At 42.0% G+C, this 576,716-nt stretch overlaps 5 protein-coding genes, 1 non-coding gene and 2 pseudogenes across 50 annotated transcripts; 6 read left to right on the top strand and 2 right to left on the bottom strand.

The window, feature by feature from the left end:
- The first annotated feature begins 11,982 nt into the window (after positions 1-11,982).
- Positions 11,983-82,059, top strand: IL17RD (interleukin 17 receptor D). The gene is made up of 13 exons (XM_059077830.2): positions 11,983-12,166; positions 54,783-54,840; positions 59,593-59,718; positions 63,832-63,950; positions 64,464-64,584; positions 66,873-66,917; positions 67,003-67,154; positions 68,608-68,673; positions 69,540-69,594; positions 70,093-70,203; positions 71,003-71,187; positions 73,754-74,690; positions 75,657-82,059. The coding sequence occupies exons 1-13, from the start codon at positions 12,041-12,043 to the stop codon at positions 75,767-75,769; spliced, it is 2,214 nt and encodes a 737-aa protein (XP_058933813.1). The 5' UTR covers positions 11,983-12,040; the 3' UTR covers positions 75,770-82,059.
- A 289-nt stretch (positions 82,060-82,348) lies between these two features.
- On the top strand, positions 82,349-399,173 carry ARHGEF3 (Rho guanine nucleotide exchange factor 3). 13 transcript variants are annotated; one of them, XM_067043854.1, is made up of 14 exons: positions 82,349-82,475; positions 128,309-128,401; positions 193,808-193,874; positions 219,717-219,773; positions 256,441-256,503; positions 359,271-359,378; positions 373,369-373,539; positions 376,203-376,265; positions 378,396-378,492; positions 378,652-378,728; positions 383,314-383,571; positions 389,646-389,816; positions 394,783-394,969; positions 396,970-399,173. In XM_067043854.1, exons 2-14 carry the CDS (start codon positions 128,340-128,342, stop codon positions 397,320-397,322), a joined length of 1,734 nt encoding a protein of 577 aa, XP_066899955.1. In that variant the 5' UTR covers positions 82,349-82,475; positions 128,309-128,339; the 3' UTR covers positions 397,323-399,173. The 13 variants fall into 13 exon arrangements, with proteins under 13 accessions (XP_066899955.1, XP_066899959.1, XP_066899956.1 ...); XM_067043855.1 differs by lacking the exon at positions 82,349-82,475 and adding an exon at positions 88,389-88,446; XM_067043853.1 differs by lacking the exon at positions 82,349-82,475 and adding an exon at positions 88,850-88,939.
- Positions 93,001-94,514, bottom strand: SPATA12 (spermatogenesis associated 12). The gene is given in 4 exon segments (XM_067043076.1): positions 93,001-93,144; positions 93,665-93,815; positions 93,817-93,959; positions 94,479-94,514. Coding segments are annotated over 4 exon segments (474 nt in total).
- Positions 240,461-241,541, top strand: LOC131763581 (oxysterol-binding protein-related protein 9 pseudogene; annotated as a pseudogene).
- LOC131763582 (CCAAT/enhancer-binding protein gamma-like) lies at positions 392,537-393,227 on the top strand (annotated as a pseudogene).
- A 33,430-nt stretch (positions 399,174-432,603) lies between the features above and the next one.
- Positions 432,604-482,806, top strand: TASOR (transcription activation suppressor). Of its 8 annotated transcripts, none has more exons than XM_059077815.2 (24): positions 432,604-433,217; positions 441,799-441,944; positions 443,941-444,033; positions 444,764-444,836; positions 445,257-445,348; positions 445,815-445,976; positions 448,102-448,226; positions 450,470-450,501; positions 451,241-451,346; positions 452,209-452,312; positions 452,393-452,496; positions 462,531-462,603; positions 462,695-462,766; positions 463,829-464,530; positions 466,962-467,368; positions 468,894-469,035; positions 470,290-470,349; positions 474,147-475,060; positions 477,596-477,718; positions 478,485-478,644; positions 479,118-479,226; positions 480,535-480,713; positions 481,103-481,267; positions 481,801-482,806. In XM_059077815.2, the coding sequence occupies exons 1-24, from the start codon at positions 432,890-432,892 to the stop codon at positions 481,854-481,856; spliced, it is 4,527 nt and encodes a 1,508-aa protein (XP_058933798.1). In that variant the 5' UTR covers positions 432,604-432,889; the 3' UTR covers positions 481,857-482,806. The 8 variants fall into 8 exon arrangements, with proteins under 8 accessions (XP_058933798.1, XP_058933793.1, XP_058933799.1 ...); XM_059077810.2 differs by having other exon boundaries at positions 482,078-482,806; XM_059077816.2 differs by having other exon boundaries at positions 474,270-475,060.
- CCDC66 (coiled-coil domain containing 66) lies at positions 433,738-543,498 on the bottom strand. Of its 26 annotated transcripts, none has more exons than XM_067043864.1 (20): positions 543,120-543,206; positions 541,090-541,154; positions 540,391-540,416; positions 533,698-534,139; positions 531,926-532,091; positions 531,636-531,739; positions 530,073-530,230; positions 529,061-529,162; positions 513,681-513,812; positions 513,040-513,290; positions 512,743-512,827; positions 511,770-511,931; positions 510,082-510,226; positions 509,526-509,666; positions 487,399-487,895; positions 486,744-486,784; positions 485,732-485,973; positions 485,380-485,495; positions 449,997-450,089; positions 433,739-433,903 (listed from the first exon to the last, which is right to left on the bottom strand). In XM_067043864.1, the coding sequence occupies exons 1-20, from the start codon at positions 543,128-543,130 to the stop codon at positions 433,766-433,768; spliced, it is 3,117 nt and encodes a 1,038-aa protein (XP_066899965.1). In that variant the 5' UTR covers positions 543,131-543,206; the 3' UTR covers positions 433,739-433,765. The 26 variants fall into 26 exon arrangements, with proteins under 26 accessions (XP_066899969.1, XP_066899965.1, XP_066899964.1 ...); XM_067043863.1 differs by having other exon boundaries at positions 533,698-534,142; XM_067043865.1 differs by having other exon boundaries at positions 433,740-433,903; positions 530,073-530,194; positions 533,698-534,142; positions 543,120-543,498.
- LOC131764736 (U6 spliceosomal RNA) lies at positions 522,574-522,680 on the top strand. Its single transcript, XR_009337937.1, has one exon. It is a non-coding gene; the product is annotated as a U6 spliceosomal RNA (small nuclear RNA).
- Positions 543,499-576,716: the final 33,218 nt, after the last annotated feature.

Consider the following 576,716-nt stretch of genomic DNA (forward strand, 5'->3'; position numbering starts at 1 on the left):
CAGGTGCACAGATGATGTGCATTCGATGGGGGAAGTTGAATCTCACTCGGCCAGATTTCTTTGCTATTTGTACAAACTTCCTAAGTCAAAGAGAGACTTTCAAAAGGTATAGATTTGAGTCTATTAAGTTAGAAAACACAAGTAATTTTCCTAAAAGGCAGGAGAAGGGCTAGGGGATTTAAAAATTAAAATACCAGAAAATATACTCCAAAACAGAGGAGCTGAAACACCAGTGTAGTAATTTCCTCCCAGAAGGGAATGTGATGCCTGGGCAAAATTCCATTGTTTATTTTGCACGGTCTTAACTCAAACTACACACACAAAAAAACAGAGAACAGTAGCAGGAAGTGCCTTTTTGTGTCCCGGCTGAGATGGGGCTCCCCATGCGAAGCCTCTGGAAGTCTCAGGATTAGCCAAGAATCCTCAGAGCAACTTGCCCAAAACACTAATTGTATCTGTGTCTCTGTCTTTGATTAGTGGCTTAGTCAACTTTCTAGCTCATTATCATCTTAATCATTTTTCCTTTAATGTAATGAGGCTGAGACTCTAGTTTTATTTTTTTATTTTTCCCCAGAGGAAAATAAATACAAACTTAAAGGTATTTTGTACACTCTTTATCTTTAGTTATTTAACAACCTTGATGTGGGAATGTTGTCTCCTTTCTCACCTCAGTCATCAAATGGTTGAAATAGAAAGCAAAGGCCTTGGGATACCTGGACTCTGTCCTTAGCTATTAGTTGCTTTCCTCGGGTCAAATATCCATCCTACAGCTCAGCAAAGAAAAGAATCAAAGCAACAATGTAAACTGGGGTTTTACATTTCAGTGACCTAATGTGATAGAGCAGGACTAGTCAAATGTTAACTGTAGGATACAGGTGGTGGGTATATGGTGTTCACTCTGCATCTAGGTTCTAAGTTATTGCATTACTTACATTACTTGCTTTTATTAGCAGACAGGAAGCCTTAGTGGGAGGCAACTTTTAGAAAAGGATTTACATTTTATGGGAGAGAGAGAGGTAGGGGCTCCTTGTCATTTTCCAGAATTTTCTATAGGAGGGCAGATACTGACCTACTGTGTCACCTGTTTCCACAATAGGTTATAGTCCCTTTTCAAGGGTGTTGAGATTTAGTTAATGTAGTCAGTGTTTTGTTTGTTTGTTTTAATTATACAAATAACACACGAACACATTAATATTGAAAAAGTGAACACAATACAAATCAAAGTTTCTTTTGAAATCCTGTCCCCAAATCTGCAGTCTCCTCCACCCCAGCCCCTGCCAAATGAAATCACTTTTTCAGTTTGATATACTTGCTTCCAAACCTTTTTCTTATGGATTTTTACACATATATATGTACCCACATAAAATATGTGGTGTTGTTTTATTTATTTGTTGGTTTTCATAAATGGTATTCTAACATATTTATCTTTTTATAATTAGCTCCTCCCCTCCCTCATCAATATGTCTTAGAGCTTTTTCTAAGCTTCTTATAGCTCTACCTTGTTAAAACAAACAAACTTATTGCATTGTATACTGTGCCAGGTTGGCTATCCCCATTGTATGTTTTGTTTTAATTTATTTTATTTATTTATTTTTGGCTGCTTTGGGTCTTCATTGCTGTGCACAGGCTTTCTCTAGTTGCAGTGAGCAGGGACTACTCTTCGTTGTGGCGCGCGGGCTTCTCACTGTGGTGGCTTCTCTTGTTGTGGAGCACAGGCTCTAGGCGCGCAGGCTTCAGTAGTTGTGGCATGTGGGCTCAGTAGTCGTGGCTCGCAGTCTCTAGAGTGCAGGCTCAGTAGTTGTGGTGCACGAACTTAGTTGCTCCGCGGCATGTGGGATTTTCCCGGACCAGGGCTTGAACCCGTGTCCCCTGAATTGGCAGGCAGATTCTTAACCACTGCACCATCAGGGAAGCCCCCATTGTATGTTTTTAGCCAAGTCTCTATTGGTAGATATTACGGTTGTTTCTGGTTTGTTTTTCTACCATTAAAAAGAATGTTATAGAAACAAAACACATCTACCTGTGCACAAGTGTGTTTCCCCCCCCCCCAGGTTAAATATTGGGAAGTAGAATGGCAATGTGGTAGAAATTAGAAATTCATACATTTTAATAGAAATGACCAATTTGCCATCCAACATGACATTCAGTGGTCAGCTTCAGCAAATATTTCCTTTTATTGAGCTTTGGGATGGGCTCACCTTAGCCTTCAAACAAAGCAAGGACAGGAGGAATATGACACTGTCTTTGCCCTCTAGGAAGGCTTGAGACTCATCTATAGGCCCCCATCTATCAAATGGCAAAATAATTCCAGGAAAGTTAAACCAGAATCTAAAAAGACTGCATACTTATAGAAGGTGGGTGGATGGGAATGGGATGGAAAGAAGGAGGGAATGGGAACAGGTAGATGGAACCACAACACTTCTTAGAGTATACCTGTACACTTTTATGGAACCAGGGTAATTGTTCATATACTCTGAGAATAAATAAATCATTCAAATCAACCAGGATGAGAAGAGAACCCCAAACAGAACACCAGCAGTAAGGAATCTAAATGTATTACACATAAATAATGTAACCACACAGGAGGAGGTAGGGAAGAAAAGACCTAACATAAGTAACTCTGGAAAACAATATTTTGACTGGCTACTATAAGACTAAAGTTGAAAATGACTATACAGAAAGATCATAGTTTAGTTACTAAATTTGTTTCTCTCTGTGGCTCTCACAAGGGAATGAGTTAGCAATTCTGAAACTATTTTATGTGCACACTAGTCTAGGTCCAGATAGGAGACAGAAACCACACAGAAATTTGAACAAGGAAAGTTTATTAACTATAACAAGAGCCTGGAGAAATGAGAAATTGGCTACTAAAAAGTAGAAAGAACTCTAAAGAATACAGGAAGAGCCTGTAACAGGAACAGCCACTGCCTAGGGCTGAGAAAGACAACCCAAGGAAAAGCCTCCCTCCCAGAGCCGAGATCCAGACCTGTTGGAGAGGGCACGGCTATGGCTCACTGAATGGTGGGTGCTGTGTGGTCAGAACTTTCCAGAAATCCATCCATTATGGTGCTAGGAAAACTGTTCTTGGGGAGGTGTCTCCCTGGAGGCATTCTGCTATGAAACTGCCCAAAAGGGGTGCCAGGGTAGACTGCTGGGCCATGGAGCTTCTGGCTGCTAGGCACTGCAGGAGCCCAGCTGCTAGAATCTGGTATTGGGGAATCTGGTACTGTCTATACAGCAGGACCTGGAAAAGCCATCTATGCTGCAGGAGCTGAGTGATAGGAAAAGCCTGCAGCATCTCTCTGTCACCCTCTACTGGCAAAGTTTAACATGGTGACAGCTGACAAAAGAAAATAACTGAACCAGCTCCATTCCTGCATATCAGGTCATGAAGAATGAATTTTAGATTTGAGAGACAGTCATTTGATATCTGGCAGAGTCTACCTCTTTGTCTACTCACCTTTCATATGCTCCATTTTACACACATTTGAACTCTCATACAACAAAACCTCTCTATAATTCCACCTAACAAGATAGAGCTTTTTATCTTAGAAATGAAGAAGTGGGACTTCCCTGGCGGTCCAGTGGTTTAAGATTCTGTGCTTCCACTGGGGGGACACGGGTTCCATCCCTGGTTGGGGAACTAAGAGCCCACATGCCACACAACACAGCTAAAAAAAAAAAAAGAAAAAAGAAAAAGAAATAAGAAAAGAAATGAAGAAGGCTTCACGCCCTCCCCAAAATGAAGACACACACAGTCCCAACAGTTACTGTATCCATTGCTTGCTATGTTAATTACTCTTTAAATTCAGTCACAGTCCCACTGAATATTCTGTTACTTAAAGACTAAACTGGGGAATTCCCTGGCAGTCCAGTGTTTGACTCTGCATTTCCCGCCCCCATCTCCCCCCGCCCCCCGCCCCTGGCCAAAAAAAAGAAAAGAAAAGACTAAACTGTAAAGTTAACCTAAGCAACTTGTATATAAAATAAAAATGAGATGAAAGTCTGAGAAACTATCACAGCCAAGAGGAGTCTAAGGAGGACATGAAACTAGATGTAAGGTAATGTGATGTTTAGATGGGATCCTTGAACAGAAAAGTCACATTAGATAAAAACAAAAGAAATCTGAATAAAGTATGAGCTTTAGTTAATAATAATGTACCGATATTGGTTCATTCATGGTGGCAAATGTATCATACTAATATATGATGTTAAAAAAGGGGAAACTGGGTGTGAGGTATATGGGAACTCTGTACTATCTTCTCAATTTTTATGTAAATCTAAAATGTTTTTAAAATTTAAAAATTTATTTTTTAAGAGAAGGGACAAGGCCTTCGCTGGTGGTTCAGTGGGTAAGACCCCGCACTCCTAATGCAGGGGCCCTGAGTTCCATCCCTGGTCAGAGAACTAGATCCTGCATGCTGCAACTAAAGATCCCACATGCTGCAACTAAGACCCAGCACAGCCAAATAAATAAATAATAAAATATTTTTTTAAAATTGCACTTGAAACGTTGCCAGTTTTTTAAAAAAGAATCCAGTCTATGGCATTGCACACCATTCTCAACATGGGCCTTTGACAAATTATGCATACTTTTAAAGGTACAAATTATGTCAAGAGTAGCCAGTGTATATATGGCTCAATTTTATGGAAAGCAGTTTGGAAGTCATGAACAAAGCAGAAAGCACAACTAAGGCAGTAAATGAGACCGCCTGGAGAGTCCCAGGGAAACACCGTGAAACACTACATAACAGCAGCCAGCAACAAAGAAAGAAATTATTTTAAGTTTCCATATATATACATATACACACATACACTAGAGAAGGCCTGTGGAAGTCATCATCTGACCTCTCCAGGGAAGGGATGGTGAACCATTCTACCCCACACTCCTCTTCCCCGCAAACCCAGCCTATCCTAACCTGCAGCAGATTCCACCTGCTGGGGCAGGGGTGCCAGCAGCTGTCTCACCTGCATCCTCAGGACGGCTCACATGGGAGGGGGACGCGGCCTGGCCAGGAGGGTGCATGCGGGCCCTCCTGGAGCTCTGTGCATTTTTGTTTTTGTTGCTGGTGTGAAGCTGACTTCTCTTTCTCATGAACTTGGCTCAACGCCTTGCTCTGTTGCTGTTTTTGCAATCTGTCACTCCTTGCTCCATCTCTAGTGAACTTTTGCTACAGAATTTCCTGCTCTAGGGCCGTAGGTTGGGAGAGAGACCAGAATTAGGGCTCACTGTGTTTTTTCACAAGCAAGGGGGAGCTGGTTGGGCCTCCCATGCCATGGAGGGCACACCGGATAAGACTGACACACAGGGTGGCCTCCACTGCTTCTAGGTGTGCAAGTTATTCAGCTGTGAGGATTTTCCTCCACTGAGATTAACTCCAGAGGAGTAGAGAAGATGCTCCCAACAACTGTAAAAGGTGCACAGTGTGTCTCTTCCTCCTCTTCTCTCCTGTTTCCCCAGGTGCCTTGAAGCCCCAGTTCCTGGGTACTTGCCCTGAGCTAGTCCCTGCTAAAATGTAAATGGGGTGGGGGAGCCACGAGGGGCAGCAGCGGGCAGGGCTTATTTCATACGTCAACTTGACTGGACTAAAGGAGGCCCAGATTGCTGGTTGTGTCAGTGAGGGTGTTTCCAGAAGAAATCAGCATTGGAACTGGTGAACTGAGACCCGCAGATAGCCCTCCTCAGGGCTTATGGGCGTCAGCCAACCTGTTCAGGGTCCAGATAGAACAGGAAGGTAAGGAAGGGCGAATTCTCTCTCTGCCTGAGCTGAGGTCACAGCTCCTGCGCTCAGGCAAGGGCTCTCCTGGTTCCCAGGCTTTCAGATTCAGATTGGGACTTACACAGCCTCGATTCTCTGGCCTTCAGACTTGGACTCAATAACATCACCAGCTTTCCTGGTTTTCCAGCTTGCAAAGGGCAGGATGTGGGACTTCTCGGCCTCCATAACCTTGTGAGCCAATTCCTGCAGTATATCAATCAATCTCTCTCCCTCTCCCACTCTTCCTCTCTCTCTCTCTCTCTCTCTCTCCCCATATATATATGTGTGTGTATGTGTGTATATCCTCTTAGTTCTGTTTCTCTGAAGAACTCTAGCACAGCTTCCTGTCTCTTCTGAACCCTTCTTTTGCATTTTATTTTCTCCAGCTTCTCTTTATACCCCCAGGCTTTGAAACAAAATGTGAGAGAGGAAGACTTAAGTTCATGATGCAGCATTGTCTCCAGATAGCTGCATGTCACTGGGCCAACCAGGGAGCCTTCCTGAACCTCAGATCCTTAATCTGATAAGGAACTGCAGTGGCTGCCCCCAGGCTTAGTGGGCTCTGCTAAGCTTGAGCCACTGCCCTGGACAATAAGTTCCTGGAGAGCAGGGACCTCAAGGCCTTGAGCACGTTTTTTTTCCAGTGCCTTACACAGTGCCTGGCATACAGCACGCACTCAATAAATGCTTGCTAAATAAACAGTTGATTATGTAAATGCAAGTTACTGTGATTATGCATTCATATATGTCACAAGCCGTATTATTTAGGTTCAAGATGGTCCTGGAGAAAACAAACAGAAAACCCCAACAAATCTGGTGGAAGAAAGTGAATGGAGAGCTAACAATTCTAGGTACTATAATTGGAGAAATAAAATGGGTAAGAGTGCCTGTGTGCTCAGTGACCTTTCAGAGTCGTTGGAGTGGGCTGAGGCTGCCTGAGCTTGGTCCTGTACCAGGATGCTTCAAAGCCTTATTGAAAATGTGTGGATCCCCATGAAGCCCTACTGTACCCAAGTTTACCAGATTTGGGTAGGAATAGGATTGATGGGCTTTGTCATTTATAAATTCAGGAGTGCTGATAAAAGAAGCAAAACCTTGAAAGCTTCCAGTCCTACACCTGCTCATGGTAATCATTAACCAGCTTTCCTTGCACAAGACATTGTTCTGGCTGTGTTGAGGGAATGTGGGACATCGTGTTGATTTGCAGCACTCCCACTGCCGTGGTGCATGAACAAACGTACCTGTGAAAGCCCCTGCCCCCTCCAAAAAATGACTGAGAGTTGACATGGTTGCTCCAAGTTGTGTATTGACCATGTTTCATTTGAGTGTCTCAGTGGGGCCTCTTTTCTCTTGACGTCTGTGACCTGTCTGGGATCTTTGTTTTTGGATGCTGATGGCCCAGTTTAAATCCTAACCTGCCAACATAGCATGTCCATTTCCTTAAGAATGATTTTTAGAGGAGCCAGGAAAAGCTGATTGTATTTGAAAAGTTCAAACAAACTTTAAAAAGGCATTTGGAGGAAACTGAAGAAAACTTCAAAAAAACTATTCCTCGGTGAGGAATATCCAAACCAGGGTGTGAGTTCCGAAAGGAGACAAGAGGAGGCCATCTCCCCTGCCTACTCTCTGGATTCCAGCTGCCCCTGGGCCTGCCTCCATCAAGTCCTGGTTTACAACTCATAGCCATTTGCTTACTTCAGATTTACAAAAACCCACTGAGGTCTGCATCCATGTCATTCCCATGTGGCCATCAAGAAAAGTGCCATCCAGAGAGGTTAACTGAATTGCCCAAAGCTACACTGTTACTGAAAGCCCATATTTAACCTTGTTTTCTTACCGCCTCCTGAACTCTACTTCCACGCAAACTTCGCACCAGCTCTGGGTCACAGCGAGCATTTGCTCCTGCATCTGGGCTATGCCCTAAAGTGTGTCCTCGCGGCGGCGCAGTCCGGGATTGTTTGGGCGTCTCCAACCTTGACCACGTGCGCCCTCTGGCGGCTACAGTGGAGACTGGGCTCCCCGCGCTTCAAAAGAAACGGGAAGTGGCAGTGGTCGAATGAACTCCGTGTAATGGCCGCGGCACTTTGGGGTGCGTGTACGGGGGTTTCGGGGCGCTCGGTTGGGTCGGCCGCCCCGGGTCTTCCGCCCGCCCCCGCCCTGGGCCTCTGGGCAGTCTGGGCGGCGCCGAGGCCGGCTCCGGAAGGATGCGGGCCAGCGCCCCAGGCAGAGTTTGGGGGATCAGATGAGTCTGGGAACTCCTGGCTGAGTCTTGGCTTCCCCATCTGTGAAGTAGAGATGATGACAACTACCCGGTTCGAGCCAAGACTGCCCGGGGCCGAACTGACATCGGCGGGTCTCTCAGGAGGGTATCAGTTCTCCCCGTACTGCTCTCCCCAAAGCCCAGGGAAACTTGCACGCTCAGCCTGCTGGGAGATGGGGGTGGAGGACACACTTTACCTTTAATGTCTTGATTAGTGCATAATACGTGTACATCACAATACCAAAACTAAATTAGAATTTTGGCCCATGGCTTCTAACCACCGTTCATTAAAATTGTTTTTAGTTCTTCTCAGCTGAAAATGATTCAGGATACAAAATGTTTCCATGATCACTTTATCTTTTCTTATGTTTCAGGGGTTAATTTGACTCCTAACAAAATGCAATCCTCGTGTTAAGGATTTTTTTTCTTATCTGCTTAGGTTCTAGGTAAATTGGGGAAATATATTTGCATTTCATCAACGGCTTAAGGTGATTTAATCTGTTTAATCCCCAGCTTCATTCCAACGAGGGATGGAGACAGCAACAGTTTCTTGCCCACCGATGTGTGTCAGGCAGAGTGCAGGGCACTGGTGGCAGAGAGGTGAACCAGATAGGGATGATGAGGGGTGGCTTAAATTGTGACTGGGCCACAGACAGCCCCAGCCGCGGTGGGTGAGACTACGTGTTGTATTTGGGGAGGGCTTCATCCTCCGGGCACCTATAAAGCTGGCTCTGCTGTGGCCTAGAGGAAGGATAGACCATGGAGGTCTTGTGGGAGCCTGGCCTCCTCATTTTATCTCAGTTTCTAGTACAGAGGTTCGCTTCCTGCAGCCTCACAAATATTCTGAAGAGTCACAGTAAAAAGAGGGGATGAGAGGAAAGGAATTAATGAAGAGACCAGAATGGGGAGGATGTTGCCAAATGCCAATTTATTGCCTCTATTTCCTGACCAAATTTTTCCCTTTGATGTATGTGGTTCTCCCACCCCACCCCCACCCCCTCCCCACATGCATGCTTGTGGCCTCCCTAGAAGGCAAACAGAAGGGCCTCTCAGTCCTTGGTCTTGAGTGGTGTCATTCTAACCATGTTTTAGAGTAGGCACTTAGACATTTTCTTTCTTGTGTCCTCTGTACTCCTTTAGAAAAGTTGGTGCTCTCTAAATTCTGTAGCATGTTTTCAGGGGCTGTCAATTGCCAGACTGGGCAGCGAGCTGTGGGCAGGAGGGAACTCAAAAGTCGGTGGGTGTGGAGACTGGAAAGGATGTAGGAGCCTTTGCTCTGCCTTCCCCAGTCACTCAATCATATGGTGATTGGTGAGGTGAGTGAAACTCAAGAAGCAACGCTCTCCTCTCCCTAGTACCCTCCTTAAGGCTCTCCCTCGATCATAAGCTCTAAATACTGATCCTTTTTCTGGGGTCCAACTCCAAAAGAAAGGAAGAAATGCACATGGCCTCTAAATACCTGAGAGCATGGGTCCACCTCATTACCAACCAGAGAAGCCCATTAAGACTGCAATGAGATGTTGAGCAATTTGCCAATTTTAAACGTGCATAATCCAGCAGTTCTGATTCTAGGAATGTATCTTAAGAAAACAGCTGAATAAGTGTATCAAGATAAATGTGTGAGGATAGTTTTGAATCTCTGATTATAGATAGAAGTCCCTTAGCAGGGGATTGGTTAATAAATTATGGCACCTGTCTAGGCTGGAATGTCACAGAGATTAAAGAGCCTAAGGAGCAGGTAATCTCCTGGTTTCCCGGGTGCTTCACCAACACCCATGTGGTCCTGGCCTCATTTCAGCCCCTGGCACTCCTGACATTCATGGCCAAACCCCTGACATCCCCAGCTCCCGGCTGTGGGGGTTGGGAATGACCCAGAGGGGAGTCAGGGAGGATGGGCAGAGGTCTGGAAGGAAGCAGAGCATGGGGTCTACAGCTTCCTCACAGGAGCAACGTACCGCGTGAGGTCTATTCAGAAGGTTACCCTGGAGGCAGCCTTCTGTGGATCCTGGTTCTTCTGGATGACCAAAGCAGTGATGCTGGGTTTGCCTGAATTCCTGAATATCCTGGTGATGAGATGAAAAAATAAAACATTTCCTGTCCAGTGGTGCACATGAACGGGAAATCTCAGCACCAGGGTCTTCTGGTGGATTAAAAAAATATATTTATTTCTGTATTTATTTTATTATTTTGGCTGCGCCAGGTCTTAGTTGTGGCACATGGGATCTTTGTTGTGACGTGCGGGATCTTTTAGCTGAGGCATGCGGGCTCTTAGTTGCGGCATGCGGGCAGGATCTAGTTCCCAGACCAGGGATCGAACCCCGGGCCCCCTGCAATGGGAGTGCAGAGTCTTACCCACTGGACCACCAGTTGTTGTTTGGGGAACCCGTCCTCCCTTTCTCGGGCAGCGAGAAAGGGAGGACGGGTTTGGGCAACTACTGTCTCCCACTTCCGTCTTCTGTAGTTCAAGGGAAGCTGGCTCTGCTCTTGGTTCCGAAGCCAATCACCAGGACTTCTGCTAGCATTACTGTCTCCACAAGGGTAGCTTGCTAAGCTTGGGCCACTTCTGTCTCTGCAGAGTTTAAGTACAAGGTATGGGTAGGGTGTGCAGAGCCACAATGGAAAATACAGGAACTCAGTAGCAGCTGAGCTGTCTATCACCACATGTAGGCCAGGCAGACAGGAGAGGGAGGGGATTCTAGGCCCTGGAAGGAGAGAGTCATGTAGAGGAGGCTGCCCTGTTGGACTGGCAAAGGTGAGAGTCTTCAAGGTTGACTGAGACAAGAAAACCAAGTTGAAGTTGAGCGGGGAGATCAGTGTAGTTGGAGCCAAGTAGTGAAGGCAGAGTAGGAAGAGATAACATGGGAGAGGAGGAGGTCAGTGCAGATTTTATTCTAAAGGCCATTGAATAAAAGCCACTGAAGAAGATTTTTAATCTGGAGAAGGCAGTGGTCTGACACCTTTTTGGAGATCACTCTGGATCCAAGGTGGAGAAATGCATTGTATTTGGGACAAAAGTGCAAGCAAGAAAAGCCCTTTGGAAGCTGTTGTGGAGGAGGAGGTGGTGGCATAGATGAGGGATAAGGCAATGGAGAAGGGTGAAGAGGTGGGATTCAAGAGCACAGAGACAAGTCAAAGGGGGAAGGGGCTTGTGGCGAAGTTGGATGATCTTGGCTACTTCACTTCACCCAGCCTTAGCTTCCTTTTCCAAACAGAGGTACTACCCACTTCACAAGAGTAAGTTTGACAAGTGTAGTGGTTAAGAGTATTGTTTTTGCCAATCTGGATTTGAATCTCAGATCTGGCAGGTGCCAGCTGTGTGACTTTATGCAAGTCAGTTAACAGTAGATTGTAGCACTTGTTGAATGCTTATTATGTGTTAACCAATAGAATCCTCTGCAGACTAAGACACTTACTCTGTTATTCCAGTTTACAGGGGGAGGGAACAATAATGGGGAGAGAGCAAGTCATTTGTCCGAGGTCCCAGCCAGGATTTCTCTAACCACCACATTACCCTAGCTTTTCTGCGCTGAAAACTGGGATAACAATACTACTGATACTTTCAGGTGTGTTTGAGAGGATTCAAGAAGAGGACTGGCAAATAGTAGGCGCTTGTAAATTATTATTTTAGCTATTATTGTCATTTTTTTGTTTTTCCGAGTTTTGCAGGGAGCAGGCATTACGTGGAAAAATCCTTGGATTAAAAAAAAAAAAAGACCTCAGGTGAGGGGAAAAAACTGCAGCTGCCGGCTTCTCAACGTCATTCGGAGATGGGCTGTGCGGGCGTGGCTTAGAGGTCGGGGCGGGGCCAAGAGGAAGGGCCAGACTTAGGGGGCGGGGCCAAAACCTGAGGGTCGAGGCTAGGGGCGGGCCCCGGAGAGAAGGGGCGTGGCGAGGGCCCGCAGCGCATGCTCGGTAGTGCCGCCAGCTCTGCCGCGGCCGCCAGCGCCACCGCCCACTCCGGGCTGGCCAGCGGCGGGCGGCCGGGGAGCAGAGTAGGGCCGGGCTGGGTGAGCGCACGGCCATGGCCCCGTGGCTGCAGCTCTGCTCTGTCTTCTTCACAGTCAACGCCTGCCTCAACGGCTCCCAGCTGGCAGTGGCCGCAGGCGGCTCCAGCAGAACGCGAGGCGCCGACACCTGTGGCTGGAGGGTAAGGAGAGGACAGTGAGTTTCTTGCTGTCCCCCAAAGCGCGGGGGCACAGGTGCTCGCGGGCAGTGGCGCCCGCCTCGACTCGCCTGCTCTCCGCAGAGTGCGCGGTGGGGCTGGGATCCCCCCGCTCCCGCTCTCCTGCCTCCCTCCTGGGGCGCTCGTCTGCCTGCCTTGGCTGGGTTGAAAGAGGCCGCCCGACCCCGGCTTTGTGTTGCTAATGAGGCGCGGCCACCGACCGAGGTCCGGCTCCAGGAGGGCGGGCGAGAGGGGCGCCCGGCGTGGGGCAGGAGGGGGGCGCCCCACCCTTTGTTCCAGGCCCGGGACCTCCTCCCCCTCAGGGCACAGGGCCCCGGGCTGGGATCCCCCGAGCTGTTCGCATGGGGGGCGCTTTGGAGCAGGAGTGGGGATCTTCCGGACCTCCGGTCCACAGCTCTGCAAAAGCCCAGGATTGCCAGGCAGGGGACCCTGAGTGCTGGGGAGGGGTGCGCCCCCCCTCTTTCGGGCCGCTTTGTTCCTTCTGGGCCGGGCCGTCTTACCCCACTTTCACCCCCACCTCAGACTTGATGGTAAATTTTGCTCCCGTATCCAGTCCTTCGAACGGTCTCACGGATGACCCCCCCCCCCACCTCCACCGCCATCCAGCTTGAGTTGAGGATATTTTTCGTGGCCAAAGGGAGGAATGAGCTTGTCCCCTCGGGCAGGTGCCTGGGACGAGACTGGAGGGATGCACCGACTTTGTCCTGTGCTTGGAGCCCTCTGCCCCTAACCCAGCGCTTCTTCGATGCCATCTGGGCGGTGGGACATGGGGAGGGGGGTGTGCACGGGGGCGCTGCCGTCCCGAGTTTCCATCAGGGCTCCTGGGCTTGGGCGGCCGGAGGACCTGGAGACTGCGTCCATCTGCCCAGCACCCCTCGCACCCAAGTCAGGGCCAGCCTGGTGTCAGGGCACTCACGGCCTTCAGCCTTGTGGAGGGGACACCGGCTTTGCACTCAGGCAGCCATGGAACATGACCTTGGCTCTTCTCCTGGGCAGCCATGAGCCTCAATTTCTTCACCTGGAAAACAGGAGTAAATGGGATTTCCTAGTTTCCCTAGCACTACTGCTCTGAGGGGTGGGTATGGGGTAGTTCTCTTAAAACAGCATCCACCCACCTCTTGTGGGGTGCTCTGAATGACCTTAAGCAGTCGAGGCCTAGAACCTGGTACCCCTTTAGGGGCACAGGCTGGTGCCTCCAGCTCACTTGCCCCGCATTCAGAGAAACAGTGCAGAAAACGAGGTGTGAACCAAGTAGCTGAAATGTCTTCAAACCCAATATCTGTGCTATAGACAGCTGTAACCCACCCTCTCACCAACCCCATAGTGAATGTAACCTACTGATTTAAGTAAAACATCACATTTTCTTGCTCTGACCCATTTTAGTAAAAATACCACTCTTCTTGTTTTTTTTTTTTTTTCAATAGATACCAAGTTTTCCTCAGTTTTTAGATCAAAAAGTTTTCCTTAAGGCTTTCCCATGTTGACTTACCAATCCTAAATTTTCTGGATCTAAACCAGTGTGTTGGCTTTTGAATAACAGCATCACAGATATTTTATTCTGAATTTTCATAAGACAGCCTAGGTGGATCAGCCCAATTGGCTGTGTTTCTGCAATTGCCCAGGTGGCTTCACGTGTCAGTGCACAGATCTTGTGAAGTTTTAATGCTGTGGGTGTAGCCTGGCCACAGAGGAGCCAAGCTGGCGGTTTTGTGCTCTCTGTGGGAATGTGTTTGCCCCTAAACCTGCATACCCACAGGATTAATGGTGGCCCTCATCCTAGTGGCTTCACATTCATGCTGGGGGTGACCTTCTCAACAGCTCCTACCTTGGCCTCACAGTCCTTTCCTTGGGGTCATCTTCACCTACTTTTTGAATGAGCATGGAAGCCTCAGGGCCATCTCCTGGATTCTAGGCTCTTCCCAACCTGATACGTGGCTCCTTCCCTCCTGGACTGGCCTTTTGATGCATCTGATGGAGCCACCAGCTTTCCCTGACCCAGCTTGTCCACCTGCCTTACATACTCACCTTTCCAACTTCAGCCCCTGGCCCTCCCACCCTGCTCCCTAACTCCTGTGCCCTTCATGCTGCCAAGACATGCTTTTTCCCTGCTCCTGGGATAGCTTTTCCTCCTCTGAGAACCCCCTGCTTGGCCTAAGACTCAGCTCAGGTGATGCCTCCTCAAGGAAGCCCTCTGAATGCCCTTCCCCTTGCTTCGCCTTCTCCTGCAGGTCCTTGCCTTTGGTTCTCACCAGACTACATCGTCAGTATTTGTTCACATCTGTGTCTTCAGACTAGTTTCTTTAGCCAGATGCTTAACCTCATGTTGGTGAGCTCAGAGCCTGGAGCCCTGTAAATCTTGGCTGAACCCAATTAGACCCTGCAGCCTTCCTGCTAAATCCTGTATGAAGTGATAGATTTTGAGAAGGGGGATGGGGGAAGGGTCATGATCAGAGCAGTGAGCTGCGGTGGGCTTTTGTACATGCTGCTCCCGCGTGTGTTCCTTCGCTTTACATCTCAGCCTCCCCTCTTAGCTCCAGCATCACTTCCTGCAGGAAGCCTCCTCTGCCCCTGCCTCCCTAGGTAAGGTTTTACAGAAGTTGCTCTGTCAGAGGGCTGCCCAGTAAGTATTGGTGTACAGTTACTTGGGTATTTGATTAATGTCCGAGTCCCCTACCAGTTAGTGGGTGTTCAGCCCATAGTACTTAGTCTCAGTGCTGAGGTTGCTTACAGTCTAGTTGGGGCTGTGTTAACATATAAGAATAAGGGTTGGTGATGTGTGATGCAAGCAAGAGAGGGCTTCCTGTGGGTCTACGTCACACAGAACCTGATAAGGTGGAGGCACAGCAGGGTAGAGAAGTGAGCCCTCAGGAGGGGCAGGATCTGGGTGCTGGAGAGGAGCTGAGAGATTGACCCCCCTGGCTCTCCAGGGAGAGGTTGTTCCAGGAACTCTTGCCCCTGCAGGAATGTGTATTTTCCCAGGACTTGCAAGGTGACTGGAGCCAGCTAACCCTCAGCAGCTGTAACCCTCCCTTCGGGGCTGCTCTCAGAGGAGCCAGCCTGGTCTAAGTGGTCAGATTTCACAACCTCCCCATTATTAGCGGGGCAATTAAGGGGCCGATACCATCTTGAACACAGTGCAGTGTTTTAGAAATGAATTGTGGGCTCACTTCCTCGACTAGTTTTTTTTCTTTTTTTTTTTAAAGTCTCTTAGGGCTCTCACCAGGTAAAGTTGCTCTTTGAGTAATAAATACAGTTTTCGCAAAGAAGTAACAAGTTGTAAAACTTCCAGAGGGGCCAGCATCCTCATTTACACTGAGTCTTAACTGCTTGCTTCTTGGAAGTGGAATGGTTTTGTTTGTGATGGGTAACTTTATGTTGGTCACTTGCACTGAGGTTTTTTTCCCCTCCTCTTGCCTTGCTGGTTGTTTGAGAAGCCTATTTATGGAACAAAAAATTAGGAATCTGTTCCCACAGGTTTTTATTTAGTGGCTTTTCCTGCAGTGGAGGAGAAGGGAACATTTCTTGCCTTCTTACCTAGATGGGATACACCTTCCCTGGTCTATTATCCCTGAAACACAATTTCCACTCTCCCCCACCTTCCCCCACCAAAGTCTGTTCCTTCAGGAATTCAGGAAGCCAGAATGCTGGCATCATCTTTACAATGAAGTGCAAGTTTCCCATTTAAGGCAAATACTTCATCCCTAAAGGTAGGAAGGAATAGGGTGGTACTTGGAAAAGAAGAAGTTCCAGCTGATTAAAATTTAGGTTCCTGATAAAAGTCCAATCCAAGAACTCTCCTTGGCTGGGGGCCCAGCCATGTTTATTTAATTCTGAATTGGATGTGTTTTCATTCACTTGCAGCTCGTGGCTCTCAAGCCTGCATCTGGTCTGCCTGTCCTGTGGCGGTGTTGTCCATGTTACACATGCTCTTGTGTCTTTTACAGAATTCTTGGTTAAAAATGAGTCAGCCCTGGTTGACACATTTTCAGAGAAACATTTTTATAAGAAGTGTGATGCTTTCTTCCAGCCTGTTTTGCTATGTTAATTTGGGAATCCTTTGGCCGGGGTCCATCTTTCTTGAGCAGCCCTCCCTTCTCTCCCCTCCCCCATCCATCCAATGGACCCGGAGCCCCTGTAGTGCCTGGGGCATTGTGCTAGTTATTAACTCGGGGATACAGCTGGGTGAATGAGACCGCAGCTAAGTTCCGACTGAGGCACCATTTCCTTCCAAACGTGATTTCTCATAGTGAAGTCCAGGGCCTTCCAGCATCGGGATTGCCTTGGGAGCTCATTAAAATGCAGATTCAAGGCCAATGGGACCAGAATGGGAGTGAGATGGGGCCCAGGAATTGACATTTTAACAAGTTCCTGTGATGCTCTCAACGGTGAGAATCATTGCTTTAGGAGACAGGGCTTCTGTGAGATCACACGGAGGCGAGAAGCCACATTCTAAACGTTTAAAATCAGAGCTTGACTTGAAATTACTCCACTGGACTTTTAGAATTTAAAGTGGAGACTTTGTCTGAGCTCTGGAAAATGGCAAGGGTGAGGTTGGCTGAAGGAGGACCTGGGGAGCCAGTCGTTTTGGGTGGGTGTCTCTGGCTTGGGGTTAAAGAGGAGGCTGGGGGTGAAGCGGACCTGACGCTTCCACTGGGTTCCTCCCCAGAACAGCTGGGCCTGTCTGGAAAACAGTCTCAGGAAAGAGTAGGGTAGGATCCAAATCATATCCTCAGCCATTCAAACTTTACAGATGGCTTCCTTACAAAGGCAAGAACAGCTAATGCTTTTATAAGTCTTTATTTTAATTTGAGTATTTTCCATGCTTCATTTGGCCTAAAATGTGTGTGTGTGTTTTTTTTTTTTTTTTCTTTTAAAAAAGTTTTCAAACTGTCTTTCCCTCATCAGTCCCTGAACTTTTCACATACCATGCCCCGGCAGATGTCTGCTGCTGCTGCTGGGGCCACCCAGTCAACAATTAATTGTTCCTTTCATTCCTTGCTGCCTCTTGTGTCTGCCCCCTATGGATGGGTTTTTAGGCTTCTGGAAGCTTGGGTCCCCCACCCTCAATTTGTAAGAGAATGGGCTGAGGCAGGGGCTCAGGTATCCCCAGAACTTGACAGGCTAGAGTGGGGGAAAGCGCCTCTGGAGCAGACCTCTCTCCTGCCACCCTACTCTGGCAGCCAAGACCATTTCTGTTTCACATCTCCCCGGAATTTGGAGGTTCTTCTGCCCTCAGCAAGCCCAAGGGACTTGTCTGTGTTGGTGTCACAGGCTCCATCTCCAGGCAGCCCAACTTGCCTGGCTGGTGGGAGGCAATGTCCTCCTGGGCAGTGTTTGTGTTGGCTGCCAGGATATTCTGAATGGGCCCGACACACGATTAGGTGACTGATGGCCCTGTAACACATTGTCTCCTCCAGGGCCTGGGGCCTTTGAAGCTCTTCCCTGTGGGAAGTAGACTATTTGCTCTATTAAAATGCCTTGGTATTTCCTCTGTTTAACCACAGGCCACTTCCTCTCTGCCACTCTAAACGCAGCAGGGCCACCGGCTGATTGAAAAGACACCAGCCCAGGAGTGATCACATCCTATTGAAACAGATAGTCTTACTGCAGATTATAAAGCTGGAGCAGGTCTCTAAGAAGAAACCCAATCTAAGGGGGATTCCTTGACATGGCTCCTTATCTTACTCAGAATTTAGCCTGTTGATGTCATTCACACTTAAAGCCCTGAATGCATTTTTTTTTTTAGAAGAGAAGACTAAATTGTAACCAAATTAGTGTGCATTTCATCTACATATGGCAGGTTAAAGCGATTTGATCAACTGAATTTCTCTTTGTGTGAGTTGGGAACTCTTCAGTGTCTGGGAAGAGCATGATGTCTATTCATAGAAAACCATACTTGGCTTATTCTCTGCTTGCAGATTCTGTCTGCTTGTTCTCACGTGTTCAGAAGCCCAAGTAAAACGTTTATAGCTTAAATAATACCAAGAATATATCTGGGAGGACTGCCCCTCATGCTTTCCTGAGCAGTATCTGGGAATGTTTTAATTATTAACATGAGGCATGAAACTAAAAATTGAACAATTGAAAAATTACCTAAGTAACAAAGACTGACATTTAAACTCCGTCTGTACCTTGTTTCTTCTGAAGGGGCCTAAAAGTGGAATAACTAGTTAGTCTCTAATGAAGACTATTATTTTTTAAAAATTTATTTATTATATTTTTATTTATTTTTGGCTGCGTTGGGTCTTTGTTACTGCACACGGGCTTTCTCTAGTTGTGGTGAGCGGGGGCTACTCTTGGTTGGGGTGCGTGGGCTTCTCGTTGCAGTGGCTTCTCTTGTTGAGGAGCACGGGCTCCAGGCGCGCGGGCTTCAGTAGTTGTGGCTCACGGGCTCTAGAGTGCAGGCTCAGTAGTTGTGGTGCAGGGGCTTAGTTGCTCTGCGGCATGTGGGATCTTCCCTGACCAGGGCTCGAACCCGTGTCCCCTGCACTGGAAGGTGGATTCTTTTTTTTTTTTTTTTTTTTTTTGCGGTACGCAGGCCTCTCACTGCTGTGGCCTCTCCCGTTGCGGAGCACAGGCTCCGGACTCGCAGGCTCAGCGGCCATGGCTCACGGGCCCAGCCGCTGCGCGGCACGTGGGTGGGATCCTCCCGGACCAGGGCACAAACCCGCGTCCCCTTCATCGACAGGCGGACTCTCAACCACTGCGCCACCAGGGAAGCCCTGGAAGGTGGATTCTTAACCACTGCTCCACCAGGGAAGCCCAAGATTATTATTTTAACATTTGCAATTCCATTGTTCAAACCATCCATGATAAAAACAGCTTTACTTTTCTTTGGTTCCTTGTTTGGAAATGTTGGGGGAGGGTGGATGTAGCTAATTAAAGCTACAACATTTAAAGGGGGGACTTAATAGGTACCAGCTGTCTTCAACAAATCACTGGATGGATGACAAAATAAAGATGTGATGTGAACACACATGTAATTCTCTTCTAAAACGGAAGTTGGCCTGTAAATTGTGTGATTTAATAGGGTAAATGCAAACTACCTTTACTACGTACTTTTAAGAAGAATTTGTTTTATAGTAAACCTAATGTCTTATTTGCATAAGGCTGGTACATTAAAAGTTGAAACAGCAGGACAGATGGCAGGTATTGTGGGAAGTTTAATAAATGATAATTTTATTGTATGTTTCTTCATTCCAAACCTCATCTAATAGACATTAACCACGACGCTTTTCATTAAAATTACTACATTGTAGGGGACCTTGCTTGAACTTATCAGAAATGCCTATAAAATTGAAGCAGTGACTTTGAAAAGAGAATGGAAATTGATAACATTAATTAAAATGTTTAGATGGATATTTACCTTTCACACATTAAATGAATACTTCAAATGAATCCTTTTGAAATCATAAGAGATTAGGCTTTTTTTTTTAAGAGATTAGCCTTTAACTATAACTTTTTTAGATTTTGAAAGTCCTTTATTCCCTTAAAAACTAGGAGTTTTTCCAAGTGTTCTGTTTTGTCAGTTTTGTAGATTTTCCCCCCAATGAATGGTAACCCTTTAAAAAATGCTGGCTGTGGCCCCAGACTTCTGTTCTGAGCTGGACTGTTTTACTTGCCAGTGGGAGGGCTGATGGGGATAGAGGGAGGATTTCCTTGTAAAGAAGAGGTACATTTTCCTGAGATGCGCGCCATGTGGTTCTCTGTGATTTTATTCTGTCCAGGTGATTTCTGGCTTCTCTTCTCCTGAAAAGGGTTTCTGAAGAACCCTTTTATCTGAGGAAAATGCAATGCAGTCCGGACCAAATGCAGGAGCAGTCAGCCTGAGTATGGTCCCTGTTGAGTGACATGACAGCTTGTCGCCTCTATCCTCTGGAGGGGGCACATCTGCTCTAGGTGGGGCCCAGGCCCTCTCATGGTTATGATTTGTTGTAACTGCTCCATATCTGAAGTTCACAGAGACTTATGTGGTGTGAGGAGGCAAGAGCAGCTCCCGTGTCAGGCCGTGGTTAAACTGTAGCTATGTTTTCTGGGAAAACACAAAGTAGAGTAGGGCCAGGCCCCTGTCTGCAGTGGCTTCCTGTCCAGGCGGGGCTGCAAGACAGAGGCATGAGGGCTCAGAGACAGCGAGATGCAGGAAGGACTCCATGGTGCAGGGAACTCGTCGTCCTTGCTGTGCCTTGTCCACTCCTCCCAGAGTAGCATGAACCACAGTCCCTGCTGCCCCTCTGCCCAGAACATTGCATCTTATGCACCGGCCAGTGTGAGAAGCAGGGTAATGAGGAGCACATGTCTGAGGAGCTGCTGGGCTCCCACCTTTGGAACTCTGGCTTTTTAGCCCACGTCTCAGTTGGTTCCCAGTAACTCTGGCTACTTGGCTCTGCCTCAGTTTCCCAGGCTTTGGAGGAGGCCCGCCTTTCCCTGGGAGGCTTCTCCACAAAGCCCTCTAGGCTCCCTGTGTGACTTTCACCTTTGCCAGGAAGCCTACGTTTAGTAAAGTCAGACTCGCCCCATCATGCCTCCAGATTTAGTGGGATGCATTCAGCCTTTTGCAGTGATGCAGTGAAGAAGGGGAATCTTGATTTGCTTATGAAGAAGACACTTAATTTGGACGTTTCAGAGGAGGCTTGGAGGGATCAGATGGCTGAAGGAGACTGGCCTCACCGGGGGGACTTTGAGTGGGGCCTTTGGTGCGTGGAGCCAGGAGGTGGGGACAGTTTGGGCAAAAGGAAGGATGTGGGTGGGAATTCCCTGGCGGTCCAGTGGTTAGGACTCGGCACTTCCACCGTGGGGCCCGGTTTCCATCCCTGGCTGGGGAACTGAGATCCTGCAAGCTGCAAGGCGCGGCCAAAAAAAAAAAAAGCGGAAAGGAAGAAAACAGAAAGATGTGGGTAAAGCTGGAGGAGGGTGGCTCATTGGAGGCAATGGAAACAAGAAGGCTGAAGACAGAGCCTGGGACTAGATAAAGGGGTGCCTTGTATTTTGCCTGCATGTACTTGTCAGGGATGGTGAGGCTTGGAAGGTTTCTCCAGCAGATGAACGGCTTGATAGGGGTGACCCTCAGCAGCCATTCCTTCATTCAGTGAGTATTTGGCGTTTTCTATGTGTGGGGCCTGGTTTCTGGAACTTAGGTTGTAGTAAGGGAGACAAATAGGATAACAAACTACCAGACCTGCTCTATTTAAAATAGCAACTGCTGCTGTCTCGCTCACCTCTTTTCTTCACTTGAGTTTTCTCCACAAAATTTTTTACCATGAAACACACAAGAGTGGTTTCTTGTCTCTCTCTGTCCATCTCCTTCACTGCACTGTCAGCTCCCTGAGGGCAGGTCCTTGATCTGCTTCATTCCCTGCTGCACCAGGAGATCAGGGGGCACATAGTAGGTTCTCCCTACGTGTGACTAAGTGCTTTGAAGGGAAATAAAATGGGGTGATGAGAGCGGGTGAGCTTGGTGGCCTATGAGGAGGTGACATGTAAGGTGAGCAATTGTAATGACAGTTTCCTCTGAAGTTCTATAGTTACCTATGTTCTATTTTTTAAAAAATTTTATTTTTATTGAAGTATAGTTGGTTTTACTTATGTTTTCTTAATATTTGTGCATCATGTGGCATTAGGTGCTGAGAGTAACATAAAAATATGCTCGCCTTCATTCACACCACAGTTTATTGGCACTGTGTCCTCATACTGGCCAACTGCTAGGCTGCAGGACAGATTCCCAGGGAATGAGAGAGGCAGTGGTTAGGGCTGGTACTGGTTGGGAATCCCAGTTTGCAAAGTGTTGGTTGCTTGAAGAGGGGATGTTTGGACTGTCCAGGTTGCACTGCACTGTGGATGAAAAAAAAATGTAAAAAATGACTGCTAAGCGCTAACTAAGCATCTTGGTTTCGGACTTTATGAAACAAAGTGAATGAAATGACTCTCACTCCCTGGCAGCAGCCCTTAGGTGGTATGACAGCTTGGTCTTTTCAACAGAGATACAGGTCTCATTTTCTTTCGGTCCCCTCTGGTTGTGAATGCCTTTCATTTTCTGAAGTCACTAGAGGGTCCATCCAGAATCAAAGATGCTCTTTGCCGCCTTTCCAGGGCTGTGGGTTTGCCGGCCAGCTGTGGTAATGAGTTTTTGCCCAGCTTTGATTTTCATGCCTTGCCTCCCTGTGGGAGGAACTAGATATTTCTGATCTTACCTCTACTCATATTCAGATCCAGCCAAGCAATCAGTGACTTCCCAGGCTTTTTTGTGGGAGACTGTGGGAAAAGTCCTGGTTGGCTGGCTATGAATTAATGAAATCCTTAGAAGGGTTCAGTAAAGATAGCTCCTGTGGTTTAAAAAAATAGCATTGCCTTTTTAATTTGAGAAAGAGGTCATGGAGTTTTACCAAAATTAAGCAGAGAAAATGTAACATCTGGTTGTGCTGCCTGAAGACTGCTGCAGGGGGGGCTGGAGTGGTGGGTTCCCAGTGTCTGGCGCGCCCAAGGTGACTGCCAACGAGGTCTCTCAGGGCTGCTCTGGACACGCAGGCCGCCTCATTGTTCTCCTCCCTGGGTTTTGAAGCTTGAGACACAGAAATTCTATCCCAACATCTTTTCACTTGAGCACATTTCCCATCTACTGAGCTTTCTTCCTTTTACTTAAAGGGTCACACTTTTTTTTTCCCCTTTAAGTGCACAATTTTCAAGTTGGAGATTAGGGTAATCATTGCTTTTATCTCATTAAAAAAAGATTGGGATAGATAATGGGGGAGAGTTTGGGTGGAAGGCAGGAGAGTTTTAAAGAGCCATTCCAAAAAGTTTTTAAATTAGTAGGAATTCTGATAAGAGGAGAAAGAGAATGATAAATTGCAGAAGAGTTTTAGGGAAGGGCATAAAGGGGTTTTAAAAGGACTTGTGCCTTGGGAGCTTTCCTGGTGGCGCAATGGTTAAGAATCTGCCTGCCAATGCAGGAGACACGGGTTCAAGCCCTGGTCTGGGAAGATCCTGCATGCCGCAGAGCAACTAGGCCCTTGTGCCACAACTACTGAGCCTGCACTATGGAGCCCGCGTGCCACAACTACTGAAGCCCCCGTGCCAAGAGCCCGTGCTCCGCAACAAGAGAAGCCACGGCAATGAGAAGCCCGCGCACCGCAACAAAGAGAAGACCTCGTTCACCGCAGCTAGAGAAAGCCCACGCACAGCAACGAAGACCCAACGCAGCCATAAATAAATAAACTATTGCCTTTGTGGGGAAAAAAAAGGACCTATGCCTTTTATAAAAGCGGAAACTTAAATGTCTTAAATGTCTGCTGTGTGTACATACCCCCTCAACCAGTACCCAGTTAAGTGAATAATAAGTTACACTACTATGGATTTTTAAAATTTATTTTAGGGACTTCCCTGGTGGCACAGTGGATAAGAATCCGCTTGCCAATGCAGGGGACACGGGTTCGAGCCCTGGTCTGGGAAGATCCCATATGCCATGGAGCAACTAAGTCACAACTGCTGAGCTTGCACTCTAGAGCCTGCGAGCCACAACTACTGAAGCCTGCGTGCCTGGAGCCTGTGCTCCGCAGCAAGAGAAGCCACCACAATGAGAAGCCCGCACACGCCGCAATGAAGAGTAACCCCCGCTGACTGCAACTGGAGAAAGCCCGCACGCAGCAACAAAGACCAAATGCAGTCAAAACTAAAAAAATAAATTTTTTTCTTTTTTTTTTTCAGTATGCGGGTCTCTCACAGTTGTGGCCTCTCCCGTTGCGGAGCACAGGCTCCGGGCCCGCAGGCTCAGCGGCCATGGCTCACGGGCCCAGCCACTCTGCGGCAGGTGGGATCTTCCCAGACCGGGGCACGAACCCATGTCCCCTGCATCGGCAGGCGGACTCTCAACCACTGCGCCACCAGGGAGGCCCAAAAAATAAAATTTTTAAAAAAATTTATTTTAATCCTGAATCTATTCTGTATTGAGACTTTATACTTTGGGGTGTACATTTTCTGAAACAGGAGATGAAGCTGTTACTGCCCAGCCCCCACCCAGACCAGCAGGTAGCCAGTCAGCTATACCTGGGGCTTCATTTTACTCTCTCCCATATATTTTAGATTATGAAAATTTCAAACCTATAGAAAAGTTGAAAGAACAGTGGGGTGAACACCTATTTCCTCTTAGCCTAGAGTCACCAGTGCTTTGCTCCACGTACCTCAGCTGTACTCCTAAATATCCTTCATGATTTCTTTCTGAATCACCTTCCAGGATTCAGACAAGGGCCACTCACTGCTTATAGACATCTCCTGTCTCTTTAGTCTCCTTTAATCTAAAGGAGTCCCTCCACTTCTTTTTTTTTTTTCCTCCACTTCTTTTTGATACTTTATAACATATACATCTGAAGAGTCAAGGTCACTTGTGGTACAGACAGTCACACAACTTGGATTTCTGATTGTTTCCTCATGATTAGGGTCAAGTTAAATATTTTGGCAAGATCCCTCTAAAGGTGAGAGTGTAACATTGTTGGATTTTAGATATCAATAGGTAACAAATATAGATGCAGTTTTAGCAAAGAGCAAAATATGTTTTTTCTACTTGAAATTGTACATAGAGACCTTTCTAATGATTTAACCCAGTTTTATCTTGTGTTATTTGTCTTTTTTAAAAACAGAGTGCTTTACAGTAGGGCTTTCCTTTTACTTTACTGAGTGTCCAAAGAGACTGCAGGGTGTCATTTGTACTATCCTGTAATTTAACTTATTTCCTTGAAGACGATTTGAAATCAGTTGTGCTCTCAAAATTGGGAGTGCTGCATCCCAAGAATGCTTAAGGCTTTTGCTGTTCACCAGGACTTTTTGCAAACAGTTGTAGATGTTGCCCTCAGCGACCAGCCAGGAATGAGTTCCTATTATAACCTCCCCTTGGCCGGGGCAGGTTTACGGTTGAGTGCTCCCTCACACCCAAACTCAGCCACTTCTTTCCTTTGTGCTAAGAAAACAATGAACTTTATTTCCAGAAAAGGCCACTTCACTCAAAACATGTCCTCAATTTCCAGTCTTCTCCATCTATGATTGTGTATTGCCTAAATTATTTTATTAGAGACCCTTAGCAGAGTTTCATTCGTTTAACTTGAATTACTGTCTTCTACCTCATGGCATGCCTTTTCTTTCTTTTATTTTTCCCTACCCCAGATTTAAAGCCCAAAGACTCAGAAAGTTAATATTGATTATTCTTCGGAGTAAGTTAAAACGTCAAAAAGTGTCAAGTTGTTATTCTCCCAGGGTACAAGGGAGATGACAGAGACAAGCCCTCCATCTTTTATTCATAAGTGCAGGGAGCCGGCGAGGGCGCGGGAGGGCCTGTGCACCAGTAGTTTGTTCAGTTTTCAGGACCAGGCCTCCTCCCCTGCTGGCTGTGAAATGTCATGCCGAGATGTAATAGCGGGACATTCAGCGTCCAGAGAATGGACTGCAGAGGTTCAACCCCGCTTTTCATTTTATTTTCTGGCACCGAATCCACGGTCGCCTCCGTGGCCCGAAAGCAGAAGGCCAGAAAAGCAGCGATCGGGACGCTGGTAGGGATGCTGTGCCGGGGTACAAGAAGGGCACCAAGGATGGGCCAGGGTGCGCCTTGGGAGAGGGCGGCGGGCTGCCTTTGCTTAGTCTAGTCTACCCTGCTCAAGGAGAGGGTTCTTGTTTCCATGGCTCTGCTACCGTCAGTTTTGGTGGGAGAGGGAATGTAGAGTGCTTTTGAGTTCAGAACTCACTCAGGGATAAACATTTCTGTGTAGAGGGCAGTCCTGGGGCAGGGAGCTTAGGCTGTGAGACTCCCTGGGCTCTGACGTTTTTCTTTAGAAAAAGAGAAATCAGGCAGCACTTGCTAAGCAGGCTTAGAATTTGATTTAGAGCAATAGTTCTCAGTTGGGGGTGATTGGGGAATCTCTGGAGACACTTTTGGTTGTCACAACTGGGAGGGGGTTTGCTACTGGCATTTCCTGGGTAGGGACCAGGGATGCTGCTAAACATTGCCAAATGCACAAGTCAGCCTTTCCCAATAATAGCCCAAAATGTCAGTAGTGCTGAGGTTGAGAAACCCTGATTTTGGGGTCCCATTTTAGTATTTGAATTTCTCAGCTCACTTAGCTTTATAACACTTTTCCATTTCCTTTCTGTTTAACAGAAGCTGCTGGTTCTATAAATCTGCACTCAGGATGAATTTCCATTAAACTCTCTAAGACATATGATTAAACTTTTGTGGTGCTCCTTGAAGATATGTCCTGAATGCAACTACTATTTAAAATGCAAAAGCTGATTTTTTTGTTTTGGCCATAATTTGATCAAAGTAGCATAACCTGTGCCTCTGTTTTTGTTACTCACTGATGGTCTGTGGATAACATTACATTTTTTCAGCATGAAACCCAACACTTCAAATCCCTAAAGCAGTCTCAAATTTATGGTTAATAAAAGCATTTATTGTACTGGATGTCATCTGTTATATCACTCTGGGGCTAGAAACTGGCAAGCAGTGGACAGGAAATATTTTCATTTCAAATCGCTTCAATCTTACGGTCTAGGGGCAAAAGTGTCTGATTTCAGGAAAGCCGCGGTGAATAGCATAGTAATGAATGCATTTTTAGTTGATTAAGCAGGCATTCTCTCCCTTTCAAACAATCTTCTCTCTTTGGCTTGGTGGGGCTAAATAAACATGTGATGTTAAACGATAGCATTTCTTGGGTTGGCCATTCTTTTCCTTTGATCATCTTAAAACTTTTCAAAGTGTTTTCCAGGAATTGTCAGCAGAACAGGAGCAAGTCTGGGAGAATGGCTAGACTCGAGCGTTGACCCTCCTTGTAATTATTTACTTTCTGAGCAGAGGAGGTTTTCTGAGATGATGCTGACTCTTCCGAATTCCTCTTTAAAGATGGAATTTGGTACCCTGCCCTTGGGATCACGAATTTAGGAGGAAAAAACATTGTGATTTTTTTTTCTTTTTAAAGGCTGCCATTTTATTGTAACTTGAGTCCTGATTCCCCCACAGCCATCAAGTAAACAGGGAGAGGAACGTTCCATTCAGAGGCAGCCCTGGGTGGTGGTGATATATCCGGGACAAGGTACCTTTCATCCTGGCTGCCCAGTGCCTTTGAACGTGTTATGTAAATCATCACTTCCACCGAGCTTCAGAGGTAGACGATTATTTCTGATGTGGTTCCCTTTTTTCCAGATGAGGATTCCATGGCACAAAGAGCCAGGAAGGGATTAAGATGGGAGGCCATGTGCCTCAGATAGGCCTCTCTCTGCCAGATACTGCGAGAGCCACAGAGTTCTTACCTTGCCTGTGCCCCCAGCAGCGAACTTGCCCTGCCTTCCTAGCACCCAGCCATGTCTGCCATGTGCAACAAAGCAACTCATGGGGGTGGGAAGAAAGCAAGACTAGGTACCAGCGAGCGCTTTGCAGATAATTAAACTAGGATTTGGCATTTACCCCAGAGGTTACCAAACTTGGCTGAACTCCAGAATCACCTGAGGAACATTCTTGGGAGGGGGCGTGGAGGTGGGAGATTCCGGGATTCACCCCAGACCTGCATAAGTGGGATTTCCAGGGGAAGGCCAGGAATCTGAGTTTTTAGAAAAGCTGCCAGATGGGTGGTTGCCAGGGTTTTGGGGGTGGATGAAGGGTTTGACTACAAAGAGGCAGTACAAGGGAATTTTGGGGGGATGATGGAACTGTTCTGTGTGCTGATTGTGGTGGTAGATACAGTGATATATACATTTACACATCTAATTATACATTTATATATGTATAAACTCGTGGAACTGTACACCAAAAACGTCCATATTTACATGTAAAAAAATATGCTGCTTGCATGAAACTGAGCTATCACCAAGGTGTCAGGTGGGAAGAGCCGTCCAGCTGTGGGAGAATGCCACCTGGAATTGCAGAGGCAGGTAAGGAGGTCCTCCAGTCAAACTTTCTGTGACGATGGAAATGTTCTTCCCTGCACTGGCCAGTTCAGTAGCTATTAACCATGGTGGCTGAAATGTGGCCAGCACAATTGTGGGACTGAATTTTAAATTTACCCAAGTTTAGTTTAAAGAGCTACACATGGCTAGAGGCTGCCCTGTTGGACAGTTTGCCTTGGAGGCAGGCATTGCCATACTGGGGGAGGGGGGCTTTGGCTTTGCGCCAGGTGCACACAGAGCCTATAAAGAGCCCGTTATGCTTGAGGGATGATAGTAAGTCATCCCAAGTAGAGAGCAAAATGGGCACGTGGGCCAGCAGCGTGGGTTGGTAAGGACAGAGGAAAAAGGACCCTTGGAAAGAAGAGTGATGTGAGATGGGTCCAGGCAGAGAACTATCTTGCTAAATGGAGGAGTCAGCTTTTCTTCCCCTAGCACAGAAGTCAGAGGGTGCCAACTGTGGGCCACTTTCTTCCCCAGCTTCCCAACTTCATTCATTTTAAAAGATGCAGTAGTTAGTTAGTATGTTCTTTAATTGTACTTCTATTCCCCTGAGGTGACATGATATACAGGAAGCCATTGGAGGGTTCAGGGGAGCGATGTGTGGACAGGGTTAGGGGGTGCTTGTGGCTGGGCTGAGGGTTTGTTGGGTCCCTCTGCCAACCTGGATGGGGTGTGGTGAAGAACCTGTGTGGGCATATTCTGCTCCCCTTTGGGGAATGAGATGCTATGAAAAGGCAGCTGGGCACAAACCTCCCACTTAGGCATGGAGCACACGGCCTCCGTCTCGGCATATGTTCAGACACTCTTAAACCTGTGTCCCCACCCCCATGGACTTATGCCATCTTAAACAGCGTTACTTTTCCAAATGCATTTATAAAAGATTCTGAAAGTGTGGTCTTTTATTAGTGCAGACCAAATGGTGACAGAAATAATGTTCCAGTTTGTCAACATATGTGTCCTTAAATAAATTTGCTAAATGACTAACAAAAAAAAAATTCATGAGCTTTGGGTTTTTATAAATTAGTAGGTTTTGTTAATATTAGAGTAGGGCTTACTTGAAAGCCTGAGGGGGGGGGACTTATTTTTTTTAAAGAAGGAGCTTTAAAATTAGAAGAGCTATTTTATTTTTATATGAAAACTTCACATCTTTAGATCAGGAAGAGAAGGACATTCTGAATCATAGCGTCTTTAAGCAGTTTCCTTGTGTTGCCTTTATAAATTGGTAACTTCAGTCTAATGCAAAAAAAAAAAAAAGAGCTTAACGAGCATTAAATGCTGCTTCTTCCATTCTTGAATATGGAAACATTTTGATGTAGAGTTGTAATCACTATTTTTAATGGTTATTATTATCTTTTTTACTTACATTTGTTTTCTGAAGATATTTCCATGTTTTTACATAGTTTACAGACTTGTTGCTCTTAGTGGTCATATGATATTTTCATGTTGTGTGCCCCTGTCCCTTTTACTACCCCTCTCCCCCATAGATGAAGCACTTGGGCTATTTCCAAGTTATTGCTGTTATAAAGCTGCTATGACTATCTTCATGCAGATTGGTTTCCTTTCTCAGCTTGACATTTTGGTTTGTTTCCTTGGCATACATAGTGTTTCCCAAAGTGGAATTACTGGGGCAAAGGTTTTATAGCTCTTACAACACGTTTACCAACCTGTCTTGTATAATGACTGAGCCAATTTACTACAAAGAATTGTGTTTTGAGAAGAGGGTAAATTTGGTCCACAAATCCCAGCTCTACCATTTGCTATCATTTATTGTGACCTCGGGCAAATTTCTTCATCTGTAAAATGAGTCAATAATAGTTTATCTCCCAGCATTGTTCTGAGACTTAAGTAAGTTAACTGTCTTTAAAACATTTAGCTCTGTGTCTGACCACATAGTAACTACTTATAATGATTGGTGGCAGACGGCTGTCAGTTAATAAGTGTGCTCATTTTTCCACATCTGAAAAAATACTGACATTTATAATTTTTATTTACACTTTGTAATTTGAGTTGTACCTTATACTTGTTTCGTTCTGGGTTTATTAGAGAGGGACTGAATCTTTCCACCTGGTGATTTACCTTCTGAGTAAGTTTTAGTGCTTTTAAGTCTGGTGGTATTAATGTGAGGTATGGATGAAATGCTGCTCAGTAAAAGTATTAGGGAAGACGTTTAAGTGAGGGTTTTAAAGTCAGAATATTGATTGAGTGACTCTTTTGCACTTAATAACATATTATGAAAATAGTTGAATCTAAGCGTTATCATGGGAATTCTATTTGTACCAGTAATTTGGCTAGCGAACCTTTCTTCAGACATAGATTTTCCAAGGTTGATTTTGGATTGATCACACATTTCCTGTGAATAGAATATATATGAATCCTGCTTTACTGCAGCTTTTGCAAATCCTAATCTTGGGCTAGAAGCCACTCTGTTAGATGGTCTCATTTACATCAGTGTGACCTGCGAGATGAGGGCATCCCAGGCCAGCTGAGTGTGACTGTGGACAGGGCAGATGACCCCTCTGACCCTCAGTTTCTTTACCTATAAAATGGGACAGTCAGACTAGAACTGGTCTTAAGAATTTAAGAATTGTTTATATTGAGATAACTTGAAGTTTTAACTCAGAGGATAATTTTTCTATCCTACCCATTCCATTTCCTTATTGAGTCGGTCCCTTCTGTTTCCACCTGGACTCTTGCCTCTTCCGGGTGTCCTGTTTTTGATCTGTCTCGAGAAAAAACACCCAGCCTGTGGCCATTTTTGCAGATCTTTCTCTAACAAAAGTAAAGTGTCTGTCCTCCGCATAGGTTTTGATTTTTTTTTTTTTTTTTTTTAAATTTGTACACTGGGAATTCCCTGGCGTTCCAGTGGTTAAGATACTTTGATTGCCGAGGGCGCGGGTCCGATCCCTGGTCAGGGAACTGAGAGCCCACAAGCTGCGTGGTGTGGCCAAAAAAAAAAAAAAAACTTCGTACACAGATTGCTTTATTTCTACCAAGTGTGCCCGCCGCATCAGCTCCACTGTCATTGTGATTTGCCTGTACTTGTGTTTACCCAGAGGTGCCTCGTGTGTCCATCTGCCTCCTCTGCCTCCAAGAGCACATTTCCTGTGCTCTTGTCCACATTGCCAAAGGCCTCCTTGCGTCTCTTGTTTTTTTTTCAACATTACACTCCCGTTAATGATTGCTTTCAACCTATTTAGTCTTCTGGGCCAGGAGCTTTTAGGGTCCAATCAATCACTGAATCCATAAACAAGGGCACTGCCTCGGACTCCCTGTGAGCCCTGAATTACATCAGGGTGTTGACAGTCCCGGAGGCCTGGACCACTCTGTCAGTGACTGTCGGAGGGGGGGAAGAGAGGATTCAGGTATGTGCACGGTGGTGGCAGGGGCGGGAGAAAGGCAGCTGCAGATAAATACTGACCAGAGATAAGAAATAGTTTGTTTGGCAGAAAATCTGCATGTGGGTAATTGCAGGGCTGAGAGATTAATTTTGTTTCCCTTTCACCCCCATTTGCACCAAGCTGTCTTCTTTTTGAATTGAAGTATAGTTGATTTGCAATGTTATATTAGCTTTAGGTCTGCAACCTAGTGATTCGATATTTTTATAGATTACACTCCATTTAAAGTTATTGTAAAATACTGGTTATATTCCCTGTGCTGTACATTACACCCTTGTATCTGATTTATTTTATACCTAGCTGTCTTCTTATTAGGAAAGCTAAACAGGTTAAAATAGCGATACACATACACACCCATCCCTCACCCAGGGATTGCTGTCCCCCGGGTTTCCGTCTAGGTGCTGTCATCCTGAGTGATTGCCACCTGCCCAGGTTGAAGTGGTGTTGCTTTAGTGGGTCCTGGGTGACTGTTCCTTGGATACGATAAGAACATTTCAGGAAGAGTGGAAGAAGTAGCATTTAATGCTCAGTAAGCTCTTTTTTCTTTTTCTTTTTTTTGCATTAGGCTGAAATTACCAATTTATAAGGGCAACACAAGGAACCTCTGCTTAAAGATGCTGATTGGCAGGCAAGGAGACAAGAATGCTTGATAGGCTGTCAGAAAGCTGGTCACCTCCAGAGGGGTCTGTGACACAGGCCAGAGGGGGAAGTGATGATGAGAGGCTGGGGAAGAGGTCACCCATGCAGAGACCAGAGGGCCTGCAGCTTGAGGGCACCGAGAAAGCTTTCTTGATGAAGAGAATTATCTCCAGGGATCATGCCCTCCAGAAGCTCTGAGCTTAGCCAGGTGCCCTGGGAAGGCACTGAGTGGTTTTAAACCAGCACCTCCACCTGCAGCAGTAACAGAGCAAGCAGTGTCTTAATCCCCTGCAGAAAGGACTGAGGTGTGCGTGATGCGTGCAGCTTGTACCTCTAAATACCCTCACCCCAAGTAAAGCTTGGTTGTGAACACCTTCCCTGAACCTTGACCAACACCCCGTGAAATTGGTGGTTCCGTCCTGTGGCCTATAGCTTGTGATACTCTGCCAGAAGGACACTGGGCAGGACGGCCAGTCCTTTATGCTTGCAAGCGCCTTTGAGGGTCTCCCGGTGCCACCAGCTGGTTCCTCACTGAGCGCATTCATGTGCTTTGATGTGGTGAGGCTGGGAGGTGGGGTGGGATGGGAGGCAGGGGGTGGTCTCCTTGCGATCTGCTCCTTTCTGGGAGCTTTTCCCCTTTGTTCTGCTCTGGGCTGGATGAAGCTTCATCTTTTGCAGAACGCTCTTGGCTGGGTGAAAACATCTTGAAATGGGATTTATATCTATGGAAATTGAAAAGGAGATAAATCGCAGGGACTGTTTCTCCTGTTCTGATGCGCCTCCCGCCCCCTGTAAGTATAGAAACGTTTAGCTTCAAGTAAGTGGCTTGAGATGTACCACTGTTCGCATTTTGAAACGTGAAGCTGGCCTCTGCCAGAAGGTGCTCCCTCACCTATAGCCTTCACTCAGGTAGCACAGGGGTGTCAGTTCCTGGGCACTGGGCCCCCATCTCAGTCACTCTTAGACCCTTCCCCGTGTCCTAGCCCTGCACTCTGCACATCCTCGGTGCTCTGTGCATAAGGGCTGGATTATCCTACTGAGTACAGATACTCAACCTACGCACATTAGCGCTTTGGGTAAAGGGGTTTATGTGGGGTCAGCATTCTGGGGAGTGTGTGATGCCTGGAGGATCTTAGTGACTTGGCACCTCTTTATGTAAGCACAGCCTCTGAGCCCCGACCTACTTCCCATAGGATTCCTGGCAGCCTCTGGGGACTAAGACTGTTCATCCCAGACATTTTACCCTGAATCCTAGAAGGCAGTGGGAGGCCCCCCCCCTCCCCGCCCAGGGCTGCCTTTCTGGTGGGGTCACCTGACCGGGGTGACTTGGCCCTGTCAGGACTGTCCAGGGACAGTGGAGATGAAGTCTGTCTAGCACTGAGACAATTCCGTGCCTTTGCAAACAACTCACTTCAAAAAGGATCCCGCCACCGACCCCAGGGCATTTGTAAGGTGGCGGAAGGAAGCGGTGGCTGACAGCAGAGTTAAACTTGAAGGTTGGTCACGTTTCTGACATACCATTTTCCTTCGCCTACCAGCAGCTGCCCTCTACTTTGAAAGGGAGCTTAGCTGCTCACATAAACTTTGGCTTGTGATAATGTAAACTATTATTAGGATTTTTTTTTATTCATAATATATGCCTCACTCTCTGTCTCCCTTATTTTTGCTGTGCTTGAAACACTCATTTACCCTCAGAACCCGGAGGCAGCTACAACCCCCCTGAAAACGACGAAACACTTTATAATAGACTACATATTTAAATCTCTCTGTGGTTTAAAAAGGACTCTGGGAATGAAACCATTGGGTTGAGGAAGCTTCAAATCTCAGCAAAGATTCCAGGCTAAAACTGGGATTTGATGTTGACAAAACATTTCAGTTAAAAGAATGCTTTTTCTCTTGGCGGTGCCCCCGAAGCATGCAGGGATCTTAGTTCCCCAACCAGGGATCGAACCCACGCCCCCTGCAGTGGTAGGGTGGAGTCTTAACCCCAGGACTGCCAGGGAAGTCCTGAGAATTTTTTTTTTTTTTTTTTTTAATGAAGGTTTGTCCTAAGGGTGGTGGTTTTGATACAAAAATGCTTGATTTTCACTCGAGAATCTTTGGCTTTCAGAGTCTCTCCCTGCCATTTAATCACCACCTGGTGGAATTGTCTGCCATTCAGGACATTCTGGAAGTTAGAGAAGGTGCCCAGGCTCACACTGTGGTCAGCCCGGTGCTACCTCCCTGCAGCCTTTGCCGGAGGGGTGCCCCGATGGTCCTGCCTCAGGTGCTCCTGTGCGGTTTGTCAGCAGAGGGCAGGTTAGTGTGCGAGCCAAAAAAGCCCAATAAAGCTTTTCAGTTTTTAATAAAATGACTCTCCCACCCTTTGTTTCTCCCTCTAGTCTGCCCCAAAAGAAGAAACAGACTGAATTTTTAAGCACATCTGGACACTGTTTTTGTAAAGCTGTTACCCTGAATTCCCAGAAGGAATGTATTGGCTCCCATCTTTCCGAGCAAAAACTGAAATGACTCCTTTGTTTACAAGTACTGTGCTTGCATATTTTAATAAATTTGTAAAGCAAGAAGTTGCACTGATGTGTGAGGGTCCTTAGCCAGGCCAACACATTCTCCTCTTGTCTCTCTTGAAGTCCTTGAGAGGTGCTAAAAGTTTATGATTGGTTATTTTTGGTGAGAGTGGGGAAGGGACAGGTAAGGACTCCATGTGTCCCATTTAAATTAATTTTTCTGCTTTCTGTGGCTGTAAGAGTGTTGCGGCAGGGGTGCTCATAGCTCTGGTTCTTCTGTTCTGCTCTCGCTACCATTCAGTGCCCTCTCGGTGAATGCCATGTAAGTATGGTCAGATTATAATGTTCCAGATCTGAGAACCCCGAGGTCTGCAGTGGAATCCGTCTTTCCTTTATCAGATAGTGTTTGTTTTCTTCTTAGGCAAATCTTCTAGAAGGTTATTGTTGTTAAGAGAATGAGGCTAGACTTTCTTTAATATCAGTCAACAAGATGTTGGTATGGGGTTTTTCAAGTATGGGGAGAATTTCAAAACAGTGTGAAACTTTTTTTTCTTTTTTCCCTTTTTTTTTTTTTTTTTTTTTTTGTGGTACGCGGGCCTCTCACTGTTGTGGCCTCTCCCCTTGCGGAGCACAGGTTCCGGATGCACAGGCTCAGTGCCCATGGCTCACGGGCCCAGCCGCTCCAGGGCATGTGGGAACCTCCCAGACTGGGGCACGAACCCGTGTCCCCTGCATCGGCAGGTGGACTCTCAACCACTGCGCCACCAGGGAAGCCCAAAACAGTGTGAAACTTTTAAAGATGAGGTAGAGAGGTATTTGCTATGTTGGTGAGCTTGAAAGTTCTTTTTTATGCCCTTAAAAATTATGTTTGTGAATTGAAGCTGTACCTTCAGGAAGATATGAGTGTAGTATGGTTAAGTTATGAGGGTCAGAGCTCTGTTACTACCCAATAAATGTTCATTAGTGATAAGCATTTAACCAGTGTGGTAGGTACTGTTTCCTAGAATATGCCTTTCTCCAAACTGTTCTGGGTGTCTGGAAATAAACTCAAGAGGTGTAATATTCCTGTAGGCCTCTTCTCAGAGATGAATCAAATTTCAGAGATAACCACATTTCAGCTTTATTCCCTTACTTTTGGGGAAAAGGTTGTTAGCCACAAAGCCAAAATTGATCCACTTAAGCCTGGCAGTGATATGGATGTGCACCTGTCAAATGGCCACAAGTGATGAAAAATGTCCCAAACAGGATGGTCTGAAAATTAATATTTGTATTTGTGCCTTTGTGCAAAAATTTACCATTTCCAGGAATTTTGGACAAAAAGAGTTTGCCTGAACTGAAATCTAACTTGATAACTTTGAGTTCTAGCTTATCTTTTGAACTTTAAAATTTCGTGTTGAATTCTGGGCAGTTGTTGTTTTTTCTGAATGCTAGCTATTAGGTCAGTTGGTTAGCAGTATTTGGTTTAAAAAAAACCTGAGGGCTTCCCTGGTGGCGCAGTGGTTGAGAATCCGCCTGCCGATGCAGGAGACACGGGTTCGTGCCCTGGTCCGGGAAGATCCCACGTGCCGCGGAGCAACTAAGCCCGTGAGCCATGGCCGCTGAGCCTGCGCGTCCGGAGCCTGTGCTCCGCAATGGGAGAGGCCACAACAGTGAGAGGCCCGCGTACCGCAAAAAAAAAAAAAAAAAAAACCTGAGTGTTGGTTGCCTCTACATTTTTCAGATAGCATTGTTTCAAAAACTGCCAAAAGGTTTTACTAATGTAACAGTGGCTCAAACTGTAAAGTGCTGAGCAGAAATTGGGGAGCGTCGTGACTTAGGGTCCCTGTGCTCTTCTCCATAATAACATGGGAGATTGGACTGCTGTCCTGGCAGGATGCAAAGCTCTGATCCTGTACACGAAAGTCTGACAGTGAACCAGAATCTTTTCAACCACTTTTCCAGTGCTAATGTCACTTGTTTTTAAGTTTTCAAACATATGAAAAGACTTCCTTTAGATAGTACTTATAATATGCTTCCTACTTTATTTATTTATTTTTGGCTGCACTGGGTCTTCGTTGCCGCGCGCGGGCTTTCTCTAGTTGTGGCGAGCGGGGGCTACTCTTCCTTGTGGTGCGTGGGCTTCTCATCGTGGTGGCTTCTCTCGTTGCGGACCACGGGCTGTAGGCGTACGGGCTTCAGTAGTTGTGGCACATGGGTTTAGTTGCTCTGTGGCGTGTGGGATCGTCCCAGACCAGGGCTCGAACCCGTGTTCCCTGCACTGGCAGGATTCTTAACCACTGCACCACCAGGGAAGCCCAACATGCTTCCTAGTTTTATAGGAAACCAAGGGATGGGTCTGAATAGCAGCAAAAGATATGGGAATTTATTTATATGGAGAAGCTATTCTAAATGAGCCATCAATATTATTATTTGCTCAGGGATTTGTATAATCAAAAAGGTGGTTTTCATGTTGAAAATCTACATCTTGACATTCTTTTACATGAAACTTATTTGACATTCTTTTTTAAAATTCTGTTTCATTCTCCTTTGCCTAATGGTCTTTCCTGGTTCCTCTTCTACTTTGCCAGCCTCACTTTTTCTATCCTCTTTTCCTCCTCACAGGCTCTAAATGTGGATAGTCCCAGAAAGCCCAATTCTTGGCCCTTTGTTCTTTTTTATACCTCCTATTAATTAGCCCATCTGTCCTTAAGGTTTTGTAGCTTGACCTCATGCATGACTTCCTGCCTTCTAATCCTGTATTTCCAAAAAAAAAAAAAAATGGTATTATGTAGAAGATTCCCTGTCGTCACCTCACCCTCACTAAGTTTTTTTCTTAAAAAAGAAAAGACTCCTTCCCCAGCTCTTTATTGCTGTAAAATCACTAATCTTCTGGGTTCCCAAAAGAGGAGCCTTCAAGTTACCTTTGAATTCCATCATCACCTCTGTATCACATTTGTCACAAAGTCCTGCCATAGTTTCTTAAAAATGCCTCTCAGACCCGTCCTTTCATCGTCTCCCCACCATCGCCATCCTTCTCACCTCACACCTGTAGTTGCCGCCTCTCCTGCCTCCAGTGGTCCACCTTCCTAGTTCTTCCTGCAGACGTGGCTATAGCACTGTTTTCTTACTGTTGCTTTCCTGCTCAAAATCCGTTTCCTTTTTTTGTCTTTTTTCCCCTTAAAAAAAAAATTGTGGTAAAATGTGCATTACATAAAATTTGCCATTTTAACCATTTTAAAGTGTTTAGTTTGGTGGCATTAAGTCCATTCACATTGTTTTACAGCCATCACCACCATCCATGTCTAGAACTTTTATCTTCCTAAACTGAAACTCTAAACCCATTTCCCCCGCCCCCAGCCCCTGGCAGACCCCTTATTTCACTTTCTGTCTCCATGAAGTTGACTATCCTGCGTACCTTATGTGAGAGGAATCACATAGCATCTGTCCATTTGTGCCAAGGTCAGATTTGTAAAGATTGTTTTTAGTGAATCTGATCTTTAGGAATTTTGATGGAGAGTTGGTAAAAGCTAACAAAGGGCCTTTATTTCTGAGTCGTCTTCTTTCTGTCTTTACTATGAGTGAGCTCCGCCTGGGAGCATGGCACTGGTTTACCCCAAGTGTAGACAGGAAAGTCAAGGTGGGTGAGAATGACTGGGGAAGATTAGAGGGTGGAGATGTAGACTCCCACCTTGGGCGTCCATGGCACTAATTCCAAAAGTTAGTGACATTTTTGGTCACGGAGGGAAGAGAGGTGAAAATTGGAAGTGGGTGGTGCTCAGGACTCTCTTTCCTCCTTCTTAAATGCCTTCCATCTGTATTAGGGGCAGGGAATGTGGCCCATTTTGAAAATAAGAGGACTGTGTAACGAGGCCCCCAGCTTTAATCCTTTCGCTTTTGTCAGTGGCACCTCCGGTCTGCAGGCCCTGGGATCTGACTCCTCCCTTTGATTCAACTCTGATCCTTTTGGTTCATCTTTTGAAGCTGCTGTTTTACCGCCTGTTTCTTTGCTCTCCTCTACCCCCAGCCTAGCCCATTGCTCCCTTGGCCTGGATTGGAGACCCCTCCCCTGCACTCCTGCCTGCCACCTCAGGCTGTGCTCACCTCTGTAAGGATCCCTCTGTTCAGGTCTTGCCAAACTCCAAGATGCAACACATGCAAAACTCAGCCCACTCGTCCATCCCAGCCATTCATTTGGGGTGTTTAACACGGAAGGGATGAGGGTGTGGGGTCAGTTACTCCAGTTTGCCAGTGTTCTGTCTGGCTGGTGAGGGAGGCTCCACATCATCCCTGAGGACTAAGGGCCATTTATTGAATGTTTACCATGCAGCCACATGCTCCTGTGTCTGCATCTGCTTGAAAGGGGTCATCTCCCCAATCCCCACCCACCCCAAAGCTCGACATGCCCTAGGGTCTAGCCAGAGACCTGCCTCCTCTGCGAAGACACTTGTCTGGTCCCTGGTGAGCCTTCCTCTGTTCACTTCCCTTTCTCTGGGCTCCTATGACTTGGAGCTCGATTGCATAGCTTAGCATATTCATTCCATAAGGTATAACATTATTGACTCGAATTTCATACTTTTTTTAGCTTTGTTTTCCAAAACAAATTGTAAACTCCTGGAGGAGACTTATTCTCCATCACTCAAAATGGCCTTCCCAGTGTAAAGCATATCTCTAGCCCTCGAGACCTCTGCTGATAAATTCTGGGGCTTGAGCTATAAGTTTTTGAAGCAGAGATCATTCTTTCTCCTTCACACTACACGGGTGTTGTGATTCTAATCACAAAATGGAGATTACATAGCGAATGATTTTATCTCCTCAGCTTGCTCTGTAGAATCTGCCCACACTGGTGTTCCCTCAGTCACCCTGACTCTGTGAAGAGTTGAAGCTCCAAGGTTTCTGCGTGGCTGTAATGTGACTACCATGCCTGATGAAGCTGTTGTCAACTGCTTCCTGGATTTGCCAGCATTTCCTTTTTTTTTTTTTTTTTTTTTGCGGTATGCGGGCCTCTCACTGTTGTGGCCTCTCCCGTTGCGGAGCACAGGCTCCGGACGCGCAGGCCCAGCGGCCATGGCTCACGGGCTTGGTTGCTCCGCGGCATGTGGGATCTTCCCGGACCAGGGCACGAACCCGTGTCTCCTGCATCGGCAGGCGGATTCTCAACCACTGCGCCACCAGGGAAGCCCCCAGCATTTCCTTTTTTAAAGAAAATAAATTTATTTATTTATGGCTGTGTTGGGTCTTCGTTGCTGCATGCAGGCTTTTCTCTAGTTGTGGCGAGCGGGGGCTACTCTTCGTTGTGGTGCACGGGCTTCTCATTGTCGTGGTTTTTCTTGTTGCGGAGCACGGGCTCTAGGCACGGTGGCTTCAGTAGTTGTGGCATGTGGGCTCAGTAGTCGTGGCTCGCGGGCTCTAGAGTGCAGGCTCAGTAGTTGTGGCGCACGGGCTTAGTTGCTCTGCGGCATGTGGGATCTTCCCGGACCAGGGCTCAAACCCATGTCCCCTGCATTGGCAGGTGGATTCTTAACCACTGCGCCACCAGGGAAGCGCCACCAGCATTTCCCTTTTCATTTACACAGCTCTGTTATTCACATGGGACCAGCCATCTAATCATAAAATCCCCTAAATTTGTGTAATTTTCTTTCAAACATACAGGATAAATCATAGTAATTTGGTTACCTTATAGGGCAGCATTTAGGGAACCAAGGCCAACAGGCAACCTACCAAAATATGAGCATGTGTGTGTGTGTGACCTTCTTGATGCATCTGCCTTGTTGCCTTTTCCACATACACAACTGGCTTTAGAACAGGTGAAAGGGCCTGCTTTACTACTTTTTTTTTTTTTAAAAGAAGATGTTGGGGGTAGGAGTTTATTAATTAATTAATTAATTTATTTTTGCTGTGTTGGGTCTTTGTTTCTGTGCGAGGGCTTTCTCTAGTTGTGGCTAGCGGGGGCCACAATTCATCGCGGTGCGTGGGCCTCTTACTATTGCGGCCTCTCTTGTTGCGGAGCACAGGCTCCAGACGCGCAGGCTCAGTAGTTGTGGCTCACGGGCCTAGTTGCTCTGCGGCATGTGGGATCTTCCCAGACCAGGGCTTGAACCCATGTCCCCTGCATTAGCATGCAGATTCTCAACCGCTGCGCCACCAGGGAAGCCCCTACTGCTTTTTAATAATGGCTAATTAGAGCTGGCTGGATTCTTAGAAAGAATTTGGCCCAGTGGCCCTAATTTTTACCTCATTAGGATCTTTTTGCTGTTTATCCCATTGGTCCCACATAGCTCTCCCAAAAGGAACTGCATTAGCTGGTAGAGATTTATCAGAGCAAATGGTCTGTGTATTAGGATCTGACTTATGTCAAGTCAGAGTCCATGTGATACATGCAACAGAGATCGTTTGGAAGAGTCTTCAAAGTGATGGGGAGGGGAGGAGTTTTGGGGATGCTTTTCTTTTTATTGAGATATATTGATAATTGACTTATAACACTGCATAAGTTTATGGTACACGGCCTGTTGACTTGATACATTTATATTGTAGTATGATTTACAGTAGCTTTAACTGATACCTCTATCACGTCCATAATTATTATTTCTTTTTCTTTTTTTTTTTTTTTGCGGTACACGGGCCTCTCACTGTTGTGGCCTCTCCCGTTGTGGAGCACAGGCTCCGGACGCACAGGCTCAGCGGCCATGGCTCACGGGCCCAGCTGCTCCGCAGCATGTGGGATCCTCCCGGACCGGGGCACGAACCCGTGTCCCCTGCATCGGCAGGTGGACTCTCAACCACTGCGCCACCAGGGAAGCCTATCATTTCTTTTTTTGTAGTGAGAATGTTGAACATCTAGTCTCTCTTAGCAATTGTGAAGTATATAGTACAATAGTGTTGACTAGAGAGGATTTTCATATTCTTCTCTGTACTTAAATTTTCTTTGCCTTGAACTTGTTATATTTACAAAAGTAATAAAGCCTCTTTCAAAGAAAAGCCCACTATTTTCCTAGAAACTTGAAAGCCCACTGTTAGGGCTCTCTATTTGAGAACCACTGAATAATGCACCCCTCATGGACAGTTGGGGAAGTGGTAGACAGGACTTGGTACCTGAGCCAGCCGTGCCTGTGTGGGACCTTTTCCTCAGTGCTCCTATGACTGACATGGCTCCATGTCCCACAAAGACTGACAGCTTGGCCTCACATCCACCCAGCTGCTCAGTTTGATATCATTTTAGCCAGAACCTTTGGACCTCTCTTTTTAATTAATTAATTAATTTGGCCGTGCCTCGCGGCTTGTAGGATCTTAGTTCCCTGACCAGGGATTGAACCCGTGTCCCCTGAAGTGGAAGTGTGGAGTCCTAACCACTGGACTGCTAGGGAATTCCCTTTCTTAAAAATACCTAATCACTGCTTTTAATTTTTTCTGGTAAGTCTCTGTTTCACCCTAACTTCATGATTAAATGTTAAAGGCTTCTAATTGATTTCCACCATATTGCTTTGATTTTGTAAACACTTCTCCATGGTAAGGCTAATGAAGGGACAAGGTGCATTGATTTCTTCCTGTTAACAGGTCAAGGAAGAAGGTTATGTGTGCCATTTGCTTGCCTCAACCCCTTGGGGGAGTAGGAATTCGCCACCAGGGCCACTTCATCGGAAAGGAGGTGTGCGCCTACCTGCTGTTCCATTTGCCCTGCTGCCTCATGTGAATTTGCTAATTTACCTCTCTACCAATCTATGCCAGGAGTCCCTGGGGAGGTAGTACAGGGAACTCTTCATTCCTGGGAACACTGCACTCTCTCCTTCACCCACAGGGGACATTTATCTTAATCTGAAATAGACCAAGACATTGATACTTCATTTTTACTTTATTCTTTGCCCTCCTTCCCAGAATGACATTTTAGCTATTCAAGGAAATTAAAACAAAGCTGAATCGTTTTTGGCAAACACAATTATTTCCTAGCCTAAAATCACACAATGATTTAATTGGTACGTCGTTGTGTGTGTGTTTGCATATGAGTGCTTTAATGGGAATTCCGTGCGGTATCACTGGGAAATTAGGAAAGAGAGTCTTCTGGATTTATTGCTTATAGTTTAAGGGCAGACTGCTGGCTTCCATCCAAGAAGTAGGGAGACTTAAAGTTGCAGGGACCATTAGCATTGGAATATATCCTTCCGATTACCTACTATTTAAAAATTGGTTTGGCAAAAGGTAAAAATCAGAACTGAAGGTGAAATGATTTATTCTTTGAAACTTGTTGGGTTCATGTTAATAAACTTGTGGGGAACTTGGCATCATGGAAGTGATAGTGTCCTTTCTCTGCTGTTACCAACATCTAATTTTTGAAGCTTGAATGAGTTTTGGTATGTCTGGAGCAGAAGTCAAAGTTGTAGATAATTCTTCATTTTGGAAAACTGGAGTTGTATTTTTTTTAAAACTTAAAAATTTTTAAAAATTAATTAATTTATTTTTGGCTGCGTTGGGTCTTCATTGCTGTGCATGGGCTTTTTATCGTTGCGGCAAGCGGGGTCTGCTCATCCTTGTGGTGTGTGGCCTTCTCATTGCAGTGGCTTTTCTTGTTGCGGAGAACGGTCTCTAGGCACGTGGGCTTCAGTAGTTGTGGTGCATGGGCTTAGCTGCTCCGCGGCACGTGGGATCTTCCTGATCGAACCCGTGTCCCCTGCACTGGCAGGTGGATTCTTAACCACTGTGCCACTAGGGAAGTCCCTGGAAAACTGGAGTTTTAGATTATCCTCCATAGTGGTTCTTGGGCAAATATTTAAGAATGTATCCCAAACGTAACCTAATTTTGTGTGCTGACAACAGACGAAGCAGTTGTGCCGAAGTGGGAAACTCAGCTGTTTTCTCCATCTTCTGGACACCATGAGTATGTTCCTTCCCATATCAGCAAAGGGGGAAAAAAAAAAGAATAAGAATTAACCACACTGCAGTTTATTTTTTTAAAACAAAATTCAGTAAAACTGACTTGATTGCAGATGTGACTGTTGCCACCTGTGATCCGAAAAGTGATAGAAGCTCTTAATGGGCTCCTGTGTTTAACAGCAGAAACGGTTGACTTTTATGTTCCTACTTTCTGAAGTTCATGAGTCCCAACATCTTGGACAGATTGTTCAATTTCTGAGTTGTAATAAATGCTGCCCACAAAGGATAACAGTTGAGACATTAATTCGGAGTTTTATTTAAAACTGAGATCTTACTTCCAACCACCTCGCGCCCTATTTGAATTTTGTTTTTTTAATTGCCAGTTTCCCTTGGGTCACTAAACCACTCCTGTAGACCTGGTGTTAAGCTATCATGCTATCAATAAGGCAGGCAGGTGAGAGCCTGGGTGGATTTCAAGAATGCTGAAACCTCCTTTAGAATTTGAATGCATACATGTGTGCCACAGCTCTCACCAAATCCTCAGAGACATCTGTGTCCCCACAGAAAAAGCTGGGGCCCTCGGTTGGGAGGGATGAGGGATGAGGGGTAAATGAGAGGGTTTTAGTGATGGGGGTTGCAGCTATATAACAACTCACACTCCCCCCATTTTCAGATCTGATCAGTGACATTACTCAAACCTTCAGCACATCCTTGCATCTTGAGACCATCTTGCACTTTAGCCCATGAGCGCACTTGAACGGGACACCTGTGCTTAGGGGGGACTGAGCTGAGCGTCGAACAGCCTGGGTCTCACGTTGTCTGAGCACCGTCATTGTTGTTCGTTTTCACCCTCATTAACGCAGGACAAGTAACGCGGTCCTGGTAACCGGCAGGTACTCCAGCAAATGCCAGTGACATGCTTGTAGGGGAAGGGCTCTGGGAAATCGACGTGGAGTCTTCATACTGCTCCCAAGGAACTCAGATTCCCCCAAGTGGGGGGAACCAAGACTGTTGAGACTTGCCCGGGAGTGTTTGGTGGGCTGGAGAAGTGGCTGGGTGGGGGGCAGAGGAGAAGCTTTTTCACTTGCTTGTTCACAGTTGAGGGTCTTTGACAAAGGAAGTCTAATGTCCTGCCTGGTCAGCCGGTGATTGCCCCCCCCACCCCCCGTTGTGCACAGGAAGTCAGACACTAATGATGGTAGCAAGGGGACAAAGGCGCCCGGCCTGGGAAGGGCCTAATTGCTATGTCCGGCTCCCAGGCGGCCGGCCTCAAGCTGGTGGGGTTGGGCAGGATGCGCTAAGTGTTAACACCTGGAGCCACGCTGCTGACTTCCCGGTGCCTTTATTTTTTCACCCTGTGTGGCTGGGCGGGCGCACACACACACACACACACACACACACAGACACACACACACACACACAGACACACAGACACACACACACAGACACACACACACACTGCAGCTGCATCTCAGCGACATTTGGGGATGTGTTATCTAACAGACTAGGTGGAAGTGTTGGATTGGGAGGTCACAGGGCTGAGAACCAGGAGGCCTGAGTCCCCTCGATCTGCCCATGGGGCTTGGTGACTGTTGCTTTACCTCTGGGTGAGCTGATTTCCCTCCTTTCCCCCAGGAAATCTGAGAAGGGCAAGACCTTGCAAAGAGGCAGATATGTATCAGAAGGGTCAGTGGAGTTTTGGCTTGGAACATTCTAGTCAGAACTGATGGAAGAATGCTCCTAGGGGAAAGAGGGATGAGGTCTTTACCACTGTTTTGAGCCAGTTGGGGTCCTAGGGAGGTCGGACTATGGCAGGATCAGGAGTGACGGGAGGCACGTGCCAGCACTCAAGGGGGCTTGTGTTCTGTGTGTGTGTGTATATCTGAACCCACACCTGGAGGGGCCGGTTGGAGGGGTTGCATCACAGGGAAGGGGGGAAGCCAAGATGCACCCCCTCATTTCTATGTGGCGTTTCTGGAATCTTTGTGTCTAAATGTGGCTTTGGACCTGGGGCCTGGAAAGCACTCAGTGGCCTCTGGGAGCTCCGAGAATGCCCCGAAATTGTATAAGAATTCTCGTTTCTGTGGGAAATTGGGTGAGGAATGTTTCTCACAGGATTCTTCTAGGGGTTCTAGAAACCCCTTTCCCCTTAACAGCAAAGGGGTCATCAACAATTAAAAGTGAAGACATCCTGCCTTGGCAGGAGCAGTGCTGGGATGGCATTAATGGCTCATTTCCGGCAATGGGCAAAGCAGCCTGGGAGCCTGAGGCCGATCCCTCCCGGAGGCAAGTGATGGGGGGGTGGCCCTGAGCACAGGTTGACTGACTTGGATTTTTGCAGCCAGAGACAGGAGAGTTTAATTTATGAAAAGGGGTCTAATGCTGGCTTGCTGCTTCCCTCTGTTATTTTAAGGAGGTTTTTCTGTCCAAGACCACCATGTGGACAGAAATAATAGGCTGACAGAAGGGGTCGCCTTGCTTTATAGTGCAGCCTGTGATGTTTCGATTAGCTTTAAAACCCGAAAGGGCAGCCTTCCATAATTTCCAGAGATGTGAAATCCACCTTGAAGGAAGCACATGTGTGGGGCATGCTGGGGACCTGCCTAGCTGGAGGAGGCTAGGTCCCCATGGCAACATCACAATCCCCCATTTCTGCAGGCATTTGTGCTGTAAAAGCAGAATTCCAGATGTGATACAGTATTTGGAGACTCCATCCCGGGGCCTCGGAAGCAGTATTTGAAGTCAGCACAATTCAGTGCACACTCTCTGTGTGGTCCTAAGGCTTTTTATTAGTAGTTTTGTTTTGATCCAAACATTTCCTCTGAGTTTAGGCATAACAATCATGTTTATAGCTCTAAGCTTTCCTCTATTGTCTAATCACTATTTTGCCCTCGCAGGGCTTCTGGAGCAAAGTCTTCGTAACTACCTTTCACTGCTATGTGAGAGGGAGCCGGTAGCTGATTTGCTGGGTGTGTTCTCGTGTGGTTGTTTGTTTGCTTCCTCTTCATATCCGGTATTTACAGAAGACCAGTTAATCTGTGTCTGTGAGTTGTCTCTGTGTGCTTTTGAAACTGCAGATGGGTTGACTGTTACCTTAAAGATGCCAGTTCTTTAACATGAGGTTCTCATTTGTGTGGATGGGAGTGGTGTGTGCAGCAGAGGGGAAAGGTCTGGCTCTCCGTCCAGAGGCATGTTTTATAGCTTGCTTTTAACGTTTTGAGAATTGGAAAAATGGAACAATCCTGTCTGTTTGCGAGTGTCAGCCATGAGAGAACACAACAACTCAGATCCTTAACAGACTCATTGGAAAAAGTACTTGGGCTTCTGCTTTGTGAAAACCAAGGTGGCTACATAGCTTTGTTTTGTTTTTATTTATTTATTATTTTTATTATTATTATTTTTTTGCGGTACGCGGGCCTCTCACTGTTGTGGCCTCTCCCGTTGCGGAGCACAGGCTCCAGACGCACAGGCTCAGCGGCCATGGCTCACGGGTCCAGCTGCTCCGCGGCATGTGGGATCCTCCCGGACCGGGGCACGAACCTGTGTACCCTGCATCGGCAGGCGGACTCTCAACCACTGCGCCACTAGGGAAGCCCTTGTTTTGTTTTGTTTTGTTTTTTTTTTAAACACAGGAAAAAAGTTGGCATGTGTGTGTGTTTTGATATCTGGGCTTTAACTGCATATGCATGTTCCAGTGGCAAGGCAATAAGAAAATTATAAAGTCTGCAGCAGGGAAGGATATATTAAAATGTATTAAATTCCATTTAGGCCACCACCATGTAGACAAGTTGCTATCATATTGCAGTACATAAATGTATCAAATCAACACGTTGTACACTTTAAACTTACACAGCGTTATATGTCAGTGGTATCTCAATTTTTAAAAAAAAGAAAAGAAAAATTACTATCTGAGAAACAACTCATATAAATGCCCTACCACATCTTTGTCTTTAGTGAATGGATTTCCTTGGTGGGGGGTTGCCGTGGAGGAGGGTGGAGTAGTGAAAAGATGCTTAGATGAAAACTAGAGCTTTCAGTTTGATAAGCAGGACACATGGTAACTTGGCATAGGTTGGCTCCATGTTAGAGGTCAGAAACAATTGTCCCTTCAGCCTTCCTTTGGAGAGCGTGAAATTAGGAACATGTGTGTGATGATTAGCAGCATGTCAGAGATGAATCATGATTATGGCTTTGGTCTGGTGCACAGGCGATGCTTTGGAGTAGTGATTTCCTACCTCCTCGAGCAAATCTCTCTAATTAACTTAAGATCTCCAGGTCTTTTTGGGCCGACGTGATAATTGCTGGTGGGAACCCACTGGCACTCCTCAAGAGCTTGTGTGTTCCCCACTGGACATCCAAGACCTCACCTCCCCAAAGCAGACAGCTGGCTGGCACCCTACATGTCTGAAGTTGGTTGCTTTTAGATGGAGAGTGAGAGAGAACAGTTGCCGGGAATATGGAGTGAATATCTTGAGTAGATAGATCTGGGCCCAAGCTGGCTTTGTGATTTATTTTCCTTGTGGTTTCGGTTTGCCAGCATTATCCTCAGCTTGCATCACCTGGGGCTTCTCTGCCTTTGCTGATTTTTTTTTTTTTTTTTTTTTTTTTAATCTAAAGGTTTGAACTGAAGTAAGTGGGAATTGCCTTCATTTCTGAAACCATCTGAACCTGCACGAAGTAAATGGACCCCATGTCCTGCCTCTAGCCCTCATGATGGCCACTGGTCATAGGCAAAAACATCAGTCCCCTTGTGCATTTCAAGCCTCACAGAACTGTCTGCTTTTTAATCTCATTAACACACTGGAAACTCAAAGATGGAGGCAATGTTATGGAAAAGAGGACAGTTTCAGTTGCCCACAGTTTGAAGTAGTTACTTGGTCGGTGTGCCTTTAAAAACAAACCATCCTGGGCTTCCCTGGTGGCGCAGTGGTTGAGAATCCACCTGCCGATGCAGGAGACACGGGTTCGTGCCCTGGTCCAGGAAGATCCCACATGCCGTGGAGCAACTAAGCCCGTGAGCCATGGCCGCTGGGCCTGCGCGTCCGGAGCCTGTGCTCCGCAACGGGAGAGGCCACAACAGTGAGAGGCGTGCATACCGCAAAAAAACAAAACAAACAAAAAAAAACCATCCTTTCAGTTCTTTCTGACAAATGCTATTATTTAAATTCTCACCCAATCTCAATTCACTAAAACTTTACTAGCTTTCTGAAAGTTCCTTAATTGATTTGAAAGCAGTCTTGTGTAGGCCTTACTGTTTGGCTTACCTTCCACTGGAAAGGGGGCACTATAATTAGCATGGTCCTTTTCAAAATGCATTTTTCCTAAAATGCAGTTAAGCTGTTTTGGAGCTGGATTGAAAATGTTGCTCTGGCAAGTTGGTATCGTCAAATGGCCCAGAATCCCCCAGGGTCCCTCAGGAAATTGGCCATCTGATGCCCCTCATGGTGATGCTGGCAGCTCTGTGTGGGATTCCCGCTCCGTGGCTGTCTTTGTGTCCAGGCCTTTGCTTTTTTGCCATATGGGTGGAGCATGGTGTCGGTTTTTGTCTTTTGAGTTTTATTTCTTTAGAGCACTGAAGGGTTATCCTCCCCCTCCCCTTTCCAGAGTAAAAGATGTTTTCTCTCTTCTGTCCCCATTTGCTGCTTCCTTCCTTGCTTACCATAGAGTGTTCACAGCTGAGCTCCAGGCACCTGGTGCTTCCTTCTTAGCTCTTATTGGAACAAATTAAAAGCTGCCCTTAGTGTGGCAAATGAGGGTGGTTAATTAACCAAGAATGTGACACCCTGAGGCTACAGCACTGGCATTTTTTAAGTAACAGGCAATAAGCAAGTATTCTTAATTGTCAGCTCATTAAATATCAAATCAGGTTTAGTAGGTAAAAGCTTGGAATTGTTTCCTGAAGAAACAGCTTCTGAAGCTGTTGACCAGCTTTGTGAGTTGCCTTCTCTGTGTTCTCTTATGGTGGGACCTGATTGTAAGCCCGTAAGTCACCTTGTCACACCAAGCTAGGCCCTCCTGGGTCCTCTGGATGTATTACCTGTTAATTATGCATGTATTCATTCTGACAGAAAACTGATATTTACCGAGGGCTGACTATGTGCTAGGCCCTGGACTGTGGGGAGTGCCATGGTCACTTGGCCTTGAGTTTCTCCCCATCTGGTTCAACCTGAGTGTTTTGCAGAGATGGAGTCCCTGGGTTGCCCAGTTCCCACCAAGACCAACAGCAGAACACAGTCCTTAGTCTGGTGGTTGGTGCCTTCTGCCACCTTGCCCTGACCTGCACGGCTACCTCTTCTCCCACAGTACCCCCAAGGTCTGGATGCTGGAGGCAGATCATACCTGGAGATGCCATTTCCTGTGAGCGTCACCCTGCCTATCTCATGTGTCCCCTTGTAGCACAACTCTCACCATGTTTATTAGGGCAGGAATCATAACATAACCATTACTGCCTATGAAATAACCGTTTCAATATGTGCCAGGAGATGTGCAGAGCACTTGATATATGTCAGTCATCTCACATGGTCCCCACACCAGTCCTTTCCAGGAAGCTTGATTCAAACACTTAATAGCTCTGGGGAATGAGGCTCAGAAAGGTTGAGAAGCTTGCCTAAGGTCACACAGCTGGAAAGTGGATGATTTGAACACACCTTTGGCAACTCCAAAGCCCATTTTGTTAACCACTCTTTTACTCCAGATAAGCCCCAGAGTAGCCCACAGAAGCCTCTGTCTAGGACGGCAAAATCTCAAGCAGCACCTCTCATGGTTCAGTGTTCCGTGTATGCCTGAAGTGGGGAGTGGGGTGGAAGAGCGCAGTGACAAGTGATTAGTCTGCCCTAGGTCTGGGAGGAGAGAAAGACCGAACAAACAACACACGTGTGCGTGTGAGAGAGAGAGAGAGAGAGAGAGAGACGTTCATCCACATGGCAACTGAAATTATGTAAGTAATTTGCTTTCAATTGCTGCTGTAATAAAAAATTACCACCCACTTAGCACTTAGTGGCTTAAAACACCACAAATTTATTATCTTACAGTTCTTGACATCAGAATTCCAAAATGAATCTTATGGGGTTAAAAATCAAAGTGTTGGCAGGTCTGGCTCCATCTGGAGGCTGTGGGGGAGAATCCATTCCTTGCCCTTTCCCGCATCTAGAGGCAGACCGTGTTGCTCCGCCATCTTCAAAACCCGTAGCATAGCATCTTGAAATCATTGACTCTGTCTCTCTGCCTTCTGTTTCCATTGTTACATCTCCTTCTCTGACTCTGACCCTTGTGATTATATTACGCCCACCTGGATAATTCAGAATACTCTCCCCATCTCAAGATCCTGAAACTTAATCTCATAGCCCCTTTGTTATGTATAGTAACGTATTCATGGGTTCTGGGGATTATGATGTGGACATGTTGCGGGGGGTGGTTGTTATTCTGTCTACCATCAAGTGTAAAGAAAACCAGTGCTCTGTGAGCCAGCCTGGACGTACTGTTTCTCAGGTGGTTTCTGAGGGCTCTGGAGCAGCTGAAGCATTATTTAGGTGTGAGCTGAGGACAGCCTTGTGGAGCATCTGTCTGAGGCATGTGCTGAGAAGCTGTGCACTTGACGACTTCCAAGAGTGAAAAGTCTTTACAGTACACACAGGAGCTGGTGCCTGCAATGGTGCCTCTTGCTTCCAAGCTCCAAGATCAGCCTTGGATGGTCACAGGGTCTTTTGGTCTCTGATTTTCTGTGGAATCAGTATTACCATTTTGCATCTACATTCACAGAAGTGCCGTGCCAGTCAAATCGTGGAGACGGATGACTGTGTTCCCATCAAGTGAGTGTGCAGGCAGACTAATGTGTCAGGAACAGAGTGTGAGAGAGGCTAGGCTAAGGTGAGAAGCCCTCGGAGGAGCAGGCCCCAGTGATGGGAAGGGCATTCTGGGAATATGAAGGTCTCCAGAACATGTGCTGAGCAGTCACGCAGGCCCAGACGGGGGTGGAAGGTAGGAAGGAGAGTGATTGAGAAGGTAGGCAGGGGCCACGTCAGGAATGGACCCAGGGGGTACAGGGAGCCAGCGGTGGGCTTGGAGCAGACGAATGAGGGCGGATTTGTGCATTAGGAGATCACCTTGGTGTGACCAGAGCTCCTTGAGGTCAGGACCCAGGTCTGGTTCATGGCTGAGTGCTCTTTGGGGCTTGGATGAAGGTGGAATGTTCAGTCGGTAGTGAATGGATGCCATAGGCAAGCCTCACGGTCCTTTGAGGCCAGCTCACTGGGCCTGCTCCTGAGCAGCTCAACATACATCACAAGAGACCTTATTTGGAGTGATTTAGGTTCTTGTATATAGGATATACCACATCTCACTGTCTTGGGCTCCTTTCCACAATGCATTCATGGCAAGTGCCCAATGAATATCTGTTAAAAACATGTTGCAGTAGAAATACAGGGCGGATAAGAACAAAATGGAAAGCTGACAAAGTGCCACAAGTAAGGTGATTGGTCACCAGAGTCCTACATGCCTTGGAGCATGCTATTAAATGGAGTGCATTTCCTTTTTTTTTTTTAAACATCTTTATTGGAGTATAACTTTTACAGTGGTGTGTTAGTTTCTGCTTTACAACAAAGTGAATCAGTTATACATATACATATGTTCCCATATCTCTTCCCTCTTGCCTCTCCCTCCCTCCCACCCCTCTAGGTGGTCACAAAGCACCGAGCTGATCTCCCTGTGCTATGCAGCTGCTTCCCACTAGCTGTCCACCCTACGTTTGGTAGTGTATATATGTCCATGCCACTCTCTCACTTCGTCACAGCTTACCCTTCCCCCTCCCCATATCCTCAGGTCCATGCTCTAGTAGGTCTGTGTTTTATTCCCGTCCTACCCCTAGTCTTTTCATGACAAAAAAAAATGTCGTGCATTTCCTTTTTGAAAAGTGCTTCCTCTGCATGGCTTCACGTGGTCCTCCTCAAACTCCCTTCTCAGAGGAAAGTCATGCAAATTGTCTTTTAATAAAAACCGTTGAGGAGATTCACACCCAGTGGGGTGAAGTGGTTTGCCCTTGGTCTCAGCTAGAGGATGGAGGATTAAGGTACTTACCTTGGCCTCTGGATTACATTTTTGTTTCCCTCCCCTGAGACACCCCTTTCCTCTCCATTCTAGCTCAGTTATCCTTCCCTCTCTTCAGCTTCTAGTACATGGTGTCCTTACCCTGGGTTCATCCTTACTGAGGCGCTGCCTGTGGCATTTCATACACTGTATGCTTATTTATGGCTGGCCCTTTCACCCTAGCTGCATAGACCTTGTATGCCATCTACACTGAGAGTTCTTGGAGGGTCAGGGTGTGATTTGAGATTTGTCTGTATGCCCTGCGTGTGATCCACATACCCAGTTACTGTTCTTTGAAAGAATGAGTCACTTCACTCCTGAGGGCAGGGATAGTGGCTGTTTTGTTTACCACTGTCCCTAGGATAATGTCTGGCTCATAATAGATGGTGAGTGAATTTATATCCTGGGGGTTTGTATGGGAGGAGAAGGGTGTGGCCTGGGGCACACCCCTTGGGAATTACTGAGGGATTGTGTGGGTGTTGCATCGTCTCTTTCCTGGTCCCCAGCTTGTCGTGTTGCTCTGGTCATGGCTATCTGTAAGTTGGGCATCCTCCGGTCACACAGACTGTGGCCCCGTCCCTAAGCAGTTATGGAGGCATTTAGGGTTTTAATAAGGTAATAACACTTTGCAAAGTGTTTCTGTTCAGGTGAGGAATTCTGGAACCTTGTGTATGTGTGGAAGGGAGGATGGAAGGAGGAAAGCTGGAGAAGGAAGGTGAATCATGAAGAAGGAGAATGGAACCCCAGTTGACCGTGGGGCTAGTGCCCCATGTTGATTTAGATTTTCTGTTACTGCTTATTCCTCACTTTAATTAGAATGATGTGTGTCCATCCTTTTCTGCACAGCTGTGCTTTCCCAAGGTCCATGTGTATCTGAGCCCAGGGATACTGTTTCAGCGGGTATGCCTGGCTTCAGGATAAGCAGCGTGAACATGCTGGTAGCATATGGATGTGCTGGGGTTGTGGCCTGAGACCCTGGGGCTCCCTCAGAAGTGTTCTGCACGTTGTGTCTTAGTGTAACAATTGCCCATTAAATACCAGACTGCCAGCATATGGTTTTCCCCAACATCCCCCTTGTTGGGTGGAAACTTTAGCTGTGTGGTTAGAATATTTTCCCATCATTTAGTGTTTAAGAATTAACATTTTTGGGGAGAATTCTGCAATTAATGCTGAATGGCACATTTGCAGATTATCAACAGTTAAACCAGAGTCAGGAGATTTTTAGCTGCTCTTTCCCATGATAGATAAGTGGTGGGTCAGGAAAAGGGGCAGCCAACAGGAGGACTCCGGGGCTCCCTCTGTGGACACTGTAATTAAAATGGGAGGTCTGGCAGAGTGTTATCCCTGCTATTAAGAGTACAGAGGGCTAAAAGCCACATCCCTGAGAGTTAGAGTTAGACCTTCCAAAGTCTTTTTCTTCTATGATCCACCTTCTATGCTCTAAGCACAGGTATGGAGGCAGTGAAAATTTTTCTCATTAAAAGTAGCAGCTTGGGCTTCCCTGGTGGCACAGTGGTTGAGAGTCCGTCTGCCGATGCAGGGGACACGGGTTTGTGCCCCGGTCCGGGAGGATCCCACATGCCGCAGAGTGGCTGGGCCCGTGAGCCATGGCCGCTGGGCCTGCGCGTCCGGAGCCTGTGCTCCCCAACGGGAGAGGCCGCCGCGGTGAGAGGCCCGCATACAGCAAAAAAAAAAAAAAAAAAAAAAAAAGTAGCAGCTTATTCCCACACTCATTCCTGGTCTTGGAATGAAAAACCTGTTTCCTTAGGCTTGAGGAATTGCCTATCTGTTATGGCTTAATAGGGCTTTTGGACGAGAGTGTCTGGTAGGCAAATTTTATAACCAATCAGTGCTTAAAGTGGATCCAACTGGAAGGGTTCCAGCTGGCAGTTCATGGTCACTCTCTCCCAAATTTACTGTTAATAAATTATTATTTAACCCCCAAACGCAGAGCAGCCTGCTGCTATTGTTTTAGGGGAAGTGAGTACTCCTGATACCTGTGGCCTGACAGACAGTTAAGAATCTCTTGGGCTAGAGGGAGCTGGGTGGGGGGATGGAGGGGGACACGGAGAGCATGGATGTTGCTTGGTGACTGGTGTGACCCTGGGTCTCTGCGATCATGTGTGTGTTTTGACTCCGTGGGGAATTTGTGATGGAAAAGCAAATTGGCTTCACTCCTTCTCATGTTCTCCTGTTTTCCCACAGGGCGTGGGGCCGGCCAGCAGAAACAGCGGGCTGCATAACATCACCTTCAGATATGACAGTAAGTGAATGGCTTGACCACCGAAGAATGGAGCCCTTTCAGTGATCTAAAGCTTCCACAGTCGTGCTTAATCAGGGACACTGCAGGTCCTGGAGTTGAGGGATTTTCTGAACCTGCTGAGGTTTGTCAACAGAGCTCAAGCACCTCAGTCTCAGTTAAGCAACGCAAGTATTTCAGGGCTTGAACGGGTCCGTTGTCCTCTAAAGTGTTGAGAGAAGCTGTGTGTGGAGATCTCCCCTGATTTCCTCAGGACATAGCCATATCCTTAAGAAAAACACAGATGCCTGTAGGGCCCAGCAGGGGAACAGTGAGCGCAGGTACCACGTGCAGGAGTGGTATGGACTGTGGCACACTGGGTCGCCTGCATCTGGTCTTAGAGGAGCACTGGCTCCTCCGTTCCAGATCGGTGTGGTCTTGAGGGATGTCCCCTGAGCACAGGCACATGTGATTTCCAAGAAGAGTGGGAAATTTGCTTTTTTTTTTTTTTTTTAGTATGGACATTTAACATTAAAAAAAAAATCAGCATTTATTTAAAATTTTTCACAAACACAGAGTGGGCTGAGTGAATCGGTCTCAGATTGGCACAGGGGTCTCCAACTGGCCGTCTTTGACTTAAGCCTGGGTTCTCACCTTGTTCCCCACCTATCAGCTGTGAACTATGGCATGTGACTCCACTTCGGCAAGCCTCAGTTTTCTCATCATGTGAAATAAAGATTAACTTCTTCCTCAGTGTCATTTTGACAGTTAAATGAGGTAATGTTTATAACTGCTCATCTCAGGAGCTAGCCTTCCGTGTGCACTCAGTAATTGATATCTGTTAATATTAGAAGTCATTCCAACTGGAATTAGAATCCAAGCACTTTTCTGGACCTTTCTCTCAAGGAAGTGTGACTTTTTCTGGATGAATTGTTTTCTAAGGGCAGGTGGACGTGCTTTGTCTGATTAAGCATGTAGAACCCCCCCCTTAGCATCTGCTTTTGTGCCCTAGGAGGTAATTATATAGAATTATGAGCATTTTAGCCTTATGAGCCATAAATTATAAGTAAAAATATTGAAAAGAAGGAGCTTGATTCATATTTAGTGACTTGACATTTGATTCATCTCTTGGAGAGTTATGAGTAAGGGCTGTAGGTCACATTGAGGCCTCTGGAATAATCACTGCTAAAGCAGGGTTTTTGAGGTCATGTATGCAATCTAACAATTTTAAGATGCAAATATGGATGTCAAGTTCATGCCCACAGTTGCTGACGTGGGTACTTTAAGTTAACTGATGAGAGCTTACATGGGAAACTCAGACATTTCACATTCATGATGTGTACATGTTCTGGGTAAATGCTATGATGTTAATGAAAGACTTGCAAGTCCATGAGACTCAATTCAGCTAAGTAAAGACATGTGTAAGGGATCTTTCTTTAGGTTAGAAAGTTAATTTCTAATATATGTTCTTGGTCCTGGTAGATCTTGTATTACATTCAAGAGTTCAGAATTTTCCGGTCAGCTGCAAACAAGTATTTGCATCTCTAATTTAATATGGGGTTTTGTGAAAGAGGATCCTTACCTATAAAACTTAAAAGTACCTTATTGTTTTCTTCATGGGACTAGATATTTGGCCTACATGCCAATGCCTGTCTCTTGGTCATTATTTTCTTTCTAAGTCTTCAACATTTAGTTAGAATTTAATTCACAACTCGACTCCTGAGACATCTGAAGCTAGGTTGCATTTTGGCCAAATGTCATTTGGGCATAATTTTTTTGTAACCGGAATCCAAAACGTTAGAGTTGCTAATAATTAGATCCAGGCTGTGCAAAAAACTTAGTCATTGTTTTCCATTGAAAAGATAATTTCTTTCTCCCACAAGGAAGTTCCTGTTATTGCTCTGTTGACTGGTTACTAGTTTGTTTGAAATAGCTAAGAACCAATTACCAAGTTTTCAACAAAAGTATTAAACTACAAATATCTTTTCTATTCCTTTGCCATTTAACATTACAAAGAAAGAAAATATCTTGCCTTTAAGTCAAAATCAGCTTTTACAGATCTCCTTGCCTCCTTTCACGTTGCATTTCTTGTTTCTTTGTCATGCTCTGAGTCGGTAATGCCTGAGTAGGTTGTAATACATTGTCTTAATTTGTAGGCTTTATATTTGTATAATTGTGTTTACAGAAACCCAGAGAGTGCTGATTTTGCCATTAGGAATGAACAAAGGGAAAAAAATCATGATTTACTCTTGTTCGTGCATCTTTTCCTAAAGCTGTTTGAGTCAAAGGTTTCTTTCATTATAGACCTCAGTAAATGAAAATGTTTGTACTTTACTTGTATGGGGGGATCTTGTATTTTTTTATGCTGGGAAGCTGGTCTCAGCTAGGATTTTTGCAGGCTGAATAGTTCTGATTCAGAACTTATTTTTTAGTCATATGCTTTGTGCTAGCGATAGAATAGCAAGAGCCCTGTGTGAGCTATCCGAGGTGGCTTTCTGGGCTGGTCACTCGTGGCATTGCATGCCACCCAGCTGATCACTCTAGCTGCAGTTTCCTTGGTTGTTCAGTGTGGGTATTAAAACAGATGTTTGAACATTTTTTTCCTATTCTAAAGTTCTGTTCTGTACCCAGTGAACACATGTTGAACGCTTTGAGAGTGAATTGTCATCAGAAGTAGAATTTGGTTTTATTAATTATTAACATCTTTTCAGAAGAAGAAATACTGAAATGTAGAGGTGGCTGTTTTTGAAGAAGATGGAGTTTAGAGAAGGGAGTATGCCTTCTGTAGGAGTTAGGCAAAAAAGCAGGACACAAAGCAGAGTGAAGGGTGGAGTTTCAGAGAGGAGGGGGGTACATTTTAGTGCATGTGTGTTGTCCTCTAATAAGAAATTTAAAAAGAAGGAATATTACGTGCATGTTAAAAGGCTTGCAAGGGCTTCCCTGGTGGCGCAGTGGTTGAGAATCCGCCTGCCGATGCAGGAGACACGGGTTCGTGCCCTGGTCCGGGAAGATCCCACATACCGGGGAGCGGCTGGGCCCGTGAGCCATGGCCGCTAGGCCTGCGCGTCCGGAGCCTGTGCTCCGCAACGGGAGAGGCCACAACAGTGAGAGGCCCGCATACCGCAAAACAAACAAACGAACAAACAAACAAACAAAAAAAGGCTTGCAAGCATATCTGTTAGATGTTAGCAGTTACTTCTGTGTGGTGGGAGGTTATGGATGACTTTTCCACTTTTTAAATATTCTGTTGTGATTTTCGAACATCTAGTGAATATTTTTAGTCATAAAAATGGGAAATGTGTGGTATAGTTTACAGGGAGCAGGGGGACAGGCATGCAGCAGACTCACTAAGCTTCTTAGAAAATGCCTCTGAATGCTTCACCCGCAAAACACCCTGACTTCAGAGGGGTAATGAGTAGTTTTGGAATCTGATGGAAGGCCTTTTGCATCATATACTAAAGAAAGTTTTCAAGTTTAATTACTGAAAAGAAATCAAGATAAAGCAGCGTAAGAATTAAGAGTTAGTGTCTGTGATTCTCCACGCACAAGTGGCTAGAACAGCCTGCAGCCATCCTGGGAGGTCCCCCCACTGGGTCTGGCTGGGTCTGGCTGGAAGCTTCTGGCAGCTTTTTAGGATCCTTTTTAGACTTTGAAAGTGTACTTAGCTATACCAGGTGGCACAGCTGCTGCGTTGGCAGGTGGCAGTGAGTCATGTCCTCAGACAAAATCAAAGAATCGGTGGTTTTCATCTTTCAAGCAACTGGGACTGTTTGGATTTGGGGGGTGTTGTGGGTGTCTTTGATGAAGTGGTGTTTGGGAACAAAGGTTTTTACCTTTGACACACTAGTTAACATTGAAGGTGCTTTGCTTAATCACGAAATCAGTTAGTCCCTTTGGCAGGTCCTAATTGGATTCTTTAACAGTCTGGCTATGATTCACTACCCTACGAGTTCACATCCTCCTATGAGTTCCTTTTTCCCTGTCACCTTGCCCTCGAGGTTTCTTCTGAAAATGAACAAACCCCATATTACTTAGCCATTGTTTTGCTTCAGATCACTCTTTAATGCTAAAAACTGATGTAAATTATTATTGATTTAGGTAAAATGTCATAGTAGTAAAAGTGAAGGCCTGATACACACACAAACTCCAGACTTTACATAATCCTACTATCACTGTCCCAGAATTTAACTCAGGGGAGGGGGTGGTGTTATAAATAAATCCCACTGCAGCATCTTACAGTTTTCCAAACAGCCAACCTTTGATGTCATCTGTGGGCTTTGAGGCACACGTCTTTTTTTTGTTTTTTTAAAAAATAATTTCAGTCATATATATAGTTTAAATAAATAAATTAATTAATCTTTGGCTGTGTTGAGTCTTCATTGCTGCGCGTGGGCTTTCTCTAGTTGTGGCGAACGGGGGCTGCTCTTTGTTGTGGTGTGCGGGCTTCTCATTGCGGTGGCTTCTCTTGTTGTGGAGCAAGGGCTTTAGGCACGCGCGCTTTAGGAGTTGTGGCACGTGGGCTCAGTAGTTGTGGCGCACGGGCTTAGGTGCTCCGCGTCATGTGGGATCTTCCTGGACCAGGGATCGAACCCATGTCCCCTGCATTGGCAGGGGGATTCTTAACTACCGCGCCACCAGCGAAGTCTCTAGGCACAAGTCTTTAGACAGAATAGATTTGGCTAACTCCGAACATGCCCTGTGTAATTTGAGAAGATGAACATGGAGAGAATAAATAAATGTTTAAATATAACTGTTCTCATTCTCCCAACTCTCTAGACTGCACCACTTACTTGAATCCAGTGGGGAGGCACGTGATCGCCGATGCCCAGAACATCACCATCAGTCAGTATGCTTGCCACGATCAAGTGGCAGTCACCATTCTTTGGTCCCCAGGAGCCCTCGGTAAGTGGTCAAAATGGAGTCCACCATGGTGGCTTGTGCGCAGTGCAGGGGTCCCAAGCGTGGTGGCCTCTGGGGCCAGGTGGGTCTTGACATGAGCATAGCTTAGGTGTGCCTCGGCACAGATACACTTGCTACTTGGTTATATACACTTGTTGCACATGCATATGCAGCTTCATGTTGTGTCCATGGCTCATCTTTTGTTCCCTTGGCTGTTAAGGAGAAAGATGTGGGTTTGTAAAATAATAGTGTGAGAGTGATAAATGGCACTGAGGCCTTGGCCTATGTGTCTCAGCAGGAGCTGGGGGGATGGGTGGCCTATCCAAGGATATAATGGCTTCAGTATCCAGCATCAGTGATCTCTGTGGCCACAAGGAGATGTGTGGGCCCAGCATTGGCACATTGTGTGTGTTTTCAGGAAAACCCCAGTTTTCATGAGAAACCATGAAATCAACTTTTTTTTTTTTTTTTTTTTTGTGGTACGCGGGCCTCTCACTGTTGTGGCCTCTCCCGTTGCGGAGCACAGGCTCCGGACGTGCAGGCTCAGCGGCCACGGCTCACGGGCCTAGCCGCTCCGCGGCATGTGGGATCTTCCCAGACAGGGGCACAAACCTGCGTCCCCTGCGCCACCAGGGAAGCCCAACGATTTTTAAATGTTGGCAACGAATTGAATTTTTATTTAAATTGTGTGGGCTGAAAAGAAGCAAACTAAAACAAACCAACAGAAAAGAGCAAAAAACCCACAGTATCTGGCCAGATTCAGGTTAGGGCTTCATCTGCTTGTTCTCTTTAGTGAATTGGTGACACACAGGAGAGGATGCGGTGGTTAAGTATGGAACCTGGGGAGGGCCCATGTGTTCAAACGGGCCTGGGTTGAACCCAGAATCTATCTTTCAAAAGAAGCATTTACATCTGGCTGAGCCCCAGCTTCCCCATCTGTAAAGTGTACATGACTACCCCTTGGTTTGTTGTAAGACTTAGAGACAAAGAGTGGATATATGTATAACTGATTCACTTTGCTCTACTGCAGAAACTAACACAACATTGTAAATCAACTCTACTCCAATAAAAGTTAGAAAAAAAACAACACCAAAAACAAATACTGAGGGTGGAAATGTAAAATGGCACAACCACTTTGGAAAATGTTTTTGTATTTTCCTAAACAGTTAAACATGCACTACCACCTGATCCAGCCATTTGACTACTGTTTACCCAGGAGAAAGGAAAGCATATGTCCATACACAGACTTGTACACAAACGTTCATAGCAGCTTTGTTTTTAATTGTCCCAAACTGGAAACAACCTGAATGTCCATCAGCACATGAACTGATAACACAAACTGTGGTACATTCATACGGTGGAACACTACCCAGCAATGCAAAGGAATGGAATAGTGATATACCTAACAACATGCATGAATTTCAAAGTAATTTTTCTGAGTGAAATCAGCAAGACAAAAAAGTGCATGCTGAGTGATGACGCATTCAATAAAATACAAACAAAGCTTTAGTGGCAAAAAGCAGGTTGGTGATTGCCTGGGAACAGGGGTGGGAGGGACGAAGAGGCATGAGGAAGACTTGGGAGGCGATAGATAAGTTCATTATCTTGATTGTGATGACAGTTTCAGGGGTGTACATATATGTCAGTGTATGAAATTGTTCTCTGTAATATGAAATTAATTGTATGCCGACTATGCCTCAATAAAACTGTTAAGAGTAAAAAAAAAAAAAAAGAAAAAAAGAAAAAGAATTAGAGACACACACGGTACATTTCTAAAGAGAGCTCTTAAAAAACAGTGGCTGTTTTTATCATCATCAAAACCTGGTCCTCAGGTCTGCTCCTTGGACATTGCCACCGAATCTTAGAATTAAAAAGAAAAAATCTGACCAAAGGAAAAGTAAAATAAATTCTGAATTTCTTAATCTGAATGAGATAAATCTCAGAGGAACCAGATTCAGTACAGAGACAAAGAGGATGGATCAGACCTGTGGGCCTGACTCACTAATCCATGTAAATACTGCTGGGTCTGAACCCAGTGGGTTTTCCAAAAAGAACATTACCTTAACATTTAAAAAGAAAAATATCCTCTGTGGATAAGAGAGAAGTAGTCATTCCAACATAAGGCTAAAGGGTTAAGGGGTTGGCCTGACACATTGCAGGCTCCCTCTTTAGAATGAAAGTAAGAGATGTGAGGAAAACGGAGATGTGGAACAGTGAAGGCAGAAAGATGTGCTTTTTCTGCATGATGGTTTGTGGGTGGCATTGGCTGGACAGGTTCTGTCAGTTTCTATGAGGTTGTAACAAGGAGGCTCCTTGGGAGACAGAAAAGCATATGGGTTAAGAGCACTCTGGGTTTGATCCCATCTCTGCCATTTAATCCCTCTGTGACCCTGGGCAAGTCATTTAGTGTCTGTATACCTCGGTTTCCTCATCTATAAAGTGGGGACAATAATACCTTCCTCCTGTGGTTGTGAGGATTTTATGAGTTAAATGATGAGGAGTAGGTAAGTTCCTTTATGGGAAACTGCCGTATAAAATTGCTAAACATTATATAACTACAAGATGTTAATAATATTGTGATACAGGTGTTACTATGATATAAGATGTACATTTACTGCCTCTCCTTCCACTCACATACTTAGTATAGTGGTTTTCTAGGCAGGCCTTTTAAAGATAAGAACTAGAATCATCCACTCCCACCCCAGCTGATGAGTTTTTATGTAACTGTGAGATGTATACTCTTATAATCATATTAATCACCTGGCTTTTGTTAAACAGTTCTGGGGACGTTGCACGAATTAAATCTTAGTATAAATAATAAGGATTTGTGCAAAAATCTCTGGGGGGAAGGGGGTATCTCAAAAGACAAGTTCCTGTGAGAGCTACTAAATAGTTGCTGGTCAAAAAACTTAGATCTTGTCAGCATGTGTGAATCTCGGACTGTGGGTCAGCCAGCACTCAGCCCCGCAGGAAGCTTTGTACTTGAAATAATACAACATGGCAGGGTCCGCACTTGCACACTCTGTCCTCTGACCCCCTAAATGGCAAAGCTCTAATTGTAGCTCCTTTGCCTTTCCCACCATAAAATATGTGCTCTTCATTAAATAATTACAGGATTGGAGAACCTATTCGAAAGAGAAAAAGATTTCCCTGGCCTTTGCCATTGATAATTTTCCCACCTGGTTAATTGCATCCTGTGTAATTATTCTTGCCCTGGGAGGGGAAGGGTTGAAAATGTCTCCTTGTCTAGTGTTCTGAAAGAATGCGAAATCGATATCTCACCAATTGAGGCCGGCTTCGGGGAGCTCCAGCTGCAGTTGGACCACTCCAGTCTCCATGGGATACGAAGCCCCAGTACCGGCTCTCGTGGCCATCAGAGCTTAATCCTTTTGAAAGCAGCTAGTTGGACTTGCAGCAGGGGAAGCTCAGGTGGCGGGAGGCTGGGCCAGTGCCTTTCAGCGGCGCTGTGGGCGTCTTGGGGCCTCTGAGGGCTGTATGAAGAGCACACACTGGGCAGCTCTTGGGTGTCGGCCTTTCAGGCATGATTAGAGCAAGACCGCTTTGTAACTCACATAGGCATTCTCCTAAGCTATTTAATCTCAAGCCTAGGAACCCCTTGTGTGCAGGCATACACTTTGTTGGGAATTTTCTCCGTTGCTCAGTGAAACATGCAAGCAAATATAGGACTAAAACGGAAAGTATTTGAAACATGGTTTGGGGGGAGTCCCTGGTCAGCATTGGGAATGATCATCAGCTGAATACACCTTGTTTAATGACCTAGAAATTATATATTCCACTGCAGACTTTTATGATCAATTGTGACTTGAGTCTAAATATATGAACCCTAATGTCATAGAGGTAGTGGGCGTTTGTGCACTGGCTGGATGGATGAGAGATTTATTAATTAGTAATGGTGGGACAGAGAAAATCACCTGGCCTGTACCAGAGGAATGCAGGGTATTTATTTTTCCTTTCTGTAAACTCAGATATTCTGGCTACAGTTAGAATTCCTTTAACTCTGTTGTGTAGGTGGAGAGGATGGTAATCTTGGAGGAAGGAAAGTGCGTTCAGAAGTAATTAGGTCCACTTTTAATAAAAGCATTCTGCTTTGCTTAGGCATCGAATTCCTAAAAGGATTTCGGGTAATACTGGAGGAGCTGAAGTCAGAGGGAAGACAGTGCCAACAACTGATTCTAAAGGACCCGAAGCAGCTCAACAGTAGCTTCAAACGAGCTGTAAGTCACATGCAGGGAATGTGCTCCTGAAGACACACCATTGTTCTGGGGGCTGAATGGTCTATTGAAAGCCTGTGAAACTGGAGGAGAAGGGGCTGTGGGGTCCACCCCACCTGCCAAGGTGGGCGATCCTGCTCCGCACTCCCAGAAACCCTCCAGCACATCTTGGTGGTAAACAAACACACCTCTCAGGTTACACGCTGGAGCAGCAGTCCTGGAAGGTGGCTTTGTGCCCTCAGGAGTGGATGTGGGCTCCTCCCCACCAACTTTGTGCCACAGCTTCATTGCCAAAGAACAGACAGCGGTGCCCATCTTCCTTTTCAGTTAGGGGTCCAAACCTAAACTTGGTCCAGAAAGGAAACTTTCTGGACTTCCTCCTTCTCCCCCGCAACACGTCCCCCAGCGCTAGAACTGTGTCTGTGTGGCCATCAGGGCAGACCTGAGCTCTCGCATGTAGGTGGAGGGGGTCGGTGATTTCTCCGTGACATCACGTGTATTTTTGTTCCCTTTTAGGGAGTGGAATCTCAACCTTTCCTGAATATGAAATTTGAAACAGATTACTTTGTAAAGATTGTCCCTTTTCCTTCCATTAAAAATGAAAGCAATTATCACCCTTTCTTCTTCAGAACCCGCAGTGAGTATGGTCTTTCCTGCCTGTTTCCCGTGGGGAGACATTTCTCCTGCTTTTAATGACTTTTTGACAGAGATGTGTTCAAGAGCACATGAAATACTAGTATGAAACTAGGATGGGGAAGAGAAAAGGCATCCAGAAAAGCAATTTTTAGAATGAAGATTTGGCCCAGGCAGTGTTCTTCTAACCAGAGACACCCATTCCTGGCTTGTTCTGGAGTAGACGTGGTGGTTGATTTTTCTGAAGGTGCTGTAAGACAGCCATGTATTAAAATACTTTGATTAAAAAAAAAACGGAATAAAAAATATAAGTTGATTTCAAGGTAAAGGGTAGAGCATGAAATGATTCTATCGTGTACCTGTCATCAGGAGGGTGGCCTCTGTGAGTGATTGCCTGTCATTTTCAGGATTAGATTAAGAAAATTAAGCAGTATCGCTGAGATTACCTCGTTCTAGAAAGTTTATTTATTTAACATCTATGTTAAATAAATACTTTCCAAATATTAATGCTCTGTTCTAAATATTTTCCAAAGATTAATGCAGTTTACCTCCATAACAGCCCTGCAAAGAATTTAATCTTACCATCCGCACTTATTAGATGTGGAATCACACATAGAGAGGTTAAAGGGCCTGTTGGGATCTGGGATTTGAACCCCAAGGAGCCTGACTCTGGAGTATACACTCTCAAGCCAACCATGCTGGATTCCCTTCTCTGTCTGGCTCTCCCTTTCCATCTGTTCTGCACACAGTGTGGTGTGCCTTTCATCAGCCTGAATTGATGAATTTGGTGCCCAGGCATTCTGGACCCCAGTGTTTCCCTCTTGCCTTCTTGGTCCGTCTTTCCAGGCCTTGGATAGTTGTCCAATCTGACACCCCCTCCTATGTGGCCTGCTTGCCGTCCTCATCCCTCTGTGATGTTTTTGTTTTCAACGCCAGCCTACATCCATGTTTCCCTTTGCAGAATTCTTACTCTGGTTGTTTTCTTCTTTTCTTTTCTTTTTAAAAAAACTGTGGTTGTTTTCTATGCAGCAAAGTAATTTCATAACAATTGATTTCATTTTCTTAATTAAAATAAGATTCCATAGGGCAGAGACTATGTACATTTTACAGCATCTTTCAATGTCTTACACATAACAACCAGATAGAGGATTCAAAGAATATGTTTATGGAAAGCTTGCTTAAATCAAAACTCGCCTACTTGGGCTTCCCTGGTGGCGCAGTGGTTGGGAATCTGCCTGCCAATGCAGGGGACACGGGTTCGAGCCCTGGTCTGGGAAGATTCCCACATGCCGCGGCGCAACTGAGCCTGTGCGTCTGGAGCCTGTGCTCCTCAACAAGAAGAGAGGCCACGGTAGTGAGAGGCCCGTGCACCGCGATGAAGAGTGGCCCCTGCTCTCCGCAACTGGAGAAAGCCCTCTCACAGCAACGAAGACCCAACACAGCCAAAAATAAATTAATTAATTTATTAAAAAAAACCCCAAAAAACTAAAACAAAAAAACCTCACCTACTTTATGATTTAATTTTCCTCATTGGAATCAATGTCTATTTTGGGGTGAGGCAGGTGGTGCATTTATCACCATTTCAGTGCATTGTGACCTTGATGCTGCCTTTAATTTTCTTGGCATTGTAAGATCATTTTCCAGAGTGTTCTCCCTGGGTTAGCAACATAGCATATAGCGCCTCTCTTGTGTTTTTATCGCATTTAGATCCTATTTCAAAGCTACTGCCTTTGCTGCCTGGTTTTCAGTACTGGTGCTACTACTTAGTAGATGCCTGGATGTCATTTTTAGATTCCATCAGAAAGATTCCATCAAAAGTTAGAGTGCTAGCTAAGGTTAAAATAACCTCAAGATAAATTATCAGGATCACTCTAAAGTTCTCTTGTGCCCCAACAGTCTACAGTGGGGCAGGGGCTGGCATTATTTCTGTCTACAGCTAAAACAGAGCCCCCATGGGGCAGAAACATGAACACAGGTCTCGCTGCCTTTGGCTGTGGCCTTGAAATTATCTAATGCTTAAGAAGCTTTTAAAATCTGGCTGACTTTAATATTGTTTCCATTTATGTGGCATAAAGTGAATTGCATTAATACTTTTATATTGTACAATTCAAATTTTTGTAAGATACAACTGGGCTATACCGAAAATCATTGTTGAGTTGATGCAGTTGATGCATTTTACATTCTTTCCAGCAATACCCAGTGCCATATATTTATATTTATATTGTATTGAATTGTTGGATGAGGAAAATGTCAAACTGTCGTAAAACTAAAAACATGCGTCTTTCTTAATAGCCTGTGACCTGCTATTGCAGCCAGACAACCTGGCCTGTAAACCCTGTAAGTATAGCTGTCCTTGTCTGTCAAGTCTCTAGTGGTGTCGGGGCAGCCTCGGGATGCTCACTCTGGTCCTTCCTCCTCCCAGTCTGGAAGCCTCGGAACCTCAACATCACCCAGCACGGTTCAGACATGCAGGTGTCCTTCGACCACGCACCCCATGCCTTTGGCTTCCGTTTCTTCTATCTCCATTATAAGCTCAAGCATGAAGGACCCTTCAAGCGAAAGACCTGTAAACAGGTGAGCTGCTAGGTGTGCATAAAGGAGAACTCTGTGTTTTAAAATGACCCCTGGGGCCCTGGAATTTGGATGGTTCAATGTGAACATTAGGCTTTGTGGATTCTGAGCAGTCGGTAGATACTCCAGAATGTTATCACTGGGTGCGTCTCAGGGCCATCCTGAGTCATCCCTCACTCCCTAGGTATCTCTACCCTAGCTGTCCCAGCGGAGATGTAGCAGATAAAGTATTACCAAGGAACTGAAACAATGAAGTAGTTGTGGTCTATTCTGTTACTTTTTAATATTTATTTGGCTGTGCCAGGTCTTAGTTTTAGCATGCAGGATCTAGTTCCCTGACCAGGGATCGAACCCGGGCCCCCTGCACTGGGAGCATGGAGTCTTATCCGCTGCACCACCAGGGAAGTCCCTGTTCTTCCATATTTTAAGTATGAATCAGGTGCTCACTGTGTGCCAGTTACCAAGCTTTGTGGTCATTGAATCCTTACAGCTCAATGGAACAAAGGCTGCTGTTATCCCTACTTTAGAGCTGGGGAACCTGTGGCCCAGGGAGGTCACCTGGATTGCTGCTCAAGGCCTCACAGCTAGTAAGTGAAAAAAACCACATCTAGGAGCCAAGCCACTAGCATGTCAGTGGCTAGTGATTTTACACAGAGGCCATGGTGAAACAAATTCAGTAACCAAGTTCTTAAACTAGAGGTGGTCGGGGGGGGGGGTGGGTGGGTGGGAAATGTTTCGTGGAAGTTCACAAGACTGCTAGATTACCCCATGAGAGCATCAAGAGAGGTTTTTGGTCATAGTGGCAGAAGTACATGTGCTCCTGTGTGTCGAGTTTTGTTTTCCTTCTGGCTCTCACCTCTGTCACTGACCTTCTGCTCAAGTTAAAATTATAGCAAATAAAATATGCACAGACATGGAAGTGTAGTTTCTTTCCCCATCCTTTTATTAAGTAAAAGCTATCCTAATTGTTTTCTTTGTCTTCAAATAAAAAATTGCTGCTCAGGGCACCACCAGCCAAGCATAGAATATGACAGGGGTCCCAGGCTCTCCTTTTATCAAAATGAAGTTCAGATACCCTGGCAGATAAGCACAGTTGCTTTCTGTTCCAACTGACATCTTCTGAAAACATGATTGAGGGCTTCCCTGGTGGCACAGTGGTTGAGAGTCCGCCTGCCGATGCAGGGGACACGGGTTTGTGCCCCGGTCCAGGAAGATCCCATATGCCGTGGAGCGGCTGGGCCCGTGAGCCATGGCCGCTGAGCCTGCGCGTCCGGAGCCTGTGCTCCGCAACGGGAGAGGCCACAACAGTGAGAGGCCCGCGTATCGCAAAAACAAACAAACAAAAAACATGATTGAAACTGGTGGCAAGTCTTCTTCAGTTCTAGGACAGAAGAGAGGGGTCCTGGTGACCTTTATCTAAGGAGAAAGTTTTAAAGTGTTATTTGTTTCTTTGCAGGAGCAAAATACAGAGACAACCAGCTGCCTCCTTCAAAATGTATCTCCTGGGGATTATATAATTGAGGTACGTACAGCTCAAGAAAGCCCTATTATTTTTATTTTTTGAAAATTTTATTGAAGTATAGTTGATTTACAATATTGTGTTAATTTTTGTTGTACAGCAAAGTGACTCAGTTATAAATATATATTTTCTTTTTTTTTTTAATTTAAAAAGTTTTTTTGGCTACGCTGCATGGTGTGTGGGATCTTAGTTCCCTGACCGGGGATTGAACCCACGCCCTCCTGCAATGGAAGCATGGAGCCCCAAACACTGGACCGCCAGGGAATTCCCTATATATTCTTATGTATTTATTTATTCATTCATTCATTTATTTACTGGCTGCATCGGGTTTTAGTTGCGGCACATGGGATCTTTCATTGTGGCGTGTGAGCGTCTCTCTTGGGCTCCAGAGCACAGGCTCCAGAGCTCATGGGCCCTGTAGTTGCGGCACGTGGGCTTTGTAGTTGAGGTGTGCAGGCTCAGTAGTTGTGGGCTTAGTTGCCCCGCGGCATCTGGGATCTTAGTTCCCCGACCAGGGATTGAACCGGCATCCCCTGCCTTGGAAGATGGAGTCTTAACCACCGGACCACCAGGGAAGTCCCTATATTCTTTTTCATATTCTTTTCCATTACGGTTTATCACAGGATATTGAATATAGTTCCCTGTGCTATATAGTAGGACCTTGTTGTTTATCCATCCTATGATATTAGTATTGGTTGTTATATATAGAGATGTATCTGACTATTAATATCTAATCTCAGCTTGAAAATGATCACAGGCCGCAGCAGCTCTCCTCTCCCTCGCCCCACTGCCCACAGATGGAAGAATGAATGAAATCTGTTGAGATGCTATCACTTAAAAAAAGTAATACAGCATCCTCTGTTTTGCAGCTGGTGGATGACACTAATATGACAAGGAAAGTGATGCATTATGCCTTAAAACCAGGTAAGGTTTTGTTTGTTTGTTGGAAATGCTGCCTCTGGACTACAGAGTGGACCAAGATATTCGATACTTTCTGTACTTCGTGGTTTACAAAAAGAAAACACTCGAGCTCCTTACTCTTAAATGTTGTTCCATCACATCTGACTTTCCTTCCACCCTAATGTTGATGCCGGGAAGATCAAAGCCAGGGTGTTGTGTGTGTTGCTGGGACTAAATAAATAGTCAATTGTCCTCCGAAGAGAAGTGGTGGGAGGGGAGGTTTCCCTAGGCAAATTCTCACTCAAAGGTATTTATTGTCTCAGCAAACTCCAACTACTGAATTGTCTTCTACAGTCTTTTAAAATGAATACTTTTATAATCACCAAATCAGCACTAGAGAAAAGTGGTCAAGGAGTCTTAGAACCTGTTATGTGGCTTATGTTTAAAAATGAAAAAAAATAGTTTCTCTTTGAACCTGCTACACTGCTTAAGTCTAAAAGCCTTCCCTTTGAAATTTTCTAGCGTATTCCCAATGGGCTGGGCCCATCAGAGCTGTCGCCATCACCGTGCCGCTGGTTGTCATATCGGCATTTGCGACGCTTTTCACGGTGATGTGCCGCAAGAAGCAGCAAGGTATATCTTTGTGGGGTGTGTTCTTCCTATATTGGCAGGTCTAGGGCCAACAGAGGGAGAACCGGGAGCATCTATCTGGTCACTCCAGGCAGGCCGCTGGGAAGCCACACAGCTTCCTGTAGTGAGTTCCCTGGCTGCTGTAGTTCCCAGAATTAAAAAAAATTGACTTTTAACCTCAGGAGCCACTAAAAGCACAGGCATACTTCTCTTCTCAAACTCAGGACGGTAAATTCAAGAGCATAAAGGAAGACTAAAGGTGTGAGTAAGGGGAGAGGTAGGGCATTATCACTTCTGAAAGTCTGACGTCGGGAGGGAAGCTTCTTGGGAACTTAGAAATATATCTTAATCTAAGTGGCGGTTACACAGGTGTATTCTTAGGTAAAACTTATTGAGATGTATTCTTAAGATTTATGGACTTTACCTTTGTAATTTGTACAAAAAAACCACAAACCCTTCAATGAAAGTTTTTTTTGTTTTAAAGAAGGTCACCTCTGCTGATGCTTAATGATCTGGTAGGTGCACTCAGCTGCAAGAGGGTGGGGTGGCGCTGCAGTGCTCTTGGCTTGCCCGAGGTCAGTTTCAGGTGAAGAACAAATTTTGTCCATTTTTGGCTCCGCTGCAGAAACCAGCTGTCCCATTCCCAGAGGTGACTCAAGGGGCTGGTGGAATTAGGGAGCTGGGAGTGGTCTAGGTGACATGGTGACTGTTGTTTCTTGAAGACAGCATTAGGTCCCGAGTCGTAGGGAACAGGACAGAGCTTTGCTCATGGGCGCCAACCTTATCTTCTTCTCCACTTTAGAAAATATATATTCACATTTAGATGAAGAGAGTTCTGAGTCCTCTACGTACATCACAGCGCTTCCCAGGGAGAGGCTCCGGCCACGGCCCAAGGTCTTCCTCTGCTATTCCAGCAAAGATGGCCAGAATCACATGAACGTCGTCCAGTGTTTTGCCTACTTCCTCCAGGACTTCTGTGGCTGTGAGGTGAGGAATCTAAAGTCTTTTCTTTTTCTGGACGGGACATGTGCTAAATGCCTAGCTTCCAAACTAGGGTCAGCCTTGCACTCTTCTTTCAGTCTGGCCTACACATCACCAGCACTAAATGTTTGCTGACACTTATTTCTAACCCTGACATACTCCTGCTCAAAAGCTTTGAGTGGCACCCACCTAGCAGCAAGTGTTTTAAGCATTAAGAAGACCTTGGGGGAATGGGGGACAGGATGGTGGAGGAAATGGCAGCTGCCCTGGGAGCGTGCAATGGGGCCGGTGGGAGGAGGTCACTCAAGACATCCTGGAGAGCACTGGAGGGTCAAAGAGAGAATGGCAAGTAAAGAGGCGAGTTTAGACAGTTTTTGGGGGGAGCTTGGCTAATAAGGGAAAACAATAATATGTTAAGTACTCAAATGGTCTCCTCTGGTTTCTTGCCTGTTCTCTTTAGTTAAGCTGTTAATATGTAGCTTTTCTGTAATGTCACGGTGTTCGTTTTAGAGTGAAGTTTGAAGCTCTCATGGAAGGCACACTGTTTTCTTACAAATGCAAGAATTGTACAATAATTGTGTAATTGGAAGTTATTTGTGCTTTGAAACTGAGGACTGGTGGGTTTCTTAGACTCTCTTCACATGGTGAGGCTGTCCCCTAGTGTCAGTTAAGCATGTTTACAAGGCTGGCCGGGTTTCCTAATATATGAAGGTCTAGACATTGGCAGATCAGCCTGTGTACTGAAAAACTGGTGCGGACCCACAGATGGCACACAGTCTTCAGATACTGACAACCCTTCTGCTCTACTTTGTAAGTGAGTAGCCTCGGGGGTGGGGGGAAGCCTTCCCGTTATGAGTGTAATAGAAAATTTGGAAACTGGAAAAGGATGACAAATTTCCAAATGGATGGTAATCTTATCCTGGAGAGTAGAGGAACCACAGTTAAAACTGCTGTATTTCCTTCCAGTCTTTTTCTGCATCGATGAACTCATACACATAGTTTTGCATTTTAGATGGATTGGAATTATTTTTTTCTGTCTCTTCACTCAGTAACTTTTTACACTCTTAGCAGTTCTCTGTAAACAGCAGTTTTAAACAGACTCTTGATCCATATTAATGATTCACCATAATTGAGTTTTTTCAAATTGTTAAACATCTCATTATTTCAATTTTGCCCCATTCCAGTGGTAGATACCTGGAAATGGAACTGCTGGGTCAGATAGGAACATTTTTAAAGTGCTTGGTATATATTCCCAGCTAGCTTTCAGAATGCATAATGTTAGTGAGAATTAAGGAAAATGTAAGACAATTCAGGATTATTTTCAGCAACTGGATGGATGTTGGGGGCTTTCTTCCCTTGGTAACGCTTTAGAGCAAATGAGGAAGGCAGGGCTTCCCTGGTGGCGCAGTGGTTGAGAGTCCGCCTGCCGATGCAGGGGACATGGGTTCGTGCCCCGGTCCGGAAAGATCCCACATGCCGCGTAGCGGCTGGGCCTGTGAGCCACGGACGCCGAGCCTGCACGTCCAGAGCCTGTGCTTCGCAACGGGAGAGGCCACAGCATACCGGAAAAAAAAAAAAAAAAGAGGAAGGCAAAGTCATTTCAGAGCCCCCTTCCACATAAGGGACTGTGGCTGCCACGTTCGGGCATAGGCACTGAGAGTTAATTTCTGAACTACAGAAGGAAAGAGGTTGATACAATTGCCGAGACGTTTTCAGCAGAATCAGATGAAGATGGTCTGAGAAGGTGAAGCCCTCTGAGGGGCCACGTATACCTTGTGTTCTTTTCTTTGTCAGTGCCCCACCCCTAACTCTCTATGAGACCTCCCCTTGGGGTTAAAGGCTTCATAGGGGTCTCGTAAGGATGTGGCCCTGTAGACTGCTGAGAAGTGGTGAGAGGTGCTGGTCACTCCAAGTGAGTGAACCAGAATGGCCATGTTACGGCTGCTCATCACCTTCCTCTCCATGCACTGATCACCTGGTAAACAGCAGGCTGACCCCAGGGCTGTGTGAGAGGCCAGGGAGGTCCTCTTTGTCAGTCACACTCTGTCATTGAGTCAGCCAGCAGCATGGGCGGGTGACTGGCATCCAGACCTGAACCCCATTTCCCAGCCCACTTTGAGATCCCTTACCCACACCTTTCTATCACCACCTTCCGGTTCTCTCTCTAGGATCTGCCCCCCATCCAGGCAGCCTCACTCATCAGATAGACCCACCCCCAATGCCTCTGTATTCCATGCTCCCTATCACACTTTAAGTCAGTTGAAGGTCCCACATGTGATATGTAACTTTGGTGGGTTGCTAGATGCTCTGTGCTTCTGTCTCTTCACTTGTAGGGTAGGAGTGGTAACGATCCCACATTATACTAAAATGAGGGCATGATACAGAGGGCCTGTGTGTGACGGTCGCCCATGGAATGTTAGCTGTTCCTTGGAGCTGGGTAACCTGAAGCCTGCGTATAGAAGTACTGGTAATGATTTGGGTCAGATGATGTGCCCTTCTTGTAACATTCCCATTCTTGTCACTCAACTCTTTAAGCTGTGTAGGTGAGTGAGGTTCCCTGTTCACTTTCCAGGTCTCTCTGGACTTGTGGGAAGACTTCAGCCTCTGCAGAGAAGGGCAGAGAGAATGGGTCATCCAGAAGATCCACGAGTCCCAGTTCATCATCGTGGTGTGTTCCAAAGGCATGAAATACTTCGTAGACAAGAAGAACTACAAGCACAAAGGAGGCGCCCGAGGCTCGGGGAAAGGGGAGCTCTTCCTGGTGGCGGTGTCTACCATTGCTGAGAAGCTCCGCCAAGCCAAGCAGAGCTCATCCACGGCGCTCAGCAAGTTCATCGCCGTCTACTTCGATTATTCCTGCGAGGGAGACGTTCCCGGCGTCCTGGACCTGAGCACCAAGTACAAACTCATGGACAACCTTCCCCAGCTCTGCTCCCACCTGCATTCCCAGGACCTCAGCCCCCAGGAGCCGGGGCTGCACCCCGGACGCATTAGCAGGAGGAACTACTTCCGGAGCAAATCGGGCCGCTCCCTATACGTTGCCATTTGCAACATGCACCAGTTTATCGACGAGGAGCCTGACTGGTTTGAGAAGCAGTTCGTTCCCTTCCATCTCCCCCCACTCCGCTACCGGGAACCGGTTCTGAAGAAGTTTGACTCAGGCTTGGTTTTAAACGAAGTCCTGTGCAAGCCAGGGCCGGAGAGCGACTTCTGTCTCAAGGCCGAGGCCGCTGGCTCCGGGGCGCCAGCCGACCTACACTCTGAGGGCGCGCAGTTCGGCCCGGACGAAGACGCGGAGGCCGGGCCCGTTCCGGGCGCCAGCGCGGTCCTGCGGCCCCTGCTGCACGCGGTGAAAGCTGCCGGCCCCTCGGACATGCCACGGGACTCAGGCATCTACGACTCGTCCGTGCCTTCGTCCGAGTTGTCCCTGCCCCTGATGGAAGGGCTCTCCACGGACCAAACGGAGACGTCTTCGCTGACGGAGAGCATGTCGTCCTCATCAGGCCTGGGTAAGGCGTGTGGAGCCGGGAGGGTCGGTGGATCGGGTTCCTGATGCAGGCCACGGCCTTGCTCCGTGAGTCCAAAATCCAGGAAAGCTTTTTGCTAATTCCGGTGCAAATTTATTCGGCAGCCCGATGGGAAGTAACAAAACTCCATGCTTAGTCTCTACTGATCCCAGGTGATGGGAATGTTCACATGTGTGAGCTGCAGAAATACTGTTGATAAATTATGGTGAGCTGCCTGGTACCATCTTATGTAATATACAGTATGTTCATTATGTTGCTTTTCTAAACTGTGAAAACATCTGAATGACAAAACACACTGGGCCCGGGACTTTCCTGGTGGTCTAGTGGTTAAGACTTCGCCTTCCATCGCAGGGAATGCTGGTTAGATCTCTGGTCACGTTGCTAAGATCCCACATGCCTCCTGGCCAAGAAAACCAAAACATAAAACAGAAGCAATATTGTAACAAATTCAATAGACTTAAAAAAAAAAAAGAAACAATACTGTAAAACCAAACCAAAGTAAACACATTTGTCCCCAAGGGTGTCAGATGAGGGTCTGCATACCTGTATCTTTGTTGGGACTTGTGGTGCCCCCACCTTCCCAAGTCTTTAAAGCCACCTGTATTGAACCTGGGGTTCACAGGGCACAGTATTCTCTCCATCCTAGCTCAGCACAGGCTCCAGGTAGGAGGGCCTGCTTCCCCAGGGAACCCTCACAGGATGCTGTCTGGAGCTACTCTTAACTGTGCCTATGACTAGTTGGAGTCATGCATGCAAACCCTGGATCCTCAGCTAAGGGAACTAGAACCTGTTAGCAGGATGAGAATGCCCAGTCTTGAGCTGACTGGAATGCCTGCCTCACTTTTACAAAGTGTGTGGTTCAAACCCAGATCCAGCTTCGTTCTGGCCTGAGTGTCCAGCCCACTGAAGTGCAATGACGTGTGGTTCTGCCCTCTCTTCTTTTCTTAGGTGAGGAGGACCCTCCCGCCTTTCCTTCCAATTTCCTCGCCTCTGGGGCATGCAAAGCAGAACCTGGTTGCTGCAGCTACACTGGTGAACTCCACGCGGTCGCTCCTTTGTAACAAAACGAAGAGTCTAAGCATTGCCACTTTAGCTGCCGCCTCTCTCCGGTTCCCCAGCTCATCTCTCTGGGTATGTGGCCCACTTGGAGCTGAGGTCTCTTGCAAGGATATTCAGAATGAAATCCTGGCCAGTACTTGCTGTCCTTGCCTCTCTTCTCTACCGGGTATATTGGCAGTCTCCAGTTTTCTGAAACCATGTGGAGCTCTGAAAGGCATGTCCATTATGTCTGACAGCAGCTTGCCATGTTGGGTCAGACTGGATTAGAGCCAATTCTGAGAGGTAGGGAGGAAACATGTAAAGAGAAACAGGAAAATACCCACACTGATTGTTCAGACTTAATTTATCTGTGCAAACTTTGCCTATTCACTATTGGCTACTTTGATTTGAAATGCTTTGTTTGAAAAGCACTTTTGATGCCACTACAGCCACGGAAATCAAGTGCCAGTCTCTCTGGAATCCATGTTGTTATAGATGATGTTCTTTAACTTTTTTTTTTTTTTTTTTTTGGTGGTACGCGGGCCTCTCACTGCTGTGGCCTCTCCTGCCACGGAGCACAGGCTCCAGACGCGCACGGGTGCGGCATGTGGGATCCTCCCGGACCGGGGCACGAACCCACGTCCCCGGCATCGGCAGGTGGACTCTCAACCACTGCGCCACCAGGGAAGCCCCTTTTCCATTTTTGATGTGGAATTTATGATACCATTTACAGTGCCATGGGTGTTAAAAAAGCTCTGAGTCAAAGGTCAAGAAGGTGACTGAATATTCAATCACCTATCATAAAAATGAGTTTTTATGTTTTAGCGGGTGGCATATCTGGCTGAGGAGGGAGCCACAGGGCCAGGCTGACCATCTAGACCATTCTTTCTGAGATGGGTTGGTCAATGGGCAGAAGGCACCAGGGCCACATCTTGATCTGAATAGGTGTCATGGAGGTGCCAGATCTCCCTGTGAGGTTTCCTGTGGTTATATTTACTGCGCTGAATCTCAGATGTTGGTGCCTGGAAGTTTATTTTTAAGAGCCTGATACCCAACTGGGCTGTATTACTGGAAGTTGTAATTTTTGCTTTGGTTGGCCTCTGGTCTAAAGCTGTGTCCGGAATGTTAGGGATCAGAATCCTCTGACATACGGCAGTAGGTGGAGCTGGTAGTCATTTAATCTGCTGAACTTGTTTTAACTAATGACAAACCTCTCTTTAAGAAGGTGAAAAGGAAGGGATTGTTACAAAGATGAGTGGGCTCTTTGAGTATCATCTTTGGAAGACATGGGACCTGAAATCATTAAATTCTTGCATCTTAAAGTACTCCCCCCACAGCCCAGCCTGTCAATCAGGTTTCACTTTGTTTTTGTTGTACTTACCCAATGAAAGATTTGTCTCTTGTGCTCCATTCTGCCAAAAATAGGTATTGAGAACTTAAGAGGAAAGAATTTGCTTTAAAAAGGAGAAGTAAATGTTCTCTTTTTATGAATGACTTCTGTACAGAATTTTTGTTTCCAAAGGGAAAATACTTGTTCCCTCCTCCTCCCCGTGACCTTGAGGGGGAGTGAGTGTCTTTTTCCACCTTTTTCATAGATGCTGCTGGATTTTGGCACCCTGTTTTCTCAGCACCCCTACCAGGGACCCTGGTTTTCACTGCTTCACCAAACAGGACCAATGTTAAGTGGGGACACTGAGAAACATCCCAAGGTGGGGTGGGAAGTAGGGAGGGCAGGACAGGCTTTTCCTTCCAGGCTCATGCCCAGCAGGTGGGGAAGGGAAGGTTTGCCCCCCTGATGGAAAGAAGAGGTTTGTATTTATCTTTGATGCAAGTGCCACACTCCCTGCTCTGTAAAGGCAGCTGGCAGCTTCTTGGGAGAAGAACGTGCTTGTCTGTTCTCTGGCATCAAGTTTCCTGCAGCTGCGCTGAGGGAGAGACAAGTGGGCTGCAGAACTGTCTCCCCCATAAAACAAGGCATCTTGTTGGAGAAGAGATGTTCCATGTTGTCACCGTGGAATCTGAGATGAGCACAGAGCTCCTGCCCACACGTGACCGTCCTGCCATTCCATTGTTGGCATATGTTCTGTGAAGGAGATTGTCAGTCCTATTAATGTACGAAAATTCACTTTGGAACATTTTCAGAGTCATTTCTTATTGAAGCCAAGAAATGGTGCATGCCCCAAAGTAACCATTAGGTGCTGCCTTAGGGTAGATACTCAACTTTGCACATGAAAGGAGGCATCTCTGAGAAAGTGGCTCCAGGGACAGTGTGGAGGACTGGAGAGGAAACATCACCTGGGCTCCATGACCGTGGACAGCGAGCTTGCTAAATAAACTCACTTATTATGAAAATAGAAGGGAAAATTGTGATGGTCCAAAAATCAGGTGATGCTTTAGTTTGGATTTAGGGTTTGGGTACTTATTTTGAAATACGAATGATTGTGATGTTCAGCAGAATCAAACTCTATTTTACCAAGTATTGAAATGACAGTATGAATGCCCAACTCTGAATAGTTGAGAAGTTCAACTTCCTGGTTTTGCCATATTAGTTTCACTTTTTTTTTTTTTAACCCTCCCCATCTCATGCCGGGAATAAAACATTTATTTTAAGCAGAGCTCCATTTTTGACTCACAAATGGAGTGGACAGTGAAAATGATAGGACAGAATTCAGATAAAGGTTCTGCCAAGTCACAGGCTTTTAGACATTGGGGAAACAAGAACTAGAATATAGGGATGATCTCAATGACAGGCCTTCATCCTGAGAGTAAAAGGCTCTGTGGCTCTGATGGTGTCCTCTGTACAGGAGACGAGTGCAGGTAGTTGAAGTTAGGGAGCTAGTTGTTTATCTTAACTCACCAACGTCCTACACATAAGACGCATCTGACACATTAGCATTTGACACAGTCAGCTTTGCTAAGAGAGTGACCAGGGAGGTGAAAACCCAGGAAAAGGTGTGTTCTTCTCTCAGGTCGGCTATAAGCAACAGGGACTACCTGGACGGGCTCAGCCTGGTCATACTGGGGCAGGAGTCCTCTAGAGGGCTGAGCCCTGGGCCTTTGAGGCATATTGATCTCCGGAGAGAATAAGAAGTCATTCAGGTCCAGGCCCAGGTAGTTAGGCGGGTGACCCAGCCAGGTAATAGTATTTTGAGGCCAAAATGAGATGGGGCAGTAAGTCATTAGGCAGAGTTTTTGGTTGACATCTTAATAATAACTGAGGACAGTCCCAGATCAGAAGTTCAAAAAATGTCCTCGGCAATGATGACATCGTTGGAATCAATATATAGTAATTTAAGTTCATGTATGTTTGTCAAAGTTTAGTCGTGCTACTTTATAGCTACTAGTGTCATTTTAAAAAACCCCTAGTCTCAGGTTACCTCATTTAAGCACAAATAAACAGGAAAACTGTCCCCCCAAAGTTGTGGGGTTATGTGATTTTCAGAACTTTTCCTTTTTTTCAGAGTTGAGTATCTTTTCCTTTAAAAGAGACAAAGGAAGGAAAAGTCTGTTTTATTCCCGGAGAAGAAACGTCACATTTTCCTCCCTAAAGAGAGAAAACCCTGCAGTCCCCAACCACCTCAACACTAATTTGGCTCTTTGGGTCTTTATTGAAGGGAGGTGGACAATGCCAATGAGAAGATTATTAGCCTTTTCTTTTTCATATTGTTGGTAAAGAGTGCTGCTCTTATTTAACAGATGCTGTTCCTTCAGGGGGCCCCACTGTAGCAAGTGTAATGATAAATAAGGTGTGATGATAAATGGCAGTGACATGCTCTCTGGGTGTCAGAGACAGTAGGGCATAGTGGGGACTGTGGCAAATGGACACCCTCTGTCCCACCTGCAGGGAGCAGCCAGTCTAGTTAGTTGTGACCATGCAGTGTTTCCTGATTGTCCGATTTTTCAAGAGAACCTGAGAATCTGGATGTTTACATGAAAAATTCTGATTTTTTTTTTTTAGTATTGACAATTAAAAACAAAATTTTATATTGAATTCAGGCCCAACGGGACAGATGGGTGGACATGATTTGGCCTAATGGCTGTCAGCTTGCCCCTCTACTTATAAGTTTTGAAAAGAAAGGCATCCATGGTAATTAACAGATGTCTGGTGCCACCAGAAAATGCTCTTACTAAATGCAGCCGGGAGCTAGATTGCTTTTTTTACCCATTGCTCCCCTAAAGAAATTTGATATGATTGTGAATATATTTGAAATCTTTTGATTGCTTCTTCACACTTCTTGATGTCTTAAGAAAAAGGCAAGCCAGTTGTTAATTTCAAAATCAGATTTGTGTTCTCCCAATTTAAAAAATATGACACTTGGAGCAATTTCATTTAAACTCCACAATCTGAAGGACCTTATTTATAGTTTTAGCTCTTGGCTTAATCACTGTTTTAGATGATGTGTAATTCTGAGCTTAAGCCAAGACCTAATAAGGAAAGCAGGCATTGTGAAGGTACGGCAAGGAATCCTGAGTGTCCACTAGAGCCAGGTATGCTTTGTCTTCTGTTTTAAATGATCTGTGAATTGATCTGTTTTGGAGGTGTGCAACTGTATACGGAGATATCAGTTAGGAGTCCTTATGGGTGTTGGGTCATCCTTGCTATATCACCTCCTTTCCAGGGTCAGGGTGAAAATAAAAGGAAGTCTGATTGTAAGCCAATAGCTTTGATTCCGATTTCAGAGCTTTGTGGGTGACAGAAAGTTTGAATTATCTGGCATGTACCCCCCTGGTGTCAGACAGGGCTGTGCATGAATTATTTCAGACATGTGGCTGTGGATGGGATTCTGGATTTTCAGTGAAGGAGAGTCTGTAACCTACCCTGCTGATCAGATAGTTCTTTGTACATCTTCCTTATAGAAATGCAAACCAGCCTTCTTTTGTTCAGCATGTAGTAGAAAAAGAACAGCTGGTCACCTTCCGTGTATTTGAAAACCACAGTGAAGTCATCGCTCTGGTGTTTTTATTTCAGTGATAAATAATCCCACCCCTACTCATTCCTCACAGCTCTTGTTTTCCAAGGGCTTAATAATTTTCACTGCTCTTCTGTTTCTCAGCTTCACATTCAGTTCAGTTGCCCAAATAGAAGGTGGTGCCTTATTCACATTGGTGCCTTGTGAAGGCCAAGCTCAGGATGGGGATTCACAGAGAAATTCTTATGTACCCTGCTTCTCTTACTACTTAAAAATACAAAGGCACTTTTAAAAAATGGTATATCACCTGAATTCATTTTGTGAGTTGATTACCACAATTTTTTTTCATGGCAATAGTCTTATATCATATATGGTTTTTTTCCCCCTCTTGTGTTCAAACACTTGGTGCTTATTCCTGATGTGTCTAATGTCATTCCTGAGCTTCTTCAAGATACTCTTCAAGACCAGCTCTTACCTTCTGAGTGAAAACCACCCCTCACTTCCAATTTTGGATTCTATTTTTATGTATCTCTAGACATTACCTTTAATTCATGACTCACAGTATTATTAACTGGTGCAGACTTCAGTTTAGCCACAGATGAAATAGCAGTTGCTAAGGGCTAATTTGCCAAGAGGTTGAGTGAGGACCTCTTGGGAATTTTGGTCAGTTGTCTTCCCTCCTGCTCTTCGGCTCCTCTCCAAAATTCAGTGAGGACCACAGACTCCTCAAAGAGCTTTTCCATTTCTAAAGGGCTGGAGCCATAGCTCTGAATTGACCAAGAACTGTGGTTTGCACAAGCAGAAGTCTGACAAAAGCAAACCATTATGACTGCATATGTGATGATTTATCAAAGACAATTTCAGTTGAGAAGATTCAAAGAAGCTGTCTTCTGTTTGTATGTGACATAGACAAAGTTGGCTGCTCCAGTCATTAGACGAAAAGTTACAATTGGATGATGCTAATGTGTAATCGTATGTTATTTCTAACAAGCGTCTTTTTTCTGTCTTGAGAAAAAAATGTAGTGAGTTTGGAGAGAGCAAAAACTTTTGTAAAAACCAAATGTATTCAGTTAGAGAGTAGGTGACTTCTATTTTCACTGTTGGTTTGTTTTGTTTTGTTTTTCACTGCAGAAGCTCCCTGTTACTATGTTCTGGGGGGAAAGCCTGTGGAACAGTGGTTATTGCCATTGTCTTTGTTTCATCTTTAAGTTTCTCTTTTGTGAGCTTTGGTGGAATAGTGAGCACTGACTGGCAGACTGTAGCAGTATGCTATATTTTTACATTGAAAATGTTATCATCTTATTTGATTTGTACATAACTCTGTAAATAGTAGACCACAGCTGACATTTATAAAATGTTTTTGTACTGTAGAATTTCTGAATCAAATAAAATGTTTTAAGATTGTGGTGGCTCATTTTTCTAGATCGTGTTTCCTATTTCCTGAATAGCTGGGATTCCTGGCACAATTTTCTGTGGGCTCTCCCTCTGAGAAGGAGAGAGATTATGCAGTGTGAGGAGGCCAGGGTGGCTGGTCTGTCTTGTACTTTAGAGAAAATGAACCTGCTGCCCTTGACCATGTACCTCCACCTCCATTGGGCAGGTGGCTGTTGTCTCCATGGCGTCTGGAGCAGGGACAGGGATACTTACCTCAAGGAGACATTTGACTCTGAGAACAATGGACTTTCTTTGCAGAAATTTGAAAAGAAGTTGATGGACACTGAAATTTGGGAGCCACAAATTTCCTGTCATTCAGAAAGAAGAAGGTGCCTGTTCATTCTTCCGACAGAAGTTCTCTCATCTCCTGTGCGCCCAGTGCTCTGTAAGTTAAATTCTTGGTGTACATCAACTTTGGGGTCTCATTTTTGAGATTCTGAGGCCCAGAATTGGGTAGCTTTGCCGAGGGCACAAAGAAGAAGTCAGCAGCACTGGGATTCATAACGTCTGATTGAATCATCCTTACTCCTAATCAATGGGCTGTACTGTTTCTCAGCATAATTTATAAGGAGAACGAACCTTGGGTAGCAAGTTACAGTGAATTGGTTTCCTCCTCAATGCAAATATTGAGAGTAAATCTGGTTTAGAGGTTAAGCAGATGAATCTTAAAGGACTCCATTGGAAGAATCTCTTTAGGCAGATAGTGCAGTAAGTGAATTCCTCTTTTCTGTCAGTGGGGAAAAATAATCCTCTTTGGATAGCACAAGAAGCCCTAATTTTTACCATGGTATTAGAAAGCAGAGTCCATTTTTACAGCTGTTTAGGGTTCTTAAAATTGCCAACATTTCTGGGACCTCACCAGTGGTTTTATTTACTTTGTTTTAGACATGCAAACTTTACGGGTAGCAAAGACCAGCTTCCCCTTGCAGACTTTAGTTAGAAAACATTTTTTATTTTGGTTTAGTTGAATAAGAGACTACAGGCAATAAGCTAAGCAGGTGGATGAGGAGGGAGACATAAATTATATCTTCACTGTCTTAGGCATAGTGAGTCCTTAATAAATATTTGTTTTCTACCCGTACCCCAAGCATACCCTGTCCTCTCTGTCTACAGGAACAGAATGAGAAGTGGTCCAAGAATAGGATAGATAGAGGATGCAGTGGAGGGAGGGAGGGATGTAAACACGGGGTAAGGCCTTTTGCAATGAGATAAAATTTAAATCTTGTCTTTGAGATTAAGGAAAGATAATGCAAGATCAGTGGGCTTGGCTCCCTGGCCTCTTTTCTGGAGGGGTTTTACACCATCTTTCACATTTATAGGTGATAAAATCTTTTGACAATATTTACTGTATTTGAGAGCCTAAAGAGTGTACTGGGGACACAGTAATGAATAAGATATACATGATCCCTGCTGTCTTGACTCCACCTCTTTATAAGTATGGAACTGTGGGCAAATCACCTAATTGCTCTGAGTCTCAGTTTTTTCATCTGTAAGATGGGACTAATACCCACTACATTGGGTGATTGTGAAGCTTAAATGAGCTGGGGTCTATAAAGCACCCATGACCATGCTTGGCAAGTGCTAGACACATGGTAAATAGTGGCTATTATTCATTTTGTGGAAGAGCAGGTCTTCGACTACTTGGGGGCCATATGGACGTGGGTGGGAGACAATAGGAGCTTGTTGATAGGAGCTTCAGCCCAGGGATTTTGTCAGGTGTGAAGTTAAATCATCTCTTTTCCCCTAAGAGAAGAGGGTGGGTCTGCATCTGACTGTTTGGGGAGGAAGGGATGGGGCTTGGGGAGGGGGAGGTGCTCCTAGCAAAATTCAAGTAAGGCAGGAACCCTGGGCTTCTTAATAGTTGACTGTACAGAGCCTGTGACAGTTGACTGTGTACTCAGATCTGCTAATGTCCCATTTACCAGGCTCCATTTTCCCTGGTCATCTTTCAGCTCCTATAGAGACAGACATTTTTCTGAACTTGCTGCTTCAAGGTCCCTGTGCCAGATGACCACGCCCTGCTCTGGATGTGAACAAAAGCAGGGATTGTTTCTCCAACTGACTATCAATTTGTGCTCAGGGGAATTTTCCAAGTTTTAGAAGCTGGAGGCGGGGGCAGAGATAACGTAGTGGTCCTCCAGGATGAGGATGGCTCTTCCTGGTCTTTCCTGCTCTTGCTGGTCAGAAACATTCCAGGGAGTGGGCAGGTGTCAGCTTCCAGAGAAACCGTAGATGTTTCCCACCAGGCCAGGCCAGGCCAGGGAGAGCTCAGAGCAAAGAAAGGCTGAAGCATGCCTGGTGACAGAATGCAAATACAAGCAGGTCGTGCCTTTGGTTAGTGTACCTGAAGTCTGATGTACTTGAAAATCCTGCACACGTGTGTATAAACGTCCATTATTATTGGCAAGATTTTTAAAATCATTGTGATTAAAGCAGGGCTTTGGTCTTAGGCACCCTGAACTTAGATCTCAGTCGGCTACTTTCTGTGTGACCCTGAGTGGGTCACTTGACCTGATTAGGACTTAGTTTCCACACCTGGGAAGTAAGTAAGCTCAGTACCTAATCGGGTTGATGTGAGGCTTGAATGTGAAGCCAAGTAGAGTTCTGGGCACAGAGCCTAGCACACAGTGAGCACCCCTGCCTTTGGGGATGTAGTCACCTGGGGCAGGTTAAGAGTGTACAGTTATAAAGTGTGATCCTCTAAATGTCTCCCTCAGCCCTGGTCTAGGTAGCAGATTGGCTAGGTGATGGGAGTGGAGCTCCTGTCTCCTGGAGGACTCAGTTCTGCAGGGCAGTGGGCTGTGATCCTCACAGGAGATGGCTGCTTGATCAGCTGTCACTCCTTGCTTGAAACTGCCAGTAGCCCTGGAGGTAAACCACAAGGTTATTACTGGCCGCTTGCCAACCTCTTTTCTCTGTGTGTCTCTTTCTTCTCTATAGCCGTAGCAGAATTTGAAATTCCTCACTGGTGTAGTCCTGCCCTGGGTCATTTTCCCCAGGCTGTTTCTTCTGCCTGTTTCTTCTCCTTCTCTAGGTCTCCAGCCCTCCTTTGCAGTCAAACCTTCCTTGACCACTGTCCACCCTAGTCTAGGTCCTGTCACATGCCTTCCGGGACAGCTCCTGTGATTATGTGCCAGACTCTCTTGCTCACTAGTACGACTGCTCCTTGAGGGCAGGCTATGCCCCTTGCCTAAGCCTTCCACCTAGGTTGGACTTGGATTCTACTTCTTTAACCAGCTTGGGACCCCAGCCCTACCACTGATCAGTCACCGGGGCAAGTCACCTCATCTCCCCAGTCCTCAGTTTCCTCATCTGTCAAATGGGGGTAAAAATGCACCTGCCTTATGGGGTGGTTGTGAGGATAAAGCAGATGGAGCCTTTATCCTCTCAGCCTTGCCTCTCAGGTTTTCCTCTAACCCAGATTATGAGAGCAGAAAGGACTTGCTTTCAAAGAAGTCTTTTATTAGCTGCTTGCAGAGCATTGCTTAGGTCTGAACAATGAGATCAACACCTTAATCCTTGCACAGGTGTCACCATCCCCTGGGGAAGAAGGCTAGTGTTGCTTCATCAAATGGATGCTCCATACCTTTCAAAAGCAAAAGAAAAAAAAAAAAAAAAGGAGGGGGGTGGCATCTGTACATTTCTACAGCCAGAAAGAGTTTAATGTCCCTTCCGGTAATTCCACTTCTAGCATTTTTTCTTTAGGAAATAACCAGAAATGTGCATCAAAGTTAATTGTGCATAGATTTTTATCACCAAGCATTACTTCTGAGGAATGAGGAACAAACCAAGTACCGTTTGGGACTGATGACAAGAAGAGGCACATTCATACAACAGACCAAGCGGCTCTTAACAATCATGCTGTAGAAGAATATTTTATGACAAGGGACAGGCTGGGTGGTGTGATTGTGATTGGGTTTTATCTTATTCTTTATACTTCTCTCAGCGTTGTTGTATGAGTGGTATTATATCATCAGAGGGGTTTAAATGTGTGACCTTACACAACAACGAGTGTTAAAGATACCCAGTGGGCACTCGATGGCCCGTGTTGCTGGTTTCCGTGTCCCTCCATTGCTGTTGTCCTTGCCCTTGGTCGTGCCTTCTCAAGAGATTGCTTTCCCCCACTCTGCTGCCTGGTGCCTCGCCCCAGCCCCTCACCATGGCTTTCCTGCCTGTCATCAGTTATAGCTCATCACTCCCTCATCCATGTGGGGACCCCAGTAGACACCCCAGCTTTCCCAATTGATGACTCAGTGAGGTGACAGCTCTGGTACTATTCTACCCCCTCTTGCAGAGTTAGGGGAGATGGAGCTGAATTCAAGAATGGGCGCTCATGAACTGTTTCAAGGAGAAAAGGTGGCTGGTCATCAGTGTCTTCTGGCCTCTCCACCAGTTTCCAAACTCCATGGATAGTGACCCACATTTCCTGCCTATTTCCTCTACACTCCCCACCAAAGGACTCCCTTCGGATGTATCATCTCTTCCTCCAACAGTCTCCTAACTTGAGTCCAAGAACCAAGTCCTCCCCACCCTCCCCCTTGCATGAGTGGGGCTGGGTGATGGTGTACTGCATATAAACCCTTGTGGGATTACATTGATTTGTTTCTAGTCTACATATCCTTGCAGATCTGTTCTAATTTCCAGAAACCCTGAATTCTAAAACAGGAAATAGAGGAGTTTGCCTCTAGTAATAATAAAAACGCATGTTGCCTTTGCTGTGTCCAGGAGACTTTCACCCACTACATCCATTCCTCACTCAGCGGCTGGTGCAAACCCATCACCTCTGCCTGAAACTTTCAATGGTAAAGATTTAGTGTCCCATCTTGGCCACCAAGGCCCCTCCAGCCTTGTTCTCCCCCCACCTGCCCCTCTCCATGGACTTCCAGAAGTGTGCCCTGTGCTCTCCCACTTCTGGGCTTCCATGTCTCCTGTTCTCTCCAACGCAGATCCCACAGGAAGCCTCTCTATGCTCGAATCTGGGCCAGCACTTCCCTTGTGTGTCTCTCACCACATCCTGCTCCCTAACCTGCCCAGTGATGGGTCTGACTGTTCCCACATCAGCTGTGAGCTCCGTGGGGTCAGGGACTATGTCTATCTTGTACAGAGTCACTCCTGTTCTCCACAGTCTGGCATATCGTGTGGCATGTAGCAGACGCTCAAATCATTAAATGGAGTCTAATGGAAATATAACTTTTATCTCTGACAAGGTTGCCTGGGTAGAATAGCAGGTGTCGACTTGTGGGTTGGAAGTGTCTGCCGAGCTCTGGGTTGCTGAGGGAGTGGAAGCCCTTTATTATTATTTAATAAACGTGGCTGGCTGTAGTAAGGGATCTTCCATGGTGTGGAGAAGGGAGAATAACAAAAGGGTTTGGGAGATCTGGATATAGGTTTTGCCCTTGGAAGTGGGAGTACTGGGGAGGGTGGTGTGATCCTTGAATAGGAAAGGGATGGATCATGAGGCACTGGGTTTGGGATCAAGGTGTAGTGGAATGAAGTTGCAGCTGTTGGATCCGGCCCCAAAGGTGGGCTGTGGGCTAGGAAGAGGCCACCCAGCACTATGAGTGCCTGCAAGGAGAGACGGGTTGCAATGAAGAAAGTCTCACCTGTGCCAGAGCAAAGTCTGAACTCCTCGTGCTGGTCACAGGGGCCCGGGCTGGGAGACTTCCATGCCAGCGGCTGCTGCCAGGACAAGTCCCTCACAGGAAGCCCTTGGCATCCCACCTCTTCCTGTGAGGTGGAATGAGGGGGTGGGGGTTAGAGCTCACCCTACGGAGAAAGTTGAGGAGGTCCACGCAGAGCCTGGTCCATTCACTTACTGGAGGGTATGCCTACCGAGAGCCTTAGCCCTTGAGCTGATGCTCTCTCCTCTTACCCGGGGGCTGGCTTCACTTTCACCTTTCTAAGCTTCAGTTCCTGAGAAGTGGGCCCATACAACCCCTACACCTCACAAGGCTGTTGTGAACGTTAAAGTAGATCAAGCAACTAAAATGCACACCCGGCACGTGAAAACAATTGATTTTTAAATTTTTATCATGACGGTTTATACTTTCATAAAAAGCCCATAACTAGTGTGCAGGGCACTTTTTAGTTCTGATTTTATGGGGTTCTGAGGACTGTAGGAGTTATCTGTTGAATGAAAGAATGAATGAATACAGAAAATACTTTTAGTATTTAGATTGCCACGTTTATTTCAGCACGGAAGACCCAGGCCACAGCTGGCTGCTACCTTTTCAAGCTCAGCGTTTGCCCACAAGCTGGCGTTTCCTGAGAACCTGCTGGGCGCGCGGGGATTCGTCCTCAATCTCACCCCCACAGTCGAGGAAAGTGAGGCTTGGGCAGGACCCGACACGCCCAAGGTCAGCCTGGTAGGCGGGGCTGGGGCTCCTAGCGCAGGCTCCGGCTCGCCCGCCAGGGCAGCCCCTGGGGGGTGGCCACGGTCCCCTCCCGCTCGGATACCGGTCCCGTGAGGCACCCCGGGGAAAGCGGGAGCGGGAGGTTGGGCTGTGCACCCTTTCCCCGACCCGGTAAATGCTCTCCGAACTAGGTGTTGGGGGCTGTCCCGGAGGCCAGATCTCCCCTCCTCCCTTGCTAGCCTTCCGCGGGACGCCGGCAGGACACGGGGAGGGGGGTGCTGAGCAGCGGCCTAGCCTGACTGCGTCCGGGTACCCCGGCACCGGGCAGGGGCGCCCGCTGGGGTCCCCGGCCCGCCCCCCGCCCACGTGGCCGGTTCGGCCTCTCCGCCCCCTGCCTCGCCCCGCCCCGGGGACCGCCCCCGTAGCCTCCGCTGCCACCATCGTAGCTGCGGAGCGCTCTGCAGCCCCGCCGGTCGAGTCCGTGCTGGGCGCCGAGGTGAGTGTGGGCGGCTGGCCTGGAGCCCCGCTGCTCTGCTTGACCTTCCCCGTCTGGACACCTCTAGACACTCTGGAGCGGGACACTTTCCCCGGCTGGTTCCTCTCCACCTTCACCCACCATGCCGGAGCGGGACCCCACCCCCACCTCCGAGTCGTCCCCGCCCCATCCCTGTGCCCGTAGCGGGCGATGTGCGCTCTCTGGCTCCGGGCACCCTGAGCGCTCAGGGGCGCACTGGGCGCGGCTTAGGTAGGCGGTGCCACCTCCAGCCCGGAGCGGCTGCCGCTCGCGTCGGAGACCCTGACTTAAGTCCTCTGGCAACTCTTGGGCGAAAGTTCCCGAGGTGCCACCTGTCCTGGGGCGCGGCCCCTTTTCCTCGGGGTGGCTTCCCTTCGGGCGCTGCTGGTCGGGGCTGGGAGGGCTGCGGTCATTTCGCGGCTGGGAACCCGGCTTTGGGCGCGCGGGGCGGTGGCCGCGGTTTCTGGCCCACCAGAGCCGTAGTGCTCGCGGCCGCGTCTTTAAAACTGCGGGGCCAGAGGATCCCGAGATAGAGTTGGGGGAGGCGGACACCAAGGGGTTAAGGTGAACTTCGGTCCCTCGTAGTCAGAGACGGGTGAGTGTTTTCTGAATGTGGTAGTTTCTACCAGGTCGGGTTCCCTGGGGCTTTGCCACCGAGAAGAGCCGTGCTTGCACTATCAGCGGCCTCATCGTGGGCTTGAACGTATCTGAAACAGAGTGGCTTGTTCCTAGAGGGCTCTTGCTCCATTGAATGCCTGAAGCAGGCTTGCCTCCAGCACTGGGGGAGGGTGCGAGAACTGCCAAAGAGTAGTTGTCAGCTGTCGTGGATGAACGAGCCGAAACACTACCCAGGTGTTACCACTTTCTACCCTGGGGTGTGGAAGAGGAGTTTTGCTCTGTCTGCGTTTTAGCTCTGTAGTCTTGGGCAAGTTACTTCACCTGTTCGTGTCTCAATTTCCCCACCTATAAAGTGGAGATGATAATAGTACAAACCTTAAAGGGTTGTGTAAGATTAAAGTTTTAACGTAGTGCTTGGTATGAGGTAAGTTCTACCTTGGTTAGCTGTTCTTCTTGTTATTATTTTGGTTGACGTCTAATGGGGCATCCCAGTGAGGATGGGGCTCCCCAGTGGGGAGGTGGGCAGGCGTTTGGCACTTCCCCTTCCCCTGCTAATGGCCTGAATTATTTACACAGTAGCCGCGGTGTCCTCTTCAGCCTAGAAACACTCGGACTTTGTAGTAACACTTCTTATGGTTAACCGGCCTTGTGCAAAATGTATCTCAGAATGTGAGATTAGAGATGACCTTTGTCAAGGACACTCCTGGAAAATGGGGTCTTGGACCTTTTCTGGAGGCTCTGGGGTGTTATTGGATGTTTCCCTCACTGGGGTGGAGTGGATAAGGTTTCACCAGAATTCCTTCAGGCCTTGGACCCCCTGAGAGGCTGACATCCTCTAATCTCTGAGAATGTGGGAGTTTATTTAGGGGTACGAGGGCCTGATCTTGTCTCCTCCCTTCCATTTACTTACCTCTAACAGATTGTCCCTTCCATCAGTGGAGTGTCTCTGGGCCACACCAGTTTAATTTTTTCTTCTGGCAGTGGTAACCACAGACAGGCATTCTGAACCTGCGGCTCTTCTGAAATACACGTGAGATGCTTGGAGCACAGGTGTACATTTTTCCAGAGGGTTCTCTTTTCATCATATTCTGCAAAAGGCCCACACCCCACAAATATGGGCCCTGAACCGCTGTTGGGAAGATGCAAGTTCTTGCTCGCTATACAGGGCAGGCCCAAGTTTATATGGAGTCGAGATGTCAACATTACCTCTGCACCTGTAGGTGGAGGTGCACACATGTTCCTTTGTGCCCTTGCTCAGAGCACATCTTCCAGTGGAAAATTCAGGTCTGCCTTGACTTGAGAAAATCTGATAAAGAAGTCATTTGGGGAATGAAGGCAGGCGGTGGGGGTAGGGACTGTAGGCCTATGGTGGGACCTTTAGGATGCGATGCAGTTCATGAGAATTTGAACTCACTGTGTCAGGAGACTTCTCAGGGCCTTTGCACGTGCTCTTCCCTCTGCTGTGCACACTGTTCCACCACTTCTTCTCATGCCTGGCACTTTCTTGCCCTATAGCTCAGATGTCTCCTCTGTAGAGAAGGTTCCCCTGACCACTCAGTCCAAAGCAGCCCTGCAGTTTCTGTCACATTCCCCCATTGTATTTTACTCATGGTGCTTACCTGAAATGGTCTTACTCATGTATCTGTTTATGGGTTTACTGTCTTCACCCAGAAGAATGTAGAATCCAAGAGGGTAGATGTGTTGCCCTGGTCACTGCTCAGCTCTGGCCCCTAGCAACAGTTGGTGCTCAATAGATGTCCCTGAGTGATAGAACGAATGAGTATCTGCTGAGAGAAGCAAGGTGTGTCTGGAGAGGTTTAAGAGTAGTGAAATGCAAAGGGACTGGCCATTAGTCAGGAACGCCAGGCTACAGTGACCTTTGAGGTCACGTAGTTTAACCTGCAGTTTAAACCACCTCCACAACACCTCTTCCTAGTTATTGCTTAACCTGGGCTTGAATCCTCCAGTGACAGGGAACTCGTTGCCTCCAGAGAGAGCCCATTCTTGTGGAGGAAAGATGTGGTGTGCAGAAACCAGATATAGTCCCCATATCCCCTCTTATGAGGATGAGATGTGGCCTCCAGGCTTCTGCATGCTACTGCTCCAGTTTTTCTGGTCTACGTTGCATCCTGATCCTTTCATCCATCACCATCCATCCCAGAAAGCTGCCTTTACTTCTCTGCCATCAAAGGTTCCTGAGCCCCTGACCAGAACTCAGTGTGCTACTGAGTCGTATGTCATCTGAGGGGGCCTGAGGCAAAGAGGCATCAAAGAAAACTGCAGTAGTTTAGAAACTTTTGAGGCCAAGATCTGTATTGTTCAGGCTCCTGTAACTCATTGGGCAGCAGGGGTGGGTGGCAATGGGGTGTGGAGCTCTGTTTCTTTCACTCTTTTGTTCTTTCCCTGGATTTTTTTCAGTTCATTCCTTAATCGGTTTATTAATTGTGGCCCTAGATATATTTTTAAAAAATTAATCCTTGGTGGACTTCCCCAGCAGTCCAAACTAGGATCCCACATGCCACAAGGTGCGGCCAAAAAAAAAAAAAAAAAAAAAATTATTCATCCTTGGACCCATTATCTTCATGGTTTGTATAAATATTGCCTGATTCATATCACCTCACATATACAAGTTGAATCTTGAGTGAAAACGAAATGTTTTTATATATGATTTTAACTTATTGGGTTAGTTTCTGCGTGGGAGGTCACCAGTGTGGGGAGTGGAGCTGGGTCCACTGTGGAGAGGTTTGGTGGCAAGCTTTGCTTTTTTCATGTGCCTTGGCCACTTAGCTCAGCTCATTTACTTCACGTATTCAAGAACCACTTATGGAGGGAGGGCTCTGGCCTGGCCACACAGCAGTCAAGGAAACCAGCAGCGTTCCTCCCTTTAGGAGTTTACACCCCAGTGATGGAGATGGACAATAGACAACTAGACCTATAATATCATGTCAGAGAGTGTGATCAGTGTGATGAAGGAGATGAAGCTGGGTAAGAGGATCCAGAGTGGCTGGGATGGAGGCAGGGGTGGTTTAGGTTAGGGAGGGTCTCTCTGAGGAAGCAGCATTTGAGCAGAAACCCAGTTGAAAGAGGGAGCAGCCATGTGGGCGTCTTGGGGAAGACCATTCTATACATATGGAACCCAGGGTTGTGGTCAAACCCCTGGTGTGGCCAGTCAGCTCTTGAGCCCTGGCAATGGTCTGTCTCCCTGGCGAAGGGAGAGGGGAAGTGAGCAGTGTGGGCAGAAGCTCCCCCACCTTCTCTCCAAATCCTAGCAGGTGACTGGAGTAAGAGCTCAGCATTGTGTGCTCTCCTGGTTGACCAGAATGCCCGTGCCTTCCTTTCTAGAGGGCGGGACCTGGAGTGATGATGTTCCTGAAACTGCTGCCTTGACAACTGAGCATGAGCCTAGGGGGCTTGATGCAAGATTCTCATTGGTTATAGCAGTGTGTGTGTGTGTGTGTGTGTGTGTGTGTGTTGGAATATACTGTGGAAAAGGAACTGACATAGCAGCCTTCAGTAAATGACAGTTGATCTGAATGGCTGTGCCTTGGACTGCTGAGCTCAGCACCAATATTTTCATATTATCTCTGCAACTGTCCTGTGGCATGGACCCTCTTAGTGAACCCATTTTTCGGAACCCATTTTTCACACCCAATTGTGTGGAGTGATGAATAACTTGCCAACTGTTTTCTTGGGCCTTTTGTCAGTTGTATCGGGAGAGATGAAGGTGAGGAGGAGCTTCCCTGAAGATTTATTCAGTGATTTAAAGAAAGATGGGTGTTTTATTTATTTTTAATTAATTAATTAATTTATTTTTGGCTACGTTGGGTCTTTGTTGCTGCACGCAGGCCTTCTCTAGTTGCGGAGAGCGGGGGATACTCTTCCTTGCGGTGTGCAGGCTTCTCATTGTGGTGGCTTCTCTTGTTGCGGAGCACGGGCTCTAGGCTCATGGGCTTCAGTAGTTGTGGCTCACAGGCTCAGTAGTTGTGGCTCGTGGGCTCTAGAGCACAGGCTCAGTAGTTGCCGCACACTGGCTTAGTTGCTCTGCGGCATGTGGGATCCCGGACCAGGGATCGAACCTGTGTCCCCCACATTGGCAGGCGGATTCTTAGGTGCTGTGCCACCAGGGAAGTCCCAAGATTGGTGTTTTAAATATCTTAGATAGGCCTCTGTTTTGTGCACATCCCTGTGGAATGTCAGCTCTGGGAGGCAAAGGCTGCTCCTAGCCAAATGCTCAGTCCCTGGCTCAGTGAGGGTTTGTTGCGATGTTAGGTGGATGCCCCAGGGTTTCTGGTGGCCATGGAACAACAAGGCTGGAGGAGGTCATAGCCTTCATTTTCCAGGTGTCTCCTGACTTTTCCAAGATGGACCAAAAGTCAGGGCATACCTAGACATGGGGCCCAAGTCAAAACCAGAATGCTCCAGAAAGAGAGGCTGGGGCCTGTGGCCAGAGTTGGAGGATAGAGGAGGCAGCTTGGTGTCTTGCCTGTCTCAGGCAGCTAAAGACCAAGCTAGTTATTTAACAGTTCAACTTGGTTCCTTGTCCCAACACCTCACCTCCACTTCCAGCCAGCATATGGTAAATTTATGGATCTGGATTTGCTGTTCCTGCCAATAGAACCCCAAGTCCTGAATTCATCTCCAGTTCTGAGCTCAGTAATATTTCCTGGAAGCTGGAGCAGCAACTGACCAGCTTTGAGACCAATAGAAATTGTAGAGATGGCATTTGGGGTCCTGTGTTGCAGTCTCCACTCCAGCATTTTCAGTGGAGTGACCCTGGACAAGGTGCCTAACCTCTCCAAGCCTGTTTGCTCACCTGTAAAGGGGGGTGGTGCTTGCCTGTACCTCACAGGTCTTCTCTGAGGATGAAATGAGAAGATATTTGCAAAGTGTGCACCCCCGTCACAGCCTGCATGGGGGAGGGACTGGCCAGGGTCGCCATCTCATCTGGTGACTAAGGATTGACCCAGGTCACTCCATCACTGCTTTGTGCTCCTAATAGGAGAGGTGTGCTCAGACACACTGGAAGTTTTTCATTCAGATTTGGGGGTTTCACTGGTGTGGGTCTTATTCTTTTTGGAGATGATCTTACTAGGAGCCAAATCTTGATAATGGAGCTGGGGGTCAGTTTATGGTGAGACACAGGCCAGGTTGAACCACTGCCGAGATCTCTTGCCCAACCACAGCCCCCCATCCTCTCCCAGCAGTCTCCCCAGCCTACAGTGGACACCCCATGTCCCCATGGCCCTCCGTCCCTGAGGGGCATATGACACCTTGGAACTTGGCCGCTTCAACTCGCCGTTCCTACTCATCTTTACCATACCACATCCCAAGTCACTCTCTGGCTCCTGTAACAGAGCTGAACCTGACATCCCCCAAATACCCCAGGAACTTTTCCACTTTCAAATCTTTGCTCCCCCACTTCCCACTGCTTGGAGGAATTGCCAAATGTTTTCCGTAGTGGCTGTACCGTTCTGCAGTCCCACCAGTGGTATATGAGGGTTCCAATTACTCCACATCCTCAGCAGCACTTGTCACTGTCCATCTTTTCAGTTATTGCCATCCTAGTGCATGTGAAGTGGAATCTCATCGTGGTTTTGGTTTTCATTTCCCTAATGGTTAGTGGTGTTAAATATCTTTTTTTAATTTTATTTTTTAGAGCACTTTGGGTTTATAATAAAACTGAGAGAAAGGTACAGAGATTTCTCCTATACTCCCTGCTCACACATGTGCATAGCCTCCACCATTATCAACAGCACTCACCAGAATGGTACATCTGTCACCAAGGATGAACCCACGGCACATCATAATCATCTAAATTCTGTAGTTTACCTAATGGCTCACTCTTGGTATTCTACTCTCAGTGGGTTTGGATAAATGTACAATGACATGTATCCTTCATTATAGTATCATACAGAGTATTTCACTACCCTAAAAATCCTCTGTGCTCTACCTGGGCATACCTTCCTCCACCCTCCACCATAACCACTGAACTTTTTATTGTCTCCACAGTTTTGCCTTTTCCAGAATGTCATGTAGTTAGAATCGTACAGTGTGTAGCCTTCTCATTTTGGTTTCTTTCGCTTAGTAATATGCAATTAAGGTTCCCCATGTCTTTTCATGGCTCGATAACACATTTTTTAGCACTGAATGATATTCCACTGTCTGGGTATATCACAGCTTATTTTTCCATTCACCTACTGAAGGACATCTTGGTTGTTTCCAAGGTTTGAAAATTATGAATAAAGCTGCTATAAACATCTATGTGCAGGGGTTTTTTTGAGATATACATTTTAAAGTAATAACTAGAATTATGACTTATAACATTATACCAGAACAAGATTTTTAGGAATTTCATATAATGTCTGAAACATTTATATTAACATATTTCCGTACAAATAACCCAAATAAAGTTTAGTATTTTGTTTTTTATACAGCAGGTTCTTATTAGTCTCCATTTTATACACATCAGTGTATACATGTCAATCCCAATCTCCCAATTCATCCCACCACCACCCCACCCCCGCCACTTCCCCCCTTTGTATCCATACGTTTGTTCTCTACATCCGTGTCTCAACTTCTGCCCTGCAGAAGTTTTGTGTGGACGTACGTTTTCAGCTCTTTTGGGTAAATACCAGGGAGTGTGATTGTTGGATCATATGGTAAGAGAGTGCTTAGTTTTTTAAGAAACCACCAAACTGTCTTCCAAAGTGGCTGTACCATTTTCCATTCCTACCAGCAGAGTATGAGAGTGCCTGTTGCCCTACATGCTTGTCAGCATTTGGTGTTGTCAGTATTTTGTATTTTGGCCATTGTCATAGGTGTTTAGTGGTATCCTCATTGTTGTTTTAATTTGTGTTTCCCCGTTGTCATATGATGATATGGAGCATCTTTTCATATGCTTTCTTGCCATGTGTATATCTTCTTTGGTGAGGTGTCTGTTAAGGTCTCTGGGCCGTTTTTTTTGTTTTGTTTTGTTTTGTTTTTTTTGCAGTACGCGGGCCTCTCACTGTTGTGGCCTCTCCCGTTGCAGAGCATAGGCTCCAGACGCGCAGGCTCAGCGGCCATGCCTCACGGGCCCAGCTGCTCCGCGGCATGTGGGATCTTCCCGGACCGGGGCACGAACCCGTGTCCCCTGCATCGGCAGGAGGACTCTCAACTACTGCACCACCAGGGAAGCCCTCTGGGCCGTTTTTGATTCAGGTTGTTTGTTTCTTGTTGAGTTTTAGGAGTTCTTTGTATATTTTGTGTAACTGTCCTTTATCACATGTGTCTTTCACAAATGCTTTCTCTTACTCTGTGACTTACCTTCTATTTCTCTTGCTATTATCTATTGCAAAGCAGACATTTTTAATTTTGTGAAGTCCAGGTTATCAATTATTTCTTTCATGGATTGTGTTTTTGGTGTTGGATCTAAAAAGGCGTCACCATTACAAGGTATTCTAGGTTTTCTGCTATGTTATCTTCTGGGTGTTTTAGACTTTTGCATTTTACATTTAGGTCTGTGATTCATTTTGAGTTAATTTTTGTGAAGGGTGTAAGGTCTATGTTTAGATTTTTTTTTTTTTTTGTATGTAGATGTGCTGTTGTTTCAACACCATTTGTGAAAAGATGATCTTTGTTCCATTGCATTGCCTTTGCTCCTTTGTCAGAGATCAGTTGACTGTATTTATGAGGGTCTATTTCTGGGCTCTCTGTTCTGTTCTATTCATTTATTTGTTTATTCTTTTACCAGTACTGCACTGTTATGATCACTGTAGCTTTATAGTAAATCTTGATGTCGGGTAGCCTCAGTCCTCCAACTTTGTTCTCCTTCAATATTGTGTTGATTGAATATCTTTTAATATGCTTATCAGCCATTTGTATATCTTCTTTGGAGAAATGTCTATTCAGATCTTTTGCCTATTTAAAAAAATTGGGTTGTGTTTTTACTATTGAGTTGTAAGGGTACTTTATATATTCTAGATTCAGTCCCATATCAGATACATGATTTTTCAACATTTTCTCCCATTCTGTGGGTTGTCTTTTCACTTTCTGGATGGTGTCCTTTGAAGCCCAAGGTTTTAATTTTGATGAAGCCAGTTTATCTATTTTTCTTGTATTGCTTGTGCTTTTAGTGTCATATCTAAGAAATCTTTGCCTAATCCAATACCATAAAGATTTATGCCTAAGTTTTCTTCTAAGAATTTTATAGTTTTAGCTCTTACATTTAGGTCTTTGATACATAATTTTTAGGTGTGGTGTGAGGTAGACCGGTACAGCTTCATTCTTTTGCATGTGGATAGCCTGTTGACCCTGCACAATTTGTTGAAAAGACTATTCTTCCCATTGAATTCTCTTGACATCCTCGTCAAAAATCAGTAGGCCATAAATATGTTTATTTCTGCATTCTCATTTCTATTCCATTGATCTGTATGTCTGTCCTTGTGCTAGTACCATTGTCCGTACCATCTTGATTACTATACCCTTGTAGTAAGTTTTGAAATCAAGAAATACGCATCTTTCCACTTTGTCCTTTTTCATGATTGTTTTGGCTCTTTTGGGTCCCCATATGAATTTTAGGATCAACTTGTCAATTTCTGCAAAAAAGGCAGCTGAGAATTTGACAGGGGTTGTATTGAGACAGTAGGTCAGTGGGAGGTTTTGCCATCTCAATGATATTAAGTCCAGTCCTGAAATACTTTTACTGGGTGCATCACTTACTCAGCTCCCCCAGTCATCGTTTTCTGAAGAGACACTCAGAGGCCCATCCTTCAAGCTGTACAGACGAAAATCCAGGAACATCAGCATCTCTTTTCCTTGTTGAAGATAGTGATACAATATAGTGTAGTGTTTAATCTAAGGCTGAAGACCTTGGATAAAATATTTAATGCCTCAATTTGTGGAATGGAAGTGCATCTGGCAGTGACTGAGCATATGGCAGACCTGACTTCCCTTTACTCTGAGGGCATGATGGAGATTCCTGAAGATCCTCCCATACTCCCCTGCCTCCATGCCTTGAGAAGTGTGGTGAGAACTAGGGACCCCCACAGCCCTGGAGGTACCAGGGAGTGGCGGAGGGCATTGGAGTGAAGCTGCATTTTAATTTGTTTTTTCTATTGGGCAAAGAGGTAGGTTTTCATTTAAGGGGAGAGTTTTGATGCTCAAGCAATTTTTGTCCCCCCCCCATCATAGTTTGAAGAATGGAATAAAAATAAGAAAGGAATACTATCACACATTAAAAGATTAGTTTACACCCCTACATGCACTTATGTGTTCCAGATGTAATGCTTTGGCACAAGTCCAAGATTGTATTCTCATGGAAGAAGAAATAAAAAGCAAAACACCTACATGTGCTTCAATAGGAACCTGGTTTTCTGAATTTAAGGAAAAATCTGGGAACTCCATTGGAAACTGCATATCCACTCACACCTCAGCTTACTCTCAGCTGGGATGAAGAGGTCCATTTTAAACAAAACCGTGCTAATGCATGTGTGTGTGTATGTGTGTGTGTGTTGAGGGGGATGGAGTTACCACTGTTGTTTCAAAAAATTCTGGGCTGAGTTTTTAGTTCATTTCTGGAGGGGGAAAAACTTATATGCAATAGAATTATTTTGAGATCTTCAAAATCTAAACTCCTTTGGTTTAACAGATTCCCTTTACCTAAGCTGTTAGAATAGTTCACAGGGGTTTCATTTCCATTCTTCAGTGAGGGGTGTGTGTGCATGTGTGTGCACCTGGAAAGTTAGGGGAAAAACACAGTGATAACACCCAACTCCCAAACAAGGAAGTGTGTTATAGAGCTGAGTGAGGTTCCAGTCTCAGAAGGTGCAGCTTTAGCTGACCTTGTGTAACCTCTCTCTATGACACATCTCCCAGGGGGTTGGAAAAACTGTTTCTCTCCAGCATGGCTTTAATTTTACAAAAGCCCTGTGCAGTCTTACAGAGTCAAGTGGTTTTCTTAACAAATTGCTCATATTTCATGTGTTCTGGGCTGGGCAGGGGCTCACTAATCCTTGGCCAGCATTGTGAGTCAGAAAATACTTAAATGACTGCCTGAGTCCTTCGAGGAGAGAGAGTTAAGTTAGGGAGCTGGAGTGACTCTTAAACAGCACTGCAGGAAACAAGGTTTAGAATTGATACCAATTATAGCAGCTCTCTTTTATTATACTAGTAAAGAATGTTATATTGCCTTTTAGAGTGAGATAATAATGATGATGCTCCCAAATTTTACTGAGTACTTATTATATGGTGGAGTCTGGCTTTTCACACTTTTTTTTTTTTTTTTTTTCATTACGTGGGCCTCTCACTGTTGTGGCCTCCCCCGCTGCGGAGAACAGGCTCCGGACGCGGAGGCCCAGCGGCCGTGGCTCACGGGCCCAGCCGCTCCGCGGCATGTGGGATCTTCCTGGACCAGGGCACGAACCTGCGTCCCCTGCATTGGCAGGCAGATTCTCAACCACTGCGCCACCAGGGAAGCCCCTTCACACTTGTTTTTGATGTGACCCATTGTAGGAAATAAATCTAGACAGTAACCTGTTGTGTGTGTGTGTGTGTGTGTGTATGTATGTATGTGTGTGTGTTTGCGTGCACACATATCTAAAAGAAGTTTGGTGAGACACTACTTATGTATGTATGTCTAGTGTCCTCTGAGAATTCTTTCAGCATTGATGAATTTATGCTTTTTAAAAAAATGATAGTTGTGAGACCCACTAAATTCATTTCAGTAATGTGTCAAAAACCTACTATTTGAAAAACACTGTGCTAGACAATTTACTATGTGTTTTATTTATTTTTTATTTTTTATAAATTTATTTATTTTATTTACTTTATTTTTGGCTGCATTGGGTCTTCGTTGCTGTGCACTGGCTTCCTCTAGTTGCGGTGAGCGGGGGCTACTCTTCATTGCAGTGTGTGGGCTTCTCATTGCGGTGGCTTCTCTTGTTGCGGAGCACGGGCTCTAGGCTCTCGGGCTCAGTAGTTGTGGCGCACGGGATTAGTTGCTCCGCGGCATGTGGGATCTTCCCCGACCAGGGCTCATACCATGTCCCCTGCATTGGCAGGCAGATTCTTAACCACTGCGCCACCAGGGAAGCCCCTAATATGTGTTTTGTATGTAGTATCTCATTTAGTTCTCACAGCAAACTCATGGAGGGGATATTATTATCCCCATTTTATTTATGGGGAAACTGAGGCACAGAGAGGTAACTTGCCCAGGGTCACTCTGTGAATGAGTAGTGGAGCTGGGCTTGAACCCAGAAACTGGGTACTGTTAGAAGTTCAAAGGAATAGGGTATAACTTAATATCCTAATGAGTTAAACATAGTACATATAAAACACATCCATAGGGCTTCCTATGAAGCCCTATGGGCCAGGTACCGCAAAAAAAAAAAAAATCCATCTATATATATCTGTATCTCACACATACAGAGGGAGTGTGAGCAAGAGTGAGAGCAAGAGAAGGAGAGAGAGATATATTTATTTTGAATAATTGGTGATTCTTCTATGTGATTGCAGAGGCTTGGCAAGTTAAAAATCTGCAGAGTAGGCTGGCAAGCTGGAGACTCAGGGAAGAGTTGCAGTTTGAGTCCCAGGGCCACTTACTGGCAGAATTCCTTCCTGCTAGTGGAGGTCAGTCTTTGTTCTGTTAAGGCCTTCGACTGATTGGATGAGGCCCACCCACATTATGAAGAGCAACTTGTTTTACTCAAAGTCTATGATTTAAATGTTAATTTCATCTAAAAAATTCCTGTACCTTCACAGAAACATCTTGAATAATGTTTGACCAAATATCTGGGCCTTAGAGTCTAGCTGAGTTGATGTTTAAAATTAAGTATCACAGGGGATAAGATACTGTTAGAAGTTGTTCAGAAGAAATGAATAGGCAGTGGGAAGCAGGAGTGTGATACTGTTACAAATAGGAGAACACTTCAGAAAGAACTCCCTCTCCCATGACTAATTGCAAAATAAGGCCATCCCTGGCTCCTGTGCAATTAGAGAGGGACAGCATGTGTTGGCAGATGAGTTGGGGATGGGGGCAGCTCAGATTTTCTTGCTTTGAGTTGAATGGATTTTTCGTACATTTCCCTTTTAGATCAGAGACCTGAGAATTCATGGCCCTAAGTAAACAGGGCCATTTATTTGCAGCTACTAGGTGCTTGTTCAGTAGATTTATCTGAATTGCTGTATATGCTAATGTGACATTTGTGTCTCAGCCTAAACTTGAGAGACTTTGCTCCCCTCTCCTGGGCCACAAGCTACCACACAGCTGTGGTGACCTCTGGGTCACTGGCCACAGGAACTGTTGGTATTTGGGGCTGTCTGGGTGGGAATTCAGGCTGTATGTGTGAATACGGTACCCAGACAACATTACATTTATTATAGTTTTAATTTTATCGTTTTTTAATTGAGATATTATTCACATAGCATAAAATCAACCCTTTTAAAGTATACAGTGTAGTAGTAGCTTTTAGTATATTCACAAGGTTGTGCAGCCATTACAACTATGCAATTCCAGAATATTTTCATCACCCTGAAGTATAGCTTTTTATTTTGAAAGTAATTTAAACATTCAAGAACACTGTCCACTGGATCTGTCCCATCAGCATACAAACATGCTGTTATTTTTCCCAACTTAAGAAAAAAACCCACCCCACTTCTTCCTCCAGTTACACCCCTATTTCTTTTCAGTTTACAGCAGAACTTTTTGAAAGAATTGTCTGGACTTAACTGATTCCAATTCTTTGCCTCCCATGCTCTCTCACTTAAAAAAAAATTGTGATAAACTACATATAACATAAAGCTTATCATCCTAACCATTTTGAAGTGTCCAATTCAGTAGTGTTAAGTATATTCACATTGTCATGCAACAATCTTCTGAACTTTTTCGTCTTGCAGAATTGAAACTCTATATCCATTAAATGACAATTCTCCATTTCTCCCTCTCCCGAGACCCTGGTAACCACCATTCTATTTTCCATCTCTGTGAATTCACTACTCTAGATGCCTCATGTAAATAGAATCAATATTTGTATTGTATGTATTTACAAGACAGTACTTGTCTTTTTTGGTGACTGGCTTACTTCATTTAGTATAGTGTCTTCAGTGTACATCCATGATGTAGCATGTGTCAGAATTTCCTTCCTTTTTTAAGGCTGAATAATATTCCAGTCTATGTAGAGATCACATTTTGATTATGCATTCTTCTGTTGCAGGGGCACTTGGGTTGCTTCCACTTTTGGCTCTTATGAATAATGCCACTTTTATCCCAATTCTCTTTTGAGCCCTTTATTCCTTATGAATATCTCTTGCCCAGGTCTGCAGTGACTGCCATGTTCCTCATCCCAGTGGCCCATCTGCGGCCCCATCCTCCTTGGCTACCAGCAGTGTTTGACATAGTTGGTCATTTTCTTTTTCTTGAAGTTCTTTCTTTACCGGGCTTCCAGGACACTGGTCCTCTTCCCACATCTCAGTTAAGGACAACTCCATTCTTCTGATTGCTCAGACCCAAAGCCTTGGGTGTGGTCTTTGACTCTTATATCTCTCATCTCCACACTCATCAGAAAATCCCACTGTGTGTACTGTCAGTACCTAGAATGCGGCCACTGCTTACCACCCTTGTTGCTACCACCCTTGCCCAAGCCCCTTTCCCCTCTCACCTGAATGACTGTGACGATCTCTTTGCTGGTCTCCCAGCTTCTGCCTTTACCTCCTTCCAGCTTGTTCTCAATTCAGAGCTGGAGGAATCCTTCTAAAGTGGTGGGCAGATTACCGCCCATTTTGCTCAAAACCCTCAAAAGGTTACAGCAAAAGCTAAAGTCCTTACAGTAGCCTACAAGACCCCCACGATCTGGCTGAATTTCCTCTCTTGACTCCTCTTTTGGTTTGCTCTTCCCCTGTCCACCTCACTCCAGCCACATCAGCCTCAGTTCTCTCCTCCACTTGGATACCTCAGGATCTTTGCACTCACTCTTCCCCCTGCCTGGAATATTTTTCTCCTGACTTAGGCATAACTTGGTCCCTTACTTCCTTCACCTTTACTCAGATATCACCTTCTCTGGCCATCATATCTAAACTGTCACTACTACCCCCAGCACTCCTCTCTGCCTTTCTAGACTTATTTTTTCTCTTTACTCCTATCACAATCCAGTATAGGGTATATTTTGCTGATTCATCTTATCCATTTTCTGCCTCCCCCACTAGAATGTAAATTCTATGAGGGCCAGGGTTTTTCTTCTATTCTCTTCCCTGCCATATTCCCAGCACTTTGCCTGGCACCAAGTAGACACTCAGTAAATTGGTTCCATTATTGGAACCGATAAATGAAAGTTTGGAAAATAGAGATTAAAGCCATTTATGATTCTTTCATTATGATACAATTCTTGCTGTATTTTTTTCTTACATGTGAATTGTTAAAATATAAGTATATGTGTGTGTCCCATTTTTTCCCACCAGACATTCATTCCTCCCTAAGATTTTTTTTTAAGCTGCTACCTAATCTTCATGATTACTTGCTAAATAGCAACATAATGTTTCACTGAGTGGATGTAGCAATTTTATTTAACCTTGTTGTTTTGTTTAGTACTATTGGACAGCTTCCAATCTGTTGCTATTGGAGATTACACCACAGTGTCTGTTGGGCATTTGCCCTGCCTCCCTCCCTCTCCTCTGAAGGAGTCCTCTTTCTCCTGAGCCTGGGTGGGGACTGGGGCCCAGGCTGGGCTCATCATGGTTCCCCAGCCACTTGGCTATGGTGATTGGTTCAGGGCTGCCTACAGCCCCAGCCAGGGGGCTATATGACCTCAGGCTATATGACCTCAGGCTATATGACCTCAGGTCACCCTTGCTCAAAAGTGTCAGAGAAGATACTCAGAGGCATCAGAGCAGTAAGGAAGGGGCCGCAGAGTATAGAGTGGTGACAGGATGGGGAGGGGGCTGGGCACATTATCTGTGGATCCAGTCACTGGACTGAGCTGTTCCAGTATCCTTCCAACAAATTCCCCTTTTCACTGATCTAGATGGAGTTGGAGCTCTCACTGCAAGGAGTGAGTCTAGACTAATCCAACCCAGTGGAGCACCCACCACCCCCTCCTATCCCCCCCCCATTCCCTTTTTTTAGTTCTTTAGTCCAGAGCAAGGGAAGATGTTACAGACCTAAAGTAAGGCATTGTTCAGGGAAGAAAATGCATGTCGGCAGAGCAGCTCGATTTTTTTTTGTCGCAACTGGAGAGACAGTGTGAAAGCATCATCTGCCTGGATTCAGGTGCTGGCACGGCCATCTGGTAGGGGTAACCTCACTTTCTTTGTCTGTAAAATGGGAATGAAAATAATCACACTCTACCTCAGGGAATTCTTTTGAGGACTAAATGAGTTAATACACAAAAAGTCTTTAGAATGGTGTGTAACAGAGTGAGAGAATGCTCACTGAGCTTTAGCTGTGGCAGCTGCTGGGTTATGATGCCCAGCTCTCATAAGGGCAAGAGGAGTTAAACATAGAACTACCGTATGATCTAGCAATTCCACTCCTGTGTGTATACCCAAAAGAATTGAAAGCAGGGACTCAAACAGATACTTGCACAACCATATTCATACCAGTGTTATTCACAATAGCTAAAAAGTGGAAACAACCCAAGTGTCCATTGGCGGATGGATGGATAGACAAAATATGGTACATACCTACAATGGCATGTTACTCAGCCATAGAAAGGAAGGACATCCTGACACATGCCGCAACGTGGATGTACCTTGAAAACGTTATGCTAAGTGAAATAAACTAGACACAAAGGACAAATATTGTATGATTCCACTTGTATTAGGTACCTGGAATAGGCAAATTCATATAGACAGAAAGTAGAATAGAGGTTACCAGGGGTCAGAGGGAGGGGAGGAAGGGGAGTTATTGTTTAATGAGTATGGAGCTTCTGTTTGGGATGATGAAAAAGTTTTGAGATGGATAGTAGTGATAGTTTTAGAGCATTGTGAAGGTACTTAGTGTCACTGAATTGTACACTTTAAAATGGTAAATTTCATGTTGTGCATATTTTTCCACACACACAAAAAAGGTGTAAAGGGAGCTAGAGGGTGTGAATGGGTGTGAACCCTATGGTGGGTCTCCTGGACTTTTTCTTTACAGGTTGAAGTGGAGCAAAACACAGTGGAAAAACAAAAACAAAAACAAAACAAAACAGGCACAGACCCAAAAAGAAGTGGTGATGGTGGCAGTGGGGTAGACTACCCAGGAGCCCACAGAATCCCTCTAAAGGTGAAAAATGATAGACAAGGAGAGTGTCCAAATGGGTGTTCTCAGTGATTGTGGGCAGGTCAGTCCGACTCCCGGGTCAGATGGGCCCAGCCCAGGACTGGAGCCCATGTGAGTCACAGCTCACCCCCCAGCAAACAAAGGGACGTGGCAGGGAGGAACTTGGCTGTGACTCAGAGGCCACGGCCACTGTGAGCTTCTTCCAGGCCGCCCCCTCCGATTCCCTGATCAGCTTCCCCTTGTTGGGGTGGAGGCAGGTATACCCACTTCTGTGCAGGCCATTGGGAAGGCTCCCCAGCGGAGCCTAAAAGTTGTCCAGAGTTCTTTTGCAGCTCCTGTTTGGAAACACAATATTAGCAGCTTCATTGATTGAGCACTTGGTGTGCTCAGGGCTCTCTCTGCACATTCAATCTCCATCAAGCCTTAGTCTCAGCCTATCAGCTAGTCTTATCAGTCTTACTTTATAGAAGAGAAAATGGGCTTATAGGGGTGAAGCGACTTGCCTGAGGCCACAGCGGCTGCAAATGGCAGAGATTCAGGAGGCTGGACGTGTATCCATGCTGACACAAACACACACACACACTCGTGGAAGATTAGACTCCAAAATGTGACCTGTCTCTAAGTCTTAGGTTTAAAGACAACTTTAACATTTTTTCTTTGTGCTTATGAAAAAAGTTGGAAAATACAGATAATAAGTATATTTTACAACAAAAAATCATTAAATATGGTTGCATTTTAGCATTTCAGGTCATTTTTATTGGTACCTTTGGGATCCTAAAGAGTGGATGACATTAAACAAACCGACTGAGTACTGAGTGCCCCTCACTGTTCAGGGCACTGGGAGAATCACAGTCATGACACTTCTGTCCAATGTTTATAAAACTGATGGCATTGCAAAAGGACCAGACTCATTTGGAACAAGTTACCATAAATACTACAATAAATAAAACAGGTGTAATATAGTTTGCCCCTGAAAGGAGCAAGCTGTAATACTCGTTTCTAAGGCGTTATTTTTCTGTGTGTCAAAGGCCACATGTCTTGTTTTATGGAAAGAAACTTGCTCTTTCAGGTTTTGTATTAGAAAGAGATTGTAGGAAATATATAACCTTTCCCTGCTTATGGTCACTTCTTAATGAATGTGGCAATGATAAGGACAGGACCAAAAAAGTTAAAGCCTGATCAATACGGGGGGGAAAGGAAATTCATCTTAGCCAATAGTTTAAATCTCATCTCCTGAAATTTTATGAGTTAATCTGGTGGCAAACTGACTCATTTAACGGGCCCGCCCTCAACTTTTTCCTGTCTTTCTAGTATCAACAGAAAAATAAGTAAGAGTAAAATTAAGCGCCTGTTTTTTTGTCCATTACAGTTAGAGGCATTCATTCATGCATTCATGCAATAAGTACGTATTGAGTGATGTGATGGCTGGGGTTTACTTCACTGGGAGGCGGTATGGAAGAAAAAAGATTAGGAAGAAGTTGACCAGAAGTCGTATGGTGGGCACACTCTTTCTACTTTTGTATGTGTTTGAACTTTTACATTCAAAAACCAATATATATGTAATATTGAGCACTTAAACCTTGGGCCAGGTCATGTGCTAGGTGCTGGGGAGGCCTTGGTGGTCAAGACAGGCTCCGACTCTGACCTTCTGGAGTCAACAGACAGACTCATTCAGGAAACATATATTAAGCAAACAGTCACATGAATGTAAGTAAAATTACAGCTCTGATAAGTGCTGAGAAATCACGAGCTGAGATGCAAAAGTCTACAGTGTAGACCCCATTCCACCCAGGACTGGAGGAGGAACTAAGACCTCAGCTTGAGGTAGCATGAAGAGTGTAGGGGTGTGTGTGTGTGTGTGTGTGTGTGTGTGTGTGTGTGTACACAGGCATGCACTCAGTCGTGCAAGCACAGTCAAGGGTGAGAGGCTATGGTTCTTTGCCTGCCTGAACCATGAGGTGACAGAAGGATTTCAGAGTAGACCAGCTAACTGAAAGCCCTTCATCCTCTTAGAGAGCTTTTGTGGTGCACGTTCAACATGTTCAAGATAATTGAGGCAGAGCATAACCTCCACTGGATTTCGATTCTGCTTAGGGAAAAAAATCCAAACTTTTTCTTACCTTCCGCTACATACCCTACCGCTCCCTGTCATGCCTTCTAGCAACATCCCAGTCCCTGTTCTTTCTCAGTCTTTGTATATGCCATTCCTCCTGTCTAGAATGCTCTTACCCCTGCTCTTTTCGGGGCCAGCTCCTTTCCATATATAGGTCTTGGCTCAAATGTTGCAAGGGAGGCCTTCTCTTAGCACTTCTCCCTGTTTACTTTCTCTTCCCCCATTTTTTCTTAGTCTCCACAGGCTGTGAGCATGGTGACAACAGGGGCTATGTCTGGTCATATCTTGAGGCCTCCCTAATACCCAGGCCATAGATGCAGTCAGTGGGCACTCAGCAGATCTGACAGCCAGGTGCTATCTTACATTGTCCCTGTGCATATTCCTACTTAACCATTTTGCATTTTAAAAGGATTTTGACCTATGTACAATTGTCAGAATGGACTTTTGGGAAGTTGTGGAAGCTTCATATGAGGTGAGAGTACTTTGTACACGGTTTGTGTCCAGAAAGTCTCTCAAACAGTAGGGACATGTACGTCTGAATTCTGTTGGGCTGCAGGAGATGAGGCGGAGTTAGATGCTTCTGCAGGATCCAGGTAAAGGACAGGGGTGTCTGGGAAGTTGCATCTTCCTCTGGGAGTGACAAAAGAAGGGAGGTCCTTCTTGTATGTCTGGTTTGTGGTCACAGCTGACAGAATGTTACGGTCAAAGTACACCCCAATCACCCCTACTTCATACCATATATAAAAATATCTCAAGATGTGTTAAGGATCTAAATGTGGAAGGCAAGCCAATAGAGCTTCTGGAAAGTAATAAAGAAGAATATCTGTATCAAATTAGAGGAGGCACAGATTTCTTAAACAAGACACAAAAAGCACTGCCATAAAGAAAAAGTTTATAAATTGCATTTCATTAAAATTAAGAACTTTTGTCAGCAATAATGTGAACATGGATGTACGTGGAGAGCATTATGCTAAGTGAAATAAGTCAGACAGAGAAAGATAAATACTGTATGATATCACTTGTATGTGGAATCTAAAAAATACAACAAACTAGTGAATAAAATAAAAAGTAGCAGACTCACAGATATAAAGAACAAACTAGTGGTTACCATTTGGAAGAGGAAAAGGGGAGGGGCAAGATAGGGATAGGGGATTAAAAAAAGGGTTATTATGGGATTATATGAAATGTGTGTGAAAATTGTAAAATACTATAGAATTAAAAGAATAGTCATTCAATTACAAAAAAGTTTAAAAAAGAATAAATTAGAAAAAATAAAATTAAGAACTCTTTATATCAAAAGACACCATTAAGAGAGTGAAAAAGCAAGCTACAGTCTGAGAGAAAATATTTGAAATACATATGTCCAATAAAGTATTCATATGCAGAATACATGAAGAACTTCTACAAACCAATAATAAACAACCCAGTTTTAAAAAGACAAAAGACTTGAGCAAGTATGTCACCAAAGAGGATTCCAAATGACCAATAAATATATAGAAAGGTGCTTAACCTCAGTAGTCATCAGAAAAAAATTGTTTTCATATTTATTTATTTTATTTTTATGGCTGTGTTGGGTCTTAGTTGTGGCACGCAGGGTCTTTGTTGAAGCATGTGGATCTTTCATTGCAGCGTGCAGGCTCTTCATTGCAGTGTACGGGCTTCTCTCTAGTTGTGGCATGCGAGTTTTCTCTTCTCTAGTTGTGGCACGTGGTCTCCAGAGTGCGTGAGCTCTGTAGTTTGTGACACGCGGGCTCTCTAGTTGAGGTGCGCAAGCTCAGTAGTTGTAGTGCGTGGGATTCATTGTGCCGCGGTATGTGGGATCTTGGTTCCCCGACCAGCGGTCCAACATGCATCCCCTGCATTGGAAGGTGGATTCTTTACCATTGGACCATCAGGGATGTCCCCAGAAAATTTTAACCACAGTAAGATACCACTATATATCCACCCAGAATGGCTAAAATAAAAAAGACTGACGCAAAAGTGTTGGTAAAGACATGGAGCAACTGGAACTCTCATACACTGCTAGTGGGCATATGAATTGGTACAACCACTCTGGAAAATTGTTTTGGCAGTGTCTACCTAAACTAAGCATATGCCTACCTATGGGGCAGCAATTCCACTCCTAGGTATATACCCAAGAGAAATGAGTGCCTTTGAGTGCCCAAGGATTTGTACATGGAGGACCCTAGCAACTTTATTCATAATTACCAAAAGATGGAAACAACCCAAGTGCCCATCAACAGCCATGTGAATAAGCCAATTGTGGTATATCCATCCACACAATGGAGTACACTCAGCAATGAAAAAGAGCCTTTGGGTAAAACATTAACTGGGAGAGACATGAGGAAACCTAGGGAGCTAGAAATGTTTTATAATTTGATTTGTTTGGTGGTTGCATGGGGATATAAATATCTGAAAACATTATGGACTGGTACACATAAGATTTGTGTAGTTTAATGTATGTTGCAAACTATTTTGTTATGTATACATTGGGGAAAAAAATATATGGTAGTCTTTTTCTTGAGCTGTTGGAAGGAGGTTGGGGAGCTGAAACAGTGTCCAAGGCCAGGGCAGGCTGGAGGGGAGGCGAGGATGAGAGAGGAGGTTGAGAAGCCGGAGTTTTCCATGCCACTGCGCTCCCATGGGTTCCTTCTCATCCTCACCCGTCTCGCCCTCACATCCTGCAGCACGTGAGCAATGGCCACCACCAGTCCCTGGCACGCTCCTTACTTTGTAGAAAGGGTCAACACTTGGGAGGGAGGGTGGCCTTTCCTAACTGTGGTGCTGTTGAAAGGAGAGGTGCATCTATCTGGTGCTCTCCTCGGACTCCCTGTAATGTCCCAACCTGGAAGGGGAGGGAACCTGCCTGTTGGCTAGCTTTACCCGAAGGTGAGGGTTACATGGTGGTGGTGGTTGGTGTTACTGGGTGGGTCGTGGGGACCCAGTGGGGAGGTGGAAGCTGCCTCTGTCTGTGTAGACATATCACTCAGCACCCACACCCTGTGCTGATCCTCCACAACAAATTAAAGCCTGCCCTGTAGGTTGCCCAGGGCAGCCCAGTGGGTCTGCTGGGGCAGATATCCAAGCTGACTGGCATGAGGTTCCCTGGGCCGGGGTTTGTGCTCCAGAGGATCCCTGGCTCTGTGCTTGAGTGCCCTTGCTGGTGTCTTTCCCACAGGAGAAGGACATGCTTCATTTCCAGGCCTCTCTGCTTGAGACAGAAAAAGCACTCTGGTTGTGGATCTGAATGCCGGCCTGGTTTGACTTTTTTCTATTTATGTCCTTGTGGTCTTCCATGTTCTGTAAAAGTTTTAAGCCACTTTGCCAAGAGAAGATGAGGAAAGTGCAGGGGTTAAGAGTATACTAGGCTCTGGAGCCAGAATGCCTGGGTTTCCAGGCATGACTTGGTACCAGGGACACATGGCAGCTTGTGCTCACGCACCACCGAGGACAGTGCATTGGCTGGTGCCCTTGAGCAAGTCGCTCTGTCCCTCCGCGCTTCAGTCTCTTTGTTGAATGTTAGAGGATAAATTAGAAGTGAATCTGGAGAACGTGGGAAGAGTAAGAGTACCACCATTGGGTTGTTGTGTGGATTTAGTGAGGTAATTAACGTCAAGCGCTAAGGACAGTGCCTGGTACACAGTCAGTGCTCCATGGATGTCAGCGGTGCTGCTGGCGGTGACAGTGAAGAGCGTTTAGACGTGCTGGAATAGTAAAGGGCATCAGGGCCCACGGTGGACCCAGTGTGCCAGTGGGTGGGAAGCACCTGGAGCTTACCTGCACATGTCAGGGCTCAGGGAATGTTCGATCACTTTCTATTTTTAGTATTCCATCATCTGACCACAGGCCCTCAGTCCCTTATCCACAGTTATGGAAGCAAGAAACTACAAGTTTTAAAAAGTTTGGTGTAAACTCATTTGGTGACCAAACCTGTCTTGCGTTAATAGGAGGCTCTTTATAGTGTGTAGCAGAAATAGTCATATGTTCAGCTGCAGAAATGTTTATGTACTTGACTGCGGGTGCTGCACCTGACCCTCCTGGGGTTTTACATAACATACTGTACATACTTCATATTACCTTTCTAAAATGCAAACGTTACGAATTCTGAAACATGTCCAGCTCCGAGGGTTGGGAAGAGTTGTCAGCTGTGGTATATTCTCCGGTTGGCCAGTTAGGCCAATTTCTCTTTTTCGTTAATATGAAAGGACCCTGCAGTGAGTATCCTTGATAGACTTGGAATTGCTGGGTCAACGGGCAGGCAGATTTTAAATGTTTATAGCTCTTGGCAGATTATCTTTCAAAGAGATGAGAGAAAATGACAATTCATTCCACCAATAGTGTGTGAATGTGAATTTGGTCCTATTATCCCCCTGCTTCCAAGAGCCTCCTCAGCTGCCCATGTCCCCCAGGCTTACATCCTAGCTCCTTCCTGTCTGTGGTGTTCGCAGCCTTCCCTTCCCAGTCTAGCTCTGCCCTGTCTGCGCAGGCTTTGACTTCCTGGCTTTTCTGTCACCACACCACCGTACTTGAGCCTCGGACCAGCTGCAGAGTCCCACAGTCAGTCAACCACCACACCCCACCTCACCCCTCCCCACCCCAGCACACACACCCCTACTGTGTGCCCCCAGGCTCAGCCCTGGGCTGGACGGAGCTTCCCCTGCTCTGTGGCCTCGCCTTCCAGGGAGAGCTGGGGGTCCTGCTGAAGGCTCTGAGCTGAGAGAAGTTAGAGAGCCCGAGGGAGCAGAGGGGATGCTCTGTGGGAAGGCCCGAGGCAAACTTGGGAGGAAGATTTGTATCTTCAGGCCTGTGAAAAACCCTTGCAGAGCATTAAGCCAGGGAGTGGCCTGGCTGACTAGGCTCATATTTTAAGTGCCACAGGCTATAATGGAAGCGTTACAGTGGTGTTAGCAGTTGAGTTGGAGAGAAGGGGGTCAAGCCGTGTCATTGATTGTACGTAAGGGGTGAGAAGAGAGAAAAGTCAAGGCCGCCTCTCAGGGTGGGTGGATAGAGGTGGGACTCAGGCGGAGGAGGGGATGACACTGGGAAGAGCTAGTGCTCCAGCTGCCAGAGTTCAAATTCCAGCCCTGGCTCTTGCTGGCCTCAGGACCTCAGGCAGGGCATTTCACTGCACCCCAAGCCTCACTGTTCTCATCTGTGAGATGGTAATTAGGCCAGCCCTCCTGTGGGGTTGTGGTGAATATGAATGGTGTTAACAGTAGTCACAGGGCTGGTGCATAGCAGGTGCTGGGTAGGTACAAATCTTTCTGTCCCTCATGCCATGAAGCTACCCTCAGCCTCCCCAGACCTGGCTTCTCGGCCGAAATTGCCTGCGTAGCCATCGGTTTCCAGATTCCTCTTCTTGTCAGGACTTGCTTTCATTTCTTGCTGGATTCTGAGTCCTCCAGAACCTGAATCACAGGCAGTGGAGCTTGGACATCTGCATTTCTGAGAAGTTCCCCAGATGAACCCAGCTGCTCCCTATAGGGCAGGAACTGTGTCTTCTCAGAGCCAGTCCCCTGGGTGGCTCCTGGAATGAATGAACCGTCAACAACGGTATGGTCTCATTTCCCATAGATAAACCCAGCAGGCAGGACTGATCCAGTTTCCAGAGCAGCCCAGTGTTGGGCTGCATGCCTCGTAGTTGTCCTGGCGGGCTGTGGTGGGGTGGTGTGTCTTTAAAGTCAGATTCCCAGTCCCAGCCTTGGTGATTCTGATTCAGAAGGCTGGAGCTGGGGCCGAGTGCGGTTCTGTGCATGGATGGTTCTGTGTCCTGCTCCATCAGGACACCTGTGGGCTCTGAGCACTGTGCATCCTCCTGGCTCTGACATCCTGTGACTCTGTCAGGGAAACACCAGGCCCTTGGCCTCAGCCACAGGCTCTGACGTGTCCCTCTCTGGTAAGCGAGGTAGCTTTTCTTGATTCCAGGTCACCAGGTGTGGTTTCTGGGTAGTGGCAGTGGCTGCTCCCCTCCTGCAATCAGCAGGAATTAAAACACCTGGCTGTCTTGAACTTGAGTGCTGCTACCCCAGATTGCACAAGGGCAAGTGTCTTTATCACAGCTGATGCCCCAATGACTTGGGGGCCTGTGCCCCCAGTTTGCTTTGGTTTGTGGTCTCATTCTCCCTACCAGCCCCTTGGGAGGGGGTGATGGAGAACAGCTGCTCTCACCCCAGCAGAGCACAGGGCTCGAGTGCCAGGCTTTGCATCCGGAAGCATCTGCCCCTTTCTGTTGTCCAAGCCTCCCTGGACACAGAGGAATGATTATAACCAAGCAGAAGGGTCCTCCTTCACTCCTGTTTCCCTGCCACATGCAAACGTCCAGATGGGTTTTATAGAAGGTGTGGTCTTGCTCTTGACCTGTGCGAGCCTGCTGAGCCATAGAGGTCCCATTGCAGTGTCAGAAGCACCTCCCTGGTTCATTCTGTGCCCAGGCAGTGGGTGAAGGTTCAGCAGCTGTCAGAGCCAGGCCGGCACTGGACACATGACTTAGCTGGCCCAGTGAAGTTTGCTTGCACCTCAGTGTCATTTCTTGTGTGCTTTGCAGGCGTGTGCCTCTCAGAGAGGAGGGCAGGGATTTGGAATCCTGGAGGAGATCTTTCAAAGCAGACCCAGGTCTCAGTCTCTGACCTGGGGCTCAGAGGAGGGGCCAGGTGGGCTGCCAGCCTCTGCCTGCACAGTCTCGCCTTCTGGGAGGGTCTGGAATGGTCTCTCACCAGGTTTTTTTATATTCTCTGGAAGTGCTTTTTTCCTCTTCTTTTCATCCTCCTGTTTGCTCAGCATCCCAGTTAAGCTTCGGGTTCTGCCTCCCAGGCCCTTTAGTCCAGCTGGCCTGGACTTGCTCCATTCCAGCAGAGACCCCCCCGTCTCACACCTTGCCTCTCGAGACCCACGGTGCTAACTACAGTGTGGACTCTGGACTCATTCACTGTGGGACCTCCAACAAGTTGTTAACCTCTCCCCGAGGCCCTCTGCTTTTTCATCTTTCTGTTTCTTGTAAAGGAGAGAGGACATCAACCTTTGTGGAGCGCTGTGCCGGGCTCTTCACTGGCACAGTTGCATCGAATCCCCACAAAAGCCCCATGGAGCTGACACCATTGCCACCCTGTTTTATAGTTGGGGAAACGAAGGCACAGAGCAGTCCTTTCCGAGCTCTTGTAGCTGCCAAGTGGCAGAGGTCAAATTAGAGTCCCCATAGTCTTAACTTCAGAATCCAGGCCTCAACCAGTTATCTGTACTGTGAATGTTTTCATCATTTACAGTATAGATCTGTTAGCGGCTTATGGTACATCATGCTATTGGGGAATTATGGTATCATGGAATCACATCTTTCTTAACTTTGACTTATGTTAACTGAACTAGAAGCTCTTAGAAGACAGAAAAAACTGTTGAATTCCACTCTTCCACTTAAGTGAGTGTGTATTCTATAGGGGTCGGGGGAGACTGGGGGTGGTGAGGGCTGGCTGCACATCCTGCATGCCCCAGTTACTGCAAGGAGCCCTGTGTGTGAGTCTGAGGGTTACAGGTCTGTGTGTTCCCTCTGTCCCGACCACTGACTTTACCTGGAGTGTGGCTAAACACACACAGACACCTACTCACAGCTGGGCTTCTCAAGGGAGGGGGCGCCCCTCTCTAGGACACACCTTCCTAAGGGGCTTTCCAGGGGGATTCTGGGCTCTGCAGGATTTTCCCCTTAACTTTAGAATTTGCCCTCCAGTGTCAGGGGCTGTGATTGGTCCTCCCCTTGGTAGGGCCTTTCTCCGCTGATACTTGGGTTCAGAGCACAGAGATGGAGCTAAGATTTAGCCAGAGAGTTTTCTAGGGGAATCGGGCTGCATATTTACTCAGGTGCCAGAGTATATGGGATATGAGAAGTTTGGAGGCCTGGACCTAGGAGTAAGACAGACCCCACTGTTCAGTCCCCGTGGTCCACTTGTAGCTGCTGGAGCTTCGCCAAGCTGCTTAAGTTGGAGTTTGTTTCCTACTATGTAAAATGTGGATAACAGTGTGCATCCCATGGGGTTCTTGTGTGACTTAATGCAGGTATGGAGTAGGTCCTTGACATGTCTTGATTCCAGTGAATTTTATATTGTCTTCAATTGGCTAGCTACATACAGTTTCATGAAACATTATTTATAGTTGGGCTTTTTTGAAGCACTCTTTGGGCATGAAACATGCTGTGTATGTAAGCGTTTGACTTTGCAAGTAATGAATGATCGTGAGGCAAACCGGACTGCTGTCCTTGAGCTGAGTTTGTGAGTGTGATGTATGTCAGTTTTACAAAATTCACTTTGATAAATGCCCTGGTTGGTGAAAGGATCAGATCAGAAAATCTTTCCCTGCCCAAGGGATCCAGTTTTATTCCCAGCTGACAACATGGGCACAGGGCCTTTTCTAGGGCCATTTTACATGACTGTCATCTCCCTTTTGTACTTCTATTGAGGGGGTGGAGTGGAGACAGGCATACCTGTGTTTATGCTTATGTCCTGATTCTTCCACTCACTAGCTCTGTGGGCCTAGGAAAGTCACTTAAACACCTTCTTGCCTCAGTTTCCTCATCTTCAGGAAGAAGGTAAGAGTCCCTACCTTACAGCATTGCTGAGGGTGTCAAATGGGATCAAACATTTGAAGCCCTCTGCAGCGTGCCTGGCACATAGGAAGGCTGCTGTCACCATTGCCTGTGGTGAGGAGGAGGAGGGCAGTGATGACATGGTTCCCAGATCCCTGGGTAGCCTGCATGCCCTCACTTGGATGGACTGTGCTTGGGCAGTGTCCATCTTATAGTGGGCAGCACGGACAGTAGACCCCAGGCTCCTTTCACCACTGTGTCTCACTTTTTCCTACCTTTGGATCCTCTGTGAATGGATGAACATGCTCTCTGCCCATCAACAAAAACAAAGTGTCCACCAGATACATCACTGCAGAGAGTTAGAGAGAGGCAGGTAGGAGGAAGTGGTTTTGTAACAAGCAAGGTTTTTCAAACTTTTTTGTTGCATTGGAACTATTTTATAGGATGAGAACTTACCCAAGAACCTTGGCATATGGATCATATAGGACAGGAGATGCCTTGGTTGAAATCGGAACAAGCTTTGTTTGGCCTAAGGACAGGGAGTAGGAGCTGGGCAGGACTTGACCATTGGTGGTATCCCCACCAAACCCTCATTCAGGGATCTGGAATCTGATCTTCCACTGGGAAGACTGAGACTTGCAACGGGGACCTGAGGACTGACCTAACCTCCTGTCCCCATCTCCCCAAAGGAACATGTGATGGAAGCCATGCAGCCTTTACATATTCACTGAGAGCTGGAGCTGTTCCCACTACTGGGGCATACTCAGCTTGGCCTCTCCCTGCAATTGAGCCATGTGGAGAGCCAACCGCTGAAGCTGGAGGCTGCCTGGCAAGAGGGGAGTCCAGAATCCTTGTTGGAGTGCTTGTGATAATGGCATTAGCCTGTTGCATCCATTTCATCATTGGGGCATCTTGACATTGTGTTTAGAAATGTAACACTCGAGTCCTTGGGTCCCCAGCATACATCTTCCTTTAAGAGAGTGACTTAAGGGCTCAGGTGGGTACTGGGGGATTTTGCCGCTTGAAGCCTCGTTTTTCTGTGATCCTGGGGTGGCCAACTCCCATGAGGGCCACTTTATTTCTTCAGCTGCAGGGCAGTGGCCTCTGAGGTGCCCTGATTCTGCAGTAGGTTTGTGTCATCTCTCATGACAGTGGACAAGTGCAGTTGACTGAATGTTTTCTTTGGGTCTGCAAGTGTTGTACCTGTCAGTGTGCTCACAGTTGGGGTGCCACTACACCCGGTGCAGTCGGGGAGACACAAGCACATATTGGTGGGATTTGGGTGAGGGAGGAGCATGTCAGGAGCACCAGGGAGTCACTGGGGGGCCTGGGAAAGCCTGTGGGGACGAGAGTGGTTGAGTTTACAGAGTGTCTGTTTGAGGGTGGCTGTGCAGACCTCATTTCTAAATTCTTGCCTCCAACTGCAGTGCTACACCCAGACCTCACAGTGTCTGGCCTCCAGGAAGGATGAAATACAAATAAAAATAGATAACAACAACCACTAACTGAGTACATCTTCTTGGCTAAGCACTCATTGTAGATTGTCTCATTTTGCCCAGAGGCACAGAGCCCACTGAAGCCAGATCCCGTCCCCGGTTCCGGCCGCCGCAGGTGCCGTTCCCCTTGTAACTGTACATCTCTCCGTTACTGCTTCACCACACTGCGCTGTAATGATCAGTGTTTTCTTTAAACTTTGAGATAGTTTTAGTAACCCCCAAATATGTCAACCCTATTTTGTTCTTGTAAAACTGCTTGTGGTACAGCTGTAACTGAAGCCCTCCGTAACCTCCGGGCAGTCCCACGTCCCTCCTCAGAGACAGCCGTTTAAGAACACTGTCTCCTGAGTACTCTGCGCCCCAGGCACAGGCACTCTCATCCGCATCCAGGCAGACGCTGCGAGCCAGTCTGTGGGAGGATGAGGGTGCACCGCTGTGTCCACGCCGCCGGCCAGAGCACCGTTTGGTATCTGACCAAGGGGCCGGCCTCAAGGGAAGGAACTGCATGGGCTCGAGCCGGCTGCCCGCACTGTGGGCCACGGCGTGATGTCCCCGCGACGGCAGGGCTGCCCGTGTCATTGTCTCCAGTTCGGTTTATCTCTGGCCGCAGCAGCCCTCAGGGGCGGTGGCCTTGTTTTTGGTCAAGGCCTCTCGGCCACATTTTTTGGCCACTGTAGAGGTGAGGTCATCTGGGGCGGGTGGCTTGGGGTGTTGTGGTCACAGCCCCACTTGTCCAGTCGGCCTTCAACCCTGACTTTGGCGGACAGAAAAAGAAAAAATGTATCCAGCTCTCTCCCTGTTTTGATAAAAGCCTGGAGAACAAACCCTGACTGTTGTTTACTGATAAATGTTTATAAAGCCCCCAAGAGCCAAGCATGATGCAGAGCCAGGAACAGGCAGGCTTCTACAAATCTCTCCAGGGGGTGTATTCGCTTCTGAGATCTGAGGCTGAAAAGATTATTTGGTGAAGAGTCTTAATTTGTTATTTGCATGCTGTGAAGTTTTTTTTTTTTTTCCTTAGTATATCTTTTTTTTTTTGTCAAGTATTTATTAAGCACCAACTATATGCCTAACCCAACTCAGGTGGGGCATTATGGAAGCAGAGTGGGCTCTGGAATTAGATTGCATGGGTTCAAATCCCATCCTCTAGTGATGATTTTTGGGACCTTGGGCAAGTTAATTAGCCATCTGTGCCTCAGTTTCCTCCTATTCAAAAGGGAGATCATGATAGCATCCACTTCATTGAGTAGGAGAAGAGGAAATGAGGTAATGCTTGAGAAATACTGAACCTGATGCATGTTAGGTGTTCAGCAAAGGCAGTTATATCATTAGTAGTTATTATGAATTAGCATTAGATGTTCACATGCAGTCAGAACTAGGAGGCGGGAAGTTGAATGGGCAAGACCTGATATCTGTTCTTGAGAGTTTGCAGTCTGTTTGGGGAGACTAGATTAAGGCACTTGTTACTATTAGCAATTAATATGTGACAGTAGCAATTACGAGCAAATGATGTGGCTTGTATTGAAAGTCCTACAGGCGTTTGGGGGGGGATTCCTGGGGGGCAATGGTGGTGTGCCGGGTGGGCATGTCCATGGGTGTGTCAGGTGGGTGAAAGGAGTGAAGGAGAGACAGAGGAAGGACAATGCAGCGGGGGTCAGGGGAACATTCCAGGCCTGTCTGGTGAACAGCTCTTGGCAGGATGAGGGGTGGTGAGGAAGTCACCTGGGATCTGCTTCATCCAGAGGTGAAATGACACATGCTTGTGGAGTGGAAATGGATGAGAGAGGCAGAGACACTGTTGCTGCTTCTTTTCCTCCTTCCTCTTCTCCCCCTTCTTCTTTTCCTCCCTCCCTCCTTCTTCTTTAGTTATAAACTCATTTATTGAATTTTCATAACTGTTGATCTCCAATTGTGGGATGCAAAGTTGGGAAATGTAGCATGTCTATATTGATTTATAGAAAACAAACAAGCAGCAACCTTCTTTTTGAGAGGATTATGGAAACTCTGGTAGACTTGGGGGAAACTGTTGAATAGAAAAACTTTACCTGGTTCTGCCTTTCCTACAGACAAACTCATGCAGCAAGTGCTCTTGTGTTTGATGTCATTGGTTCAGTGTTGTCTGGTGGGAGTCATACTTGTCGCATGTAGCGCTGTAGATCATATGTTCTCATATGCTGTAAATTACCACCTTTTATTTCATTCATTCTACTGTTGATGAGCATTTGGGTCACTTCTGGTTTGGAGCTGGAGGTAAGCCAAATAATGGCCCCTCGAAAGATATTCATGACCTCATCCCTGGTCACAAGTACCATTCACTGGTAACACTTGTGACTATGTCACTTTATGTGGCAAAGGGACTTTGTAGATGTGATTAAGTTAAGGGTCTTGACATGGAGAGATGATCTCGAATTCTCTGGGTGGGCCCAGTGTAGTTACAAGGATCCTTGTGAGAGGTATACAGGAGGGTCTGGTCACAGGATGAGATGTGATGATGGAAGCAGAGGTGAGAGAAGAGGGAGATTTGAAGGTGCTACATTGCTGGCTCTGAAAAGGAGGAAGGGGCCATGAGCTGAGGAATGCAGGTGACCTCTAGGAGCTGGAGAAGGCAAGGGAATGGATTCTCCCCTAGAGCCTCCAGAAGAAATGCAGTCCTGCTGACTCATTTCTGACCTCCATAACTATAAGATGACAAATTTGTGTTGTTTTAGGTCACTAATTTTGTGGTTATTTGTTATAATAGTAGTAGGAAACTAATACAGGACTGTTATGCATCCTAGTACTGAGAACATTCTGGAAAATATGTACCAGAATGGTGCATGTATGTACCTAGGAGCAAATGCAGGTTGAATAGGTATTGCCACCGTCTTCCAGAGTGATTGGACCAATTTATGCTCCCACCAGCAGCAGGATATGAGAGTTCTGGTTGCTTCACATCCTCACCAACATTTGGTCTTCCTGAGAAGAGATAGTTTTCAAAGAAGAATTAGCAAGATTTGGTGTCCAGTGGACACCTGATAGGAAGTTGATGCTGAGCAGATGCTGGTCACCACTGATCCAGCCAGCTGAGGAGAGGAAGGGGGCAGTGGTGGGGAGAGTTAGGTTTCTTCTTCCATGGAAGAGGAAGTGACTGGCACAGGAAATACTGATTAGCTTTAGATTAATACAGAGCTTGCTGGCTGAAGAGTTAGAACAGCACTCATCTTCGTGAATTGCTGATTACCCAAGGTGAGTGGTGGGTCTTGTGAGGTGGAGGAGAGGTCTGTGCTGCTCAGCCAGCTCCTCAGACTTTGAAAATTGCCCTCTCATAAGTGCTGTGACCTTAGTCACAAGCTAATCACCACCTCTGTGAGCTCCCGTTGTGCCGTCCCTAAGATGGGTGTGATTCTGCCTACCCTGGGAAGCTGCAGGTGGATGAGAGGAGCTTCTGTGTGAGAGCCATGAGTTTACTGCCCGCAAATAGGAGGTTCCGAGTCAGTGGTAACTCTGATCTAATGATCAGAGTAATGACAGCAGTAATGAGCACATAAATGCCTACAGAAGTTGGCAATTCTGGGTTCAGAATGAGTGTTCGGGGGCTGAGTGGCTGCCCTGGGAGGGCTCTGAGAATATCACCAGGGCATCCAGGGTGGGTGAGGTCAATCCCTCTAGGGCTTTAGAGAGACACTGTCTCCCCACAGCCCTGAAACAGCTTTTGAAACTATTTGTTCATTCATTCATTCATACATTCAACCAGTACTGAGCTTTACCTTGACCATTATGATACAGTGGTTAATTCTTCTTTCTCTAATTGCTTTAGGTGTAAGTTTACATTGTTTATTTGAGATTTTTCTTGTTTCTTGAGGTAGGATTGTATTGCTATAAGCTTTCCTCTTAGAACTGCTTTTGCTGCATCCCATAGGTTTTGGGTCATCTTGTTTTCATTGTCATGTGTTTCTAGGCATTTTTTGATTTCCTCTTTTGTTTCTTCAGTGTTCTCTTGGTTAGCATATTGTTTCACCTCCATGTGTTTGTATTTTTTTTTTTTACAGTTTTTTTCCTGTAACTGATATCTAGTCTCATAGTGTTGTGGTTGGAAAAGATACTTGATACGATTTCAGTTTTCATAAATTTACCAAGGCTTGATTTGTGATCCAAGATATGATCTATCCTGGAGAATGGTCCATGAGCACTTGAGAAGAAAGTGTATTCTGTTGTTTTGGGATGGAATGTCCTATAAATATCAGTTAAGTCCATCTGGTCTAATGTGTCATTTAAAGCTTGTGTTTCCTTATTTATTTTCATTTTGGATGATCTGTCCATTGGTGAGAGCGGGGTGTTAAAAGTCCCCTACCGTGATTGTGTTACTGTCAATTTCTCCTTTTATGGCTGTTAGCATTTGCCTTATGTATTGAGGTGCCCCTAAATTGGGTGCATAAATATTTACAATTGTTAAAGTTAGCAGAAGGAAAGAAATCATAAAGATCAGATGAGAAATAAATGAAATAAATGAAAAAGAAATTAAGGAAACAATAGCAAAGATCAATAAAACTAAACGCTGGTTCTTTGAGAAGATAAACAAAATAGATAAACCATTAGCCAGACTCATCAGGAAAAAAAGGGAGAAGACTCAGATCAACAGAATTAGAAACGAAAAAGGAGAAGTAACGACTCACACTGCAGAAATACAAAGGATCATGAGAGACTGCTACAAGCAACTATATGCCAATAAAATGGACAAACTGGAAGAAATGGACAAATTCTTAGAAAAGTACAACCTTCCAAGACTGAACCAGGAAAAAATAGAAAATATGAACAGACCAATCACAAGCACTTAAATTGAAACTGTGATTAAAAATCTTCTAACAAACGAAAGCCCAGGACCAGATGGCTTCACAGGTGAATTCTGTCAAACATTTAGAGAAGAGCTAACACCTATCCTTCTCAAACTCTTCCAAAAGATAGCAGAGGGAGGAACACTCCCAAACTCTTTCTATGAGGCCACTATCACCCTGATATCACCCTGACATCACCAGAGATGTCACAAAAAATGAAAACTATAGGCCAATATCACTGATGAACATATATGCAGAAGTCCTCAACAAAATACTTGCAAACAGAATCCAATAGCACATTAAAAGGATCATACACCATGATAAAGTGGGGTTTATCCCAGGAATGCAAGGATTCTTCAATATACGCAAATCAATGTGATACACCATATTAACAAATTGAAGGATAAAAATCACACGATCATCTCAATAGATGCAGAAAAAGCTTTTGACAAAATTCAACACCCATTTATGATAAAAACTTTCCAGAAAGTGGGCATAGAGGGAACTTACCTCTACATAATAAAGGCCATATATGACAAACCCACAGCCAACATTGTTCTCAATGGTGAAACACTGAAACCATTTCCTCTAAGATCAGGAACAAGACAAGGTTGTCCACTCTCACCACTATTCTTCAACATAGTTTTGGAAGTTTTAGCCACAACAATCATAGAAGAAAAAGAAATAAAAAGAATCCAAATCAGAAAAGAAGAAGTAAAACTGTCATTGTTTGCAGATGACATGATACTATACATAGAGCATCCTAACAATGCTACCAGAAAACTACTAGAGCTAATCAGTTAATTTTGTAAAGTAGCAGGATACAAAATTAATGCACAGAAATCTCTTGCATTCCTATACATTAATGACGAAAAATCTGAAAGAGAAATTAAGGAAACACTCCCATTTACCACTGCAGCAAAAAGAATAAAATACCTAGGAATAAACCTACCTAAGGAGACAAAAGACCTGTATGCAAAAAACTATAAGACACTGATGAAAGAAATTAAAGATGGTACAAACAGATGGTGAGATATACTATGTGCTTGGATTGGAAGAATCAACATTGTGAAAATGACTCTACTACCCAAAGCAATCTACAGATTCAGTGCAATCCCTATCAAACGACCACTGGCATTTTTCACAGAACTAGAACAAAAAATTTCACAATTTGTATGGAAACACAAAAGACCCTGAATAGTCAAAGCAATCTTGAGAAAGAAAAACAGAGCTGGAGGAATGAGGCTCCCTGACTTCAGACTATACTACAAAGCTACAGTAATCAAGACAGTATGGTACTGGCACAAAAACAGAAATGCAGATCAATGGAACAGGATAGAAAGCCCAGAGATAAACCCATGCACATATGGTCACCTTATCTTTGATAAAGGAGGCAAGAATATACAATGTAGAAAAGAAGCCTCTTCAATAAGTGGTGCTGGGAAATCTGGACAGCTACATGTAAAACAATGAAATTAGAACACTTCCTAACACCAAACACAAAAATAAACTCAAAATGGATTAAAGACCTAAATGTAAGGCTAGACACTAAAAAACTCTTAGAGGAAAACTTAGGCAGAACACTCTATGACATAAATCACAGCAAGATCCTTTTTGACCCACCTCCTAGAGAAGTAGAAATAAGAACAAAAATAAACAAATGGGACCTAATGAAACTTAAAGCTTTTGTGCAGCAAAGGAAACCATAAACAAGACGAAAAGACAACCCTCGGAATGGGAGAAAATATTTGCGAACGAAGCAACTGACAAAGGATTAATCTTCAAAATTTACAAGCAGCTCCTGCAGCTCAATATCAAAAAACCAAACAACCTAATCCAAAAATGTGTGGAAGACCTAAATAGACATTTCTCTGGAGAAGATATACAGATTGCCAACAAACACATGAAAGGATGCTCAACATCACTAATCATTAGAGAAATGCAAATCAAAACCACAGTGAGGGATCACGTCACACCAGTCAGAATGGCCATATCAAAAAATCTACAAACAATAAATGCTAGAGAGGGTGTGGGGAAAAGGGAACCCTTCTGCACTGTTGGTGGGAATGTAAATTGGTAAAGCCACTATGGAGAACAGTATGGAGGTTCCTTAAAAAACTAAAAATAGAATTACCATATGACCCAGCAATCCCACTACTGGGCACATACTGTGAGAAAACCATAATTCAAAATGAGACATGTACCCCAGTGTTCATTGCAGCACTATTTACAATAGCCGGGACATGGAAGCAACCTAAGTAAGTGTCCATTGACAGATGAATGGATAAAGAAGATGCAGCACATATATACAACGGAATATTGCTCAGCCATAAAAAGAAAGAAAATTGAGTTATTTGTAGTGAGGTGGATAGACCTAGAGTCTGTCATACAGAGTGAAAGCAAGTCAGAAAGAGAAAAACAAATACTGTATGCTAACACATGTATATGGAATCTAAAAAAAAAAAAAAGAAAAAATCATTCTGGAGAACCTAGGAGCAGGACAGGAATAAAGATGCAGATGTAGAGGATGGACTTGAGGACACGGGGAGGGGGAAGGGGATGTTGGAATGAAGTGAGAGAGTAGCATTGACATTATACACTACCAAATGTAAAATAAATAGGTAGTGGGAAGCAGCTGCATAGCACAGGGAGATCAGCTCAGTGCTTTGTGACCACCTAGTGGGGTGGGATAGGGAGGGTAGGAGGGAGGCTTAAGAGGGAGGGGATATGAGAATATATGTATACATATAGCTGATTCACTTTGTTATACAGCAGCAACTAACACAACACTGTAAAGCAATTATACTCCAATGAAGATGTTAAAAAAAAATACAGTGGTTAGGAACACAGACTTGAACCACCTGGTTCAAGTCTTGGCTTTGCCGTTTGGTGTCTGTATGGCCTTCGACAAATCTTAACCCAGTTTTCCAATTCACAGTGAGGCAGTGCCTGCCTCCTAGGGTTGATGTGAGAATTCAATGAGATAATCAATGTCAGTGTCTGAACCTTGGGCATCCCTCAGTGCTGGGATACAGAGATGGGTGTCCCCAGTGCCGGCTCCTAGCCACAGGCTGAAGGACAATGGTTTCTTGATGGCTGTCTACAGAAAACCTTCTCCAACACCAGGAGGGAAAACCTGAAACCCTGACCCAGAATTAGCCAGTGGGCCTGTGAAGGCAGGCTCTGACCTCGTTGCTGCGGAGGAAGTGTGACTTAGAGGAGAGTTTGCTGTTGGCATCATTTGGGAAGTAGGTGTCAAATCCTCTTGCAGCAGTTACTGTGCTGTGTAAGAGCTTACTACACTGAGCAAACTTGGCTTCCAGGCCAAGGTGAGGTGGGCCAAGGTGTCCACAGCCGCAGAAGTGACCCTGGTGTGAGCTACTGCCTTCTCCCCTCTCCCTTCGTGGCAGGAATGCAGTAGCACCTCTGGGACTCTGAGTTCAAGTCCTATTACCCTTCCACATTCACATCTACATCCCTCCTTCCAGGATCCACATCTTCCCTCTTGCCTTGTTCCGGGTCCCTCCGTAATGCACATGCCACAGCTGAAGAAGTTAAACTCTGATGGAAGCCAGAGCAGTGGCCTCAGACAGGGATCCAGATGCTAAAAATATCTCTTAGTGTGCTCTTTGCAAGTTAAAGAGCAGTGTTGGAGGCTGTGGCTGGGGATTCTCCCCAACACTGACTCTGTCCAACACATCATGGTGCAGGGGTCCCAGGTATCTGGTCCTGCTCACCTGGATCTGAAAGTTTGTTCACATGGTGCTTTGATCTGGGAGAAAGCCAGACCCACAGTGGAGCAGATGGAGGATTGTGGGGGCGATTTGGCCAAGCAGCCTATGATGCTCAACCGTCAAAACAGCTGATGCGGTGGAGCTGGGCCATAATGACAGCACCAGCATGAAGGTCATGGGTGTCAAAACTATCCTGGACCCCCTTTTGCCTAGGAGGCTCCAGGCTGCTGGAGACCAACACACCATCCCTCAGTATGGTCTGCACAGCCAGTTCTTCCTGCGTTGAAAATGACAGCTGTTTCTTTGGTTACAAATGAAGTAGCTGGTTCGTGTTCGGGCCATGGTGCAGAAAGACAATCTATCTTTTAATGCTAAAGCCACACCCTGAGTGGTGAGGAATGCAGTTCCTGAGGCTGGAGAGGGAACCTCCGAGTTGTAGCTCAGAGCAGACGTGCAGGGAGTGGAATAGTGGGGCCAATCCTCCACCATCAGAAGTGTTCTCCCTCTAGCTCTGTCTCTCTGTCTCTGTCCCTGTGTTTCCTAGTCTCTGTCACTCCTAAGCAGACACTAAAATCCTTAAATGTGGGTATTGTGTACATTCAGGTGGCATTTTACCATCCCGAGTAGTCGTTTCCTGAAGTGAAGCTCAGAACTCATACTTGTGGGTTCCAGTGTTCCTAATTCCATACCAGGTGCTCTGCTTTCAAGGTGCTTCACACAGGAAGAGATTACATGCTTAATGAACACCTCTTCATCCATCAAACACTGATTGAGTACCTACTTGAAATTGCGTATGGTTTTACCAAAATTGTGACCCCAAATAATTTGGACTCACCTGTCTCCACAGACACAGACTGTCCCAAGCTCCAAATAACCAAACCCACCCTCAGAAGGGCCCCAGTGATAATATGTAACCGTAGTGCCAACTCAGTGAGACTTAACCAGGCATAAAAACAAGACCCAATAAAACAAAGTTTTATTTTAACAGTGTTTCTTTAAAATTTATTTATTTATTTTTGGCTGTGTTGGGTCTTCGTTTCTGTGTGAGGGCTTTCTCTAGTTATGGCAAGCGGGGGCCACTCTTCATCGCGGTGCGCGGGCCTCTCACTGTCGCAGCCCCTCTTATTGTGGAGCACAGGCTCCAGACACGCAGGCTCAGTAGTTGTGGCTCACGGGCCCAGTTGCTCCGTGGCATGTGGGATCTTCCCAGACCAGTGCTCTTGAACCCATGTCCCCTGCATTAGCAGGCAGATTCTCAACCACTGCGCTACCAGGGAAGCCCAAACTTAAAGTTTTATTAAACTTAATGTGACTTAAAGAACAAAGACATTTCTCTCTACAGTAGTAGTTCCGAGGAGAGAGGGCACCTGTGCTCCATGTAGCCAGTCACAGGCCTAAGAGCTTTCTATCTTGTTCCTTTGTTATTTCCAAGTGCATTGTTATCATCCGCATGGTCAGAGCTGAGTTCCAGCCAGTGGGAACCAGGGGGAAGGATGGACAAGGCTTGCCCATGTCTTGAGACCTAGGTGGAGAAGTGGAACATATCACATCCTTTCACATTCCATTGGGAACTGAGATACCTGGCTGTACCTAGCTGCAAGGATGCCTGGGAAATGTAGTCCCTGATGAAACTCAAATAACCTATGGGCAAAGGGGAGAATGGATTTTGATGGACACTGGGCAGCCTTTGATATATTCCTTTTGTATGTATTTAATGCATCTCTTTGTGTTAACATGAATGTACCCAGGTTATAAATGTTGGTTATTTTGCTTTTTCAGAAAGAAGACCTGGATCTGCCACACAGTGTCTATGGACAGTTCCAGAGTAATGAATCAGTGTGTCTTCAGAGAAATGGAAGAAAACAAGGAAAGGTAAAAGTATCTTTAAAAATTTAAATTAAAAAAAATTCTTACACGCAACAATTAAATGCAGTGCAGGACTTCTTTTAAGTCAGTGGAGGCCAACAAGAATTTGGAGATAGCAAAATTTCATGTGTCCCGTTTTCATACCTTGAGTTTCTGACACCAGAGGAAGGATACCTTTATCAAGTATGAGGGAATTTTTCTAAGATTTAGAAGGAAGAGTTGGTATATAGAACTCATGTGGTATAGCATTAAATATCTGATTCTATCATTCCAAGAAACTATGGGCTTATGCTCAGATGTGTTGTGTCTACATTTGTGGGTGGCCAGTCCCCCAAGAGGAGGTGAAGGCAGACCCTTAGCTCTCAGCAGCTACATCTTCTCTTGAAGTCATCATCTCTTCCTGTTCCTTCCACCTCCTCTTTTTTCTTCCTTAAAAATAAATGTATTAATTTAATTTAAATACCCAAGAAATGCGTAGCTACATTTTCCTGGTTAAAAATAAGAGTGAAATCCCCATTGATCCCCAAGTTTCATTCCCAGCACCCACCCACTCCTACCTTTCCCTGAAGTAACCGCTGTGACCTACTTTGTGAATTTCCTTCCAGGGCTTTTACTAGGAGTCTATATACATAGAAAAAAAAAGTCATTTTTTCCTTCCTTTCCTTTTTCTTTCTTTCTATTCTTTAAATACAGTCTGTCATACTATGCTTGCTGGTCTATTCTATAACCTTTTAATTTTATTTATTGTTTATTTAAATAATTTTTAAAAAACATTCTTTTATTTTAAATTCATTTATTTTATTTATTTATTTTTGGCTGTGTTGGGTCTTCATTGCTGCGCGCGGGCCCTCTCTAGTTGCGGCGAGTGGGGGCTACTCTTCGCTGCAGTGCGCAGGCTTCTCATTGCAGTGAGACACTTCTCTTGTTGTGGAGCATGGGTTCTAGGCACGTGGGCTTCAGCAGTTGTGGCATGTGGGCTCAGCAGCTGCAGCTCACGGACTCCAGAGCATAGGCTCAGCAGCTGTGGCACACAGGCCCATTTGCTCCACAGCATGTGGAATCTTCCAGACCAGGACTCAAACCCATGTCCCTGCATTTGCAGGCGACTCTCAACCACTGCGGTACCAGGGAAGCCCCTGTAACCTTTTTAAAACATTCAATAATATGTCTTTAAATGTTTTCAAGACAGTACATGTGAACCTACCTTGTTTTGTTGCAAAGTGAGTATTGTATCCATGGCATGAGACTCTCACTGTTTATCGAGCTGTTTTTCTGTTGGTGGTGGGTTCTATTTTTCTCCCTTACTGCAGTGCTTTGATGCACTTTCTGGTTTACGCCTTCAAGCACATTAGCAGATAGTTCTCTTAGGTAGATGGTTATCGAGGAGTGAAGTTGCTCGGCCATCCTTTGCATGCATTTAAGATCTTAATAAACACTGCCAAATCATTCTCTAAAGAGCACCAGTTATCAGCAGGATACCAGATTTCCTGTTCGCCCGCCTCCTGCTACACCTCAGCTCTTCATGCTTTTTAATTTTTGCCAGTCTGTTGAGTTAATAGCGGTATCTCTCCGTGGTTGTGATTTCCTACCCCTTCTCTTTACTCTGAGGAAGTTTGTCTTCTCAGGTCTCTCTGTTTCCCAACGGCCCTGGCGAGCCTCTGTCCTTACAGGGACCCAGTGATCATCCTGAGGCCCAGGGCATCTGGGCAGGCTGGGTCCTTCCCAAGAATGGGCACCTCTTTGTTTCTCTTCTGAAAAGTATCCAAGTCTGCTCTAACAGTAGCGTTCATCCCAGTATCACATGCTTCTCTCTGGATCCTGGAGTGGGTTGGGAGAGCCTTGGGTTGGATTTCCTGACTCATGATTTCATCCACCACCACCACCATCCTTGGCAGCAATCTGAGTATGTACTATGTGTCAGGCTCTGTGTGGATCACTTGGCTTACCCATCTCATTTAATTCTCACTGTGTTAAGGTAGGGAGATGTGTTGTTACCCCCATTATGTCCATTAGGTGACGTGAGGACAGAAATTCACTCAAAAGCAACCCAAGCAACAAAAGAAAACCAACAAATACTCTGTCTTACTGCAGAGCCCCACCTCCTACCCATTGATCTCACTTTGAGTGACAGACAGACCCATGCTTGCCAAGTGGCGAGTTCTCCTGTGGTCATAGCTTATGGACCACATGGAGCCATTAGGCCCATGTTCACGGTTGCCTTTACCACACTCACATGGCCTTCCCAGAGGAGAGTGTAGGAGTGGAGAGTGTGGTTTGGGTTTTGTTTTCTTCCAGCATATGAACACAGGCTCTTTCATTTCACCAGCCCCTCTATTCTGGTGTACAGTTGGGGGTGGTGGTCTTACCCGTATTCATCCGAAATACTTCTCTGGAAAGGGGTTTTTGTCATAGGGAGTAAATCTACTTTATTAGGATATATATGCCCACTGAGCTATGGCCGAAGAGGAAGTTCTTCTCACTCACCCCCATAGACCTGATCAGTCACCCTCTCTAAAACGTTTAATTTTAGACCCTGTTCTAAAAGCAGGCAGAGTGTAGTTTCAGAGGTCTCCCTGAGCCCCAGCCCCTGCCCCCCATTATGTTTCAGAGACATAAACGTGTAGAGCCAGCAGAGGTCCTAGGCTCACTGTCTGATTTCTTGCTTCCCCATCAGGACAGTGGAAAGCAGTCAGGCTTGGAGGGAGGAAATGATTGTCTAGGTTCACACAGAGCCAATCTGCGGTCTCAGGCCTCCGGGCTTTGGCTCTTTCCCCAACATCACAGCTACTTCTCGCATGATTATTAGGACACTGACCAGTACTTGTTCCAAAAATTGAGCTTATTACGCAGATAATGCCTTGAAGGAAACCAGCCCATCGATCATTCATTCACTGGGAGTTTATGAAATACTACTGTGTACACAAGAGACAGCAAGTTGAGTATGAGTTCTCAGGGAATTCAGGGTCTTGGCGGGGGCGTGGATGGGCTTTTGCACACGCAGTAAGCAGTGGTTAAGTAGAAAACTTTAATTCGTCGTTGGTCGATGGGGATAATAATAGTACCTCCTGCAATGGGTTGTTGGAGCATGTCCTGAGTTAATCATAGTAAAGCACCTGGTATTGAGTAAGCACCCAATTAAGGCAGCTGTTTTCATTTTTGTTTATTTTTAATCCCACATAGAGTGAGGAACCTCGGAATATTTCTCTGTCAGAAGATTGATAGGGCTAGATTTGTGTTTTAGAAATGATAATCTGGGACTTCCGTGGTGGTCCAGTGGTTAAGACTCCACGCTTCCAGTGTAGGTGGCATGGGTTCGATCCCTGCTCGGGGAACTAAAATACCATATGCCGCATGGCCAAAAGACAAAAGAGAAATGATAATCCATTGACATGATTTCTTATCCTATACGTAATTATCTTTTTAGTGTCTACCTTTCTTACTGGACTGTGAACTCTGTGGGGCCAGGTCTTGCCTGATTTGCTCACTGTTGTTTACCCAGTGCCTGGCACACAGTAGGTGCTCGCTAATATTTCTGGACTGATGAGTGTAGTGTTCAAGTAGCAATAAAGGGTGGACCCTGGATCCTTGAGGTGAGGTACTGTGACAAAGCCTGCCAGTGAGAAGGACCTAAGCTCGCCTGGAGCCAACCCCAGGTTCCCGAGGAGAGGGGCTCCCTGGGGGCCCTGCCCATAGACCTCACTCCCTTCTTTGGGAATGCAGTTTTGCTCCTGAGCTTTATGGACACTTTGTCTTTTAACCAAGTGACTTTGTTGTGGGAAGACCTAGTCCCACAGCACTCATTCACTGAGCAACCTTTACTTGCCACTTGTACTTCTGGGTGCTGACTCACAAGAATACAGGATTTTTAGAAGAGTAAGCCCCTGGGGAGGGCAGTTTTCTGCTGGCATTTGTGATGTTGGGCGGATAATATCACTCCTCAGTTTCCTCAGCTGTGCAGCAATGGTTTTAGGCAAGTGGAATTTATGATGTTTAAAGAGGAGAATTTTGAGGGGAGAAGCTCTTGCCCTTCTTGTAAATCCTTCCTCTAAATGGACTTGTGATAGTTCCTTGAAATGGTAGATGGTTAGGCCTCAGCCCATGCTGGAGAAATTGATTGATTGTTTGATTCATTCATTCATTCATCTGTGGGTCAGTCAGTCCGTGAACATCCTATCCTGTTCAAATAAGGGGTTACTCTTTCCTTGCAGGGCCTTTCACTCTCAGATTGTACAAATGAGTATCTCTTTTATGAAAATAAAGATCTTCTCTGGCTAGCTCATTTATTCCAGGGTATTTTGAGAACCTCGTTTGTGCTGGCTCCACTAGACTTTACTGACTTGGAAGGCAGGGCCTTGTCTGGTGCAGCGACACCCCGTGTCTGGCCCAGGGCCCTGCGCACAGTAGGCTCTCAACCCACGAGCAGCTTTAGTGGCCTGAACTGGCTAGAAAACAGAGTGATTTTTAGATGGCAGCATGAAGGGCTGTATCCAGAATTGAGATTTGCCCTGCACTGTGTTGTTTTCATGCTCCAGGGATAGACTGCCTCCAGAGCCCCCACCTTAGACTGGTTAGTTTCACTGCTTGTTGTTAGTTGCTCTCTTCTTGATCCACTTATCAGCTTCCATCTTGTCCCGGGAGCTGTTTTCCCTCACTGATTTTTTATGACCTCTTTGTTCACTGCCCCAAGGGCTGTGTGGGGCCTGCTCTGCTTCCTCCACCTCCAGAAGTTCAGCCTCTGACCTTGAGAAACTGGAAACCCAACAAAAGGGAGAGTAGCCTCTCCTGACCTGAGGCTCTAGCCTTTACTCTTAGACTCACCAGTCCTGTGACCTTGAGCAAGGCACTTCACCTCTCTAAGGTGTCTTCTTGGAGATTCCATCAGCATTTCCCATAGTCTGCTCCTCAGAACATGGTTTCCTCCAAACATTAATAGGCACTACAGGGAAAAAAAGTGGGGCCTGTTGCCAAACTTGTTTAGGCACTACTGGCTTAAGCTCAGTCAAATGTAGCCTTTCTCACAGGACCCAGCAGAGCCTGTAAAAGGTCAGTGTGCATGGAGGGGTCTCTCAAGAGAGGGAAGAGTGTGCAGCCCCCCCCCCCCCCCCATCCTCACATGGGGACATGCCAAACTGGGAGATCTTAAGTTTCCTCCCAATGCTGCAGTGATGTGCCTGGGACAGAGGGACATAGTAACCAAAGACACAGATGTTGGATTTTTAAATGGTTTAGCGTTTTTTGATAGGAGCTTTAAAATACTATTGTAAGCAAAAGATGGAAGAGGTCTTCCAATCCCTGTCACAAGCCTGCGGGTGAGTGAGTTGAGAACAAGTGGGAGGGTCAGGTATCTTTATAAAGGTGTTTTTTTTTTTTTTTTGCACGGTACTTGGGCCTCTCACTGTTGTGGCCTCTCCCGTTGCGGAGCACAGGCTCCGGATGCACAGGCTCAGCGGCCATGGCTCACGGGCCCAGCCGCTCCGCGGCATGTGGGATCTTCCCGACCAGGGCATGAACCCGTTTCCCCCGCATCGGCAGGCAGACTCTCAACCACTGCGCCACCAGGGAAGCCCCATAAAGGTTTTTATTCAGGCAGAAACTCTCTCGTGCAAAGAACACTGGGCTGCAAACTGAAAAACCACTGTGCAGATTCTGCTCTCACCTCTTCCTGGCTGTGTGACCCTTGGTGTGTCTCTTTTCTTTTCTCTCATCTCTCTCATTGGCTAAAAAGAATGGTCGGTTGATTGATGACTTTCCTTTTAATCCTAAAATTTTAGGTATATTGTTTAAAACAACTGTAAGCCCCCTGAGGGCAGATGTGGTCTGTGTCTCCTCATCGACTCCTCAGGACGGTGCCTGGGATAGCGTCCTCACTCACTAAACATTTGTTGCATAAATATGAAAACAAAATAGACTCCATGTTACATTCATTGGCATTACCCCAGAGACAGCTTATTATTAAATGATTGCTAAGGTAATTGAGTGAGTGCACATGATCTTCTTTGAGACACATGAAGACCCAGTGAGGGAGGTGATGTTATTTTACAGATGAGGAACTGACATTTTGGGAGGCAAAAGGCTGGGCTGTGGTCCTGTAGCAGGAATGGAAGAGCCAAGACCCAGACCCAGTCTCCTGAGCCTCAGTTTCTGCTTTGTTGTGTGTTTTTTTTTTTTTTTTCCACTAAACCAAGTCTTTATCTGTCCTTGGACTGGTCAGGGCATGAATTAGGACAGCGTCCTGGAAGATCTGCTGTGAAGCCACTGAAAAAGCTCTTCAGTTCTCCAGGGAGCCTGCCTAATCCTCTACATGGCAAATTATAATAATATCTGCCAATTCTGAGCACCTCCTAAGGGGCTTTTTATATACGTTGGCTCCAAATATCACAGCAACTGAGCAGAATACACAGTTTGCCTCCATTTTGCAGATGAAGGAACAGTTTTAAGGGCCTGCCCCAGTGTCACAGGTAATTGTTTGGACATCTGTGTCTTTGATGCTCTTAAGGGAGAAGGCCCCTGGCCTTCTAGCCATCTCCCCTACTTCTCTCATTGGGATCCTCATCTTACCTTGTCCCTGCAGGTGGGTGCTCCAAGCCCCTCTGCAGGATGGGCAGGAGCTGCTGTGGCTGCCCCAGGGGTGGGATGGCGCCTCAGCCAAGGAAATCCGTTGAAGTGCAGAGGGTGGGCGTTCTAGTCTCATTGGGAGCCCGTCATTGTGTTCCTAATTCCATACAGTCTCCTCATAGGGAGGCCCTAGTGACAGTAGGAACTGCCAGGAAGGTGTTAGGGGAAGTGGTGAAGATCCTGGCACAGTTGTTGGAAGTTTTCCTAGTCTTAGTTTGCCATCCATGAAGGTGAATAACAGTGGTACTTAGGTCATAAAGTTGATGCAGAGGTTCAGTGTGCTGCGAAGTCCCTCGCTTGTGGTCACCGGGCACCTGGCTAACACGCAGTGCATGGCCTTAGTCTGTTATCATCCTGTAAATCGTTTTCCCACCAACCACAGAACCAAGTAGGAGCCGTCAGAACACACGCCCTTTACTTTTCTATGACAATCCTTATGGTGATCACTTTGGAAAATTCGTTCAGCAGTTATTTGAGTACCTATCGTGTGCTCAGCACTCTGTCAGGTATGCTGAGGGATGCAGTCAGACCTGGACCTTTCTTCCAATCTAGAAGGGGAGATGAATGTATGTAATAGGAGACAAAGACGTGTTAAGGAAGGGCCTAGCAGGGTCTGACACAGTGTGCACCTGGAAAATGTTTAAAAACACTCAAGAGACTGCCCTGGTGGTCCAGTGGTTAAGACTCTGCACTCCCATTGCAGGGGGGCACAGGTTCAATCCCTGGTCGGGGAACTAAGATCCTGCATGCCGCATGGCGCAGCCCCCTCCCCCCCCCAAAAAAAAACCCCCACTCAAACTGGAGGAGATTCAGATGGGCACGGGACTTGAGGTGGTACCAGGAAACACAGTGCATGCGTCTGGCAGGGGAAGCTCACCCAGCCCCCACCCTGCGGAGGGATGGTGGCACGTGAAAGGCGGCACCCGTCTTGATGCTGAGTCCTTGCTGGGTGGAGACCATGTGCGTCAATCTCCCTCCTGGGAATCTGATAGACAATTCTTGCCAGGCAAGAGCGTGGCACATTCCCAGGAGGAAACTCTACCTTTTCGACTCTGAGGGCCAAGAATCAGGCCTGGAGAGCTGTGTGAGGCTGGGGGTGTGGGCACGCGAACCCACGAGGGTTGAAGCACTCACTGGGGCCACAGAGGTAAAGAATTATCAAGATGCATTTATGGAGCGCTGGTTTTGTGTGGGTGGAGAGAGTCTTGAGACTTTGTTCTTTAGGTGGGAGAAGAGCATGGGAACTTAGGTTAAGGCTTTCCCTGTGATCATTGCTTGGACTTGGGCTGCATGTGGCTTTTGTCCCACCCCTGTGCAGTGTTGTGTGTGCTGTGTGCAGCCCAAGCAGGAACCACCATCTTCTTTAAGGATGGGGGTTGATTGAGGGCCTGCTGTATACCAGGCACTGTACTGGGCTCAGGGTTAGATCTGTGACTGGTCATCTTGCCAGTAAGGAAACTGCCCAGGGAGGTGATGTACGTGGAGTTTACACAGTGAGTTAGTAGCAGAGGTGGAATTAGAACCCGGATGTCCTGTAGCCATGAATGATGGCAATTCATTGGGCAGGGTCAACACCCAGCTATGTTTTGGCAGCTTGTCCTCATGGTTAGGACTGAGGATTTTGTTTTATCTGTAAATTTGAAAAAGTGAGAAAAGTTTTCACTATTTCCCTGATTTCCCTCCTTGCTTTACTTACTGTCCCCTTATCCCCAGGTCACTGTAGTCCTTTCTCATTCCTTTGGCACCTACCATACTCTTAAGATGTTTCCAAGGCAACTCATTTTCTCACCTTCCCCCCACCCCATTTTGCTACTGTTTTAGTTTTGGTGGTTTGTGGGGTTTTGCCAAGTTTTAGTTTTCCATATTGTTGTAATCGTAGTAGCTTTATGATAGTTCTTGTAAAATGACTGACACTTGTTGTGTCAGTCATTTTTTCGTTACGTGGTCTTCATATGCATTCTTTTTAAAGGGCTGTATAATATCTCGTTTATTTAACAAATATTTATTGAGTGGCGGCTGTGTGCCTGGCCATGTACTACAAATGAATGGGCAGGAACTTGACGCAGCCCCTGTCTGCCTGGAGGTTCTAATTAGTAGGAAAGTCAGCCGTTAACCTCACAATCACTTGGACAGACTGTTCCATTATGTTACAGTGATGGAGTTGTGGGTAAGTTTTAATAACCTGTTCTCCACTTCCCAAAGCAAATAAAGGGGAATTTCACCTCTCCAGTGACATCTGGGAACACTTCCCTGGGGGAAGGATGAGCATTCCAGGCGGAGGTCACACTTTTCCTGTTGTGGAAAGTGAAAAAAAAAAAGTATTATAAAACTACTGGTCATGCAAAAAGGATATTGTGCTTATGGATAGTAGGCTTATTTTAGGTTCTGAAACAATCAAAGTTCAAATCACTTGTTAAAGACCTAATAACTCCTTTCTTTGTGTTCTTTATTTTATCATTATAATCTTTTCAAGGGAACTAAGTTTTACCTTGTATTTTTCTTTTTAAAAAAATATTTTAGGGCTTCCCTGGTGGCGCAGTGGTTGAGAGTCCGCCTGCCGATGCAGGGGACGCGGGTTCGTGCCCCGGTCCGGGAGGGTCCCACATGCCGCGGAGCGGCTGGGCCCGTGAGCCATGGCCGCTGAGCCTGCGCGTCCGGAGCCTGTGCCCCGCAAGGGGAGAGGCCGCAGCGGTGAGAGGCCCGCGTACCGCAAAAAAAAAAAAAAAATTTTATATTTACTGACATGTTTACCATTTTCAGCATTTATTTCTTTTCTTTTCTTTTTTTTGGCCATGAGGCATGGCATGTGGGATCTTAGTTCCCCAACCAGGGATCGAACTTGTGCCCCTGCGCTGGAAGTGTGGAGTCCTAACCACAGGACAGCCAGGGAATTCCCCTACCTTGTATTAATATTTTTCTACCCAAATGTATATTTGGAAAATTTGTAACTCTACAGAAAAGTTAACAGATTTTTTTTTCCTTCACCTAGATTTTATTTGAACACTTTGCCTCACTACTCTCTGTGTGTCTCTGTGTGTGTGTGTGTGTGTGTGTGTGTGTGTGTGTGTGTGTGTGTGTATGTATGTGTACGTAGATATACTTTCTTTTCCTGAACCATTCGGAAACCCATTGCAGACAGCCTGACACTTTACCTCTAAATAACTTGGCCTGTAACTCCTAAAAATAGGTGCAGTCACCTTCATATTCACCTACTGTTACCCACCTCTGCAAATTAACAATAATTTTGTAATGTCTTTTTTTAGTAATGTCATTTATTCTCTTTATTTCACATTTTACACATATATGTAAATTCATTCCAGTGGTAGGGCTTAGTACATGATTCTAAAATAAGCAAGTGAAAATGTTCCCAGTGGCGAGGGGGCAAGTCACACAATAGCTTTAAAAATTCTATCATGAGGTTACATTAACATTGTAAACAAGAAAATAAATCCTGTTTGAAATACTAACTTGAAAACTAAGGAAGCATATAAATTCCAGTAAGTGAAATCTATTCATGGGTGTTTACAAATGGCAACAAATCCAAAGGCCAAAAATACTTCACAAATGCCTCTAATGAAGTGAGCAGAAACTCAAGACAGATTACCTGTTTCCCATCTTTTGTTCATGTGGTTTTTGTCCTATATGCAAATGCGAGTATAGGATGTCCTTGTCCTTTCAGTGGAAAGGGTAGTGCTGTCCATCACGAGGTACAAATAACCCTACCTAGGCAACCTTTCACCTCCAGGAGAGCCTGAACACCTCAGCCCTCCCTTGGCACCATGTCCTAAAGAGACATTGGCTTAGCAGCTAGACTTGAGAAATATTTTTAACTTGGTATACTTTCTTCAAGGAGGTTCATATTCAGAAGCCTTGTACACAGAACCATTTTAGGATTGAGGGAAGAGGTGGGAGAAGATTTAGGGAACACAAGTCAGATGTCAGTATTATCACTCTCTTGTCCTTCCAAGGCATCTCTTTTTTCCTTTATCTGTATTCAGTATTAATTTTACTTCCTTGATTCCTCTAGGCCCCATTCATTTAGTATAGACCTATAATATCTTTTAATATCCAGTCCATATTCAAATTTCTTAGTTGTTCCAAAACACTTTTTTTTTTTTGGCTGCGTTGGGTCTTTGTTGTTGCGTGCAGGCTTTGTCTAGTTGAGGTGAGCAGGGGCTACTCTTCATTGCGGTGCGCGAGCTTCTCATTGTGGTGGCTTCTCTTGTTGCGGAACACGGGCTCTAGACACGTGGGCTTCAGTAGTTGCGGCACACGGGCTCAGTAGTTGTGGCAGGCGGGTCCTAGAGCGCAGGCTCAGTAGTTGTGGTGCACATGCTTAGTTGCTCTTCGGCATGTGGGATCTTCCCGGAGCAGGGATCAAACCTGTGTCCCCTGCATTGGCAGGTGGATTCTTAACCACTGCGCCCCCAGGGAAGTCCTCCAAAACACTTTTTACAGCTCATTCCATTTCTCCCTCCTTCCTGCCCCACATCCAGGGAGCGTTCCTGGCTGAAGCATTGCATTTGGTTTGTATGTCCCTTTACTCCCCTTCGATCCAAAACAGGGCCTTCTCTTGTATTTATCCTCCATGACATTGGCACTTTTAAAAGTAAGATCCATTTTCTGGATTTGTCTGATTGTCTTCTTGTGGTGCCGTCTACTGTATTCCTCCGTCCCTTCCCTTCCATGAATGTCAAGTGAAGCACAGTGGCTAGAGTAGGTCCAGGAACAACATGTGCAGTGACAGGGTCTCATTGGTGACATTGTTACTCCCCAAGGTCAGGATGACCCATGGCTGGTTGTGCTGGGTTGACACTTGGTTAAGACCACAGCTTGCATTGTGTTTTGGTTTAGATCTGATAGAGATAATAATAATTATATTGATCATAATTCTAACAATTACCTTTCTAATAAAAAAAACTCTCACTCTAGACATAGGACAAAAATCTAAAAAATAATGAATGTATGTATAACTGAATCACTTTGCTGTATACCTGAAACTAACACAACATTGTAAATCAACTATACTCCAATAAAAGTAAAATATTTAAAAAAGCAGTTGCAGATTATTCCACTATACTATTTTATAACTTATTTTATTTAAAAAATCTATTGTTAGTGTTTAATTGCTTATATTTTTATATTATAAACAACACTGACAAATATTGTTACATAAACTAATTTGCACATTAAAAAAATAAATAAACACAGGACAGATTTTTTTGTTTTTTAATTACAAAAACAGTCATATATAAGTACAACTCCTTTTGTTTATTTGTTTAAAACTTTCAAATAAGATTGAATCTGCTTGATATGGACCTTACAGTTGTGGTAACTAAGGGAGACATTTCAGAGAAAGTCTCTGCACTTTAAAAAAAAAAATCTCTTCCTCTTTTTTTTTTTAAATTTGAAGTATTGTTGATTTACAATATTGTGTTAGGTTATTTTCTTTTTTTTTTCACACACACACACTGTATTTTATTTTTACAAGAGATAAATAAACTGACACCAGACATTGTAAATGGATGACCACAACAAAAGCAACAATGATTGTAGTTACCAAACACGAAACACACTCATACTGTGTCATAATATTGACATTCAGTCCAGTAATCCTCCACTGTAACAGCTCCTTTACTTTGCAGTGAAAATTGATTTGTATATTTTTTGCCTCTGAGTCCTTGTGGGATTTTTTTTTTTTTATCCAAACAGAAATTCACAAAAATTATAATCATCCTCATCAGTTCACTCAGTCCCATGTAGTAAATTTTTTTATCTTGATCTTTTGTTAGCACTTTTATGAATTCATCAGTTTTAGAGTTATGAAAAAGGTTATTTTCTGTTATAGGTTTTTACAAGATACTGAATATAGTTCCCTGTGTTATACAGTAAATGCTTGTTGCTTATGTATTTAATGTATACTTGTTTGTATCTCTTAATCCCATACCTCTAATTTGTCCCTCCTCACCCCCTCCCTTTCCCTTTTGTTAACCATAAGTTTGTTTTCTAGGTCTGTGAGTCTGTTTCTGTTTTGTATGTAGATTCATTTGTATTATTTATCATTTATTATTTTATTTTATTATTATTATTTTTTTCTTGGCCACACCACATGGCTTGTGGGATCTTTAGTTCCTGACCAGGGATCAAACCCCGGGCCTCAGCTGTGAAAGTGTAGAGTCCTAACCACTGGACTGCCAGGGAATTCCCCATTTGTATTATTTTTTTAGATTCCACATATAAGTGATATTATATGATATTTGTCTTTCTCTGTCTGACTCACTTCACTTAGTATGATAATCTCTAGGTCCATCCATGTTGCTGCAAATGGCAATATTTTATTCTTTCTTATGGCTGAATAGTAGTCCGCTGTACATATATACCACATCTTCTTAAACCAGTTGTCTGTTCATGGACACTTAGGTTGCTTCCATGTCTTGGCTATTGTAAATAGTGCTGCTGTGAACATTGGGGTGCATGTATCTTTTCAAATTAGTTATCATCTTTTCTGGATATATGCCTGGGAGTGGGACTGCTGGATCATATGGTAGCTCTTTTTTTAGGTTTTTAAGGAACCTTCAAACTGTTTTCCACACTGGCCACACCAATTTACATTCCCACCAACAGTGTAGTAGGGTTACCTTTTCTCTACACCCTCTCCAGCATTTATTATTTGTAGACTTTTCGATAATAGCCATTCTGACTGGTGTGAGATGATACCTCATTGTGGTTTTGATTTTCATTTTTCTAATAATTAGGAGTGTTGAGCATTTTTTTTCTTGTTCCTGTTGGCCATCTGTATATCTTCTTTGGAGAAATGTCTATTCAGGTCTTCTGACCATTTTTTGATTGGGTTGTTTGTCTTTCTTATATTGAGTTTTATGAGCTGTTTGTATATTTTGGAGATTAACTCCTCATTGGTCAGATTGTTTGCAAATATTATTCCATAGGTTGTCTTTTTCTTTTGTCGATAGTTTCCTTTGCTGTGCAAAAGCTTTTAAGTTTGTTTAGGCCCCATTTGTTTGTTTTTGCTTTTATTTCTTTTGCCTTGGGAGATTGATCTAAGAAACATTGCTCAATTTACGTCTGAGAAGGTTTTAAGTAACTGTGTTCTCTTCTAGGAGTTTCACAGTGTCAAGTCTTATGCTTAAGTATTTAAACAATTTTGAATTTATTTTTGTGTATGGTGTGAGAGTGTATTTTAACTTCACTGATTTACATGCGGCTGTCCAGCTTTCCCAACACCACTTGCTGAAGAGACTGTCTTTTCTCCATTGTATATTCTTGCCTCCTTTGTTGTAGATTAATTGACCGTAGGTGTGTGGGTTTATTTCTGGGCTCTCTATTCTGTATCATTGATCCATATGTCTGTTTTTGAATCATAACATACTTTTTTGATTACTGTAGCTTTGTAGTATTATCTGAAGTCTGGGAGGGTTATGCTTCCAGCTTTGTTCTTTTTCCTCAGGATTGCTTTGGCAATTCTGGGTCTTTTGTGGCTCCATATAAATTTTGGGATTATTTATTCTAGTTCTTTGGGAAAAAGTCATTGGTATTTTGATAGGGATCACATTAAATCTGTAAATTGCTTTGGGTAGTATGGCCATTTTAGCAATATTAATTCTTCCAATCCAAGAGTGTGTCTCCCTCTTTTTTAATAGACCCAGGTCAAGTTTGGGTAGAGTGTGGCTGATGTAGCTGGCTCCAATACTTATTTTATAACATTCAGGCAGAAAGCAAGACCTCCTCAAGGTTAAAATGTCATGGTGGGAGGGGAGTTTTGGAGAGTAACAGATTCCACAAGTGTTTTGTGTGTGTGTGTGTGTGTGTGTGTGTGTGTGTGTGTGTGTGTGTGCATGCCAGTGTGAATACATCCATATGTGTTCTGTTGTCTCAAGGGAGTATGAATGGCGAGTCAAGGTGCCAGAAGTGGTGTCAGATGTGACACAGAGAGATGAACCCTGTGCCAGTTTGGAGAAGGCATGAAGGTAAAGAAGGCATGATTTAAATTAAAGTCAAGGAAATCTACCTCGAGCACCTGCTTGGTACCAGGCATTGTGCCAAGTGTTGTGAATGATACGAGCTGCCTCTTGTGAGCCTTATAGTCCAGAAGGAACAGACTTAAACACACCATTTCCAGGGTTGTAAGATTGGGGTGGACCCAACATTTCCCAGGGGAGGTAACAGTCAGAAAATGGAAGCTTACATGAGGGGTAGTCAGGTAAAGAGTGATCCATGTGGAAGGAACAGCATGTGCGAAGGCCCTGAGGCCAGAAAGAATGTGGCATGCTGTAAGAAGAGACAGCTGCTCAGTGTGACTGGATGGTGGAATATGACAGAAGACTGGTTGGCGTCTGGGCTGGGAAGACTGGATCTTGGGAGCTTTAGTAATAAAGAGCTTTGATTGTCCTAAGGCCCCAGGAGGCCACTGAAGCATTTTAAGTAGAGGAATGACATGATCAAATTTATATTTTTAGAAAAGACCTCTGGCTGGAGTGGGAAAAAAATTTGGATGGAGGCTAAACTTGGGGCTGAGAGACCAGCTTAGGGGTATTGTAGCCATCTAGGAGAGAGGTGATGAAGAGAATAAATACCTGTTGAGGATGAGTGGGTAGGAAGATGGCTTGGATATCAACGAGGAAGGTAGAAAGAAATTTAAAATATTCAGGCAGCAGTGTTGGGATTGGATCTTAGGACTGAAAGAATCCATCTTTCCATCCATCCATCTATCCATAAAACCACAATTTTTTATTGAACCTCTTCTGTGTGTCTGGGAAGGGGGTGTTAGGGGTGGGGGATACAGCAGTGAGTGAAGCAGACATGGTGATCCCTGCCCTGATGGCGTTTACCTTCTGGAGAGAGACAGACTGTAAACAAGACAAATGTATGAAGCAACGTTAGCTGATGATGTGTGCTATGAAGAAAAATAAAGTTGAATAAAGGGATAGACAGTGAGATGTGGAATTTTAGACAGGGTAACTGGGAGGGATTTTTTAAAGAGTGTACCATTTTAGCACAGACCTGAATGTTGAGAGAGCAAACCTTGCAGCCTTCTTAGGGAAACGGAAACTCTTGGCAGGCAGAAGGGACAGCACATGCAAAGGCTCAGGGGCAGGATAGGGGCTTAGCCTGTGTAAGGAACAGCATGCAGGTCAGTACAAATAAACGTGTGTTGATTGGTCTGGTCAGCCCTGTTACTAAGGGGTCACATCTTGGAGAATGGGTCTCCTTTCTCTGTGCTGGCAAAGGGAGGGACCTACTGGGTTTGCCTAGGTGACTGGGGAGTGGGCAGTCTCAGGAGATGGGTTTCCGGTCACTGGAGATTGTTGAGCCAAGGCAAGATAAGCATCTTTTTGACAAGGTCTCTGTTGGGTTAGAGCTGTGCTGTGTGTTTCAAGTATTCCACCAAAATCCACACAGGCAGAAAAGAAGGCATATGACAGGGCAGAAGGAGGAATCTGTGTTAGAATAATCATTTATGTTGTCCAGACCACCATCATATTTTCATGTTTTCTTTTTTTTTCAGATATAGGAAAACAATTGATTAATAACATCTTTTATTAATGTTGACTAACATTATGAAATTTTCCTACTGGTTCTAATAGTTTTTCAGATCTTATTTTATTTATTGTTGTTTTTTGTTGTTGTTATTGGGAGGAATTTTTCCAGACATGTAATCACATTATCTGCAACTTAATAAAATTTTGCTTCCTCTTCCTTTCAAATTGGTAATTTTTTTGTTTGTCTAATTAGATTAGCAAATGCTTCCTGAATAATGTTAAACTGTGGTGAACTCTCAGGTCATTCTTACCTGATACTGACTTCAGTGGTAGTGCTCTAACCCTTCCCCCAAAACATAATGCTGGCTTTCTGTTTGACCTATGGATCTCTTAGGAAAATTTCCCTCTATTCCTATTTTGTTAAGAGTTTTTTTTTAAAAGTCAGGAATAAATGTTGAAATTTCATAAGATTGGCATTTAAGAAGACATATTTTTTTTCTTTTGACTCTGTTAATGAGATGAGTAATATTGATTGATTTCCTAAAATTGACCAATCTTTGCATTCCTAGTGTGAACCATGTGGTTGTGATCTGTTTCTTTTAATTAAAAAGCATTTTAAGTTATTTAGCATCATTTAAAATAATGCTCCATGAAGATGCAGTTGGTTTATCTTGTGGCTTAGAGTAATGCTGTCAGGATAGCTTTACTTCAGTTTGAGAAGTTGGAGCTAGAGTGATGAACAAATCATTCATTGGCCAGCATACCACTGTCGAATGCTTGATGTGTGCAAAACACTGCTGGATGGCCTCCAGTGCCTTCTTGTAACTTGGAGATCTTGTGATTCTATGCAGTGTTTCCATTAGTCAGGATTTGTTGTCATTGCAAGTTACAGAAACACAATTCAGTCTGGAATAAACAGCATAGGGAATGTAATGGCTCACGTAAATGGAAGGCCCAAGAGTAGATAGCTTCAGGCATGGCTGGACCCAGGGGCTCAGTGTTATTAGGTCTTTGTCTCATTCTTTTCTTCTCTTGGCTTTACTTTTTTCTATATTGGCCTCATTCCCAGGAAGGCTTCCTCCACATGGTACCTCCCAGAAGCTCCAGGCTGACATTCTCCCACAGCTCTGGAGCGAGAGTTTATCATTGCCACTTGTTCTAACAGGACTTTCCAAACAGACTAATATTTGTTCAGCTTATCCATGCTCTCTTCTGGAACGTGAAGGTGGGGAGATAGGGTCAGCCTCACCTGGACCTATGGACTGAGAGTGGAGAGGGGTGGTTCCCCAATGGGAAGGCCAAGTGCTGTTTCCCATGGGCAGGGAATTAGATGCCAGGTAGCGGAAACACCTAATGTTCATGACATCTGGGCCAGTGATGCCCCTTCTTCTGTGGTCCTCACTATCCTTTTTCACAGGTGAGAAGGGAGGCTGCCAGGCGCCAGGATTTCTCACCTGACCTGAGGACCCACCAAGTCAGTGTCTGAATCAGGATTCTAAGTTCCTACCTGAAGTTCTAGGCCTTACTTGCTGCACTGAATTATGCATAGAAATAGGAGTGGAGAGTCAAAGCGTTAGCTGGGCACCTTGCAGTTTGGTTGTTAAATAAAGGATTTCCCTGGACTCATCCTCACCCCCAACCCCCAGCCCAACACGATGGCCATCTTGATGATTCTGTATTGTCCCCTTTTCATAATGAACTTAGGAGGTATACACTTTAAAGGGGTATCTTTAATAGGATGTGAAATATTTTATGTGGAACATTTATAGTAGCAAAGTTTTAATTTGGCAAAATCTTGCCTGGTCTGATTTGTCATCTTATAACCTTTATTGAGATATAAATATATATGGTGTGTGTGCCAACTTATGGGCAAAGCTCAGTGAGTTTCTACATATGTTTACACGGTTTGAGGTACAGAACTTGTTCAAACTCCTCACTGTTCCCACCCCAGCTTCTTCCTGGCCCCCACGTCCTTCCCTCCTTTCCCCTCCTTCCCCAGAAGAACTGTGGCTTCCTCGCCATTGCCTGGCCTCAGGCTGCACCTTAGAACTCTCTCCTCGGTGCACATACCTGAGTCCAGGGACAAAGTTAGAAACCTGCTCCTGGAGACTTGTGCTAGGAGCAGGGAAGTTACCAACCATGGAGGGGAAACAGCTGCCTGTAGAGCTCTCCTTGCCACAGATGACCACACGCCCATTGTCTAATCCTGGTGCTGGCAGGGCCCCTTGCTGTCCTGCTCTTCCTTCACAGATGAGGAAACTGAGGCCCTGAGAAAGAAGGGATTTGCTGAAGGTCATGGGTTGTGCAGGTTGGAGGTCAGGTGGATGGTCCGTGGTTCTAGTCCAGCTGCCCACTGCCGTCCCTCCCATTCAGTGAATCCAGGTGGCATAATTGTTGAAGTTGGTCTTGATTTTTTTTCTGGAAAATCTTGAAACTCTGTGAGGGATGGCATATGTAGTAGAAAGAATGTAGGCACTGGAGTCTGACATTTCTGGATTCAGATTCCTGCTCTGTGTTATGACTCTGGACAAGGATGTAACCTCCCTGAACCTCAGTGTCTTTATCTGTAAATGGGATAATATTAATTCCAACCTCACAGGGTGGTTGTAAGGATTAAATGAGATGTAACTCATGCTCAGCACGTGGTCTGGCACAGGCTGTTTTTATATCTGAAAAGCCAGGTTATAGCATTTTGGGGAGGAGGGTGAGAAGTGACATAAAAGTGAGCTGAAAAAAATCACAGCCTCCTCCCAAATGTGAACACTTTAGCATAACTTTAATTTTACAATTCTAAATTAGTTTAGTAATTAATGATAGCATGGTATTTAAGAACACAAGCTCTGGAGATGGACTGCCTTGGTTCACATCCTGACTGTTCAACTGTGTAACCTTGGGTAGATTATTTAACCTCTCTGTGCTGGAGTTTCCTTGAATGTAAAATGAGGCTAATAATAGGCCCTACCTTCTAGGGTAGTTTGTTCATTATTTATTTATTGGGCTGCGTTGCATCTTCGTTGCTGCACGTGGGCTTTCTCTAGTTGTGGTGAGCGAGGGCTCCTCTTCATTACGGTGCACGGGCTTCTTATTGCGGTGGCTTCTCTTGTTGCAGAGCATGGGCTCTAGGCACACGGGCTTCAGTAGTTGCAGCACACGGGCTTCAGTAGTCGTGGCTCGCGGGCTCAGCAGTTGTGGCGCATGGGCTTTGTTGCTCTGCAGCATGTGGGATCTTCCCGGACCAGGGCTTGAACCTGTGTCCCCAACATTGGCAGGCGGATTCTTAACCACTGTGCCACCAGGGAAGTCTCCTAGGGTAGTTCTGAGGATTAAGTGAGGTAATGTGTATAACACACTTCCTTAGCCCAGTGCCTTAGCTGATGTATAATAAATGTGGCTTATTATTGCCAACAAATTGACCTATATTTCTCTGTGCCTTTTAAACATCTTGATGGAGGTTTGCCTTGATTTTTCACAGTCTGTACTCTCTTCATCCTGGTGCTTCAGTGAAAGTTGTCTCCCATGCCTGTTTCCCTCACATTTGTGTTGGTGACTGAATTTGGGAAGAGAAAACTGACTATTTAGGCAGCAACATCCTCCAGAAGCTGCAGGAAGAGGTCTGCTCTTGGAGAAGTGTGAATGGGCCACTCTCCTGGACTGAGTGTTTTGTCTGCTGGGGACAATGGGTGGCTTTCACGGGTGACTCATCCTGGGGCAGCGGTGACCACAGCACGGGAAAAGCAGAATGGATATCAAGTCCATGTGTGCCAAGACGGTGCCTCAGTCACTGCACAACGGCAGCTGGGGGACGGGGAGGGTTGATTTCTCCGAAGACCAAGGAGTCAGTTCAACCAGCAGTGGGTCAAACTGAGCAACTGAAAGGATGTAAGAAAATAAGAGGTGATATCTTGGCGGGCTTGGCCTTTTTATTTTGAAAAATGCTCCTTTCGGCTCTGAATTGGTCCCTTGAGCTGCAAGGAGCAGTGCCAGTTAACCCACATTTAATTAGAAACTGGTTTAGTGGACATTCTGTTTCTCCCCAGAGCATGTCCTGCATGTTGGACCCCTTCCAGGGGCTGGTACAGTAACGGCCATTTATACAGTCCTGGCTGTCTCGACGATGGAATCAGCTGGGTGAATGTACGTACATCCCTCTCCTCCCACCTCCGCCAACACTCTCCTAATTGATTCTGACAGCTCCGTGTAGAATGTGGACTTTCCCCTTTATTTTCCTAAGGATCCATCTCCTCTGCTTATCTTTGCCTACCTCTGCTGTTTGGGAAACACTTCAACTCACGGTTAGATTCTTCAGTGGAAAAAACTTCAGTGGAAGTTTTTCCTCTCCTGAGCGAAATGATGTGGATTTCCTTTTGTCTGGCGACTTCCCTGTGTGCATGCGTGTGTGTGTGTGCGCGCGCGCGTGTGTGTGTGTGTGTGTGTGTGTGTGTGTGTGTGAAAGCTTCCCTCCCTCCCTCCCCCAGTCCTCACTGTGTCTTGTTTCCGGGGCTGGGACCTGGCAGACAGCGATACAGAGACTCCCTTGTCCGCCTGGTTCCCACCAGCTGATGAGCAAGGTCATTTTCAAACTCCTGACACCTGCTTATCAAAACTGCCAGCTGCGCTCCACAAAGATGCCCTTCCCCCACACCAGGGAGAGGGGAGGTAAGAATAGACCAGGGAGGAACCAAGAGCCAGGGAATGAAGGACACTATCCACCTGATGTTTAAGGCGTGGGTGGGCATTTTTATTGGACAACTGGACTCCGGAGGCTCTTGATTGATGTAAATGCCCCACCATAACGGTTGTGAGAGAGTTCTTTTAAATAGACAGTACAATGTTTGCACGCACACTATGTGATTTAATCTCCCCCTGCTTTTTTTTTTTCTTGCAAGCGACATTACTTTTTAGAAAGCAATTTTAGATTATCTGCCTGCCTCTTATTATTTGAAAGTGCTCTGATTACAGAGGCTCTGTAATCTGAGAGTGCAGATTACATGTATCATAAAAATACATGAATTAGATCGGATGGTGGGATTTCAGTGGAGGTAAGGAATGGCTGAAGGACGGTGTGTGTGTGAGCAGGTGTTCCTCTTGCCTTTCTGTGAATGTGGGTCCCCTCAGGGTCCTCCACAGGGATGGTCTGCTCTGTGAGCTTCCTGGTGGATCCTGGATATATCTTGAAGGGCAGCTGCCTCAGTCTGTGAGAACTGGCCATCTGTGGATTGGAAATCAAAGAGCTCATCATGGCTAGAGCTGCTTGGGACAAGACCCTACTTGCCCCTGAACATGATGTGGTCTTGAACGTAGAACAAGGGTGGGGAAATGTCTGGCCATTAGGTAGGGGCAGATCCAGTTTTGAGGAGTCTGAAATGTACTTAACTTGGGGAGAGGCTTCTTTAAGAAAAAGAATTCAAAAATATCCTTTCCCATATTTTATAGAAGTATAAGACCACATGGACACCTTTCTAAGGAGGGGCTGCAGCTTCATGAGCTTCTGGTTCATCTGTTTGGGGCAGGAGAAGGAGAGACACATTGTGAGGAGATACTTAGAGGTAGGAAAGTAAGAAGTCCATCTCTAGGCCAAATTAGAAAGGGGGCATAGTGTTCCTGTGTGTCTACATGCTGCTCAACTTGCAGGTGTAGCAAAAAGCACTCATAGACATTTGTGTAAATGATGGATGTGGCTATGTTCTGATAAAATTTATTTTATTAAAAAACTTTTAAAAGTTGAGGTATAGTTGATTTACAATGTTGTGTTAGTTTCAGGTGTACAGCAAAGTAATTCAATTATATGTGTGTGTGTATATATATATATATATATATGCACACACACACACACATATATATATATTCTTTTCCAGATTCTTTTCTATTATAGGTTATTACAAGATATTGAATATAGTTCCTTGTGCTATACAGTAGGTCCTATTGTTTATCTGTTTTATATATAGTAGTGTGTATCTGTTAATCCCAAACTCCTAACTTATTCCTCCCCCGCTCCCCATTTGGTAACCATAAATTTGTTTTCTATGTCTGTGAGTCTGTTTCTGTTTTGTTAATAAATTCATTTGTATCATTTTTTTAGATTCCACAAATAAGTGATATCGTATGATATTTGTCTTTCTCTGTCTGGCTTACTTCACTCAGTATGATAATCTCTAGGTCCATTCATTTTGTTGCAAATAGTGTTATTTCATTCTTTTTTGTGGCTGAGTAATATTCCATTGAACATATCTACCACTTTTTTTTTTTTTTTTTTTAGTTTTATTGGAGTGTAGTTGATTTACAGTGTTGTGTTAGTTTCAGGTTTATAGCAAAGTGATTCAGTTGTACATATACATGTATTCATTCTTTTTTAGATTCTTTTCTCGTATAGGTTATCACAGAGTATTGGGTAAAGTTCCCTGTGTTATACAGCAGGTCCTTGTTGGTTTTCTGCCTTATATAGAGTAATGTGTGCTCACCCCAAGCTCCTGATTTATCCCTCCCCCACATGCTTCCCCTTTGGTAACTGTAAGTTTGTTTTCAATATCTATAAGTCTGCTTCTGTTTGGTAAATAAGTTCATTTGTATCTTTTTTAAAAACTAGATTACACATATGAGTGATATCATATGATATATGTCTTCGTCTGACTTACTTCACTTAGTATGATATCTCTAGGTCCATCCATGTTGCTGCAAATGGCATTATTTCATTCTTTTTTATGGCTGAATAATATTCCATTGTATATATGTACCACATCTTCTTTATCCATTCCTCTGATGATGGACCTTTAGGTTGCTTCTGTGTCTTGGCTGTTGTGAGTAGTGCTGCAATGAACATTGGGGTACATCTAGCCTTTTGGATTATGGTTTTCTCTGGATTTATGCCCAGGTGTGGGATTGCTGGATCATATGGTAGTTCTATTTTAAGTTTTTTAAGGAACCTCCATACTGTTCTCCATAGTGGTTGTATCAATTTACATTCCCACCAACAGTGTAGCAGGGTTCCCTTTTCTCCACACCCTCTCCAGAATTTATTGTTTGTAGACTTTTTGATGATGGTGAGTCTGACCAGTGTGAGGTGATACTTCATTGTAGTTCTGATTTGCATTTCTCTGATAATTAGTCATGTTGAGCATCTTTTCATGTGCTTTTTGGCCATCTGTATGTCTTCTTTGGAGAACTGTCTACTTAGATCTTCTGCCCATTTTTTGATTGCTACCACATTTTCTTTATCCATTCATCTGTCTATGGACACTTAAGTTGCTTCCATGCAGTGGCTATTATAAATAGTGCTGCTATGAACATTGGGGTGCATATATCTTTTCAAATTAGAGTTTTCATCTTTATTTTTTATAAATTTATTTATTTATGGCTGCATTGGGTCTTTGTTGCTGTGCACAGGCTTTCTTTAGTTGCAGTGAGTGGTGGCTTCTCTTGTTGCAGAGCATGAGTTCTAGGCATGCGGGTTTCAGTAGTTGTGGCACGTGGGCTTCAGTAGTTGTGGCACACAGGCTCAGTAGTTGTGGCTCGTGGGCTCAGTAGTTGTGGCGCTTGGGCTTAGTTGCTCTGCAGCATGTGGGATCTTCCCGGACCAGAGCTCAAACCTGTGTCCCCTGCATTGGCAGGCAGATTCTTAACCACTGCACCACCAGGGAAGTCCCTAGAGTTTTCATCTTTTCCAGATATATGCACAGGAGGGGGATTGCTGGATCATATGGTAACTCTAGTTTTTTAAGGAACCTTCATACTGTTCTCCATAGTGGCTGCACCAATTTACATTCCCACCAACAGAGTAGGAGGGTTCGCTTTTCTCCACACCCTCTCCAGCATTTATTATTTGCAGACTTTTTAAAAAAACACTTTATATTTTATATTGGAGTATAGCCAATTAACAATGTCGTGATAGTTTCAGGTGCACAGCAAAGTGACTCAGCCATAATATACATGTATCCTTTCTCCCTCAGACTCCCCTCCCATCCAGGCTGCCACATAACATTGAGCAGAATTGTCTGTGCTATACAGTAGGTTCTTGTTGGTTATCCATTTTAAATATAGCAGTGTGTACATGTTGATCCTAAACTCCCTAACTATCCCTTCTTCCCACCCTTCCCGCCCCCCAAGTAATAAGTTCATTCTCTAAGTCTGTGAGTCTGTTTCTGTTTTGTAAATAAGTTCATTTGTATCATTTCTTTTCAGATTTGCATATAAGCGTTATCATATGATATTTCTCTTTCTCTGTCTGACTTACTTCACTCAGTATGACAAGCTCTAGGTCCATCCATGTTGCTGCAAATGGCATTATTTCATTCTTTTTAATGGCTGAGTAATAGTCCATTGTATGTATGTACCACATCTTTCTGCATTCTTCTGTCGATGGGCATTTAGGTTGCTTCCATGAGGGAGTCCTCGTCCTCAGTGGGTACCACGCAGGACCCAGGACCAGTCTGTACTGACCCCTCTGCAGCATCACCCCTCCCACCTAACCAGATCCTGCTGCTTCTTTTTCCCCTCAGTCAAGTCAGAGGCTCTGCAAGCACTGGGAGAGATGATGATGGAGCGAGATCTGTGATTGACAAAGCACTTTGAAAACCTGGTCCGCAGTAGAGCCCAGTCAGGGTTTGGGAGTGATTATTCTCTAGTACAGGTGAAGAGACCAAAGTCCACAGTCACATGGTAGAGAAATAAATGACACTGTTGGGGCACCTGCCGCCTTTGCTTTGGTTTAGATCTGGGTTTCTCAACCTTGGCACTACTGATATTTTGCGCAGGGTCATTCTTTGTTCTTGAGGATTGTTCTGTGCATGATGAGATGTCCAGCATCATCTCTCACCTCTACCTACTAGATGCCAGCAGCATTTCCCCCTCCAAGTTGTGACAACCAAAAGTGTCTCTACACATTGCCAGATGTCCTCTGGGGGGCAAAAGAGGAGACATATATTTGCCTGCAGGTAGAATGGGGTTGAGAGCAACTCAATATTAAACTTGAAATACTGCCATCAATGAGTCTGAATGAGGAATCTCCAGGGAGTTCCCTGTTAGAGCAGAAAACGTGAGATTCTTGTTTGAGATCATGTGCTCAGACCCAGCATGTTCACATCAGTTTCCAGGTGGTTGAACTTTTCAGCCTATTCCTAAAATGCTTTTGTTTTCATCAACTGGGCTAGTAAGTGTTTCTTCATTAGGCTGCATGCCTCCCTGCTTTATGAAATGGGATGCCCATCCCAGTTTCACCTTCCTCCCTGGCTTTCCATGTTGCCGGCTTGCAGCTTCATCACGGCGCTTTGCACGCAGCAGTGTGCCTATAACCAGGGAGCAGGATGGAGACCTTTTCCCTTTATCTTAAAGGGTGCTAAATCCTGCTTTGAAATTTCCTTTTGGTCTCCTTTCTGGAAATCCCGTGTCACCTGTTACCACATCCCTCTTTTTCTCATTCTTCTCTTCAAATTTTGCTGCTTCTAATCTGTTCTTCCTAAGTTTAATGGTGTATGTGTAAATTAAGAGTGAGAGACAGTAAGTGAGGGCCCAAACATCTCTTCCTTGGAGTAAAGTATATTTTGTAAAACAGCCCGTATCCATCTTTCAACAGAACCCTCCCCATTATTCAGGCCTTTTCACAAACACTGGGGTCCTTTGTTCTGGATGGTTGGGATGCTTGGGAGTCAGGGCTCTGAGGGGGCAGACAATTTACTGTGAATGAGGCCAAAGACAAGTGGGGCAACTTACACACCTAAAGCTGGCGAGTAAGGTCCAGGTTGCAAATGGTCACAGTTCATCTTAAAAATCCTCCAAGCCGTGTGTAAAGAAGAGCATGCATGGTTCTTTGTATTCAGCGACCTGTGCATTTAGATGTCAGTGTACATAGTTATTCCACAGCGAGGAATGCATGTGCAAATAGATTCCACTGTGATTTTTAATAATGTCAGAGAGTATGGACAGAGGTGTGTGTCACTGAATCCTCAGCATCAAAGGCACAGTGTTGTGCCGCCCGCACATTGGGCGAGGCAGCTATCTGCGATTGGGTTCCCGCTCCACCACTTGCTGCCCTGTGATCTTGTTCAAGTCTGTGACCTTGCAGGGTCTCAGTTTCATCATGTGTAACGTGGGGATGATGATAATTACACCAGAGCCTGACACAGAGTAAGAGCTCACAGAGTGTTAGCTGTCACACTGCTGCTGCTGTGAGATGTGGTTGCTTTGAGAACTGAGTTTTCACTCCTGCGCCTCTTGGCTCGGGTGTTTCCTTTAAAGAGATGTGAAACCAGGTCCCATCTTCCTGACCCCAGCACCCCATCACTGACATACCTGAGTTTCTCTTCTCTGTGCCTTCCTTACTCGCTTCTGCCCGCATCATGACTCACTTGTTTCTTCAACTGCTCCAGTGACTTGGCAGGCCCATAGGCAGCCCTGCACACCCTGGCCTGTGCAGAAGGATGACAGAAGGCAGCTGTGGCTCTGACACCCCCCCCCCCCAGAAACCCGCCCACCTCTGACCTCGCGTCCTGGCTCCCAAACTTGTGTCCCTGGCTGAGGGGTAGGGTGTTGAAGAGACGACCCACAGAGGTCAGAGAGTCTGAGAGGACTTTTAAACCACCTCTGGGTCCCTGGACAGTCAATGTTAGAATTGCTGGCAGGCTGGGGCAGAGACCCCCAACTTTATGGAACCTCAGTTAATGGACTGTTTGTACTGGTTCTTGTGAAATATTTTGACTTCAGAGCTTCTTCATGAGTGTTCCACTTGAAGTGAAAAATGAAAAAGTTAAGCAATATGTTAAAGGAACAAAACAAGCCAGACTTCTGAACTGGAGTCCCAAACCTAAATGCTCACAGGGCCAGTGCTGAAAGTGAGAGCATCAGCTTGGGGAGGTTCATTCCCTTTTCCAGGAACTCTTTCCCCTTCCTAGTTCCTGCCTCCTGTTGGGAATGCGGGCCCACTGTGGCCAGCTCTGCCAATTTCCCAAGAGAATCTAGAAGTTGAGATTTTGAAGTAAAGCCTCAAAATTCTCCTGAGAGCCCTCCAGATTTTGACATGTTGGCAACTATCTGAAAAAAAAAAGTAAACACGTCTATGGACTGGAATTGAAGAGCCACCAGCTTGCAGGGGACTTGAGAGATGCTATGCTGGTGTCTTTGGGATTTACCTATGAGGAAATGTAACTGAGGTCCAGAGAGAAGTGACTTGTCTGTGATCCCAGAACTGGATTTGAATCCAGATCTCTGGGGGTCCCCACTGCAGGCCTTTTTCTTCCAGTTCCATCCAGACTGTGGATGGACTGTTTGGCTTCCAAGAGGGCCATTGAGTGAAGCTTTATTGCAGGTGTCAGGGTCATGCAAACTCTGCTGAGGAGCTGGCAAAGTGACCTCAGGAGGAAGGCGCTCCCCATCTCGGCTGACACCCACTCACTCCCAGAAAAGGCTTCTCTTGGCAGAGCCACCTCCTCAGATTCATCTCCTGAAAGTGCACAGGTGTAGTTTTACCGAGGTTTGATCTGTTCTAGGAAAGTAATACATCCAGTGTGGCTCGACAGAGAACTTTCTGCCCAAGAATCTATACAGTTTAAAATATTTTGGAGATCTCAGCCTGCACAAAGCTAGGCTAGGATAATTCCCCAGGTGTCAGGCCAATTCCTCCTTGTCCCTCGGCCAGCAAAGACCAGGCCTCCCCTGGACCGTGGAGTCAAACCCCAGCTGCCCAGCAGTGCAGCCTTGCTGGGATAAGGTGATGAGAAATTCACCTTTGCTAAATGGTTGGTGTGGCCAAACAACCATCTGATCAAGGGGCTCAGAAATGAGTGTTTCCTGTTATGCAGGAGGGGAGGGAAGGGGAGCGCTCAAAACTCATATACTCATGTGCTGCTTAGTCTGCTCATAAAAAGAAGTTTTATTTTTGCAAGTTATTGCAGCTTGAACCCCAAACACCAAAGCCAATCTCTTGAAGGAAATTGATCAGGATCCAGGAGCAGCCGTCAGGCCCTGGGAGGGTAACTCATGAGCAGTAAGTTCCCGGAACACACCCATCCCTGGCCAGCTCAGAAGAGGCTAAGAGAGGAGGTACATGTGGAGGGGTGGGACGGGTGCTGCAGTCATGGCCTCTGCTTTCAAAACAACAATGTGTGTTACAGTCAGAGCATCCATCCCCTGTGAGCAGCCAGGCAATTTTAAAAACAGAAGGTTCTGCAGAAAACTGTGCTGGCTGGCTGTTTTCTTCTGGAAGGCCAAGTGGTCACTTTCTAAAGACCAGTCTTGGAGCAAACAGAATCGGTTCTAGCTCAGCCTCTGCAGGAGCCATGTGCCATGGCAGCGCTTTTGTGGCTGCCTTCCTTTCAGAAGTTTCTGAAACCAGTGCAATCTGTGGCTCTCAACAGCAGGAACAACTGGTTTTTCAAGCCGTTGAGAAAGTCTGTGATTTATGCAGATGAAGTATGGTGTAATTGACCCCCCACTTCCAGCCCCTAAAGTTCCAGAACCACTGAGAATTTGTGTGAATCAGCAGTTTATTTATTAACTTTCTATAGATGAATCACATACATGCAGAAAAGCCTACAGTTACCTGTGTGGCTCTCTGAACACACCTTTGCAATCAGCACCCAGATTAAGAAACACAGCACAACTGTTGCCAAGTGTTCTCTGTGGCCCCTCCACGGGGGGAACCACCATCCTGACTTCTAACTTAGTATAAATGGAATCGCTAGGGCGTTGGGTCAGTGGTTTTGAGCTTAAAGAGTCCTAAGCAAGTTGGTGCCATAAAGCTGAGGGGAAAATCAGCCAGAGAGAGTTGTTCTCTGAAGGTCAGGAGGAAGATTGTTGTGGTGTTGAGGGTCTGGGAGCAGTGTTGGTTCTTTGGCTGGGATGGAGATGCATTTGTGGGCTCCTCCTTGAGAGTACGGGGGCATGGAGAAATTGCGACTATGTTGGGGGGGCTGTCAGTGTCAGGCGGTACACTGACGTTAACGATTGTGTTGGCCATGTGGTGTGTACCACTGCTGCAGGACCCTTTTCTTAAAGGTCTGATTGTTCAGGAAGTATTAGAGCCTGTTGGGGGAGGAGTGGCGTCCTGAATCAGAGCCAGAGAGAAATGCCATGTGTCGGTACTGATAGAAATCTGATCATCCCCGGATGCCGCCTGTCAGCATGTGGGCTCCTGGGAGCTGTTTGCAGATGGCCTGGATGATGTCTGCTGACAATGGGGCCGGGAGGATGCAGCTCCGCCTAATGAGTTCCTTGTTTCTTGGTCGAAGGTGTGGGGTTTCTTCGAGGGAAGCCATGAGCCCCTTTGATGGTTTGTTTAAAAACAACCAAAATCTGTCTCATCGGGGTGGAGGTTCCATGTGCACTTCGTGCTGGTCCTTGACACCAACAGCTGGGAGCTCCCCTGGCAGGTGGACATAGCTGGGCTTCTTCATGATTCGCTCTCATGTTACATGAATGTGTGGCTGGGGTGGGTTCTATATATACACTTGCTTTGTGTGGCTCAAGGGAGCAAGGAAAGTGGCAGATCCTATTAAAAATGGTTCCTGTTTATGCATTGTTCGTTCAACATTTATTAAGCGCCAACTGTATGCCAGGTGCTAGGGATGACTTTATTTACAGTCACTGATGTAATCGGCCTTTATGTATGCAGTGTTACAGATAAGTTACTTATTGGTTTGAGGGCTGTATGTCATGCATTGGTCTCTCCTGACATGTGCTTCTCATGTCCAAACGAGAAATTTATCCCAAATGAGGTGATATATATAAAAGACTTTGTACACCAGAAAGTGTTTGGTAAGTAAGTCCGAGGAGCTATCTTTATTCCAGAGCCCACAGTCTTCTGTTTATATATCAAGTTGCGGTATAGTGAGTAGGCCTTGTACACTCTAAATGCTACTATCCACCTTTTATGTATTAGAGAATGGAGCCTCATGGAGGTGATGCCCTGGCTCCTTGAAGGACCTGGTTTGCAGCTCCAGATCTTTACCCTCAGCTGCTAGACAGGGTCAAGTAATGTCCGGGGACAGAGCTGATGGGACAGGAGGGACAGGCTGTCCAGCAGTTGGAATGCTGGACTTGACTGGAGGACTTCTCTGGGACTCTGTGATTCACGTTGGGGTTTCCCTGTTGTGCAATATACAGTTTTCATTGGTAACTCTCCTTTAGCCCTTGTCATCCCATTTGACTGTGTGTGGGTGGGGACAGGTGACAGGTGGCAGGTGGGTTATGACAGACACTTCCACAGTCGAAGTTAGCACTTGCCTCCCGGGGCCCTCATTCTGCTCTGCTGCTTACCGACATTTTTATGATAATCAAGGTTATGTACGCAATAAATACTCACTACTATACTCTTTAGTTATTCCTGGATGTTCCCATCTCCCAGATTCTGTGTGTATCACGTACGAGTGATCAGCAGAAACAGAGTCTCTTTTGCCCAGAGGTGTAGCTTAAAATTTTGGCCTTGTACAGTCTACATTTTAGGAAAGGTTGGGCTTCTTTGTGGATTTTAAAAAAACATTGTATAAAGAGAGGGATCCATTCCTTTTTGCACCCCAATTTATTTTAAAGATTGTTTGGATGGTGCTGTTATTTAAGTGTGTGATGAATCTCAGTTTGTTGGTCTGGCTGGATAAGACTGTGACATGTGGGGGGGCTGGCATGTGTGGGAGGCGTTTACTTGAAAGGGGAGCTGGAGATGGAAGATGAGGCTGCCTTTCTTACATTAGAATAATCTGTTTATGGGCCTGACTTTGACTAGAGAAAGAGGAAACATCAAGCATCACCTGTCTGAAGGTACAGGGAGCCCAACTGAAGGGGGAAGGGCAGGAAGACCAGACTGGTAAATTCAGACAAGCCACCAAAGGATTCCAGGAAGGAAGCTCTGAGGGTATTGCCCTTTCCCTTGCCATGTTTTTGTCTCATACAAATGTGGAAACATTATCAGGGCAGATTCATTAGAAAATGAATTCACTGAAAAACCTGTTAGTAAGTGGCTCCAATCTGTCGTTATCTCTCTCCCTGGGCTTTGTAGCCAGTTGTAGATGACAAGGACATTCTGCCGGTTTGGCCAGGAGCCCGTGTGTGTGGACCAAACACTTTCCCACAGGTTCCCACAACACTTCCGTTGTGAGTGTTCTGTGGCCCTTATTGCATCTAGTCTTAGGAACAGGCGGTGGCTTCCCTCTCTGGATGAATGAGCTTCTTGAGGGCAAGGACCGAGGAGGGTAGGGTTGGAAGTCAGAGTTATCGACTATATTAGTTTCTCATGGCTGCTGTAACACATTATTACAAACTTAATGGTTTTAAACAACAGACATTATTTTACAGTTCTAGAGACCTGAAATCTAAAATCAGTCTCGCTGAGCTAAGGTCAAGGTGTCCGTGGTCCTGGCTCCTTTCTGAAGGTTCTAGGGGAGAATCTGTTTCTTCACCTTTTCCAGCTTCTAGAGGCTGCCTGCATTCCTTGGCCTGCAGCCCCCTTCCTTGCTTCACTCCAACCTCTGTTCCCATCATCACATCTCCTACTACTGCTCTGCCCTTTAGTCTCCCTCTTATAGGGCCCCCTTTGATCACCTGTAATGTGATTGGGCCCACCCAGCTGATCCAGGATCATCTCCCCATCTCAAGATCCTTCACTAAATTACCATCCGCAAACTCCCTTTTGCCATGTGAGGCAACGTATTCGCAGGTTCTGGGAATTAAGAGGTAGACGTCTTTGAGGGGCCATTATTTGACCTGCCACATTGACACATCTCCTGAAGTGCTAAGCTCACAGATCGGGGCTCTGCTACTCACTGTCTTGGTGATATTGGTGTTACTTAATGTCTCTCAAGGAGTCTCCTCATCTAATGCGGGGATAATAATAGTACTTCCTTTCTTCTGAGACTTAATTGAAGTAATATATGTGAAGTGCTTAGAACAGTGCCTGGCATATGGTAAGTGCATTTGGAGTATTATCTATTTACATTGTTACTATCTTATTCTTTGTAAGCACTCCAAGTGTTTGGATAAATGTTCCGTTTTCTAGTTTGGTTGTTCTGACTATTGTCCTTTAAGAACAAAAAGTCTTGTCATCCTAATATATATATTTCTAATTTAAGAATCTCACTTTGGGTTTTAGGATATAAGACAAGACTACTGACTCATCTTTTTCAGGGAAATATATTCCATTTTTTTTGTGGAATGATACATAAATAGTGCTGAAGGGTAGGAAGAGATTAATTTAGCACCTGAGTAATCCGATTGGCTACAAGTCAAGTCTTTTTTCACTTTGCCATGCCCTTGGTGAGGCTTTGTCCTGATGTTCACACTGTGGCTGCTCATCTCCTGCCCTCAGGTCTGTGTTCCAGCAGGGGAGGAAGGAAGAGGGAAGGCCAGCACTATTTCAGGGAAGCAAAGTCTTTTGGGAATCCTCAGCAGATTTTTATCTAAATCTGGCCATAACTGAGGTGTCTGTCCTCCTGTAGCTGCAGGGAGATCTGGGAACGTGAGAACGTTTAATTGCAACCTAGAACACGTTGGGTTCTGTTAGTAAAAACAAAAGATGCATCAGTGTCTGCCATGATTCCCTAGAGAAACTCTGGCTGATGCTCGTCCCCAAGGAGATCTGAATAAGAATGGCTGCATGTTTATTACCACATTGTTTGTAACAGAAAAAAATTGTAAAGACCTGAAATATCCATCAGCAGGACAACGCACGAATAAATGGCTATTATATCCATATAATCAAGTACTCTAGAGTAGTTGTAACCTGCATATATTAACATGGATAAACCTTAAAACTATAAAATATCAAATAGAAAAGTGCAGAAGGTTATGTATAATATGATATGATTCCACTCACATAAAGCTTACATAAGAAACACTGTTGTTTATAGTTACATAGTACGATGAAAATAGGTGAAAATACAAATGGGAGTGATCAGTGTCATGTTCAGGAGGCAGGAAGTGGGGAGAAATGGAATCAGGGAGGGATGTACAGTGAGCATCAGTTGTTACCTATAATCATGATCCAGGTTTTGTGGGGCCTGCTGCATATATAATATTGGGGGGAGTCCTTTTAAGAAAAAAGAGGGCCCCACCCTGGCTTTACTATAAATCTGCCTCTAACTAGCCATTGCAAGTGTGTATGTGATATACTGAGAAGTCATTTCTAAAGTTATGTGGGAAGCTCTTTGTAGATGAGTAACTGTAGCATTCACAGTCACAATAGCTAATGTTTTTTGAACCCTTTCCATAGGCCAGTCGCTGGGCTAAAGACTTGGTGGGATTTTTTTCACTGACTCCTTATAACCAGCTTATGATACAGGTACTGCTTATTAGTCTCCTTTTATGGTCAAGGAAGCAGAGGCTCAGAGAGGTTAAGTCATTTTGCCCAAGGCCACACAGAGAGTGTGTGGCAGACTTGGGGTTCAAACTCATGGAGAGAACGGGGCTTGTCTACTATGGATTAAGCATTACCACATGTAGTGATCTCTTCATTATTGTTTTCGTGCATGTTATGTGCTCTTCAGTAAAGCCTCGTTATTTTTATGAACTGGAGGAAGGGCAACACAACCTGAAAATATTCTTTCCATTACATGGAGGATGTTTTTGGAATTAGACAATATGTTCTTTAGTGGTATTTCTCAAAGTAATTAGTTTGATGAGTAGGTAAGAGTAAGTTAAATGTCTTTGATTAAAAGACTTTTGATTTGAAAGAAACTTTTCAAAATCCTTGTTGCATTTAATCTGTTGGCTGAGCTAATATAAAGCTCCAGTTGTAAATAATCAAGAAGTCAGTCCTGATGACTTCCTTAGTAATAGAACTCAGTGAGGCTCTCCCCGTATGGAGGCCCCAGAACAACATGCTTAAATGGTTACGTGGGTCTGTTTCATGGTGTCTTACTAAGGACAGGACTCTTTGTGTGCCCATGGGTGTATGCACATGGACATAGCTTCCTCTGGATCCCAAAATGACCAATTCCACTATGGGGAGAGAGGATGAAGCCAGGCCAGGTTTGAATTGGCCAGTCCTTGAAACAGTGTAAGTTAAAAGCCAAATCAAGAAAACTGAAATGGCTGGCTGCCGGCTTTCTGCTGGAGTTCGGCGATGATGGATGGCTTGAGGAATGGTCTGTGAGGTCCCTGGGCTGCGGGTCTTGGCCTGGGGGCTTGGCTGTGGCTCCCCCAGTGGACGGCTAAGATTATGAAGGAGCTCACAGCACTCTCAAGGGCCCTGGATGTGGACTTTGCTCCCTGGAGCCGTGTAGCAACTAAAGCAGTGAAGTGAACCGGGTAGAGCCAGTGTTGCTGTTGGCTGCAGGGAGAGAAAGAAAAAAAGGGTGACCGGAAAGAGAAGGAGCCAAGCCACCTTCTTGGTCACATTTAATGAACGTTAATATTTGTAAATATTGAGCAGTATCTGTCACCAAGTAACAGCCTTGCCAAATGATTGAGTGGAGGGCCTCCTTCTGTTTGATCTCACTGGTTAGGGGTTTCTTTGTGCAGAGAGTGTTTGGCTCCTTTTCTTTTGTGTGGTTCTGTGGGTTGAAAAGAGGGGAGGTTGTTTTTCAATTGTCTTTGTGCAGACTGACTAAAAATTTGGCACTGGAAAGTAAGCAGCAGTTTGTGATGTGATCGATTTGGTGTTTGCATAAATAACTTGAGAACCTTAAAAATAAAACTGTACATCATATATAGTAGACTCAGGACATCAATGGTAATTAAGTCTCACCCACCTCATTTTGCAAATGAGGAAACAGGCCAGGAGAGCCTGCATGCAACGTTGCTTACAACTGTATACAAGTTCATAAGGAGTGTGCCTTTTTGCAATGTGAAGGCCTTACAAGTTCCTGCTGAAGCATCTCCAGGAATTCTAAATTGGAACACGGGGCCCCTGGAAGAGTGAAAATGTAAAACCCTTCGGGTTTCCTGCTAATTACAGGGGGAATGACAGGGCAGTGGGGTGGGCGTGCAGGGGGAACACTGGGATCATTTACCCCACCCCGGCCTCTGTCTCCTGCTGGGGCCTCTCATATTACTCCCAGTTTGTCCCTCTCAGTTGAGCAGGGCAAAGTCACACGTGGATGTGGAAAAAGCCCCACAAACGGCTCCTCTGAGTTCCTGTGATCACCTGCCAGGGGGAGGCTCGTTGTAGAGTCAACCCTGTTTGTGGAGAGGCTGCTAGACCCCACGCTCCCTGATCCTTCTTGCTCAGACAAGCCTGCCACTAAGCTGTCAGGGGGGCAGAGTTTGTTTTTAGCACTTCCTGCTCACTGTGAAAGCTGCTCTTTCTCTTGGTAGCAGCCCCTTCCAAGAAGCCAGTACCCTCAGGCTGGTTCTCTTACAGCCCATGGACTGGGCAGAAATGACCAAACGTGGACCCTGCCCTGAAGGAACTCCCAATAGTGTACATGGATGGATAGGTTAGAAGTCTGTACTGAGAGCCGGGGGATCAAGGTCCGCAGGGGTCAGGAGGGCTTCTTGGAAAGGGTGGCAGTGGGGCTGACTCAGCTGCTCAGAGAGAACAAGCCTCATAGGCCTGGATAGTGTTATGGGGGAGGGGTCTCTCCTATAGGGCTGGAGGCCTGGTGTGAGGACGCTGGGGTGCAGCTCCCAGGAAGCAGGTCTGGGGTAGGTGGGGTGGGGATGGGTGTAGTGGTTAGAGGGCCTACTAAATTGTACTTTTTTAATCTTGGATTTTATTTTATAAGAGCTATGGAACCCTTCAAAGCTTTGAAATGGGATGCAGGGATGAGGAGGGTATGACTGGATTTGAGATTTAACAGCTTCTTGCTGTTGTAGTGTGCAGGGGGAGCTAAGACGCGGCACCGGATTGGGGCGGAAAGGGTCTGAGCAAAATAAATGCAGAAATGAGGGAGAGGGAGGGGGTCTCTGTGGACTCCGGGGGTGGGTGGGGCAGAGTGGGTGTATGAGAAATGATGATGCCCTTCATTGAGAGTCTCTTCCTTAACTAGGGAGCCCCAGTTTCTAGATCTACTCGATGGGGATACGGGACAATGATGAGGACTAAAGAGTTCTCGTGGGCCTGTACCTAGAGGGTACTGGCCCCTGTCTTCCTCTCCTCTCCTCCATCGAAACTCACCCAGCCTGAGCCTCATCCCCCAGGGCCTGACCCTTTGCTAGCTCAGCTGATGAATTACTTCTCATCAGGTGTGGGACTTAATGATCGCTGGGTTAATATGTTACCCAGTCCTGATAACCTATTTACATTTTAAACAGAAGTCCTCAGTGCCTGAGCTAAAGGAGTCCTCAGTGCTCTTAGGTCAGTCCTGAAAGTTTCATGAGAGTTTTACCAGAAAACCTTTAAATGTCCAATTTTAGCTTTACCTTCTATTTTTTTAGATTTCTTTCTATTGGAATTTCAAATTGAGACCAGGTTTAAAAAAAAAAAAAAAGCAAGACATTTTACTCTCTTTTGCCCCCTAGTGGCAGACTCTTAAACACCTCTTTTCAATTCCAACCGCTTTGGAATTTATTGATTCAAAAAATAATTATTGCGTGCCTCTTATGTGCTAGTGCCACGAAGATCCTCACTGTTTGATCTTATGATGGCCATTCAGTCAGCTCCTAAAGGAGCAGCAGAACATATAAAGTAAGTTAAAATGCCTGGAAGATTTTGTTTTTAATTTTTAGCATTTAGCGTTACTCTTTGATATAGTGAATATCCTGAGGTATGAAAACCCGAGGCTGAGAATTGGTGCTTTGTGCACCAGCCATAGTTCCTGCTACATATCTTATTTTCTTCTATTATCCTGGATTCAGCAGAATGTAGGAAGTATTTAAGATGTATTGATTGTTATAGGTCCCATGAGAGAAATATTAAAAGATTACCCATCCACATGAATGCTAGTATCTTGAGACAAGGCCTGTAATAATGGAAAAATGTGAACTCTTCTGTGAAATTAACGGGGCTGTTGAAGCTCTATTACCTTTCTGGCATATAATTTTAGAGAAATATTCACATTCTCCACAAAGTGGGCTCTTCTGAAAAAACTGAACATGTTGACAAATGGACCTCAGTTCTCTGTAGGTTATTATTTCAATGGCTGAGTGGAAGCAGGAGAATGCCCAGCGCTGTGCCCGATGCAACATCACTCCAGAAACGCACCTGCCAGCTTTCTGATACCAGAGCTTGCTTCCTGACCGTGTTTTTGTCTGTTTGTTGTTTTGGACTTTACTTTTTTATATGGAAATTTTGCCCAAGTTCCATAACAAAGCTTTGTTATATTTTTAAAACAGCATCTGATAATCATAATAACTATGAAAATAACATGTTTATATTGTGTTTTATCATCTGTAATGTGCTTTTATTCATGAGCACTGAGTCTTTTAATGAGATATGAGAATTTTCCTTTCTGGAGGAGGACACTGAGGCTCAGGCAGGTTAAGCAAGTAGTCCAAAGTCACAGAGTTAGCTACCTGCCTCTAGCCAGAGTCTTCTGCTCTTAGGGTTGGTGCTATTTAATCTGTGAGAGAGAGAAAATCATTGTTCTCAGGAGGCTGCTGTACGACTTAAGTGTAGAGTGATGTTTTTGGTGGAAATGTGCAGAAGTTATTATCCTATTGTAGGTTTTGACAAGCCTCCTTGAGCAGGTGTTTATGCCATGTTGACTTGGTGAACGAGCAGACTGTGGAGCTGGACCCCACCACAGAAGCCACAGGGGTTGACAGAGGGCCTGGCACTGAGCAGCTGATGCCCAGGGATCTCTGTTCTCCTCTGCGCCGCGTACTGAGGCTGGCATCTGAGGGTGTAGTCCAGTACAGAGGTGTCCTCTCTCGAGAACTGGGACTTTGCCAACTGCCTTGTACCTGGCTCCTCCCCAATTATTAGAGAAGGGTGACATGGAGTTACAGCCACTTGATCCAGGGAACACAGTTCTTCATCTCCCACCCTGTGGGGCCAGTTCTGTGTTCTTAGGTCACAGCCATTGCATGTGGCTGGGACAGACAGAAGGGACTCTACTTGACAGTCATGTCATGTTGATAATAGCGGGTGTTGGTTGAAAGGATCCAGATGCTGGAGGCCACATGACCTTTCCAGTTCCCCAGTGTGCCATACTCCCTACCACAGTGCCTTTGCACACATTGTCCTGTTTGCGTGGGATGCTTTTCCCCCTGTTATTCTTCAGATCTTGCACAAAGGTCTATTTTTCTCTGAAAACCTTCTTTAACCGTTGTACAAATATATACTTAGTCTGGGTAAAATATCTATTTAACTCATTTATGAGAGAACTAGAAGGATGAGGAAAAGAAAGCTGGTTCGAGGAAGTATCCAGGAAGATATATATGATGTGTGTGTGTGTGTGTGTGTGTGTGTGTGTGTGTGTGTGCACGCGCGCAAGTGAGCGTGTGTATATGTTTACATACATATACTCTCTTGTATGTGTGTGTTTACATACATATACTCTCTTGTATGTGTGTATATACACATATATGCATATATATGCATGTGTGTGTATATATATATATACATAATATTCATAGAAAATTGTGAAGAAACGAATGTTGGGATAAGACTGAAAATTTAGATATAAAGCTAGTTAAGGTTCTACAGGAAAATAAAACTGTAACCTTTGGAATTTTTTTTTTTTATACCTGGCAGAAAGTATTTACAACTAACCGGTCTTTTACAAGTTATCATCCTAAATTTACAGAGTCTGGGACCTAATCAAAAGCAAATAGTAAGTCAGAATTACCTTCCCTGTAGTCAGGTTCTGACTGTAGATGACGTTGAAAAGGCATGCTTTATTTCCTGCTGTTGGGTTTTTTTTTTTTAAACAGCATTATGTCCTGAGTGCCTAGCACAGTGCCTGGCACAAAGTAGAAACAAGTGACTATTTGTTGAATGAATGAATGAATGGGGAGAAGGGGTTCCTCAGGCAGGCACAGGGCTGGGTGTTTCATACAGGACAGAGAACGCTGTCCATTAGAGGCTGAGCCTCCACCATCCCGCTGGAAGAGTGTGGGGTCAGAATGCAGGCTGTGTGCAGACCTGGGGGAGGCTAGGTAGCAGAGCACTTACCAAATAGTGTTTGGGGCAATAAAAGACAACATGTCAGGAATCCAGCAGTGACAATGGGGTCTTCAGAACCAGGGAGAGCTCAATGATTAGGACAAAGGAGGGAAGGGAAGGAACTGGTACTTCTGGCATCACCTACAATGTGTGATTCATTGCAGGGGCTTTTAATCCAGATGGTCTGTCCCATGTTTACCCTCCCCTGGCCTATTTTTCTTTTTCTTCTACAAAGAGGCCCGAGCATCACTGAAGGAACCATGGAGTCAGATGCACTTGGATTTGCATTTAGGCTCTGCCGCTCATGAGTTATGCAGGCCTTAGCAATTTAGTGCCCCTCCCTCGGCCTGTTTCCTCATCTGGAACGTTGGAATGTAATCTGGGCAGATACCAAAGCCTCCAACACTGCAGACTTCAGGTTTTGCTGCATCCAGAGGTTCAAAGTCCATTAGTTCTACTCTTTACTGTGTCTCTCAAAGAAGACTCAAGGGGGATCCATTTTATACCCAAGAGCAGCACTCCTGAGCAACTCCTCTCTCTTCTCCTCATTCCTTTCAGTCCCCAGCTCACTTGGCCTTGCAGGCACCCCAAGACCTCTCTCCTCCCTTCCCTAGACACCCCCTAAGTTCTCTCCCTATTCACTCTGCTCCAGAAGATTTTTCTCTTCTCCCGCACCCCTGGTGTTCCCTTTTCTCTCCATATCCTGCTTCTTTCCTCCCTGATTCACTCAGTTTGCATAGTAGAGACTGATGAACTCAGACCATGTAATGGGGGGAAGATGGCAGATAGGGCCAAGTCCTTCCTTAGCCAGTGGACAAGAAGCTGCGTAGCCTTAGATTTTAAGCAGTTCTTGCCCTTTATTCAGGAGGAAGAGCACCTCAGAGTGTGGTCGCGAGGATTCACTTAAAGTGGTCTGTGTCAAGTTTCTGGCAGTTAGTGGACTTCCAGTAAATGGCAGCTCCCGTTATTGTTACAGAGAAGGAAACTCAGCGGGGACATTCCCACAGCTGTGAGTGATGAGCTGGGGTTGAAGCTCAGCCGGGTTGGCTCTGGTGCATAGTCTGAGTGAGCACAAAACCCCAGAGCGTTAGAACTCACCCAGGAGGTCAGGGTTGTTCCTACGGAGGAGAGCGGAGGTGGTGCTAAGGCTGGAAACTGAGGACATGGGGGACCCAGGTGAGGGAGCAGTCCGGCAGGAAGCCGAGTTCTAGTCTTGAGGTGGAGGTCTCATCCCAAGGTTCCAAGATTCTAGAACAGGCCATCCAGAGTCATCTGGGTGTGAGCCAGGATCGACTTGTCGCCTCTGCCACCAGGATCTCACTGTCCCTAGGAGCAGACCCGCTGGGAATTTCTGGGAGGAATTAGGCGGCTTTGACTCAGGAAGTCTGTCTGTGAAGTTTACAGTCTGGTCAGATTTTAGGATGGAAATTGGGTGGTGCTGTGGGCCACCTGCAGGCACTGGGTCAGGTTCCACAGGGGTCATTTTTAGGTGACATTCAGGTGCTCCAGCAAAAAAAACATAAGTGAGGAGTGGAAGGAAATTCTCTATGACCTTGTTCTTTCTCTCAGCTCTTCTCCTTTTAGGAAAGGAAGCGTTGTTGTTTGCAGCTCAGATTAATTACAAAGAAAAGGAAAGGAAAGAAGAGAAAAGAAAAAAGGGAAAAAAGAGCTACGTAGGGTTTTTGAAACTTGCCTCCAGCCTGCAGAACCGGGGCCCTCCTGGAGAGGGCTCCTCTGCTGAGGTTTTCTCACACTGGCCAGCAGAGGGCACACTTCACTCACATACTGTGCTGACTTTCTCTTGTGGAGTCAGGAATCCTCTCTCTTGGCAAAGATTCACTTCCAGCTGTTTCTAATATAACTCTGAGTTCTCAAGGAGGGGACTTTTCCATTTTAGAGCTGTAACTTCTGTGCTATTATTTTAACATCTATCTACTGTTGTCTGAGTGTCCAAAGCCTCCTAAGAGGGAGATGCATTCTCAGAGCTTCTTAGAGCACAGGTTCAGACAGAAACAGGGCCAGATGGGCACACAGAGTTGTGTAAACACCAATTAATAAATACTTGGCTCCAGATGAGCCTTGCTTGTCAATCTCATGATCTTCACACCTCCATGGTCCCGGCCCTTCCTCGCATAGGTACAAAAATGATAGAGATGGTTACAGAAACCAGAGCATTCACGGGCCAGTCCTGGGAGGGAACGACATTGGGACATGCAGACCATTGTGCTTTCCATAGGGACGTTTTAATTACTTCCAGTGGATTTTTTGTTTTTCGCCATCACACTTTTAATCCTATTGATGTGATTAATAATAATGTTACATAACATTTATCATGCTCTAACAGGCACTGTGCTAAGGGCTCTTATAAGCATCCACTTGTTTAACCCTCTTAAAATCTCGGGAGGAGGGGAAACTGCTGGGGCTTCCGAGGGCTTTGTGGGGGTCAGACACTTGCTGAGGGTCACTTAGCTTGTGAGGGAGGATCCAGATTTGACCCTGCACAGGTGTTGCCAGACCTGTCCATCCCCCATCTGTTGAGTCCCAATTATATCCCAATATGGTGCAGACACAAGACACAGTGCATCTGTGGCTAATTTTAGTTTTGAATGTGTTATTATTTGAATATTTGAAAGAAAGAAAGGAAGAGAGAGAAAGAAATAGGGGGAGGGAGGGAGGAAGGAGAGAGAGCCAGCCCTCAGAGAGCATGCATCTGAGAGTGGAGGCCCTCAGGAGTCCCGAGTTCCACCAGGATGGTGATGTAGGGGGAGGGGGAGGAGGATGGGTCTAGTTCCTCCCCCTCCTTCCCTTCAACTAGAGCAATTCTGCTTCTCCCAGGTTTATGTCTTGGGTTTTGAGTATAATCAGGTTTGACTCATGGGTTCTGCTGCTGAAAGAACAAGCAAACCTCTGGTATAGCAGCTTGTACCTAAGAGCACGCCCCGGGGTGTTATCCACTCGCATCCCGGGGTCCCTTCCTCTTCCAGCTCCCTTTCCAGTGGCTCCTTACCCCTTGCCTCCCTCCTGTGCCACACACTTCCTTCCCTGGCTCCTGCTCAGCCCTCTCATTGCCAGCAGCTCAGCTCAGCTCTGGTACAGATGGGGGAGAGGCTAGGAGGGTGAGCCCTGGTGTCAAAGCTCGGCTTCCCCACCCGCTGGCATACTGTGTCCACTCCCTGTGCCCCAGCCTCTTCATCTGTGAGCTGGAATGTTAACAGAACCTGCCCATCACGTTGTGCCGATTGCATGCGGCGAGGGTTTTAAACATCACCTGGCCCAGGTGTAAGAATTCACTATCCCTGGGCCATTGTGATGATGATTATTAATATTATGACAGCCATCGCCGCCCTATTTTTCCTCTTTCTTTTTCCTCCCAGTGTTCTCAAGAGAGTTCATCCTCTCTTCAGCCTCCACTTCTTCCTCACCCATTCACGGCTCCCAAGAGCTTGGCCAGCCAGCTGCTACCCCCACTGCTGCCCTGAAACACTGTCCCAGGTTGTCAGCCATCTCCTGACAGCCAGTCCTACCTCCGGATTCCTGGACGGCACTCCACTTTCTGAGTCAACAGCCCTGAGCCAGCATCTTCTTTGAGGAAGTTTGGGTACCATTGGCCATTTTGCAAATGAGCAGCTTCAGAGAGAGGCTGAACGGCGGGATGTGCACAGAGCTCAGAGCTTGTGTTACAGACACAGACAGGAAGGGGAACCTTGGACTCCTGTTTCACCGTTCCTTCCCAAGCTGGAATGGGTTCTAGAAAGTTGATGGCTAAATTGCCGGGGGATGTAGAAGGTGGCAGGTCCATTATTGTTTTTGGTGAGTGAAGAGATTTCCTTCAGGGAGAAGACAATAAAAAGGAAGGAACTGCTGCTGCACTCAGCACCACAGGTGACTCTCGGGCTCTAGGCGGAGGGAAAAAAGCCAGGCGTAAAAGGCGACTTGCCGCAGGATCCCACTTACGTGACATTTTGGAAAAGGCAAAATTATAGGAATAGAAGACGGGTCAATGGTTGCCAGGAACTGGGGTGGGCAGGAGGGTTAGACTACAAAGGGGCTGCATGAGGGACTTTGGGGGGTGATGGAGCAGCTCTGTGTCGCCTGTGGTGGTAGGCATACACCTGTGAGTGTTTGTCAGAACTCACATCTGCACATCAAAGAGTGAATTCGTATGTAAAAGTGTATTTTAAAAAATGAGTTTATCAAGTGAAACACAGGCTGCAGAGCAGGAAGACAGAACATGCTGTCATCACCCTCCAGCAGGCTGGTCTGATCCCGTTCTACTGATGTGGAAGCTGAGGCTCAGGTTCCTGGCAAACGGAGGGAAGATTTCTTTCTTTTTTCTTCTTTCTCTTCACCTTGGCCCCTCCAGGCCCCAGGTGCTGTTCTAGGAGCTGAGGATGAAGTCCTCAGCCGGATGGGTTGGTTTCCACCCTCACAGAGCTCACGGTCTAGAATTCTGGGAAACAAATATGGAATAAGTTAGTGTAAGTAAGGGTGGCATGGAAGGGAGGGTCAGGGAAGCTCGCTGCCTTGAGGAAGTGACAGCCAAGCCCAGGCCTGGGGGCCTGTAGGAGGTGAGGAAAGCCCCGCCATCTCCCACTGTGAGGCCTGGAGCAGAGAGGGTATAAAGGGGAGGGGAGAGGGTGAGCTGTGGCCAGTGGCCCGGCTGCTGACTCGGGGGAGGTTAAGGGTAGCAGGCCTCTTTAAGCAAATGAGAATTCATCTTGAGGGCTCTGGGAAGCCATTGCAGGTTGAAGCAGGACCAGTCCCAGATCTGTCCATCGCCAAAGACCAGGCCTGGTCCACACCCTGCACTTCCTGCCTTGCTGCTGGGCCTCAGGGTGGCAGGGCCGCCTCCAGTTTGTGTGTTTCTTTTACTGTTAATCCACTCTGCTGGTGATTCATGCATCCCTCACAGACTCCAGCGCCCAAATACAATCTGTTAATAAGTTGCATCTGGCAGAACCAGGGCGGTTGTAACTGCACAGTACTTAATAGCTGATGTTCTCCTGAGCACACCTTGGGAAACCAGAAATAGCTTTCCATCCCTTGCTTTTGTTTCCCACTTGCTGACCCAGATCTGTGGTTATCTTGGTCACTCACTTGGTTATCTGTTAAGGGTCTTCACCCCTCTCCCCACTTGCTTGCAAGTTCCAGGTTTGCAGCGTTCCGTCTCGCCAGCATCTGGTACCTGGGAGCGCTCAGGAAACATTTGTGAGATGAAGGAGGCAGGAGGCAGGCGACTGTTCTCAGCTGTGTCATCACTCCTCCTCTCAGAACCTCGGTTTCCTTGTCTGTCTTTACAAAGTGCCTGGCCCCAAGCTCTCACTGCCCACCCTGTATGTCAGTGAAACACGCCTGGAGACCAGACAAGGGGGCAGAGACCCATCCAGCGCTCCTGGGAGCATGCACACGTCATGTCATCAGAGGACCATGTGGTTTGGTGCAACATGTGCTGTTCTGCTTCCCCACAGCGATGGTTACCAGAGCAGCAGCAGTGCTTTTCAAGATGCGTGTCTATTTTAATTTAAATTCATGTATCTGTGTTAGAAGATTTCCTTATGTTTCTTTGTTTTTCTTTGGAAGCATTCCATAGGCCAGTGTTGAAATAATTACCATCCTTTGCTGGAAAAGAAATATAATTTCCTGTAACATTTTGAATTTCCAGGATCTGGAAGGAGAACTAACGTTGCTTCTGCTGATAGCAGGTGTGTGTATAGGGGGCAGGGAGGATTGGTCATTACGGGGCCACTGAGTAGTCTTGAAGGATTGCTTTCCACTGTGGAAGGCCAGGCTCTCCTCTGTGTTTTCTTTTCCTCCCTCTTCAATTCCACTCTGAGAGCCAAACTAATCCAAAATATTATCCTTTCCTCCATGGGCCCTTCAAGTTTCAAAATCTATGAAAGTCTAGGGGGAGAATATTCACTTGGTTATAGTTCAATGCTGGCAGTTAAAAATGAACTTCATAAAACTAAAGATGGAAAATATACAAAGGGATTTTAAAACAAAGTTCTACAACTATCAATGTTACAGTGTTTTCCTTACAGTATTTTTTTAAACATATGAGTTTATTCATTATGTAACTTTATACCACACTTTTAAATTTAATCTTTTAGTATAAGCATTTCCTCATGACACTGGCAAATTATAAATCACAGGTACAGGGCTCATCCCCTCCCTCCCCACCTGTAACATACTCACCCACCCAACTACACATCGTGTGTCCATCCAGCTCACCTAGTGTCCATACATCATGGATTGAGGGCCTCCTCTGTGAGGACAAGCTTAGGTTCTAGGAAAATAGTAATCCCCGAGGCAGCCAGGGTCCCTGCCCAGAGGGAATTGTCATTATACAGTGGAGCCGAGCAGAAATAAACAGAGGAAGATACCAGAGAGTGGGGTCTGTGGGCAAAGTATATGGGGCTGCAGTGGTGGTCCAGTCTCTTGTGGCTGTCCTGCATCAAGGAAGAGTACCCATATCACGGGGACTGGATTTAAACACAGAATTGGGAGTTTTCCTATGGAAAAGGCACCTCAGTAGGTGCTCAAGACTCGGACCCTCCCATGTAGGCTTAACTGAAGGGCTGTATGTTAAATGGGTACAGGTTGATTGTTGTTGAACTGGGATAGTCAGTCTGAGAAGGGGGCACTGGATTTGACCCGGCTTGCTGAGCCCACAGAGGAGGGCCGGGCTGCGAATGCAGGGTTCTCTGCCACTGGAAGTTAGGTGGTTACTTGGAACATCCCAGGCCACCGTTGGAGGCAGAGTGAATTTTAGAGGGGCTGCCTCCCACAGACCACGTGACCTTGAGCCAACTCTTAGTTTTCCAGTCTCTAACTGAGGTGGGTAGATTAGCTGGGTCTCTGAGGAGCCTTCCAGCTCTTATCTATTTGAATTTTGGGCACATTTTCTGAAAACAGACACTGTAAAATTACCAGATTTGAAACGATACTGGGTTATGAATCCTGCTGAAACACATGGGTAGTTTTTTTGTTTGTTTTTTTCCCAACAACCAGTTCTTTTGGTGAATTGCTAAGGAAGCCGTGAGGGACACAAGACTCGCCTCTGCTCCAGCCATGCTATTTCTTGGCGGCACCTACCTATAGCTCTGGCCATCTGGTTTGCAAGGAAGCTTTGTAAATTTTCTAGTCTGGTGATGGGAAGTGAACTCACTGCCACAAATTTCATGCTCCAAAGGCTGGAATGGCACATTAAGGAGGATTTACCCTTGCTTTACCTCCCAGTGTGAACTTGTGAGCAGGCCATAGTTTAAACAACATATGAGTATCAACAGCTGTGGGGAAAACCAGCTGTGTGGATGTCAGCATGAGTTTCCAAGACACTGATTAGATGTCTCAGTCCAGAATTTTGTTTTAATGCTAATGTCTCATCTCCAGAGTAAGACACACACCAGTGTATTTCCCTGGGAAGATAGGGAGGGATGATGACAGGCATTGCTCTTTGGTTACTGTGCTAGTGTGACTTACCCTTCTGTTCGTCAGGCGTCTGCGGGGTCAGCGTTTGTGCGGCATGGTGGGGGCTTGGCGACGAGTCATCCCAAAACTAGAAAGCCATGCATCGCCCTCCATAGAAAACACTGGCAGGCATACAGCTTCGCAAGCAGGCAGCCACGGGTTGTGTGAATGTTGGGCTGAGCACTGCAGCGCAGGGGGCGAGAGTGCTGCAGCCCGACTGATGTGGTTTGAAGCCTGGCAGCATTGATGCTTCCTGGCTGTGTGATCTGGGGCAAGTTACTTGAGCTCTCTGAGCCTCCGTTTCCCCACCTATAAATCCGAACAATAATTGAGTGTTGTCAGTATTTAAATAGGAGATCACATGTTAGGTTCTTGTCACGAGAATAATGACTTCTGTTGGAGGTGGTGGTGGGCTGGCATGGTGTCACATTCGTAACGCCTAACGTATGCTGTGTTCATCAAGTGACAGGCCCACCATACGTACATGACAGACACTGTTCTTAGCTCTCCTAAATACATTAGCTCAGCTAGATACTGTGATCATTCATGTTAACTCAGGTGGGTACTATTATTATCATTTTATTGATGAGCAAACTGAGAGAGTTAAGTAACTTGCCTGAAGTCACAGAGCTAGTGAGTGGTGGGTGTGGAATTTGAACCCAGGCAGCTGGCTCTAGTGTCCTTGTTCTTAACCACTACTCTATACAGTCTCACTGAAATAATAAGAGCTACTCAGAGAGCTTCCTGTAAGTCAGGAAACATTCCAAGCACTTTCTATAGTTTGACTAATTTAACCCTCACAACAAACCATCTGAAGTGGTTGCTGTTATTCTCCCCATTTTATAGATGAGGAAACTGAGGCACCTAGAAAGGGGTGAGAATGTGAATGGCGTTCACATCTCATTAGCTGTGTGATTTAAGACAGGGAGGCTGATGTCTTAAGCCTCAGGGTTGCTGCGAGGTAACAGGTGACTGATGACAAGCACTGCCTGCAGACCCGGCTGTGGTGAGACCTTCTCTGGAGGGTGGCTCTTTAATTATTAGTGAGAGAGCCTTGCTCATGGACCCCAGCTTTGTTCCTTGTCTTGAGCTGCTCCTGGTAGCTGGGATGAGGCCAAGAGCTCTTGGCTTCTTGGGGAAAGAGGTCTTTGAGGAGATGTCTTCACCCCCAGCTTGGCTGCTGTGGTACCAGGGCATAACTTGGTATGCCCTGGGGTAGACATAGCTACCCCAGTTGCTGTGTCTGGTCTCGAAGGTGACAGTTCTACCCCTGGGGAAGTGAATACACGGAACCTGTTCCGGCCATTTGGGGGCAAACCGTCTAATAAGCCTGAGTCTCAGTTTCCTTAGCCACAAAACAGAGTGAGTATGGGATCAAAGCATGTGACTAAAAGCACCAAATCCAGAAAACGTATATTTTCACAAGGGGGAATAAGCAAGTCTGACCACTATTTTACATACTGAACATGTGGAACTTGGCGAGGCACTTTCTCAGCAGCCAGTTCCTGTTGTTGGCTATGTGAGCTGTGACTCGTTTCTCCCTCTGAAACAACACTGGGAGCTGTGTTCTGGTCGTTTAGCCCGTGTTCATGGGATTTTTTTTTTTTTTGTCAAATTAATTATTGTAAGCATGAAGTTCTGGGTCATTTTAAGTTTCTTGGAAAATGCTGCCTAATTGCTGCCAAATTATCCTGTGGGAACGTTATTCCAATTTATACATTCACAATTGTGAAGCAAAATGTCTGCTTCTCCTCATTCTTGCCCACACTGGGTATGACCATGTAAAATTTGCCAATTTGAGAGGCAAACGTGCTGTTTATTTAAATTTCCATTTTGCTAGTTACTAAGGAGGGTAAACATTTTTTGGTTGGTTATTGGCTGTTTAGATTTCTTCTTCGGTGAACTGTCTATGTTATGGCAAAACATTTCCGCTTTCTTTTATTAAAAAAGCTATTTTCTGGGGACTTCCCTCGCGGTCCAGTGGCTGGGACTCCAAGCTTCTACTGCAGGGGGCACGGGTTTGATCCCTGGTTGAGGAACTGGGATTCCGCATGCCACGTGGCCAAAAAAAAAGAGCTATTAAAAAGAATTATTTAATTTATTTTTGGCTGTGTTGGGTCTTCGTTGCTGCACACAGGCTTTCTCTAGTTGCAGCGAGCAGGGGCTACTCTTTGTTGCAGTACGCGGGCTTCTCATTGCAGTGGCTTCTCTTGTTGTGGAGCACGGGCTCCAGAGCGCAGGCTCAGTAGTTATGGTGCACGGGGCTTAGTTGCTCCGCGGCATGTGGGATCTTCCCGGACCAGGGGTTGAACCCGTGTTCCCTGCACTGGCAGACAGATTCCTAACCACTGCGCCACCAGAGAAGTCCAAAAAAGCTATTTTATGATTACAAAATTTATTTTATACATATCATAAAAGTTCATATAGTGTAGGAGTGTGTAACATGACAAGTGCAGGTTCCCTGGATCAATCCTGACCCTGAGAAATCACCACTGCTGACAGTGTGGACCTTAATTTTTTTCAGAATTTTCTAGAAATTTTTGAATGCCACCATTTCACCTTAAAGATTTCTGAAGGTTCATACATGGCTTTTGTATCATAAAAGGTGTTTTGCTGAGTGGCATTTTTCTTGAATAAAGGTAGCATGTTTATTTTGATGAATTGATATTTTCAGAGAAACCATGTGGCCTAGACGGAAGGGTACTGAATTTGGGGTCCCCATCGACTGCTATCATGTCTCCCTGGGCTCAGCTGGGTGTGTGTGATCTGTTGGCCTTGTCCAGCCCTCGGGTCAGTGCCTCTGTGCTACCGACAGGAGTGCTTTCTGTTTTGAATGTCAGGCTGCTGAGCTGTAAAGGCAGCAGCAAGAGGATGAGGGCTCCTGATCTTCTGCCAGCGCCAGCACTGAAACAGTGCATGGTGACAATAGTTAGTAATAGCCATTAATAACAGCCAGCATTTCTCCTTTTTTTTTTTTTTTTTTTTGTGAGTGTCAATACTTCATTTTGGTGTGAAGACAGGAAGCTGGAAAATACACTATATTTAAAATTTTCTTGGTTCCCCCTCACATTGTGGAAACCCCTTCCCCCCAGAGCTAATCTGTTCAAACTCAAATACTTAAAAATTACAGCAGCAAAACAAAAGCACAGAAAAAAGAAAACCAGATGGAGAAGGTAGCCAGGCTAGTAGTGTCACTTGGTGTGGACGACAGGTGCTGAACAGGAGCTTCTGTTTTTTTTCTTATCTTTCCTCCTTTCTCTTCAGAGAGGGGATCGAAGTAGCTGGAGTGTCTACTTAGACCTCACAACAACTCTATAAAGTGTAAAATCGTATATGATCCCTGTTTTTCATACCTAAGACATGGGTTCCTAGAGACCAAATCATTTGCGTAGGGTGCGCAGCTAGCAAGTGCCAGAGCCAGAACTCAAACGTAGCCCTGCCAGGCACTGAGGCCCCTTGAGTGGTTCACCTCCTGCTCTGCAGTTATGCAAAGCCTCATGAATCCCATCTCCCTGTTGGCCTTTATACATATTAGTCTGGTCCAAATGTATCCAGGAACCTGGGGAACCCCCAGTCAGTTCTCAGTTTTGTAAAGTCTTGAGCAAGTTGGAAGCAGGTAGAAAGATGAATTCAGGGGCTGCATCCCTGAGTCACGGTTCTGGAGCGAGGTGGGGAGAGCATCTTTGTCTGGGTGACAATGTGCAGTTGCCATGGCAGCAGCTATGGCAACGCTGATGCAAGTGGCAGCCCTGTTCCCACTGGAGCCCAGCTGGTAAGCTGAAAGACGAGGTGCCCAAGAGAATGGGCTGGGGGCTTGCTCTGCCCTATGCTTCAGATGGACCATGCCTGATAGAAATAATTAATAAATAGCACATAACTGATCAACGTGGTTAATTTTTCTCTCCCAGCTTATGGCTCTTGTGATTAGGTGGCCAGAAAATCCTTACACAAGTTGGTGGGACTCAGGGGCTGAGAGCAGGCATTCTGGAATCAGGCTGTCTGGCCCTGACCTCTAGTAACTATGGGGCATTTCCAAGTCTAACTTCTCAGTGCCTCAGCCTTCTCTTCTGTTATGGCCATTATTTCTCAGGGTCCCCATGAAAATGAAATGAATTAATCCACATAAAAAGGCACAGCACCATTATTATTATTATTATTATTATTATTATTAAATTAGTAATAATAGTTCCCTCTTTTACTCAGAATTCTCTTACTCTGAGGACTTCTCTTACTCAGAATTATCCCCTCTTATCCAGAATTTTGGGGGTGGCTTGCTGTTTGTCATAGTGATGAAATAATCTCACTTTGAACGGTGCCCTTGGCATTACATTTCCTTTTCCTGCACGTATGCTATAACGGGTCTGACATGGTCCAAACCCGCACCACCATATTTCACTGACAGTTTGGGAATAAACATGTTTTTATGTGTGGGCCCAGTCACTGCCAAAAACAGCATTTATGGAGTTTCTAATTACCTTGGAGACTGTGGTAGGTCCTGTATCAGAGAGTCAATAAACTGTTATAAGCGATGCTGGCTAATTTAAGAATTTGGGGTGTTTTTGGAGTTAGAATCAACAGAACATTTGTAAAAGATTCCCATTTCTGAGGACTCATTTTTAAGGTTGTGATCTTCAATTTGGAGGTGTTGGGCCACCTGTATACTGATTTATTAGTTTCTGATCAATATATTATTGAAAAAAATGTGAAGACCAAAAGCCCTCATGGAGCCCCTGTCTGAGAGGAACTGGGAAAATAAGGTGTCTATAAATATATATATATATATATATAAAATTTTTTTTGTGTGGTACGCGGGCCTCTCACTGTTGTGGCCTCTCCCATTGCGGAACACAGGCTCCAGACGCGCAGGCTCAGCGGCCATGGCTCACGGGCCCAGCCGCTCCGCGGCATGTGGGATCTTCCCAGACAGGGGCACGAACCTGCGTCCCCTGCATTGGCAGGCGGACTCTCAACCACTGCACCACCAGGGAAGCCCTGTAAATATAATTTTTGAGTTAGAACTTTCCAAGATTTGAAAAACATGAATTTATCTCCCTCCCTTTTGTTTCTTGTTTGTGTGTGGTTTGCCAGAACAATTCCAAAGGCTTTTCTTAATTTTCTTAAGACAAAAATTGGAAAGATAGTTCAAGGTGATTTTTTAAACATGCCTTTTAAGGGTTGTTTATTTGATCCAAATCCATTTAAAACATTAAGAAAACTCAGCCATTAAATTTTTTAAACTAAAGCTATACTTTTATCAAAGTATAACGTGCACACAGTAAAGTGTACCAAATAGTCTGCATGGATTTTTATTTGCAGATGTAGAGAAACTAATAAATAAGACTAATCTCTGATTTATTATTATTATTAAAGTCTAGTTGCATTTCATATAAAGAGGAGCCAACCCTGTAACACTGGCTCTGAATCTGGTGCTAGTAAGCATTTTAGTTTCCATCTCCTTTCCTCTGTTGTCACTGCTTCTGCAATGGTTTTAACATCTGTTTCTCTGTTCATGTTCTCTGGGGCCTGACTGCCTGGGTTTGGATCCTGGCTCTACACCTACTAGTGGTGTGATTTTGGACAAGTCAGTTAACCCCGCTGAGCTTCAGTTTCCTTATCTGTAAAGTGAAAACAATAAAGGTACCTACTTATAAAATTGTTTTGAGGACTAAATGAGTTAATATTTATTAAGTACTTAGAACACTGTCTGGCACGTAATAAGCATTTTTTTAAATGAACCCTTAAAAATGTCATCTCCATGACCAAGAGATTAAGGATTGTCCTTGTCCATAAGGCAAAGGCCAATGGTGCTGATAAACTGATGACCGTGACTTGATTCCACATCCCTGGAGTTGAGGGGCCAGTGGTTCTCATCAGTGGAGAGCTCCAGTTTCTCATTTCAGACAAGGGGGTTGCTCTCAGTGTTGGCTCATGGGAAGGTAGAGCACGTACAAGGAGTCCTGGTTAGAAAAACACACACTCGGTAAAGAACAGTCTCTCCCCAGGCAAAACTTTAGAAAAACAACAATCTGCTGCTCCTTGATTAAAGGGTAGAAAACTAATTATCCTTTCCGGAGGGACGTGAGGCTGCTCTCTGCCGGGCTGTGACCTGGAGGTGCAGGATGTGGATTTCCTTAGGATGTAATGAAGCCTTTCCCATTGAAAATGTGCCATAATTTAGATGGATGCAGGCAGGAAGAGGGAGAATGATTCCCTTGCTTTTAAAGGCAACCCCTAAACACTTTAGAAATATCATTTGCAGGTCAGTACTTTGAGAATGTGAAAAAATAATTTTCTTAAATTGGATTTGCAAAAGACCTCTTTTACAAAGCATCCCTTCAGAAATATTCTGTAATTTCTTCTAATTAGACCAGCTTATAATTAGTTTGAATATTTGAAATTCGGTGCTGCCAATGAGAAGTCATCCATGAACTGATGATGTGGATCAGAATGCCAATGAGGAGTAACTGGGAAACATGTTACTTTTGTGCTGAATAAATGCCAAGTAGTAGTAATTCTAGTTTCTTTAGTCAAAGGAGGAGACTGAAACATTCCGTCTTGGGATAATTTGTGTATGCCTTTCTCACTGTCTTCTATACCATCCTGTTAGTGATGGGAAGCTCCTGTTGACCTGTACTGTTTGGCTGGAGATGTCAAGAAAGTTCAAACAAGTCTTCCAAATATTTATTGAGCATCTACCGTCTGCCAAGTGTCCAGAGGTTGGGAATGAGACATTAAAAATACAGAAGTGCCTGCCCTCAGGGAGCTCACATTTTAATGGCTCAGCGGACTAGATAGACAGTACCTAAGATCCTTGTCAACTTATATTTTCTACAAACAATGCTTCTAGATAATCTGCAGACATATCCCTCTCAGCTCTCGTCCTCCAGGTCCACTCACTTGCTCTTATCAAGTCACCAGGGACCTCTGCTTTGCCAAATTCAGTGGGCATTTCTCCTTCCCCTACTTAGTGACACAGTAGAGTACCCCCTCCTCTAAACACTTTCTTCTCCGGCCTCCGGGATGCCCCCTCTCACCTTATCAGGGCTCCTCTTCTGTCTAAAGGCTGATGACTCTTTTTTTTTTTGTGCGGTATGTGGGCCTCTCACTGTTGTGGACTCTCCTGTTGTGAAGCACAGGCTCCGGATGCGCAGGCTCAGCGGCCATGGCTCACGGGTGCAGCCTCCACGGCATGTGGGATCTTCCCAGACCGGGGCATGAACCTGTGTCCCCTGCATCGGCAGGTGGACTCTCAACCACTGCGCCACCAGGGAAGCCCAAGGCTGATGACTCTTGAACACAATCTCCAGTTTCTTAAATCCACCTGCAGACTCCACATCTCCATTTGGAGATCCATACCAGTGCACATGTGGCATTTCAAACATGATATGTCTGATCTCGATTTTTGTCCCCAAATCTGCTGCTCCGGTAAGTCTTCTCCACCCTGCCAGCTGCTCACACTAAAATTCTTAGAGCATCCTTTACTCCTCTTTTATTTTACCTTCTGTATCCAATCCACCAGCAAATCCCATTACCCTACCTTCAAATATGTACATAACTCCACCACTGCTCACCACCTCCGCTGCCACCATCTTGGTCCAAGTCCCTCCTGTCCCTCACTTGGCCACCTTCACCTCCTCCCTGCCCTTTGTCTTGTCCCTTCAGCTGTTTTCCCCATGCAGCATTGAGAACAGTCCTTTTAAAAGTTAGACCATGTTTCTTCTCTGCTCAGAATACTTTTGTGGTCTCCCGTCTCATTCAGACTCAAATCCAGAGACCTTGCAATAATCTGTAAGACCTTTGCCATCTGGTTGCTGCTCCCTCTGTGGCTTTCTCTGCTCTTTGCTCCCACTCCAGCTGTGCTACCCTTGCTGCCCCTCAGCCGTGCCCCAGCAACTTTGCATATGCTGTCCTGTCCACCTAAGACATTCTCCCCCCTCTTCCGGGTTCTGTTCAAACATCACTTTTTGGAGAAGCCTGCCCTGAGCACTCCGTATAAAATAGCAGCTACTCCCACTGTCCCTATTCTCCTACCCTCCATAGGTTTTCTCCGTAGAATTTATCCACTGCTGACATAAGCTCCCAAAGAACAGGGACTATATTTTTCTCTGTAGTATCCTTTATGCCTACAACAATGCCTGGCACATAGTAGATACTGGGCAGATATTTAGAGCTAACATTTATTAAGTGCTCATTGTGAGCCAGGTAGCATGCAAAGCACTTTACTCCTCATGGCGACCCTTTGAAGTCTAAGTCTCATCATGTCTGTTTTAAGTTGGAAACTGAGGCTTGAGGAAGTTCCCTAAGTTGCCCAAGTTTACGTGGTGGACTTGGGCTTGAACCCAGGTCTTGGAGGCTGCAGAGCCCATGCTCTGACCACCTTATGTTCCTGCTGTCTCTTTTTGGTAGCCTTACATTGTTCTAGAAAGGTTTATGGTAGCTGCTTAACACACGGAAATGTGAATGGACAACATGTGGACTTGAAATGTGGAAATAAATGGGAGCCTTGGTGTATTTGGCATGATGGGATGGTGTCTCTTAGAATGTTTGGAGTTTTAGTTTGCTGGGAGAAGTTATGGCATTTTGTAGGTACTTTTTCCTGGATAAGGAGATAGCAAGTGAACCTTAGGGGGCTTAGGAAGGTGAAAATCACGTATAATCCAAAGTGCTCTTAAATGCCCTGGGGAAGGTGTCATGTTGGAGCCTGACCTGCCCTTACGACCAGTGTTCCTGCCAGTTCTGTTCATTTGGACAGTTCTGGCCCGAGGAACTGGCTGGAATTTGAAGATCTTTTGTTTAGAAAGTGCCCATCGCAATCCAGCTCAGCCTGAGAGAGGTCTGGGGGAGGAGAGAAGACTGCGATGGGGGCAGATCCACAGCCCCATGCCAAGCTTCCCGGGGGGTCCATATCCAGTGCACAGAAGGCCACACGAGATGCCCTCAACTATGGAACTTCTCTCTGTCTCTCTCCCTTGAGTGCATGTGGTTGTATTCATGTTCTCTCAGTGTGTATATAAGGCTATTCTGTGATACTGTTGACTACAGAACTCCTGGGGGCAAGCATTCATTCTACAGCTATTTAATAAGATCCACGGGACTTCTCTGGTGGCGCAGTGGTTAGGACTCTGAGCTCCCAATGCATGGGGCCCAGGTTAGATCTCTGGTCAGGGAACTAGATCTCACTTGCTTGCCGCAAATAAGAGTTCACATGCTGCAACCAAGGAGCTGGTGAGCCGCAACTAAGGAGCCCTCAAGCCGCAACTAAGGAGCACACCTGCTGCAACTAAGGAGCATGCCAGCTGCAACCAAGACCCGGCGCAACCAAATAAATAAAATAAGTAAATAAAATAAATATGAATAAGATCCTGCTAAGTGCAGGGAGTGTAGAGACAGCAGTGAATCCAAATCACATAGTCCCTGGCCTTCTAGCTCATCACCCAGAAGGAGGATAACTCTTAAAGTGCACCTTTTGTGTGCCAGGCACTAAGAGCTTTACGTATGTTGGAAATTCCCTGGCGGTCCAGTGGTTAAGATTCTGTACTTCCACTGCAGGGGACACGGGTTTGATCTCTGGTTGGGGAACTAAGATCCCTCATGCTGCATGACGAGGCCAAAAACAAACAACAAAAAAGAGCTTTACATATGTTAACTCACTTAATCCTCACAACAGCGCTATAAGGGATCCTGTTATTACGTCCATTTTACAGAAGGAGGAAGTAGGAACAGAGAGGTTAAGTCACTTGTCCAGTGTCACACAGCTGGTGAATGGCAGAGCTGGCTCCAGCATCTGTGCTCTTAACCAATGTCCCCAACTGCCCCTTTATGGCACCACCTGAGAATCCCTGAAATTTACCAATGGGAGTTCTTCTTCTGGAAGATTGTACCTATGAAAAGTCCTAAAGATGAAAGGTTTGCAGGAAACTCAAGTATAAAAAGAAACAGAGCAGAATGGCTTGTGAGATGGGAGCAGAAGATGGAACGGGTGTTGCTGCAGAATATCTGAGCACAGAGACCTGGCTGGGGGTGGAGAGTGGGAGGAAGCACAGAAAGCCAGAGGCTGTGGGAATTTTTATCATTGTTGAATGATTCACATAAATATGTGTCTCAGAAACAGGGACTTGTAGGGCTGATTTCTCACAGTACTGATAAAACTTCACATCTAAGCCAGTTTTTGTCAATTCCTAAGCTTCACAGAATGCTCTCCTGGCTTCTATTTACATAATTCCCTTTTCTGGAATAGTTAATAGCATTTTACTTTGCATTATTATTTCATGAGCATTTTTTCCATGAGATATATATCTTTTATTTTGCCTGAAAATATCTTTACTTTACCCTCACTTTAAAAAAAATTGTGGTAAACTACACATAACATAGTATTTACGATTTTAAGTGTATAATAATTCCGTGACATTAAGTACATTCACAGTGTTGTACATCCATCACCATTATCTAATTCCAGAACCTTTTTTATCACCCCAAGGGAAACTATGCATTAAATAGTCATTTCCCATTCGCTCTCTTCCGCTAGCCCCTGGCCACCACTCATCTACTTTCTGTCTCTATGGATCTGCTTTCTGTCTCTATGGATTTGCCTATTCTGGGTGTTTCATGTAAATGGAATCATACAGTATGTGGCCTTTTGTGTCTGGCTTCTTTCACTTTGCATAATGTTTTCAAGGTTGTTGCATGCTGTAGCATGTATCAGTACTTTATTCTTTTTTGTGGTTGAATAATATTCCATTTTATGCATATATCACATTTTGTTTATCCATTTTCATTCATCATTTGATGAAATTTTATACCTTTTCAATATGGTTACTAGAGGATTGGCTAGCGAACTACAAATATAATAATTTCATGGGTTCAATCTCTTTTTTTAGTTAATTTTGGAATTAGTTTGGTTAGAGCAGTTCTCCATTATTTAACAACAGATCATAGACATTTGTTTGGGATATGCTCCATTTGGGGAAGAATTTCATTTGTTGCTCCATTCAAGTAGCGATGTGACCTGAAGATCATCTCCACTGGTTTTTCTAGAGACTACGTCTCTAAAGCCTTTGTGAAATATTTTGCTCTTTTGAATGTTTTTGAATTCAGATGGATACAAAAATCCTTTTGGAGGATGTCTCACTTTTCATGTGGGTCTCAACTTACACATTTTGGTCACTAACTGCTGAGAGAGAGCGATGGATTTTCAAAGTCTGAGGCTCTTTGAAACTGCATGCTCTGTTTTTCTGTAACTGCTGTCCAATACAGTAGACACATGCCACCTGTCACTGCTGAGAACTTGAAACACGTCTAGTGCCAATTAAGATGTGCTGCAAGGGTGAAATACTCAGTGGATTTTGAAGACTTAGTACAAAAAAATGTAAAATATCTCTAATTCTTTTTTCTGTTGATTACATGTTGAACTGATAATAATATTTGGATATATTGGGCAAAGTAAACTATATTATTAAAATTAAATAGGACTTCCCTCATGGTGCAGTGGTTAAGAATCTGCCTGCCAATGCAGGGGACATGGGTTTGAGCCCTGGTCCGGGAAGATCCCACATGCCATGGAGCAACTAAGCCCATGCACCACAACTACTGGGCCTGTGCTGTAGAGCTTGCGAGCCACAACTGCTGAGCCCATGTGCCACAACTGCTGAATCCCATGCACCCTAGAGCCCGTGCGCTGCAACTACTGAGCCCACGCACTGCAACTACTGAAGCCTGTGTGCTCTAGGGCCTCTGTGCCGCAACTACTGAGCCTGCGTGCAACAACTTCTGAAGCCCATGTGCCTAGAGCCTGTGCTCTGCAACAAGAGAAGCCACCACAATGAGAAGCCCGTACACCACAACAAAGAGTAGCCCCCGCTCGCTGCAACTAGAGAAAGCCTGCGTGCAGCAATGAGGACCCAATGCAGCCAAAAAATAAAAATAAAAATAAATTTAAAAAAAATTTTTAAAAACAAACAAAAAAATAAAGTTAAACTTACCTGCCCTTTTTCTTACCATTTTAATGTGACTCATAGAAATTTTAAATTACATACGTTGCTCACGTGCTATTTCTATTGAACAGTGAACAGTTCTAAAAATAACTGGCAGATGGGTGGAAAATGGAAGAGAAATCTGAACAGACTTGACCTCTGTGCCTTCAGCATCTTGAAAGTGCCCCATGAGAGAGGCTGCAGTGTGTCTGGATGGCTCCAGGAGCCGCCCGGGTCTCTGCCTTCACTCTGGACCCCCTTGGCTGTCTTCTCTTTTCTCTAGCCAGACAGATCTTTCTAAAGGCAAATCTCATCATGTCACTCTCCACTTTATAACTTCAGTGGAGCACCATTATCCCCAACCCCAGCCTTTAAGCCTCTGCCCTGGCCACCTGTTCAGCCTCATCTCATGCCTCTTTACTTCCTTCTCCGCCTGTCGAGGCCTTTTTATAAACATTATTATAATTTCTATTTTATGCACAATATGTTTCCATAGTAATGATTTAAAAATACATAATGTAAAAGATAATGTCCACATTTATGCTCCCTCCCCACCACCCCAGCTACGTAATCCGTCACCGTCAACAGTTGGGCGTGTGCTCTTCCAGGGACCTCACTCTGCACACACACAGATGATTCTGTACGCGCATTTGCGCGTGCGTTTGTGTGTGTGTGTGTGTGTGAGAACCTAAATGAGTTTACATGTTGTCTCTTATTTCACATACTGAATTTTAAGGTCTCTGCTGGTGAGGATGTTAGTATACCTCATTATTTTTAATGGATGCCTGGTATTTTATTGTATAGCTTTGCCATGATTTATTCCTGTTTATTACTGTTTTTAGTTATAAAATATTTCACCCATAGAGCAAAATATCAACTAGTATAATATTCACCTCTGTACCCCCCCATATAGATTTAATAAACACTAACATTGTGCCCTATTGGCTTCAGAATTTTTATGTGAATAAATGAAACATTCCAGGCAGAGTTTCTCTCCCCTCTCTGTCCCCAGAGAGAAGCTCTCTTCTGCAGTTGATACAGCCTCTTTATCTTACATTTTTACTACATGTGGCTATAAGCAGAGTGTTATTTTGTGCATTCCTGTATAGTGTCATATCATATGCATATCTCCTGCAACTTGGATTTTCATTCTTTTTTCTTCCTTTTTTTGAAGATTTTTCATTAATATATAGTTCTATATGGTCTTCCGTTGTTAAGAATGAATATAGCTTCATTTAATCCATTTCCTTATTTACAGACATTTCAGTTGTCATACTTTAATTCCAACTGTTCAAATGTGTCGTCTCTCCTTTACTTCTTAACTCTGGACTCTTTATCTTCTATGGAACAGTCTGTAGAAGATTGGAATGACCTGTTGTTTTGAAGGTTTTGTAGAATTCATTAGCAAAATTGTCCGGCCTGGTGCTTTCTTTCTTTTTTTAAAAAAAATTAGTTATTGAGCTTTTTAGGTTTTCTATTTGTCCTTGAGATATTTTTGATAAGCTATATATTTTGAAGGAATATATGCAGTTTGTTTAAATTTTCCAATATAATGGCATCAAGTCATTGATAGCATTCTTTTGTCATTTACTTGATGTTGTGTCTGTAGTTCTGTGCCTCCATCTGTAATAGTATTTATCAGTGTTCTTCCCACCCCCTTTTAACTTGATCAGCTTTACCAGTTTTGTCTATTTGGTTAATCTTTTCAAAGAACAGTTTTTTTTACCTCCTGCACTTGGAGCATGCTTTTCCTGTGGCCTGGCCTACAGTTCCTTTTTCTCATCACCTGGCTGAGTCTTTCTTCTGGCTCCTCAATCCTTGATTGAGTCACTTTGGCACTCCCCATGACCACTCTTTTTTTAAAAAAACACTTACCATGTTGTAATCTCTCTCTGTCTCTCTCAATTTTTAGTCTGGCTGCTCTTCTGCAAGCTCCACAAAAGCAGGAACTGGCTCTGTTTTGTTCACCACTGTCTCTGTAACATGTGGCACTGTGCCTGGTGTACAGTAGGTGCTCAATAAATACTGGTGAAAAAATTAATGTGTGAGCCCATTATACATGAAGAGGTACAGACCCATTCTCCAAGGGATGAGGGCCCTCTTTCCAGGTGCGTTCTCAAAGGGACTGTTGCAAAGAGGATGCAACTACTGCCAGCTGAGCATTCTGAGGTTCTGTGATTCTTTTTTCCCAATATTTATCAGGAAGTAAAGCGCTGGACTTGCAGTCATGGCATGAGTAGAATGAAGCTGACATGACTCAGTGAGCCACAGAAACATGGTACCGAGTGGTGCCTTTGTACTTTCATTTAAGAGAGAGACAAGCCAAAGTGATGAGACTTGCATTCTGCAAACTATCTCTTTCCAGTGAGCTTCTCCAGGAAGAATTGGGTCTTTACCTGGCTGAACACCTGCCAATCGATCCTTGATTATGTACCAAAACCAGAAACTAAAATGACATTTAAGCAAAAGAAACTACCATATCTTAAGTGATCCAACCAGAATAAAAATAACTGGCATTAATTTCTCCTATAAAGTGTAGCTGTTTGGTTTTCCTAGTAATGCTACAGTTCTCTTCATGGAGAAAGAGGGAGAAGTAAAACAAAAGAAAAGAAATCCAAGAAAAGTTTTTTAGCAAGATGCTCTGGGTTGACAATTAAGATATTAAAATATTTACAACATATAAAACATGCTGGCAAAGGCAGTAATCTTTGAAAAGGAAAAGGGGGGCAGGAAATTAGAATGAGAAGGTGGGGCTCTTTTCAGGGTTACATCATGTTCATATTTAGGGCTATGTTGTTGTCACCTAACAAAATATTCATAGCACCTTAAAGCCTTTGTTTTATTTTACTTATATATTATCCAATCTGTAAGAATTAGATGTATATTTCATTGTCTCTCCAACATGAGTCTTGCCAATGATAATTATAAGTAATATCCTCTTTACTGGTTTAAAGAAGGCATTTTCTCAATAATAATGACAGCTAATTTGAGCAGCTATTAAGGGCCAGACTCTCTGCCAAACATTTGTATAGTACGTTATTATTTTTTTAATCAACCATCTTTTATTCCTTTTTTTATGGTACATTAATGTTTCAATTTTGTAAAAAGAGATTATTCTCCCCACTTTCCACACGAGAAAATGGAGGCTCAAGGGGAGTAAAAAGTAAGTAGCCTAGTTGCAGTCCTCCAGCAAGAAAGGGAGGGAGGCACTCTGGGTGCCCCAAGTCGGTTCCACCCCGAACACCAGACTCTTATCCCCCACGGTGCAGGCAGCAGATGCAACCTGAAACCCACACTCCTGGGAGATGCTGTGGAAATGGTCATCAACCCTCCTCTTCTCAAGGCGCTGGGAAAGAGTCACACTTGTTTTTATGTGGTGGGAAAATACATCCTGTTGTTAACCCGCTGAGCTTATTCTCTCTGATTCCAGCCACACACACACCTGAATCGGAGATCATCCCCTAAACGCACCTTGAATCCTGACTTTTCACTCTTACTGTGGGCATTTCTCCATTTCTACCATGAGCTCTCCTGAGGGTGGAGAGCTTTTCTTTCCAACCTTTCCTAAGGTTGTAACCTCCTTCCAGTCAAGAATCTGTGCCTCCTGTCTTGGCACTTTCTCTCCTGCTGCTTGCCCGGCCCTGGCTCCCATCGGCTCCCCCGTGGAGGTGGAGGTGGATGATGACTGGTCAGCGTTGCCCTTCTGACATCTGTGGATGGGCTGTGCTTCCTAACCACATGTGTACACACCGTGCACAGGCCTGGTTCACGTAGGGGCCTGAGGACTGGACACTATAAATAACTCTTCCCAGGCCTGTCAGGAAGTCCAACTGCATATCTTTGTGTCTGAGAAATCTGTAGAACCAAGTACCATTTTCTCCCTTGGACTTTTGCTGACAGTGCAAAGAAGTTGCTTCTAAAACAGAAGAAATATACCCAGGACTGATTGCGCCTCCTGTGATGAGGACCTGGCCTTCACAGGCTTCTGAGATGCTGTCCTTTATGCTGCCACTTCCCTCACAGGCTACCTGAAGGAGTCTTCTCAGGAGGGTGCGTTTTACTCCCTGAAGCTGTCCTTCAAAAACACGTGGGTGGTAGTGTTTGGCTGGGGAGGACTTATGATGCCAGATTAGATTGTTAAAAGGAACTCCAGCCAATGTGAATGATCTGGAAACCTGGCAGGTGGTGGAACGCAGGGGTGGGGGAAGCACCAGTTAGAGACAGCCGTCTTCTAGGTAGGTTTCCTCGCAGTTTCCCCAGCCAAGGGGGGGTACAACAGAGTTGCCCAAGAGTGCCCTGGATTGACAGACTTGCTGTGATGCTTTTTCTTTGCCTATGAGGCCTCTTAGTGTGAGGCCCTGCTAAACTGGTGCCCTCCCACAAGGAACCCCCAGGCTGCATTCTTCCAAATGCATGGAAGCCCTGTTTGGTGGGGCTTCTCTCTATTTGAGAGGGGCTACATCCCCTGAATCTGGAGTCAGACATATCTGGATATGAATCCCACCTTAGCCACCTACCAGCTGTGTGACTTCAGAGAGGTTTAACCTCTCTGAGCCTCGGTTTATCCCATCTGTAAAATAGGGTAATGATAATATCCCCATTATACCATAATATTATATGATATTATATGAAAACATATTATGATACAACGTTATGTATTTCAATGTATGTAATGCCATACATATAAATATATAAAATATCATGTATAACACCATTATAATGCTACCTATATATCATGTATTAACGTTAGAGTATAGCATAACATAATAACCCATCTAATTGTTATTCTCCGACTTAGATTATGTAGGCCGAGTACTTAGAACAGTCCCTGGCACATCATGTAACTCAGTCACTGTTAATTATTGTGATTTTCATTTTCTGTGGGCTGCAACATGCAAAACAGGGGCACATTGACTAGGAATGTTCTGGTATATGTTGTTGCTTTGGAAGCAATGAAGCTCATCAAATAATTAGGAGAGCAAAGCCCAATTATAACCTGGGAGGGGAGGAAGTGGTATCCAGGGAGAAGTATTGTTGAATTTCTAAGGTTTGTTTTTTTTTAGGGGAGAAATGTCTTTTCAGAAGAGCTTAGACCAACATGTTACTTAATAAGAGAAGAGTATTAAGTCTAAATAACCACCCACGTTTTCTCTGTTTGTCTGGAGAAGTTATTAGCCTGGGTTTTTATTGTACATGTGGGTGAGGAGGAGGAGGAGGCAGAAGAAGGGGGTTGGATATAAAGACACATCAGCAGGAGGGAGTTCCCCTCTGTTCTGGTGAGTTGTCCCAGCTCTGCTCTGTCAATCCTCTGTCCCTGATTGAAGGCTGTCCTTGGAGCCGGGATTTGGAGAGGGGGGGTTGGGGAGGGGAGGGAGGGCAGGTTGTGGGGGGTGGGCACCGTGCTGACATCTGTTGAGAATTTAGCAGTGACAGCCCTGGAGTTAGAACCCACATCTCATCTTGACTCTGTGTACAGGGTATTATTTCCCATTTTGCACATAGGAATATGAAAGCTCCAGAGCTTAAGCCTTGGGCTCAGGGTCACACAGCTAATAAAACACCATGGGGCGTGAGATCAGACACCTGAGAACAGAATCCTGATTTCACCTGTATGGTGATAGTTGAGTCACTTAATATCCTTAGGTGTCTGTTTTCTTATCTGATAAATGGGTACAACAGTGAAACTCAGCTCCCAGTGGAGAGTCAGTGAGATTAACTACATGAAGTATTAGCATATGTTGTTTTAAATACCCAATACCTATCAGCTGCTGCTATTATTATAATTATGTTGTGTTTTGTTTATTTATCTCTTATGCCTGGTAGAGTCAGTCCAGATTTTTATCAGGCCTGACATACTGCAGAGCCCGTGCAGTGGTCACTACAAGCATCCTGCCTTGCATTCCTGCTGATTGTGGCAGGGAGGTCAAAGAAAAGGTGTGAGTGTATTGTTAAAAAACCAGCACCACCACCCTTTGGCACATCGGTGACTGAAACCTCAGGGCAAGTGCAAGGTGGACCTTTTTCAGGGATGTTTTTCAGTGAAGTGATGCTTCAAGCAAACATGACATTTGAATATCCGTGTTGACAGACATAGCGTTTGGGGAGGAGTAATTTCCCACTCCATAAAAACATTGTAAGAGGTATCCTTGTGGGTCTGTTGGCAGCTACAAAATTGGATTCACTTTACAAGACAGAAGTAAGGTGTTCCTGGTGTGTCTGGAGCCGCCCAGCCCCCTTGCTGCATCTTTCCTTTTCTGTACCGGTTACCTGCCGCTTGTGCAGATCCGACTTGAAGCTGTCTCTGTCACATCTAAGGTGGTTGATTCGTGGGGAGAGATTAATAGGCGAGAAAGCCAGTTCTAACTTGTTAGGCAGCGGCTGCATGTCCTGTCAGTCGTCCCTTTAAAAGTTTAGAGCTCCAGTGTGGCCTGAGTGGAGGTGCAGGAACTCCCCAGCAAGTGAGCAACAAGGGGGTGTTCCAGGCTCCGCCAAAGCTACAGACACCACCTGATGGCATCCCTTTGGGAAATGCTTGTGTGTGAGAAATAAAGATCAAGATTGGAGTTTGGTCTAGCTTTTTGATCTCATCCAGGTTGAATTTTAGATTTTCTTTTATTTTTTTTCTTTTTATCTTTTAATTTTTGACTTTTTAAAGGGACTCTGGGAGCTTTCCTCCTGGGGGCCTGGGAAGGAGTTTGCAGTGAGTTTGGCTGCTAAAGATTGCAGAGCTGTAGAAAACAATAGCTGCCTCACCTGCCTGGACCATTTCTCCAAGCATTTCTCTTTTTGACAAAGCTACATCTGAAATTGGTGATTTCCTCTGACGAGCTAACCAATGAATAATGAATGCATCGTCTTTTTTTTTTTTTTTTTTTTTTTTTTTTTTGTCCTCTTCCAGGCCTAAACGGCAGCGGCAAAACAACTTTCCCATGTTTCCGTCTCCTAAAGCCTGGAATTTCAGAGGGGTAAGTGTTTTCCCTGGACAATCACAGCCGTTATATGTCCTGTTCCGGATACTCCAGAGAGGACACTGCCGAGGTTGGCTTTATTAATCAAAGTCTCCACCAAGCTTCTGTGCTTTACCACTTGGGGAAGTCATGTTTGTATCACCGCTTGTGGTTTAATTTAAAAAATCTAAGTGGCTCGCTAAGCACCCATTGATGTTGCTTGCCCTGTAGATCTTGGGTTACTGGAAGCATCTTGTAAAGAAGCCAAGAGATGTCAAGGTTGATGAAGTGGGCATTGTGGCTGTTTTGGGGGAACAAAAAGGGAACTGGTGCACAGTGAAGAAAAAAGAAATCAGAAATGTACAGTCTATTCATATGTAGATTTATGACTTTGCGGGAACTTTACAAGAGGAGAGGTCTATAAGCTTTAAACAGTCTCTAAAGGAAATCATAGAATTCTCCCAATCACAAAGCCGTAGACCCTTAGAGGTGTAGGAAGGGTCAGATTTAACCTCCCCTTGATGCAGAGTTCTCTTCCTTTATGTGATTATGATAATAATAATAGTCAAAGTGTATGGAGGCCCTTCTGTGTGTTAAAATGAATTCTACCTCTAACTTCAGGAACAAGACCCTTGCCTGTGTAGAGAATGCTCTGAGCTCTGTTTCACAGGCCTTCGCATGTGTTGTTCCTTCTGCTCAGAACACTGTCCCCTGCTGCCCAGCACTACACTCCTACACATACTGCACTGGCCCACCCACTTTATCCATTGGGTCTAAGCCTTGACATCACCTCCTGTGGGAATGCATCATGTCTGCCTCCTGAATCTGACGTAGAGGCACCTCCTGTGGACCCCTGTACTTTTTTCTCATTGTTAAGATTGTTACTTAACACTTAGTGAAATTGAAGATTGGAAGCCCCAAGCATCAGAGACCTTATCACTCTCTCTTGTTCACTGCAATATCCCTGGACCCAGCACAGTGCCTGGCATATACATGCTTAATTAATTTGAATGGATAAATGGAATGAATGAATGAATAAAAAAATCTCTTAGGGGCTTCCCTGGTGGTGCAGTGGTTAAGAATCCGCCTGCCAATGCAGGGGACACGGGTTCGAGCCCTGGTCCGAGAAGATCCCACATGCCACAGAGCAACTAAGCCCGTGCACCACAACTACTGAGCCTGTGTGCCACAACTACTGAAACCTGCGTGCCTAGATCCCGTGCTCCGCAACAAGAGAAGCCACTGCAATGACAATCCTGCACACTGCAACGAAGAGTAGCCCCCGCTCGCCGCAACCAGAAAAAGCCCGTACACAGCAACAAAGACCCAACGCAGCCAAAAATTAAAATTTAAAAAAAAAAGAGAAAGAAAAAAAAATCTCTTACATCTATCAGACACAAAATTCAATTCAGATTATGTTTCAAGTTCAAGTCTTTAGTCTTTTCAGCACTGTTTTTACTGGTTTGATTCATCTTTAATATCCTACATACATCTCAGTCATTTAAAAAGATGTCTTTTTAAAAATATAGAACCTGGCTCTCTTTTTTTTTTTTAACATCTTTCTTGGAGTATAATTGCTTTACAATGGTGTGTTAGTTTCTGCTTTACAACAAAGTGAGTCAGTTATACATATACATATGTTCCCATATCTCTTCCCTCTTGCGTCTCCCTCCCTCCCACCCCTTTAGGTAGTCACAAACCACCTAGCTGATCTCCTTGTGTCATGCGGCTGCTTCCCACTCGCTATCCACCCTACGTTTGGTAGTGTATATATGTCCATGCCACTCTCTCACATCGTCACAGCTTACCCTTCCCCCTCCCCATATCCTCAAGTCCATGCCCTAGTAGGTCTGTGTTTTATTCCCGTCCTACCCCTAGTCTCTTCATGACACTTTTTTTTCTTAGATTCCATATATATGTGTTAGCATATGGTATTTGTTTTTCTCCTTCTGACTGGCTCTCTTTTAGCTAAGTTTCAATATGCTTTTCACTGAGTACGAAGAGAAATTTGTTGACACATATCCATAAATGGATAAGATCCCTATTTCTCAAAGTATGTTCAGTTGCATGATCATAACCATTAAGTGAAAAAAACTTGTGTGGTCAGATGAACTTGGGACACCCTGATAGCACCAAATTAAACATGTTCACCACTCCAGGACTTCTCAGAGCCTCAGATGGGTTGATGTGCATAGAGACTACGTGAAGGAGACCCGATGGGATTTTGTTTGGAGCATTTCCCAAAGTCATTGGCCATAAACCCTTTGTTGACAAAACAATTTATACACACTTTGGAACAGTTGATGTTTGTAGTTTATTTTGAACTACAGAGAAATTGAACCTTCTGTGAGCAATTGGCTGTTTTGAAGGTGTTTATTTTCTCTCCCCCTTTACCCTCCTTTCAATGTTCCCCACCCTTCCTTTTGATTCAACAGTAGTCACTAACCTAGGGTTGGGGTACATCTAGAGATTGCCCTGAGTTTGCCTGGGACTGTCCTGGTTTTAGCACTGAAAGTCCCATGTCTTAGGAAACTTCAGTCCCGGGCAAGCTGGGACAATTGATTACCCTACCTATGGCTGTGAGACCTCTTAAACTGTTTTTCCTTGAAAAATATTTTATGAACTTTTAAGCACAAGTCTGGTTTATAGAACTTGCTGCTGAAAAGGAACCTGTTAGATGCACACTTGGTTTAAGGGACCCTCTGTCAGTTGTAGCCTTGCAGGGGTAACATTTAACATTAGTAATTGCTGCAGGGGAACAAACAAACAAAGTGCCCCTGACTAATTGCAACCAAATAGATGACAGAATCTAATGCTTTGTTGACTTCAGTTTCCTATCAGCCCTCAAATTCTTAGCCAGCTCATAAGATTTTCCCAGATGGTTAAAAGTGTCAAAGTGACTAGAGTCTGTTAGGCAGTTAGGTCAGTTGTTGTGTTGATCTTGGTCTCTTGTCTTTGCTTTGATTCTTCCGGCCCCTGTAGCTTCTTGGTAAAGTTAGACAAACTGACCTCAAGATACACCAGAGGGAGATGGTTCAGGGCCTGGTCAATTGCCAGATTCCTCTGTGGCCAAATCATCTCTGTGTCACTTGGAGCATAATCCTCCATGACATGGTGGGGGAGAAAGGAAACCCAACTAAGTGGAAACACCTTCACTCCCAGCCAGGACAGCTCTGTAACCATCATTATGGTAATTGGAACTGAAGACAAGAAGCACCCAGAGTGCAGGGAGGAGGACATTGGAGGTATTCTCTAGCTGATATATTTTCTATAATGAAATGTGACTCTCGGGCCTGCTAGACTGAACTGTGCAGGCTGTTCTAGGGCAAGGCACGCATTCTGTGAACTCTTTCTTTTCTTCTTTATTTGGAAAGGAAGGTTTTAGAATCTCTGTGCTCGCAAATTTCCCATGTTTATATACATGGCAGAGGAAACCATTAGAAGGCTTTGCAATTCCATTCCTCTTTAGCTTGTAAAGAAGAAGGATCCTGTGTTAGTTCACCCAGGTCCTGGACATTTGTGGGGTTTGGGGGTGGGAGTGGGGAGAAGAGGTGGTAAGAAATGGGTTGGAAAAGGCAAGAGGAGAAGGAACCACATGGCTCTAGATGAGAAGTGAAGAGGGAGACACATGAGGGCCAAGGAGGGAGCCGGGGACAGGGCACGAGGGGAGCAAAGGGAGTGGTCAGTGTCTTAAGGAATAGACATTCTCGGAAAAGAAAGATGTTTCAAAAAAATTTTAAGGAAAGTCTTGCTGAATGAATGTATTGTAACCCCCTCCTCATCCTCCCTGGAAACATTCACTGCAGATGTGCATGACTTCTCAAGGCATTAGGAGTTCCATTTGTGGTTTTCCTCTTTTTTTGGCTGGAGTTTTTGTCTGCAGAGAGCCTCGGGAAGGGCTGGTGACACTTGGATGACACATCCTTTCTACCTACCAAGCGGTTCAGTCCTCTCATGAGTTGACGTTATTAATTGTAGGTTGTGTCCTTTGGTTCTCATGCTCGTCTAAGGAGACAGAGGCCCTGGGTGTTACCCACCCTATGGGTCTTCTCCACCCTCCCGGGCAAGGGGTGGTGCTGTGCCATCTCTCACCAGACCATGGGTGCTCCAGAGATGTTCATGGAGAGAAGCCAAGAGGATGGTTTTGGTTGGGGCAGTTTTGGTGGGAACATCATGAGTGAAACCAGAACAGAATGGGGAGACTAAGGAAGCAGGACCCTCAGAGAGGTGGGACCCTGGGAGGTGTCTTGCTCTGAGACATCTCTTCTGGATCTGGTTGGGGCAGTGCTGAGCTCAGAATGTCCACCGTTCCTTGTGAAAATATTTGCTACAGCTCCTCCAGTAAGCTGAGAAAGAGGGTCACAGAGACAGACTCAGGGAGGAAACTCACCCTAGAAATGGGAAAATCTCTGGACCACAACACCTGCCATTGCCTGTAGTTAACTTAAAAATGCTTAACAAGACCTACCACGTGTGAGGCATTGTTTTAGGTGCCAGATCTGAGATTTGAATGTTAAATATCAACCAAATTTCAGGGCCATGCTGGTCTTGTCTCTTTCTCCAGTGCCTGGTCTTTACTCTTGCCTAAGCCATTTGGTAATTTCTAAACTCTGGGGCTTTGGAAGGGACTTTGAACATTGTAGCCCTAACTATTTAATTTTCAGATGAGAAAAATAGGGTTTAGTGTATTAGTCAGGACTCTTCTGGCTACAAGTGATAGAAACTCAATCAAAAATTGATTGGTTCATTTGACTGAGGGAAACTGATGGGTAGGCTTCAGGTACCACTGTATCCAGGTATACTCTCTGAGCTTTGTCACTCTTGGAGTTTTGGTCTTGTCTTCTCCTACTGAACATGGACTTTTTTGGAGGGAGGGGATAACCACAAACAGCCATACTTTTCCAGAGGAGAAGTTTATGCTTCCAGAATCCAGACATGAAATCCCAGCGTAGGACTCTTATTGACCTGGTTCCAGTCACATAGCTATACCTTGGCCAATCACTGTGGTCAAGAGTATTGGACAGGCCTTGTTTACATGCTCCCCTAAGGGAGCTGGGTAGACAGTGTTTCGTGATTGGCAGTTCCACTAGAGCCACTGGAAGTGGGGAAGGGACATTTGCTCCAAGGAACAGTTTGTTGTTGTTTTTCTTTCTTTTTTATTTTTCAATGTTAATAAGCATTTATTCAATCATAAAGACACAAAATTGAATAAGACACAGTCTTGATCTTGTGAACCTTAACATCTAGTAGATGTATATGTAAACAAATTATTTTGTCATTGCAAAATGTGAGAGTAGGAGGCATATGACAGAGCTGCTTAACAGAGGTGAAAAACAAAAGGTCCCTACACATGATAGTAGACACCTGTATTTTCAAATGACCCCTGCCTGGTTATATGGCATGGGTAACACAAGTGCCATCCATGCCTGCAGCCTCTGGCACCCTTGTCAGGTGAGTAAGGAATCCCTCTTAGTGGGGTGTCCAGATGTTTGGGGGGGGTCAGTGGGTGCTTGAAATTTAGTGCAGGGTTTGGGAAGCACATCACATTTTTTAGGGCAAAGGTCCTCTTTTTTTTTTTTTTTTTTTATTTTGCGGTACACGGACCTCTCACTCACCGTTGCGGCCTCTCCCATTGTGGAGCACAGGCTCCAGACACACAGGCTCAGCGGCCATGGCTCACGGGCCTAGCTGCTCCGCGGCATGTGGGATCTTCCTGGACCGGGGCACGAACCCACGTCCCCTGCATTGGCAGGCGGACTCTCAACCACTGCGCCACCAGGGAAGTCCAAGGTCATCATTTTTTAGCCACTTTCAGAGTTCTATTATCTACGTATCTGTGGATACAGTTCTGATGGTAGAAAGTAGTTACGTATATGAGACATCTGTAAAAAGATTGACTTGAAAGCCTTTCAAAGCCTGTTGAGACTTATTCATCCTGCTGGGGCTGAAAATGGCTCTTATTGGCCTTTGAAAGGGACACTTCTCACATAGGCTGGCCCGCTATCAGCCCACCACATCCAGCCTGCCCCAGCTCCTTCCTGCATGGACATTTGGCCCTTCTCTCCCACACCCCAAGCATCTATAGTTCCCTGCCCAGCCTTCTCTCTATGCACTTTTTGGGTACATATTCCTATCATTCCTGGCACAGTTAATGCTATTTTAAATACTAACCTCCTGCTTCAAGGAAGAGTTTGGTACTGTCACCAAAGGAAGTCCAGTTCCTAGACAGACAGGAAATATTGCTGACCGCTGTGAGGGTCAAGCCAAGAGATCAGGAGCAGAACCACGTCTTCAGACAATAGGTCCTGTGCCAGCTCCAGGCTGTCCGAAGCATCGCAGGCCCCGTGTTTGGAAGGAAGTTGCATTCAGAAGTGCAGCCGAATGTTTCTTGATGATCAGGCTGAAATGCTTTGAAATTCACAACTCATTAGAGTGACATTGTCTCTAATACTTAAAACACACCTGGCCCTGTCATTGTTTTCTGTGGTCTCACCTCTCTTTTGCAAAAGAAGGTGGCATGGCTTTCTCTTCTCTCACAGCCTCCGTTTGTACATTTACCTACATTATTTAACACCAGCTCCAAGCAAGGCTGTGGCAGTCCTGCGTGGTAGATAGTATCTGTTCCATTTTGAAGATGAGGAAACTGAGCCCACATCTGCTCACTTGCCTAAAATCACAGCCATACTAAGTGGCAGAGCCAGCAGCCAGCATTTGAACTTGGGACAGTCTGTCCCCAGGACGTTGAAGCCTACTGCCTCTTTAAAACAAGGCTGATGACACATAGTTTGTCTTCAAAGGAGGTAAGACATGACCAACTTTTAAAAAGTGCTAGAAACAAGGGACAATTCTCTGGTAAACTTTTCATCACCTCAGATCCCTTTTAATTCCCTTATACTCCCTCGGACTGTATTTTTTCTTTTCTTTTTTTTTTTTTTTTTTTTTTTTTTTTTTTTTTTTTTTTTTTTTTTTTTGTGCGGTACGCGGGCCTCTCACTGTTGTGGCCTCTCCCATTGCGGAGCACAGGCTCCGGACGCGCAGGCTCAGCGGCCATGGCTCACAGGCCCAGCCGCTCCGCGGCATGTGGGATCTTCCCGGACCAGGGCACGAACCCGTGTCCCCTGCATCGGCAGGCGGATTGTCAACCACTGCGCCACCAGGGAAGCCCTATTTTCATTTTTTATTGAAGTATAGTTGATTTACAATACTGTGTTAGTTTCAGGTATACAGCAAAATGATTCAGTTATATATATATATATTTTTTTCAGATTATTTTCCATTATAGGTTATTACAAGGTACTGAATATAATTCCCTGTGCTATATATTATATTCTTGTTGCATATCTATTTTATGTATAGTAGTGAGTATCTGTTAATCCCATATTCCTCATTTATTCCTCCCTGCCTCTTTCCCCTTTGGTACCCATATTTTGTTTTCTGTTTCTGAGTCTATTTTTGGTTTGAATATAGATTCATTTGTATTATTTTTTAGGTTCCACATATAAGTGATATCGTATAATATATATCTTTTTTACTTCACTAAGTACAATATTCTCTAGGTCCATCCATATTGCTGCAAATCCAATACTTAATTCTTTTTAATGGCTGAGTAATATTCCTGTGTGTGTGTGTGTGTGTGTGTGTGTGTGTGTGTGTGTGTGCGCGTGTGAATATATATATATATATTTTTTTTTTTCTTTTCTTTTCTAATTAAAGTTTTCATCTTTTCTGGATGTATACCCAGGAGTGGAGTTGCTGGATCATATGGTAGCTCTATTTTTTGTTTTTTAAGGAACCTCTATACTGTTTTTCATAGTGGCTACACCAATTTACATTCCCATTAACAGTGTAAGAAGAAGGTTCCCTTTTCTCCATACCCTCTCTAGCATTATTTGTGGACTTTCTGATGATAGCCATTCTGACCACTGTGAGGTGATACCTCATTGTGGTTTTGATTTGTATTTCTCTAATGTTTAGCATCTTTTCACATGCCTGTTGGCCCTCTATATGTCTTCTTTGGAGAAATGTTTATTTACGTCTTCTGCCTTTTTTTTTTTTTTTTTTTTTTGGCCACTCGGTGTGTGGAATCTTAGTTCCCTGACCAGGGATCAGACCCATGCCCCCTGCATTGGAAGTGCGGAGTCTTAACCACTGGACCACCAGGGAAGTCCCTTCTGCCCTTTTTTTGATTGGGTTGTTTGTTTTTTTGATATTGAGTTTTATGAGCTGCTTGTATAATTTTGAAAGTAGGCTCTTGCTGGTCGCATCATTTGCAAATTTTTTCTCCCATTCTATAGGTAATCTTTTTGTTTTGTTGATGGTTTCCTTTGCTGTGCAAAAGTTTATAAGTTTGCTATGTCCCATTTGTTTATTTTTGCTTTCATTTCTATTGCCTTGGGAAACTGATCTAAGAAAATATTGCTACGATTTATATTAGGGAATGTTTTGCCTATGTTCTCTTCTAGGAGTTTTATGGTATCATGTCTTATATTTAGGTCTTCAACCCATTTTGAGTTTATAATAGGTGCCTTTTTGATGTGAGGTACCCCTTCAAAAGGAAAAACTGTCTCTCGTTTCTGCTTAGTCTTCTTGTCTCATTTCCCTTCAGGCAGTGGAGAAGCCAGCCTGTGAGAGATGCTGACACCTGTGAGGAAAAGCCCATGTCATTCTCAGTCTGCTGACAACAAAAATATGCCAGGCACATTGAAGCTCATTTTTAGATTCAAAAGCAGTTTCTTTTTTTGGTCATATGTGAGGTCTGTGGGGACATACAGTGGCTTGTATACCAGCTGTGCAAATTTTGCGCTTTTGAGGCAGAATTTATAGATGTCTTTGTTTATTTTACGCAGTTGTCAACTCAATTATTCTTTTTGTTCTAGATTTATACAAGGTAAAAGATGCTTTTGACTGTGATCTTTTAGGTTAATTAGGAGATCTTGTTGCAAGTGATAGAAATTCAACTCAAATTAGCTTAAACAAGGAGAGTTTTAAAAATTATAAAGATCTCAAGAATATCTCGTGGAATGCAGCAGGATCTCAGAAGCCCCTGGAACCAGGCACCATGAGCCCATGAGGGGCTCCCAATTCCTCTGTTGTTTGCTGCATTTTCTCTGCAGACTGACTTCCTCCATCCATTTCTCCATACTGTGGAAATGCAGCCATCTGCAGAGTGACAGCCTTTTCTCTCTCAGATACAAAAGCACTGGGGGGGGGGGGGGTTTGATTGGTTCAGCTGGGGTAGGGTGGATATTCCTAGACCAATCAGCAGTGACCACAGTGTGGCATTCTGCTGTACTGCTACATTGACTCCTATGGTAACCATAGTAACATGGGAGGGAAGGGGCAGTTTCCAGAAGAAGGGGAGAGACACTAGGCAGATACAAACAATTCTTGTCTACAAAAGTCTTTCCCATCTCTTATCCCAGAGTAAAGGGTAATCATCGTGATTCCCAGGGTCTGACTTTCAGATAAACAAAACTTCTAACTCCTCTTCTTTGTTTGGTTAGAAGTAGTCCTTTTGGTTATTGATTTTTTTTTTCAATCCTCACAATCTGATCTGGGAGCAAGAATAAACTCATAAGACATAAAACATAATAGTCCTCTGTATTAATTGAAATAATAACAGATCCTGGAAAATTTCATTTTGAAATGGCTGAGGTCATTTCTGTGCCATTGGGAAGTATTGGAGCTTAGTTAGGGGTTTTATTTTTATTTTATTTTTAAAAAAATGTATTGAAGTATAGTTGATTTACAATGTTGTGTTAATTTCTGCTGTACAGCAAAGTGATTCAGTTATGCATATATATATATTTTTCATATTCTTTTCCATTATGGTTTAGCACAGGATATTGATTATAGTTCCATGTGCTATACAGTAGGACCTTGTTGTTTATCCATTCTATATATAATAGTTTGCATCTGCTAATCCCAAAGTCCCAATCCTCCCCCCCCACCCCTTGACAGCCACAAATCTGTTATCTATGTCTGTGAATCTCTTTCTGTTTCGTAGATATGTTCATTTGTGTTGTATTTTAGATTTCACATATAAGTGATATCGCATGGTATTTGTTATCTTTCTGACTTACTTTGCTAAGTATGATCATCTCTAGGGCCATCCATGTTGCCGCAAATGACATTGTTTTGTACTTTTTTATGGTTGAGTAATATTCCATTGTATATACCATATCTTCTTTATCCATTCATCTGTCGAAGGACATTTAGGTTGCTTCCACATCTTGGCTATTGTAAATAGTGCTGCTATGAACGTAGAGGTGCGTGTATCTTTTCAAATTATAGTTTTGTCTGGGTATATGCCCAGGAATGGGATTGCTGGATCATACGGCAACTCTACTTTTAGTTTTTTGAGGAACCTCCATACTGTTTTTGATAGCAGCTGCACTAATTTACATTCCCGCCAACAGTGTAGGAGGAGGGTTCCCTTTTCTCCATCCCCTCTCCAGCATTTATTATTTGTAGACTTTTTAGTGATGGCCATTCTGATCGGTGTGAGGTGGTACCTCATTGTAGTTTTGATTTGCGTTTCTCTAATAATTAGCAATGTTGAGCATCTTTTCACATGCCTATTGGCCATCTGTATGTCTTCTTTGGAGAAATGTCTATTTAGGTCTTAAATAGAAGGTGGCCCAAGACTCATTCTCAGTATTGCTTTGTGTTTTGTTGCATTTATGACTTTTCATGGAGGTATTTATTTTTCATTCTAATCAAATTTAACCTTTATTACACAAACAATATTGTGGCAGTGATCTCATCACCTCCAAAAGGCCCTCATGCTCTTTGAAAGCGTGGGAGGGGAAGGTGATGTTGAGAGCTGAGGGGATGCAGCAATTTGGAAAATTTTTTCTGAATCTGAACCTTTCCCTTCAGTTTTCCTTTTCCCCTCTGTATTAGATTTTATATTCTGTTTCTTGCCCACATCAGAAGCTGGGGATGGGAATTGAAGCCTCTTACATGGCAGCTGGTAATGGTCCTGTCACCGACTTTTCTTCTTTCCTATCAACTTCTTCCTCTTCACAATGATGTGGCCCGTTTAATGGATTGGATGAGGTTTAGCTCATTGTGAGGCTAAATATTGCCTCACCCTTTTCTTTAAATACTCAGATCACACTGTCCACTTAAACCAGTTGAAACATAGTGAGAAGCAAGGGGGAGAAATGGGGTAAGTTAACATACTACAGAGAGGACGGAAGGACCTCACCTGTATCCTGGGGTTCACAATGCCAATACGTCCCCTTTCTCTCTACTGCATTGGCCTTCCCCGCGGATGTGGCTGCAAGGACCAGAGTTGAAGTGCAGGCAAGCGGTCCACAGACTGAAGGTGCCCTGGGCCAATGACACACACTTGCTTTATCATAAAAACTCAGGGACAAACATACCTGGTCAACAGTAGCAGCTTGGCAATTAGCCAGATGAACAGCTGGCTAATTTCTGTTTTATTTGTGTTTCTTGGGCAGAGGGCACATGGGGCCAGAATAGGGTGTCTCCAGTGGGTAGCCAAATTAAGGCCCCATGCATATTAAGTGCTCATATATATTTAGTGCCTCTGTATAGTCAGTACCTCCTAAGTCTCATGCATATCTAATGCATAACAAACATTCAGTAACCAGGTGGCTCATGAATAGTAGGTATCTTTTGCTCCTTTCACCCTTTCCTATCTATGTTTACCACACACATACTCTCCTTACCACTTATTTATACTTAACATAACTTAAGATATTTCTATTATTGATTAGAAATATATTTCTATTATTATTTGTATGTTGTCACAAACGTATTCACCTTTAGTAATTGAAATAAATATTCTCTAAAAGCAAAATCTCGTTACAACTTGATTGCACAGAGCTCAGTTTTAAATGGGCTATCTTATTTAGGCCTGATGAGGAAAATTCTTCTCTTACTTGATTTTTGGGCTTTCCACATTTGTCATGCCCCACACAGGCTTTCTCCGTCTGCCATCTGACTCTGGAAATCTCAAAGAACACAGCTCCTGGACTAGCCTTTTTGAGCCTGACTCTTACTGTGTACTTGTACATGGTACTGGTAATAAAACCAGCTGGATTGGATGCTGCAGCAGCAGCGTGGACCACCACTGCCCTGACCTCCTGGTTAACACACGTTCAGGGAGGAAGAAACATACCATACAGCAGAACGCTGCTAATGCATAATGTGTTTTTATATCCTCAGGGCTGATTTGACCTTACATCCACTTGGAGAAAAGAGGGAATGAGGCCTATTACTTTTTTATGGACAGATGAGGACTTGTTTAAAACTTCTGATTTGAGGAAGGTGCAAGGAAGTTGTATCAGATGTGAGTTTAACTTATGCAGGTTCGTCTAAACTTGCTTATACAAAAAAGGGTGGGATGGGAACTTACTACTCATTGTTAGATGGGATTGTGAACCTGCTTTTTCCTCTGTCGATCCCAGTGGGCTGATGGTGATTCTAGAACTTGATGGGGGCTTTTTGTGCTGCATTGCTCCTAAAAACAAGCAACAGCTTCGTCTGGGGCTAAACTGAAAATGTATGTACAATATTTGTTATAGCAGTAAAGTAGGAACTATTGAGTGTGGTTTATTGAGAGAAGGGCTGTCAGGCGTCACCAGGTATCTTCCTAAGGGGTTTCCGAGATTATTATTTTTACTATGTGTGCTATTTTTTCAACTTTTTATTATGAAAACTTTTAAATATATGGAAAGTTGAAAGATAAGTGCAATGAACACCCACCATCTAGAATCAACAATTAATTGCTAACATTTTGATTTACCTGTTTATCTATCTCTAGCTGTTCATACAATTTGGCTTTATTTTACTAAATCATTTCAAAGTAAGACAATCACGACACTTCACTTGTAAATACTTCAATACATCTGTCTTAAGAATAAGGACATTTTCCTACATTATCAACCTAATAAAGTTACTATTAATTTCCCAACATGCAGTCTATATTCCTATCTCCCCAATTATCTTTTTTTTTTAAGATTTTTTTTTTGATGTGGACCATTTTTAAAGTCTTTATTGAATTTGTTACAATATTGCTTCTGTTTTATGTTTTGGTTTTTTGGCCCCAAGGCATGTGGGATCTTACCTCCCCAACCAGGGATTGAACCCACACTCCCTGCGTTGGAAGGCGCACTCTTAACCACTGGACCATCAGGGAAGTCCCCCTAATTATCTTTTATAGTTGGTTTCCCCCAAAATCATTCAAGGGCCATGCATTGCATCTGGTTGGATTTTTTGTTTGGTTGTTTTTATCCAGTTGAGGATGACGATTTCATTTTGTTACTGTGTTTTTTAGTCCTTTTAAATCCTTGAATAATCCCTTCATCTCTCCTTTCTTTCTTTTTTTTTTTAGTATTTATTTATTTGGTTGCACCAGGTCTTAGCTGTGGCAGGTGGGCTCCTTACTTGTGGCTCTCCAGCCAGGGATCGAACACTGGGCCCCCTGCATTGGGAGCTCGGAGTCTTAACCACTGTGCCACCAGGGAAGCCCCTCTTTTTTTTTTTTTTTTAATGACACTGACTTGTTGAAAAGACCAGACCAACTGCTTGTGGAATGGGTCTCACATTTTAGTTTATCTGATTGCTTACCTATGATGTCATTTAACTTGCCCCTTTGTCCTTTATATTTCTTATAAACTGGTAATTTAGGTCTAAAGACTTGGTTTGTTTCAAGTTAAGCACTTTGGGGCTGGAAAACATCCTAAGGGAATCCAGGTACTTTCATCTCATTAAGAGGCACATGCGTTGGTTTTTTGTTATTAATGGTGCTAACTTACTACACAGGGTAGATGCTGATGACAGTCCATTCCAGTGAGGAAGGACTCCACTATAAATTCCTTGGTCGTTATTTTAAACAGAGCTCTTGGCAAAAAGCAGGCACTTGCTCCCATGACCTCAAGAAAAGTGCTGTTTAATAAGGGAATTACAGTTGCAGAAACCCAGGATTTCTCTCTGTGGGTCAGTTTCATTCTTTCTCTCTGCTTTTACCTTCCAGATATTCAGGTCCTGCTCCCAGTGTCTTCTCCTTGTATGTGCCATTGTTAGGCTTGTCACGATGCCAGCTCTGATCCAACCTGACATGTCTTTCAGCAGCTCTTTCTCCCAAAGCTCGTGGGATAGTCTCAGTTTGTTGCCCTATCCCCAAATCCCTAAGAAAACTCTGATTGCTTCAGATCCTCTTTCTTTTGTTGGGCTTCACAGGTGGTGGGCAGGCTTCTGGCTGGCTCCTAGAGGGGCTTCCCTCCCCCCTTGGTCCAGTCATCTTTGGCCAGAGAGTCAGGGTCAAAGGGACCCACCAGCTTGGACAAGTAAGTAAACCTACTGAAACTCAGATTTCCCCATTATCTGACTCATGGGGGTCTTATGAGAATTAAATTAAATAATTCATGTTAAGTATTTAGCGCTGGGTGTGTGACATAGTAGGTGCTCAATAAATACTTTCCCCCCTTGCTACAGCTACTGTTATATTATACCCACTCAGCAGGAGCTGTGGGCAACATTGGGGAAAGTGGGACAAATTTCCTGGAAAGAGAATGTGGGAAAGATACCCCAAACCATTTCCAGTATAGTAGAAAAGGTTTCCATTTATCTAATGCTTTTCCATGTTCTAGGGTGATCAGTTTAGGCCTTGGGTTATAAGAGACTGAGTCTAGAACATTTGCTCTTGCGTATATGTGCCATTAAGTAAAAAAAATTACCTGCTGTATATGGGAATATGCACCAATTTGGAGGAAGAAAGAAAATTTCTTGTGTAAAAAGCTATTGAATGAATTTTTATTTTTTAAATAAATTTCTTTATTTTATTTATTTATTTTTGGCAGCACTGGATCTTCGTTGCTGCGTGGGTGCTCTCTCTAGTTGCAGTGAGCGGGGGCTACTCTTCGTTGCGGTACATGGGCTTCTCATTGCCGTGGCTTCTCTTGTTGCAGAGTATAGGCTCTAGGCGCACAGGCTTCAGTAGTAGTGGCTCACGGGCTCTAGAGCTCAGGCTCAGTAGTTGTGGTGCACGGGCTTAGTTGCTCCGCAGTGTGTAGGATCTTCTCGGACTGGGGCTCAAACCCGTGTCCCCTACATTGGCAGGCGGATTCTTAACCACTGTACCACTAGGGAAGGCCTGAATGAATTTTAAATGTAATCTGGATATATTCCTGAACATTCTAATGTATTCCGTCTGATAAGTGTGACTTACGGTAATTCAAATCTTATGTATCTTGTGAAGTTTGGCAGTGGATTCAGTTCTGAATTTACTTTGCTCATGTCTCTCTGTACTGGGCTTCTCTCCCTATGGTCACAGACTGGTACATCGTACTGGTTGTTCTTGGCTTCTTAACTACAGCACCTTAGTTGCCCAATGAAAACATTCAACAAATGACTACATTCTTTTCATGTTTGTGGTTTTGCTTGCATTCTTTTTTTTTTTTTTTTTTTTTTTTTTTTGCGGTACGCGGGCCTCTCACTGTTGTGGCCTCTCCCGTTGCGTAGCACAGGCTCCGGACGCGCAGGCTCAGTGGCCATGGCTCACGGGCCCAGCCGCTCCGCGGCATGTGGGATCTTCTCGGACCGGGGCACGAACCCGTGTCCCCTGTATCTGCATGCGGACTCTCAACCACTGCGCCACCAGGGAAGCCCCTGCTTGCATTCTTGTATGTGAGAAAAATTAACATTGTATTTGAAGATTATTCTGATGCTGAGGGAACATTTGAAATCATTTACCTCAGCAGGTCAGTCTAAGAATGGGAAATTTTTTAAGGTTTTTCAGCTGCAGAATAATCAGCCTTTTTTAAAATGATAACTTTAAATGTTCATGAGGATGCAGTAGGACTGATGCTGTCACCAATGTTCAGTGGCGTTGTTACTTGATCATCTTTCAGGAAAGCTATTTGTGTCAAGAATCATGAATGCATTTATGACTATTGATCTAATAAGCTCACGTCTAGGAATTTATCCTAAAGAAGTTATCAGAGATGTGGATTAAGATTTATGCACAAAAATGTTTAGTGCAGCAGTCATTATAATGACAGAAAAAATGGAAAAAGTCTAAATGTCCAATTATGTGGAACCGTTGGTATAAACTGTGTTTTATCCATATGAGTGCATATTATGCGGCCATAAGGGGCTGTTGAGGAAGAGTGTTAATTCAGGGAAAATATTTATTGTTATGGCTTTAAAAGCAGGAAACAAAATTGTATGTACAGTAATGATCCTGCTATGAAAAAATTCATTTAAAGGACTGAAAGAAAATATAACAAAATATTAATAATGATTTCCTCTCTGTAAGTGAGGTTATAAGTGACATTTTTTCTTCATTTTATTTTGACTTTCCCAAATTTCTACAGGGTGCATACATAATTTTTATAGTTGAAGAGTAGAAAAACTGAGGTGAGAAGACAAATATTTGAACTGTAATTCTGAAGTGGAGTTTTAGGTTTTAAGGTTTAAGAATAAAAATCATCCACAACAGGCAGCAGGAATAAATCTGAGTCAGAAATTCAATGAATTGGCCTAAATCCCATGGTTTCTTAAGATGGAATTTTAATATATGGCATCTGGGGCTTCCCTGGTGGTGCAGTGGTTGAGAGTCTGCCTGCCGATGCAGGGGACGTGGGTTCGTGCCCCGGTCCAGGAAGATCCCACATGCTGCGGAGCGGCTGGGCCCGTGAGCCATGGCCGCTGAGCCTGCGCGTCCGGAGCCTGTGCTTCACAACGGGAGAGGCCACAACAGTGAGAGACCCGCGTACCGAAAAAAAAAAAAAAAAAAAAAAAAAAAAAAGTGGCATCTGTTTGTGGAGGAGTTTCAAATATGAGAACTTGGTAAAGGTGAACTTGGAGGAATTTTGTCTTCCTTTTGTAACAACAACTAAAAGAAATCCATAAATCTTATATATGTGAGAGAGGGGAGGAAAGCACCTTAATAAGAATGAATACTGCGTACTCAGCCAAGAGAGAAATCACAGTCCTAAAACAATCATCCCCAAGAGTTAATATTCCAAAGAATTAATAGGTAACTCAGTTGCATCTTCCTGAATTGGGGCACATTATTTTTATGGGTTCCGGATGATAGCTTGAGACAGTACTGTGGAATATCACTTTGGGAAAATTAGAGAAAAATACCTAATGTGGCATCCTGTGTCTTCCTCCTCTTGGGTTTAATTTATTCTTGAAACTCTGAGGACTCTCAGTTGCAAACTTGGCTTAGGAATTTCGGGGTCAAAAAGATACTTGTCTTTTAAAAAATACCCTCCACTCCAAAGTATGTTTCCCACTGTGAAATTTTTGTAATGAAAATCGAATGTGTTTTTCTTGGAGCAGATCTTTGCCAGGCATCGATAAGTTTATCGCCAAATTCCAAAACTTCTCAAGGAAGGAAAAAGCTTGAGTTTGAGACTAGAATGGTCTTTTCAAGTCTACAGAATTGGTACAAATGGACAAGATTTGCTGTTCTTGAAACATAATAAAGCTTCCTGCTGCCTATTCTTATAGTCTTGATGTCATGTCTTTTTTCCTTCTTTTAAAAATATACTCATCTCATTATCCAGAGTGACTAAGAGGCCCTGCATATGTGCCACTAAAAAGCTTGTCCTCAGTTTGCTCTTCCTTTTCTCCCGACACCCATTGCTCAGGAAATGGCTTTTCCATCTTGTTTTATTAGTCATTCTGACGTGGTCCATCAAAGGCTCCCTCCCTGGAGCCTACCTAGTCCTTGAATATCATCACTCTGTTTTAATAAATGTCCATTTCTCTTCCCTTGTCCACTGGCACTTTTTTTTTCTATTTTAGGGTTTGGGTTTAAAGACTAATGTTCCTTCTTTTATCTTATGTGTAATTTTATGTTATTTAATGATATCAAACTTCTTTAATATGTTATACAACTCAAAGGACAAATGCCCAAAAGTGCAGGGGACAAGAATAGGAAAGAAAAATCCTTACTGTGAGGCAAGAAACAGACAATACAAGTAAGTCAGTTGATTTAGTTTTAGTGGTCCAAAAATCTATGTCTACATGTGTGTGGAAGAAACACAGAGTTGGTTTTCTGGGTGTTCTCCACTCAGCTGCCTTCTACTTCTTACACTTGAGACTTGGTCTTATTTCTAGAAGAACTCAATTTCAGAAGTCTTTGGTTTAGCAATAGGAGGAGATAACATTTTCACCGGTTTTTAGTTGTGTTTATTTAAACAAACCCATGCAACTATTGTTGCTTACAGTCACTGGGCTCATTTCTGCTGGCCTGGCGGGGTTTATGTTGGCAACGGTGAGGAGATGCTATCAGCAAATTCACTGTGTACTGTTTGCATAACGGGATAAGGCAGCCAGCTCCAGGCAGTTAAAAAAAAATGTATTGAATTAGGTGGATGATTTTATTAAGGTGCCTGTCTGATTGGGAGCGTGCAACCTGTGACTGAGGAGGTAGTGCTGAAGTTCTTAAGAGGCCCCCAGCCACAGCTGGTGGGCTAGGTGAGTAGTTTGCTCAGCCTCCAGAACACAGCTGCGTCTGCAGTGGGCTGGCCACCCCAAGAAGCGTCAGTGATGAGAGTGCTGGTGAAGGCATGATGCTCAACTGTGTTGTCCTTTGAACCTCAGAGGACCCAGGGCTATTCCAGAAACTTGGGCCAAGGGAAGATCTGCTGGATTTTCCTCAGTTAATAGCGTTCAACAAGGTTTTCCTGCCAGAACAGTCATCCTCTTAACCATCAGTGACATAACTTGGAAACAAGAACTTTAAAGATACATTGTGCTTGAGTTTACTTCTTTGCTCTTAGAATGAAGACACCACTTGACATCACGACCATAGAGACACAGGAAATATGATTTGTTTTCAGTCTGCTTCAGCCACTAGCACGTCTCCTAGCAAAGGTTCTTAACGTGTGGTCCATGAGACAGTAACAGCAACAGCACCTGAGAGCTCGTTAGAAATGCAGAATCTCGAGCCCCACCCCAGACCTGAATCAGAATCTGCATTTTATCAAGACGCCCAGGTGATTTGTGGGCACATTAAAGTTTGAGAAACACTCTAGTTGTTTTTGTGGGGGGGTTGCTTATTTTGGGGGCTGTGTTTGGTCTTTGTTGCTGCACACAGGCTTTCTCTAGCTGCGGTGAGCAGGGGCTACTCTTCGTTGCGGTGTGTGGGCTTCTCATCGCGGTGGCTTCTCTTGTTGCGGAGCACGGGCTCTAAGGCGCATGGGCTCAGTAGTTGTGGCTCGTGAGCTCTAGAGCCCAGCCTCGGTAGTTGTGGTGCATGGGCTTGTGCACCAAGTTGTGGTGCATGTTGCTCCGCGACATGTGGGATCTTCCCAGACCAGGGATTGAGCCTGTGTCCCCTGCATTGGTAGGTGGATTCTTAACCACTGCGCCACCAGGGAAGTCCAACACTCTAGTTTTTAGGGCAATCTTGCAGATACCGTCAACCCAGTAGAGGTTCCATGTGAAAATCTTCAGTCAGGATCGGAGGTAATGGAAATTGACATGTGGTTTGTCCTCTTTCCCTAGTAAAAGAAAGTAGGGCTATGGTGAATCCCAGTCAACAAGTACTCAGGACTCTAGACACTTGGAGCCAAAATTATTAGTACAAATGCCTCTGTGGTTCAGGTATAGTAAGTAAAAGAGGCTGCAGGCAGGGTTGAGAATTCTGGTATCCTCCCCTCCCTCTCTTCCCACTATACCCTCCTTCCCCACTCGGGAGCACCCAAATCATAGCATTCTTTCCTCATAGAAAGGTCCTCTGGGAACTCTTTCTCTAATGCAGAGGTTGTATTTTTTTCTCACAGTGCGAACATAGTAAGGCTTTTGCTCATCTTATGGATGTACTGTGGTGGCAAAGCCACCATACCCTGACAAGTGACTCATAGGCAAGACAGCAACTTGTGATAAGGGAGGGAAGGGTGTCCATTACACCTCAAACTGAGGCCCATGTGTTATGTACTGAGTTTCCTGCCTTTAATTATTTACCGGTCTTGCCTAGCGTGTCCACTGTCCTGGCTGCTGTTCTTTTTGTTCTGTGACAGAGGAATTTGATCTCTCTGGGGTTTAGATCCCGCTCAACCCTGACCATTTCTTGGCATGGTTTTCCTCAGGTGGCAGGTCACTGGGAGCAGAGGCATATTTTCCAGCCTCCCCCTGTGTCTCAGTTCCTTTAGTATGTCTTCATTTCGAGGAAGATTTGGAGAGAGGCTATGCTGATTACAGGGCTCAAGTGACACCCTGAGCACATTTCAGATTTGGAATGCAAATTGTTGTCTGTAGGAATTACAGTTTGTGCCACGGCCCTGCTTGGCCCCTGTGGTCATCATCTTGGTGCAGAATAAGTAGCTTTGTGCGTAATGAGGGGGAGAGGGACACGTGAAGGACATTAGGGGGCGTTTTCAAAGCCTGTCTCCAAGCCTAAGTGGGAGTAGGACAGACCCAGATGTGTGGTGGGATGCTGCCCCTGACAAGCTCTGTGACCATGGGCCAGGAACTCAGTCTCTCTGAGCCTCATCGTCCTCCAGTCCTTGTCACACAGCATTGCCATGGTGATGAAATGGCGATGATGTGATGGGACACTCAACAAGGTGCTTGGTGCATAATAGGTGTTTAACAACGGGGAGTTTCACTGCCTTAGCAGGTGCCATAAAGGTAAGGATCTGCAGTGAAAAATACACACTCTTTTATTTATTATTTGTTTGTTTATTTATTTAGGCTGCATTGGGTCTTCATTGCTGCTCACGGGGTTTTTCTAGTTGCGGCGAGCGCGGGCTACTCTTCATTGCAGTGTGCAGGCTTCTTATTGCTGTGGTTTCTCTTGTTGCAGAGCATGGGCTCTAGACATGCGGGTTTCAGTAGTTGCAGCACATGGGCTCAGTAGTTGTGGCTCCCAGGCTCTAGAACGCAGGCTCAGTAATTGTGGCGCACTGGCTTAGTTGCTCCGCGGCATGTGGAATCTTCCTGAGCCAGGGATCGAACCCATGTCCCCTTCACTGGCAGGTGGATTCTTAGGTGTTGTGCCACCAGGGAAGTCCCCCACACCCTTCTTAAAGAGTAATTTCTGTGCACACATTAGCTACCCCTCTCATCCTGCAGAGGAGCTGTGGTGTATCCTTCTCATGCTTCACAAGTGTGCAGAATTGAGGGCTGGCTTAGAGTGCTGGCTCAAGTCAGAGTTCTGTGTGTCAATCTAGCTGTGTCCTTTGGTGATTTGATTAACATCTCTGAGCCATGGGTTTTCTCAGTTGTAAAATGGACATCATAATTGTATGTGATTCACAGGTTGTTGGGAAGTTTGTCTGTGAAAAATGCACATAAATTTGAGCACCACAAACTCTAAGGGGGTACTATTGTTATCATCCCCTTTGCAGAGATGAAGAGCTCAAGGTTTTAAGGGCTAAGTGACTTTCCCAAGCCTGCAACTCGTATGTGGCAAATCCCAGACTCTGACCCAGCAAATTGGCTCTAGAGTCCACATTAGTGTCACTGTCACTTTACCTGAAGGGGGTCAAAAGTCACTGTACAAGCATTGCCCAGGCACCTGCTGCTGGGGCTCTCCCCTCAGACCCCTCATTTTTGCTGGCACATTCTTTCTTAAGTTAAAGCAGATCATAATAAAATAATTATATTACTATATTAGGTAATGTTACTTGTAATGTTATGTGATATTTTAAAATAAAGTTATTTTTAATACATAATTATATACTGTAAGAAATATTATATATATTAAATAAAGATAGCAGCAACAGCTATTTGCATAGATTTGCATTCCTACTGAAAATGTCCTAGCCATCGTCAGCACTTAAAATTGCTTTTGCTGTCCCACATAGGAGCTTATTGTCCATGAGTTGGCTGCAAATTTCATTGTTTATCATACAGAGCCTCCAAAAGCTGCTATGGTTACTTATCGTGTGCCAGGCACTAAGTGACTTATTTGATCCTCACAATGACCTGTGGTGGGCGCTCTTATTATCCTCATTTAACAGATGATGAAACTGAGGCACAGAGAAGTTAAGGAAATTGCCAGAGGCCACACAGTAAGCAATAGCACTGGGATTTGAACTCCTGTTTCTAATCCTTGTGCTAAACTGCCTTCATTGATTTCCAGCCTACCTTCCAGATGCGATGCCCTTGCCATCTTGGCTGGCCTCGGTGCTCCTAGACCTTCTCGGCTGCAAACTTAGCATACCATTTCCTAGGGCCTGTTACTATGCGCTGGTCTCACCTGGCCTCAGAGGGTCTTTCTGGGGACTCCTCCCACATTCCCCAGATGCTCATTCAACACAGGAAGCCCTTTGTGCCTCAACCTCATACATTCTTTAAAAATGATAAAAGTCAGCCTTTCTTTGTAATGATGACACAACCCAGAGGTGAGGTTCTTGTTACCACACTGGGGGAATCTGAGCAGAAGTGATTGGAGTTGTAAAGTCAGGTAGCAGGGGAATTCCTTCTTTTCTCCATAAATTACAGTTGTGAGAGCTCTGTGTAATTTCACATTTCAGGAAGGGATGGCTATGCTTCCAACTCCTGTTGGAAGGGCAAATTTAGCTCACTTCTCATTCAGCAAAGAGATGGAGTCACGAAGCATGGAAATGGAATTTTGTTGTTGTTGTTGTTGTTACAATTCCCGGCTTTCAGCTTGTGTATTTATGCGTGTGTGCTAGCAAAGAGGGTACCAGAACATCTCACCAGTGCTATATAGCCATGGCCACTGTTCTTGAGAAAAATAATTTTTATCTGGTCATGTCTGTTCTTGCCAAAAAACTTGCTCTGGTGCCCCATTTTCTATAGGATAGAGTTGGCATTCCTGCCTTGCTTCCAACCTTCTCATCTTCTGGTCTTCCACCCTGTCCCTTACACAGGCCCTTTGAACATCTCCCCACTTCCTGGATGAGCTGTGCTGTCTGTCCCCACTTCTCTCCTTTGCTCTGGCCCTCCTCCCCTCAGCTTGGCAATTCTTACACATTGCCAACCACCTGCGCAAATGGCACTTTCACTCAGTGGAGGCCTGCGAATTGTCCCTGGTGCTTCCTCTGTGTTCCCCGTGCTCCGGGACTATGGAATGCGGCAGGGTGAGCAACAAACATTGTTTGTATGCCGACACTTGGAGCACAGAGTGGGGCACTTCTCTGTTGAATGAAGGACCCCCTCACCCTCTTTACACACATCTGGCTACATTTCTGCCCTGAGGAGGGTCCCTGGAGACTAGATAGAACACCTGATGGAAGATCTGGAACATGCGGCTGTGGGCTCCATGAGAGCTGGGCCAGTCCTGTGGCTCCAGAGCCTGCACTGTTGTCGAGGCTCATTACGTTGTTGTCAGACAACTTCTTGAAAGAGCCTTGTGGTAATGAGCCCACACTGCAGGTCTGGGTTCAGATTCCTATTCCATCACTGCCGTGCTTGAACAATTCCTTAACCCCTCTGAGCCTGCTTCCTTATCTGTAAGCAAGGGTAATAAAAGTACCCATCTCATAGGGTGATCATAGAAGTAAATGAGTTTAGCCTAGTGTCTGGCATGTAACAAGCCTCCAATCAATGGTGGTTGCTATTGTTATTAATAATGAAATAAATTAATCACAGGATGTGTGCTACAAAGGATACTGACAGGGTATTGTGATAAAGGATAAGAGGGTGGAGTGTGCGGTGTGGTCCTTTAGACAGTCTGGTCGTTGAAGGCTTCCTGTAAGCTGTGACTGAACTATGAAAAGGATGCTGCTGCAATGTGAAGAGTTGGAGGAAACAGTTTCCTGGAGAGCAAGTGCAAAGGCCCTGAGGCAGAAAAGAGCCTGATGAGGGATAGAAAGTATGACCAGAGCTTAGGAGGAGAGAGGAGAGTAGGTCCAGGAGGGAGATAGGGACAAATTGCAGGGCCTTGCACGGCCTTGCAGGCTGAGGGACAGTGTTTGGATTGAATTTGAGGTGTAAAAGAATATATTCAGTCCTTATGCTCAGAATCATTCTTTGGGATTGGTTTCTGGGCTACTCCAGCTTTAGCCCACCCTGTGTTTTGTGTGCATGAACTAACCCCTAGCAATAAAACCCAGTTGTGATGGATTTAAGCAGAAAATGAATTTATTAAAAGGTACAGGAGGTTTGATGAATTTGGAAAGGATCAGGGAATCAAGGACAACCCAAATTATACTACCAAACATTTCCTACAAGGATACTGTTGCTGCCACTGCTGGGCAGTTGTAGATACCATGGTTTGTACCACCAACACTGGTTACAGGACACAGCTACTTGATCTGCCCTCACTGCTGCCTCTGCGAGCTGCCACCACCCTCACCAGAATAGAGTCTGCAGTATCCCTTCTGCTTTCTTTGCCAGTTTCTCATGCCAGGTCTGGGGTGGGAGTATCTCATTGCCTGAGCCTCACTCATGCTCTCATTCCCTAGCTGCAAGGGAAGCTGGGAAAGCAAATGTGTGGCACCCTCATCTCCTCTGGTGGAATGTGGGCTCTGGTTCGTGAGTTGGGGCTTCCCTAAACCTAGGGAAGGGGTTGAACTGCACAGCATCCAGAGGGTGATAAATGTCCCTCACGGAGACACGCGGAGTTAGTGACTCATGGAATCACTTGGCCTCAGCAACATGCATCTAACAGGCAGTGGCACTTTAAGTAAGACTTGATTGCTTTTCTCTTAGACAGTTATGTTTCAAAAAAATAGTGCCAAATTTGGAAGCAACTATTTCTCAATCTGATGAGAGTCTAGGGGCTATTTTTTTAAAATTAGTTTAGTTTGTGCAGGTGTGTTGGGGTAGCATGTTTCTCCCATGTTTATCACAGATTTGCATTCCTGTTGGAAATGCCCTAGCCATTGTCAGTGCTTATAATTGCTTCTTGTTATGGCCACGTGGGGCTTATTGTCCAAGATTTTGCTGCAGAGTTTATTGTTTATCTTATATTGTCTCCAGGAAGCTGCATGCAGAAATCTCAGGAAGTCTGATTTAAAGGGACAGCCTCCAGGGCAGAACCCTAACTGGGAAGAGGCACTGAGCTTCCCACCAGAATCAGCTTCCCTTGGGTGGGAGCTGGAAAGAAGCCTTTTCTGAGTATCTCCCGCTTGATTTGCTGGTTTCCAGTGTTTTGGTGATTCCTTTCTGCTTCTGATTTAAGGGGAGGAGTAACAATATTTATTCTTCATGGATATACACCAAACAAAATAAAACAAAAAAAACACTTTCACTGGATGCTGAGTCATGGGTGCATACGTGCTTTTCAATCTTTTGGTGTTTTCTTGGAGGTATTTTCATAGAAGCCTTAAACTTTTTAAATGGACACAAGGATTTCAAGGAAGTCAGCATTATAACGTCTAAAAAATAAATAGGACTTGAGTTTTAACCACCTTCCCATTTTTCCCCCTGTTGGAAGGAAGAGGGAAAAATGAGAAACTGCAAATTTCCCTTGCCTTTTTCTTATTAGATGCCCGGTTGATGGCTCTCATTCAAATCAGGGTAAAAATCAAGCTATTTCAGATTTGGTAACAAATTTTCAACTTGCTCAGAGGAAAAGTTGAACCAGTGTCCATAATTACACCAAAAAACTTCCTTTTCTGCTTGAAAAATAAAAGTAAAGAAATTATTACTAAGATTTTGTCTTTTAAAAAACGCTGTATTATGAAAAATTTTTTAACTTACACAAAAATAGCAAGAATAGTGTCATGATCCCCAATGTTCCCAACATCTTTTGTTTTGCTTTTAGACACAAGTACGTATCAGTTAGATTCCTATCCTCCTCGTGAGGGATAATGGAATCATTATTCCTGTTTTACAGATGAGGAAACTAAGGGTCAAGGAAGCTAAGAAGTGACTTACTAGGTCATTCAACTAGTAAATGGCAGAGCCAAAAATCACAGAGCTCCCGTATTGATTTACTGTTCATTATTCCAGCCAGCCAGTTGTTCCCAGAAATTATCCCTAAGGAGATATCTGGAGTCAAAAATAACGGTAAGAAACTTTTTATTAAGAATGATTTCTGGGGGGCTTCCCTGGTGGCGCAGCGGTTGAGAATCCGCCTGCCAATGCAGGAAACACGGGTTCGTGCCCTGGTCCGGGAGGATCCCACATGCCGCGGAGCAACTAAGCCCGTGAGCCATGGCCGCTGGGCCTGCGCGTCCGGAGCCTGTGCTCCGCGATGGGAGAGGCCACAACAGTGAGAGGCCCGCATACCGCAAAAAAAAAAAAAAAAAAAAAAAGAATGATTTCTGCTTTTGCTATATATTTTTAACTCAGAAATTCAGTTTGTCAAGACTTGTTCTTTGATATAAGTAAATTACTTAAAAAAAAATCCTCCTGAGTAGTGTTAGGAATGAATACCACACCCCTCATTTTCAGATTTTCCACTTCTAACCAATTTTGACAGTATAATGCCAAAGAGTAAGTCTAATTTCCAAGGAAGGAAGCTCTTTGGTTGATAGATATCAGCTAATCAGTTTTTAAACCTTTCTTTTTCCTACGAATTGGTTAGAGGTCAGCAACCTGCTGGAGTTTCACTTTTAACTGCCATTTTAACGAAGAGGACTCGACAGTCCTTTGAAAAAAGCTGTATTCAAGGTATTCGTGTTTCTAAGAAACTGAGTGAGCTTCTTGCAAGTGCCCCAGTCTGCTCCATGCAGAAGTTCTTCAGGCTTCCTTGCTCATGTTCAGAAAGGAGGTGGAACCCCAGAGACCAGGCTGGTGGCTGTTTCACAGGGCACATCAGAAGACGGCTCTCCTTATTTTTCATTTGCTTTAAAAAAATAGTTGTCTGTGTATTCGTTGCCAAAATCACGTGAGGAATGTGATTATAAAACTTAAGATTCGTTTAGAGAAAAAAATAGTTCAAGCTATTGCTCGTAACAAAACCAGCAAGATAAGCACTCAAGATTAGCCATGATTAGCAATCTGCTGAGACCTCCACGTTCAAGCTTCATTTATTTTTAGTTCTCGTGTTGAAATTATAGATGAAAACTTTTCTATTTATTCATTCTTGACCTTGGGCAGCCAGGTCTGCTCCCACATTCTCATCATTTTGTAATCTTGTTGAGCTGGGATATTAAGCAGGGCTCTAGAAAAGCATCAGCGTTTTCAAATGGTCGAAGTCTCTTGAGTTAAACCACCTTGCATCCAACTGGCCTGCTGTGAGGTCTGGACACCGCCGCCCCCCCCACCCCCACCATGTCTATGGTTCATGATGAGGGAGGGGGACAGGGTAGTTGTTCAAGTTTTGCTTGGATTAACCACACTTCCAGCACCGAGGAGTAGATATGAAGTTATGCAGTAAAAGTGTGTGACCGTGAGTAAATTCCCAGGCTCTAAAATACTTTGAAGTTCTCTTTATTTCTCACTGGCTTGCCGTGCATTATGCCTTCTTGCTAACCTAGTAACACCAAAGAGTATTACTGTACTTCCCCTCTCCACCACAGTATAAATTTTTATTTCTTCTTAGTCTTAATCTGAACTTGACAACAGCCTCAGAAACTAAGATCTGTGATGTAACACTTTTCTAATGTTGGAAACTTGGTTAAATCAAGGTGCACTATACTATTTTAATTTGGTCACTGCTTCCATTTCATCTTAATGAGATTGTTTCACCACTTATTTTTCAATTCAGTTTGTAGAATTATTTTATTTTATTTTTTTATAAATTTATTTGTTTATTATTTTTGGTAGCATTGGGTCTCTGTTGCTGTGCGCGGGCTTTCTCTAATTGTGGCAAGTGGAGGCTACTCTTCGTTGCAGTGCTTGGGCTTCTCATTGCAAGTGGTTTCTCTTGTTGCGGAGCATGGGCTCTAGGCGCGCAGGCTCAGTAGTTGTGGCGCACGGGCTTAGTTGCTCCGCGGCATGTAGGATCTTCCAGACCAGGGCTCGAACCTGTGTCCCCTGCATTGGCAGGCAGATTCTTAACCATTGTGCCACCAGGGAAGTCCCTGTGGAATTATTTTAAAATGTAATGCATCAAATGAAATATGGTCAAAGACCCTGAAATTCTCAGACAACTTCTGAGCTTTTGTGAAATCTGTGGCTTCTTGGGTGCAAATAGGAAGGAAATTGAATAAAATAAACCAGAATAAAATTTTAAATGGAAAGAACCACCATTAGTCACGAATTTTAATGAAGAAATAATTCTGCTGAAATGTCACTGTTTTGTTTTACGTGAATGAATTTATCACAGCCCTAATGAATATGTTTCTTATAATATTTTTGGTGAGAAAACTGCTTCAAACTTCTCAGTAGAACATGCCATAAGTTATATAGACTAACAACACAGGAAACACACCATTTCTAGTTCCAGTGACACAAGGAAGCATGGGGTGGAGTCTTAATGAGGCCCCTATTTTGGCACTAGTCTCTTTAGAGTTCAGTAAGAAGTTGTCACCACTATGGTTATTTCACCAGGTGTGGGAGAACAGGGGCCATTTTTGCATACCTACATGTGCCTTGTAGGTAGTTTCCCATTTATAAATATATAATGATTGAGGTTCACAGATTTAAAGAAAAGTTTCATACCCTGAGAACCTACACCCCCAGAATTTCATAGTTTTTTTTTCTTTTTAACATCTCACTCTAATTTATGTAGAATTTATTTATTTATTTATTAGTTTTTTGCGGTATGCGGGCCTCTCACTGTTGTGGCCTCTCCCGTTGCGGAGCACAGGCTCTGGACGCGCAGGCTCAGCGGCCATGGCTCACGGGCCCAGCCGCTCCGCGGCACGTGGGATCCTCCCAGACCGGAGCACGAACCCATGTCCCCTGCATCGGCAGGTGGACTCAACCACTGCGCCACCAGGAAGCCCAATGTAGAATTTATTTTGACTGAGTGTGAAGTAGAGCTTTAAAAAAGAGGCTTTTCTGTCTAAGAAATGAATTGTCCCGTTTGTTAGTAATCCTTCTCTCCTCCAGTAGTAGTTTGCAGTCAACATTCACTGTATGTCAAATTCTTGAATACACCAGGGCAGGTTTCAGGCAGTCTGTTCTGGGAGCTGTATGCATATAACAGGAGGTCTGAGGTCCCCTCCTGACCCTGGCTCCCCTCCCGACCCTGCCAACTGTAGGCCCTCTTGGGCAGGCTTACGTCACCTGTTTGAGTCTCAGTTTTTAAAAAATCTGTACGGTAGAGATAATAGTAAGGCCTATATCAGGAGAGTTGTGAAGATCAAATAAAAAATATGTGGTAAGTTCTCATATTAATACATTAGAAATCAGCAATCACCATTTATGGTTTCAGTAATCGTGGCTTTAGGATGTTTGTAATATCTGTGCACAGGTGCACTTTCATCATGACTTATATTGTCAGGAATCAGCAACTGAGAGGTGACATTTCAAGTGCATCTCTTATGTTTGCTGAATGTCCACAGGGCAGGAGCTAATGAACTGAGGTACTTCCATACCGTGGCATGCTCTGCAGAGGGGTCCAAGATGTGAATAATGTGGAAAGATGATGTTAAGTGAAGAAAGCAAGTGCTGGAATAATGTTATCATTCCATTTTGACAAATATAAATTAAAAAAATAAAACGTGACAAAACAAACGTATGTGTGTTTAGACAGCAGGAAATGTCTAAAGGATCACCACCAGAGGTTGCAAAGTGGTGGCCCTCGGGTCAAATCTACCAGCAACTGTGTTTTGATTGGCCTGTACAGCATTTTTAAAAATGATGAATTAGTTGCCAGCATTTAAAAACTGGGAGATTTTATGTAAAACCTGGAATTTCCAGCTTCTCTTGAACAATTGGAATGTCTGTTCACTTTGGCCATGAGTCCCTTGGGACCTCAGTAAGCTGGAACTTTCCCAAGGCAAACACTCTCAGTGGTGCCCATTGCCTGCCAGTCCTCTTCTTTCATGTACCTTCCCGCCTAGCCCTGAGAGCATTTAGGTTTGTGACCCCTCATCTACCTCTGTCTTTGACACGGGTGCCTCTGGCAAGTGGGAAGCCAATAGGGAAGAAAGTAGGGCCTTCGGGAAGATTCACTTTTTACACTATATACTTCTGTATGGTTTGAATGTATTATAATGACACTATGTCACTTTTAAAATTTAAAAATCAGTAGAAAAACATGTTCGAATACCGACAGTATCATAGATGCCACATCGAGAAAACCCACATCCCGTTCCTGTATCAGCTCTCATTATAACGCTCAAAATGAACTTGAGCCCTGCAGGGCCGGAACCTCTCATTATGGAAATGTTCCTCCGAAGTGCCTTCTGCATGGCTGATTTCATTACTGGAGCTCTTGCTTCTGGTCAAAACAGGGGCATCAGAGGGAAGGGCCGCACCCCGTTCTTTCCTTCCTTTTGCAGGCTGTGCCCTGTATCTCCGGCCAGGGCGTCTGGGGGTCCTCCCGCCCTTCCTCCCTCCCTCCTCCATGGCTACCTGCCCTGGAGCCCACTCAAGTTTCACCTCTTCCATGAAGTGCTGCAGCCCACAGGTTTCAGTTCTTCTTTCTCATTCACAGTCAGCAGCCAGAAGTTAGGCTTAATCATTCTAGGATTAGTTCACGTGAATGTGCCCTTCCTCCCCCAGGAAAGAAGGAAACTCTAGTGCCCCATGGTCATCTCACGTTTCCTTTGGGTCTTCATTGGAGTGGATCCTGGCCTTGGCAGCTGGGGCTCTGCAGAGGGACTGTTGGAAAATCCTCCAGGAGAGGAGTGCCTGGGCCAATGGGGGATTGACATCCTTGGTCCTCAGGGGATTGACATTCTTCATTAGCTGAGTTACTACCAAAGCTGGTTAATTTTAGGTTGTTTACAGGCCTGTACGAATCAGGACCTTTTCTAATGCAGGAGGCTAGAGCAAGAAGCCTTTTTTTAGGAACACCTCCTCTTCACCTGAGTAGCACCACTTACCCCAGGCTGCTTTGTGGGGAGTCTGGCTTTGGAAAATAGGGAATCCCAAGGACAAGCTGAAGCGCACCTTTTGTGGACACCACTGTTTGACTTGTACACATTACTGAGTGTTTCCTGGGTGCCTGACCCGGTAGGTACCACATATAGGCCTTGAGGTAACCCAGATGCTTGCTTGAAAGGCTTGAGCCTTTTCACCAAGATTTCACTTCCTTCTTTCTCCACAGATGGGACCCCTGTCATGCTCTTTGAAGCAAGACCCAAGCCCGTCAGAGCAGTACTTTCAAAGCATTTGCCTTTCTTCCAGAGCACCCTAGGGTTCTGCACTCCACTGCCGTTGCCCTTGCCAGCTCTTCTGCTTAGAACACCCCTCAGAATTCTGCCCATGCGTCCCTTGCTCTGAGAAGCCTTCCCAGACTTTGTCCCCATAAAAACAATTCATTTGCCAGGCTCAGTTATTTCTTGGCTCCCTCAACACTTTTTGCTAATTCCTGGCAGCATTTATTTTGTTCTCCGGTCATTTTTGGTTCATCTTTGTATTACCAGAGCCTGGTGCATCCTTCCGTAGTGCTCTTTTGTAATGCACTCTTCAGAGGCCATATGTTAGGGGCCAGGCTGCTGGCCTGAGAATGGGGAGAGCATTTCTTATAAGCTCTAAAGTCAGCTCTTGGATTGAAGCTTGTTCAAATGAACCCTCTCTCTTTGCTGAGCCCCCCACTTTACTCAGGGCTGAGACAGGCAAAGGCTCTTAAAAATCTGTGCGTTTGTAAGAATGCCTTGGGAAATCCTGGGCTAAATCTTTGCAGCTAAAAGTTGCAATTAGAAAGATTTTTGCAAACGAAATACTATCCCATTAGAGAACTAAAAAATACAAATCAAGAATTGAAAGCTACACTGGAATTATGGATGTCTCCTTGGGTGTGAGTTCCTCTGCTCCTGTGCAGGGAGGGTGAGGGCATTGATTTGTTGTAGGGAGGGGTTGAACAGGCATAGTTTTCATCTGAAATCTTGTAGTTCACGTGAGACACTATCTCACCCAGTAAGTCTGAGCTTTGTAAAAGGCAGGGGACCGGGGCAAGGTGTTCATTCGTGAGATCCCCAGTTCATAAAATGAGAAATGTCAGCCACTAGTTGTCTCCACAATAACTCTGAGAAGAGCAGTAAGGCCCTTTGTTATTCACATTAAAAGCTGAAAAGGAAGTTTCCAGAAGCAGTTATTTTGAATGGACTCTGAAGAGAAAATTTGCCTAAGAAAAAAAGAAATGAACGGTTGAGTGGAGTGTTTACCGTCACTCTCATTTGTTGAGTTGCTGTGAAATTGGGATTCAGTGTAGGCTCTGTATGCCGGGCAGGATGCTGGCTCTTGGGTGAAGTTCAAGTGGACTGTTGATTCCTCTTTGATCATACAAAGTTCTCCTCCCAGTGTCCCTTCTCTATCCATTTCACCCCAATGTTTGGGTCTACAAAGCATGCTATCCTGGCAGTGAACACTTTAGAGCTGCCAGAATGCCAAGCATGGCTTTAGGTGGGGACCCAGTAAGCATTGTTTGTTTCTTACAGGCTGGGGATTGTCAGCCAGAAACTGAATTTCTGGTGTGCCTTTGAATGCCAGAAGGCAGAATGCTCTGAAAAAGCAGCAACAGCAGCCGGCAAGGAAACCGCCAGAGGTGGGGAGCTCTGGGCTGGTGTGGTTCTCAGCTTCTGACAATGTAACTTATGGCCCCCTGTCACTTCCTGTCAGGCAGCCCAAGTAGTGGGGAGGAGTTCCTTGAGGGAAACCATGCTCTGCTCTGCTCAGAGAATCCCGTCCGAAGGGCTCTGCCGCAGTTAGGGGCGGGGGACTCCAGGTGAATGAGGTCGGAGCGCCCCATGGTGTGGTGTTGCTTCTTTGTTCATGCTCAGGTAAGCTCCTTTGCAGCTGGACCAGGGAGAGACCGGCTCCTAACTCCCACCCAAGCCTGGCTGGGCCACGCCAGGAGCTGAGGTGTGGGAGGATGCAGCTGTCTGCATCTCCCAAGAAAGTGAGCAGGGAGCCGCCAAGAGCACCTGGGATGAGGGAGGCACACTTCTGCCTCTCTGTACTAGGAATCAGAAAAGAGGTGTGTGGTTGTGTTTAAGACCACAAATGGTTGTGCTTGGTGGAGATGGTGTGTTAAGTGGAGTGCCTAGCTGTCAGCGCTTCCTCTAGCATCTGTGATTGGAGGAGAGCAAGGGTATAGGGGGACTTTCATTCTTTGCTCCACGGTGCCAGTATTTTAATTTTTTTAAGAGCCCTGTTTTCATTAAATGGGAAGGAAAAAGTAAGTGTGTGTGTGTGTGTGTGTGTGTGTGTGTGTGTGTGTTTAAATAGCAAAGTGAATTTCTAAGACCTTTTCTTCTTTGGATTGGAAGATGGCTAAACTCAGTTTTTGGAAGTTCATTCTTTGTGAAGCAACTTTTTTGTAGGTTTCCTTAACCATTCTGGTGTTTTGAATGTGTTCATCATTGGGAAAATGAAGTCAGATAATATCAGGGGAGACTCAGACTCACTGGTTTTCTCATTAGAAGTATTGGTGCCTGTTTGGGTTATTTCGGAAGGAGCAGCTGGAAATGTTATGTTTCTGTGGACTGAAGAATGATTAGGAGCCCTGAAGCTTACTCTCTCTCTCTGTCCCTTTTATTTGTTTGTTTGTTTGTGGATAGGTGTTAAAGCTTTGGATAAGCCCAAGTTATTTTTTTAAAGAAAATGCCCATTGCTTTTTCTGTTTCTTTCATCAGAATTATGTTTCTGAAACGGATGTTTGCAATACAAATTCCAACTCTTGTACATGGCTGTTAATAGACATCTTTTCATGTGATTTGAGTGGTTTCACTGTCTTTCTCCTTTCCCATCTCGTTCACCTAGCTATTCGCTCACCTGATAAAGAATAATTTTTGATCATTCGAGATATGGAAATTGGCAATATTTTAACTGATTTACTACACTTCAGGGAGAGTTAATGCAGCATTAATTAAAAATATTACAATAATAGCTGACATTTATTAGATACTTTTCATGTTACTTGCATTAGCTCATGAAATTCTTACAACACTATAGGGGTTGGCTGTTATCATTACCTCCACTTTGCAGATGGTAAAACTGGGATGCAGAGAGGGTAAATACTTTGCCTCTGGTCTCCTAGCTGGTTAGTAGTGGATCAGGCTTCAAGCTCAGGCAGAATGGAGCCAGAAATGACATTCATAGCCATAGCACACGTGATGATTTTAATGACAGGGCCCTTCTTATATCTCGTATCAAGTGCAGCATCTTCAGTAACCTTTGCTTTCCAATCCTTTGACAAATCAGCTCATTTTGGTGGATGTTTGCCTCGATCCAATTAGCGCCTACACAAGAGGCATCTAAGACAAGTTGCTGCCTTCTCTGGACTCAGTTTCCCACCTGTCAAACAGAGATGTCTCTAAACTCTTTTTAGCTCTGATATGGGTCTAAGGTATGACTTTTTGACAAAAAGTCAAAAATAGTTCTCATATCCCTGTTTCAAAGTCAAATGATTTAATAAGTGCTTTTACATACACATTTCCCGAGGATATGGACTGGAACTCAAAATGTAATTGGCCGGCTGACTGTTGACCTTTACTCTGCTCTTGAAAATATTATTGAATGAATTTTTATTTCTTGGGTCTGAGAGTCTCTAAAGAAAGGATCTGGAGGTGTTGAGTTTGGGTGTGGGAAAGGCATTTGGTAGCTGGATGTGGAAGGAGAGAATGGGAAGGGAGAAACCCTTTAAACTTTTCACAAATCCATCTTCTGAGATTTGATCAAGATAGCTCTGTATCTGTGGAGGGATGGCAGAGTGCGACAGTTAAGGGCATGGATTTTAGAACCACATACATGTAGATGTAGGTTTGAGTTCCAGCTTTGCCTCTTACGAGCCATGCAATCCCAGGCATGTTACTAAATCTCTCTGAATCTCCTTGTTAAATGGGAATAATAAATAGTGCCTACTGGGACTTCCCTGGTGGTCTAGTGGGTAAGACTCCATGCTCCCAATGCAGGGGGCCTGGGTTCGATCCCTGGTTGGGGAACTAGATCCCACATGCATGCCACAACTAAGGAGTCCGTATGCCACAACTAAAGATCCCACATGCCACAATGAAGATCCTGCGTGCCACAATGAAGACCTGGCACAGCCTAAATAAATAAATAAATAATTTTTAAAAATAGTGCTTACCTTATAGGGTCGTCATGAGGAATAAATGAAGTGATTCAAGACAGTGCCTAGCACAGATTCCACGCTCAGTGAACGTGACCCATGTCCCAGGTCTTATTGACCATAGCTGTTGGTGGCTTCCAGAGAAATGAATCATTAGTGTGTAAGGGCTCAGCAACAATAGGGCTGTGAAACATCTTATATCCTGAGTTAAATATGCCCTGATTTGATTTTGTGGAGGGAAGAAAGCAGCATATTACACAGAAAAGTCAATACTTCATTTTAAAGCCCTGATTCCAGCCATATTTTTATAGCTTTCCCAGAATGTCAAGTGGGAGCCATGGAAGGGGAAGTTGATTCAAACCAGATCCTAAAAAAGGCTTGTCTTGATGGAGCACTCAGCGGTATGACTCGGAAAGTGCAAGGTCAGGGTGGTGACCCCGAGTGTCCACCGGGAGAGAAACAATGGGTGACTTTAGGACCTAAATATAGACTATGTGGATGTCACTTAGGGAAGCCACAGTGGGTGGGTCTCTTGGGAGGAGTTCAGAAAGCAGCCCCTGTGTGCCAACCCTTGCTCTGTCAGCCCTCTTTTTCTGAATAACTTTGTCCGTAGTCTAGCGTTTCTGCATCCCTTTAGCCCCTGCCTCTGTTTGGCAACCTTGTTTATGTCCCCATCTCTTCCCTCCCAAATCTTCCTTGTGGCATTTACCACTTCTCTCCCTTGTCTCTAGCAGACCCCACTCACCCCCTGCCATAAGCCCCAGGTGTTCTCACCACAGTGTTCCTCATGGAGCAGGGATGAGAGCACTGGTCTGGGAGTGAGGAGTTTGGGGTTCTAGGTTTTGCATTAACCTTGGGCAATGCTGAACTTCCTTGGGTACCAGGTTCTCCAATAGAGACAGACATAGCTGGATCCTGGAGGTTGATACTCTGAGTTCACACTGTCACTGCCACTTGACCTTGGGCAAGTTCCTTACTTTTCCTTCTGGGCCTTAGTTACCTCACCTGCGAAATGGAGATGATATAATATCTGCTTGCAATACTATGAAAAGTTTATAAAATAATATCTGTGAAACTCTTAAAACAGTGCATTTTATGATAATGTTCAAAAATACTAGCTATGATTGTGATTTGTAGGAAAATGAGACTTGAATAGGATCAGTGTTTCCTAAACTTTGGTCATGTTTCCCATATCCACATACCACTCTTACTGTTATTTTTCACTTACTGTTTTTCATTAAATTGTCTAGTTGTTTTGTTTTGTTTTGACCTTAGGTTCATCCTAAGTAGTAAAGAACCCTAAAGTCACTAAACATCATAATATGTTTCCTAAAACACATTATAATAAATACACCGTGGTCTACTGCATATGGTCTAAAATGACGTTGTGTCACCACCAGGTCCACTTCCCACACTGAGGACTGCAGAGCCAGTGGCTCTGAGCATCTGAGGCCCAAGTTGCTGCCTGCTGTGATTTTGACAGGGCTCCTCTCACCAGAATGAACAGTCGGTCCATCCTTTCATACATCAGACACTGCCTGAGAACCAGCTTTGTGCCTGACTCCGTGCCAGGTGCCAAGATGGCCAAAATATGGGTCTTTATAGCCCCTGCTGTCTTCTCTAAATGGGGCATTACCAACCTAGAGAAAACGGGGTAGGGAGAGCCACAAAATGACCCAACTGCTGAAATCCCACCATAAGAGAAGCCAGGGCCGCTCTCTGCCTGAAATCTCTGGGCGTGGGTAAAGGAGTATATCTCAGTCAGCTTTCGCTGAGTAACAACTACCCCAAACTCAGTAGCAAACAATAGCAAGCATTTATTCTCGTGCTCACAGGTGTGCAGGTTGGCTGCATAGTCTGCCCCATTCAGGTCCCTTAGCTACCCAAGTGTATATTCTTCTCCTGTGCAGGTCAGAAGATCCCGGAGGAGCAAGCAGCAATACGCAATGTCTCTTAAGACCTAGGCTCAGAATTGGTACATTGTCCTGTCCACCCATATTCCACTGGCCAGAGCAAGTCACAGTACCAAGCCATGGAGGTCAGGGAAGGGCATAAAAAGTTTGCTGAAGAATAAATTAATATACCACAGAGATCATCACTGTTTACTCACTCAACCTACATTTATTGAGTGACTACTATGTGGAGTACTCTGCCATGTTGGGGGAGATAAATATGATACTAATAAGTGATGAAGATGATGAAAACATCTAACCTAAGGCCTGGCCTGTATTAGGTCCTAAATAAATAGTCTATGAATGAATATCTGCTAGTACCTTTGAGATGCTAACTAGTAATGAGTGTTTCACATGGGTTATCTCATTCTCTCCTCCTAACTCTCCCCCTCAAATCCTCCCCCCCCACCCCGCTTTGGGCAAGTACAGTCATCCCAGGTCAAACAAGTGGGATACTGTCTTGGCCTTTTAAATGCTTGTAATCTTCTGATGTGAGCAAGGGGAGCACTGGTAAAGGCACAGCAGCAGGGAGAAGGCGTGTGCAAACAGATTATCCCTGATGTTAGGGGAAAGAGGTGGGCATTGCACCAAAGAGGCTCCGGTTCAAATCCCTTGTGTGTTTATCCCCATGTACACCTTGTGCACTATCTTGGGTACTAACTCTTCAGGCACCCACCATGGACTAAGAATTTAGTTTGGTAATTAGCCTCTCATAGTTACTTTACATCACTAGCCCCCTACCTTCTTGAGGTCACATGCATCTTGGAATGTTCTCCTTAGAAAACTGTACATAGTTGTGAAAATGTCTGTGCAGACCCCTGGCCCCAGGTAAAGAACTCTACTCTAATGATTCATTCCATCCCCACCCTCTTCTCTTTCCTTCCATCTCTTAAAGACTTCATCCGGTAGAAGAAGCATTTTTCCATATTTGTATGCCAGTGTCAGGCTCAGGGTCTAACTCATATTGGTTGACCAATGAGTGTCTTTTAAAGCAGCGAGAGAATGAGAATGAAGGTGTTGGTGACAGTTCATTTGTATGTGCATAGAGTCACAGAACTTTCTGACTGGATGAGATAGGAAAGCTCATATATTTTATAGATGATAAAACTGAGACCCAGAGAGGTTATTTCACTTGCTCAAAGTCACACAGATGATGATGATGATGATGATGGTAATGATAATAAAATTATGTTTTCCTCCAAGCAGGTGACTTATGCTCAGATGCAATTAGGTCTCATTCCCTCAGTACCTGGATAGAAAATGTTCTGATCTATCAAGTTGACGGATCATGTTGCAAAACTGTTTTCTTTCTTTTTTTTTCTTAACATGGAAGAACTGTATTTATTTTTGAGTGAGGTGAAACGTGATAAAACAGCATGTTTATATCATTGTATGTAACATACACAATTTTGTAGTCTGAAAGAATATGCACTGAAATGTTAAAAACTGGTTTATTTAGTAGAATAAAAGGTAATTGAACATTTAAAAAAATTCTACCTAGATATAGTTTGAGTTTACTACAATAGACAGTATTCTTTAATCATGGTGGCAACGATCATGGACTGTTTATACCTAACTGCCATTCGTGTTTCTTTCCTACTAACAAAACCCTGTCTCACAGGCAAAAAGACATCAGTGCCAGGGGACAAACTGGTCCACCCATCCCTCTTTGCCAGTGCCCATCCAAGGTGAAAACTGTTTTCTTGACCTTCATAGCCAAAGCTAAAGACACAGATGACGGAAACATATATGCCATGTCTCAATCATAGAACCATTGTCGCATCAGCCCTTTAGGGCAGAGCCCTTGCTGCCCACCTCTTTCTCTGTGTCTCCCCTTTCTACTCTGTCCCTCAGTCTGTGTGTACAGACTGCTGAGAATGCAGGGGGGTTGGGGCTGGGACAGGACATTTGTCAGGCCAAGGGGCCTGGTCAAGCCAAGGGGTGGAAGGTGGGTTAGGGTCGGTGCAGGGGAGGAATTTGTTCCCGCAGAGTCCTGGAAATCTTATTTGGAGCCATTCTTCTATTCTTAGTTTTGAAGGCACTTTGTTTCCTGGTACATTGTTTGAACAGCTACCAGGAAGTCAGGCCCTGCTCGGGGTCAGCGATGCCACTGGTTCCTGCCTGTGGCCGCGCAGGTGGGAAGTGTACTGGTTTGTTTCAGGGCTGATTGTTCGTCATCAAGATCATTGCCGCCCTTTCTCCTTTTGTTGCCCACCCTGTCTGCATGGGGCAGGGAAGGGCTAGGAGGAAAAAGAGATTCTAGTGAGTCTGTTTTTCTTTATAGCAACAGTAACTACACTTATTTCTGTGTAAAAGGAAAAATGCTAAAATCCAGGTCTTAACAGAGCACTGTGCCCTCTGGAGCGGCTTTTTTGTCCAATAGAAACAGAATGTGAGACACATGTATAAATTACATTTCCTAATAGCCATGTTAAAAGAGGTAAAAAGAAACAGATGAAATTAATTTAATGATTTATTTAACCCAGTATATCAAAATATTAGCATTTCAGCATATAATGAACATAAAAATTATTATGGAGACATTTTACATTTTTTTTTGTACTAAGACTTTGTGTATAGTGTGTATTATCTACTTAGAGCACATCTCACTTCAGATTAGCCACATTTCACGTGCTCAGTACCCACGTGTGTGCTCATGGTAGCTGTTGGACAGTGCAGGTCTAGAGCAGCACCGTCCAGTAGAACTTTTTACAGTGATAGTAATTTTTTTTTTTTTTTTTTTTTTTCGGTACGCGGGCCTCTCACTGCTGTGGCCTCTCCCGTTGCGGAGCACAGGCTCCGGACGCGCAGGCTCAGCGGCCATGACTCACGGGCCCAGCCACTCCACAGCATGTGGGATCTTCCCGGACCGGGGCACGAACCCGCGTCCCCTGCATCGGCAGGCGGACTCTCAACCCCTGCGCCACCAGGGAAGCCCAATACTAATGTTTTGTATCTACACTGTCTCACACAGAGGCCACTAGCCACAGATGGCTAATGAGCACTTCACATGAGGCTAGTGCAGCTGAGGAGCTGAGTTTTAAATGTTATTTAATTTTAATTAATTAAAATTTAAATTTAAACAGCCACATGTATCTAGTGGCTACCATACTGGATAGCATAACTCTAGAGATTTTATCTGTTAGAGAAATATCAATTTAAACTTAACCAAGGTATCATTTTTCATCTACCACATTGACGGAGATTAAAAAGTTGGATAACACTGCTTGGCAAGGGTAATAGGACCTCTCATGCATAGCAGTGGTGGGAGTATAAATTAGAACAGTCTTTATAGAGGACAATTTGACAATGTTTATCAAACTTACAAATATACATTCCCTTGGACCCAGCAGTTTCACTCCTGGATATTAATGTCGCAGTCTCTCTCACATGTGTAGATTGATTTCTATAGAAGGATATTTGTTGCAGCAAAAGACTGGAAACCACATACATATCCAGTTAATGGGGGGACTGAATAAATAAGCTGTAGTACATTTTTAAAATGTAATTTGCAACTATTGAAAAAATGAGGCCAATTTTAATTTGATGTCCAAGCTATAATGTTAATCAAGTGTAGAGCAGTGCATATAGTATGGTGCCATTTGGGTAAAAGAAATGACTAGCCTATTTACATCTAGAGCGGCTCTGTTAAAATGTAGAAGGAACCAATCACAAAGGTTGCCTCCTGGGAGAGGAAGGGATGGATGTGGGAAAGAAGTGTACTTATTATTGTACGGCATACCCCTTTGGAATTTAATCCAATGCACTTCAATTTCTTATTCCAAAAATAAGTATTTAAAACACAAAAAAGTAAACTCCAAGGGAAGGGTGAATCAGAGAAGGCTTCCTAGAGGAGGTGACCTTTGGACGGGGTTACAAGAGATACACACGAGTCTTAGCAGGAGGAAAGCTGAGGCTCAGAGGCACGAACAAGCAAAACAGGACAGGCATGCGTGTGTATCCAGAGGTGGGTAGAGTACCAGTATATAAAGTAGAGCAGTAACGGAGTTTGGACAGACACGAGATTGGCTAAATGGGAAGGGTTTTTGCGCAGAATTCGGACTTAACTCTGTGAGCCATAGGCAGCCATTCACACTTTGAGGGAAGTGGGAAATGACATGATTGTGTTTGTGTGAAAGACAACTTTTGGCAGAATGTAGGGTGATTTAAAACAGTGGTTCTAAAGTGTGATCCAAGGAGTTCCTGAGACCTAAAAAGTACTAATGGGCTTCCCTGGTGGCGCGGTGGTTGAGAGTCCGCCTGCCGATGCAGGGGTCACGGGTTCGTGCCCTGGTCCGGGAGGATCCCGCGTGCCGCGGGGCGGCTAGGCCCGTGGGCCATGGCCGCTGGGCCTGCGCGTCCGGAGCCTGTGCTCCGCAACGGGAGAGGCCACAGCAGTGAGAGGCCCGCATACCGCAAAAAAAAAAAAAAATAAAAAAATAAAAATAAAAAGTACTAACTACGTAACTACAGAACAGATTTTTTTCATTTGCGTCAACCAAAATAACACACCACAACAGATTCATTACAGAAGCAGATGTGTGAATCCAGCTGTCTTCTGTGCAGCCAGCCATTAAAGAGAGTTATAAAAGTATGAAGCAATGCTGCTTTTCTCCCTACGTTTTCTGTTTTGGAAAATATAGTTAATTTTCATTAAAATGTGCTAATTAGATTAAGAAGTAATAATACACTCATTACTTTTTAAAAGAAAGAAAATTTTTAATTCTTAATTTTATTTTCTAATACTACAAATATTGATATAACATACACAAAAGCTCTTGGGGCCCTCAGTAGTTTTTAAAAGTATAAAGGGGTCCTAAGACCAAAAATTTTGAGAACCACTAGTCTAGAAGCAAGGAGGCCCTGTGTCCTTGTAATTCTGGTTGGATCAAAATAAACTATAGGGAAACAAATGCAGCTATCCAAAGATGAGTCAGGTAGGAGGCATGAACTAGCAGTGTTGGAGCTGATGTGTGTTTTGCATATCCAAGTGCAATGTAATGGTCTGGGCAGGTATGTGTGAGAGGAGGAGCCTGATTGATGGATGGGTTTTGACTGATGGAAATGTTGGTGCATGTCCTATACTCCATCTACGTACTAAAAGATATTTCTGTTATGTCCAGTCCTTTGCTGTTATAAACATCCTGAGCACCCCTCAAGTACAGGCCTCTAAGTGCCCACCACCTGCAAGAATTACGCTAGACTATGTCCTTAAAAGTGGGATGCTGAGCAGGAAAAAACGCCTATCCTCAGCTTGACTGGAAGCTGTCAGGTTACTCTCCAGTCTGTAACTCTCCCTGTAGCCTTGGATGAGAATCTTCATTTCTCCAACCCTTAGCATTGTCAGGCTTTTAGTTTTGCCAATCTGATGGATGGATGTGAAATGGCATCTTGTTGTTTTAACCGCACACACACAGACACACAGACACAGACACACACACACACACACACACACACACACACACACATCTTCTTGATCCACTCATCCACTGATGGGCACTTATGTTGTTTCTATATCTTGGCTGTTGTAAATAATCGGGCATTAACCTTGAGTCCTCAAAAGACATTCAGGGCAGGTGCCTTTGTCCACTCATTCAACACACATTGGTGGATCACCTTCTTTGTGTATTGCTCTGGGCTATGCTGGAATCTGGACACAGACATTGTGTTTCAAAAACATAATTTACAGCTAGGACTATTGTCATCTGTGACTTTGAGGCAAAAACAGAATATCATATTTATTTCTAGAAAGTGTTTCCCCATCTCTGCCATTCTCATTCCCCCGCCTCTTACCCAGCAGTCTCCTTGGCTACATGTTGTCATACACACATACGATGTTAGAAGGAAACTTTGGAGGTCACCTGGTCCAATGCCCTCATCTTACAGATAACGAAGGTGAGATCCAGAGCAGGAATGTGAAATGCCTAAGGTCATACAGTTAGTTCGGTGACCTTGAAAAATAGGTAACCACTGGGTAATTGTTCTCTATTTTGCTACTTATGCATCAGATAAGAGAGTAACAACACTTGTTGTCTGGCAACTTCTGATGAAAATTTATAAAGCAGACCTATAAATTGTGCACATTGTAAGAAAGCTAGAAAATATATACAAATGTAAATTTTAAAAACTACTTAGGTTTAAACTTTCTTTTCTTCACAGAAGCATTTTGTATTTGTGGTCAAGGTGTCTAGACATTTTCAACATAGAGGGTTTTTTAATTCCTCATTTGAGTGATTTTCATCATCAAAATATTTTTTATAATATACCTTAAAGTGGGCATCACTTGGTCCTAATGATATGTAGCATAAATTTGAGAGCCAGGACAGTGACAACAGAGAGGGGTGAAACCTCCCACACAGCTGACCAGGAAACAGATCCAACAGGCCTCACTTCCCGATCACTCCCCAAAGCTTAGCCTCCACCCCTCCCCTCCCAAAAAGGGGAAGGAAGAAGGTTCAGAAAAGATAATGTGCCCATCCTTTAACAAAGCTTGGCTAACCCTTTGGGTCCCCCAAGTGCCCCTGTTTCCTGTGGCTAAAGTTAGACCTGTTAGATACGAATTTCATTTTTAATCCATGACTGGGCAGACGGAGGGCTACAGATCTTCTCCAGAGAGGACGGACATGTGTTGGGGGGGTCGGGGGTGGGTAGGAGTCTCTTTTCACTCATTCCAGGGAAGAGGGCAACAGAGTGTCACTTTTTCTGTGCTTGTCAGGAGCAGCAAGATCGTGGGCCAGTTACTTTGTGTGACAGTTACGAGAGGGAGTTTCCACAAAGAAAGTGTTTCCTAAACCTCAGTCATTTATGAATCATCTTTTACCATAGCCCTTAACATTGTACAACACTTAATAGTTTTCTACAGACCGACAGTTTTTCCCTTATAGTTATCTTTAATGGAAAGGTTATATTATTATAATATAAAACCAGTATGCTGGCCCAAATTTAAATATAAGTGTTAATATAACCAGATACCCACAAAACAGTGTAACTAAATTCTAGCTAGATGCTGTTGCCCGAGTCTCTTTGCACCCTGGAGAGAGAGAAAGATTGAGGTTGGTAAGCACTGGGTGGGTGTTAAAGGTGAGGTAGCCCCAGTCTGATGGACTGAGAATGGACAGTGAATTGAAAACATGATAACTTTCCCACGTGATCTGCTAATGGGTAAAGCCTGTCAGAGCAGACTCTCACAGCATCCCATTCCTATTGCCTAGGCTCACTCCAAAAATCACCTCCAGAGTCCCCTAGACCCATTGATGACTTCCTGTGTCCTTCAACTTGCAGGGGTTTCCAGCCAAGGGGGTTAACATCCCGAGGGGCCCCACCCCATCAGTGAGAGGCAGGAGTTGGTGGATTAAATACTTCCACCAACCCACCCTTTAGTGGAAAATTATGAGGTGTGTCTTACACAGTCTCTCAGGGGGGCCCCAGTGGGTTTTCCTCTGGCTGCCCACAGCTGTAACCTGGTGGCTTTACTGCTTTTTGTGGCCTCCCTCCTTTTGCCACCTCACTTTCCCACTCCCCACCAGTTCTTCCTGGGGATCACCTCCCACATAAACAGCTTATACCTAAATCTTTACCCAGGATCTGCTTTGAGGGGAGCCCAAACCAAGGCAGCTGGTAAGCATACTGCCTAAAATGATCTTAAAAACCACAAGATACCAGACTGATCCTTTGCGAAACAGTACCCCAAGGTATATATCCAAATGGTGTAAAGCAACATCACTTTTCTTTCCTTAAAGTTCAAAACTATTGAAATTCTTGGTGTTCAGCTCTCTCTACCATTTTCCCTAACATATTGGTGATAGTCTGTTCTGATGAGTAACATTGTTTTCCGTTTTTTTAAAATTTTTTTGCTGTACGCGGGCCTTTCACTGTTGTGGCCTCTCCCGTTGCGGAGCACAGGCTCCGGACACTCAGGCTCAGCCGCCATGGCTCACGGGCCCGGCCGCTCCGTGGCATGTGGGATCCTCCCGGACCGGGGCAAGAACCCGTGTCCTCTGCATCGGCAGGCGGACTCTCAACCACTGCACCACCAGGGAAGCCCCATCGTTTTCCATTTTTGCTGTTCCTCTTTCAATATGGTATTACAATTTGCTAACAAACTTAGTGTTTCCAAATTTGCCTGTAAATTTCATTTACTGTGTGGCATTTGTCAGATGTTTGTCAATCTGAGATATCCAGTGAGTGGAGCGGCACTGTCAGCCTGTGGCTACTGAAAGTAAATGTTTGTTGATGCATCAGTGATGAGCCCAGGCTAAAATGCAGCAGGCAAGTATTGCCAAACTCAGAGAGCCACTTTCTGGCAAACCTTTTACAATATCCTGAGGAGAACCAGGGCTTTAAAATTAGGGAGATTCAAAAAGTACTTCTGGGCTTCCCTGGTGGCGCAGTGGTTGAGAGTCCGCCTGCCAATGCAGGGGACACGGGTTTGTGGCCCGGTCTGGGAAGATCCCACATGCCGCGGTGTGGCTGGGCCCGTGAGCCATGGCCGCTGAGCCAGCGCTTCCGGAGCCTGTGCTCCGCAACGGGAGAGGCCACAACAGCGAAAGGCCCGCGTACCGCAAAAAAAAAAAAAAAGGTACTTCTGCAAGATAAAGTTTCTATTTTGGCCTGAGTCTTATTGGCAGGTTGAAGGCAAGACTGAAGTTCTAATGGGGAAAGCACTTCTTATCTTCAGGATTGGGTCCGTGCCAGGGAGGTCCTGTCCTGTGAAACCTATCAATAGATAGTTCAGAGAGCGGTGAAGTCCAGGGTGAGATATATCCCACAAGAAGTCAGAAGCATCTTTAATTGGCATGGGATCAAGAAATCCTTCCCATGGAAGGCAGGAAGAGGGCCACCTTCATGGACAGAGCTCTGCACTCAGCAGGGCTCCACTATGTGGGCACATAACGTCCAATAAATATTTATGTAATATTTGAACAAATCAATGCTTGGTAGTCAAACTTGCTTTGGGTTTTTAGGGATGGTGGCCTCAGAATGAGTATTCATCACAGAAGAGCCCCTGTACATTCTTTCCTTCCCAAGACCGACTACGTAATTTGCAGGGGCCAAAGAAAAATGAAAATTCAGGCCCCTTGTTAAAAAAGTTAAGAGTTTCAAGATGGTGACCGCAAAGCTTTATTCTCTATGTGCCCACATAAAGAATGCGCTAGAAGTACCACAGTAAGTGAACTTGATCTGGTTTCCGCATTCATTGAACTTAGCTTGAGGGAGGAGACAGACGTTAACCAAGTTATCACACAAGTAAAGGGTAACATTTTAATAGGGTTGGTACAACAAAGAGGAGGCACATGAGGCTGAGAGGCCATAACTGGGAGATTTAATCTGGTTTGGAGCTATCTTGGATGTCAGGCTGATATCTGAAGGATGAGGAGGAGTTGGCTGAGAGAAAAGGGGGAGGAAAGAGGGTTCCAGGCAGAGGAAACATGGGGAAAGAGGAATTGGGATTATGGGAGGTTGGAGCGCAGAGCAAAGGGAAAGAGGTTAGAGACGAGAAATAGACCAGGCATCAGCCCGGTACCAGGCATCAGCCCGGTGATCCGGCGGAGGGGAGAGAAGAAGGGTTGCCCAGAAGCAGCCCTCGGCTCCCTCCCCTGGAGGCACAGAGGGTTGGGGGCCTCGGCTTGACGGCTACTTGTGGAGGTTTGGATACAGAATTTGTTCCTAGTGTCCAAGACTTTGATGAGAAACTTACAGAGGCTGATGCTTACCTACAAATCTTGACAGCACAGTTAAAGCTTTTTGATGACAAACTTCAAAACTGCAAAGATGATGAACAGAGAAAGAAAGTTGAAACTCTCAAAGAGACAGTAAATAGCATGGTAGAATCAATTAAACACTGCATTGTGTTGCTGCAGATCACTAAAAGTACTATTAATCCTATGGATGCAATACATCAGCCTAGTCCCTTGGAACCTGTGATCAACACAGTGCCCTCCCAGACTGTCTTACCTCCAGAACCCTCTCAGATGTGTAAGTCAGAGCAGCGTTCATCTACTCTACCAGTTGGACCTGTATTAGCTACTACCTTGGGACATCATCAGACTCCAACACCAAATAGTACAGGCAGGGGGCACTCACCAACTAGTAGCAGTCTAACTTCTCCAAGCCATGCCAACTTGTCTCCAAACACAGTCCCAGAGTTCTCTTATTCTAGCAGTGAAGATGAATTCTATGATGCGGATGAATTCCATCAGAGTGGCCCATCCCCAGAGCACTTAATAGATTCCTCTGGTTCTGCGTCAGTCTTGACACACAGCAGCTCAGGAAATAGTGTAAAGCGCCCAGATACCACGGAATCACTTAATTCTTCCATGTCCAATGGAACAAGTGATGCTGACCTTTTCTATTCACATGATGAGAGAGATGATGAAGGGGAGGCAGGGTCGGTGGAAGAGCACAAGAGTGTTATCGTGCATCTGTTGTCACAGGTTAGGCTTGGAATGGATCTTACTAAGGTAGTTCTTCCAACATTTACTCTAGAAAGAAGATCTCTCTTAGAAATGTATGCAGACTTTTTTGCACATCCGGACCTGTTTATGAGTTATTAGTGACCAGAAGGATGCCAGAGACTGAATGGTTCAGGTTGAAAAATGGTACCTCTCAGCCTTTCACGCAGGAAGGAAAGGATCGGTTGCCAAAAAGCCATACAACCCCATTTGGGGTGAGATCTTTCAGTGTCACTGGACATTACCAATAGTACTGAAGAGAATGTGGAGTGCCTGGCATCTAATAGGTACTCCATAAAATATTTGTTGAATGAATGAAACTATAGAGTGAAATTCATTCATGAGTCTCTTGTTGTTCCTGGATTATTTATTTATTTATTTATTATGCATGCATGCATGCATGCATGCTGCTCCGGTCTCAGTTGTAGCATGCGGGATCTTTAGCTGCGGCATGAGAACTCTTAGTTGCAGCATGCATGCGGGATCTAGTCCTCCGACCAGGGATCGAACCCAGGCCCCCTGCGTTGGGAGCATGGAGTCTTAGCCACTGGACCACCAGGGAAGTCCCTGGATTTCTATTGCCAAGAAATGAGAAATATTGTGTGTCCCAGAATCAAAAATGGAATTTTATGGATGGCACATCTTGGTGTTTTAGTCTTTCTGAAAAGAAATTCTACAGCTTTATATTCGCTATTTTGGGTTCATTTGTTCATGTGTGTCAGTCAACAAACATTTGTTGAGCTTTTTCTGTGTGCTGGATTAGGCCTTAGAAATGCCCAGGAAAGTTCTGACATGAAAGAATTCTACTCTTAGTAAAACACTGATTTCCTGGAAAATGGATTAGATGCTGGATGAATATGCTTTGATTCTGCAAAATCCAGATCTCAGTTTCAGACCTCAGGATAAAAGTGATTGGTATGGGCTTTGAAGCAAAAATTCAGGATTAGAAAATTTAGCACAAAGTCCTTTCCCCCTCCCTGCAGCCCACTTGTGGCTTATCACAACTTTTGCTTTTTTACTCAAAACTTGACGGGACATGATAGTGCTGCTGAAGGAAGGATTCCCTGAATACCTGCATGTCCCTGGTGTTTGGCGGCCCTTTACCTCTCTCCTATAATTTGGGGTTGTGATGAGGCCCTCCTCCACTTTCATCAGAGACAGCTGCAGAAGGAAAATGTCCCTCTAATCACAGTTGACATCTTTCCAGACACCACATCAGAAATGGTAACTGGCTTTCACGTTATTGTTCTGACAGCTTCTCTGCAAGCTATTGCCAGGAGCATTTTCTCAAGTTAGTCAAGACTAGTCTGAAAGCTGGTGGCCTCCTTTGTGCAAATGAACTCTAGCTGGACAAGGAGAGAGGTCCAGTCCTTCCAGAGGCCACATTCTGAGGAACTACGTTAAGATACATTGTTGGCATATTCAAGTACATTGTTTTGAGGGGAGGGGTATTACCTATTACACAGTTATTTTCCTTTTAGCTGTTTCTTTCTACTGAGAGAAACATCTTTAAGAATAAAGAGCCTCTTGTGAGAATTTCCAGTTTTGTTTGGAAGAGAGCTACTTTGACCAAATAAGCCTTAAATTATGTTCTTCTCAGGCCTAAGGAATTGTGTCCCAGCTAATACCCAACCAAGTTCTGCTGAAGTGCCTGGGCAGACTCACTCGCTTGTAGGATCAGGGAGCCTGCAGGCACCAAGGGTTAGCAGATCCTGCAGAGCTGAGCCCTGAGGGCCTAAGGCCCCCTGGAGTTGGGCAATGGGTGGATATCAGATGCCCTGAAGAGGAATGAGTGTCTATGGGCTTGTCTTTTTCTTGAGGAGCTGTGAGAGTGTGCAGCTTATTTGTGAACTTATTTTACTTTTGGCAACTTAGTATTATTTCAAACTTATAGAAAAGTTGCAAGTCTAAAATAAGATACTTCTGCATACTCTTTATCCACCTTCACTGATTGTTTACATTTGTGTTCTCTGTGTCTCTCTGTGTATCAGTCTCTCAGTAGATAGATAGATAGATAGATAGATAGATATGGATAAAGATAGAGATATAGAATATATATATATTTAACATATAAATGTAAATTATTTTTCTTCCTATTTGAGAATGAATTGCAGACATTACACCCCTTTAGCCCCAAATACTTCAGTGTAAGAACAAGAGCATCCTCACACAGTATAATTATCAGAGGCAGAAAATTTAACATTGACAAAATATATTAACTTCTCCACCATTCTTTTTTAAAAAATTTATTTTATTTATCTTATTTTTGGCTGTGTTGGGTCTTCGTTGCTGCATGTGGGCTTTCTCTAGTTACGGCAAGCAGGGGCTACTCTTGGTTGCAGTGCGCGGGCTTCTCATTGCGATGGCTTCTCTTGTTGTGGAGCACAGGCTCCAGGCACGCAGGCTTCAGTAGTTTGGGCTCTTGGGCTCATTAGTTGTGGCTTGCGGGCTCTAGAGCACAGGCTCAGTAGTTGTGGCACACAGGCTTAGTTGCTCTGAGGCATGTGGGATCTTCCCGGACCAGGGCACGAACCCGTGTCCCCTGTATTGGCAGGCGGATTCTTAACCACTGCACCATGAGGGTAGCCCCCACCATTCATTTTTAAAGTTTGTCAACTGTCACAATAGTGTATTTTATACATTATTGTGTTGTTATTCCTGGTCTAGAGTCCAATTCAGTATCATGCATTGCATTTATTGTCACATATTCTTTTGTCTCCTTTAATCTGAACAGTTCCCCAGGCCTTTTTGGTGTTTCTTGATTTTGACAGTTTTGAAGAGTAGAAACCGGTTAGGTTGTACAGTTTCCCTCAATGTGGGTTTATTAGATGTTTCTCCATGACTATCTTCAGATTATGCATTTTAAAAAAATATCTGGAGTGATGGAAGAATACTTTTTTTAAGCTGTGCATTTTTCACAGGAATGTGACAGAAATGATATGGTGTCTTTCTCTGTGTATCACATCAGAGGATACACGGTATCAGTTTGTACCAGTATTGGTGACATTAGCTTTGGTTACTTAGTTCAGAGGCATTTTCTAAATTTCTCTATTGTAAAGTTACAATTTTTCCCTTTTTAAATTACAAGTAAATTGAAACTGTGGAAGAGTCCTATCCCTCATGAAATGTTAACCTACTAGTTTAGCATCCATTGATGATTTTTTAACTCTATCATCCCTTCTATGTTTATTAGTGTTCTATACAGAAGAGGTGTCCCTTCACCATTTATTTATTCATTTATTTAAATCATATATATTATATTTATTTATATTATGGAGTCATGGATCTCTGTTTTGGCTCGTGAGAGCACTATAAGGTGGCGCCTCATCCATCATTCTTAGAGTACTTCATTACTTTTGATACTTCAACATGTTCCAGGCTCATCTTGTTTTTTCCCTACCTCAGCCCTAAAATCAGCCTTTTGTCCAAAGAGCTCTGGGTCCTTTTAGTGGAGAATGGTACTTTGAAACCAAGATCTGGGCACTTGGTGTGTTCATTGCTGCTAGGATATCATTGCACGAATATGTGTGTATGTGTAACCATGAATTCATTCTGATGCCTCCAATTCCAATCTACCTATATGCATCTATTTTAAAAAGCTTTAGGTGTGCCTTCTTTCTTTAGTACAGAGACATAAAGAAGGAAATAACAGCCACTAAATAAAAAGGCAGTTGTCCCAGTACCTAGATAGCCTATAATAGTGTGTGTGTGTGTGTGTGTGTGTGTGTGTGTGTATACACATGCTTAGGGTATATAAGTATATGATAGCACCAAATAAAAAGTGATAGTCTCCTTCCTCCTACCCCAGGCTCTGTCTCCAATGAACACTACCTGTGCTTCCTTAAAGAAATTTGATTCATACAATCGGGATGTATGTATGTATATGTAAATAGATAGATATAGATATGTATGTATTTTCCTCTTCTAAGTTTAAGAATTTGACACAGTAGGAAATATGCTGTGCATATAATTTTATTACTATTAATATATCCTGGAGGACCTTCCATACATTGTGTAGCTCTACACTATTCTTTCTAATTGCATAGTATTTCATATTATATGGATGGACCATAGTTTTGTTGAACCAGTTTCTTTTGGTGGACATTTTGTTTCCAGTATTTCGCTACTTATAAACAGTGCTACAGTAAACATCCTTGTTTGTGGATCTTGGTGAAAGTATATCCCACCATTATTCCTACCAACTATTTTACTGATAGATATTGTCAGAGTATCTTCCAGAAAGTTTTCTTTGGTTATATAACCTAATCCTCTGCCTGCAGTATCTAGGGACAGGTTAAATGATGATGACATTCTGCCTTGACACCTCTAAGGCTCTTGATTACAAGTCTCCAGCAGCACGGATGTTCCCACCCAGTCAAGGAGATCCAAAAAAAAAAATCAAACCAACCTCCCCTCTTAAAACTCTAATTAAATCCCTATTTAAGTTGTTGTTTCTCACCTTAACTTAAAATCTGCATGTCTAATCTCTCCATGCAAGGATGAACCTCACCTGGTGCAGCATAGAGATACAAAAAAGTAACATTGTAAAAATGGTTCTGCTCTTGTTAGCCCTGAGGGCTTGTGCTTAAAGCATTTGGTCTCTGATTAGTAACCAAATGACAAAAGCCTCCTATTAGTCTTGTTGAGGCTCCTTTCTGCTGGAGGAGTGTGTGGATAGACTGTGAAGGGAAGCCTGGAGAAGTAGAAGCTGTGACTCTCTCTGGTTTCCTGGACTCTTCCCAACCTCTGATCAAAGAGGAAGCCGACTCTGCCCTTTCTGTGTCTTTCACAAGGGACAGCCTTACCTTCCCAGCCTTACCTTTAAACACTCATGTAGGGCTTCCCTGGTGGCGCAGTGGTTGAGAGTCCGCCTGCCGATGCAGGGAACACGGGTTCGTACCCCGGTCCGGGAAGATCCCACGTGCCGCGGAGCGGCTGGGCCCGTGAGCCATGGCCGCTGAGCCTGCGCGTCCGGAGCCTGTGCTCCGCAACGGGAGAGGCCACAACAGTGAGAGGCCCGCGTATCGCAAAAACAAAACAAAACAGAACAAAAAAAACCAAAATAAACACTCATGTAAATTGACATTACATTCTTCTTAAAATATACAAATAATGGCTTGCATGACTTCCCACAAAGTCAAGTTGACGGACCATTTTTATTCTGTGGCTTTACCTGCCTCCTAGTACACTGCTAGTTTTAGAAGCACAGAGCCACATTCAGCTTGTCTTAGGTTCAGTGCCCTAGAAGCAGACCTGGATACAAGTGCGAGTAGTTTATTTGGGAGGTGATCCCCAGAAGCACTGGTGAGGGAGTGGGCAAGAGAAACAGGGAAGGGAAGGAAGCCACTACAGCGTGGGATCATGAACAGGTTAGCTCTGTGGGCAACTGGGGCTCAATCCTGCTGAGGACTTCTAGGAGACTGTGTGGCAGCGATTCTCAAACTTTGCTGCACAATAGACTCACCTGGGGAGCTTCCAGAACTCCTGTTGTTCAGAATCCCTGGATAGCAGGAGTCAGGACCCCAGAGCATCTTAAACTCCCCTGGTGATTCCAATGCATAGTCAAGGCTGAGAGACTGTACCTCTGAGTTGTCACCTCAAGCTTTAGGAAGCTGGGGTGTTTCCCTACCAACTCCAGTTCATCACGGGTTGAGGGCTGCTCCTGGTGACACTAACAGCCAAGCATTTCTGGCCTGTAGAAAGCCGAAGCATGCCAGGGAATGGTGACTGCTCAGGGGATGTGGGCCAGCAGCATCAGCTACACAATTAGCTGGATATGATATCAAATCCTGGCTTTGTTCACCCACTCACAGAGCAGTTTTAATCAAGTCATTTAAACTCTTTAAGCCTCAGTTTCCTCGTGTGTAATAACTTCTTTGTCCAAGCTGTAAGGATTAGGTATAATATACGGAAAGCACTCAGCATACAGTGGATTCTTAATAGATTGTTGTTTTAAACCCAGCAAGGGGAAGGAGGGAGGGAAGGAAGGGACTACTTCAAGCAGCCAGAATATGCCATAAAGGAACTAAGCTTTAGCAACTCAGGTTGTGAGTTCTAGTCTGGTTAGACAACACCAAATAGTTCTACCAGGAAATCTTTTTTTTATTGAAAGGAATGTTCTGATCAGTTGTCAGGATTTACAGAGTGGCTTAGCAGGTGCAGTCCATTTCTCCAGCATGTTCCATCTCTGCTTTGTGTGGCAAGTTGCCCCCAGGAGTAGATGATCCAGAGACCAGTGGCAGAAGGGAAGCCTTTCTCTTCCTGTGGATGAATGCCTGCCTGCTAGTATTTGGAGTGCTGCTCATGGGGCTTCCCTGGTGGCGCAGTGGTTGAGAGTCCGCCTGCTGATGCAGGGAACATGGGTTCATGCCCCAGTCTGGGAAGATCCCACATGCCGCGGAGCGTCTGGGCCCGTGAGCCATGGCCGCTGAGCCTGCACGCCTGCGTACCGAAAAAAAAAAAAAAAGATGGAGTGCTGCTCAGGAATGCATGGGGTGCTGTGGCTGCTAAGGCATTACCGGAACTGGGGTCTCTCTAGATAGGAAAAGGCAGGAACCCAGCCAAACATGAGTGAAGAACTAAGAACTCTCCTTGTAAAATCAGATTCCCGATATTATCATGGGCAATAAACACATTTGAATCTGAATTGTACAGTTGGACCATCTAAGTTGTTTGGTTACATGGAGTAATTCCTTAGAAATTAAGCAATTATTTGGACATTCCCTAAACTATATGGGTAATATTTTTGTTGATAAGGACCTCAGACAGTTCTGTATGGGAATAATTTCAATAAATAAGAGTTCATTATGCTGGTAAAAATAAGTGAATTAGCAAATAAAGGAGGGCCAGGGAAGCACCAGTGATAATAGTGTGTTATGAACCAAGGATTGTGATTAATCCAGTTCAGTGCACCTGAGGTTGGAAGAAAACAATGTAAAGTAATTAATAGTAATTATTAGAAGGCTTAGGAAAAAAGTGCTCTGTTTAATTAGATTTTGTGCTTCTTGTCAAATTCCATTGTTGAAAACCTTTGTGAAGATGAGCCCCCTTTCCCACTTTAGATGAGTGCCCATAATGGAGTTTTTCTGGAGCCATCATTCTGGAAAATATACTTGCCAGTGCTCTGCCCTGGATAGACAAGTTTTCTGTCTTCTCTACTGCTCCCCTGGCCTTGAGTGTTTTAGAGGGAAAAGTGGTTTGTCAATGTTTGTGGGATGAGAGTGGATCTGGCTGCTGTTGATTTCAGGGCTGGTGGTGGCACTGGCAGGCTGGCTGGGTCTTCCTGGCCTCTCACCTGCCTGGTTGAGCATCTTTTCCTTCCCATGCGAGAGAGAGAGACCTTTCCTTGGCCAAGGTGACCTCATCTCTGCTTCCCAACAAGCTAAAGGCCAGATGTTCTGTGGCCAAAAGCAATCATTGGGGCTTTTCCTGATTTGCCAAAATTACGTTAATGGGTACACTTTTATACATTATAGGGAGTTTCTCCATGGCTTTTTCCCTCTGGTGCCTGCTCTAACTTGCCGTTACTGCTGTTATTGCTGCTACTACTAGTGATAGCTAATACTGAGATGTTACTGTGTGCCAGACGTTGTGATATATTTAACTCTCACGATAACCTTAGTTATTTTATAGACAAGGAAACTGAGGTTCGGAGAGGCGAGGTGATGTGCTTAAGTTTCTATAACAAATAATTGGCATGACAAGGACGTGAAACCACAAATATAACCTTAGAGCCCGCCTAGCATCTTTAAACAACAGTTAATGGCATCTGAGCACAAAATTGCATATTATGTGAGTTAAGATTTATTTACCAGCAGCTCAGGGAACACCATGATTTCCAGGTTTTCTACCCCGTAAGTACATCGAAGAGTCTAGAAAAAAAGGAGCATGGTTCCTGGAAGCTGGAAAAGGGAGGATATTTTAAAACTAAGGTCTTAAAAATGGAATAGGGGGTCCCTCTCAATTCTCTTACTCAGCCCTGAAGCTGAGACAGAGGAGAGATGAAATGTGGATCCTCTCCCTGCTCGAGCATGAGTTTATTGAGTCAAGTTCCAGCTAAGGGCAAGTACAAGAACACAAAACCCTTTTGCTAATGTCTCCCTAAAGAAGGTGCAGATGAAAGGCCTCATCAAAGCCTCTGAAACCACCAAAGCTGTTTGCCAGCAAAGAGATAAATCATAAAGGTTTGTGATCTGGTTTGAATTTAATAATTACAGATGACTAATTAGGGGCCATTTGCTGTCAAGTCAGGAGCTGCACTCTCTCCATCAGTGCATTTTTGCTGCTCTGGTCACTTGGTTATTAAATAGAAAAGCCCTGTGATTAAATCACAGGGCTGTTCCGACACTAATCACTTCAATCTCAGCCATTTAAAATTAAGTCAGGCCTTGCACTTGCCCTGTCTTTGTTTCAGAAGTGGGAACAACACACTGCAAACGTGACTGAAGGTATCCAGAGAGCATCCATTTATAACCCTGTGTGATGTGGGTAGCTAGAGGAGGGTCAGGCTGCATCCCACGTCTCTTATCCATCATCCTGCAGGATCCCCCATCTCTAATACCACCCCTCCCTTGCCTGCCTCTCAACGTAACTACAAAGCAGCAACGACAATAGTAGTAATAGTAATTATGGTAATAACCATGGTAGCAATAATAATTACCATTTTTTAATCTCTTGCTATATGCCCAGCCCTGTTCTAAATATTTTTTTCTGCTTTAATCCTTCAAATAACCCTATGATGAAGAAATCAAAGTTTACAGAAATATTTTATAGACACTTACATATCTCACACACCTGAAACCTGCCTGGCCCATAGTATATCCTAGATAAATATTTGTTGAGTGAATGAAGGGATAGAGAGCAACTTGCCCAAGGTCACACCAAGGAGAAATGATCGAGCTGGATTCTGAACTCGGGTCTGTCTCGTTTAAGCTCTTTATTTCTTTGAGATATGTAGTAAATGCCTTGTGAGCCTTTCAATATTGTTGTAAGACACATGTTGTTTTAAATAAATATTTAAATTTATTTTATGCTATTTATTATATTAATTTAAGTAAAACACACTTTGTTTTTAAACAATATTTTAAAAGAAATAGCACTGGATGGCAGGAGGATCAGTGGTTTGGGAACCAGACTGGCGTAGAGAAAACTTCCCTCTCCAGCATTTACTGATTTTGTGACCGTGATCAAGTCACTAAAGCCTTCCTAGGCTTCAGTGTTCTCTGTATAAATGAACACCACCATGCTTACTTAGGCTGGGCTAAGGAGAAGCTAAAAAGGAACAGTCCTTGGGCTTCCCTGGTGGCGCAGTGGTTGAGAATCCGCCTGCCGATGCAGGAGACACGGGTTCGTGCCCTGGTCCGGGAAGATCCCACATGCCGCGGAGCACCTAAGCCCGTGAGCCATGGCCGCTAGGCCTGCGCGTCCGGAGCCTGTGCTCCGCAACGGGAGAGGCCACAACAGTGAGAGGCCCGCATACCAAAAAAAAAAAAAAAAAAAAAAAGGAACAGTCCTTTAAACAGTGAGCACAGTGCTTGACTCATAGCAGACACCCAGTTCCAGCATCTACTTCCCTCCACCTGTATATTGGAAGGTGATTCTCCTTTGATTCTAAGACTCAAAACCTCAAAGGATCCCAAGACTTGGGTCTAGAGGGAATGGAACCTGAGCCTAGTAGGAATAAGGATAGGTTTGGACCCAGGGCCAGGTCTTCTGCAAATCCATCAGCTGAGGACAGGTAGGGTCAGTTCTCCTTGCAGAGAACCTTACCCAGAACCACAGAAAAAAATAATTGTTCCCGGACCATTTACTAATGAGATTGATTTATTTATTTATTTTTAAATTTAATTTTTTATTTTTGGCTGCATAGGGTCTTCGTTGCTGCTCACAGGCTTTCTCTAGTTGCAGTGAGCCAGGGCTACTCTTTGCTGCTGTGCGCGGGCTTCTCAATGCGGTGGCTTCTCTTGTTGCGGAGCACAGGCTTCAGTAGTTGTGGCTCATGGGCTCTAGAGCACAGGCTCAGTAGTTGTGGTGTGCGGGCTTAGTTGCTTCACGGCATGTGGGATCTTCCCGAGCCAGGGATCGGACCCATGTCCCCTGCATTGGCAGGCGGATTCTTAACCACTGCACCACCAGGGAAGTCCCACTGATGAGATTTAGATGTCTGCCTTGCGCTATCAGGAAGTAGGCAAGCCTAGAAGGAGATAGTCATAGAGTGGCCTGGAGAACGATGATGCATCGTGAAAGTGGGTGGTGTCACCAGTAATGAGTCTCGGACAGAGTCCACCTCATCCATCCAGAGATACCTGTATCTCCATCAGAACTCATATCCACATATACAGAAGACTATGCCCTGTTGCAAATTAACAAAGAGCCTCCTGGTTGGTTTTTGATCCAAGAAGCATGAGAAGGTTTTTCCAGCACCTAAGCACTTCTAGAAAGTGTCTCCATCAAATATGAAACCCACAGGGCTAAGGAATCAGATGGTACACTCACACCCTTTGTTCCCATACATTCCCCTCCGTAACTGCCTTTCCTCCCTGCCTCAGATAGGTGTTCAGACAAAGGGTTCAGGTGCCCGTTAAGTTCATTTATGGTTTGGTTCAGCAGGCTGTTTCATTTCGGTTGAGGTATTGTCAGTCCTGGATTCCTTGCTCCTAAAGCACGGAGGCTGAGTGCTCATGCTCTTTGTTGTTTAGGGCAGTGCGTGGATGCTGCCTAGTCATGGGTGTGCCTCACCCTTGAAGAGACATTCCTTCTAACAGGAGGAGTGGAAATCACCAGTATCCCACTTGGACCAATGTCTGAACAGCTGTAATTTTTAAAAACATGTCTATATATTTTAAGGAAAATAAATTCCCCTGCTGGTAAGGAAAAACTCTCCTATTTGAAAAGCAAAAATCGTAGCTTGAACTTGTATGTTTTGAGTCTCCAAGGAAATTTGAGGTTGAAGAATTTCAGCCTTCAGTGATCTTTGCTTTTGAGGTTTTGATTTAATTTTGGCAGCCAGGTGGTTAGCGGAAGGGGAGGGTGTCACCTCAAGAACACTAGCCTCCTTTATTTATTCTTTTTTGAGTCACTCATTCAGAAATTATTCATTGACCTACTGCTCAGCACTGGGCACTGGGGTTTAAAGTTATGTGCCCAAATCAGAGAGCCCAGACTACAGCACAGTCACTGAGCTCACCCAAGGTGCTTTGTTTTTCATGGTTGAAAGGGGAGTGGACTGTACATTCACCTCAGTAAATTTGACGAGAATAACATGATGGGTCTGTGGGTCTTCAAATAGGCTGAGAACCCGTGAAACCAAGTATGTAAATGCAGGTGTTTCACACACAGTGTCCTTCCTGTCTAGGAACTCCCCCAGGTCATCTGTCCGTGGCTTCTGATGTACAGAGGAAGGGCTGTGCTGGGCTGGTAGAATGGGTGCTGTTTGGTTCCCTCCATTCCTTCTACCTGTGCCCCCCTCCCTGAAGTTGGGCAATTGGTAAGGAAGAGTTTTCTCAAAGGGAGCAGGGCCAAGGCCATCAACAACAACAACAACAACAAACATCAAGAAATACTCTTCTGGGGGAGTTGGCTAGGTACCAGGTACTATACTGGGTTCTGGGAATGTGATCATGACAGACTATATCCTGCCTTCATGTGCTTACATCTCATTAGAAGGTCAACCAAAAACCAGTAAACAAAAAATTAAAGTATCTCTGTAAAGCGGGTCTCCCCTGCTAGTCTCTGTCTCAGCATATTATCTGACTCATTCACAACAGAGATCGCAATCTGTAATTATTTTGTTTTCTTTTTATTCCCAATTAGAGGGCAGGGAGCATGCCTGGCTCCTTCACTGCTGGATCCCAGGACCCAGAGCAGGGCCCTGCACATCAGAAGTGCTCGGTGAACATAGAGCGAATGAGCAAAAACTAAGTGACACTGTGAAATGTTTGCCTGGGCCCAAAGTTTTTTGGGTTTTTTTTTTTTTTTTTTTTTTGTGGCACGCGGGCCTCTCACTGTTGTGGTCTCTCCCGTTGCGGAGCACAGGCCCCGGACGCGCAGGCTCAGCGGCCATGGCTCACGGGCCCAGCCGCTCCGCGGCATGTGGGATCTTCCCGGACCGGGGCACGAACCCGTGTCCCCTGCATCGGCAGGTGGACTCTCAACCACTGCACCACCAGGGAAGCCCAGCCTGGGCCCAAAGTTTAAACTTCAGGCTCCATCTGCGTTGCTGGCCATGATCAGTCACCACCCGATGTAATGGGAATTGAAAAGAAAATCCACTTTGATAATCCATGCAGATTATATTTTATAAAATATGTGGGTTTCTTAAGGAGATCATTCTATCCCAGATTAACTGGCTGTGGTTTAATTTTAAAGGCCACTAGAGGACTTTTGTCTTCTGGATTGACACTTGGGGTACCTGGTGGAAACCAGGTGGAAACATCTGGGGTTAGTGCTTAGGAGGCTGCATTCAAGCCCTGGGTGATGTATTGAGTTGGTCTCAAGAGGGCTGAGTGCCCGTGAGGGAAAGAGCCTCTCTTAATATCCCCTTTCCTTCACCAGCATGGGCCTCTTGGGGTAACAGGCTACTATTAACATGTCATGTTGACAAAATCATTGAACACTCGAAATGGAATTGTAGCATCATAAAATTCCATAATATGACAATACCAGGTAGCAGTTTTCATCTTTGTAGCTTACAGTTTGGGTAATACGTAATGGGAGCCACCATTTATTGTGCCCCTACTATGTGCCAGCCCTCATTCCAGGTGCCATATACACATCATCTCTGATCCTCAGGACAGCTGGACCTGGTGGGCATTATTTCCACTTTACAGGTAACATCCCAGAGCCTCTGCCCTCTCATGGAATTTTCCAAGATTCCAGGTATAATTCTGGAGCCTCTCAAGGCAAGAGAAGCCAGACTCAGGAAAGGGCACAGGTTATCCTGGGCGGCAGGTCACCAATGCAGCTGTTCCCCACTTTTCTACCCCAGCACATGTTACTAATTGATGGCAACCTTCTCTCATTTGCTATGCTGTGGAATCCTTCTCAGTACAGCACTCCAGGCATATGCTACCAGACATTCCGGATGGCAGATGAATTGTAACCTATTTGCCAAGCATGCTTTAACTGGTGTGTGTGTGTGTGTGTGTGTGTGTGTGTGTGTGTGTGTGTGTGTGTGTGTGTGTGTGTGTGTGTGTGTGTGTGTGTAAAGGGTTTTGCCCTAGGAATTAGAATCCTGGATTTAGAGTGTTACACTGTAGCCATGTAACTTGGAACAGACTGCTTATCTCTTCTGACCTCAGTTTATTTATCCATAGAATGGGAACTATCCCTTGGCATACATGCCTCCAAAAGTCACCATATAAATATAAACCAGTGACTTGGCTTCAAAGACACCACAGTGCCGCTTTTAATTGTAACTGGATGATGAGTCAGTATGGGTCATGTCCCTACACAAACATGAAGCATCCTCAGAAATGGCAAGTGGCTATCAGCATCTTCTCAAGACTCTTCCCAGAGCCCCTGAGCAGAGTATTTGACTCCCTAAAAGTTACATGGTGAACTTGTTAATGAAGATTCTTGGACACTGTCTCAGAATGGCTGATTGAGGATCCTGGCTCCTGACATTGGATATCTAAACTCTTACACTGCTCAAGTGGAATAATATATAGGATCTAGCATTCCATATTCTGGATAGAACCATGTTCACCTTTGGTGTTTTAAATATCTATGTAGCTGATGACAGAAAAAGAGGCCCCAATCTCCTCCACATCTGTGTCTGAAAAACTCTTATTCATCCTTCAGACCTATTCAAATGCCTTCTCCTCTAAGAAGATATCCCCAGATCCCACTAAGGCCTAACTAATTACTCCCTCACTGTGCTTCCAGAGTCCTCCATCCCACATTCTGAACACCTACTATGTACCAGGCACTCTGCTAAGTTCTAAAATGCATTACTGTATTTACTCCTCCCCCTTAGAGAATAAAAGCTAATGTTATCACTTCCACCTTAGAGTTGAGAAAGGGTGACTCAGACAAGTGAAGTGACTTTCCCTAGGATAACTGGATCTTACTGAATTATAATCACATCAGAGCCTGTGTCTCCTACATTAATGTGAGTTCCTTAACTGTGGAAGTTGCTGATCTTGGCATTCCTGGGAGAAAACACTGGACTTAGCACATAACAGATGCTCAACAAATTTTTGTTGATGTGAAGAAATAGTAGAACAATTATAGTGAGACAGACAAGGACAGCTCTGGTTGCTTTCCAGTCTCTGCCTGTGTTCACACTCATCATCTGATAGAGGAGGAAGAGGAGGAGATGGTGGACTTCTTTGGGGGATGAAGACTCCAGATATCTCTGGACTCCACTGTAACCTCATCCAGTGATTCTGGTCCTTTGGTAGCTTTCTGCCAAGTAGAATCAGGAGACTTAGCAAGTCACAAATTAGGGACTCGAGAAATACTTGCCTGATTGATTAAGCTGGGGATATAGAAGAGAGGTAAATGTATCTTTGAAGAGCTTTATTGTGTCTGTGGATGGAGCTTCTTTTCTTTTTATAAAGAGGATAATGTATTTTCCATACCCAACCTCATTGACTTCTTTGGTCATAAGTTCATTTCAAATATAATTTTCTTCAGTTCAAATAATGACTTTTCTGAATCTTGGTGTTTATAGCTAGAACATAGGAAGGTTGGAGAAGATGTCTAAGGTTCTTTCCAGCATTCTGGTTCTGTGATTACATCAGCACCCTGGACGATTAGAACAAATTTAAATTACCCAAGTACAAAGCAGCTCTAAAAATGGAATATCTTTAAGTGAATTAGATTTTTTTCAGTCTAATTCTTTCCAGTCTAATCTCTTATTCCAAGTTAAAAAAATCTGAGCTTTGTGTCTAAATTTCTAAGCCTTGATATACAGAGACATTTAGAAAAAAAAAAGGAAATTTAAAGAGAAACAAACTGTAGCAGCATGAATAAAAACAATAATGCAAACCAATTATCCTAGAGCTTAATAGTTTCCCGTAATTTCTTAGGCTTTCTTAGAACTATTCATTTACATAGCTTGGTTAAAGGTTTTGCATAACATGGTAGAAATGATAAGGATTACATGTGCTATTTGATGGCCTTTTTTTTCTTTCTTTAATCAAAGCCATAATCCTTGTTTACATTTGAACTTTGTTTTATCATTTGTTTCACAGCGAAAACGGAAGCAGAGCGCCCAGGATGAAGATGCCGTTAGCCTTTGTAGTCTTGATATAAGTGTAAGTACAGTCCTTCCTGTGTCCCTGCCATGAGAATACTTTTCATCTCTGAATGTATTTGTTAATATGCTGTGTGCTTTAAGTGGGCTTCCAGGATACAACTGTGGAAGTTGCAACCTGGGAGGAAACTCTCTTTAAAAAAGCATTTCATTTTACTGGAGAAAGCTGTGTTGCCAACTTAAACTTCAAAGCCACGCTGTGTATTGTCTTTTCTCTCATAAAATGAATTATGAAGTCAATACATTTGTGTAGAATCTAGATATATGCTGCTGTGCCACGTTAGAGGCTTGGTCCAGAAGATGGACCAGATGTTTGTCCCCTTTGGGGGAAGTTGGCAGGTTGGCCCAATTCAGGCAGCTGGTGGCTCAAAGACCAGAAGAAGTCTCTAGCAACATGACTGAGGGGGTGGCTTTGGATTCAACAGCTCTTAGTTTGAATCAAGATTCTATACTTAACAATTGTGTGACCCCTATCCTCACCTCTATTTCCTCTTCTGGAGAAGACTTAACCTAACAGGATTGTTGTGAGGATCAAACAAAACAATAAAAGTGACACTACCAAGCACATTGTCTGGTACATACTAGGCACCCACCAAATGTTAACCTCATTGTGTTTTCCTTTAAAAGCAGAAGTTTGTAAGAGATGTTTAAGTGACCTGGTAGTTGTGTGCCAGTGATGATTGAGGTTAAAAGCTTTCTTGGATTTTTCAGGCCCACATCCTTGGATGCTTACTTTTAGTAGCTTTCTTTGCATGGCCTCCTTGTCTCCCTACTGACACGACTGAGAAACCTACCTGGGCTTCTGATGCTCCCATCAACCAGGGGTTGGGGGAACCCTCTGTAGGCTCCTCATGTCTATTCATCTTTCCCACTCCCTTGAAGTTCAATCATTGTGCACAGTGGATCCATCTAACATTAGGCCCTGGTCTTTCTCCTCTACAGAGGCCACGAAAGTCATTGTTGTGAGATGAGGCTTCTATGCTAAGAATTAAGAACTGGGTTGTTGTCCTGGCTCTGCCTATAACTAACGATGTAACCTTGGAAGTCACTTTCTCTCTCTGGGCCTCATCTGTTAAAAAGGTAGATTTGAGATCAAGTCTTCTAAAACCATTGTGAAAGTTTGAAACTTCAATGAACACACATTATTGGGTTCTCATCCGATGACATTTATTCACCAATATAACAGTGCTCTCTTAGTTATTTTTAATTGTGGCAGAGTTTTCTGTGATGCAAACAGCCATCATGGAGTGAGCCTGAGCTAGCATTAATGTACTTTCACATCTTTATTTTACTATATGGTGTTTGTTCTAGTGTTTAGACCATCATGTTGATGGAGTTGGACCAGTTATTAGGTTGCCATGGTAACAGGACAAAAAAGATGATGGTCTTCTGGGTTTTACTTTACTCACTGAATGTTTTATTGTTGAAGCCTTTGGAACTTCCCTTATTGGCAACAACTTTTTGGTGTTTGAATGTTTTCAATTTTGTGGCAATTATTAGAATCATTGATGTTCAGAATATATAGAGCCCTTAGCCATCATGTGGTCCAATCCCCTCACTTTGAAAATGAAGAAGTAGAAGCCCAGGGAGGTGTAGTGATTTAATAAGATCTTACTCTAGGTCATTTCTAAGATCATGTCTGTTATACATTTTTCCTCAACTATGTTTATTTTTCAGGAAAACATGTCTCTAGAAGCTTTATTCAAAGAACCACTAAACTCTCTTATATGAAAGGATTATTTGCAACCACTTGTTTTGATATGGTTTTTGTGCTGATTGGCATCCATGACCTTGCCTTCTCGTCAAAGTCATCTAAGCTCATGTAATGAATAATTTGATGTCTTTTCTCCTTATGCAGCTGCAGAAGTTATTTCTCTCTCTTTTTCGCTCCCTCTCTCTGTCCTTCTCTCTCTCTCTCTCTCTCTCTCTCTCTCTCTCTCTCTCTCTCTCTCTCTCTCTCTCTCTCTCTCTCACTATCTCATATCATGTTTTGTCACAGTTAAGAGACTTTTACGGAAAAGAAGTCTGCCTTTGTGCTCAAGGAGTCAGCTATGGCCAAACTTCTTTTTGATTTGCCTGACATTTTTCCTGAATCTTGGCACATAGATTCCAGAACCAGGGCAGAGTTTCCTCCAAATATTGTCACATAGTATTATAATCATTATAAAACTTAGAAGAATCCTAGAAGTTGTTGAAGGACATGAAAAATGGTGTTTTGCAGTTTTACTGACAATCCAAGGTGTATGGAGATGGCAGGATGTATGACATATCCAAATGTGGCCATGGAGGAAGTGTCACTAATTTTCAGTGCCTTGCACCTAACAGGCACTCAGTAGAGATGACTTGAATTGAATGAAGTAGTAGGTGGAACCACTCACGAGAAGATTGTAGCCATAAAGGCTACAATGTCTAAATAAATATCTGAGTCCAATAAATTAACTTCTCTAATAGATAAATGGCTTTGTAGTCTCCCTAAAGGTGGCACATTCCCTTAACTAACCAGCAGCATTAATGAAGAGTTGTTTTGAGCCTGTTTCTATGTGTAGTGGAAAGTATCTGAAAAAAAAGTTGGGTTCCAATGGATGACTCATACTGGAGGATGTGAGGGTTTGGGAAAGTAATATTAGTAACTCTCAATTTTGATTCCACTTAATAAGTGGAAAGATGTTCACCATATGTGTGCTTTGAACAAGAAGTTGCTAGATGGGGGACAGGTGTCTTGGGGGGATCATGGTCAGGTTTCCATTGAGTCCTAGCCCCATGCTGCACAGTGAGCTCTTGGTAAATACTTATTGGTTGATGAATTTTAACAACAACAACAAAAAAAAAAAAAACCAGTGAGCCTTCCTAATGTGTATGTGGAATTCAACACACATACCCCCCTTAAAGAACTACATCTGTGATATAAAGTTGGGAAATGTTAACACAGAAACTTTCTCCCTTTGATTAAAAAGCATATATAGGTGTATGAGTGATGATAACACCAAACATTCCCATTGACATCTTGCTTTATTTTAAAGCATCAGATGACAATTCTGATAGGTACCTGGAAGGGAGCTTTCCTTCTAAACTCCTCTGCAACCTCCTATTGAACTTGGGCTTAGAGACCAAACAGGAGTGGGTAAGCTAAGAAAAGAGCTTGTCTTTACAGAACAGGGATCCTCAGTTGTTTGGGGTGGGGGGTGTTATGGACTCTTGAGAATCTGGTGATAGCACTGGGCTCCAGAAAATTTTACAGGATTGATGTGTGACTTCATGGGCCCCAGGGAGCCCAGCCAAGACCCCACGTTAGGAGTTCCTCTTAAAAAGGAAATTGGAAGGGTCTTAAGGCATGGTGACGTATCTCCACAGAATTATTATCCCACCCTCCACCTCCAGCACTTGGTGAAAAATGAATTGTGACTGGAGAGTCCACACTAGTTGACAATATAATTGGTGTCTATTTTTTCCTACCACTTTATCCAATCCGCTGGCTGAGCCCCCAGCTTCCTGGCAGGATAGAATGCAAACTATTCCAGGAAAAAAAAAAAAAGCAAACTATATTTTTGAGTACTTTTGAAAACAACTTGCAGAGTGGAGAATGCTCCCAGCAGCCGCCTACAAATCTCCTCTCACATCAGAGGATATGAGTGGGATGGTTTCAGGGACATCGCTTCCCCCACAGCACTTTTCCAGTTTAAATTCTAGTGGGTGAGAGATGCCTGAGGGAAGAGCTGGCTTTCATGGTCCCTCAAGAAAGGCCCTTGGCAGAGGAGCCAGGTGTGCCCCTGAGGCAGGGCACTGCTTAGCACCAAGCATCCTTTATCAAAAAACATATGAGTTTTGGTGTGGGCGTAAAAATAGTTTCCCATGAAGAAACAGCGTAAAAGATAAAAAAGAATATGTGTTCTCTGTAGAAAATTTGGAAAATGTGAACAATAGAATTCACTGATACTCTCACCTCAAAAGCAGTGGCTACATTTTGATGTATCACCTTCCTGACATTATACACACACTCACTTAAAACTTTTTCATTATGAAATATTGCAGACATACAAAATGGTATAAAGGATAATGTAAAATTCCATGTAGCTACCAATGCAACTGAAGAAATACACCCTTAGCAACAACGCCACAGGTCCTTGTAAACCCCTTTCTCTGCTGAGTTTAATGTTTATTGTTGCCTTCCCTGTCCACAAACTTGCTACGTACATGTATCCCTAAATGGCACATATATTTTCAACCGACTTTTAAAGTTTATATAAGCACACAGTTTTAAGAAATTGATATCATAACACATTAATTTATTCCTGTATTTTCCATTTACTATATTGAGATCATGTCACCACATCCTGAAATATTCTCCAAGAACATCACTTTAAATAACCATACTTGGTCAAATGGATGCAACAGATTTATTTAACCAGTCCTTCCTTGGATATTTAGATAAGTTACAATTTTTCATTATGCCCACTGTTGGGCATCCAAGAATATCTTTGTGTGATCTTTTATCAGTAGGATACAATATAAAATTCCTGGCTAAAAGGGAATGAATCTTTTTTAAACCTGTGAACAGGTTTATACCCCTTCTGGCAGTGAAAGGTGGAAATGCAGTTCAGAGCAGCTGAGTGTCTTGTACAGAAACTCAGAATGGGGGATTGTTTTCAGTTTTCTCTCCCACATCACTCTTTCAACTATATTGCTGGCCCTTGCTAAGTGTAACTTTATATGGGACATTTGTTTACACCCCCTCTTTAGGAGGAGCCCCTTCTGTTGCCCCTGGCAGGGCCCAGGCCTTGCCTGTGCTTTTCAATTACTTACCCTATTATATGGATGCTCAAAGTGCAAGAGTTGATATACTGATAGAGGGGGAAGCTTTCCTGTCTCTATGAAGCCAAGTGACATTTCATTGCTAGGATATGTTAAACTAGACATGGAACAGCATCAGGATAATATTATATCTGCTCAGCAGAGTCCAGATAATTTTAAAATATACCATTTCTGTGGTTTTGTTACTCTTGGTCTGTCCTGGAACTTGCTAACTGGGGAGATTAGCCTTGCCCTGGCCAGCGTGAGGCCTTGATGAATTATGTGGGAGATTTTAATAATGCTTTTATCGCCGAGGAGACCAGGCCTGCCCCTGAGACTAGGTTGTCAGTAGCGCATACCTGTATTTAACCTGATGGCATTTTTTCTATTTGGGATTTATGGGGCTTCCCTGGTGGTGCAGTGGTTGAGAGTTCACCTGCTGATGCAGGGGACGCGGGTTCGTGCCCCGGTCCGGGAAGTTCCCACGTGCCGTGGAGCGGCTGGGCCCGTGAGCCATGGCTGCTGAGCCTGCGCGTCCGGAGCCTGTGCTCCGCAACGGGAGAGGCCACAACAGTGAGAGGCCCGCATACCACAAAATAAATAAATAAATAAATAAAATTGTGGGATTTATGATCTGCTCTTGGTGCCTATGAAATTATTTGGGCCTAAGGTAGTGGAGACCCTATGTTGAGCCCCAACCCAAGTCTCTGATGGCAGATGTGCTTATTGTTGACACAGGCACATTTTATCATGCCTTTGGCCTAACTGATTAGGTTGTGGACTGTAATCATTTCACTGTGTACTCACTGTGGTCTTTTCTCTGTGATCCACCTCTTGAAAAGCACAGTGACAAAAAAATTCCAAGGAGCTTCAGGACACACTCTCAGAAGTTAATGATGTAACGAAGTGTTCATCATCGTTTATCGCTCCCCTTCAGTGACCCCGATGGGGCCCATGATTATTGAGGGTTCCTGCATTCTGAGAATACCTATTTGTTTGAATTTGTTATCAGAATTACAAACTTTGGAGCTTAGAGACTAAACATCAGTCTGTACCTCAATTTCCTCACCTATAAACTGAAATCGTAGCAGTGCCTTGCCTTGGAGTTGTAAGGATTAAAATGAGTTAATTCATGTAAAGCACTTAGTACCTGGCCCCTGGGTAAGCACAAAACATACTAGCTATTGTTGCTGTTGATTTCATAATACAAAATTGATTTTATGGTTAAATTTGAGGGTGTTTATTGTTGGTACAAGTGTCCCATACATAGAACTGATAATGAGATTTAAAAAAAAAAACAGGATATAAAGAGATGTATATGAGGAGTTTTATTACAGCATTTTAAAATAATAGCCAAAAACTGGAAACAGCATGAATGACCAAATTATATAGAGACTTGTAAATATATTACAAAATATAAGTGTAAAACACAATTACAGAGCGCATTACTATATAAGTTATGCCGCTAGATGTTTATATGTATTTGTCCACATGAAGGAATAAGCATGGAAGAACATACAGTACATTGTGGACAGTGGTTACTTTGGGAGAATGGGATTATAGGAAGGGGTGGTTGAGTTCCAGGGGTTCTTAACCTTTTGTATGTTGTGAAACCTATGAACCTTCCCCCCCCAGTCTATTTATATGTGCTTAAATTAAAATACATAAGATGAGAACAAAACCCAGTTGTACTGAAATACAGTTATCAAAATATTTAAAAACAAATTTGTGGTAAGAGTTACATGTGTGCTTCTTAATTAATGCATTAAGTAACAAGATCGATCTGGCAACAAATCTAATAACTAATATACCTTCCATGAGATGATAAGAGTAAATGATATTTTGAAATACCCACACCAACCACACTGTGATTTGAAAACAGTGATTTCCATGGTGACAAAGTCACAGGTCTGCTAATGCTTCTGTGATTTTAGGTCTCCACTCATACTTGGAAGGAAATGCTAAATTTTGCTTGTTAGTAAAACTGAAGATGTGTTTTTTTCCATCCAAACTCCCTGAATTGAATCCATGGACTCCGGAGGATTTTAGATTAAGAATCCCTGTTTAAGATACTCAATCTGTTATGATAAGCTTTGTATTGTATTACTTTAGTAATTCAAATGACTAAAATTTTTTAAAAATACAACAAATATAATCGATTTGACCTGTTAATATATGAGGTTGTTAGTGTTTTAAAAGGGAGAATGTAAAACATTATATAAAAGCAAGGGATGGTGATAATGATGATAATGTTTTTAGGAAGACCTTGCAATAACCGTTAAATCAATTCTCTATACTTGGTGTTTATATTTTTCTTTGAGACCAGCTTAGCTTTTTGAAATAGATGACTTAAATCACCCCCAATAGTTTAGTAGAAGATCTTTTGTGCTTTTTCTGCTATTGGAAAATAATTTTAGGGTAGAAAAATGTTATTTTTAAAAGATGAATACTGAAGTATTTAGAATGTCATGATATCTGTAATTTACTTTTTAAAAAATTTTATTTATTTAATTAATTATTATTATTATTATTTTTTGGATACGTTGGGTCTTTATCACTGTGCTAAGACTTTTTCTAGTTGCGGCGAGCAGGGGCTACCCTTGGTTGCCGTGCTGGGGCTCCTCATTGCGGTGGCTTCTCTTGTTGTGGAGCACAGGCTCTAGGCACGCGGGCTTCAGTAGTTGTGGCACATAGGCTCAGTATTTGTGGCTCGCGTGCTCTAGAGTGCAGCCTCAGTAGTTGTGACACATGGGCCTAGTTGTTCCGCGGCATGTGGGATCTTCCCAGACCAGTGCTCGAACCTGTGTCCCCTGCATTGGCAGGCGGATTCTTAACCAGTGTGCCACCGGGGAAGCCCTGTAATTTACTTTTGAATACTTTATCGTAAGTTATAAAGTGAGTATTTTTAAAAGAAAAAGAAATTTATTTTTAATTACACAAGCAACACTGCATATATATTTGCATAATTTAAAAAAAAATCAGACAACAGAGTTAGAGCTGACTACCCCTTAACCATCCACGGTCCCACTTACCTTCTTAGGTATAATCCTGGTTATCAATTTAGTCTCCTCCCAGATATTTAAATATATTTAGATATATAGATAGATAGAGCTATAAAAATCAGCTTGCGGTGGCTATGTAAAGACATGTGTTGTCATTTTTTGTTTTACTCTGCAATTTGCTTTTTTTTTCTTTTAAATTGTCTATTTTTTAGAGCAGTTTTAGGTTCACAGCAAAATTAAGCAGAAAGTACAGAGAATTTCCACATAGCCTCTGCCCCCACACATGCACAGCCTCCCCCTAATATTGACATCCCCTACCAAAGTGGTACATTGTAACAACTGATGAACTTACATAGACACATCATTATTACAGTCCATAGTTTACATTAGGGTTCACTCAGTGTTGTGCATTCTGTGGGTTTGACAAATGTGTGATGATATATCCACCATTATGGTATCTTACAGAATAATTTTACTGCCCTAAAGATGCCCTGTGCTCTGCATATTCATCTCCTCCTCTTCCCAGCCCCTGGCAACCACTGATCTTTTTTCCTTTTCCAGAATGTTATACAGTATGTAGCCTTTTCAGACTGGCTCTTTTCATGCAGTAATATCCATTAAGTTTCCTCCATGTCTTTTTGTGGCTTGAGAACTCATTTCTTTTTTTTTTTAATCACGGAAATAATAATATTCCATTGTATGGATATACCATGTTTATTTATCCATTCTCCTAGTGAAGGATATGTCTCATTGTATTAGCTGCTGCTTATTTTTGCATAAGACAAATAGGTCATAGTATATTTTAATGTGATTCTCCATTGAGGGACACTTTTGTTGTTTCCAATATTTCCCAGTTACAAACAATGACCATCCTCATATTCCAGAGCAAGTAGTAAGGTAGATGCAAAAAAGTACCTGTAGGGACTTCCTATTTTAATGTTAGTGTGAATAATATTAAATTGCCATTTTACAGTTCAGATTCTTGTGCAAACAATTAAAAACCAAACTGTTACCAAATGCAGATCTGAACAGGCTGTGAAAATTAGTGGAGAGGGAAACTTATTTTGTCTCCATCATATAGGCTTCATTTATTTATTTATGTGTTTGTTTATTTACTTATTTTTGCCTTCTTATTTTTTAAACATCTTTATTGGAGTATAATTGCTTTACAATGGTTTGTTAGTTTCTGCTTTATAACAAAGTGAATCAGCTATACATATACATATATCGCTATATCTCTTCCCTCTTGTGTCTCCCTCCCTCCCTCCCTATCCCAGCCCTCTAGGTTGTCACAAAGCACAGAGCTAATATCACTGTGCTATGTGGCTGCTTCCCACTAACTATATATTTTACATTTGGTAGTGTATATATGTCCATGCCACTTTCTCACTTTGACCCAGCTAACCCTTCCCACTCCCCGTGTCCTCAAGTCCATTCTCTATGTCTGCGTCTTTATTCCTGTCATGCACATAGGTTTGTCACAACCTTTTTTTTTTTTTTTTTTTTTTTAGATTCCATATGTTTGTGTTAGCATACAGTATTTTTCTCTTTCTTACTTACTTCACACTGTGTATGACAGACTCTAGGTCCATCCACCTCACTACAAATAACTCAATTTCATTTCTTTTTATGGCTGAGTAATATTCCATTGTATCTATGTGCCACATCTTCTTTATCCACTCATCTGTCGATGGACACGTAGGTTGCTTCCATGTCCTGGTTATTGTAAATAGAACTGCAATGCACATTGTGGTACATGACTCTTTTTGAATTATGTAGTGGGATTGTTGGGTCGTATGGTAGTTCTATTTTTAGTTTTTTAAGGAACCTCCATACTGTTCTCTATAGTGGTGGTATCCATTTACATTCCCACCAACACTGCAAGAGGGTTCCTTTTTCTTCACACCCTCTTCAGCATTTATTGTTTGTAGATTTTTTTGATGATGGCCATTCTGATTGGTGTGAGGTGATACCTCATTGTAGTTTTGATTTGCATTTCTCTAATGATTAATGATGTTGAGCATTCTTTCATGTGTTTGTTGGCAATCTGTATATCTTCTTTGGAGAAATGTCTATTTAGGTCTTCTGCCCATTTTTGGATTGGGTTGTTTGTTTTTTTGTTATTGAGCTGCATGAGTTGCTTGTAAATTTTGGAGATTAATCCTTTGTCAGTTGCTTCATTTGCAAATATTTTCTCCCATTCTGAGGGTTGTCTTTTCCTCTTGTTTATTGTTTACTTTGCTGTGCAAAAGCTTTTAAGATTCATTTGGTCCCATTTATTTATTTTTGTTTTTATTTGCATCACTCTAGGAGGTGGGTCAAAAGGGATCTTGTTGTGATTTATATCATAGAGTGTTCTGCCTAAGTTTTCCTCTAAGAGTTTGATAGTCTCTGGCCTTACATTTAGGTCTTTAATCCATTTTGAGTTTATTTTTGTGTATAGTGTTAGGGAGTATACTAATTTCATTCTTTTACATGTAGCTGTCCAGATTTCCCAGCACCACTTACTGAAGAGGCTTCTTTTCTCCATTGTATACTCTTGCCTCCTTTATCAAAGATAAGGTGACCATATGTGCATGGGTTTATCTCTGGGCTTTCTATCCTGTTCCATTGATCTATATTTCCGTTTTTGTGCCAGTATCATACTGTCTTGATTACTGTAGCTTTGTAGTATAGTCTGAAGTCCAGGAGCCTGATTCCTCCAGCTCCATTTTTCTTTCTCAAGATTGCTTTGGCTATTCGGGGTCTTTTATGGTTCCATACAAATGGTGAAATTTTTTGTTGTAGTTTTGTGAAAAATGCCATTGGTAGTTTGATAGGGATTGCATTGAATCTGTAGATTGCTTTGGGTAGTATAGTCATTTTCACAATGTTGATGTTGATTCTTCCAATCCAAGAACATGGTATATCTCTCCATCTGCTTGTATCATCTTTAATTTCTTTCATCAGTGTCTTATAGTTTTCTGCATACAGGTCTTTTGTCTCCTTACATAGGTTTATTCCTAGGTATTTTATTCATTTTGTTGCAGTGGTAAATGGGAGTGCTTCCTTAATTTCTCCTTCAGATTTTTCATTATTAATGTATAGGAATGCAAGAGATGTCTGTGCATTAATTTTGTATCCTGCTACTTTACCGAATTCATTGATTAGCTGTAGTAGTTTTCTGGTAGCATCTTTAGGATTCTCTATGTATAGTATCATGTCATTTGCAAACAGTGACAGTTTTACTTCTTCTTTTCCAATTTGGATTCCTTTTATTTCTTTTTCTTCTCTGATTGCTGTGGCTAAAACTTCCAAAACTATATTGAATAATAGTGGGGAGAGTGGACAACCTTGTCTTGCTCTTGATATTAGAGGAAATGGTTTCAGTTTTTCACCATGGATAATGATGTTGGCTGTGGGTTTGTCATATATGGCCTTTATTATGTTGAGGTAAGTTCCCTCTGTGCCTACTTTCTGGAGGGGTTTTTTTTTTATCATAAATGGGTGTTGAATTTTGTCAAAAGCTTTTTCTGCATCTGTTGAGATGATCATATGGTTTTTCTCCTTCAGTTTGTTAATATGGTGTATCACATTGATTGATTTGCATGTATTGAAGAATCCTTGCATTCCTGGGATAAACCCCACTTGATCATGGTGTATGATTGTTTTATTGTGCTGTTATATTCTGTTCACAATTATTTCGTTGAGGATTTTTGCATCTATGTTCATCAGTGATATGGGCCTGCAGTTTTCTTTCTTTGTGACATCTTTGTCTGGTTTTGGTATTAGGGTGATGGTGGCCTCGTAGAAAGAGTTTGGGAGTGTTCCTCCCTCTGGTATATTTTGGAAGAGTTTGAGAAGGATGAGTGTTAGCTCTTCTCTAAATGTTTTGATAGAATTCTCCTGTGAAGCCATTTGGTCCTGGGCTTTGGTTTGTTGGAAGATTTTTAATCACAGTTTCAATTTAAGTGCTTGTGATTGGTCTGTTCATATTTTCTATTTTTTCCTCGTTCAATCTTGGAAGGTTGTACTTTTCTAAGAATTTGTCCATTTCTTCCAGGTTGTCCATTTTATTGGCATATAGTTGCTTGTAGTAATCTCTCGTGATCCTTTGTACTTCTGCAGTGTTGTTTGTTACTTCTTTTTCATTTTTGAGTCTATTGATTTGAGTCTTCTCCCTTTTTTTCTTGATGAGTCTGGCTAGTGGTTTATCAATTTTGTTTATCTTCTCAAAGAACCAGCTTTTAGTTTGATTCATCTTTGCTATTGTTTCCTTCATTTATTTTTCCTTTCTTTCTATTTTCATTTATTTCTGATCTGATCTTTATGATTTCTTTCCTTCTGCTAACTTTGGGAGTTTTTTGTTCTTCTTTCTCTAATTGCTTTAGGTATAAGGTTAGGTCATTTATGTGAGATGTTTCTTGTTTCTTGAGGTAGTATTGTATTGCTCTAACCTTCCCTCTTAGAACTGCTTTTGCTGTATCCCATAGGTTTTGGCTCATCATGTTTTCATTGTCATTTGTTTCTAGGTGTTTTTTGATTTCCTCTTTGATTTCTTCAGTGATCTCTTGGTTATTTAGTAGTGTATTGTTTAGCCTCCATGTGTTTATATTTTTTACAGATTTTTCCTGTAATTGATATCTAGTCTCATAGTGTTGTGGTCAGAAAAGATACTTGATACCATTTCAACTTTCTTAAACTTAGCAAGGTTTGATTTGTGACCCAAGATATGATCTATCCTAGAGAATTTTCCATGAGCACTTCAAAAGAAAGTGTATTCTGTTGTTTTTGGATGGAATGTCCAATAAATATCAAGTAAGTCCATCTTGTTTAATTATCTTTTAAAGCTTGTGTTTCTTATTTATTTTCATTTTGGATGATCTGTCCTTTGGTGAAAGTGGGATGTTAAAGTCCCCTACTATGATTGTGTTACTGTCAATTTCCCCTTTTATGGCTGTTAGCATTTGCCTTATGTATGGAGGTGCTCCTATGTTGGGTATATAAATATTTACAATTCTTATATCTTCTTCTTGGATTGATCCCTTGATCATTATGTAGTGTCCTTCTTTGTCTCTTGTAATAGTCTTTATTTTAAAGTCTATTTTGTCTGATATGAGAATTGCTACTCCAGCTTTCTTTTGATTTCCATTTGCATGGAATACCTTTTTCTATCCCCTCACTTTCAGTCTGTATGTGTCCCTAAGTCTGAAGTGGGTCTCTTGTAGACAGCATATATATGGGTCTTGGTTTTGTATCCATTCAGCCAGTCTATGTCTTTTGGTTGGAGCATTTAATCCTTTTACATTTAAGGTAGTTATTGATATGTGTGTTCCTATTACCATTTTCTTAATTGTTTTGGGTTTGTTATTGTAGGTGTTTTCCTTCTCTTGTGTTTTCTGCCTACAGAAGTTCCTTTAGCATTTGTTGTAAAGCTGGCTTGGTGGTGCTGGATTCTCTTAGCTTTTGCTTGTCTGTAACGGTTTTAATTTCTCTGTTGAATCTGAATGAAATCCTTGCTGGGTAGAGTAATCTTGGTTGTAGCTTTTTCCCTTTCATCACTTTGAATATGTCCTGCCTCTCCCTTCTGGTTTGCAGAGTTTGTGCTGAAAGATCAGCTTTTAACCTTATGGGGATTCCCTTGTATGTTATTTGTTGTTTTTTCCTTGCTGCTTTTAATATTTTTTCTTTGTATTTAATTTTTGGTTGTTTGATTAATATGTATCGTGGCATGTTTCTCCTTGGATTTATCCTGTATGGGACTCTGTGCTTCCTGGACTTGATTAACTATTTCCTTTCCCATATTAGGGAAGTTTTCAACTATAATCTCTTCAAATATTTTCTCAGTCCCTTTCTTTTTCTCTTCTTCTTCTGGGACCCCTATAATTCGAATGTTGGTGCATTTAATGTTGTCCCAGAAGTCTCTGAGACTGTTCTCAATTCTTTTCATTCTTTTTTCTTTATTCTGTTCTGCAGTAGTTATTTCTACTATTTTATCTTCCAGGTCACTTATCCGTTCTACTGCCTCAGTTATTCTGCTATTGATTCCTTCTAGAGAATTTTGAATTTCATGTATTGTGGTGTTCATCATTTTTTGTTTGCTCTTTAGTTCTTCTAGGTCCTTGGTAAATATTTCTTGTATTTTCTCCATTCTATTTGCAAGAATTGGGATCATCTTTACTATCATTACTCTGAATTCTTTTTCAGGTAGACTGCATATTTCCTCTTCATTTGTTTGGTCTGGTGGGTTTCTACCTTGCTCCTTCATCTGCTGTGTGTTTCTCTGTCTTCTTATTTTGCTTAACTTACTGTGTTTGGAGTCTCCTTTTCGCAGGCTGCTGGTTAGTAGTTCCTGTTGTTTTTGGTGTGTGCTCCCAGTGTCTAAGTTGGTTCAGTGGGTTGTGTAGGCTTCCTGTTACAGGGGACTGTGTTCTGGTGCATGAGGCTGGATCTTGTCTTTCTGGTGGGTGGGACTGCATCCGGTGGTATGTTTTGGGCTGTCTGTGACCTTAGTATGATTTTAGGCGCCTCTCTGCTAATGGGTGGGGTTGTGTTCCTGTCTTGCTAGTTGCTTGGCATAGGGTGTCCAGCACTGTAGCTTGCTGGTCATTGAGTGGAACTCGGTCTTAGTGTTGAGATGGAGATCTCTGGGAGAACTTTCTCTGTTTGATATTACGTGGAGCCAGGAGGTCTCTGGTGGACAAATATCCTGAACTCGGCTCTTCCACCTCAGAGGCACAGGCCTGACACCTGACCAGAGCACCAAGACCCTGTCAGCCACATGGCTTTTGAAAAGTCTGAGGTCTTCTGCCAGCATTCAGTAAGTGTTCTGTAGGAGTTGTTCCACATGTAGGTTTAATTCTGATGTATTTGTGGGGAGGAAGGTGATCTCCACGTCTTACTGCTGCACCATCTTGAAGGTCTCCCCCATATTGTTTTTAAGCACTCCTCAGCAAGTGAGCCCCCCAGAGCACCGACTGTGGCTGCACATATTCTCTCCTGTCGCCTCTGGCTTCTGTGTTTAGGCTTCAATTAAATAAAGGCTGTGCAACTTTTAAATTTATATATCCAGAAGTATATTCCTTCTGTATCATCCATGGTTAAAAAAACAGAACTATAGTTGTAAATTCACAGGATAAGTCTTGTTATATTGACAAAGTGTGCATCTCAACTGCTTTTAAAATTTTGTAGTTTATCATTAGTTCTCTTTTGATTGAGATTATTTGCAGTAAAAAGTCACTAGAAAATAATTGTTTACAAATACTTTTCTTATGATTTTTTTTTTTTCTAAAGCATAGCCTGGGTCTGTCCACCTGAAAATTATGTAAATAATCTTGGTTAGACAGTACCATCGGGCTTCCATTCCCAGCTAATTGAGTTTTTCCCACAAATGACTTATGTAATTGTATCAAGCCTCATCGTTGATCTGGTTATATATTCCTGGTTTCAGTAGCAGAAGCTGTTTTTCCTTCTTCTTACTTTTCTTGGTTGTATCTGCTGCCTGTTCTCTGTGAAGAAAAGGTGGTGGGTTGACTTTTTTCCCTTGACATTTACTGGGCATAAACTTTTTTACAGTACTGGATTGTTACTTAAATTTTGGGGTAACTTCTGAAAAATGTCAAAAGAATGAAAGATACAGGAGAATACTCAGGGTTAAATGTCTTCCTCCACCCTGCTCTCTAACTTACACTGCTGTGTGTGTCTCATTTTATGGAGAGTGGGTTCAATATGAGCAGGTGGTTTATAAGCTATATTCACAGTTGGTTTTGAAGGTGAAGTGTTTGAAACTGAATCACAGGCTTGTTATCTTTAGTGGTCAGAATGCCAAGCTTTGGGTTAACTCCTTAGAAATCCTGCAGGGAACTGAAGGTGTTTATTTTGGTTTTCTTTAGCAGACTGACTTTTTTTTCTTTTAGTTTTTAAAATGAGATTTCTTTTACTCTCCACACACCTCAAAATATCAACTTCTAAAATTGGAATCCAGTACTGAATAAAAAAATCAATAAATCTAAAGTGTTTTCTTTACCTTTATTTGCCAAAGTGATGCTTTTCCTAGCCAGGTCTATATAAATTCTATCCAAGGAAATATTTATTACTGTAGAATTAATGAGTTTATTTGTTCATTGTTTAGTACATTCATTGAGTCATTCATGTACTAATTCACTTGACTGGTATTTATTGGGCTGAACTGTATGTCAGGCACAATGACACTGAACGAAGTAACCAAGCACAGAAAAAGCACATTTTAGCTGTCCCCAGAATTGGTTTTCTCCTTTCTGTAAGGGAATAATTCCAATTGTCGATTGGTTTAGAAAGAAAGAAATTTGCTATAGATTCTGCTGCTAACATATTTCTCCCTTAGAGTATCACTGAAATTGACCTGTTTTCTTGTAGCTGGTCAGCCCAAAGGTTCAACTGAGGATGTGCTTCACTTTATTTTAGGCAAAAGCTGACCCTGAGAAATTATACTCTATGGCAGATGGTCTTTGCATCTGTGCTCTCCTTATAGTGAGGGAGCATTGGGTTTCAAAGCAAGAGCTCTAGAAATTTTAGACCTGGAAGGGACTTTAGAGATTATCCAGTTGAATACATTTCATTTTGTAGATGTGGCAACTGAAGCTGAGAAATATTAAGCGTTCATCCAGCCCAAAGTGACCAAGGAAGAGTGAGAATATAATTGTGGGGCCTCATGTTCTGGGTTGTACCTTAAATCCAGGAGAAGTTAGAAACTAACAGCTCTGGTTCACCACTTCCAAGCTGTGTGATCTTGCACAATGTATTCAACCTCTCTGTGTTATGATTTCCTTGGCTGGAAAATGCAGCTGATAATAGGGTTGCTATAAGGATTCAATAAGATAATGCAAGTAGGGCTGCGGCACAATGCCTGACACAAGTGAGCACTTAATTACTGTTGGTATTGTAAAATATTCCAGGAGCATGGGACAGGACATAGGTGGGGATATTGTCTGTTTTAGGCACTAATGTCTCCCTGGTACCCAAGAGAGTGCCGGTATGTACCCAGCCCGCAATCAAGATTTGTTGAGTGGAGTTTTTTCAGATGTACAACTGGTAATTCTCATAGACGATAAATGACACCAAGAAGGAGAAAATAAAGATGATGTTTATGTGTTGCTTAGAACAAGAGGGTTGGGGAGTTCTATGCCTTTTTTAGGGGGAACAAGTTTGTTTTTAAATGTATTTAAATTTTTATTGTTTTTAATGTAGTTTTAAAAATTTATTTGTTTATCTATTTTTGGCTGCTTTGGGTCTTCGTTGCTGCGTGTAGGCTTTTCTGTAGTTGCAGTGAGCGGGGGCTACTCTTTGATACGGTGCACGGGCTTCTCATTGCTGTGGCTTCTCTTGTTGCGGAGCACAGACTCTAGGCATGCGGGCTTCAGTAGTTGTGGCTCGTGGACTCTAGAGCACAGGCTCAGTAGTTGTGGTGCACGGGCTTAGTTGCTCCGCGGCAAGTGGGGTCTTCCCAGACCAGGGCTCGAACCTGTGTCCTCTGCATTGGCAGGCAGATTCTTAACCACTGCACCACCAGGGAAGCCCAATATATTTTTAAAATGTTTTAATATGTGTTTAAATGAGTAAAGAATAATTAATAGGACTCTTTAACCAAATGCCTCAACTGTTGATTTCATTCTGCAAAGCTTTGTTCAGAGCCCAGCAGTCATGATCAACAGGTGACTAGTGTTAACAATGCTGTCAGCTCTGCCTTTAAATAGAGCCAGAACCACACCATTGTTACCTTCTCCAGCTGGACCACCTTTATCAGGGTCCCATCATCTCCAATGTCTGCATGATTCCAGGGGCCTCCCTGCTTCTACCCTTGACCCTCTGTTGTCTACTCTCAACACAACAGCGAGAGGGGTTCTTTTAAGCCTAAATCACGTGCGTTTTTCTTATGTCTCTCTCCTCACTTAGCAGCATGCCCAGTACGATGAGGTCATGTAGCTACTCCTGGACCTCGTCACCTCCCACTGTCTCACTTCCCTGTGCTCCCACCACACTGGCCTTTTTCTTATTCTTCTACACTCATAGCCCAGAGCCTCTGCAATTGCTGTTTCTCTCCATTTAGAAAGCTCTTTCAGACACCCATGTGACTTACTTCCCATTTTCCTTCAGGTTTCTGCTCATATGTTCTCAGACCAGCTTTTGCTGCCTCCCCACCCCCGTGTGGAATAGCATTTCGTTCCCCACCCACAGCCCACCCTGGCACTCCCTGCCCTTCTTACCTGACTTTATTTTTTCCTTTATAGTATTCATCATCACCTGCCACATTATGTATTTTTTTATTTATTAGTATCTGTCCACACAAGAATACGACTCTCATTTTGCTTTCTATGGAGTCCCACCATAGGGAACCGTGTCTGGCACTGAGTGCATCCAGTTAGTATTTGCTGGATAAATGAAGGAGTGGTCCCTTCATTGTTCAGGTTTTATGCTGTCCTCGGAAGGTTACTGTAAACATGAACAGGATTTATCTCAGCAACATTGTAAGAATGTCTGTCTTCCTCTATAAACATATTTGCACCCTCTCATTTTGGAAGAAAATCCATAAAACAAGAGGCAAAACCAAGGCCTACCTGAAGAGAGAGAGTGCTGTAGGAAGCGAGTTGAGTGAACCTAATGCCAGGCTTTTATGAGCTAATAAAATACATCAGCCTGAAGATAAGAGGATATAAGAAGTGTGGAATGTACACATGATTTCTACAGATGTGGAATTGTTGATGCCAACACTTTCTCTTTTCACTCACTTGGTGCTGCAGGAATCTCTCAGGATAATGGTAGAAACAGAAATTTTCTGTTAAAATGAAAAACATTCCCCTTTTGAAGTCTTAATTCCTTTTCATTTAACTGGTATTTATTGAGTCAGTGGACTGCCAGTACATAATTGCATCTTACCCTAGACTGTGTTCTGGCAGTGACATTGAAGTGTGAGTGTGTCTTGCCTTCTTGAACATTCTCAATACTGTGAAGAAAATAAGGGAGCCGCTTTGGAGAGACCTGGCTTTGTAGGAACTGGAAATGTGATGGGTTATCCCAGCTGGACCTGGGTGGAATTCGTCCCCACTCTCCCTCCAGAGTTAGTGGAGGAGCCTCACCTGGGAAAGTGATGCAGGGCACCTGCCGTGCTGACCTACCACCTCTAGCCTTGTGTGTTTAGCTTATTTTACTTGGAGAAGGTAAATAAGGTTGTGGTTTAAAATGCCTTTTATGGACCATAAGCTTCAAAGACAGTGGAAAACTAAATAAGAAGTGCTGAATGGACCCAAAAATGGACCTGATGATCTACTCAGCTCATTCATGCTAATAACTTTAAAGAAAGATGGCTTTTGTTTTCGAATTTGCAAATAACCCAAAAGGCCGATGATTAGACCTATGGCTAACAGAGGCGACTGCACTTTAAACAAGATGTCCACGTTCACAGATGGCACCTTACCAGTCGCCTGTCTAAATGTCGTTAAAGCCACAGGAATTGACTAAATTCCATAGAGGAGATAGAAGAGAGAAAACATCTTCTTAACATGGTTTGGTTTTCACACATTTGAATATTATGTTTAGCTGAAAAAACTTGGGCTTTAAAGTATTGTACATTGTCTTCCTTTACTGTCGATGTTTCATGTTGTTTTGCCTTCAGAGGGGGTTTGCTTGTGATTATGTTTATGAAGTGCCTTCTTCATTGCTTTTGACAACTTGCCATGTTTTGCCTTGCTCTCTTTGCCATAGTAGAATACTTTCTTTCTGGCCAGTCCAAGCTCTGCCACATTGTGTTCTCTGCCTCGCTGCTGCTTTAAGTTTTGTTGTGTCCCTCAATGATGGTCTCTCTCTGTAATACAACCAGCAATTGATGCTGAAATTTACTTAAAATTATTGTCAGATTGCGGAAATAGGCCTACCATGTGCTTGCTGTCCCTGCAGGGAAGTGGAGGAGTGTCTGAAATGAGAAATGAGCCGGCTGCTGGCGACAGGCATGAAGAATGTTTCTGAAAACAGGGATGGTATGAAGGGAGGGTTATCTCCGTGTGTTATATAATGAAAGGCTTGATTTATGGGGTCTCGGGAAACCACAGTTAGGGGCAAAATTGCCATTGGGACCCCGGAGGTTTTGTTTAGTTTGGGCGCTTATGTTTGCCTGAAGGTCTTAGGTTGTTGGCAGAAGAGTGACATTTTACTGAGGAGACTTTGAAATGTTATTATATTTTCTGTGATGTGGTCTTAAAGAAGCAAGCATGCTTCTGAGAGAAGGATATTGAGTCATTTCCCTCTCTCCTAAAAAGGTCTATGTTAAGTGACTTTGATCATTAAATAGCTTCCTGATGTACAGGTGTCTTGGAAGCCATTTCTAGACTCTATGGTCTTCGAGGGTCTTACATGTATTTTAAAAATCTTTTCCTTGTTTATTCTTTTATTCATATGCATGTTGATTGAGCATCTCTTACACTCACACTGTGTTGGTGGTGAGAGGATAAAATGGTGAACAAGCCAGGCAAGGTTCTGGTGACTTACAGTCCAATGATGAGGTAGACATTAATTAAAAATCACAGTAACAAGAATATAATAACAAGTGGAAATAAAAGCATGGGAAGTATGTTGCTGTGAGGGCATTTAACCAAGGACCTTGATCTAGTCATGAAAGGTCAAGAAAGGCTTCTTTGAGGAAGTGAGATCTGAAAGAAGGGAGGGTGTTAACTAGTTTAAAAGGGAGAATAAAAGAGTTGCAGCATGGAAACAGCATGTGCAAAGGTCCTGTGGTAGTGTGGAGCATTCTGCTTTAAAGGCAAATGTGGCTGGTGGGCTGGTATATAATAAGACTAGAGCAGTCAGCAGGAACCAGACCATGTAGAGTCTCAAAGAACATGCTCAAGATTTAGGTTGTTATCCTAAGAACAGTAGAGAATCATTAGCAGGTTGCAGGGAAGCTAAGCAAGGGTATGGATGGCATTTTGAGAACATTCTTCAGGCTGCTGAGTGGAGAATGGCTCAGAGGAGGTCAAGGTTAGATGCACGTGACCAGTAGGAGGCTGCCTCACTTTCCTGATTATGATGTCTACGACTTAGCTGGTTGTGGAGTAGATGGGTTTGAGGGACATGTGTAGAAGCTTTGCATCTTTACTGCCTTGTCTTGGATGGGCACTTCTCAGCATGGATTAGAAGACTTAGGTTTTATCTTGACTTCTGTCATTGTGTAGCTATCAGACCTTGTACTTGTTGCTTCACCTCTTTGGGCCTCAGTTTCCACATCTATAATGTAAAGCAATGAGTGTACATCATTTCCAGTGCCAGAATTCCTGGGGTCCATGATGTTTTGGGTACTGTGGGTTTTTTGGGTAGATGATTATAAAGTAAATACATTAGATGTCGGTTAATAATGGGGGACCAACATCTAAGTTTGCCCACATAACCATCTGGCTTCAAGTCCTTCTCCCCAACTCCTTGGATGATGGAAGAAGACATAAGCAGTTAGGGACACTAATGCATACTTTCCCATTTCTTATTATAGCAAACACTAGACTATTAGTTAATTAATCTTAACTCAGGCTGCTATAACAAAATGCCATAGTCTGGGTAGCTTAAACAAAAAACATTTCTTTCTCTCTCCCCACCCCCCACCCCGTGATTTTGGGTCAGACATTCATTTCTTACAGTTCTGGAGGCTGAGAAATCCAAGATCAGGTTGCCAGCAGATCTGGTTCTTGGTGAGGGCCCTCTTTCTGGCTTGCAGAGGACTGCCTTCTTTCCTTCTCCCAATGTCCTCACAGGGTGGAAAGAGAGAGCTCTGGTCTCTCTTCCTTTTCTTATAAGGACACTAATCCCATTATTGTGGGGGCCTCACCCTCACGACCTCATCTAAACCTATAACTACCCATAGGCCCTACCTCCAAGTACCATGATATTGGGGTTTAGGGCTTCAACATATGAATTTGGGGGGACATAAATATTCAGTCCATGGCAGATGGCTTTTTAAAACACACCAGATGTGATTCATAGAAAAACAAAACCCTTAATATGAGTAGGAGTGAAAGCAGGGATTCTAATGAAGCAGCCCAATGTACACAGCCTAAATAAAGTGGAAAAAGCTAGAGGAGTTTTTGCTAAGGGGCTTCATTTGACTCTTGTGTACTGTGATTTTGGAATCCTTTGTCAGCAGTTGTAACAAGTCCTCAGCTGCAACCACAAACATTTTCCAGTGGAGGAGTGGTGATAACATTTTTCACTGACCCCCCCCCCAAAAAAAAAAAAACAACCTAATGACAGGGCCAAAGGAAAGGCAGGAGGTGTAATTTGCTGGTCAGCCTTGGTCAGCTGCCCGTAGCAGCTTGTCCTGTGTAAGTCTTTAAATGAATGCACATTGCCACGGAGATCCCTGGGGAGCATGGAGGGGGGTACAGCTCAGCCTTGGCCTCATAGAGGGGCTGCAAATTAAAACAAGAGCAGCACTGTCGACCTTCAGGCTGCAAGTGGACTGCTTTCCTTATGGCATGTCACTCAGTAAAATAATCCTAAATAAAAGCTTTTTGTTTAGCCATTGGAACAAGAGCCGGGATTTGGGGAAAGAGTATTTCCCTACCCTCTTTAAAAGTGTTTGGAAGTTGGCCCAGCAATAGCTGTTTGGCAGATATGAGTTCAAAGTGGGCATGGGGGTGGGGGGGATTTGTGGAATATAGAGGTTTTTAGGTGGTTCTTAGTCATTTTCAGGGTTTTTGTTGCATCTTTCATACTCAAAGAAGGACAGCTGCTTCCTGCTCCCAGTGATGTCCCCATACCTTTGTCTTTGTACTATTCCTTGTAAATTCCCAAATGGTGGGTGGGTGAGGAGGTCAGGGACTTATGTTCCCCCATTTCAAGCTGTGAATGAGAATCTATGTTTCTTAATTTGCATCAGCTTGGCCAGAGGAAACCCCCTTTTTAGTGCACCTGTCACTGTGTATGGGTTTTGGGGGCCACTTGGGAATTATTATAGGTATAGACCAGTGGAAGTAGAGCTGCTGCTTCTTAGACTGGAGACATTTGGAAGACAAAGAGTGAAAAAGAAACCAACAAAATCCACAAAAACCAGGTTAGAAGGTTTCAGTGACCCTTAGAAAAGAGGGAGGAGGAGGCGTCTGAGTGAGGCACATCCCCCAGCTTTAAGCAGAGGGAAATGCTGTCTGGCAGGAGCTTCTGCGCCGAGCGTAGGACTGGGCAGTGGTGGACCCCATGCCTTGCTCCCTGCAAGGTTCCAGCAGCCCCCCTGCCAGGGGCCCAGCATGTCTAGGCCTCTCCAGACCGCCCCCCAAGCCCCACTGCGCTACAAACACAGGCTCCCTTTACAAAGTGGGTGCTCCATGGTCCCCTTGTGCAAATCCATCAGGAGAGGAAAACACAGGTCTGAAAAACTGTGTGGAGCCCCTGCTTTCACCACTGCCTTCTGGTCTCAGGAGTCTTTGCTTTCCCTGTTAGGAAGATGGTTTCCTTTTGCATGTTTTCACCTGGACAATCTAGGTTTTTAATTCTCAGTATTTGAGGATCTCGGGTTGGTTTTGTTCCAACCCTAGATAATGGAATAGGGCTCCAATCCCCTCCAGCCATGGCTTTCTAGATCATCCGTGGCCGTCCCTTGACTTGTGCAAGGTGAGATGGCCCCTGAGACTCCTCTGTGGTCCACCTTCCCTCTGAAGATGATGACCAAGGTCCCAGACAGAAGGCGCCAGAAGGGGAAGGTCCCACCACTTAACTGAGGGCTCACGGGTGCCAGGCACTGTGGTTGGCGGCTCCTCTCGTCTGCAGAACCAGGCTGCGAGGTCGTCGTGGTCATCAGACCCATCTAACAGGAAACCCAGGCAGACGTGGTATCTTTCCCCTGAGTATCACTGACTCGCACAGGGGTCGTTCCTGGCCATGAACCTCCTGTCCCTTCCCTGTGGCAGAGGGCTGGAGGCACTTTATTTCTGCGGTGTTAGCCTTTTTCTTCCCGAGCCCAGGGAACACTCATGAAGACAGATCTTCTGTTCTTCAGCAGCCTCCCGGCAAGAGAAGCCATGGTGCAGCCCTTCCCCACAGCTGACCAGTGCCAGCTTCTGAACAGGAAATGACCTTGGTGTTTTTTTCCTCACCACCTCCCCCCCCACCATCCATTAGGCTTATCTTTTCAAAAACCTAAATCAGATCATGTTACTTAGTCAAACCCTGCAGTGACTTCCATGGGGTCTGTAAATTTGGATTGAAAAGCATCTTCGTTTTCGCTAACCTCCAACTGAAATTTACATTTTCTTTTGTTATAAATGAGGGCAAAAAACCCACAGAAGTACCTGTGACTTTGTCACCGAAAGAACACCCTAATATTTTCTTTTCACATGACACTGGTTGCATACATCTCTAAATATCATGTACGCCCATGATTTTTCAAAATGACAGTAGTTATTAGACCCACCACCAGATCTTGTTATTTAAAGCATGAACAAAGAAAGCATATGTTACCATAGTTACATAAATTAATTTTCTAATATGTTGATAACTACATTTTTATATAATGGTTTTCCTTAATCAGAAATGTACCAAGGTAGGGAGGGTTGCAGGGGAGTAATGGGAGCAGTCACCCAATTTCAGACGATGCATTGGCTAAAGAATTCAAAAGCAATAAAAAGCCAATTTCAAGTCTGTCTGCTTTATATTTTCACTATATGCTGGCAACTCGAAACAGTGTCAGTGGTACTGTACTCCTCCCTGCCAGGATAAGCCACTCCCATCGTCCCCCTGCCCGCACACCCACACCCTTTCGTATTTCTCATTTGTTTCTTTCTTCTTGGTTTTTTGGCATTTAAAAATGTTTTGTAAAAAGAGGTCCACAGGCTTCAGGAGGCTGCCCAAGAGATCCATGGCACAAAAACAATTAAGAATTCCTGACCAAGAATAAAATACAGATCTACCTTCCTTGGCCTACAGAGTCCTATATACCTAGGCTCCTGCCTACCTGCCAACTTCATTCCTCTCTTGGTACCTTCTAGCAAATTAGAACTTCCCGATGCTCCTCAAGAATGCCAGGTTCATTCCTGTCTTCTTCCCCCAGACCTGGCTCCCATCTTGTTCTGATCTCAGCTTTCAATGCAACCTCCTTGTAGGGTCCATCCCTCATATCCCTGGCTAAGTTAGGCCCGCCCTACCACAGTGTTTCCTCTTGGTAAGTATCGCTATGGAGCCATCCATAGTTCTTATTTACTATCACCTTCCTGCCCTGGAAGGTAAATCCATAAGCACAGACCAAACTCCCACTGTCCTAACCCCTGCTGTAGCCCCAGCCCCTAGCACCTTGATGGGCGCTGGCAGGAGCTCAGTATCCTCAGGGCTGAGTTTGCTTCTCTTGAACTTTTACACGGTAGCAGCCAGTTGATCATATATGTCTGCTGTTGTTGTTGTTTTTGGCTGTGCCATGCAGCTTGCGGTATCTTAGTTCCTCGACCAGGGATCGAACCCAGGCCCACGGCAGTGAAAGCGCTGAGTCCTAACCACTGGACGACCAGGGAATTCCATTTTTTTTTAATATATGCTTAATCACTCTACTTAAAACAATTAAAATAGTTCCTTCAAAACCTAGGAAAATGTATTCAACTATAAAAATGCATGTGGATGTACCAAAATGTTCATTGCAGCTCTATTTACAATAGCCAGGAAATGGAAGCAACCTAAGTGTCCATCAACAGATGAATGGATAAAGAAGATGTGGCACATATATACAATGGAATATTACTCAGCCATAAAAAGAAATGAAACTGAGTTATTTGTAGTGAGGTGGATGGACCTAGAGTGTCATACAGAGTGAAATAAGTCAGAAGGTGAAAAACAAATACCGTATGCTAACACATATATATGGAATCTAAGAAAAAAAAATGTCATGAAGAGACTAGGGGTAGGACGGGAATAAAACACAGACCTACCAGAGCATGAACTTGAGGATATGGGGAGGAGGAAGGGTAAGCTGTGACGAAGTGAGAGAGTGGCATGGACATATATACACTACCAAATGTAAAATAGATCGCTAGTGGGAAGCAGCCGCATGGCACAGGGAGATCAACTAGGTGGTTTGTGACCACCTAGAGGGGTGGGATAGGGAGGGTGGGAGGGAGGGAGACGCAAGAGGGAAGAGATATGGGGACATATGTATATGTATAACTGATTCACTTTGTTGTAAAGCAGAAACTAACACACCATTGTAAAGCAATTATACTCCAATAAAAAAATGCATGTGGATACACTGAATGTGTTATGTAACCAACAGGGAAGGAAAGAAGAACCTTTCAAATATCATTTAATGGTCCGAAAATGGCACTAGATTTCCCCTTCCACCTTCTTTGGTGTTAACATTGGTTTGGAGAAAGCAGCAGAAATCCTGACTCACAGAACCTTAGACAGTAAGGATGTCTCACAGAATAAGAAGTATAGACATAGGTTGATTCCTGATTGATTGACTCAGTTACTCAACTCTCACCAAACACTCAAATTCTTTCCATCTCCCTGGACTGTCCATCCACACTCTCCAGGTTGATGCCCCTTATGGTTGCAAGATGGTTGCCAGTAGCCACTGGGGCAATGTGCTTATTTTCTTAAAAATAAGTCTTCCCTTTATTATGATTCGGCTTGTTAAGTCACATGCTTATCCCTTTGCCAGTAACAACCCCCAGAGGAATGCCATGCAGATTGATTAAGATTACTCAGCAGGCCCGTGGTGAATATTTGCATAGAACAGGGGTTCTGAAAGGAAGGAGAAAAAGGGAATAGATATTAGGAAGGCAATATCCTTCCTATTGTGGACCCCACATTGTCTGCTACAGTATAGCTCTTTTAAAAATCCAATTTTTTTTTTTTTTTAATCTTAGTGTTGAGGAATAACCACTTAGAATGGGTTCTGATGGAGACAGTTTTAATCTTTGTATTTTTTTCAAATGCATGGGCCTTTTTTCTCTGAGAAAAAAATTTTTTTAAATCATTGCCTTTATCTTGGCCTTGTTATCAGTCATGTGATCTGGCAACTGAAGAAATATGGCCCATGGCTATAGACTTGGATGCTTATGTAACAGGCTTTGGTCTCCATAGTTTTAAAGGGAACATGTGTTCCAGTGATTTGGAAAAGCTCTAATATAAATTTTCAAAGAAATAACATCTCTTAGACCTTACTTAGATTATGAAGAAGCAAGTCAATTGATCTTGGGAGGCAGAGCAAAGCCTCTAACTAAGCTCTGGAAAGCCTATGGTTTTGTTTTAATTCCAGTTTTATTACAGCAGAAGTGTCAGCTGCTATTATGATGGATCCTATGAAAGTAAAAAAGAAAAATCTCAAGGCGGAATAGAATTTGGTTCACTTTAGGAAAATTATAAAACAAAAGATGCAAGTAAATGAGGGGATATGTTTATATATTATAAAATATGCAAATGTGCAGAGAAAGGTCTGGAAAGTGAGCCAGCCTGCAGCAGAGAAGGGAGCTCCCCAAGGGTGAAGGGAAAGAATGGAGGTTAGGACATAACCTAGAGATAGGGGAGCCTGAGGGGACTCAAGTCGTATTTGTAAGGAGGATGTGTATTCATGAATTACTAGTGTAATAAAACATTAATAAAAAAACTGAGTCAGTTTATCCACAATAACTAGACAAATGAAACTGCAGAGTTAGATTTGATGGCTTAAGAATCCTTTAGTCCCATGTTGGTATCTGGCAGGCTCTGGGGTAAAAGACTATAGAAGTTGAGATTTCTACAAATGTTGAGGCCTTACTCTTACAGACTGAAGTTATTTTCTTTCTCTTTATCTTCCTCCTTCCCTTGTTTTCCCTGCTCTTCCTTTGTCTCCCTGAGTAAATTTATGTTTCCTATGACTTGGTGCTCCTCAGTGGTGCTACCTCCTAGCATTGGCTGTTTATAGATTCACATGTCCAGCCCCTCTGTAGACCTCCCTGATGTACACCAGATCAGGCCCCCAGCCCTCCATCTCCCTCCTCAGCTCCAAGCCCCTCAATGGTCTGCAGGCGCTCTGCTCCTGTGGGAACAAAACCTAGTGAAATGACACAACTGGGACAGGAAAAGAGCCCTTTGAAAGCCAAGTAGTGGAATTGAAAAATGACACTTGTCTCTTGGGGTGTCGCTTTAGAAGTTAAGTTTCCTTTTATTTTAGGGCTAAGGGTAAATATTTACAATACCTTTACCGATGGCAACTTTCATCCATCATCTGCACCATATATGTCACAAATACGGGAGAGCTGTGGTTCCGCATTAATTATGGCTTTCCCCCCCTTCATTGTCCGTAGCTTTATGCTGCAATCATTTAAGGGGCAGGCAGCCGAGAGCACTTGTTTTTATATTAGTAAAGGTCCATTTATTGCTACCAAGATGAGATATTTTGTAAAGAGTCAGGAATCCGACACATGTTTGAATTCCTATTCCTCCTTTTCTATGGGAAAGTCATTTTATCCCCTGCATAAAAATGGGGACGGTAATATTTCTTGACAACCTTAAGTCTTTCTCACTGCAATGAAAACCCTTTGGCGACTGCAGGCACCCCTCCGTCCTGTCCCTCACCTCCGTCTCTCTCCTCCCCACTCTCACCAGCTCCGTTCACTCCTGGATCCACTCCAGTCTGGATTCCTCCCTTACCCCTCCTCTGGCCTTGTAGCCATACACAAGTGTCAAATAGATGACCCAACTGCCTTGGCCACCAGGTCTTGCCATGACCACATCTCATGGCTCTTTTTCCATCCTTACCTCTGTTGACCATTCCTGATCCAGCTCACCCTCTGTGTGGGCTCTGTGACCACACATTCTCCTGTTTCACCCTCACCTTTCTGGCCACTCTGCTTGGATCCCTTTGAAGATTCCTCTTCCTGTGGCCAACCCTTAAAAGGGGGACGTCCATCAGGGCTCTGAGTGAGGCTTCCTGGACAGCTGTATTTGAATGTCTCCCCCAGACTTCATACTTAATGTGTCTAAGATGCAGTGCCTCCCCTCTCCCACCTCCCCCAAATCCATGGCCCCTCAAGGTATTTGTGTCCCTAAATAGTACCTCTCGGTTGCCACAGCCAGGAACCTGGGTGGTAACATGACCTCTTTTCTTTCCCTCATTTCCCACACTGAATCTGTCACCAAGTCTCAACCTGTCTGCCTCCAAAATATCTCTGGAATCTTCCAGTTGTCTCTAGCCCCAGTGCCTCTTCCTTTGCTGAGACCACTCAGTCTTTGACCTGCATTTCTGCTGCCGACTAGATCAACCTGTCTCCTTTCTCCCCCTCAGATCCATTCCCTACATAAAGCCAGAAGGATCTTCCTAAAACACAAGTTGGGTTGTCACTCTACTACTTTACACCTTTTGCTGCCTCTTCCTGTTCCCTCTAGAGAAAGCCAGACGATAAAGCCTACTTCTTCATATGGCCTTCAAGACCCCTCTCCTGCCTGCCTCTGTGTCTTTCCCTGTTCCCCTTCTCCCTTTGAGCTTCTCTGACCGTAGTCTTTTCCATTTGCTGGCCCTTCTTCCCCTACGCTTCTTTCCTTCATTCTACCCTTGCCTGATTGTCCTTCAGGTCTCAGCTTTCACTGTAACTTCCACTGAGAAGTCCTCCCTGACCCTCAAGCAGTGTGAGGTGCTCCTTCTGGAGGCTTCCATAGGAACCTGTGTTTTTACTTGTCATGTAGTTCCCTGCAACGCCTAGCAGAACTCCCGGCACATAGTATGTGCTTCACAAATACCCAACAAAGAAAAGCAAAACTGAGGATTCATGGCGTGTGAAAGAGGCTCTGTAAATTCTAAAGCATTCCCTTAATTTCAGTTCATTACAAAATCATAATAAAAATTTAGCAAGGTAACCTTAAATAATGAGGTAAGTTATATTTTTGCGGGTGGAAGATATGAGCTTTCTTCTACACAATCACCAGATCTTTTTGTTTGTAGACTTCTGATTCTCGCATTCCCTGAAATTTCCTCTGATAATGCTATGTCGTCCATTCTGTTCTATCTGTACTCCTTGCTCAGGTGCTAGACAAAAATGCTGCATTGAAAGACGTAAGAAATGAGGTTCATCATAAGTACAGATTTCCATCTTTGGGTCAAATTCAGTATTTAAAAATCTTCTGTTTCTGGGAGGTCTTATTTTCTTAAACACAAAATCCCTTAAACTTCGAATGGAGGCTCTCAACTAAAGCCCTCTCTGGCTATTCTTAGCCCCTGCTTTTACTGTTTTTTCAAGGCAGTGCATGATCTCTCCATCCATTGAGCAGTCTGGCTTCCTCTTTGGGAAGTAATAATTCTGGTGAGTCAAGGGAATGGTTGAGAGGATAAAGTAGACATGTCAGATCAGGGTTTGATGAATCAGCCAGCCAAGCCAGAAGCTGGAAAGATTACCAGCTGCATACTTCACATTTCCTTCTCCAGGTTGACCATTAAGAATGGCATATTATACAAATGGGTTTTTTTGCAGCATGTGAATCAGCTTGTGACAGTTCTGTAGGGTATTTTCCTTTAATCTCATGAAACAAAAGAAAACTAGCCATGATTTTGATCTGCAGAAGTAAGGAGAAAGGGGCCCGGGCCTATAGCTTTCTGCTGATGCATTTGAGAAAATTGGTGTCACACAGCAATTTGTGGTGTGTGTGTGTGTGTGTGTGTCTGTGTGTGTGTGTGTGTGTGTGTGTGTCTGTGTGTCTGTGTGTGTGTGTGTGTGTGACCTCCAAAGGTGAGATCAGCATGTACGGGCTCAGGTGACTTACCAGGATGGGCCTCTTGGGGTCAGGTCACTGGTGGTCAGTGTGGTAGGTCCAAAGGTCCTTTTTTTTTTTTTTCTGGAAAAAAAAGAAACTACAAGGGTAAGAACCAGAAGAACACTTACTCACATTTTTCCTCCTGTGAGATAAAAGCCCTTTAGATGGAAAGAGAGCAATGAGTAATGAAATAACATTAGGGCCTTCAGGGAGCTGGTCATAGAGCCCTTGAGACCTCATCCTGGAGTGTACTCAAGAGGAAGTTTCTTGTTTCAACACTTCAGCATTTTTGTTGCAGTGACACACATCTCTGCTCTGGTGGGCTTTCCCTGCACAAGGAGGAGCCCTAAGGAATGCCTGGGGGGTGGGAGCAGAATGAATTAGACGGTGAGGAGAGACTCACAGATCTCCAGGGCTGACTCCTAGGGTGAGTGTCCAGTGACAGGAAGCACATGGGCCAAATTGACAAGGCTGGACTCTACCTAGAACCACTGAAGTTTTCTGTCCCATGTGTGATGTGACCCAGTTAGCCTACTGAACCAGTCTTAAAAAACAGATTTTATAGAGACATGATGGATAGACTGACGTTAGTATGTTTATTATATAGAGACAGACAAGATCTGAAATAACTTGATGAAAAGTTTATGTCTGGGGATAGGCTTTGGGTAATCGCAATTTTGTTGTTTTCGCTTGTCTGTATCTTCTACTTTTTCTGCAAAGATCATGTATTACTTATACACTAAAAACAAATACAGAATAACAGGTTTTTGTTCTGTTTTTGTTTGTTCTTTAAGAAAAGAGAGTATCACAGGGAAAACTGAGGAAAGGAAAACCCATTAGGAGGTTATTGAAATAGTCCAGGCGAGGAGACAGGGGTACAGAAGGAGGACAGGAGAGAAGTAGGTGATAAAGTGGGATCCACAGTGCTAGGAGCCAGGCAGGGGAGGGAGGGGACATGGGGAAGGGAGAGTGAAGACTCAATTGCCTTGTGTCAGTAACTGGAGCGCAGGTGGACGGAAGAGGAAAGTGGAGACAGAGTACCCTTAGACACAGAGGAGGTGGAGACGTGGGGAACACAGGCACCCAGCAGCACACAGCTGGTGCCCTCAGGTAGAATCTGACATCATTTTCCCACCGAAAGGCAACAAGGTGAACAAGCAAATAGGCGAACCTGGGAGCCACCTGGCTTTCAATCTACACTGTATCACTTACTATAACTGCATGACCTCAAACAAGTTACTTGACCTCTCTTGTGCCTCAGCTGCCCCATCTGTATGTGGGGATAATAATATCTACCTCATACGGTTGTTACATGGATTAGAGGAGTTAATATATGAGTAAAGTGGTTAGCACAGTGCCTAGCATTAGTAAGCTCTATGTAATGATTGATGGATAAAAGCAGAAACTAGAGTTTGAGCTCCTTGAGGACCTGGAATGTGTGTTTAATTGGTCTCTATCCATGTACCTCAAAATACAGTATATTTTATACAATATGGTATATAACATATTGCGAGTACCTAGCAATATAGTGCTAGGCAGTTATATTGTAAGCACTATACATATAGTTGTCAAATAAATACACATGGCAATTAGGTTTTTAAATAATTGTTTGGCTATATCATGAGTTAAATAGACCTCAGATGGCTTTGTTTTCCATGCATAGAAAACAAAAATTCATTTCAAGTTCCAAATAACCAGATTTATAAAGAAATTTTGGTACACTGTTTCATCAGATAGGGACTGCCTGTATTTACAGATATTCCAGGAACTGCAGCGCTTTGTACCTACATATAATGGATGATGCGGGAAAGCATCAATTAAAGAAATAAGGCTTAAAAACATTGTTAGGTGCCTGGCAGTGTGTTACTGGGGGTGGGGGTGGGGAAGGGGCTGAGTTTAAGAAGCACTGCTTAATACTTAGAAAATGCATAAAGCAACTTAGTTTTGGATCTTGAGCCAAAATTGATAAGATCTAAGGCTCGGGGGACTACATTTTCTGAGGTATGTTTTCCAGAAGGCCCTTTCAGCTGTCATGTCCTGGCTGGAGTGTTAAGGCAGAACTCTGAGGGGGGAGACAGGGGAAGATGCAGGCACAGTATTTTTAGACTTCATTGTTCTCTGAACTCTAGAACAGACAATCAAGATGAAAATGTGTTTTCAGACACACTTTTCCACTCTTTGTGCTACTTTAAGATTGGTATCTAGAAATAGAAAACAAAGTATGTTTTCTTTGGTAATTAAATTTCTTGCTGTTTCACCCAGAGGTCGGGGAAGGGGGGAACCATCTATTTTGGGCTATTGGAGTTGATAAAACATCATCTTTAAGGCCACAGGCCACAGGATTTGTGGGAGGGAAGTCTGATATCAGTGTGAGAGCTTTCTGGATGAGATCACAGCACTCAAATAATAAAGGCAGCTATCATTTATTGATCTTTTACCATGTAACTTAACATGGGTTTTCTCACTTTAATCCTTTCAACAACCCTAAGGAGTTACTAATATCCCTGTCCCCATTTTACAGATGAAAAAAATGAGGCTGAAAGGGTGAAGAAACCTCATCAAGGCTATAACTCTATATTGCTAGAATGAATCCAGAGACTCTCACTAAACTATATTGTATGTACGTATGGAAGAACCTCCTCAGCCTGTGTCATTTTTATTTTAAATAACCCAGAGTTCGAGCTTCTCATGCCAACTTGTAAAGAAGAATTATGTAAGTTCCTGGTGAAAGGCCTTCTGATTCTGTAGTGACAGAACACCTGGGTGCTATTTTGTAATCTCCAGGAGTACACAATGAAGTGGTTTTTGCAAAAGGCTGGCACTCAACGTTGGCAGGAAGTGAATGAGTCTTGATTCACTGCAATAAAGATAAAAATAAAGCTCTTTTAGTAGTTTTACTAAATAAAGAACTAGATACCTGCTGATAATAATTAGTGTTCAGTTCAGCCTTTTAAAAAAAGCTACCGGCACATCAAGTGTATTAAGGGAGAGTTGAATGGAGATTGTAGGTATATGTGGGAGGGTGTACTTTTCCACACCCTGCCCCCAGTAACTCTTATCATGATTACAGTAATAAACTACCTTTTGCTGAGCTCCTACCTTTTTTCAGAAACAGTACCATACCCTTTACATATATTTTATCATCACTTAAGCCTCAAAAAAGCACTCTGAGGAAAGGGGTATCAGAGCCATTATACACTTGGGGAAATTGAGTCTCTGAAGAATTAAGTGGATTGCCCAAAGTCACAGAGATAGCAAATGGCACAGCTTAGAATTAACTCCCCAAACATTTTATTTTTGCTTATTGTAGAAATTCTCAGGCAATTTGAGAGATTGGTATAATGAAACCCCTATATGCCAGTTTACCCAGCTCTAACAGTTATCCATCATTTACCATTTTTCTTTTACCTATTCCCCCATCCACACACTCTTTATTATTATTATTTGTATCTTAAAGCAAACCCCAGGCATTATATCATTTAGTCCATAAATTTTTTAAAGTGTAGTTAAAATGTCACATTAGCATTTTTTGCTTTAAAGCAACTTTCTACGAAGCTGAAGGCTTGCTTTGCTCCACAATGAACTTTTCTCTAGTTCGTGGTGCTTATCACCCTTAAGATATCACCATCTCTATGCAGTTGTTTCCTGTGCCTCATAAACTCCGTGGGGACAGCAGCTGTGCCATCCTTCTCCCCCGCACTCACTCCCACACTCTGCACTGAATCAGCGGGACCCAGCTACTGCTTATAAAATGAAGGGTAAATGCTCTTAAAGACTTCTCAACTTTTTAAAAATTAGAGGTTCACTATTTTCAAGCTGTCTTAGGAAAACAAGACAATCTTTGAAGGAAGAGGTGAGAAAATGCTCCTTCAGAACCCCAAACTCACTGCTTCCACCTTGAAGGCATCTTACGAGTACAGCACATTTGACCACTAACTGCTTGGGGAACTGGATTGGAGGTACAAAATGAGGCTGAATTCTGGTACAATTTTGCAAGTTTGATTCTTAGACTTAGGCCTCAATATGGGTAGGATTGAATTGGCTCCAGAGCAGAAGAAATTGCTTTCATGAAATAAATTCTGGGGAGTTGGGAAGAACACTTTCCCCCAAGATTAAGATTATTCTTGTGAATCTTTCTGTCTGTAGTTTAGGACTTCTGGGAATAGAGGAAGCTTGGGATGTGGAATCAGAAAACCTGTGTTCCCCTCCCCTGTTCTGCCTCTACTTCATGTGTGACTTTAAGCAGGTAACTTAACCTCTCTGACCTCTGTTTCTTCATCCATCCATTTAGTAAATACAACTGAGTGCCTACTATGTGCTGGGCACTGGGCGTTAGATAAGATGGTGTTGTAGATAAATTCTGTAATAACTATTGATGTTTTCCTTGTTAAAATGCAAGTACCTTTGGAAGGGAGTACTTTGAATAGGAATCTGTCCTTATGAATAATTCTTAGCTTTTTAGAGCTTTGACAGGAGGGGAAGGAGGCAGGATTCAAGGCCCTGGGCTCACTAAAGATACATTTCATCAAACAATGGATCTGAGGAGGGGCAATTGATGGGCAAAAAGTTGTGAAAGTAGTCCATGAGCAAGCCCTGTTATAAAAAGCACCATATAATTTGTGGTGTACTGAAGAGCATTCAGAGCAGCAAAAACAGCAGTTCAAACAGCTTACACATACTTTGAGCCCATTCACAGCAGTTTCTACAAATATGTCCCTTTGGAACAAGCAACACTTGGGCCTGGAAGTTCTGTAGTCATTTTTACCTCTCTAACTTTTGTTAATTGTTGCTGAACTAGCAGCCCACTTGCAGTGCCAACACATCTCCATAAGCTATAAGACCATCACCTGGTCTTTTAATTCAACCCCTATTTCCTCCAGCCTCATTTTCTAATGTCTACGGTTCTGTACAACTGTGTTTGTGTTTTTGTGCCCCTTTGAGGATAAAGTAGAATGAACTGTATCAATAAAAGTCATAAACAAAAGTCCCTTGGATTGGAGTGAGGAAGGAATTGTTATGAACCCAAGTGGAAGTTTTAGAACCATTAAACAGATTATGTGTTATAGTGTTAGCTGTTAAACATTACTATATAATGGACAGATTGTTGACCTTGGGAAGGCTGGGTTCATTTTCACTAGTACAAGTTATGAGAACCAAGGCCACTAAGGTTGCACAGAGATCCTAAGAGCAGTGGAGGGTGATCCTTCATTTTTGTTTCAGCATCACAGTAGAAGTTTAGAGGCAGCTGCTACATGGCAAGCCCTGTGCTGGGAACTGGGGAAGTGAAGATAAATGAGACACAGTTTTTGACGCTGAGCAATCACAACTACAGTGCAATGTGATAAGTGTTCTACCACATGCCTTTATTCATTTCTTTATTCACTCAACACACCTGGCCTTGGGGCCTTGCTAAAGATTTTGGCTTTGATTCTCCAGAAAGTGGAGGTTTTGGAAAAGGAATGTGATGTGATTGGAATGGTCTTTTCAGAAGGTCAAGAACTGAGAGAGTGGCTTAATGAAGTCAGGGCCTGGCACCTGGTAAATTAATTAGGAAGTCAGGGAAGTGTCCCAGGAAGATCATCTGCTCATGGAGTTCTATTATATGTCAAATGTATGTTGTTCTCTCTCACTGCAAACAAAAAGGAAAAATCAATGAAGAAAGAAACACAAAATATAGCACCAATTTTTGGAATAAGGCCCTTTTCAATTTAGGCATCATCATATAGACCTGGTGGCCCAGTGCTGCTATAGAATTTTGCTCTCTCATTACTGGTGAGGATGAGCTTTATATGATTTCTCCCCTTGATTCAGATGGAGAAATGGAAGCAAATGTGATACATTAGTTATCTATAACAATTTTACCACAAATTTAGCAGCTTAAAACAGCACACGTTTATTATCACACAGTTTTTGTGGGTCAGGAGTCAGAGTTGCCTAAGCTGGTCTTCTACTTGTGGGTCTCACAAGGCTGTAATCAAGATGTTGGCCAGGGCTGTGGTCTCATCCGAGGTTTGATTGGGAGAAGAATCTGCTTCCAAACTCATATGGTTGTTGGTAGCATTCAGTTCCTTGTGGTTGTAGGACTGAAGGCTTCTTGTTGGCTATTGGTAGAGGCGACCCTCAGCTCCTAGAAGCTGCCCTTAACTCCTTGACACATGGGCCTCCCAACATGACCTCTTATTTCTTTACTGCAAAGGAGAGAGTTGCCTTAAAATATGGGTATTATGATCTTATGTAATCAAGTATACATACATGATTATGTACATCCTGTCACTTAGCCATATTCTATAAACCTAGAAGTAAATTACTAGGCCTGCAGATACTCAAGGTCAGGGGATCACTAAAGAGCATGAACACAAGGAGGCAGAGGTCATGGGGGCCACCCTAGTAGGCTGTCTGCCATATGTGATGTTCAGTGGCTTGGTGGAAGTGATGGAATGGATAAGAGGGTGAAAAAGACCAGAGCCTGTAGCACTCCCAGAAAACATTGTTGCCATCGCAAAACCACCCTGTTTTCCTCTTACTCCATGTAATCTTGGGAAGTTGATCCAGAATCCCCACCGTATCCTTCAGGCTGATTATTTTAGCCCCACTACAAGGATAAGGCAAAATCTGTTCCATTATCTGTGTTCTGGAATCCTGGTGGCAGAAGCAGTTGGTGTTGGTTTTATTTTCCTATTCCTTTTTTGCTGTGTTTCATTCCATTAAATACTATCTTCTTTGCCTGAAAGATTTTGCTCCTTTTAGTTGATTTTAATTTAACTTGTTTATTAGCACAACTGATTTGAATAATAGTCATTTGAAGCAGGCAGGCTTACACACAACATGCTTAGAAGGTTTCAGTAGCAACTTCAAGCATTTTGCTTATTTATTGATTGGTAAATCATAAGAAAAGGAGCTTAATGGCTCTTAAAATCTAATCCTGGCACCATAATAGATCTAACTTGAGCATATCTCTCTGTCTCAATTCCTCTACCTATAAATCCACAGGATGCCATATCCATACTAACAAGATGTTCCTAGGGAAACCAGTAATTTTTTTTTAACATAAACTAGAAATCTTACACAATAGAAATTGATTTGCATTCTGCACCATTGAGCATAACTGTGCCTTGAGCTTTAAATAATTGTCATGCACTAAGTGCCTACCATGTGTCATGTACTCTGCTTGTTTCCTTCATTTCCTTCATTTCCTCCTTACACAGTCTTGACAGTGACCTCAAAAGGTAAATATTATCTTCATTTTGCAAATGATGAGTCTAAGATTCAGAGATGTTGCTTAACAAGTCCAAGGCCACACATCTATGAGTTGAGATTGTGCCTGGGGTCATTGTGCCAGGAATTATGGAACTGAGGTTGATTCCTAACTCAGATTGCCATTCATGTATTATTTTTTTTACTGAAATCAGTGGCAGCTTTCTAGAAGCCAGAAAGGGCAGAGCTTAAAAGGGAGTTTCAACTTGTGTGTCATTGCTCACAAAGAAAAAGTGTTATAGAAAACCAAAGGTTGGGGACTTCCCTAGTGTTGTAGTGGTTAAGACTCCATGCTCCCAATGCAGGGGGCCCGGGTTTGATTCCTGGTCAGGGTACTAGATCCCACATGCATGCTGCAACTGAGAGTTCACATGACACAACTAAGGAGCCCATGTCCTGAAACTAAGGAGCCCTTGAACTGCTACTAAGGAGCCCATGTGCTACAACTAAGGAGCCTGCCTGCCGTAACTAAGGCCTGGTGCAACCAAATAAATAAATATTATTTTTAAAAAGGTTGAATTGTGTGATATTTTCACTGTCTAAAATGTAAAATACTTATCCACACTATGGAATACAATACAGTGATAAGGAAGAAAAAGAAAGAGAGAGAGAGAGAGAGAGAGAAAGAGAGAGAGAGAGAGAGAGAGAGAGAGAAAGGAAGGAAGGAAGGAAAGGAAAGGAAAAGAAAGAAAAAGAAAAGAGGAAAAAATGAGGAAGGCGTAAGAGGAAAAGATTGCTAAGATATATTGTTGGATTCTAAAAAGCAAGTTACAGAAATTTGAGTATGATGCCATTTGTGTGCTACACTAAACTACATAAAAAGGAATTCTATTTATTTTTCAAAAATACACAAATGCATTGAAAGCAGTCTGAAAAAAATAACGCCCTAAATTCATTAAAATGATTCCGTCTCAGGATGGGGTCTGGTATTGGCCCCAGTGGCAGTCAGGAGGAACTTTAATCTTTAAAATTTTAAGTTTTTACAAGGAGAAAATATTCAAGTGTTACTTGTGTAATTAGAAGTTATTTTTTAAGTAAAATATGTAACACAAAGCCCACCTCATGAATAGCCACAGCCAAAAGTTGCGGTTATTTATGCCATTTCAACAATGAAGAAAAAGGAAGAACTAAAAATACCATGTCACCAAGAAGACTTTACTCCCCAGAGATTTCTAAATCATCTAGGGCTTTGATGTCTGGCCATTGTCTGAATAGGGCCCTTGCTCAGGAGTCAGCTATGGCCACCCTAGGGAGAGTTCCGTGGTGAGCCATACTGGGGACAGGGGGATGAGTGAGCAGGTCTGTTTCCTTCTAGACATCTCTGTTCTTCATCACTTCACCTTATGTTGGATAATCTTCCAGGGCCAGATGAGTCTGGGAGGGACTGGGGGAGAGGGAGAGAGAGGCAAGGGAGTTAGTTGATGGAGAAGAAAGGTGTAAGAAAAGAAACTCCTCTTTGAAGGTAAAAGCATTGGATTCTAGGCATCTACTAGGAATTTTTTTTATTTTTTAATATTTTTTACATTAATGTTATAATGTGATTTTTTAAACATCTTTATTGGAGTATAATTGCTTTACAATGATGTGTTAGTTTCTGCTTTGTAACAAAGTGAATCAGCTATACATAATGTCCAAGCTGTTTAACTCAGTTGGGTACCAGTCTAATGAGACTGGTATAGACTCCATCCTTTGGTGAGCCAGTTCACTTCAATCCTAGGAGAAATGTCACGAGAATTCTTGACTATTTTTCTAGTTTTTGCAAAGTATGTAACTGGTGCTGAATTAGCCAGGTCTTCAGCAATAGGATTCAAGTTAGATCAGCTAGTTGAATACTTTTTTTCTAATCCACATTAAAATAAACACATATTAAACTATTAAAAATAACTGTTAAAATAAAAATTTATTTATCCATGTTCATCTTAAAATCTCTACTAGCGGTGCATGGGCCATGCTTGGGGAAACATTGCTGGAAGTGTCATGAGCTTGGGCTTTGGGGAGGAACTGGGTTAAAATGTCATCTCCACAACTAACTTAGTAACATGGGGACTTAACCTTCTTAGTGACAATTTCCTCACTTTGAAGTGGGCTTACTAGTAGTTCCTACCTCATGGGGCAATTGTTAGGATTATCTGAGCTAATGTCTATAAAGCATAATGTATAGTATTTACAAATTGTTAGCAAAAGAAAAAGGTCTTTGCAAATAATAAGACAAATGCTCAGATCGTGATTGAATGTAACATCTGTAAAAGATGCTGTCATCCTTTGGTGATGGTTCAGTACTCAACTTTTTGTTTTGGAAATTTGTATGTATATGTAGGGGGTTTCCCCCTAAACTGTTCCCTTTGAGTCCTCTTTTTATTTTGGTCCTCATTTGGCTGTAATTCACAAAATTACCTATTTCAAATCAATCTGATGGCTGAAAGACGCAAAACACAGAATCAAAGTGATTACATAGCTACTCTGAAATGCATAGAATCAGACCCAAGAATTTTTCTCATTAAATAGTCTTTGTGGGGGTGAAGTCTCTAGCATGAAACTATGTAACTAAAGCCTTAGAAACATCTCATCAGATTGTGGGTGCTTATGTTTAAATTTTGTATCAAATACATCTGCTCTGGCTCTCTGCTTGCTTGTTAACTGTTGTACTTAGAAAAGTGAAGTTAACTCAGCTACTTGGCGTTTAAGTGGCAGCCTTGATGGAGATAGTGGGACAGTGTGAGCCGTGCAGAATTGATGGCAACTAATTGGGTAAGTTGTGCCTAAGTGGAAGCCTTTGGAGATCTCAGTCATACAACAGGAGTGTGCCGTAGCTAAAAAGGCGATCCAGTGCATCAAGCCCACCTATTAGGAAGCCCCTACCTTCTCCTTGCCACTTCTTTAGAGCTTCTGCCTGATTAGCTGGAGGGATTGACTGAGCTTTTTCCACTGTTGCCTTTGCTACTGTAGGCAAAGCCCCAAGCCACGGTCAAACCTTCTTACTCTTACATTGAGATGCCAAATGAGCACATCTAGGGATCTTAATTTGCCATCCTGTTTTACTCTGAACTTGATTAGTACAGATAAGGAGCTGAGGTACTCATGTCTTGGGGATGAAGAGAAGGGGTTTTCAGTAGTTTTGTACCCTGACGTGCTACTTTAAATGTTCTTGAGATCAGGTAGATGTATTCTGGGGCCAAAAGCTTTCTTTGGCTTAACTGTGTGTATGCTAATAAAAGGAACCTTTCTATTTACATCTTACCATTTTTGAAAACCTTTTCTACCTCAGTAAATCTTCCTACGCATGAAATTTAATAAAGCAACATCCTATAAGTTCTTACCTTTAAAAAAAAAAAGGACATTTTAATATTTGATGAAATAAGTGAAAAAATAGTTTAAAAAATTTTTGAATATATAGTATTAATTTTATAAGATGTCAGCCAGTGAATTTCCAATGTACTCCTGGGTTCCATTTCAGCCTTTCAGGAGTGGGATTTGTCTTCTCACTTTTAAAATTAGGTTCAATGAAGAGGTCCCAGAGAACATGAGTCAGGGCAGAGCTGGGCTTCCATTCTGGTGTTTCAGACTTTTTATTGACCACTTATGATGCTCACTTGTGCCAAGTCCCTCAGCAAACACACACTTCTAATCTTATGTAAGAGACAAATGTGTAAGCAATGAACTGTGCCTCTGGGAATGTGTGTTGTAATAGAGATACTTTAAAAAGGAGACTTTTTTGTTTGTTTTTTTGCGGTACACGGGCCTCTCACTGTTGCGGCCTCTCCCGTTGCGGAGCACAGGCTCCGGACGCACAGGCTCAGCGGCCATGGCTCACGGGCCCAGCCGCTCCGCGGCACACGGGATCTTCCCGGACCGGGGCACGAACCCGCGTCCCCTGCATCGGCAGGCAGACTAAACCACTGCGCCACCAGGGAAGCCCGAAAAGGAGACGTTTGATGGAAGCATACTTGGAGTCTCAACCTTCTTATCTGTAAAATGTGGGAACTGGATGACATCTCTGCTCCTTTCCAGCTTTGAAATTCTAGGAACTTATAGAAACACAGACTGCGTCTTGTCCTAGAATGTTTGTTTTGCTTGATCATTGAATAGTAAATATACCATCAGACACAGTAAATATTTATGGCCCCCTGAAGTGGGGTGTTTTTTCCTGTTTGTGACATTGTTGACTTGCTCTCCTGAGCACAGCATAGGTTTGGTTTTTCATTAGAGTGTAGCAGGCTGTCTCCACCTCACCTTTGTGTGAGAACGTCTGGGATGGTCTTCAAAAGTAACCTATTTGCCTCCTCAACATGCTAACAATATCCATCCAAAAACAAGGTGGGCTGCTGGAGCTGTGTCTCATACCCCATTTCCTCTTAGCATCTTGATGGAAAATGCAGAGGATGACACATTGCCAAGACGAGATATTGCCTGGGATCTGGCGGCTAAAGTCATCCCCAAGGGGCCTCCTGTCAGATGAAACACTTCCGGGCCTGAGAGCACCGGACCCTGTGGGGTTGTACCAAGAGTTTGCAGACCTAGGGACCAGGCCCACTTTCTTACTGTTCTTTCTCAGGAGGGTAGAGGGGTAAACATGATTCTTTACCATGAGCTGTCAGATTCTAAAGAAAGGTAGCCTTCTAGGGTTAAAGCTGATGCTCGGCAGACCCAATCAGTAAAACCTCAGCTAACAGACCCCTTGAGATGTGGGGTGAGGGTACCAGGTGTGAAAAATATGTTTAAATAACCAAGCCCTCATTCTTCATTGTTTTCTTTCATATGTTTAATAAACTTCCATTTTGGAATAATTTTAGATTCACCGAAGAGTTGCAAATATATAGAGAGAGTTCCTGTATATCCCTCACTCAGCTTCCCTTAATGTTAATAATATCTCACATAGCTATGGCAAGTTGGTCAAAATCAAGAAAGAAACATTGGTATAGTACTACTAACAAAACGACACTCTATTTGGATTTCACTACACATTCCTCTTTAAAAACCCAAATTAGGGCTTCCCTGGTGGCGCAGTGGTTGGGAGTCTTCCTGCCGATGCAGGGGACACAGGTTCGTGCACTGGTCCGGGAAGATCCCACATGCCGCGGAGTGGCTGGGCCCGTGGGCCATGGCCGCTGAGCCTGCACGTCCAGAGCCTGTGCTCCGCAACGGGAGAGGCCACGGCAGTGAGAGGCCCGCGTACCACACACACACACACAAAAAAAAACCCCCAAAATTTAAAAAAAAAAAACACTAAATCTCACACACACACACACACACCAATACATAATATACGTAAGATCCCACTTTTAAAATGTATGTATGCAAATACACAAATTTATCTAGTTATGTAAATAGATATTATGTTCTCCTGCATTTTAACAGGTTATACACATTACTATTTGCCATTTTCAGATGACCATCAGCCATTATGCTTTACTATATTGCATTGGCCTTCTTGATGTTTAGGGCTGTCTGGCCCCAGGAATTTGTTCTTTTTGAGTCCTCAGGTCAGCTCATCACAGTTTTTCTAGCTCCTCTCACATTACCAAGCTGCCAGCTATTACTTTTCTCTACTGTCAGCATTTTTGTCTGTGGCAGACCTCCTTCTCACATCTATGCTTCAGTTGCTAACCTCTTAAGGTTTTATAACCGTGAACTAGTGCTTCTTAGAATTATGGAAGTAAAAATGCCTGTAAATGAGATACATGTGTTATATTAGTGTATGTTTTATGACATTTTTTCAGAAGCCTTTTAATTATCTTATTTCCCCGTTTTTCACCAGATTTTGACAAATAACAATGCAAAAGTTCAGTGATAATTTAAGAAATAGAATCTAGATTTTAATAGCTAAAAATATGGAGGTGACTACCTGTCTTATGTAGAGATTTTTACCAAAAAATTCAACCTAGTAGTGTGTTCTTCCAATATATTTAAACTATCATTTAACTTTGTAAACATTGACCTATGTAAAATTTAAAACTTTCCCCCCCACTGTGTTTTTCATATGCTTTACAGAAATATTTGTTTATTGTTGAAAGGTTGGGAAACACATAAGTATTTTTCTATATCATCATTTTGAAAGGTGGCATAATATTCCGTATATATCTATATTTAGCACATATGGATTATTACTTAGGTTGTTTTCATATTTTTTTTAATATAAATAGTCCTACAATGAACAGTCTTAGCTGCACTTTTGCACACATCCTAGAGGCTGTCTTCCCAGGAGTGAAATTATTGAATCAAAACATACACTTAAACGGCTTTTGATGACCATTCTCACAGTTAGCAGAGTGTTAGAAATCTGTGATTTTCCGGCTGCTGACGGGATCTTATAATCCTGAAGTTCTAGAGTAGAGTTGTTTGCAAGGCTGTGCACACACAATAGCAAAGGAGTCAGCTCTGCTTCGACCAAATCACAGGTCAAGTATTCACTGTGGGGTGAATTCAGACGGTAGGAACTAATAAGCCTTTTCAGGTGACTTTTTTTTTTAACTGGGGTATAGTTGCTTTATAATGTTGTGTTAGTTTCTGTTGTACAATTAAGTGAATCAGCTATATGTATACATATACCCCCTCCCTCTTGGACCTCCCCCCCATCGCATCCATCTAGGTCATCACAGAGCACCAAGCTGAGCTCCCTGCACTATACAGCAGGTTCCCACTAGCTATCTGTTTTACACATGGCAGTGCACATACGTCAATCCCAATCCCCCAAGTCAGCCCACCCCCCGCCCCCATGTCCACACATCTGTTCCCTATGTCCGCGTCTCTGTTCCTGCAAATAGGTTCATCTGTACCATTTTTCTAGATTCCACATTCATCTGTTAATATATGATATTTTTTTTCTCTTCCTGACATACTTCACTCTGAATGACAGACTCTAGGTCCATCCACATCTCCACGAACTACTGGGCATATACCCTGAGAAAACCATAATTCAAAAAGACACATGCACCCCAGTGTTCAGGAGTGCCTGACTCCTAGGAGGAGACTGTTTGTCAAGACCTGTTGCAGTTTGCTGTGACCTTATTCACTGGAGGTGATGGCTTTGGTGTCCAGGATGTACAAAGGGCAGGCTTCCCCAGGATCTGCCCCCTACAGCATTTCCTTTCCTTGCAACTTCAGGCAGCTTCACAAAATAGCCTCTTTAATGAATAGTCATCCTCTTCAACTCCCATTGGTAATTATTGGGCCATCTTTTATCCTCATATTTTCTGCCTGGTGGACTGTCAGGCAAAACTTCTTGGCAGGTTTTCTAGCCAATTAAAAATGGAAGACTAATTCCAAAGAGCAGTCAATTCCAATTAGCTTGGCTGGTGGGATCGTGACATTAATGCTGTACCCAAGAAGGCAAGGGTATGATTCCCCACAAACTCAAGTGGCCATGCTCTTTCAGAGTATGATAGCAGAGTAGGAAAACATCTGGGTTCTTTGCTTGCTCCCTCTCCTTTCTTTTAAATAAGGTCTCTCTTTTTTTTTTTTTTGCGGTACGCAGGCCTCTCACTGTTGTGGCCTCTCCCGTTGTGGAGCACAGGCTCCAGACGCGCAGGCTCAGCAGCCATGGCTCACGGGCCCAGCCGCTCTGCGGCATGTGGGATCTTCCCAGACCGGGACATGAACCCATGTCCCCTGCGTCGGCAGGCGGACTCTCAACCACTGCGCCACCAGGGAAGCCCTAAATGAGGTCTCTTTTAATTAGACTCTTCTCTGGAATATAGGCATCACCATTCTTTTTAATCAACCATTTAGGACTAGTCTTTTCAAAAGCTAAAAATAAATTTTCTGAACTTTCTGATTCTGATCCTGACTCTTCAGTTTCTTTAGGAAACTATTTGTTTATCAAATAAAGCACACTTTCTGCAGGCTCTGAAAGCCTGAATTCATGTTGAATATTTGGAGGATGGGCCTTCTGGGAATGAGTAAAGTAAAAAAAACCACATAATACAGACTAATTCTTTCACATCATTTTTGGTACTTATGCAATTGTCTTTTTCTATAAGTGCCTTCAGAGCTGGTTTGGATCATTCAGAATGGGTCAGAACAAGAATGAGTTGAAATCACATTTGTATCCCTGGGCACAAGCTTGTGTTGGGTCCACGAAGGGACTCTGGGTCAGTGAGTGAAGGAAATATCAAATAAATTAATCCCTGAATGAACTGAATTAATAAATGAATGTATGACACAGATAATTAGAATAATCTTATAATGGGATTTATAATGCTTCACAAATTTTAATTTAAAATGTCAACTATCTCTGATTTCCAAAAAAATAGTAGGTTGAAGTTTGTGTTACATTTCTATACACAGAAAGTATGAAGAGATCCTAAAAAAAAAAAAAAAAGAAAAAGAAAAACATTCTAAAGAAGGCTTCCTTCCCCAAAGGGAATAGATGGCCTTTATTCCTTTAGAAGCTTTTCATCAACTATTGATCAAAAACAAACCTATTTTTAAACTATTTCTTCCAAACATTACGAACTTGGCCTTGTGCAATCATCAGGAGTTCTCTCTTAAGTACAGAATATGGGGGGAGGGGGTAAGGAAAAGTGATAAATCAGCTTGCATTAATCAGATGCAAATGTGATACCTTTGCTTGCTAAACTGTATCACAAAGGTAATTTTCGCTGCAGAAGCACTCCTGCTTAACACCAGCAGTTTTCCTAAGAGATGCAATTTTCCTTCCTTTGGGGAAACTGAGGAAACACAGACTTAAGTCATTTCTTGACCCTGAGAAATCTTCTTTGCATAGGAAGTCCTTGTGGAGATGTGTGATTCAGTTTGTCTACCCTCTTTTTCCCAGAGGTCAGGAGGGAACTGTGGGGACTCAGCCACTTTATCAGGCCCCGTTTTAGTCATCTGGCCTAGGGGGTGCTGGACCTTGCAGGTCATTTTCTGTGTGTATGAAAATGGGGAGAGGGTTTGTGTATTTAAGCCTTTCTGCGAAAGCTAAACAGTTCTTTCAAGGGAGCAATATGGTCCTTCCATGTGGCTTAGACATTTGGAAGGAGAAGTAGCAATTAATTAAACAATTAATTAAATCTTACTCCGAACTAATGCTTTTACTTAACATTTCCATGTTTTGTAATTGTTTCATTTTAGTGCGTGAAGTATGGGTGAACATCTGTTTCAAGAAAGCCTAATGTTAAAATTGTGGACCCCAAAACCGATAATTTAGGGAATTAATAGAATATTTTTAGGTAAGGATTTGCTGCAGATAGTCTTTAAGTGAAAAGCACCCCAATATGTTTTTCACATTTTTCAAATTTTGGGGTGTTTTTGTACTAGCATTACATGCGTGTTGTAGAAAATTATAAAATAAAGGAAAACTTAAAGATTATTATATCATATAATTACTACTAGGAGAGAGCTACTCTTCATATTTTGACATATAGCTCTCCCAAATGTATAATTATGTGCACTCGCAACTAGGGTGACACGATGCCCAGATACTGATTTGTGACTTGTCCTACTCTCTGGTACACGAGAACATTACACTTGTTCATACACACACCTCAACCTTATTATTCTTAATAACTACATAGTATGGAATTGTTCAATTGGGACATAACTTTACTGAATTAATCCACTATAGTTGGACGTATAGCCTGCTTCCATTTCTTCTTACTGGAAACTTCAACCTCTTTAATAATGATAGCTGCTTTCTACTTCATACCCAGTGCTGCGTGATGCATTTACTATATAACATCTTTTTCTATTTAATTCAGGTGAAATTCACATAACATAAAATTAACTACTTTAAAGTGTACAATTCTGTGGCATTTAATACAGTCACAATGTTGTGAAACCATTGCTTCTATCTAGTTTTCAAAATATTCATCACCCTAAAGAGAAACTCCATACCCAGTAAGCAATTACTCCATCTGCCCCCATCCCCCTCTTCCCAGCCCCTGGCAACCCAGCCTCTAATCTATCAATATTTTCTGTCTCTATGGGTTTACCTGTCCTGGATATTTCCTATAAATGGAATCATACAGCGTGTCACCGTTTGTGTAACATCTCTTTTAACCCTCACAAATCCTGTGAGGTGAGACCCAGGGAGCTTGAGGGTCTTGCTAGGGATTCCCACCCTGCAGGACCAGAACCTGAGTGCTGATCTCTCTGGTCTTAAAGCCTCATTCCGTCCCACTGTCCCATGCTGTCTCCTCATGGCCTTTCAGACTCTGGTGTACAAAAGTGCTCACTCCTTTCTTAGCCTGTTTACTTTAGCATCAAGGTTGGTCTTTTTCCTCTGCTTCAAACTTGTAAGATAGGAAGGTGCTAATACAGTGGTTCTCACATTTTAACTGCGATCAGCATCACCTGGAGGACTCGCAGAGTTTCTGACTCAGAAACTCAGCCCAGAGTTTCTGGGCTGAGTCCCAAGAACCTGTTTTCCTAACAAGTTCCCAGGTGAGGCTGATGCTATGGGGACCACACTTTGGGAGCCACTGCTCTGACAGGACGCGGAAGACTTGTTTCATTACATTACCCTCTGATCAGAATGCTTGCAATGGCACTTAAGAATATGGAAAACTAAGAAAAGTCGAACGATTATCCAGCTTGACGAACATGTCGGTGTGATATACCCTGGAGACTGAGGAGTCTCCAGAAGTGTAATCCAAAGGTATATTTGGTTTTCCAAATATGTGTTTAAAAAGAAACTGAACATCTGGTAAGATTGTAATTGTGCATATCCTGCCATCCTCATTTGAGCCTTAGAGAGCCAATCCCAGGGGTACAAAAGGAGGCATGTACAGGGAAGTAAAAGGCAATGCTTTTTGTAACATAACAGTTTAAAAAAAAAAAGAAAGAAAGAAAAGAAAAATCTTCATAATTAAGTGAACAGATAAATAGATAAATAAAATGTGGTGTAGGGAAGGCCAAATGCAGTTAAGCTTTGAACTAGATCTATATAAAGTAACATGGAGGGAGCTCAAAAACAATGCTAAGTGGAGAAAATATTTAGATTTACACTCACAAAACAATACTATGCATTATTTGTGGAATTTCTAAAAAGTGATAAATGGTCTCCAAAGAAGGTATACAAATGGCCAATAAGAGCATGAAAAGATGCTCAATATCAATTGTCATTAGGGAGATGCAAATAAAAACCACAATAATATTCTATTTCACATCCACTAGGATGGCGGTAATTACAAAAAAAAAGATTGGAAAATAGCAAGCATTGGTGAAGATGTGGAGAAATTGAAACCCTCGTACGCTGCTGGTGGGAATGTAAAATGGTACACCCACTGTGGAAAAGAGTTTACAGTTCCCCAGAAAGTTAAGTATAGAGTTACCGTATGACCCAGCAATTCCACTCCTAGGTAAATATATACCCAAAAGAATTGAAAATTGGTACTCAAAGACTTGCATACAAATGTTCTAGGAGCACTGTTCATAATAGCCAAAAAGGGTAAACAACTCAAACGTCCATCAACTGATGTATGGGTAATCAAAATGTGGTATATCCAAACAATGGAATATTATACACCCAGAACAAAGAATGAATATTGATACAGGCTACAACATGGGTGAAACTTAAGACACATTACACTAAGTGAAAGAAGCCAGATACAGAAGGTCACATAGAGTATGATTCCATTTATATGAAATGTCCAGCATAGGCAAAAAGTCTGTCCATAAAGACAGAAAGATTAGTAGTTGCCAGGGACTGCCAGGAAAGGAGATTTGGGAGGTACAGGGTTTCTTCTGGGTGATGGAAATGTTCTGGAATTAGACAGTGGTGGTGGTTGCACAACATTGTAAACATACTGATCATCACTGAATCGTATATTTTAAAACGATTAAAATGATGAATTTTAATTCAATAAAAACATTTTTTTGTAATGATAAGTGGACTGGTAGGATATACACCCAATCCATGACAATAGTTGCCACTGGGGGTGGCTAGAGGTGGGATGTGGGACTGCAGTGGTGGGAAAAGATGTTAGGTATCCTAGTAATGTTTTATTTCTTTTATCTATTAAAATAAAGCAGTGGAAGCACATTTAACAAAAAATTGAGTTCTTAATTTTGGATGGTGAGAATGTCAGCATTCATTACATATTACTCATAGCATTTGCTATGAGTTTTTACATTTCTTTAAAAAAAAATCAAACCAGATGCAAAAAGCCCAGGACAGTGGACTTACGATGAGAAGAGCTGCCCTCTTGTCCAGCTCAGACCTCTCCCTGCCTCCTAAGATCCCCTTGGATCCTGGGCCCTCTAGTTTGTGTACTCTTTCCATACAGCCTCCCCTGGCCCCTGTTGACCAAAGTCATCATTACACTCCTGATTGAGTAGGAATATCAAGGTCCTTGATTTCCCCAGTGACTCATCAGCAGACATTTGCCCTCTTAACTCCTCCTTGAGCCTAGACACAAATCCTCCCTCCTGTTAGAGAAACCCCTGCCACCAGGCTCACCTAAAGATTGCTCAGGTTAGGTCCAGAAAAAAGCAGAAGAGTATCCATTTCTGTTTCTATGAATATGATGACTGGTTACTATAGAGCTGCATGGAAGACCTTTCTTAAAACACTGATTATTTCTTCTGAATATACAGAAGAGTGTTCTGGGGAAAAGATCTTCATGCCTGATTACCAGGCCTCATAATAACTGAATGATAGATGGAAACTACAGACTTCTTCCCTAGTGGTCTAGTGCAGGTATCATCAAGTTAGGGCCAAATCTACTGGCCTACTGTCTGTTTTTATAAAGTTTTACTGGAACACTACCATACTCTCATTGACTTATTGTCTGTGTCTGTTTTTGTAGTGCATCAGCAGAACTGAGTAGCTGCAACAGAGACTACATGTCCCACAAAGCCTAGAATAATTATCTGTTCTTTACAGGAAAGTGTGCCAGGCCCTTGTGTAGTGGTTCAGAACATGAGCTCTTGACCCCACCTGCTCTGGGAAAGTCGTTAAGACACAGGGAAGATCTTCTGATCTTCGTATTCTAGAGTGAGGATGACACTGAGGTGCAGAGAAGAGAGCCAGTTACTCACGGGGATGAAGAGTGTGGACTCTGGTGTTAAATGCCACTTACTAGACATACAGCCTGGGGTATGTCATTGAAGGTTACAAAGCTGTACCTCACATCTAAAGCAGCGTTCTTGAGAAGAGTAAATGAGCTAACTCAGTAAATATTTATTGGGCTCCATTCAGTGCCGGGCACTGTTTGAGGTGCTGGTGATAAAACAGCAAACATGAGGGACAAAAATCTCTGTCTTCACAGAGTTGTAGACTAGATGGGAGATGGTAAATAACAGTAAATCAGCGGAGGTACAGTTGGGTCTTGAGGTGGCCAGGTGGGGGAACAAGGAGAGAGTTGGGGGTTGGGGATCTACTATAGCTGGGAGACCAGGGAAAGCCCCTCTAAGGACCAGTCTTGTGAGCTGATGTCTCAATGACAAAAAGGAGCCAGTCCTGCAGAGATTTCGAGGCAGAAGAAACAGCCAATTCACATGTCCTGTCATGGCAACAAGACTGCCACGGTCAGGATGGAAAGGAGGCTGTGTCGGGGCCCTGTGGACGAGGAGGAAGCAGGAAGATGAGGTCGGACAGGTGGACGGGGCCAGATCCCATAGGGCCTCGTCAGTTGTGGCAAGGAAGTGGGATTTCAGTCTAAGTGTGGTGAAACCACTGGAGGATTTAGACAAGAGGGTGAGTGCTGTGATCTGAGATAACTATCTAAATGATCCTTCTGGTGGCTATAGTGCAGTGAGATTGTAGAGACAAGGTTTACAACAGGGAGAACATTTAGCAGGCTATTGCACTAGTCCAGGTGAGAGATCATGGCAGCGAGGGCTGGGATAGTGGCAAGGGAGGTAGAGAGAAGTAGATGGATAATATGGTGAAACTGATGGGGCTTGCTGGAAAATTAGATTTAATGTGATAGTGTACGGGAAATGCTCAGCACAGGGCCAGGGACATCGTATCTTCATTGTCATCATCGTTATACCATCTCCACCACAGTCATCATGATCATCCTGAGAGACAGTGTAGCATTCTGGTTAAGAGGATAGACTCAAGCCACAGTACTTGGGTTTAAGCCCCAGCTCTGCCATTTATAAGCTCTGTGACCGTGGGTAAATTACAGATCCTCTCTGTGTTTCAGTTACCTTCTCTGTAAAATGGGGGGATCAGGGTACCTTCCTTACAGGACATTGTAAAGTACCATAATATTCCTGCTCTGCCAGATTGTAAACCATAAACACCATTGCTGTTATTTGAGGGCCAGTCGATGGCCCTCTACTTGATAGAGATTCGGTGAATATTGCTACAATCCTAGCATTATGTGGAAATCCTCCTTAGAGGTCAAAAACAAATCCCTCTTCGTGTAACCCATTGATTGATGAAGTTGATGGGAGGGCTCTCTCCCTGACCTCCGAAAATCAGCAATTTCAGGGAGATAAGACAGCCACACTGTTTGTTAGAGTATTTGAGCTGCAGGCTTTTAAATCAGCATTCCAAAGATGTAAAGGCAACAGAAGTATGCACCAGGCTTTCCACAGAAGAGAGTGTGGGGCACTGTGCCTGTTTTGAAAAGCTGTGTCTGTGTGGGCGTCGGCAGGGCTGTCTGTTTGGGGTTTGGGAGACGTCTCCTCTCTCTTAGAGGGATCCTCTCATTTCTCCATCTTAGACAGACCCTGTTTCAGCTATGGGGCCTCAGGGGTAGCTAGGGCTCCCTGAGTATGCAGCTATGGGCTTCATACAGCCTGGGTCAAATGCAGGGGCATTGTTGTTCCCATCATGCCCTGGTCTGGCTGATGGAACCAGGTGACCAGTCTCTGGGAGGTGAGAAGGACCCCCAGGTATACACTCACCCGGACCCCACACAGATTGCCTGAGAGCTCACATTCCCTGCTGGCTGCAGACGTGTCCTTCCCAGGCCCCAGGCAGGTAGAAATCTGTCCCAAAGAAACAGCAATGTGGCTCCCCTCCACACACACAACCACAGAATGGACCTCTTTAACCTTTTTGTCTTCTGAGCAATAAGAAGCAACACGTGGTTAAAGATCCACTAAAACCCAATATGGACCTTCTCCCTCCCACTCAGAAACAAGCTCCCACTGACGGCAACTTCTACTCCTGGAACAGAGTCCTTTCGTATACCTGAGGCCTGCGATTTTTAGAACTTTGGGGGCTCTGGGTATCTTTTCCTGCAACTGCTTAGTTGGACAACTTGTTTCTTAGTTTTAAGTTAGGGAGACTGTTGTAAATACAATCATATATGTAAGATAGAAAAGAGTAGGCTCTTACTAAGTTATAACAATGTTGATGTTTGCTTTGTTAGTTATACTTCACATGGACCTTAACATTCTGAGAATCTGCAAGACCCTGAGGTTAGGTTATGTTCTTAATTTTAAAATCTTACTTGAATGTTAACAGCTCACATTTATTGAGCCCTTACTATGTGGCAGGTAGTCACTGAGTGCCTTCACATGTGTTTAATCCTAGCAACAGCACTGCAAGGTGGATACTATTATAATCCCCACTTTACAGATGAGAGAAATGAGGCTTCCACAGGTGGAATAGCTTGCCCAAGTCACAGACTAGAAAGTGGCAGAGCTGGGATTTGAACCTGGACCACCAAATTCAAGCCCTTAAGTCACTCCACTAGCCCTTAAAACACTCCTGCATCATAAGTTGCTTTGCTCCTTGTGAATGTTTTCATGCCAAACATACAGAGATGGTTGTCGGTCCTTTGCCACTTGATTTCTAGGAGGTCTTCTTATATTGTGGACTTTACTGATATAAGTTTACTGATATAAGTTACAAACCTATTTTCCAAGTTTGTCCTTTGTTTTTTGACTTCGTTTATGGTGTTTCTGATGTTCTGTTTGCCATGTAGAAGGGTTTTTTTAAATTTAAACTTTAAATTTTACTTTTTGTATTGTATTATAAAAAGATCTCTGAATGTTTTCTTTTCGTCTGAACTTTGAGTCATATTTAGAAAAGTCTTCTCTACACCAGGGAATTTGCCCGTCTTCTTCTAGCACTTTTATGTTTTTCATATTTACATTTCAATCTTTGATCCATTTGAAGTTTATTCTGGTATGCAATGTGAAATATGGGTTAAGAAAAAGAACTTTAAAAAACACTGCAAAACAAATTTCCCTGTCCAAATGTGGTCAGAGTCTGTATATGAAGAGTATTTGGGGTAGTGAATCCTCCTTCAGAATGAAAGCAGGCTTATTAGTGTCACAGGTGATCAGTAGGGAGTTGTTTGTGGTTCTAATTAGACCTCTAATTAGCCTGAAGCTTCGATAGCGGGGTTTTCCCGTCTGCTGAGATGGTCAAAGTGCAAGGTGATACGAGACTCAGAAGGGGGCAACCACACAAATGAAGCTATTGGAGGTAGCTTTGGACACTCATGAGACCCCTGACTCCTCCTGCCCTCAGCTTCCAAAAGCTCACCTGTGGAACAGCCTTAACATTTTCCTACTTTCTTCTCTTTGGCATTATTAAAGAACAATCCCTCAGCCAGCCTAAGTTTGGTTTTGGCAAAAAGTGTCACTTTATCAGTAGGTTACCATATTTGTCTCCTAGTTTCAATAAATTTACAGTCTCACTGAGGGAAGTATGTAATATAAATTCTGACTAATGCGAGGGAGTAAGAAGGCAAGTGCTCATTTATTTGGTAGAGGCCCTTTTCTATGCCTTTGAGTCAAAACTCTTCCAGCTGCAAGTGACAGAAACACAACTCAGATTCCTTTAAGCAAAAAGGGGATTTCTGCTTATGTAATACAAAAGTCCATGGCTTATTGGCCTCAGGAATGGCTAAATCCAGGTGCTTATTTTCCTCAGGAATTTCTCTCTTTACCTCTCAGCTTTTATTTCTCTCTGTTGCCTCCATTTTTGGATATGGTCTCCCCTCCTGGTGGAAAGATGGCCACCAGCACCTCCAAGCTTACCCACTTCTAACTTAGAGGTCCTTTCTCACCTAGTTCCTCCTGCAAAAATCCCAAGCCTGGTTCTCAGCCTGGTTCTCTTTCTGAATCAATCTCTATGGCCAGAAGGAGGGGTCAGTTGCTGGTTGGCCAGTCCTGAGTTAAATGTACTCCCAAGGGGACTGATGATGGGCTCAGTCCCACCGAAACCACAAGCACTGAGAGAGGAGCATTTTCCCAAAAGAATTGTTATTAAAAGAGGGAAGAACTGATGCTGAATGAGTCAAAACCCCAGAGTGCCCTACAGCATGAGCTTTGTGTTCTCAAAGCTCTTAAAGGATCAACTCTGGGTGCCAACAACACAAGCAAAGAAAGTCTTGAATGGAGCAGTTGGACTTGGTTAAGCCTATAAAAATGAAGGCTCCCTGAGTTGCTGTTTTGTGATAAGAGCAATAGCTTTTGTCCCATTTTCACCAGCATTGCAAAATAAAAAACAAACAGATAACATTGCTGCCTGTCTGTTACTGAGGATGGGTTTCTGGGATTCTAATGGAATTTGTTGGAAAAGCTGCAACCCTCTCATCAGTGTTTGTCAAATACAAAAACCCAGCAGAAAAGAACATGCAGAGAGGTGGCTTCCTTCTCTCAACCATGGACTATGGTTTGGGAAGAGAACAAGGTCTTGAATAGGGCGAGATTCTCAACCAGGTGCTTTTGCAAATGTCATTTACTCATTCCACACCTGAATAGTCCATAGCTTGTGAGGAATATGGCAGGAAATGTAGGGGTCTTTGTAAATGAAATGGCCTGGCTACTTTGTTGGTTGTACCAAGCACAGTAGCTAACATTGTGTCTGGCACTGTGTCTCATACCATCCATGCATCATCTGTTCAGTTCTCATAATGGCCTTATGTACTGTTTTTAATCCCCATTTTATAGGTGAGGAAACTGAGGCTCAGAAAGATTCACTCAGGGTCCTAGAGCAAAGGAGTGGTAGAGTCAGAAGTCAGCCTCAGGAGGCTGGACTCCAGTGTTATGGGTCCTCACTGTGCTCAGTTATTAGCTCGCCATGTAACCCTGACCTTGTTACCTAACACGGTTCCCCCATTCCTTTTTCACAGGTGAACACTTGGGTTGTTAGAAGAATCTTTAAACAGTGGCGCCACTAAAGTGTTTTACTCTGAGAATCCTGGTGTATAATTAGCTTTTTTTTTTTGATTAATTAATTAATTTTTTTGGCTGCATTGGGTCTTCGTTGCTGCTTGCGGGCTTTCTCTAGTTATGGCGAGCGGGGGCTGCTCTTTGTTGTGGTGCACGGGCTTCTCATCGTGGTGGCTTCTCTTGTTGCGGAGCACGGGCTCTAGGCGCACGGGCTTCAGTAGTTGTGGCTCGCGGGCTCTAGAGCGCAGGCTCAGTAGTTGTGGCGCACGGGCTTAGTTGCTCCACGGCATGTGGGATATTCCCGGACCAGGGCTCGAACCCATGTTCCCTGCATTGGCAGGTGGATTCTTAATCACTGCCACCAGGGAAGTCCCTATAATTAGCTCTTAGTAATGATAGACCACAAAGAAAGAAAAATTCCCCATATTTTTCTAACGGTTTCCTCCCATCTTTCCCAGAAAACTTCCACAATTGCTAAAATGGGTAACATTTCATTCTTTTCATTCTATCTTTGGGAAGGAAAGCAAGGAGCCATGATGCTGACCAACTTGGTCATCAGCTCTGAATTTTATAATTATCAATAATCTCCAAAAATGGCATGCATGGTCTTTGAGATCTGGTAATTATATACCTGTGTGTGAATGGTTCAAAGGCTGGGCTTTTAAGCAAATCTGAGTTTGAATCATAGTCCTGCCATTGTGACCTCAAAGAACTTGTGGAGCCTGTCTGAGCCTCAGGTTCCTCCTGTATAAAGGGGGTCATTAGTTGGTCTGAGCTCACAGGGCTGATATGGGGATTAGAGGAGATGATGTTTACAAAGTGCTCAGCACAGCGCTGCGGAGTAAGTGATCAAACCAGGCCAGCTGCCAGTAATACAATCATTTATTATTACAATGACTGCTGTTATTATTTCTTGCCCTCACTCCTTCCCCCTCCAAAATAAACTCCACCGCACCAATATCTCCATTTTTATCATGGACGTTTAATAGTTAAACATGCTTTTCTTTACTACAGTTGTTTGCAAAGCACCTTGCAATTTCCTCTCTTCCTAATTCCTGGAATTCTGTTTGTGTGAACTTTAATTGTTTAAAGCTCTCTGTTCAGCAAACTCTCTTTTGTGTTTTTTCCTCTGATGTCCAGAGGGTTTGAAACAGTAGCTTTTCCATAATCTTCAACAAAAGTTGCACTAACTCCCTGAAGGGTCGGTGCCTTTAGTGCAGTTTTCTCTTCCAGCTGGCTGTCTGACTCGTTGTTTTCATTCTTTTCCCCAAGATCTTTTCTTTTTGGTTAGCTCTTTTATGGGGAATCTTGCAGGGCTTTCTCTGAAATATTCTTGCCTCTTCCATTCAAGATTAAGCTGTTATCTTGGTGACGGGTACTGACGAACACCGCTTAGACTCACAGATGGTCACGTGGCTTGGCTCACAGATTAGTGCCATTTTCAGGTGATAATGATCCCCATGGCAGTTGCAGAAGCTTTGTCATAAAAAGTTGATTATTTATGGCAACCTGGTTCTGGCAGTTAAAAGAACACCGGATCTAGTTAGTTGTTTTTTCCCCCTCCCCAAGGAACATCTCTGGAATTCACTGATGGCAAAAGAAACACACAAGAACATGGATCAGGTTTTTAATCAGGATAACCTCCCATCTGTAGAGCATTTTATAGATTCCAAAGCACTTCCATGTTCATAATCTCTCAGTGCACTTGTCTCTGGGAACCGAGCAAATGTGTCTGTTCAGGGAAGGTGAGGGGGAGGAGAAGGAGAGTAGATCTGGGACGCTGAGCTGTGGGGTGGGATTTTGAGGATGTGCCTGGGCTGGGCTGTGATAAGATGGAGAACTGGATCTCCTGCTTTCTGGTGCTTTTCTCAGTCTTGCTAATAACAAACGACCTGTGAGAGAATTTCACAAGACTCAGAGGGCACCTCAATCATAAAACATCCTTTGTAGATTCGTTTAAGCTGTCGTCTTGTTTTCTCTTGCGGTATGTTTAGACATCCATCTTATAGGGTAACATTTCACTCGGCATCTACTGCAAGAAGAAACCGTGGAATAATTCTTGCTTCCTCATCAAAGTAGGTGAATTCCTAGCAGAGGTCATTGGAAAGATGTTTGGGGGAGGAGAAGAGGAATATTTCTTCCTTTAGTTTTGGAAGACTTCCAAAGAAGAAGAAAAAAACTTACATCAGGAAGCTGATGGTTTACAATGTTTATGGAAACACCACTACCAAAATGCCTCAGTTCCATCTGCAGTGTTGGACACCTCAATTCAATGACCTCCCCTTTCATTTTTTCATTATAAAAATAACATAACCAAATGACCCATAATTAGGAAACCTCCCTTCTGATACAACCATTTTCATTTTATGTATTTTCCCTGCCAAGCTTTTCCACGTTTGTACATATTGCATAGGTGCCCTAATAAATAGTTTTCATCCTGCTTTTTTGTGTGTGTGGTCCGTGTTGTGCAGCTTGTGGAATTTTAGTTTCCCTATCAGGGATCGAACCCTGGCCCTTGGCAGTGAGAGCATGGAGTCCTAACCACTGGACCACCAGGGAATTCCTCATCCTGATTTTTTTTAACTTAGCATTTTTCATGTTGCTTGACTTCACAAGTTTACTTGTTAATGTTTACACAGTGTCATCCAGTGGATGTTCTATAATTTAATTAAATATCCCCTGTTGTCTGACACTTGGATTCCAGGGAAAATTAGTGCAGAGTTGGAAAACGTGGGCCCCAGAGCTACCCTGACCCGGATTTCTTGCTCTGCCACTTCCCAGCTGTACCATCTTGCTGGGAGAACAATGATACTTTCCTCAAAGGATTGTTTAAAGGAAAATAATGTATCTGAAGCACTTAAACATAGCTCCTGGCACATAGAGTATTCTCCATATTTAGTAGCTAGTCTATTATTATTTCTCATTCATCACTATTAAATGACAATGCACTAACAATGTTTTCTCTTGGATTATTTTCTTTTGGTAAATTCACACACGTAGGACTATTAGGCCAAGATACTTGCATATTTATACTGTTCTTGGTGTATATTGACATCTCTTGATATTCCAGTTGTTTTTTACTGTCATCAACAATTCTATGCCATTTGGCATAGCCAAAAAAAAAGGAGGGGACTTCCGTGGTGGCGCAGTGGTTAAGAAGCCACCTGCCAATGCAGGGAGCATGGATTTGATCCCTGGTCTGGGAAGATCCCACGTGCCGCGGAGCAACTAAGCCTCTGCGCCACAGCTACTGAGCCTGCACTCTAAAGCCCATGAGCCACAACTGCTGAGCCCACGTGCCACTACTACTGAAGCCCGCACCTAGAGCCCGTGCTCTGCAACAAGAGAAGCCACCCCAGTGAGAAGCCCTCGCACAGCAATGAAGAGCAGCCCCTGCTTGCTGCAACTAGAGAAAGCCCACTAGCAGCAACGAAGACCCAACACAGCCAAAAATAAATAAATAAATTAATTAATTTTAAAAAGAAAAAAAAGATTTAGGGACTTCCCTGGTGGTCTAGTGGTTAAGACTCCACACTCCCAATGCAGGGGACATGGGTTCAAATGCTGGTCAGGGAACTAAAATCCCACATTGGAGAACTAAGATCCCACATGCTGCATGGTGAGGCCAAAAAAACAAAAAACAAACAAAAAAACAATTCTAAGTGTGCCATTTTCACTGTACCCTTACCTGCACTGGAAACTATAATTTTATAAGTTGGGCAATTTAGTATGTTAAACATGATACCTTGTGATCTGCCCACTTTGTAAAAGTAGAGAGAATAGTATAATTTGTACCTCCACTCACCCGGCATCCAGCATCCACAATGGTTAACCTCTCCCCTGTGTTTTTAGAAATACTTTAAGCAAACCTCAGTCATTGTGTCACTTCACTCATCAGGATTTCGGTATACAGCTCTACCTGATGAGGACATTTTATTTTTTTACATAACCACCACGCCTTATCACACTTAACAAGACTAACAAGAATTCCTTAATATCAAATATTAAATCCAAACTCAAATTTCTCCAAATTCAAATTTGTCTTTGGGGCTTCATCTTAGGTGATACTAAGGAATTCTTGTTAATTTGTCTCAAACAGGTCCTTGTTTAGTTGGCCTGTTTGAATCAGGATCCCAACATGTTCCACCCATTTCTTATGGTTGATATTCTGTAAAACTTCCCCTCCCTCTCTTTTCCCCCATGCTATTGATTTGTTGAAGAATCCAGGTCATTTGTCTTGTGGACTGTCTTCTATCCTGGATTCTGGGATTGCTTTCTCATGGTCTGGCTTAACTTTTTCCTCTATCCTCCTGTTTCCTGTAAACTGGTGCATAGATCTGGAGGTTTGATAAGTATCTCACTTAATTTTAATGGGGTGTTTTGAGGGGACAACACATCATTACAGTCCTTCCCTGTGTAGAGTCTTGTGCAGTTGACCAGATACCGATGTTTACCGGCCTCTCCTGGCAGTAGGAGAACAAGCAGCACAAAGATTCTATTGACCATTATAGTAGTTGGAAGAAGTTGAATATAAAATAAGTGATTGGGCTTCCCTGGTGGCGCAGTGGTTGAGAGTCCGCCTGCTGATGCTGGGGACACGGGTTCGTGCCCCGGTCCGCGGAGTGGTTGGGCCCGTGAGCCACGGCCGCTGAGCCTGCGCGTCCGGAGCCTGTGCTCCGCAACAGGAGAGGCCACAACAGGGAGAGGCTTGCGTACCAAAAAAAAAAAAAAAAGTGATTATATTAGCTTCAGAATACTCCAGATGTAGTTAGTCGTTGCTCTGGAAGTCATTCTGTCATTGTTCCAGTGCCCTAAGAGCAGTTCCAGAGGTAGGTGTGGACAGGCCCTGCCCTCCAGGAGTTCTAGGTAGGAAGATAATCAGAAAAGTTACATGGCTGTAGACTGGTAAGTAATTTCAAAATTTGGCACCTGGCAGAACATAGTTAATGCATGGTAGTAATAAGAGTTGTTGAACTCAGGAGAAGAAGCCATCTCCTGTGGGCTGGGTTGATCTGGGAAGATTTCTCCAAAGAAAAACTTGATTGAGGAGTTGTATAATAGGTGATATTTGAAAAGGCTGCCAAGGAGGAGGGAGGCGCTATTCTGGACATGAGTTCAAAGATACACAAAACTTTTTAAATGTCCGCCAGTCGATCCACTCATGTTAATGGCCTTTGATATCTATCTTCTGAACCTTTTTCTTTCTTTTGTTCTTTAATTTATTCAACAAATATTTATGTAGCATTAATTATGTGCCAGCCTTTTTTGTGGCGTGGGAACATGGCTCATGAAGCAACCTAATTTCATGAAAGACACATGAGTTGGGAGTCAGAAGACCTGAATTACTCTGAAATCCTGTTTTTAGAATAAAAATACTGAAAGAACTCCTTGAGGTTTTCGTGACCCCTAATATCACCAGATGGAGACTTTGGCAGGTCTGGCCGAGGTTGTAGCACACTGTCATCTTTCCTGGGAAGAAAAGACTCTTCTATTTGAATGGAAAAAAAAAAAAAAAATATATATATATATATATATAAATTTTTTGTTGTTCTTTTTCTTTCTTGTGGAAGCACTTTATCCTTTGAGCTCTAAAGCTAAGCTGGAAACTCATGAAACAATATTTGTCACTACCCTGGGCAAGGATACAAATGAAAACAAGAATTCTTTAGCTCCCAGACAGCTCAGCTCACCTTTGTTCAGATTCCAAGCGTGTGGGATGGAGCCTGGGAAGGTTTACCTGTGGTTATCCTGCTGGAAAATGTGGGCTCATTCGCATGAAAAAGCATTGATCTTGAGATTGAAAATGGCTTATGGGGAGTGGGTGCCTGAGAACCAAAGAAAGACATTGTTAGCATTTTTGACATAGTCATACATCTTCTGCAGCAGCTCAACTGCTATCAATTTGATCCAGGTCTGTTTTCCTTTAATCTCAATCTACCAGCGTCTGTGGAGTGCTTGCTGTGTGCAATAGTGGTCCTTTCAAGAGGAGGGATTTAACTTCCATCCCCATGATGTCCACAGCTCCTTCCACCCCAAAGCACCCCAAATAAGCTTACAGGCTAGGTATGTACACTGGTTGCTGTGCAAACACAGCTTCAAAGTGAACCCCCCCTCTACCTCCCCCATGGTTCCCTTTCTCTTTCCCTATCACTTAATATTCTGTAGAATTTCTGAATTTTCAAGATGAAAGAAAATTGAAGAGTCACCCAGTTCTGCGTTTGCTAACAAATGTATTCCACTCCTTCCCCCAACCAGGATACCAGGACAGAGGGTCAGCTCACGTCTTGGCTCTTTTATCCCTAACCTCCTGGGTATAAAATGTAGGTGGTTAATGGTCCACACAACTTGGATTGAAAAACTCGAATCCAGTATATTCTGTTTGATCAAAACAGAATCCAGGAAAGTTAAACAATTTGTCCATAGCTGCCGGCAGTCGTTGGGTATACAGTGACCGAAACCCAAGGCCACTTGAGCACACACACGTGTCCTACCTATAAAGCCACCTGTCCATGTTGTGAACAAAGACTGCTGACCTGTGAATCTGGGCACACTGAGGAGGGGGTACAGCTGTGTGGTTAAGAACATCAGTGTTCTGGGCAGACTAAATTATGGTGCGGCTATTTAGTAGCTGTGTGACCTTGAGCAAGTTACTTAACCTTTCTGAGCCTCTATGCCCTCATCTATAAAACAGGGGAAGCACCCTCTTCAGCAAGTTGTGAGGATTCAGTAAGGTAATGCATGGCACGTGCTTGTCACAGGCCTGGCAATAGAGCTAATGGCAACCTAACATTTTTTTCTAGCATTTCAGCATTCACATGTCAATACCCCCAATCACAGTGGATCCTTTTTGTTCTATCCCAAGTTAACTCAAACCTGTCCAACCTTACTCCACTTTTGGAAAGAGCACCCAATACAGAATTTTTGCTCTGGGAATGTGGCAAATGTGTACTCTGCTCTTAGAAATGATTCAAACATCTTTGTTTCATCATGGTCTTTTCGATTGGTTGGTTGATTCCTCGGCTTTGAGGAGATTCTTTCTTCCTCCAGACTTACCTCCCAGCTCTCTTTGGGACCATAATAAACCTAGCTACTGTTTATGAAATTACTACTATATGTGAACCCCTTACCTGCCTTCTCTCTAATCTTCACCTCCACCCTTTGAAGTGGGTACTATTATGTTCTAATTGCAGATCAGGGCACTGAGGCTGTGAGAGATTAACTTGCTTGATTGTTTTAGATATTTTTGTGGTTCTCCCTTGTTGGAAGATGCAGGAACACACTTGTGTGACCTACAGTTGTCTGGATGTAAAAAGATTACATCTAAGATGACTGTAGCCCTTAGGATTTATAAGCATCAGGGAGCTGATTGACCATTTAACCCATTATTGACCAGCAGGGGAAACTAGTGAGCAAAGAAGTCACCACACTTGATTAAACTCAGTGTAGGAGTCCAAGGCTAAGATCTGAACCCAGGTCTCCTGACTCTTGTTTGATGTTTTTTTAATCATATCATATAGACTCATATCCTTGACCCTAAGTAGCATCATTGTCTGTATCAAGACACCTGCTAAGTTGCAAATGGTCTGCAGATAATTACTGTTCCAAGTCATTTGTGGAACTGCAGGTTCTGGAAGCAAAGTACTTGCATTTGAACCCAGCTCTGGCACTTACCAGCTCTGTGACTTTGGGCAAGTTATCAATAGTTGAACTCCCTGTACCTCAGTTGGATTGGATTATTGTGAGGATTACCTGAGATACATCATGGAAAGTCAAAGGACGGTGCCTGGCAGAGAGCCAACCACTAGACAACATCAGCTATGGTGGTCATTTGTCGAGCTCCTGTCACTTGCTAGGCATCTTTTGGCACTGGAGATACAAAGCTGAACAAGAGAGTCATTTCTTGCCTGTATGGAGATCACAGTCAAGTGAGAGACACAGATGTTCAAGAATAATGAAGCTTATGATTTGTTGAGTAATTCTAGTTCCATTTGTTATTTATAGGGCACTGTTTAAAAGTTGCTACAATGTATCTTTGTCTTTAGTTCTGATATTTTTATAAATGTGTGACATCAATGAAAATATTTTGCATCAGAAGTTTGGCCAGGGGTGCACAGAGCTCTCAGCCTTGAGAAGCCTCTGGTCCTCAGCATCATGCCAGCGGCTGTCTGTGGGTTGCATCCAGAACAGAGCTGGCCGAGGTCCTGCTACTTAGACGTAAACAGCCTACCCGAAGGGCAGAGAGGAAGTTATGACTGGGGGAAAATCCACAAGGCAGCAAGACTTGGTCACTGAAGGAACAGACAGCTCTCATAGTCATAACAGGCCTGTAGGAAGGGGACACAGTAGGAACCAAATGTTGTCATACAGATAACATAGGCACCATGCAGCCAAGTACCTATTTTTAAGTGACCGTGGTATATTTTAGGCCAGTTCCATCCCATTTGTAGACTAGCTCCGTCTTCCTTTCAGTGTCTTTGCTCAGAGTTGATCTAACCTCTGTTTCAACCTTGTTTCCTTAGCCATTTAATAATTTTTTAAAAACCTATATTCCTCATTGCATTTCCTGACAAATGAGGACATTGAATGAACTTTCTGATGAGCCCTTATAAAATATTACCATACTGGGAACTTCCCTGGTGGTCCAGTGGTTAAGACTCCGTGCTTCCAATGCAGGGGGCACAGGTTCAATCCCTGATAGGGGAGCTAAGATCCCACATGCAATGTGGTATGGTCAAAAAAGAAATTACCATACTGAACTAACCCCAAATGTGGGTGGCCTGCACTGAACATGCTGATTTTAGAAAAGGATGCTGGGACTTCACTGGTGGCACAGTGGTTAAGAATCCGCCTGCCAGTGCATGGGACATGGGTTCGAGCCCTGGTCCGGGAAGATCGCACATGCCACAGAGCAACTAAGCCCATGCACCACAACTACCGAGCCCGCGTGCCACAACTACTAAAGCCCGCATGCCTAAAGCCTGCGCACCACAACAAAGAGTAGCCCCCGCTCGCTGCAACAAGAGAAAGCCTGCGAGCGCAGCAATGAAGACCCAACGCAGCCAAAAAATAAATAAATAAGTAAATTTAGACAAGGATGCTTTCATCAGTAAGTTATATTATCATTTTTATATTCTTCCCTGAAATAAAATGGCATAAATTTGAGACAATACTTCATATACAGCTCAGTCTTTGTTGTTTTATAGGATCACGGAAGATGAACATTTATTTTATTCTTATTTATTTATTTTAAAATTTATTTATTTTTGGCTGCGTTAGGTCTTCGTTGCTGTGCGCGGGCTTTCTCTAGTTGTGGTTAGCGGGGGCTGCTCTTTGTTGCAGCGCACGGGCTTCTCGTTGCAGTGGCTTCTCTTGTTGCAGAGCACAGGCTCTAGGCACGCGGACTTCAGTAGTTGTGGCACACGGGCTCAACAGTTGTGGCTTGCGGGCTCTAGAACGCAGTCTCAGTAGTTGTGGCGCACGAGCTTAGTGGCTCCGCGGCATGTGGGGTCCTCCCAGACCAGGGCTCGAACCCATGTTCCCTGTATTGGCAGGCGGATTCTTAACCACTGCGCCACCAGGAAAGTCCCAAGCATTTATTTTTAAATTGCCTTATTTTACAGTTCAATCAACTGCACCTCAGAGAGTTTAATAGACTTGCCCAAGGTCACACAGCAAATTTAGTGGTAGAACCAGGATTGGATCCCATGTTTTCAAATTTAGGTCAGTTCACTCTTCACTGTGTCACTTCTTTTATACATGTCTAGTAGTTAAATCAGTATTTGAAATCCTAGTTTAAATTAAAGAATTAACCCCTTTGGAGGCAAGGAGGGTGGAAAAGATTCCCAAATTCCATCTTTTCTTCTCTGTTTCATTGAGAAAAGAGGGAGTAAGATGATTTGTATACCAGAAAGGTTAATAACAATATGGATTATGCGCTTACCTTGTGCCTAGATTGCTGACACATGCATTATCTCATTAAACTATTCATATGTTTTATCTCATTAAAGCCTTGAACCTCTCATATCACCATTTTACAGCCAATTAAACTGAGGTCTGGCATGGTTACATAAAGTGTCCAAAGTCATATCATCAGCAAGTGGAAACCTTGGTGTTTGCATTCAGGCCTCTTACTCTAGAGCTTGTATTCTCCTTTGTTCTCCCGGGAACTGAAGGATGGGGTGTTGAATATTCCCTGAAGTTTTACTGTAGAATGAGGGTGGAAGGGACATATCTTATTCTTCAAAAATTAATGTCACAAGGCAATGCATTTGTAATGATCAGTTTACTGGAGCAGTCGGTAGGAATTTTTTTCCTTCACTTTGAAATTTTGCACTTTCCATGTTAAAAGTTTCTCTAGGAAATGAAAATTAATTTGGGGGAAGGAAGCCTCTGTTATTCCTGCTTCCAGCTGGGGCAGATGCTTGGCCTCCTCAGGGCAGGTAGGAGGGGAACGCTGGCCTCTCTCTGCTGAGCTCATAAACTGGAGAAGTGTCTAAATTCAGGAATGATGCCAGGTGGGGTGGGGGCAAGGAAGGGAGGAAAGGGATGTGGTGTTTGGAGTCCATAACTCAGGAAACGTGATGGCACCTAATTTCAGAGTGGCATGAGGCAAGCGTTTAGGAAAAGAATAATGAGCTATTGTTGTGGGCTTTTTTCTTTAATGGGTGGGTTGTTTTTATAAAGTTTTATGAACAGGAAACTGAAGCAAAATGCTGATCCCTTTGGTTTTTGAGCTCTGCCAGCATCGTTTTCATTTTTATTTTTGACTGTTGGTGACAGGCACTTCCTTTAACATTTCTGAGGGTGTAGTGTGATGAGACACCCCAAACTGCCTTTTCTAACAACAGCAGAATCCAGATATGAAGAGTCGTAGTTTCAGATCTTCTCCATAATGCCATGAGACAAAAAAAGATCACCCCTAACCCAGGGAGAAAGATAGCTCTTTCAGAAACCAAGGCAGGCTGTAGAATGTTTTCCCTTTAAAAACATTCTAGAAAATTTGCACAACTTGTGGAAAACCTCTAACATGCATTAAAATGTGTCTTGCTGTGGCAAAGAAAATACAGATCAAATTCCCCTGCTGCTCTGAGTCATAAAAACTCAGCCTTGCCACCTATTGTTTCCCCTGGAAGATGACTTCATCTTAAAGGTGGTCTTATCTGTTGTGCATTTTGGATGCACTGAACCAAGGCTTCAGGCATCTGGCTGCCAACTTCAGAGATTTTAAAAGCTGTTTGGTTCCTGCAGGGCATTTATTCATTGCTTACCTTATAAAAGTTAGGTCTTGCTGCATTTTCCTGGCACCAGAGCAATCCTTGTACCTACCCATTGCATATGGTTTTTCTGAGCCTGCAGGCAGCACTGGGTTATTAAAGTTCAAGGAGGAAGCCACATGATGTTGGCTTTACAATTTTAATTCTCTCTTACCTTCTTCCCTCCCTTCCTCCCACTCCCTGACAGAAGTGTTTTGTTCACCACATACTGTGTGAAACCAGAATGAGCTCTCAAAAGCATCTCTTGTAAGACTCCAGGTGAGGAGGCCCAGTCGGGGAGAACATGACCTTCCCTTGGTGGAGCAGCCAGCAGAGAAGTTTCCTTCCTCTCCCACTGGCTTCCTTGGATAAAAAGTTTTTGAGTCCATAATTTCATAGCAACCTGGCAACAGTAGACCAGCACCATGTTTGATCTTGCAGAAACACCAGGCAAAATCTCCCCTTCTCCTTAAAAGTCAGCCACCCAGGGCCCAGCTCAAGAGAACAAAGTTTCTATATTAATAGCACTAGGTATGAGCATGGAAAATTGAAAAGAAAAAAAAAATTATGGAGTTTAACCTGGAATCAAAAACCTAGAGAAGGCAAAGGAAGACAGTGAGTGCCTCTAGAGGGAAGGAAAAGGGAAGATGAGCTTGTTACAAGGAGTCTTTGAAAACAAACTATCTGACATCTCTTTGCCACCAGAGTTTCAATCTCCCTGGCAAGTCTACCTTGTTCAGAAATGAGTATAAATTGCTGAGTGTGTGTAAAAAGCTGGAGGAAACCGAAAACTCTCAGTAATATCCAACAGGGAGGGGGCCCCATAGCCTTACAGTGCAGGAGCCATCTCTAAAAGTGGTTTCAGTGAGTTTGGGACTCTTCAAGAAGCTTATTAAAGGACTCATGCTCCTTTTCAAGATTTCTTTTAACAGCCCACTGTGGTATTCTGCACTTACTTTCTTGGTCCTATCTCAGAAACTTTAAATAGATGATGTTCCTCATTGCAAAAACTCTCTGAATTTACCTCCTCTATGACATGTTCTTTGATTAGTGCCATTTCAATTTAATTTTTATTACAACAAATATGGATCCTTCTACCATGTGCCAGCATGGTAGAAGGAGCTGGAGCCACTGTGGTGATTGAGATAGTTATGGTCCCTGTGCCTTTGTAGGTGGAGACAACTGAGTCAGTCATTATGAGCCGGATGAGTATTATTAGGGAAAAACAGGTACTCAGCACTGTGTGGGTACAAAGTAAGGGTTCCCCTTGCCTGCGGATTGAGGACAGTCTTGGAGGAGAGGAATTAGCCAGGAAGCCATCTGGTTGATGGTTCTTGTCATGCCAAAGAACTAAATGATCATACAGTAATAAAAGTTGGTGAACTAGAGGCTGGTGCTTTTCTTCAGCCTTCCGTTGCCAAGGCTTTTTTGGTTCAGTCAGAATTGCAGGCATCTGAGACCTGTGTTTGCTTAGCTTGGTTTTGGATGTGAGATGGAAAAATTCAGACACAGCAGAAGCTCCTGTAACTCAGCTCACTTAACCAACACCCTCCACCCCTCTTGTAGTATTATGGGATGCCCACGGCACAAGGAACACTTTCAGCTAATTGGCTGCTCTCTACCACACGCCAGCAGGCTTCCGCTCCCACCAGATGAGTGAGACAGAGGCTTGCCAGGAGTCCCAGAGTCTGCTTGTGCTGGTTGAACTCGTTCTTGTAATTAAGGTCTTCTGCTCAGGCCACCCTCCCCTCCCCACCCCCACCAAAGCCCCAGGTATTTTTCAAGTAAACATCTCAAGCCAACCTCCCTCCTCCCATTCTCTATCTACTACTGGAGCTAATTTTTTAGAAACTTAAATGCAGTCATGCCCCCTGGCTATGAAGATAAGCATGTTTTTAATTGGAACTTTGGATACCAGATTGTAAATCAAAGTCCCAAGAGCCAGAACACATCTCCTTGTGGGTGGCTTAGTTGGTAGTTTACTGGGAATGTGGACTTGCATTATTTTTCATTGTATCCCTGATGCACCCATAGGTTTTTAGCAGGCTGTCCAGCAGTAATAGTTCCTTAGTACTGCCTGAGCAAATAAGCAGTTCTCTGTGCCTATTCTGGATTGTGATGCTGCAACCAATGGGCTAATTATCCCTGGACACCTCTGGCCTGAGGATCAGTGGTTCCAGTGTCTCTGGAAGGGCGGGGCCCAGGTTCATTATTGGGCTTGCTGATAATTCTCACACTTTACTGCTCAAACAATGTACTTTGAGGATGTTTATCAAAAATACAATTTCTGGAGTCTGCTGCTAAAGATTCCAAATCAGCAGACCCAAAGTGGGGCCCAGTGATATGGGTTTGATAAGCTTCTCAGTTGATTTCACTGCAGGTAGTCTCTGGAATTATTGTCCCTAAATTCACACAACTCATGTCTCTGTAAATGTGTAGGTTTTCAAATCCTGGCCAGAAGATATGAATAGTGCTATATTTCATTGTTATGCACATTTCCCCCACATTTTAACTTCTCTGGAATTGGGATGTATCTTACAATTGATCACGTGTTATAACTTAATTGGCAACATTTTTTTCTTTCTTGGTTGTACATAAAAATAATAGCACATATTACAGTCTTTGGCATCTTAGTTTGGATGAAATATGGCACTTTGATTGCTGAGTTTGTAGTTGATGGAAGAGAAAACACTTCCACTATCCAAAGCTAGAATTTACACATTTTAGATTCCAGTTTCTCCATGCAGTGGTTAGTATAAAAACCCTACATGATGCATACATTAGCTGTAGTCTAAAGGGAATAAATAGTTTTGGAGTATAACAAATATATTAAATTTTTGGTCAAAAAATATGAAATACTCTCAAACAAATGCAGACTCCCCATAAAGTTCAAAGTGTACAGAAGGTTCTAAAGGTTGGCTTAAATTCTGTAAGCAAAGCAAGCCTGCTGATAGTAATCAGCTCAAATTGGAGAAAGTCAGGATTCTTATTGCAAAATCTTCAGTGAAGACAGGTTTCTGATTGCACAGGCTATGCTATGTATCAAAAACACAGTAAACTGTACACTTTGGGGTTTTTATTCCATCACTGAGTTTGCATTTCTGCCCCCAAAACAATTAAATATGGTGGTAAAGTTTGTCCTGGGAAAAACCAAGCTTTGAAACATTTCTTCCCCCTCCCCAAGTTCTTCTTAAAGTATTATCTATCATTGCAACTTTCATTTTCACTGGGCTTTTGGAGTACATTTTTATATCTGAAACAATTTAAGATGATTTTCTGTCCCCCTTCCCACTTACTCTCATGTTCTTCTTTATTCTCTTGTCCTTTTATGCTTTATGAAATCTGTTATTCAGTTAAGGGTCAGGAATGGGCATGAAGGAAAGATTTTAGGCATGTCAATATTCTGAGGCTTCCTGGCACTCAAGCATTTTTTTCATTGCTCCACTATATCTATGACATTTGACATCAATCAGTGATCAAGGTCTAAAGCGAAAATATTCTTGAGGTCAAACCCAGCAGATTGTCCTGGCTCTGATGCCATATTTCAGCTCTACCCTTTAATGCATGGTTTCTCAACTGTGGCATTATAAGCATTTTGGACCTGTTAATTCTTTGGTGTGGGGAGTTGTCCTGTGCATTATAGGATGTTTACCATGATCCTGGCCCTCTACCCGTTAGATGCCACTAGCACCGCCCCCCGGTGACCATCAGAAATGTCTAGGGCTTCCCTGGTAGCGCAGTGGTTGAGGGTCCGCCTGCCGATGCGGGGGACACGGGTTCGTGCCCCGGTCCGGGAAGATCCCACATGCCGCGAAGCGGCTGGGCCCGTGAGCCATGGCCGCTGAGCCTGCGTGTCTGGAGCCTGTGCTCTGCAACAGGAGATGCCACAACAGTGAGAGGCCTGCGTACTGCAAAAAAAAAAAAAAAGTCTAGACATTGCCAAATGTCACCTAGGGGACAAACATCGCCCCCAGTTGGTAATCACTGCTATAATGATTGTACCTGTCTGTGGTATATCAGGGCATGACACATATCATTCTTTGTTTTTAAACATAAAATCTTGATTGTTTTTGCATTATAGCTAATAAGTCACAGGATTAGCTCAATACTGGGAGAAAGAGATGCTATCACCTAACTGGTTTTTCAGACTCATTTCAGAAAATGAGATCTATAAGAGAAGGCAAAAATGAAGTCTTCCAGCTTTAGAATATCCAGGTATATATTTTCATAAATCTAACCTGGAACCAGTGGACATCTCCCCAGGCAGAGGGAGAGTTTTAGATGATTTTAGGTATTGTCCGTGCTTTATTTGTGCCATTTTTACCTGTCTGGCAGTAAACCACAGTCCTGATCTCTCAGAATTCACTGCCAGAACTTCTTCAGGCTTTTAACTCCCCTCCGCATCAAGACTGAAGTTGCAGAGAGGACAGGGAGCTTGGTCATTAGCTGGGAATGTCACCTAAATAGAAGGGGAGGGGAGGGGGGTTAGCATACACACGTCCAACATGTACCTACACGACCGTGTCAGATTAGCAGGGGTAGACAAGATAGCTCCAGATGCCAGGGAAGCAGATAGAGGTGCATTGTGTTTGAAGGCTAGGCTTTAGGGCATCAACTACTGTCACTTGCACTCCTTCTGCAAATACATACCTCACAACAGAGGTTACAGGTGAAAGGCCATATTTTAAACTCACCCATATTTCTCAAGCAGGTGCGCCTCACACACCTTTCTGGCAGAGAGATTCAGGAATGGGTGGAGATATTAAGTATATTGCTGTCAGAACAAAGCATTGTCCCGTTGGCTGAGAAGACTGTCACAACCACTTTGAGTTCTGAAATTTTAGCCTCATGCTGGGCCTGTTCCGCTCACAGCCATGGCAGTGGGATTTGATGGTCTCCCAGTCATGCCTGGCTGTCTGTCTAAAAGGAGCTAACAACCCGAGCCAGGCTTGTGGGTGGAAGCCCACCACTCCATCAGCAGCACAAATGAGCCCTGCTCAGCCCAGGCGAGAACACAGGCTCTGCTCTTGGCACCGTTCCTGGAAATGCAGAACAGGCTTCTTTATTCCAGTCTCCAGGCTTCTGGCTAGCGAGAAACACTGCCCGGCTCTGAAGCGTTTTATAGGATCATAACGAGTTGTGCCGAAGGCGAGTTCTGAAAGGCACTTTGTGCCATTGCTTTGAGTGAAGCTGACTGTTAGGGCAGTGTTGTTCTTAAGCCCATAAACACACACACAGGCAGGATGGGGAATGCTGGGCTCCTGGGGCTGCTCAGCTCGGCAGCATTGCAGAGTTGGACTGACTTCTCTCCACTGTGACACCAGCTTCAGGGCTGTACTTGGGAGCCCTCCTGTAGAGCAGCCTGCTTTCTGACCAAGTCTTTGACCATGGACACTCCTGGTTGGAATCCTATGCAGATTGCCCAGATCTGCTAATGTTGGAGTAGTAGTACGTCACACACAAGGGAGGTTCTGAAAGTGGAAATTGCATGCAGTCAAAAATACCCTTGAAAATCCTTTAAATGTCTCAAGGACCACATACATGGCTTGTATATACCCAAAATTGCAGGTTTCAGTTTACAGGCCTATTGTATGAAAAATATATGTCTTTAAACATCACAATCTTATTCACCGTGGTGAGATATTCAAGCTATGAGAGGCTTGGAAGCATCAGACCACCCAAAGGAACTCCAGATTCCCATCTTCCCTTTTGCACTCATTTGGGGCTTGTGCTTTTTATTTTTTTCCCCCCCGCACAATTTAAATTGTTACTGGCCATTAGCAATCTCTCTCTCTCTCTCTCTTTCTCTCTCTCTCTCTTTCTCTCTCTCTCTCTCTCTCTCTCTCTCTTTCTCTCTCTCTCTCTCTCTCTCTCTCTCTCTCTCTCTCTCTCTCTCTCTCTCCTTCTTCCTTTTCCTCTTCCTCTCTCTCTGCCTAGCATACATACTGGGAAAGACATAAGTTTGCTGCACATATATTGTGCCATGTATATTGACTGATTTTTATGGTTCCGTCTTTTGAAGTGGGGCAAAAAAATGTTTAAGAGCAAGTGGATATGGCAGCCTTTTCATCAACCGATATGACTCTTCTTTGCTCTTCGATATTTGTACTTGAGGTTAAAGTTCCCTCTCTTCCAAAGGGTTTATTTATTACTACACTGGACTTACATATGCCAGACTTCTTGCTTGGTCCGGAGAATCCTGCAGTGAATAGCCTAGTCCCAGGGCTGGCATAGTTTACCAGGGTCACTCTCTTCTTCACCAAGTGCTGGATGTACACTTCCCAACTGGAAGTCAAGGCCGAGTGAGCTCCAACAGGGATCAAAGTCCGTCCATGAAGGGACTGTTACTGGCCAGAGCTGCCTAGTTGAGGTGGTGGGCCTGTGGGGGCCAGAGGAGCAGGTGGAGGCAGGGAGTGAGGAGCAATCTCCAGATGCTTCAGCTCAGATCCTCGGCAGCCAGAGGAGCCCTGTGTGAGGCCTTTGGTGGCAAAGTTAATCAGGGGCTGCTTTGGTTGGTTGCCCTTGGAGGTGGGATTCCCCTCACTCCCCACCGCAAGCTTGGCCAGATTTGCAGTGAGCGTCTGTGCGAGCTCTCCATCAGCACAGTTCAGGCTAAAAGGACAAAGTTGTGTTCAGGAATACAGGTAGGAAAAAAATCAGTGGTCCTGAGCCACTCTTTTCCCACTCCAAACCTCTTTTTCAACTACTTCCTTCCCACTGCTTTAGGGTATATATTTGAGGGGAAAAATTCAGGTGCTCTCTTCAGTGTCAGTTGGAACACACTCATTCAGGAGCTTCCTTTACATGTTTGGCAAGAGTGAGGCTGGCAGAACTGGACCAGATTCTCTCTGCTTCTGAAGGCAGTTTGTCCACACTAGCTGGGCAGGAAAGCCAGGGAATTTAGTGCCAGTATGTGGGTTTTCATCCCCGAGGCAGGGATGAAAGGGCTGTATATCATGAGGTTTCCTGCCTGGAAAGTAGGAACTGCTGGATTCTGGCCTCGGCTGGAGCAGAGAACACTGAAACAGAGACTAGATATTACCATTACCACTACCTCCTGCACACCTAAGAAGTCAAAAGGAAAGACATCATCTCCCTAGACCCCCACCTGCTGTGGCCATGACTTTGACAGGAGGGGGAAAAAATTCAACACTGCAGTCTACAAAATAACTTTTGAGATAATGCTCATTTTAATATTTTAAAAATTAATTTCTAATTTCCCAACACATGGATGTATTTTTCATGTAAAATATTTAAGAACATACTAGCTATAATGTGAAGGCTCCTTTGTCCACTACTTTTAATTCCCTTGGAACTGATTGCCTCCTTTCAGCCCTGTAAAAACTTGCTGTGGACCCTTCCAGATGTTTTTCAATGGTATTTGCCTACATTTCTCTATAGAAAATATAGAGAAATTTGTAGATGTGGGGTTTTTTTAAACACAAAAGGGAAAATATATGGTATTCTTTTAAAAAATAAATTTATTTATTTATGGCTGCATTGGGTTTTCGTTGCTGCATGCAGACTTTTCTGTAGTTGGCGGTGAGCAGGGGCTACTCTTCGTTGCGGTACGCAGGCTTCTCATTGCGGTGGCTTCTCTTGTTGCGCAGCATGGGCCCCAGGTGCACAGGCTTCCATAGTTGTGGCACGTGGGCTCAGTAGTTGTGGCTCGAGGGCTCTAGAGTGCAGGCTCAGTAGTTGTGGCACACGGGCTTAGTTGCTCTGCAGCATGTGGGATCTTCCTGGACCAGAACTCGAACCCATGTCTCCTGCATTGGCAGGCGGATTCTTAACCACTGGACCACCAGGGAAGCCCTATGGTATCCATTTGTAGATGTGTTTTTTTTTTTTTTTTTAACACAAACGGTATTATACTGTGCTTACTCTGCAATTATTTTTTAACTGAACCTAACACATTTGAGATCTTTCCATGGCACACCCACAGACCCATCTTCTTTTTGACTGCAGCTGAGTGGTGTTCCATAGTGATAAGAGTTTACCTAAGCACTCCCCATTGGTGGATATTACAGTTTCCAATTTGGGTTTGTTTTTTACTGTCCCAGACAGGGCTGCAGGGAATGATCTTATAATTGCCTATTGGGCATTTGCAATGTGTTTCTCCAGTAAGGCATGGTAGTGCCGGCTCATCATTGCACAGCTTTATCTTGACACCCCCTGTCAGATTCCTCTTCTGAATGGCAGGCAGCCTCTTACCAGCCTCTTCATACTTAAAAATGGGCACAGAAGACAGGGCTCTAGGAAACTTTTTGGAAGTGGTGGAAATGTTTTGTGTCCCGATTGTGGAGGTTACACGAGTGTTTAGATTTGTTAACACTCAATTAACTGTACAATTAAAATGGGTACCTTATAGTGTTTGTAGATTATACTCCAGTGATGTTCATTTAAAAAAAAAATGTATGGGGAGAGGCTGGCTAGGAAAAAGGCAAGACAGAATACTGCTTCTTCATGTGGGTTTTAAAAACGCTTACTTTCCCCCAAGGCCGCTTGCCTCCGCCCGGCTTCGCCCCAACCTCCGTTCTACCCGCTGCCTCTTCCACCCCAAGTGTGCCGCGGATTCCAACTGGAGCTGCCACTGCGCTGGGTGGCCCCGAGCCGAGGGCCCGCGGGAGGAAGGGTCCAGCCGCCGTATACCGCCGCGGCTCGGGAGGGGGCTTCAGCGAGGCGGCACCTGGGAGCTCCCTGGACGCTCCCTGGAGCTCCCTGCAGGGCCCCGCCCACTCTCCCAGCCTAGACAGGCGGGCGGGCTCGGTCTAGGCTCCGCCCAGGTCGAGCTAGGCTAGAAGCCGGCTGTCAGTCTCTGTGTAGCCGCTGCAGCCGCCAGGCACCGTGGAGCTGGGACCCCCTTTCGCCTGGGAGTTTTGTGGTCGCATCGGGTCAGCGGTGACATCCCAACGGGCAGGCCCGGCAGCTGCCATGGTAGCCAAGGATTACCCCTTCTACCTCACGGTCAAGAGAGCGAACTGCAGCTTGGAAGTACCCCCGGCCAGCAGTCCAGCCAAGGACTCCGAGGTAGGGCCTCCACCTGGACCTTTCCGGGTCCGTCATTCTCTCCATCTCTTACTCTCTCTGCTCCCTCCCTGTGTCACTGTCTCTCTGTTTCCATCTCTCACTCGGTGCATTCCTCTTCCTCTCTCTCCATCTCTCATACACTCTTTCTGTCTCTCTGTCTCCCTGTCTCCATCTCTAACTCTGTCTCTATCTCTCTGCCTCCCTTCCACCCCCTCTATGGGTCAAGAGAGCGCCACCTCCTCTGTCCCTATCCCTCTTCCTCCCAGCCTGAGGGCAGCAGCCTCTTTGCCCCTGCCTCTCTTTTGCGTCCTGCAGGGCTCTCAGACTGTTGATCCACTCGGAAGAGGTACTTACTGCATCAATGGACTTGGTCGTCAGGGAAAAGCTACCCTTTAAAAAAAAAAAATTTATTTATTTTATTTTTGGCTGTGTTGGGTCTTCGTTGCTGCACACGGGCTTTCTCTAGTTGCAGCGAGCAGGGGCAACTCTTCCTTGCGGTGCGCAGGCTTCTCATTGCAGTGGCTTCTCTTGTTGGGGAGCTCAGGCTCTAGGTGCACGGTCCTCAGTAGTTGTGGCACGCGGGTTCGGTAGTTGTGGATCGCGGACCCCAGAGTGCAGGCTCAGTAGTTGCGGTGCACAGGCTTAGCTGCTCTGAAGCATGTGGGATCTTTCCGGACCAGGGCTCGAATCCCTATCCCCTGCCTTGGCAGGCGAATTCTTAACCACTGCACCACCACAGAAGTCCAGGGAAAAGTTACCCTTTAAGCACAGGTTTCCTCTTGCAGGGGTTGACCAGTCAAGGGGACATTCTTGTGGACCTCTCAGGACATCTCATCTGTCAGGCTTGGGCTTGCAGCTGTTTGGCAGCAAAGACAGGTCACAGCACCTCTGCTTGTCACCTGTGGCCAGTGGGTGTCATTCAGTTGGGTGTCTGGGAGTTAAATGAGTAATCTGAGTGTCTCCCACATGGATTCTTAAAATGAATTAAACTCCTTCCGGCAGTGGGAAGCCCTCTTGGAACATTGAAAACATTTCTCTTTCTGGTAACTTTCCTGTGCCTTGAGGGTAATGTGAGGGAGTCCTCCTGGCTTGTTTAGTCTGCCTTCTCCTCCTGTGTGTTATACCTCTGGCAAAGAGCTCACTGGACTTAAAGGTTGGGTTCAGGTGGAGGAGAAAGTGTCCCTCTCTTTCGTTGAGAATCTCTTTCGTTGAGGGTCTTGGGGAATATGGTTGCTTTCATTAGACTGCACCTTTGCTGTGGCTAAGCTGTAGTGGAACCCACAGGACCCAGATAATCATTTCCTCTGGTGTGTATCTGGGAGATCTCCACTCTCCCCCACCACGACCAAGAAAGTCTGGAGGCAAGTGTGCATCCGGCCTTGTCACAGTGCTCTTGGGGGTCCACCCACCTGCCAACCTTGGGTCTGCTCAGCTATGTGCTCTTGGTTCACTGAATTATGTATATTCAGGAGGACAGCATCAAAGATTCATTGCCTCTAACAGAGCTGCTCCAAGCTGACAGGACTCCAGACAGTCTCAGGTTGTGATCAGCTTTCTGTAAGTTGAGTGCAAACTAACTTCTCACCCCCATCCCCATCCCACACCTCAATTCAGTTGTGTATTTTCACAAAGGGTTTTTGTTCTCAGCAGCTGTGCAAGTGTGATGGCCTTAGTGGTGTTTGGACTCTTATTTAAGTTTTGACAGGACAGTACCTGCATAGAATTCAGGTTGTTCAGGCTTGGAATGGATATATGATTTTTCAGTGGGAACTTCATAATTTAATGAATGTGGGAGCAGTGAAGCTAGTGTCCCCTCAGACTCCTTTTGGAAGGAAACGAAGCATAACCTAGTTTAATGAATAAATTAAATTGGGTCAAAGAAAAGAATAGTGAGAATAGCTCTGGACTCTTAACTAGTCCCTTCCTGCTGTCACTTAGTCCTGTATTTTTGTGTAGTTTGGCTAAAGGCTTAGGTATAAAACCCATCTGCTTAATATTTTCTTATTCTTGTTCTTAGAATATAGATATATCTGTATATCACAAATGTGGTAAGAAAATTGTATCACCAGATGTCAGATACCAATTTTCTTCATGGTAGCTGAATCCAGATTATAAAATGTGACTTATTTTCCTTTCATGGGGAGGTTCTGGTGTGAGAGTAAGGGTGGGAGAGGAACAGTTTCCAAAATAGTTGATAAATATTTTTCAGGTATCACTATTTAGGATTTTTTTCCCTAGTGTTTAAATCAGAGTAGGAATATCTCTTTTGCTCTATACTCCTCGGGTCAGAGGGGTCCAGTCCAGTACATCTCCTAGCTTCATTAATCTGGCATATCGCTTCCTGATATTGGCGATAGGCAAAGTTGGAAAAAAAGACTTAAGTGATTTGGGGGCTTGTTTTCTGTTTCGTTACCAGTTCAAAAGACAGCCAGCCCTTGTAGGCCTCGCTTCTCACATCAGCAGTTAACTAAAATAATATTTTCTACCAGCAGGTGTCGTCAGCATTTGTAAGTGTTTGAAAAACAGCATACACTAGTTGGCCTTTTGAAAAACATGATTATATACTTGTTTATAAGCTAGGCATCGACGGTGAATTCCTATGAGAGTAATTTTTTAAGATCATTTTCCTTGCAGGAAGAATGTGGTTCTGCTAAAAAGAAGGACTGGCCTATCCAAAGTCCTTTTTGACCTTCAAAGGTAGTTGAAGCAAAGCACCTGTGCCCTTTAACTCATAATGGCTGTTCCTTTAGAATTTGCTATGAGGAGGACAGTGGGCACAGTACTGCATGGGCAAGTGCCTTCTAGCGTTTGTTCCTGTCCCTGCAGCAAGCGTGCAGGGCAAGACTCATGGGGAAGGGGCGGGTGTCACTGATGTGCATTTGATGCCATACACTTGAGCAAAAATGTGCAACAATAAACATCCTTTTGAAAGCACATCATAACAAAATTTCTACTTGGGATTTAAGTGATTTGTAAATTTTTTTTTTTTTTTCAGTACGCGGGCCTCTCACTGCTGTGGCCTTTCCCGTTGCGGAGCACAGGCTCCGGACGCGCTCAGCGGCCATGGCTCATGGGCCCAGCCGCTCCGCGGCATGTGGGATCTTCCCAGACCGGGGCACGAACCCGCGTCCCCTGCATCGGCAGGTGGACTCTCAACCACTGCGCCACCAGGGAAGCCCCTGATTTGTAAATTTTTAAATCTCAATGATAGTTTTCAGTGATAGAAAAAAATGATATATCTTAATTTTTTATTTTCTTTAAATTATCTATTTTAAATATTAAAATTATTCTACATGGATTATGACATTAATACAATACGGCTCCTTAATCTAGTATTTCTTATGACACAGGTATATGAGTTGGGTTGCAGATGTTTAATTTTAATACCATAACCAGCTAGATCCTTCTAGCTCTAATCATTAACTACAAAATCTAAGGAGCTTAGTTCTTCTTAGTCCATAGCACTAGACTTTCACAGAGAAACATAGTATCATGTGGACATCATTAAGCTTGTTTCTTCTGATTCATTGATGCAGCTTTGCTCAACTGATCTGTTTTTATATTTATTGGGTGCTTGCTTCTCATGCCAGGAGGAACTGCTTCTTCTAGGAATATTATGTGCTCTGAACACCTGATCAAGTCACTCAAAGAAAAGCTGTTAGTGCTAATGAATTACACTGATTCCAAGTTAAAAGTCACTATGGTGAAGTTTGCTTTTATAAAAAGAAAGCTCAGAGGCTTCCCTGGTGGCACAGTGGTTAAGAATCCACCTGCCAATGCAGGGGAAATGGGTTCGAGCCCTGATCCGGGAAGATCCCACATGCCGCGGAGCAACTAAACCCATGTGCCACAACTACTGAGCCTGTGCTCTAGAGCCCATGAGCCACAGCTACTGAGCCCCGCATGCCACAACTACTGAAGCCCATGCTCCGCAACAAGAGAAGCCACAGCAGTGAGAAGCCGGCACAACAAAGAGTAGGCCCTGCTCACTATGACTAGAGAAAGCCTGCTCATAGCAACGAACACCTGATGCAGCCAAAAATAAATAAATAAATCTATTTAAAAAAAAAAAAAAGAAGGCTCAAATGAGTGTATATGTTGGCTAAGGATGCTGAGGCCTCATGAGAAGGTTTTAAGAGTTTGGGGTCCATTTAATGAAAACACAAAGTGGTGATTCTGTTATTTCTAAGAATTTCTAAGAATTTTTGGACAATTTGATCGACAGGTTACTTTTGGTTTTAAGATTCACTATCTCAGATGTTGGTCAAGATTAGGCCAGATTTAGTTCATGGTATTTGTAGTCATTGCCTTTGTCTCTCTTGTATATGTCTCTGACTTGTCTTTGTATATGTTCTAACTTTGGCTCAGCCAGTAGCCTTATGCAGAAACTTGGAGTGACCTAAAAAATGATGGATTTCTTTTTCTATGTACCACATCTAGTGTCTCACTTGAGAACCCAACAATGTTGTAAGGTTAACATAAAGCATGTATTACTCTTCCCACTTTATGAATAAGGATACAGAGGGGAAGTGACTTGCAGAAGGCCACTAAGAAAATCAGCAGCTGAGCCAAGACCCAATGCCAGGTTTCCTGTTGGATTTAGTCTAGTGTTTAATACCACTGTACCTTGTGGCATCTAAGGATGTTTACCTCTCTGAAGAAAAAGGTGGGGGGGGGGTATGCAAAACAACAGACAGGTAAAATGCTTTTAAGATATTTTCTTTTAAATATGTAATCATGAGCACTTTATTAACTGAGGAGGTACCTTTCAAGCTTCAGCTCTAAAGGGCAAGGTGAACTCTATGCCCCGCCATAGTTTATGCCCCAGTCAGTCCACACGTGTATTTGAAATATATGCACCTGGAGCTGTGTTCGTTACATGCCAGCTGGAGAGCTAAAGGGGTCAGCTGGTTTCTGGTAAATCATACATTTCTTGGAATTTGTATCATATAGTGTTGAACTGACCATATATACAATCAACTACATGGAAATAGTTCTGAGGAGTTATTCAAGTTAGAATCTTGGGGTTTCAACAGGTGATTAAATAGACTCCGTGAATCACGTGGCTTCAGATGTTGCTGGATGGGGAGCCACATGGATGGTAGAGGGCTATCACTTGCTGATAGGATCTGAATATGGTCTTCGGCCATGGTTCTGAGGTTGTTCAGTTGGATCGGTATCTTGGGGCTCTTGGTCCTCCAGGATGCACATGAACTAGGAATAGCTTTATTAGAGAAAAATATGTTGACATGTGTACATTTGAGGCTGTTCAGGGCATCAACTCTGGAATAAGACTGCCCAGGTCCCAATGCCATCTCCACTACCTGCTAGTGATATAGCTTTGGACAATCTACTGTGCTTTTCTTTAAGCCCCAGTTTCCTCAGTGGTAAAATGGGCATGATGGTGGCTCTCCCATAATGAGATGATTCATGTACAGTGATTAGCACATAGTAAGTGCTCAATAAATATCATCATCATCAAGACCTCTGTATCTCAAAAAGACTCCTAAAGCAATTTTAAGAAATATGATCACCATCTAATTCCCTGAACGCTGTTTATGCACATCAGTGCAACAGGGGCCTTACTATAAGTCCCCTAATCATCCTTATAGTAATCCTTTGAGGTTGGTATAACTGCCCTTTATTGTAGAAGAAACTGAGGCTCAGAGCTGGCTAGTGACCTTTCCAGGATGGCTGAGCTGGTAGATGGAGGAGCCAGTATTCACACCCCAGTGTAACCGTGAAGTCTGTACTTTCCCAACCACATCACGTTGCCCCTAAATGACTAAATCACCGGTCTCCTCACCACATAACACATGAAGGGTGAACCCCCCCTGCTGGAGCAAATTGCCTCCTGGTCAAAGGCCCATTTTTTCCTGAGTGTCTGGATAGGAGACCCACCATTAGTCAGCGCTCTGGCAGCTGCTTCACAGAATGGCTGTGACCCACAGCAGTGAGGTTTGCAAGCCTTTGTTTGGGAGGGCTTTGGTAACTTCCGTCTTGTGTTTCTCAAGACCAAGCAGCTGGTCTTTGGCAGAATTCCGCATGCTCAGCGCTATGGAGGTGGCACTGTTCTGTGATTAGTCATCTTGCTTATCTACATTAACCACCAGCCTTCCACATAAACCAGTAACTGGAAGCCCCTGCTGCCATCTGGATATTCGCAAATTGTGTCATTTTTTCAAGACACTCTGTGATTACCTATAAAATCCTGGACCGGTGCCACTATTTTCATAACTGAATTAAAATAAATTACTGATCATATCCTAATTTTGCAAAGCCCTGTGTACATGTAATTGTTACTAATGGTGTGTGCGTATCTGGAAGGGCTCTTTCATCTGTAATGTGTGCACGCAGTTGCCTTCCATAATTTGTCAGCTCTGGTAATGGGTACAGGTCTTGCACAAAATGAGGAAATTGCTGTGATAGTATGGCATTTATCCTCGTTGTGTTGGCTCATGGACAATCAGGAGTAAGGCCAGTGGTTTCTAACGCCTTCCATCTTTTATAACTTGACACCGGTTGTTAGCTTAGAAGAGGCTATGGCACAAATTAATCAAGAAAGGCTTCCAAACCTTTGGCTGGAAAAGGAGTGGGTCTTTTTAAGTCTAGAAACACTTGTGCCTGGACCTTCTGTGTTTGGGCCATTGTGTCCTTTTGCAAGAAGGCAGCTGATTATTAGTAAATTAATTGGAGCTGAACCAGAAACCTTAACAGTAAGTTCACTAGACATTTTTTTTTTCTTTTTCTGGCTCTTAAGATGAGGAGGAAAGGAGTAGCAAAACAGACTTTTTTCCGGGGATTTATGAAACAAACAAACAAAACTAGCTTCCAGGAAATGACCCAGGGTCATTGCATTAGAGAACCTGAGTGGGAAAGGCGTATTGAGAACATGAAGCCCAGTTCTTGTCCGCTGCTGGATCCATTTGATCTCGGCTTAAACACTTCCAAGAACCTTCTAAGTCTGTACATTCCATCCTTGTTCAGTGTAGATCATGAGAAAATACTTTCTTTCTTTCTTTTTTTTTTTTTTTTTGTACGCGGGCCTCTCACTGTTGTGGCCTCTCCCGTTGCAGAGCACGGGCTCCGGACGCGCAGGCTCAGCGGCCGTGGCTCACGGGCCTAGCCGCTCCGCGGCATGTGGGATCCTCCCGGACCGGGGCACGAACCCGTGTCCCCTGCATCGGCAGGCGGACTCTCAAACACTGCGCCACCAGGGAAGCCCAGAAAATCCTTTCTTAGTTGTAACGTTGCTTTCTCGAGCTGAATATTATACAGTGACACTTCCTCATGTGTGATCTCCTTGAGTATTTGAAAACTCTCTCCCTACCATCTACTCCTACTCCATACGTGTATGCTTGCATACGCACACGCATGCACTCACACCACACTCTTCCACCAGGTGCTTGTCTTCTCCTGGCTAGATGTCCTGGTTCCTCTAACTTTTCCAAATGGGACATAATGTCCAATCTCTTTCTCTTTTTTGCATATTTCCATCAGACATCCTCAGTGTCCTCTTGAGTGTTGATCAGCCTAAAGACACTGTATGATGCTGTATCAACAAACAAGATTTCTTTTATGTTTAATGTGCTTCCTTAGACAAGAAAAGTAGACTAATGCATTGAAAAAAAATTTGAAATAGATGTGACAGACTAAAGATTAATCTTTGTCGTATGAATAATTTATACAGCTATAAAAGAACACTCCAAGATGTCCATTGACAAATGGGCAAAAAGACAATAATAGGCAGTTCACACACAAGGAACTATGAAAGTAACGTTGTTTTAAAAGTTCACTCTAATAGAAATCATAGAAATGGAAAAGGCAAATAATTGTAAGATGATATTTCATACCTAATCAATGTCACAGGTATTTTAAAGACATGATAAAACCCAAAGCTGGGGATGTTGAAGAGAAATAATTACTTCTGTGTGAAATGAAATGTCAGTGAATATTAAAAGACAAAAATGGTTCAAATCTTCGCACCCAGTATTCCACGTCTTGAGGGAATAGAGCTATGTGTCCAAAGTTGTTCATAATGACATTATTCGAAATAATGTTTATGTTTTATGTTTATACATTTTATAGGTTTCAAAGTACTTTTATATTCTTTGCCTCACCTGAGTATAATTATCCTCATTTTAAAGATAAGGATACCAAGAATCAGAGAGGTTCAGTGATTTTCCCAGGATCACACAGCCGAGAATGGCAGAGCTAAAAGCTTTAAGTCTGATTGTCTGATTCCAATCTAGCATCCTTTCCTACTTTCTTATAACAGCCAGAAGAGCCAACAACCTCTCTGACCTATAATGAGGGAATGGCTCCATGTACCATGGCCTCTGGCCCAGGGGTCAATGACATCATTTGAGCTGTTATACACTAGCAGACAAATAACCTAATGTTCCTGGGAAAAATAAAGAGGCGGAAAATTGAGCATAATTATATACATGATGTAACCAATTTAAATATATATGTATGCACATGGGTTCTAGAGAAGTGGGGGAAGGGGTGTTTCAATCAGAGCATACCCCTTCCTTTGTCATTGTGATCACTATAGCAATGTCACTCCATGTTCAAATAACAGTCAACTGTTTTCATATGCATTCTCTCCTTTGAATCTTGCACAGCTTAGGAACCTGTGCAAGGCAAGGACTGTCCTCTTTGTCTGTCAGCTGAGGAAACAGAGATTCAGAGAGATTAGGAGGCAGGGCCAAAATGTTGGTCCCTCCTTGACTAGCCTTGACCTCTTGGCACACCAGAATATTGGCTTAAGCCAGCCGTGGTCCTGAGTGAGGCTGGTTGTAAAGCAGCACTAGTTTGGGAGTGTTCACAGTGAACCCCATTAAACTTAGCCTGAACACTGCATGCAGTGACCTCACCTGGGGGCTAACGGACTAGTGGACCTTTCCCTTGGCCTGCACTCCTGCAGATCCAAGTGCAAGGCCTTACTTTATATTTGATGTGAGTTCCCTGTTAGAATAAACAGAAAGCCCACAAAGAATGGATAGACACAAACTTCTGTATATGTAGATGACATCCCTTAAAATGATGTCTTTCTGAGCTCTGCAGATGTAATTTGCACCAGAGGTGATAATTAAACGGTAAAAACAAGTAGAGCATTTCCCCCACGGTACTGTTTCCATAGATACCACTGGAGTTGGCAACCTGACTGAATTAAATAAAACAGAGCCTATGTCAGGACTTTGAAAAAAATAAAGTTAAATGTTTATCAGGTGTCATACATTGTCAGATTTGGAAGTTTGGAGTCTTGCTGGAGGAAGAAGCTGCAGAAGGGAGAAGGGAACCAGCCAGTGGGTAGAGAGAGATGGAGTTGGGCCTGATGGCCAAGGGGACCGAGTGATAAGGTTTCCCTCTGTGCTTTGTGGTCCTGACACAAGGCCAGTGCAAGCTCCCTCCTCAAGTGTGTTATCTTATATTGAAATGCTAACATTCCATAACCCCCAAGTGACACAAGCATGTCAAGAACGACCCCAGGCAAATACAGAGAAGATAATTAAAGGTCACTGGTGAAGAGGAGTGTTCTTATTTTTGACTTCACAGAGGTGGGGGAGGGGTGCGGGTGGCCCATCTGTATCCTGTTAGGTTTTGGCAGCTTTGGTTCATTTTCTCACACCTCGTCAGCCATCCTCCTTGCTGGTTGGTGATTGGTGATTGGTGTGGTCTTGCAGAAGGGGTCTGACACCACTGTGAAGAAGGAAATAGACTGAAGAGGGAAAAAATGGGTGGTGGTAGCTTAAGTGTCAACCACAGACGCACAGTGAAGAGTCCTTACCTTCTGCCTCAGCTGTTTGATGGAGCCTTTTCGGAGTACTTTGAAGGAGACAGAATCAGAAAAGTCACCTGGTTTTCTCTCGTTAGTCTCTGAATGTTTTATTCCCAGGCTTTAACAGTTTAGAAGAGTGAGCCTTTGTTCTGGCTCAACATCAAGAAATCTTTGCTTTGGAGGACTCTTAAATGCTCATCTGAATTTCTTTAGCAGCAACTGTTTCTTTTTTGTTTTTGTTTGTTTGTTTTGTGGTACGCGGGCCTCTCACTGTTGTGGCCTCTCCCGTTGCGCGGAGCACAGGCTCCAGACGCGCAGGCTCAGCGGCCATGGCTCACGGGCCCAGCATGGCTCACGGGTCCAGCCACTCCGTGGCATGTGGGATCTTCCTGGACCGGGGCACGAACCCGTGTCCCCTGCATAGGCAGGCGGATTCTCAACCACTGCGCCACCAGGGAAGCTCAGCAGCAACTGTTTCTAAGCTGGTCCTTACAAGAGTTTCGCTACTAGCTGCGGACAGGGCGCAAATAGGCTCAGCTTCTTAGAATCTCAGCGTCTTTGTTTCTGAATGAGTGGACTGGGTTAGATCTTTATTTCCCAGAAGATGGGTTTCTTACCACTTGTGGTAGCTCAAATGATACAGGACAAGGTGACAGGGAAACAAGACACAAAATAATTTCGAATCACTTTCCCATTCCAATTCTCTTCTTATCCTTCTCATTATGTCAAGGAGAAAGTCTCAATTTGGAGCTAGTGTGTCTTTAATGCCTCTCTATCACTTGCTAATTTCCCTTTTTAACAAAGCACGGGCCTCAGGCAGGCAAGAGTCTCTAACAAAAATTTAACAATAGGGTTCATTTTTTAAAAGGTAGTTTCTATTTATGGCAGGTGATAGTGATTTTCTGTTTAAGGCAGGGATAAAGTTTATTTTTGCAATAAGTTTACTTAAGTAAAAAATGAGTAATTTAAGGAAACATTATGTAATAGCTTGGAGGATATGTACACAGGGCAAAAGATTGGCGTGATGGTACTGAGAGTTTGGCAGCAGTGCATTAGGTGTGTTCTGAGGCCTTTCCAGGGTTAGCACTCTGCCACAAAAATTTCCAGGTTTGGCCACAGCCGCTTACAGACCAGAAATTTGAGCTTTGAGCATAGGACCCAGATTTCAGGCATTAAGATTTTTAAATAGATAAAAGCTGGCTTTAATGTGACATAGAATACTATTATGGACTAGTTGTTAACCAATTAAAAAAAATAAAACTGGATTTCTGTTCTAAGAACAAAAATCTTTTTTTCTTTTCAAAACTTTAAAGTTCCAAAATTCCAGCTGAAATCATTTAACCCTTCCTCCTTTTCCCCTTCACCCTGGGGGAAGGATTGAACAAGATTGCCTTTTAATTTGGGGCAGCCATAGAGTGAGTATAGTGATTAGAAACTTGGATTTAAGGGCTGAGCTGAGTTTGAATCCCAAAGTTGGCCACTTGTGAGCCAAGAGACCTTGGACCAGTGACTCATCCTCTGAGCCTCAGTTTCCTCATCTGTAAAATGAGAACTTCCAAGGGAATTGTGAGGATGAAATGGGCATGCAGAAGGCTTCCACAGAGCAAATGCTCCACAAACCATTAGCCTCAGCAGCATCTGTTTTGCATGTCCCTCAGTTGAGTGGAAGCTGTGGACGGACATCCCTGTCCAGTGGTCTGCTGCAAGGTCACCCCTTCCTTTTAGGAAACACCCACCCAGTTTCCAGGGATCCGAGTTGGCACTGGGCATTATTTTTTGAAAAACAAGATGTTCCAAGCACACTGGCAAGCTTCACATTTATTCCTGCCAGGTAGGATGAAAAAATTTAGTGTGGTTTTCTCGTGTTCCCATAATGACTCTCCCGTAGAGGGATGGGGTATGAGCTCTGGGTAAAGAGGCTCCCTGCTCATGGGAGATGAGAAGTGTGTCATCATCCTCAAGGCCAGCTCCCACCTGACACGGATCATCCGGGAACCTTACCCACATTCCAACTGCAGACACAGACCCAGGGAAGGTGAGGAGGATTAGGTTCCTTTGTGAGTTCTTCATGCCATACTCATTAGCAGCACACTTTAATTATAAATAGGTCCTTTGTTAGAAATGTGGGGACCTCCATAGCATGAGGGGATACAAGTTGGTGAAGAGTTGGACAACTAAAAATAACTCCCAGTGCTCTTTGCTTGTCAGTAAATATTTGTGAAGACCAGACTCTACCTAGCTTTTTCTTTTTTTTCTGGGTTTAAAGGAGAGAAAGGCATGCTTTTGACCTTCAAGGAACTTTTCTTTGAGTCTGATGAGGTCATTCACAACATTAAAGTACAGGCAGTGATTGTCAATCAGCAGAAAGCTGGGTGGTGAATTGGCAACCTCATTGGGGGAGTTTGGCAGACTGGGAGGGGGTCATCCATTGAACCCCCTGGTGCTGGATGCTAACACACCAGTCCCCAGGCCTGCCCTTATCACTAGCATGGCACCTGTGCACCTGGCTGGCCACTCTAAGATGCTGGGGGAGCACCCAAGAGGGACTGCTGATTCCAGAATGACAGGGCTTGAATGTCATACCAACAGCTCCTACTTTTTCACTCCCTTCATCAGTCTCTTCTGCTTCTGCAGTCTTTGATTTCTTCAGGGCTCCCCTCACCTGGCTTAGGAAATGAGCAGTGCTGTGGTTAACAGCCCAGGTCTTGTAGCGTAGCAGCCTTGGGCTCGGTCCTGGCCCCACCAGTCACTACCAGCTCTGTGACCTCAGGCAAAGCTCTTAACCCCTCTGAGCTTCAGTTGTCTGCTTTGTGAAATGGGTATATTAATAGTACTGACTTAATAGAAAGCAAGGAAATCATGCATAGAACACACTTGGGCACAGCCTAGCACAAATATTACTGTTATGTTGTTACTGTAAAAGGAAGTTGTGTATCCAGGGAAGCCGGTTTGGGGGTTGCCGGGAAAGCTTTCGAGTCAGAGTTGAATTTGAATTTCAGGTCTGCCATTTAACTACTGGGTATGACTTGGAACAAGTCACCTCACTTCTCTAAACGCCTGCTTCCTCTTCTATAAAATGGGGTGATGGGATTGCTATGTGGAATAGATGAGTGAGTGTATGTGTGTGCCAGCATCTGGCACCAGGTGACCCCATGGCTCTTGGTACCTCCTCCTCCCCAGCCAGGGGTCCCCCAATTGTCTACATAGTGCTTCCTTCTCTTCTTTTTTAAAAAAAATTTTTATTGTTGTTTTCATTAGTTTAATCCTCAGATATCTTTTTTTTTAATTGAGGTAACATTGGTTTACAACATTATAAAAGTTTCATGTGTACAACATTATATTTTGACTTTTGTATACACTATTTGACTTCTGTATACTCACCAACCATAGTTTCATTTCCATCTATCACCATACAGCTCACCTCCTTTACCCATTTTGCAATCCCCCCACCCCCTTCCCCTCCTTCTCCTCTTGACAAAATCAGAAGAGAAGAATTACACCTGGGTCAGGTGTGGGATGACCGACTTCTCTGTTCCTAGAAAATTGCTGGAATCTGTGAGTAGGTAGGGGCCCTGACAACGTGTAGTTTATTTAATAGCAATTCTGGAGGCTTTGTAGGGCCAGGCGGCCCCTCGCCACCCCTCTGCACAGCCCTGCTTTGTAAATTCAGGAGCGACCCAGAGCCCGACTCCTAAATGGTGGGGCAGAGGAGGGAGCTCCTGGCTGGTAAATGAGCCTCCCCCCCATCCCTGGGGGTGCTTAGGGAGTTGGGGACATCTTTGTCAGGTTAGACCCTCAGTAGTCTCCCAAAGGAGCCCTTCCCCCTAGGGAACTTTGCCCCCTTCTGCCACAGGAGCACTTTACTTCAGGAATAAAGAACATTTTTCTTTTACCACAAAACTGCCTTTGTCTTTCCTGGAAACTTTTATTGGCACCCCTTACCACTGAGTCTCCAGTGGCAAAACCAAACAACCAAATCACAGGTTTGTATTTACTTCTTTTAAGTCAACTGCCATTGTTTATTCATTTTCCCTCTTGTGTCTTTGTAATTGAAATGAACTGCATGTGATGTGGGGAGAGAGCTGGGTCTCTGAGGCTTCTGCCTCCTTTGTTGGTGCAATACATTCTTTTTCAAATGCACAGGCTTCTGAATTTTAATAGACTGTAGATAATGATACATCTGGTTGCATATTAATTGCTGAGAGGTAGAAATAGCACATAATCACTATGTTTCAAGGTTGCAAGTGTACAGCAGTGAGAGCCAGGGTTTGTTATGAGCCTTTGGAAAAGTCCATTGTTAGTGGGCATTTTTATTAATTTATTAATTTATTTTTGCTGTGTTGGGTCTTCGTTTCTGTGCGAGGGCTTTCTCTAGTTGCAGCAAGTGGGGGCCACTCTTCATCGCGGTGCGCGGGCCTCTCACTATCACAGCCTCTCTTGTTGTGGAGCACAGGCTCAGTAGTTGTGGTTCACGGGCCTAGTTGCTCCGCGGCATGTGGGATCCTCCTGGACCAGGGCTAGAACCCGTGTCCCCTGAATTAGCAGGAAGATTCTCAACCACTGCGCCACCAGGGAAGCCCTAGTGGGCATTTTTTTTTTTTTTTTTTTTTTTTTTTTTTTTTTTTTTGCGGTATGCGGGCCTCTCACTGTTGTGGCCTCTCCCGTTGCGGAGCACAGGCTCCGGACACGCAGGCCTAGCGGCCATGGCTCACGGGCTTAGTTGCTCCGCGGCATGTGGGATCTTCCCGGACCAGGGCACGAACCCGTGTCTCCTGCATCGGCAGGCGGATTCTCAACCACTGCGCCACCAGGGAAGCCCCCTAGTGGGCATTTTTAAATTCCTGTCATTAAAAATGTGCTACAGAATAAAAACTGTCTTAAAGTTCTGTCTTGTGTTCTGCATGTGTGTACGAACACACGCACACACACGCACACACACACACACACATACACACTTCCCAAGGAGTAACATTTTGAAGCTATTCATCTGCTCAGCTGGGGTGTGGGGGGCAACAGCAAGGCCATAGGAATCCATTGTAGATTACCTACCTCACAGTTTCCTTACAGGCTCCAGACGCGCAGGCTCAGCGGCCATGGCTCACGGGCCCAGCCGCTTCACGGCACGTGGGATCTTCCCGGACCGGGGCACGAACCCGTGTCCCCTGCATCAGCAGGCGGATTCTCAACCACTGCGCCACCAGGGAAGCCCGCTCACAGTTTCCTGAACAGCATGCTTTGTACCTTATTTTTCTGCAAACCATCGCTTAGTGGGTGGTAAGATGTCAGCTGAAAGCCAAAGCAGGAAAGTTTTGAAATATTTTATTTTATTCCCAATTCAGTCAATCCCTTGTGGCTGTGTGACTGGTAGCTTCTTCCATTTTGTATAATCAGGTTTCAGTGTATTCTGTTCTCAGTCGAGAGCAGACCATTCTAAAACACCCAAGTGCAGTGTTCCCTGATTCTCTGTGGAGGCATGTGCTGCTGAGGATGCACGTGGACCAAATGATTTGAAAGGATAAATTGTGCTAGGAGGGACAGCTGGGGTTACCAGGGAGCTCAGCAAATGTATTTTCTGTTTCTGTCTGGAAGTCACATCTCTGCAAGGCTTGACTGCTGAAAATCATTGTTCTCATCGAGAACAGAAAGAGGAGGGGGTCCGTGTTCTTTTCCTGAAGACCTGGTGCCCTTGGTCGGATGTCCCTGTAGGTTTTACCCAGCAGCTGAATGTGGGATTCCTCGTCTCAGCCTCATCTTCAGTCAGATGGCAGACCCAGCTGTTAGCTTTGCTTGCCTGCAACGTGTTTGATCATCTCAGATTCAGCTGGAACACACTGTCCTTCCTTTGAGATTGAGATCTGTGCATCCTTTTCCATCTCTGTACTGCTTTTTCCTCTTCTGGGAAGCTAAGATAATGCTGAGCTTCAAGGGATGACAAGTAGATAAGAGAGAGGACATGTCAGTGGATCTGTGTATGGTCCTTTCTGGAAGCCAAAAGTAACATGTTATTTTGGGGAGAAATTCTACCCTCCACCTCTGACATGGCTTGAACACCCAGAATTCCTTTCATTGTCTAATCCCAGATAGTACTGGGATCAGGCAAGATTGGAGACTAGCTCTTTTAGCCTGTAACTCAGCAATGTGGGGTGGGGAGGGGAGGGTGGGAGGAGTTTGATGTAGACCTCAAGACCTACCCACTTGGGTGCACTTCCACCACTCAGGTTCTTATCTTAGGACTTCATGGTTGATGTTTTTCTCTACTTGGATGTAGCCTTGGATCTTGCCAAACCACTCCCAGTTTTGCTCTATCCAGCCGGAGCTTGACTAAACAGATGATAAAACTGCCGGAAGAAAGGGAAGGCAGGAATGTAGAATCAAAATGTGGTCTCATAGCAGCCCAAGTCCTCGGTGGCCAGAGCATGTCATTGGTGAGATAGTGTCAGGTAACCTGGAGCACCAGCTTTGTCCCTGGGAGGCTCAGAGCAAAATCCAGTGCTGCAGGGAATGAATGAGAGCAGGCGAACAGGCTGGGGTTTGGTGGGGGGGGGGGGGAGGGAGATCACACCTATCCTTGGACATCACAGTTTCAAGGCAATAATTTGATATTTACAGGCAGCAACTTATGGGACAGGCTTGTACCGAGCACATTACACACATGATCTCATGTCACCTTCCCAACAACCCTGTGAGAGGGTCGGAGAGCCACCTTCACTTCACAGGGCATGAGACCAAGCCCGCGGAGGTTACATCGTTGGCCCAAGGTCATAGGGTATTCAGTTCATAGGGCACTGTCTTCTGGCGGGAAAGGTTGGCTCATATTTTATCCTTAGATCCTTTGCAAAGAATCAACACATTTGGGAGGCCAGAGTGATAAAAACTTTGTCACTTTCAGCAGAGGCTTTCTGCTCATCCTTAAACACCAGGGAAGCCTCAGCAAATGTCCTTAAAGTGCCCTTGAGGTCTGTACACACCAGTTCCCAAACCCTGAAGCAGAGGTGGAATCCCCAGTGCATTCTTCTCCCCCTACCCCTCCAACCCAGCCCAAGGGGAAACCAGGGAATCCCTTTTACAAAGATAAACAAATACAGAATTTATATCCCACCCAAGGGTTTCCAAGAAGTCAAAAGGAAATGACTGACTGAGACCCCAGAACCACAGAGCCCTTCCTCTGGGCCTGTGGCTGTGATTAGGCCACCACTGCCACCTCCGGTTGACTTCTTGGCGTCCCCCGCCCAGGAATGTGTAGCTCAGACCCCATTTTCCAGACCTGGAAATGGGTGTGGCAGGCTGTGGGCACATTTCTTCTGTGGCATTCTTGGCAAAAAGGCATAACCTGGCTCTACTCATGAGAAAACATCTTCTGGGCCTAAGATTGGCTTCCCTGTAAGGGCCACAGAGGCTTGAGTCTGCTGGCAGCTCTCACACTTTGCCAGGAGGTCGAACTGTTAAAGCGCTTCAGCTCTGAGCATCTGGCCCTTTCTCCTTGACAGAGTAAGAGCTTTGCTTGATGATCAGAAGGCATATGTGGATCCAGAGACCGCAGAGAGAGCTAAATATTTAGCTTCCTCTTTCTCTGAAGGTCTGTAGTGCCATGTCTGGGTATGACCAAAATGAGTTTCAGGCGATGGGCTAGCATTTGCTAAAAGGAACTTATCGGGGTGAGGGTGTGCATTTCTCCTTCTGCCCAAGGTTAAGTAATAGTAACATCCTGTGTAAGAGAACGTGAATGTGGTTTTCTACTAAACTCCAATATTTTAGGGCTATTTATTAGATATTTTTAATCATGGGCCAATTTAACCAGTAGCAGACTAATAAAATAAATTTGGGCTTGCTGCCAGGACAAATGTTGACTTACCCTTATAATGTTGACTAAAGCGAATAACTTTGAAAGTAATTGAGGAGTGAAACCTTAGCCAAGAATACAGTGTCTGAAACAGTGGTTCTGTTTTATTTTACTGGCACTGCTAAGAGATTTTGTTCATAACCTAGGCTGCTGCCCACCTCGGCTCTCGGAGAGTCCCATATTTTACTGAATTATTTTCCAAGGTTTTGTTTTGTTTTTTGTTTTTCGGCCCATAAACCACCATTCAGCAAAAATGAATATCCCCATGGCAGGGAAGAACAGGCTACTTTTCCAATGTGGGAGCAAACAGTCAATGATAATAAGAGGAATAAAGATAATAACTTGCTTGAGGTGCTCCCTCAGAAACAAAATGGTATGCCAGTAACGTTTGCCCACTTAGCGTTTGTAGTAAAATGAATTGCTCCTCCAGGCTATACTGGATGAAATCCATCTAACCCGCCCCACACTCACCTTTCCTTCATTTTGTCATTCAGTTTATACAAATATTAGAGAGCGATAGTATTTTGCCAGCATGTGCTTTGAACTTGAAGGAAGCAGGGGAGGCCTGGAAGAAATGAAGCCAGGATGACCAGATGAATTGTCATAAAGTGTGATTTCTTTCTCTTCTCATTTTTTTACTTGCATTTGATGGGAGCTGTGTTTGGGGCTGGAACTGAGCATCCTTTCAGAGGCTTATGCCAGCAGTGTCTGAGCTTAGTCCAGCGTCCCCCTCTGAGGCTCCTGCCCTAAGCAAGACCCCCCTAAAAGCAACCACCTCACAGGCTGACCTTGGCCAGAGGCCGTAGCTGCTGACTGGCTCAAGCCAAAACGGATTTGATATACATGGAATAAAGATCATCTCCCCAACCTTAATGTGTTCAGTTTTACAGCCCCAAGTGTCGATGGTTTAATCTGTGGATCTGTCCAGACCATTTTGTGTGTGATGTCTCCATCAATGCTTTTTAGCGTTGCCACGAGGGGAGGCTGGAGAAATCGTCAGCTCCCCAACACAACAATCCAACACCCTGTCTACAGCTTGGCCATCAGACTGAACTAACTCAGAGTGTCCTGTGGATTTTATTTATCCAGGCTCTCCTTAGTCCCCAGTAGCAAAAATACAAACAAAACAAAACAAAGCCCCCCAAAAGCATTTTTTTCTTTTAAAGAAGGAAATTAGGATGTTTTCCTTATAGCATCGGATGCGGAGAGAGTTGGGCCATTTCATCAAAAAGGAAATCTAATCTCCCTTGGGTGCACAGTGCAAGGCAACCAAACCTGCAGCTGGAGGAAGTAAACACAAGGGTGTGGCCTCCACCTTTGAGATGAGCCAGGAGGAAGGTATCAGGGATTCTTCCCAGAGCTGTTCCTGGTGGTTTGGCAGAGTCCACAAAGCCTGTGGGACCTTTGTTGAAATCACCTGTAAGCATTTTTAGGGGGAAATTATAGTTCTACTTTTGAAGACCTTTTGCTCACCTTGTGGGTTAGAAACCAATAATTCTGAAATGCCTTTGGCCTAATCAATGAAACCAGGTTTCCTTTGGAATTTGGGCCTCATTATTTGCCTTTTAACTTCTAGTAACAGATGACACCAGGTCAGTTAGCTCTGTGCCAGGGAAAAGAAAACAAACAAAAAAATTTTTAATGGAAATTTTGGAGTTAGGAACCATTATTTCATTATTGTTTTTTTCTATTTCCAAAAAAATAAGATGAAGAGTCACTTGCAGGCTCCAAAGAAGCTCCCCTTCTTGCTCCCCTCTTGCTCAGACAGCTCTGCGAAGGACTCCTCGTTGCTGCCTCTGTGTCCTACACGCCCCTGTGTTCCACTGTGCTCTGCCTGCTGAACACCTCACCAGCCCCACTCCAGCCAAGGCTTCCTCTCTTGGGTGCTCTGCCTGGATCAACCTTCTTGTTCTCTCTGTACATCCAGGAGACATTCCCCCAAGGGTGACACGTGTACCCTTCAGTGAAGCCCACTTTGCAGATGCTGGGTAAACACTTGCAGAGCTGAATTCCAGAGGATGCACGTAGTCACAGAGTCTCTTCCATTTATGTGTATTCTTTACAAAGGGAGTAGTAGTAACTTTACAATGGAGAAAGCCAGCAGATACCTCCTGTAGGGCTGTTGTAACAAAGTACCACAAGAGGCGAGGCTTGGAACAACAGACATTTATTTCTTACTCTTCTGCAAACTAGAAGTCGAAAATCAAGGCATTAGTAGGGCCATGCTCCCTCTGAAACCTGCAGGAGAATTCTTCCTTGCCTCTTCCTAGCTTCTGGTGTTTGCCATCCATCTTTGGTGTTCTCTGGCTTGTAGATGCATCACTCTAATCACTGCCCCCATCATCATACGCTGTCTCCCTGTATGTCTCTGTCTAAATTTCCCTTCTTATAAGGACACCAACGATTGCATTTAGGGCCCACTGCAATCTAATATGACCTCATCCTAACCTGATTACATCTGCCAAAATCTTAGCTCCAAATAAGGTCACTTTCACAGGTTTGGGGGTAGAACTTCAACATATCTTTTTGTGGGGGACACAATTCAACCCATGTACCACCTTGACCAACTGGTCCAGGTTAATGTCACCAGTTATAAGATATAGTGACATCATGTCCCCCAGATATGATGCACCAGGAAGGGCACATCACTTCTGTTGTATTCTTGCCAAAAATGCATAATCTGAATCCAAACATGAGAAAGCATCAGACATGTCTAAATTGAGAGATACACTACAAAATAACTGACCAGCACTCTTCAAAAGTATCATTGTCACAAAAGACTGAGGAACTGTCACCGATTGGAGGAAGCTATAGTGATATGACAACAAAATACAGTGAAAGGGTGGGAAGGCCTTGGCAGTAGGAGGTGTCAAGGGAAGTGAGAACATGAGAATATTTGTGGTGACCTAGAAGTTTTTTTTCTAACATCTTTATTAGAGTATAATTGCTTTACAATGGTGTGTCAGTTTCTGCTTTATAACAAAGTGAATCAGCTATACACATACAGACGTTCCCATATCTCTTCCCTCTTGCGTCTCCCTCCCTCCCACCCTCCCTATCCCACCCCTCTAGGTGGTCACAGAGCACCGAGCTGATCTCCCTGTGCTATGCAGCTGCTTCCCCCAGCTATCTATTCTACATTTGGTAGTGTATATATGTCCATGCCACTCTCTCACTTTGTCCCAGCTTACCCTTCCCCCTCCCCATATCCTCAAGTCCATTCTCAAGTAGGTCTGTGTCTTTATTCCTGACTTGCCCCTAGGTTCTTCATAACCATTTTTTTGTTTGTTTTTTAGATTCCATATATATGTGTTAGCATACGGTGTTCGTTTTTCTCTTTCTGACTTACTTCATTCTGTATGACAGACTCTAGGTCCATCCACCTCACTACAGATAACTCAGTTTCATTTCTTTTTATGGCTGAGTAATATTCCATTGTATATATGTGCCACATCTTCTGTATCCATTCATCTGTTGATGGACACTTAGGTTCCTTCCATGTCCTGGCTATTGTAGATAGAGCTACAGTGAACATTGTGGTACATGACTCTTTTTGAATTATGGTTTTCTCAGGGTATATGCCCAGTAGTGGGATTGCTGGGTCTTTAAGTTTAAATGTTTCAGCTCTCAGTTTCCCAGCCACGTGGACCTTTCCCTATTCTGGCCTATATCAGTTGAGAATTATTGAAATTCAGTAGTGGGATTTTTTTTTCATTTAACCAGGTTTCTTCTAATTACTGTTGATTCTAGATGATGTCTGCCTCTTCAGTATCCTTTCTCACTAGGCCCTCACTAACAACTGAAGTAAAAATCTCAGATGGCACCTGTCTGCTGCAGTTCAGCATTCACTAGTACATTCGCAAAACTGTTTTCTGTCCATTGAAATAAATCTTTGTATTATGGAGCATTTTGACCACATACCATCTTAAAATCAGACTTCTGCCCCTTATTTTTGACTCAGTAGTACTTGGAAGTGGAACTCAGGATCTAAACATTTTTGAATGTTGCCTAGTATAGTAAAGGTGCTGTCAGAAAACAGTATTTTGGAAATTAATTTTCTAGAATCTTCTACAGTGCCTCTTCTCTACTGAGCAAAATACTTAATTGAAAATTGGGGAATCTCCAGCACAACTCATGTTCCTTTTTCTAATGAGCAGGGGGGGAAAAATGACCTCAAGCCCTCAAGAATGGTTTCTGTATTTGTTAATGGTTGAAAAAAAGCAAAAGAAGAAGAATATTTTGTGACGTGTGAAAATTACATGAAATTCGAATTTTAATGTCTATAGATGAAGGTTTAATGGAACATAGTCACATTCACTTATTTACATACTGTTTATGGCTGATGGTAGAGATGAATAGTTGTGACAAAGACTGGACAGCCCTCAAATCCTAAAATATTTAACCATCTGGCCCCTTACAAAACAGTTAGCCAAGCCCTGGAGTAGGGCATGGGCTCTGGATCCAGCCTCCCTAGCCTAGGTTTAAATCCTGGCCACCTTTTTTAGCTTTCCCCATCTTTAAGATAAGGATCACAATAGTGGCTACCTTGCACAGCTGTTAGGAGAATAAATTAGTAAATACCTGTAAAGCACAGAGAAGAGTCCCTGCAATAAATATGAGCTCATTATTATTATGTAATAATTCTAGAGCTTCTCCATCACTCTGAGATCGTAGCTTCCTGTTTAACATGAGGATGATGAAAGCCTCCTAGAGGGTTACTGTTGGATGATGCGTGACCCCTGGGTATGCAGTTTCCATAAGGTTTCCTGGTGTTTCTAAACATTTGAAAGACTTTTTCTCTGTGTGTGTGTGTGTGTGTGTGTGTGTGTGTGTGTGTGTGTGTGTGTGTGTGGTACGTGGGCCTCTCACTGTTGTGGCCTCTCCCGTTGCAGAGCACAGGCTCCAGATGCACAGGCTCAGCGGCCATGGCTCACAGACCCAGCCGCTCCGCGGCATGTGGGATCTTCCCGGACCGGGTCACGAACCCGTGTCCCCTGCATTGGCAGGTGGATTCTCAACCACTGTGCCACCAGGGAAGCCCTGAAAGACTTTTTTTTATGATTCCATCAACTCATGGGCAAAAGCATCTGCTAGCACAGTCGTTTCTCACCTCTCTTTTGCTCCTGGCCAGGTGTAGAGCATCCAAGAGCAGTGCTGCCCTGTAATAGAGCAGTCAGTCCTGCACTAATGGCTGCATTTCTGGCCCCTCCTGGGCCATGTTTGTGACTCAGTAAAAGCAGAGTCTCAGGGAAGCTATAGATGTGATGTGAAAGACTCTCCTACTGCTCTCCAACCCCACTCTGGCTGCAAAAATGAAGTTCAGGGAGAATGAGTGAGGGTTTCCTGTATGCCACATCTATTAGAATGGAACTGTTTTTTAAGGAATAACAAATAGTGCCAAATTATATTGATATGATAGGCATTTTCTTACATTGCATATAATGTGCTTTGGTTTTTATCTTTTGGGGGGAAGACTGAGAGGATAAGAACTCTATCCCCTAGGGAAGGAATATTAAAATCTATTTAATTAAATCTCACATTAAAAATAAAATTACATGGAGTGCTTTATTCTCCTTTGTTTGTAATTCAAGCATAAGAGATATTAAAATTGCTGAATCAATTCCTTTATGAAAAATATGACCTCTATACCTTTCTTCATTCTCTCCTTCCCTTCTTCCCACCTCTTCCTTCTTTTTTCCCATTTCTTGTCCTCTGGAAAGGTGGAGAGAAAATATGTGATAAAAGTCAGTACTCATTCATGATAAAAATTCACAGCAACCTTAGCACAGAAAGGAACTTTTTCTACTTGATAAAGGGTGTCTCTTCCATGCTCTCAGCAAATGCAATACTTAATGATGAAACCTTCATAATAATTACTTTATAATTTGGAATTAGACTATGGTACCTGCTATTTCAGCTTGTAATCAACAATATAAGCGTAGTCCTAGCCAGTGCAATAAGACAAGAAAAACAAAAAAAGCCGTAAGGTCTGGAAAACATGCAAAAAGATTGTTATTCAGAAAATACTACCCACACAGAATACTCATTGCCTTTTTCTTTTTTGTTTTATTTTTTTAACCTCTTTAGTGAGATGTCCTCCTGCCCTGTCTTAAAATTGCATGGTGAGGGTGGTGTCTGCACTTGAAACAGGACACTTCATTCCTGGGTTTAGCAGTGACCTTGCCCAGCTTAGTCTGGCAGCTGAGTTGTTGGATTAGGAAGCTTCTGCAGGTTGTGTTCTGTCATCTTTCTGTAAAGCCTGAAAGCATCCCTCTTATTGCATTTGCTAGTTCTCAGTAGAGCTATTTAACTAGAATCTGGAAACATTTTCCCTGAGGCTCCTTTTAGACAGCAGTAAAATGTAGCTCCAGACATACTGAGTAAATGGAAAAGAAAAATCAAATTAGGCCAAGAATTTTTTTAATCTCCTATTCTCACTGAAGCCCTCAAGGAGAACACCATAATTCATATTTGACTCATGTGGGTCAGGCATAAAGCCTCCTCTATAGATTCAATAACCTGTAAATGTTCTGGTTGTGAAATTACACCTGCCTGCTTTGCTGGATCAAGCACTAAATCATGCAGCAGTGGTTTCTGTTTTGATTGTTCATTACTTGGGAATGTCAGATTGCCAGAGAGCAGCCCAGTGTTTACTTCCAAGTGGGCGCCTTAGGAAAGGAGTTTTAATTACAATCTCATGTAGCAACACTGCACACAACTTGCAGAGGGGCCAACATTTGCACTGTGCATACATCTTATAGAGGTGCAGAAAAACACCCATCTGACTGGCTCATGTAAAATGGGCAGCAAAGTCAGCAGAACCTTAGAAAAGATGACACAGCAAGTGGAACAGAGCCGAATCTTCCCTCATCCTGCCAAGCATGCAGGGCTCCCTGCCCCTTTTTAAAGCAAGAGAAGCCAACTGGCGTTTGCCCTTCAACTTCCCTAGTTTGATATAGAATCTGTGACCTAACAGATTTAGCTGTTAATAAAACAGAGACCTAGGAGTCAATGGGCTCTGAGGTACATGCAGGATTATCTGAGACCAAGTCCTGATCCCCTAGGAAATCCCCCATCTTCTCACTTGCTGCAGTGCAGTTTGTGCCACCAAAGGTGGTATGTGGCATTTCCAGCCAAAGCAGGAGCCATTCAGGAGATGCTCAAGAGGCTCTGTGTGTGTGTGTGTGTGTGTGTGTGTGTGTGTGTGTGTGTGTGTGTGTGTATTCAGTATGCCCGCTGGTAGTGGAGCTCTGACGTAAAAAAAATATTTTAAAAATCCTCCTCTGGGCACAGATACTCAGGAGCCAGGCACTGGACACAGGGAGCAGCATCCTTGAAGGGTGCTGTCACCTGGAAGCAGAAGGGCTATTGGATCTTTCTCTTCAGCATTTAAATAATTGTAATGCGATGTCTCTCATGTTGAGAGATTCATCCTTTGCATTTTGGAACTAAGCCTTACCAGGGTTCGGAGAGTTTCCTGCTGTCTGTTCAGCTCAGCATACCAAGAGGCTGGAGAGGTACCCGGCAGCCCAGATTCATTCTCCGTCTTGGAAGTATTTGCTTCGAGAAATCATGAAGTCACTCCTGGCCACGTTGTGGAATTGTTTTGTGCTTTTTAAAAAGCCTTTTAATTTTTCTATTTGAATGCCAGAAAGGTTGGGTCTGTTTCAGAGAATGCTTCTGATTTCTGAGGCTGGCAAGGGCATAAACTGACATGAGAGTTTCTCGGCAGAACTCCAAATTCAGGCAAGATTTTTCCAAGCACCTACTATGTTCAAAACACCCTGCAGGGGTATTCTGGAGAATCTGAAGTTCTGGCTTAACTCTCCAAACTTTGAAGGCAATGGCTGAAAAAGAAAGATGAGCATCCTGAGGCTCCCTTTGGAAATGATTGAGTTTTGCCACAACCATTGGCAAGTTTGGTTTTTTCCATCAAAATTTGGTGTCTTCATGTGCTGTCAAGCATCTCCTGCAGGTCAGATGGAGCTTAGGAAGACAAGGGTAACTGTTCTCTTTGTCTTTGGAAAGCGTTTTGTCTGTCATCTCTCTTTTCCACAGCCTGTTGTTTTTATTTATGTAATTCTCATCTGCAGAGTCATTGGTATGGGTAGGCTCCCCTCATCCATCAGCTTGGTTTGGGGTAACTAGCAGATGTGCACATTTTATGTGGAGGTGATTTTCAAAATTTGTGGCTATGTATAGTTTAAAAACTGATGCTCATGGTAGGGTTTTCTCTCTATACATTTTCTTTTGCTGTCTGGTTGTTATTTACAACTATTAATTTGTGCATTTCAAATATACTGTAGATACAAAGATGCTTTGTTAAGAGCCTAGCAATAGAATAACTTCTTTAAACAATATTTTTTTAACTTGGTGTACTTAAAAAAAGAATATTTTTTTGTGCTTTAGAAAAGCCATTGCATATTAGAAATTTGGAGAGTGGCTTCAGGTAAGCTGGAGAAAAGGTGTTTTAAAAAGGTAAAACCAGGGCTTCCCTGGTGGCGCAGTGGTTGAGAGTCCGCCTGCCGATGCAGGGGACACGGGTTCGTGCCCTGGTCCGGGAAGCTCCCACATTCCACGGAGCGGCTAGACCCATGAGCCATGGCCGCTGAGCCTGCGCGTCCGGAGCCTGTGCTCCGCAACGGGAGAGGCCACAACAGTGAGAGAACTGTGTACCGCCAAAAAAAAAAAAAAGAAAAGATGAAACCAGAAGCATCAAAAGACAACTGCCTGACAAGGTCATTGGATGGGAAATCCGAGGCAGCTTTTCTCTACAGGAGGGGTTGAAGAGAATGATGCTACTTAGTGGAAGCCTCTGATTTAAAAGCTGGCAGATATATTTGGGGTGAAGGGAAATGAGAGATCCCCGCGCATTTGCTGTCCACTCTGAGGCTGCTTCTGTTGACATCCCTCTGCTATTCCTCCTTCGCTGGCTCCTAAGCCAGGTCACCTCCACACGGCTGGAGTGAGAGCACTGTATCGGTGTGCAGCCAGCAGCTTGTGGAGTGGGACGTGACTGTATAGTGGAGTTACGTTGTCTTCATAATCGACCTTGACAATTTCCTTTCCTTTTTTTTTTTAACCCTACAGGAGCCTAGTAATAAACGAGTCAAACCTCTTTCCAGAGTCACATCCCTAGCCAACCTCATCCCACCTGTGAAGACCACACCGTTAAAGCGCTTCAGCCAAACCCTGCAGGTAAGAAGGACACAGTGGGCTCATGTTTGCAGAAAACCACGTTGTGTGGCAGGAGCCATCCCTGTCCTACATAGAACCTCCCCTGGTTTCAGATTGACATGAATCAATGCTTATTTCAACAGAATAGAGCAAGTGAGGGGACTGAAAGGAAGAAAGAGATGTTTTCAAGCTGTAAATTGGTGTCAGGCAGAGTTCCTTAAGGTGTAACTGGAGGAGTCATCTCTGTTAGGCTCCTCACAATTATATTTCACAGTCCTATGCCCCATCCAGATGCGCTATCATGGGTTTTGTCCTAAAATATCTATGGGCCTTCCAAGGGAACCAGCACATGATGTAAGTTGGAGGGCAGGAGAGCCTAGTGATTTAGACCAGGGTCTGCAAACTATAGCATGTGGGAAAAAACTCAGCCCTCCCCCTGATTTCTTATGGCCCTGGAGCTAAGAATGGTTTTTACTTTTTAAAATGGCTGGGAAAAAAATAAAAGAGGAATGCTATTTCATGACCCATGAAAATTATATGATATTGAAATTTCGGTGTCTATAACTAAAGTTTTGCTGGAACACGGGCATGCCTAAATGTTGATGTGTTTTCTGTAGCTGCCATTGCACTACAAAGGCAGAGTTGAGTAGTTGTGAAAGGGACCATATCGCCCACAACACCAAAAATATTTACTATTTGGCCTTTACAGAAAATGTTTGTTGACCCCTGACTGAGAACAAGGGCCCTGGAATAGAAGTATCTCACTTCTGTCCTTGGCTCTGTCACTCAGACTTTGTCACCTTGGGCAGATAACTTCATATCTCTCTAGGTCTTGCTTTTATTCCTCATGGATACATTGGGGGATGATGCTACCAGCTCCTTTATAGAATCATTGTAAAGATTTACAGGATAGTGCATTTAAAGGACTTAGCGTAGTGCCTTGGTCTGTAGTTAGTAATCACTAACTTCCTAACCAGCTAAGGTGTAAATATTAACTACTATAATAATTCTTTGGTTAACAGGTGGTTTGTAGTTCTTGTTCGTAAACTCCTGATAAAGTTTATCTTTTAAAGTGAAAATCGAGATTTGTCTTAAGGCCTTGGACCCAATATGATAATCATAAAAATCCTCTTGTAGACTGAGGCCCACGAAAGTCATGCCATGAAAAGGCTCACCTTGTTCAGCTGAGGAGTAGTTTTTTTTTTCCGGTACGCGGGCCTCTCACTCACCGTTGCGGCCTCTCCCGTTGCGGAGCACAGGCTCCGGACGCGCAGGCTCAGCGGCCATGGCTCTCGGGCCCAGCCGCTCCACGGCATGTGGGATCTTCCCGGACCGGGGCACGAACCCGTGTCCCCTGCATCGGCAGGCGGACTCTCAACCACTGCGCCACCAGGGAAGCCCTGAGGAGTAGTCTTGAGTCTGCCAGTTTCTTACATGTCCTGAATACTTTTGCTTAGTGGTATTTTTATCTTGACTTTCTGAGTCATTAAGAAAATTGTGGGGCTTCCCTGGTGGCGCAACGGTTGAGAGTCCGCCTGCCGATGCAGGGGACACGGGTTCGTGCCCCGGTCCGGGAAGATCCCACATGCCGTGGAGCGGCTGGGCCCGAGAGCCATGGCCGCTGAGCCTGCGCGTCCGGAGCCTGTGCTCCGCAACGGGAGAGGCCGCAACGGTGAGTGAGAGGCCCGCGTACCGGAAAAAAAGAAAAAGAAAATTGTGGACCAGGAAATTCCCTGGTCGTGCAGTGGTTAGGACCCTGCACTTTCACTACCAAGGGCATGGGTTCAATCCCTGGTTGGGGAACTAAGACCCCACAAGCCATCTGGTGTGGCCAAAAAAAAAATGAGTTTCTAAAAAAAAAAAAAAAAAAAATGTGGACCAGCACCCAAGGCTTATGTCCCATGCTATGAAATCTATGATTTGAGAACTGTTTGAAGTCTCCCTCACCCACTCCTGTCATTGTTACCACACCATTCAGGCAACGTGCTATGACTTTGCACAGCCCAAGCTCTTCTCCCCACTTTCCTACAGGTGCCGTCACTCACCAGTGCTAATCCCTCCCTGCCCATTCCTCTGTTAACTCTGCTAATATTTCTCCCGAATGAACACCTCATCATCGCATTAGCTATGGGTTTGGTTCTGTGCTGGAATCTCTGAGCCCCTGGTTATCCTCTGATCCCCTTTGTGGGAGAATGGAGGAGAAAAAAAAATAAGGTCGTCTTGGGGAGCCAGATGAAGGTCTTTGAAGCTAGTGAAGAAAAGTGTGTTCACCTTCTCTCCCCAGTGACCAGTCCCTAAGCCCTCTGGCCAAGTTCATCACAGGCTTCCACTGGAAGATCATCACTGTCCTAGCCCTGCACGTCTGGTCTTTTGCTGAGTTCTGCTTTTAGAAAATTCTTTAGCCTGTCTCTTACCATTTCACGCTTTCCTTCCTGTCCCAGTGGCTGTGGCTTAAGTTCACTGTAGTTATTTCAACCTCTGTGTTGCCAGCCAACTCTTCCCATTGTCTCTCTGAGGAGAGTCCACCGTCTGCCCCAAGAAGGGCTTCACTCATTCCACAGGAGTTAAGTGGGCCCTCATCATGCACCAGGCTCTAACTCCTGCCCTCATGTTGCTTACATCCTGGATAGAGTTGCCTTCTGGCAACTTTGTGGCCACGTCTGGCCCTCGATTGTGTTTTGTTTGGGTGCACATTGTTTTGAGCTAATGTTTAGAAATCAAAACAGTCCATGTAAGAATCTGGACTTCTGGCTTCTTTTGAGGAATTGGAAGGCCTAGCAGTGCTGGGCCTATGTTTCCACATGGCACTTATGAGCTGTACCTAAGTAGCCAGCCAACTGTCATCTACAAATGTCCCCACTTCTCCCAGTTGTCCTCCCAACACCTGGCCTCTTCACTCACTGCCATCAGCTTGCCTGGCCTATAGACTCTGTGTTTATGCTCATGGGTCCAGGGAGAGCACTGTCTATGCCTCCTCACCACAGCCCAGCCCCGACTCAAAGCACAATGCTTTAAGATCTTCCACTGTCATATCTTCAAAATCTTTCCGTCGGCTTCCCAGGCAACCTTTATTTCTCTTCTCCTGTTTCTGCCCTACACAGATCTCACACAGGGAACACTACAGGAAATATTTGATCACCTTGCAAATTTGCATTGACCTAGAGAACTGGGACAGAAGGAAATCAAGCCATGTCTGAAATCCAACAGACTGAGGCCCGGCAAAGATGAGAAAGCCAGATGTGAGGGAGAGAAATCTGACAGGTGGAAATTGGTTTCTAAAACCTCAAAAAAATTTTTTGACAAAATGATTTTTTATTTACTTGTGTAAAATATGATAAATAGCTAACTTCAGGTTCCATTTATTGGACAGAAACAACCTGGTAGAAACAGAATAATTATTCATAATGGTTATGCACATGAACATAGAGAGAACTTGAACAGTGTCTTTATGCTGTGAGTGTGTCCTTGGCAGGGGGAGTGGTCAGCAAATGGAAATATGTCCCTGAGGTTGTATGCAAAGTTAGACAGCCATGTTTGCAGGATGACCTGCAAAGCATGGAAAATGCCGTCTTGCCCCCATGTATCTCCCTGTAAGTCACCTTGGCACATGCAGTGCAAGTTCTGCAGAATTATTTTCAGTCCTAGCATCCCAATAATTGCCTCATGACTTTATTGCTCCCTTCCCCAGGTAGAGCGGGATAGATGTTGATGTAGCCTGAGGAGCAGGGAGGATTGGGGTGGGGAGGGGGTGGAGGCCCCAAAGGAGTACTTAGTGGGCCAACTTCACATCCTTTCCCATTTTGCCTGTGGTGGTCTTGATGCCCATTCTAAGAGGGGAGAAACAGAAAACAAGGAGTACAGGGCTCCCCAAGCCTCTCGGTAGTCATTTATTCCTTGCCCATATGTGTGTATTATTTTTTTCTACTTCCCAAAACAACTCATTGCTGTAATTGAGCAGCTTCCTTCTCTGTGGCAGTATCCCTTGTCCCTGGCTCCTGACAACTTAGAGACATACACATCCCTGCGATATCCAGTTAGGTCTCTCAGGTTGGGTTCCTTTTATCATAGGAGGAGAGTTGAGTTAGGCCCAAACATGATGCTTTAATCAATAATAGAACACTTGGCAGTCCTTCCTCTGGCTTCCTTGGAGGCCACAGGTTAGCCCAAGGGGATATCGAGAGAGCTCGGGGCAGGCAGCCTCTTCCAAAAAGCTTAAGAGCCCAGTCACAAATGTGAGTGGTCCTTGCAGCGACAGTTCAACAAGACACTGCAGGACTTGTTCTCTGTGGCCTCCCTGCCCCCCATTCCCCCTGTGGGCTGGGGGCTCGGGCCTCAGCACAAAGGCAGCATTTATGGAGGTCAGAGAGGGAGAGCCGACTGCACGGCACTCCATTTGCTTCTGACCAGGGAGGTTAGCGCTGCTGGTAGACTGGAGCGCAGATGTCTAGCTCCCTCTGGGCCTATAAATCCCCTCACTGGGCTGCCCGGCTCTGGAATGGGCTGGTGTGTGCGCACTCCTCATGTGGAGTGACGAAGGCGAGCTACCTTGGCCGGTCGCTAGTTCCTTACACTGTAACTGAGCCCTGCGTTCTCTTTGAACATGAACTGTATTTCTTTTCCATTATAAAGTGTATGTTCATTATGGAAAAATACAGAAAAGAGGAAGGAGAAAGATTCCACTCCCAAACAACCCCTGTTAATATTTTATAATTTCCTTTCAGTGTTATTCTAGGTCTGTCTGTGAAACTTACACAATCTGGACCTAATTTGGTGTTACAGTCTTTCCAGCCTTATCTTTGTGTTTTCTGTTTACCTTTGGATTTAAACCTACCCCCTCGGCCCCACGGACTGTGGATGATCAGTTTTTCTTGCATCTCTATTGGTCTTGGCCTCACATATTTCCAAGCTACGCAGTTAGGTGTATAAAGGTTTCTCTTCATCATTGTCACACTCTTGGGGGAATTGTACCTTTTATTAAAATTAAATATTTCTATTTATTTCTTTTAATGCTTTCTGTCTTGGATTTTGTCTTTTCTTTTTTTCTTTTTTTTGCATTTTACCTGGTATATCTTGTTTATCTTTTTTATTTTCATCCTCCCTTTGTCATTTAGCTGGATTCTTGTTGCGGAGCACAGGCTCCAGACACACAGGCTCAGGAGTTGCGGCTCATGGGCCTAGTTGCTCTGCGGCATGTGGGATCCTCCCAGACCAGGGCTCGAACCGTGTCCCCTGCATTAGCAGGCAGATTCTCAACCACAGCGCCACCAGGGAAGCCCCATGATCTCAGTTCTTAATGGGTTCATATAGTATTTTGTCAAAAGGATGTATGTTTATTTACTCATCTTTCTATTGTTGAATACTTAAATTGTTTGCATTTTTCCACCATTATAGATAGTACTGCTTTTAAACATCCTGATCACAAATCTTGTATATGTCTTTATTTCTTCTTTCTTTACATTAGATTGCCAGAAGTGGAATTCTGGTCAAAGAGTGTAAACACCAAGCCATCTGATAGCACTAGTGTTAGGCCTCTACTTTTTTTTTTTTTTTTTTTAATGGAGTATAGTTGATTTACAATGTTGTGTTAGTTTCAGGTGTACAGCAAAGTGATTCAGCTATATGTATACATATATCCATTCTTTTTCAGATTCTTTTCCCAAATAGGTTATTACAAAATATTGAGTAGAGTTCCCTGTGCTATACAGTAGGTGCTTGTTGATTATCTATCTTGTATATTTTAATGTGTACATATATGTTTATCCCAAACTCCTAATATATCCCCCCCACACACACACACATTTCCCCTTTGGTAACCATAAGTTTGTTTTTGAAGTCTGTGAGTGTGTTTCTGTTTTGTAAATAAGTACATTTATATCATTTTTTTAGATTCTACCTATAAGTGATATCATATGATATTTGTCTTTTTCTGTCTGACTTCACTTAGTATGATAATCTCTAGATCCATCCATGTTGTTGCAAATGGCATTATTTCATTCTTTTTACAGCTGAGTAATATTCCATTGTATATATGTATCACAACTTCTTTATCCATTCCTCTGTCGATGGACCTTTAGGTTGCTTCCATGTCTTGGCTATTGTAAATTGTGCTGCAGTGAATATTGTGGTGAATGTATCTTTTCAAATTATGGTTTTCTCTTGGTGTATGCCCAGGAGTGGGAATTGCTGGATCATACAGTTGTTCTATTTTTAATTCCCACCAGCAATGTAGGAGGGTTCCCTTTTCTCCACCCCTTTCCAGCATTTATTGTTTGTAGACTTTTTCATGATGGCCATTCTGACTGGTGTGAGGTGATACTTCAGTGTAGTTTCGGTTTGCGTTTCTCTGATAATTTAGTGATGTTGAGCATCAGGCGTCTACTTTTGGTATGTATCTGTCTTGGACAGAATTGCTTCTTTGTGTTCTCACATCCTAATTCTAGACTCATAGTCACATTTCTCCCTCTCTTTGGGCAAGGCTGCAACGGTTTGTGTTGGGCCTGGAATGGCTCAGAGATGATGAGGATGAAGGGGAGAGAGGACATTTCAGGTTTGAGGAAGGAGCGTGGAAAGACTGATGCCATCTAGATCTGAGAAGGAAGTAGGAAGAGTACCAGCATATGTGCTTAATTTCCATGGGCTGGCAACCATGATTTTCTTCTCCAAGGACCTCAAATATCACCCCTTGGTCCAAGGTCATATACTTTCTATAGCTGATAAAATCTTTGGTCCTAAGTTATTTGGCAGATGTAGAGAACGAGCTCAAGGGGTAGAGTGGTGTGTGTGTGTGTGTGTGTGTGTGTGTGTGTGTGCGTGTGTGTGTGTGTTTGTGTGTGTGTTGGGGGAAGCAACCAAAAACCGTACTTATTGCCTGTCTGGAAGGTAAGGATGTAGTTGAGGAGTAACCTGTATTCCGTGTTAAAAGGAACTCCTGATTTTCTGCTGTTCTTTACTATTCCTGCAATAATAATTGGACTGTTGTAATAGTTGACTATTGCAATTTAAAGCTTGTCATTTTAAATTTAGTACTAACATCTTTCATTAGTTCAGTATTTACAGCAAGCCAAGCTCTGTGCAAGGTCCTTTATGTTTGTGGCCTCTTTCACAACTCTGCAGGGTAGAATTCATCACCACTTTATAGGGAAAAAACCTATTGTGTGCTTTGCTGCACAATAGCCAGAACATGGAAGCAACCTAAATGTTCATCGATAGATGAATGGATAAAGAAGATGTGGCACATATATACAATGGAATATTACTCAGCCATAAAAGGAAATGAAATTGACTTACTTGTAGTGAGATGGATGGACCTAGAGTCTGTCATACAGAGTGAAGTAAGTCAATCCATTTAATAGTAAGCTATCTGCTACAAAATAGCAATGGTAAATGTAGAGAATTTCCCTGGCTTGAACTCTTTATTGGAGCATGTTATCTTTGGCCATAGAGACCTTCTGTTTTGGGAAAAGGACAAGGGAGTACCCCACGGAACAGGCAGCATTAACAAACCAAATCTTCCATCATGCCTAACGTGCTGGGTTTACATTTCCTCTGACACGTGTAAAGGGGCCCCCTTTTCCCACCTACAGCATCTTTTCCATATATCCAGTTTAGGCATAAACATGAGTACCCATTTCCTAAATCTGCAGTATCTGTGCCTGCTATGGCCATTGTTATTTGAGCTGCCAGTAATTATGAGCTTTGGGCTTTTGACTCATTTTCTGGGCCAGATTCCCTCATGGAAACTCTTGCTTGTCCTGGAACATTTTTCAGTCCAGGCCCAGAATCCCCATAACTAGGGAGACCTATGTACATGATTCTGTTTTGAATCCAGTCCCTTCCAAGCTGGGTCCCTTACTTTGAAGTGAGCCTTTCCTGGTCACCTTGGACCAGTGTTTCTCACCCCAAGGGACATTCAGCAACATCTGCAGATGTGTTGGTTGTCACAGCTTGGGGTGGGGGGGGCACTACTGTCATCTAGTGGTTAGAGGTGAGGATAATATTAAACATCCTGCAATGCACAGGACAGCGCTTCACAACAAAGAATATTCTGGTCCAAAACATTAGTGGTGGCAAGGCTGAGATTCCCTATCACAGACTGAGAAGTAGCCTGAGACTCATCTATTTGGGTACATGCATTCCAACACACTTTAAATTTTACCCTAGAGGAAGCAGGGTAGGATATTGTTTAAAAATTGCAAGGGGGGGCTTCCCTGGTGGCATAGTGGTTAAGAATCCGCCTGCCAATGCAGGGGACACGGGTTCGAGCCCTGGTCCAGGAAGATCCCACGCGCCACAGAGCAACTAAGCCCGTGCGCCACAACTGCTGAGCCTGCGCTCTAGAGCCCATGAGCCACAACTACTGAGCCCTCGTGCCACAACTACTGAAGCCCGTGAGCCTACAGCCTGTGCTCAGCAACAAGAGAAGCCACTGCAATGAGAAGCCCACACACCGCAATGAAGAGTAGCCCCCGCTCGCCGCAACTAGAGAAAGCCCACGTGCAGCATTGAAGACTCAACGCAGCCAAAAATAAAATTAATTAATTTTTAAAAATACATTAAAAAAATTGCAAGGGGTGGGGGAGAGTTGGACTCAAATAGACCAGACGTGGATTGTCATCCTGAGTTCACCATTGACCTGGGTTTAAATTCTGGAGCACCATTCATTACCTGCATGACCTTCAGCAAAGAATCACCCTCTCTGAGCCTCAAGTTTCCTCATCTATTAAAAAAAGGGTAGGAATCCTCACCTCTTGGGCATAGCAGGGCTCTAAAGCCCCACTCACAGAGCCCAGCACATACAAGCAATGACATTCATTCATTAAGCAAAATTGTTGAGATCCTACCATGTGCCAGTGTTGGTGAATCCATCAGTGAACAGAACAAATAGATATCCTGTCTTCAAGGAGCTTACCTTCTATTGGGAGGAAACAGACATGTCAGAAACAAACCGGTAAATGATATCACACAGCACATGGTGAAAGAGAGCCAGAGCAGGGGTACGGGCAGTGGCAGGGGCACTGGAAGGGATGTGGCTGTTCTCCTCTCAGGGCATTGCTCTTCTTTGGGTTTTTCCTCCTAGCAGTAGTCACTTTCTCTCCGCCAGCTCCAGTCCTCTCATCTAATTGTGGCCAGCTATACTGATGACTGGTAGGGGTGCAGGTATGGTGTGTGGTCAGCAGTGTCATGAACACCCCCCATGGCTTGGGCCTGGTTGGCTGTGAGCTGTTTCCAGGGCCAGCCAGCTGCTAACCACACCTCTGTCCAGCATTTTTTAATTCTTTGGGCTTCTTCCTTTCAGCATCCTTCCCCTTTCTAAGTGGAGTTTTAAAAAGACAAAATGTTTGTTTTAATCCATCCAAATTAAAGGTGTAAATCTGAAGTTTGATTGGTCAAAGAGCCACTCAGTCATTATTCCTAAAACTGAGCAAATGCATTCCCTCTTCTTAACTAGACTTAAACTCCAAGAAGGCTGAGTCCCATCTGACTGAAACCTCCCTGCGATGCATGATTTGCATGTAAACAGCAGATACAGTCCCCATAGTAGAAAGAGCTCAGGTTTTGGAGTCAAACAGATCTGGTTTTGAATCCTAGCTGGGGAGATACCTTAGCCTCCCTAGCCTCAGTTTAATCATCAGCCAGATGGGAATAAACTCTCACCTTTCAGGGTGGTTGTGAGGATCGGAGAGAACTCATCAGAAGTACTAAGCATGGGCAAGTATGTACGGCCCCTCTGTGATATACGTGGTGAACTTCATCCCTGTCCCTTCCCCCTTAGTACCCAAGCCCAGCAATCACTAAGGAAAGACAAAACCAGGAATTCTTAGAGGTAGAGCTTCCCTAGTATAGCTCACCTCTCTCTTTTTTTCCCCCAAACTGCAACAGAAAAAAAAGTCTCCAACTCTGGGAAATTTTTCAATAAAAACATAAAAGTATGCTCAATCTTATGTTTGAAACATGAAACTGAAATTAAGATGTATTTGTTCTTCCTATCAGATTGATAATAATATCCTATTGATGAGAAAAAGGTACTATCATATATCTTTCTGGAGACTATGAAGTTGAACAGACTATTTGAAGGTCAATTTGCCAGTACTTATCAAATGTTAAGAAGTTGATACTTCTTAGACCAAGGAATTCTACTTAAGGAATCTGCCTTACAGAAATACCAGCATAAATACATAAAGGATGTTCACTAAGGCACTTTTTATAATAGCCAGACACTGGAAACAATTTTAATGTCCATCAGTTGGAGGTTGATTAAATCCATGTGGTCCATCCAGACTATGGGACACTAACTCTGTAGCCATTAAAAAGAATGGGTGGACGGGGCTTCCCTGATGGCGCAGTGGTTGAGAATCCGCCTGCTGATGCAGGGGACACGGGTTCGTGCCCCGGTCCGGGAAGATCCCACATGCCGCGGAGCGGCTGGGCCCGTGAGCCATGGCCGCTGAGCCTGCGTGTCCAGAGCCTGTGCTCTGCAACGGGAGAGGCCACAACAGTGAGAGGCCTGCATACCGCAAAAAAAAAAAAAAAAAAAGAATGGGTGGAGGCTCAAGAAGGAGGGGATATGAGGATATACATATACATATAGCTGATTCACTTTCACTTTGTTGTACAGTAGAAACTAACACAACATTGTAAAGCAATTATCCTCCAGTAAAGACATTAAAAAAAAGGAATGGGTGACTTAAGAGGTATAAACTACTATATATAAAATAAATAAGCTACAAGGATATATACAAGGATATATTGTATAGCACAGGGATTATAGCCAATATTTTATAATAACTATAAATGGAGTATAATCTATTAAATGTTTGAATCACTATGTTGTACACCTGAAACTAATATAATGTCATAAACCAACTGTACCTCAGTTAAAAAGAAAGGAATGAGTGACTTTGGACAATGGAAATGTTTTCAAGCTAGAGGTAGTGGTTTTACAACACTGAATGTACTAAAGGCTGCTGAATTGTTCACTTTCAAAGTGGTTAATTTCATGTTATGTGAATTTCACCTCCATAAATTATTATTTTTTTTAAGAGTGGGTCTTATATTCTAACATGGAGAGAGATGTTGTTGAGTGAAAAGAGAAGACATTCTGTTTTCTGTGAATGTTAGCAAATGCATAGAAAAGGTGTGGAAAGAGCTCGAACAAACTTATAGCAGTTACTTCTAGGAAGTGTACTTAGGAAAATGAGGGGATTTGTACTTAATTTTATATATTTTTGTATGAAAATTTAAAGTTAGCCTAAATTACTTTCAAACTGGTGATGGAGAGGGGGGACACTTGAAGTTGGTCAGGGGCTGACACTGGAACAAAGAAGGCGGTTGATTCTCTCAAGTGAAAGTGGAAAATGTCTTTGATTTTGTATCTTCTTTTTTGTGTTTTCCTCTCTTTCTGCTCTGTAATTCCTGCCCCAGCTGGCATCAGAACTGCAGACTGAGATGAGTGAGTTACTTGGTGACTCACTTTGCTTGTTTTGACCCTTCCGTGCCTGTGGCTAATTGATTTTGAGTGCCGGGGTGGGGGGTGGGGGATCTGCAAGCATTAGTCTGGTCACTGTTTATAAAGGCCTGTTTTCAAGAGATCACAGGGATTTGTGAGATACCATTAGTAAACTACATTTGGAGCAAGTACTTTCTTGACCCTCACAGGGCTGGTCCAAAGATCATGAGCTCAGTAATGAGCCCAGGAGCTCACAGGTGCCTAGGCCAGCCTGAGGAACTGTGTTACTGCTTGCAAACAGAGCTCGCTTCCTACTTCCAGAAGGTTGTGGTGATACCCTGAAGCCCCTTGGCAGTTTCTTTTTACATTTTTCATTTATTCATTTTTCTTGAATTATACAAATTTGTAAACTAGGGTGAAAATTACCTATAATGTCATCAGGCAAAAGCAATAGATTTTGTGGCATTCCCTTTGTATCTTTGCTCATGTGCATTTTTTCATGATTATAAAGTGTTCATGTACAGATTTTAATCCTAATTTTATTTTAACTTACAAAGAAGGGATTTTTAGCTGTTAAAAGTATCTCAGAATTGTCTTAATGGCTAGATAACATTCTATCAAGCAGATGAATTATAACTTGTTTAACAACGCCCTTATGTTGAATAGTTCTTTTAAAATTTTCTTTACTTTCTTAAATTTTATGGTTGAATCTCAAAATATTTGGAAGCTACCTTGTAACATCTCAGAGATGACGGCTCATATGTCACATGCAAAGTCAGTTCCTGCCCTCAGGAAGTTTATAATTCAGAGCAGGTGACCAATAAGTATAATAAAATCTGATCATCATTATATCAGAGAGATGTCCAAATTGTTCTGGGAAAGGACGAGAGAACACTGGTAAAGGCTTCCTAGAGGAGGTATTTGAGTTATATCCCAAGGACAGTTAGGAGTTAGCCAGCAAGGCAACGAAAGAAAAGCATTCCAAGAAAAGAAGACTGCTTGAAGGAAGCACAGCAAATGGCAAAGCACGGTACATTTAGGGAACGGCAGATAGCCTAGTAGGGCTGGAGAATAGGGGGCTTGTGGGTGAGTGGCAGGAGGTGATTCTAGATAGATAGACTGTGGTCAGATTACAGGAGGACTTCTGTGCCAAAATAAGGAGTTGGAACTTTACATTGAAGGCCATAAACATGTGGCCACAGCCATGGCAGGGAACACTTGCTAAATAAGAACGTGGCTTTTCAGCACAGCAACACCTCATTGCTTTGGCAAAGTTTCCAGTAAGTGTGTTGAAATCATCTAGGATGAAGGCTGAAGATGATGCATTCAGCTTTCTTCTTGATCATTTGTATTTGTCAAGAGAAAGCACTGTGGTAGCATGTTTCAGCCACAGGGGAGGACTTTGGATGATTAGACCACGCCAAAGTCTACCAGGACCTCTTTGTAAAATAAGAACATAACTTGGAACAGTCGTCATTTGCTGCCAAGATGGTAACTGACAGAGAGAACCACAACTGAGGCGAATGTAAACAGAAAGAGGAATGTATCAATATTAGCCCTTCGTCTTAGTGGCTCTTCCTGGCTTCAAGCACACTGAGATCCAGCGGCTGAGTGTGGGTAGAGCTTGCTGCTTCCCTCCTTCCCTCCCTTGGACTCTCTCTCCATCCCTTATTCTGTGTGTCGCTTTATTCTCTCCTATAGCAGACACACTCTTCTGTGTGAACAGAGAGAGTTGCTTCAAGAAACTCCTACTTATGTTATTTAGTGAGCTTACAGTCCCAAAGGAAGAATCTTCTGCTATTTCTCCCATGAAGCACACAGCAAATTTCAGGGAATCGCGTGTCCCTCTCTGAACCAGGGTGGTGGAGTACTGTGATTAGTCAGGTCTGGGGGAGTCCGCCCAAGCTATGTGAGAGGGGATACCCAAGGAGAGTGGGCAGTGTTCCCAGAAGGAGGAGGAGCGTAGGAGTTCTGGCCAGATGTTCTTTTTGCTTTTTTTTTTTTTTTTTGTCTGTACACGGGCCTCTCACTGCTGTGGCCTCTGCCGTTGCGGAGCACAGGCTCCGGACGCGCTGGCTCAGCGGCATGTGGGATCCTCCCAGACCGGGGCACGAACCCGTGTCCCCTGCATCGGCAGGCAGACTCTCAACCACTGCGCCACCAGGGAAGCCCCTGCTTTTTTTTTTTTTAAAGGACATCCACTACTGTTAACCTTTGTTGTTCTCAGAGCGGAGGTGTCCACAGAAAAAAAGTAGAGCTCATCAATTGTCTGAGAACCGCCTTTGCACATGCATTTGACCTGAAATGTTCTTGTGCTGTGGTACACGTGGTTATCCCGGTCTCGCAGAACGGATACTCCCTTTACGTCTCTCAAAGCGGCCCCTTGCCCGATTTTCCTTAGCACGTAGGCGCAAGACAATGCCGTACTTCCCACAGGCCTTGTGGCATTGTCCTCTCTTTCTTGCAAATGTCTGATTTATGCTCTGTCAGTAACAGGAAGCCACTCAAACGATACACCCAGTCCTACTGCTGCCCCCGTGACGGTTTGTTTTTCTCATTGTTTAGCGCTCCATCAGCTTCCGCAGCGAGAGCCGCCCTGACCTCCTCGCCCCCAGACCCTGGTCCAGAAATGCTGCCCCCTCGAGCACGAAGCGGAGAGACAGCAAGCTGTGGAGTGAGACCTTCGACGTGTGCGTCAATCAGATGCTCACGTCCAAGGAAATCAAACGTCAGGAGGTAGGCTAGGACCCCTGTAGTTGCCCGTATGTCTAGAACAAGGCACACTGCAGGCGAGAGCCAAGCTGGCGTCTACACCGCGGTCTCCAAGTCAGTTCTTCACTGCATTGATAGAAGGATGACAAATGGGGATGTCAGACCTTGTAAGGAGCTGAGAAACCAGCATCCAGCTGGGTGGGTGTGGCCCTGATTTTTAAAAGAAACTGATGTGGGGGGAAAAAAAAAAGACACTGATGTGAAAATATGAGTTTACAAAGAAGATGAATCAGGAAGTGTCTGTTTAGGACCATAGAGTTCACAGAAATAATCATTTTAGTTATATTTTAATAGCACCTTCTAGAATATTTTTAAATATTCAGTTTATGAAACTGATCCAGTTTTGTGGAAAACTTTAATATGGAATGCAGTTAATTTCATTCCCTGTAAATTTTCTGTATCAGTAGCCTAGATGGCTATGATAATACTACTTTATAGAGAACTTGTCATGTGCCAGGCTGTGCTAAACACTTCAAAGGTGCATCATCTAATGAAATCCTTGGAATATCTATTTTAGTGGAGAACCTGACACTGGCGAAAGGAGTACTTGAAAACTTTCTAGGTTTTTGACTCCGCAATTCTTTTCTAGGACTTTATCTGCCAGGCACACTTGTACACAGATGAAAAGATGCACGTGTAAGGTTATTCATCACAGTAATGTTTACAATAGTGCCAGAAAGAACCTGAACATCTATTACCAGATCCTGGTTCCATAGAGAATGTGCATACATTCTGTAACTACAGAAACATGAGAAGTGATGATATGTATGTATGGCTAGGTGAATAAAGCAAGGCACAAAATAGGGTGGTATAGTATGCTACCATTTATGTAAAAAAAGTAAAAATGAGTGTGTGTGTGTGTGTGTGTGTGTGCGCGCACACACGCATATTTGCTTATAGACGCATAAAATATTTCTGAAAGGACATTGTTGCTTCCTGAGAGGGGAACTGGGTGGTGGGAAGGAGGAGGTGAGAGGGAAGTTTTCACCATGTGCCCATTCCTACACTATAAATTTTGAACTGTGTCAATGTTTGTCTATTAAAAAATGAATACATAATTTAAAAATAATATGTACACTGAAAAAACCATTTGCAGAAATATGGCAAAATCTTAACAGTGGTTAACAAATGGTATTGTGGATAATTTAAAATTTTCCTCTTTATACTTTTCTATGTAATAGTGTGCATATATAAGTTGTACAGTGGGAAGGAAGGAAGGAGGGGAGGATTGATTCTGCAGATGAAGAGATTACTAAGGTACAGTGAACACGAGATCACCCACCTAGAAAGTTACAGAGCTGGAGCCTTGAACCAAATCCCATGGTCTTCACAGTGACACTGTGCTGCCCACCCCCCTCCACAGACACCTGACTGTGGTGTATCCCAGTATGGGGTTCTGTGGTTTTCCTCTCTTGGGGGCCACATTGAGCTCTGGTAAAACAGACATACAAGAAAATCTGAGGAAGGTCCAAGTAAAAATATTTAATTGTATTGCAACCACCCATGTCCTGGTTTTGATAATGCTCTGTAGTTACGTAAGATGCCACCATTGGAGGAAGCTGAGTAATGGCTATACAGGACCTCTCTGTATTATTTTTGTAACTTCTCATGTGAGTCTAATTATTTCAAAATAGAAGGTTAAACGAAGTAGAGTACCAGGAAGGCATGACATGGAAGCTTTACTGGGCCTTGAGAGGGGTCACCATGCACTGGCCTCCAGCACAGTGTTCTGCCTCTGTCTGCTGGGCCAGGGAGCACATTCATTGTCCTGCTCTCCACCAACCCTGTGGATGGAGGTGTTCTCCAAGCCTGCTCACCTCTTCCCTCTGGTCTGAAAGAAACGTAGTAGTCACCACAGGCATGTAGTTCTTTAATAATGTAAAGTTTGCCAACAGTTGAGACTCTCAGATTGAGAGAGAGAACGACTGTTCTGCACATCATAGCTCTTAAATTATGATGGCCTAATAGAAGCAAATTAGTGCATATCCATTTACACACTCTTGCACACAGCCAGCTCCTGTAACTTTATTTATTGTGCAGTGCAGGGCCAAGAAGTAAGTTAGAATGAATTAACTTCACCAGACATCCAGAGTGATAAAATATCGGATTCTTCCTGCAATGCAGCATTAAGACAAGTGGCTGATGGGAATAAAGCTTTCTTTTGAGATTTACCTTCTGTTGAGTAGAAGGAAGACAAATTGTGGTGGCCCAATTAATAATAATTCCATGTCCATCACTGAGAACAGACCCTGAATCATTTATTATGATTGCCACTCACAAAAGAGACATGGAATCCATGGCTCAGACTCTAATTATTTTACCTAAAATAGTTCCATCTTGTTCAGCTGCATCACAATTCTGTAAATGAAATATGACTTGTTGGATTAGAAACATATGTGGAAACTCTTTCTACCACAAACAAATAGGCACATTACACAGAAGTTTAGCAAAATCTTTTCTTTGTAGGTTTTAGCCACTAGATGCAATTGCTTCAGGTCAATTTAACTTTTTAAGAATCCTTTAGAAATCCTTAAGAAATAAGTAGATTTGGGGCTTTGAGCATCAGTTGAATTTGGTCTCAAAAATGAAAGGAAAGTTCAGTAAATGTGTTTTATCTTTCCTTGCAGGCCATCTTTGAGCTTTCTCAAGGAGAAGAAGATTTAATAGAGGACTTGAAATTGGCAAAAAAGGTACATTCGAATCCAGTGGTCCTTTGAGTCACCTCCTGCTTTTTTCCTCTGAGTAATTTCACAGTTCTAAGATTGTGTTTTATTAGTACTCATTCTATGACTAAGACAGTCATCAAAAATTGAGAAGAACCTACAAACCAAGTAGTGGGGAAAATGTCTCAAAGCAGGAAGGCTCTAGACCTGGCACCATTAGGGGTTCTCCTCTGCATGTCTCTAATGCACCTCAAAGAATACTTCAGTTTAATCAGAAAATGTTCATTGGGCCTGGCTTCACATGCATTTCATTGTCCTAGAAGTCTCACATGCAGGTCCCCTTCATCCCTGGGAGAGAGTGTGTAGACATCTGAAACTGGAACCATGTCTTAGAAAGTCATTTGAATCCCATAAGTGGGTAAAGTGGTTCATTGAGGCAACTGCACACTATCATGTATGTTAGAGTCTTTTATATGGAAGCTTGTTTTTAATCACTTTGTGTGTGGGAAGGGAGAGGAAATTCATGCCTTGTAGTCTGTATAGTCTTGACAACAGCCTTCCTCAAAATCCTTTCCATTCCACTGACCCCCATGGAGGCTAAAATCCAGAATCTTTCATCTGATACTCACAGCCTCCTTGAAAAATCAGAGGGTTGGAAAGATACTTCCCTTCTTTTAAGTGGCCTCAGTCCAACTTTATGCTAATGTCCTTAGTCCAACTTTATCCCATCTGTAGCATTCCTGAGAAATCGCTATCCAAGCTTTTCTTGGAAGCAGCCAAGAAACTGAGTTTTGGGCAGGGCTGAGGAGGAGGAAGGTGGGGAGGACAAAGAAGGCATTTAGGGACTTCCCTGGTGGCGCAATGGTTAAGAATCTGCCTGCCAATGCAGGGGGACGCGGGTTCGAGCCCCGGTCGGGGAAGGTCCCACATGCCGCAGAGCAACTAAGCCCATGCACCACAACTACTGAGCCTGTGTGCCTAGAGCCCGTGCTCTGCACCAAGAGAAGCCACCACAATGAGAAGCCGGTGCACCTCAACGAAGAATAGCCTCTGCTCACCGCAAGTAAAGAAAGCCCGTGCGCAGCAATGAAGACCCAGCGAAGCCAAAAATAAATAAATAAAATTAATTTTTTAAAAAAGAAAGCATTTAAATCTGGGAGACATCTTGCTTGTCATTAAGTCCAACTCCTCCTTCCTGCATCAAGATTTCCCTTTTTCACTTCTATCCTTTGCTTTGCTGGTCCTACCTTCCTAGAAACTCTTCCCTTTCCTTTCAACCATCCATATCCACCTATCCTCCAGAAGCAAACTCAAGTCTCAGTTCATTCTACAACAGTATTTACAGCCTCCTTCTCTATGCCAAGCAGCTCATCTTTAAATTCTCCTTTAGCCATTCTACCTCTAATTCTCCGCTCCTCTAGAGCAGTTATGATTTGATGAATTTTTGCTGCAGTGTGACAACTGTCCTGTTCTTAATCTTGAACTATTTTTTAAACATATATTTAATTTTCCATGCCTTTTTTTTTTAATCTTCCCAATTAGCTTTATAAAACTCCTTCAAGGCAGGAACTGTGCGGTCTGAGTGTTTGTATTCTATTGCAGTGCCCTGGGTATATTTATGTGTTCATGTGGTTTAATTGTCATTAATAAGAGGTAAGAAGATTGGCAGAGATTTTGCCCACTTTGCTTCAAATGCATAGTAAAGGATACCAAGCACCTTTTTTCCCCCTTCCTTTACTTAGTTTAAATATGGACTAATTGAAAAATAACCTGCTAGTAACTAATTTTGTATAAAGTGGGAGTTTTTCAAGCTGCTGGACCTTCAATAAAGTTAATTTTTAAAACATACAAATCAAATCTGCGCTATACTTAGGATTTGTGCCCTTTCCGAGATGTAAGATATACTAGAATTTTTAAAAAAGAAGCTTGAAAAAAATCTGCTTTGGTTTATCAACAACCACAAAAGGCTCAAGGCAATGCTGTATTCTCATCTGCTCCAACCACACCCATCTGCTGTTTGTGCAGCATTATGGGAAAAGTCGCGGGAAGAGCCAAATATTTTGTTATTGCGTAGGGCCTCTCAGAAGGCATTTACATCAACAACTTACTTCCTCTGATTTTAAATGTTTGCCTCCATCTCTTGCCCTTCTTGTGCAGGCCTATCATGACCCCATGCTGAAACTCTCCATAATGACAGAACAAGAGTTGAATCAAATTTTTGGAACACTGGACTCCCTGATTCCTCTACATGAAGGTATAATTTTGTTCCCAGAATGAGTCTTGACTTGTAGCGTTAATTGAGTTGTCTTATAACAAGTCATGGTTATGTAAAATGTGAGTAACCCAAAATCTCCCAGCCCTGTTCATATTTGAATGCCTAACAAAATAAGCATTCTGTTTGTTTTTTTACCAGACCTCCTTAGTCAGCTTCGAGATGTACGGAAGCCCGATGGTTCAACTGAGCATGTCGGCCCCATCCTCGTGGGCTGGGTAAGAAAAGTTCTCTGGTCTTGATTGAAGATAAATTTCACTAATATAGATGGAGTTTCATTTTAGCGAGACTCGTTTTATTGGCAAACTGGTTTTACATCAGAAAAAATTAAAATAACAAATTTCTAGTAAAATTTATCATTATATTTAGCCTTTATCTCCTCAAACATGGAAATAATTTTTTTATTATTATAAATGTACTGCATTTAAAGATAACATGGCCTTTGTACAATAAAAGAAGTAAAGGCACACGTGAAACTGTTACGAGTTTCACATTAAAGAAAGTAAAACTAGTTAATATTCACATCAGGCCAATTACAAATATAATTATTACATTTTTTATTCTAGTAAAAATTTATGTACAGCTTCCTGTCCATCACTAAGAAAGCTTTTATTCATGCTACAAAAAAAGCCTCTTATGGTCAAATGTCATTCCATAAATGTTGTGTGTTTAGCATATATCTGATCCTAAGTAACTTCTTAGGAGAGCTGGTTATTATGCTGATCTTTATCCCAATATAACCCATACCCTTCCCTAATTGAAGAAATCACCTGTGACTTTAGGTTACGGGTTCTAATTTATGGTTCTGGGGCTGAACTGGTGTTGTATTGAGTACATAACGTGGTTGTTCAGTTGTAATTTATTTTAGACAAGGCCTGCACTTTCTATTTTGCCACAGTCCCCACCACTCCCTATTATGCATTTCTGTTTCCTTCTGTGAGTCCTCGAGTGTTCCACCCCTGCTCCAGGTTAGTTCAGGAGTCAATTTTAGCACTGAAGCTGAAATATCCCAAGGGTATCAGAAAGGCAAGTAATGTTCTAAGATGAATAATTTAGAAAACATGCCTTAATATTTCAGGAGAGATCATTCATCTTACATTTTTTACTTTGATTTTATTATAAGCCGTGTTAGATGTCTTAACTTCATTAGCCCACAGAGAAATTTCTCTAAAGACAGTTAGCCAGCTGGAGACAGAGGAGGTATAATGAGAAGAGAGAGTCTGCTTCAGTCTCTCTTAAACTTCCTCAGTCTGTGGATTGCTTTGGTGGGAGTGAGGGCACAACTCCAGAATAGCATGATGACCCCTCTGTTTTTGACAAGATGGCAATGTAGAACTACAAGGTTTTCTCAGACATCATATACAAATTGTCAGTTCATGCCAGAAGCAAAAATGAACTCATTTGCCTTGTTACTAACTTTTTTTCTGAAATAAATGCACTTCATTAGGAAATTAGTTTGATATGGGGGTAGATTTTGCAGTCATTTTCTGTACATACCCCAAAGAAGTTTGACCATGCCAGTCCATTGCTATCTGGACACTTCCCACATCAAATGGGAACTTGCAGCTTGAAGGGTAGCCTAAAATTAAACAACTGGCCCACTGTTACCACACCTCATGAGAAACGGTCCTTATTCATCAGGACCGATGAGAAGTTAAATGTTTTCCCTCTTTTAACTGCAGATGTGTCCATGTGAGTGGGAATTGTAAACCAAGGGGTACATCTGTTTGAGTTCTGGTCTTTTTAACAGAACAAAATAAACATTTTAGTGGACTTTGAATGAGAAAAGTCAGAGCCCATTCAACCCATGAAAAATTGATTTATTTCCCCCCAAAGGAAAAAAGTGAAAAAAATATATACCTTTTTAAACAAGTGAGTTTCCCAAGTGAGATAGCCCTGGCCGGTCCTTTTGACCTTACAATGAATCAATTCGTTTGAAGACCTTAAACAGAGTGGTGGGTTTTTTTTAGGGAACCACCCTCATTACTGAGGAGGTTGGCCTGTTCTCATAAGCCTCCCCTTCTCATAAAGAAACAACTTCCCAAGTGACATCTTCATGCTAACGTTTTTTCAGTAATGAAGTAATTTATCAAGTCTCCAAGGCAGCAAGTTCTCATGTTAATTTGGGTTCTCATTAAATTTTCATTCCAAAGAGAGAGGCAGGGTACATGGAAGCAAAAAAATACATTTGCTCTATCACTTTTCATGTTAGGAAGATAGAAAGAATTTCTTTAAAAAAAAAAAAAAGGCTGAGAGTTTCCCTTAGAAATTCTTGATAGTCTACTTAAAGAGATGGTGAATAGTTCAGAGCTTTCAAGGGTGGTAGGGAGGCCAAACACGTTTCAGACTGGTTTTGTCTCCAGCTGAGCAAGTAGTTTTGCTTCTCTCAACCACAGTTTCTTCAATGAAAATATTCTAAGGTTAAATAATAATAATATTAATAATAGCTATTACTTACCGATTCTTAACCAGGAGTCAAGCTCTTGTTACACTTTCTATCTGCCATATCTCAGTATCTCACTAAAAGAGGACATTAGTATGTGCATTTTGTAAGTGGGGAAACTGAGGCTTCTGAAGGGGCACCTGACTATTAACTGTCTCAGTTAGGCTTTGAACATGATACTCCCTGTTTCCAGAGTCTGTCCTCTTAACTACTGAGTTATCACAGCGTATTTTGGAACCAAGATGTGTATATTCTTCATTCCCTATCTAGTTAAAGGTCACCTGTGGCTTTTTCTAGCCAGTGGGCTGAACCAGATAGGTTTTCAGGTTATGCTCAGGAAAGGAGCACCCTGTGAGCTGTGAACACAGGACCAGAGCCAGATTTGGTTGCCATGGCAGCAGAGGCGGCAGGATCAGAGAAGGTAATGGCCCATTGGACAGCAAGCGGCCATGTGGTTGGAGTTCCTTGCTAGTTTACATCTGATGGTTACTACTGATTTGTTTCTCCATAATGAAAATATTGGGCATTTCCAGGTCTTTTTAAAAAGCCAGGAAGTGGAAATGAAAATAAGAGGGCCTGAGTCTCTTTTTAATTAATTCTGAAGATCTAAATTACAAGCCACAGCACCACATCTGGTGTGTGTGTGTGTGTGTGTGTGTGTGTGTGTGTGTGTGTGTGTGTGTGTGTTTGTAAGTACCAATCATCATTACTTTCAAATACAATATTGAGGAAAGAATTTCTGTAGCTCTTTTTAACACAGAGGGTTTTTTTAAAAATAACATGTAAGGAACGTAGACATTTCCAAGGAATGTTAAATTCGACATTGAACTTTTAAACATTACACATCCAGGGTGTTTGTGCATGCATGTGTGTGTGTGTGTCTGTGTGTGTAAGCACCAATTATCATTACTTTCAAATATAACATTGAGAAAAGAATTTCTGTAATTCTTTTTAACATAAATAGAGGTTTTTAATAACATGTAAAGAAGGTAGGCATTTCCAAGGAATGTTAAACTCAAAGTGAACTTTTTAAACATTACTTTCATGGTATCTTGTTTGGTTTCAGTCACTGAGGAAATAATTTCAAAAAAAGGTATAAAAGGAGTAGCAGAATAGTTAAACTTTGACCCATTGTTCAGATGCTGCCACAACTTATTTTTAAGCTGTGTTCACAAACCATCAAATATTACCTAATCTGGTAATCCATTAAACATTCATTCATTTGTTCATTCAGAATACAGACTTTGAATGTTTATTGTACAGTAGACCCATTGCGCAGTACTAAGGATGCAGAAATGAAAGACCCTCTTGCCACTGTCTTTCAATGAATCCCTCCACAGAGTAGGTGTTATGGTAAAAGCGGCTTCCTAGTCCAGGGAGAGAAGCAAACACAGCAGGGCCATTGGCTGCATTTTATTGCCTCCAGTGACTTTCTGGAAGCTGACAGCCCGTGCATTAGGATGCTGTCATAGGGAGGAGTGGAAAAGGGAGATGAGCAGCGCTTTCACTGAGTCTCTGACTCCTTGTTTGCACCACATGACTGATGGGACATGTCAGGGAAATTAGTATTTCGCAGGAAGGAAAATAGTGGACTTGAAGTATTCCAAAGTCTTTAAGCTTAAATTGTTCTTTGCATAGAATTGTGATGTTAACCATTAGGTATAACCAAGAATCATTCTGGCCTCTCAGAACTAATTTAAAAGATGTTTCTAAATGCTTTCTGCATCTAATTTTTTAGTAATTATACTTTTGCTTTAACTTCTTGGAGTTCTTTATATTTGGTCCGCCTTGGAATCAGGTACCTTAAAGCTAATGTAGAGGTGCTTGCACTGGGCCATGCAAAGGGCTGGGCTGTGGAGTCTGACTCCTTTCTTTTTGAGCCACTGAGTCTCTAGATTAGCTTCTTATTAATAATTCTAAAAGAAGCCTTATTTTAAAAAATATAGGAGACTTTCCTCTCACCAGATACTTTTGAAAATTTAGGACAATTCTGTATGCATATGCAATAATTCCAGTTTAGGAAAATTCTGAATTGTGTGCATATACAGTAATTCCAGTTCTTTTGTGTCTAGCTTAGATTGGCAGAAATGCAAACAAATTATTGAGGTCTTAACAATCAAGAAAGTAAACATGCCACTAAGAAAATAACTTTGTGCAAGCAAGCAGGAGCTTAAAGAACGATCCATTGCCTGCCATTTTGAAGATTCCATTTCTGTCTCCTCCAGCCATCTAATAAAGGAATGTTGGCCAGGCCTGGAGACCAGTTAGGTTTTGTTCAGTCCCAGTGAGTGATGTTAGCATGTGGCTTCAGAGCACAATTATTTTAATGTTCCAACCCTCTTTTAATGTTCCTTTCCTAGCTGCCTTGTCTCAGCTCCTATGACAGCTACTGCAGCAATCAAGTAGCTGCCAAAGCTCTGCTGGACCACAAAAAACAAGATCACCGAGTCCAAGATTTCCTACAGCGATGTTTAGAATCCCCCTTTAGCCGCAAACTAGATCTCTGGAATTTCCTTGATATTCCAAGGAGCCGTCTGGTGAAATACCCTCTGCTTCTTCGAGAAATCTTGAGGCACACACCAAATGATAATCCAGATCAGCAGCACCTGGAAGAAGCTGTGAGTTTGTTTCTTTCTGTCTTCCCTTGTTTTTTTCCCCAATGGCTAGAAGATGAAGGGTCCCTGGGTACCAGGACTCAGGAATCTTGGGTTCCAGGCTTGGCTCTGACGTTAACCATGTTTTGATTTTGCAAATCAGCACTATTCATAATCTATAAAATGCAGTATTTACATGAAATGCACTCTAAAGTCCCTTTAATTCTAAAATTTCTTGATTCCATATAGGTGACTCTATAATCTGTTTGTTACAGTTGCTGACTGTGAGGGTTAAGATCTCTGTGGAGATTTTAAATTGAATAGCTTTGTTTAGTTAGCAAATGAGAGTTGCCTTTTACCTTTTACCAAAGCCCATTTGTGAAGTCAACACCCATTTAAGACCCAGCTCTCCTTGGCCCCAGATTGAAACATGGAGCCTAGTCAAACCTACTCCCCAGCAACTGTACTGAGTATGGGGCTGGGTGGTTTGGGAAATACAGATCCTTCCGTAGCAGCAATAGAAGACCAGGAAAAATGGGGTCCATCTTGTGAGACTATGGTGAGCTCTGAGCATTCTGCCCAGAGAACTCAGCTCTGATTGTGGTGCTCGGCGGGGCAGGACAGAGGAGATGACAGGCCCAAGGAGCAAATGGCCTGGGCAAAGGTGTGAAGAAATGACAGGACAGGTCATGCCAGGGAATGCCATGGATCAGTCTGCCTGGGGTTGACGATACTCAGAAAGCAGCAGGAGAAGGGGCACAGGTTGGTGGTTTACATTGGTTATAGGGAGTTTTAAATATCAATTTGAGACATTTTTCCTTTGTTGTGCTTTTGTTTTTTAAGTAGCTTAGATTCAACGTTCAAATCCCAGCTCCATCACTGACTAGCTGTGTAATCTTGGATCTGTAGGACAGGGGACAGAGGAGACTAGGGACAGGGAAGCAAGCTGGGAGTATGCTGCGGTGGTCCAGATGTGCAGTCTTGGAAACCTGCTTAGGGAGTCAGCAGTGGGTGTGGAGGCTAAGAGACCAGTTCAAAGAGCTCATTCCCTGCCTGGATCTGGGACAATAACAGAAGGTGATATGCAAAGGTGATTGGAAAAATCAGGAGCCTTGAGCCTGTGGAGCAAACTGCCTATCTCTTCCCAGAGGAAGACTTAACTTACTTAATAGTAAGTAATAACAACAACAGCAATAATAATAGTAACACCTGCTGACATGTAGTGAACATCTAGTAAATCAACTTTATGTAATTGCCTTATGGGTTATGTATCTCATTTAATCCTCATAATAACCTGTGAGGTACCTGTTCATGTTAGGGCCATTTTCCTTTTCCAGATCAGGCTTGGGGGCATTAAATAACTCACCCAAGTCCAGGGCCAGCAAGTAATGGAGTTGATATCTGAACCTTGTCAGTGTAGACTGCAAATCTTATGACTTTTCTACTTCTTTATGATCCTATGGAGCTGAAAGCCTGGCTACTTCTTTAAGCCCCTGTTGCCTTTGGAATTGCAGAGAGCTGTCTGACCACCAGGCTTTGTGGAGGGGCCTCACTGGTACAGAGCTGGGCCAGTTGTCCATGTGAGGATAGAGAAGAACAAGGAAAGACTCTCTCCTGATTCAAGAGGTGTTTGATGTGTCTGGCAGGCCCAACATACAGACTAGCCTACCAATCCAGCATGATGGGGGATGCAGATACCAGGGGTGAAGCCCATCTCACTTCATCGTGTCTGTTTTCATTACTGGGAAGAGCAATAACGTTGCCTTCTCTCCATATTTCATCCCAGCAAGTGTGTGGTCTGTAGGAATGAGAACAACAGGGAGCTCAAACTAGTCTAAATAATTATTTTTTTGAAACAAAGAAGCCTGCTCTGAATTTTACGGTAAAGATTTCTTCTTTTTAATATGCCGCACAAAAGAATAATGCTTTGTTTTAAAAGAAAACACCCAGTGAGCTAAAGTTTGAATTTAAAAACAGATAAGAATATGATTGTTTGCAATATGAAAGGATGCACCAGTTTCCCTCGTGCATAAAATGTGATGCTATTTTAGAAAGTTGAATCTGCACCTAGTTATTCAGGCAGATTTATGTGTGAAGCATGGTATACCTGCATTTGAAAATGTCTACAAAGCAAGTCTTCTAAATGCCCATTTACACTATATAGGCACAGCAGTTTTTCCCCCCTTCTTTTCAAAATCCCTGTGGCATTACCCTAGATGAACAGAAATATTTAGCCCTGTACTCCTGAGTGCATTGTGAATGTTTGATAACTATAAAATCCACAGTACCAATGTAGCTTGACTTATACGTGCCCTGAATAAATTTTCCACCTATGAAAAGGGAAAAATCAGGGAACTCTAAGTAAATTGCTTCTACACCAAGCATTCAGTCTTATGATTAGATCTAAAGAAAGGTCTTGCTTTGAATGCAGTGGGTAACCTACCACATCTGTATTAGAATTTCTTAATAGTATTTTGGAGGATTGATAGAAATTTCCCCCCAAAGAGAACATCTTAAAATAGAACTTTGGATATTCATATATTCCAGATCTGGTTGTTCAGTGTTTTAAATTCTAAGGATTGTTTCAGCCAGAAAATGATCCTGCAGACCATCTCTTCCCTCTGCCGCCTGCCACTGTTCCAATTCCTTAAAAAAACATCACTGGAATCAATGGGAAGAACAGTCCTGCTTTTGATGCAACAGCAGTGAAGGCTGCTATTCTTGGTCCATGTCAGGAGCTGACAAGTAGATGATATTACCGCACAAGGGACTAGACAGACAGGACCTTCAGATTCTACTTTGAGGATGACGATTCCAGCATGTGTGGGTTTAATCCCTGTTCTGTTATGGGTATCTTTTATCATCTTCCTTTACCAGCCCCTGCCCTTCAGTTTGAACCCAAATGAGAGATGCAACAATAAATTTAATTTAAATGCACAACTACCATGACTGTTTGCTATTGGCAATCTGCTATATGTAACTTTATTCCTCGCTGCAATTCTGCAAAATAAATTCCTCTCAAGAACCAGTGCAGAGAGATTAGACATGGTATGCAGGTGGATTAGTTCATGGTATACTGGTCAGTATAAATACAAAATAATATTTTCAATAAATGAAAGCAAACCCAGAGTTACTATGATAAATATAGACATAGAATATGGAATGACACCAATTGTTTCCATTCTTTTGTGTCTTTTTATTTTTCCAAACACCTGAGAGAAAAGCAGCATTTGAGAGGAGTCATAGCTGCCTAAGGAACCACTGTGGCTTTTGAGTTTATTAATCTTCACGTGAAATGCCTGCTGTTCAGTTCCTGAGTTAAATTAGGAAATGAACATATCTTTATGCCTATAGTACATCTTCCTTCTGGTTTCCTGGATACTTGCAGGAAATTCAGAAAATTGACTCAGGTACTGATTAATTCCAGCTGCCCAGGTACACCTAGTAATAGCAGATAAGATGAACCACAGCAATTGATGCAAAGGTGGGTTTTTTTGTTTGTTTTTTTTTTTTCTGGCTGCGTTGGGTCTTCATTGCTGTACGTGTGCTTCCTCTAGTTGCGGCGAGCAGGGGCTACTGTTCGTTGCAGTGTGTGGGCTTCTTGTGGTGGCTTGTCTTGTTGGGGAGCACGGGGTCTAGGTACATGGGAAGCCCCACAAAGGTCTTTAAAAGCAAGGAGAGACTTTCCTCGTGGCTCAGTGGTTAAGAATCTACCTGCTAATGCAGGGGACACGCATTTGATCCTTGGTCCAGGAAGATCCCACATGCCTTGGAGCAACTAAGCCCGTTCACCGCAACTACTGAGCCTGCGCTCTAGAGCCTGTGTGCCGTAACTACTGAGTCCACTCACTGCATCTACTGAAGCCCATGTGCTCTAGAGCCCGTGCTCTGCAACAAGAGAAGCCACCGCAATGAGAAGCCTGTGCACTGCAACAAAGAGTAGCCCCCGCTCGCCGCAACTAGAGAAAGTCCACACGCAGCAACAAAACCCAGCGCAGCCAAACAATAAATGGAAAAAAATTTTAATTATTAAAACAAGGAAAAAGTATGGATTTCACTACATATTAAAAATGTAATAAAGTAGAAAGATAAGGTAGACATAAAACAATTGCTCAGATACCTCCCATATATTTTAAGCTTCTTGAGGGCAGCGACCCTGTCTTATTTCTTTGAATGACACCACCTAGTCTGACACTGAACAGATGCTCAACAAGCATTAATTGAATTAATTTGAAGGATGACTCATAGCTTTAGAATATTTTGTGAAATTTCTTGTTTGTTTGTTTTTGAAAGTAACAATAAATAATTAGTCATCTTTGAAAACCAAAAGGGGGAAAAAGAAACAGGTAGAAAGCTTGTACACCAAAGTGTTCCATTTATTACTTGTTTTGTGTTAGTGAAACTCAGATTAATTTCACAGGACTTATATTAAACATTAGGTTAACATCAAAGACCAAAAAAAATCTTTTATGACATAAAGAGCCTGTATTTTTAAAAATAATGTTTTTTTAAAATTAGCAAAGTGCCATCCAAATTCAGGAATTTGCTACCATCCAAATTCAGGAAATAGAGAAAAGAGTAAATAAATGATCTTTGAAACTCTACAAAGGTGTAGAGACTGTGCCCTGTCCATAGGATGCAGTCACCAGACTTCAGCTCAAAGCTGTAAGATCTTCTATCAAACTTGCATGGAAATGCCAAGGTTATAACTGGGTAGAAGTTTTTAATCCAGTTGCTTTGGGCAGAAGCAAGTGATGAAGGCAAGTGAAAAATGATCATTTAACAGTCTTAGAATTCACTACCACTTGAACTCAAGGTCTGGTAGCTTTTCACTGAGTAAAAGCCTCTTTTAAAACCTTGCTTTTCAGAGACTGGTTTGTTTTTCCATTAAGTAAATGTGACCAAGAAGAGACCTTACTGGCATTTCTCATCTGTTACGTTCTTTTCCGTTAATACCAATACAAGAAAGATGGGACTGTTGGTCTTTTCACTATTAGGGGACAGAGGACTCTGGTGAAGAAGTCATTACTTTGCCTTGGATTGGTGTCACTGAGTTTTTACTCAACTAATTTCTTGCTCCTTTGTTTTCTAGAATTTTCTAAATTTTAGATGTATTGTTCATGTTATAGAAGAACACTACATTGGAATAAATGCTTACTGAACATGTCTCAGTGTTGTACTCTTGTTGTTGTGTTTTGCTTCATTTTGAATTTAACAATAATGCAGGGAATTCCCTGGTGGTCCAGTGGTTAGGACTCCTCACTTTCAGAGGACCTGGGTTCAGTCCCTGGTCAGGGAACTAAGATCCCACAAGCCTAGCGGCCTGGCCAAAAGAAGCAAAAATACAAAAACAATAATGCATCCACCATTGCTTTGAAGTCCCTCTACCCCTAATTTACTCACGTGTGCTGTAGGTATGGGCCTGAGTGTATATAGACAGTTTGTCCCCATTCTTACTCCTAGTGTTCTTTGATTCCATTCCTAGTTCTCTGTCTTTCATAAATCATTTATGTTTTGTCACTAAAAAGATATCCAAACCATTTATTCACACCCAATTTGCAAATATTGTTTGTAGGTTAGATTAAGTGCATGTAGAGAGACCTTGAAACTGGGTTTCAAATCCCCAAGGACAATCCGGTCCCTTTTCTAGACTATTACATTCTACTTTTCCTCTCCTTAGCCACATTTTTTGAATGCCTACATTTTCAACATTGTGAGCATGTTTTAAGAAACGTGCAATATAGAGCTTAGTGATTATAAGTCCTGCACATTGAAATCAATACCTCAAATCTCTTTCACTCATATAAAATTATGCATCAACATTAGTTTTATATATAATACAAATATGTGTGTGTACAAATGAATATATGTTGTATTTATTTATATGTGTGCATGTATAGATGGTGTATGGATGGATAGATACAGTATATTTAAAGCATTTATTTATTTTTCCCTTTTCCCAAAGCAGCAACTTAGATAACATGATATCAGAATTAGATCCAAGTGTGTATCTTAGTGACTTTCTAGGCTGAGTACCTGGGCTTTGTTGGTGTGAATGGTTTGTTGACTTTCCCCATACTTTCTTTTTGTTTTCACAGATAAACATCATTCAGGGAGTCGTGGCAGAAATCAACACCAAGACTGGAGAATCTGAATGCCGTTATTATAAAGAGCGACTTCTTTACTTGGAAGAAGGCCAGAAAGACTCCCTGATTGACAGCTCAAGGGTGTTGTGTTGTCATGGAGAACTGAAGAACAACCGGGGTGTGGTGAGTAGTTACTCTCCTTCAGTAATCTCATCCTGGGCCTCCCCAGATGCTCAATCCACTTGATACTGAGCCTCCTGTTACTATACCTTCCCTAACCAGGGTCACATTTTTTAGACAAAAGTTGCTTTCCCGGTGTCTTTTAATAGGATCATATAGTTTTTAAATATATTTTTATAGTTTATTTTATATATATGTATATATGTGTGTGTGTGTGTGTGTGTGTGTGTGTGTGTGTGTGTGTGTGTATATATATATATATATGTATATCTTAAATTTCATGACCAGTACATATTCAGAAAAAATTTGGAAACCAGCATAGAGTTGCCAGCTTTTTCTTTTGTTTGGTCATGACCTTCGAAAACAAATACATGGCTTCCCTGGTTGCACAGTGGTTAAGAATCCACCTGCCAATGTAGGGGGACACGGCTTCGAGCCCTGGTCCGGGAAGATCCCACATGCCGCGGAGCAACTAAGCCCGTGCGCCACAACTACTGAGCCTGTGCTCTAGAGCCCGTGTACCACAAGTACTGAAGCCCACACGCCTGGAGCCCGTGCTCCACAAGAGAAGCCACCGCAATGAGAAGCCTGTGCACCACAACAAAGAGCAGCCCCTGCTCGTCGCAACTAGAGAAAAGCCTGTGCGCAGCACCGAAGACCCAACACAGACAAAAATAAATAAAATAAAATAAATAAATTTTTAAAAAACAAATACAAAAGTTACCATCTCCTCCCACTTTGATATCAGAAAGTAATGGGTGATTTTAACAGGATGTTAAAAATATATGATCTCAGAAAAACAGATAGCTCTTTAATTGAATTCATTTAGCTTTATGAGAAATTCTTCTTTCTCATGAATTTGTACCTATCCATAGACTGACATTCTGAGACCAGTTTTTTTTTTTTTTTTTTTAATAATAATCTACCCTCCCATCAGCTATATATCTAGCTCTGACCTGTAGATATTCCATTTCCTGGCTTTTATTCCTCAGCAGGTATTGAAATTGTTTCTCTTCTCTATCATAGCAACTTGTACAAATCTCCCCTGGAGGGCTTACTACAGTGGGTTGTAATTCTCCATCTATCTGTCAGTATCTTCCATTTTACCACACTCTTTTAGGGTGGAGACTGTGCCTTGTCAATCCCTAGCACTTATCTTGGGACCTGGCACATACTAAGGCACTCAATAATGTTAGGTGAATGCATGAGTGAATGAGTGAGTGAATAACTGCTTACGTGAAGGAAAAATAGATTTGAATTACATGAGAGTTCAAAATTCATTCAACTCAGGGACTTCCCTGGTGGCGCAGTGGTTAAGAATCCACCTGCCAATGCAGGGAACATGGGTTGGAGCCCTGGTCCAGGAAGATCCCACATGCCGTGGAACAACTAAGCCTACGCGCCACAACTACTGAGCCTGCGCTCTAGAGCCCGTGAGCCACAACTGCTGAGCCCACGTGCCACAACTACTAAAGCCCACATGCCTAGAGCCCGTGCTCTGCAACAAGACAAGCCACCGCAATGAGAAGCCCGTGCACCGCAACGAAGAGTAGCCCCTGCTCCCCACAACTAGAGAAAGTCCGTACACAGCTACGAAGACCAAATGCACCCTAAAATAAAAAATAATAAATAAATTTATTTTAAAAATTCAACTCACTAGGCTATTTTTATATATAGCAGTAGAAATTAATGCTAATATATAATATATATATAATTTTTGTATATTTTATATAACATGTATTTTATGTAATATATAAATTTTATTATATATAATGTATATTTAAATTTCAGCATTGAGAAAGACAGTCTCCACTTCTTTTGTGTTTCATCTTCAGTATCTAGCCAACCCATAGAATGAAAGCCAAAACTAGATTGAAAACTCTTAATAAAGCTTTGATGATTCAGGGGACGCCCTTCTGACCTGGACTGTAAAGTGGCATTTATGAGCAGGCTTGGAAATGTTATTTGAAATCACTGAGGACATGTCACAGCACCCATTATCAGTGCTGCTGTAGATCTAACCAGCTGATGTTGCAACAAAGGTTATGAGACCTGTCATCAGGCCACTGCTTGAAGAAGTGTTTCTGTTTGACTAGGGAGTTACTGATGGCCAGACAGCTGCATTCTGCTTTTTGCTGATATCTGGAAAGCACTGGTAGACTTCTAATGGCCGATGCTCTGGCTCCTTGAACATTCTTTCTCAGAAGCCCTGTGGGAAATAGGAAGATGCATCACCCCACAGAATGAGGACCTGTTGTTCTCTTTCTGTCCATCAGTCCGGGACTGAGACCCTCTTGTTGGATGTGCCCAGGGCATTAAGGATGAACTGTATCTAGTTCATGTTTCAGGCAGATAGATTTTTGAGAACAAAGATTTTAGTTGCGGTGAGGGGATTTGTTTTTGTTTGTTTGTTTGTTCCCAGTAGAATTGTAAAAGTCATTATGAATAAAGTCCTGAGTCAGGAAAAGAATCTCAACAGTGTGAGGGCAGCAAGGAGCTGCGACTAAGAAGAGGAATTCTCAGTGAACATTCACAAATAAGGGATATTTTTAAAAGTTGCCCAGACAATCTTGAGTTCAAAGTGCCTACCTTGGCTCGAAGAGTGGTAGAAGTAGGACTGGCGGACCGCGAGGCCTGGGTCGGGTCAGGCCGCGCCATGCAGGGCTGCTGGGAGTGGAGACCGCTTGGGGAGGGGCGGGCTGGAGGCGCAGGTACATGTGAAGATTTCTTGGCAGATCAAACCATTGATCACCTTGTCCTCATTTCTACCTGTTCTGTGTTGACAAGGGAGCGTGCCCAAATGAGCAAGGTATCACAGCAGAACAGTACCTGGGCGTGAACAGAATAAGTGTCATCCATACTCAGGCTCATGCCAGCGGCTTACACAGGTTCCTCAGCTGGTGCCCACCGGCCCTGGGGGCGGAGGCAAAGCTGTGCCTCCAAGCACACAGAGCAAAAAGAGTTTGCCCATGGATCGCAACAGTGACGAGTATTGTCAGCGCAGAGAGAGGAACAACATGGCAGTGAAAAAGAGCCAGTTGAAAAGCAAGCAGAATGCGCAGGATACGCTGCAGAGAGTGAATCAGCTCGAGGAAGAGAATGAACTGTTGGAAGCAAAAGTTAAATTGCTGACTAAGGAGTTACGTGTACTGATTTATTTCTTGAGCATGCACACAGCCTCGCAGATAATGTGCAGCTCAGTCGCACTGAAAATACGACAAATTCTGTTAATGCAGGACAGTGGACCTCACCTCTTTCAAACATCACAGCTTGTGGCTTGAACGTTGAAGGTGTGACTACCTACACTACTCGTATCAGGGGCTGAATCTCCATTATTCAAAGATCCATTGAAGGTTGTTTTCTAGGATCAGCACTGAAGAGTTGATTAGCTAAAAATGTTAGCCATATAATTTGAATATCTGGTTTTAAATGATAAGGATTTTTGTGGGGATAAAAAACATTTTTTAAAGGTATATGGTAAAAAAAAAAATGCCATGGAGCTTGATGTTCTTAATAAATCCTGACTTTCCCCCCCCAAAAAAAAACAAAAAGAAAGAGCGGTAGAAGTAGAAACAGTGTAAAAATCTCTGATTATTTTTAGTATGTAAAACAGTGACTAACCCCTCCCCTCCCTAACCCCCAAAAGAAAAGTCTTAATATTCTCTTCTGCCATCCCCACCACCCCCACCAAAAAAAACCCTTAACTTGGTTATTTTGTGCTTTACTCTGTTTTTCGGTCTTCAAACCTGCCCCCATCGCAAACACACACCAATACAGAACCGTCATCATTTGTGTGTCCACAAGCCAACATTTAGTTGAGCTACAGTTTCTGCAGGTTTTGGTGTGTGTGTGTCTGTCTGTCCATCCATCTGTCTGTGGCAGCGTGCAGGTAGATGATCCACAAGTATCTTTTCTTCCAAATCTAAAACTATCTGATAATGCTGAATATGCTTCCCTGACCCCAAATCAAGATTCTAATGTGATTTTTCAGCCCTACTCTTCTGGTCTCCTCTTTGAGACCCTAAGGCTGACATTCCCAAATATTGCCACTGGAAAACCAGAATCTAGTTGCAAAGTCATGGATCATCTTACTTCACCTCCTAAGCATTTCCAAGCTGCAGGAAGAGTCTGGCACTTAGAGTTGAATGGAGCCAATTTACCCCAGCTCCACTCAGCAAAATTGCTTTTATAATGTGGTTTGAGACAAGCCTTTATTTTTGAGATTCTTTTTTTGCCAACAACACACACATCAATCATCAGCCTTTTAAGCACAACCTCTTCAGAGAACTGAGGTTCATATGAACTTAACCAAGAAGGACAACTTGTTTGATTGTCTTTCTTTGTGGCTACAGCAGCATGCTCTGGTTTCCTCGGGAATGGGCAGTGTTCAGAGCTGGGATGCCTGGATGAAGCTGATAATCAGCTCAGTGGTTAAAGGAACAAGTGTTTTATGGGTTTGAGAGGCAAACGTTAATATTAGGCTCTGATATGCCGGTCTCATCCTTTATGGACTGTTATTCATTGTGATCTCTTAGAATTGTATTGGATACAATAAACCAAAGCCCCGAGAGCATTAACTTTTTTTCTTTCATTACCCTCTTCATTCTATGGGGTTTCTCTCTCTCTCTCTCTTTTTAAATGTTCCTATAAGGCTGTGTGTGTCTGCACAGGTTGTGAATTGCAGTGTGAAGAATGCCACTGCAGCTGTCATACCTGGCTGCAGGTGTCTGTAGGCAGGAAGGCCTTCTTCAGTGGGACCCTAGGGAGGCACTTCCATAGGAAAGGCAATGGATGCATCTGGAAATGTGTCCAACCCCCAACTGCTGTTCTCCCAGAGGTAGATTTGAGCCTAGAAGTTCATAGGCCAGTGTGAACCTGGCACCTAGGGACCTCTTGTCCACAGAGGTCAACTTATCAACTACTCATTAGATTATTGCTTAGGGGAATCCTGTGGATTCTTTTCTTCCAGAAACTACACGTTTTCCTGTTCCAAGAAGTACTTGTGATCACTCGGGCTGTCACCCACAACGAGCAGCTCTGCTACCAGTTGTACCGGCAGCCCATCCCCGTGAGGGACCTCCTGCTGGAAGACCTGCAGGACGGAGAAGTGAGGCTGGGCGGCTCCCTGCGTGGGGCATTCAGCAACAATGAGAGAAGTATGGATGGCTGTCCGTTTTGACCTGTTGAACGTCTTTGGCCCTGGTGGTTTGGAGGGAATGGCTGCCTGGTGAAAAGAGAAGAGCTATGGCCTTGAAGTCAAACTGCATTCCAGTTTTCTTTCATCACTTACTGGTTGTGTAACCTTACTCAACCTGTGTGAGCCTTAGTTTCCCATCTGCAAAGTGGGGATGCATGCATACCTACTTCATAGGATTGTTATAAGGATTAAGTAAGACACTACAAGTTGACCTGTCTGCATATAACTGGTGCCCCTTAAGCTCCCTTACTCTGACTCCTTCCACTGGATAAAAGCATTCTTAAGACCAGACAGTCCCTATGTGATTACAGTTGTATAACGGTAGGTTTTTGTAGTTAAGCTGGCAGACTTGTCTCTAAAGAGACATAACTATGATCAGCTGGGCTGAGGGTTTATCTGTAATTACTCTAATGGTCTTCTCTAACTTGAGATTTAATAAACAAAGGAATTAACCAAAAGAAGCTTAGATAGCAACATCTATCTAATGTCTTCTATGTGTCAAGCACTGTGCCAGGCACTGATATACACTGGGGAACCAAACAATTCAATTCCTTGGAAGCCCTCTTTTACTTACATTGTGATGGAGGAGGCAGAGGTTATTTGAGGAACAAATAAATAATCCAGGTACCTTAAGAAAACTAAAAGCCAGTAAGGGAATAGAGAGGGATAGCAATAGGAGGTATGTTTAAGATGAAATGGTCAGGGAGGTCTTCTTTGAGCAAGTAACGTCTGAGCCTCTTAGGTTAACATTGGCATCATATTGTCAAAGTAATTCATATATACTGCCTCTTACCTACTCACCAGTCCCTCCGCCCTAGTGGTAGACTAGTAGCAGTAGTAGTACTTATATTTCTCAAGTACTGACTATGTGCCAGGCATTGTATAAGCACTTACACATATTATTGTATTTATCCCTCATAGTAACCATCTAAGGTAGATTCTCTTTGTTTTCCCCATTTTACAAATAAAGAAACTGAGACGTAGGGGAGTTAAGGCATTTGTGCCACAGCAAAGACTGGAGCCTGAATTTATCTGAAGCCAGTCTGTTGGCTACAGGGATCGTGCACGGGGACTGACTGAGAGCAGACACTTCTGTGAACCACATGCATGTGGCACACGGGGCCCATTAAATGACAGTTAATGTTGTTATTAAACTAAATCAAATGTCTTCCATATTGTACAGTACCATATTTTACATGCACATAGCTCCAGGAATTCCCTGGCAGTCCAGTGGTTAGAACTCCACACTTTCACTGCCGAGGGCCTGGGTTCAATATCTGGTCGGGGAATTAAGATCCCAAAAGCCACGTGGCACAGCCAAAAGAATATAAATAAATAAAAATTAAAATAAATAAATGCACAGAGCTCCTGTTGCAGTTATTATTAAAATGTCATTTCATTTTAAAATGAAACCAAACTTATAAGAGTCTGTACATATCTTCTCAGTCATCAGATACTAACTATACAAGTACTGTCATGTGGAGGGTCTTGGGCCTGTTTGATGTTACAAAGAGCTTCTTAAACTTGAAAAAACTCTAGCTTGGGGCAGTTGTTGAAATTACAGATTCCCAGGCCCACCTCAGACCCGCTGAATCTGAATCTCTAAGGGTAGGACCCCGGGATCCGTATTTTTAACATGCTCTTGGGGGATTTTCATATGCAGCCAGGTTTGGTACCCAGTACTCTGGGGTCCCCTGAAACACAAGACATAGTTGTTCCGTACTGATTTGCTAGCTTCCGAGAGCAACTGAGTGCCAGACCTGTGTTAACACCTGTTGATTGATGGAGGCCGCAGGGTGGAGCTGAGCCATGTCCTGTATCAGTAGGGCACATTTAGAAATCAATTAGTGATCTCTGTCTGCCATGGGTACTGGGGGTTAGTGTCATCACATGTGTTATCTTTGGCCTGAGGAAATACCTGTCCATTGACCTTTTTTTTCATGTGTTTTTCATTTCTAGTTAAAAACTTCTTCAGAGTAAGTTTCAAAAATGGATCCCAAAGTCAAACCCACTCATTACAAGCCAATGACACCTTCAACAAACAGCAGTGGCTCAATTGTATTCGTCAAGCCAAAGAAACAGTTCTGTGTGCTGCGGGGCAGGCTGGGGTCCTTGACTCCGAGGGACCATTCCTAGATCCCACCACCGGGAGCAGGGAGCCACAGGGAGAAACAAAACTTGAGCAGATGGACCAATCGGACAGTGAATCGGATTGTAGCATGGACACAAGTGAGGTCAGCCTTGACTGGGAGCGCATGGGACAGGCAGACTCCTCCTGTGGGAATAGCAGGCATGCGGAAAGCAACGTCTGACAGAAGCGTGTACTTCCTGGAAGTAGCCCTGTGTCTTACCTGTACAGTGTTTGCATTCCACACATGGAACGGTTTGGAGAAGCACTTTTTAATACTTTTGTGACTGTGTTGACCCAGTCCTATCTGTACTTTTTTGTCCCTAGTACTGTAACTGCCAATCTGTGTCAGCTGGAATCTGTGGCAACTGTTACCCTCTGTTGTTTTTCACAAGTGTCTGGATGGATGGAGAAGTACTTGAACAAGTTACTTTCACTTGTCCTGCGGGATTTTTAAAAACAGAAAGAAAACAACCTCTAAACTACTGTTTCATGTAGATTAAAGGGTCCTTCCATGTTTCTCTAGTGCTTTTCTAGCTCTTTGGCAGGGTAGCTGAAGGCATGAAATTTAAACAACCTTGAAAGCAGGGCATGAGGAAGTTACTTATGTATTGTGATGGCATTTGAAGGAGAAATGGGAAAGATTAATGTTTCGAGTTAAATTGGTTCAATGTCATCCAACCAAAAAGCATGAAAACATCCCTGGGGATCCTGAAGGTTTAATTTTGCAAAGGAAGAAGCACTGTCTTGACCTTGCAATTTCATCCAGTACAAATGTGATGCAGTAATCTATTAGGACATGAAATAAGAGTCTGACCTTAAAAGGATCAACGCAAAAACCACTGTCAGCTCTGAATCTTGAACTGAAATGCGCATTGCATCAGGAGGTCTCTGCCATAGATGCTGGCTGGCCTTAAAGAGCCATTTCTAGCCTAAAATATCATAATAGAACTCAAAGGGCCTGGGAAAACCTGGCAGGATAGCAGAAAGATCCATCTTCGCCTTGTTTCATCTGCTTAGGCCTACTCGTGTTTTAGAGCATGAATGAAAAGATGAGGAAAAGGGACTGCAGCTCAGTCAGTGACTGTTTATGGAAACATGTGAGAAGAATTTGGAAGAAGTGCTCCATTGCGACCTTATTTGGGAAGCATTAAAAGAGAAAAGTAAGGTCCAGTGTCCTTCTGGGAAAGGCCAGAGCCTTGGGTATCCCTGCCCCACTTTTAGGTCATCATTTGCCATCTCTGGCTCTGTGCTGGATCAGAATCATAATTACATTCTCCAGAGGCCGACTTAATTAACTATCATTAATTAGGATCAGTTATCCAAACTAATAAACCTCTTTGCCAGACTTGATTTACAATGCAGGGTGAGTCGCAGACCTTAAAAAAAAAAGTTAATACACAGAAAATCTCCCTGCGAGTGTAAATATTAAAGATGACTTGTGCAAAATTGTACCCACACCAGCACTAGTAGTAATGATTCTAAATTATTGCCAAAAAAAGTTTTCTTTTCTTTTTTTTTTAATCTGTCTTTCAAGTTTACACAAAGGAAAGCAGTAAATACTATGTTGTCATTTTATTATGTATGTCTATCATGTGCATTCAAAGAAGCTGTGTGACAAGATTTATCAATGTAAAAACAAGCTATAGTACTTATTTTTCAAAAAAAAAATGTTGTGGTCCATTTTACCCTGGAAAACGTATTTCTGTATTTATAGATTTTAAACACAGTGAATCTTTTTTTCTATTACAAGTTTATTTAAAACAACTCAAGTTGTTATTGATTTAGCGACTGAATGAATCTGCTGCAGACAGAAGCAGAGAAAAGCCGAGAAAAGTTGTTTGATGGTGGGGAAAAGAATGAATCATTCTTTGCAGGAGCCATCGGCCACTTTGGCCAGTGTGTTGAGAAAAGAGGTCTGTCAAGGGCTGGCCTATGGGAAGAAAGTCAATGAATGTTTTCATGAAATGAATGTTTTTGTATAATGGCCTTAAACTTCTCTGGAAGCATTTCAAATAAATTACATTAAAATGTCTTCTTTGTATATAGTATTTGCCCTACAAACATCAAATTTCAGTGATCTTACTGGGAGCTTCTTAACAAAATTTTTGCTTGTACCCAAATACATTAAGATAGGGTATGGGTTGATATAAATGCTACGATTTGATCTATCAAAGTTCTTGCAGAACTCATATTTCTAAGATCTTTTTTCAAGGGTTCTCTATTCACTTTTTTTTCTTCTTTTTTTAATTTCTAATTTTATATTGGCCTATAGTTGATTAACAATGTTGTATTAGTTTCCAGTGTACAGCAAAGTGACTTGGTTATACATATACATGTATCTATTCTTTTTCAGTCTTTTCCCATTTAGGTTATTACAGAATATGGAATGGAGTTCCCTGTGCTATACAGTAGGTGCTTATTATCTATTTTAAATATATCAGTGTGTATATGTCAATCCCAAACTCCCAATCTGTCCCTCCCCCCACCTCTTCACCCCTGGTAGCCATAGGTTCATTCTCTAAGTCTGTGAGTTTGCTTCTGTTTTGTAAACAAATTCATTTGTATCATTTTTGTTTAAGATTCTGCATATCATATGATATTTGTTTGACTTACTTCACTTAGTATGATAATCTCTAGGTCCATCCATGTTGCTGCAGATGGCATTATTTCATTCTTTTTAATGGCTGAGTAATATTTCATTGTATATATATGTACCACATCTTCTTTATCCATTTGTCTGTCAATGGACATTTAGGTTGCTTCCATGTCTTAGCTATTGTAAACAGCACTGTAACGAACGTTGGGATGCATGTATCCTTGCGAGCTGTGTTTTTCTCCAGTTATATGCCCAGGAGTGGGATTGCTGGATCATATGGTAGTTCTATTTTTACTTTCTTTAGGAACTAATACTGTTCTCCATAGAGGCTGTACCAATTTACATTCCCACCAACAGTGTAGGAGGGTTCACTTTTCTCCACACCCTCTCCAGCACTTACCATTTGTAGATTTTTTTGATGATAGCCATTCTGAGTGGTGTAAGGTGATACCTCATTGTAGTTTTGATTTGGATTTCTCTAATAATTAGTGATGTGGAGCATCTTTTCATATGCCTGTTGGCCATCTGTATGTCTTCTTTGGAGAAATGTCTATTTAGGTCTTCTGCCCATATTTTGATTGAGTTGTTTTTTTGATATTGAGCTGCATAAGCTGTTTGTAAATTTTGGAGATTAATCTCTTCTCAGTCGCATCATTTGCAAATATTTTCTCCCATTCTGTAGGTTGTCTTTTTGTTTATGTTTTCCTTTACTGTGCAAAAGCTTTTGAGTTTAATTAGGTCCCATTTGTTTATTTTTATTTTTATTTCCATTACTCTAGGAGACAGATTGAAAAAGATATTGTTGCAATTTATGTCAAAGAGTGTTCTGCCTATGTTTTCCTCCAAGAGTTTTATAGTGTCTGGTCTTACTTTAGGTCTTTAATCCATTTTGAGTTTATTTTTGTGTATGGTGTTAAAGAATGTTCTAATTTCATTTTTCTTACATGTAGCTGTCTAGTTTTCCCAACACCATTTATCGAAGAGACTGTCTTTTCTCCATCGTCTAGTCTTGCCTCCTTTGTCGAAGATTTATTGACCATAGGTGTGTGAGTTTATTTCTGGGCTTTCTATCCTGTTCTATTGATCTATATTTCTGATTTTGTGCCAGAACCATACTGTTTTGATGACTATAGCTTTGTAGTATAGTCTGAAGTCAAGGGGCTGATTCCTCCAGCTGTTTTTCTTTCTCAGTATTGCTTTGACTCTACTCACTTATTCATTTATTCATTTTTAATAACTATATCTTGAATCTGTACTGTGTGTCAAGGGATGTCATAATTGTTATAGAAAAGAAATGTTAAATCTCACTGTTAGTATAGGTGACTGTTGATGACCTTGGGGCCAAATAATAGAAGGCAAATTTCACTTTGAAATTCTTCCTGGAATTTCAGTCTACTTTTTTTTTTTTTTAATTAAAATGGCTAGTTTTATTCCCCCAAAGAATAGTTTTAGATGAAAAGGCTCTACAGTTTTAAGTAGTTGGTAGCCAATTCTCAGTAGCATGTTGGCCCAGTAAGGCTGGTAGTTAACCTTATCTTTATAATAAGTTGTCACCATTTTGTTTAACGTACTGTTAATTTTCAGATTAGTCAAGATATTCACATAAATAAGTCCAAAATTTTTCCCAAATGAAAACTCACTCCTTCTCATTTTCTTACTCCTCCCTCCTTTTTATCCTCCTGTCCTTCTCCAGTTCTACTTTGGATATTCTGTCCACTTTTTATTCCCTTGATTGTGTTGACTTTGTTACTAGAGAGTGTCTCTACTAGTCTATTAGAAGATATTTGTACTGACATTTTGTGGGTTAGTACAAATGACTGAGGGCTAAATGGTTTTCTTGAGTCTATTTTCAAGGTGTTATTTGACACACAACTAAAGGTAATCCTCGCAGTCTAAATGAAAGTCATAAGTAAAGAAAAGAGCCAGACCTAGCAATTTTGTGCAAAATTAGAGTGTGGTTTTGGCTTCTGTGTAGTGGTCACCACCATCAACTGCTTTTGTTTCCATTCCTAGCACAGTCTACAGCAGCTGAGAATGTTACAGTCCTGTTTTAACAAAGTCCCTGTGGTTCCAGGAAACTGCAACCCACCATGTTGGTGAACAAGCTGTTCAACTTTCCATTTACATTCTGTCCATGTCCACCTTTAACTAATTCTCCAGAAGCCTGAGGATTCCTTGGAGATTTAACAAAGAGAGCATCTGACCACACAATTTCACTTGGACATTTTCTCTTCACCTGGCTCCCATCGGCATGTGGAAAAAGCCACTGTTCATCATCTCTCATTGCTGTGGTTGATTCATTTATTTCATGCTATCTCATTTATTGACAGAATTCTGGAATTACAGTATTGGGAATTTGAATAGGATAACTCAACCCCAAACTCACCAAAATCTGAAGATCATTAAGATTTAAAACCTTGCCCACGTGAACACACAGTGAGAAAAGTCGACTGTATTCAGTGAACCTAGAGGATACTTACGCAAACAAGTTGGCAAAACAATAACTGCTCACTGCATCTTATTTCCTTCCTCCAAGTTGGTTTGCACTTCAGTCAGCTACATAGATATACCCAGAGGAAGCAGTTCATCAATTGACCTGGAGGATTAGCAAGGAATTAGAAATGGCACTCTGTATCTTTGAGAGCTGATCATCTAGTTCAGGAAACTGGACATGCATTCTAAATAACTTCTCCACTTACACATACATGTTCACACACAAATACACCTAAATATTAATGAACTGTGTTATCTCATCTGTAGAATTTTGAAACATGTCATCCTTCATGTTCTGTTCATCCCATGTCTGAAATGGGGATACTGTGAACCCTCAGGCCATTTAAAAAGTAAGATGTTGTATGTGAAATCACTTTAAAAACTATTAAGAGCTAGCAGTTTTCATTTTTGCTATTTAATAATCACTTTTAAATTTGCACATGGTGTTATGAAATTTCTTGAAAGTATGGCCTTGGCTGGGATCTTTTTCACTCATTCTCTGCATATCTGGGGGGTAGGGTGGAGAGGGCTTCTCAATCCAGAGAATCTGGAATATTTTCTTGTATTTTTTCATTGGTATATTCCTTTCCACAATTTTCTGTTTTCTCTTTCAGGAACTTCAGAGAGAGTGATGTTGAACCTCCTGGATTTTGTCTCTTCCCTCCTGGATTGGTTTTCGTATATTCTTATCTATTTATTCCTACTTTTTATTTCCTAACAGTTCTCATGGAAATTTCTTCACCTTTATCTTCTAACCCTCCTATTAATTTGGGGAAAAGGTTTTTATTGCTAAACTTTTTCTATCATTGTTCCTTTTCTTAGAGCATCCCTGTTCTTTTTTAAAATTTTTAAATTTTATTTATTTTTTTATACAGCAGGTTCTCATGAGTTATCCATTTCCTGTTCTTATTTGGTGAAGGCATTATCTTTGCTAAACTCAGGGTATTGTAGTTTTGTTGCATTTTTCTTCTTGAATTTGTTCATGTATCTGGGGATAATAGTAACTTACGGGAGTGTATATTTTTGCTTACCTCTCCAAATTGCCTCTCTGTCCTGATCCATCGTTTTATGTGCCTGTGGTATGTATGTACTTCATCAATGAACTCTTGCTTGTAGCTTCTGGTTTTATTTGACCAATGGGGAGTCCTTGCATGATATCAGAGAGAGGGAAAAGAGTGAGGTTGGAGTATTTATTCTCCTGGCTCTCTCCTTGAAGAATTGCCTTGGGCTGGCTACCTCTCTTGACATAAAGTCACAGTTCCTCTCAAGGAGTTCTCTCTGAGTTCCAGTAACCCTTCCATCCTAGAATGGTAACAGCCCCACTGTCACTAGCCCCAGGATATTGCCTTGCCTCTACACCCTGCCCACAACTTTGTATAAAGCCCCTTTTTAAAGCTTCTTTGAATTAACCTAATTCAAATATGCTGCTGAGCCTACTGGGCCTCTGATAGATACCAGAACCTGACATGATAAACATTATACACATGTGCTCTCAGCATCATCATCACAGGGATCATTCTACCAGCTGCTTTTCTATTTTCATATGTTGTGGTTCAAGGATACAAAGATCTTTTGGAATTATGAAAGATGGATTTCCTGTTTCTGTTTCTTTTTGTGAGGGATAATTTTCTGAGAAGAGACATGAAAATATCTTTCAAAAGAAAGGCAAAATAAAGACTTTTCCAGGCATAAAAGAGCCTGAAACAGAAATCAAGTTCATTACCAGTAGATCTATACTGCAAAAACTGTTAAAGGACTTCTTTTGATAGAAAGAATGTAACACCATATGGATGTGTGGATCCACACAACAGAATGAAGGGCACCTAATGCAACATGGGGACTTCCCTGGTGGTGCAGTGGTTAAGAATCTGTCTGCCAATGCAGGGGACACAGGTTTGAGCCCTGGTCTGGGAAGATCCTGCATGCCGCAGAGCAACTAAGCCCGTACGCCACAACTACTGAGCCTGCACTCTAGAGCCCACGAGCCACAACTACTGAGCCCTTGCGCCACAACTACTGAAGCCCATGCGCCCTAGAGCCTACGTGCCACAACTACTGAGCCCACATGCCACAACTACTGAGCACACACACTGCAACTACTGAAGCCTTCACACTCTAGGGCCCACGTGCCGCAACTACTGAGCCTGCGTGCTGCAACTACTGAAACCTGGGCTCCTAGAGTCCATGCTCTGCAACAAGAGAAGCCACCACAATGAGAAGCCCACACACCTCAACAAAGAGTAGCCCCTGCCCTCCACAACTAAAGAAAGCCCATGTGCAGCAACAAATACCCAATGCAGCCAAAAATTAAATAAATAAATTTATGAAAGAAAATCGTTGCCCTAAAAATTAAAAAAAAAAAACTAGTCATGATGGAGTAAGAAGGACTGTATTTACCCTTCCACCTGAAACACCAAAAAATGAAAGACAACATATGTGAAACTATGGTTTTGAACACACTGGACATCAGGCAATGAAGGACAGTGACCCCGAGAGAAGAGAATAAATGACTGAGTCCTGTGTTTGCTCCAGGTTACAGCCTTGAGAGAGTTGTCAGGCCACAGGGCAGGGAGGGGAAATCCAGCCTAGTCCAGTGAAGTCCCTGAGTGGAAGAGATGTGGCTGAGAGTTCAGGGAGACCAAGGCAGCTACAGTTTAGAGGACAGAGGAGAGCACTGCATGGAGAGCAAACCTTGGAGACCTGCAGAAAGGACCCCGCACCCCCACCACCTGTCCAAGGTACTCAGCTGAATACTGATCAGTGCACACATGTGAGAAACTACCCAAGGGCAGGGAGAACTATCCAAAAGGATTAGCAGGAGCTCACACAGTGCTGGGAATAGTTCCTATTCCCACAAACCACACTAGTAGAATATCACAGTTGGATAAAGTACTCAGAAAGGCCTGAAAAGTTGTGGGGAATAATTAGCCTGAGCATAAACACTACTTTGGTTCCACCTAACAAGTCTTTTAATTTTTTTTTCATTTATTTTGTTTATTTATTTTTTTGCTACATTGGGTCTTCATTGCTGTGCGTGGGCTTTCTCTAGTTGCAGGGCTCCTCTTCACTGCGGTGCGCAGGCTTCTCAATGCAGTGGCTTTTCTTGTTGCAGAGCATGCGCTCTGGCCTCGTGGACTTCAGTAGTTGTGGCACGCAGGCTCAGTAGTTGTGGTGCACAGGCTTAGTTGCTCTGCAGCATGTGGCATCTTCCCGGACCAGGGCTCGAACCTGTGTCCCCTGCATTAGCAGACGGATTCTTAACCACTGTGCCACCAGGAAAGCCCCCGCCTAACAAGTCTTAAAAGACCAAAAAGGATCAAGCTATTTCCAAGTAACGTAACTGCACCCCCAGAACAAAGCACAAGCATATTTATAGGAATACAAAAATATCCAGCACCTAACAGGGTAAAATTCACAGTGCCTACCATCCAGTCCAAGACTACAATGCGTGCAAAGAAGCAGGACAATACAACTCATGAAGAGGAGAAAAATACAAGAACAATTGAAACCAACCTGGAACAGACACAAATGTTAGAATTAGCAGAGAAGGGCATTAAAAGGTATTATAACTGTTGGGAATTCCCTGGCAGTCTAGTGGTTAAGACTCTGCTTTCACTGCCAAGGGCACAGGTTCAATCCCTGGTCTGGGAACTGTGATCCCTCAAGCTGCCTGGTGCAGCCAAAAGAAAAAAAAACAAAAGAAAAGTTATAATAACTGTATATTATAATGTTAAGTGGAGAAATGAAAGATACAGAAAAAAGGGCCCAACTCTAACTTCTAAAAATGAAAGCTACCATGTGTGAGATGAAAGATACTCTGTGTGGGATTAACATCAGATTAGACAGTTCAGAAGAAGATATTAGTGAACAAGACCTAGCAATATAAACTATTCAAAATAAAACACAAAGAGAATTTTTGAAAAGTGAGAAGAGCATAGGTGACCCATTGGACAACTTTAAGTGCCATGATATGCATGTAATTGGAGTCTCTAAAGGAATGGAGAAGAGATTGGTTCAAGATGGCAGAGTAGAAGGACATGCTCTCACTCCCTCTTGTGAGAACACTAGAATCACAACTAACTGCTGAACAATCATTGACAGGAAGACACTGGAACTCACCTAAAAAGATACCCCACATCCAAAGACAAAGGAGAAGCCACAGTGAGATGGTAGGAGGGGCACAGTCACAATAAAATCAAATCCCATAACTGCTGGGTGGGTGACTCACAAACTGGAGAACACTTATACCACAGAAGTCCACCCACTGGAGTGAAGGTTCTTCACTGAGCCCCAGGTCAGACTTCCCAACCTGGGGGTCCGGCAACAGGAGGATGAATTCCTAGAGAATCAGACTTTGAAGGCTAGCAGGATTTGATTGCAGGACTTCGGCAGGACTGGGGGAAACAGAGACTCCACTCTTGGAGGGCACACACAAAGTAGTGTGCACATCAGGACCCAGGGGGAAGGAGCAGTGACCCTATGGGATACTGAACCAGACCTACCTGCTAGTATTGGAGGGTCTCCTGAAGAGGTGGGCGGTGGCTGTGTCTCACTGTGAGGACAAGGACACTGACAGCAGAAGTTCTGGGAAGCACTCCATGGCGTGAGCCCTCCCAGAGTCCCTCATTAGCCCCACCAAAGAGCCCAAGTAGGCTCCAGTGTTGGGATGCCTCAGGCCAAACAACCAACAGAGAGGGAACCCAGCCCCACCCATCAGCAGACAAGTGGATTAAAGTTTTACTGAGCTCTGCCCACTAAAGCAACAGCCAGCACTACCCACCACCAGGCCCTCGCATCAGGAAACTTGCACAAGCCTCTTAGATAGCTTCATCCACCAGAGGGCAGACAGCTGAAGCAAGAAGAACTACAATCCTGTGGCCTGTGGAACAAAAACCACATTCACAGAAAGATAGACAAGATGAAAAGGCAGAGGGCTATGTACCAGATGAAGGAACAATATAAAACCCCAGAAAAACAAATAACTGAAGTGGAGATAGGCAACCTTCCAGAAAAAGAATTCAGAATAATGATAGTAAAGATGATCCAGGACCTCGGAAGAAGAATGGAGGCAAAGATGAAGAAGATGCAAGAAATGTTTAACAAAGAACTAGAAGAATTAAAGAACAGAGATAAACACCACAATATCTGAAATGAAAAATGCACTAGAAGGAATCAATGGCAGAATAACTGAGGCAGAAGAACGGATAAGTGACCTGGAAGACAGAATGATGGAATTCACTGCTGTGGAACAGAATAAAGAAAATAGAACGAAAAGAAATGAAGACAGCCTAAGAGACCTCTGGGACAACATTAAACTCAACAACATTCACATTATAGGGGTCCCAGAAGGAGAAGAAAGAGAGGAAGGACCGGAGAAAATATTTGAAGAGATTATAGTCGAAAACTTCCCTAACACGGGAAAGGAAATAGCCATCCAAGTCCAGGAATTGCAGAGTCCCATACAGTATAAAACCAAGGAGAAACACACCGAGACACATAGTAATCAAATTGGCAAAAATAAAAGACAAGAATTATTGAAAGCAGCAAGGGAAAAATGACAAATAACATACAAGGGAACTCCCATAAGGTTAGCAGCTGATTTCTCAGCAGAACCTCTACAAGCCAGAAGGGAGTGGCATGATATACTTAAAGTGATGAAAGGGAAGAACCTACAACCAAGATTACCTGGCAAGGATCTAATTCAGATTCCATGGAGAAATCAAAAGCTTTACAGACAAGCAAAAGCTAAGAGAATTCAGCGCCACCAAACCAACTCTACAGCAAATGCTAAAGGAACTTCTCTAAGTGGGAAACACAAGAGAAGAAAAGAACCTACAAAAACAAACCCAAAACAATTAAGAAAATGGTAATAGGAACATACATATCAATAATTACCTTAAATATGAATGAATTAAATGCTCCAACCAAAAGACACAGGCTTGCTGAATGGATACAAAAACAAGACCCATATGTATACTGTCTACAAGAGGCCCACTTCAGACCTAGGGACACATACAGACTGAAAGTGAGGGGACAGAAAAAGATATTCCATGCAAATGGAAATCAAAAGAAAGCTGGAGTAGCAATACTCATATCAGATAAAACAGACTTTAAAATAAAGAAAGTTACAAGGGACAAGGAAGAACACTACATAATGATCAAGGGATCAATCCAAGAAGAAGATACAACAATTCTGAATATATATGCACCCAACATACGAGCGCCTCAATACATAAGACAACTCACAGCTCTAAAAGAGGAAATCGACAGTAACACAATAATAGTGGGGGACTTTAGCACCTCACTTACACCAATGGACAGATCATCCAAACAGAAAATTAATAAGGAAAAAAGCTTTAAATGACACAATAGACCAGATAGATTTAACTGATATTTATAGGACATTCCAACCAAAAACAGCAGATTACACTTTCTTCTCAAGTGCGCACAAAACATTCTCCAGGATAGATCACATCTTGGGTCACAAATCAAACCTCAGTAAATTTAAGAAAATTGAAATCATATCAAGCATCTTTTCTGACCACAATGCTATGAGATTAGAAATCAATTATAGGGAAAAAAACGTAGAAAACACAAACACATCAAGGCTAAACAATACATTACTAAATAACCAAGAGATCACTGAAGAAGTCAAAGAGGAAATCAAAGAATACCTAGAGACAAATGACAATGAAAACACGATGACCCAAAACCTATGGGATGCAGCAAAAGCAGTTCTAAGAGGGAAGTTTATAGCTCTACAAGCCTACCTCAAGAAACAAGAAAAAATCTCAAATAAACAATCTAACCTTACACCTAAAGGATCTAGAGAAAGAAGAACAAACAAAACCCAAAGTTAGCAGAAGGAAAGAAATCATAAAGATCAGAGCAGAAATAAATGAAATAGAAACAAAACAATAGCAGAGATCAATGAAACTAAAAGCTGATTCTTTGAGAAGATAAACAAAATTGATAAACCGTTAGCCAGACTCATGAAGAAAAAGAGGGAGAGCACTCAAATCAATAAAATTAGAAATGAAAAAGGAAAAGTTACAACAGACACTGCAGAAATACAAAGCATCCTAAGAGATTACTAAAAGCAACCCTATGCCAATAAAGTGGACAACCTGGAAGAAATGGACAAATTCTTAGAAAGGTATAACCTTCCAAGACTGAACCAGGAAGAAATAGAAAATATGAACAGACCAGTCACAAGTAATGAAATTGAAACTGTGATTTAAAATCTTCCAACAAACAAAAGTCCAGGACCAGATGGCTTCACAGTTGAATTCTATCAAACATTTAGAGAAGAGCTAACACCATCCTTCTCAAACTCTTCCAAAAAATTGCAGAGGAGGGAACACTCCCAAACTCATTCTATGAGGCCACCATCACCCTGATACCAAAACCAGACAAAGATGTCACAAAGAAAGAAAACTACAGGCCAATATCACTGATGAACACAGATGCAAAAATCCTCAACAAAATACTGGCAAACAGAATCCAACAGCACATTAAAAGGATCATACACCATGATCAAGTTGGGTTTATCCCAGGAATGCAAGGATCTTCAATATAAGCAAATTAATCAATGTGATACACCATATTAACAAATTGAAGGAGAAAAACCATATGATCATCTCAATAGATGCAAAGAAAGCTTTCAACAAAATTCAACACCCATTTATGATAAAAACCGTCCAGAAAGTAGGCATAGAGGGAACTTACCTCAACACAATAAAGGCCATATATGACAAACCCACAGCCAACATCATCCTCCATGGTGAAAAACTGAAACCATTTCCACTAAGATCAGGAACAAGACAAGGTTGCCCATTCTCACCACTATTATTCAACATAGTTTTGGAAGTTCTAGCCACAGCAATCAGAGAAGAAAAAGAAATAAAAGGAATCCAAGTCGGAAAAGAAGAAGTAAAGCTGTCACTGTTTGCAGATGACATGATACTATACATAGAGAATCCTAAGGATGCTACCAGAAAACTACTAGAGCTAATCAATGAATCTGGTAAAGTAGCAGGATACAAAATTAATGCACAGAAATCTCTGGCATTTTTATACACTAATGATGAAAAATCTGAGAATGAAATTAAGAAAACACTCCCATTTTCCATTGCAACAAAAAGAATAAAATATCTAGGAATAAACCTACCTAAGGAGACAAAAAGACCTGTATGCAGAAAAGTATAAGACACTGATGAAAGAAATTAAAGATGATACAATTAGATGGAGAGATATACCATGTTCTTGGATTGGAAGAATCAACATTGTGGAACTGACTCTACTACCCAAAGCAATCTACAGATTCAATGCAATCCCTATCAAACTACCACTGGCATTTTTTACGGAACTAGAACCAAAAAATTCACAATTTGTATGGAAACACAAAAGACCCCAAATAGCCAAAGCAATCTTGAGAACGAAAAATGGAGCTGGAGGAATCAGGCTCCCTGACCTCAGACTATACTACAAAGCTACAGTAATCAAGACAGTATGGTACTGGCACAAAAACAGAAATATAGATCAATGGAACAGGATAGAAAGCCCAGAGATAAACCTATGCACCTATGGTCAACTAATCTATGACAAAGGAGGCAAGGATATAAAATGGAGAAAAGACAGTCTCTTCAATAAGTGGTACTGGGAAAACTGGACAGCTACATGTAAAAGAATGAAATTAGAACACTTCCTAACATCATACACAAAAATAAACTCAAAATGGATTAGAGACCTAAATGTAAGACTGGACACTATAAAACTCTTAGAGGAAAGCATAGGAAGAGCCCTCTTTGACATAAATCACAGCAAGATCTTATTTGATCCACATACTAGAGTAATGGAAATAAAAATAAATGGGACCTAATGAAACTTAAAAGCTTTTGCACAGCAATGGAAACTACAAACAAGATGAAAAGACAACCCTCATAATGGGAGAAAATATTTGCAAATGAATCAACAGGCTAGGGATTTATCTCCAAAATACATAAACAGCTCATGCAGCTCAATATTAAAAAAAAAAAAATACAACCCAATCAGAAAATGGACAGAAGCCCTAAATAGACATTTCTTCAAAGAAGACATACAGATGGACAAGAAGCACATAGAAAGCTGCTCAACATCACTAATTATTAGAGAAATGCAAATCAAAACTACAATGAGGTATCATCTCACACCAGTTAGAATGAGCATCATCAGAACATCTACAAACAACAAATGCTGGAGAGGGTATGGAGAAAAGGGAACCCTCTTGCACTGCTGGTGGGAATGTAAATTGATACGTCCACTATGGAGAACAGTATGGAGGTTCCTTAAAGAACTAAAACTAGAACTACCATATGACCCAGCAATCCCACTACTGGGCATATACCCAGAGAAAACCATAATTCAAAAAGACACATGCACCCCAATGTTCATTATAGCACTATTTACAATAGCCAGGTCATGGAAGCAACCTAAATGCCCATCGACAGAGGAATGGATAAAGAAGATGTGGTACATATATACAATGGAATATTACTCAGCCATAAAAAGGAACGAAATTGGGTCATTTGTAGTGATGTGGATGAATCTAGAGGCTGTCATACAGAGTGAAGTAAGTCATAAAGAGAGAAACAAATATCGTATATTAACCCATATATACGGAACCTGGAAAAATGGTACAGATGAACTGGTATGCAGGGCAGAAATTGAGACACAGATGTAGAGAACAAACGTATGGACACCAAGGGGGGAAAGCGGTGGGGCGTGGGGCTGGTGGTGGGATGAATTGGGCGATTGGGATTGACATGTATACACTGATGTGTATAAAATTGATGACTAATAAGGACCTGCTGTATAAAAAAATAAAAATTCAAGAAAAAGAATGGAGAGAGGAGACAAAATATATTTGAAGAAATAATTGCAAAGAATTATCCAAATGTGATGAAACTATAAACCCAGAGATCCAAGAAATTCAGTGAACTCCAAACACAAGAAACAATAAAACTACATGAAGGCATATCAATCAAATTGTTCAAAACAGGTAATAAAGTCTTAAAAGTCCAGCTGGAGGAAAAAGATGTGATACATACAAAGAAACACAAGTAAGGATGACGGAAGATTTCTCTCTGGATCAAGGCAAGCAGGAAGACAGCGATATCTTTAGAGTACTGAAAGAAAAATAACTGAGCCCAGAATTGTATACCCAGTGAAAATATCTTTCAAAAGCAAAGCAAAATAGATTATTTTTGAACATAGAAAAGTTGAAACAATTCATTACCAGGATACCAGAACTATAAGACATGTTAAAAGATGTCCTTGAGGCAGAAGGGAAATGATATCAATAGTTGACTTAACATTAAAAAAAAAAAATCAGCCAATGAAGAATTCCCCGGTGGTCCAGTGGTTAAGACTCCACACTTCCACTGCAGGGAGCATGGGTTTGATCCCTGGTTGGGGAACTAAGATCCCACATGCTGCATGGTGTGGCCAAAAAAACCCCCCAAAAAACAGCCCAGGTAATTCATCAAATTAAAAAGTGGGGAGGCACATGATCAACTCAATAGATGCAGAAAAAGCATTTGACAATATACATCCCTGATAAAAACTTTCAGCAAACTAGAAATACAAGGAAATGTTCTCAACCTGATAAAGGGTATCTATCACAAACTATGAATACCATCATAATGCTGAAAGATTGAATGCTTTCTCCCCTAAGATGAGAAACAAGGGAAGGATATTCATTCTCACAACTTCTATTCAACATTGTACTGAAGGTCCTAACCAGCACAATAAGACAAGAAAAAGAAATAGAAGATATCTTGATGGGAAAGAAAGAAGTAAAACTGTCTTTATTTACAGATAACATGATGATCTATGTAGAAAATATGAAATATACAAAACTTATTAATTTCAACAAGGTTGCAAGATACAAGGTAAACATGCAAAAATTTATTGTTTCTATATGATAGCAATGAACAGGACATTGAAATTTAAAACAATACTGTTTATATTATCATAAAAATATTAAAAACAAATCTGAGAAAAGATGTGCAAAACATGTACCCTGAAAATTATAAAACATTGTTGAAAAATTATTATTTTTTTGGCCACACACACAGCTTGTGGGATCTTAGTTCCCCTACCAGGGACTGAACCAGGCTCTCAGCAGTGATAGCACAGCATCCTAACCACTGGACCACCAGGGAATTCCCTTTTATTTTGGAACAATTTAAGAAACACCAAAGTAGATGGGAAAATAGAACTTGGTCATAGATTGGAAGACTCAATACTGTTAAGATGTCATCTCTGCCCAAAATTAATCCACAGATTTAACACAATTCAAATCTAAATCAAGGTGTACTGTTTTCTAGAAATTGACAAGCTGATTCTAAAATTCATATGGAAATCTAAGAGACCTAGATTAGCCAAAACAACTCTGAAAAAGATTAACGAAGTTGAAAGACTTACCTAAAACTTACTATGAAACTGCAATAACCAAAACAGTATATTATAGTATGATAGACAGTCAACAGACCCAAATAGAGCCCAGAAATACAACCAGACATATGGTCAGTTGATTTTTCAACAAAGATACAAAGGCACTTCAGTGACAAAAGATCTTTTCAACAAGTGATGCTAGAACAACTGGCTATTTATATTCAGCAAAACAAACCAATAAAGTAAGACCCTATATCACATCTTATACAAAAACACAAATGGACTAGAGAAAAAAATGTAAAACCTAAAGTTGTAAGGCCTCTAGAGAAAATCAGGAGAAAATTTTTGTTGCCTTGGGTTAGGCAAAGAATTCTGCAAATAATTCTGAGATATGACACAAAATCATAATTCATAAAAGAAAAATGGATAAATTGGGCTTCAATAAAATGAAGAACTTCTGCTCTTCAAAAGACATTGTTAAAAGACTGAAAAGAAAAGTCATATACTGGGAGAAAATTTTTTGCAAATCACATCTCTGACAGAGAAGTTGTATCTAGTATATATAAAGAAATCTGAAAATTCAATACTAGGAAAACAAGCAACCCAATTTAAAAATAGACAAAATATTTGGACAGTTACTTGACCAAAGAAGATATGTGGATAGTAAATAAGTATATTAAAAGACACTCAACGTCACTAGTTGTGAAATAAATGCAAGCTAATACTACAATGAGATACCACTATTTACCTATTATATTTCTGAAATTAAAAAGATTAGACTTATCTGGTGGCACAGTGGTTAAGAATCCGCCTGTCAATGCAGGGGACACAGTTTCGAGCCCTGGCCTGGGAAGATCCCACATGCCACAGAACAACGAAGCCCATGTGCCACAACTACTGAGCCTGCGCTCTAGAGCCCTTGAGCCACAACTACTGAGCCCTCATGCCACAACTACTGAAGCCCACACTCCTAGAGCCCATGCTCCACCACAAGAGAAGCCACTGCAATGAGAAGCCTGCGCACCACAACAAAGAGTAGGCCCCGATCACCGCAACTAGAGAAAGCCTGCATGCAGCAACGAAGACCCAACACAGCCAAAAATAAATAAATAAATTTATAAAATCAAAAAGATTAACTGTGGCCAACGGCCATGAAAAGATGCTCAAAATCATTAATCATTAGAGAAATGCATTCAAAACAACAATGATACCACCTCACATTCATTAGGATGGCTACTATTAAAAAGAAAGTCAGAAAATAAGTGTTGGTGACAATGTGGAGAAATCGAAACCCTTGTGCCCTGTTGGTGGGAGAGTAAAATGGTGCAGCTGCTGTGGAAAGCAGTATGGTGGTTCCTCAAAAAAATCAATATAGAATTATCATATGATCCAGCAATCTTGTTTATGGGTATATATCCAAAAGAATTGAAAATAGGATCTCAAAGAGATAGTTGCACATCCATGTTCATAGCAGTATTATTCACAATAGCCAAAATGTGTAAGCAACCCAACTGTCCATCGATGAATGCACAGATAAACAAAATATGGTATATACATACAATGGAATGTTATTCAGCCTTAAAATGGGCAGAAATTCTGTCGCATGCTGCAATATGGATGAACTTTGAGGGCATTATGGTAAGTGAATAAGCCAATCACAAAAACACAAACACTGTATGATTCCACTTACATGATGTACCCAGAATAGTCAAAATCATAGAGATAGAAAGTAGAATGGTATGGGACTTTCCTGGTGGTCCAGTGGTTAAGACTCCACACTCCCAGTGCAGGGATGCAGGTTCGATCCCTGGTCAGGGAACTAAGATCCCACATGCCTCGCAGCATGGCCAGAAAAAAAGAAAGTAAAGGGACTTCCCTGGTGGTGCAGTGGTTAAGAATCTGCCTGATAATGCAGGAGACACGGGTTCAAGCCCTGGTGTGGGAGGATCCCACATGCTGCAGAGCAACTAAGCCTGTGTGCCACAGCTACTGAGCCTGCACTCTGGAGCCCACGAGCCACAACTACTGAGCCGGCGCGCCTAGAGCCCATGCTCCACAACAAGAGAAGCCACCTCAATGAGAAGCCCACGCACCACAACGAAGAGTAGCCCCCGCTTGCCACAACTAGAGAAAGCCCGCGCGCAGTGACGAAGACCCAATGCAGCCAAAAATAAATTAATTCATTAATTAAAAAAAAAAAAGAAAGTAGATTGTTAGTTGCCATGGGCTGGAGGAGGGGAAATGGGGAGTTGCTGCTTAATAGATATAGAGTTTCAGTCTTGCAAGATGAAAAGGATTCTGAGGATTGTATGCACATAATGTGAATGTACTTTACTAAACTGTACACTTAAAAATGGTTAAGACGATAACTTCCCTGGTGGCGCAGTGGTTAAGAATCTGCCTGCCAATTCAGGGGACACGTGTTCGATCCCTGGTCCAGGAAGATCCCACATGCCACAGAGCAGGTAAGACCATGTGCCACAACTACTGAACCTGTGCTCTAGAGCCCGTGAGTCGCAACTACTGAGCCCATATACCACAACTACTGAAGCCCGCATGCCTAGAGCCCATGCTCTGCAACAAGAGAAGCCACTGCAATGAGAAGCCCACACCCTGAAATGAAGACCCAACGCAGCCAAAAAACAAAAAAATGGTTAAGGTGATAAGTTTTCTGTTATGTACTTTGCCATAATTTTCAAAAGGAAACAGTGTGCCACTCACTTTATATTTCTTCTGTACAGTAACCCTTTGAGGTGTAGGTATAATTATTATCTCCATTTTCCAGGTGAGGAAACCTAGGTGCATAGTTAGAACATATTTTTAAAAGAATCCCATTGTACCTTAAGCTATGATTCTTTGTAAAAGATCTGGCAAATCACCAGCAGGTGATCCCACTAAGACATCTAGACATTGTGTCCCACTTTTGTTCCCTCTGGCTATTTCCTAAGGTCCTGTCCATCCAAGAGCCTTCAGCAGTCTCAGAACTTTGCAAAGAATTTGCTTCCGCCTAAACGTAAGTCCTGCAATTCCTTTATTCCTAAAAGATAAAGTAATACATATACACACAAATAACATGTTTACATAACTCTTCTGCTGAATATTTTAAAAATACTTTTAGAAAGTGGTATAGAAAAGCTGCTGGGTTTTAAAAACCTGTTTTGTGAAGTTTTGCTCCCCTCTGCTGGAAAGTTTGTGTATATGCTCCTGAGGGTCTGGTTTTTGGCAAAAAAAGAATCATACAAAGTCAACTTTGGTATTCATTAGCCAAGTGCTAGATTCTGTTCTCCGAACCTAGAGTTTCAAGGAGGTGTCTCAGATGTTCTACAACTGTCTGATTCAAAATTTTCTAAACACATTTAAGCTATTTTTACAATAAGAACAATACTGTGTTTATAAATATTACATGGCTACTTCCCTGTTTGCCTAGTGGTTAGGGTTTTGGGCTTTCACTGCTATGGCTCAGCTTCAGTCCCTGGTCAGGGAACTGAGATCCCACAAGCTGTGCGGTGTGGCCAAAAAAATAAAAATAAAATAACTATTACATGGCTAATTTTGACACACCAGATATAGCCTGAATCTAGTTTGGGGATGGAAAGAGAATGTCTTCTTAAACTAGTCTGTCTACTTATTATCTGCTCTTATACTTTTGTGCTCCATCACTCCATTTCAAACCCTGTGGTCTGTTAAACCATTCCACTAGGAATAATACTTATAATGTTTTATAGGGCGTGTTTCTGTTAACTTGAAAATTGTGAACTATTGTAAGGTCTTCTGCATCTGAATTATGAATTGGAAGTGTTTTCATCCTTTACATGGCTTATTTCAAAACATCTGGCAACATCCTTTCATGGTTTACCGTTTGGTCTTTTCAGAGAATTCGAAATTACACATTTTTAAAAAAGAATTGTGTGGGGCTTCCCTGGTGGCACAGTGGTTGAGAGTACGCCTGCCGATGCAGGGGACACGGGTTTGTGCCCCTGTCCGGGAAGATCCCACATGCCGCGGAGCGGCTGGGCCCATGAGCCATGGCCACTGAGCCTGCGCATCCGGGGCCTGTGCTCCACAGCAGGAGAGGCCACAACAGTGAGAGGCCCGCGTACCGCAAAAAAATAAAAATTAAAAAAAAAAAAAGAATTGTGGTGGTGGGGAGAACAGCAATAGCTTTCTTTATTAACTATTATTGATTTCTTCCATCTCCTTACTTCTTCCCTTTAAATTTCTCTCAAAAAGTAACAGAACCTTGGTTTGTATCTAGGCTGACAAGGACCAAGCATGCTGAAGTCCTAAGCCATCTCTTACCTAGATTTTTGTAACAGACTCCTAATTGATCTTCTTGCCTCCATGTCTTTAAAACTCACCTTCTATAATGAGAACCAGAATGATTTGTCTAAAATGTGCATCTAGGACAGGAATAAAGACGCAGTCATAGAGAATGGACTTGAGGACTTGGGGAAGGGGAAGGGGAAGCTGGGAGGAAGTGGGAGAGTGGCATGGACATATATACACTACCAAATGTAAAATAGGTAGCTAGTGGGAAGCAGCCGCATAGCACAGGGAGATCAGCTCGGTGCTTTGTGACCACCTAGAGGGCTGGGATAGGGAGGGTGGGAGGGAGATGCAAGAGGGAGGAGATATGGGGATATATGTATACATATAGCTGATTCACTTTGTTATAAAGCAGAAACTAACACACCATTGTAAAGCAATTATACTCCAATAAAGATGTTAAAAAAATAGATATTAATAAGAAAATAAAGTGTGCATCTGACTAGGTCAGCCTCTACCTAGTCTTTTTTTTAAAAAATAAATTTATTTATTTATTTATTTATATTTTTGGCTGTGTTGGGTCTTCATTGCTGCACGTGGATTTCTCTAGTTGCGATGAGTGGGGGCTGCTCTTAGATGCAGTGCGCAGGCTTCTCGTTGCGGTGCTTCTCTTGTTGCGGAGCACGGGCTCTAGGCACACAGGCTTCAGTAGTTGTGGCACACAGGCTCTGTAGTTGTGGTGCACAGACTTAGTTGCTCCACTGCTTGTGGGATCTTCCCGGACCAGGGCTTGAAACCGTGTCCCCTGCATTGGCAGGCAGATTCTTAACCACTGCGCCACCAGGGGAGCCCACTACCTAGTCTTTAAATTCTTATCTCTTGCCTCAGGATTAGGTCCAAGTGCCTTAACATAGCACAGGAGGGATCCTGTGATTCAGCTCAGCCTGCCTCTGGGCTTCCTGCCTCACCACAACAAGAACCAACTCTGCTTCCCTGCTACATAAACCTTTTCGCTTCTCACTTTGGTGTCTTTGTTCCTTTTTTCCCTCACTGTCCTCTCTTCCCAGATTCCTATAATGCCCCCTGCCACTCGGCTTCCTCCCCTCTCTGGCTTTTGCTGATTCAGTGAATCTCTGCTAGACAGTGTCAAGGTTGTCTCCTTTGCTTGTCTTTGCCAGTGGGAACTATGTCTTACGTTTAATCCCCTGCATCAGATACAGTTCCTCAAAAACACAAGTTGTTCAATAATTAATTGCTAGGTAATTGAATGAGTTTAGTAAATGAATACCAGTAACATCAGCGTGGTAAGCTTCAAGTTATCAGTGTCCCAGGGTAAGGGTATGAGACATTTTCCTGTCTTGCAAATTTCCTAGCTTATTGTAGACATGCTGTGTGTGGTTGGAAGTTGATTGAGGCATTGAGACAGACTTGTACGTTATTATGTATTTTTTTAACCATAAAACTTGAAATTTGACTCCCCTTCAGGTAGGAAATAGGGACATGGAAATTTGCTTGACAATACCTGAAGTTTAAATATTTGGGATACATTCTCTTGTATGCATTTCTGTAAGAATCTAAATTCTATTTTATAGGCTTTTCATAGAAATAGTATCTTCATACTTATTTGTATGAAATATTTGGAAAACTTTGGCAGTATTAAATGTCTTACATTGCTTGTTATATTTATAGGAAACAGAAACTCAGCCAAGGACCATTGGACCTATGATAGCAGATTGATTAGAAGTGAAGAGTTTTTTAGCATTTAAAGAAAGAAGCAGCACATAATGGTGAGTGTAACTAATCAGCATCTCTGTTATGAATGTGGATAAACATCTACTAAAGGAATTATTTTAATACTATTTTATTAAAGAAATATATAAGAATAGTTTTTATGTATTTGAGTTTTTACAAAGCAAAGTGAAACTGATTTGTTTGCTATTTTTTTTCATTTTTAAAATTTTATTAGAGTATAATCAATTTACAATGCTGTCTTAGTTTCAGGTATACAGCAAAGTGATTCAGTTATACATCCACATAATATTCATTCTTTTTTAGATTCTTTTCTCATATAGGTTATCACAGAATACTGAGTAGCGTTCCCTGTGCTATATAATAGGTCCTTGTTGGTTACCTATCTTATATATAGTAGTGTGTGTATGTTCATTCCAAGCTCCTAATTTATCCCTCCCCCCCGCCCCGCCCAGTTTCACCTTTGGTAACCATAAGTTTATTTTTGATATCTGTAAGTCTGTTTCTATTTTATAAAGTAAGTTCATTTGTATCATTTTTAAAATTTAGATTCCACATATGAATGATATCATATTATATTTGTCTTTCTCTGTCTGACTTACTTAACTTAGTATGATAATCTCTAGGTTCATCCATGTTGCTGCAAATGGCATTACTTCATTCTTTTTTATGGCTGAGTAATATTCCATTGAATATATGTACTACATCTTCTTTGTCCATTCCTCTGTCAATGGACATTTAGGTTGCTTTCATGTCTTGGCTATTGTAAATAGTGCTGCAATGAACATTGGGGTGCATGTATCTTTTCAAATTATGGTTTTCACTGGATATATGCCCAGGAGTGGGATTGCTATGGTATCATACGGTACCATATGATCATACAGTAGCTCTATTTTTAGTTTTTTAAGGAATTCCCATACTGTTCTCCATAGTGGTTGTACTAATTGACATTCCCACCAACAGTGTAGGCGGTTTCCCTTTTCTCCACACTCTCTCCAGCATTTGTTGTTTGTAGACTTTTTGGTGATGTCATTCTGAGCGGTGTGAGGTGATACCTCATTGTAGTTTTGATTTGCATTTCTCTGATAATTAGTGATGTTGAGCATCTTTTCCTGTGCTTTTTGACCATCTGTATGTCTTCTTTGGAGAATGTCTGTTTAGATCTTCTGCCCATTTTTTGATTGGGTTAAAACTGAATTTTTTAACATTACTGTACTCTGTCCCCAGAGAGGCACATTTAGATTCTCAAGAGAATGGACTAATCACCAAATGGCACAAACCACAAGTAGAATTCCTCTGTTTGGGTAACTGAATACCACATTTTCTTTAATTAGATAAATATCTGGTGTTATATTTCTATAATTTATGTAAATTGCAACCATAGACCTACCAATTACCCCATTTAAACTTGGCTGGTTCCCCAAAGAGTTCTTAGAAGAAAACTTATAATAATTATTGCCTATCCTTTCAGAACCACTGGAGGGTACTAAAACTCTAGGTCACATTTTTTGTAAAGATCTATTTTTGCAAATTTCTTCTAACCAAGGATTTTTTTAAAAATAGAGAAATAATTGGGAAAAACATGTTTTTTGGTGTGTTTGGAAATATGGGGAAGGACATTTGAAGTAAGGTGTTTAGAGGCAAACAATAGTGTTGTATTTTAAATAGTTGAAGTGGATTATTTTAAAAGAATTTGGAATATTTTATACTGATAGTTCATAATTCACTAGGCCTTCTGTTTAATATTCTTTTTTAAAAAGGGGTTAATATTAACTAAATTTAAAAATCTTTAAAATATAAAAATCAAGAAAAGACACAGCAAGCACTCTTGTTAATTATACATTCACATACTGTAAAGGCTGGATATAGACATATATAGGGTGTTGGTGTCAGTTGCTGCTGCCTTAATTGACTAGGATACATCTCAGCTATAATATTTAAATTATGCTGCTTCAGTATAGGTAGAATCCAGTGTTTTTTCTTTTTATTTGAAGAAAAAAACATAAAAAATTGTTTATTCAGTTCTCTCTACGTGTTCAACACAAGTTTAAGCAGTGGTTGTAGGTCAAATAACTTTGTGCATACCCAAGTTACTAGTGGAACACTAGGTCAATTTCCTTTTTTAAAAAATAGTTTTATTGTTATAATTCACATACCACATAATTATTGAAGTGTGTAATTCAGTGACCTTTAGTATTATCATAGAGTTATGCAACCATCACCACAATTCATTTTAGAACATTTTCATCACTCTAAAAACGCTCTTTAGCTTTCACCTGTAAATCTACCCATTCCTCCAGTTCTAGGCAACCACTAATACACTTTGTCTCAACAGATTTTCTTATTCCAGACATTTCATATAAATAAAATTATACTGTAGGTGGCCTTTTGTGACTGGCTTCTTTCACTTAGCATAGTTTTCAAGGTTCATCCATTTTATAGCAGGTATCAGCACTTTATTGCTTTTTGTGGCTGAATAATATTCCATTGTATGGACAATACATTTTTTTCATCCATTCATCAGTCAATGCACACTTGCTAATTAATGTTCTTTATTTAAATGAATTTTTTCTTTTTAAAACTTAATTAATTTATTTATTTTTGACTGCATTGGGTCTTCATTGCGGTGGAGGGCTTTCTCTAGTTGCTGCGAGCGGGGGCTACTCATCATCGTTGTGGTGCGCGGGCTTCTCATTGCGGTGGCTTCTCTTGTGGAGCATGGGCTCTAGGCACGTGGGCTTCAGTAGTTGCAACACGCAAGCTCAGTAGTTGTGGCTTACGGGCTCTATAGTGCAGGCTTAGTAGTTGTGGCGCACAGGCTTAGTTGCTCTGTGGCATGTGGGATCTTCCAGGACCAGGGCTCGAACCCATGTCTCCTGCATTGGCAGGCGGATTCTTAACCACTGAGCCACCAGGGAAGCCCTTAATGTTCTTTTAAAATCAGTATTTACTATGTAGTTGTTAAGGATTCCTGCACCCAATCCCAACATGTGCATGTGTACATGCAGGCTTCCTCATACCAACAAGCAATTCTCGGACACCAGCTGGGTGTTCAAGAATTCACCTCAATTCTGACACTATCTATTCAGAGATAAAATCAGATTCCACAGGTAAAAGTCTCAGTCCCACAAGATCATCCTCCACTTCTGATGCCAGTAGCAAGCCCGGGTTACCTGTGCTTCTGAACAACTGCCTACAAATCATAAGTTCCCATGACTCTCTCTTTGGGTTTAATTGCCAGAACAGCTCACAAAACTTGGGAAAACCTGTTTACTCACGAGATTACTAATTTATTATAAAAGTCTATTAAAAGATAAAAATCTACAGCCAGATGAAGAGATATGTAGGGCGACATCTTGAACAAAGAAGTTTCTGTCCTCCTGGAAATTGGGAGCTGGCAAGGTAGCATGCAGAAATGATCTGGGTCCCCCATGTAGAAGCTCTCCAACAAAGGGTCGAAAAGCTGTCTTTGGAGCCTTTTATGGAGGCTTCATGACATAGCCATGATTGACTACATCATTGGCCAATGGAGATTGATTCAACCTCAAGCTCCCCTTCCTGCCTTGAAATCAGGGTGTAGGACTGGAATCAGGAAAACCAACCATTCACATGGGCTGGCAACCAGTCCATACCCTGGGGTAGGATCCAAAAGCCACGTTTATTAACATAAACCCAATTGTGATGGAAAGGAATTGTTATGAATATCAAGATACCCATTCTGTCTGCAGCATTTTCAGGAACTGAGGACAAGAGACCAAACACTGTATTATAAGAAAAGATGCTCCCATTGCTCTTATCAACCAAAAACTTCCAAGGTTTTAGGGAGCTGTGAACCAGGAACTGTGGATGGAGCCAAATATATCTGAGAAATATATTTTGGTCATCTGAATGCCAAATGTATATATTTCTTATAAATCACAGAATCACAGTAGCAAAAGGTCACATCAACTATAACCTTTATTGCTGGGATTTTTTTTTTTTTTTAGGGAATTTTAGTTTTTATTGCTGGGCTTTTATGAATTGGGGAGAAAATGTCCAAAATTAAAGTAAGTCTGAGTACCTTTCTTGTATTCTGAAGCACCAGATAATAAAGCCATAACCTGAATCTTGTGAAGTCAAAGGGAGGCAGGCTCTCAGTTCAGCTGTTGTTCAGCCAAGGAGACTGGATGACCGATTTACTTTTGTATGTCCAGAAATTATCTGCAAATTGGTAGGTGCCAAAGGAAATAATAAAAATGAAAAAAACTTGTGTTTGTAAAGGAGTTGGTGGGAAGTTTCCTATTCACTCAGAAGAATAGAGGGACAAAACAAGAGAGAAGAAATTACATACAGGGGTATGTTTGAAATATATAGTGCTGTAACTTTGTAATTTTTGTTTATTTCTCTTGAGAGCCTTGATTTACAAACTAGAGATCCCAGAGGCCTACAAGCAAGTAGAATTTCATATAGTTGCCTGAAATTGGAGTTAGAAGATGCAAATCTGAGTCCTGATGAATCACTTATTGGTGGTATTTCTTTGAGCAAGACAGTTAAGCCACCATTTCTTCCTCTGCCAAAAGTGGCAATGTTTCCCTGGCAACTGCTGTGAAGATCACAGCAGGATCGGGATGGATCTGTTTGTTTTCAGCTGTATCCCCAGAAGCCCAAACTGGGGCCTGGTAGCAGATAGGGTCCCAAGAAATATTTGTTGAGAGAATGAATGGTAAATTATCTGTATTATTATTCGTTTTCCTCCAACTTAATCACAGTCTTCCAAATTGAGTAGTGAGATGTATTACCTTCTGAATTCCTACATGAATTCCTACAACTTTCTTTTGCCCTCCTTTATTATAAAAGCGTAAAATCAAAAATGCGTTTTTTTTGTTTTGTTTTTGTGGGTTTTTTTTTTTTTTTTTTTTGGCTGTACTGTACAGCATGCGGGGTTTTAATTCCCTGAACAGGGATCGAACCCACACCCCTTGCAGTGGAAGCGCAGAGATTTAACCACTGGACCACCAGAGAAGTCCCCAAAACACTTAATTTGAAATTTTTTTTTTTTTGCACTTTTGCAGTACATCACTTCCTCTTGAGCATTGTTTTTTCTTTGTGTAATTCGTCCTTGGCACCACTCTTCTTACTTAGAAAACTTCACCAACCACCATATGAAGTTAGAATAAACCTGAGTTTTTCTTCAGGTGGAAATGGCGGTGGTATAAATGATCTTATAACGGGGTCTGTACTGGTTAGCCAGCTGACATAACACAAGAATCGCTCCCAATTGTTAAATCCTTTTTATTTCAATAAGCGTCGGATTTGGCAAGTGATGTTCATCTGTCTTCTCAAACGCAGTGAAAGGCATTTTGAATTTGCATAAATCATTTAAAAGGCATTTGGCAGACACACCCTAACTTATATTTTGGGGTGTGATTTCCATTTAATAAAGTTTGCTTAAAGTGAGATATACCAGTAAACACTTAATGGGGTAAACGCAAATCATGTTATGTGAGATAGCGATTTTCTCGCCAGAAACTATCAGATAGCCACTCTGTCCTCAGCAGTCAAAACATATTTAGTAAACACCTACTGTGTTCCAGGCACTGTGCCAGGCCCAGGGTTATTGTGGTAAGCAAACCCAGACATTGCCCCTCAGCCCATGGAGTGGAGCATAGGTTCTAGTGGGAGAGAGAGATATAATTAAATAATCCCACAAATGAGGGAGTCATGACAAATTGAGAGAAGTGAGAGGTAAACAGGCTGAGTGTAAAGAAGGTTCTATGAAAGCACCACACAGGGAAAGCCAACCTCGAATGGGAGGGGGATGATCGAGGAAGATTTACACAAGGAAGTGAAGCTTAAGCCAAAGGAAGTGCAGGAGCTAATGGGGAAGGGGTTGTCCAGGGAAGAAGAGCACACCATGCTGGGGAAACAATATGTGCCAATGTTGATCATGTGGCCAGGGGAGCTCAGCAAGTGTGCCAGACACAGGAAATGCCAGGAGGAGCTTAGGGAAGAGAGGTGGAGATGGAAAGTAGAAAAGGGTCAGGATCAGCAGGGCTCTATAAGCCATGTGAAGAATTCTTCTCTTTAGCCCTTGAATAATGAGAACATGCAGAAGAGTTTTTGTTGTTGTTTAACTGAAGAGTAACATCATACAGTAAAACGCACAACTTTCAAGTGTATAGTTCAATAAATATTTATGTGTGTATATACTGTCTTTGTATATACATATAACTATCACCTAGATCAAGATATAGAACATTTTCATCATTTCAGAAAGTTGTTTCATGTCCCCTTTGACTCAAAGGGGACCCTTTCATACCCCCTTCCTCCCCCTGACAGACACATAAGGGAACCACTATTCTGACTTTTATTACCATTTTTGTCTGCCCTTGAACTTCATATAAATGGAATCATACAGTATGTACCCTTGTGCCTGACTTATTTCACTTAACATCATCCCTGTGAGACTCATTCATGGTATTACATGTAACAGAAATCTTAGAAGAGTTTGACTCAGAAATGACAAAAGTGGTGATCATTTTGAAACATATAGAAATAGTGAATCACTCCGCTGTGCACCTGGAACTAACATAGTGTTGTAGGTCTATTACACTTCAATTAAAAAAAAATTAAAGAAATGAAACCAAAACTTAAACCTTAGTAACAGCTCTTGACTCCTGGGTTTAGTTGAGATTTGTGGTTACCAGAGTCAGCTGTGGAGTTGAAGGGCTACGTACATGCTGGTTCATCCCTAACCTTATTATTATTTTCAACTGAAGATTACTTGTGTGCCTTCTCTTCTCTTCCTTGCATGGAAGTCTTTCCTTCCAGACATTAACCATGATGAACTTCAACCCAGTTTGTTGTCAGGGTCTTATACTTCCTTGGGACACGCCCAAGAAATATCTGCTCAGTGAGTAATAGAAGAAGTTCTTTGGGGGAAAGAAGATGACTCATGGAAGTAGAATTATTGTTTTAGCACAAGCATAATGGAAGGAATGGCAGTTTCATATATTTTTAATACATGTGAATAGGCCGTGGAGTTGTAGTCTTATAGTACTGTCCTTATTCACAAAATGAACGGGTTGAACTGATTAATCTCCTTAAGGTTCTTTGCATTGGATTAGTGGTGGTTTTGTTGATTGGCCTTTATTATCTTTCCCTGCTGCTAATCAGTGGAAAGGTTAAAAAGCCTCCTAGCTGTATGGTTGAAGCAGGTACCTGTGAGCATCAAATAACGTCGTTTACCTGAAAAAAAAAAAACACATGAAATTGCTTTCCAAATGTTAAAGGCTGTTGTTACTGTTGAATCTTTTTAGTGACTTTGTTCACTTCAAAGGTACTATAATGCTTTTGTTTCTATGTGCGAATCCTGTAACCTAACTATATACTTACCTAATTGATTTGACCAGCATGTGGGAGTCTATAATTCCTCTCTATTGAAACACAGGGATCCTTCTAAAATCTCTGTATTGGATTTCTGGATGATTATTAAGATACTACTGTTTCACTCTTGCATGAAATACTGAGTAATCAGAATGACAGCTTCTCAGCATGCTTTTTTCCTTTCTCTTTATTTTATTTTTTTAATTTAAAAATTTTATTGAAATATAGTTGATTTACAATGTTGTGTTACTTTCAGGTGTACAGCAAAGTGATTCAGATATATATGTGTATATATATATATATATATATATATATTTTTTTTTTTTTAGATTCTTTTCCATGATAGGTTATTACAACATATTGAGTATAGTTCCCTATGCTATACAGTAGGTCCTTGTTGGTTGTCGATTTTATATATAGTAGTGTGACTATTTAATCCCAAACTCCTAATTTATCCCTCCTCCTTCCTTTCTTTTTAAAATGTTTTTGTTTTTGTTTTTTTAGTAAGTGATGCATTCATATGCTTTAAAGTATAAAATGATATGGACTGAGAAGTCTCTCCCACCTCTGCCCTCCAGCCCTGGTTCCCTTTCCACAGGTAACCACTGTAGCTAGTCATTTATGTAGTCTTCCACAAAAGTTTTATGCAAATAGGTGTATTTACATAACTGTATTTGCCCTTTTTGGGGTACAAATACTAACACTCTATCCATCCTGTTCTGTACCTTGACTGTTTTGTTTTAGCACTTAATGAGCTTCTTCATCAGAAAAATGGGGAAAATGTGAGTACCTACCTCACAGTTATTTATTTATTTATTTATTATTATTATTTTTTGGCTGTGTTGGGTCTGTTGCTGCGCATGGGCTTTTCTCTAGTTGTGGCGAGCGGGGGCTACTCTTCTTGTGATGCACGGGCTTCTCATTGTGGTGGCAGAGCACGGGCTCTAGGCACCCAGGCTTCAGTAGTTGTGGCATGCGGGCTCAGTAGTTGTGGCACACGGGCTTAGTTGCTCTGAGCCATGTGGGATCTTCCCAGACCAGGGCTTGAACACGTGTCCCCTGCATTGGCAGGCGGATTCTTAACCACTGTACCACCAGGGAAGCCCTCTCACAGAGTTTATTGTGCAAATTAAATAAATTTAACATATGCAAAGCACTTAGAAAAGCCAGGCGTTTTGTAGCCTCTGTATTAGTTTTCTGTTGCTGCATAATGAATTACCACAAACTTAGTAGCTTCAAACAATATCCATGTATCATCTCACAGTTTCTGTAGGTCAGAGTATGGACATGGCTTAGCTGCTTTCTGTGCCTGGGTCTCACACAGCTGAAATCATGGTGTCAGCTGGACTGCATTCTTACCTGGAGACTCACTAGGAAAGAATTTGCTTCCAAGATCTCTCAAGGTGTTGGCACCCGTAGAATTTATGGCAGGCTGCTTCTTCAAAGCCAGCAATGGGAGAGACTCCCTGCTGCTTGGAATCTCTGTCCTCTGGTAATACCTAGGTCCTCTATTGAAAAAAAAATTCAGACATAATTCATATATCATGAAATCAATCCTTATATACTTTAAAGTGTATAACTCAGTGGTTTTTAGTACATTCACAAAATTGTGCAACTATCTTCATACCTAATTCCAGAACATTCTCATCACCCCCAAAAGAGATCCTATACTCATTAGCAGTCAGTTTATCCTCATTTCCCCCCCCTCTCTCCAGGTCCTGGTAACCATCAATCTTCTGTTTCTATGGATTTGACTATTCTAAACTTTCATGTGAATGGAATCACACAGTATGTGGATTTTTGTGTCTGGCTTCTTTCACTTAGCATGTTTTCAAGATGCATCCATGTTTTGGCATGTATCAGTATTTATTTTATGGGTATACCCTATTGATAGATATTTAGTTTCCAATTCTTTACTATTACAAACAACACTTGATACCCCATTACAAACAACAATGGATATTCTTGAATAAACCTTTCAAATGTGAATGAGCATATCTCTACTACAAATTTCTAGAAGTAAAATTGCTAGGTCAAAGGTTTATGCTTCAGTAATACTGGCAGTTATTGCTGAGTTATACTATTTATATTCTGTCTTTTATAGTACTATTTGAGGAAGGGAGGTGAAATGGCATAGTAGAAAATGCACTGAGTTCTGGACTTTGTTTTGCTACTAACGAGAGGTTAGCCTAGGGTGGTTATTAAGAGCGTGAGCTTTGAAGGCAGACTACCTGGGTTAGAATCTTGGTTCTGCTACTTAAAACTGAAATGACCATAAGAAAGTTAAATAACCCCTCTGTCTCAGTTTCCTTATCTGTAAAATATGGATAGCATTAATACTTTTTGTGGGGATTAATGATTCAATACATGTAACACTCGTAGTACCAGTGCCTGGCACACAGAAAGTGCTCAATGAATGTTAAGTCTTCTTACTAGCCTGCTATGTGATCTTGGTCCACTGTCTTTTCCTGTTTTTAAAATGAAGAGTTGAACTGGATTATTTTTGTGTTTCCAATTTTAAAAGGCAATTGTGGTCCCTGCATATTTAATTATACACTCTCTCATTATTCTCTAGTTTTCCCTGTGTTGTTGTTTTGTCCATTACTTAGGGTAGGGGACAATGTAGGTTTTATTTTATTTTTTAATTTTTAAAATTATTATTATTTAATTTATTTTTGGCTGCATTGGGTCTTAGTTGCAGCACGCAGGATCTTTCGTTGCGGTGCACGGGCTCTTTGTTGTGGCGCGTGGGTTTCTCTCTAGTTGTGGTCTGTGGGTTTTCTCTTCGCTAGTTATGGCGAGCAGGCTCCAGGGTGCGTGGCCTCTGTAGTTTGCGGCACGTGGGCTCTACTTGAGGTGCTCAAGTGCAGTAGTTATGGCGTGCAGGCTTAGTTGCCCCCCGGCATGTCGGATCTTAGTTCCCTGACCAGGGATTGAACCCGAGTCCCCTGCATTGCAGGGCGGATTCTTCATACCACTGGACCACCAAGGAAGTCACCAAGGTAGCTTTTATATCTTTAACCTTTGGTAGCTCTTGCTTCAGAACCTTGTGTATCAGTGGTAGCTCCTCCCCTTGAATCTCCATCCCCATATACTGCATATCTGTATGCATATATGTATATAAACACATATCTGGATACCCTCTGTATCTCACTGTGTGTGTTAGTGTTCCTGAGATAGCAAGTTTATGCCCCCTCTATCCCTTTCCTGTAGCTGATTCTTAACTTTTAGGTCTCTGCTTAGCCATCACCATAGATTCTAGTTTTAGACATATTTTCTGATGAACTGTAAACGTGAAAGAGGTACCCGTGTCCCTCTGCTTCAGAATTATATCCTCAGCACACAGCAGTGCTTAGCCCCCAATAAACAACTGAAAAACATTTTTAATATTGAATAGTAGTAATGTTATCCAGCTGAACCTAAATTTTAAAATCTACAATAATTGAATATATAGTTAAAATTATATATTAGTTTCCCAATCCTCTTATACCTTATAAGGAATAATACTGAATTCATTTAAAATTAAAAAAATAAATGACTTGGAATGAAGAAAAATTTTATCCTCACCAAATTTAAGATTCTGTTTCTGTGGAAGACTAATGGTTCTCTCTGGCCTTAGTTTTAGGTACTCTTTACCACCAACTGGTGTGTTTGCCTTATATATATCCTAGGACTTCTACCTTCTGAGTTTAAGCTGGCTTTTGCTGATCAAATGAGGAAAGCCTTAGCTGAGTAGTGGCACCAGTATGCAGTTGTTCCTACTTATCTGATAAAAATGAGTTTTTAGAAATGCCTTTAATGAACTAACAACAGAGTTACCCTTTGGAGACCCCAACACCTGAGTTTCTGATAGCCTCTACTATCAAGTAAAGCCTCTTCCTCCAAATTTCGAGGGTAACTTTTAATGTAGCATTTTGCCTCAACATCGCCCTAGTGTTTTCATCAGTATTTTAAAATGTGTTTTTATATTAACTATTTACTAAAAGGAATAATTGTTTTATACTTTCCTATGACTTAACTGAGCTGATTCAAATAGGTTGGGCAAGTCATGATTAGCTTTTCCTATTAGCTGTTAAACAGGTATGATATTTATCACAAGACATTGGAATCCAATTTTGCTATTGCCCTTGGTAATGCTCTTTAAGTAGCAGCCACGTGGCAAAGCCTAGGGTTTTATTATAATTATAGGTTTGGTCAGTCCACTCCTGGAGTTTGAAAATTGAGGTCTGGGTCCCAATCCTTATCCTACTGCTTAGAGATGGAACAAAATGTCAATCCTCATTTCTCCATACATAAAATGCATAAAGGTACAGAGCTGCTGTGAAGATTAGGTCTTAAGAGAAGCAGTCAAGGGCAAGTATTTTATTTGGAGTTAAACAGACCTGGCTTCAAATTCTCATTTTGTTAATTTGTTCTATATCTTGCAATACTTATTTTATTTTTTATTTAACTATAGTTGGTTTACAGATTCTTTTCTATAATAGGTTATTACAAGATATTGAACACAATTCCATGTGCTATACAGTAAATCCTTCTTGTTTTACAGTGGTGTGTTTCTATTAATCCCATACTCCTAATTGCAACACTTATTTCAAATTGTGCATAACAGTATCTCCCTAACATCTGTTGTTGTGAGGATTAAATGTACATAGTATACGTAAATCTCTTTGTCCAGTGCCTAGCATATAGAAAGGACCCAAGAAATATTACATTTTCTGTATTCACCATAACCCAAATAAATAGTAGTTTCAACCTTATCAGTGTAAGCTATTTTAAAGGACTTCTACTTGACTGTCAAGTTGTTTTAAGGGAAAGCGATCGCTTGCTGTATATCTTTTAACGTGGCTGCAGACGTTTCTATTTTTCTTTAATATACACGCACTTGAGGAAAACTGAAACACCAAAGGAAAATCTAGAAGCCAGCAGCTCCTCTCTCCTCAAGCTCCCCAGAACCATATCCTGTTAACATTAGGCTATGAAGTCAAATCAAAGGACCAAGGAAGGTATCGACTGTTTGCTGGAGGCGTGCCACTGGTTCTAACCCTTCTAGATAAAAGAGGGGGGCGGGTGGGAGTAATCTATTGTAAAGATGCAAGATCCGGTGGGAACTGCAGGTCGCTGAAGCGGGCCCCCGAGGCTTTCATGCTCTTATCGCTGCAGCCCACTCTCTTATCGCCACTCCAGGCCTTTATATGCACGTAAATATTTCATAAAGCCGAGATCGTCCCACAACCACTGCCTCTGTCCTGTCCTGGCCTATGTGAATCGTGCGCCGAGAAGCCGGTTAATCTTGCCCGGAAAGAGGCGACGCCGGCATTCCCGGGACCTGGCGCAGCGCGCCTCCCTCGCCTGCAACACTGGACGAGCGTGCTCCGGGAGCTCGCGGCTCGTCCTAAGGCCCATCCACCCCGCAGCCGGCCGCGGCGTCGAGGTACTCTCCGGGCGTTGCGGTCGCCCCTTTTGGCGGGCTCCGGCGCCCCGAGGCTCCGCCCCCCGGCGCTGTCTGTCCGCACCCGCGGAGGCGGGCGCCGCGCCCCCATTGGTGGAGCTCTCCGAGATGGCCCCACCCCCTCCCGGCCCCGACGCCAGCACGTTGAGTGGTGGGGGCCGGCAGAAGAACTGGCCGAGCGAGGAGCGGCTGTTGGGGCCAGGCCGTACGGTTGTGGCGCCCACTTTGGGGCCCCCGAGAGGTTGCTGGGCCGGGATAGCGGCCAGCGGCCACGGGGGGGAAGGGGGTGGGTGGGCTGAGAGCAGCTCGGCGGCGAAGCTGGCCCGCCACCCCTTCCCCCCACCCCCGTCGACCTTGTAGGCAGAAGCTTCCCGGCTCTCCTCACGCCGGCGCGATGGCGACTGCTGCGGAGGCGGAGGCCTCTCCGCCGACGGACGCGAGCTGGGAAAGTGGCGGCGGCGGCGGAGACGACGAAATGAAGCAGGCGCTTCCGGAGCTTGAGTCCTCCCCACAAAATGGCGGCGGCGTCAGCGTCGCGGAGCCCGCCGGCGGCGCCGGGCCTGAGGAGACCGCGGCTGCCGAGGCCGCCGCGAGCCTCTGCCACGAGCAGCCTCAGGACTCCTGTGAGGCGGGCGCGGCCGCTCTGCCCAAAGGCCCCGAAGAGCCCGAAAGACCCGTTAGGAGGAGTTTTCAGATCCCCAGGAAGAGCAGAGAAAAGAAAGGTGGTGCTTCCCCTTTTTCCCAACCCCTCTTTCTCTCTCCCCTCCATCTTTTCATTAGAACCTCTCTGTCTCCTTCCCACACCCATCCGAGACACGTAAACACGCATGCAGCGCCAGCCGCCTCTCCCCGCACTGCCACGGCCGCCCAGCTGCTGCGCTTGGTGCGAGAGAAAAGCGGTGGAACCACGCTCCCTGCTCCCCCTCTCCCCGTGGAAGTTGGAAGTAGCTCAGGTTTGAAGCTTGTCCGTAAGGCTGCAGCTCCCAGAGAGGAAAGATGGTGCTCGGCGCCCCTCCCTCCCAGCCCCTGAAAGCAGAGAAGCTGATGTGTCCTCCTAAGGATGCTTCTGAGAAGTCTCACTGTGGAAATAACCCGTGGCCATGGATTCTGGGGCTTTCTCCAAGGCCATTGCGTTGAGAGGACCACAAGTGCTTCTCCCTGTGGAAATTCTTCAGCTCTATGCGTCTACTTGAAATTTGCTCGATGTCAGCGTCTTCCCTTGTTTAGACATCTACGTTAGATGTGGTTTCATGCACACTGCTGTTTTCCATCACACTTCATTTACATGTAGATTTTTTTTTCTTGTTTTTGAAGCGCTAGATAGAGCTCTCTCTAAAGCCAACTTTAGTATGGTTTTTTCTTGTATTTGAGAAGCTTGGGAAGGTAGGTTCTTGGTGCAGTAATTTCCCTATGGAAAAAAATAGAGGTCAGCTTATGCCCAAGAGTCACCAACTTGATCTTGCAGATGAGAGAACTTCAGAAAAAAATTTAGAAGTCCAGTCTGGTTTTTGGAACCAATATGGGAACAGTTAAATGAAGTACGTTACCTTTTTAAAACTTAATGCCATATTGTGACACCTTTCTAATGGAGGAAATTATCGTTTTCAATTCTTAGAAAACATTTTTTGAGTATCCAGTGATTTGGGATACTCTGGATTTAGTCAGTTTAAAGCCTCTTTTTGTTTTAGTGCGTGGTTCTGTTTTTCAGATTTACTTTGGAAAGTAATAGGAATTTTCTTATTTGTGGAAAACGTTCTTTATTTGTAACTTGAGTCTTGGTAAAGAGACTCTTGAATGAAGCATGTGCTTCCTCTTGCCATGTGCATAACCAGCTACATTTGCTCACCTGAAATTCTTAGCCTTCTGTCAGTAACATACAAATAAAGTCACATTGTTAATTTCTGTTTGGATGATAAAGCCAGGGAAATCCTTGGTGTGAGAAACCATGTTGAGAAAGATGAAGTTACCTTTTGTCCACTAGCATGCAAAATGTTTCTAGAAGTATCTTTTAAGTGAGTTAATGTAATACATTTTAGGGTTCAGGAGAATTCTTGTAAAGGTCAAGGTTATTTTGGTTTAGTTAAGATGTATAGTCTATATGAGGAAAATTAGATTTCATCCTAAATTATCAATTGGTAGAGAATAGGTTGGAAGTAGATTCGGATGGGATCTGGTTATAGGATCGAAGTAGGAGGTTGAATTTTTTTCTTTTTTAAACATTTTTTAGCTTGATACAGTTTTGAAGTCCGTTTTTTTAGGATTTTAAGCAAAACAGCATGATGTACCTCCTTTTAATTTTTGATAGGACCAGGAAATTGGCATAAAACCCATTTGGGTTGAAATGTGGGAGGGCACTAGGAAATGTTGAAAGGTGCTGTTTGCATGTGTGTTGTTTTTTTTTTAAATTAGATAAATCCAGAGGTTGCTGTAAAATAGACTTCATTTGAACATGTTAAAAGTAGATAATAATTGAGGAATTAGGAAATATAAAACCTAGTTGTCTTTGTTTTCTCCCCTGAGTCTGAGGCTTCCTTGGGGGAAATTTGTTACCTTTCTCCTCTTAGGGAGGTTTTGGTAAGGAAAATATAACACAGTGGACTTTTTTCATGTTTAGTGAAAGTAATTTTTAACTTGTCTAAATATTTGTACACTGAGCAGCAGCTGTTCAGATAGTGCAATAACGATCTAAATAGCACTTTTAAAACTTAAATAAGCAGCTTTTTACCATCATGGACTTCATCCTGTCCAACCTGAAAGGAGTAAATACTTGGTGATAGAATTTAATAGAAAAATATAACTTTTCACTAAAAAAATGCTTTATCAGAAACAGTGCGGCAGGTATTGCTAGTTTCACACTTGATCCCAAGATAATGTCCTCTTGGAAGACTTGAAAGGTATCACTTTATGTATAGGATTTGGCTAGGTAATTAGTGGTGTGGTCATTTGAGTCTTTTATCATGAATATTAGGTCATTTTCAGTAGATACCTCTGCTTGAACTTTTCCATATCAAAGGTTCTGTTGCATTCGTATTTTAATATGGCAGACCTTTGCTTGTGACTGCTTTTCCAGTGAAATTTAAGATATTAGGACTCATGTTTTTGGTAGCCTAAAGGTAAACCTTTGTGAATATAACTTGACTCAGTTCTTTTATTGCTCTTCACAGTAGCATAAAATCCAAAATACTGCCATTCTAATTAAGTAATAATATTGGCAAACACTTTATAGTGCTTAATAAGTTATAGGCATTGTTCTAAGCAGTTTATATGTACTATCTAAATCTCAGTAGTCCTATGTGGTAGGTACTATTCCCATTTTACAGGTGAGGAAACTGAACTACTGAGGTAAATAACTTGCCCAAGGTTACGCAGCTAGTAGATGGTGGAGTTGGAATTTGAACCTAGGTGTGGAGTACTTCTTATTTCTTTTTTATTGTAGAAAAGTTTTAGTTCACTTAAAAAATTTTTTTTAAACAACTTAAATTTAGTGATGTTTAGTATGTCTTCACCCCTGGGGAATTTTGAGATTCAGAAATTATGTTCATTAGAAAATTAACACATTTAATCAGTACTCACAGATTAAGTGATCTGTTGACTGGAAGAGTAAGATTTTACTCTTTGTGATCTATGTGCTGTTCTGTTTACTTACTGGCTGGGCTACTCTCTGTACTGTAAGGAGTCATTGTTACATTTAACCAAATTGTGGAATTGCACTTTGTCAGTAGATGTTTCACTACTGCCTTCTTTTACTCTAAAATCTGATAGTGTAAGTCGTCAAAAGTAAATTAAAATCAGTAATTGTATTTGATATTTTTCCCTCCAAAGGTCTTGGGAAATGAAGTAGTAATGACTCACTTTCTGGAAAATGTTTATTGGTTAATGCTGTATGTAGGGCAGAAGATAAATTGCTCTTGTGCATCTGCGTCTCATGCAGGTGCATCACAGACTAAATGCTCTTATGCACCTGCATCCATACTGGTCTAGTTCAGGAAAATTAAAGGCCAATTCTCCTCCCAAATCCCCATCTTTTCCCACAGAATTTGGAGTTGTCTTTTTGAAGACTTTGGGGTTGAGTCTCTTTCTTAAGGAAATTTGCATGATGTTTTAGTAGTTGTGTATGAATGGCTTGGTTCTAAGTACCACAGTTTTCGCTGCATAGAAGTAAATCTGAGCAGGAATGTACAGGCAGAATCCAGTCATCCACATAAAATGTTTGATAGGCGCATATAAATTCTAAGTAATGGAGGTAAAACTTTCTTTGACATATTCCCCAGTCCAAAAAAAGTCAAGTTTCATATTTGTTATCTCTCTAGATCTCTGCTAGAATGTTTATTCCAGATTCTGCACTATGTTCAATCATGAGTAGAGATGAATCACCCATTCCTACAGTATTATGTCTGTAGTAATTTTATTAGACTGAAGAAAAATGATTTTTAAAGTGTCTAAATTATCATGAGGAGCAAATGGTATTCATTGTATTTTAGTTATTAATATCCATAGACATCAGAGAGATGGATTCAGAGTGAATTGCAGACCAATGAGATCCGTAACCCTCTCTTTGCTATTTCCTTTTCTTCCATGAATTACTTTAAATTGGAATGTATATTTTGGAATTTCCCTTGGTATATTTTGATAACACTGGTCCATCTTTTTTTAAAAGTTTAGCTTGTTTTTAAACTTATGATTTTTTTTTTTTACATATACACATAATACACAAAGTGTGGCATTGACACTAAATGAGTTGGTAAAAGTAGTTGAGGAAAAATGTTCCTTTGACTAAGAAACAAAGCTACTATTTGGTGACCTTAATTTTATGTCTATTCCAGCTGCTTAACCTTCTTTTTTTAACATCTTTATTTGAGTATAACTGTTTTACAATAATGTGTTAGTTTCTCCTTTACAACAAAGTGAATCAGTTATACATATACATATGTTCCCATATCTCTTACCTCTTGCATCACCCTCCCTCCCACCCTCCCTATCCCTCCCCTCTAGGTGGTCACAAAGCACAGAGGTGAACTCCCTGTGCTATGCGGCAGCTTCCCACTAGCTATCTAATTTACATTTGGTAGTGTGTATATGTCCCTGACACTCTCTCACATCGTCACCGCTTACCCTTCCCCCTCCCCATATCCTCAAGTCCATGCTCTAGTAGGTCTGTGTTTTATTCCCGTCCTACCACTAATCTCTTCATGACATTTTTTTTTTCTTAGATTCCATATATATGTGTTAGCATACGGTATTTGTTTTTCTCCTTCTGACTTACTTCACTCTGTATGACAGACTCCAGGTCTATCCACCTCATTACAAATAACTCAGTTTCATTTCTTTTTATGGCTGAGTAATATTCCATCGTATATATGTGCCACATCTTCTTTATCCATTCATCTGTTGATGGACATTTAGGTTGCTTCCATGTCCTGGCTATCGTAAATAGACCAGCTGCTTAAATTTAACATTTAATTCTTAGTATGTTTTGTATGCTACTAGTAATATAAAATACTCAATTCTAGTTGTGGTTCTGTGATAGTCAGTTTCCTCATTTGAATTATAAATCTCCAAGTGCCTTTCTAAATCTTTTCTTGAATCCCATAAAAACACATCTATAAAAGGGACTCCCTTGATGGTCTAATGGTTAAGACTTCGTGCTTCCGCTTCAAGGGGCACAGGTTTGATCCCTGGTTGGGGAACTGAGATCCTGCATGCCAGGCAGTGTGGACAAAAGAGGAAAAAAAAAATGATAACACATCTATCATCAGTTTTGTCAATAGAAAAGCCTTGTGAATTATCAGAAATCAACTCAGTAACTGTCTTTCTGACATGAATTTGATGGAAGCGCTGTAAGCAAAATTATATGTTTCTTAATGTCTGGAAGAATAATTACGACTGTTGTTAACCTTTATAAACCAAAAAAAGGTGTTACTTAATGGCTTTTGGCCCTGTTAAATGCAATAAATGAGAAAGAAATACTAAGAAATGAGATTCAAAAGAAGACATAAGAAGGTAGAAAGAACATTCTAGACATCAAATTCTTTCTCTTTTATTGTTGATTTCCATATAGCTAATATAATTTCTTAGTCTAAAATGAGGAAACAGTTCTGTTTTTCCAGCTCTTGGAATGATTTGTTTCAGCACTTATACACCCACATACATCTTTTACTTCTAGTTCAGGAAACAAGATTTGCAGCTAGGGAGCCTGATTTTGAATTCACACCTGCCCTATTCACGTATTAACCTTGGGCCAAGTTAACTGTTAGTTTCATTTGTGAAATGGGCATAATGAACTTCATAGGGTGGTTTCGATGATTAAATGAGATAATGCATATAAAGCTCTTAGTACAGTACCTGAAAAGGAATAATGAGCCACTAGTTGTTAGGCTCAAAAATTGTCAGAATCCAGAGAACAGTATATTGGATTCTGACTTCCTTATGTGAAATAGATGATAAATATATAAAATATTCTGTTCCCCTATGGGTAGTTATAGGTTTATTTATTATTATTGCTTCAAATGATGACCCATAATACTGTAATGTGTATATGTTTTCTTTAAAAGAAGTGATAGGATGTGTTGATCAGGTATGTCCTTTAGAGGATTATTAAGGACAAAATAGACCACCAGGGAATGTACATTCAGAACATAAACTTGTTACATTTCTAAACTACTATTAACATCACACTGACTTGAAATCTAAAAATAGTTACAGCATAATTTTATTCTAATAGAAATTGATAATTGAGAAGAAAAACTAGAAATTATAACTTTGGCCTAACCAGTAAAGCCAACTGAGATATTTGAGATATAAAGTACCTACTAGGACATAGGTATTGTTAGACCTAAAATCTGGCACCGTTTTCTGTATTTTTATTCACAAGAATTTTTTTCACACTGGCAGTCTACTTGAGTACTACTTGAGGTGACTCTAGGACATTGCTTTGGAATGAAACCGAAATGTTAAGTACATTTTTGAGAATAATTTGAAAGTTAATTTCTATATAAATTTATACGATTTAACTCGAATCTTTCACTTTTGGTTAGATTGACAGTGGAAATAGTGTTGGAATAGCTTACTTAAGGAAAATGATTTCATTTTGTAGATTGTAAAATTTCATAGAAATTTAAAGCTACTTCTTTTGATACTTCTTTTTGGCACATCTTTAGATACCTGAAGTCACTTGTTAGTTTAGAAACATAAAAATCACTAATACATAAAACCCAACTTTAAGAATCATGCTTGGTTCATTTTGGATGTGAAAGCCTATGAAAACTATTCCACATGCTGTTTTCCCTCACAAGTTTTTCCAGTTTAGTTGGGGACAGACACAAAGATAAAATGTTTTCTCCTACTGTATTTTTTTTTTTTAACTTTTTTGCCGTACACGGGCCTCTCACTGTTGTGGCCTCTCCCGTTGTGGAGCACGGGCTCCGTACGCGTAGGCTCAGCGGCCATGGCTCACGGGCCCAGCCTCTCAGCAGCGTGTGGGATCTCCCTGGACCGGGGCACGAGCCCGTGTCCCCTTCATCGGCAGGCGGACTCTCAACCGCTGCGCCACCAGGAAAGCTCTCTTCTGCTGTATTCTATAAAACAGATTTGAATTGAGAGAATGGATTTCTCCGTTTTTTGAGCTTTCATTTTTTATATATCACTGAATGGTTGAATTTGTGAGACCTAATTTAAAATGACAACAATCATATTTTGGTAGTTTAGAATATATTTGTATTCAATATAAAAAAATCTTGACAAAGCTTATTCTCATCTTTACTCACTTAGTCATTCAACTTGGGGCCAGTGCCCCAAGAAAAGATAGAGTAATGAACAAGGCAGATATAGTTCCTCCTCTCATGGAGCTTACAATCAGTAGATTATTAAGTATATCCATCTGCTATAAATTTTATTATAGGACACTCTGTTTAGTAGTTCCTTAGTTCTTTTTGAGTGTTTTTTTCCTGCTTACTCCTACTCTCTTTATTGTATTATTATAAGTATGTTGACTTTATCCCCGCTGCCACCTTTTTTAGTGTGCAATTCCAGAGTAGTGGGAATCATTTGTTCTTTACACATTCTCTCATTGAAAGCTACATTTTTACAGGCACTTTTGTAATATATACATGGTTTGGTGGATGAATGGATATGTCGTTTGACATTATAGGGAATACAGTAAAAACAACTGCTCTCTAGTACCTTTGAGAGTATGTACAAGTAGAACACTGCTTTCAGTAGTGGCCTAAAAGTATTTTGAATGACATTTATTGACTATATGTAGTATCTTGAAAGAAATTAAAGTAATAGCATATAACATAAGTTCTATGAATACTTCTATCTACAGTGAAAAATAAGTGGTTCCTTTTGGTTTGGGGAAAGTATATATATAGACTTAATGTTTGAAATTTATAAGTTAAATTATTTCATGCATAAAGTGGAAGTTTGAGGTTATTAGGCTACTGTTTGAAGAACAAGTTGTATATTTGACTTAAGTATTTTAAAAATTAAAGGGAGTGTGCAGTAGTTGGTGGAGTGGGGAATAAAAACTTTTACTGTTTTACTTTGCACCAGATGCTGTGCTTAGAGCCTTTTCCATGTGTTATCTTATGTGCCATATGGCATATAGTGGTTATTAGGATAGCTGGCGTTCTCCTTTTTACTGAAGAAAGTACTGAGCTTGTTTTGTTAAGTAATTGATTTACCCAAGGTCTCCCACAGAGCCAGTAAATGCTAGACCTGATATTTGTGTCCTGGTTTGTCTCCAAAGTTCCACATCTTTCCATTTCACCAAGTTTTCGTAGTAAATATCCTCCTACTTTATATTGGTAATACAAGAAGCTAATGGATGCAGCATATTTTATTCTAACTTTAGTATTAAAAAACCAGATAGAATCATTTTATTGTATAGACAGCTAAGTGTCTTAAATGTTTTTATGCTTTTACTTATGGCATAAGCATTTCATTTGCTGAAATAAATGGTCCTAGACATAACTACCTAAATGTAACATAAAATAGGAGTTGAGGCAAGTTGAGTTTATGCACAGGTTCTTATGAGCATCTTTAAGCAGTTTAGGTTGCCTAGTGTAGCATCCCCTAAGTTTTGCAAAATTTTAACTTCCTTTTCTGCATGTGTAATGCTAGATGCTCACTGCTGAAGTTTTTTCTTCAATGAATTAATAAGTATCTCTTTCACATATCACAAAATAAGATAGCCTTAATGCTTTTTTTAAAACTTTATTTAAAAGTTATATTAACAAAGCCACAAAATATAAAAAACTACATTTAAGATGGAATCTTAAAATTAATACTGTTTTTTTATTTTAGCACTTTTTCAGCCATTAACTCCAGGCTCTCGGGAATTTGAAGATGTTTTAAATATTCTCCACTCATCTTACCTTGAACCAACTTCAGTAACAAATTTTAACTACAGACGTGCTTGCTTGATACATAATGAGCTTTTGGAAAAGGAGGTATGTTTTTTTTTTAAATTTATTTATTTTTGGCTGTGTTGGGTCTTCATTGCTGCGTGTGGGCTTTCTCTAGTTTCGGCGAGTGGGGGCTACTCTTCGTTGCTGTATGTGGGCTTCTCATTGCAGTAGTTTCTCTTGTTGCGGAGCACGGGCTCTACATGTGCGGGCTTCAGTAGTTGCAGCATGCGGGCTCAGTAGTTGTGGCTCGCAGGCTTCAGTAGTTGTGGCACGTGGGCTCAGTAGTTGTGGCTCATGGGCTCTAGAGCACAGGCTCGCTAGTTGTGGCGCATGGGCTTAGTTGCTCTGTGGCATGTGGGATCTTCCCGGACCAGGGCTCGAACCCGTGTCCCCTGCATTGGCAGGTGGATTCTTAACCACTGCGCCACCGGGGAAGTCTAGGAGGTATGTTTTAAATTGTGCTTTTTGTAAGATTCTTCAGAACCAGTTAATAACCTGGAATTTGTTTTACTTTCTTCCTTTTCTTTAAAAATGCTAAAGTTCCTAGGAAATCCAAATTATGGAGGGGAAAAACAAGTTTTAAATGACATGTTGTTTTCCCTATACGCTGTTGATATTGCACTACATTTATCTGTTCTGTTAAATTAACGTGTTATTCTGTAAGATAACTTCTTTTACTAACAATGAATCTTAAGCATAGGGATAGCTTATTGTATAATGGCTTAATTGTAAATTCATTACAAGGCTTTTTGCTCTTTCAAGCATATGTTAGTTAAATGGAATCTCTAAGAGCATATTGTGTCTAAATTGGAAGGTTAATGAAATAAAATACATATTTTTTTTAGGATATGCTTAATTTTTTCCCCAGTTATTGCCTGGTAATTGAGTTATCTTAATATCATTAGTAGAAATTCTTAGTGAGAAGGTGAGAACAAAGGGGAATAGTTGAGCCTGTTAGGTAGTGAATTTAAGTTTCATATATAAATTAGAATCTTTTTTGAGTTTTGATTTAGGAAAAGCCATAATAATCCCGAGGTAATACAAATGAGATGTTTAGAAATATTTCATGTGTATATTGCTTTCTAATGTACATGAAATACTATTAATTTTGTACTTTTATAGGTTGGTTAATCTAGTGCTATGAGAATTTAACTTTGAAAGGATCCCTAAAGTGGATGAATGTTACCAGCTCCCAGAGGAAATTAAAACCTTGGTAGTTTGATGTGGTTTCATGATATGATAGGGATTATTTGTTAATTTTATTTGAAAATTTAAAGATTCATTAATTATATTATTGAAGATCAGTAATAGCCTGAACATGGCATGTAAATCTATTAGGTATGGGCTCCATATCTATTTGCTTGTATCTGAATGTGAAAGCGAGCAGTTTAGGGTGACTTACAGTTCAGATGTACTTAGATCAAGTCACTCTTTTATCCTGGAAATGAGTGTGGAGCATGGCTTATGTACTTGGCACTGAGAATATAATTGTAAAGAAATGAAACATTTTTCCTTGTTCTAATTGAGTTTATAGTCTAGAAGTTGGTCATTAAACAGAGATTTATTAAACCACCTATATGCAGTGCACCGTGTCAGGTAAAATGAGAGATCCAAAGGTAATCAAAAAATGAACTTAAAAATCTATGGGAGAGTTGGAGTGTGGTAGGATTTTAATAGAAATTTAGTTAAAATTGTTTAGCACTAGATGCTTATTTGACTATATTGTAAGGATAAAGAGCCAGTTATAATGGGAAAAAATGAAATGCAGAAATTACAGGGAGAGAAAAGATAATTTCCACTTTGGTAGATACAGATTTTTTTTTTTTTTTTTTTTTGCCATGCCTCGCGGCTTGTGGGATCTTAGTTCCCTGAGCAGAGATCTAATCTGGGCCTCCAGCAGTGGAAGTGCAGAGTCCTAACCACTGGACCACCAGGGAATTGCTGATTTGGAATTTGTTAGAAATACAATTCCTGAAACTCTTAGCTTGAAAAACACAATCGCATACTAAGGAGTTGTTATAGATTTAATTTCATTTAGTTTACAGAAAAGCGAAGAGAATTGAAGTTTGACGGTCGTTTAGATAAAGAACTTTCAGAATCCTATGCATTTCTGATGGTTGATCGGTATCAGGTAAGTGAACCCACTTAATAAAAAACAATTTGAAAGTGCTTCCATTGTAAGTTACCTTAATTTGCAATTAATCAATACATTTGATTTTTCTTTTTAACATCTTAATTGGAGTATAATTGCTTTACAATGGTGTGTTAGTTTCTGCTTTATAACAAAGGGAATCAGTTATACTATACACTTGATTTTTATAAGCAATTTTTTGATGTATAAATGGAAAAAATGGCTTAGTGCAAGGTATTTCATTGTTTTGTAATTTGCTTTTCAAATATGTTCTTTTTTCTTTGATCAAACCTAATTTTGCCCCCTGTAATGTGCTTGATAGTAAATAATTTTTCCTTTATTAAAGTAGATTATCTTCTTTATTACTGATTATATGTGCTGGGAACTATTTTTTTCTCCTTTGATCAAAGATGTTTAGGTGGAGTTAATTTCTCTTTAAATAGTTTGCCAGTACTAATTCTTTCTAAAAGGTGATGTTTATATATATGAATGGCATGAATTCTGAGTATATGTCAGACCTGGCATAAACAAAAATAGATTCCAACTATGGTTACATTGGAAGTGTAAGCCAGTTTCACATTGATATTTAGTCATGAACTAGCATGTATAATTTCTGTAATGTAAAAAAAATATAGTTTAGAAACTTGGATTTTACTTAAAACAAGTTTACAAACTGTCTTTTCACATTTTTAATGTACTGACTGTAAGATGAAATGTTTTGTTTATTTAGGTTCAGAGCATATGTGAAAAAGGATTACAGGTGGGCCAGTCCAAAATAACAATTCTTGGCAGTCCTTCCATGGGTAATCTTTTTTCTTTTTTCATTTACCTACTACTAAGTTGCCCTTTAAAAATATATTATCTAATTTTGCTGTTGTCCTTATAATTAAATTCATGTATGCTTTGTCATTTTCCCAGAAAAAGAGACTAGTTTCAGGTTCTGCAATGAAAACCAGTTTTATCCTTTGTTTCTGATTTTGCATACTTCCAGTTAAACAAGGATTATCTTTTTTTTTTTAATGTCTTAGTCTAGTCCTAGTAATTTTGAAAAATTTGATTTTTCATGTTTGTTCTAGTTTTATTTTTTGCTTTGGTTAAATATCAGCTATCATTACATTTTTTTAAAGGTGTCGTACCTTTTATCTCTTATTATGTTAAATATTTGGACTTTTTATATTTGTGTCCATATTAAAATAAAACTTTAATTTTTCCCTCTTTGCTAGGTGTCTATGTTTCTAGGTATGCTGATTTATTACAAGCTAATCCTTTGGAAGCTGGGGCAGTGGGTGATGTTGTTATTTTTAAAATAATGAAGGTAATTTCAACTTTTACATTTCATATATCAAAGACAGCATTTGACTTGGATTTTAGTCGACCCTGTATTTAGGGGTTTGATTGAATTAAAAACTTGCTTGTGTTTGGTGTATAAAGATACTTTTGAGAGTGGTTTGCCATCTTTAATCTGAGCTTTCTGAGCTTTAGAGTTTGCTTTCCTTTCCAAAGAAAAGAATGAAGAGAGGGAAATATGTTGATAATGTTATTTAAGCTAGTGAAGTGTTGTGAAGAAAATTTTTATTTCCTTGTATTAAATTCAAACAAGCTTTTTTTTGGTTAACTTTTTCTTTATTAGTAAAAAGTGTTGGGTATTACTTTATTACCAGGTATTAAAGGAAAAAACTGTTGTTATAGGTAATCTATATTCAAAGAGTTATTCTATAATATTAATGTCATACAGTCAGTAATTAGGTTTTGGTGGACTTAAAAGGTTTTCTGTATTTTAGGGTAAAATAAAGAGTATATATGACCCCATGGGTGTAAAAAGTTTGGAATCTATATTAAATAAAAGTGCTTTGGACCCAACACCAAAGCATGAATGTCATGTGTCGAAGAATGCCAATAGAATTACATCACTTTTGGCTTATAGAGCTTATGAGCTTACTCAGGTAAGTACCTGGATCCATTTTTAGTGTTATGACCTCATATCAGTTTGTCACTAAATCCTTTAAAATGTCTCCCTTTCAGTTCTCCCTGCCACCACACTAGACTCTGGTTTCCACTTACCACTGCTAGACTCCAGTGACTCTCACTGCTCGTTGTTCAGTGTTTCCAAGATAGCTCAGAAACATAACAGTGGCCCCCGCCTTAGACTTACAGTGATATTCAGATTCCTTAGCCTAGCTAGCTCTCCCTGCCTGTAGACTGTGACCTCCAGCCTGTTTTTTGTATAATTCCTGCCCTCAACAATCTCATTTCCTCTTGAAGCCTTGGTTTCTCCTGGCCTAGAAAGATCCTGTCTAATAAAATATTGCTCATTCTTTAAGGTAAAGTTAAAGCCCCTTGAATTACCTTAATTCATATCACTTTGTATTATTGATTTGGTAGATATTTTCTATTTTTATTAGTATTTTTCTAAAATGCAAACTTAGAATTCATTCTTTAAGTTTTATTCAGATGTAATTGATTTATAGTAAAGTACACATTTAAAAGTGTAGTATTTGATGAATATCATTCATTGTGTTTTTATATGTTGTTTGACTATAATGTTACTTTTTTCGCGGGTCTCTCACTGTTGTGGCCTCTCCCGTTGCGGAGCACAGGCTCCGGACGCGCAGGCTCAGCGGCCATGGCTCACGGGCCCAGCCGCTCCGCGGCATGTGGGATCTTCCCGGACCGGGGCACGAACCCGCATCCCCTCGGCAGGCGGACTCTCAACCACTGTGCCACCAGGGAAGCCCATCAGGGAAGCCCCAATGTTACTCTTTTTAACAAATGTATAAAAAAAGTGTATATCTGAATGGATTGTATGTGAAAAGTAGTGGTGCTAACCTCCCTGGAAATGTTCTTTTTCTTTTCTTTGATTTTTACTTTATTTACATAAAATAAAGTTTATTCTTGCTCTTTTCTTTTTGAAGAATATCAGTGGGCAAGACCTATTGTTGGGGGCTTTTAGCAAAAATTATATTCACCAAAGTCATCTGGGCTGACTCATTTGATTATCTTCTGGACAGTAGTAGTATTAGTAGATATGAAATATAACTATAAAGTAGTTACTAGTTTTTCTAGCTGAACTTGTAAATTGGCTTGATGTTTCCAAAATATTCCAGGCATTTGTAGAGCAACAGCAACATTATTGAAATCAGTAGTTTCCCAAGAGAATGGACTTTGAAGGACAGTGCTTTGTTTATAAACTGGGGCATTCTTTTTAATGAAATCCCTAGACTGCAGGTCAGAAAACCCTAATCTAATGAATGTTGTGAATAGGTGAAGGGGAGAGGCAGATGGATAGGGTAATAGGAAGAGGTTCAGCTGCCTTTGTCACCTATATTTATAATCTCTGCCACCTCCCCTTTGTTGCTTTGTCTGCAGTTGGAGTCAAAAATGTGTTTTTCTTTTGAGATAATGACAAAGATGCTAGGTTTGCTTGAGATTGTGTTCTTAGTATTTTACTTTTGTATCAAATGGGTTTTTCTGGGATGACCTGTGAGCTTAGGCTCCATTTGTTACATTTTCATGAGGAAATTTGTTGAACATTCCCAATGGTCAGTTCTTCAGAAGTAAACTTCTGGAATACCTATTAGTATCCTGGCATCTGATATATATATATATATATATATATACATATATATATATATAAGCAGAATATTTTATATCATAAAATGAATATAAAATACAAATTATTTGGCTTCCCTGGTGGCTCAGTGGTTGAGAGTCTGCCTGCCGATGCAGGGGACGCGGGTTCGTGCCCTGGTCTGGGAGGATCCCACATGCTGCGGAGCAGCTAGGCCTGTGAGCCATGGCCGCTGAGCCTGTGCTCTGCAACGGGAGAGGCCACAACAGTGAGAGGCCCGCGTACCACAAAAAAAAAAAAAAAAAAAAAAAAAAGTACAAATTATTTTAATTAAATTGACAAGCAAAGATATTTTTCATGAAAGGTACTTAAGTGGTATTGTGTTTCATGAAAGGTACTTAAGTGGTATTGTGTTTCTCAAAAACCAGGCAGGTAATTGTAAGATTTCACTGTCTACTTGTCTTCTTAAGGAAGTTAATTTTGCATTTTCTTATTTTTAGTATTATTTTTATGAGTACGGCTTTGATGAGCTAAGGCGAAGACCGAGACACGTGTGTCCATACGCAGTTGTGTCTTTTACTTATAAAGATGATATACAAACTCTGAAGTTCATACCTTCATCAAGGTAAGATTCATGGATTTTAGACGTCATCCAGAATGGTATTATATCACGTATCCTGCACTTCTAAGTTAGTAGGAACACTTTGTATTTCTTCCCATTTTTTTCCCTTCTCTTGAAATTAATTAGATTCATGAATGTTCATGATGACTTTTAAGAAGTCACTTAGAGGGACAGATACTTAACTGTGTGGAAATAAAAACTAAAATTTACTTAAACCTCACTGGTTAACCTTTTTTTCCTGATATTGAAGGTTTGTGTAGCTGCATAAATGCAGTTGGTTTTTTTGGGGGTTTTTTTGGCCATGTCACATGGCATGCAGGATCTTAGTTCCCTGATCAGGGATCAAACCCGTGCCCGCTGCAGTGGAAGCTCGGAGTCCTAACCACTGGACCTCCAGGGAATGCCCAAATGCAGTTTTGTTTGTTTGATTTTGTTTTTTTGTTTTTGGCTGTGCTGTGAAGCGCGTGGGATCATAGCTCCCAGATGAGGGATCGAACCTGGGCCCTCGGCACTGAAAGCACAGAGTCCTAACCGCTGGACTGCCAGGGAATTCCACCAAATGCAGTTGTGTTTTGTTTTGTTTTGTTTTGTTTTGCGCTATGCAGGCCTCTCACTGTTGTGGCCTCTCCCGTTGCGGAGCACAGGCTCCGGACCCGCAGGCTCAGCGGCTATGGCTCACGGGCCCAGCCGCTCTGCAGCGTGTGGGGTCCTCCCGGAATGGGGCACGAACCCATGTTCCCTGCATCGGCAGGCGGACTCTCAACCACTGTGCCACCAGGAAAGCCCCAAATGCAGTTTTTAAAAGTGAAATTTTGTGTATTAGCTCTCCTGGAAATGGGGTGCTTCTCAGCCCCATCTCAAACCAGTTAAATCAAGTAGTTATGAAGGAGCCTAAGCTTTGGTAGTTTTTACACGCTTCCAGGTGATTCTGATGGTCAGTCAGAGTTAATTCCCATTGATGATTTCTTACAAGCTCTAATATAAGGTGAACAAGTACAAATCAGTTTCTTCACCCCCCATCATGGGGGTGATTCCAGAAAATGTTTTGGCAAAATTGAATAAGTAAATTTACAGAGTTGTAGGTGAAACAGTTAAATATCTACTTATTTAAATATCTACTTATTTTTACTTTGAGTTCCCAGATTTAAAGTCATGCATGATATCTATTAATTTAGAAATACTGCAGTTTTAAAAAGCCACATTTCATGAAACAAACATTTTTGAGTTCACCCTTTTAAACAGTTTTCAGATCAGATTGTCTTGTCTTCATTTAAGTTGTTTGAGATGCAACACTTTTGGGGGTCAGTGAATAGCCCTGGAAACCATCCACAGCCACAAATACTGATTTGCATAATATCCTGACAGTTGTGTTTTTCTTTCATTCTTTTTTTTTTTTAGGTGGCTCTATATTTGTGATCTCCATGATACATTTACTATAGTGCCTTTCAACAGTGATTTTTAAAGACACCCAGCACTTAATTATAAGGTCATACCCCTAGGAATAATGAATGTTAATTTTCTTTGCCTCTTTGATTTGATCTTTGACCCTCCATATAATTTAAAATGAACATCCTTGTTGTACCTTGAATGCTACCATGAATGCTCCTGCCTCTGCATTTGCTGTTCCCCCTCATTCCTCAATTAGCTGCATAGTTTACACTGTCAGTGAGACCTTCCATGATTTTTTTTTGAAACCTATGTACCCTTAGTTTCTTTCTTCCTTTTTTTCCATAGCACTTAAAACGATCATCATCTGGTAAACTATATACTTACTTTTTGATTGTTGTCTGTCTTCCTTATGAGACTGTAAGCTCTATGAAGGCAGGGGTTTTGTTCATCCTGTAATTCTGTTACCCAGAACTGTGCCTAGTAAATAATGGAAGCTTAGTAAATATTTAAGTATGATTGAGGCTATTTCCTCATATCTCATCACCAAAATAAAGTAATTGACAGAGACTTTAAAGGACTATATTCTCTGATGGATATTTTTGGGAAAAACAGCTCCCTTAAATTTGGGAAAATACGGTAATTTGAGCCAAGTAAGTGATTCTGATTTCTCTGAGTAGACTTGGATTTATTAAATGTTGTAATAAGTAATTTGTTCTTCATACTGGGAGGGAAGGATTTAATTCTCTTGTACAGTATCCCATTAAAAAATAGCATTTCTATCAATGCCCTGAATGTTAACTTTCATGTTGTTAGAAATCAGTAATACTTCTTTTTTCTTTTTAAAAATTTATTTGTAGATCTAACAGCTTTAATGCAGATAGAAGCACAGGTAAGATACTTATATTTCTTTCTTTTAGTTTTATAAATCGAAAGAATAAGTATGTAGTTTTTAAAAAGTTAATAAGTTAAGTACTTTGTTTTATTTTTATAATGAATGAGAATCTGCAAAGTATGAAAAAGCTCGAGGCCATGTTATGTTGTAGCATCAACATTTGCTCATCCAAAATGTAAGGTCTCCTTTGAGAATCTGCTGGCACTGTGAATAGACCAAAGAATTTTAGCACTTTGATAAAGGTAAAAAATAGAACAAGTTTCACAACTCAGCCTTTTAAAAGTATTAACTTCATCAGAGGTGTAGACTTTAGAAGAGAGAGAAGATTAAAAACAGTATTGACACTTTCTGTCTTCAAGTTTCTCTGCAGTGAGAAGAGCACAAGTGGAAGCTGTAAGACATTGTGAGGGATTCATGTAGTTAACTGGATTTAATATAGTCTCCTTTGGGGGAAATAGGAGGGCAGTACTGTATTGTCTTTGCTCCTCAGCTTTCTGATATGAGGACATTTAGGCAAATAAATTTGTTATTCTTTTCATCTGGAATAATTTTGTAGGAGAAAAGATACCTGAAACAAATATCCTAGTATTTGAATTCCCTGTAAATAGAAATGTCAAGGTTTCTTTTGGTGGTTCTACTTAAACTGTGTTTCTGGATGTTTTTCCCCTTAGTTCTAGAAAATATTTGCTTCTGGGCTGCCAAGAGGCTGAGTTGTGTCATTATTCTTTTTATTTAGATAAATTTAACTACACGTTGTGGAAAGGACAACTTTTAAATAAAGGAAAGCTTTTGTGTTATATTTCTCTGAGGTCAGCCACTCGTGCTTTTTTGCCTATCAAGCTGTAAGTATGTTATATTACAAGAAAATAGCAGTTACTAGTTGCTAATTATTCAGTTCTTACTTACTTAAAATTCCTTTTTCTTACTTACATTTAAATTTTACTTTGATCCATGAGAACTTATATAAACAATGGTTTGTTTTAAAAAAGATTGATTTGACAACTTTGGAAACTTAGTTGGCAGAATGAGCCCTCTACTTTTCTGTCTTGATTTGCAGATGGGCTAAATAGTTATACACATTTATGGCATAAGACTTTTTCTTAGTGATTTTAAATATTAAAAGTATTTTTCAAAGTTTTGTCCTAATTAGATGTATTTTTCATTTAGCAATTTGAACATGATAGACTTAAAAGTTATCAGTTCTTTGTTGGAAATAGCTTTATGTGGTGAGTTAAGTTAAAATTTATATGCTGTTTTCAGTCCTGTGCAACATATGTTGGAATAGAAAGGTTTGAAATGATCTTTTGCTACCACCACAGTAAACATTATGGGTCCTCATAAATGGTTGAAGATTAATTTAACTGTTCATACTTGAATTGCATTTAATAAAATGGCAACTTTTTATCCTTTGTGTTCAGTAAAATTGGTATAAATAAGGGTTAGCTTCTGGCTTAAAGATGTAAGGTTGGTAATATTGCTGGACAGTCTAGCTACCTGTACATATATCTGAACTGCCCAAATCAAATATCAAGTATGATATTCATAAATATGCTCTTTTGTATTCCATAAGGATACTTGTGTGTGTGTGGGGGGGGGTTGTGTGTATATGTGTGTGTGTGTGAGAAAGAGGGAGCGAGAGAGAGAGAACATTGCTAAAGTTAAAAATACAGGTAAGGCAAATACGCCTTTTCAATTTTCTTTCAGTCCTGACAAGTTAGATGTTGAAACAGTTATGAGTATTGATCACCTGAAACAGAAAATCCCTCCAGCGCTGTTTTATAAGGAAACTTACTTAGGTCCTTATGAAGGTAAAGCAATTTAACTTTACTAAAATATATAAGAAGCAGACTTGATTTGAATATTTACTATGTATTTTTTCCCATGTCAGTTTTGAAGAATGGAATGTATTGCAGCCTCTATGAAGTTGTAGAAAAGACAAGAATTGGAAGTAACATGGAAAGTTTGCTGCAAAAACTAGAGAAAGAAAAACTTGTGAGTGAAAGGTTTTAAAATGTTCCTCATTCTCCCTTAGAAATATGCATATTAATAAGAGATGATAATATTTCGGTTTATTTCATTTTTGCCTCTGAAAATACCCTAAGGTCTCTGTCTTTGTTGCTGCCATTTGGTTAACAGTGTTTTACTATGGCCTTTGGTACTTTTCTTTCTAGCCACGACACTAGATCCTCTGTAGACTAGTCTTCCTCATGAAGTATCTTATTATATTTTGTGACTGTGATATTCAACAAATATTTATTAATTATCACTTTTTTTGCAGGGTATATAGTTTGGTAAAGAATGAGGCAAGAGACTCTGTTTTCCTGAATTATGTGATAAATGGAGTTACTCAGGTGTGCTTTGTTCCAGTAGAGACAGTGACATATTTGAAGATTCAAAAAGAAGAAGGCGCTTGGTGAGGTTGAATGGATAAAAACACTAGAGTAGTTGGGGGAAAGTGGTAGAACATGAGGCGAGAAAAGTGTGTAGGGGGCTGTGTTCTGCAGTGTCATTCAGGCAGTGCTTGAATGTTTGGACATTTGAACTCGATCCTATAGCAGTGGCTTTTAAAGAGTGGGATGAGGTTTTAATCATGTATGCAATGTGATCAAATCTGTGTTTTGAAAATTTATCTTGGTTACTCTGTAGAGAGTGAATTTAAGGGGGGAGATGAGGTAGGAAACTCTTACATTTAGAGGGTAATGATAGGTTGGATGAGAAAAGAAGAAGGAGACTGATTTAAGAGATATTTACTAGGTAGTATCTAATTTAGTAGGTATTGAGTATATCAAGTTTGGGTAGAGGGATTATTAGGTCAGGCAGCAGATTGTGATGGATTCAGGAATGAATGGAAAATGAATATGTGATGCTGATATGTATAATTTAGCTGAAGGAGAGGAGGTGATTGCAGAGGAGAGTGGCTATTCCAAGGTGTCTGTTAACATGAGGTAGGTGAGCTCATGTTTAAATGTTGATGGGACATTCCAGTAGAGAGGGAGAGAAGTTTTTTTGCACAAGTATGCCATTTAATACAAGTTTTCAGCTGTTGACTTCTTTTTACTCCTCATTTTGTTGAGCTTCGGTTTCCAGGTAGTCACATGGAGAGTTGTATCAGTGATTTTCAGAACCTGCCACTTCATAGATGGCTACGTAGAATTTTGTTTTATGCGTATATATTTGCTTAACCAATCCATTGTTTATATTTAGATGGAGGGTCAAATTATATACAAAACTCATAGGCAGAGTTTGTACACTTGTGAATTGATGGACACCTAGCAATAACTTTTTGAGACCAGCTAGAAATCTTTAGGTAGGCACCTTAGAACACACACACATGCACATTCACCTACATGTGAACATACTTTTATATTTATATTTGCGTTTCTTGTTTTCCTCCCCAAATTTGTCTATGATACAAGTAGTCCTCATGACCAAAATCTATTCAGTTCCTGAGTTCATAAAGTGAAAATTTTGGTAGTAGGTTTGGATATGGTGGGATATTGAGTTATCCAAATCTGTTCAGTTCTTGAATTTCAGAGAATGAGTATCGTGGGTCTGGACAGTGAGGAGTTTATCAGAAAAGTACAGTATCTGTTGAGTGCCTAATAGTGAGAATCAGCATAGGAAGGATACTGGCATTTTGTTTTTCACCTGAGCAAGTGTTATATTAGGTTTGTGGAGGACTGGTTCTTCCCAGAATCAAGAAGTGAAGATCCTAGATCTTAGAGGGCACAGGCATTCCATAAGGATACACTACATGAATCTAACGAACTGACGTATTTTGTGTGGCTGCCCCCTTTCTTGCAAACCCCACTGGGAGTTATTCTGAGTATAGCTACTTTCTTCGTAGTTGTCATCGTAATGGGAGGTGCATTGGGGACTGTTGGGTTCTTAATATTTTATCCTGAATATGCACAGGAGACGTTCTGGATCAGAGAGAGACTTAGTCAGTACCTCACAGTAAGTAATGAATGTGTTGGCTCTCCTTTGCCCTATTTCCTACCTTTAGGGCAGTGCATCGAGACTCAGGTCAATTATCCTATGCAAGTAGTTGGACACTCGGTAGGCAAGGGGTGAGGAAAATGATTTTTCTTTGCTCATGAAGGGAAGGAGGCATCTATCTCCCTCCCCTCCTGAAAAAAGGTATCCTTGAAAATGTAATGAATATTAACTCCAACCCTTTGATGAATAAATGAAATCTCTTCAGGAGCCAGTTAGCCCTCTTGGACCTAAAAACATCTCCAAGTCCTGGGACCCATTTATTCTTCCTTGAAATGTAATACCTAGGGAGATTGCTCTCCAGTCTTCTGGAATTGTGGGAGTTAACCTAGGAACCTAATCTGTACTGTAACTTTTTGTGTACTCACTTGGCACTTTCAGGGAGATAAGAGAAATTTAACTATCCTTTTAGATCAGAGCAATTAACTAGGTAATTGGCTATAGATGTAATTCTTAAGGTATGTGAAGAGTGAAATATTTCTGGGGCAAATGTAAACAGACATTTCCTATCTTTATATCATATACATTTCTGCATGTCAGAAGGGCTTTTTGCAGGAACACCATTCAGGGAAGTGGTATTTTCCCACAGGGTTATTTATAAAATAAGTAAAATATTGAACTGTCTTTTGGTTGGTTGTTAGTCAAATTGACTTTTTAAAAAAATTTTTATTGGAGTATAGTTGATTTACAATGTTGTGTTAGTTTCAGGTATATAACAAAGTGAAGTCAAATGAATTCTTAAAGCTAACTTTAGTATAAGGAAAAGTATAAGAGAAATGTCCCTACATTTGAATATTGTCTCTGCTCTGAACATTTTGAGTCTCTCCTGATGTATATATACAAGATAATTTTCTCTCAAGTATAGATGTAGTATATTAATTTAATATCTGTAAGTAGAATTACTGAATCATAATGTATTACTGGCTTTACAAAATAATGCATTTTATTTCAAGTGGTTGTACCAATTTATACCCTCAGTACCAGCAAGTTCCCATTAATTCACATACTCATAATTACTTGGTATAGTCAGACTTGGGCAAAATCTTGCCAATCTGGTGGGTATAAAATAGTATCTTCTTGTGATTTTAGCTTGTCTTTCCTGAAATATGATGAGTTGATCATCCTTTCATAAACATATCTTTTAATGTTCAGCTGCCTATTTTTCCTTTTGAGTGGCTTGTGGTTTTTTTTTTTTTTTTTGCTTTGAAGTATGGTTGATTTACAATATTGTGTTAGTGTCAGGTGTACAGCATAGTGATTCAGTATTTTTGCAAATTATATTCCATTATAGAGTGGCTTGTGTTTTCTTACTAATTTGAAGATCTTCATGTATATTTTCGGAACTAATACTCAGCTGTGTGCTACAATTGTTTTTCCATAATTTACACTTGCCTTTCTACTTTATTCACAGTGTTTTTTGAAGAATACATGTTCATAACTCTAATGTAATTGAATTTGTCTGCCTGAATGTTGAGTACTGTTTGTGACTTAAACTTAAGAAATCTTTCCTTGCCCCTAGGTCTTATAGATACTGCCCTATATTTTCTTTTGAATATGTTATGGTTTTGCCTTTGGCACTTAAGTTTTTAAAAAATATATGTATGTGTATTGTTTGGTTTTTTATTTTTGTTTGATATAATATAGGAATCCAACTTCATTTTTTTCCCAATATGAATAACAAGTTCTGAATAGTCCATCCTTTCTCCACTAAGAAGTCTTGATACCAAGTAGGGCAAATTGCCCCACTTTTTTCATCCTTTTTGGAGTGTTCTGCTATTTGAGATTTAGCTTCCCCCCACCACCCCAAATTTAAGAATCAGCTTGATTTTTTTCAAAAATATTTTAGGATCAGCTTGTTAGCTCCTTACTCCCTTCCCCCCCAAAAAAAACCCTATTGGAATTTTAAAATTGGAATTGTATTAAATCTGTAGATCAAATTCGATACTGTCTTATCCATGAATAAGATGATCTCTTTTCTTCTTTAGGGTATTCTTTATTTTTATTTATTTTTTGTGGTACGCGGGCCTCTCACTGTTGTGGCCTCTCCCGTTGCGGAGCACAGGCTCCGGATGCGCAGGCTCAGCGGCCATGGCTCACGGGCCTAGTTGCTCCGCGGCATGTGGGCTCTTCCCAGACCGGGGCATGAACCCGTGTCCCCTGCATCGGCAGGCGGACTCTCAACCACTGCGCCACCAGGGAAGCCCCTAGGGTATTCTTTCAATAGAGTTTTATAATTTTCTGGATACAAGGCTTGCTCATTTTTTGTTAGTTTTATCCCCAGACATCTTATTTATTTATTTTTTGATGCTGTTGTAAACAGTATTTTCCATTTCAGTGCATTTTCTGTTTGTTGTATATATAGAAATGTAATTGATATTTATATATTGATTTAATGTCAGGTCAGTATATGAAATTCGAATAATTTGTTCAGTTTTGTACATTATTTGGGATTACTATATAGATCTCATTATCTGGGAGCAGCATTGTTTTGTTTTTTCCTCTCATCTAGGATCTCTAGTATGATGTTGAGTAAAAGTGGTGATTGTAGGCGTTCTTGTCTTTTTTTTAAAAAAATAAATTTATTTATTTATATATTTTTGGCTGTGTTGGGTCTTTGTTGCTGCATGCGGGCTTTCTCTAGTTGCGGCGAGCGGGGGCTACTCTTGGTTGCGGTGCGCAGGCTTCTCACTGCGGTGGCTTCTCTTGTTGAGGAGCACGGGCTCTAGAGCGCAGGCTCAGTAGTTGTGGCGCACAGGCTTAGTTGCTCCGTGGCATGTGGGATCTTCCCAGACCAGGGCTTGAACCCATGTCCCCTGCATTGGCAGGTGGATTCTTAACCACTGCGCCACCAGGGAAGTCCCATTCTTGTCTTCTTGATCTTCAAAAGAACACTTCTAACATTAACCATTAGTAGGAAGTTTGTACTAGGTAAGAAGTTTGCTTTAAGTTTTTCATAATTAATCTTTATCAGTTTAAATTTTTTCCTTCTGTATTTTTTAACTGTGAACGGGTTTTGAATTTTATTGAATTCTTTTTTTTTTTTTGTATTTATTGAGATGGTTACATGGTGTATTAGTCAGGTTTCATCAGAGGAACAGAACCAATTGGATATGCAGTTGATACTTTAACAACATTGGTTTGTGCAAGTCCATTTTTATGCAGAGTTTTTTCAGTAAATATGTACTACGGTACTACATGATCCGTGGTTGGTTGGATCTGCAGATGCAGAACCACAGGTATGGTGGGCTGACTGTAAAGTTATGCAGATTTTACACTGTGTGGGGGTTCCTAATGCCCACGTTATTCAGGGGTCAGCTGTATACATATAGAAAGAAATCTATTATAAAGAATTGCCTTACACAGTTATGGAGGCAGAGAAGTCCAAAGATTTGCAGTTGGCAAGCTGGGGACCCAGGAGACCTGATGGCATAGCTCCAGTCTGAATCCAAGTGTCTCAGGACCAGGATACCTTATGTCTCCTGATGAAGTCTGGCAGGTTTGAGGCCAGGAAAAGCTGATATTTCACTTAGAGTTCAAATGCAGGAGAAAAACCAGTGTCCCAGCTCAAAGGCAGGCAGGCAGGAAGAATTTCCCTTTGCTCCAGGGAGGGTCAGCCTTTTGTTCTAATCAGACCTTCAACTGATAAGACTCATCCACATTGGAGAAGGCAACCTGCTTTACTCTGTATATCCACATGTATATATATTTAACTCATCCAAAAATACCTGCAGAAACATCCAGAATGAAGTTTAACCAAATATGTGGACACAATGTGATGGCCCAGTCAAGCTGACACATAAAATTTACCATCATGCATAGTATTTATCCTATAAACTTAATAAGATGAATTATATTTATCCTTTTTCAGTATTAAAAAGTATTCCTGTGCTTCTGGTTTTAGAATACCCTCCCCCATTTAAAAAAAATACTTGGTTTGTTGTGTGAATGTTTTGTTTAGGAATTTTGTATCTGTGATGATGAGTGAGATCAACCTACAATTTTTCTTTTTCATATTGTCCTTGTCTAGTTTTTATAGCAAGGTTATACTAGCTTCCCAGAATTGTAAGTGATGTTTCCTCATTTTATGAAAGATGGATGTATATATGATGAAAGGAATCTATTCTTTGTATGTCAGGTAGCACTTAGCTGCCAAACTGTCTTTAAAATGTTTATGGGTTTATGATTCAAATTTTTTAATAGAAAACTCAGGTTTTCTATTTCTTCTCAGGTCAGTTTGGATATATTATGGGTTTTTTTGTTTTTTTAGGAAATTATCCATTTCTTCTATGTTTTTAAATTTATTGAGCTAGAATTACTTTTATAGTTTTTTTAATAGCTGTTGTGAGTATTTTTGCAAGTAGTATTTTCATTAGGCTGTCTCTTACTATTACTTTTCACCAGAGGTTTCTTGATTTTATTCATCTTAACCAAATTTTGGTTTTGATCCTCTGTTGTACCTTTGTTTTCCTGTTTTATTAATTTCAGCTGTCAGTTTTAGTCTAGTTGTGGGGGGGTGTTATTTAGCTGTTTCTGACTTATGTTAGAAAAATGGACAATGAACTTGACTTCTAAGTACTACTTTAGCTATATTCTACATGTTTTAATATGTAGTATTTTCATTATCCAGTTCTAAGTATTTTTTAGTTTCCATTATGATTTCCACTTTGTCATATGTTATACAGGTATATTTTCAAATTTCCAAATGTATGAGAATACTTTTTTCTTCTAATTTAATTCCATTGAAATCAGAACAGGTAATTATTTGAAATTTATTGGGATTAAAAAAACAACTCTGTGGTCAGGTTTTGTACATGCCCCCTCTATATTTGAGAAAAATGTGTTTTTAAAAAATTATTAAATCCTAGGGACATAATTCTGGGTTGACAGCTATTTTCTCTTAGCACTTTGACTGTATTTACTATGATATCTTCTGGCTTCTATTTTTGTTGAGAGGTCTACTCTTAGTCTAATGATGTTTTCTTTGTAGATCATCTTTTTTTTTTCCGGTTGCTTTTTCAGTTTTTTCTTTGTCTTTGGTGTTTTGCAGTTACATTAAATATATCTAGGTGTAGATTTCTTATTTATCTAGCTTGGTATATATTGTCTTTTCATATTTGTGGATTTATAGCTTTTTTTCTGGAGTATTGTCAGTCATTATCTCTGTGATTATACTTCTTCACTCTTTTTTGACTGCCTTTCTAGGACTCTGAAGCATCATGCTGTTCTCAGTGTCTGTTACCCTCTCTTGTGTTTTCTGTCTTATTCATTTGTACTGCATTCTGAGTAATTTCATCATAGATATCTTTAGATTACAAATTCTGTCTTTATCTGTGTCTAATTTGCTGTTGATTTTCGATTTCACAGAAAATATTTTTAATTTCTGAAAGCTATATTTGGTTCTTTTTGAGATCTGCCTTTTTTTTTTTTTAAACAGATTCTTGTTAATTCTTTCAGAAAGACTTATTGAGTACCTATTGTGTGCCAGGGACTGTTCTAGGAGGTAGAGATTATATTCTGATGTTCCTTGCTATTTTTTTTAATTGCATCACCATTTTAGCTGTTTTAAAGTGTACAATTCTGTGATTTTTACTAGATTTACATTGTTGTGCAACCATTACCACTTATCTTATTCCAGAATATTTTCATCACCCCAGAAAGAAACCTCATACCCACTAAGCATTCACTTCACATTCCTTCCTCCCCCCAGTCCCTGGCAACCACTAATCTACTTCTGTCTTATGGATTGGTCTGTAGTAGACATTTTATATAAGTGGAATCATGCACTATGTGGCCTTTAGTGCCTTCTTTCACTTAGCATAATACTTTTAAGGTTCATCCTTGTTGTAGCACGTATCAATACTTCATTTCTTTTATTTCACTGTATGGATAATGCCACGTTTTGTTTGCCATTCACCAGTTGTTTCCACTCTTTGGCTATTAAGAATATTCCTACTGTGAATATTTGTATGACGGTTTCTGTGTGAACATGTTTTCAGTTCTGACACATTATTTCTTTAAACATTTCATACCTGTTTTATATATTGCATCTTTTGATTCCAATCTGCAGCCCTTGGGTATTTGAATCTATTGTTTTTGCTGAATCTCTCTTAGGGTAGCTTATTTTCTCTGAAACTTGGTAATTTAAGATTATGAGCTTAATATTTTATATTTTTAAAAATACGTTTTGTTTTCATACCATATTACCTGTAATGTTATCTGCAAAGCCAAAATAGTAGAATCAAGTAAATATAAATCCACAGACTGGGTTAGTATTGTTTTCTGAGGGAGAAGGAAACAGTAAGGTGTAATAAATAGAGGGATCAGTACAGAGTTCACAGGTGTTTCCTATTGTACAAGATTGAAAGTGTTTCTTTGGCTTAAAGCCACAGATATTATTGTTAGGGCTTCTGTCTGCCTGAGTGTTGTTTCTGGGTGTAGATTCCTTGTGCTCCATGAGTCTCTGGCGACACTGAGTCCCCTTAGGGCACTAGGGTCTTTAGGCCATTAAGCCAGTCAGGTTAAAAAATCTGGTATTTGGAGTGAGTGAGAAGTTAAAATAATTGTTTTTTCTGAGCAACCACAAACATGAAGCTCTTACTCATGTCTCCCAACTTCCTGTTCTGACAAATCAAGAGTTGGGCAAAATGTTAAAAGAGATATGATATATAAAACATTTTGGATAAAAGGGTTTGAGTCTGAAACAAAAATTTTGCAGATGCATTGTCCACCTTACTTTTGGGTGTTGAAACAATGTTTTTATTAAGTGTAAATTGGTAGCGTAGTCACTTTAGTCCTTTAAATTATTGGTTCTTACACAGACTCTGTTTACTGGAATTGTTTAATAGGAATTTAGGTAGCACAAGTTTTCCTTCAGAATCCAGATATCCTTTTGTGTTTAGCTGCCATACTCAGTTTTTCCTTTCCTTACCCTTTCTTTAATTCCAAAAATATTGTGAACTATTGCAGTAGTCTGTGAACTGAGTTCTTTGCATTACATTGTTTTCTTTCCTCCTCCAGTGCTATCAAGTTTCTTTGGTTTTTTTTTTTTTAGGGAAACACTTCAGCTCAAAAGGGTATACTCTCGAGGGCATTTCTGGCTAACCTGGCATTCTTGTCTTTTTACAATCTAGCCCATGATCTTTCTTTCTAGACTTGTCTTACATGTTTCTCCTAGTCTCTCCTCAACCTTGGCCCGTCGTAAGTACTCTGATGCCTACAAACTGTCCATTATATTATAACTCTGCCCTTTGTTCATGGCGTTGCCTCTTTTGAAATGTCTTTCCCACAACTTTAGGCTCTTGGCAATGTACCCATCCTTCAAAATCCACCTCCCATATACTCTCAATATGTTTTCCAACCATAGACTAACTATTTTTTCCTTTCTGTTGCTTTGTAAATCTTTTTAAGACCTCTCATGTCTTATCTAATTATTGATATTTCTTGTGTTACTTTCTCCATCCAATTATAACCTTCTTTTGATCAAAGGATCTAGTGCTGTTTGTCTTTCAGGTTATCTCTGGTAAGGCAAATTGCCTTACCTGTGAAAGATGTTCATTAAATATATGAAGAATTAGATTACAGCAACACATTTCATTTGAGATTAGCCTGAACTCTTGAAAGGTAGCATTTGTGTCATACTTGTTTTGTATCTCCAACATCCAGCACACCACCTTGGCAATTAAAAACATGTCTTTTGAATTGCTGAGGAAAATATTTGAAGTTTTTGTTTGGTTCTTGTATTTTAGCTTCAAGGAAAAATCAACAAGTTGATTTAATAGTTAGAAGAATTCTTTGAGTAATATTTTCTTGTTAAAAATTATGAAAACTAAGGCATTCTTAATTGATTGGAATCCTGTTAACCAGCAGAGGGTTGGTGGAAAGAGTTTTTAAGCTAATTCAGTAGCAGTACTTTTCCTAAAAAGGTGATCAAAAACTTTTTGCTTTCCTTATAATTAGTAGAAACAGCTATGTTTCTGCCTTATGGTGAATAATAATGCAAGTTCAACTTCTTCCCTCTTCCAAAAATGTAGGTTCTTGTTAAACCTTTGGGAGACCGAGGATACCTTTTTCTTCTCTCTCCTTGTCAAATGGTTTCTCCATATGGTAGGTGATCTTCTCTTTAATTTTTATAATTCTCCTTTAACTTTTAAAAGCTAAAATATATTGCTAATGAATTTCACTTTTGTTTTTTTAGAACATCATACTGCTAAGTCTCGAGTCTTACATGCTTTGTTTCTATTTCAAGAACCTAGAGGCATAGTTACTTGTAAGTTCTTTAAATATCTAAATCCAGTTACATATAGATACCTATATGTTATTGAAAATTTCCAGATAACTCACTAAGCATTTTGTCTTTCTTACATCATGTTTTGGGAGATAATGGGGGTATTAAGAGGTGTTAGCAATATAAAACACAAATTATATGACTTGTTTTTTTAACTATGAAAAATTATCTTGGTTTTTATCAGTGTTTTCACTAAGTAAATGTTGATTTTAATTGTTACAATACTATAGCTTAGTTTTTCAGGGTTTCTATTATTATATGATTTTTTTTTAGCTTAGTTCATTTTTGCATTCACATTTTAGCAACTGTAAGTGTTGTATCATGTGCTAGATTAAATATTAGGCCATTCACAATTAATAAGAATTTTCATACTGTTTTAGAGAACACCATTTCTATTCACCATTTCTAAGAATAAACTTTAATGCTGTCTTAAGGTAAAGTTCTCACTCTTAGGTTAAAAACGAAATTCTCGCGAATTCCCTGGTGGTCTAGTGGTTAGGATTCCATGCTTTCAGTTTCGAGGGCTCAGGTTCAGTCCCTGGTCGGGGGAACTAAGATCCCTCAAGTGGCATGGCACGGCCAAAAAAAATTGAGATTCTCAATGTTAGCCATTCATTGCCTACATATCTACTTATGGGGATAGAGAGATAGAGATAAAGTTGTTACAACAGGAAGGAGTGACATTACTGTCGTTTGCTGGACGGTCTTGCTAGGAGCCTCAGGTCTTTATTTCTCCTTACATTTTGCTTGCCACCAGTTGATGCCTAGGGACATGAAGAAGATCTTCAACGGGCAGGTGTTTTTCCCTTCAAAAATATGTTCTGCGGTTTTCATGTTTTACTTCCTTATTGGCCCATTTTAGGCTTCTGGGCTTAAGAAGCATGCTATTCATATATCCCTGTATACCATGTATGTATTAGGGTACATAATGGTTTGGTCCACCATTAATGTATGGATGTTGTTACATTGCTTTGACAATATGTAGATCTGTACTTGACTAATTTCTTGATTGCTAACATGGTTTGCTTTTTTGTTTGTTTACAGCACAGAAAGGTTCAACCAGTGCAGCACCACAGGAGAGACGTGAGAGCATGCCAGATGTATTAAAAATAACTCAATTTTTACAGTTTGCTTTGATTCAGTGTCGAAAGGAATTCAAAGATATAAATACTATAAATTTTCATTCTGTTGTTGAAAAGTATGTAAGTGAATTTTTTAAGCGAGGTTTTGGTTCAGGTAAACGAGAGTTTATCATGTTTCCATATGATTCACGATTAGATGATAAAAAATTCTTATATTCAGCTCCAAAAAATAAATCCCATATTGATAATTGTTTGCATACCTATATTTTTCGGCCTGAAATGTATCAGTTACCTATTTATAAATTAAAAGAGCTATTTGAAGAAAATAGAAAACTTCAACAGTTTAGTCCACTTTCAGATTATGAAGGCCAAGAAGAAGAAATGAATGGTACAAAAATGAAATTCGGAAAACGGAGTAACTCAAGGGGTGAAACTATTACACCTGGAAAGCAGAAGTCATCTCACTCTTTGGATTATGATAAGGATAGAGTCAAAGAATTGATTAATTTAATTCAGTGTAGGAAAAAAAATGTGGGTGGGGACTCAGACACAGAAGATATGAGAAGCAAAACTGTCTTGAAGAGGAAGCTTGAGGATCTACCTGAAAATATGAGAAAGCTCGCCAAAACCAGTAATTTATCTGAAAATTGCCATCTGTATGAAGGTAAAATATCAGAATTGTTTTTATATAGTATAAAAGTAACAACCAAAAACATAGTAAAGTAGTTCTGTCCTTTCTCCTCATACAAGGGTTTGCAAATTATAGCCTGAGAGCCAATCTAGGCAGTCCCCTGTTTTTGTAAAGGAACTTTTGCTGCCAATCTCAGCTTCTGTATTTGTTTTTCAAGGCTTTGTTACAGACTGGCCATGTCCAGCCTGGGTAGCCGTGTTTCCCACTCTCCTTGGTTAAGGCACTTTTCTCAGAATATGTCATGGTCAGCCCTTTACTTCTTTCTTTTTTCCTGAAGCATCTTTCATTTCTCTCAAGCCTCATATCTTTGCAGTTCATAACCCTCCTTAGCTTTCTGGCTGTTCTCCTCCTTGATGGTTTTCATCTCCTTTAGCTTATGCTGGATTTCTGCTCTCTGCTGAACCTGACGGTGCTTACTGATCCATACTGTCTAATACTGTTGACCTGTGTCTTGAGAGTTAAGTGCTTACTTTGTGCTAGCTGCTTTACATGTATGGACTCATTTAGTTCTTGATTGGTAGACATTATTATCCTTATTTTACAGATGAGGAAACCATCTCAGAGAAGTTAAATAATTTTACCTAAAGTTATGAGTTCACTGATCCATGTTTGAACTCACTTCTGACTAACTCCAAGCATTGTTCCTAAAGTCAGCTATATTTCCTAGCACTGAACCCATAATAGGCAAGGTACTTAAATTTTGGCACCATTTTAGCTGATAATTGGCAAATTTGTATGTGTGAAAAAATATTTGTGGGTGGAAATCATGCTTTATCAGTAATTAAAATGGTGGGAAGGCTATGCTGGTTATAATAGACCAAAGGAGGAATGGGGCAGGGGAAAAGGGGTAGATAGGTTAAAGTAGAACTAGTGATAGTCAGAGTTGCATATGTAGGTGTTCCTCACTTGTGTTTGTTTCTTGTCATTTTGCACACTTTATTTCTGATCCTGAAAGTAGAGATTTAAAGGTTAGATTCTGACTTTTAAAACATTCTGATCTTGATTTGGTGGTGAGCCCACTCATTAAGAGGTAGGCTTCTGTCTCCCCTACTGCCTTTAACATCAACTTTTTAAGGTATGATTTATATACAATGTACTCATTTTAAGTGCACAGTCTGATGAGTTTTTTTATAGCTGTGTTACCACTGCTCCAATATATAGGACATTTTTCATTACCCCCAAATGTTGCCTTGTTCTTCTTTGTAGTTTATTTCATTCCACTGCACCGCTGATCTGCTTTCTGTCTCAATAGATTATTTTGCCTTCTCTATAATTTCATATAATTAGATCATACAGTATGTACCCTGTTGTTTCTAACTTGTCTTTTTGCCTGTGGTACATATATACACTACCTAAATTGGAATCCTGACATCTACCCTGGCTCTACCCTCCTTCAGTATTAAAGCACATGCCTTTCTGAATGTCTCGTCCCTTTGCAAGTTTTTTAATATACTGGTGGTGCAGATAACCCAGATTTATACCTGCCTGGAGCCATGTCTAACATGTTTTCAGTCCTTTTTGTTCTTAGTGCAAGATTGGTGTAGATTTCTTTGGGGTGATTTTGTATCTCTAATATCTGAGTTTTGTTATGAATTAAATAATCTAGTCATTTAAGATAATGCTTAGATTATGAAAAGGTTAGCCAGTATTTTAAGTACAGAATGTTATGGGAGAGATCAAAATCAGATAAAGTCATGGGTTTTTGTTTTTATATTTTTAGAAGATTTAAGAGTAATCTGCATACCCTTCTCTAACATTTTGCAAAATAGTTGTGTAGGTATTTTTTCTGTTGTCAAGTACCTCACTGATTTTAGGATTTTGGTGGTAGAGTTTAAGGTAACTACAGTACAATTATTTATATATATTATCCATATTACCAACATAATATTTGAGCTTTTTTTTTTTTTTTTTTTTTTTTTTGCGGTACGCGGGCCTCTCACCGTTGTGGCCTCTCCCGTTGCGGAGCACAGGCTCTGGATGTGCAGGCTCAGCGGCCATGGCTCACAGGCCTAGACGCTCCACAGCATGTGGGATCTTCCCAGACCAGGGCACGAACCCGTGTCTCCTGCATTGGCAGGCGGACTCTCAACCACTGCGTCACCAGGGAAACCCTGAGCTCATTTTTAATAGAATTTTCAAATTATGATGAAAATAAACCTTCATTTAATGGGAATTTTTACCTATGTGCAAAATTTTAGAACCAGTCATGTTTGGAAAGTAAGGGATGGATATACTTGTAAACTCTAAGGAGGTGGTTTGATTGAGTTCCTGCCTATAAATGTTATATGATAATTAATTTGGGGGTGTATATATATATATATATATATATATATATATATATATATATAATTTTTATGCTTGCCTTCCAGACTTTAAGAGATGGCTCTTTGTCTTTTCCCTTCAGAGTCTCCACAGCCTGTTGGCTCACTTGGGCATGATGCTGACTTGAGACGGCAGCAGCAGGTTACCTCTAACTCTAGCATTGCTGACATCCATAGGTTGTTTAATTGGCTATCAGAAACACTAGCAAATGCACGTCATTCTGATGCATCCCTGACAGACACAGTCAACAAGGCCTTAGGATTGAGCTCTGATGATGCCTATGAAGAGATGAGGCAAAAGCATGAGTATGAGTTGAACTCTACCCTGGATAAGAAAGAATATGAGCAGTCTACTTGTGTAAAAATTGAAAATGCACATTTTAAGGATACTCAGAGCCCACTGCTAGAAGTTGACACATCATCTTTAAAGTATCCTGTTGCTGTTTCTACCAGTGAAGTAGGCACTGACCATAAGCTACATTTGAAAGAAGTAAGCCTGTATCTTTTGGTTATCTTTGTTTGCTTTTGTGAATGTGTGTATGAAAGGGAGGATGTGTGGGTATTTCCGTGGTGGCCCAATGGTTGGGACTCTGCGCTTCCACTGCAGGGGGCACGGGTTCGATCCCTGGTCAGGGAACTAAGATCCTGCGTGCTGCATGGCACAGCCAAAAAATTTTTTAAGAATTAAAAAAAAAAAGGGAGAATGTGGGTGTGTTTGTTTTCCTTTTCACAAAGAAATAATACACATTTCAGTAATAGTGTCTGTGCAGAATAGTATTTCTAAGTTATTCCTTGTTACACAGAGATAAACGCAGAAGTGTTTTCCTTCCTGCTCATAAGCTGTATGTGTAGTCTGAAATTTACCATTGTGATAAAGTGAAGGCTGGACAATCTGTCAGGAATGGCTTACTGGGAGTTAATTCTCTATCATTTCATAATAAAATTGAGTCCTCAAAACACTGGCTTTCTGCTGGCAATACCAGAACCCATAGGTGAGGCAGATAAGGTGACCAAAGTCAGTATGCCAGTTAGAAACAAGATTAAATACTTTCTATTTCTCATGCAATGGAAAATGAGTGGCCTTTAGGATTACCTCTGAGGTAACACTCAGCCGTGCTTGACAGGGCATCCAATTTATGATACGTGCTTAGAGTACTGATATCTAGCTGAGAAGTAGCCTAATCTCCCCAGCTCCCTCCTTCCCAAGAAGTGGTTGTATCACTTGGGGAACTGTACCAGGATGGTACCATGTTCCTAAAGATTTGTTTCTAATTTACTTTCTTCCATTTTCTCTTCCCTGTCTTTGAGTAAAAGTCATATGCATCATGGGACTTCCCTGGCTGTTCAGTGGTTAAGACTCAGTGCTTCCACTGCAGGGGGCACGGGTTCGATCCCTGATCAGGGAACTAAGATCCTGTATGCTGTGTGGCTCAGCCCAAAGGAAAAAAAAATTTTTTTTAAGTCATATGCATGTCCCTAGGCTTTCTACATGTAGTTTTGGGGTATTTATTTTATGGGGAGGATGATGACAGGGATCTCAGTTGGGAGCATGTATAAGGTAGGCACTAAGAAACTAACCTATATTGTTAAAATTTCCTGACATATTTAAAACTCTAAATTGTGTTGATGGGGGCATGGACCAAACCCAGCCCACTGCCTATTTTTGTAACTAAAATTTGATTGGAACACAGTCATGCCCATTCATTTAGGTATTGCTTATGGCTGCTTTTGCATTTCAATGGCAGAGCTGAGTATCTGGCCTGCAAAGCCTAGAATATTGGGTGCTTTACTGAAAAAGTTTACCAACCTCTGTTGTAAATCAACCAATTACGTTTTGAGAGAAAAAAATTACGTTCTAGTTTGATATTAGAGTATTATAACTTCATCATGTTGATTTTACTTGCTTTTAATGTTTAGGTTGAAGTTTGTAAATTTGCTGTGAAAAAATAGTTGTTTTTTCTTGACATAAAAATTAATGAAAAAGAAAGGTATTGAATCTGTACTCTAATTTTTAGGATCCAAATTTAATTAGCATGAGTAATTTTGAAGATTGCAGTTTGTGTCCCACTGTTCCCATTGAACATGGATTCCGTAGACAATCTAAGTCAAATAATGTTGAAGAGACTGAAATACATTGGAAACTGATTCCAATTACAGGTAAGAATAAGTATACTGGGACTTAGGTTTGCTTGGTTTTACTTAGGGACCAGTTTCCTGAAAGGTTTTGTCTTTTCTAGATTCCACTCTTGGGTCTTGCTTGGCTCTGACATCTTCAGTATCTTATTTTTGAGCAATGTGATATTCATCATTGAGTGTTGCTGTTCTTGGTCAGTATCTGCGAAAGAGCCTATTAAAAAAAAACAGAGGGATTTAAAATATCCTTACTCTCCCTATGGAGTTGGACATGCAACTTGCAAATGAAAATTGTTGTCAGAAATTGGGTTTCTAATAAGGTGAGGTAGCTGCAGAGATGAAATGAGGGTCTTTGGGCAGCCAATTAAATGCTGTCTTCTCAAATTATTAAACTTCACAAGCTGTCATCTAAGAAGTGGTCATGTTAAGGTTCATCTATTTGAAAGAAATCTGAGTTCTTAATATTGGATAATTTGAGAGAATTGGATCATTGTAGAGAATGGCCTGAAATGATTAAATGTAAATATCCCTAGAAAACTTATTGAACCATGAGGCAAGAATAGTTTAGCAGATGTTGAAAGATCATTTTGCAGTATTCAAATTTCTCTGTAGAAACACATATGCACACATACGCAGATACTGTTAATATTCCAAGTTCTTATTCATCTTTGTTAGCTCAGCATTTGGGGAAATATTTCCAGGGCACATCTTTTCCATTCCTAGATCTTTATTTAACCTTTAAAAAGAAAAAACAAACAAGTTTTTGCTAGAAAGTCGACTGAAATATACTTTCTAGCTTGTGACCTAGAAGCTACTGAGACCTCCAAGGACTCTGCAAAGAATTTCTAAAACTTGATGAGTTTCCATGGGCTTCAGAACCATTTTCTACTTAGTACCTTATCAGAGAGGGCAAGAGGCCTAGAAGTGATCATAGAGCGGGAAGCTGGTACTCCTGACCTGGAGAAGTTGGCTTGAGTTGGAAAAACAGAATAAGGAAGTAGTCTGTACAAGGTGATTATCCTAACCTTCCTCATTTAGACACCTTCATAGCTGGTTTCAGAGCCATTTGAAGGCACAACATCTAGGTGTTGATATTCCATCATCACCTGAATGGAAAGGGAAGCAACTTCCCATTTCTTAATGACCCTTCAGGATTATTTTAGGCAGAAGAGGGAATACTAGAATTTGTTAGCATTTGGGGTTATCTGAAAGGTGCTTTAAAAGGTTGTCACCAGTACCTGAAGAGAGTCTACAAATCTAATGGATGCTTTCCCTCAGGAGGGAATGCAAGAAGCCCAGAAGACCAGCTGGGGAAACATGGTGAGAAACAAACACCAGGTGAGAAGGCTCTCTTTGCTTTTCCTCCCAGTGTGCCCTTCTTCAGAATTGCTACTTGCAGTTCTGGTCCTCTGTCTGGAGGGCTTCAGTTTAAGTCTGTTAATGACAGAAAATTTGGACAATATCATATTTGTATTTAAATCATTAATTGATTTATATCAAATATTCTTATACAAAGAATGTATTCAAGGGAGTCACTGAATATTCATAGAGATTAAGTTTTTTTCACCTACAGTAGATTCTGTCTGATATGATGACTTGGGAAGACCAGAATATTTTTCTTAATCCATTTCTACAGGACATCTTTTGAGAAGCAGTCTTCAAGTTTCTCTTAAATTTAAAAAATACGAGGAGGTGAGGCCATGTATCTTTTAGGTACATTATTCCTAATCTTGAATTTTTTTGACTCGATTCTTCTTTTGCTAATTGTAAAGCTAATTTCTGCAGATAGTTTAAGAGATTAGGAAACTTCTGGATTCCAGAAACATTTATAGATATTAGTGATTAGCTAGTTGTAGTAGGTGCCTAGAAGACAGTCACTTTTCTCTAAACTCGGGTCAATTCAGCATCCCTGCAGATGGCCATAGGCAGATTCTTCTTGCGTGGAGTTTGGTCTGTGTGTTTTTTGTTTCCATTTCATTTTGTCTTACTCTTTCAGAAATCTTCTGTTTTTTTTTTTTATTCGGAAGAAAAGCTAAATTACTAATTTTAGTAGATCTTTATGGTTATTCCTCTCTTTTGGGAATTTAAAAAAACTTTGAGTTAATAGTTTTCTTCAAAATGATCTTTGTCTCTTAGGAAAAGACGATTGAAAAAAAAAACAAAGCAGGAAGAACAGATATATTGATATGACATACAGGAAAGTGCATAAATCTTTAGTTGACAGCTTGATGAATTCTTACATATGTAAACACTTAGGTGACCACCACCCAAATCAAGATGTAGAACATTTTCAGTACCCCAGAAGGTCTTCTGCATCCTCCCAGTCAGTATTCTCCCTGCCCCAAACTGTAACCACTAATCTGACTTCTTTTGCTATACATTCGTTTTTACCTACTCTTGAATTTAAGATAGATGGAACCTACTACATATGTCCTCTTTTGGTTTTGGCTCTTTCACACAACAATATGTCTAAGATTCATGTAAGTTTTGTTTCTATCAGTGATTCTTTCTCATTGGGAGAATCAGTTATCTTGTTTATGCTTCATAATGCTCCATCAGCATCTGCAGTCTTTATTTGGCATACCATCTTCATATTTTGTGGTTAAAAGTATAAAAATCCAAGTGATGCTGCTTTTTGAGAACTCGCCACTCCCCTTGCATTTAAAAGTTAAAGTACCACAATGCCTGAATGATAGTAGAAAACATGTATTATTATAGATATTGACATGTGTTTCTTTTAAATCATTTATTGAAGACATTTTAAAAATAATAAAGTCCATCTTAATAAAAATTATATGGGGGAAATCTGTACAAAGTAAAATTAGTTGGTGATCATTTGCATTTTCAAAAGGGATTTGGTTTAGAGTTTTTTAATATGAAAAATTTCCCATGTGGATTTAAGTTATATTTCAGCTTAAAAACATTTCCTTTATCCATAGCCCTTCAGGAATAAGCTTACTAGGGGACTCCCCTGGTAGTCCAGTGGCAAAGACTCCACACTTCCACTACAGGGGGCACGGGTTCGATCCCTGGTTGGGGACCTAAGATCCCGCATGCCCCGTGGTGCAGTTATTTAAAAAAAATTTTTTTTAGAAAAAAAAATTTAGGAATAAGTTTATTGGTCTCAAATATAGCTGAAATATTTGGGAGAATGTATTCAAGTATTTTTAATAATAAACCATTCAGAAGCTTAAAAATTACACGTGGTCCTTCCCAACTCATTTGTTTTATAAGGTGCAAGTAAGACATTTTATTTGAATAAATCAGATATTTGACATGGTACATAATTAAAGAAGTACAAAACTACTTCAAAAAATAAGTCTTCCACCCCTAGGCCAGACACTTAGTTTCACCCCACTGATCAATCTCTGTTACAGATTTTATTTTTTTTGTGGTTTTTTTTTTTTTTTTTTTTTTTTTTGCCACACTGCACAGCTTGCAGGATCTTAATTCCCCAACCAGGGATTGAACTTGAGCCCCAGCAGTAAGAGCGCTAAGTCCTAACCACTGGACCGCCAGGGAGTTCCCTGTTACAGATTTCTTATGTACTCATCCTCACATTTTATATGTGCACTGAAACCCCATGTTGCAGATTTACGAAGCCCATTCAGTATTCCTGAATTATTTTATGGAAGTTAAATTTTCTGGTATATCAGTTTCATACAGTTGTAATTCTTACCTTGGTACATTGGATATTTTGCTCCCCTTCTCTTCTTTGACCTACAGACCTGCTGTATGGTCTCACCATGCTGACAGGTGCTTTTGCAGTACTTAATGGGTGCAGTGGTTCATGGTAACCCTGGGGTTGGTAGCAAAATATTATAAACTAAATGCTGCTTAGGCTGTTTAAACCTTTAGAAGAGTGTGAGTGTAGGGAAAATCAAAGTGAATTTTTTGTAGAGGGGTTACACTGGTATACATGGGTGCAGACTTGAATAGGGACTTCACTATATCTTAAAAGTACTATAGTTTTGAAAACTATACCTATGTGTGGACTTTCTGATCTAGAGGTAACATTTTATATACTACAACAGCAATTTGTTAGGGAATGTTGGCTAAGATTTAAGCAAAATTAGTACTTTTTTAAAGGATAAAATTGTGTAATGTGAACTTGTAGGGAAAAATAATGAAATTTTGTTTTTTTGTGAAATAAAGTATTACTATAAATTGCTGTTAAATGTATTTTCCCCATGTTTTTTAAAAAGGGATTTAGGGTTCCTGTTTTGAAATGTAGTTTCAGGAACATACTGTGTTTGAATTTAGGATTTGTGAGTGGAAAAAAGTATGTTCTTATGGATTGAGCTAGTTGTCAAGAATCACGGGTTATCGTAGTTTCATTAGCATCAGCTAGCTTGATGATCTCTTTATCTCATATGGGGTAATAGCTTTTATGATTTCTCTTGGAATGATTTCCAAACAAAATAAAAATACTTAACAAAAGTGCTATCAAAAGTATTACTGTTAATGCAGCTATGAAATGTGTTCTCTTCCTGTATGACTTAGACTTTCTTTTCCTGATAAATTGAAGTCCCTAACATTGTAGCAAACCCACTAAGCAGCCCCATATGTAAGAGCAAATCTGAAAACAGATAAAATTAATTATCCTAGATTCTGAATGCAACTCTTAACTTGACGACTTATTCCCACAGCATTTCAGCTTGGCATTCTTTCAGTCGCCTTATACTCAAAATTTTCCTATTCAGAGGGTATTACCATAGTGGACATTACTTGGCAAAGAATATGGGGGTTGAGCAAGCTGTTGCAACTGACCATTCTGTTTAAAGCATGTCTGTTAAAGTCAGATCTACAGAAAGGTAGGGAAGCAGAAATAAACAAGTGACTTAATTTATATTGATGTTAAATTTGCCCTTGTTTGAATACTTCAGAAGGAATCAGTGAAAGTAACATTCAGACTTGTCACTCTAGCTACTGAAATACAAAGACCAGCCATAAATAAGTAGGGCACGTAGGAAACAGGTTCACACTGTTATTTGAGGTTTTTATTCTACCTTCCAAATGCATAGTTTGTTCTAAATATATACTTGACCTGGCATTTTTTTCCCTTATATATGAGTTTATATTTTCAGATGTTATTTTTTTGGATTGCTTTGTAATAATAAACTCTTCCCATATAGGTATGAAATCACCAGAAGAACAACTGGTGTGTCTGCCACCACAGGAGGCCTTTCCTAACGACCCCCGGGTAATAAGTAGACAGAGAAGTTCTGATTACCAGTTTCCATCCTCTCCATTTACAGACACACTAAAGGGCACCACTGAGGATGACGTGTTGACAGGTCAGGTGGTGACAGTGGAGGAGCAGTGTGTGCTAGCAGCAGAACCGCCTGCATTGAGTGAAACCACAGAAAGGACAGTGTTAGGAGAGTACAGTCTCTTTTCTAGGAAGATAGAAGAGATGCTGAAGCAGAAGAATGTTTCATATGTCAGCAGAATTTCCACACCTATCTTTTCAACACAAGAGAAGATGAAACGGCTTTCTGAGTTCATATATTCTAAGACTTCCAAAGCTGGTGTACAGGAGTTCGTAGATGGCTTGCATGAGAAACTAAATACTGTTATCAAAGCATCAGCGAAGGGTGGGAATTTGCCAGCAGTCAGTCCTAATGACTCTGGTACTAAGATAGCATTGAGTCCTCTGGGAAGGCATGTCATACCAGTTTCCTCAAGCGACTTCAACAATAAACACCACCTTGAGGCACTTGGTAGTGATCCTCTGAAAGACACCAACTCTAATGAGCAGCCTTCCTCTTCGACTTTGGGTTTAACTGAAGCAGAAGTGAACCAGCCACACCATGCCACAGAGCCAGTAGTGACTTCTGATCATACTGCCCGGGAACCAGTAGAAAAAGAAACAAAATCGCCCAGTGATGTAAACATTTCTGCCCAGCCAGCTCTTTCAAACTTTATAAGCCAGTTAGAACCTGAAGTATTTAACAGTTTGGTTAAAATCATGAAAGATGTCCAGAAAAATACTGTGAAATTTTATATTCATGAAGAAGAGGAGAGTGTGCTCTGTAAAGAAATAAAGGTAACTAAATGAGAAGGTAATTGTAATGCTGTCTAAACTTCTCTTGTTGGGTCTGACCTCTACAAAATGGATTTTTGTTTAAGTGTTGACCATATTATTTTCATAATTTAATGCAGAGTGGAATAAAAGAATAGTAAGTTCAACTGAATTTAGAACTGGTGATCTAAATATCTTATTAGAATTTTTAATCTTGTTTTGCGTAGTGTCATTTTAAACACCAGTTGTATACATATTGCAGATACCTTTAAATTGTTGATTTAAAGATTTTCAATGTTTCTTACTGGGTTTTTAACAAAGGGGAGGGAAAGATGCAGAGAAATAAAGGAAGTTGTCAGTGTTTACCTCAGGGGGTTTTATCAGTCAGGTAGAAAAATAAAACTGTCCAGGATGACCTAATGATGATATCTTTTGGCATTTCTTGATGCCCTGGTTATGCCAGGTTTCCCAATAGCCCTTATTATCAAAAAACATGGTGTTCCTGAAACACTTCCCCAATCATGAAAGATTCCTCCTTGCAAGGTATGTTTTTTTGTACTGAAGCTATGGAGTAGACTGGCGTTTCAGGCATTTGGTTTAAAAAAATACACACAGAGACGGGTGTGTAAAATCTGTAACAGTAGATACGTAATTTATAACACATGGGACAATTATATTAGTGGTTTAATGTTGCCAATTAGTATTCACTAAACTGTATAGCATTTTAATTCCTTAAGGGCATGCCTTAGTTTTTAAAATAAATGCCTGCTCCTATTTATGGAATTTACTTACCATGATAAGTTTCTGCTTTTTTAGCTAGAGGAAGCAGAGGGACTATAAATAAGTGGCGTATAGCCAGAGTGGCCCAGAAACTCCATGCTTTGACATGTCCTGAGCCTTTGTCAGTTTGAGGATCTCTTTGACGTCAGCATGTTTCATGTGATGTGCTCATGAGAACGTGAAGAGCATGGAAATGGGGGCAACAGAGTGCTCAGAGTGCTGCCCTTACCAATTCCCTGTAGTTTCTTGGGAAGATGAAACCAGACTTACCAGGAATTTCTTGGTTGCATTTTTGCCCTGTATGATTGAACATTGAGCTTCTCAACTTTCTTCCACCCCCAGCAACATGTTTCCAGCTCTTTGGGGCATAGCTACATGGTGGTGTAGGGCTAGGTGAGAGAGTGGGTTGGGCACAGTTCCCAGTGTGCTCACCATTACTCCATTTCCTCCCACTGCATTTTAAAAATTGATTTTAACACACTTGTGGGAAACGTGTTTACTTACGAATGGTGCTTTTAATCCATTCTGGCTTAGAATAAATCATATTTCTGCTATTTATGTAGAAGAGGAAAAGGATGCTGTGTGTTTTATAAATATGATAGGAAATCAGATCAGAACTTTAATTCTTTTAATCAATATCCATTGGAAATTTTCTAGCAGAAATGTTACAGTATAGTACAGGACTTTATGAGTAAAATTTTAAACTTCCTACATACTTCTGGAGTCAAATTGATTTGTTACTTTGAGTTAAACTGTCTTATTTAACACAAACTTGCATTTAAAATTTCTTAATGTAAAAAGACCAAAAATTACAAGCAGGCCTATCAGACAGTAATTTACTTTTTCATAACTTGATTGTAAACTGCTCTGAGATTTGCCCAGGGGCTTTAGAAGTTAGAGCAAAATCAAACACAGTAGAAGATGCTTCTTTAGGGCTACACAGAAACATCCTCTTTGGGTGTGACACTTGTAGATGGCTCTTGAAAGACTGGTTGTGAGGCAACCTTGGTTTAGATTTATGGTTATCTAACCAGCATGCCAACCTTGAGAAAATTAATCTGCTCCCGTATCTGTGAAATGAGGAATGTGACCTTCAGAATCCTGCAGTTTGCTTCAGAGTTCAGGATTCCCCCAGCAAGCAAAGAGAATTCTGCTGGGACTGGCTATCTTGTGTCATTTGAAAGGTAGTACCGTGTCACCAGCATGGAAGGATGTGTTAGATGGGAGAGTGTTTGGTTTGAAGGTGGAAACTTGACAGGCATGGCTAATTAATATGTAAGTAAAGTTGTACATACTGAAGCTCTATATGAATGATCCTGGGGCCGTTGTGAGTTAAAGGAGCTACAGTAGTCATAAAAGTGCTTTTTAACTCTGAAGGAGTATACCGGTAACGCTGTTGCAGATAATCAAGGGCCTGCTTCAAAAGGAAAGGAAAATGGGAGTGAGGGAGTGGTTAATGACTGAGCTCTGGGTTGCCCAGAATAAGTAATAAGAGTTAAGAACCTGGGCTAATCCATTGCTTTTCTGGTTCTGTTACCCCAAGCTAGCATTTACTTGGCTTTGACTGCATAGCATCATAACATTGTGATTGTGACCATTTAAGGTCTGAGCTTCAGAGTCTTCTCTAAGAGTGGACTTGATGATCTCTGAGGTCCCTAGTGTAAGGGCATCATTAATAGTGGTCTAGTAGTAGTTAAACTTAACCACTTTATCTTGCGTTTCTTGTGTTAAACGGATGTTTGCAAAAAAGCTTTTAAATGTTTTTTTTTTCTTTAACAGGAATATCTTATCAAATTAGGCAATACAGAGTGTCATCCAGAACAGTTTTTGGAAAGAAGATCAAAATTAGATAAACTATTGATTATTATTCAAAATGAAGACATTGCAGGTTTCATTCACAAGGTAGACTATTAAGTTCAATTCTTGTATTGGTTGTAAAAAATCCCTACTATCTTTGAGACTAAAGCTGTTTGTTTTTAAAATACCCTCATAAGCTTTAAAGGAGATAAAACTTCGAGGTTGGGAGGTTTAGGACTTGAGACCTAAACTACCCTCCGTGAATCAGATCATGAGATTCATATTTATACCTCTGCAAAATTTTAAATTGTGGCATATCGCAGATCTTAACCTATCGCTTAAATAGTCAAGACTAAGAATACTGACTCCTTGAATGCCATTGGGTCTGCTGACTCTCTTTATAGTTATCACCTTCATTTGTATGTCCTAGGTAAAACCTGTTTGTACCCCCTCTTTGCTGAAGCAGTCCCCCTTTCCCTTGGGTTTGGAGGTACCTCGTCTAGTCTTAGCAGATGATCTCAAGTCCTACTGCTCTTTGAAGTCTTTGCTGACTGTTTCAATCTGTAGGCTGTTGCCTCATTTGAATTCAGGCTGTACTCACTCACAGGGCCAGGCAGGTTAGCATTTGTCGTTCTGTGTTTCCAGGTCTCTTGTTAAGTGCCTCTTCCTTAGAGTGTCCTGTTCAAGGTAGATGCCCAGTACATAAATGTTGGTTTGTATATTTGGAAATAATGTTGGAAATACTGTTTTTTTGCTTGACTTTGCAGAGGCAACACACTAATATAGGTGAGCCATAGTACATCTCTTGTAGGTTACTTCACACTTGAGTCTGTCCGTCCTTATTTCTATTTTTATTTTGGTATTTAAATAGGTACCTGGCTTGGTGACTTTAAAGAAGCTTCCTTGTGTTAGTTTCGCTGGTGTTGATAGTTTGGATGATGTTAAAAATCATACATACAATGAGTTATTTGTATCTGGAGGTTTTATCGTTTCTGATGAATCCATTCTAAATCCAGAAGTAATCACAATTGGTAAGATTTATTCTTTTAAGTATGTAACTTATATTTGGTAGGTTTTTCTCATTAGTGACTCACTCATACTTTTTTAATGTATTGTCCGACAGTCACAGATAACTAGTACATTTCCATCATTTTTTTGAGCTTTTATTACCTCAGATTTCTTTCCCATTCTTTTACTCTTTACGAATAATTTCCTTTTAAGTCTGGTATAAAGCAGGGCTCTCTGCACCTAGTTCACTTGGATTACTTTTGGTTTGTTATTGTTATCAACATGTTTTTGGTTTTTTATGTGTAGATGTTATGTTCTTAGATCTCAGAGAGGATATATAGATCTGTCTCCCTTAGAGGGGAAAAAAGAGAAAGAAAATACTACATAGGAAAGTAGGTGTTCCTGCATAATATCAACAAACACTTCTTCCTTAATTCAGATGTGGAATGGGTGACTTGTTTATTGAATTTAAAATGAACTTCATTATCTCTAACAGAGAACCTTAAAAATTTTTTGACATTCCTCGAAGAACTTAGTACTCCAGAAGGAAAATGGCAATGGAAAGTCCACTGTAAATTTCAGAAAAAACTAAAGGAACTGGGCAGGTAAGGTTTGAAAAATAACTATATATTGGTTGTTGATCTTAACATTGTGTTCACAGAATTTTGCTCTCTTTTTTTATGTTGGTAAATTATAGATGGTGCTCAGTTTTCACAGATGTCTTTTGCCAGCCGTAAGGGAATGTAGATACTGAATTATTCTAGCCTGTTTGAAAATGGTATCCGCGTTTATGTAGAGGTTTCCTGAAGTTCTAGTTATGTATAGAGATAAAATTGGTTTAAACTTTACCACTTGGGTTTAGAATAATAATCAAAATGGGATAATCAGCATTATTTTTTTATGGAACTGTATATGCCAAGTAGATCAGGCCCTCTCCTAATTGTTAATCTAACAATATTACACATATGAGACAAAGATTAATTTTGACATGATAAAGGGATCTATGATTAGGACATTCATTTATGTAGTAAGTGATTTCTAACATGCCCAGAAGTCACTTCTCAAAATGTGATTCTTGGAGCACTAGTCCCTTGAGAGGCTCTGCAAATGACTGTTGTAATCAGATGAGTTTGGGATATTATATCCTACTACTAGAGTCCATATGATGTACTTATTTACACACTTGAAGATCTGAGAAACTTTGTAGTTAAGGGTCCTGTTTTACATTTTGTCAATCAGCATTTCTGAAACCTAGACCACAAAATATTTTTTCTTCTACTACCTATTGATATTCCATGGGACACACTTGGGGAAATTCAGGTGTTAGTAATTTTAAATTATTTAACTTTTTATTGTATTTCATTTTTTAAAAACTTGTTTTATCTTCAAATCATGTGAAGTAGGCATTGGGGAAGTCTTATCTTTATATAACAGATAGCAATACTGAGCCCCGGAGGTATAACTTGTACAAATTAGTACTGTCATCTTCCTGACAATAGCCTGTAATTTCTACCACATGGTGCCTTGCATCTGGAAGTACAGAAATAGCTCAGAGCCATGTTATTTTTTGAAGGGAAGATTTATATTTTTTTGTCCTTTTACACCTTTCATTATAGTTCTAAATTAGTGAAGCTGAAGAGAAGTGTGATTTATTTAGTAAGTAATACGTTGAGATTTTTGTCTGAATAGCTGGCCCTCGGGCTTTGTACCCAGAGAAAGCCCCTGGAGTTACCTGTGGGTTGTACAATTCCTGCTCTCCCTCTACTAAGAAGCACCTGTACATCAGGCAGTGAGCTAAGCAGTGCAGTTGTCGTTAGTTACCTCAATTGAGAAATTATGGCTTTAATTTCAAGTGAAAACGTCCATACTAAAGTTTAGAAATGCAGATACAAATACTGAACTTAATTTCACAGATTGAATGCTAAAGCTCTGAGTCTGCTGACCCTTCTGAATGTCTATCAGAAGAAACATCTGGTTGAAATTTTGTCATACCACAACTGTGATTCACAAACTCGAAATGCTCCAGAATTGGATTGCCTTATCAGACTTCAGGCTCAAAACATACAGCAACGACACATAGTCTTTTTAACAGGTAGAGTGCTCTTAAGCTTTCTACTGTGAATACAGGAATGTGTATGAAAGGATTTTGTGGGACTGTGTTGGGTGTTTCTGAAAATGTGGAGGGGGCTTCCCTGGTGGCGCAGTGGTTGGGCGTCCGCCTGCCGATGTAGGGGACGCGGGTTCGTGCCCCGGTCCGGGAGGATCCCACATGCCGCGGAGCGGCTGGGCCCGTGGGCCATGGCCGCTGGGCCTGCACGTCCAGAGCCTTGCTCCGCAGCGGAAGAGGCCACAGCGGTGAGAGGCCTGCGTACAGAAAAAAAAAAAAAAGTGGAGGAGGAAAGGATTTTGTGAGGGCTGGAGGCAGGCATAATTTTATATTTGCAAGTGTTTTATACTCAACTTTTTTTTTTTTCTATTTAGAAAAGAGTATCAAGATGTTTTCCAGTTACACCGATAATGGAATAGTGGTTGCGACTGCTGAAGATTTTATGCAAAACTTTAAAAATCTTGTGGGCTATCACAACTCAATTACAGAAGAAAACCTTCCTTTGCTTGGTGCTAATGAGAATCTTGAGTCGCAGTCAGGTAACTTTTCAGTAGTTTTCATTTTCTTTAAGGCAGACAGAAAAAGAATGGTTTTGCTTCGATTTCATATAATAAAATGCTAATTTTGAAACTGCTCACCTCAGTGTAAACTCAGCTTCAGGGGAAATGTTTCAAGGCCTTTATCATTCTTTTACTTAGCATACACAAAATCTGCTCATTTATTATACTGTAGTCAATATAATCTGTTCGAGTTAATGTAGACTGCATACTAGAGTAGGTGTTTTCTTTCTGAGGGTATGTAAGCTTTATTGGCTTCTGTTGTGAATTAAAGCAAAGCAGTTTAATTACAAGGTAATAGAGATATCCATAGCTTTAGTCTTTTGTGAGATGGCCTCTGCTTTGGTTCCAGGTTTTATGTAAAATGAAAGATGTACTTTTGTTTTTGAGGAAAAGCAGAGACGTTCGAACATTTGATACAGCTAACCAGTTTAGTAGTAATCCAATGAAGCTAGATGTCAGAATTTTTATTTTATATTTGTCTTGTCGAATACTGAATTACCGTATAACTTTAGATGCTGTTTTGACATTAATCCCTTTGGAGCTGGGAGTTGGGATTTCCCAACATTAAACGTGAACACATTTCGCAGAAGCTTTTAGCATCGGATTATCTGGACATTCACACCTAGTGTGAGTGTTGTGACTAAGTGAACTTGTGGCAGAAGACCAAGCTTTAAGGGATTGTGGACTTGCAGACCCTGACGCATTATATTGTGTGAGTAGTGTATAATTTTAAAACTTAAGCAAATTGTGTATTTCAATAGAGGAGGACTTTTTGTTTTTTAAATGTAGCTCTTTTAGAAAACGATGAAAAGGACGAAGAGGATATGTCTCTGGATTCAGGGGATGAAATCTCACAAATAGAAGTATGCAGCAATTTTCATTCAGAAATATTGGAGAAAGAGACCAAAGGATCACGTGGAACAGATCAAAAAAAGAATATTCAAATTGAGTTGCAATCGTCTCTAGACTTGCAAAAAAGTTTATTAGAAGAGAAGACATATCAAATTGATTCTGAAGAGAGAGCGTCTATTGATATAGTATGCTCTGAAGGACAGAACAGTAATTCAGCTGAACAGGATTCATATAGCAGCTTTCAGGTTTATCACAGTCAATTAAATATGTCCCATCACTTTAGTCATTTTAATGTTCTCACTCATCAGACATTTTTGGGGACACCATATGCCCTTTCATCAAGTCAGTCTCAAGAAAGTGAAAATTACTTTTTATCTGCTTATACTCAAAACTTGGATAGAGAGAAATCTCCATCTCCATTAAGTTGTTGGAAAAGTGATTCTTCCAGGCCGTTTTCAAAAGAGAAATAATTACAGTAACTTTTTTTTAAAAAGTAGGTTGTTATGGACTTTTTCTGTTTCTTAAAAGTGAAATTAACAATTTATTTCTTTCTCTAAACAAAAGCTTTCCTTTCCTTTCGCAAATGTTTTTTTCCTCTTATTTAAATCATGATGGCCTGTAACAGTTGAAGCATCTGAAAATTGAAATAAATATATATATTTTTAACATATATTGTACTTGAATTATCTCATATTGGCACTTTTAAGCTTTACACATATATGTCATCTGTACTTTGGCTTCTAATTGAAGCCTGTTTTATATATAAAACTAGATAGTTGCAAAAGGATAGTGAACAATAATGGCTTTACTTTTTTTCCCTCCTCTAATTAATGTCAATGATCCCAGCTACTTTTGCTGAAATGACATGTCAACTAATGCATTTATTTTAAGCTTTTTGTATAGTGCTTTTACACAGGTATAAGCCAGTGATGTACATATAGGAGTTAGGGACTTAACACCAGGCAGCATTATTTTTTATGTTTAGACTTAACCATGTAAAATCACCTGTTGCTAAAATTTTGGTCAACCTTTTGAGAATGTTTGATAATTACAATTTTCAGTGCTTGTATGGTCCTTGACTTAAACAAAAACCTATCTATCTTTTGAAATATGAAACTGAATTGGTTTAAACAATTTGAAACAAACTTTGCTATAGATTTTTAAATTGTTAGAAAAATGTAAGTATATTTTTCAGGTGGTAAGCACTTAAGTGCTATATACTAAAGCTAACTTTTTAAATTCACAAAGTACATGGTGAAGATAAATTTTTAAATCCACATGTATTGCTAATAACTGCCTCTCCGTTACTAAATACAAACTTGTAAATGTATTTGAAAACTAGTTTCTACAATAAGTCATTAAAAAAAGGACTTAAAAAAATTTCCACGTAAGCCTAAACTGAATCTGGGCTATTTTAGTAAAAGTAAGTAAGTATGTCAGACCTTCCTTTGGCGCCTCAAAAGAACTTTGAGTTCTCCTATTTAAGGAAGAACACTGTAAACTCCAGACTGTGTTAAGGTAAGTAGATCAATACCCACATTGTGATGAGCAGAAAAAAAAAAATTTTTTTTTTTTTTTTTTACTACTAAGCTTTTTTACAAGTGTCTTGTTTTATTGTTTTTAAATATATATATATATATATATATATATACACAGCATATTACTACTAATGTACAAGTTTTAAATAAGCATTTTAAAAAGCAATCTAGGCCATTTGATAAATACAGTTAAGCAACAACCAACCATATTTTTAAGACAAATCAAATGTAAAGGATTTGATTTGATTTTCTACATTTAAAACGAAGAACTAAAATTCTCTTCTTCATTTGCAGCTAAAGGCATGAGATTAGTTTCCAACTCTCTTTGCTTCTGGAGAAGGCCCTGAAATCATAGATACGTTAGTACGGTGTGCAGCAGATGGGCAAATTATTCCCATTTTACCTTTCTGTCTTGTTAATCCAGAACTATATTTACTTTGAAAACACATATTACACTCAGTTACTTGGCCATAGCTTAAACATCATGTTCAACTGAAAAATTTTCAATTTTTACACCAGACTTTCTCACTTGGATATACTGTGCAGCTATCACACATTTATAAGATTAGTAAGATTATATTTTTAGCCATACAACCAATAGAAATGACCTTTCTTAAAACCATGTCTCCTAACTGTGGGGCTGAACACCACCTCTTTCCTTTTCCCCAGATGCTCTTAAATGAGTCTCCCTTTAACATCCAGTGTTTATCTCGACTGCATTAACCTTAGTGACTAGTACAAGGCCCTGCTGAAGTAAGATACAGTCAATAGGTGAAGGTGTATGTACATCACATTCCTTTCTCTTAAGCTCACAACTTTTGTCTACTAAGCAAAACATCTTCACTGTGTGAATTACCAAGCTTGAGTTACAAAATTCAATCCGCATGTAACCAGAGCTACAGCATTTAAAAACTAAGGGACACATTATAATCCTGGGTTAGTGGGGGTGATTTTCTAGTTCTATAGAAAGAATTGTTTAAGCAACCCTTGAATCAATAATTTGAAATCTGCATTCATAAAGACTGGACATGGAAAAGGGTACTCCTAAAACTAGTTTAGTTTCCCCAAATACACAAAGTATACTGTGAATCAAAACTAATTGCAAAACTAGGTTTTCCAAGTCTTTTTTTTTTTTTTTAAGGCCAGCTGGTAGAGAACAGTTATAGCCTTAAATATTGGATGTGTTACCTGATTTTATTTTTATTTGAGCAGGATAATGAGTCACACAATTGGTCTGGGAGAAAAAGTAGTCTGGTAAGATTATACGTGTAATTTCACACTGATGAGTTATATTACTCTTTGGGACTTGTGTCAAGTTCTATTCCAAACACAGCCAACACGTTCATTTAAAATGTGCATTACTAAGAATTAAAGCATAACTATTTATTTTCTGCCTTTGGTTTTAGGGCCTTATTGATCATGCTTTGCCATTTCAAATGTATGCATTTTTCATTCAATAAAGTTGTCTTAATATTCAAAATGTCTCATGATTTCATGCTGGAAAGAAACAGTCTTAGAGATGGCAATGTGAAAGAAATAGAAGGAAAGTTGTGTTTTTTAAAAAAGAATCAGCATGTGTACATTACACTGACAATGTGGTGAAGTCACATTAGTCATATAACCAACGATGTTTAGTAAAACTGGTAAAACACAGCCCTCCACCAGAAAATGGTCACATCCACACTTTGGAAGAGCTCATACCTGTCTCAGTTCTGACAGTCCCTTAAGGATTGCTTGCTGTCGATCCCTGTTTTTCACCAAGTTAGGATTAAGAAGTGGGTCCCTGAGATGGTCAAACAGCTGTTCTTGGTCACAGTCTGAAGCCAGATAAAAATGACAAAATTCAAATACATTTATAATATGAAATAGCCCTATGCTATAAAATTCTATGGATTCATTAATAAATTTATATCCTAGGAAAGCACCAAGTAAAATTTAAGTAATAAATATTCAATAAAAATTTTAATTGACTGCGAAAGAGAAATTTTCTACCTCTCCTGGGGCAATCTGGGTTTTTAATTGTGGGGGGGGGGTGGTACACTTATTTACTTACCATGTGGATTTTGGTACTGAGGATCCTGGGTTAAAGGCCTAGACAATGGTGCATCTGGATCAAGGTAATAGATCTCATTGGTTCGGACATAGGGAATAAAATGAAATGGTTCAGAAAACCCAGGTGATAATTCTGTTTGACTATCTCCTGAGATCAGAGTCTCTCTTTCATAAGTACTGTTTTTTAGTGTCTGAGTTTGCTGCGTTCTGTTTTTCACTGCCGGAACTGGTGGTGATTGAGACCTGTATTTTTCCAAAAAGCACAATAAGGGACTTCTTAAAAAGCATGAATGAAAAATTGTATTTTATTTTAGATTAAGCATATTTTATTCTTTAATCACATTTCAGTTTATTCTAAATGTACCTATAACACCTTTATGATACCATTTCCTAAAACAGGGCAACAAAATGGGATTAATTTGGGGTTGAGTAGTACTTGCTGAGGATATGTATGCTAAAACAGGGAGAAAAATTTACTAGTTTCTGAGGATCAACGCTACCTGAATTAATTTAAACCTAATGTTTCTCCTTAGATATTTCACCATAAAATACTTACCGCCTAAACTAAACTTGCTATTAGAGCCACATTCAGAGATAACTTACACCAGCTGGTTCGTGCACAAAAGCAGAGAATAAAAATTCTAACAATTTTAAATCTCCCATTGGTTAATTTCTCATTATCCCTACCAGTCACTTATTCCCTCCCCCCTCAATCCAAGCAGAATGTCTGTTCCACTGCTGGGCATATCTGGAAATCAAAACTTAAAGTCTGAAGATAACAAAATGTCACCCACATTCCTGCTTAGGATGCGTAGGTCCAGTCCAATTTGGACCTTCAAATTCTAGGTAAAATGCCAGACACCCTTTCCCTTAAACCTCTACTCACCTGAATTCACGAACTTTCCTGTTACTGTCTTCACAGACATGCATACATGCTTGATCTCACCTATATTTTCAGCAAGTATGTTATATCACACAGAAAGCACTAAGTAGCTGTGGAATCCATAACATACCTTTCCTCACTGAAAGAATCAATTCTCCGAGGTTCTTCTTCCTAAATGATAGACAGGAGTTAACAGTGTTTCCATACATATCCACAAATGTTTTTAGTGGTTACTTGTTGAAATAATCTGAGGATAATAATTGAGTAACACATACTGGATAATAGGATAGGGGAGAGGCTTGGTACTTCTCCAGTCAGAGAAACCAATCCAGTAATTCCTGACCGTGTAAATTATCCTCCGTCTATATGGACTATAAATAAGAGTTTTGAATGGGTGTCTGAATAAAGAATAGCATTAATGTATACAGGGTTTAAGTGTAAACTTTTTCTGTAAAGGACAGATAGTAAACACTTAGCTTTGTGAGCCATGTGGTCTCTGTTGCAACTACTCTAAACTCTTGCAGCGTGAAGCCAGCCACAGAAAACAGGTAAAAAAATGAGCATGGCTGTCTTCCTAAAAAACTTTATTTGCAAAAGCAGGCAGCAAGATGGATTTGCCCATTGGCCAGTTTGTTGACCCCTGGTGTAAACTACAGCAAATTTCTAGAACTCTTATTCAGACCCAGAATAGCCTTGTCAAAACATGCATATGTGGAACTGTATTCTCATCTTCTAAAAACTTCAATACATGCTTTAAAATATTTTTTTAGACAAAAGAGCTTTACCTTTTTGACTAGCTGCCACCTGAAACTTGGTTCAGTTTCTTGATGAGATGAATGAAGAACATCTGGTGAAATGACTCTATTTTGAGAAAGGTGTCCAAGATTATTTCTTTCTACCAAATGAAGCAGTTCCATCTGCCTTCTTACTCTTCTTTCTTCTCTCAGCTTTTGAAGCTGTTTAGGGTATTTTTCTGATGCTGGAATATACCGTCTCAGTGGTTTATTTATATTCCAATCAGGCCTTTTAGGACACTTCTTCATATGTTTTGTTTGTTTCTCTGTTCTTGTGAACTGATTACATTGGTCATTATACCAACTGTTTTCTTTTTCTAAGTTGGCTCCGTTATCATGACTTACTAGTTCTTGCTTGTTCTTCTTAGTGTTAAACTGTTCATTAAATTCTGCAGTAATCTCAGGAGATGAAGAGTTTATAATTTCCCTCTCTATTACCGATCCACAGTGTGATTCTATATTGGTAAATATTCCTGCATTTAAGTCATCTAAAGAAAAGTTTCAGATGATTAATTTTTTAAAAATTGTGGTAAAACACACACAATGCAAAATTTACCATTTTAACCATTTTTTCAAAGGCATTAAAACTGCCCTCTAAAACTGGCTTGAAAATTGGAAAAAAAAACTCTATACCCACTAAACAACTGCCCATCCCCCATTTCCTGCCAGCTAGTAGCAACCACCATACTACTTTGGCTCTATGATTGTCTCTTTTTGTGACTTATTTCTGTTAGCATAATGTCCTCAAAATTCATCCAAGTTGTAGCATGTGTCAGAATATCCTCCTTTTTAAGGCTGAATACACACACACACCCCATAAAACATTCCATTGTATGTATATACCACATTTTTGTTTATCCATTCATCTGTCAAGGGACACTTGGGTTGCCTCCACCTTTGGGCTATTCTTCAAGACCTTACTTTTTTCAGTTCTTCTGACTACACCCAGAAGTGGAATCGCCACACCATATGGTAATTATAATTTTCTGAGGAAATGCCATTGTTTTCTTTAGCAGCTGAACCATTTTACATTCCCACCAATTCACAGGGTTCCAATTTCCCTAAATCTTCCATTAAACCAATTTTAAGTGTACAATTCAGTGGCACCAAGCACACTCATGATGCCACACAATTCCAGACCCCATCATCACCTCAAGCAGAAACCCTGCACCCATTAAGCAGTAACTCCCCATTCCACCCTCCTTCCCAACCCTCAGCAACTTCCACCCTACTTTCCACTTCTGAATTTGCCCACCCAACTCTAAATTCCTTACACCAGTGGAACTATACAATATTTGTGTCTCCCTGCACAACTGCCCCCTCCCCTCACGTCCAGCTTATTTCACTCAGCGTAATGCCTTCAAGCATCATTCAAGCTACAACATGTATCAGAACTTCAGATGATTCACTCTATTATTTTATTTTATTTTTGGCTGCGTTGGGTCTTCATTGAGGCACATGGGCTTTCTCTAGTGGTGAGCGGGAGCTACTTACTCTTCATTGTGGTATGTCAGCTTCTTACCGTGGTGGCTTCTCTTGTTGCTGAGCATGGGGTCTAGGTGTACTGGCTTCAGTAGTTGTGGCACACGGGCTCAGCAGTTGTGGCTCGTGGGCTCCAGAGCACACAGGCTCAGCAGTTGCAGCACACAGGCCCAGCTGCTCTGCGGCATGTGGGATCTTCCCGGAACAGGGCTCGAACCCGTGTCCCCCGCACTGGCAGGGCAGATTCTTAACCGCTGTGCCACCAGGGAAGTCCTCATGTACTTTTTTAATGTCTGTATCTCATATACCGTCATACTATGCCTCCAGGCCATCCCTGAATCACATATAACCTTTTACTTTTTTCCATTTTGAAAACAGGAAATGTTCACCATTCAAACATCTAAAATCTCCTTAAAATTTATATAATGTTCATGATTATATATGTGTTCAGCTATCACAACAGCTGAGCAACAAAATTACTTTGTTGCTCAAAAGGCTTTTTTTCACATATGATTAAAATTTTAAATTCACAATTACCTAATGAAAGGTCTGGGTTGCCCATTAAAAAAAAAAGTCCAATTATTGCTGTGTGTTATTCCAGACTAGAGCTGCTCCAGGACTAATCCTAGTAAGGCTGCCCAGCCTACATCATTTTCATACTGGATATCCTTTTTTGCCACTCTAGACCCACTTTACACCTTTCTTTCCCCTGCTCTCTGCCGTAGCAGGCTGACTGGTAAGAACCTTATCAATGGGTTCCTGGGTCCTATGGCTTCTGTTTCTGTCAAGAGTGTTCATATGCAGATTATAGGAACGGAAAAGAGTGAATTCAGGATACTTATCCCACTGGCTCATTCCCTGTGAGCTGACCTCAGGCTGACTCTGTCCCTTTACCAAAGGTTCCCCTCAAAGTTACCTCTATACAATGCTTGTCTTCTAGGTTCTGGTAACAGGTCAGTTGCTACTAGCACCAGAGTTAAAGCACTATTGCTGTATTCCTTCACATCCACTCCTTTGAAGAGTCTCTTTTTAAATAAGCCACCTTTAATTATTCTACTTTGGGACCCTGACTGATTAAATTCCCTTAGAGTCACCCAGTGATAATATACATAATTTCACCGTCTTAAAGACCTAGTTTGACTTCCTCTTTTTTTTTTTTTTTTTTTAGTTTGACTTCCTCTTAAGTGATGTGTAGGATTTATATAATTGTGTTATTTATCTGGACATAGAGAAGGGACCAAACCACATTCTTCAAGCTTACGAGCAAACTATAAGAAAAGTTTTGTTTTTTTAAATAAACTGAACAGGTTGCTTTACCTCACTTCCCTTTTCAAATTCCCTTCTACCTTCCTGTCATATTAAGTAATTTGGTGTTGTATTGAAGATCTAAAATTAAGTGGCAGAAATAGTGGTATGTTAGAGGATGGATTTCCATTAAGACATTCTGGGCTTGGGGCTCAGTACTAGCCAACTCCAGAGCAGCTTTTTGATATTTCTAGAGGAACATTAATATTATCTCCTAACTTATGGCCAGCCAAATTGGTTTTTGTCTCTTTTTAAGTTACCAAGGGATCCCCAAGACCACAAATAACTGACAGGAGGGTCCATTGGTAATTAGTTTAAAAACTGAAGGTCTGGCTCAAGGTGGTGACCTAGAAATATCCTGAACTCGCCTCCTACGGACACACTTGAACCTACAGTTACATATGAAACAATTTCCTCTGAAAAAAACCCTAAAGAACTGGCTGGGCGACTCCTACACATTGCGCAAGCGTGTAGATGCACACCATCAAAGCAGGTGGGAGAGGCTGAGAAACGGTCAAGCCATAAACCCCACCCCTGTGCTGCCATCCACAATTGGGAGGGAACTCAAAACCCAGAGCTTTTCCCCAAGGAGTTAAGGGTTTGAACCCCATTGGGTACCCCCACTTTTAAGATCTGTACAGAACAGATAATCCCCCAAAACATACAGCACTGAAAACCAATGTGGCTCATGTCCACAAGACCCACAAAGCTATAGCAGAAGGGAGAAACAGCTCTTAAAGGGCTCACTGACCCCAGGGCCCAGTGCAGAGGCAGCTGATTACACCCAAATGTGAAAGAGGCTCATTTAAAAATATGTTGAAGTGTTGGCCCAAGGGGCAGGAATGTAACTTAACACATCTAGGGGCTTGCTGGAATACTCTTGGGATGGGGGTGGGGATGTGGATGGTGGGCACCACCTGTTTTTTTTTTAAAAAAATACCACTAGGCCTTTTATTCCCACCTTGCCGTCCCCGCCCCAGCTGTTACACTGCCCCCCCACCCCCCCGCCCAACTTCAACATGTACAAGAAACCCTCAGCAAACATCATTCTCAATCGTGAAAATCAAAGCGTTTCCTCTAAGATCAGCAACAAGACAAAGATGTCAACTCTCGCCACTTTATTCAACATAGTTTTGGAAGTCCGAGCCACAGCAATCAGAGGAGAAAAAGAAATAAAAGGAATACAGATTGGAAAAGAAGAAGTAAAACTGTCACTGTTCGCAGATGACATGATACTATACATAGAAAATACTAAAGATGCCACTGGGAAACTACTAGAGCTAATCAATGAATCTGGTAAAGCTGAAGGATATAAAATTAATACACAGAAATCTCTTGCATTCCTATACACTAACAACGAAAGAGCAGAAAGAGAAATTAAGGAAACAATCCCATTTATCACTGCAACAAAATGAATAAAATACCCAGGAATAAAACTACCTAGGGAGACAAAAGACCTGTATGCAGAAAACCATAAGACACTGCTGAAAGAAATTAAACATGACACCAACAAATGGAGAGATATACCATGTTTTTGGATTGGAAGAATCAATATTGTGAAAATGATTATACTACCGAAAGCAATCTACAGATTAAGTGCAATCCCTATCAAACTACCAATGGCATTTTTCACAGAAGTAGAACAAAAAATTTAACAATCTGTATGGAAACAAAAGACCCCACACAGCCAAAGCAATCTGCAAAAAGAAAAATGGAGCTAGAAGAATCAGGCTGCCCGACTTCAGATTGTACTACAAAGCTACAGTAATCTAGACAGTATGGTACTGGCAAAAAACAGAAATATAGATCAATGGTACAGGACAGAAAGCCCAGAGATAAACCCATGCACCTATGGTCACCTAATCTATGACAAAGGAGGCAAGGATATACAATGGAGAAAAGACAGTCTCCTTAATAAGTGGTGCTGGGAAAACTGGATAGCTACATGTAGAAGAATGAAATTAGAACATTCTCTAACACCATACACAAAAATAAACTCAAAATGGATTAAAGACCTAAATCTAAGACTGGACACTATAAAATTCTTAGTGGAAAACATAGGCAAAACACTTTGACATAAATCACAACAAGATCTTTTTTGACCCACCTCCTAGAGTAATGAAAATAAAAACAAAAACAAACAAATGGGAGCTAATTAAACTTAAAAGCTTTTGCACAGCAAAGGGAACTATAAACAAGATGAAAAGACAACCCTCAGAATGGGAGAAAATATTTGCAAACGGAGCAACTGATAAAGGATTAATGTCCAAAATATACAAACAGTTCATGCAGCTCAATATCAAAAAAACAAACAACCCAAACCAAAAATGGGTGTTAGACCTAAATAGACATTTTTCTCCAAAGAAGACATACAGATGGCCAAGAGGCATATGAGAAGATGCTCAACATCACTAATCATTAGAGAAATGCAAATCAAAACTACAATTAGGTTTCACCTCACACCGGTCAGAACGGCCATCATCAAAAGAATCTACAAACAATAAATGCTGGAGAAGGTGTGGAGAAAAGGGAACCATCCCTTTTACACTGTTGGTGGGAATGTAAATTGATACAGCCACTGTGGAGAACAGTATGGAGGTTCCTTAAAAAACTAAAACTAGAACTACCATATGACCCAGCAATCCCACTACTGGGCATATACCCTGAGAAAACTGTAATTCAAAAAGACACATGGGACTTTCCTGGTGGCACAGTGGTTAAGAACCCTCCTGCCAATGCAGGGGACACGGGATCAAGCCCTGGTCCGGGAAGATCCCACATGCTGTGCAGCAACTAAGTCCGTGTGCCACAACTACTGAGCCTGTGCTCTAGAGTCCGCGAGCCACAACTACTGAAGCCCGTGTGCCTAGAGCCCATGCTCTGCAACAAGAAAAGCCACTGCAATGAGAAGCCCGTACACCACAATGAAGAGTAGCTCCCACTTGCTGCAACTAGAGAAAAGCCCACACACAGCAACGAAGACCCAATGCAGCCAAAAATAAATTAAAAAAATAAATGTTTAAAAACAAAACAAAAAGACACATGTACCCCAATGTTCACTGCAGCACTATTTACAATAGCCAGGTCATGGAAACAACCTAAATGTCCACTGACAGATGAATCCATAAAGAAGATGTGGTATATATATACAATGGAATATTACTCAGCCATAAAAAGGAACAAAATTGGGTCATTTGTAGAGATGTGGATGGACCTAGAGTATGTCAGACAGAGTGTGAAGTTAAGTCAGAAAGAGAAAAACAAATATCATATATTAATGCATATATGTGGAATCTAGAAAAACAGTACTGATGAACCTATTTCCAGAGGAGGAATAGAGACACAGGTCTCTACACAGGTGTAGAGAATGGATGTGTGGACACAGGGTGGGGAAGGGGAGGGTGGGATGAACTGGGAGATTAGGTTTGACATAAATACACTACCATGTGTAAAACAGATGGCTAGCTGGAACCTGCGGTATAGCACAGGGAGCTCAGCTTGGTGCTTGCTCTGTGATGACCTAAATGGGCCAGATGCGGGGGCAGGGGAGGGAGGTCCAAGAGGAGGGGATATATGTATACATACAGCTGATTCACTTTGTTGTACAACAAACTGTACAATATTCACTTCGTTGTATATTGTAAAGCACTACTCCAATAAATAAATAAAGTGATAGCTCATAAATTGGCTTTTATGCAGTTCTGGACTATTTGAAGGACTGCAAAAGCTTTAACTCAAGACAGGCTCTCCTCACCGAAATGAAGTGGTGGGATGAACTCACCTTGGAGTGACAGTTTAAAAATTTAAGTCAAGCTGCTCCAAAGTTTTAAAGTCAGCAGGTGAAAAATACCTTAGATAAGTCTGAAATAAGGAATACTTTACACTGTACTGTAAGTGTTTATTATATAAGAATGAATAAAAATGAGGTGGGAGAAGTACAGGTAGATGCATACTAAGAACTACTACCATTTTGAATACTAGCCAAAACTATTTTCCTTAAAGATGTTTCTCTAAGAATTTTCTCTAAGCACTCTGTAATTTTAAGAAGTACCTTAATAAATGTCTGTTTATACTCAAAAAAATATAAATAAAATTTTAAAAATTAAAAACCACTAAGCCTTTTATTCCCAGCTTGCTGCCCCTGCCCCACTGTTACACTCTCCAACCCCAGCTTCAAACAGGCGGGGGGGTGGGGGAGGTACCATCTTCACACCCACCATCTGCCTTGCTATAGCTGGTGCATGCCACCTTCACCTGCTCCCTTTACCCCATTTCAGAGTGCCAGTATCTCCTGAAGGGGAACTTTTACATGCATCTGGTGCCCTGGTTTTTGCAGCTGTTGCCCAGTGGATGCCCCCTGATAGCCTGGCTCTGGAGGCAGGGGTTGGGGCGGGGGACGGGCGGGTCACATTCCTGGGTCCCATGAAACTGTAACAATAAGAGAAACAGTTCTTGGCAGATTATCACTCCCAGGGCACTGCATGGACAGTGGGCTGAAACAAACCCATTTTCTGAGAAAGATTCCTATTTGCTTCTCCAAAAGGTTTGGCCTTAAGGGTAGGCTTCTAGTTTGGTACACATCTACGGGCCTACGGACAAGCTCTCACGGAACAGAGACCATTAGATGCAATCTTTGCATTATTCCTCTGCCTTACTCCAGCTTTCCAGTATTTCGCCAAAAGCTTATACCCTTGCAAAGTGCCCCAATTTTTGCAGCTGCCACCAAGGGACACTTCTACATCACCTGATTCTAGTGGCCAAGGGTTTATGCTTGCAGGTCCCACAGGACTGTAACCAATGGAGAAAGAGTTCTTAAGCAGCTACTACTGCCAGGGCACAGCAAGAGAAAACAGACGCAGTTCAGTCTCTCTGTGAAAGAAGCCTATTAGCTTATCATAGCTACAGCCTGAGGGGCAGGCTCCTAAATAAACACATATCTAAGGGTTGACTGTAACACTTTCCAGACACCTTAAAGGTCAAGCACCATCTTCATACTCTCAGCTATGCTCTAGTCCTCCATTATCTCTTGGAGGGGAGCTCTTACCTGTCTGGTGTCACAGGTTTTACGTCTTGTGCCCTGGTTTCTGCAGCTGCTGCCTGGGGGATGTGGATGTCTCTTGATTGCCTGGCTCTGATGACCAGAGGGGCTTGTGTTTCAGGGTCTCATGGGACTATAACAATTGAAAATTACTGGAATGTTACCACCCCCAGGGCACTACACAAACAGGAAACTGAAACACATACACCCTATCTTTCCATGAAAAAGGTCTATCTGCTTATCCTGGAGCTTTGGCCTGAGGGGCAGGCTTCAGGTTTGGCATACATCTAGAGGCCTACCTACTGAGGTGCTCTTAGGGATATAGGCTGCTGGACACAATCTTTGCACTTATCCTCTGCCTCACTACAGCTTGTTGACGTCTCCCAGAAAAGAGCTTATACACTTGTCTGGAGCCCCAGTTTTTGCTACTGCCATCCAGGAGACACCTCTAGAATGCCTAGTTCTGATGGCCAGTGGAGTTATGCTTGCAGTCCCACAGGACTGTATATACTTGTATACTATAAAAGACTGCCTGCAAGTCTAGCTACCAGTCAGCCTGAATCTAGGTGCTTAGATTTAGGACACTGACAAGTCCTGGCACCTCCTCAACCACTGGGAGCTATTAAAAATAGAATATGCTGCACGGACAATCACAAAGGCTTGAAATACAACCAAAAGCTAGGGTAAGATTGAATGATAAGGTTCATTTCCTACACAAGGCCACTCCTTCAAGACTGGAAGAGGTGGCTGTTCATTTACTGCAAAGAAACCAACAAAGAGAGTCAAGAAAAATGAAGAAACAAAGGAAGAACATGTTCCAAATGAAAGAATAATAGAACCTTAATGAAAAAGTGATAAGTAATCTACCTGATAAAGAGTTCAAAGTAAGTAATGATCCTAAAGATGCTCACCAAATTCAAGAAAGCAATGGATAAACACAGTAAGAACTTCAAAAGAGATAAAATATAATAGAGTACCAAATAGAAGCCACAGAACTGAAGAATACAATAACTAAACTGAAAAATAGACGGGTCCAACATCAGACTAATAGAAGCAGAAGAAAAGTTCACGAACCTGACGACAGGGCAGCAGAATTCATCTAATCAGAGTGGCAAAGAGAAAGAAGAATTATAAAAGTGAAGACAGCTTAAGGGATTTATGAGACAACATCAAGTAAACTAACATTGGCATTACAGGGGGCCCAAAAGGAGACAGAAAAGGGACAGAAAACTTATCTGAAGAAATAATGGCTTAAGACTTCCCTCACCTAGGGGAAGAGAGCTCTGTGGAAACCCAGAGAACACTAAATAAGATGAACCCAATGGACCCACACACCAAGGCACAGTATAATGAAAATGTCAACAAAGTTGAAGACAAGGAGAAAAACTTAAGAGCTACAAGAGAAAAACAACTTTTTATGTACAAAGGAACACTCATAAGACTGTGAGATTTTTCAGTAGAAACTCTGCAAGCCAGAGGCAGTGGCATAAAATATTCGAAGTGTTTAAAGAAAAAAACTTCCATTAAGAATACTCTATCCAGCAAAGTTATCATTCAGAATTGAAGGAGAGAGAAAGAGTGTTTTCCCAGATAAGCAAAAGCTGAAGGAGTTCATCACCACTAAACTGGTTTTATAAAGGAACTTCTTTAAGCTGAAAAGGGTGCTATAATTAGCAACAGAAAAACATATAAAGTATATATCTCACTGTAAAGGTTAATATTAAAGGCAGTGGACTATTCATTCACTCATAAATCTCACAAATCACTCATAAAGCTAGTATGAAGGTTCAAAGACAAAAGCAGTAAAAATAAACACAATAAAGAGTTAAGGGACACACAAAGTAAAAAAGATATAAAATGTGACATCAAAAACATAAACAGGGCTTCCCTGGTGGTACAGTGGTTGAGAGTCTGCCTGCCGATGCAGGGGACACAGGTTCGTGCCCTGGTCCGGAAAGATCCCACATGCCGCGGAACGGCTGGGCCTGTGAGCCATGGCCACTGAGCCTGCGCGTCTGGAGCCTGTGCTCCGCAATGGGAGAGGCTACGACAGTGAGAAGCCTGCGTACCACAAACAAACAAACAAACAAACAAACATGAAGGGGAAGAGTAAAAATGTTGAGCTTTAGACTGCATTCAAACTTGTTGTAAAGTCGGTATACATAAGCCTCATGATAACCACAATGCATAAACCTATAGTAGATACACAAAAGATAAAGAGAAAGGTATCTAAGCATACTACTAAAGAAAGTCATCAAAACACCAAGGAAGAGAAGAAGGGACAAAGAGACTACAAAACAACCAGAAAACAATTAACAAAAGTACAATATATACATTCCTATTCTTAATTACTTTAAATGTGAATGGACTCAATTCTCCAATCAAGAGAGAAAGAATGGCTAAATGGATTAAAAAAAAAAAAAACCCACACTTATCTTATATGCTGCCTACAAGAAACTCACATCAGATACAAAGACACACCACAGACTGAAAATGAAGAGAAGGTAAAAGATATTCCATACAATTGAAAATCAAAATAAAGTAGGAATAGCTATATTTATATCAGACAAAATAGACTTTAAAACAAAGTCTGGGGCTTCCCTGGTGGTGCAGTGGTTGAGAATCTGCCTGCCAATGCAGGGGACACGGGTTCAAGCCCTGCTCTGGGAGAATCCCACATGCCACGGAGCAACTAGGCCCATGAGCCACAACTACTGAACCTGCGCGTCTGGAACCTGTGCTCCACAACAAGAGAGGCTGTGACAGTGAGAGGCCTGCATGCTGCAATGAAGAGTGGCCCCTGCTTGCCACAACTAGAGAAAGCCCTCACAAAGAAACGAAGACCCAACATAGCCAAAAATAAAAAAAATAAAATAAAAACAAAGTCTGTAACAAGAGACAAAGGAGGGCATTTAAAGAGGTCAATCCACCAAAAAATATAACATTTGTAAGTATTTATGGACCCAACATGTGAACACCGAAATACATAAAGCAAATATTAACAGACCTAAAGGGAGAAATAGATGGCAATACAGTAATAGTAGGAGACTTTAATACCCCACTCACATCAATGGATAGATCATCCGGAAAGAAAATCAATAAGCAAATAGTCTTTTATGATACATTAAATCAGAAGGACTTCACAGGTATATACAGAACGTTCTATCCAAAAGCAAAAGAATCAACATACCGCATTAACAAAGTGAAGGATAAAGATCATATAATCATCTCAGCAGATGCTTCAAAAAAGCATTTGCCAAAATTCAACAATGGTTTATGATAAAAACGCTCAACAAAGTGGGTATAGAGGGGAAGTATTTCAACCTAATAAAGGCCATATATGTCAAACCCACAGCTAACATCATGCTCGATGATGAAAAGCTGAAAACTTTTTCAAAGACCAGGAACAAGATAAGGATGCCCACACTCTCACCAGTTTTAATCAACATAGTATTGGAAGTCCTAGCGAGAGCAATTAGGGAGGAAAATGAAAGAAAAGGCATCCTAATTTGTAACGATAAAGTAAAACTGTCACTATTTGCAGGTATACAGAAAACTCTAAAGCCTCCACAAAAAAACCCCCCTATTAGAAATAACAAATGAATTCAGTAAACTTGCAGGATACAAAATCAACACACAAAAGTCTGTTGCATTTCTATACATTAATAATGAACTGTAAGAATGAGAAATTAAGAACACAATCCAATTTACAACTGCAACAATCCCAATTATAAGTGCACAAAAAAGAATAAAATACCTAGGAATAAATTTAACCATGGAGGTGAAAGACCTGTACACTGAAAGCTATAAGACATTAATGAAAGAAACTGAAGACGACTTAAATAAACAGAAACATATTCCAAGCTCATGGACTGGAAGAATTAATATTGTTAAAATGACCATGCTACCCAAAGCAATCTACAGATTCCATATAATCCCTATCAAAATTCCCAAGATATTTTTCACAGAAGCAGAACAAACAATCCTAAAATTTGTATGGAACCACAAAAGACCCTGAATAGCTAAAGCGACCCTGAGAAAGAAGAACAAAGCCGGAGGCATCATGCTCCCTGATTTTATTTTATTTTTTGCTCCCTGATTTGACTGTAATACAAAGCTGTAGTAATCAAAACAGTATGATACTGGCATGAAGACAGACACATAGATCAGTGAAAAAGAAGAGAGAGCCCAGACATAAACCCATGCATATATGGTCAATGATTTTACAACAAAAGAGCCAAAGAGAAACAACAGTTTCTTCAATAAATGGCATTGGAAAAAATGGACAGCCACACTTGACCACTATCTTACATCATACACAAAAATGAATTAAAAACAGATTAAAGACTTATATGTAAGACCTGAAATCATAAAACTTCTAGAGGAAAACACAGGCAGTAAGTTCTCTGACACTGATCTTGGCAGTGATTTTTTGGATTTGACACAAAAAGCAAAGGTAGCGTTAGAAAAATAAAGTGAGACTTCATCAAACTTAAAAGGTCCTGTACAGCAAAGGAAATTCATCAAGATGAAAAGGCTGAATGGGAGAAAATGTTTGCAAATCATGTATCATATATTAAGAAGCCATACAATGCAACAGCAAAAAAAAAAAAAAACCAATTAAAAAATGGGCAGGGCTTCCCTGGTGGCGCAATGGTTGAGAGACCGCCTGCCGATGCAGGGGACACAGGTTCGTGCCCCGGTCCGGGAAGATCCCACATGCCGTGGAGCGGCTAGGCCCGTAAGCCATGGCTGCTGAGCCTGCGTGTCCGGAGCCTGTGCTCCGCAATGGGAGAGGCCACAACGAGAGGCCCGTGTACCGCAAAAAACAACAACAACAACAACAACAAAAAACCCGGCAAAATATCTGAATAGACATTTCTCCAAAGGCAACATCTAGATGGCCAACAGGAATATGTGAAAAGATGCTCAATATCCCTGATCATCAGGAAAATGCAAATCAAAATCACAATGAAATACCACTTCACACCTGTCAGAATGGCGATTATCAAAAAGAAAAGAAATAAGAGCTGGTGAAGAAGTGGAGAAAAGGGAACCCTTGTCCACTGTTGGTGCGAATGTAAACTGGTGCAGTCACTATGTAACACAGTATTGGAGGTTCCTTAAAAATTAAAAACAGAGAGGCGCAGGCAGGAGTTGCAGGGCTAGGGGTCTTTGACACCTAGGTTGAAACTAGTTTTGTGGGTCTGAGGCTTCAGCTGGGAGACGTGAAGACTGGGTCTGTGATCATCTGAAAGCTCATCCACTCACAAGTTGAGTGGTTGATGCTGATAGGTGCTGACGAACTGCATGTGATATTTTCACATGGACTAGTCTGCACTTCCTAAGAGCATGGTGGACAGATTTCAAAGGGTGAAGACGAAGTAGATTTGCAATATTTTCCTTTGGCAAAACAGAATTCCATTAGAGGAGGGAGACAGACAGAGAGATGGTGGAAGAGTAAGATGCGGGGATCACCATCCTCCCCACAGATACATCAGAAATACATCTACACGTGGAACTGCTCCTATAGAACACCCACTGAACGCTGGCAGAAGACCTCAGACCTTCCAAAAGGTAAGAAATTCCCCATGTACCTGGGTAGAGCAAAAGAAAAAAAGAATAACCAGAGACAAAAGAATAGGGATGGGACCTGCACCAGTGGGAGGGAGCTGTGAAGGAGTAAAGGTTCCCACACACTAGAAGCCCCTTCACGGGCAGAGACTGCAGGTGGCAGAGGGGGAAGCTTCAGAGCCAGGGAAGAGAGCGCAGTAACAGGGTGCGGAGGGCAAAGCGGAGAGATTCCCGCAGAGGATCGGTGCCGACCACCACTCATCAGCCCAAGGGGCTTGTCTGCTCACCCACCGGGAGGCGGGGGCTGGGAGCTGAGGCTCGAAGCCGAAGCCGGGAGAGGATTGGGGTTGGCTGCGTGAACACAGCCTAAGGGGTTAGTGCACCACGGCTAGCCGGGAGGGAGTCCCGGGAGAAGTCTGGAGCTGCCGAAGAGGCAAGAGACCTTGTCTCTTTGTTTCCTGGTGCGAGAGGAGAGGGGATTAAGCGTGCAGCATAAAGGAGCTCCAGAAAAGGACGTGAGCCGTGGTTATCAGTGCAGACCTCAGAGACGGGCATGAGATGCTAAGGCTGATGCTGCCGCCACTAAGAAGCCTATGTGCGAGCACAGGTCACTCTCCACCCCTGCCCTCCTGGGAGCCTGTGCAGTCCGCCACTGCCAGGGTCCTGGGATCCAGGGAAAACTTCCCCGGGAGAACGCACGGTGTGCCTCAAGCTGGTGCAATGTCACGCTGGCCTCTGCTGCTGCAGGCTCGCCCTGCATCCATACCCCTCCTTCCCCCCGGCCTGAGACAAAGCCCCTGAATCAGCCGCTCCTTTAACCCCGTCCTGTCTGAGGGAAGAACAGACGCCCTTGGGTGACCTACACGCAGAGGCTGGGCCAAGTCCAAAGCTGAACAAAGAGGAGAGGGGGAGGTCTCTCCCAGCAGCCTCAGAAGCAGCGGATTAAAGCTCCACAATCAACTTGAAGTGCCCTGCATCTGTGGAATACCTGAATAGACAGTGAATCATCCCAAGTTGAGGAGGTGGACTTTGGGAGCAAGATATATTATTATTTTTCCCTTTTTCTCTTTTTGTGAGTGTGTATGTGTGTGCTGCTGTGTGAGATTTTGTCTGTACAGATTTGCTTTCACCATTTGTCCTAGGGTTCTGACCGACCCATTTTTGCTTTTTTTTTTTTTACTTTTCAAAATTTTTCTTCTTAATAATTATTTTTTACTTTAATAACTTTATTTTATCTTACTTTATCTTTTTTTCTTTCTTCCTTCCTTTCTTCCTTCCTTGGTTCCTTTCTTTCTTTCCTTTCTATTTTTTCTCACTGTTATTCTGAGCCGTATGGATTAAAGGCTCTTGGTGATCCAGCCAGGTGTCAGGGCTGTGTCTCTGAGGTGGGAGAACCAACTTCAGAACACTGGTCCACAAGAGCCCTCCCAGCTTCATGTAATATCAAATGGCAAAAATCTCCCAGAGATTTCCATCTTAACACCAAGACCCAGCTTCACTCAACGACCAGCAAGATACAGTGCTGGACACCCTATGCCCAACAACTAGCAAGACAGGAACACAGCCCCATCCATTAGTGGAGAGGATGCCTAAAATCATAATAAGGCACCACCAGACGTGGTGTGTTCTGCCCACCAGAAATATAAGATCCAGCCTCATCCACCAGAACACAGGCACTAGTCCCCCCAACCAGGAAACCTACTCAACCCACTGAACCAACCTTAGCCACTGGGGACAGCCACCAAAAACAACGGGAACTACGAACCTGCAGCCTGCAAAAAGGAGACCCTAAACACAGTAATCAAAATGAAAAGACAGAAAAACACATAGCAGATGAAGGAGCAAGGAAAAAACCCACTAGACCTAACAAATGAAGAGGAAATAGGCAGTCTACCTGAAAAAGAACTCAGAATAATGATAGTAAAGATGATGCAAAACCTTGGAAATAGAATAGACAAAATGCAAGAAACATTTAACAAGGACCTAGAAGAACTAAAGAGGAAACAAACAATGATGAACAACAAAATAAATGAAATGAAAAATACTCTAGATGGGATCAATAGCAGAATAACTGAGGCAGAAGAACAGATAAGTGACCTGGGAAGATAAAATAGTGGAAATAACTACTGCAAAGCAGAATAAAGAAAAAATGAAAAGAACTGAGGACAGTCTCAGAGACCTCTGGGACAAAATTAAACGCACCAACATTCAGATTATAGGGGTCCCAGAAGAAGAGAAAAAGAAAGGGACTGAGAAAATATCTTAAGAGATTATAGTTGAAAACTTCCCTAATATGGGAAAGGAAATAATCAAGTCCAGGAAGCACAGACAGTCCCACACAGGATAAATCCAAGGAGAAAAACGCCAAGACACATATTAATCAAACTATCAAAAATTAAAAACAAAGAAAACATTAAGAGCAGCATGGGAAAAACAACAAATAACACAGAAGGGAATCCCCATAAGGTTAACAGCTGATCTTTCAGCAGAAACTCTGCAAGCCAGAAGGGAGTGGCAGGGCATATTTAAAGTGATGAAGGAGAAAAACCTACAATCAAGATTACTCTACCCAGCAAGGATCTCATTCAGATTTGATGGAGAAATTAAAACCTTTACAGACAGGCAAAAGCTAAGAGAGTTCAGCACCACTAAACCAGCTTTACAACAAATGCTAAAGGAAATTCTTCAGGCAAGAAACACAAGAGAAGGAAAAGAACTACAAGAACAAACTCGAAACAATTAAGTAAATGGTAATAGGAACATACATATGAATAATTACATTAAATGTAAATGTATTAAATGCTCCCACCAAAAGACACAGAATGGCTGAATGGATACAAAAACAAGACCCATATATATCTTGTCTACAAGAGACCCACTTCAGACTTAGGGATACATACTGACTGAAAGTGAGGGGATGGAAAAAGATATTCCATGCAAATGGAAATCAGAAGAAAGCTGGAGTAGCAATTCTCATATCAGACACAATAGACTTTAAAGACTATTGCAAGAGACAAAGAAGGACACTACATAAAGATCAAGGGATTGATCCAAGACAAAGATATACCAACTGTAAATATTTATGCACCCAACATAGAGCACCTCAATGCATAAGGCAAATATTAATAGCCATAAAAGGGGAAATCAACAGTAACACAATCATAGTAGGGAACTTTAACACCCCACTTTCACCAATGGACAGATCATCCAAAATGAAAATAAATAAGGAAACACAACCTTTAAATGATACATTACACAAGATGGACTTAATTGATATTTATAGGACATTCCATCCAAAAACAACAAAATACACATTTATCTCAACTGCTCAAGGAATATTCTCCAGGATAGATCATATCTTGGGTCACAAATCTAGCCTTGGTAAATTTAAGAAAATTGAAATCGTATCAAGTATCTTTTCCGACCACAACGCTATGAGACTAGATATCAATTACAGGAAAAGGTCTGTAAAAAATACAAACACATGGAGGCTAAACAATACACTACTTAATAACCAAGAGATCACTGAAGAAATCAAAGAGGAAATCAAAAAATACTTAGAAACAAATGACAATGAAAACACGATGATCCAAAACCTATGGGATGCAGCAAAAGCAGTTCTAAGAGGGAAGTTTATAGCAATACAATCCTACCTTAAGAAACAGGAAACATCTTGAATAAACAACCTAACTTTGCACCTAAAGCAATTATAGAAAGAAAACCAAAAAACCCCCAAAATTAGCAGAAGGAAAGAAATCATAAAGATCAGATCAGAAATAAATGAAAAAGAAATGAAGGAAAGGATAGCAAAGATCAATAAAACTAAAAGCAGGTTCTTTGAGAAGATAAATAAAATTGATAAACCATTAGCCAGACTCATCAAGAAAAAAAGGGAGAAGACTCAAATCAATGGAATTAGAAATGAAAAAGGAGAAGGAACAGCTGACACTGCAGAAATACAAAAGATTATGAGATTAGTACAAGCAACTGTATGCCATAAAATGGACAACCTGGAAAAAATGGACAAATTCTTAGAAATGTACAACCTGCCAAGACTGAACCAGGAAGAAATAGAGAATATGAACAGACCAATCACAAGCACTGAAATTGAAACTGTGATTAAAAATCTTCCAACAAACAAAAGCCCAGGACCAGATGGTTTCACAGGCGAATTCTATCAAACATTTAGAGAAAAGCTAACACCTATCCTTCTCAAACTCCTCCAAAAGATAGCAGAGGGAGGAACACCCCCAAGCTCATTCTATGAGGCCACCATAACCCTGATACCAAAACCAGAGAAAGACGTCACAAAGAAAACTACAGGCCAATATCACTGATGAACACAGATGCAAAAATCCTCAACAAAACACTAGCAAACAGAAACCAACAGCACATTAAAAGGATCATATACCATGACCAAGTGGGGTTTATCCAGGAATGCAAGGATTCTTCAATATATGCAAATCAATCAACGTGATACACCATATCAACAAACTGAAGGAGAAAAACCATATGATCAACTCAATAGATGGAGAGAAAGCTTTTGACAAAATTCAACACCCATTTATGATAAAAAACCCTGCAGAAAGTAGGCATAAAGGGAACTTTCCTCAACATAATAAAGGCTATGTATGACAAAACCACAGCCAACATCATTCTCAATGGTGAAAAACTGAAACCATTTCCACTAAGATCAGGAACAAGACAAGGTTGCCCACTCTCACCACTCTTATTCAACATAGTTTTGGAAGTTCTTGCCACAGAAATCAGACAAGAAAAAGAAATAAAAGGAATCCAAATCGGAAAAGAAGAAGTAAATCTGTCACTGTCTGCAGATGACATGATACTGTTCATAGAGAATACTAAGGATGTTACCAGAAAACTACTAGAGCTAATCAATGAATTTGGTAAAGTAGCAGGATACAAAATTAATGCACAGAAATCTCTGGCATTCTTATACACTAATGATGAAAAATCTGAGAATGAACTTAAGAATGCACTCCCATTTACCACTGCAACAAAAAGAATAAAATATCTAGGAATAAACCTACCTAAGGAGACAAGACCTGTATGCAGAAAATTGTAAGACACTGATGAAAGAAATTAAAGATGATACAAATAGATGGAGAGATATACCAAGTTCTTGGATTGGAAGAATCAACATTGTGAAACTGACTCTACTACCCAAAGCAATCTACAGATTCCATGCAATCCCTATCAAAATACCACTGGCATATTTTACAGAACTAGAACAAAAAATTTCACAATTTGTATGGAAACACAAAAGATCCCGAATAGCCAAAGCAATCTTGAGAATAAAAAATGGAGCTGGAGCAATCAGGCTCCCTGACTTCAGACTATACTACAAGCCTACAATAATCAAGACAGTATGGTACTGGCACAAAAATAGAAATATAGATCAATGGAACAGGATAGAAAGCCCAGAGATAAACCCACACACATATGGTCACCTTATCTTTGATAAAGGAGGCAAGAATATACAGTGGAGAAAAGACAGTCTCTTCAATAAGTGGTGCTGGGAAAACTGGACAGGTACATGTAAAAGTATGAAATTAGAACACTCCCTAACACCATACACAAAAATAAACTCAAAATGGGTTAAAGACCTAAATGTAAGGCCAGACACTATCAAACGCTTAGAGGAAAACATAGGCAGAACACTCTGTGACATAAATCACAGCAAGATCCTTTTTGACCCACCTCCTAGAGAAATGGAAATAAAAACAAAAATAAACAAATGGGACCTAATGAAACTTAAAAGCTTTTGCACAGCAAAGGATACCATAAACAAAACCAAAAGACAACCCTCAGAATGGGAGAAAATAGTTGCAAATGAAGCAACTGACAAAGGCTTAATCTCCAAAATTTATAAGCAACTCATGCAGCTCAATAACAAAAAAACAAACGACCCAATCCAAAAATGGGCAGAAGACCTAAATAGACATTTCTCCAAAGAAGATATACAGATTGCCAACAAACACATGAAAGAATGCTCAACATCATTAATCATTAGAGAAATGCAAATCAAAACTACATTGAGATATCACCTCACACCGGTCAGAATGGCCATCATCAAAAACTCTAGAAACAATAAATGCTGGAGTGGGTGTGGAGAAAAGGGAACACTCTTGCATTGCTGGTGGGAATGTAAATTGATACTGCCACTATGGAGAACAGTATGGAGGTTCCTTATAAAACTACAAATAGAGCTACCATACGACCCAGCAATCCCACTACTAGGCATATACCCTGAGAAAACCATAATTCAAAAAGAGTTACGTACCAAAATGTTCATTGCAGCTCTATTTACAATAGCCAGGACATGGAAGCAACCTAAGTGTCCATCAACAGATGAATGGATAAAGAAGATGTGGCACATATATACAATGGAATATTACTCAGCCATTAGAAAGAAATGAAACTGAGTTATCTGTAGTGAGGTGGATGGACCTGGAGTCTGTCATACAGAGTGAAGTTAGTCAGAAGGAGAAAAACAAATACCGTATGCTAACAAATATATATAGAATGTGAGAAAAAAAAATGTCATGAAGAACTAGGGGTAGGATGGGAATAAAACACAGACCTACCAGAGCATGGACTTGAGGATATAAGGAGGGGGAAGGGTAAGCTGGGACGAAGTGAGAGAGTGGCATGGACATATATACACTCCCAAATGTAAAATAGATAGCTAGTAGGAAGCAGCCACATAGCACAGGGAGATCAGCTGGGTGCTTTGTGACCACCTAGAGGGGTGGGATAGGGAGGGTGGGAGGGAGGGAGACACAAGAGGGAAGAGATATAGCGATATATGTATATGTATAGCTGATTCACTTTGTTATAAAGCAGAAACTAACACACCATTGTAAAGCAATTATACTCCAATAAAGACGTTAAAAAAAAAACCCAAAAAACTAAAAACAGAACCACATGATCCAGCAATCCCACTTCTGGGTACTTAGCTGAAGGAAATAAAAACACTAACTCAAAGAAATATATGCACTCCTTTGACCACTGCAGCATTATTTACAATAGCCAACAAATGCAAGCAACCTAAGTGTTTACTGATAGATGAATAAAGAAAATGTACTGTGTATACACATACACACACACACACACACACACACGTATATACACACAACGGAATATTAGTCATAAAAAATGAAATTTTTCCATTTCCAACAAAATGAATCAACCTGAAGGACATTATGCTAAGTAAAATAAGTCAAAAAGACAGACAAGTATCATATGATCCTCAGGTATATGTGGAATCTGGGTGGAAAAAAAAACCTCATAGATACAGAGAACAGATTGGTGCTGCCAGAGAGGGTGGTTGGGACATGAGCAAAATGTACAACCTTCCAGTTATAAAATAAGTAAGTCTGGGGATGTAATGTACAGAATGTTGGCTATAGTTAATAGTATTGTACTGTATATCTGAAAGTTGTCAAGAGAGTGAATCTTCAAAGTTTTCATCACAAGAAAAAAAACTGTAACTCTGTATGGTAACGAATGTTAACTAGACTTATTATTGTGATTATTTTACAATATACACAAATATCAAACATTATGTTATATACCTGAAACTAATGTTATGTGTCAATTATATGTCAATTTTACAAGAAAAATGAAAAGATTTATTGGAAGTTACTTAAAAAAAGAAAAAAATTTTCCTAGACACATAGGTGGAGGGCTGAAAGGATTCAAAGTAGGCATGGAGATGTATGATAATGATACCCAACATGGATATTACCTAATTAATTATGTAAAAATTTAAAATAAGCACATGAAAAGATGCTCAACATCAGCAATCATAATGAGAGAGCACTTTACAACCATGAGAATACTAAGTATTGGCAAGGATGTAAAGAAATTGTAATCTTCATACATTTCTGGTGAGAATGTAAAATGGTACAGCTGTTGTGGAACACAATTTAGTAGTTCCTCAATAGTCTAACCATAGTTAGTATATGACTCAGCAATGCTACTCTTCTCCCCCAAGAGACTGAAAATTTATGTCTACACAAAAATTTACACATGAATGTTCACAGCAGCATATTTCCAACAGCCAAAAAGTAGAATTAACCCAAATGTCCTCAACTGATGAAGGAATAAAGAAAATGTGGTGGTATATCCATAAATGGAATATTATTCAGTGATAAAAAAGGAATGAAGTACTTACTGTTACATGCTACAATATGGATGAAACTTAAAACATACTAAGTGAAAGAATCCAGACAGAGAAGACCACATATGATATGATTCCAATTACATGAAATGTCCAGAACAGACAAATGTAGAGAGACAGAAAGTAGACTGGTGGTTGCCCAAGAATAGAGGGGAGAGAGGAAATGGAGAATGATTGTCAATGGGTACAGGGTTTCTTTTAGGAGTGATAAAAATGTTCTAAAATTAATTATGGTGATGGTTGCAGAACTACGAATATAAAAACTGAATTGTGCTCTTTAAAAAAAACACTGAATTGTACCCTTTAAAAGGGTGAATTTTATGCTATGTAAATTATATCTTAATAAAGCTGCTATAGAGAAATTAAAAACCAAGAAATACCTTTATTTCCCAACTCTTACTGAAAACCTCAAATTCCTTTAAATTTTAAACTTTAAATTAATTTAACTTAATTCTAATTGTGACTTAAATTTTAAGTAAATTTTAAGCCAAATCACAATTTATACACCAATACCTGTTTGCACACCAGTGTCTTTCCTGGGAGAGGCTGCAGAGCTGATATATGCATTCATTTTACCACAGATTTTATCCAAGCCATGTCTTGAATTTGCAATGTTGTCAGTAGATGCATTATATTCCACTTGTATTGTATCAACTGCCAAGAGAAATAAGTTATGTGATAAAATGACATAGCAGCAACTAAATACACACAAGACTCTTAGTTTAATCAAGCAGTGTAAACACTGCAATAAAAATATAGAAGGGGGCTTCCCTGGTGGCGCAATGGTTGAGAGTCCACCTGCCGATGCAGGGGATATGGGTTTGTGCCCCAGTCTGGGAAGATCCCACATGCCGCAGAGCGGCTAGGCCCGTGAGCTATGGCCGCTGAGCCTGCGTGTCCAGAGCCTGTGCTCCACAACATGAGAGGCCACAACACTGAGAGGCGCACGTACCGCAAAAAAAAAAAAAAAAAAAAAAAAAAAAAAAAAAAAAAAATTTAGTTAACGAGTATTTAAAGGTATTAAAAATTTCAAGAAATATTATAAATAAAATTCTACTCCAGTGCTTACTGCCAAGATTTTTAATCAATCTAGAAGTGTCATGTCCCTTTTGAGCCAATTCTCGGATTCTCTGTTCTTGTTTCAGTCTCTGTGCCAGCTCCTGCGCTCTCTGCATCGTCTGGAACAGTTCAATTGTCTTAAGAGTCATGATTTCCTATCAATATTAAAGTGCACAGAGTTAATTAAATACAATTATCAAACATGTACAGGCTTGAATATTTTCCCTCAGTAGATATTTTCTAAGCTCCTACTATGTGCCAGGCACTATTCAAGATACTGGGAGTAGAGAAGCCAAGAGAACAACGTTTATTCCCTTTTGCAGATTACATTTTAGTATCTTTTTCTACAGCTGTATTAGACCACAAACACAAACACTCTTTTACCTGTTCTATAAAGTTTTCAAAACTTCTAAAACCAAAGGTCAATTCTATCTGAATTTTATTAAGATAAAAAAAATAGCTAATAAGAGGTAATACTCAAGATTTACGGCCATTTTTTGCAATTCATGCAAATGACACTTTGATTTTTTTTCATGTATGTAGTTATTTCATAGGTGTCGTTGGCTCAGCCTATTCAACATAATGAAATCAGAACCTAAACCATTTGTACCTTCATCAGCTAATTCTGAAGCAAAGGTTGCAAGTGGGAAATGGCAAGAACAGGTAGTCTCTCAGCACCACCTCCCGGCTCCAGGGGGAGTACTGTAGTCTGCTCTGTAGACCTCACGAACCTTTGGCAATCGAATGTCATTGTATAACTTGCTCTTTGTCAGGTCCACTCAAACATGGCCCTTGACATCACCGTACCTATGCAGTCTGTACCACTTAATATAGGGGTTCTCCTAGCCAACCAGACATCTACTCTTTTTAAGAGACCCTTACTTAGCATAGAGGAATCCTCTAACACAGCAACAAACTCTATCATCAATCCCAGCCAATGACTCCAAGTAAATGCTCCTGTTCACAAGTGGATACAGACAGAAAGGCCAATCACTTCTCTTAACATATTTAGAAATTTATTGATATAATAATCATTGCTTAGAAAACATTTAAAAATCAAGCAAATGGATAACTTTTGTTTTATGCTGTAATAACTCATCCTGATCTTCTTAGCAGAGAGAAGAAACCCAAGGAGTACAGCATTTGTGAATCAATCATTTGAAACAATAAAACCTCCAGCTTCCCTCCTACTTTCAAAACCTTCTTTATGCAAAACTTTAATGTTTCTGCATATAGTTTCACAATTTCAAAACACATGCAAATGTTCTGGTTATTTTTCTTTAAAAACACACTCAGGGACTTCCCCGGTGGCACAGTGGTTAAGAATCCACCTGCCAATGCAGGGGACACAGGTGCTATCCCTGGTCCGGGAAGATCCCACATGCCGTGGAGCAACTAAGCCTGTGAGCCACAACTACTGAGCCTGCGCTCTAGAGCCTGTGAGTCACAACTACTGAGCCTGCGTGCTGCAACTACTGAAGCCCGCACGCCTAGAGCCCGTGCGCCGCAACAAGAGAAGTCACAGCAATGAGAAGCCCACACACTGTAACAAAGAGTAGCCCCTGCTCTCTACAACTAGAGAAAGCCCGCGCACAGCAACGAAGACCCAACGCAGCCAAAAACAAATTCAAAAAACACCCAAAAAACAACACACCCATTTTTACTCTAAAATGTTACAGTTAGGATATAAATACCTACTTCCTTTTGTTTTTGCTTAAGTATATCTTCTTCATACTGTTTCTGCATCTCTTCTTGTTCCCGTGCTAAGCGACGCTCCTCCTCTTGTTCCTCCTTCTTTCTTTGCTCTTCTTCGAGCTGCTTCTTCTTGCGCTTCTCTTCTACCTGAGCAGTGATGGCTTTCTAGTCATAAACATAAATTATTGTCATAAATTTTAAAAAAATCCATAAAGCATCTGGTGTTTCAAAAATGTTTATCAATATATAGAGAGTAATACGTATGAGTTAAATTAAAATGTCAGGTTCCCAATGTATTTTTCCCATCTCCCATCAAGTTCTACATGCTTTTTCTTTAACCCCAGGAGGGCTCGTAGAAGAACTAAGAGAAAAACAACTGAAGAAACAATCTCAGTGCTTAGCATAGTGCCCGGTAAAAATAGCAGATGTTCTATAAATGTCTGTTCACTTAACCGACTGCAAGTAACCAAGCCAAATTCTTCATATAGTAGAGATTTTGCCAAATTATTAGACATTTAAGTCCCTTTAGTATTAGACTAAAATTAGGACAAAATTTTAATCTTAGTTTCCTTTCTTATATTATCCATTAGATTTCTTAATCATAATTCTACTTTAATCCCTTGTATCTATTTCCCTTTCAGAGAACTAATTCTCATCCTGAACAGAATTCAGGAGAATTGGAGGAAAAAATATCCAATACCAACTTAAGATTTAGTGTCATTTCAGATACACAACCTAAACAATAAAGACCTGAAGTCCTTGGAAGGCAGGTGGCTGTACTACATGATACTGTCTGGTTCTCAACATAAGTATAATTCTAATATAATGCCAGTTGGAGTAGGAATTAGATTCATCACAGGACTGTGCAGGGCCGGTTCTGTAAGTTTATACTGGATTTTTAATTTCCATTTACTTAGGTATCTAGGCCATGACTACTAATGATTAAGGCAAAGAACAACATTTGACAAAGCAATACCTGATGTTCTAACTGTTTTTGTCGTCTCCTGTCTCGTTCCTCAATTTGAGCTGGGTCCAAAAGAGCAGTCATAGAACGGAGAAAGCTGGCAAGACAGATCCATTAGCTATTTAAAACCCCCCAAAGGTGGGTTTAACAAGGTGCTAAGTCATTTTTGTTTGAAATGTATCTACTAGTCATTTCTACTGTAAAGGAAAACACCAAACCTGAAACCAATTAAGATACAAATACAAAAACAATCCTAAAGCAGTACACAGACCTCCTTAAACACCAACAGGTGCTGAAGGAGGCACTTACTTCCTTTTCTTACTGCTTTCCACAGCCACGTCTCTAACAGGTCTTGCCACGCGCTCCTCCTCTGAAGGTTCAGCCTGGCTTCCTGCTGCAGGTGTATATAGACTGCTGATATCAGCCAGGTCCTGAGCGTCCGGAGAGACACAGAAGTACTCTGGTTGTGTTTGCGTTGACTGAGAGGACAGCTGAGACTGAGAACCAGGACAACTCTTGAATGAATCAAAATGTATTGCCCATCTGTCATGTTCCTCACCCTAATCACAACAAATAAGAACTGCTAAGAACTCTTCCAACTCTTCTTACGTTTAAAATCCAAAATGACAAATAAACATGATTTCTAAAAGTCACCACACAGCAGAACAAGCATCATAAAGATTAACAAAACTGTATCCTGTATTGATTCCATATACTTAGACAACTAAGCTTGGAGAATATGAAAAATTCAAATTAGGAAATTTTTTAAAAGTTAGTTACAAAAAGCTATGCAAAATCACACTGAATTCATTCAACGAAAGGTTCACAAGAGCAAATATGGAATAATTTGAATAGTCTTGTCAAATAGTTTCAGGATACTTTTAAGTTTATGATTAGAGACTCTGAAATTATTTTTATCCCCTTCATACCGATAAAACTTCATAAATTACCTTTGAAGATATAATTTTTTCCTCTACTTTTTTTTGCCGGTCATCCTCTATTTGCTTGTTCAACTCTTCAATCCATTTTCTCTGCTGTTCTTGTTTCACAGCACTGAAAGGGCGCTCCGTCAGTACTGCTTCCTAAACAACAGTCATCAATACCATCAAAAGTTTACCTCTTTTTCCAACCACTTTATATTTACAAATCTTTCCAAAGAATTTATATAGATTTAACGTGGTAAGGTATTTATCTCTAAGAGAAACAATAATGTTAAACAAAAAAATTTGAGGGACTTCCCTTGTGGCACAGTGGTTAAGAATCTGCCTGCCAATGCAGGGGACCCAAGTTCAAGCCCTGGTCCAGGAAGATCCCACATGCCGCAGAGCAACTAAGCCTGTGTGCCACAATTACTGAGCCTGCACTCTAGAGTTCGTGAGCCACAACTATTGAGTCCCCGCATGCTACAACTATTGAAGCCTGCATGCCTGGAGCCCATGCTCTGCAACAAAGACAAGCCACCACAATGAGAAGCTCATGCACCGCAACGAAGAGTAATGCCCCCCCGCTCACCACAACTAGAGAAAGCCCGCATGCAACAAAGACCAAACGCAGTCAAAAATAAATAAATAAATGTATAAATAAATAATACTTTAAAAAATTTCGAGTATACAAGAATTAAGTAGATATATTCTAATTTTCAGAATCATATTTGTAACATATACTAGCAGAAGGATAAAGATAACTAAGTAAGTGTAAAGAAAGGAGATTTTCTAATGAAAAATAGAAAATTTTCTCCAAACCAATTATAGGATTTTCAAATTTCTATCCTAATATAGTCTCATTTACTTTGAAAGGAATCATTGACAACCTGAAATAGATGAATACTGTTTAACACGTGGCTTCAGAACACAAAAACATTGCTTTTGGACCAAGAGCCAGGAGGATGTAATAGAGCTAGAGGCTTTCTCTACTGAATCATAATGTCTCTTTTAGATACCTTTTTTTTCCCATTTCTGCTGCTACACCCCCTAGCATGATCTATGACATTTCAATAAGAAAAATATATTGTGTCCAGATTAAGTCCTTGAATTTTAAGAAAAATAAAAACAGTAGCATAAAAATTTATTGTTCCTTTAACTTATGAGAGTTTAGTATGCTTTAACAAAAAGGAAAGCATATATTCTACTCCAACTGTCCTAAAATTCAAGAGCTAAGCAACAAAACATTTTGTCACATGACATAACCACAGGACATAATTTTAAAAATAGTTTGACAGAATAATATAATGGCAAAGCTCATTAGTTTTCAACCAATTGCTTTGATCAAAGGAAATACTTACACAAAAAGGAAAAATCTTAGTATCTCAGGTGCTCCCACACATTTTTAAGCAGATAAAAACCAACCCTATTTATTTAAGCCTAAAAGAACCACTTCAAAAGGAACATTATCGGGCTTCCCTGGTGGCGCAGTGGTTGAGAGTCCGCCTGCCGATGCAGGGGACACGGGTTCATGCCCCAGTCCGGGAAGACCCCACATGCCACGGAGTGGCTAGGCCCGTGAGCCATGGCCTCATGAGCCTGTGTGTCCAGAGCCTGTGCTCCGCAATGGGAGAGGCCCGCGTACTGCAAAACAACAACAAAAAACCAAAAAGGAGCATTATCTTCAGGTAAGTGATTTAACAGTTCTTCTATTTTTAGAAATGTTATTTTAGAGGTCAAACTGGAAGAAAACAAAAAGGACCCTTTGAACTCCTTATAAGAAATTCACAGGGAATTCCCTGGCAGTCCAGTGGTTAGGACTCTGCACTTTCACTGCCAATGAAGCGGGTTCAATCCCTGGTCAGGGAACTAAGATCCCAGAAGCCACACGGCATGCCCCCCCCAAAAAAGAAAAAAAAACAAATTCACAATATGGCATTGAATCAACATAGAATTCTGTAATCTGTTTCTGAAGTTTGATGTAACCAGATGTGGTTTCAAATTGTGGTTGGGTTTCAAATTATTCAAGGATAAGACACAAGTCAAAATACCATTGAAAATTCCTAAAATCCTCATCAAATGTTTTATATACATGTCTTATATTTACAATCCTGTGGAAAATTTAATAATCAGTTCTTCCAATTCAGTCTTCAACTTCTTACTCAAGGATGTCTTACATCCTTGTCTTGCTTGCCAGCTGAATAACTCATTTCACTTTTCCAACCGACTAGAAAACTCTTTAAATTATTACTTTCTTTTTTACAAGTCTTCACCGACGTGCATTCAGTTAGAGGAATGAAAGTATAAGGAACTGGGGGGTGGGAGAGGTGGTAGGTAAACGAAAACTCCCTTTTGATTACTGAGCTCATTTTAGTTGAAACCTGAGTAAGGCAAATGTGTGTAAAATGCAAGACTCACTGTGTAACAAATGTGTTCTGATGAAGATCTCGCACCTCCCTTCTGTTAATGCTTCAACATGGCTAAGGAAAGAATCCTCTTTCTCTAGGTTCACTCACTTTTTCACTTTCTCTCTTTCACATTATTGACCTCAGATGCCCCTTCCCCTACATAAAAGCTCCTTTTCTAAACACCTATTTTGAGCCTGTTCTCAAGTGACAGCCTTGAGTGAAAACTCATTTTCACAGGTACTCAATACACACTTCCCCACAAACAGTTCCTAATATTACAGGTCTTAATGTAAATTTTTAGTTACCTTCAAGTTCTTCTATGTTAGAAAATGTTAGTCTTACTCCTAATATAATGCTGTATGAATGGCAGCTGCTATATCAGAACTGAAAGTAGAGGCTTTCAAATGGTCACCTAGACATGCTTAGTTCTGTTTCATTTAATTCTCCCCTTAAAGCAGTCTAAAAATGCATGTCTGTGAAAGGAGAACACTCAGTGGTGACTCTGCCATGGTCCAGAATAGTCCTGCTTGCCAGTGCATGATTCCCAAGTCCAGACACCAAGAGCCTCCTCACTTTAGACAGTCTGTCCACCTACTCATCTTATCCACTCAGTAGGCATGAAAGGCATTCTTCTGGGTGGTGGGTGGTTTCAGGACACTGGGCTAAAAAAACCAGATCTTCCAAGAGGAAGAGCAGCACAACCAAGAGCTACAATCATTTTGGAGGGTGGGTTGGAGTACTTTGAACTTGAAAGTAACTGTAAAAATCTCTGGAACCAGGACTATAGTTGTGCACATGGCTAAAATCCTGGTTCTCATGTGCTTATTGGCCATATCTTTGGAGCCATATCTGTTCAGTCTTTTCCTTATTTTCCAATTTTACTAACACCATCGTCCCTTGCTATCTGTGGGGTATTGGGTTGCAGGACCTCCTGAAGATACCAAAACTGGCAAATACTCAAGTCCCTTATATAAAATGGTGTAGTATTTGCATGTAACCTACGCACATCCTCATGTGTATTTAAAATCAACTCTAGGTTACTTATAATACCTAACAGAATGTGTATGCTACATAACTAGGTGCCAGTGCGTAGCAAATTGAAGTTTGGCTTTTTGAAACTTTCTGGAGTATTTTTTCCCTGATATTTTCTTCCTTTTTTTTAAAAACTAAATAGTCACTTTATTATACATTTTTATAAAGAACTTTATGTATGTTATCTTTTTTAGCCCTCACAATAATAACAATAATAATACGATTGGCTGACAACACTGTGTTACAAGCACTGCTGGGCATTTTATGTACATTAATTTCCATGATAAAATTATGGGGTAGGCATCATTTTTATAGAAATGAGAACTAAGGCACAGAGGTGTTAAGTATCTTATTAAGACTCATGGCATCGGGCTTCCCTGGTGGCGCAGTGGTTGAGAGTCCGCCTGCCGATGCAGGGGACACGGGTTCGTGCCCCGGTCCGGAAAGATTCCACATGCCGCAGAGCGGCTGGGCCCGTGAGCCATGGCCACTGAGCCTGCACGTCCGGAGCCTGTGCTCCACAACGGGAGAGGCCACAACAGTGAGAAGCTCACGTACTGCAAAAAACAAACAAAAAAACTCATGGTATCTGGAAGTTTTTTCCAAACATTTTCAGTCCGAGATTGGTTGAATCCATGGATCTGGCACCCATGGATACGGAGGGCCGCTTGTATCCAACTATTCTGACCTTATTTCCTTCCTTCTACTTCCTTTGGGTTTAAATTGTTGCAATTCTTTCTCTAACTTCTTGAAATGAATACTTAGATCATTTATGTTTTGCTTTCAGTCTTTCTCTTCCAAGAAATGCATTTAAGCCTATAAATTTCCAAGCATAGGAAGCTCATATGTTCTCATATATAATATTTTCATCATCATTCAGTTCAAAACACTTTCTAATTCTGTTTTCTTTCACTTAGAAGACTATTGGTTAAATATCAAACATTTGGAAATTTTGTTGTTACTGATATCTAGCTTAATTCCACTGTGATAACATATTCTGTGTAATATGAACCTATGAAATTTGTTGAGACTTTATGGCCTAGCAAATTATTAATTCTCACTTTTAATTTCTAAAATATTTTGCCCATAGATTCTTTGGGTTTTCTATATAAATGACAAATTGCTACAGTTTTATTTTTCCCTTTCCAGTTCTTAAGACTTTTAATTTGTCCTGCAATACTGGCTAGGACTACCAATAACAAATAGTAATAATAATATGGGCCTTTTATTTAATTTTTAATTTTAAAGGGAATACTACTAAAATTTCTCATTTAGTATGATGTTTGCTATAGGGTTGTTGTTGTTGTTTTTTTAAATACTCAACTGGAAATTCCTTCTAGTCTAATTGCCTGAAATACTGTCCTTAACAAACTGGCTTTGAGTTTTATCAAATGCTTTTCCTGCATCTACTGAAATGTTTTGTTTATTGTGTTAAAATGGTACACTATACTTGTGGATTTTTAAAAATTCCCTTAACCCATTATGAACCTTAGTCATGAGGTATTACCTTTTTACACATTATCAAATTTTACTTAATATATTTTTTAGAATTTTTGTGTGTATATTCATGAATGAAATAAACATAATTTTCCTTTTTTGTTACTTTTCTGGCTTTAATACCAAGTTTACACTGGGCTTGCAGAATGAGTTGGGGGCCATTTCCTATTTCTACTGCCTGGAAATCTGAATAAATTTGGGATTTATTTATTTAAAGTTTGGTAGAAATTGTCAGTAAAACCATGTGGGCATTTTATTTTCCTTGTGGGAAAGTGTTTTTTTACCCAGATCTACAATTACTTTAGCAGTTACATAATTATTCAAGCTTTTTACTTCTTTTTAAGTCAGTTCCTGTAAGTTATAACTTTTCCAGTAATTTACCCACTTCATCTAAGTTTTCATAATTATTGGCATTATATATTAAGTTACTAATAATTCACTCTCTACCTGCAATGCCATTTTCATTCATTATATATTTCACCGACTGGTGCCCTTATTTTCTTTCCTTTTTTTTAATTTTTAAATTTAAGTAAAACTGACCTGCAACACTATGCTAGTTCCAGGTGCACAACATAGTGATTCAATATTTCTATACATTACAAAATGATCACAATAAGTCTACTTACCATCTGTCACCATACAAAGTTATTACAGTATTATTGACTATATTCCCCATGCTGTACATTTATCTCCATGGTTCATATATTTTTTAACTACAAGCTCATACCTCTTAATTTCTCTCACCTATTTCACTTATCCCCCCACCCCCTCCCCTCTAGCAAAACCACTTGTATATTCTTTGTATCTATGAGTCTGTTTGCTTCATTATGTTCTGTTCATTTGTTTCCTAGATTCTACATATAAGTGAAATCATACAGTATTCTTTGTCTTTCTCTGACTTACTTCACTTAGCATTAAGTGAAGTAAGTGGATAGACTTCTAGGTCCGTCCGTGTTTTTATAAATAGCAAGGTTTCATTTGTTTTTATGGCTGAGTAACATGCCATTATATGCATATACCACATCTTAATCCATTCATCTATCAATAGACCTTAGGTTGCTTCTGTATCTCCCCTATTGTAAAATGCAATGAACATGGGATGCATATTATCTTTTCAATTTAGTGGTTTTTTTTCCTATGGAAGAATACCCAGAATTAGAACTGCTGGATTGTATGATAGTTCTGTTTTTAATTTTTAGAGGAAACTCCATCCTGTTTTCCATAAAGGTTATACTAATTTACATTCCCACCAACAGCTGGTGGGAAAACTCCTTATTTTCATGATCTATCTCTTCTAATTGAGGTTTATTTTGTTCTCTTCCTAACTTAAGAGGATTTATCTAGGTTTAGTGTTATGGGTAACTGGCGTACACAACTTACTCTCAGTGCTCTCCTCCACCTGTTTAGTTGTTAGTAAGTTCTGCCTCTTAATCTAAAAGGGGATTCACAGGTATACAAAGTACTTAGTACACTTCTTGGATCCTAACAGGCCCTCAAACAAATCAATTTCCTTATTTTATTTAATTATTAAATCTTTCTGATAAGGCAAAGAGACCCATTCAGTTGTTTGCTTTCTTTTCTTTCTTTGGCCCTGCCATACGGCATGCGGGATCTTAGTTCCCTGACCAAGGATCAAACCTGTGCAGTGGAAGCACGGAGTCCTAACCACTGGACCGCCAGGGAATTCCCCTCAACTCAGTTTTGAATAAGGAAGAGGATTTCCTTCCATAAAGTTTAATTTTGGAGGACTGAGATAGGGTCCTCGATTCCAAGACTGCCCAGTATAGAGAGGCAAAGGGAAGCTCTGGCTAGGACCAATTCATTTTGGTCAAGCTACTGTATTTCTTTCTTCTGAAATTAGGCCATCAGTGGACTGGTACTAGTTTATAACTTAGTCACAACCCATTTCTGTTGTGGAAAGGGCTTCATAATTCACAAACACTCTTCTCAGAATTCTAAAGTAACCTGACAACAAATGGAATATAAAGGTTCTAGGTATTCCATTTTTATTCTACTGGGTTGTGACCGGCTATTTAAAAAAAAAAAAAAATCCTAGGCTTCCCTGGTGGCACAGAGGTTGAGAGTCCGCCTGCCAATGCAGGGGACACGGGTTCGTGCCCCGGTCCGAGAAGATCCCACTTGCCACGGAGCGGCTGGGCCCGTGAGCCATGGCCACTGAGCCTGTGCGTCTGGAGCCTGTGCTCCGCAATGGGAGGGGCCACAACAGTGAGAGGCCCGCCTACCGCAAAAATAAATAAATAAATAAAAATCCTGTCCTGTAAGTGCTATAAATCTAGAGAAATTCTTGCTGAACTCTAAACCATGCTATAATGAGCTCTTTTTGGTACATGACATGGATAGAAATGTTTTATGGATTATCCTTTATACCTGGGAAAAAGAATAAAGGAAACCTCATTTTAAATGGAGTCAGAAAGCCCTGAAGGGGGAGCTCCCACCCATTTATGACTCACCACAGCTTACAGACCCTGCCAAGATTTCCTTCTGACTAGCAACAAGCTTCCCACCACCTGCAGCTACCACAGCTCTCCCCAGTTCCTCCTTTCCTCTACAAAATCAAGTTCCTCTCCTGTTCTCCAAACTTGCCTAAGGTTTGTCACAGTTTGCTTGTCCTGAATTACAACTGTCTACTATTCCCAAATAAACGCATGTTGCTGGTAAAATAACTTGCTCTTTTGTTTTTTAAGGTCAACATATCCTTTTGTGTGTCAGAAATAATACATAATATTTTTAAAAGTCAGAAAGCTGAAATGCCAAAAAAAAAGGAAAAGATAAATATATGTAATTCAGTGATGTCAGCATATATGAATATCTTGGGCATTAATGCAGACTGGTGTTTGTGTATCTACTCATTAAGAAAATATAATATCAAAAGGATCCACATCAAACTCATATGCTGCACAATAACCACCACCTTCAAGAGTCTGTACACACACACGCACACACAACTGTTAGAATAAAACAAATTCAGCAAAGTTGCAGGATACAAAACCAGGAGAAAAAAATCAGTTGCATCTCTATACACTAACAATGAACAATCTGGGAAAAGAAAATTAAGAAAACTATTCCATGTACAATAGTACCAAATACTAAGAATAAAATACTTAGGAACAAGTAGGCCAAAGACATGTACACTGCAAACTACAAAACATTGCTGATGGAAATTAAAGACATAAATATCAATAAATGGAAATGAAAGATCCTACCTTCATGGATAGGAAGACTTCGTATTGTCACGATTACCTAAAGCAAGCTACAGATTCAAAGCAACCCCTATGAAATCTTGATGTTTTTTGCAGAAATGGAAAAATGCATCCTAAAATTCATATGGAATCTCAAGGAACCCGGAATAGGTAAAACAATATTGAAAAAGAAAATTGGAGGACTTAACACTTTCTGATTTCAAACCTTACTACAAAGGTATGGTAATCAAAACAGTGAAACAGTGGCATAAAGACAGACATACAGAACAAATGAACTGAATGGAGAGCCCAGAAATAAACCCTTTCATATACAGTCAAATGATTTTTGACAAGAGTGCCAAGATGATTTGATGGGGAAAGACCAGTCTGGTGCTGGGAAAACTGGATATCCACATGCAAAAGAATGAAGCTGGACTGTTACCTTACACCATATATAAAAATTAACTCAAAATGGATCAATGACCTAAACTATAAAACTCCTTTAGAAGAAAACAGAGGGGGAAGCTCCACAACGTTAGATTCCACAATGATTTCTTAGATATGACACCAACAACACAGGCAACAAAAACAAAAAATTAGGTAAAATGGACTTCATCAAAATTAAAAACTTTTGTACAAAAATGGACACTACGAAGTAAGTGAAAAGGCAACTCATGGAAGAAAATACCTGTAAACTATATATCTGATAAGGAGTTAATAACCAGAATATGTAAAGAACTCCTACTACTCAACAAAAAAGAAAATCCAGTTCAAAAATGGACAAAGGTGCTCGCTTCGGCAGCACATATACTAAAATTGGAACAATACAGAGAAGATTAGCTTGGCCCGTGCAAAAGGATGACACACAAATTCATGAAGCATTCCATATTTTTACCCCAGGAATGCAAGGATTCTGCAATATACGTAAATCAGTCGATGTTATACACCATATTAACAAACTGAAGGAGAAAAACCATATGATCACCTCAATAGATGCAGAAAAAGCTTTCGACAAAATTCAACACCCGTTTATGATAAAAACCCTTCAGAAAGTAGGCATACAGGGAATTTACCTTAACATAATAAAGGCCACATATACCTTAAGATAATAAAGGCCATATATGACAAACCCACAGGCAACATCATCCTCAATGGTGAAAAACTGAAACCATTTCCTCTAAGATCAGGAATAAGACAAGGTTGTCCACTCTCACCACTGTTATTCAAATAGTTTTGCAAGTTTTAGCCACAGCAATCAGAGAAGAAAAATAAATTAAAGGAATCCAAATTGGAAAAGAAGAAGTAAAGTTGTCATTGTTTGCAGATGACGTGATACTATACATAGAGAATCCTAAAGATGCTACCAGAAAACTACTAGAGCTAATCAATGAATTTGGAACAGTTTCAGGATACAAAATTAATGCACAGAAATCTCTTGCATTCCTATACAGTAATGATGAACATCTGAAAGAGAAATTAAGGAAACAATCCCATTTACCACTGCAACAAAAAGAATAAAATACCTAGGAATAAACCTACCTAAGGAGACAAAAGATCTGTATGCAGAAAACTATAAGACACTGATGAAAGAAATTAAAGATGACACAAACACATAGAGATACCATGTTCTTGGATTGGAAGAATCAACAATATGAAAATGACTATACTACCCAAAGTAATCTACAGATTCAATGCAATCCCTATCAAACTACCACTGGCATTTTTCACAGAACTAGAATAAAAACTTTCACAATTTGTATGGAAACACAAAAAGACCCCAAATAGCCAAAGCAATCTTGACAAAGAAAAACAGAGCTGGAGGAATCAGGCTCCCTGACTTCAGATGATACTACAAAGCTACAGTAATCAAGACAGTATGGTACTGGCACAAAAACAGAAATATAGATCAATGGAACAACAGGATAGAAAGCCCAGAGATAAACCCACGCACATATGGTCACCTTATTTTTATTTATTTATTTATTTATTTATTGGCTTTACGCGGGCCTCTCACTGTTGTGGCCTCTCCTGCTGCGGAGCACAGGCTCCGGACGCACAGGCTCAGTGGCCATGGCTCACGGTCCCAGATGCTCCACGGCATGTGGGATCTTCCCGGACCGGGGCACGAACCCACGTCCCCTGCATTGGCAGGCAGGCTCCCAACCACTGCGCCACCAGGGAAGCCCTGGTCACCTTATTTTTGATAAAGGAAGCAAGAATATACAATGGAGAAAAGACAGTCTCCTTAATGAGTGGTGCTGGGAAAACTGGACAGCAACATGTAAAAGAATGAAATTACAACGCTCCCTAACACCATACACAAAAATAAACTCAAAATGGATTAAAGACCTAAATGTAAGGTCAGACACTATCAAACTCTTAGAGGAAAACATACACAGAACACTCTATGAAATAAATCACAGCAAGATCCTTATTGACCCACCACCTAGAGAAATGGAAATAAAAAGAATAGACAAATGGGACCTAATGAAACTTAAAAGCTTTTGCACAGCAAAGGAAAACAAGACAACCCTCAAAATGGGAGAAAATATGCAAACGAAGCAACTGACAAAGGATTAATCCCCCAAATTTATAAGCAGCTCATGCAGCTCAATATCAAAAAAACAAACAACCCAATCCAAAAATGGACAGAAGACCTAAATAGGCATTTCTCCAAAGATATACAGATTGCCAACAAACACATGAAAGGATGCTCAGCATCCCTAACCATTAGAGAAATGCAAATCAAAACTACAATGAGGTATCACTTCACACCAGACAGAATGGCCATCATCAAAAAAGCTACAAACAATAAATGCTGCAGAGGGTGTGGAGAAAAGGGAACCCTCCTGCACTGTTGGTGGGAATGTAAATTGATACAGCCACTATGGAGAACAATATGGAGGTTCCTTAAAAAACTAAAACTAGAACTACCATATGACCCAGCAATCCCACTACTGGGCATATACCCTGAGAAAACCATAATTCAAAATGAGTCATGTACCACAATGTTCACTGCAGCTCTATTTACAATAGCCAGGACATGTAGGCAACCTAAGTGTCCATCGACAGATGAATGGATAAAGAAGATGTGGCACATACATACAATGGAATATTACTCAGCCATAAAAAGAAATGAAATTGAGTTATTTGTAGTGAGGTGGATGGACCTAGCGTCTGTCACACAGAGTGAATAAGTCAGAAAGAGAAAAATAAATACCGTATAACTAACATATATATATATATATATATATGTGGAATCTTAAAAAAAAAAAAGGTTCAGAAGAACCTAGGGGCAGAACAGGAATAAAGACACAGATGTAGAGAATGGACTTGAGGACACAGGGAGGGGGAAGGGTAAGCTGGGATGAGTGAGAGAGTGGCGTGGACTTATATATACTACCAAATGTAAAACAGATAGCTAGTGGGAAGCAGTTGCATAGCACAGGGAGATCAGCTCAGTGTTTTGTGACCACCTAGAGAGGTGGAATAGGGAGGGTGGGAGGGAGACGCAAGAGGGAGGAAATATGAGGATGTATGTGTATGTACAGTTGATTCACTTTGTTATAAAGCAGAAACTAACACCACTGTAAAGCAATTATACTCCAATAAAGATGTTAAAAAAAAAAAGGACAAAGGACTTATAGACATCTCTCCAAGGAAGATATACAGATGGCCAATAAGCCCATGAAAAAATGCTCAACATCCCAAATCATTAGGGAAATGTAAATCAGAACTACAATGTGACACCACTCCACATCCATTAGGATGGCTGTCAACCAAAAAAAAAGAAAAAAGGAAAAGAACAAGTGTTGGTGAAGATGTAAAGAAATCAGAACCCTTGTGCACTGCTGATGGGAATGCACAATGGTGCAGGAGCTGTGGAAACAGTATAATAATTAAAAATAAAATTATCAAATTAAAACTGGTAAACATTTAACATAAAAAGATAATACATAAAATTACCATATGATCCAGCAATTTCACTTACAGGTATATACCCAGAAGATTTGCAAATACAGACTTGGAAAGATTATCTGTACATCAAGGTTCATAACAGCATTATTCCCAATAGCCAAAAGGTGGTAAAAACTCAAATGTCCATCAACATTTGGATGAATGGATAAACAAAATGTAGTGTCATACATAAAGTAGAATATTTTCAGCTTTAAAAAGGAATGGAATTCTGATACATGCTTACAACATGGATGAACCCTGAAAACATTAAGTGAAATCTGTCAGACACAAAAGGACAAATATTGTGTTAGTCCACTTAGACATACTGAGAATAATCAAATTCATAGAGACAGAAAGTAGAATGGTGGTTGCCAGGGGCTAAGGGGAGGGAGAAATGGGGAGTTACTATTTAATGGGTAGTTTCAGTTTGGAATGATTAAAAAATTCTGGAGATGGATAGTGGTGATGGTTGCAAGACAGTGTGAATGCACTTAATGCCACTTAACTGTACACTTAAAAATGATTAAAATGGTAAATTTTATGTTATGTATACTTTACCACCATAAAAGGGTAAATTTTATGTTATGTATACTTTACCACCAAATTTTTACCACCAAAAATTAAGAGGAATTTTTTGTTGGCTAACTGCAGAACTATGGTCTGGTGGTAGCCATAAGAAGCTAGTAGAATGATAACCTCACTTTCTATCCCATGTTAGTATGCTAGAATATACTCCCTTCACTTAAGAGGCTTCCCAGGAAGGGGTAGTCATTAGGGAAACACAAGGTTTCATGGAGGTGAGGTATTCTCACAAAGGCTGAGGCTGTACGTAAATTTCTTAGAAACACAAAAAGAAATTTTAAGCTGCACAGTGTAAAAAAATGTTTGGGCTGAACAATACAGGAAAGAGAATACAGGGCCATTCAACTGGGGGAGGGGAGTAAGACTGAGAATCAAGAAGAGACAGGAAAGGAAGATGGTGAGAGGATTGACTCTTAGCAGCCTCAGGGTTCAGAATGGACCTGTGCTTTGTAAATTATAACTAGAGCAAACTTTCATTAAACACTTGTTATATGTCAGCCACTGTCTTACACACTTTATATGCATTACCTCATGTTTTAACAAAATTGGCCTTGATGATTCTGCTTGCAACTAAATTTCTCTTCCTCTCAATTACATGAAGAAGTTAACTTAATATTCAAGTAATATAAATGGTTGTAGCTATGGCTGGGATTTATGAAACCAACTGCTTTCAGGTATTTAAAGGGGGATTTTTTGGTTACAGTTCATGTCCTCCCAGTAGCACCTCTCCATTATCTTACAGCATTCACACATAAACACATAAAAACTACATTTGAACAGTAAAAATATGCATAGATAACCATACTCTAATCCTTGGTTGTCCAACCCTGGATTTAGTATATGATTTTCTTTCTAGTCTTTCTCCCATCCCCAACCCCTATCTCTGACTACAAAATATAAATAACTTCACTGGTTTTCTAGATTATTTTTTTAAAAAAATGATGCATGTTATCATTGAAAAAAAAAAAGAGCAAAAAAACTAAAAGTCACCTTAAATGGTTAATTCTTTATTTGCATTAACAATCATAGTATGGATTACTCCCAGATAATAAATGACCTAAAAAGCCATGCAAAATAAGCAATAATAAATGATATGCTAACACTTCAACTGACATTTCGGTAACAGAAATACCTAATATTTTTAGCATTAAAGTTTTTTTAATCCTAATGTTGAAAAGTAAATAAACTTACAACTGATTCTCAACAACATGAGCAGTTTTATTTGCAGTTTTTAGTAGTATGTGCATGCATCAATTTCTAAACTTTAAAAACTTAGAATTATCATCCAGAACTATAGAGTTCTCCAAAATAACTTCTAGCAAGACTAATTTATTGCCTTTTAACATTTGGTCAAAGTGCTTTTGGGAACATAGAAAAACGTAATTCATATTTCATTCCTTTTGTTAACGTAAAATTATCAACAGACTATAAACTGATGTAGGCTAGTCAGTCCTATATGGAGCAGAACAAGCTGCCATGCAAACAATCTAACTGGCGGGATTCTATAAGAACTCTACCAGTACTGAAAATGTCTACCACCAGAATCATACCTTTAGGTTACTGCCTTATTTTCAGAATACATTTGTTAAAATGTAAATGTTCATTAGGAAGGAAAAAAAGAAATAGTTAATAACTTTTTTAAATTTTAAGGAGCGGGGCTTCCCCAGTGGCACAGTGGTTAAGAATCCGCCTGCCCAGTATTTACAACAGCCAGGACATGGAAGCAACCTAAGTGTCCATCGACAGATGAATGGATAAAGAAGATATGACACATATATACTAAGGAATATTACTCAGCCATAAAAAGAAATGAAATTGAGTTATTTGTAGTGAGGTGGATGGACCCAGAGTCTGTCATACAGAGTGAATAAGTCAGAAAAAGAAAAAGAAATACTGCATGCTAACACACATATATGGAATCTAAAAAAAAAGGTTCTCATGAACCTAGGGGCAGGACAGGAATAAAGAATGGACTTGACACAGGGAGGGGGAAGGGTAAGCTGGGATGAAGTGAGAGAGTAGCACTCACATGTATACACTACTAAATGTAAAATAGCTAGCTAGTGGGAAGCAGCTGCATAGCACAAGGAGATCAGCTCGGTGCTTTGTGACCACCTGGAGGGGTGCGATAGGGAGGGTAGGAGGGAGACGCAAGAGGGAGGGAATATGGGGATATGTGTATACATATAGCTGATTCACTTTGTTATACAGCAGAAACTAACACAACATTGTAAAGCAATTAAACTCCAATAAAGATGTTAAAAAAAAAAAAAAGAATCCACCTGCCAATGCAGGGGACACGGGTTTGAACCCTGGTCCAGGAAGATCCCACATGCCGCGAAGCAACTAAGCCCGTGCACCACAACTACTGAGCCTAACGCTCGAGAGCCTGCAAGCCACAACTACTGAGCCCATGCGCCACAACTACTGAAGCCCGCATGCCTAGTGCCCGTGCTCTGCAACATGAGAAGTCACCACAATGAGAAGCCCAAGCACCGCAACAAAGAGTAGCCCCCGCTCACTGCAACTAGAGAAAGCTCACGCAATGAAGACCCAACGCGGCCAAAAATAAAATAAATTAATTAAAAAAAAATTAAGGAGCATACTGCACTTGATAAAAATTAACTGGTAATTTAAAAGAGTATTTAGATTCACTTCTTCAAGGAAAATACGTTATATAGTCATCAAGTACTAACAGGCTTATATATTCAAAGTAATGACATTTAGAACTTACCTCTAAAATCTCACTAGCTCTAGGTAGTGAGTGCTCATCAGCCTGGATCACCATTACCTGACTGGGAGACTGTGACAGAATACTAGAAGAGCTAGCAGAAGTCTAAAAACAAAAAGAAAAACAAGGGCACTTTTTGTCTAGTATTAAATACATGCAAAATTTAAAGGTCCCCAAAGCACTACCCGAGGGACACATGGTATATACTTATGTTTGATAAGCAATCACTTATGTTTGATTTGATAACCTTGTAGTGGATACCACATGGTCAGTGGTAGAGCTCTGGACACATGGTATATACTTATGTTTGATAAGCAATCACTTATGTTTGATTTGATAACCTTGTAGTGGATACCACATGGTCAGTGGTAGAGCTCTGTGGTGATCTATAACATCGTGGAGCTCTTTTATAGAAGCCTAAAGGAGGTGCCAGGGGCCTTTACACTCACCTACTAACATAGTAAGACTATTTACAGAATGCAAACAGAGTAGCTGAGGTCATAATTTAATTCAAAATAACGTTGTTTTAAAATACCATATGAAAAGTGAGTTTTAAAAAAATGAATAAGCTTAAAAAATAAGCTTTATGAGGGACTTTCCTGGTGGCACAGTGGTTAAAAATCTGCCTGCCAATGCAGGAGACAGGGGTTTGAGCCCTGGTCGGGAAAGATCCCACGTGCCGTGCAGCAACCAAGCCTGTGCACCACAACTACGGAGCCTGCACTCTAGAGCCTGTGAGCCACAACTACTGAAGCTTGTGCGCCTAGAACCCATGCTCCGCAACAAGAGAAGCCACTGAAATGAGATGCCCGTGCACTGCAACGAAGAGTAGCCCCCGCTCACCACAACTAGAGAAAAGCCTGCGTGCAACAACAAAGACCCAATGCAGCCATAAATAAATAAATAAATTTATTTTTTAAAAAATAAGCTGTTATGATATAAACAAGGTTTAGCATTAAAAAATTGCAGTTAAGGTATCTTATATTGCGTAAGTGCCTGATTTTGATACTTTTACCTTAGCATGATCAAGAATTTGAAGTTTTTCCCATACTATTTTATCACTTTCAGATTTTTTCCATGGATTATTCCATTTTTCAGAAGCTTCTTTTTCTTTCTTCTTTAAAGCAACCTGTTCATCTGTAAATAATGTCCTTTTTAAAAAATATACAAAAACTGTAAAAAAAGAATGACGTAAACAAATCATGACCTTCTTAAAGAATGCAGATTCCAACACAGATCAAAACTATTTCTTAGGAAGGAGATTAACTCACAAGACAGAGAAGAATTTTAAGGATATGGAATAAAAGAAAATGTTTAATCAGAACCAAATTTAAGTATGGCATAAATGGATGTAAAAATGTTTGTTTTACTACAATTATAAATAAGGAGTAATTTTTTCAGAACATATTTTATATTATGCTAATTATTATGAGGTTCTACTCTACAGTAATGTTCATTTAATTATTACTAAAAGGCTTAAAAGCTAGAACTCTGGAGTCAGAGAACCCCGGGGTCAAATTCAGGTTCAACCACTTCCCGGCTGTGTGACTGTGCGCAAAATGATGTTCATCCCTCTAAGTCCCATTTTTTATTCTGTGAAACCAGAGTAATAATAGCGCCTATTTTCAGTATAGGGCCTCACACAAAGTAAATATTTAATAAATGTCAGCCATTATTATTTATAACTGCTGAAAAGTAAAGTACATAAAATCATGTGTCCAAATTTGTACTGAAAAAACATTTAAAGCTGCAATTATGATATAAAACACATCAGATCTCCAAACCTTCTGATACTGCTACCATACATTTAATTTCTTTATTAATTACTTTGACTTCCAACATCAATTCATTCCCTATTTCTTCGCTTATCTCTTTTTCTATATCACCTATCCTGGAAGGGTTGTGACTAACTGGCAGGACTTTCCAGTTCACTGGACAGTGAATCCCATCTTCATGCTTTTAGTACAACTATTCCTAAGTACAACTATTACCTCGTGTATTTTCCAAACTCTGATACCTGGACCCTAAGTCTAGTCCAAGAAGTAACAGGAGTTTCTTAGTTATTATCTTACTTACCTTAAGACCCTACTTAACAGAAATTATAACTTTTTCTGTTATGATGTCTACAGACTGAAAAAAAGAAATAAGCTTATTTTTGTATGGGATATACTGATTGATATCATATTGATGATTCTTGATTAGAATGTTTCAATTTTTAAACTGAATTATTTTAAAATAAAACCGTTTTAACCCATAAAATTTCTGTAATGGAAAAATATGAAAATGGATTCTCAGGAAATGAGAAATGTTTAGGAATCTTTGAGCTCCAGAAGGATACTGATGATATTAATGTTCATCTGTGGCTTTTGGTGCACACCACAGAGCAGCAAACAAAAAGATATAACATAAGGGAATGTGAAATCACAAAGTTTCTTATGCCATTTGCAGAGAACTATTCTAGATGGTGAATGTTATAAAACAAGGTTTTTGATAATATCATACTGCAAGATGTACTTCATCCTCAACATACATTCCTTAAGCCAACAAAACTATAATAAAAGGTGCAATAATTACCTACCAAGCTCTTTCCTCCACTGGGCTTTTTTTGCTTCCAACAAACCTCTACCACGTTCTCTTTCTCCCAGAGTACTGAATATGTCAGCTGGTTTCCATATATTCTCTCTAAGACAAGACACAAAGAATAACAGAAACCTTACCATATGTTTCTATACAACTTACTCCATAAATATTAAGTAATAAACTTTTAAATAGCTCTAGTCTTCAGAGTAAATATTTCACATACAAGTCAAGGAAAAGTAAAACCATATTCCCAAGATGACCCCACAACAACAGATGTGAGTTACATACGTGGCAATTTTCTGCTCATACTGATTAGATGTCACCTGATTTTCATTTAAAACAGACTTTTTTTCATCCTGAACAGATGAAATGGCCTCAGTTTTTTGTGGAAGTCCCATAATATTCTCATCCTTTGGCTGATCAGGAATATTGTTTAAATTTAGACTATACTGACCTAGAAGGTAAAATGCATGTTTTAAAATTACATCTATAATACCTTATCTTAACACAGTTACGCAGTTTTAAAAAACATGGCTTTACACATCATCTAATTAATCACCTCTCACAGCAGTCCTTGCAGTGCATATTATGATTCCCTTTTTGTCAAAAAAGGAAACTGAGCCTCAGAGGTTAAATGGCCCAGAGGTATGGCCACAGCCATACAAACTTTTGTTTCAAATAAGAAAATAACCAAAAAAACCTCCATTTACTCTTGCCAACAACACTTTTACAAATAATATAAATGATAATACAAATCACAACTTAAAGGAGAATAAATACAAACAGCTTTAAAAAAAACTCATTACCTTGCCCTTATTTTTCTCATTTACCTGGGAAAGCAATCAGTGATGAACTTTTCCATGGACCACTGTCTCTATATCCCAGCTATATCTATTCCAAATGTTTTACACAGGGCTCATATGCTTCGCTCAAAAATCCCTCAATGTGATAGTTCTCCCAATGGAGAGAAAGCATATCTAATATGCAGGTCATTATATGATTAGGCAAATTCTGCTTTTAACTTTATTGATATCATCTCTCATTACGCCTAGTAAGTTTTTATTTTTTGTTCTCTGAGCTAGAATTCTAGCCTTAAAGATAAAAGGTAGCTCCCTGACTTTACAAAGAATAATCTATAACAAGAGAAGGCAAATGACTCCATTTTGAGGCCCTTGGGAGTGCTAAGGAGCTACCTGGTCCCCAGACCAGTTGTGGGGCCTTTTCTTGGTGACTGTTAATTTTATTTTTATTTATTTCACAGTTGCTTGACAAAATTTTAATAATATTTCTATTCATAGTCACAATTCCTTAGCTCAAAGCTGAAATTAGAAGGCTTTTAAAAACACAATACAATACCCTGACGAGTAAAATAGAAGGCATATAATACGCCACTACTTCTCTCACTGTTGTGGTGTCTCCCGTTGCGGAGCACAGGCTCCGGATGCGCAGGCTCAGTGGCCATGGCTCACGGGCCCAGCCGCTCCGCGGCATGTGGGATCTTCCCAGACCAGGGCACGAACCCGTGTCCCCTGCTCGGCAGGCGGACTCTCAACCACTGTGCCACCAGGGAAGCCCAGTGTTGCCAATTCTTAGCAAGGATTGAGAGTCAGGAAGAGCAAAAGCCAGGGCCAGGAAAATAATCTTTTTCAGCAACTCATGCCCAATCTTCATAGCAAAATTCCCTCGCTGTTCATTAGAAATACAATAGCAATTTTTTAGAACATTTTACATAATTGGTTTTCATGTAAGTAAAACCTCCTACCTTCCAAAATTAGTACAATAGTTTTCTGTACTAAAATCTAGAATCCACAGAAACTGGGTTTCTTAAGGCCATCTTACATGAGAATAATATTCTGAGCATTAACCTTAAAACATGGCATATTTTAACTACAAAAGTAATTCTGCCTATGAGAATGTTTTCTAAACAAATATTTATTTTAAAACATTGTTACATGTTAAACTAGAATTTAAGAGGCACAGTTATGTAAAATCCAATGAAACTCAAATTCTAAAACTTACATATTGAAAAAATTAATATTAAAACTTCAGAAAAATCTTACTTGTTTCCTCCTTTCCATTCTCAGTCAGGGAAACTGATTTATTTCCTTGGTTTACAGTCATCAAAATCTGTTGTAGTTGGTCTTGTGTTAGACACACCAAACTGCTCTTCACATTTTCAGCTGTGATGTGCTTTTCGCAAGGCTTCTGTTTAGCTACTACAAATGCATTTATACTGTTTCTAGTCTTCTGTATATTAGGGGTTGCAGGTGAAATTTCTTTCTGGATATGAAGATGGTCTTTATCTGCATACTGCTTGCATAAATCCTTAGTGGGTGAAAAAGTCATACTATTTTTTTCACTTTTTGCCAATGAAGTTTCTGAACCAATTCTCTTCTTCTGCGAAAGTTTTTCAGTCCTGACACAAGTATTTTGTGATTTCAGAATGTATCCAGTTTGTTTATTTCTTAAAGGACATTTTGCAATCTTGGTCTTATTTCCCATCTGCTAAAACACCAGAAATTTATTCTTTACAAGAGCCCACGAAAAATCAACAGTTATCTTTATATAGTCAGTGATAAGTCAGGCTTCGAAACTTTTTCTCATTTTGCTAGTTAGATAATATACCCGTGAGAAACTAACACTTAACCTTCACAAATCTTCACTTGAAAGCTTCATTAACAACTGGGATTATTTTATTTCAGGATAATGAAGATTACAAAACAACTTTTATTCTAGGTGTTTACAGTCCATTCTGCTTCAGCTTTGAATCTCATGTCATGATTCTAACACCCACACTACCTTTCTTTACAGGCATTTATACCTGTAGGTTACTAGCCCTTATTCCTTGAATAACTTAGCTTGTGGGTCACCATCCCTCTCTCTAACCTAACTCCTGTCTTAACTACCTGTAACTGTAATCCCTCCATAATCTCAATTTCAATAAGAACCTCCAGTCATAGGCCTTAGCATTAGTTAGTGCCTCTACTTGGGACATTATTCCTTCAGATTTTACATGGCTCATTCACTCACCACGTTCAAATCTTGGCTCAACATCACTGGCTCAGTGAGGTCTTCTCTGAACACCGTATTAAAAATTGCAGGCTTCCTGCTCTAACTTCACTCCCACCTCCCTAGCACTCCCCACATTCCCAAGGCTACCGTGCCCCTGAAATGACCGTGCCCCTTTCCCTTTCTCTCATGTTTCTCTATAGCACTTTTTTCCTGTAATATTCTATATTTATTTTGATTATTTTCTGCCCATTCCACCTTTTAAAAAAATTTATTAATTTATTTTTGGCTGCATTGGGTCTTCGTTGCCGTGCACAAGCTCTCTCTAGCTGTGGCAAGCAGGGATACTCTTCATTGAGGTGCACGGGCTTCTCATTGCAGTGGCTTCTCTCGTTGCGGAGCATGGGCTCTAGGCGTGCGGGCTTCAGTAGCTGTGGCTCGCGGGTTCTAGAGCGCAGGCTCAGTAGTTGTGATGCACGGGCTTAGTTGCTCTGCGGCATGTGGGATCTTCCCAGACCAGGGATGGATCCTGTGTCCCCTGCACTGGCAGGCAGATTTTTAATCACTGCGCCACCAGGGGAGTTCCCACCTTTTTCTAACGCAAATTCTACGGGGCAGAGATTTTTGTTTGCTTTGTCTACTGCTGTGTCCCCAGTATCTGAACAGTGAGTGGAACAGGGTAGGTTTCAGTAAATTTTTTTGAATTACTATCTTCAACCATACCATTTTAAAGATTGAATTCTTTACCTCTCTCCCCCAAATTAGCTCCCCTTTCCAAAATATCTTATTTCTGTAGCACTGTTGTTCTAATCTTTCAGACCAGCAAGGAGTCATCTTTGACTCTTTATCCTCCTTCACGGTCTTCTTTAGCTTACCAGCAAGTACTGGTCATTTCTTCCTTCCAAATATCTTTTTCTCCCCTTTTACATGACAATACACCTAAATTCAGGTTTTCATTACCACACTACTGATTACACCTTATCTCAAATCTATCCCACTGTACATTTCTGCAAACCCATCTAACATGAAATAATTAAACAGTCATTCAATAAATACTACGTGTTGCTTTTTAGGTGATCAACACTCTGGGAAAGATGTTGGAGGTATAAAATGAGTAAGACAAGATTCTTGTTATCAAGGAGTGGGGTAGATGCCACATGGCTTTCATCTGGCTTATCATATCCCAAATGTCCTTGTCTTTCAAAAATGACGTAATACACCACACTGTGACCAATGAATCAACCCCATTTTACCTTTGTTTTCAAAATGTACCTGTATTATCAGTAGTAAAATCTCTTTATTACCCTCTTCACCTCACCTACATCCTTTATTCCACGCTTTAGACTTTTGATAATACCAATACCACAATCTAAAATGTCCTTTTAGGGCTTCCCTGGTGGCGCAGTGGTTGAGAGTCCGCCTGCCGATGCAGGAGACACGGGTTCGTGCCCTGGTCCGGGAAGATCCCACGTGCCGCAGAGCAACTAAGCCCGTGAGCCATGGCCTCTAGGCCTGCGCGTCCGGAGCCTGTGCTCCGCAACGGGAGAGGCCACAACAGTGAGAGGCCCGCATACCGCAAAAAAAAAAATAAAATAAAATAAAATAAAATGTCCTTTTACCCTCCTATCTCTGTGGCTATTTTTATATAACTAACTCTAAATGAGAGGTGGCCAATTTAAATACCTACTGTAAATTAGCCTGGGTGGGAACTAGGATAACTGAAGAGCACTTTTCTGTCTAAAGGAGGCAGCCACCTCTCAGAAGCAGCCTACATTGCCAAAGAGGAATCTGAGTCTACTTGCTAGATCATCCAGCATTTCAAGAGAACCAAGAATGCCATATTTTACCTTAAAAGTTCCATTTTTTAGACACTCACAATTCATTCTAGTTTTTGAAAACCATTGTGTGAATTAGGCAAATTATCAGCAGAATGCATATAGGTTACAGAGCTAAACTCTACCACCCCAGTCTCCAACGACTACAGCTATTACTAATACTACCCTTCTTTGACTCATACTGACATTTTTGGGATCATTAACAGCTGAGTATTTCGTTTCTCTAATCAGTTTCTCACTCAAACTGCTAAGAAGTGTAGTGTATTCCCTAAACGTTATCTTAAAAGTCTCTCACTTTTGTCGCCTTCTTTCCATTCTGCTAGCCACCATGCTTCAGGGTCTCATAAGACTCTCCCTGGACTAATATAATTGGCCCTTAAGTAGTGTCCCTGTTATGATAATCTGTCCTTCACAGAATTGCCTGAAGCCCTTTTCTACAACACAAATCATATCTAGTCTACTTTTCAAAAATTCTTTAACGCTCCCTACATGCAGATAAGTTCAAACCCTCTGTGTATACATTTAAACACCTCATGATTGTAACCACCCTCCCTAAGTTTTATGTTCTACATTCCCCGCTGATATACACACCATCCCCCAAATGCAAATTGTTTTGTACCTTGGTATTTTTGCCCACTATTTTCTGAGTTTAGAATATACTACTGTACTTCTTTCACTATGAAAATCTCCTTCAGCTTTTAAGTTCTAATTAAAGTGTCACCTCATTTATGAAGCATTCCCTGTCTCCCTGAACCACAAAGACCTGCTTTCCACAGTTTTCTTCTTTTTATAACCCTAGTATGGCACACATTTTATTTTTCTACAGTTTTCTTCTTTTTATAACCCTAGAATGGCACACATTTTATTCTACTTGTATTATATAGTTATTTACCTGACTGACACCCCTGCTTCTAGGAAACATGGACTAGGTTTTACTCCATTTTTCTCTCACAGTCACAGAACAAATAAAGCCAAAAATGGAGCTGTACAAACATACGGAGTTTTACAGGTGCAGTAAATCCTTGTTAAACAGAAACCTATTAATTGGCGCTCCAATTTAACTAGAACTATTTTGCCACATTCCACTTAAATCAGAAGTAACATACAGAAAAGGCCATCTAAAAATTATGTAATTAAAAAAAAGGGGGGTAGCAATGTCTGGCATGAGATCAATACACATGCAGCTCAATCCTGAATATGTCTGTAGCTTAATGCCAGAGAAGAGCAATAGGTGGAGGCATTAGAAAAATCCATGAACTACCACATAAATATTCAATTATGTTCAGGTTAATTAACAGGAAAAAGCAATCTAGCCCAAATAATTTCCCAAGTGTTTAATGGATTAGATGAATTTTAATACATCAAATAGGTCTTCACATCATAAACATTTTTATGTAGCATTCTGCTCTCTTACCGAGTTTTGATCGTACCCGTACTTTTCCTAATATTAAAAAAATATAAACAAAGACAGCGTCCAATGCATTTAACGCTGGCCGACTTCACAATTTATATGGGACCAGGATCCCAATGCCAGAAAGAATCAGAGAAGATTAACATTTTAAAATATAAAATGTGCTACCTAGCACTAACATTGTATACATCTTTTAGTGTGTTACTATTCTGACTCTCACACATAGAAATACCTGCGAAAATTTTAAGATGTTTTATATTTCAACTAATCGTGAGATAATTTTGAGTTTAGAATTTATAAATTACCCATGACATTGAATAATTAATACTTCTCTCATTTACCTTCCTATAAAAGCTTAAGAAATTAGACTGGTAACCATCTTTACTTCATATTTACTACCACAGATTAAAGAAAAGTACAGGAGAGATTTTGAAAGAATTAAAGTACTCTGACCACAGTTTGTTAAACTTGATGATGATGAGACAGAGTTCAGTGTTTAAAGAGCACACTATGTACATGACAGTAATTCAACCTGTGAGGAAGAGGAAAAACAGAAATGTAGGTAGTATAGTCACTTAGGAGCTTACCCCAGGAGAAGAAAAGCACTATGATGAGTGAATTCATGAATAACTTACAGAACAGAGAATTCAACATATAGCTACAGAACTGTGAGATTTTGGAAACTAAAAAACTGATTAAAACAAAAAACGGAAGACAGCACTACTGTTTTTGGTTTTTGTCTTCTGTGAAGAGCAAAGAAAGAAATAAGCATCTTAGGAACCTCTATAAATAAGGGAAGAGAAGCTCCTTGAAATAAAGTCAATATAGAAAGGAGATTCAGGTTGCATCAGTATTTTTTTCCAGCTTTACTGAGATTTAACTGACCGTTAAAAATTATATATATTTAAGGTGTAAAATTTGATGATTTGATATATGTATACATTGTGAAATAATCACCACAATCAAGCTAATTAACATACCCATCACTTCACATAGTTACCATGCATCAGTATTTTGGAGTCCCCAAAGCAAGAGAAATAAACCCAAACAATATGCTTTAAGACAATAAATAATTTAAGATCAACATCAGCAGAGACTTATTAGTTACTCTGGAAAGAAGAATCCTAGAATAAAAAAATCCCTAAACTGCTAAAAGAAATTTTGTAATGATTCTACCAAAAGTCCAAGACTAGTAACGTTGTTTATTACATGCATAAAAGGGGATCTCCAGATGTTCTAAGTTGGTTAAAAAGATAATGAAATGTCTTCACAAATGAAGTGACCAAAGCACTTCCATTAAGGACACAATCGAAGAGGGAACGTGTGCGAGAGAATTGAGGTCAGGTGAAGATAAAAAAAAAAAAAACTATGTGTAATAGCTGATTTCTATCTAGGAGCATGAAAAGGAGCACTGTATTTGTTAATGTGACTCAAATAAGAACAATTAGTTGCAATATTTTAATAGGGCAGGGTTAGGAAAAAACTATACAATCTGTATTCTGTGATTAAGGGAACACACAAGGTATGTATATACTGTGTGTGTGTGTGTGCATGTAATAATTTTTATAGGTAGCTTGTGGAATTACTCTGATCAGCATTACCCATTTATCAAGTAATTGATATGTTGGGTTCTCAAGCAAATTCTCCACCTTGATTAAACCAGGAAGAAATAGCAGAGCCATCAAGGGTTCAGAGTTGATGAGAAAAGGGCCACATCACCCAAACCAGTCTCTATTCAAGATATGGAAAGACAGACTTTAAGATGCTGCAAAATAAAATGGGCTACAGTAAGTTATAGAGCAGGAGAGTAGAAATTTCTGCTGCTTAATGGAAAAAGAAATGGGAAACAAGAAAAGTAGTGGTATCAAAATTTTGAAGCAGTAATGTATTTTGTAGCAAAAGTCACTGTGGGTTCCTGATAAAGAAAAGTAATTTAAAAGGAAAACTATTATTTAGCTCAAGTGTAACCTCTTAGAGGAAGAAGCTAAATGCATGTTAAGATTTTGTTAATCAAATACATCTTTTTGGTGTGGGAAAATGCAATTTGAGTATGAAAAAAAAATTTTTGCTTTAAAGTTTGACTATTTTTAAAGATGTCATGAGTTGCACTGTCCAGTATAGCTATTAAATTTAAATTAAAAATCAAACAAGTGAATTAAAAATTCACTTCCTTAGTCACACTGGCCACATTCAAGTGCTTAATAACTACACATGGCTAGTGGCTGACTATCATATTGGACAGCACTGATTTTAGGACATTTCCATCACTGCACAAAGTGTTACTGGACAGAACTGATCTAGAGAAGTGAGTTCTAGGAAGCTTTTTAAACTGAAAAATTGTTATTCCATTTCTGTAAAAGGACCAGCCTGAAAGTAAGGGTATAACTTTTCACCATCATTCCAAACCCTTTGTAACAGTTTGACAGGAATTATTTTCAAACCACTGTAAAGTAAACTGCAATTTACATTTGAAAACAGGTCAAAGTCATTTGGCTTACCTTTACAGAAATTTTTGATTTATGTTCTACAAAAGAAAAAAAAAATTACTAAACTATCAACCGAAAACATACTAAGGCAGTCACAAAAGAAAATTTTAATTAACATTATTTTAAGAAGATATTAAGTAAAAATATTAACCCTCATAGCATTAACTTTAGGTCCTGTCTGAGTGTTCTAACTTTTACAGTGTGGTTCAAGTATTTATATTTCATTTTTGTTTATTTTCCAAGGTAAAATTATAAACAGATCAGAGAAAAAGAAAATAATGTGAATGAAAAGAGTACCAAAGCATACTCTGAGCTTTAAAACTAAAACTAAAAATGACTTTAAAACTATGGTCTTATTATAAATTGAATTTTCTCAAACAATACATTCTTTACATGCACAGAACATAACTGCATAAGTTTTACCTAGATTATTCATTAGGCAATAAGCATATTTACTATATACAAATAAAGAAACGTTACAAATGAAATATATTGGAACATTAAATTATATGAATAAATACTGACAGCGGTAAGCAATGATGTAATCTGACTTTACTTGGCTAAAAATAAATTTGAGGAAGTTAGGGAAACCAGCTTTTTTCAAAGTGTCATTTAAATATTCCACTACAAGCAAGAAATCTGTTAAACAACTACACATTTTTTGTAAGAATTTAAAAGTTAATATTTTAGATTTCTAGTAATATAGCATACCATATGGAGACAGTATTAGCTTGGTTTTTCCATCCAATAATTTAGTTTCAAGCTTTAAACCATCTCTGCAAAATAAAAGAAAGTTGTCTGTCATTTTTAAGAAACAGCAACATTTTAAATAGACAAATGCTTAGCTGAACCTTGAAAGTAAATTTGTTCTCCTGAATTTATAAAGGAATCTTGTAAATATTAAACTGTTTTTTAAAAAAAATTTCTATAGATGTTCATTTTTCTTTTAAAAATTGATGTATAGTTGAAACCATTCTTTTAATTTAAAACACTTTACAATTCAACATAAAATTAAAAACTTCGGGGTGCCACAGTGGTTGAGAGTCCACCTGCCGATGCAGGGGACATGGGTTCGTGCCCCGGTCCGGGAGGATCCCACATGCCGCGGAGCGGCTGGGCCCGAGAACCGTGGCCGCTGAGCCTGAGCATCAGGAGCCTGTGCTCCGCAACGGGAAAGGCCACAACAGTGAGAGGCCCGCGTACCGCAAAAAAAAAAAAAAAAATTCATGGAGAAAATTACTGAAACTTTCCAACAATACAAACAATTTATCATCTTTAATCTGAAACTTCATTTTGTTATTGACAAGGAATAAATTAATCTGGTTATCGTAACATCATTTAGTTCTTCTAACTCTAGACTGGAAAAAATAATGCTGTTACAAAATTCCTCACCTATGTTAATGGAGCAAAACACATCTAGCTACCATTTATTAGCTTCATAATGGTCTTATGACTAACACATTCTACGGCCTGTTAGAGCAGTATTTGAAAATGAAGCTGTAAGATTGCCACCAGCATTATTAACTGCTTGCGCATGGAGTTCTACTCTATTCTGAATATTTCAACTAATACATATTCACACTTAGTGACACTTTAGTAACTATCACAGCAATACATCTATAATAAACTTTGCCCGCTACACTTTATCTGTGCCTGTCAAACGCCAAGAGCACAAAGTAACAGTAGATATTACCAACGAAACTTGTACGTCTGTTAAGGTCCTAATAAAAATTCCACTGAAAACAAAAACAGCAGTACACACAGTTATTTTACTGTTTTAGTAAGAGAGAGGGGAAAGACGTACGTCAATATATATCAACAGGGACAAAAATGACGTCCAAGAGACAAAATTAAATCTCGCGGTCCAAAAAAAAAGGAACACGAAATTTGCGGTGATGCTAAGGTTGGGGAAATCAAACGATTTCAACTTACTAAGATAAAACCACCATAAAGAATGGGTTTTAAGGGTTTCCCGGTAGCACGGTTACAAAGAGTTCATGTTTACGTTGGTGAAACTTAAGCAAAAGAAAGACCTTGAATGAAACCGTAAAGTACGTCTATTCACTACCGCGTTGCAAACGCCTTCAGGGGCAGACTATCTTGTTTCTTATCCCTAGATTCTAGAACATTAGAAACCATTTGCTAAACGAGGTGCACGAGTTTAAGTTTGGTGACTTTTCATCTTCTTAAAGTATCAAACTTCCCAGTGATGATAAACCACGCAACAGTCCTTCTTATTTTCTCAACCACTACTTAATGAGGGCCTATGAGGTGCCAGGCACCGGTGATACACGACTCCTCGAGAAGCCTCGGCTTCGGGCACGTAGGCCGCTAAGCTCCTCTGGGCGCTCCCACACTGCAAAGAACCCCGAGACAGGGTCGCAAAGCACCAGGGCCTGGGCCAGAATTTCTCCCCAGGAAGCCGCTACGCTTTATCTCTCCACCTGCCCTCACCTTTTATCTCCTCTCACGCCTCTCCTCCCTCTCCCTCCTGAGGTAAATAAGGAAGCGGAAAGTAGGCACGGACAGTTTCGCGAGTTATTAACTGGAAAACGGAAGGCTGCGGAGGTTGTAAAGGCCGACCCAGCCCCTCGCCCCAGCCCCTCGCCCCCTCAACCTCAGGAAGCCGGGCACTGCTGCTTGGGGCGCCACAGGCCTGGAAGGCTCCCTGCGAAGGACTCCAAGAGCCTATCCAGCCTCACCCGCTCTCCACGGACGACCACCTTCTCTCCGCAGCTTACCCTAAGTTCATGGCGCTACGGGCCGCGCTATCCAAAGGACGCTCAAACCCCTTGTATACGTCGATTGCCGCCGCCGCTCAACAAGCGCCACGCCGATTGGATACAGTGATGCCGGAGAGCTGGGAGAGCGGACCAATCAGGGTTGAGCGTGCGGGCGCTTGCGCTCAGCGGGGCGGGGCTGCTGGGGAGACCCTTTTGGTTCGCCCCACCTGGTCCTGACTCTAGAATGCTGGGCGTTCTTCGTTCCTCGGAATTGTATCCCTTAGAGTTCACAGGGAGCTCTCAGAGAAGTGCCTCAGCTCAAGTGGAGGTGACTGGTTAAGCAACTTGCCTGAGGTCTCTATCAAGCTATGTAACCCCAGAGCCCATGTTCCAATCTAGCGTTATATGAGTCTAACTCCTATTCATCCTTCAATCTCAATTTAAACGTCACTTCCTCCATGAAGCTCCTCTGGAATCCTCTAGTGGGTAAATTAGGAACCCATTTTCTGGACTTCCCAGTCCCTGCGCTTTCAATCAGGGTACTAATACAGTTCAGATCCTGTGTCAGAGTGAGCTTCAGAGGGGCAGAGTTGGTTTTTGACACCTGTATACCCACAGCACCTGGAACTGAACAGTACAGACAGTAAATATTTGTTAAACGGATAAACAGCAAAAGTTTTTAATGCCAACAAAAACGTTATTAAATTTGGCAATGATATTTCATGATGAGGATGCCCGTAGATATATAACGCAGTTACTAAAAGTTTATGAATTTTCATCTATTTACTCTTAAATGATTTTTACAAACTATAGCTGTAATAAATGAGGCACACTGAATTCTTATGGTACATTCAGTGAAAACTCAAAGATATCTTTTAGTATTTATTAATGTACCTGGCCTGTGGAAGATATATTTAAATAAACATTTAATTTATTTGACTGAATAAATGAACAGGTACCAATGTATATTTGATCCTGTGTTGTTTTTTGTTTTTGTTTTGAGAAAAAGTTATCTGTGCATATAAAAAAAAAGGCTAAAAGGATTTAAACCAACATGTTAGGAGGAGTATTTCTGGGAGTAGTGTGACTTTTAAAATTTTATTTTGTTTCTAGCTTTTATTATTATGAAAATGTTTAAATAAACAAAAATAAGAATAGTTCAATGAATGCCTATATACCCTCTACCTAGATTTGACAATGGTTAATGTTTTGCTACATTTGCTTTCTCTCTCTCTACACATAGGTGGGCAGGCATACCCATACATCCACATCCATAAACTCATACTCATGGCCATGCACACACCCACCTCTTTTTGCATCACAAGTAAGTTACAGACATTACAACACTTTGCCTTCAAACATTAAAGCATGTATCTCTTAAGAATAAGACATTCTCCTATATAACCATAGCACTATTATTACTTAAGAAAATTAGCAATTTTATGATAATATCGAGTGTTCCATTCCTATTTAATTTTCCCCACTTGTTCTAGGAATATATTCTATATAGGTGAAGGGGATTAAGAAGTACAGACCTCCAGTTACAAAATAAATAAGCCACAGGGATATAGTATACAGCATAAGGAATATGGTCCATAGTATTGTAATAACTTTTTATGGGAACAGATGGTTACTGGACTTATCATGTTCATTTCATAATGTATGCGAATATAAAATCACTAGGTAGTACACCTGAAAGTTACAGAATGTTGTATACCAACTATATTTCAATAAAAAGTGAATACTTTTAAGATGTTATTATGTGGTCTACCATGCATCACATCAGGTTGTCCTACAGTTACTGTGGTCAGGTTTGAGGACTTTTGGTGGTGGCAGTCCTATCTCTCTATTGTAAGCATCTATTTTCTCCTTTGCAGTAAGTAATCTGAGGGCTGATGGTTTAGCACTGTGCAGATATTCTGTTCCCCAACAACATTTCACCTAATAATGAGGAATGATTTTTATTTTGTGTTTTCTGTATTTTTCAATAAGTCATCTTTTGCATGGTTTTACATCCTCTACATACCACTCTTCTCTGCCTACTTGTTTACCAGGTACAAGAAATTGGTGCAAAACTATTCCACTTCCCAAGCGTATTGTGATAGGAATCGAAGGTCAAGTTTCCAGTTGTAGCATCCCTTAACACTCCATGCTTCTTTATGGTCTGCCTGAGGTCCATTCCCCCAGAAAAGAGAGTTTAGTTAAATGCTTTGAATTGACTGTTTAAAGGTATGTGAAGGTTGGAGGTACTACAAGCATACCCTTCATTTATATGCAGTGTAGTTTCCTCAGATCTTACTACCCTATGGGTGCAAAGAGTGTCACCTTGACAATAATCTAGCTCCAAGCTGCACCTGTGGGATCTTGGCCCATGCTAAGTAAGCACTTCTGGATCCCACTCCGAGTGCACGGGAGCAGTATCCAGGCTGCAAGTCACCTTTAAGGAAAGAGAAATGCATGCCTTTTGTGTTCTCTTCTGTTCCAGTTCATGTATAGTTTTCCAGAGCTTTGGATCAAGGCTGCCTGGGGTCAGATCCCAACTTTGTTGCTTTCTAGCTGTGTAATCTTGGGACGTTATTAACTTAACCTGCTTCAGTTTCTTCTTTGATACAATGAGGATGAACACTAGTATTCCACCTCATAGGGTTGTTGTGAGAATTAAATGAGTTTAATCACATGCAAAGTACTTAGAACAGTGCTGGCACATAAATACCATGTAAGTATTAGCAATGATCAATATTGTTACAGGAGAAGTGCTATATGAGTCCAATAATTTACAGAGTTTTAGATCACTTGATTTTTTTTTCCTTTTTAAAAAATTAAGGTAAAAATTGCAGACAGCCTCCTTTCACAGATGAGGAAACTGACTCACAGAGATGTAACTTGCCCATGATCTTAACTACTGTTCTGTGCTTCCTTCTTTTATAGAACTATTCTCCTTGAAATCTACTTAAACAATTAAGAAATGTTTCCCTACAGATGACAGTAGGTTTTGAAATTTTTTACTGAAGAAAGAAGAGAGCTTGTAAGTCCTTTCATTGTCTATGACTCCCCTGAATTTACTTTAGATTAAGCCAATTTTAAGTATCTAGGTACTGCAGAGACTCTCCTAAGATCATAAAATTTATACATCTTGCTCATCCTAAAGTAAACAAACATGGTTATGATTATTATTGAGTAGAAAAGCATAAGAAAAAAATCTCTATATGTGCTTTATTTTTCTTAGCCAGCTCAATCCCAAATGTGTAAATCATTTCCATTTCTCTAAATACAGTACTTCATTTCTGTACGAGTAAACACTTTTTGTCGTGGGAAACTGCTGCTTTTATCAAGTACCTGATAAAGTATCTTTAAGTTAAAAAAGTGTTTCATTTTCATATTGCTTCTAAGAGTTCGTATCAGTGTTGGTCCAATCAGGAGAGAGAGGCCAGCCATTGCATCTTGCAGTAATTTCAAGAGTGAAAGTTGAAAACATAATGAGATACCATTTCACATCCGCTAGAACAGCTAAAATGGAAAGCTGACAATACCAAATGTTGGGGAAAATGTGACACTACTGGAACCTTCATCTTCTTACACTGGGAGTGTAAAATGGTCCAATCTCATTGGAAAGCAGTGTGATAATGTTTAATAGAAACTTTTAAACGTCTGCCCTATGATTCAGCAATTCCTTTTGGAAGGTTGCATCCTGAACCTTTAGTTTGCTAATCTCTGAAGCTTTGCCTGCAACTGTTCAAAGACTTTTTCAGGAGTACATAACTGGGAAGGCCTTCCTGCATCCTCCATTTATGGGTTTAATTTTTCCACCTTACAGACCACCGCTGTGAAGCAGTGTTGGCCATCCATTTGTAAGTACTGCTCTACAGAGCAAGTTAATTCGCAGTCTTCTCTGGCTGTAGGAGCAGATGATACAAACCATAGGACCAATCCATTAGACAAAAACAAAATTAAATTAAGTAAATTGTTCAGGTGTGATGGGATGAAGGTCTCAACTGGGCAATTCTGAGAAATGTCATAAGAAATACCAAAAGAGCAGAGGAGGAAAAAGAAATCCACTACAGGAATAAGTCAATTAAACCTCTCTGACCTCTTCATATAAAAGATTAGACAAGAGCTTCCCTGGTGGTGCAGTGGTTGAGAGTCCGCCTGCCAATGCAGGGGACTCAGGTTCGTGCCCCGGTCCGGGAAGATCCCACATGCCGCGGAGCGGCTAGACCCGTGAGCCATGGCCGCTGAGCCTGCGTGTCCGGAGGCTGCACTCTGCAATGGGAGAGGCCACAACAGGGAGCTCGTCCACCAGAGTTAGGGCCCCTCCCATCTCTCCCCAAGGGTATTCCAACAGCCTCCTAAGCAGTCTCTAGTCTCTAGCCAGAATGAGTTCTAAAATGTGAGTCTGCTTAAGTCACTATGCTGCTTAAAATCTCTCACTAATTTAAAAACTCTGTTGCCCGATATAAAGTCCAAAGGACTTACTGTGTTCACCAGCTCCATTTTGATCTTTTAAATTTCACCCCTCACCTTGGCCCCTCAAACTTTAAGCCTCCTTACACTGATCTTCTTTCACTTCCTCAGTGTAGCCACATTCACTCCTATCTCCCATCTTTACATAGTCGTTCACATCACAGATTTTATTGAGTAGCTACTGTGTCCCAAGAATTGTTTTAGCACAAGGGATAAAGCAGTAACCCAAACAGACAGAATCCCTGCCCTCCAGAGCTGTTTTTTCTTGCTGGAATGCTCTGCCTCATGGCACCCCTTCATTAAGTAACTTGCACATGCATGCAAACGTAAAAGCACAAGCACCCACATGACTCGGGAAGACGTGGCCTGCTGCAAGTGTGTCTAAGGTCCTCTTTAGCAATAGCATCCAAAGAGATGGCTTTCTCCTCCCTGTAACCCAGATTCTACTGGCTCCTCTTTGGTGTCTTCTGTTTTCCTTCTAGTTGGCCTGATATTCATCGAAAGCAGTTTATTCTTACATAAAAGTATTGAAGGAGGTGGAGAAAGGGTTGCAGATGGTGTGATGTCTCAGGCTCTGTGTCTTTCCTCCTGGGATTGCCTCCATTTGGGTCCATTAGAAGAGAAGGACACTTAAGAGATAAAACCAAAAGAAAAAGTCTTCAGTTATAGCCCATGACAGCCATCAGGTGCTGGGGAGAATCATAGAGGAGTGTTTTTTTCATTCGAAGTGTGGTGTTTTGCAGCATCTCATTACTGACTCCTCCAGTTTTATTTTCTAGCCCCCATGGCCCCTGCTCTTCTCCTAGACTCCTGGCTCACCTCTCGCTCACCTCATTCATAGTCTCACCTCTATAAAGGTGGCTCTGAAATCGCCAGTCTCTACTTCTCTCCTTACCTACAAAATCCCCAGTTGCAGGCTGCCATTCTTTTCTGGCTGTGTGGAACCGCTTCAAATACAGTAGAGGCCATGTCAGAGGTCCCATCCTTTCCCCAACATGACTCCTGTCATCTGAGTTTCCCTTTCTTAAAAAAATATTTATTTATTTTATTTTTGGCTGTGTTGGGTCTTAGTTGAGGCATGCAGGCTCTTCATTGCGGCACGCCGGTTCTATCAAGTTGTGGCTTGGGTGCTCAGTAGTTGCAGCGCACAGGCTTAGTTGCCCCACAGCATGTGGGATCTTAGTACCCCGACCAGGGATTGAACTCGTGACCCCTGCTTTGGAAGGCATATTCTTAACCACTGGACCACCAGGGAAGTCCCTGAGTTTCCCTTCTTTCGTTAAGGGCACAGTGGCTTTCCCAGCCCCTGGTAGTTGGTGTGCCAGTGGTAGGATGTGTCCTCTTTCCCCAGTCCCCTAATGCTCCAGCTGTGACAGTCTATTTATTCTTCCCCAAATATACTTTTTATTCTCTCTCATTCCTGTGTTTTTTCTTTTGTACTCCCCCTACCTAGATTGCCTTTCTCCCCACATGAACTTGTGATGAGAAAGCAGAAGCTCATAACTGTTGTAATATCTTAGATATACCAAAAGAGGGAAGCTCCATGATCGGTAGAAGACTTAGTGACAACCAAGAAGTTAGCTGGGCAGCACAGAGTCTTCAATTTGAGGAAAATACTCTTGGGAACAAGGGTATCAGAATAGAGTGCTCCCCACTAACTTCCCAGGATGAAGTGCTGCTAGCACAGAGACTTCTTCACTGGTCAACCTTGATAAAGGTTTACAAAAGTAAAAAGTGAACACACTTACCTATTAAATGTATACATTTGCCTGTTGAAACCTTTCCCAGTGATAAACATGATATTGGTTAGTGATTTCTTTGGAGTGGACATGGGAGTGGTAGAGAACAGGACCAGGAAGACAAAAAGGGAATGTCAATAGCATTGGTAATATTCAATTTTAAATATAGGTGGTGGGGACACAGGTTTTGTTTTATTATTCTCCATTTTTTAATGTCATATTGAAAATACACACACACGTAAAGTTCTTTCCTAAAGTTCTTCCCTACGCTGCCAGTACAACTATTTTACATTCAGTGGTGTATATATGTCGATGCTACTCTCACTTTGCCCCAGCTTCTCCCTCCCCCCACCCCATGTCCTCAAGTCCATTCTATATGTCTACGTCTTTATTCCTGCCCTGCCACTCGGTTCATCAGTACCATTTTTTTTAGATTCCATATATATGTGTTATCATGCAGTATTTGTTTTTCTCTTTCTAACTTACTTCAGTCTGTATGACAGACTCTAGGTCCATCCACCTCACTACAAATAACTCAATTTCGTTTTTCTTTCTGGCTGCGTAATATTCCATTGTATATATTTGCCACATCCATGTCCTGGCTACTGTAAATAGAGCTGCAATGAACATTGAAATACATACCTCTTTTTGAATCATGGTTTTCTTAGGTATATGTCCAGTAGTGGGACTGCTGGGTCATACGGTTGTTCTATTTTTAGCTTTTTAAGGAAACTCCATACTGTTCTCCATAGTGGCTGTATCAATTTACATTCCCACCAACAGTGCAGGAGGGTTCCCTTTTCTCCACACCCTCTCCAGCACTTATGGTTTCTAGATTTTTTTGATGATGGCCATTCTGACCGGTGTGAGGTGATACCTCATTGTAGTTTTGATTTGCATTTCTCTAATGATTACTGATGTTGAGCATACTTTCATGTGTTTGTTGGCAATCTGTATATCTTCTTTGGAGAAATGTCTATTCAGGTCTTCTGCCCATTTTTGGATTGGATTGTTTGTTTTTTTGTTATTGAGCTGCATGAGCTGCTTGTATAATTTGGAGATTAATCCTTTGTCAGTTGCTTCATTTGCAAATATTTTCTCCCATTCTGAGGGTTATCTTTTCATCTTGTTTATGTTTTCCTTTGCTGTGTAAAAGCTTTTAAGTTTCATTAGGTCCCATTTGTTTATTTTTGTTTTTATTTCCATTACTTTAGGAGGTGGGTCAAAAAGGATCTTGCTGTTTTCACCTAATCTTGACACAGCAGATGGCAGTGTAGGTCCAGTTTCCTATACCATAATAACATGGACATGTTCACAGATGAAACTTATTTTAGCTGGAAAATTTGGTTTTAAATGGTTAATATAGAAAGTGTAAAATTATAGGAACTTATGACTCTCTTCCTGGGGATTTAGAGACATATTTTCTAATTATATTAAACTCATTAAAAATGCTTTATTAATAAAGTTAAAGCTAATTCTTAAGCAGAAATAGGAATCATTGCCTCCAAAGAATACTAAGCAACACTCATTCTCACAAGGATTTGAGTGATTGTCTGAGCTAGTACTTCAAGTTTGACTTTGGCAAGTAAACCCCCTTCATAAAACTATTTATGAATCTTCATGTTTTGTTACCATTGTATAGGATTACATTTTTGGCAAGAGTTTTAAAAAAATCAAACACAAAGAGATTTAAATTAAATCAATTTTTATTTAATAACTGCAGATATGAGATAATTGCCAGTACAGTTTCTTTGCATTCCCCCCCACCCCCCAGTTTTCCAGATTCTTTTGAATCTGCTGCTTCCCTTCCCTTAGCAAGAACTATAGGGGCAGTACAGCAAGCTGAAGGAGAGTCCACACTCTAATTAAACAGAACCAGATTCCAATTCCTGCTTTGCTGCTGATTGCCTGTGTGATATAGTGGAAGTTCATTGGCCTCTCTGAGTCTCAGTTTCTTTCCCTGTAAAATGGAAGTGATAATCGAATTTAGCCTTTAGGGTTATTGTGATAATATGTTCACAGTATTAGCACAGATGTCTGTTCTTGAGGATTGCCAGGCTCTACTCTCTATGTTACCTTCTTGTATATATTCTCTCTCTTTCTCCCCTTCTACAGGATGTGTAGAAACCCCCATCATGGACATCTTTCCTTTCCAGCCTTTGGAGTGATGTGTCTCCAATATGCTGCCCATCATTAGGCCCTGATTCTTTTCTTCTTCTCATTCTCTCTTCCATTTGGAAACTCCACTTCTCTCTCATTTTGCTCACCAGAGTTCTTCTTCATTTACTTCTAATTTCCAAAGAAAGTAGTGACAGACCTTGTTTACTCCTTCCCTGCTGGTGACACAGCCATCTTCTCTTCAAGTCCACCCACCTTTCCCCAGGAAAGGCTCAGGAGAGCTGAGAATTCCTTGCTTCAGCTAGAAGATTCACCAGATGGGCTTTTCTCCCAATGCTAGAAATATTTGATAAGGGGCCATGTTAGAAAGACACTTGGAAGTGTTAAACCATTGTTTTCATGTTGTAGGAGAGATTTCTGTGATAATTTAACAAAGTTAAATTATTTTGATATTCAAAAATTTGATATTTTTGAGACCTTCAGGGATTTTTCTAGAACACAAAATATATCAGAGCAAGAATTACCTAACTTTATTTCTATAGAGAATCACTGAATATGAACAAAAATTTTAATCATGACATTCTTCTTGAACACAAACAAAACAACCATTAATTAATTGTTTTACCAGTCATATGTTGAAATAAGCTCCAATTTATTGAATATTTACTATATATTAGGCATAGTAATAAGTACCTTAATAGCATTATCTCAGTTTATTCTTAAAAAAGCTAAAAACTCAACTGTAGATACTAGTATTATCTCCGTATTACAGATGATAAAACTGAGGCTTAGAGAGTTATATAACTTGAGTGGGATCAGACAGTAAGTAAGGATAAAGCCAAATCAGTCTAATTCTGGATTCTAAACTCAACGTTACTATTCATTTTTTAAATTATTGACATATAACATTATATTAGTTTTGGGTGCACAACATAATGATTCTGTATATGTATGTATTGCAAAATGATCGCCACAAAAAGTCTCATTAACATCCATCACCACACATAGAATTCTTTTTCTTGTGATGAGAACTTTTAAGATCTACTCTCTTAGCAACTTTCAAATATACAGTACAGTACTATTAACTATAGTCATCATGCTGTACGTTACATTTCCAGGACGTATTTATTTTATCACTGGAAGTTTGGACTTTTTGACCACCGTCACCCATTTTGTTCACTATCACTATTCTATGGTAATTAGTCAGTACAAGGCAAATATTCCTGGTGAAATTGGCCAGTTAAATTCTGAATAAAATCCACAGCTTCATCTTTTTAAAACTAGTTTTGGAGGATTTCCCTGGCAATCCAGTGGTTAAGACTCCGTGCTCCCACTGCAGGGGGCACAGGTTCGATCCCTGGTTGGAGAACTAAGATCCTGCATACCTGCACGGTGCAGCCAAAAAATTAAAAGCGACTAGTTTTCAGTTGCTGAGGACTTTATCCATATGTGAATTTATTAGGCACCTATCATCTGAAATACATCCTTAATTTCTCTTCTTCCCTTCCCACTCCCAAGAAATCGATCTACAAACCCTGCTGACTTTATCTCAAGTGGCTGGTTCTCTTCCTCTTCTCCTCCCTCAGCCTATACTAATATCATCTCTGTTCCCTGTATGACAGCCTTCTAACTGGGCTCTCTTCTGATCTATAAATATGCTAGACTCTTATATGTTTATTGCTGCCTCTTTCACCTCCACGTAAACTCCACAAGAGGAGCAGGACTCTGTCTTGGTCAAAGCTGTATCCCCAGGACATAAAACATGCCCGGCACATGGTGAAGAGCTCAGTTAATATTTATTGGTTGGAATTTAACACTGGGCATGCAAAGATGAAGAAGAGCGCAGTCTGTACCCTCGTGGAGTGTACTATATATTAGTGGAAACAGACACATAAACAGTACATAATGCAGTGTGATAAATGTTATAAAAGGGGCATACACAAGATTTAGTTCCTAGTGGTCCAAAAAGGCAGGGGAGCAATTCTATTTGGAGGGGATGGGAAGATCTGGGGAAAGTTTACAGATGCTTACAAAGATCTTCTAGGTTAAAGAAGAGTTCACTGGGTGGAAGAGAAGAAAGAATATTCTAGGAAGAAGAAACAGTGTGTACAAAGACAGGGAGGTAGGTATTGGTAAGTGCTGGTTAGTGGGTTGGAGAGGATAACTAGAAATAACTTGATATGGTTGGAGCCAATGGTACAATGTACAATGAGCAATGTACAGTGGTACAATGTACAATGGTACAATTTGTACAAAGCCAAATGTGCAATGGTCCATATGCATGAATGGTAGGGGATGAAGGTAGAGGGATGGGAAGGGGCCTCATTGTAAAGACATGAAATATGCCACACTAAGCTGTTCAAATTTTATTCTATAAATAATAGGGGTGCTGAAAAAGAGCTTGAAGCAGGGGAATAACAAGAGATTAATATTTTAGGAAAAAACTAAACTCTGGTGATGTGAGAAAATGGATTGCAAAAGTCTGAGATAACGTGATCCATTAAGATTCAGTTAAAAGACTTCCTCTTCTGGTCAATATGGAATAACAGGCCTGGATTTATTCTCCTACCTGAACAATATCAACAAACTTCAGAAAGAGATCCCAGAACAGAGATCTGAAGAATGAATGAAGAGCATGGCCAACAGTGTAAACAGCATGTGCAAAGGGTCTGTAACTGTAGGGAGCCTGTGTTATACCCTAGTAGCCGTTCATCCTGAAAATAGGACTTTTCTCTCAGCACTTGGCAAGTTTGACATAAGCACAGGTTTATAGATGACTCCACTTGTTCCTATTTGTGAACTTGGTACACTTCAATTAATGAAAAAAAAATTTTAATGTAGGTTAATGAGGTCTCCTACTATTGTGAGGACACAAATGATTATGTTTTTTTATATTTCAGTGATACATATCTAGAGGTTGAATATAAATTATTCAGCAAATTATGATTTTATATATTTCAGTGATACATATCTAGAGGTTGAATAAAAATTAAGTCAAATTTTATCAAGCTGTAGCTTTCTATGGTATGATAATAAGGATGATGTTATACAACTCACAATAAAAAACATAATTTAAAGCAAGTTTAAGAATTTTATTTTAGGACTTCCCTGGTGGTGCAGTGGTTAAGAGTCTGCCTCCCAATGTAGGGGACATGGGTTCGAGCCCTGGCCCGGGAAGATCTCACATGCCACGGAGCAACTAAGCCCATGCGCCACAACTCCTGAGCCTGTGCTCTGGAGCCCACGAGCCACAACTACTGAGCCCACATGCAACTACTGATGCCTGCGGGCCAGAGCCCGTGCTCCGCAACAGGAGAAGCCCCCACTCGCTGCAACCAGAGAAAGCCTGCGTGCAGCAATGAAGACCAAATGCAGCCAAAAATAAATAAATTTTTTTTTTTTAAAAAGAATTTTATTTTAAAGGGACTATTCTCTGTGGAGAATTATTATGTGAAATTTGCATAAACTGCAAGAACCAAGATAGATGTTTTCATATCTGTGCATGTAGTCATTCATTAAATATGACACCTTAAAACATGTCTACTAAATAGAATTAAATGTTTACCACAGACATAATTATTTTGCTTGTGCTTTAAAAATTCTAGCAATACTATATTATTAACTGTAAGATAAAAGAGTTGTGAAAACACAGATCAAATTCTGTAATTGTTCTTTAGAGGCATTTGTCATGCAAAAAGCCTATTTCACATAAAAGTTGGTACATGTAAGTATTTTTAATATTAGAACAAAGTTTTAATATCACATTGGGCCTTATTTATTTATTTTTGGCATGCGGGATCTTAGTTCCCTGACCAGGGATCGAATCCATGCCCCCTGCCTTAGAAGCATGGAGTCTTAGCCACTGGGCTGCCAGGGAAGTCCCTGGGTCTTATTTTTAAATTCATAGAATTTGGGGGAAACCTTTGAAAAATCATTTATCACCACCTTTCAGTTTTAGAACACTACCATTACTCCAAAAATTTAGCCCTAAAATTTATGTTTTTCTTTCGAAACAACTATAACCTGAAAGGAAGAGTAATTATATGTATATGACTAGACTGTAAAATGTTTGTTGCTGATTAGGCAAGCAAACCAATCTCAAAAATCCAATTTCAGGGCTTCCCTGGTGGTGCAGTGGTTGGGAGTCCGCCTGCCGATGCAGGGAACACGGGTTCGTGCTCCGGTCCGGGAAGATCCCACATGCTGCGGAGCGGCTGGGCCCCTGAGCCATGGCCACTGGGCCTGCGCATCCGGAGCCTGTGCTCTGCGGCGGGAGGGGTCACATTGGTGAGAGGCCCGCGTACCGCAAAACAACAACAAAAATCCAATTTCAAAAATAAATGACATTCAATCCACACTCTCTTCCCCACCCCCAGGCAACCACTGATCTACTTTTTGTCTCTATGGAGAAATTTTTGACCTAGTTAAATTCAACTGAAGCAGAGAAAAATGTGGGAGAAATTGCAAATACTGTGGTTTAACACATAGTCCACGGAACATAGTAGCTGCTCTATAAATGGGGTCCTTGGTATATACCATGTATAAATGTCTGCTAGATGTACATATTGAAATTACTTTTAATATTTCTTTCCTTCTTATACCAGTGTGCAAAGTACTATATCCTCAAGAGTTACAAAGGGGAGAAATATAGCCCGAGTCTATCCTTCTAGATGCTTTGTTCAAATCTTCTCAAATAACGTTTCCATTGTCAATGAGAGCTCTCTGTATCTGTTACCTCATCTACTGTTCCTTTATGGAGGTATAAATACCACCAGCTAATAAAGAAGGAAAGCCCTGTGGTTATCGCGTTTCGAGTTTGCATGAGCCCATTTGATTTAATATTATTGCAATAGCAAACAAAAGTAGTTTCATTTCATTATACGAAAGTCTTTACTTCTCTTTTCTTCATAAATTTGTTTTTTTCCCCCTGAGTATAAGAATTTGATGCACTTCTTTTGAGACTGATTGGATTGCCAATTCAAGAGTAAACATTTTATCATCATTTACACATAATTACTTTTTTCAGGTTAGCAAGTTCTCAAAAAAGAAACAAATGTAAATTTTAGAATTTGTTATCTAATTGTGGTAAAGTACTAATTCTTAGAAGATGAGCTAATATGGAAGTTTCACAATTAACATGTGTTCAGGAATTCACTCTCTGCATCTTTTAAAAGTTTAGCTACATATTCCAAAATGACAAGAGTATGAACTCGAGGACCCTACCATTATTCACTATTTTCTTTTCAGAAATATCATCTGAAATGAATTAACTATGGAAATAGGAAAACCATAAATTGAACCTGAAATGTTCTCTATTTATAGACTTAAAAGCATTGGTGAGGTATAAGAATTTATCCAGGACACGATTTACTATTTCATTTTAAAGCAATTATAATAATTTAAAGAGGAATGATAATTTAACACTGAAAAATCTTCAGGGGGAACCAAGCACTTTAAAAAATATTTTATTTTATTAATTTATTTTTTTAATTTATATTTTTGGCTGCGTTGGGTCTTCATTGCTGCATGTGGGCTTTCTCTAGTTGCAGTGAGTGGGGCCTACTCTTCGTTACAGTGCACGGCCTTCTCATTGCGGTGGCTTCTCTTGTTGCAGAGCATGGGCTCTAGGTGTGCGGGCTTCAGTAGTTGTGGTGCACGGGCTCAGTAGTTGTGGCTCGTGGGCTCCAGAACGCAGGCTCAGCAGTTGTGGCGCACAGGCTTAGTTGTTCCGTGACATGTGGGATCTTCCTGGACCAGGGAGCAAACCCGTGTCCCCTGCACTAGCAGGCGCATTCTTAACCACTGTGCCACCAGGGAAGTCCCAGAACCTAGCACATTTTATGCTCAAACCCAAAGGAATTTCTTTAGCTTCTCTTTCTGTGGATGGAAGGAAGGAAGCATGCATGAGAGGAGAGAGTGAACAAGGGAGGAACCTGATGACAACATTTGAGTCCTAGGAACCATCCATGTTTAAGCCATCTTGACTTCTATATTCTCAGATATTGAGCCAATAGATTCCCCTTGCACTTCAACTACTTGGTTGGATTTCTGTTGCATGTAACCCAAACTCTCCTGACATGTATCTCCTATTTTTCTTTTTTAAAAGAAGTTTATTATTGCAAGATTTTCAAGCACACAAAAGAACATATGTAAGGGATACAATAAATGAACCCCAGGGTATTCACATAAGAAATAGAGCTTCAATAAAGACCATTGGAGTCTCCCATGTGCTCCTTTCTGGGTTCATCCCTCTCCGAGCACCCAAGAAGACCAACTATTTTGATTTTAGTTATTTGTTTTATTTTTTTGCTTTTCATTATAGCTTTACCCATATGTATGTACCTATTATTGGGTGAATTGTGTTCCCCCCACATCCATATGTTGAAGTCCTAACCTCTAGTACTTCAGAATATGACTATATTTGGAGATAGTCCTTAAAGAAATAAAGTTAAAGCAAAGTCATTAGGATGGGCCTTAGTCCAGTATGACTGGTATCCCTATAAGAAGAGGAAATTTGGACACAACCATGTACAGAGGAAAGACCATGTGAAGACATAAGAAGAAGACAGCCATCTACAAGTCAAGGAGAGAAGCCTCACAAGACATCAGTCCTACTCACACATCGATCCTAGACTTCTAGCCTCCCGAATTGTGAGACAATTAATGTCTATTGTTTAATCCACCCAGCCTGTGGTACTTTGTTATGGCAGCCTGAGCAAACTAATATAGTGTTCTTAACAGTGTATTTGTTAGTTTGTTCTTCAACTTTGTATAAATGGATTCATATTCTAAGTAGTCTTCTGTGACTTGCTTTCTTCACTCAGTGTCATGTTTCTAAGGTTCATGCATGTTGATATGTGAACAGTAGTTCACTTTTTTATCGTTGTATAGAACTAAATTATTTGAATCTGCCACATTAAAATATTCATTTACCTATTAATGGACAAGTAGGTTGCTTACATGACTTTTTGTCTGTTTGTTAGTTTTTATTTTTTCTCTCATAAACAATGCTGCTATAAATAATTTTATACCTATTTCTGGTCATGCGGACTCAACTTTACCAGACAGGGAAAAAGTTTTAAAAGTTGTTTCCAATTATACGTCTACTAGCATTTGCCCAGGCATTCCTGTTGTTCCAAATCCTTACCAACATTTGGTATTTCAGATATGTTAATTTTTGCCAATCTGGAAGATATATAATGGTATCTCATTAGTTTTAATTCGCATTTTCCTGATTACCCGTGAGGATTTTCTTTTTTTTTTTTTTTTTTTTTTTTTGCGGTATGCGGGCCTCTCACTGTTGTGCTGTTGTGGCCTCTCCCGTTGTGGCGCACAGGCACCGGACGCGCAGGCTCAGCGGCCATGGCTCACGGGCCCAGCCGCTCCGCGGCATGTGGGATCTTCCCAGACCGAGACACGAACCTGTGTCGCCTGCATCAGCAGGCGGACTCTCAACCACTGTGCCACCAGGGAAGCCCAGGATTTTCATTTTTAATATATTTATTAATTATTTGTTTATCCTCTTCTGTGAAAAGTCATTTATTGTGTTCCTTTCTATACTAGATTGTGTATTCTCTTATTTGTTTGGTTTTATATGGGGATGTCTTTTTCTTAGACATATTTTTATATATGTTCTGAATACTAATTCTTTGTGGTTTACATGCACTGCACATATCTGCTCTCAGTCTGTGACCTATCTTTTCACTTTATGGTGTTTTTTAATAGAAATTCTCAATCTGAATGTACTAAAATAAGTAAATATTGTTCTTTAATATTTGTATACATTGTGTCTTAATTTAAGAAAAATTTCCCTACCCAAGAAAGTTCCCAAGTTGTATTTTTTTAAAATTTAAAGACTTTTTAAGAGCAGTTTTAGGTTTACAGCAAAATTGAAAGGAAGGAATAGAGATTTCCCAGATATACTCTCTCCCCACACATGCATAGCCTCACTCACTATTATTAACCGCCACTGAAATGGTACATTTGTTACAATTAATGAACCTACATTGACACACCATAATCACCCAAAGCCAATAGTTTACATCAGGGTTCACTCTTGGTGTTATACATTCTATGGGTTTAGTCAAATGTAACATGTAACCATTATTATAATATCATACAGAGTATTTTCACTGCCCTAAAAGTCCTCTCTACTACCTATTCATTTCTCCTTGCCCTGCAAGTTATGTTTTTCACATTCAAGTCTTTAATCCACCTGTAATTGATTTTGTGTGTGTGTGTGGTGTGAGTTTGAGATCCTTCGACTGCTCTACAATGCCACTTTACTCACATACCAAGGTTCTGTTTGTTTGGGGGCCTTTTTGTTTGTTTGTTTGTTTTTTTACCATCAGTATATTTGCTTATCCTGTGCTAATACTTCATTGTCTTAATGACTAAAGCTTTAAGTCTTGATTTCCAGTATGACAAGGCTTTCCAATTTGATTTTCATCTTGGAAGGTCTTTCCTCTTTTGTATATACTTAATATTAACTTGTCAAGTTCCTTGATTAGAATTGCACTGAGTCTATAGGTCAGTTTAGAAAGAACTGAAATCTTTATGATACAGAGGCATCCTATCCATGAACAGGGCATATACCTTCATTTGAGTTATTTCTAAATGCCTTTCCAAAATTTTTGCAATTTTTAAAATAGAAGTCTTGGACATTTTTTCTCAGATTTATTTTAATAAATAATCTATCTTTATAGTTGCTTTTGCTTCTGTAAATAGTATCTTTTTAAAAACATGGAGGATGTTTCTTACTCATATCTGTTTATTAATCTTATAAGTTGTATTTTGTAACTTTATTAATTTTAGTAATTTGTAGATCCCTTCGGCTTTTCTATGTAAACAATTATATCGTTTTCTTTCTTTTTTAAATTTTTATTTTATATTAGAATATAGTTGATTAACAATGTTACATTAGTTTCAGGTGTACAGCAAAGTGATTCAGTTATATATTTAATATATTCATGTAGCTATTCTTTTTCAAATTCTTTTCCCATTTAGGTTATTATAGAATATTGAGCAGAGTTCCCTGTGCTATATAGTAGGTCCTTGTTGGTTATCTATTTTAAATATAACAGTATGTACATGTCGATCCCAAACTCCCTATCTACCCCTCCTCCCACTTCCCCCCTTATATCATTTTCAAATAAACACAGTTTGTTTTTTCCCTATTCAATCTCAATAACTTGTGTCATTTTCATCTCTTACTCTTCTGGTTAGGAGCTCATGCTAAATAGGAGTGGTGATTGTGGGTAGACTTGTCTTGCTGTTGTTTGTAACAAGAATGTTTAAGATTTTGCCATTATGAAGGGTATTTTGTAATTATCCTCTTGCAGATTAAGGAAGCTCACTTTCATTCTGAGGTTGATGAGAATTTTTGCTGTGTGTGTTACATTTTATCAAACACTTTTTGTAAACCTATTGAGTTGATTATATGATTTTTTTTCTCCTTTAATCTATAAATGTCATTAAGTACACCAACACATTTTTCTAATGTTAGACTAATCTTACATTCTTGGATAAACCCTACTTGGTCATGATGATAGTGTATAATTTAGTTAATTTTGATAAAAACTAAACAATATTTTGTTCAGGATTCTTGTTTTGGTATACATGAGTGTAATTGGCCTGGGACTTCCTGTTCTTATATATTCCTGTTTTACTTTGATACCAAGGTTATATTAAGCTTATACAAGATGTGGGACTCATTCTTCATCTTTTTATTCTCTGGAAGAGTCTGTGTAAGATTGGAATTATTTAACTTTAATTAAATAATTATCAATTATTTATTAGTTAATTATTTAACTTTAATATATGTATCTTTATCTTACCTATAACCTTCAAAGTTAGGTGTGGAAACAGAGACACATGGGGACTGACATTTGCAAAGCGGAATAATAAATCAGGATTGAAATAATTAGTGTTAACAACTCAGCCTTACTACAGTACTCATAACATGTAATCAACAGGAGAGAAAAGAGGAAGTAATTATGAATTGCGAGAATCTTCTCTAAGCCTACTGCTTCCCTGGTGAGCATTTATGTAGACAGGAAAGACAAAAATGAAAAGCTTTGAAGTTCCATTGAACGAAAGAGTATCCTAATTTACTGAAGACAAATTGAAGCTGATTGGCACCTTTCTCCAGATATACATTTAGTTCTTCTCTTTTGTTATCAGAGAGTACATTGATGCGTCCTGTCTTTACTTAGAATGTTGTGTTGCCATAGACACTGGCCCAATTCTCAAATCCCCTTCATTTCACATATTTCCTTCACAAAAAGAGTGCTGATTGAGTTCAAACAAATTTATTCCCCCAAAAAATCACACATAGAAAGGAAACAAAATTAGAATCTGACTGAGTTTCTTCCCTTCCTAAGACCACAGCTCCAGATTCTTTTCTTAGTTAATGGAAAGAGCAGCTTGCTTAATGGCATATACATATACATTTTGCTACTCTTTCTAAATTCATTCAGTAATTCTTGAAATAAAACTAAGCTGTAAAAGTAAAGGCCACATAAAAATTAATTGAGAAGTTTTCTGTCACAATTTTCTTATGTAATTGCATCATTCTTCATTTGTTGAACAGGATGGCATTAGTAATTGTTTCACCTTGTATTAATGTTGCATTTCATAGATTAGAACTACTGTTGTTATATATTCTTTCTATGTCTTCCCAATACTATCTAGTGATATAGACCAGATAGGTATCATTCCTATCATTCCTGAATCACGCTCTGAATAGTCATGTATTTCCAAATAGGAGTAAGCCTGTAGGTCACCTAATTTTCACCTAGTTAAATCTATAAGGCACCATGTACTTAAAAAGGGCATTAAAATTACTGAGAACCTGATTAAGATTACTCCATTAATAACTAGGCCTTACTAGAAAAAGGAAAATATTAGACCTTTGGAAAGCAAAAGCATCTTTATGCTGTTTAATTTTTTTTTCCTCTTGGCTACAGGAGCAAGATGGGAATAACATCATGAAACTGCCTATCTTTGCCAGTGGTGAGGTTGAGTCTACTTTAATGTTGCACTATTATTTGAAACTTTTATAATCTGTTGTATAGTATAGTTTTGATACTGCCTGTTACAGGCTGAATTGTGTTCCTCCCAAATTCATATGTTGAAGCCCTAACCTCTGATACCTCTGAATGACTATATTTGGAGAAAGAGCCTTTAGTGAGATGAACAAGTTAAAATGAGGCTGTTAGGGTGGGTCCTAAGCCAGTGTGACTGATGTCCTTTTAAGAAGAGGAAATTTGGACACACAAACATTAGGGATGTGTGTGCACAGAGAAAAGACCATACGAGGGCACAGCAAGAAGTCACCATCTGCAAGCCAGGGAGAGAGGCCTCAGGGGAAACCAAATGCTGACACCTTGAGTTTGGACTTCCAGCCTCCAGAACTGTGAGAAAATTAATTTCTGTTGTTTAGGTCACTCAGCTTGTGGTATTCTGTTATGGCAGCCCTAACAAACTATTACATTGGCCTAAAAACCTTGGCTCTGAGGAGGAGGAAGGATCAGTCATCTATGAGAAGCATCCTTAGGCTCCTTCAGTTACTCAAGTCACAGACTGGGACTTTCAAAAGGAGTCTCCCCATAAACTAAAAAACAAAGATTGACATTTAACTATAAATACTCCAAGAATCATTTTATGAATAGCATCCTCTATTTTGGAAAAATGACTCCAAATAACTGCTCATTACCAAACACTTGACTGAACCACATTGTGCAAAAGCATGGCAAGGATTCAGCAGCATTTCAAGTTAACAATGAGTTATAAATAGCTCTATATTCTTTTTCTGGGCGTTTCTCCTGAAGGAATTATTTAATTTGGAATTGATTTTTGTATTCAAATAAATGTTTAATAAAGTATTTTTTGAAATAGCACATTCACAGGAAAAATATATTTTAGGTGCTATCTATTTAAAAAAATAATTTATTGAGGTGAAATTCACATAACATAAAATTAACCAGATTAAGTGAACAATTCAGTGGCATTAATTACACTCACAGTGTTGTGCAACTACCATCTCTATCTACTTACAAGCCACTTCTATCATTCCATAGTAAAACTCTTTAAACATTAAGGAATTTATCCCCAGCACCATCTTTCCCCAGTCCCTGACAACAACCAGTCTGTGTTCTGTCTCTATGGATTTATCTATACTAGATATTTCATATAAAAGGAATCATACAGTATTTGCCTTTTTGTTTCTGGCTTCTTTCACTTAACATAATGTTTTCAAGGTTCATCCATGTTGCAGCATGTGTCAGTACTTCATTCCTTTTTATTGCTGAATAATATTCCATTGTATATACCAAATTTGGTTTATCCATTCATTTGTTGATAGGCGTTTGAACTGTTTTCACCATTTGGCTATTGTAAATAGTGCTGCTAAAAACGTGTATGGGGCTTCCCTGGTACCGCGGTGGTTGGGAGTCCACCTGCCAATGCAGGGGACATGGGTTTAAGCCCTGGTCCGGGAAGATCCCACATGCCACAGAGCATTTAAGTCCATGCGCCACAACTACTGAGCCTGAGAGCCACAACTACGGAGACCATGTGTCACAACTACTGAAGCCCGTGCGCCTAGAGCCCATGCTCCGCAACAAGAGAGGCACTGCAGTGAGAGAGCTGTGCACCTCAACAAAGAGTAGCCCCCACTCTCCACAGCTGGAGAGGGCCTGTGCACAGCAATGAAGACCCAACACAGCTGAAAATAAATAAATGAATAACAACAAATAAACAAAAGACGTGTACATGTACTTGTTTGAATGACTCTTTTTAATTCTTACCTAGGAGTGAAATTGCTCCGTCAAATGGCATTCTATGTTTAACTTTTTTTTTTTTTCCCGTTGCGGAGCACAGGCTCCAGACGCGCAGGCTCAGCGGCCATGGCTCACGGGCCCAGCCGCTCAGCGGCATGTGGGATCCTCCGGACCGGGGCACGAACCCGCGTCCCCTGCACTAGCAGGCGGACTCCCAACCACTGCACCACCAGGGAAGCCCTATGTTTAACTTTTTGAGGAACCACTAAACTGTTTTACACAATGGCTGCACCATTTTACATTTCCACCAGCAATGCATGAATGTTCCAATTTCTCCATATCCTCTACAACCAAACCTTGTTACTTTCCATTTAAAAAAAATTATAGCCAACCAAATGCAAATTATGGTTTAGATTTGCATTTCTCTAATGACTACTGATATTGAGTATCTTTTCATATGCTTATTGGTCATTTGTATGCCTTCTTTGGAGAAATGTCTGTTCAAATCCTTTGCCCATTTTAAAATTGGGTTGCAGGCTTCCCTGGTGGCGCAGTGGTTGAGAATCCGCCTGCCGATGCAAGGGACACGGGTTCGTGCCCCGGTCCGGGAAGATCCCACATGCCGCGGAGTGGCTGGGCCCGTGAGCCATGCTGGGCCCGTGAGCCATGGCCGCTGAGCCTGCGCGTCCGGAGCCTGTGCTCCGCAACGGGAGAGGCCACAGCAGTGAGAGGCTCGCGTGCCACTAAAAAATAAAATAAAATTGGGTTGCTTGTCAATTTGTTTTTGAGCTTGCAAGAGTTCTTTATATATTCTTGATATTAAACCTTTATTAGACATATGATTTTCAAATATTTTATCCTATTTTATAGGTTGTCTTCTCACTTTTTAAATATGTAATGTTCTTTGATGCACAGGTAGGATAGCTGACTTGGGATGCAGTTTCCAATTTTGGTTTTTATGGAAGTCATAAGACAGGATGGTAGTGGTATCCATATCAGAGGTGTGGGAAATATTTTTGGATGTTGCCACTTATATACATCATAGGGCTTTTATAAAAACTTAAAGAAGCAAAATGAAAGGAGTGATTTTGGCCCACTTTTTAAAGATTTATACCAACTCACCTTTTCCTAAGTTGACTAAGGGCTCTAGCCACCTTTTTGTAAGCTCTAAGAGCTGCCTCTTAGAGGCATTTGGAGCTGGCATTTGGTATTCATTCCTCCAACAGATATTTATCAAGCACTGCAGGCTGCTAGGGTCTCAGTGGTGGACAAGAGAGGCTTGGTGCCTGCTCTGGAGAAACTGACAGTCTTGTGGGAGGACAGCCAATTAAACAATCATGTTATTGACTATAAAGTGTAATAAGAACCTCAACAGTGGAATCACATGCCACAAACCCTCTACTCCACTAGAGAAGCAGAAGTCATTTTGCTTACCATTGAGTTCAAACCCCTGCTTTACGGGTATGGAAACTGAGTGCAGAGAAGGGAAGTGACTCACCTTTTGTTAGTAACTAAACCAGGTTTAAAACTCTTATTTTTTTCTTACTTCTCAATTAAGCATTTAAAAAAATTCTGCTATGCTATCTTTTTTCGTTGGAAAACCTGACCTTTGCTTTTAATTTCTCTTTTTACTCACAGTTTGATTGTTCAAAACCCAAGGAATAGTATTGGCAATTGTGTAGGCAATTTACCATGTGCGTTGGTCTTCCCACAGCGCCCTCAAGGCAGCCAGCCCTCACTGGTTTGATCTGTGGGTAGGACTCGCCTCATCTGAGCCAGTTCCTGAGATGAAGTCTGGAATGGTTGAATGATGCACAAATGCTTCCAGCAGGCACTGGGTGACTTCAACCCCACTCCTTTCTTCTCAGACCAATCTTAAACCTGACACTCTCAGATTCACTTATAAACTCAGCCTCTCTCTAAACCACAACTGCATTTAAAGCCTGGCAATTTTTATTGCTTAACTGTTGGTTATGTGATAACATAAAGAAAACCATATTTTAGTTTTCATCATGCACTGGGTCTAGACCACATAGCAACTGATAGTCCCTTGGATTTTTATTTCATGTGACATGAGCAGGGCAAGCAGAGACATGACTGGTTTTACATGTTAAAAAATATGGACAGCCACCAGCAAATCAGGGCTTGAGGGATCTCAAAAGATCTTCCTCGGAGGTCATCCAACAAACTGATCATCTTCCTTTCACATCTCTTATTATTCCTTTTCATCCGTCTCAGATTTCTTCTCCCAATAGCTCCAAGCTCTCCAGGGTTGGTTCTGAGGGCTCTCACGTTCATGTGTGGAATTCAGGTGTGCCCCTTGGAGGCTTGAGGACTCCCAAGCCACTGCCCAGGATGCTGTTTGCTCCAGAAGTTGCTGCTCCTTTCAGAGCCAGAAGCCTGGCATCATCTTCTAATGAAAGCTGTGCAGCTGAAAAGATACACCCAAATGGCCACATGCACTTACTCTTTATGACACTCTTATTCATGCTTCTGCCACCAAACTAAAATTTGGTATATCTGTCTGCAGTTGGAAGATATATGGCTTGAGCTGAGCTCCTTGCCCTGTTGGCTTTTGTCGTTCTTGCAGCTGCTGCTCCTGCAGACCCCAACCTAGGCCTCAAAGGCTCCTAAAGGGAGGTCATGCTTTCCCTCTGAGTTACATTTAGGGAGCAGTGCTCTTTGCTGGGTTGTTGGGTCCCAGGGTTATAACTTTCTAGATCCTCTCGTACTGCTAATCCATCACAAGGAAAGATGAATGCATGGGGCAGGTTCTGGTTTTGGCTGCATTTTGGACCTATATTGAAGACTTCCTTCCACCTAATTTCTGGTGCAGAGGTCAGCACACATGTCTCTTCCCATCTTCATTATATTTCCTCCTTAGGACTTCATTGTCCCATATTCTCATCCCTGTTGCCTTGATCAGGACCATCCCTGAGCTGGGCCAGGCCATATAAAGTGGACTGAACTTGGATCCTGGAGAGAAGGATGATCAGGTTTGGTTTAAAATTGTCCTGTCTTTGTTGTACCACTGAGCCAGCAAGTACTCAGTGCAAAAAACACACATGTAGGACCCAGTGAGTGGACATAGCTTCCCAATGCCTCCTTCATCTCATAGAGATTCCCCCTTAAAAGTGAAGATCTTAGCATTTTGCATGGAGTGAGAAGTCTGCATTGGGAAGGACCCTAATCTTTGAGTTCACTATCTTTTAACACTTGGCTCAGAGTGGGGCCATTTCAGCTCTGAAATGTCCACCCTTACCATGCAAGGAAATTCCTCTATATCAGTTACATATGTACCTGATCTATTTCTTATGGTGCCATTGGGCCCACAGTAGGTCTAACCATGCCCTATTTTAATCCTAGGCTACCAGGTAAGTTTCAACAACTCTGAACTCAAAGGAGTAGGGGCCTTAGTTCCAGCCTGAGCAGGATTTTCTGGTTGCAAGCAACAAAACAAGCAATTCTGGCTAATCTAAGCAAAATACAAAACAAAAACAAACTAGGATTTAATGGAAAGATAGATAGTTTGAAAGACATATATCTAGACAGGTCCTGGAATCTCAGGATCAAGAACAAGTGAATGTGAGGGGGTGCTATTGGAATGATTACACTTCAACTTTTTTCAGTCCTTGTGTTTTTCAGTTCATGATTCAGATTCTGAATAGATCATCTAATTGGTCATGTTTGAGTCACAACTGTGTCTGGGCTAGGTAGGGCTGTAATTGACACTCTACTGAGACTGTTTTCAATGGGTTCTGCAAATTCAAAGGAAAGTCAGGGTGCTGTTACCTAACAGAGCAAGAATGCTCACCAGGCAAGACACTAGATATTCACATGGTCCCTTTCTTCCCAGGTGGCTATGAGTGCAAAGGGATGAACAGGCCTGGAAGTTAGGTACAATTCCCTCCTCAGCAGCTTTTGCTCTAAGAATCAGTGTGTTGGGAGGGGGGTAGCCAGAATCCATCTGCCTTTAGGGCTGGAGCCCAGGGTTTGGTCAAAATATGCTGTTCCATCATGTTCTTCTAGATTAGACTACATTTTGTAAACTCAGTCCTTTATCTATTGTAGGTCTGAAATGTAAAACTAATATGTTGACATTTATTTTCAGGGTAATAGCACCCTTCAGAGCTGCAGGTAAGTTATTTTTCCAACAGATTGAAGCACTAGAGTACGTCGGAAAGAAAACTTCCTAGGCTCAGAAATGTCCAGATAAATGGTTAATGCACACGATGTATTAGAGATAGCACTGGAGCAATGCAATTTTAAATCAGATACAAAGGTAAAATGGACATGATAAATACAGAAACTAGAATCTATTTATTATAATTCTCTAGTCTCAAGAACAGTTTTTTGCTTGTTCACTTATTCATTCCTTAATTAGTCATCAAGTGTCTACTCTGTGCTGGGTGCTGGGGATGGGGATGGGGACAATCCCTGCCCTCGTGGAGTTTACACTCTAGTGGGGATCACATTCTAGTGCTATGTTAATTTAGAAGAAAACTTATAGTTTGAGGATTCAAATATTTCAACTATCCAAGGCATGAAACTATGCCAAAATTCACTGGAGAGTCCAAAAGAAGAATTCACATTTCACATTAGGGAATTAACATACAGTATTTATTTCTCTAACTTCATCCTACATTTAACATATTTGCCCATTTCTCCTAATTTCATTTCTCTCTCTTTAAAATAAAATGGAGAAATTAAAGAAGGATTCTCCAAACATTTGGATATGGGTCTGTTGTCCTCAATTTGTGATGCATAATTCTTTCAAGGAATGACATTTTGCCCTCCATGAAACAAAGCAGATTTTCCCAGTATTTGACAGACCATATTTGTGTCTAGGGTTGTGTTTTGTTTTTTTTTGGAGATATATTAAATTGGCTGTTAAGTGCTCCATGGGGTTCAAAAAGAAGCATCAGGAAGGTTTTGGAGCTATTTGGAGCAGTATCTATAAGAAGCAAGACTAGAGATTTGTAAGCCTCCTTCTCCCTTGGTCCCTTACTGAACTGCCCACAGGTGGGGCTGTTGCCCGGGGAGCACACCTCTGGGAGGACAGAGATCCCCTCTAACATGTTCTTGTTGGCATCCCCAGCACTGAGCACCAGCGGGCAGAGTTGACACTCGGTAAATATTTGTTACATGAATGAATAAACACAAAAAAGATTCTTAGAGAAAGAGAAGAGAAATTTTAATCCCTCTAGACTTCTAATCAGATTATTTTTTACAACTCCTTTGATTGGTTGATTCAAAATTAGATTTGATATACCAGAGACCTAAGGCCCAATAAAAGAAGACAAGTAGCAACAGGTGCTTCTATGATTATATTTAAAGTCAAAATCAATGCTTATTTGGCCAGTGCTCTGACTTAATTACAAATTCTTCTTTATTATGAGTTATATTTTGACTTAGATAAGACAGTTTGAATTCCAGATGTGTATACTTGGAAGTTACTATTTTGGGATAATTTTTTGGTATTTTAAACATTTTATTAAGTAACAAAAGTTTCTGCATGTAATAAACTTAAGGGAGGTTTTCTTATATGGGTGATGGCAAATGCATTTCATCTCACCTGCCAATTTTAATTGACTGGTTTGCCTGGAGTGGCAGCTGGAGAGGATTCTGAGACCAGACCCTGAATCCTGCAGAGAAACTACCCCACTTAATAGAGTATCAATGTCTTCCTTGGCTGACAGAGGCGGGGGATAGCACATATACTACGTAATTATCCTCCTTGTTCTATAAACTATAATGCAAGATCAGAAGTACTTCTTCTGTGACTAGAGACTGAAAGCAGCCAAGGTCTGCAAGACAGGGGAGTGATTAGTAAATATATCAGCATAGTTCCATCCTGGAGGAGCATCATTTGTTACCTTAATGGAAAAACAGCCTGAAATGAAATTATTGAGGGAGTCTGTTTCCTTAAGAGAAAGATGAAGACCTAAATGAACACAAAGTTGTGAAGTCTGAGGAGTCTGCTGAACCTGGAAAAAAGGTTAATAAACCTGGTGAGTGCAAAAACAGCCCAGGAACTGGTGCCAAATAACCATGGTTCAGTGGCCATCAGCTGTGTGACTTTGGGCACCACAGCCTCTCTCCCTGGGACTATGTCCTCATCTCTAAGCTAAGGATAATAACACCTGCTCTGGGTTTGATAACACGTATATATAAAAGGGCCCTGACACAGAGAACAACTCAAATAATAGCCATTTTTGCATCAGAGTGTAAATTGATGGATTTCTTTGAAAATTATTCTTTAAACTAAAGTGTTAACATGTTTATGCATGCTTTGGGGAAAGTTTCTACTCTAAAAGATCAATGAGTGCTTCAGCTATTGATTGCTTTGTGAATATTTAAATAAAACAACACAACTCCCTGCAATAGCTGCAGGCATACATTTTATCTGGCAACCCTATGTAAAAGAGGAATCTGGAGTTAAGGTAAATTACCAGTGAATCTGAATCTACTCATTTTTACCCTCTAGACTTGATACAAGCTGCCCATTGATGCTCGCACTGCCCAGTTCAAATGAACTCTATTATCTCTTTAACTGCTGTAGCAGTAAAGTACACAGATGAGAAGAAATTATTCAGAACAGATGAATAGCTCAGAAAATAGACAAACTCTGGGTTCAGGGAAAGATGGTGTTTTCGGCACTCTTTCACACAACTCTTGAAATTTTGGCTGCTCTTAGAAACTGATCTCTTTAAGTGGAAGTTGCTTTTTAAATTCAATTTAGGCTTAGACTTATTTCCAGAGGAGTCTTAACAAGGAGAACTGTGCAAACATTGTTTATTGAATGGAACTGTTTTCTAGCTCCCTTTAGAATTTTAAAGATGAAAATTCAGTTAGGAAATGATCATTATCAAAATGGTATGTCTACAAAGAGATTTTATCTGTATTTACCTGCCTGTAGGAAAGCAGTCTAAATATCTTCCTGTGACTCCACAGGGAGAGAAAGTTGGGCAGCAGATGAAACTTTTATCGTTTGCCCATCGTTTTAAAATATTAAAAAAATTCCAGCTGGGCCCCAAAGGTAAAAGCAGCTTTGAAGAAGCATTTGGATATAGGAAGGTCTAAAAAACAGAACAGGACAGAACAAGACAGTTATTTAGACAACCTGAAAACATTTATTATGGAGACAGTAGAAAGAAAACACACACACACACACACACACACACACACACACACACACTGCTGATTGCTGAGAAATTGTGTACATGTACACCTGAGTAAAGAAAGTTACTTAGAAATACGAGATTTAAAAATTTCCAGAACGATTGAATGGCATTTGCAGTCTTGGGAGGCATAGAATTCAGAGGTTACCAAGTTGAACTAACAGACAAGTGGGTTCAAGCCCTAGCACCCTCCCAGCTCTGTGACCTTGGAGAGGGTACTTCACTCTGTGTCTCAGGTTCCTCGTCTGTAAATTCACAGTAACACTGCTACCACTTTACAGCTGCCATTAGAATTGAGACACTATTTGCAAAGTGCTCACTATGAAGCTTGATACTGAAAAGAGTGGTCAGTAATGTTAGCTTTGGTCATTTTTGAAATTCTGAGGCTAGTGCAATTGACAGGAGGCTCAGAACTGTTGCCAGCAGAAGAATCAACACTTCCCAGGGGGTTCCTGCATTGGAGGTGGGGGCGGGGGCGGGTTGTTGTCCTTCTGATTGAAAAGTTTCTTTTTCACAGGTAGCTCCAAGGTACTCGTTTAGGAATATGGGTTTAATTTTATTCTTCTTAAACTGTATAAGTTACATATACCCTTGTATGTATATTTTATAACTTTGCAAAAGTAACTCTTTTCACGTACTAAATTTTACTACATTAATTGCTTTAATAGTGCTACATAGTCTCAAACACTCACAGTTCATATTTACTTCTTATAAATGAAATTAATGACCAAGTTAAGTAATATTTCATATGGTCTGCTTGGATAGTGTGGGCTCTTTAAAAATCTTCTTGAGATCCAGCAAGGGAATACTGTTTGCCTCTTGTTTTTGTCTCTTCTGTCCTCCTGCTTTCAAATTTAACTAGATAAATTTTTAAATGTCCACATCAGAGTCTAAACTAAAAGACAAACATCAGATTGGGAGAAAGCATTTCCTCTACTTATGCTTGCAAAGCGTTATGTAATCAAGAGGCATCAAAGAACTCTGGAAGAATGGATTAATATCCTGGCTATATGGTGATGGTAACACAACTTTATAAATTTGCTAAAAATCATTGAAGTATACACTTACAGTGGGTGAATTTTATGGTATGTAAAAATATATCTCAATAAAACTGTAAAAATAAAGTCCTTGATATACTTCAAACTACAAAACAATTGGGGAAAAAAAGTCAACAGCAAAACGTGAAAGAGATGTAAGCAGGAGGTTCACAGGAAAGTAAATATGGATGGTTAATAACGGTAAAAATAAGCTCGATATTACCAGCCCAACTGCACTGCCAGGAGCACCAACAGCACTTTAAACCTATCATTTGGTAAATTTTAAAATTTTAATTCAAATTATGTAAATTATTTGAGTAGGTAATACATTTAAAGAGTTCAAAGATAAAAATGAAAAAGGGTGTAGAAATGCCCAGGGAAAGTTCCCTTTCCATCTGTTTCTCCTCTATCTCTAGTTTCACTTTTTCCCCAACGCGACCAATGTTATCAGTATCTTGTGTAATTTTTCAGAGATCGTTAATGTACATACAGGAAAATATGTACATTTACCACTGCCACCTTATGCACAATGATCAGGTCCCATATAAACTGCTCTTTACCTTACTTTGTTCCTTCAAGAGCTTTCCCTATGAGTACCTAGAGAGCTCCCTCATTATTTTTTTTATAGTGTGTAGAATTTCATTATGCAGATATACCACAGTCTATTTAAATGTTTCCCTGCTGGTGGAAAGATTTTTTTCTGTATTTTTTCATAAACACTGCTCTGGACATTCATCACTTCACTTATGTGTGAGTACATCTGAGGTAGTTTTGATAAATACAGCAAAACTTTTAAAGGTTGATTTCATCAGTGACAGTTCAGGGAAATGGATAGCTCACACTCTGCCTTAGGGGTGTAACCTTGCTGTATATCAAAATTGGAAATATGCATGCACTTTGATCCAGAAGTTCTATTTCTTGGAATCTCTGCTACAGAAATTCTTACAAAGGAACACAAAGTTATAGGTTCCAGCGTTCTTTAAAATGGCAAAACACTGGAATCAACTTAAATATACAGCAATCTTAGTAAACAAATTATGGTACATCCATACTGTGGAATATTATGGAGAGGTTAAAAAGGAGAGAGATAGATCTTTATGAATTGACATGGAAAGGCAGCCCTCTTAGGTGTGTTAATAAAAGCATGTTACATGAGTGGTGTAGTTCCACATAAGATAGATGGAGAGGATAGATCTATGGATCTATATCTACATCTAGATACCACAAATCCCTCTTCCTCAACCCCTTCCTCCCCGCCCTTCCTTTCTATAAATGCATAGATAAAGATCTGGATGTATACACATTAAGATTTAGTGTAGTTAACAAGGAGAAAGGGATTTCTAATCCTTATTATATTTTTTGTATCATTGGACAGTTTTTACACATATTCACATATAACTTCTGTAATTGAAAAATGACATTTTCAATAAATACCAATAAAAATTCTAATGAAAGCTATCACAACCACTCCAAGACCTTCTTTTGCTTTCTTCCCCCACCCTGTTTTTCATTAATCATGAAAAATTTCAAGTATACATAAGGCACAGAAGATAATATAACAGTTATTCCTGTACCCACCATCCCAAGTTAACAGATGTTAACATTTTACCAAATTTGCTTCAGATTTTGCTTTAAAAAAAGAATGAAAATGTTATTTATTGCTATAGTTAAAGCTCTGTGCCCTACCCTCATGGTGGCAATTTTCTTGAAGTTGTACATAATTTACAATCTTTTATCATAAAAGAAGGTGCCCTTAGATGATGTAAAAGAAAAAAGCTTTTTTTGTTGTTGTTGTTTTTTGTTGTTTTTGCGGTGCGCGGCCCTCTCACTGCTGTGGCCTCTCCCGTTGCAGAGCACAGGCTCCGGACGCACAGGCTCAGCGGCCATGGCTCACGGGCCCAGCCGCTCCGTGGCATGTGGGATCTTCCCAGACCGGGGCACGAACCCGTGTGCCCTGCATGGGCAGGCGGACTCTCAACCACTGAGCCACCAGGGAAGCCCAAGAAAAAAGTTTTAAGCTTAGTTTTCCCACATTTTGTAGAAGATTGCCTTTAAGAGGGATTACAAATTGCATCTTTTTCTTTTGGACTACTTGGGGTATTTTCCGTCTCCTGTTCATCCCCTGCCACCTCCGACCTTGGTCTTAATCCTATCTCCTTGAACGAGCATCTTCCCTCGGCTCTTTGCTTTTCCATCCTCTTGCCTCTGTCCCATCTGGACAGCTACTGCCAGACTACCTTGCTAAACCCAGGTTTCTCAACTACAGCACTACTGACATTTGGGGTGGGTAATTCTTTGCTGTGGGGGGCTGTCCTTTGCATTGTATGATGTTTAGCAGCATCCCTGTCCTCTACCTACTAGATGCCAGTAGCACCTTCCCCAGTTGTGATAACAAAAAATGTATCTAGACATTGCCACATGTCCCCTGGAGGGCAAAGTCATCCTGGTTGAGAACCACTGTCCTAACTATGACTTTTGATATCACGTCCATGCCCAAATAGTCTCCCATTTGCCTATCACGACATCTTCACATTCTCCCTTCACCTCCTCCCGCCCCCAGCTGATTTCAAGGCCAGTCATAATCTGCCCTCACTTTCACTCATTTCTCACTTCTTCCCATCAGTCAGGTAGACCTACCTTCCTGTTCCCCTGCCCTCTTGTGTTAACGTAATTTTCACCTCTGGACTTTTGTGCATGCTTTCCCACATCTTAATATGTCTTATCTGTTACTTTCTGCCTGTTCAACTCTTGTTTGCCCTTCAAGGTCAGACTCAAGTCCCATTCCTTCCTATAATGTTTCTTGATGACTTTAGCCTGTAGCTGTATCTTTCTTTGGAGGCATTGATGTCTGGTGGTTCAGTGGATGGCCTTCAGAATGAGGTGAATGTGGGGACAGCCCTGACCTTCCCACATACAAGCTGTGCGAGCCACCTTGCTTTGCTGAGGACAGAAAAGCAGAAAAACAGATCTTGGATCCTTGATAATGCCTTCTAAACCCCAGATAAATCCTCCTGGGGTCAAGCACATCCAGATTTGTTTAATGAGGTTATACAGTTTATTTTCAAGCCAGTTGAAGTATTGTTTTCCCTTACTTGCAGCCAAAAGCATTCTAATTGGTACAACTGAAACCCAGAACAAAACACATTAAAGCAAAATAGGTTCTATAAACCCCTGAATGCCTTCAGGCCTGTACCTAAAACCATAAACTCTCACATCTAATAAACCACTCCAGCATAAAATAGCTTTCTTTTGACTAAAGCCCAAGGTCCTAGTGAAGGATTCACTTTTTCAGAAAACTGACACCCGTAGAATACACATGCCTCCCCTTTCATGTTTCCACGTCACTGATTAGAATGAGCACCAGTGGCCAAGGGCCGTGTTGCATAGCAACTTCAGGGATATTTAATTGGAACAGCAGTCACATCCCAGCCAGTCACCTATGCATACCTATGGGATGCATAATCTAGGATCCCATTCTGGTAAGAAGCTGGAGGACTATGAAGCATAAGGAATTAAGTTCTGCCTGCAAAATGGCTATGCTCAAGGTACAGTAAGACAGATGGGTGGAGAATCCCAAGATAAATAAAGACCATGTATGGCTAAGTAGAAGGGGTAAAGGGGTGGATACAGTGTTTGCTTTCATTGGAGGAGAGGAGAAAAGAACCAGAAAGTCAAGACTGTTTTCTGGTCCCACATATTTGTAAGTCATTTTCTATTAGTCTTTTATTTCATTCAGGTCCCTTTGCTAATTTCATCTCCATAGAGAAGCCCTTGTTAAGTACCCATCTAAAGTAGGGTGCCCCACCTGTCATTCTCCCAGTCTCTCTTTCATGTGCTCTTACTGCTTTGTTTTTCTTCACAGCACTTAGGCCTACACTGACTTGCATCTTTCTAGGGGAGACTGTCTCTTAATCTCTCTCTTCCTCTCAACATCACTGTGCAAATCAACCAGTTATGTGGATTCTAGGAAACTTTGGAAGTTAACTGAAAAGTTTTCACTCTCCTACCGGGAACAGATCTTAAAGAATCACTTACATACAGGCATGGAGACATATATACTATGGTGTTCATTACAGTATTGTTTGCAATAGAGGAAAACTAGAAAACAATTGAAATGTCCATCAATAAGCGAGCCATTACATAATTTCTGATACAGCCATACTCTGTAATTCTGCGTAGCAGTTAATGAGTAATTAATAGTAATAATAATAACAGTAATAGCAGCTGAGAGTTACTGAATGCTTACATATATTTTATCATTTATTTCCTCTAAAACTCCTCTGTGGCATGAACATTT

The sequence above is a fragment of the Kogia breviceps genome, chromosome 10, assembly GCF_026419965.1.
Source record: "Kogia breviceps isolate mKogBre1 chromosome 10, mKogBre1 haplotype 1, whole genome shotgun sequence".
In the NCBI taxonomy this organism is placed as follows: domain Eukaryota; kingdom Metazoa; phylum Chordata; class Mammalia; order Artiodactyla; family Physeteridae; genus Kogia; species Kogia breviceps.

Bases quoted from the DNA above. Each gene is read 5' to 3' on its own strand.
- IL17RD (XM_059077830.2), top strand. From the start codon at position 12,041: ATGGCCCCGTGGCTGCAGCTCTGCTCTGTCTTCTTCACAGTCAACGCC. The intron at 59,719-63,831 runs GTAAGTGGTCAA...TGCTTTGCTTAG, and splicing joins TTGGTCCCCAGGAGCCCTCG to GCATCGAATTCCTAAAAGGA. The intron at 68,674-69,539 runs GTACGTACAGCT...TCTGTTTTGCAG, and splicing joins CTGGGGATTATATAATTGAG to CTGGTGGATGACACTAATAT.
- ARHGEF3 (XM_067043850.1), top strand. From the start codon at position 89,061: ATGCCGGAGCGGGACCCCACCCCCACCTCCGAGTCGTCCCCGCCCCAT. The intron at 193,875-256,440 runs GTAAGTGTTTTC...TTTGTTTCACAG, and splicing joins AAGCCTGGAATTTCAGAGGG to CGAAAACGGAAGCAGAGCGC. The intron at 394,970-396,969 runs GTATGGATGGCT...TTTCATTTCTAG, and splicing joins ATTCAGCAACAATGAGAGAA to TTAAAAACTTCTTCAGAGTA.
- TASOR (XM_059077810.2), top strand. From the start codon at position 432,890: ATGGCGACTGCTGCGGAGGCGGAGGCCTCTCCGCCGACGGACGCGAGC. The intron at 452,497-462,530 runs GTGAGTGAAAGG...CCAAAAATGTAG, and splicing joins AACTAGAGAAAGAAAAACTT to GTTCTTGTTAAACCTTTGGG. The intron at 478,645-479,117 runs GTAAGATTTATT...TATCTCTAACAG, and splicing joins TCCAGAAGTAATCACAATTG to AGAACCTTAAAAATTTTTTG.
- CCDC66 (XM_067043863.1), bottom strand. The intron at 540,417-541,089 runs GTATGCTATATT...TTTCTTTTGTAG, and splicing joins GCTAATACTGTCTCCATATG to AACATAAATCAAAAATTTCT. The intron at 511,932-512,742 runs GTATTGCTTTGT...GTTTATGACTAG, and splicing joins AAAAACAGTTAGAACATCAG to AAAGCCATCACTGCTCAGGT.